This window comes from Alligator mississippiensis, chromosome 4 (assembly GCF_030867095.1).
Source record: "Alligator mississippiensis isolate rAllMis1 chromosome 4, rAllMis1, whole genome shotgun sequence".
Lineage (NCBI taxonomy): Eukaryota > Metazoa > Chordata > Crocodylia > Alligatoridae > Alligator > Alligator mississippiensis.
This window is the reverse complement of record NC_081827.1, coordinates 219515771-220022671: the sequence shown is the minus strand read 5'-3', so window position 1 is coordinate 220022671 and position 506901 is coordinate 219515771. Positions and strand designations below refer to the sequence as shown.

The 506901-nt window shown below is 43.9% G+C and overlaps 2 protein-coding genes across 5 annotated transcripts; one reads left to right on the top strand and one right to left on the bottom strand.

Moving 5' to 3' along the window:
* Positions 1 to 69241: 69241 nt before the first annotated feature.
* Positions 69242 to 436094, top strand: SLC4A10 (solute carrier family 4 member 10). 4 transcript variants are annotated; one of them, XM_019480649.2, is made up of 26 exons: positions 157255 to 157633; positions 189619 to 189700; positions 236884 to 237030; positions 265091 to 265229; positions 289287 to 289447; positions 311899 to 312087; positions 329871 to 329962; positions 350125 to 350282; positions 352801 to 352888; positions 356055 to 356201; positions 358568 to 358668; positions 360439 to 360613; positions 360811 to 360944; positions 363217 to 363462; positions 392698 to 392803; positions 395409 to 395570; positions 399228 to 399341; positions 402690 to 402851; positions 405890 to 406141; positions 410757 to 410825; positions 413807 to 413980; positions 414644 to 414766; positions 418970 to 419037; positions 419895 to 420011; positions 420701 to 420739; positions 433815 to 433889. In XM_019480649.2, exons 1-25 carry the CDS (start codon positions 157553 to 157555, stop codon positions 420711 to 420713), a joined length of 3300 nt encoding a protein of 1099 aa, XP_019336194.2. In that variant the 5' UTR covers positions 157255 to 157552; the 3' UTR covers positions 420714 to 420739; positions 433815 to 433889. The 4 variants fall into 4 exon arrangements, with proteins under 4 accessions (XP_059583320.1, XP_019336194.2, XP_019336195.1 ...); XM_059727337.1 differs by lacking the exons at positions 157255 to 157633; positions 420701 to 420739 and adding an exon at positions 69242 to 69717 and having other exon boundaries at positions 433815 to 436094; XM_019480650.2 differs by lacking the exon at positions 420701 to 420739 and having other exon boundaries at positions 157256 to 157633; positions 329874 to 329962; positions 433815 to 436094.
* A 3779-nt stretch (positions 436095 to 439873) lies between these two features.
* On the bottom strand, positions 439874 to 501214 carry DPP4 (dipeptidyl peptidase 4). The gene is made up of 26 exons (XM_059727338.1): positions 501109 to 501214; positions 499711 to 499795; positions 485370 to 485471; positions 484805 to 484899; positions 484633 to 484707; positions 482406 to 482458; positions 482217 to 482289; positions 481653 to 481773; positions 480561 to 480721; positions 477463 to 477563; positions 474235 to 474370; positions 474031 to 474075; positions 470411 to 470515; positions 470245 to 470312; positions 463239 to 463292; positions 462630 to 462754; positions 460879 to 460926; positions 459450 to 459548; positions 457722 to 457791; positions 453953 to 454147; positions 452490 to 452544; positions 451109 to 451208; positions 448896 to 448960; positions 442056 to 442128; positions 441710 to 441783; positions 439874 to 440508 (listed from the first exon to the last, which is right to left on the bottom strand). Exons 1-26 carry the CDS (start codon positions 501112 to 501114, stop codon positions 440410 to 440412), a joined length of 2283 nt encoding a protein of 760 aa, XP_059583321.1. The 5' UTR covers positions 501115 to 501214; the 3' UTR covers positions 439874 to 440409.
* Between the last annotated feature and the right edge of the window lie 5687 nt (positions 501215 to 506901).

Sequence of the window (506901 nt, the reverse complement as noted above, 5' to 3'; positions counted from 1 at the left end):
AGTATCGACCTGGAAGGGTGTGGGCAGTGGAACCCCACAGGGCTCGGTCCTAGGACCAATACTCTTCAACGTCTTCATCAGCGACTTGGACAAGGGAGTGAAGTGTACTCTGTCCAAGTTTGCAGATGAGACAAAACTGTGGGGAGAAGTGGACACACCAGAGGGCAGGGAACAACTACAAGCAGACCTGGACAGGTTGGACATATAGGCCAAAAACAACAGAATGCAATTCAACAAGGAGAAATGCAAAGTGCTGCACCTAGGGAAGAAAAATGTCCAGCATACCTACTGCCTAGGAAATGACCTGCTTGGAGGCATGGAAGCGGAAAGGAATCTTGGAGTCCTACTGGACTCCAAGATGAACATGAGTCAGCAGTGTGACAAAGTCATCAGAAAAACTAATGGCACTTTATCGTGCATCAGCAGATGCATGATGAACAGAACCAAGGAGGTGATACTTCCCCTCTATCGGGTGCTGGTCAGACTGCAGTTGGAATACTGCGTGCAATTTTGGGTGCCTCACTTCAAGAGGGATGTGGATAACCTGGAGAGGGTCCAGAGAAGGGCCACTCGTATGGTTAAGGGCTTGCAGGCCAAGCCCTATGAGGAGAGACTAGGGCACCTGGACCTCTTCAGCCTCCACAAGAGAAGGTTGAGAGGCGACCTTGTGGCTGCCTATAAGTTCATCATGGGGGCACAGAAAGGAATTGGTGAGGCTTTACTCACCAAGGTGCCCCTGGGGGTTATAAGAAATAATGGCCATAAGCTAGCAGAGAGCAGATTTAGACTGGACATTAGGAAGAACTTTTTCACAGTTAGAGTAGCCAAGGTCTGGAACGGGCTCCCAAGGGAGGTGGTGCTCTCCCCTACCTTGGGGGTCTTCAAGAGGAGGTTAGATAGGCATCTAGCAGGGGTCATCTAGACCCATCACTCTTTCCTGCCTATGCAGGGGGTCGGACTCGATGATCTATTGAGGTCCCTTCCGACCCTAGCGTCTGTGAATCTATGAATGCCAGACCGCAGCCAGCAAGGCCAGCCATACCTTGTCATGCATCCAAAGGTGCATCTCAAGCCGGTCCAGAGAGGTGATACTCCCCCTCTATGCGACATTGGTCAGGCTGCAGTTGGAGTACTGAGTCCAGTACTGGGCGCCGCACTTCAAAAGGGATGTGGCCAGCCTGGAGATGGTTCAGAGGAGGGCCACCCGCTTGGTGAGGGGGCAACAGGACAGGCCCTATGAGGAGAGACTGAGGGACCTGAACCTGTTCAGCCTCAGCAAGAGGAGGCTGAGAGGTGGACCTGATGGCTGCCTACAAGCTCATCAGGGGAGATCAACAGCAAATAGGCAGAGCCCTTTTCTCCCCAGCACCACCTGGGGTGGCAAGGAACAATGGTAATAAGCTGATGGAGAATAGGTTTAGGTTAGAGATCAGAAGGCAATATTTTACAGTTAGGGTGGCCAAAATCTGGAACCAACTTCCCAGGGAAGTGGTCCTCGCCTCTACCTTGGGCAAATTCAAGAGAAGGTTGGATGATCACCTGTCTGGGGTTTTGTGAACCCAGCATTCATTCCTGCCGGTGGCAGGGGGTCAGGCTAGATGATCTGTTCAGGTCCCTCCTGACCCTAGCTACTGTGAAACTATGAAACTATGGTAAGAACAATTTGTGTTCAGCTTTGATGGTGATACTGCTTTTTGTGACTCTCAGAGCCACACAGAGAGCATTTTTGCTTTAGCCTTGCTTCACACAACAAAACTGAAAACACCGCATCAGATTACAAGCAGGTGATCATCAGCCATGTCAATTAATGTTACTACCAAGTGAACTCAGCACACGGATGTACAATAAAGAGATTTGGCAGATTGGAGAGTGGCAATTAATTTTGGCATTTATGTTGGTGTAAAAAATTACAGGACCTACTACAATTGTGTCCATAAAGCATTCACTTAAATACCCTTAACACAACACTTATTGAACAAGCTAGATTTTTTTTCCAGCTGGGGACTTCCACCTTATCTTTTATTGAACATCCAAAAAAGATTTCTGAGAGAGGGAGATCTGAGCCAGCACACTCCTCAGTCAACATACTTTCCAGCTCCAAGTCTGATGCAATACAGGTAAAAACATACAACTTTAATTAGGATCAGAGGAACATGGGAGCAGTGGTGACACGTAGGGGGTGCACGTGTACCCCTGAGAGCACTGGTGCACCCCCTGACTGGCGGCGCTCGCTGCTTAGGTGATGGGCAGGAGGAGCAGGTGGGAGGGCTGGCTGATCACTGCAGCCACTCCCAGAAGTGGCTGCAGCCACTTCCGGAAGCAGCTGCAGTGATCGGCCATGGGATCGGCTGTGGGGGGCCCTCCCCCCCGGGCAGTGATATCGGTTGGCGGGACTGGTCGCAGGGGGGCCATGGGGCGACACCAGTCGCTCATGCATAAGGAAGTAGGGCTGGAAGGGATCTCATGAGATCCAGTTCAGCTCCCTTCTCAAGGCAGTTCATCCCATCCAAGTGTCTGTCTAACCAGCTCTTGAAAATATCCAGGGATAGAGATTTTACAAATTCTTTAGGTAGCCAGTTCCAATGCTGGACCACTCTCATAGTCAGAAACTTCTTTCTAAACTTCAACCTAAATTTTGTCTGCTGCAGATTGAGGTCAGTACTCTTAGTCCTGTTCTCTATGGCCACATTTCTATGGTCTCTATAACCACTCTTCAAGTATTTGAAAACTGTTATCAAATCCCCCCTCAGTCTTCTCTTCTCCACACTAAATAACCCTAGTTCTTTCAGCCTTTCCTCATAAATCATGTTTCCTAGGCCTCTAATTTTTGTCACTCTCCACTGGACTCTTTCCAACCCTCTGCTGGGATCTGTCCACATCCTTTTTAAAGTGTGGGGTCCAAAATTGGACACACTACTGCAGGTGAAATCTCAGCGGTGCTGAATAGAGCAATAAAATCACTTCCCTTGATTTACAAGTGCACTACTTTTAATACAACCCAGTATGCTGTTGGCTTTTTTTTTTCCAGTAAGAGCACAGTGTTGGCACATTCAGCTCATCTTCCACTTTAACCCCTCAGTCAGTAGAGAGCAAAATGGTGGATCTGGCTGGCAGCTGGACTCTATTTCCCAGCAGCCCCTGCCTTCATGGCTGGGGACGGTTTCCATGGAGATCCCAGCAGCCTCCACAGTGTGATAGTGCAGGGCTTTGGTTTCTGTGGAGACCAGCCCCTGTAGCACTGGCAGGCAGCTGCAGGGCCAACCTCTTCCCAGTGGAGAAGATGAGGGGGCTGTGCTGTGGGTGGGACTGGGGCAGGCTCAGCTGTTGCCGCCTGTGCAGGGCAGGCAGCGGTGGTGGTGCCACTGGGAAGGGGGGCTCCAGGGAATTTTTGGGTGGCTATAACCCCCCCCCCCAGCCCTCCCCCAGCGCACCGCCCCTACTGGAAGTGTGGCTGCTGCTGGGGTCTCCATGGAAACTGGCCCCAGGCATACGGGCAGGGGCTGCTAGGAAATGGAGTTCACTGCTGTTTGGATCCGTCCTATGGGCCAGACTTTGCCTGTGCCTACCCTGGGTCCTTTTCTGCAGCACTGCAGCTTAGTCAGTATTTTTGCAAACAGTTATTCTATCCAAAGTGCAGGACTTCGCACTTTTCCTTGTTGAATTTCATCAGGTTGGTTGTGGACCATTTCCCAGTCTGTCCAGGTCACTCTGGATTTAGCCCCACACTGCAGAAGTCTGCATTTCCGCCCAGCATGATGTCACCCACAAATTTGTTAAATGTATTCTCAGTCCCATTATCCAAAGCACTAATCAAGCACTAATTAAGATATTAAACAATACTGAACCCAGGATAGACCCCTGAGGAACCCCACTTGATTCTTCCTCCTAACTAGACATTGAGCCATTGAGGATTATTTGCTGATCACGTTGATCCAATCAGTTGTGTATCCACTTTATATAACTTTAATCTGGTCTGTATTTTCTTAGCTTGTTAATGAGAATGTTGAAGAGACAGCATCCAAAGCCTTGCTAAAGTTAAGGTATATCAAAACCACTGCTCTTCCCCATTCACAGAACCTGTCACCTTATGATAGAAGGAATCAGGTTGGTCAGGTAAATCCATGCTGATCACCTTGTTCTCCTCTAGGTGCTTTATATATATTATTTGAGGACCTGCTCCATGATCTTTTCAGGTATCAAGCAAAGACTGACTGGTCTGTAATTCTCCAGATCTTCCTTCTTCCCTTTTTTAAAGATAGGGACTGTATTTGCTTTTTTCTATTCACCCAGAACCATGAGTTCTCAAAGAGGATAGCCAATGGCTCTGAAATTACCTCAGCCAATTTCTTCCATGTCCTATGGTGCATCTAATCTGGTCCTACTGACTTGAAAATATCTAATTTCTGTAAATAAACCTTAACATTTCCACCACCACTCCAGGCTGCTTGTCTCCTTCCTTATCTTTGTTACCAACGATGCTCGGCATCTGGTAGCAGCCCCTATTTGTAAAGACTGAAGTAAAATACTTAAAAATTAAATACTTCAGTCTTCTCTGCATCATCTGTATTTTAGCTTGTTGTCTGCATTCTGTGAGGGACCTATGGTTTCTTTGGCCTTCCTTTTCCCCTTGACATAGTTGTAGAATCTCTTTTTATTGCTTTTTATTTGTCTTGCTTGCGACCATCCATCCTGGAGTTTCCAAATCCAGAACGGAGCATTGGCATTTCTGTCCAACTCACAGCAGAAGCAATGAAGAAACGTGTGGCCAGGAAAATGAAAACCTCCCATATCCAGTTCTCATTGCTCTCCTGCCCCTGCTGTAGCAGATTGTTCAGAGCAAAGATTGGATTTATAAGCCACCTATGTACTCACATGACGTAGCCTCCACCCCCGCTTCTTTCTCTACCCTTTCCCTTGTTTTCTCCTTTTCCTTCTATCTCCTTTTTTCCTTCCCTTTTTCTTTCCCACTTTTTTTCTCTCCTTTTCCCTTCCCTCCCTCCACTGGATGTGGTTGTCTTTGCTCGTGAAGGACAAAAGTACATTTGCCTGCCGCTTAGCGACTTGCTGGCTCCTAATTTACTCCCTGTACGCCCATGTGATACTCTTATACTTTTCCCTAGTATTATGACTACATTTCCCCTTTTTGAAGGATTTCTTTTTGAGTTTCAATTCATTGAAGAAATTGCTGTTTAGCCACACTGGTTTCCTGTTTGTGACAGGGCAGTGGTTGTACCCTGCCACAAGTTAACAAAAGACCAAGGAACCATGGGAAGGAGAGTGTCCTACTTGCATGATGGAAGAACCAATAAAGGAAGTGAGGAATAAGAGTGGCTTGGCTGATTTTTGACAGGACCGATGGGGTGGATGGGTGGACAGGAAGCTGCCCTGATCAGCATTGATGGCTAACTGGAAGTTAAAGTTCTGAGGTTGGGTGACTTGTTTTTCCCAAGAGAGGGGAAATGAGCAGGAGCAGGAGCTCATGTAGCTGCACAGAGGTGCAGCAATTGCCCTACCCAGGCAGGGGTCATTGGATTATGTGGAGGAGCTAAGAAAGGTGAGACTTACCAGAGATGCAGTCCAGTGCAGGAGCATCCCGAGGAAGACTGGTGTGAGAGAGCCTGGTGAGTGTAGCGTTCTGCATTTGGGGTTTAAAGGAGGAGAAGAAGCTGGGAAGTGACTAAGCAGGATTTGCCCTGAGAACATGGGGTTCTCCCCTCCAGAAGGAGATATCAATTTGGGGACTGAGCCAGGGGACTCTGTTAAACTAGCTTGTAGTCCAGCCAGCTCCCTATAAGTTAAGGCAGGGTGGTATGGGAACTTGGAAGTTTAACTGGATACCAATCGCATGACAGATGAGAGCATGATCGGAGAATGGATTTACCCCTATATACTAAAGGGGAGAGCAGAATTGAGAATGGACCAGAAGTGGGGACTTGCAAGGGTATATACCAAGTTTTGACAATGTTATGGCTGCAGGCATGTGATAACTGACAAGAACATGCATGATTGTGTGATGGGATTCTTTAACATCAAAGGCACGGTGGCTGAGTTCCAAAGAGAATCGGCAAGTCTGGGGTGGATTGGCTACAACAAAGATTCCTGATGAGAGATTCAGTCTTCTACAGTGAGCCTCGGACCTTACACTGTTGTACTTCCCATTCTTCTGTTGTGTTGGGATAGTCTGCCCCTGAGCCCTTAACAGGGTCTCCTTAAAGTATAGGTAGCAATCCTGCAGTGTTTTTACACGTGCTTGGGGTGGAGAGTGCTTTCATTAGAGCGACTCCAAGAGCTGTTTTAATGAAAGCACCCAGAGCATCATGTGCATCAACATCCCCATGCTGAAAAATGGTGGTGGGGGCACTTTAACTAAAACTTTAATTAAAGTCAAATGAGCTTTAGTTAAAGTGTCCTCATCACCATGTTTCAGCATGATGATGCTGATACATGTGACACTTGTGTATCACTTGATTAATTGAGTCTGCTCCAACATGCTGTAATTACTGGACTTCAGAATTACAGCACCTCAGAGCAGCCTTGATGCACGTGTATAGGCACCCCTACATTCCTTTTCCTTTCAGACTTGCTTCCAGTTCCCTGAGTTTGTTGAAGTCTGTTTTTCAGAAGTCCAGTGTCTTTATTTTGCTGCTCTCCTTCCTTCCTCCCCTTAGGATCTTGAACTCTATTACCCAAGTTACCTTCCACCTTCACATTCCCAATCAATTCCTACCTGTTTGTGCACAGCAAGTCATGAAGAGCTTCCCCCCAAGCTGGCCTGGCTACCATCTATAGAAAAGTTATTCCAACACGCTCCAAGACTTTGCTGGATTTCTTGTGCACTGCTGTGTTTCCCTCCTAGCAGAAGTCATAATGATTTAAGTTCCCCATGAGAACCAGATCCTGTGATTTGGAAACATCCAGCAGTTGTTTAAAGAAAGCTTTGTTCACCTCCTCCTGGTTTGGTGGTCTGTAGCAGATGCCTACCATACCTCCCCCGTACTGCTCTCCTCTCTGACCTTTACATGGTGGGTCTGCCTTCCACTTTGTATGGCACCTCAGAGACTGTGTATAATCTCCTTTAAGTAGAGAGCAAGACTTCTTTTTTCCCCCTCCATCTATGACAGTAGTCCAGTAGTGTGTATTATCCCATCACATCTCTGTAATCCCTATTACAATCACAATTAAATTAATGCATCAGCTTTTACCATTCCAATTTATAGGAATGTGCATCCAAGTCTGCAAAGATAGCTGTCTGTTACCCACTGAATCAATGAGAGTTATGTATCTAAACTGGAGTTAGATGTTTAACCACTTCTGTGGATTTGGACCACAACAACTTTCAGACACTCCAGGCTAGTCCATGGTCTTATGTGGTGAGTTAAATAGTTTTTTGTTTTTTTGGCTATAGTTTAACAGGTACCCTAGTGTGTATTTTAGCACTAATGGCATCATGTATATTGGATTAATGGATGCTTTACATTTGGGGTATTAACATATTCCTGACTCATCTTTGCTCCTTCCTAGATGCCTTTGTGTTGAGCACAGATTCTTCTTTATTTGAATTACAGTGACCTTTGTTTCTCAGGATGATTCATCACAATTGCCAAGGCATATTTATAGCATCAAAATTCATTCAGTGGTAGTAAAGGAAATCATGTGTGAATTTAAATCCAGTTGGCAAGGTAATAGTGTATCTGAAATGTTGGCTGCATAGTAGCTGTCATTCCATGCCAATCCATTCCATCATACAGTAAGCAGGTGGCTTACACATATTGTTTTTACTACATATCATTTTAATTTTGCAAAGTCTCACTGAAATAAATAGGAAATGTATGCTACTGATTTCAATAGGTTATTTTTTAAAGCAAGAAGAACATGTTAATACCATGCAGCAATTTACTGCATAGTAGGAATAATATAGCAGCTGGTAAAGCTGCTTATTCCCTTTGGCTGTAGTTGTCTACCAGCCTTAAATAAAACCAATTAACTTATATTCATTAGGGATTTTACATAAATTCAGGAAGGAAAGAAAATATGAATCCAAGGCACTCTGTAATCCTTAATCATCCTTTTGTGATGAGATAGTGCAGCACTACATTTGTTGTGTTAGATCATCTGCTGTTCTGAGGCCTCCTGGTGGAAGACTATACTCTTTTGTATTTCTGAGGCTTGTCACCTGTATCACAGTGTTTTGTGATATTTGTCTTAGCATGATAGTGGTGTGTTGTAAACTGCATTTCTATGATGCATATACCACAACGTCATGGTGTGACCTTGCAGTATTTCATAGGTCCCCAGAATTATTTTGGAACATTGTAATGTTCTGTAGACTGGGCTAAGTCTGTGACTGAGAATGGCTTTGTTGAACTATGATTATTCTTACCTCCGGGATATAAAATGTTGGACTACAATTCTCAATTTTTGTGATTTTGTGGTTTGCCTGATCATCAGTGGAATTTCTAATATTTAATTTTATTTTGGGTGGGTGACCTTTTCGTTTTGGAATGAGCACTATTTCCTGGTGGACTTTTCTGTCTCATGTTTGGTTTTCTCCTTCACAACTTATTTGTTAGTATGGCTGTATTCCTTATTTTGACTATTTTACCCCTTGTTTGTACTTTCCTACACCCTCTAGAGGTATACTTGTGGTTGTCAAAAATGTTGGTAATAGAACTGGGAATTCATGACAGATTTTTCCATGTGAATTGTTTGCCTTTCATTTATAAGGAGCACCGAGAGCGGAGTGCTTATCTTTCTTTGGGAGTCCCCAGAGCAAATCACTTCTGGAAAATAATTGGATGGGGAGCAGAAGGGAGAACAATAAGTGGGATTTGTCTCCTTCCCCTTAGGCTGATATTGAATCCAAGTCTCTCCAGCCAAGCTCTTGTACCTTAATGAAAAACAAAATGGAAGAAGAATTAGTAAACTCAGTATTTCAGTAACTTCCTTTATGACCTTTCTATGTTGCTTGTTCTTTTTCTTCTTTCACTTGTTCCTTTATTTCTTTTCCTCTTGCACTCCCTTTGCCCTCTTTCTATTAGGGAAGGAAGGTTAAACATTTAAATGTTTAAACAATAAGTATTGTTCTTGTTGTTGGCAATCCCTGATGGTTAAGGATGATCATTCCCACGGGTCAAGTAAAGGGTTGTAGATGAATCCATTGATGGCTAAGAAGGCTGATCCTAGAGCTGCAGACTTTGGTGAACACCACAGGTGGTGGTTAAAGGGAGGGTCAGACCACAGATTTTTCAGTCTTGTTTCCTTTCCTTCCGTTTCTATCATTTTTCTGTTTCTAGGGTGAGATGGTTTTCCTCAAAGTAAGATGTACCTTCTCTCGTAAGTCATTGTCATGATCCCTGTCCTGGGTTTGTTTTTCCCAATATGTGGTGTCAATGCCACACTTCTTAACGTTCATCTTGAGGGTGTCATTGAAGCATTTCCTCTGGCCCCCATGTGTCCTTTGTCCTTGGATAAGTTGGGAATATAGCAGTTGTTTTGGTAACTGTACTTCAGGCATGCTCACACAATGCCCTGTCCACCACAGCTGTTGTTGAATGATCAGCGCTTCCATACTGGTGGTTTTAGCGTTGGTGAGGACACTGGCATTTATGCAGTGATTTTCCCACTTTATCCCAAGAATCTTCTGGAGTTAGCACTGGTGATGGAGTTCCAGGCTTTTCAGATGGTCCTTGTTGGTCACCCAAGCTTTGTAGTCATAGAGGAGAGTTGGGATTATCACAGCCTTATATAGTAGGAGCTTTGTTTGAGTTCTGATGTTATGATTGTTGAACACACAATGATTCAGTCTTCTAAAGGCAGAGCTGGTACATTGGATCCTGTACTGGATTTCCTCATTGATGTTGGTCTTTTTTGAGAGATGGCTGCCGAGGTATGCAGTGTGCAACATACTGACTGATAAGTATATTTATACTGGTAATGCATTACCAGTTAATGTTTAGCATGGGACACAGTCTGGTGAGGAGGGAAGTGGTGAGTTGCCTCAGGAACAGGAAGGCGGCAGGGCAGGCAGGCAGGAGGGAGGAGTGAGGAAGAGGGCTGAGGGGGGACTAGTATCTGTAGCCTGTGAGGTTAAAAAGGAAAACAGCTGGCAACCTAAATGACTCCTCAGTTAAGCAGTTAGCTGCTCGTTCACAGGTGCCGGCTAGAGGGAGACAACGGACTGCTTAAAGTTTAAACCTGGCACAACCCACGTTGTCCACTCCTTCCCTCCCAGGGTGCTGATGGCTGAAATGGACTGGGAATTCCCCTTGCCTGCTGCTGCTGCCTGTGGCTTTGCATGGGCTGTGTTGTCTCATGGGGCTCCCCCCTCAGTCAAAGGCCCTGGGGAGCAGCTCCCAGGAGCAGCTGTGTCCAGGGAGGTGTGTGTGCAGCTCCTGTCTCCCCACACTGCTTTGGGCAGGTAGCCGTGGCCCCTCTGCCGCAGTGGGGTGGGGCGGGACAGACGCTGGCCCAGGGCTTCACACCTCCCAGCTGGTATGTGTTACTGCATACCTTTTAAATGATACAATTAGAGGAGGTTAGACGGATAATTTTTAAAACAAGATTTACATCCCTACTTTCCATTCCCTTTATTCTCTTATCCTTTGTCCCTCTCCATTCATCTCTCACTATTCCTTTTGCAGTGCTTTTCCATTTCTTTCTTTATATCTCTTTCTTTCCTTAGGAAGCTTTTTTAATTCCTGTAGCCTTGACACTGAATATCATTTCATATATCACCTATGCTAGTCATCAGTTTCTTCTCACAATCCCAATATGCTTGCTACTTATGCAGTTTTTTTAGTGGAGCATCTTGAAGACAAAGGGATGAGACAAATGGGTTAAAAATATTATCGCTGTGCCTAAAATCCAAATACCTCTTACAAAATATAGAGATAATTCATTTCATTTATTCATTGTACTGTTTAATGTACCTCTACAGTAGCTGACAAATTGCAGTTCTGTCTTTTGAACACTGAGTGGCACTAAAGCCCATATCACTGACAACAGACACAATTCTAAATTCAGACTTACTTTTTAGAAAATTCAAGTTATTAAATGAACCATGAAATATTTTTTTGAGAAAATATGTAAATGATTGATAAGACCTGTTCTGTATTGTAAAAAACTACAATGGACTACTTTATGCATAATAGCCATGTTTCTTATCTGATTGAATGTTTTTGGATTTCAAAACTTATGCCACTATCTGAGATACTAAGTGGATATATGAGATATACATACATAGTTCCTTGGATTTCCTGGTGGTAGTTCTTAAACTGTTGAGCCCATCTGCATCTAGTAAGCTTTTAATACAAACCACAAATAAAAAAATGTAGAAAAGGCTCATTTGTATTGAAATGAAATTAATTATTTATATATATTTCTTCATTTTCACATGACTTTTCACTTTCTAAGTCCAACAATGACATATGAAGGAAATATCAAAATAATCCCTTCCCCAAAAAATCTATTCTTGTGACAGTTCTTGATCAACTGGAAAGTTTGAGAAACTTGTTTTTCAAGGTTAAATTAGTTCAGAGAAGTTTTGGAGAAACATTCCAGTTTTGGGAAGCTTATCTGCACCAGGTCCGCCCAGGACATTCTGTTTGGTCTTCCATGCAACTGGCTTGTGTTAACTTACTTGCAGTGAGAGGTGTGTTATGTATTTTACAAGTCCTTATTGTTTTGAAGCTTAGTTTTATACGACCAAAACAAGGGATAATTTGGTCTCAGGTTCTGCTTATTTTATACACCATTTGCTGCAAGTAGTATGTTTTAGCCTATCTACTGTCAGTCCAGAGTTTCTGAAACTTGCTTATTGGACTTACAAGAATATATGTCTTGCAGTTCGCCAAGAATTCAAGTTTCTGGTAGTGCTGATTTTAGAAACTGTCATCCAAATTCAGAAGTCCTTGCTCAGTGTTTGGTCAGGCAAAACTCCCATTATAGGGCATTGCAATTTTTGTGTTTGACAGTTCTACTGGGGTTCAAATCAGAATAAAAACTGGCTCTTGTCCTTGATAATTGCAGTCAGGGGCAAACTCCATTTCCAGATGAAACTTGTAATTTTGTATGAAATAAATGTAGCTGTAGCATGTAAAAAGTATGTAACTGAAGAAAACTATTAATTCCAGGCACAAAATCATCACTTATAATGTCATTTATAGAAGAGATTTATCTTTGTTTTTGTTATTATAAGTGTATTATTATTGGTTCAGAATCTGGTGAGGAAGGGCTATTATCTGCCAAAGGAAAGTACATACATCATTCTCTTTGATCACTTATTTATTGTCTCTTCCCATGAGGCTTATGACTTCCATCTTCCCTGGTGTTACACCAAACTTATTTCAGTTCTAACCACTTTCATCCAACTTCTTAATGTCATGGGAGACATGCCTTGGCTGTCAACCCTTTCTGTGGAGATATGGGGATGGAAAATACACTTGTTTTAGCTAATATTATTTTCTTGTCTTTGTCGCTTTTGTATCAACACTTGATTTTTTACAAGCAATATGTCCTATTTATCTGAGCACAGTAATTAGTTCATTATTAATCAGAGCAGCATCCTAGCTTTTGTGGTATTTTCTCTTTATAGTTGGCAGATGATGCAGAGCAGATGATTCTGTTAGGTGTATGAACATGTTAAGCAGGATCTGGGGAGACTATTTTGACACTCATTGCTTTTTGCCACCTTTCATCTTTGTGTTTCTGCCTTAACTCATTTGTTCACACCACTTTACATTCAGGTAAGAACATCTTACAGGTAAGAGAAACTGAGTTAACTGGAAGATTTCCATCACTTAGAAGCACTGCTATTTGCAGACAATAAAGCCCTGGTTACAGTGAGGAAACTAAACATTTCATGTACTGTATATCCTATTGCTGCTTCAGTGGAATGAGTGTTAGAATCAGTGGGAAGTATGGTGCATATAGGGTTCTAGGATCCTGACCTGACTTTAACTAAAATGTTCCTTGCTAAAGAAATCATGTCAGCCCTAGGTTTTTTGCTGGTTTCCCTCAAGTGTAAACAAGGCCTGAGAGTCTCTGATACAAGTCTTAGCTGTAGCAGTGGTGACACCTTTGCCTCCCCCCAAGAATTAGTTCAATTGTGTGAAAGGATGCTTTAATTAAATAGCCAAGTATCTAAATGTCTGGCCACTAGCTGGCAGACATTACAAATACAGATAACAGCCACTGTAGATTGCTTTGTGTTTTCTAATAAAAACACTGCTTTGTAAAATGATTTGCAGGGCAGTGGAGGGAGGATCATTTATATGTTGATGTATTAAAACATACAAACATAAGAAATACATACTGGGTCAGACTGTTGACTTGACACATGCCAGATCAACACTCTGGATCCCAATATTGTGTTGTTAGACAGGAGGGTATGATACAAAATTATATACACACACACAAACTACACAAACACCACTATGAGTTCACACACACATACATACACAAACAAACACACACTTTCGTGGTTGTGTGTTAACACTAGGGGTCGTTTGGGGTAACTCGGTGCTTGGGGTTACTCGGGGTTGATGTGCTTTGGGGTCACTCAGGATTACTTGGGGTTGGGGTTACTTAAGGTCACTGTGGCCCCTGGGGTTACTTGAGATCACTGGGGCTTGGGGTTACTTAGGGTTAATGTGCCCTGGGGTTACTTGGGGTCACCTGGTGCTGGGGTGGAAGTGAGGGAAAAAGTCTGGTGGCAAGGAGGAGACAGCCAGGAAACAGAGAGGCAGAAAGTTGGGAGTTTGGGGCTGAAAGGAGGGGCAGAAAGCTGGGAGATGAGGTCTGGAAACTGAGAGGGAGAAAGCTGGAAGATGGGGGCTAGAAACTGAGAGGCAGAAAGCTGGGAGATCAGGGCTGGAAATGAGGCAGAAAGAATCGAGAGAGAAAGCTGGGAAATCAAGGAGGAGGGCCGGGAGGTCAGGAAGACAAAAACCCAACTCGGGGTTTCAAAATAACAGGTTAATTAAACAGACAACACATTACACAGCCCCACAAAGTTATTGGTTCACACACACACACACACACACAGAGGTAGCAGGAGAGAAAAAGGCTTGGTGGAGGGATTGAAGTCAAGGTGTGTAGGGACAGAGTCCAGGTCCTTTGCTTGGGGAAGGAAGGTAGGTGATAGTTACCTATCCTGGGCTGTGAGTTGATCCTTGATGATCAGTCGGGGTCTTCTCCAGCAAGGTGTCATCCAGAGGGGGTCGCCGGCAGGGCCTCTGGGTGGATAGGTGGCGTGGCGTAGTGCTGGTCCAGATGGAGAGGGTGTCCCTAAGAGGTCACACTCTACCACCCCTTTTATAGGGGTGTGCTACCTGTATCTCCTATGGGAGGGACATGTCCAGGTAAGGACAGTCCTGCTCAGATGCCTATATGCAGATCCAGGTGTCTTTATTGTCTGGTAAGACACAATGGTGGGGTTTCTGGTTTCTGTAGGGTCTTTGTCTTTCAAATGCTGGGTTTCTGTCCTGTTCCTGGGACCAGCAATTGAGTTGATCATTCAGTAGAGGCCTGCTACCATTATACCTCAAGCACCCTCATTCATTCCCATTCATTCAGGAACAAAATTACATAAGACTGATTAGACACGAGTCACAGTTACAACAGAAGTTATACCTGGACAGAGGACACAAGATGGAGGCTTGACATACAGAATGGAAACTTGACATTACTTGACATTACTTTACAGACATAGGCCTAAATCATATAAATTCAACATGAAAATCAATACAAACATAATAGGAACATAATATAATACAATATGAAACAGTAAAAATCAATACAAACGTAACAGGACACTATTTACAATATAAAAGGGACTTGTTACTATAAGAGAGTATAAGAATTTATCTTCATTTACCTAGTACTACTTGTAATCACTTATAAGGGATAGAGAGGGCAGACAGAAAGTCAGAAATGGTTGGGGAAGGGGAGGGAATATATTTTTAAATAATTTAAAAAAAGAAAAAAGAAAAACTGGGGGCTTTGCTACAAGGCCACTGTCCATCTAGTGCAGTAGCCTGTCTCTGACAGCATCAGAATTGGATGCTATATGGGGAGGGCATTGAACTGGATATCCCTAGTGTGATCTATCCCCTATTCAATACTTTCCCATGCATCCACCATTTATTGGTTTAAAGATGCCAGAGAAAACATCTCCAACCATTCTGTTCAGCCATTAATAGATCTATAATCCATGAATTTATCCCATCCCTTTTTGAACCTGGCTGTGCTATCTGCCTCCACCACCTCCTGTGGCAAGGAATTCCGTCAGTTAGCTATGTGTTACATAAAGAAGTACTTCCTTTTGTTAGTTTTAAATGTCACCTACTAATTTCAGTGGGTGCCCCCTAGTGCTAGTATTTTGTGACTTGGTAAACAACAGTTCCCTGTTCACTTGGTACATACTCTTCATGATTTTATAGACCTCTTTCATAACCTCCCCCAGTCTTCTCCTTCCCAAACTGAAGAACTTTTTAGTCTCTTCTGGTATAGCAATTTGACCAGGCTCCTGATAATTTTGGGTGCCCTGCTCTGTACCATTGCATCTATACTCTGTAGAAACTGAGCATGTTTCTTACTATAGTACAGGCTCCACAATACATGGGATGAAGAAAGAAATTCTTCATATCTCAGCTATACTGAAAAAAAATTATAATGATGGCATTTAAGCCTCCTATTTTAGTATCATTCTCTGGCTAAACTTTCTGGATCAGATACATGTGGGGAGAGGACTTTCCACATTTACATGGCGCTGATGCATGCCAATTGACTGCACTTATCTTTTGTTTCAAAACTCCCAATGCATGATTACTTTTCATTCCATCCAGGAAGAGCACACACCAACTGCTGAAACTTCCTTAGCCTGACGAAGGGTTTTTGAACCTGAAAGCTTGTTTAAATATTGTTCTCCAACTATTTAGCTGGTCTAATAAAAGATATCAGATTCACCCAAAGAACCTTGTCTGCCTATGTCCTTAGACCAACACGGCTACAGCCTACACCCCAATGCATGATACTGCATGTTTCCTGATAATGATTATTGGGCTATTAATTTAAAGCTACCATAATCTCACCATTGTATCAGGTGTTCTGATAGCCTGTCAATCTGCTAACTCACAATCTTTATCTTGATGGCTATATGACCTAGATATCTACTCATTTTTGTTCTTGTAACAAACCATCTGAAGCATATCATACTGATTTGGACAGGGCTTCAGAAAGTTAGGTAGGCCTTGTAGTGATAGAAGTTATAATTTAGAGATGCTTCCTAATAGGAGACTGGGAGAGTTGGGAATTAATTGGGAGATGGTCCCTCAGAGAACAGCAAGAGTCTGCAGAGGTTTCCTACTACTCTGCAATAAAGTCCATTGTTTAGTTCTTCTAATTCACACATGTCTGTGTTTACTGAACCCAGAGATCACTACATGGTGTGAAGTGGTGAAAGAGACTGAACTTGAACAACTTTGAGTTTCAAAATGAAAAAGTTGGAAACTGAAAGCAGGAGGAGCAACACAGCTATGTAGAAGGACAAGAGCTACTGGTAGTGATCTGCCTGCACAACAATAGTTTAAGGAGAGTTAGTCATGGAAGTTTTGCAACGTCCACCTGTCCTTCTGATGTCAGGCAATATAGCAAAGAACTGGAGGGTGTTCAAAGAAAGGTCTGAGCAGTATCTAGCAGCTACATGGTCAGAAGAGAAAAATGACAAAGTCAAATCCTCAATCTTCTTGCATGTTGTAGGGAGGAAGCCCTAACTGTTTATAATGCCGTTACCTTCACAGAAGGCCGAAATATGCAGTTAAGTGTAATACTATCCCAATAAAGAGTACTGCATGTCAAAAAAGAATGAGATTCTTGAAAGACACATTTTTTGTATACAGACAAACAACAGGATAGAGTATTCACATGCCTGTGTTTATCAAACCTAGTTATCACTACAGGCTTTTTCAAGAATAGTGTACTAAAAAATTGAAATGTTTATCAGATGAATCTGTGATTTAATCACAGTTGCTGTAAACCACAGTAAATGGCAATTGTGCTCCTCATGTCTCACAGACTTCTCTCTCTGCAGAGAATCTGATTACTGAATACTTTCTTTTCTCACAGTGAATGCTACAAATTCTTTAGGTGTTTCACTTATAACAGACTATATTCTTTATTCACCTCCTATCATGTAGCAGTATAATAAGTACTTTGTTATTTACCAGAGTTTTTGTCCCATTTGTGTGGCCAGCACAAATACTATGCTGTTGTTCAGGACTGGATCTGCTTGGAAAGTGGTATGTATTTTCTGCAGAAAAAAAATATCAGAAGAAATGAAACTGATCTTTTTTGTTGAAAATTATATTCAGCTCTGGGAATTTTTCTCTGGTGATGATATAGATCAGTAGGGGAAACTGAAACTGTGCTAATGCACCATATTTTTCTCATATACAGCAAGAACCTTGCAACTTTTCCCCCCAGGTTACCCCTTCCCTCTCTGCAGTTTGGGTACATGTAAAAAGTGGGGAAGCAGATTTGCTCACTGGGATAGAATCACCTGCTTTCATTCCTGTTCCACAGTGCAGCAACTGTTGTATTGCTACTCAGGCAGCTGAAGGAATCAGTTGAACTAATTGCTCATTGTTTTTCACTCCAGAGGTGTTAACGATTCTTTCTCCTTTTTAACAGTCTTGATATTTCATTAATCAAGCTAATTTTTCTTGGGGCATTTTTGCTGTTTGCTAGCTGCTTCTGGTCTCTTTCCTCCTATTTCACAGCCTTGGAAATACTTTAGCTATTTTCAAAATGTGACATATCCATTCATAGAGACCATTCTTCAGCAACAGCTAGGTTTTCAGCTTTAGTTAAGCAGGAGAAGGGAGGGTGAGTAAGCTGAAGATCAGATTTGTCCCTGCTCTTAACTGCAAATTTTTTATTCTTCATTCTGCCTTTCCAAAACAAGGTGTGTATTATATTCCAGTGTGTTGCATTCAACAAAATATGGTACTCCTTTCACCTCAGGTTTGGTAAATAAACTAGAAAAAAACCTGTAGAACCTGTCAGAACAGAATTCTTATGAATGGCTTTGACCACCATTTTCCTTAGAGAAATAGAATCCACCATTTTCATTTATGTTTGAAACACTGGTTGAACTTAGTTACCTGGAGAGCAAATTACTGTGTTCAGGAACACCCTAAAAATTCCCTTTTGGGTGTGGACACAGCATTGTGTTCATGATGAATTTAACCTCATCACCAATATTTATTAAGGCCTCATTAGCTGACCTGCAAAATCCTGTGGAAGTGCAATGCATTCATAGAATCATAGAAGTAGGGTCGGAAGGAACTTTGTAGATCTTCAAGTCCGACCCCCTGCCTGGGCAGGAGAGAAACTGGGCTCAAGTGACCCTAGCCATGTAGGCATCAAGCAGTTTCTTAAAGACACCCAGAGTAGGAGCCAGCACCACTTCCCTTGGAAGTTGGTTCCAGATCCTAGCCGCCCTAACTGTGAAGTAGTTCCTACGGATGTCTAATCTAAACCTACTCTCCAACAACTTGTGGCCGTTATTTCTTGTTATCCCGGGGGGTGCTGGGGGAAACAAGGTCTCCCCCAAACCCTTCTGGTCCCCCCTCGTGAGTTTATAGACGGTCACAAGGTCCCCCCTCAGCCTTCTCTTGTGAAGGCTGAACAGATTCAGGTCCCGTAGCCTGTCATTGGAGGGTCTGTCCTGCTGTCCCTGGATCATGTGGGTGGCCCTCCTCTGGACCCTCTCAATGTTGTCCACATCCCTCTTGAAGTGGGGTGCCCAGAACTGGACACAGTACTCCAGCTGTGGCCTGACCAGTGTCGCGTAGAGGGGGAGGATCACCTCCTTGGTCCTACTTGAGATGCACCTGTGGATGCACGATAGGGTCTGGTTAGCCCTGCTGACCGTGACCTCGCATTGTCGGCCCATGTTCATCTTGGAGTCAATGATAACTCCAGGATCCCTTTCTGCCTCCGTGCTCTCAAGAAGGGAGTTTCCCATCTTATAAGTGTGCTGCCAGTTACTACTGTCCAAGTGCAGCACCCTGTACTTGTCCGTATTGAAACGCATCCTGTTTTTGTCAGCCCACCCTTGCAACCTATCCAGGTCTTTCTGCAGTCTTTCCCTCCCTGCTAGCATGCCCATCTCACCCCAGATTTTGGTATCATCAGCGAATTTGAACAGGTTGCTTTTCACCCTGTTGTCCAAATCGCTGATAAAGAAATTGAACAGCGCGGGCCCAAGGACCGAGCCCTGGGGGACTCCGCTGCCCACTTCCCCCCAGGTCGAATATGACCATTTGTTTGTATGTCTTTGAGATCCCAAGGAATCAGGTAGTGGTGTTTTCCTCCCTGAAAGCCCTCACATGCAGGGGTCTGCCACTACTGTTATTCAGTTCATCTATGTAGTTTCTTAAATATATAATGGTTTTTTTTTTATAAAAAATTGTTCTTACATAGATGGTACTCAGAACTATAATCCTACACAACTTGTGGAAGCTGATTAAATACTTGGGTAGTTAGCTCATGCTGAGCTCCTTGTATTATAGTTAACTTGCAAGTGGTACTCAAGCTAGCTATCTTAGAGGTAGTTCAGGAAGAGCAGTTTGAAATGTAAACTACTACAAATACAGCATTTTATGCTTTGAAGGTATACACTCAAGTTAGCCTGTAACAGTGCTCTGTAACTTGGACTGGTTACCTACTATCTTCTGAAAGTCATTCAAGTTACTGATTCAAATACTTTGAAACCATTCATTTAATATTTAATTCAATTAATTCAAATACTTTGAGGCATTAATTTATTGGGATTATAATCTGCTGGGTGGTTGTTTTTATCAGTTCTTGAGGCAGAACTTACCAAGTTGTTGTCTCTGGAACCCACTCCTGTTCCTATTCTCCAGTTCCTTAAGTGGCCAGAGGGTGGTGGGGCAATTAGAGTACGGGTGGCTTGCTCAGGGATAGCGGGGGCCTTCTGCCACTGTGTGTACCCTGTGGAAGCCCAGGGGACGCATGCCCCCCGATCTGTGTGTCGGACAGAGGCAGCTGCTGCTGTGCTCTGCACTTTGTGTCCCTCTGCAGCTGCCCCTGCCCTCTGGAGCCATACGACGTCACATGCGTTCCACCACTGGGTAGGCAGGGGTGCTGTGCAGCCTAGTGGCAGCAGGCACATAGTGTTGCATATCTCCTGGGGCAGCTGCAGTGGGGCACAAAGAACAGTGTGTAGTGGCAGCCACCTCTACCCTGTGCACAGATGGGGCGGGGGGGGTGCACAGTGGTGGGAGCCCCCGAAACTGTACCCATGGATGAGCTGCCCGGGCTCCAATTGTCCCACCACCTGACCTAGCCAGGGCCCCATTAACCCCAGCCCCTGCACCTGCCTGTGCCCTGCTCTTTCCTTCAATGTGGGGGGTCTCGATCTGCCCCCCTCTCCAGCTCCCTCCCTTTCACAGAATTGACAAGTACTTGCTTGCCATGCTGGGTAGCCAGTGATCTATATGCCAGGCTGTGTTTCTGGCTGAGTGCGTGCCCCTGTCCACCCCTGCTGCAGCTGCCCAGAGCCCACACCCAGGCTGCTTTGTGGCCCTACCCACTGCCCCACATTTGCGGGGCGGGGTGGGCAGGGTTGAGCCCCATTATCCCCAGCTTTCCACCACCTATGATGGAATACCTTGTTTATGAATTTAATATTCAGTTTGTCTTGTTATGCTCATATTTTCACTTTTGGATGTACTGTAACTTTTTGTGTACTGAATACATGGGTGGATCCATGGTTTGGACAAGTGGGGTACAGAAGTTGTGGTGCCTCATTGCATAATGCAACAAACATTTTTCTTCATTTAAGAAGAAGATATATACTTTTCCAATATTCTGTGGGCCTAGGGCCTATTATTCAGTTTCAGATTAAGCAAAAACAAAGACAAATATAACTGGGTTGGGGGGTCCTAACTGTGAGCTCCAGGGTGGGTCAGGCAACTGGTGTCAGGCAAGTATAGCTGTTACACCCCCAGCCTGGTCATGGACAGAACTGATCCCTGCAGCCCCTCACCATCCCTATCCATTCAAATGCCCCCTATCTCTATTCTGTCCCCCATTGCCCCACATAGACCCTGCCATGCTCAGCCCTGCCCCTTTGTGCCCCAAGCCTCATCAGAGCCTAATATCTCCCTCACATCCCACTGTGTCCTACCCTGCTTCCTCACTGCACCCTGCACAGACTTATCCCCACTGTGCCTCAGCCCCCACAGGCCCTTTTCTTTACACCCCACTGAGTTCTCCCCTGTTCCTCTGAGCACCAAAAACTCACTTCAGACTCTCAAGACCCCCTCACTTGCAATCCATCTTGCTCCCAACTCCCTTCACACACTTTTACCCCCACTGCCCCCCCTCATCTCAGAACCCCATTTGCTCCTCACTCCCTCCCCATAATGCCCCGACCTCTCTTCACCTCACAGGCTCCTTTCCCCCTGAAAGTTCCTTGGTACCCATGACCAGTCAGCCCCTCACAGCTCTGGGAACCCCTTCCCCTCAAAACCCCTATCAACAGTTTCACCTGCCCCTTAGCCCCTGACCACGGGGCAGGTGGGGGGCAGGATAGTAAATACCCTTCATTTCCCTTGCCATATAATTCCCATAGCTGGCCTCCACTGTCCTCCACTCAACCTACAGAAGCAGCTAGGGTCAGGGGAAGACTTGTTTCAACTGCTTTCAGTACCCCTCTCTGGGGAGACAAATCCCTCTGGATCGACTCATGCCTGGCTTTATGCTGCCACCCATGATACCACTGGTTCAGCCTCCTACAGTCTCTATCATCTGCAGCAGAATAAACCAGGAAAGGGCCAGGGTAGTAATTTACCTCTTGGTCTCACCTTTGGAAGTCCTCCCTGCCTCTGACTGCTGCATCATCACACAGCTTGGCCTGCCTTCAGTCCTGCTTCTCATCCCCCTGTCTCTGATTTGTTGTGGGTTTGAATCCCCTAGGAACGAAGCCACCCAGTATAGCTTCCAACAGCTAGTGGTACACCTTTATTGGACATGCTGGGGTGTAAGCAGAGAAACAATATCAGGAGGCAGGATAATTTTAGAAGAAAGGAAAGCCTGATTAGTGGCAGACCAAGGGTTGCTAACACTTGCAGAGTAAAGAGATTAGCAGGATTCAAATATATAATAATGAGTCATGAAATCAATTGATTATCTCCGCTCCTCTTGAATAGATTGGTGTCTGTTCTTGTTGGGCAGTTCAGCTGCCTATACGTGTGCTCAGGGGTCGGAGTAGATGCGTTTTAATTAGAGTGGTTCAATAAGCTTTAGTTAAAGCACCCCAGTAGCCATTTTTAAACCAAGGGGGCTTATACATGCAACACTATGGTTATGCTAGAGTGTTCTAATTAGAATGCAGGACAGACTTGATCAATCAAATCTGCCCCAATGTGTTGGAGCTTGTGTATAGGCTCCAATTTTATTTTAAAATTTGAATGAAGCAGAAATCAAAGGGTTTGCAACTGCTAGAAATATGGACCAGTTGGTCTAAGTCTTCCCTGTCTATATCTTGTGATTCTGTCAAAAGTGTCACATTTCCAAAAAGGTCAGCATACTGGGTTATGTATATTAATTGGCTTATGCATCTGCTTTACTTCCTTTCTTCATTTCACACAAGTTTCAGACACTACAAATATATCAGCAGGGTAAGTAAAAATTGACTTATTTTTTAGATTAATTAAAAAAATAATTAGGCCTTTAATATTGCTGAATCAGTGCATCCCTGCATTTCTGTTTATATCTGGAAATATTTCTAATCTTTATGATATTCCATTTCATTTGGCTGAGAATATAATTGCATTTAAGTTAGATTCCTCTCCATTAATTGGCATGGAACACAAACTTTCTATTTATTTTTATTTGTTATAGACTTAATATAGAACATTAAGCTCCCTCTTAATGGCATGGTGAAAAAGATGCCCTGATGAATAAGTGGCTTCAGTATTACTCTTTAGTCCATTTGTAAATGTCAGTTGTATTGTAGTAGGAGGATTAATTGTATTGGGAAGATTTAAGTATCGTCTGCAAATGTCTTCCATGTCATGAGATGGATGCTTACTTTTACAGTCATCATCTTGAGCTTGATGCTTATTTTTCTGTAAGAACTCAACATGATTTTTATTCATCACAACTCCTTCAGTCTATTCATAGTACACAGACCCCTAGGTAAAATGTGTTAGTCATATGCTGGGTAATTGCTAGCTTTCGTCTCTAAATGAATTGTCAGGATCTCTTTGTTGTTTTACCCTGGTCTTTTGTCACTGTATCAAGGAGTTGTTAATGGTATATCTGTGAATAGAAATTTTACATCAAAAGGTATCATATTATATCTTCCTAGATATGTATATTTTGAACACAAAGAACAATTTAAGTCAGTCCACAAAGTACATTTATGATTTATTGAGACAAAGCATTATTAATTTAATTTTAATGAAGGATAATTATAAAACTGGTTTCTTTTTCAACTCTTTTAAGAGAATACAATACAATGATTAAACTATTTTAAAACTGTCAGCTAGAGGAAGCCAAATTTAATTTTATGGCCCCTTTAAAAATATGTATGACAGTAAAGTCTTAGGTCTTTGGCAAAACTTGAAGAGGCCGTGTGTATACATGCATTCTTTATTTGTTTTTGTTGTAATGCTGAAAGAATATGTCACTTTCTAGGTTATTCAAATAATGTGCAGGTATGTACAATTAAACTGGACTATAATTTCCCGTACTTGAAGACAGCTATTGTGAAATTATAATCCTCTTTACAGATTATCTACTGAGCAGTCTGCTGTTATATCACCTCCTTTGTGTGTATTATAAAGGGATGTTTTATACAACTAATTTCTCTATATCATATCCGGTAACTTTCTTATATTCATAAGGGTAAACAGTCCTATAATTTCAGATATGGTGCTTCCTATTTGGAGAAGAATTGAGGAAAACTAATATTTAGAGACTGCAAGGTCAGAAGGGAAAATGCTAGAGCATTCACTCACCTTTGTACTGGGCCTATTAATTTAATAGATTTCATAGATTTCATAGACATTTGGCCTGGAAGGAACCCTGGAGGATCATCGAGTCCAGACCCCTGCCCCAGGAGCAGAAAGTCAGCAGGGATCATAGGATCCCAGCAAGATAAACATCCAAATGTGTCTTGAAGGCATTCAAAGTGGGTGCTTGAACCACCTCCGGCGGCAGTCTATTCCAAACCTTGGGGGCTCGGACAGTAAAGAAGTTCTTGCTTATGTACAGCCTGAATCAGTCGCAGAGGAGTTTGTAACCATTCGATCTTGTCATCCCTTGGGGCTCTCTGGTGAACAGATGTTCCCCCAGATCCTGGTGAACACCCCTGATAAACTTACAGGTGGCCACCAGATTGCCCCTGAGCCTGTGCTTTTCCAGGCTGAAGAGTCTCATGGCTCTCAGCCTCTCATCATAAGGTCTGTTTTCCTGACCTCTGATCATGTGTGCGGCTCTTCTTTGCACTCTCTCAAGATTCTCCATGTCCTTTTTGAATTGTGGAGCCCAAAACTGGACTCATTACTCCAGCTGCAGCCTCACCAAGGCTGAGTACAATGGAAGAATGACGTCCTGCTATTTGCTTGAGAAGCACCTATGGATGCAAGCCTGCGTTTTGCTCGCTTTACTAGCCACAGGATCACATTGAAGGCTCATATTCATCTTGTGGTCAATCATGACCCCCAAGTCCCTTTCATCTGTAGTGCTAACCAGCGTAGCACTGCCAAGCCTATAAGCATGCTGCAGGTTTTTCTTTCCAAGGTGGAGAACCTTGCATTTTTCGGTGTTAAACACCATCAGGTTTTCATCTGCCCATTTCATGAGCCTGTCAAGATCTGCCTGGATCACCCTCCTGTCCTCAGTTGTGGAGTCAAGATATATGACATCAATCTCCTCTCCCTTGTCCACGTGATAGGTCACCTGGTCGTAAAAGGAAATAAGATTGGTCAAGCAAGACCTACCCGCAACAAACCCATGCTGGCTATCCCTCAGGATATTGCCATCAGCTAGTCTGTTAAGGATGGCCTCTTTGATAATCTTTTCTAAGACATTCTCCGAGATAGAGGTCAGGCTGATGAGCCTATAGTTTGCTGGATCCACTTTCCTCCCTTTCTTGAAGATAGGCACCACATTGGCCTTCTTCCAATCTTTGGGCACTTCACCAGAACACCAGGAGTTCTCAAAGATCTGTGCCAGGGGTTGAGCTATGATGCTAGCCAACTCTTTGAGTACCCTTGGGTGTAAACCCTCAGGGCTGGCTGACTTGAAGGTGTCCAGCCTGTCAAGGTGTTCCTTCATGACGTCAGCTTTGATGGAGGGTAAGGAATCTCCCTCACCCAGGCCTCCCTGTCCTGCAGTGGGCAGGGGTGCCACATGGGACTGGTGAAAAACTGATGCAAAGTACCCATTTAGCAAATTTGCTTTTTCCTGGGCATCGGTAGTCAGTTGTCCCATCTGGTTTATCAGGGGTCCAATGTTGCCCTTGCTTTTCCTCTGGCTCCCGACATGTCTAAAAAAGGACTTTTTATTGTCCTTAATATTTGTAGCTAGCTGGAGTTCCGTTGCAGCCTTGGCTTTCCTGGTTTGCTCTCTGCAGGTCCAGACCAGAGCAAAGTATTCCTCCTTGGTGTTGGTTCCAATTAATGCTCATTTCAGGAGAAGACTACACAGATCACCCAACCCAGTTGTTATCAGACTGCATATTTGGTGTCTCTGACAGAAATTGAGAGCTGTCTCTTTTCTTATAGAAGCAGCCATGACAATTTTTTTTTTTTTAAGAATACTGAAGAAATATTTTGAATTGTTCTGTTTCCTTTTGTTTTTATATTGTAAAATCTCTTAGATTGCATGTTACAAAACTCAAGTTCAGAAATAATGATTTCTTTGATGCAAAAAACCCCCTAACAATATTTCAATTAGATGACACAGGATGCTAGGTTACTTCCTGTCCTTCTGATTGTTGACTAACTATAACAGGACTACAGAAACTGGAATAATTGCCTCAGTATACTGGAAGAATCTCTGAAAATCTGCTATTGTATAAGCATTATCTGTCCGTATGTGAACTTTATAACATTTATTTCAAGTATTTGACCTGAGTTGGAAGCAGGGGTGGATCCAGGCATGGCGGCGGGGGAGGGAAGGGGAAGAGGGGGCTATGCACTGGTGCATTTGTACCCCTCTTTGACTCCTGCTCCACCCGAAGTTTAAACCAACTGCAGTTAGGCTGTGTTGGAGGAGTCAATTGACTTCAGGGCTTATTATAATATACCTGATCCCCTCTAAACTCTTCATTCTACAGGTGTTCTCTTCTTTTTAATGGCCTGGATGTTCCACCAATCAAGCTATACTTCGTTCTGCAACTCTGCTGTCTGTTAGCCGCTCCTGGTAAGGAAGCTCCTATTTCACAGCCCTGCATATTGTTTTTAACTCATTCCAATCAAGTTACATTTGTTTGTGCTTCAGCTGTAAACTACATAATACAGCCCTAGGCCCCTGGTATTTTAGTAAAACTTCTAATTTATATTTAACTGGAGAAAAATATGTTTTTTTATATGTGATGATACACTTCACCATCTGTATCCACCTTTTCAGAATTCTAGATCTGCTGATGGTTGGAAGTAATTTGAAATTCTATTGAACTGTTCCATTGTAGTAACGCCCTAAAACTGTGGTGCTCAGTCTTGTTGCTCCATGGGCCAGGTGAGTGGTGTGGGGAGAGAATGTACCCATGGGTTTTTAGTTCTTGTTGGGAAACTTAGTGTAACCTAAAGCTCCAAGCTGAAAATAGAGAGCTGTGCTTTGATAAAGGCCTTTTTGTGGGACAAAGATCACCCAGCCATTTTGTGCTCTCTCCAAAGGATTAAGCAATTCCTTTGTCCCCAGTTCAGCCGTCAGCTCAGAGCACACCCAAAGGCTGCTCTGCTGTTCTTTTTCCAGTCTCACTAGGTGCCTGATCCCCCAAAGCTCCTCTTTTCATCTCTAACTCTCTCCTCTCCTCCAACTCTCTCGCTCTAGGAACTGATACCTGGCTTGTTCACAGCCTCCTCTCCATTGTTATGTCCATCTCATTGTGTTTCCCCTCAGCCTCCTGGGTGTAGGCCATCTCACCTTTCATCTGTCCATAAAGTTATTCAAGGCTCTCTGTGTGCTAGAAGTTTATTTGCTCATCCCTCACATAGGCAGATCTCTTGCTTCATTGTTTCTTTAACCTGTTCTTTTCCCACTGTATGTTAGCCAGGGGGAAACCTAGCATGCAGCATTATTGCAATGTAAACACAGTTTACGCAGAAATATTACAATAACCCAAAGCCTGTCACATCAAAGTAAGAGCGCTGCATAGAAGCACCATGTGTTCACTCAGTACATGCTATTTCCCAAAAACATAGGGTCATGCAGTATCCTTACTGTAGTGTATGGATTGCAAATCTATGAAATGGAGAGAGCTTATTGATGCACGTGCAGTATGACATGAAGGTGTATATCTTACATCAGTTTTGGAGGCTAGTTTGTGTGGAGCAGGCATGCTGTGCTTCACTGCAGTGTTCCCTAGCACTGTCCTGAGGAAGGGTAGACTTTCTGCATCAGCCCAGAGTCTCAAAAAAGACTTTGTAGTGTATCACATGTTAGTGGCCACAACTTTTGCTTCTTTGGGAAACAGAATTTATTTCCAAGTTCTGTAATAAACATCCAGTATGAATTAGAAAAATCAATCAGGGTGCTGATATCTTTTATTACTACTGCTGGCACCCTCAAAGAAAAGTGTACTGTTAAGAAAAATAGCCACAAAATCAAAATACTGATCCTAAGTCCTTGTTTGCATTTCTTTCTACATAGCAAAAATCATGTAAAGCTTATGGTAGTGTTGCAGCGTACTACTGATTTGGCATTACATCCTAGAAGGTTTAGAAGAAAAACAGGAAAATCCTTTGGGTTGCAGGAAAGATATGCTATTTAATTCTTTGCCAGATCAATGATCAGTAAGAGAGAATTAGGATAGAGATATGACTTATTTCACAGAAAGAGGAGAATATGCCAGAGGCCAGTAGTGTAACTGGAGGGGAACATGCAGGACACCAGCCCTAGGTGCTGACTACTGAGGGGGGTGCTAGAAGGCCTCCCTTGCTCCCCTGGTGCAGTCTTTACTATGGCAGGGGCAGCCCTGGATTGCTCAGCCATGGGAGCTTAGCAGTGTATCTGGGTGCCGGGGGAATCTTTGCCACAGCAGGCACAGCCTTGCACCCATCAGAATATGAGCGGGGGGTGAGGGGTAACAAGTCACTATTGTGTGGAGAGTCTGGGCAGGTAAACTTTCATTCCTCCACTTCTTCTTACCCTCCCTCCCCCCCCCACAATGAGACAGCTCTAGCCTAAGAATTTAACCTGCTCTTGGTTCCTAAACAGGGAGTTATACATTTAAAAAACATGAAGTACTGCCTTGTTTTTTCTACCAGATCAGGCCATTTTAATTAAACCATCTTCATGTTTCCTTGTGTTCTTGGCCATCCTATTTCACTATGTTGTTGATAACCTCTTTCCAAACCTCTTCTACAATGTCATTTGCCACTGTTTAACAAATGACAGTGGCAAATGTCTTGGCTGCCTGTGCTGTCACACATTGCTCCTCTACCCGTTTGTCACAAGGCAGCAACCCATTGGGAAGTCTAGTGGATTAAGGAAAACAAACATCTCCCCATTCACCAGGACCTCAAAAGTGATCCTCACCATTGCCTAAAGACACACAAACACTTCTGGATTCCCACACTTAACCTTCAACAATTAGACTTCAACCCTGATGAAGCTTGGAAAACTGAATGGAGCTCACAGATAGCCCCAAATGAACATCTTGGCTGCTTACAGACATTAAACAAACAAACAGACAAAACATTCTTTACCAGAAGAAGCAGCTATTGGGTAAAAGTACCAAAAAAGCCCCATTAAAGTGCCTGATCTATACAGACATTGGGCAAGCTGGATGCAACTAAAACACTGCCTCTTCTGGGCTCAGGTTGGGAGTGTGCCCAGTTTAAAGTAAAGCACCAGGCTTTTTTTTTTTTTTTTTTAAATATCTGCAAGCAGCCCTTGTAATAGATCCAATGCAGAAAATTGCAAACTCTCCAGTGTGTGACGGTGGTCACTCAGAACAGACCATGGAGCATATAACAACTCAATGCCTGATCCACAAATATGAAGGAGGTATCATAGCAATAGACTGTGCTGCTTCTGAATCAATTGTCTGGTTCAACCACCTAAATGTAAAATTATAATTGATGTTCTGTGTCTACACCAGCCACACAAAAAAAGATTTGCCACTGGCTGACTCTATCAACCCTGGCATCTTGCAGAAATGAGTGAACTCCTTAAGCACCCAGAGTGGGGTGAGGGTATGAAATTGAAATTACATGGGAGTTTTGCCATCCATTACAGAGGGGCCAGGTTTCACTTGAGGTCTGAATGCTTTTATACATCAAACTTGGCTGCCTGCTTGGTGGAAAACACAGATAAACCCATTAGAAAACACAGGTGAATTGGTCATTGTAGAGAAAATCTTATAACTTGAATGTGAAATATCTGGTTTTAAAAATGTTTTGCACTTTTAATGCTATTGCAATAGATATGAGTGAAGGCAGTCTATGTATTTAAGACTGAATTTTTTTCTGAAACTGGTCACTCACAAAGATGAATGCTCCATTTGTTGTTTCTGCTAGTGTCATTGCCACACAGAGTGCTTTATGTTTTGAAAATGTGGGGCTGGACTTGATGATTTCCTTAGGTCTCTTCCAGCTCTAATGTCTATGAAACTATAACACTTTAGAGACTACATCTGCCTTTTTCCCTAGGGTATGGAGGATAAGACTAAATGGGAGGGAATTGTGCTATAGTGTTAACCTCTGTAAGCTCTTTGATGTGGAAGAAGGCCTAGAGATATTTGTGAGTAGCTGACAGATGGATGAATGAATGGGGCTGGTATTGTCAATGCAGTGAGGGAGTTGGGGAAATGACATGGAAGGTACAGGAGCAAATGAGAAATCAGGGGAAAGGCCATAAAGGATGGATGTCATTGGTTTCCTGGACACATCAGTCTGGCTTTCATCTTGGATATAGTATAGAGAATGCGCTTGTGGCCTTGGTTGACATTTGTTGCCTCTAGATCAACAGTGGAAATTGTGCCCTGCTGATCTTACTTAATCTTTCAGCGGCCTTTGATGCAGTTGATCATTTGGTGCTGATAAAGGATTTATGGGCACTTTTACACATGCTCCAAGGGTGGGGCGCTTTATTTAGAGTGGCTCTCAGTGTTTTGTGTATTGGCATCTGTGTTTCAAAATGGTGGCAGAGGTGCTTGAACTTAAGTTCATTTGATGAGATTTAATTTAAGTGTCCCTGCTGCTATTTTGAAATGTGGGGACATTAATAAATGACACAGAGAGTGGCTGGAGTGTGGTAATTACCATGATCCAGGAAACTAGATCCAGTAAAGTCTGCTCCAACCTGCTGTAATTACAGCATGTCAGAGCAGCCCTGCAGAATGTCTACAGACACCCTATATCACTTTGTGGGTATTTGTAGGACAGTTTTAAGATAGTTCCATCCTTTCCTAGGAGGGTGTTCCACAGGACGGTGATGGGCAAGCACTTGTCATCCCCTCAGGACCTTTCCTCTGGGGTCCCCCAGGGCTCCATGTTATTGCCCCTCCTGTTCAATGTGCATATGACTAAGTGAGATTATGTAGAGATTGGGAATGAGGTGCCATAAAGATGCTGATGACACCCAGCTCTACCTCTCCTTCTCTTCTGACTCTGATCTCAGTATCAGTCCTTTCCCAGGGCCTAACTGCAGTTCGATGAAGGTGAAATAATTGAAACTGAATCCAGACAAAACAGGTGGTGGTGGTGGGCAGACCACTTGTCTCAGGAAAACTGGAACCCCTATCATTGATGGTGTTCATCCTTCACTTGTCACTCAGATTCACAGATTTGGAGTGCTTCTGGATCTTCTGCTGCATCTGGATCTTCAGGTGGCAGCTGTGGGTAGGAGCTTTGTTCACCAACTCTATCTGGTGAGAAGGCTACAAACCCTTTCTTTCAGACAGATCTGGCCACCATGAACAATGCCTTCATAACCTCAAGACTAAACTACTGCGATGTGCTCTACCTAGGGCTGCTCTTGAAAACTGTCTGGAAGCTGTGGGGGGTACAAAACATGGCAGACTGCTTTTTGACAGAGGTGGCTTACCAGAAGCACATAATTGCAGTGCTCCAGAGTCTGCACTGGCTCCCAATAGCTTTCTGGGCATAATTCAAGGAGCTGGTTTTGGCTCTAAATGGTCTCTGGACCTGATGGGTGCGAGGCTGCCCTGATACACTGTATTTATTGCATATTGGAGCAGGCTCAATTAATTGAATCTGATGGAGTGTGATAATTATCGCACTCCAGCAGACTCCAGAATCTTGTGTACCAGCATCCCCATGTTTAAAAAAGGGTGAGGGAGTCACTTCCGTTCAACAAGTTTAAGTTAAAGTGCCCCTGTCACCACTTTTAAGCATGGGGCCACTGATTCATGAGACACTCTGGGTGCTTTAATTAAAGCAGCTCTCAGAGTCGCTGTAATTAAAGCACCCCTGACTTACTTCCAGAGCACGTGTATAAATGTCCTGTGTTCTCAACAGTTGATCCTCAGCTCTGGAACTCCATCCTTTTTAAGGCCCACCACAGCCTAACCGTCGGTATCTTTTGGAAGTGCTGCAAGAATTTCTTATTTGGGCAGATATTTACCAAACAAAATTAGGATGAGATGTTGTGGGGGGGGGGGGGGGGTGTCTCTGTTTTATATTGATATTTTAGTTCCCTTTTAAGTTGTTTTGTTCCTCATGTTGGAATAGTTAGACAAGCTTTCAAATGCAAGACTTTCTTCTTCAGGTCTGAGGAGTAAAAGCCAGCACAGCATAGTAAAAAAACACAGTTGGAAGAGCAGGGAATAAATTCCCAGGGGGAGCAGACAAATGATTAGCAGAAGAGAAGAAGCTGATGACTGGGAGATCAAGGCTTATCAAAAGAGAGGAGGGTCATTATCAGCTTTGATGTGTGGGAAGAATTTAGGAGTCTGGTAGGTTAAACCAATATTACTGCTCAGTCCTTGGTTCTCAGCGTCCAGCTAAGCTTGTTCCCAAGTTTTGTTCTCAAGTTTGCTTTTTAAGGGTATTAGGTATTCACCTGCCCCACACTCCAGTGCAGGCTGGGCAAACCCCAAGCTGAGCTCCCTCCTCTTCCTTCCCCACCTTCCATTCTGAAGATAGCACCAGAGCTGAGAGAGGGAGGCAGGGCTAGGGGAGAGTGGCTGCAGATGTGCAGCTGCTCCAAACTGGAGCTCAGTCCCCCAACCCTCTGGACCTAACAGCAAATGTCTGTTGGTATGGGGGGGAATGCTGTAACTCATGGCACTTCCTGCCAAGCACCATGAGTTACAGAGGGGAGCTGCATGTCTGTCACCATCCTTGGTGTTAAGTCTGAAAACAGTGTAATCTAACAGTTCAGCTCATATCCAGAGTTTTCGAAAAAGTCTGCATAATATGGAGAGATACAATAGCTATAACACTGATCTTTCATGTTTGTTCTAGATATGGGATCTTTTTAAACTTTTTTTTCCTTACTAAGCATACCCTGCCTCTGACCAAACCAATGTTTTTCCATTCATATCTTTTTGTTCTTTTCTACCTGGCTTGATGTTCACCAGTATTTTATACTGCTTTAAAGGCTTCCAGAAGCTTGACTGGGCTGCTCCCTGCCCCCTGCTTCCTAAATTTGGTGGAAGTTTGTCTAATGACTCTGAAAGAGTAGAGGGGGTTGATTTTTGAAGCAACTTAAGCATCATATTGACTTCTGTGCATGCTTTCAAAATATAAATGTAGTCTATGGTAGCATAGCAATTGCTGATGATAAAATAGCTGATTAAATCTGAGACTTTATAGAATCCTGCTGGAAAAACATATTGTACTCAACTTTAATCGGTATACAAAAATATGGTATAGCTTATGAAAGCTCACACTATGAATAGGTAGTTCTGGGTTTTAGAAAAGAGGGATGTGACAGATGCAGTTGAGACTGCAGCTCAGACCCTGGCAGGGGATGGGGGTGAGGTGCAGCTGGAGTTCCCAGGCCACTAGGGGGAAAAGGGGAAGCCAGGCAGGGAGGAGGTGCAGGAAAAAGGGACTCGCCTGCCACCACTTCTGTCTCTGGCTGATCTGGGGCAGGAGGCTGCTACTGTCCCCAAATGAGCCCAGTACCTCATGCAACCACTCCCATGACCCCTTGTAGAAACAGGGGAGGTGTGTCCCTGGTACTTTCCTTGCCTGTGAGTCAAGTTGGGTCAGCAGCAGAGAATGTGCTTTCTCTTCCTGCACCTGACCACCACCTGCCCCCTCCCCTCCCCCGCCCCGGGTGTCCCTCACTGGCTGTGGGGTGGACAGCTTACTGTGATATACAGTGGAAAGAGGGTACAACCATACCAGCATATTCACCTGGACTTGCACCTGCCTCTCAGAACAAATACATCTATAAGGATTATAAATTATGCCCTGCCTTCTGCCTAGCTTCAGGCTAACATGACTAACTACATCTCTCTGGTATGTTCAAAGTTCATAAAGTTTACAAGACAATAAATGTAATGTCCAAGTTAGAAGCTGCATCTTTGTTATCTTTAGGGCATAATAGAGAAGCAATAAAAAGAAACTAGTTGCAAATGTGTATTTGCTGGGTAATAGGTATTCCCCATAATATGTACTTGGTTATCATGCTTCAATTATGGTTAGTAAATATAATAAGGTACCTTCTAAATTCAGACCAGTGACTGCACACATTAAAATCTTCATATCAGAGAGATTACCCTGGATGTTTAATCTCTTTATTTAAAACTGTAATCTATTTGGAAGAGATGGAGCATTTGAACTCAAGCAACAGCTCACACTTGCATGTTAACCTGTGTCCTTCTCCACAATTAGGTAATCAAAGAGCGAGATTGCTTATGTTAGAATTTGACAAATATGAAAGCAAGCCCTTTTTTTTGGCTTTTTAGCAGCTTTTGGTCTTTTGGGCTAGTTACAGACAGTCAAAAAACCCAAGGCTGAATTGATTCATTTTAGTAGGTTAGTCTGATGCACAGATTAAATTGAAACAGAAGTGAACAGACCTTTGATTCAGGAAATGCAGCCACACGTTTGCAGTGGCTCAGGCTAGAAGTTGAGGGGGTGCTACAGCATGGTTCACTGGTTGTGTGTTCACTTCTTCCTGCTGACCCCAAGGTCTCTGGGATTTGCAGTCCAGACTTACAGCAGCAGGACTCTGAAGGATTGTTCATCACTTCCTCTTCCTGCTTCCAGGTGCCTCTGGGATTTGAAGTCCACAGCTGCAGCCAGCAGTAAGTTTGGGCAGGGGAAGGGGTGTTTAACCCCCCTCCCTGGACCCAGCCCTGAGCTGGGGATTGCCTAGGGGGAGGGGCATTCCCCCCCATAGGCTGTGTTTACCCCCCCCACCCCTTTGTCATCCAGGCCTCACTGCTCCAGCTAGGGAGCAGTGGGGTGGGGCCAGCCTGTCCTAGCTGCCTGCGGAAGGTTCAGGGTTTGAGAGTGTGGTCGGGGGTAGAAAGGTAAGAAAGATTTATTGACTTAACAAAAACACAAGTATGCGTAGTAACAAGACAAACAACGACAGACAAAAGCAATTCACGTCGGCAACTTATCGGCAGTCCCCTCTGATGCCTGATACACAGCAAGCTTCTCTTTCCACAGAGTTCAGCGAAGTCAAGTGTCCCCGATCAGCGCTGTCCAAGAGGTGCTGGGAAGGACCCTGGAATGCAGGTCTTGGGCTCCTCGAGGTCCACGGGCCCACTGATCCAGGCAACAGCTAACTAGTCCTTTTCACAGAGCTGTATCTTCCTTCTGAGTGGCTTCCAGATATTTCAGCTAACTTATAGCTTCTGAAGGGCACTGATAACGTACGACCACTCAGATTCCCATTACTTCAACTGTCCTTAGACTGACTAATAGCAGTACAAGCCTTGCATTCCTTTGATAAGGTAATTTTAACTGTGCCACAGGGCCTTAGTACTTCTAGGCTTTGCTGAATTTACTAGGCCTTACTTTATACAAGACCTCACTACATCTTAAACTTTAATTAGGCTTTTAGCAACAACATACAACTTAATATCTAAACAAATACAAGAAAATACTTGGTCTAATCTTCATAGAGCCTTCAGCAAGTGCCTTTATCACACAGGCACACTTTTCAGCTGTCATGCCAGCCCTGTTGTCTGGAGCAGGCAGCACAGTCCAGCCCAGGGCTGGAAAGCATGTTGGGGGACTGTGATTTAACTTGAACCAGGAAGGCGTCTGGGACAGAAATTTCACAAACTGGTTTGACCCAAATCAGTTAAGTCTGATACTACATGCAACCAGGTTTATCTTAAACCAGTTTCAGCCATTTTGAAGCTGACTTACGTGCACTGAACTTCTATTCTGTTATAAATTTAAACCAGTTTCTGATCACTTAAACTGGTTTATGTGTGATTTCTGTTCCTAGCCTTTATAATTTCTTCAGCTGGACTGAAAGAGGTATGAGTAATGCACTGACAGCTTTTATATTGCAGAGCACACTAATATTTTCTATGTCAAGATAGAAAAACTGACACACACCATCATTTGATGGCTTTTTTGCCGTCCCTGTTCAAACAATAGCACCTTTACTATTTGTGTTTTTGTATGTAACAAAGCTTTCAGAAAAATCTGTCCACTTGTTATTATGCATTCCTGGACGCATTCATGCACTCTTTATTTCTCACTCAAATTATTATTATTAGTATTAGTATTATTGCTGTAATACATATTATTATTTTCTTGTCTTCAGACACCTGTAGCACATACTTTCTTACGATCCTATAATCTAGGGCTGGAAGGACCTCACAAGGTCCTCTAGTATAGCGTCCTGCTCAAGACAGGATCGTGCCTGACTAAACCATCCCAGCCAAGTGTCTGTTTAACTTATTCTTGAAAACTTCCAAGGATGCAGAGTCCACATTTTATTTAGGCAGTCTGTTCCAATGCCTGACCACCCTCATAATCAGAAACTTCCTCCTAATCTCCAACCTAGAGTTCCCTTCCAGAAGCTTGAGGCCATTGTTCCTAGTCCTATCCCCTATGGCCATGGAGAAAAACCCATTTCCATCCTCTCTGCAATCACCCTTCAGGTATTTGAAGGCTGTTACCAAATCCTCCCTCAGTCTTCTCTTCCTCAGGATAAATAACACTAGTTCTATCAGCCTTTCCTCATAAGTCTTGCTTCCCAGGCCTCTCATAATTTTTGTTCCTCTGCGCTGGACTCTTTCTAAACTGTCCACATTCTCATTGAAGTGTGGGGTCCAAAACTGGACACACTACTCCAGGTGAGGCCTCACCAGTTCTGACTAGAAAAAAATCATAATTTCCCTTGATTTGCAAATGACTGCCTTGCTAATACAACCCAGTTTGCTGTTGGCTTTTTTTTGGTAGGAAGTGAACAGTTTTGGCTCATATTTAGCTTAAGGTCCACTGTAACCCCCCAATCCTTCTTTGCAGTACTGTAGCTTAGCCATTCATTCCCCAGTCTGTATTTGTGCATGCAGTTTTCAGTCCCGAGTGCAGGAATTTGCATTTGTCCTTGCTCAGTCTCATCTAAGTGATTGTAGACCATTTCCCCCATCTATTCAAGTCATTCAGGATCCTAGCCCTATAATCCAGTGTCTGCCACTCTACCCAACTTGGTGTCATCCACAGATTTGCTAAGTTTGCGCTCAGTTCCATCATGCACATAATTAATGAAGATGTTAAACAATACCAGACCCAGGACAGACCATTGGGGAGCCCCACTTGATACCTCCTCCTTACTAGATATTGAGCCATTGATGACTGCTCATTGAGCACAAAGATCCAACTAGTTATGTATCCACCTTAGAGTACTTCTGTCTAGTTTGTATTTCCTTAGCTTGTTAATGAGAATGTTGTGGGAGACTGTGTCTAAAGCCTCCCATCCCAACCACAGAGTCTGTCATCTTATCATAGAAGGAAATCAGGTTGGTCAAGTATGACTGGCTCCTGATGAATCCAGGCTGGCTGTTCTGATAACTTTGTTTTTCTCTAGGTGCTTCACAGTATATGAGGACATGTTACATGATTTTTTCCAGGTATTGACATCAGACTGACTGGTCCATAGTTTCCCAGATCCTCCTTCTTCCTTTTCTAAAGGTTGGGCACTGTATTTGTCCTTTTCCATTCATTCAGGACCTCACCCAACTTCCATGAGTTCTCAAAGAGGATAGACAATGGTTCTGAAATTACTTCAGGAAATGCCTTTAGTATTCTAGGGTACAACCCATCTGGCCCTGATGATTTGAAAGCATATAGGTTCTTCGAATCATAGAATCATAGAAAATGAGGAAAATGAGTTGGAAGGGACCTGAGGAGGTCATCTAGTCCAACTCCCTGCTTAAAGCAGGACTATCCCCAATTAGATCATTCTAGCCAGGGCTTTGTCAAGCCAGGCCTTAAAAACCTCCAAGGATATATATTCCACCACCTAGGTAACTTGTTCCAGTGCTTTACCACCTTCCTAGTGAGAGTTTTTTCCCCTAATAAACAGCCTAAACCTCCCTTGCTGCAACCATTGCTCCTTGTTCTGTCATCGGTCACCACTAGCTCCATCAAGAACAGTCTAGCTCCATCCTCTTTAGAACCACCCTTCAGGTATTTAAATGCTGCTATCACATGCCAGGATGGCATCCATGCCTGCCTTACATATCTACAGGAACAAGATTACAACCCAGAATACAGACCCAAAGATATCACTGAGCTTATACACTTCACCCTCACACACAACAATTTCACTTTTAATAATCAACACTTCCTCCAGATGATGGGAACAGCTATGGGCACTAAAATGGCCCCACAGTATGCCAACCTTTTTATGAGCCACCTGGAAGAAGACTTCCTCAAGAACTGCACCATCAAACCCTTGCTGTACTTACGATATATCGATGACATCTTCATCATTTGGAGTGAGAACCAGCTATCTCTAATTGAGTTCCACCAGAAATTCAACAGTCACCATCCCTCCATTCGACTTTCTTTAGAATACTCCAGCACCAACATTTTTAGACACAATGATCAGTATCCAGAAGGGTAAAATACAGACCACAGTATACAAGAAACCCACAGACCAACACACATATCTGCACAGAACTAGCAATCACCCGAAACACACCAAAAAAGCTGTGATATACAGCCAAGCCCTCAGATACCACCGCATCTGTACTGAAGAGAACACCCGGGATTGCCACCTTACCAATCTTAAAAAGGCTTTCACCCAGCAAGGACACTCCTCCAGAGAGGTAGATCGCACGTTTGAAAGAGCCACCTGGATACCACGTGAAGAACTGCTGCAGTACAGAAGAAAAACACCCACAAATCGCACACTGCTGGTTATGACCTATCTCCCATCCCTTGAACCTATACGGAAAATCCTCAAAAAATTGCAACCCATATTAGAAAAAGACCCTATTCTTAAAAAAATCTTCCCAGAGCCACCCATCCTAGCCTTCAGACAAGCACCGAACCTCGCCAACCTCATCACCAGAAGCAAACTTCCTCAACCCCAGAACACACCAAAAGGATCCAGACCGTGCCATGACAAGAAATGCAAAACCTGCCCCCACATCTCCACCACCTCCACTATTACTACACCCCACAACAGAGCCATCAGCATCCCAGGATCTTACAGCTGCACCTCCAGGAATGTAGTATACCTCATCCAATGCACCAAATGCCCTGATGGAAGATATGTAGGAGAGACCAGACAACAACTGTGCACTAGAATGAACGCACACCGGAAATCCATCAAAGACAGAAACACCCAATTACCGGTGGGGGCACATTTCTCACAGGAGGGCCACTCTCTCTCCAATCTCTCAGTCCTGATCCTCAAGGGAAATTTACACAACACATCCCAGAGACGAGCCTATGAGCTCCATTTCATCAACCTGCTGGATACTAGAGATCAGGGACTAAACATAGACATTGGATTTTTGATACATTACAATCTGCCTGGCAACTGACTCCCCAGCCCAGCCCAGCCCCTGGCTTCTTTACTTTTCATTCCATCCAGGAAGAGCACGCAGCAAGTGCTGCAGTGTCCTTAGCCTGACGAAGGGTTTTTGAACCCAAAAGCTTGCTTAATAACTATTCTCCAACCATTTGGGTTGGCCTAATAAAAGATATCAAATTCACCCAAGGAACCTTGTCTGGCTATCACATCTTCACCTGAGTCTTTTTTTCTGCAGACTAAATAAACCCAGTTCCCACTGCCTCTCCTCATAAGTCATGCGCCTAAGCCCCTGGAACATTTTTATAGCTCTCTGCTGAATTCTTTCCAACTTGTCCATGTCCTTTCTATAGTGGGGGCCTAAAACTGGACACAGTACTACAGATGTGGCCTCATCCATGAATGACGCCTGCTCAATGACTCCACAGCTGCATGAGACAGCATGGGTCCCCATCCCTACATTTGGCAGGCATCCCTTTGGTGCACAGGGTGGTGCCTGGGGCGGAGAGAGTTGAGCGGAGCTGATGGGACTCTGCAGCTGCATGAGACAGTCCCCATCCCTGCATGAGGTAGGCACCCCTTCGGTGCACAGGGCAGGCCATGGGGGGTTGAGAGAGGGCTAACAGACCTCAGCAGCTGCATGAGGCAGTTCACGCCTTCCTGCAGTGAGTGGTGACCAGGCAGGTCGACCACCCCAGTGAGGGAGGACGCCTCGCACCCAACCCACAGATAGAGATAAGCCTAACCCTCCAAAGCTTCTGGGTCATGAGTTACCCGGGAAGGGGTTTTCCCCCATTCAGGTGATCAAAGGGAAATCCCTGATGAGGAGGAGGAATGACTTTCCTTTGGGAGTAGAGAGAAACCTAGGACCCTCCCCCGCCCCCTTTTGTTGACTCTGGTTTCCATGGTTATGGGACCTCTTCTAGCTGTGGCTTAGGGTATTGGTGTTCCTTTAAGGTAGTGGGTTCCTTCCACTGGTACCATTTCTTCTTTGGGCACAGCTGCTGTGCCATTGTTGTGTTCTAGTTCCTCATGTTGTTGGGATTTTTATTGTAAACTTGCATCTTCAAGGTTGCATTATGAGAGGATTCTAAGCTGCTTTATTTAGCCTGATAGCAGGGTCTGCTAGCACAGCCCCGACTCTATACCTGAATTTATTGTATTGGTTATCGTTGTGTATTGGTATTCCATTCGATGTAACATCACTGTGAATGTTCTGTTATTGTTCTATCATTGTCAGATCTTCCTTTGTTGATTTGCTGTCTAACTTGTGTTTGATCATTGAGTGTCCCCACGTTTGCTGCCTGGACAGCCCTGTTGATGGCAGGGGCTGCATATTAGGGCTGTGCAAAATTTTGGCACTTGTTTCATTTCAGAGATGTTTTGGACCATTTTGGCACTCAAAGCACTGAAATCTGAATTGAAACGGAAGGCTCAGACACATCTCAGAAATGAAACAAGGCATCTGAAATATTTCAGAAATGTTTTGGAAAATTTCAGAGTTTTGGAGCTGGGCTTGCAGGGGAACAGCTGTATGCTGCTGCCCTGCCATGTGACCTGGCTCTGCAGGGAGCAGAGATCTGTGTCAGGGATCTCCTTGCTGCTGCTGCCCGCCCCCCACTGTCCTGGTGATGCAGGGATGTGCGGGGCAGGCAGCAGCAGCCCCACATCACTGGGGAAGCACAGGGCAGCCAGCAGTGGTGAGGAGACCCCCAGCACGGCTCTCTGCTCCCTGTGGAGCTGAGTAGTGCAGCAGGGACCAACAGGCAGGCTTGCTTGCCACTCTGCAATGCTTCCTTGCCCAGCGTGACAGGGATCAGAGATCCATGTGGGGGTCTCCTTGCCTGCATGGAGGGCAGCAGCCCCCTCCTGGCCCCAAGTCCTGCCTGGCTGGGTAGGGCTGTGCAAATCTTGCTGCCCGTTCAAAACAGATTCGGTCAAAATGGAACAGGACAGTGATCTGAAACACTGGAATGAATCACTGTCCTCCGAAACAGCTGAATCCTAATCGAAACACAGCTGTTTTGCACAGCCCTCCTGCATACTAACTGGAAGGCCACAGAGGATTGAGACCTGTGCATATGTTTAGGGTTGACAAGAGTTATTGTCTTTGTGAACCTATATTTGTAAATAGCATCTGTGTGTGTGTGTGTGTGTGTGTGTGTGTGTGTGTGTGTGTGTGTGTGTATGTATATGTTTAATATAATATCATATAATTAAATCTGTAAATAGTTAGAAGTATCACTGGGTATCCCATGTCTCTGCTCTATTCTGTCGGGAAGGGAGGTGAGTTGGCCTGCAGCTAGGCCGTCACACTCCCGTAGCATACAGACACCTGCTGACATCCCTTCAATTGAAGAGCGGGTACCAGCCCCAAACCACCTGGGTTACACTGGTATAAACAATTGGACCCTTTCAGTACTGTCTCAAATATTTGTGATGCTGATTTTCATCTTTTATTTCTGTTGTTTTTCCAGCACTCAGAAACATGTTAATTTGCTTGCATAGCAAGTCAAGACATGAGTTGAGATCTGAAAGTAGTAGTAGGACAGGATTTAACCCAGGGTCCATATCTTGAGGACAGTTTGAACTAAAGCTGAGAGACTTTTCAAGTGCTGTTCATAAATGGGTCAATATGGAGGGGAAGGGCAAAGGTGACAAGGAGATATAGGGTTGGATGTGGTAAAGGAGAAGGCCTGGCAGATTGCAGGAGGGTGTTCCAAGCCTAAGAAGCAGCACTAGCCTGGAGGCACTTCTGAAAGGAATAGTGGAGCTGGTGTCTCTTTCAGGGTTAGAGTGGGAGGAGAAAATTGGGAAAGAATCCAGAACAGAGATGTTGTCAGGAGCTGCAAAGAGCTTCTTTACAAGGATGAGAATTTTGACTTTGAAGCACACCACAGTGAAAAAGCAAATGATTCAGGCATGTGGGATGGGCATAGAGTGACCAGTCCAATGCTGTGAGAGAAATGATTCTAACAGAAGCATTTTGGATATACCAGAAGGTCACAGATGAACACAGGAATCTGAGAGGAACAGATTGCATTAGTTGTGCTGGGAGATAATTAGAACTTGTTCAAGTGATTCAGCTGCTTGAACTGCACTTCCTGCTTTTTAGACTGAGTTTTTCTAATTATTTTTCTCTCACACTTTGACAAAGAAACCACAGTGGTAGCTTATGCACTCTTGACAACATGTCTGGCATAGATATGTACTTGGAACACCATTCTTAGGTGAACATTTATCTGTCACTTAATTTTAAGTTATTTTAAAGCCAATATTTATGGAAGTTTTATGGGTAATACAATTTTACCGTAACTTAAAACTCCCCTGTTGTGATGCTGAGGAAAGAATTAACAGGCTGGTATAGTCCTGCTCTGAGCTCTATGTAGATGCATGCCCAAGAGGAGTGGGATAGATAAAAACTGCCAGTGCCATCAAAAATCTGATTCTATGAGCATATGTTCATGTGTGTAGTTATTGCCCATGCAAGTTGTTTTATTAAAGTTTCATGACAAGAGTAAGGGTTTACATGATCAAGTCCTCAAAAATTTCTGCTTTCTTTTTATTTTTGTTTCTGTTCATATTTGGCTGGAATGAAGGCAGGTTTCCTGTAACGATACAATGACATAATTATATATTTGTGTTTGTCGTCTTCAGTGGGTAAAATAATTGAGGACTTCACATTCAAGAATGCTGTGTTCATTGTGAAGGAATAGGGAAGTTTCATGTCTTTCCCATCCCTCAACTGGGCAATCTGACTTTCTTGTATGTTAAGATATGGCTTAGTAACATGATAAAAAGGTGCCCATACAATGATCCCTCAACCTTTCCTTACTACTAGTTTGCAAAAGGAGCCCCAGATCCTGAGCCACAGGTTGGAGCTTTTGGCATGCCCCAGGTTAGAAAATGATAAGATGGCTTTAAACCATTTTGATTCTCTTCCAGTAATAGGTCTGTTTGGGCACTGGGTTGGTGGAGCCCAAGGATTGTTTTGTTTTCACCAGCTTCCACAGGCTCTTTTAGTAGGATGAAAGGCATTTTTAAATACATTCATCTTCTGCTGTATCAAAACAAGATAATGTGGAGATGCCAGGAGTTCATTAGGGCACTACTCAGGGAGTCATAGAGTCATAGAGAAGTAGGGCTTGAAGGGAGCTCCAGAGGTCATCCAGCCCAACCCCCTGCCTGAGGTAGCATCATCCCTATCCAAACCATCCCATACAACCAAAATCTAAACTCTACATAAGACTACCCTTAACCCTGAAACAGCATAGACCTAACATCCTAAAAAGACATAAGTAAAGCAGGGGAACCACTACAGCCTATGTCTTGCTTCTATAAAATGTTGCCAATATACACTCAAGAGGTCCCAGGTAAAGGGCCACACCTCCCGCTACCTAGGAAGGCAAAAACCCCACAGTCCATACCAACCTAACCATGGGGTAAAATTCCTTCCTGACCCTAAATATGGCATTTGGTCTGACCTTGAGTGGAGGGGCAAGATCCTCTAGTCAGGAACCTTCGGCTTTGCTCCTAGCAGGAGAATTGGCATGCTTTAGTTGAAGTCCTTAAAAACACTCTGAAACATACACCATAAAAAAGAGGGTGGGGCAGAGGTGGGGGACTGGGGCAACCAGCAAAGCCCAGAAGTATGGGAAATCCTTATAGTAGAAATGAGGCATAGCTATGCCTAGATTATCCCTGATCAGTGGCTGTCAAACCTCTTCTTGAACATCTCCAGTGATGGAGAATCCACAACTTCCCTAGGCTGTCTATTCCACTGCCTCACTGTTTTAACAGTCAAGAAATTTTTCCAGATATCCAATCTAAATTTACTTTGCTCCAGCTCCAGCTTCAAGACATTGATCTACATCTTCCTCTCTGCAGCAAGAGAGAAAAGGTGGTTTCCCTCTTCTTCATGGTAGCCCTTCAAGTATTTGAAGACTGCTATCATGTCCCTCTTAAGAAGCTTTCTGCAAACTGAACATGCCTAGCTCCTTCAGCCTCTCCTCATCTGACTTGCCTTCCAAGCCCTTAATTATCTTTGTTGCCTGCCTCTGGACCCATGTCCTTTTTAAAATGTGGAGCCCAGAACTACACGTCGTACTCCAAATGAGGACTAACCAGTGCTGAGTAGAGGCAGTATCACCTCTTGTGTCTTGCACCTAATGTTACTACTGAAGCAGCCCAAAACTGCTTTTGCCTTTTGTACTGCTGCATCACACTACAGACTCATTAAGTCTGTGGTCTATCAAGATTCCCAAGTCCTTTCCTATAGAGCTGCCATCCAGCCAGGTGTCCCCCATTTTGTATTTGTGTTTTTGATTATTCCTCCTGAGGTGTAGCACCTTGCATTTATCTGCGTTGAACTTTATCTTTTTAGCACTAGCCCAACTTTCCAATCTGTTAAGATATTTCTGAATTGCACTCGCATCCCCCAATGTGTTCACAATCCTTCCCAGTTTTATATTGTCTGCAAACTTGTTCAAGAAGCTTTCTATGCCAGCATCCAAATTGTTAATAAACACACTGAACAGGAGATTTCTGCCAGCTTCGTTCTCACAACAATTCAAAGCTGTCCTAAAATGGGACACGATCTTTGTGACTAAAGTCAACAGTATTCTAATATACTAAAGGGCTTAGTCTGTCTGTCTGTCTGTCTGTCTGTCTGTAACACTTTTGGCCAACTGCGCATGCACTGCCAAGAGAGTGGGTGGCAATTGGCTGTGTCAGCCTGGGCTGTGCGGGCACAAGTTTGAGCCACTGCCGGGGAAGTTTGTGACGGTGGTGAACATGCCCCGGCTACCTGAGCAGTGGGGCTTCCCCATGCCTCCCTGCCTGCAGGTGAAGGGGGGTGGTTACGGTGGTGGTGCCCCCTGCTACCTGTCCCTGATGCCCCCAGAACAGCCAGCAGGGAGGGGGAGTCAGTGGCCAGGGAGGGAGGGAGGGAAGTGGGGAGGCAAAAGAGGGTGGGTCATGGTGGTGGCTGTTGTTGGGGCTGGGTGGCAGGGAGGGAGGAAGGGAGGGAGGGGAGTGGGAAGGAGGCCCCAACCACAGCTGGCAGGGAAGGGAAGGCTGTGGGGAGGGAGGGAGGGAGGCTGCGTGGGCCTAGGAGGGTGGTGAGGGGCGGGGGAGGTGAAGGAAGGGGTTTTGCTCGTGGCTGTTGTTGGGGCCACATGGCAGAGAGGGAAGGAAGGGAGGGAAGTAGGGAGGGGTCATGGTGGTGGCACCCCCCCACTGCCTGGCCCTGATAACAGCAGGCCAGGAGGGGAAGTGGGGAGGGGAGGCAGTGGGGAAGCCCTGCTGCGAGGTGGAGGTGGGTGGAGGGAGTCCCTGCACTGGAGGGGGAGGCAGCAGCGGCAGAGGGAGCCTTTACATGGCCGGCCCCGAAGGGTGAGCAGGTGCCGAGGGGGAGCCACGTACACGCTTCCTGAAATCTGTCATTCTTGATGGTAAATTAACTAGTATATTGATATTATTTCTATTTTTTTCAGTACTTGGGTGGCACTTAGATGCAGGGACATATAGGTACCTTGATTGATAAATATAAGTGAGGGACTATAACAAGAATAAAATTATTTATGAATCTTGGCTTAACAGGAAAGGTCTATGTAATGAATGTAATGTATACTGATACATTACAGTTACTGATCATTTGCATATATATGAAATTGGGTGTTGAATTTAATCCTATGACCTATGTTATGCAGGAGGTCAGATGATCAGAGCAGTCCCTTTCATTATAATCTTTGTCTGAAGGGGTTTACAGTCTAAGTCTTAGACAAGTGATATGTGTAACTTGCATGTTCTTGTATTAAACATTTATATTTTTATAGCTTCAAAATATAAATAGGTTATAGGCACAACTTTTAATTTAGCCATCACAAAAGCAGCTAAAAGCTCCAACTTTGATGCCTTTTCTGTTGTGAACTCTTGATGTGATGCAGGTTTAAAAAAGCTAATATGAGATGTAGAAGTAGGGGGATATCCTGTAGAGAAGGAATGTGGCACTGTCTCTGCAGATGGTATTTGTGAGGCCATCTATAGTCCACTGCTACGTCTATTCTGATGCCCTTGGATGCTGACACACTAGAAAAGGGCTCAGAAAAAGCATATAAGAATAATGTAAAGCCTTGTAGTGAGGGGTTCATTTTGGGTTACTCCAGATAAATTGATCACTGTCTGTAAGTACCTGCATAGAGGACAAAACTTCAAATATCAACAGAATTAATCTGGCAGATGCAGAATGCAGGAATAACTGGAAGCTGATACTAGACAACTTCAAAGTAAAGGTAAGGTGCATATTTTTTAGATTTAATTATTGGAATAATATATCTAGGAATAAACTGATTTTGCCATCATTTGAAGTTTTAAAATAAAAATGGATCACTTTCTAAAAGGGATAGTTTAGCTCAAGTAGAAATCAAGCCTTCTTAACAAGAAGCCTGATGTAGGAATTCTGTGGTTAAATTCTTTGGCCTCTGTTAGGGGGGAACCTAAATCATATTTTCATAAGCTCTTTTTTGGCATTCAAATCTGAGTTTTGGAGTTCCCCTGAAAAATACTTGGCTGAGGAAGGGCCGCAGTTAAGGATCTAACTGCAAGTCATAGAACTGAAAGGGATCTCAGCAGGTCATCTAGTCCAACCCCTTGCTCATGGCAGGATTAAAATGCACTGAGCAGGAGCTGGTCAAGAGCCCACTGGTGGAGATGGGCCTACCATTGGCAGTCAATGAACACTACAGTTGAACTATCCCTAGTGACCCAAAAGAAGAGCAAATGTGTTATGTGCTAGTTTTTTATATAGGAAAATACCCAAATGCATTATATATACATGCATAAAGATGTATATTAAATAGTTTTAGCATTGTTGAACATAACAACTTGACATTGAGCCCCTTTGGTGAACAGCTAAAATCTGAGAGAGAATTTAAAATCAGAACATAATATAGCATTCTGAAGTTTTTTCATAGATGAACCTGCTCTTAAGAAAGTTAAACAAATCACTGCAATCCTGAAACCCATGCTTGGGGAACTTTTAGTCTTAGTAAAAGCCCCGAACAATAGACAACTTGTTTCAATAAAGGTTTCAGGACTGAGTCCATGATGATTGCCAAATACTAAAGTTTTGGTCAGATGGAAATAGGAGTATATTTATTGAAAATACCTGAAGTGGATACCTGAAAAATGAAATAGGATTTCACACATGGAGGGAAAAAGGAGAATAAATCAAAATAAAAGAATAAGTCAGACCAACACTGATCTCCTTATAGCACTGTTTCAGCTGAATTAGAGCAGTGTCTGATTATCTCAGACATAAATATTAAGGTACTTTAGCAACAGAATGAGATACTGGGCTATGGAACTTATTAAATTTATGACATGATTAAAGTGTTATTTGTGCCATAAATTGCAACATGTCACATGTTTGGCCAATTTATGATGCTACAAATGGCAAACCAACCACAAAATTGTTTCACATAAACTGTAGAATATCATTGGCTGGATTGTATGGCACTTTTAATTGAGTGTGTAGCATGTATTCCAGGCTTAGGGTTGCCTCTGCCAATGCTGACAATCAGCTGATTGTCCGCCAGCCTGATCCCTAGGGTTGTTGCAATATTTGTGATGGGGCACAAAATTCCTCAAATTCCAATAGTGCAACTGCAAGGGCTGAAGCGGACCCAGAACTGCCCATTCCTGAATCCCAGTGTTCAGTGGAGTGTCAGGATTGGGTAGAGGGTATCTTGAATGATTTACAAGCGATTACTCAGTTAGGTCCCTAACTATGGCCCTTCCTCTGCTGAGTATTCTTGATATAGTCAGTGGAACTCCAAGAGCTGCCCTCTTCCTGATCTGTGGGATTGGGCTGGGAGTGACCCCAGATCTTGGCTGGGCCCTGGCAATCATGGGTGCATCCACACATGCAAACATGTGCGCTTGCAGCAGCTCAAATAGAAGCGGTGCAAATTTGAGCCGGGGCTTTTTGCCTCAGTGCACATGTTTGGATGTGCACTTCATTGTGGAGCAAATTGTGCCACTTGGGGCAAAATAACCCTGCCTGGCTCCTCCCAGCTCTGCAGCCAGCACCTGTGTTGTCCCCAGCAGTATAAAAAACTGCCCTGTCCTGGCCCCATCTGTACAAAAAGCTGCCCTGGCAAGTAGCTCAGGGCTACTTGCTCTCAGGAGCTTCTGGGGGAGGAGCCTCTGGGAGGAAGTTGGCCATACCCCTTCCTGTCCTAGGCTGCTGCTGTGGCTGGTTGCTGCAAGCTTGGTCTCAGGAGCTTCTGGGGAGAAGATGACCAGGCCCTTTCCTGACTCTGGCTACTATTAGCTGCTGGCTTGGTCTCAGAGCTTTTGGAGTAAGTTGGCCACAACCCTTCCTGCCTTGGGTGACTGCTGTTGCTGCTGTTTGCTGCCCCCCCGAGGGGGGTCCTCTGCTGCATGCTGCTGCCTCCCTCAGGGAGGGGCCTACTGCACCCCAGCTTCTGCACCTCTGTTCCGGCCTGCTGCCCAGCCCGCTGCCAAGCTGCAGTTGGGGGACAGCCTGGGGAGGGATCCTGTGCTGTCTGTGGGCCCCTCGCCCACCATCACTGCCGGAGCCTAAATAAACCTTGCCTGCCCCAGCTGCCTTGGCAGGCCACCCCTACCTTCACCTCCACTTTTACCAGAAGCACACCCTGAGTGGACGAACTGGATGGCTACTATCATCACTGCTACTGCTGTTGCTGCTGTTGCTTCCCCCTCTCAGGAGACAGGGAGTTTCTCTGCTGCACCACCTGACACCACACCTGCACTGGATCACTTTCTAATTGACTGACTGCTCCTACACTCCCCCACAGCTACCTCACTGCAACTGATCCTGATTTGTCTTCCTGCCTACTGCTCTGCTTCTCAGTGACCAGCTGGAGGCCTGAGGGGCTTCTGGACAGATCTTCCACAAACAAGGCCCTCCACTGCTCCAGCCATCTTTTACACCTGCCTCAGCAGCCTTCCCTGTGTGTTTTTTGCCCTTGTATGGTAAGTCTTGTGGTCCACTCCCCCTGACCTGGTGTTTGTTGTGTTGTTTGGCTGAGTAAGCCAGCTCGAGTTTCCCCAGCCCTTGTGTGTGTGTGGTTTTTTTGTTTGGGTTGTTGTTGTTGGATTTTTTTCCCCTTCACCCACCACATTCTCAAAACATAGGCCTCCCAGTTTTTTTCCTGTGGGGCTGTGGCTCAGTGAGCCTCAGCCCCCTTCCTCCCTATCTCCCTTCTGCCCCACAACCCCAGTCTGCCCCTACTAGATTCTCCAGCCCTGTTTTTCTTTATTGTCTTCCCTGCCGTCATGTGAAGCAACGGCAGGGCAGGAACCTTCGGGGGGGGGGGGGGAAGATGCCTCCACAGAGCTTCCTGCAGTCCCCACTATGGGGGTGGATCCCAGCTATGCCCCCAAGGGGATGCATGCTCCTGCAGAGTCCAACCAACCTCTTCCAGGGGTAGAGAAGCCTGTAACCTCTGCTGCAGGGGTAGGTGGTACTCTGGTAGGGAGCCAACAGGACCAGGGGGTCACCCTTGGCCAAGCCCTCCTCTGGAGGGGTTCTCAAGCACCCCCCATCATCAGGGACCAAGGGCAAGGGCAGTGGGAAGGGCTCCTCTTCAACCTCCTCCACAGCTGGGGGTGGGAAGGGCGAGGGCCCTGCCCTGAAGCCTAGACCACTTAGCCTGTCCCTGGCCCTAGCTCAGGCCCTACCAACATGGCCCCCTGGGGGTGGAACCACAGCTATGCACAGGCAGCTGCAGGGAGACCCAAAGCTGGGGGGCCTGGACCCTCCACTGCTGGCCCTTCCAGCTCAGGCAGCGAGGCACCCTTTCTGGCACTCGCCCACAGGCATGGGGTGAAGTGCCAAATGCCCAAGCAGGAGAACCCACACTTTGAGACCTGGGTGCAGGCCCTGGCTCAGGTAGTGGGGGGCCCCCAAGATTGGGGGTGGTGGCAGCCTCCTGCTCAGGTAGTGGTGGTCTCCTGCTTTCATGGCAAGGGGGTCTTTTTTTTCCTTGCCTCAGAAACTGCTGCGCAAAAGGTGGTGGAGAGGGGAGTCATGGTGGAGGGTGAGTACATCCCCTTCGAGCCTCTAGAAGAGCTGGGGACCAGGGTGGTCCTTGGCTCCATCCCTCCCTATATTCCCAATTGGGCCCTGCTCCCCCAGCTCCAAACCCTGGGGAGAATTATCTCCCCGGTGGTGGCCCTCTTGCTGGGGTGCTGAGAACCTGGCCTTTGCCATGTGCGCTCTTTCCGTCACCAGGTCACGATCCAGCTGGTGGTGGGAGCATGGCTGGAGGCTGAGGGGTGCCAGGTAATTCCTTATCAGGGGGCTCTGGTGAGGACTGCTATACACTGGGGGACCTGCAGTGCTTCCAGTGCTGTGCCCCAGGGCACTTGCATCATGAGTGCTCCATAGGCCAGGCAGGGAGGGCATCTGTGGGTTCCACTGGAAAAGGGGTGCCCCTACCACCAGTGCCCCATACCCCTCAGGTTCCCCTGGCACCTGAGCCACAACTACAAGCCCACCTGTGAGCTCAAGGGACCCTGCCCCCCAACCAAGTCTAGTGGAGTCCCAGGGAGGGCATGAGCAACTGGGAGGAGAGAGGGAGCAGGGCCCCCCTGCCCCTAGTCATACTCCCATTGTGGCTGCCCCACCCCCTGAACCTGACCTTCTCTTGCTGGAGCTTGTCCACCTGAGGACCGCCCCATGGCTGAGCAGGTGCAGGTCTTCTTGCCTTTATGGCCGGAGGGGAAGTCCCGGGCACAGCTGGAGCCCTTTGACATGAAAGACTTCTCTCCCCCTCCCAAGACCACCATATAGGGGGAAGGAGTGACCCAGCCTCCAGGGGCCTCCCCAGCTGTGCCTGACACCCCACCCCCGGGAAAATCAAATGGGTGATCCCCACGAAGGAGGTTTCAGGGCTGTTGGATAGTCCCGAACAGGAGCCCATGGGGGAAGCCCTTCATTCTGCTGACTAAGGCCTACCCCCTGAAATCATGGGCACCAAGGCTGAGGCCTGCCCAAAGGAAGGCCTGGTGGCAGAGCCTCTTCCCTCTGATCTAGGGGATACAGAGGTCCTGGGGCTCACCCCAGTGAGTTATGAGGAAGGAGGTCCCCTTTCCCAGAACCCTGAGGCAGACACCAGAGCCACCCCACTGCCTGGTGGGTCTCTTCCCTCCCCCTCTCAGGAAAACGTCATTTGCGGCCTGCCCCATAGTCCTGCACCAGACGGGGTCATGGTGGGGTCCCCTAATCAATGGGCCGATCTCATCAGGGACCCTGCACAGACCTCCCAGGGCTCCAGCTCTACCCCACCATTTTGAGAAGGAGCCCCACCCCCACCCTTACCTCCACCCCTGTCCCAGGGGGCTGCAGAGCTCTCCCAATCCCAACTAGAGTCTGGGGTCTTAGCAGACTGTGGGGTTCAGATGGTGCTGAAGGAGCCCTCTGAGCTTCAGGACCAGGAGGAGGATGCCCAAGACCCAGTAGACTCCATGACCTCTCTGTCCCAGCAGTCCCCAGGGCTGAGCTACTTGCATTTCTTGACCATGACTACACCTGCTGGTCCACCAGCAAGGTACAGCTAGCCTTGGACTGCTGGGGAGATTTTGACACTGTCTTCACCACTGCGAGGGCGCTGGTGGGGGAAGGCAAGGGGCCCAAAAGCTGCAATGCCCAGATCTATAGGCGGGCCTGCAGTTTCATAGATGCCCTCTATACATATGGGAGGGTGCTATGTAAACCAGTGGGCCCTATACTGGGCGTTGAGATGCGTGAGGCCCCTGCTGAACTATCTACTCCACCCCCCCAGGCATGAAGTCATTTAAGATTGTGACCCTCAATGTCCACGGCTACAGGAAGGGTCTCTGGAGGTTCCAGGTGCTCTCCTTCCTTCAGGGGGTGGGGGGAATACCACATGGTATTCTTGCAGGAGACCCTGATGACTCCAGCCGATGAAACAAATGGGCAGCTGGAGTGGGTCATTTTTAGTCACCCTTCAGCTACCTCATCTGGGGTGGACACCCTGTTCTCCCCAGGCCTGCAGCTGGAGGTTCTGCAGGACATTGAGGTGGTGCCAGGCCACCTGCTGCACCTCTGGGCCCAGGTGCAGGGGATGGTCCTGAACCTTCTGAACATGTACACCCCTGCGAAGGACCCAGAATTGGCAGATTTCTTTCACCAGGAGGCCACATACATTGGCACCTCAACCCTTGCGAGTGCCTGGTCCTTGGCGGGGACTTTAACATCACCCTGGATGCATGAGACCAGTCAGGCAAGGAGTGGAACCAGGCTGCCATGGGTGTCCTCGGGGAGATCCTGATGGACTACTCCCTGGTGGACATCTGGCATGCCTGTCACCCCACTGAACCCCCTGCCTTCACTTATGTGAGGGTGGAGGAGGAACAGGCATGCCACTCCCAGTTAGACCGGGTTTATATTTCTTGCCGCACTTTGCCCAGGCCCACTTCTCTGGCATCCAGCTGACCTCTTTCAGCGATCATCACCTTGTCTGGGCCCAGGCCACGCTGGGTCTTGGGCATCCGGGGTCAGCCTACTGGCATTTCAATGCCAGTCTGCTGGAGGATGTGTTTCAGGGAGGCTTTCCAGGAGTTCTGGTTGGCCTGGTAGGAGCAACGGGTAGCTTTCCCCTCAGCCTGGAGATGGTGGGATGTGGGGAAGGTGCGCATCTGGCTTCTTTGCTGTGGCTACACTCTGGGACACACCTGGTAGAGGGAGGCAGTCTGGGAGCAGCTCAAGCCAGAAGTACTAGAGCTGAAGAGGTGCCTGGCCACTGACCCAATCTACCTGTCTCTCTGCGGAGTGTCGGGAGAGGTGGGAAGAGCTTTGTGCTCTGGACAACCACCGCACCTGAGGTGCATTTGTCCGCTCGCATGTCCAGCTCCTTTGGGAGATGGACCACGGCTCCCATTTCTTCTATGCCCTGGAGAGGAGGCTGGGGGGCCAAGAAGTACATCACCTGCCTTCTGGCGGGTGACAGCACCCTCCTCAGATCCAGGCAAGATGCATCAGCACATGTGGGCCTTCTATGAAGAGCTCTTCTCCCTAGATCTGACCAATGTTGAGGCCTGTCAGACTCTGTGGGAGGGACTCCCGGAGGTCAGCATGGGTGACTGGGACCAGCTGAAAGCTCCTCTCACTCTGGCTGAGCTTTTGGCTGCCCTCTGTCTGATGCCTGGCAACAAGGCTCCGGGCATTGACGGGCTGACTTCGGAGTTCTGCCGGGCTTTCTGGGATGTTCTCGGCCTGGACCTTGCTGCAGTCTAGGCCAAATCTGAGAGAAGTGGGGAGCTCCCCCTGTCATGCCAGAGGGCCATGCTGACCCTCCTGCTGAAGAAGGGAGATCTCCGCGACCTAAGGAATTGGCGTCCTGTGTCCTTCTTCTGTACGGACTACAAGGTGGTAGTGAAGGCCATCTTGCTGCACCTGCTGTCCATGTGATAGACGTGATCCATCCCAACTAGATATACGCTTTGCCCGGACTTTCCATCTTCGACCACCTGTACCTGGTTCGGGACTCCTGGAGCTAGTGTTCTGGGAGGGCTTGTCTTTTGCCCTCCTATCCCTGGACCAGGAGAAGGCATTTGACAGAATGGATCATGGGTACCTCACAGAAACACTGCAGGCCTTTGGTTTTGGGCCCCACTTCATATAGGCTCTCCAGGTGCTGTACACCTCTGAAGAATGTTTGGTCAAGCTCAACTGGACCCTGATGGAACCCATCCCATTCAGGAGAGGGGTATGTCAAGGATGCCTGCTATCAGGCCAGCTGTACACCTTGGCCCTGGAGCCCTTCCTGGTTCACCTGTGGAAGCAGGTGGTGGGGTTGATGCTCTGGGAGCTGGCAGTGCAGCTGGTCCTGTCAGCATATGCTGATAACAATACTCTTCATGGTCCAGGACTTGGGTGACCTGGTGCTTACATCCTGCCTGTGCCCCCTGAGGTCCTGGCAGGACTACAGGGATGGGCATTGGAGTTTTTCCGGCTGGGATGGCACTGGGTTGCTGCAGAGGTCCTGAGCCTCCCCTTGTGGGAGGGCAGCCAGGGCCTGGTTTGCCTGTACAGCCAGGTCTTGGCATTCTGCCTTCAGGCCCTGCAGGAACTGCTGTATGGTGTCAGCAGCCATGCAGCATGGGGCCACCTGGGGCTTGCTTTCCTTTGCCACTTCTGGGGGCTCCAATATGATTTGCAGCTCCTCAGCCTGCGGGGCTTCTCCCTGCAGGACCTGCAAGGGCTGCCAGATTTCTACCAGGACCTCTCTGGGCCTGGAGGCTGGTCTCCATCTCCAGGTCCCCCGCAACAGTTGCCCAGGGTGCCAACCTGCTCATCAAACCACTCCTCTGGAATCCCCAGCTGGAGGTGCCGATGGCGGGGGTGCCCCGGTTGTGACAGAGGTTGATCCTGGCTGATATCCCCCATATTGGAGACCTCCTGGACTATGATAGGCAGGAGTGGGTGGACCCCTCTGCGCTGGCCTGGCACATGGGTCTACCCACGATACATGCAACCTGCCATCTGGTCCTACTTGCCCTATCTCCCAACGCCCTTGCCTTTGTTGACCAGGTCCTGCATGGTGGCAGTCCCCCCCCCCCCCAATGTCCTCCAGCCCATGGGAATTTATTGTGGGGATGGTACTTCACTCAGTTTCATGACGATCCCTGCTCCACCACCTGAGCTGGCTGGAGGACACCAGACCGGTCTGCTTTTCCACCATCCATTGCTGTCGCCTCTACATGCTTGTGTGCCACACTGTCCATCATGCTGCCCTTGCGTTCTGCCCAGACATCAAGTGGTGGGACCTGCTTGGTGAAGGCATGGCTGGGGCACCCCAGTGGCTGAGTCTGTACTCCACTCTGATCCCATCAGCCACTGGGGACCTCAGCTGGTGGCTCCTCCATGGAGCCATCGCCATGGGCATGTATGTGGCAAGCTTCATGGACACCTCAATCTCCTGCCCCTTCTGCAGGCAGAGGGAGACCCTGGTGCACATGACCCTTGAGTGCACCAGGTTGCAGCCCCTCCACCTCCAGAGCTTCCTCTTGAGGTTCTGGTTGAATTTCACCCCCCACCTTTTTGTTTTTGGTCACCCCATCCATGGCTCCACCAAGTCCTGGGACCTCCTGGCCCTCCCCAAGTGGGCCCTGTATTTGACCAGGAAGGAGGCTCTCACCGGGAAGGTACCTGGAGACTGCAGGGCCACTTTCCTTTCACTTGTCCATGCACATTCCCAGGTGAAGCACCAGTGGGCGGCATCCACCGGCTCCTTGGATGCCTTTGAGGACTGGTGGGTGCGGCCTGGGGGGCTCTGCTCGGTGTCCCCCTAGACGTACTTATTTTTGTTTTGACCCTTTGACCCACACAAAGCTCCTATCCTGTTTTTTTGCCTTCTTTTGTCCCAAGAATTCTGTTGTATCTTTCACCCATTGGCTCCACACAGTAGGACCTGTTAGTTAGCCAGGTGGGCTTTAGAGGCCATGATACTTGAAGGATATAAATAGACAGGAGCTTCTGGGGCCCGGCCACTTGGTACCTGGGGAGACCCTTTTGCTAGCTGGACTGCTGCAGCAGCTGGATTGCCAGCTGGACTGCTGCAGCAGCATTTCAAATCCATTTTTAAAAATACCCCAAAATCCATGTTTTTCTACAATTAACACAAAAGACCCCCCCCAATCGGTTGGGCAATGCTTTATTGGTCTATTTACAATGTTAAAGCAATATGGAAGCCTACCAGTGTCTCTAGCATCATGATAAAATAAATTCTAAATACCTATATGTATTGATGTGAACTTTTGGTTTTCTTCACACATGATGGGTGTGTGATGGGGGGGGATGTGGTGTTTGCAGGAAGGGGGTGGGAAGGGATGTGGGGGAAGGTATGTGGGGCAATTGTTGGGGGGGACTGGGTGTGGGGGGAACTTGTGGGGGGGCTGCTCAGGAGGGGTGGGTCCCCTGGCCCCCACAGGGTGCACCCCCCCACAGAGCTCCAGCTCCCCCCTGGAGGGCCACAGCCCCCCACCCACCCAGGGTCCCAGGCACCCTGGAGGGCCACAGCCCCCCCATCTGCCCAGGGTCTCGGGCACCCTGGAGGGCCATAGCCCCCCCCCCCACCCAGGGCCCATAACTTACTTGCAGCAGCAGCAGGAGTGGGGCACTCTGAGCCATGGCGGCAGGACCTGACACAGCATGCGGAGACTGTGTGCTGGACCCAGCGAGGTCCTGCTGGCTCTGAGGACTGTCTGCCACCTGGCTGGGCCAGGCCAGGCCAGGCCAGGCCCTTGGTGGTAGGACCCAGCTGGGCCTGGCATACAGTCCCCCTCGGAGCCCCTCTGCCACCCAGCTGGGCCGGGCCCATGTCAGCAGGACCCAGTGTGGTGCATGGGGACCATGTGCCAGGCCCAGCAAGGTCCTGCTGCCCTTGAGACCCATCTGCTGCCCAGCTGGGCTAAGCTGTTGGTGACAGGACTCGGTGCAGCATACGGGGACTGTGTGCTGGGCCCATTGGGTCTTGCCACATTTGGGGCCCCTCTGCTGCCTGGCCGGGCCCATGGTGGAAGGACCTGGTGCAGTGTGTGGGGACCATGTGCCAGGCCAAGCTGAGTCCTGCCCCCCTCAGGGCCCCTCTGCTGCCTGACCAGGCTGGGCCTTTGGTGGCAGGACCTGGTACGGTATGTAGCGACTGCATGCTGGGTCCTGGGGCCTCTCTGCTGCCTGGCTGGGCTGGGCCATGGTGGCAGGACCTGGTGCAGCATGGGGACCCAAGGCAGCAGAACCCTGCCACAGAGGGGCCCCGAGGGCAGCAGGACCTGGCTGGGCCCAGCACATGGTCCCCATGGGGTACTTCCAGACAAGCGTGCACATGCCTGTTGCCCCATCTCAAACCCCTTTGAGGTGGGGCAAGAGGCATGTGCAGGAATGAAAAAAGGTTCAGCTTGCAGTAGACTCCATTTCCCAGCAGCCCCTACCCATGTGGCTGGGGCTAGTTTCCATGGAGACCCTAGCAGCAGCCACCCCTAAGGAGGGGTTGTGCTGTGGGCAGGAGTGGGGTGTGCTCGGCTGCTGCCACCTGTGCAGGTCAGGCACCAGCAGTGGCACTGGGAGAGGTGGCTATGGGGAATTTTGGGGTGGCTATAGTCCCCCCTAGCACTGTCTTGTAGGGATGTGCAGGCAGCAGATCGTGGCTGTGCCCCAGCTCCTCGCAGCGGTGACAACATGGTCCAAAACCTGGGCAGAGCTGTGATGCACTGCCTGCACACCCTTGACCAGGGCATGCAAATTGCAGATCACAGCTCTGCCCTGACTCTGGACCACACTGTCACCACTGCAGATCCCAGCCTAGCTCCAGAGCCTGCTGCTGGGGCTGGTCTCCCTGGAAACCCCAGGCTCTCACTCAGTATCCCAGCATGGCTGCTGCTGGGGTCTCCATGGAAAATGGCCTCAGCCATGTGGGCAGGGTCTGCTGGGAAATGGACTCCAGCTGCCAGCCAGGTCCACCATTTTGTCCACCCCTGTTTCAAGGTAAAATCAAGTCATGTTTTTAAGCTTCTCTACAACTATGATGACTAGGAACCTACTTCTTGTTTTTTAAAGAAAGAGGAATATCTCAGAGAAAAACTGATTCAGGGATGGGACTTTAAAGGAAAAAAAAATACTAAGGAACATACAAATATATTGTGAGTGTAAGCAACAATGAAATTCTAATACTTCAGTAAGGCCTAGGATAGACTATTAAAATAAATATTTTATGAAATACATATATAATATTGTAACAATGTCTTTATGCATATGTATGATGAATTACATTAAAATGATATTGAGGTTTTCTACTTTCAGATTTCAGTTGATAAACCTCTAAAGCAAACCTTTGAAAAGGGTGGCAGGGTTTATTTGTTGCCAGTGATTTAAACTTAATCCCAGAAACTAGGGCTGCGCAAAGCTTCAGGTGCTGATTCGATTCGAAGGAGCTGATTTGGCGACTGAATCTCCAAATCCGAATCAAATCAGGAGACCAATAAAAAGGTCCAAATCAATTCAAAGATCTCTGAATCAATTTGGAAAAGATTAGGAGAACTTTGGAGAGTTGGGCAGTCTCTGCTCACTCCCACAGGAAGCTGGACCAGGACTCTGTCCCGGTAAGTAGGGAGCTGGGGGGGGGCTGAAGGAGGGGACCATGAGGAACCTCTGCCAGGCCCCATTCCCTGTCTGCTCCCCTAACCCCCCTGAGCACTCCCCTCTCCCAACCCCAGCTATCGGTTCTTTTAAAAAAAAAAAGCCCCCATTCACTGGCTGATGCCAGGCAGGGGAGCTTCTCAGGGCTTGTAGCAGAGCCCCCCATGCAGCGCAGGACAGTGCAGGGCAGCAGGGAACGCCCCTGCCCCTGGCCTGGCAGGAGCCAGTGAGTGTGGGATGCTTTTTTTTTCTTTAAAAAGGCTGATGGTGGGGCTGGGAGGGCATCCATTGATGATGCTGGGAGGGTGAGTGGGGGAAGGAGGCTCATGGCAGAGCCCCCCCACACAGCATGGGGCAGTGGGGGTAGCGGGGATTCCTCCCCTGCCTGGCAGCAGCTGGTGAGTGCTGGGCTCTTTTTTTTTTAAAGAGCTGGGAGGCTGGGGTTGGGTGTGGAAGCTATTGATGGGGCTGGGAGAGTGGGCAGGGGATGGGGCCTGTTTGATTCGGAGATTTGGCCAATTCAGCAGTGGCCGAAACTCCGAATAGGATTCAGCCAAATCGATTCAAGACAGTGAATCAAATCACTGAATCAAATCACTGTCCCCTGAATCAGCTGAATCTGAAGTGAATACTAGCCGCTTCACACAGGCCTACCATAAACTGACCTAATTTTTCACTGGCTTCAGGACTGGAGAAATTTAAAGATGGTGCTAGTCTATTTTTGTTATCCTTCCAAGCTTTGCCCTTCCCTTCCACCTGCACTGAGTACAGCTCAGATACACCTCTGGACCAAAGCAAATGTTTTTCAAAAGACATTTTAACTCCTCTTTTTTAAGGCCACACATTGAAAGGGCTCAGCCCCTTTTCCACAGGAGCACAGTTAACTGAAAAAATAAATGCTAGCACACAGTAATTAGCTGATTTGGGGGCAAAAAATAATAGACATTCCACGGGTGGCACTGGTATCCATAATTGCAAGTAAACACAAAACTGCCAGTAAAACTGCATGCAATTTCTAAAATTCAGGACCAATGTGAAGAGCTAAAACCTGAGAATTTTAAACCTAAGGATTTGGAGATGAAACTGAGTCTCCCGTTACACATTCATTTCAGGCAGCTCCTGGAGTCCTTAACCCCTAGATTGTCCACACATTAACACCTGTAACTAGTTTTAAGGACCTTCAGGAAGCTTAAATTTATGTCACTTCAGGGCAGGTTTGTCTCTGATCTGTGTTACCCAGCTCAAGTTCCATTAATATGTGGCCACTTTCACATATAAGCTGCCCAAATTGCAGTCCTCCAGCATCCCAGGATGCAGTGCCTCCTCCCCCACCTTCCCATTCTGTGTGTACCAACTTTCCACCCCCTGAACTCTACTGCCCACCTCCTGCCCCCTGGGTTGTGACTTTCCCACCTCTAGGCATGCAACCCCATGCAAACAGCCTATATGCCAGCTAACCAGGTTGCAGAGCAAAGGCAAGTCCAGGAGCAGGGTCTAGGGGTCGGATTGGAGGGGAAGACAAAATTAGGGGCTGGTTCAAGTCCCCATGAGCTGGGGCTTCCTTCGCAGGGCAGGGGCGGTAGCTCCTCCAAAGTACCTTCCCTCAATGCTCCAATTGCCCAGTCACCCCTGGAAGCATGACCAGCAACCCTCACACACCAATCCCAAATCCCGATTTATTAAATCATGAGACTTTCTTTAATTTACTTCCTCATTATTTCTTTTGACATTTCTTTTATTCGCTTCTTTTTATTTTGTCCTTCCGTGGCTGACTTCTTTCATTTTACCAACCTTCCCCCACCCTAATCTCTTTTCCACCTCCCATTTCATTACTTACCCCCATCCCATTGACTGTCTCCCAGTTTTATGTTACTGTTCCCACCTCCCAACCCATCTTCCATACACTCCAACCTAGAGCAGGGACAGAAGCCTGTCCTGGCTCCCCAGCCCTGTAGCAGCAAGTCACAAGTGCAGCTCCTTGTCAGGCCCCTGCTTGCTAATCCTCCAGTGGCAAGTCACAGCTGTGCAGGTGAGGAAGAATCAGAGAAGGTTTTTAACCTTAAGGTGTAACTGCTCCAAATTTGAGCTAACACTGAGCGCTCAAATATTGATTGGTGTTAAAGTGCAATTTGGAACAAGGACCTAAGCATAGCCCTAAACATACATTTGGTAAATTTACAGACAACACCAAGCTCAGTGGAGTAGCAGATGCTTTTTAGAAAACAGAATTAGGATTCAAATGAACTTGATAAATTGGAAAAAAATGGACTGAAATAAATTGAATGGATTCCAGTAATGGCAAGTGCAAAGTACTTCATTTAGAACAGGATAATCAAATGTATAAATCCCAAATGAAACAACTGGCTAAGTTGCAATATAGCACAAAGGACTTAAGATTATAGTGGACCACAAGCCAAATATGAATCAGTGGAGCAGCAAAACACTAATAGCATAAGGGAACATTTTGCATGAAGAAGTGAGTCTTCCACTTTATTCAGAAGAGGTGAAGCCTCATCTGGAAAGCAGGGTCCAATTTTGGGCACCGCAGTTTAAGAAAGGAAAAGACTAATTGAAATTGTCTAAAGGAGACTCATTTAAGAGGCCTATAAAACATGACTTAAAGAAATGTTGGAAGAAGGAGTATTATTTGTTCCAGAAATAAGATGACTAAGGGGAATTTGATATGTTTTCAAATACAAAAAGGGGATTTACAAAGAGAATGTTAATCTATTGTTCTACATCCAAAGAAGACAGGAGAAGTAATGCAATTATTATATTGCAACAAAGGTTATATAGATTGGACACTAGAAAGGACTTTTTAACTATGAGGGTGGTTAAACACTGCAACAGATTACCTAGTGAGGCTGTGAATCCCTGGAAGTTTGTATGTGCAGGTTGGATTAATAACTGTCTGCAATGGTTTAAATAGGGATGGCAGGCATTAAAATGATGTTGTGATTGTGTTCTGATGAATTTTATGCCCCATCCCAAAAACCACACAGCCTGCTATGCCAGATGTGTACAGAAAAATACACAATGTTTGGGATGGGGCATAAAACTCCTCAAATCCCAAACACATGGGGTGCATCCAGACTTTGCTTGGCCTGTGGGTCAGGACCAAAAAAATGACAAATAATGAGAACCGGATTCCTCCTTCTTCTTTTTTTAAATCTCATGATTTTTAAGCCATTTCATTTGGAGTGGGGGTGTGGTCTGATTTTTCAGTGCTTATAAATGGTGGACTGTGGCTAACACTGGCCACAAGAGAAATCTCATGGCTTGAATGGAGACAGCAGGACCATGAAGGCTGCAGGTAAGGCTCAACTTGACTCTCATACATTTTGTAACACAATAGGTATTAGCAAGGACAACTCAGAATTCAGAATTTTATGTGGAACAATAACCAATTATTTAAAAATTAATTAGCTTATTCCTTCCATGTGACTTTGTATCCCTTAAATATTTTCCTGAGGTCTCCCTTGTTAGATTCAAGGCACCCCTCAGAAAATGCTAGTCCTTTTCTTGTCACTAAGGAAAAATAGAGCAGTTTGTGTTGCAAAGAACTCAGAAAGCCCACACTAGGTCAGAATGTTTTTAACCACTATGAATTTCTATTTGAAATCTCTGTAAATATCTTGTGAATCATATCTGCAAACCTAACAGTGCTAATATTGTGCTGCAGCGCTTTGCCTGAGATTCACTGTTGTAGTCCTATCCTAGTTTAGGTTTAGATTAGGGGCGGGCAATTATTTTGGGTGGAGGGCTGCTTACCGAGTTTTGGTGAGCTGTCGAGGGTTGCATGGGTAGCCCTGCCCCTTGACAGGTGCCCTGCCCCCGGTCGCCATCTTGTGACTGAAAGTCCCACCCCCTTACCCCTGATTTTTGCTACCAGAAGTCCCTCCCTTTGCCCCTGGAAGTACTCCTTTCAGCAAGGGGTTTTGCCATCTTGGAACCAGAAAAATACCAAATTATATTCTAAAAAGCAAACATCTAAAACATTTATTAATTTGATTTCAAAAAATATTTTTGTTCTTGTTTAAATGAGTATTTTAAAATGTATAGTGTACATAGAGGTGATTTTATATAATAGCTTAAAATGAAGTCTTACTCTTGTATATTATGGGGGGGTAGGTATAGGTTTGTGGGGGTACATGGGGTATGGGGAGGGTGTGGGTATGTATCTGGGGGTGGATAGATGTGGGGGTGGTGGTGTGGGGTGAGGGAGCATGTGGGAGTGTGTGTGTGGTTATTTGGGGTGTGGGTGGGTATGGAGGTGGTGGGGGGGCTATGTGTTGGTGGAGGATGGCTGGGGTATGTGGGGGGTGTGGGTGTCTGTGTATGGCAATGCTTGTGTATGGTGGGGTGTGCATGTGGGACTTACCCTATGAACATGCGTGCGTGCACACACACACACACACACACACACACACACACACACACACACACACACACACAGTCCTTTCCCCTCCCCCTGGGGTACTGGCATGGCCCCGTGCTCCCGCAGTTGGATGATACAGCTGCGAGCCACATGGTGCTGCAGTGTGGGGGCAGGGAAATGGCTGGGGGTGGGGTGGGGCTCAGCTGCTGCATTCCTGCTGAGGCTCCCCCTGGGTCATAGATTCATAGATGTTAGGATCAGAAGGGTCCTACTGCCCTGGGCTCCTGTCATCTTTGACAGGCAGCCAGGAGCAGATAAATATTTTTCTAAAATTTTTTAGGGGCCCAGTGGGCCAGATAAAATGCCCTGGTGGACTGGATCTGGCCCATGGGCTGTATTTTGCCACTCCTGGTTTAGATGTTATTGAAAACAAATTGAAGTATTAGGTAAATGCATGTTCTTTATCATGCTTATGATAGAGGGGTTTAAAATGTATCATGAAAGTTTATGCTGAACTCTTTGCAGGAATATATTACAAATATATAATTTTAAAAATTAATTATCTTAGCTATGTTGAATTGCAGTAAAAAATTGAGTTCATTGCTTCAAAGCCACAGTGTTTACTGTCCCACTGTCTTTAACAAGCACTCCTGGAATGGAAATTCTGAATCACTGGACCCTTTGTATGTATTAACCTTCTACCATATCAAAAATGTTAAATAGAATATTAAGTTATAGTTATCTTAAGCATGTCTGGAAAAAATAAGACTATAGGACCATATCTTAGCCTTGAATATTAGCTTGCATCTCTTCTGTAAGATCTGTTGAAATAGTTGAATCCAGAACATGTTCCTTTATTTTTATTGTTGTTCTTATCATTCAAAACAATCCAAATAGATTCTACTGGAAGTGTGCTTTTTTCTTAGAACAGAGGATGTGGATCTGAAAAGTTTGGGGAGGTTGGTATTTCATACGTTTTATATATGGCTCCAGTGAATAATGTCTAAGCCCATATTCTTTAAAGTACGCAGTGGCAAAAGACCCCTGCACATATACAGAGTAGCTTGTAGAATCAGGGTTCAATGTCACTGATAGCTGTTATTTGGCTTCCAATTGATGGTGTCAGTCCAGTGGGGCTTTTTTTTTAAGTGCTGGGAGGCTGGCATCAGCAGGGGGATGGGGCCAAGCAGGGAAGCCATGGGGACTTCTCCCACAGCTCATCAGGCTGTGCCTGCCTCTGCCCTGGTGGGGGGAGCCATGGGAGAAGCCCCCATGGTTGCTGTGTCTGGCCTCAGCCTCCTGACACTTTAAAAGGAGGGCTGTGGGGCTCTGTTCCTGGGGGGTGCCTCCCAAACATTCCAAAACATCTGAAACATTTCTGAAATGTTTCAGATGGCTTAGTGTAATTTTGGAGATGTTTCAGAGCCTTCTGTTTTGTTTTGAATTTAGTGTTTTGGGCACCAAAATGGGCCGAAACACCTCCAAAATGAAACGGCTGCTGAAATTTTGCGCAGCCCTAGTACTAAATTACACCCTTATTTTTGGAAGTGATTCTTCCAGGACAATTTTGAAATGTCATGGTGGAAAAGATTAACAATGCATGCAGCATACTTCATAGTGGGTGTGTTTACATGTGCAGTCAATTCTATTTAGATTTACTGGGCACGTCTACATGAGACGCTTAATGCGCAGAAGATTAATTCTATCGTGTATTAGTGTGGCTGGTAAAAACTGTGCTAATGCACAATAGACTTAGTCTAATACGCATGAACATCACAAAAAAGCATTCATCTGCACTAATGTGCATTAGCACTGATTTCAGTGCACTACCCACTGTGTAGTAATTTACTGTGCAGTAAGCCAGCCCTGGGAAGATGTCTACATGTGTACCCTGTTGGGAGCAGATTTGCTCCTTGTAGGATTAAGCAGATCTAGTCCTGCTCCTGCCTTGCTGACCTCCTGCAGCAGCCAGGGGGAGCTGCAGACTCTGGATGCAGTTGCCTGAGTGCTAGGGATCTGTGGGGGGGAGGGGGACAGGCTCAGGCTCAGCCTGGCAGGGGTCTCCGGGGGGACAGGCTCAGCCTGGCCAGGGCTACTGTCCCGGGAGCCTGTGGTGAGTGTGCCATGGATGCTCCCTGGCCGCCCAACTCCGCAGCTGCAGACAAGGCACCATGTCCACAAAGCACTTGCAGACCACCTCCTCTACCACCCCACCACAATAGGATGCCTAGGCAGCTGCCCACAAACCCAAGGCCCACAGTGCGCCCTCAAGACCACATGCACTTTGGACAGTTTCCAGTCACCATTTTATTTCCCTCTACCATAGCACACTCCCTCCCAACCTCCCTCTGCAGCAAGAGCCCTCACTCTGAACCCCAACGCCCACCATGAATAAAACACCCTCTTTCCCGTGCAACTATTTATAAGAGTGTGATTGGTGCAGTGTTGGGGGGAATGGTGGGCTGGAGATGCCTATGGCATAGAGCCTGGGAAGAGGCACCTGGCACCCCAGCCTCTGGCAGCACCACTGAAGGTACAGACACTGCAGCAAGGCCAGTGGCCCAGCAGCTCAGCCAGGGGTGAGGGCAGGCACTGTCCAGCCATTGGGGACCATCTCTCACTGAGAGGCCACATGGCAGGCAGGTAAGTGGTGTGCAGCAGTCCAGGTGAGTGGCCTGGCTACTAGGGAACCCAGCTTGGAAGCAGGGGCAGGGGACCTGGCTGCTCCAGGCACTGCTGGACCTCCTTCCAGGCCCACTGGGGGGCTTGGTGCAGGGCCGCAGGTGGCTTCCAGGCAGCAGGTTGAGCTAGGGCTGGGGGCAGGGCTGGTGGCTCAGCAGTGGGTGGCTGCCAGGTGGGGGCTGGGCAGTGGGCAGCATGAAGGTGATCACCAGGGCCAGGATGGTATCCAGTACCCAGCGGTCCTCCTCCATGGCCTTCACTGCCTAGGCCACCACAGCAGTCTGCTTCTCCTACACCTCTAGGATCTTCTCAAGGAGGGCAATGTGCCTCTCCTTGAGGGAAGGCACAGTCCTCCTTGTCCCTTTCCCACTTGTACATGATGGCCTGAGGGACTGCTGGAGCCAGCATATGCCTGCAGAATAGGGGCATTGTATCCAGGGCCATGGAGCAGCTGGCAGAAGCCTAGGGGTCAGGCTGGGGCTCTACAACCTGCTCCAACCAGCATGTGACTACCACATCAGGACACAGTGGCCAGGGGAAGACATAGAATCATAGAAATTAAGGGCTAGAAGGGACCTCAAAAGACCATCAAGTCCAACCCATCTGTTCTGGAGGAATACTGCTGAGATCAAAGGATCCCAGCAAGATGTCTGTCCAGTCTCCTTTTGAAGATTTCCAAGGTTGGGGACTGCACCACATCCTTGGGAATTTTATTCCAGATTCTGATCACCCTTACTGCTAAAGAGCCATCCCTGCCCCATGGCTGGAGGGACTCCCACCCACGTTGCTCTGCCCCTGGCAGGAGGCTGGCTCCCTGCTGGTCTGGCTGACTGGGAGCAAATTTGCTCCTGGTCAGTGTCTACATGTGCTACTGTGCATTAGCCAATGTACAGTAAATCTGATACCTGTAAATACAAGTAGTAATTTTACTGCGCATTAGCCTATTTTACTACACAGTAGCTCCATGCACGGTTGCATAGTGACACTTTACTACATAGTACAGCATCTCATGTAGACGCACCCAGTTTGTTGCTATACCTGTGCACTGGAAGTTGTCTATCTAGCACCTTTTGCAAATGATACATTAATTTATCACTCTCTTTATTTTAAGAAATTAAAATTACTTTTAAAATGCAACATTCCTTCTTAGGCTTCAGCACAGAGTGATGTTTACAGTTTAGTTATAATCTCTGGAAATAGGGTTTTATAGTGTAAATCAGAGGCAGGCAAAATATGGTCTGTGAGCTGGATCTGGCCCACTAGGCTATTCTGTCTGTCCTGTGGGGTCCCTAAACAATTTAGAAAATTAATTATTATCTGCGTGTCACTGTCTGTCAAAGATGACAAGGTGCCAGAGGCAGCAGGACCCAAGAGGAGCTGGCGGCAGGACCCAGCAGCTGAGCAGCAAGGGCCCCCAGGCTATGCCCCACCCCCAGCATCCAGTCCCCCCCCACCCCCAACTGGAAGCCTCTGTGGCTTCTGGCCTGGTGTCTCTTTGGCTGTTCCCTGCCCTCCCACTGTCCGAGTGGAAAGTCAGATAAGATCAGATGGAGGACGGGGGGAAACTGCTGCAATGAGCCGACACAGGTGGGAACTGCATGGTGCTGGCTGGGACAGGCTGGAGCCAGAGTGGCTGCGGGCATGTGAGAAGTGGTGGCAGCAGGTGGGAACAGCGATGGGAAGTGGCAGCGGGTGGGACAAGTGGCAGGAAGTGGTGGGCAAGGGAAGCAGCAGTGGGTGGAGGGGTGGCAGGAAGTGGCCATGGGCAGGGGAAGTGGTGACAGTGGCTGGGAAGCAGTGGCAGCAGTGGCGGGTGAGTGTGTGGGAGGGAAAGCAGGGAAGTGGCAAGGGAGTGGCAGTGGTGGGTGGGAACGTGGAACCTGTGCCGGTGCTGTGGCGGGTAGCAGTGCAGAGCATGGGTGTGGGGTCTGACTGGCTGCATCCTGTGAGGCTTGCACACAGTCTGTGAGAGCCGCATGTGATGGAGCTGGCAGCCTGGCCCTGTCTCTCTCTCCTCCCACCCACCATAACCCCACACCCTCCCACATGCCCCACCCCAACCACATACCCCACACCCCTCCACACCTACCCACCATACCTCCCCCCTCCCCCGCAGACATACCCTTACTGCCCACACACAATATACAAGAGTAGAACTGTATCTTGAGCTATTATGTGATCACCTCTAGATAATGCAACCACACACAAATCAGGAAAAAAATATTTTTAAATAAAATTAAAATAAGTTATAGTAGATGTTTTATTTTTTAGTGTATGACTTGGGGTTTTTTCGGTTTCAAAATAGCAGCACCCTCCCTCCCAAAAGTAGTACTTCTGGGGTAAGGGGAGAGACTTCTGGTGGCAAATGTCAGGGGTTAGAGGTGGGACTTCCAGTCCCAAGATGGTGATGAGGGGGTGGGTGGCCCATCAAGGGGCAGGGCTACCCTTCTGGCCCTTGATATCTCACCAAAACTCATTAAGCAGCCCTCCACCTGAAATAATTGTCTGCCTCTGGTGTAAATGCTGACACAGCCTTAACTGTAATGACCTGAATAGCCTTTTCTGTTAATTATTACAGATTTGTAAGCACATTATGGAAATGTGCATCTCCCTTCCATTCCAACTCTTGGGCCAGATGCACTGCTTTATATTTATCTGTAAAGTGATGAATCCAGTTGTTACTTAACAAATTACCCCTTTATAAGATGCTGTCTTAAAAACTTCTTCCCCCACAACAGCTTCTCCTGTTGCATGTGTGTGTAGGTTTGCATATTCATTAATCAACTTGGATGCAGAGTGATCTGCTTCTGTTGATCAACTTTGAGATTGTAAAGGATATGCAAAATGGAAAGCATGGTCAAATCACTGTCTGCTTTGGTGGGGAGACAGTACAGAGAATGGTTTATTACTGACCTTGTTCCTGCCCAGGTCTGCCATAGCCAAAGTTCATTTACAGGCATGTATATGAATGTGTGTGGGTTTGTTACTTTTTGTTTTTGCTTTTTGTTTGCTTTTGGGGTTTTTTTGGAAGGCAATGGGTCAACTGATTACAATACACTTAGTTTGCTAGGCAGTGGTGCAATTGTATACTTCAGATTCCCAATAAAAGTAATTAATGTCTTGTGGATGCTTTCAGTGATAAACCCTATACTTGGCTGGAGTAGCCAGACGTAGAATTTGATAGTTCTTGGGCTGTGCATCATTGTTATCCCATAGACTTGAAGCTGTCAGAGTGCTCTTTGGGGATTTGGTCAAATATGATATTACCATCTGTAACTACAGAGACTGACCATTCTGGTGAAGTAAGGGAAGCTGTATGTATACCAAGGTTAGATGGTAAAAGTGGGGGTATACCTCCCCAGTGCCTTGTTCTTTATATTGATGGTAGAAGTTGTGGATTTGTGAACAAAGTATTGCCGAATTGACATGCCAGATCTGAGTTGTTGTAGTGCTTTTGTGCTATAGCTCATCAGGTTTTGCTATTTTTTGGCACAACAGTAAATGGCAAAACATGTTCCTCATATTAAGGCAGTAAAATCTGGGGGCTTCAGCCAAAATCTGGCAGAAAATGGCAGAATCCTGTGCCGATTCCTGCTTTTTGTAAAGTATCATGCTACGGTGTCTGGTGGTTGATTGAATTCGCCACTGGAGCAGGAACAGCTGTACTGGTTCTTGTCTCCAGCAGTGGAATGGGAAGCAGCTGGCTCAAGCAGGGCCCATGGGCCAGATCTCAGTATTTGTCCCTGTTGCTCCAGGATTCATTGGCATTTGGCTTCTCATTGCATTGCAGTAGGAGCTGCCCGCATTTGCCCTAGAATTTAGGAAACGGGGGCCAAACACTGGCTGGATCCAGGAGGATCCCGCTGCCAGATCTGGGCCCCTGCCCTGCGGTTATGCCAGGATATGCCGGGTTTTTTTTTTGGTGCGGGAGGAGCCGCGAGCCGGATGTAACATTTGGGAGGGCTGGGGCCAGAAACCAGCAGGATCTGGCAGGATCCAGCAGGTAGATCCAGCTTTTACCTTTTTCCTGCAATCTGGCCAACAGCCTCTTGAGTGAGTAGGAGCCATGTGACTGTGGTGAGTTGGGGTGTGCGGTTGCCTCCTGCTTCAGAGCTACCTGATCCGAATACTAAGCAGAGCCGCCGCCGGAGCGCGGGCTGTGACACGCCGGAGGCACTGCGGAGAAGAGGCTGCGCTCCCCAGCATGGAGATCAAAGACCAGGGGGCGCAGATGGAGCCGTTGCTGCCCACGGTAAGATGCTGCGGCGCTGCCCGCCGAGGGGGAGATGCTCGGGGTGGCCGAGGGGCTCCCCCCAATATGGATGGATGTCTCCTGGCGGGGAAATGACGGCGGCTGCGGGAGGAACCGCGGCCGGGGCAGCCGCAGCCTCTGGTCCCGCTCCGGAGGGGCCAAGGCAGCCCGGCTCCGGGCGGGGGGGGGGGCGCCGGGCCTTGTCTGCCCGCCGCCCCGCGGGGCAGCTCCGCTCCTTCCTTGCGCGCCCCTGCGGGATGGCACACGCGAGCCCGCACGCAGCCGCCGGCGGAGGAGGGGGTCTCTCTCCTCCGCAGGGACGGGCTCAGGGTGGGGGCAGAGGGCGGTGTGTGCGGGGCACACGAGACAGGCCGCGGGGCTGCCCCGTTGCCCGCAGGGGGGCAGCGTGTGGGGGACCCGCCTCTGCTGCCTGCCGCCCCCGCAGCGCCCTGACAGCCTGGCAGTCATCTGTAATCCTGGGAGGTTTTATTAGCAGGGAAATTCTGCAAGTGATGGCTTCAAAGGCAGACAGATCCCTCGCCTCGCCGGGCAGGGCTGGGTGTTTTAGGGGTTGTCTCCTCTGTGTCCATTTGTTAACAGTGTCCATTTCTGACCAAGCGGCAGGTGGCTCCATGGCAGGATGGCATCTTTCTCATTTTTACCAACGGGAGCCACGTTTTTTCCCGGTATCACGCATGGATGACAAGTCTCATAGGGTTCCTGATGGTTTGAGAAAAAAATCCTTCCTTGTCATTCCTGATGTTTCAGACTCCGGGGTAGAAAATGTCTCTCTCTCTTTCTTTCTTTCTCTCTCTCTCTGTGTTACACCGGTTGCACAAAGTCTGTCCTTTGGGCTGAGGCTGTGCTTTCTGCTTTCAGACTTCTAGTTCCTGCTCCCTGACTTAGTGCGCGGTGAGAGCCTGTGTCAGTTCTGTACCATTCCCAGTAGAGAGGTCGTCTGATACATCTGTGCAAGGCTCAGTAACAGTCTATCTAGCTTGTTGCCATTTTTGATTTGTTCTTTCCACTGACTCTTATATTGGTAGCTGAGAGGCTGGCTTAGCATGTTAAATGTGTTTGGGGTTTGGTTGGAAGGTGGTTGTTCTGTTTGTTAAGGGTTCAGTTCTTGAGTTTTGGGAAAGACTATATAGGTATGCATGGGGTTATATTTGGCTTTAATTTTTGATCTAGTGCTCTGCAGTGGAGGAAGCATTTGTTTCTTTGGTTGACATAATACTGCAGGATGAGTATTGTTTCCTGTCTGTTGTTTAGGAGGAGGAATTAGCCCAATTCTCCTTTGCATTGCAGTCATGGTTGCTGGATTTCCTTCCCTCACGTAGTATTGATTTGTAGAACTGCAGATGCCATTTTTGTGGGGAGGAAGAGTGATTCCTCTCAGTACAATCATTTATTAAAGTAGTTTTGTCTTGGTATAAAATAAGGGGTTAGATTATCTTGTCAAATAGTTTGAGCTACCATTTCATTGGGTAGAGAGCTCTATCCATCTCGTGTTGTCTTCTACTGCACATACTGTCAACCCATTTCTCTGTCTCTGGGAGGGCCTCTGCACCCAAGGAGGCTGCATTGTTTTGGTGCTGCAGCAATGATGCCAAAGGTGCTGCTTTTTCTCTGCAGCTGTTCCCCTCTGAGTAGCATGGGCCATGCAAGTGTTTTTACAATTGCTCCTCTGGCTGATTACATACAGCCAGGTATACAGTGATGTAAAATTAGTACTTAATTCTTGGGGAGGCTCTGAGAAATTCTAAGGAGCAGGAATTAGTGGTGATAACCTGCACCACTATACCTTGGTGTGAAGTGGTGGCAATGGCGTTCATTTTAGAACGAGGCTTCTGGTGCGCACTCATGTAATGGCGTGATGGGATCTGATCTCCGGAGCCTAACAACTGCACCTCCTGCCAGATGCAATGTGGGGGTTGGGGAACAGATCCCATCATGGTATTACTTCTTGCCAGGGCAGGGGGATCCTGGGCTCCTCCTGCATTGACAAGTTGAAAGCCAAGTGTCCAAATATGGGCTGAGAACTGCATTTGGGTTCCCATTGAAGACCCAGGGTTGTCTGGGGACTGGGGCTAATAATTAGTCTATTGTTGGCCCCAAACTCAGACAGTCCCAGGTCCAGTTCATCTGGGGTTGTCAGAGTAGATAATCAGCTGATTGTTGACCCTGACTTGGACAGCCCTGGATTCAAGACCCGAGGCTGTCAGGGCTGGGGCTGACAACCAGCACATTGTCAAACCCCTGCACTGGGTGGGGCCTGGTGGGGCAAAACCTGTGGCTTCCCCTGCTGGGGACTTTAAACCTTGCACTGAGCTGTCCAGCGCAGAATTTAAAGTCTCTTTGGCTTCTCTCTCCTTACATTGCAGACTGGCTGGGCTGATAATCAACTGATTTTAGTCTTGGGGCCCTTCCAGACCCCACTGTGTTCTGGGCCTCAGGACCAACTGAGTGTTGTTTCCTGGCCACATGTTAAATTTCAGTAGCCATATAAACCAGTCATAAAAATATTTTGTGTTATATGTGGAATGTTTTTTATGGCTCGTCCCCCACTTGATGATGCCTTAAATAAGGTACATGTAACATCCTTTCTATTTATGCTGTGATTAACATGTTAATCTTAAGAACATAACATAAGAACATGAGAACTGCCATTTACTAGGTCAGATCATAGGCCTATCTTGCCTGTATCCTGTGTCACCATCCTCGCATCCTACCCTGGTACCAAGTGGTAGGACACCCTAGGTGAGGACAGGAGCAAAGGCCCCCAGTAGACCAGTCCGTATTCCACCCTGATTCCACAAGCTACCAGGGAACTCAGTTGGTAGTTTCTGCATAGAGCTGTCACCACAGGCATGTGTCTGGTGTACTTCACAGACACCCTCCACACCTGCCTTTCTTGCCAACAGAGGGAAACCCTGGTGAACACCTCCCACGTTTGCAGCCCTTTTTCTGCCTCCTGAGGAACCTCCTCCTGAAATTCTGACTGCATTTCTTGCACCCTTTCTTTTATGCACTCTTTGTCTGTGGGCCCACCAAGTCCCAAGACCTCTTGATCAACTTCCTCTTGGCTCTGGCCAAGCTGTCCATCTATCAGACCAGGAAGGAGGGTCTGGTTTGGGGGAACACAGGAGAGGGTGGCACTGTTCTCCTGTCACTCCTCCGTTCATGTCTCTTGGCAGAGTTTAATTGGTTGTCATCCACAGGCTCCGTCAATTAATTCAGGGGGCAGTGGGTATTAGGCAGTGAGCCCTTCTTGGTGTCCCTCTTTGGATCCCTTGTTATTAACCTATAACCATTGCTTCCTTCCCGTTTTATTTATTTATTTTTTGTCCCAAGTAATTAGTTGCTATGTCTCTAGTGACCTCCATGATTAAGGGAGGCTTAATTTTTCTTTGTGGGCCTAAGCGCATGCTTTTATCATGACATAGCAAATAAGCGTGTGTCGCACAGTACCAGAGTGGATGCTGAAAGGGAGAGTGAACGGGGTATGACCAAGGTTTTTCCCCTATTCCACTCCCATTTGCAGCCTCCAGCATTAGAGTCTAGGAAGTTTTGATTCAGAGGCTGGAATCCCTAACTCCCATGTTCACTAGCTAGTGATGCACCTTTCCTCCAAGGATTGTCCAATCCCTTTTTGAATCTGGTTAAACTGTCAGCTTCAGTAACATTTTGTGGCAATGAGTTCCATAATTACACATAGTGTGAAAAAGAACTTTCTTTTGTTAGTGTTAAACTTGCTACCTACTAGTTTCATTTTATGATTTCCAGCTCTTGTAGTGTGAGAAATTATAACTAATAAATCTCTATTTACTTTCTCTTCACCATTTAGTAGTTTGTAAACCCTTATCAAGTTACCCCTTCAAGCATCTCTTTTCTAACCTGAATAAGCCTAGACTCTTCTCTCCTCATATGGAAGCCACTGATCAGACTTGTTGCCCTTTTCTGTGCTTTCCTTAGTCCTTCTATACCCTTTCTGAAGTGTGTGACCAAAACTGGACACTGTATTTGAGGTGCGGATACACCAAGGATTTATAAAGAGGCATCATTATACTTGTTATTTACAATTCTCTTCTTAATAATTCTTAACATGTTGTTGGCCTTGTTGATGGTAGCTGAGCACTGAGCTGATGTTTCTAGCAAACTGTTCACAATGCCTCTCAGGTTTCTTTCCTGTGTGATAACAGCTAATGTAGGTTCCATCATAATATAGGTATAGTTTGGATAGTTTTTTTGCAGCACTTTACATTCATCTATATTGAGTTTCACCTGCCATTTGGTTGCTCATTCACTCAATCATACAAGATCCTTCTGTAGTTCCTCACAGTCTGCCTTGGTCTTTAGCACTTTGAACACTTTTGTGTCATCCACAAATATGGCCATGTTACTAGTCACCCCCTTTTCCAGATCATTTATGAATATATTAAACAACACCAGTCCCAGCCCAGATTTCTCGGGGGAACCTGCTGTTTACTCCTTTCCATCCCCAAATTGACCATTTATACTCACTCTTTGTTTCTATGCTTAAAAGAATTTATAGTCCACAAGCGGACCTTCCCTTTAATCTCATGATTGCTTAGCTTCATTAAGAGCCTGTGGTGGGGGCACCGTCACAAATCAAAACTTACCTCTGCTGCCGGAGCGTTGAGAAAAGTGGTTGCTGTCAAAGATCGAGGATGCAGTGGCAGAGATGCTGCCGTCGGAGGACACGCCACACCAGCACTGGAGAGGGGAAAACGTCAGCTGCAGAATGCCACTGGGGATCAGGCGTGTGCCCCGGAACCAGTGTGGCCACATTTTGTAGCTGCGTGCTGATGCCAGTTCATCAGCTGGCCCTCAGAAAGCAGGATAAAAGCCCCACTGACCCACATTCAGGGAGGACCAGAAATGAGGCCTCCTGAGTGCCCGGAGAAGCATGAAGCTGATGAATGCACTGGCAGGGGCGAGTGGTGGCAACCCCAAGAAGCGGGATGCCTTGCTAAGGCCAGCTTGGAGGAGCCAGGATACTTGCTTCTCACCAGACTGTGGATCCTGGATGACGCTGGCAAAAACTGGGACAGCGGTGAACCCAGGGGCAGGTATATGGTTAGTGGGGCCCTGTGATCCAAGCAGGGTGCAAGGCCCCACCTCCTGCGCCATGGCACATCTTTGGGGGAATTAGTGTGGCATACTGGCCATGGGGGAGGGGCAGTGGCTGGAATTTCCGGCCAGAATGGCTGAAGATGCCCACAACCTGCTGGGTGGGAGGGAGGGCCACAAAGCAAGGGCAGGAGGCTCTCCGGCTGCGGCAGCAGTGTTGAGGGCCCCATGCCGCCACCAGGGTTTGTTTCATGGTAAATCCGCCACTGGGTGAACCTATAGAGAGGAAAAAAGAAAGGATACGAAAGCTGTGAGTAGCCCTTGGAGAGGAGAGAGAGTGCCCTGAGGGAAGATACCAGGGTGAGCACCATAATGAATCAGGGCAATGCGAGGCCTACCAAAAGGATGATACACGGTCCGAACCGGGACTAAGATTAGTTAAGGGCCAAAGACCCAGCTGTGGCAGATTGACTTTGCTTTAGCCTCAGCCAAGGACTAACAGCACTGGTTGGCACAAGGCAGGGTGTAGGGGAGGCAGAGCTCCAAGATGATGACCTAAGCGAGAGACGGAAGAGGAAACCAGGAGAACCTGCATTAGAGAACTCCCTCCCAGCAATAATCCATAACATCAAAGACATGGCAGGTGAGAACCCCTGGGGACCATTTTTGGAAATCTCACTGGAGGGCAAGCTGTTGACCTGAAAGGAGACAGCTGTGTCCGAATGGCTCATTCAAGTGAACATCCTGGGCGATTACAGAGCCTTTGATGGGGGTCATGGTCAAAGGCTTTTTGGAAATCCAGTTATACTATGTCAGCTGGATCACCCTGCTCACACCTGCTTATTGACACTCCCAAATAAATATATTTTTGTTGCCAAACTCCATTTGAATTCAGTTTGGTTTAACTGGTGTGAAGAAATTACTCCATCCGCAAGAATATAGGTAGGATTTGTCACTGGCTCTTGTACATAATGAAGATAAAATCACCAGCCTCTTGGGCAGCATTTATTAATGAAATAATGGCTTGGCATATGTCATGCTAGGAAATAAAGTGTTAGTCATAATAAGAAAATGGCAAATGTCAGTGGCTCTCCACCACTGTAAAGGCTTTGACCTAATGTATCAGCAAAATCCCACATATTGTACAGTTATCAGAAGTGGAGTCTACTTTACTTGTCACAATAGACCTAGCTGGTCATTAATATGTTATGCAAGCGCATGTTCAAACAAGACTGTAGTTTGTACAAGGTGATGAAACAATCTGTTACCTGACTTTTTGAGCAGTAACAGGAAAATAGATTTCCCTCTGCACCTTTTCATTATTAGTTGCTTTCTTTAATTCCTTATGGAAGAAGTTCTTCACTAGTTATAACACTTCTGCTTGCAATTGGACTGCCACTTCCCAAACTCTTCTACAAACTGTGTGTGCACATAAAAATATTTAGGAATCTATGAAGATAAGTTTTCTTCAAAGGCAATACTGAGAAGTGGGATTAAATTAGAGAAGAGTTCCTTTGTGAGGATTCATCTTAAAAAGTGCTGTTGCAGAAGGTACAAATTTAGCATTGCTTCTTTTAACATTCAGTGGAAAGAGTAATCTCATAAGCGTAGACAGACCTGATGCTTTCCATTTCTTCAGTTACTATTTTACTTAGCAGTCATCAGTACTTTCCAGTTTTAGTGCAAATGAACATTTAAAGTGATTTGAAACAGGTGGATAATTGAAAGATTAATGTGAAGTCATCCTGTGTGCACAAAAATAGGGCAGTTTGCAGTGTCTTCCTGAAGGTCTTGGATTGATTTCCAATTAGAATCAAATATTGTTGTTTTGGCTATTTTAATGGAACCCCTGCATGTACATTATTGTGGGAATGGTTACCAAAACCACTTTATTTAGAATCATTGCCTATATTTCAGTAGTGATAATGATGAACATTTTCATGTTTTTAAATAGGTATTGTGTGGCTCTAAACAGGATTTCTGGGTCATTTCTGGTCTACAAGAGTATCTGTAGATACAACACTGATACTTTTTTAATCACCATTATGCATGGTTGCTTTTCTTCTATCCCCTAATGGCAATGGTGACAGAAACACCACTCTAGTTTTAGATTAATTGTCTTCTTTCTTGCTTTCTTTCTCATTTTTTGTCTCTCCCTCTATTTTAGAAGGGAAATTTTCAGCTTTCACTCTTCTCTGTACCATTGCGTGTGAGTGCATGTGTATTTTGCCTCACCTTAAACTTTGTATAAACCCTATGACCTAATTAGGTGAATTGGGATAGAGTATGCCCCTAGCCCTAAAGGCTAAGCTGTTTATTTTATTTGGTCAGATTTTTTGTATATTAGAGTGTGTGTGGGTTTTAGTTTGGCTGTTTTCCCCAAGCTCTAGAGAGAAAAGCTCTATTTTCTTTTTTCTTTTTTAAAGACAGTAAATTAGTCCTTAACGTAACTTAGCGAAGTATGTTTATGTCATTAATGTAATACTTTGCTTCTCTCAGGCTGAAAGCTGGTTATTATGAAATCGTGAAAGGTCAAAGACAATTTGGTTCCATTCTGGCAGAAGATCAGTCAGGCTAATGCCCACACTGAGTTCTACTGAAGTTTATGAGCCTCTGCTGCTGTGTCTGGCTGACTTGGGGGTCTGGGAGGTGGGCTCAGAGACATTTATGCCCCATGCTACCTGGAGGGTTGCAGACAGTGCCTGTACAGTGATCTGGGCTTGGCTGGGAACAGCAGTGGCAGTGTGTGCAGGTTCCTCCTTCCAGTGCCTGCTGCCTGCCTGCCTCTCCTCTCCTGCATGTATTCCCCACTGGCTGGGAGCAGGCACTGGAAGGAGGAACCTGTGTGCTGCTGGCATTGTCCCTGGCTGAGCCCATTTCCCCACACAGCTGCTCCCAGCAGTGCAAGGCAGGAGTGGCTTTGGCGTTCCCCCATGCTTCTGACAGCTGAGGACAGTGGTAGTGGTGCACAGATTTCCCAATCCAGCGCCTGTTCCCAGCCAGCAGGGGACACCTGCAGGGGAGGAGCAGGCAGGGAGCAAGCACTTACAGGAGGAACTTGCAGACCGCTGTGGCTGTTCCCTGCTGAGCTTGGTGTCCTGAATAGCTGCAGTTTGTAGCTTCATCAGGGCAGGAGCAGCTCAGAGGCTCCCCCTACACCAGATCAGGTAGGGACAGTGGTGAAAGTGAGGGACCATCTGTCCCACTGCACCCTCTGTGGATCTGCCCCTGGCAGCTGGTGTTAGGATCTGTTTGGGCAGATTCACTTTTGAGATCGGGAGCTGTGGAATTCAAAACAGCCAAATATGAATCCATTTTAAAACTGGCAAAAGCAATGAACAGTCTTGTATGGTGATTCTAATATATGTATACACATGATTGTATATCCAGGACTCTTGCCATTGCTATACAGTACAGACTGTTACTTAACAGTGATTTTTTCCCTAGAGAAAAGGAGGAGGGAGAACTTCATTGTGATTTTTTTTTTTTTTAAAACAGTTGTAGGTAGTGAGTGTGGAAAGCTATTGTTTGTAAAGGGGCCACATTTTGTGACTCTCTTACAAACATTGAGTAGAAGTTAGGTTGTACAGTAAATGTGTTGCTTAGTTATTTCATAGATTTCATAGATATTAGGGCTGGAAGGGACCTTGGAAGATCATTGAGTCCAGCCCCCTTTCCCAGGGGCAGGAAGTCAGCAGGGGCCATAGGATCCCAGCAAGATAAACATCCACATTTTTCTTGAAGGCGTTCAAAGTAGATGCTTGAACCACATTGCTTTACTAGCTGCACCATCATGTTGGTGGCTCATGTTCACCTTGTGGTCAGTCATGACCCCCAAGTCCCTTTCATCCGTACTGCTAGCCAGCGTAGCACTGCCAAGCCTATAAGCATGCTGCGGACTTTTCTTCCCAAGGTGGAGAACTTTGCATTTTTCAGTGTTAAACACCATCAGGTTCTCATCCAACCATTTCCTGAGCCTGTCAAGGTCAGGCTGGATCGCCCTCCTGTCATCAGGTGTGGAGGCTTTACCCCAAAGTTTGGTGTCAGTGAACTTGCCCAGTCCGCTTCTGACTCCAATGTCCATGTCATTAATGAAGATGTTGAATAATATAGGCCCAAGAACAGAGCCTTGAGGGACCCCACTGGTCAAAGTGTACCACGACGATTGACTTCCGTCAATCACCACCCTCTGGGCCCGACCACGGAGCCAATTCCCCAGCCAACAGATCGTGGTGGACCTGAGGCCGCAGTTGGCCAGTTTTGCTAAGAGGTGATCATGGGATACCAGATAGAAGACTTTTAAAAAGTCTAGATATATGACATTAATCTCCTCTCCCTTGTCCAGGTGATAGGTCACCTGGTCATAAAAGGAAATAGAATTGGTCAAGCAAGACCTACCCGTAACAAAACTGTTCTGACAATCCCTCAGGATGTTGCCATCGGCCAGTCTGTTAAGAATGGTCTCTTTGATAATCTTTTCTAAGACCTTCCCTGGAATAGAGGTCAGGCTGATGGGCCTGTAGTTTGTTGGATCCACTTTCCTCCCTTTCTTGAAGATAGGCGCCACCTTGGCCTTCTTCCAATCTTCTGGCATTTTACCAGAGTGCTAGGGATTCTCGAAGATCCATGCCAGGGGCTGAGCTATGATGCTTGCCAGCTCCTTGAGTACCATTGGGTGTAAACCGTCAGGGCCAGCTGACTTGAAGGTATCTAGTTTCTCAAGGTGTTCCTTCACGAGGTCAGCGCTGATGGAGGGTAAGGAATCTCCCTCACCCAGGCCTTTCCATTCCATAATGGGCAGGGGCATCCCTTGGTACTGGTGAAAGACGGACGTGAAGTACCCATTTTACAAGTTGGCTTTTTCCTGGGCGTCGGTTGTCAGTTGTCCTATCTGGTTTAGCAGGGTCCAATGTTACCTTTGTTTTTCCTCTGCCTCCCCACATATCTAAAAAAGGGACTTTTTATTGTCCTTGGTACTTGTAGGTAGTTGGAGTTCTGTTGCAGCCTTAGCTTTCCTGATTCGCTTCCTGTAAGTCCAGACCAGTGCAGAATATTCTTCCTTGGAGGTGGATCCAGTCCTCCATCCTTTGTAGGCCTTTCTTTTGTTATGAATAAGGGTAGCAGAATTTGACCTAACATGTTTATAATACTACTAATTAATTCATCAGTCCCCTGACCAGAATTTAGGGTTATGAAAACAGTCAAAGCAAGTTTGTGAAGACAAAATTATAGTGTCAGTGAAAAAAAAATTACATTTTCAAAATAAGTGCAATGTTATAGAGGAAAAAAAAGATATTGAGTTATTGGTGGAACTAAGTTAGTCTTTTACTATTCCTATATGGTCCCATATGAAAGGACAAGTAATTCTTCTCAGAAAGTATGGGAGTTTAGTGTATCTTTTTAGGCACTGGATTAGCAATCCAAATAATACAGACACGAGTTAATAAATTCACATTTTCCAATATCAGGATTAGAATATATATATTTCTGAATTCTGTAATATACAAAAGTTATCTCTGTTTAAGAATGATTTGCAGCACAGGAGGATACATTCTAGAAAAAAAAGGAAAGAAAAAACCCAACAACAATATGAATAAGATGCAGACAGTGCAAAACTTGATCCCTTTTTAATATATTTTATCAGTTTTTAATGCTTCCCATATTTCATAATTACTGTATGTATTTCTGTTCAAACTTCCTCTTGTTATAATTTTGCCTTCTCTTTCTAATTCTCCCTTTGGAAAAATTATAGAATCTAACCTGAGTTGGACCATTTCCATATAAGCACTCTGTGATGTCACAAATAGAGAATTGTTGGGACTTCCCATGGAGAAGATACAAGCTACTGAGGGAGAAGACTTAGCCAGATAAAGTACCTTTAACGATTAACAAAGAGTGGGTACGAAAGATTGAAAAATATTATTTTCCTTATTTCACAATGGAAAGACTAATAACTCCATTTAAAAAATGACGTGATTACTATTGTATCAAACACAATTAAGTAGAAGGTTCCATGTGTTCCTGACTAATATTCTTTCATTCTATTTTTTTTTCATTGTCCTTGCCCTGAAGAATTCAGAACGTAATTTATGAAAATGCTAAACAGGCCGGTACAAAGAAGAGACTTAAAATCAACCTTTGTCTTGGAAGGCTGTTCTCCTGTATAAGCTGTAGTTTGGAGCAAGATGGAGACGAGAGGAGGCAAAGGGAGTTGATAGGAAAGAAGGCAATGAGAGAGTGGGGTTGAGAGCTGAAATGAAGGTAGAGTTTAAATGGAAAGAATTATGCAAACCAGAGTAAGGCGTTGTACTTTGAGTTTAATGTTAAGAAAGAGAGCCATTGAGGAATTATTTAAGGAAGAGCAAATGGGTTTAGACAAGTGGAATAGTAAGATAATGGGTAGCTGAATTGTGAAGAAATTTTAAAGTCTACACGGACAAGTTGAGAAATCAGAAGCTGCAATATTGACAGTGTTCCCTAGTGGATACAACCCTGCATGGGAACTTAGGAGACAGTGATTGTAGGAAAAGTCACTTTATCTTTCTGTGCCTTGGTTTTCTATTTGTACAATGGGGACAACATTTACAAAACGTTTTGAGATCCACTGATGCAAAATATCTTATGAGAGTTAGGTGGTCATAGTACTACTGTAATTTTATTAATATTCCTAATGCAAACCAGGGTACTGAAGTACCCAGCTGTGGAGTATAGACTCTAGGAACTTTGGTATCTGTCCTTTCCTGTTAAAAATCAACAAGCATCCTCCCCTTTCCAATTTTTTAAAATTGGACACTGAAAACAACAGACCTAACTGAACTCTGTCACCTGCAGCTGGTTGGGAGTTTTTTAATGAAATAATTTATTGTTAGAAAATGCTGACTCATGGACATTAAATCCTTTTATGGGAAGATATGTTTGTCTACAGCTTTCTTTGGGAGTTTCTGAGGGGCAGGATGGTGTTTCAAGAACACATTGCCCCTGAGAAGCCATTAGAATGGTAGCCAGGGCACTTGCTTGGAATGCTTGAGGTAGGCAAAATTCCCTGTTCAACCTGCTGAGCTTTTCTGCTTGGCATAAATAACTTTTATTGTGCTGGCAAGAGACCAGCTCTCTATTCTGGTTAGGGTATTTGCATGGGTCATACAAGACCAAAGTTCAAAAACCTTCATTTCAGACAGAGAGGGGACTTGAATCTTCTGCCCATCCCAAATATATACCTTAAACACAAGACCATGGGTTGTTCTGGTTGTGATTGAAGGCAATTTTGATTTCTCCCTAACAAACTTCAAATGGTTGCAGGTTAGTTGTGATGTGGAAGAGGAAGTTTTTTGAAATCTCACACTTTTGCAGGACAGGAAGGAAATGTCTAGTCCAGCTCCTTAGCTATATCCTAGATAGTAGGACTATGCGAAACTTCGGTCCCTGATTCAGTTTGGTGGAGATTCAGCCTGATTCGGTGGCTGAATCTCTGAATTGAATCAGGAGACCCTTTAATCTCTCCGAATTGAATTGGAACCCTCCAAATCGGTTCAGAGATTCGGACATGTGCACAGCTTTAAATGTGTTGTCTACATACCTTGAGGTACCAGGGGCTCACGAATGCTGTGATGCTGGGGCAGATGGAGCGTCCCACAGGAGCACGGGAGGCTCCCCAGCACACTCGGCAGTAGACCTGGAAGTGGACCAGAAGTACTTCCTGTGACCTCCAGCCTGGTGACTGGTGCCTTCTGGGTCTCGGGGGGGGGGGTGGCACACAGGGTCCCCCCATGGCCAATTGCCAAGCCGGGGATCGGGGGAGGCCCCCCAGCGTGCTCCCTGGTGGACTGGAAGTACTTTCAGTCTACTTCTGGGTTTGCCGCCAAGCATGTGGCCGCCCCCCCCCCCCCGCACTCCTGTGGGATGCTCTATCTGCCTCAGCATCGCAGCATTCATGAGCCATGCCTGGTATTTTGAGATATGTAGAAAAAACATTTAAAGCTGTGTCTATGGCTGAATCACTGATTCTCTGAATCAGCATCAAATCTTCAGATTTGGCCAAATCGAATCGGGGACAGTGATCCGAATCAACTAATTGAATTGCTGTCCCCGATTTGGGCTGAATCTGAATTGAATATGGCTCATTTAGCACACCCCTACTAGATAGCCATTTGTTGCTTTTCATATACAAAAGAGCCATTACAGCAGAAGAGCTATTGTACTAATAAAACAAAATTCCTTTCACTCAATTCCAATTGCATCTCTTTCCCAGCTCACCAACAAAATCCCGGTCCACTCAGGCCTAGTTGGACCTGACGCAGGTCTTGCTGGTCCAATGTGTTATTTGTGTGATCTCCTTACCTGCGGCTCCATTACTGTGTTGATGAACTTGGGCTGAGGCTTTATATCAACCCTTGTATCAAGATGTACTGGATAGAATTCACCCTGGGGCTGAAGGTTGGTACACACTTCATCCCTCTGCCATGGGCAAATTCCATTCCATTTGTATTTATTAGATTGTTAACCTTTTCTTTTTATTGCATTTCACAGTGCCAAATAAGTCCCAGGACACACCAACATATTTGTTGTGATAACATTAATACATGTTTATATTTTTATGTGTAACCCACATAGTATTTATAGCTCATACTATCTCCTGCTATGCTGAGACACAACAAGTAAGACAGCTACAAAGGTTGGACCAGATTAAATATCTTTTAGTTGTGCAGTTGACTAATGAAAGGTTCTTCGACACCTTGGTGAATGTGTGTGTGTGAGAGAAAGAGAGGTGGAAGAGGGGAGGGAGGGAGAACTAATTGGTGGCATATCGCACCATATGCTCAGTAGCTGCTGAGGCAGGAGCAGTTTACTCAGGTGGTAATTATTAATGTATTCAGTCAGTTACATGGATCTGAGTATCTACATTTAGTGTTGATGTGACCAAAGGTATGAAAGAGAACGTGTGTACGATGTGACAAGTTTTGTGGTAGCCAATAGGTTTAAAATAAGCAAAGCTTTGGGGAAAAAAGACATTAAATGTGACAAAGCATGGCTGCTCTGTATACCTTATGCCATAAGCTAAGAGACACTGATATGAGAAATGTTGCTAAGGCATTGCTCCAGCTACCAAAGCCAGTACTAGTGGTGCTAGATTTTCTTTTCAGCAACTGAATATAAACTCCTCCATACTTTTTAAAATTAAATTGCAATTAGATTATGACACAATATATCAGTAGGAGCAGATTAAATGACATATCATTTCTAGCATGGATGATGAGTCCCCCACTTTTGTACCATTTTCCCCTCCCAATGCAGGAATCCAAACTTATTCTTGAATGTGTAAAAGAGGTGACATTGGTAGACTTCTACTAATGCCAGTTTCACTTCAAGCCGTCTTTTTTTCTATTGACAAAGTCTTATTCTGTAGTGAAATATTGTAACAGTTTTCCAGTGATGGAAATCTTACAGAAAATTAAAATGTAGTCCTGAAAGTAATCACTTTCAGCAGCTAACTGCTTTGGCTTTTCCACTGATGCTGAGTGAGTCTAGACAGCCAGGTGTATACTTCATATAGGGGGACTGAGACAACTGTCCCAGGTGCCAACTTGGGGGTGGAGCAGAAAAAACTGGTTACTACATAATCGCAGTCATGGTAGTGGTGGCAACAGGAAGTCGCTACTCTCCTGGTTTGTGTCAGCTGCCCCAGGCACTTAGCTGCGTTGTTATAGGCCCATGCAGAATGGCAAATGATAAAAATTGTAAAAGAATGGGATCTGTGCAGGAATAAAGAACTTCAAAGTCATTTTTCCTTTCTGAGCATTAACCTGAGGCCAGGAAAACACCATTTGATTATGAGTAATCTGGTTTGAGGTAACTGACATGTGATTCTTGGTTGTGGATGACAATTATGCATTATATTTAGTATTGATGTGTTAATAAGTTTTTGCAAGACTGTGTTGTTTTCACAGTTTCAAACTCTGCTGATATATTGCAACTCTAAACTTCTGAATGTCAACAGTGAAGTAATTTGTTCTGTAGTGACAAATTTTATTCCACTTGAATGTATGAGAGAAGACTTAGATAGAAATATATCTTTAACACTAGATTCTGCAAGCACTCACATTATACTAATAGGAATAAAGTCATGTAAATGATGACAGAAATTGGACTTTCATTTTCAAATTTTTTTTCAATATTTACCATGTTTGGTTTTTTTTTAAAGTCAAATTAGAGACCCTACCAGTAATGATATTAAATTGTATTAGTATAGGTGAAGGAATACATTTAGTGTTTTTAGTTTTTATATTTTAATCTAAAATTTCAATAGCAATATTTTTTAATGAGAATAATTGCTTAAACACTTTAATAAATGTGTTTTTCTAATTTGAAAAATAATGCTATTGACATTTTAATGCAAAATGTAAAGTATAAATACTTTCTGGTTGCACGGCTCCCTAAGGGGCTGGGCTAAGTAGGGACTGGGGGGGGAGGCACATTATGCTGTTTGAAATTAGCTGGTGGGAGCTGCCAGAAAGTCTTATGGGGTGCTTGTACATGTGACACATGATGGAAATGTCCCTGTGTGGCTTAATGGCATCACAGTGTACATATGCAAGACTTGGGGGGGGGGGGGTTAAATTACTTTGTTTTGCGTTGTTGCAAACTAAACTACATTCAGATGTAGTTTAGTTTGCAGTGTTGCAACTTGCAACGATGTAGCTGTCAGCTCACCCCCTGACTGTGGCAGAGGTGGCAGGCTCCACAGAAAAAAAGGATCAGCCCCTTGCCGCTTCTGTCTTCAGCAGGTGCCTGCTGAAGGCAGAAGCAGTGAGGGGCCCAATCCTTTTTTTTTTTTTCTAGTGGAGCCTGCATGCCTCTCTCATGGCCAGGGGGTGAGCTGCCAGAAGGCTCAGCAGTCCCTGAACTGTGGGGGGCCCTGGTCCTTCCCTCTACAGTGGCAGTGTCCCACAGGGCTGCCCAGGCAGCCTGCTAGCAGGCCAGGTGCTGCCCAGCTCAGGCTGGTAGAAGAGTTGGATCGCGCCAGGTGCTGTCTCTGAGCTGGGGCAGCACCTGGCCTGCTAGCAGCCTGCCTGGGTGGCCCTGGGGGGCACGTTCTTTGTGGAGGGAAGGACTGGGGCCCCCACAGTTCAGGGGCTGCTCAGCCTGCTGGCATCTTGGCCCTAGCTGTGGGAGAGGCAGTCAGGCTCTGCCAAAAAAAGTATTGGGCCCCTCACCACTTCTGCCTTCAGCAGAAGCAGCGAGAGGCCTGATCCTTTTTTTTTTTTTTAAATGGAGCCTGTCTGCAGATGGGGGTGGGGAGGGGGGGGTGAGCTGCTGGTGGGCTAAGCGGCTCCTGAGCTGCCAGGTCCCCAGTCCTTCCCTCCACAGTGGTGGTGGTCTCCGGGACCACCTGGATGGGCTGCTAATGGGCCAGGTGCTGCCCCAGCTTGGACACAGCACCTCACTTGATCCAACTGTTCCTTGAGCCCACCCACTGGAAGCTCACTGAGTGCTGCTCCCCGGGTGGGAAGCTGGGTGGGCTTGAGGAAAACGTGGATCAGACCAGGTGCTGCCTCTGAGCTGGGGCAGCACCTGGCCCACTAGCTAGCAGCCTGCCCGGGTGGCCCCAGGGTTTGCTGCCACCACTGAGGAAAGGACCAGGCGCCCCCGCAGCTCAGGGGCTGTTCAGCCTTCCAGCAGCAAACCCCGCCACTGTGGGCAGGCTCTGGCTCTGACCAAAAAAAAAAAAGGATTGCGCCCCATGCTGTAATGTGATGGAAAATTTGAAATGGTGGGTTTCAGCTGAAAACCTGCTGTTTCAGTTTAGGGGGCATAGAATAAAACCTTTGGGATTAAACCCCCATCATGTGTACAAGTGCCTTTGGGGGCACAAGATGAAAAGGGATAACTGTGATTACTGTAAAAATGTCAATCTTTTCCAAGGAAGAACTGGCTAGAGTTGAAGATACACTGTAAATCTAATATGTAAACTATGTACCAGCCAAAGTGTTGCAAGACAGGAATACTACCACATGGCACCAGACCAAAAGCCAAAATGGATTCTGAAGAAATTTGTCATAGGCAGTAAAGAGTCCTCATGTTTGGAGCCAAATTTAAATAATGGCTACATCAGAATTTGTTTGATGGACTAGATTGAATTGACTGTACTAGCAATATTATTCAAATGCTTGTTTTTTTTTAATGTTGGGGTCCTACACATGTTACTCTAATATTTCTATTGTGATGGAAGGATTATATTATGTAGTGGTATTTAAATGGATTTATGAAACATGAACAGCGTATTATAAAAATCTACTGTAAAATTAGAAGGTAGCTGCAACCATTTTAATCTTGTGTTGCTTATAAACAAACAGCAGTTCACAGTTCTTTTGATTCTATTTACTGAGATGCTTTATTTATTTGAGATTAGGAAAAGAGGTCTGGAAAGTGTCTTCCAGGCCATGGAGTTCAATCCCTAGTGTTTTAGGCAACTCTTTACTTAAGATTCCTAAAAATTATCCATGCCAAATGATCATTCACCACAACTAAAGAGATTTAAGTACAAAAGTTAAAAAAAAAAAAAAAATTGATAATTTATCCACATGATCTCCCATAAGTCACTGTGCAAGTACTGTTGCTCCTTGTGGTAACGTTACCATCAGCTTTGTTTATTCAGGATATGGGTCAGACATTACCTTCTCGATGAGAGATACTGTGCTGCTTAGATGCTATTATATTTTTTTTGATAAAATCAATGAGCGATTCTCAGGGCAAACAGGCAAAGATTAGAGGTTTGTGATTGGGAGCTCATAAGGAAAAATGCGTATTTTCCTCAGCATGCCTTTCAACAAGTGAGAGTACTCTTCACATAGTAACAAAAAGAGAGTGGGTTCTGGTGGGTGTCCTATTTACTGAATGCATAAATCAGTTATTCTTTTAGCAGAATAATCCCCACATTTGAGAAAATGAGTTGATATATCCTTGTGCCCTACTTAATGGACACATTAGTATAATGTTTCTGTTGTGGTGGAAGGATTGTATTATACAGTGGTATTTAAATGGATTTATGTAACATGAACAATGCATCATAAAAATCTACTGTAAATATTAGAAAGATAGCTGAAGCCATTTAATCTTGCGTTGCTTATAAACAAACAGCTATTCACAGTTCCTTTAATTCTATAATGGGGATGCTTTATTTATTTGAGATTAGAAAAAGAGGTTTGGAAAGGGCCTCTCAGGCCATGGCATTCAATCCCTGGTGTTTTAGGCAACCATTTACCTAAGATTCCTAAAAATTATCTGTGTCATGTCATATCCCATACCGCACCTACTGAGATTTAGTATAATTCCAAAGGAACCTTGACTGTCAGCACAAGTGACATTGTAGATTACTTGCATTTTCAAAATTGTTTATCATAATTATTCCACTTCCTCCTAATCATCATGACAGAAGGTTTCATGGTAATTTAGATCATCATAACTCATAGACATCTTTATGAAATACAGGCATTCTTTCCATATATTATTTGAAGAGAAATTGGCAAATAGAGAAAGATAGTGGTCATCTACAGAGGGTAAAGTGTTTGTCTACAAAGGTAAAATGTTTACAAGGAGAAATATTTTATGGAGCATGGCACTGTTTCCAATCCTGCCATTAAGATCAGCTTTAAGGCATATCTTATTATGAGAAACTAGCAGCCTACCCTCCCCTCTTTTAGGGGCTAACAATATCCTCTACCCTGTTGGGGAATAAGGTTTGAATTTATTGTTCATTTTGTATATCTCACACTACCAAAGCATCTCTCCATCTTGCTCGTAAGAAATTGAGAGTGCTAGTGCTTTACAGTTCATTGCACAAAAGATCCTATCTCTACAATCTTAATAATGTTCTTTCAAAAGTGAAGGACTCAGAAATTAGGAAATGCCTGAATTAATATTGCATATGTCACATTATCTTACCCCCTTTTGTAAACATAGTTTTAATTATGTGATCACCTTACTATTAGTTTTTCTCCGAACCCCCTACCTCATTCAATATATACTATGGACAGTGTTTACTTAGCAGCTATTCAATATTTTTGTCTTCTTTGTGTCTGGCCTTGTGCTTTGTTTATGACATGCTTCCCCAATACTGCCCTGAAGAAAAACTATTTCTGCCTTTCCTGTTCTGTAGCACTCATTTTTATGGTAACAAAGAGTTTTACAACAGCCATGTAATCTCATTGTATAGGGGGAAAACTGAGATGCAAAGAATCCAATAACTTTGGATGCCTGGTTTTGATCTTCAACATGGTACTGTGCAGTAGCTCATTGCTACTGCACAGTAGCGTCGGGGGGGAAAAAAACGTGTGGTGATTGTAACTGGCATTACTGCAAAGTACCGAGCATTCATTTAATATTTGCTTATAAAAGTACTAAATGACTAAGGAGTAACAATTGTGCAGTGGGAATCTCGTGTAGGTGTGCTCAGTATGTTGAATAATTCAGCACTGTTTGAGTTTTTCAACACTTAATTTTAAGTAAATGGGAGGACACTCCTTTTTAGTTCAAACTTACTGCAAATTAAATTTTGGGCTAGAAAGTCTCATACCCAGTAAAAAATAGTGAATTACTATTAAGAATATGGTTTGGGTGATTTTCATCATCTCAGCATTCTTTGGTTGAGACCCCTTCCCAGCCAAACGAAACATCCTTTTCATTCATTCTAGTTCCCAGTTTTTCTCATCTTGACAGCCTTCAGTCTGTTTCCTGAGAAGCTCATTGCCCAAATTATTGACACTTCTGCTTGCAAGTCTTGACCCCTCTACTCTTTATTCAGGCAGCTGCTTCTTCCTCTTCTCCCCATTCCAAGCATGGGGTCACTGAGGCTAGAAACAGATGACTTTTTTTATCAGCAAATAGTAAGTTTTCCAACAAATGGAGCTGTGAGAGAGACCAAAACTATTAATGAATTTGTTTCAGTTTAGTAATAGTTTCCACAGATCGTGCATGGGGGGGGGGGGGGGGAATTAAAAAATGTGAACATTTCTATTTTGACATTTAAATGTTTAATTTAAAAATGACACTTTTTCCTTTTAATATTTTGGAAAGAGCAAATTGTTTTGAAAAAAACCAAACCTTGGTACTTATTATTTGGACCTAATCTAAAGAGAAAAGGTTAAAATGAAGCAGTTAAAACTTGAAAATATTTCATTTCAGGTAGAATGAAATATTTTGGGTTTTTTTAAAAACAATTTTTTCTTCTTACTTTTCTGAAAACTTGAAATGCTTCTGCTTCAGTTCAACCCAAAACAATTTTGGTTCAACCACCAAACCAAGAAATTCTTTGTTCACTGATCTCTAGTTGGCAGCATGGTAGAAAGAGGCTTCCTATTTTCAGTTTCCGTTTCCAGACCAAGCATAGCTCAGAGCAGTTGAGTTCTACAGCTGCAGGTAAGGTCCTGCTCAGCCCTGAGGTAAAGGCTGCTCAAGAAATTAAGCTTTAAAACTCTAGCAAGTCTCTGCTGATGACACGTAAACTGCTGTATGTATACTGCTATATATAAATTGGTGAACAAATTTGGATAAGGTATAAGGATTTAATATATTTTATACCTATGTTATTAGATATATTAAATCTTTATACCTTATCCAAATTTGGTTAGAACATCATAAGCATTCTAAAATGTTCATTACTGTCATGAAGACCAATCCCCTGCCAAATTTCATGTCTTTTCTCCAAGGGATAGAAGTGCTAGAACTTTTTCAAGAGAAGGTCAGCTGAATTTTCTACCAAGGGCAAAACGTATTTACTTTAGCCGTTCTTGAAAAAGTTGGATATCTCCAGTTGAAAATCTTCCAAAAAAAAGATTTTTCCAGAGTTTAAGTTTGCATAGATGAGGGGCCTAACCTAATTTTCAGCTGACCCCTCCTCCTTTTCCTGCTTAACTAAAGCTGAAACTCTACCTGTTGCTGAAGTATGGTATCTATGGGTGGATCTATGATTTGAAAAGTGCTAAGGAGTCTCCAAGGAAGAAGAGGGTCTGGGAGCAGCTAGCTGACAGCAAAATTTCCCTAAGAAAAATTAGCTTGATTAGTGGAACATCAAGATCACAAAAAGGAGAGAGAATGATTAACACCTCTGGAGTGAAGAACAATGAGCCATTAAGCCAATTGACTCTGTTAGCTGCCTCAATAGTGTTGCAACAGCTGCTGCACTGTGCAGCAGTAATCAAAGCAAGGTGTTTGTATCCCAGTCAGAAAATCAGCTTCCCCGTTTAATACGTGCATCCCAGTTTGGGAGGGGGAATGATTTGGGAGTAAAAGGTGCATGTGGTATGCAATAAAATATGGTAATTGATTGACACAAGGGGTTGGCTGAAAAATTCCAGGCAACCACATTCTTATGGCCTATGTGATGCAAAGCAAACTTTCCTCTGTATTATAAACACTTTTTGGGAGCAATAGTAACTTAGAAGTACCTTTGTAAAGAAAATGAGGATTGAAAAACTAAGTTGTGAAAAGAAACATTTTCAAATATTTTTTCTAGAGATATAACATAACTACAATACAGTATGTGCTCCTTATTTCTATTGTGACAAAGCATTTGGCAAATATGGGAGACTAAACATGTTTGTTTTTAGATTAGAAATGATTAAAACTAAAATTTAACTTTAAAATTTTAGTCCTGAATATATTACACAAATCCTGTCCTTGGGCTGGGAAGAGAGACCATATAGCGAAGGCTCCTTTTGCCAATTTCTGTGTGGAGGAAGAGACAAGAAAAACAAACTTCTGACTAGCCATTGAGATTAGCTGGTTATTTAGTAACCGTGAAGTTTTTGAGTTTCTTTAGTGACTTAACCCTTCCTGCTCAGCTCCCCACAGAAAGCCCTTGATGCACTGGCGACGTGTAGGGGGTGCATGCAGGTGCACGTACAGCCCCTGAGATTGGCAGTGCATCCCCTGCAAAAAGCACTGCCGATGCTGCCAGTGGCGCCTGCGGGTGGTTGCCGCTTGTCACCCCCCTCCCCACTGCCAACACTGCCAATGGAGTCTGTGGGTGATCCCTAATCACTGCTGGCCACTGCCGGCGGTGTCTATGGGTGGTCGCTGAGCAGTGGTCAGTGCTCACTCCCCACTGCAGCTGACATCATTGCAGCCACCCGCGGGAGCTTGCCGCTCACTGCCACCATGCTCCTGCCACTGACAGTGCTGCTGTCTATGGGAGCTCGCTGTGCCGCCCCAGCCTCTGGGAGCATGTAGTGTTCATGCCCTAATGTGTATCCTAAATTCAGTGTAAAGTGAATGCACGTGATTATGTAAGCACCATTTAGTCATGTACAGGTAATATAGAATGTGGCCTTTCGTGAACAAAGCCCAGGAAGGCCAGAACCTTTTGTTGGCCCCCTAGTTGTGGAAGCAAAGGGTAGGGTCCATAAGTAGAATTCCCAATACAGTGAGTAATTCCTTTGAGATCTATAGGTGTCTGTAGATATGCTGGGAGGCTGCTCTGATGCACTGTAATTACAGCGCATTGAAGCAGACTTGATTAATGAAGTCTGCTGGAGAGTTGTAATTACCACACTTCAAGACAGTGATGGGGTCACTTTAATTAAAGTTCATTGAACAAGCTTTAGTTCAAGTGCCTCCACTGCCATTCTGAAGCATGGGGATGCTGATACAAGAGATGCTGCAGTGCTTTAGAGAGTGGCATTATCAAAGACAGCCACTCTAATTAAAGTGTGCCCCCCTCTACGTCAAGTATGTGTAAAAGTGCGTTATGAGACTAGTTAAAGTGGGATAAAATTAAGACTGCACAGCTCAAAATAAGAGCCCAAATGTGGATAAAATAAGAGTAATATTTGTTTTCTTATGGCCTGTGATACTGTTCAGAGCTAGGAGCTTGGAATTAAGGCATAGACATGATTAGTACAGCCCAAAGCATGGGTGAGCAAAATGCGGCCCGCGGGCCAGATGCGGCCCACCAAGCCATTCTATCTGGGCCCAGAGGGCCCCTAAAAATTTTAGAAAATTAATATTTATCTTCTCCTGGCTGCCTGTCATGTGGCCCTCAATGGCTTGCCAAAACTCAGTAAGTGGCCCTCCACCTGAAATAATTGCCTGCCCCTGGTCCAAAGTGTTACATAGTAAAGTGTTAATGAATTTGATATCTGCTTGGTATCATTCCTGATTAACGAGACACAGCAAGTAAACAAAACTTTTTTCATTATTATCAGTTATTATTATCATTACCATCGTCGTCATCATTATTTTTAACTTGAAACTCACAAGTTTTAGTATATCCAGTGTTTTTACAGCTCCAGCTAGGTGATCGTGTCAGAATCTCATTGTCTATTTCTAGCCCTCAAAATTTCAAACAAAAACACAGTGCACACGGAGGGCTCAAAAATAGAAAAAACATTAAAAGAATTGCAATTTTAACCTTTTTTGAATGTCATGACCTCTAAACCAATCTTCCAAAATCTAACAATTTTATGGAGCCTCTCATGACTTTTTAAAGCCTGGGGTTTCCATAACTGATGCTTGAACCCATTCTATTTTAAAATGGGATCAGGTTGTAGTGACTCCAGTGGAGGAGTAACTGCTAGATTAATGCTTCATAACCAAGGTGCTGGGGCATCCTGGGGTGTCACAACATCTTTTGAAGGATGCCAGGAAGTGTAAGGAGATCAATAATGTGTGAAGAGATAAGCAGATGTTTGAAGGCTCAGGCTTCAGGTGTGAGGGCATAAGCAGATAAGGGCAGGCCAAGGCTCTCCCTGCCTGTCTGCTCCCCTATCCCCACTGTCTGGCCCCTATTCAAGGAGGTAAGCAGTGTAATAAATAAAATTGCTTTTGAAATGGGGTGCTGCTCATTCACAAGAGTTATGGAAGTGTGTCATGAGTGGGACAAGGTGTGCCTCGAGTTTAAAATGTTTGAGAATCACTGCACTAGATTGTTGCAATACTTTGGAAAGTACTCTGACATGATAGGTACAAGGTAAGTGCAAAGTAGGCATCAGTGTTGTCATTATCAAGACGTTTGCAAACTGTTTCAAATTATTTCTATTTTGGTTTCTGTTTGTTTTTGCATAAATGACTTGGATAGATGCATGATCTGATCCTGTGCACCTACGTTGCTGCAATTGTCCCCTGAGTCTCTATGGTAATGATGCATAAAATAATGCACCTTTAATGAAATGTGACATTTCCTAAGGAAGTGGATTCTGATAAAATGTGTTAGATGCTCAAATTTTAGTTCTAGATTTGAGCTCAAAATATTAGTTTCAAAAGACAGTTGACAAATGGTCCTTTTACTTGGTTTCTCATTTAAGAAACCATATATGATCATATAGGGATTATTTCAAGTAACATTTGAATACAACTACTACAAGAAATATAGTATCTCTCCTTTGCTATGATGCTTACCTGACTATAGGTAGGCTGCTAGTGAGCTGAAACTGTTACCCATTAAACTGATAGTATTATTCATTGTTTCCCTCTTTTCCGCCATCAGTCTGTCTGTATCCACTTCTTGCCTCAGAATTCTTTGATGGAAGGATCATTTAAAAAAATTCTTTTTGAACATCTCGTAGCATGATGGGATCCTATTTCAGGACAGGGGCTCCAAAGTGCTATGACAATAGAAATAATAGATAAGAAACTGCCTGTTGTAGATGTGCATGGTTTGTCAGTAAGACAGGTATTCATTTCTGTATTGCTGCATAAGCAAACATGTCCAGGAGATTATGTTCATTGTCCTTAGTCTGTTGTTTCATTGATTGGCCAATGCCAAATAAAGTTACTGTGCTACAACTGCATAATTATGATGATCTTAATGATATAATGTATTTTCTTGTAAAAAAAAAAAAAAAAAAAAGGCATAAATTAAAAATACCTATTGTGGAGTAGCATGGGAAATGTATTTCTTGTATGCTATAAGGAGAGGTTTGCATTTATTTTCAACTTTTGGGTATTACTACAATTAGAAGTGTAATTTCTTCACAAATACATTTCTCATTACTCTTTTATGTGTATGCGATTAAAAAATTCTAGTTCAAAAAGAGGATTAGGATTCATCTAGTTTAAGTAATGTAATTGAGGTGCAGTTATGCCGTAATCCAGGGGCTGTTCTACTGTAATCACTGTGCCTCAGATTTGTCCTTCTGTAGTGGCTGCTGAAATAATTCTACATCTAGACCTTTTATCATTAAAGCCTACCAAAAAGTTAGAAGAACAAAACAAAGCCAAATATTTTTAGTTTGGCTTAAGGAACAGCAGGAGAATTAATAAGTACTCTGCACAAATGAATTATAAATTTAATCTTGGTTCTTTTTACCAGTGTAGAGGTGAGATCATGATTTCTGTTAAAAGTAGCTTTATATGAACAAAAATATCATTAGTTTATAATGGTTAATGATTTGGAGTCACTTCTAACTTCAGTTTATTCTACCTCTGACTTGGATTACTTTTGCAATGGGGATTAAGTCTGTTCTTAATAGTTTTCTCCTAATGTAAATTAAAAAAACCCAAAAGTATGCTTACTGAGAGATGCAACAGCTTTTACGATCTAATATCAACATTTTACTAAATACTTAGCAACATCCAGGAAATGTTGAATTAAGTTTATTTTAATGGTTTCTGTAGTCAAATTTGTATTACACTGGTGAGGTAGATGGGGTGTACCTATGCAAGTAAGAGTTCTCATTCTCAGGGCCTGAATCTTCAGGTACTTCCTTTAAACCTGAATATAGTTTTCACATATAAATCTGATTTGAAAAAAAATCTGTACAGATATAGATATGCAGTCTATAAAGGAAGCAATGTTCAAGATTTTTCCAAAGGGTCTTGTGTTTTCCTGAGTTTTGGGGGACCTGCATCGAGATATTTCAGTGAAGCTTGATTTTTTTTCAGTGTGTTAGTACTCTGCCTTCTGAAGGTCAGGCTATTTTAAGATATCACAAGCCTTCGGGCACCCAAAATCTTTAGTGGCTTTAGAAAAAGTTGGGGGGTGTGTGTGTGTGTTTCATGCTCATGGAACTCCATGGTTTCAGCATTCTGTACTTGTGGAACTGAGGATACGATTGTGAGTATACTGTTGATATCCCAATGGCAGATTGCTGACCCTGGAAGCACTAGCAACAAACCAGAAGTGCCACTGGTGCTTTTCACGGGGGGCCACCAGCCAGTGCTCCCCACTCCCTGGCTGGTGAGAGCCAATTTGAGGGGGGGCACAGGCCTTCTCATGGCCCACCTATGCGTTGCCTATGATTTCTCATATACCCTTATCAAAGTTTTAACTGAAAACAGTATAATACAGGGCCTGGTGTGATTCATTGGCCAGCTGAAGGCCATTTACCATGGCCTCATGGAAAACAATTTTGTAAGCCACAGCTGTGGTCTAAAATCTCAAATGTTCTCCTTGGTACACAAGTGGTATAATAGTACAATAATACAGGATTGGTGCTTCTGTTATATTACAAAATTATGAGAAGCTCAGCACAAATACAATTTATGGGATTAGTTAAATGAAGAAATTTAAAAAAACTGAGGTTTTTGGATCCAAATTGTACTTTAAAAAAGTATATTAAAGCAGAAGCCCCATTCCATCTGTGTTTCAACATAAAAAATCAACCTCAATATCATCTCCTGTAATTTTATCACAAGTTTAGTAATATTTGACATTTTCCTTAAGGCTGTAACTCTGAGGCTAGGGACAGACATTCAAAAAGCCTGAGCCTGAATTGATTCAATCTTTGCAGGTTACTCTAACCTGCCTAGGTTGAACCAGTTTATAACTGCACAGATATCCCCTCTGGACTGAAAAAATGCAGGCATATGCTCAGGGTAGAAGCTGGGGGTGGTGGTGCTAGAGCAGCCCTCCCTCTCTTCTACAATGCTGAGCTAACGGGGGAGAGAGGGTATGGCCAGGCCCTGGCAGGACATTCTGATTAGGGAGGGGTCCCATCCCTGCCCGGTCAGCAAGGGAGCCAGCAGGGATTTACACAACATTTAGTTACACAGCAGGGAGCATTTGTTATCTCATCAGCAGAACAAAAGGATCCCTTATTAGTTTAAGCTCTTCTTAAACAACTTGTTCCAAAGAAGGAATGGAGGGACATTACCAGGTACCTGCTGATTAGCTCTAAAAATCTCTAAACAGCACTGTCATGTCTGCCTTTGTCCTGTCTCCCACAGCATGGACCATAGCCATCATGTGGTATGCTAGCCAATGCTGAGAAGTGTCTGTGTGAGGCAGAGGGGAGAGGGAAATCTGCGCTTCAGCAGGGAGTGGTGAGGGGGAGAGGAGGAGCAGGAGGAAGCCAGGCAGAGACCCTATACTTGCAGGATCTGCTGGAGCTCCAGCCAGGGAGCAGGGGCGAGGGGCCAGCCCAGCTCTCTGGAGCAGAGAGCACACCCTAGCCCAGAGAGCATGCCGATATGCTGGCAGACTCTGATTTAACTTAAATCAGGGAGGGGTCTGGAACATACATGGGATAAACCAGTTTGACCCAAATCAGTTAAGTCTGATACTACATTCAACCAGGTTTATCTCAAACTGGTTTATGTACACTGAACATCTGTTCTGTTACAGATTTAAACTAGTTTCTGATCACTTAAATCAGTTTGTGCAATGTTTGTCCCTAGCCCTAAAGTCTTTCAGCTTTATGAGAATCTGTGTGTGTGTGTGTGTATATGCATACTAGCCAATTTCCCATCAAGAATGATGGGCGGGGAGGAGGAGAGAGCTGGGATGGAGTGCTGCCACCTAATGCCCCATGCTGTCGTTGTTTTGCCTCTTGCAGAGAGTGGGGTGGGGGAGCTGAGGCCAGTGCTGCTGGCCTCACCTTCCCCACCCTCTGTCTGGTCTTCGGCATGGCTTTGGAATCATGGCGGCGCTCCCCCTTGCTTGGAGCACTTTGATTGGCTGTTTCTGTCAGCCTATCAGAGTGCAAATAAAGCGTTATGGACGGACAGACCGACAGACTTAGGCTTTTATAATATTAGAATGCCTTTTTAAGGAAAGCAAAAGTTAGTCCTGGCTTTGGGGAAAAAGATTGAAATATAAACATTCAAACACTTGAGGTTCAAAATCCTAAAAGAAATTTTTAAAAAGTGCATTTTTAAAAAATCTGATTTTTGGGGCTGGACTAATGATTTCTGAGCACTTTGGGCTGTCAGTGCTATGAAATGAGTACTATAGATAGGTCTTGTACAGACATTCAGTTTCTTTTAAGAGAGTTGCTACTCTTCTAGGAGAAATCACGAGTGTACAGATGTTCAGGCTTTTTCTCCCACAGTAAAAATGGCTGTTCCAGGATAAAAATAACCTGGGAACAATCAGGGTTAAAGCACTTCCAGGAGAGTTTCTAATGGGACAGCAAATGTCTGCAAATGCTGACCATGGACAGCCTGGGTTAGCCAGTCAGGGCTGCCCTATGCACTGTTGCCATCAGTTACCAGGGAGACTGAGACCTGGCAGAGGATACTGAGATGTGTGCAGCCCGTGGCTGCATAGTGTCAGCATTGCAAGCTCTTCACTCTTCAGGGCGTCAGCAATCTAATAACTGTATACATGGTTCTGGGTAAATTTTTTGACCACAGCAAAACACCTAGGAGAATCCTCCCAGATTATTTGAATGTGTGTATGCAGCCATACACCCTGAAACATGGCTGATGACAACAGGATGCACTTTTCCATTGAACCAAAGTATTACCATTGGCTAGTCATTGGGAAATTTCTGAATGTTGTTAATGTTCACAGATCTAACCATTGAATTCAAGTTTCATGTTCAGAATCACATCACGTATTTGGTTTAGCTTTTGATAAGATCGAGTTTTGCAGGAGCTGCAGAACCCCAGTTGGCTGTCATCCTGGGTTTACGCCTTGTGACAAAGAAATGGCCCTTGGTTCTTCTGAAACTCTTATTATAAGCTTTGAGGAGTGTACTGGAGTACCACTGCTTTATTAGCTGGGAATATACATATATATTGGACTTTGCATAGTTGCTTCAGTAGCTCAGCAGTGGTAATGCTATACACAATAAAGTTGTTCCAAAAGAGCTTGGAAAGGATTTCCTTAGTCCATGGTTGAATGTTGTGAAGATGAATCTTATGTGGAAGCTGTCTGGAGTGAGCCTGAGAAACTACTTTTAACTTGGTTTAGTTTTTGAGCTGCCTAAAAGACTGAAATCAAATTGAATCTGATTTCCCTGATCATCAGCAATCTTAAGCAAAGACAGGTATAAACAAGTACTAAATGACTGCACAGTAACCAGAGTTGTGTCTCTGAACAGTTTTTGCGTGATGCTGACTGCGTAGTAGTCTGAGTCTACTGTGCAGTAATGTTGCATCACGCTTGCTACCACATGACACTACAGTACTGTGCAATAGTCATGGGCTACTGAGCAGTCAGCATCTAGTGTAGATGCTGCCAGTATGTAGTATAGTTCTATGAATGAAAGAAGCATGTGAGAATAGCAGCAAGGAGAGGATGCCATATGTTAGGAGACGGACCTACTACCGAACAGTGTGATCCTCGTTCCTGCTGGGGACAGTGGATACTCAATTTTTTCTAGTCTTTCCAGGGATATTCTGTTGCAATCTTTGGCATTTGCATTGTGTGAGCCTAGGACAATTTAACTATGCCCCCATCTTTTAAAAGAATGGCTCAGTATTTCTTTTATCAATATTATTGTTTTTTATTGTGTTTTGATGCTTTTATTCTTACCATGTCTGCCTGCCATTTTATTTACCAGCACTTCTGTAGCCTCATCTGGCTCACTTTTTATGCCTCCTTTTGGACACTGTCCATGGCCATAGGGGCTGCCTGCATTCTGCACCACATACTTATAGTGAACCAATTGTATTGCAGTGTCCTGGGAGATAGTTTAATCTTTTACAATTATTTTGAATTGTCAGTCTGAGAGTCAAATGCCTGCCCCCAGTTCACAGAGACTATAAGTAGAACTTGCAAAGCAAAATCAAAAGGGATAAATGTATTTTAACAATATGAGTCACAGGATCACAAATTATAGAAAAAATAGGCTGGGAAGGGACATTAAGTGGGCATTGAGATTCCACAACCACCCAGGTAATCTAGTCTAGTTCATAACTATCCATAGTTAGAATTTCTTTTGAATTTCCTTTTGTAGCAATCTAAGGCCATTATATCTTTTTCAATCCCCAGTGAATATGGAATACAGCTTGTAACTTTCTTTTTCACAGAAACTGTTAAGATTATTTTGTCTCCCCACAGTCTTGTCTCTAGACTGAACAAACCAGTCGTTCAGTCTTTTCTTATAGGTCATCTTTTCTAGATCTATGATAATATTTGTTAATCCTTGGACTCTTCTGGTATATCTTTTTTGAAGTAATGATGCCCAAGACTGGACACAACACTCCAGTGCTCCAGCAGTTCTGATTAGTCCTGAGTAAAAGTGCAAACATTTCTTTGGGTTACATATACAAGGTACCTGTTTATCTGTCCCACTGTGAAGTTTGGTTTCTTTGTAACAGTATGACATTGTTGACTCAAGCTCAGTTTGTGATCCACTATAACCTGCACATCTCTTTCTACAGAACTGCTGTCTAGTCAGTTGTTCTCCAAATTGTATATGTATAGCTGATTATTCCTACCAAAGGACCTTGTTACACATTCCACTTTGAGCTGCTCAAATGTTGATCGGTGCTAGTGCTAGCTTGAGTTGGGAGCAGACTCACCTTAAGGCTGAAACCCTTCTTTGACCTGCACAGCTGTGAATAAGTAGAGGACTGCTGAGGCAGGACACGCTGCTATCCCTGCTCTAGGTGGGGGTGGGTAAGAGCCACTTGTGAAGGGCAGGAACACGAAGCTGGGAGGTGGATTGTTAATGGGGTGGGGGTAGATAATGAAATGGGAGGTGGAAAGGAGATGGGGTGGGGGAAAAGTGTTGAAATAAAGGAGTCAGCCACTGAAGAATAAACTAAAAAGAAAAAAAAATGTAAAAAAAACCCCAAAACCAGGAAGCAAATTCAAGAAAGTCTCATGTTTTAATAAATTGGGATTTGTATGTGGGGATTGTTGGTCATGCTTTCTGGTGTGGTTGGGACATGGGAGCAGTGAGGGAAGGCACTATTGAGGGAGCTACTGCCCTTGCTCTGGGAAGGAAGCCCCAAATCATGGGGACCTGATTTGACACCCTACCTTTCTCCTTCCCTGCCCCCCCGCCAGTACCTCCTAGCCCCCACTCCTGGATCCATCCTTGCCCTATGACCTGGCTAGCTGGCATGTGCTTTGCAGGCTGTTTGCAGGGGTTATACTCCTGTAGGCAGGGAAGTTGTACACCCTTGGGGTTGGGAGGGAGAGTTGGGTTGGTGCCAGAACCATCCCCTGGGCAGTAGAGTTCAGGGGTGGAAAGTTTGTCCACACAGAATGGGAGAGTGGGTGAGGGTACACTGCATCCTGGGTTGCTGGAGGATAGCAACTTGGGTGGTTCATCTGTGTGGGAATGGCCACACATTAATGAGACACAAGCTGGGTAACAGGGATCAGAGAGAAACCTGCCCTAAAGTGACAAAACTTTAAACTGCCTGAAGTATGCTTAAAACTAGTTATAGGTGTTAATGTGTGGACAATCCAGGGTTTAAGAGCTTCAAAAGATGCCTAAAATTAATGTGTAACATGGCCCAAAGTATAGTACTTTGAACATGTGCTTGTGGAATTGTATTCTGCTTATTTCAGACCTTTTCTCCAATGTGTCAAGATCACTTTGAATTCTAATTCAATTGTTTAACATGCTTTCAGTACCTCTCAGTGTGGCATTATCTCTAAATATTATGAATTTAATCACTGTTCCATCATTCAGGTCATTAATGAAAATATTGAGTAGTATCAAACCCAGAGCAGATCTCCACAAACCCCAATTTATGTCATTCTAGTTTGACAGTGTGTGTACTGATCACCAGTCTCTAAGTATTGTTTTCCAGCTAGTTGTACACTACAATACAGTAGGTTCATCTGGACCATATTTTTCTAGCTTACTTATGAAAATGTTGTGTGAGACCATGGTAAAAACCTTACTAAAGTGTGGCCCATCTCCCTTTTCTCTATTATGCATAAAGTCTGTTATCCTGTTGTAGAAGGGTATTACTAGTTTCACATGACTTGTGTTTGGCAAATCCATGTCAGTTGTTATGCATCATGTTTTATATCTAGGTTCTTATTAATAGATTGCTTAAATATTTGTTCCAGGGTTTTCCTACTAATTGAAGATAGATTGAGTAGTTTATAATCCTGTATCCTTCATTTGCCTTTCTTTAGTTTTGTCTGGTTCCTCACCTATCTTCCATGAGTTCTCAAAGTTCTCAAAAATAACTGCAAATGTATTTATTCTATAAGTAATGTAGGGTGAATTTTTATAAGTTGATTTGAGAAATTTTAACATATAGTTCCTTGAATACTCATCATGGACCAGGAACCCATTTTCCTAGGGCACTGAACAAATGCAGAACAAAAGTGTGTCAGGTTGGGCACCCAAAGGTTAAGGCCCCACAAAATAGTGAACTACCTATCAGGGGTAATTCTCTTATTCTCAGAAATATACCCAGAGTATAGGAAGGAACGAGTAACTTAATGGAAATCAATGGACAAATACACATGCACGCACGCACATATGTTTGTGTGTACATACATCTGTGCATCTGTGTTAGTTCTACATGCTCATGTCATGCTATCTTATTTCCTTGTGCTTATCTCTTTTTCTTCTCCTTCATTTAAGTGTCTCTCTTTCTCTCTCTGCCCACAGTGCCCCTAGCAGCAGTAGAGGATTATCACTCAGCATGATTGTGTCTATGGTTCTGCACAATATTGCTTTTCTAATCCTGACAGCCCTGGCAGCAGCAGTTTGAAATTTAACTGGAATCTTAGGATCCTGGTCAGCCAACTTTGTGCTACTTCTACCAGCTAACAGCTACATCAAGGAAGTGATGATGTTTGGGGGTATGGGTATGATGGAACTGAGTGATAATTCACAGAAGATTTTTTTTTTTTTTTTTTTTTTGCTCATGGAAATATGAGAATATTGATAACTATGAGGGAGGATATAATGTTCCCTTGATGGCAGCCTGAGAATAAAGCAATAGATGATTGTGAATTATGTACCTATCTCCAAGTTAGTTATTAGTCTCTGTGTTGTGTTCCTGTTTCAAAATGTGTCAGTGATGAGCACAGACTTGAAACTTTATGTACCGTTTGAGGACATTCAGTTCCAATGCAACATTATTAGCTTTTGTGTGGGCTCAGTGGCCAGATTGAATAAAAAAAAAGTTATTTAAAAAATAAATAAAAATGGGATTGTTTTATTTTAATATGATTTTTACTTGTATTTCATCTTTTCTTTAAATTAATTGCATTTTTATTCTTATTAAAAACATACCTATTTACTAGGGCTTTGCAAAATGGGCTGTATTGGATTTGGATTTGACCCAAATCAGGGACAGTGATTCGATTCATTGATTCAGATCACTGTCCCCGATTTGATTCGGCCAAATCCGAATCTGAAGATTTGATGCTGATTTAGAGAATATGCGATTCGGCCATAGACACAGCTTTAAATGTTTTTTCTACATACCTCACGGTACCAGGCACGGCTTGTGAATGCTGTGATGCTGAGGTGGATGGAGCATCCCACAAGAGCATGTGGGGTACTTCTGGGTCTATCGCCGAGCATGTGGGGGCCCCACAGTACCCTCCCAGTTTGGCAATCAGCCACAGGAGGAACCCTGGGTGCCCCCCCCCAGACCCAAGAGGCACCAGTCACTGAGCCAGAGGGTCACGGGGGGCCTGTGCATTCCCCGGAAGACCCGGAAGTGGACCGGAAGTGTTTCTGGTCTACTTCCCAATGTGCTCAGTAGTAGACCCGGGAGCCCCCCCCATGCTCCTGTGGGACGCTTCATCCACCCCACCATCACAGTATTCACGAGCTGCCTGGTACCTTGAGGTATATAGAGAAAACATTTAAAGCTGTGTCTATATCCGAATCGCCAAATCTTTCTGAATCTCTCCGAATCGATTTCAAAGGGTTCCAATTCGATGCAGAGATTAAAGGGTCTCCAGATTCGATTCAGATTCAGAGGTTCAGCCACTGAATTGGGCCGAATTTCCGCTGAATCGAATTGGGTACTGAAGCTTCACACAGCCCTACCGTTTGCAGTTACATTTGAAATTAGTCTCCCATGGCCTTGGTGACAACTTAAGGTTTAGTATGACCTAAATTTAATATAATATAATTCATCTTTTAACTTTTGAGGTCAACTCAAGCTTTGTAAATATGTCACAGTACCATGGTCTGCATTAAGCATCTCTGCAATGGAACAGATGCTGGCATTTATGTGTGGCCAAATGTAAGTACTTGCAGTTCCTGTTGCGCAGAAAATCTTTTGCCTTAATTACTTTTGCTTTAAGTTTAGCTATTGGGTGGAAGAGAACATTTTCTTTATTTGCACTATTTAATTCAAACTTGAGAAACTATCAGGAACTGAAAAATTAGGAAAACTTGGGTTTTGATATAAAGAAAGATGATCAAAAAGGATAAAAAAAAACTGTCAAAAAGAATGAAACCTTCAAATTCTAAAAGCGTGAAGGGGATGAAATTTTCAAAGTTGTTTATTTATTTAGGTATTTTATTCATTTGGGCCCTAAAATTCAGAAAGCTGTCAACTGGAATTTTCAAAAGTCCCAGCACAACTTTGCCACCCAAATCTAATAAATTTCAATATGTTTTAGGTACCTGATGTACTTATATTGTATTAAAAATATTTGTAGTCACTTTTACACACTATAGGTATTAAAATACCTTTGAAAATATGACCTATATAAAGCAATAAGAATAATTTAATCTCACTAACTACATTTATTTAATAAATTAGTTAGCTTCAAGTTTATTAAATATGTTTTACATTAAAATATATTTTAATGAAATTTTGGTCTCCCAAAATCATATTTGACAAATTTAAAGTCAGAGATATCATCTAGCAAATAGAAAACATTACTCACCATTTTCTAACATAATAAAATAATTTAGAATTAAGATTCTGAATAAAGGTATGTTGAGTTCTATAATACCTACATAACTGTGTATAGGTATATTGTATACTCTTGGCTAACAAAAAGTACCAAATATAATGTAAGCAAGGGTAAGTCTGTTTGCTGAATTGACATGCTTTACCAGTTATAGCAAGCATAAAACTTTATAAAAATAACTGAGAACTACAAATGAAAACCTAATATAAAATAAATATTTATTTCAAATTAAAATTAATCATTTGCTAGTTTTAAATCTCTGACTTTAATCCTCTTGATTTAACTCAATCTGCTGTGCCTTTGGCCATGTGGAGGTACTAGGAGGCAGAGCCAGACTAGTCTGTATAGATGAGAGACGCATGAAAAATCCGGACAAGAATATCATTAGTCACGTGGCTAGAGTCATTTACCCATCTGTTTTTCAACTGTCATGCCCTACTCCAGAAAAGACTGCTGCTCCAGGCTGCAGTTACACCCTGTGACTGCTCTGAGATTTTCTGCAGACTTTCATTTTATGAAAGATGAATCAATAGCCTCTCATTTAATTCTTCACAGTATATAAAGGGAATGGTGTTACGCTCCTTTGGTAATAGGAATTGCATGTGTTAACACAGAATACATACTAAAGTGTCCATTTCCTTTGCTTGAGAACATCTGAATTTCTTTACCTTCCACAGACCTGTAGGTCTCATTTGATGAACTCCTTTAAATCGCAGCATTTATAATTTGTATTTTATATTTCTTATATTTCCTACAGATTACAGTTAAATTTTAGACCAAATTTGTTGAAGAGTTTGACTTTTCTAAAATGTTTAGTTTTAGGCATTTGTAATAAAAGTCAAAGAAGATGTGAAGGTAGCATCTACCTTTTATTCAACTGTCCGGTGGTTAAGACATTCAGCTAGGATGTGGGAGACCTTGCTTCCATCCTCCCATGTCTAGGTTAGAGAATTTAAACCCATATCTCCCACCTCCCCAGGAGAGTGCCTTAATCACCATAATGTATGGCATTTGGGTGCTATTATAAATCAATGTTTATTCTGGATTAGAGTAGGATTTTCTTGCTTTTATTTTTGTTTGTGCATGTCAGAGGAAAAGTTAAGTCAATGTTGACTTTTACTATATAGGTGCATGTAGAATCTGACATGGGAGGTTGTGCAGGGAAGGTAGCACTTCAAAGGAGGCTCTGAGCAGTGATGCTGCAGAAGACAAGTCTTTGTAGGGATCTAAATCAGTCATTGCTCTGAATCGGTCACCTGTCTGTCATATCTGATCGAGTAGGTTGTTGCCTATGAAAATACATGCCTTTCTGAATCGGTTAGTCTTTAAGGCTGCCTGTAGACATGCAGGTTGCCTACTTGGATGCACTGTAATTAGAGTGTGTCAGAGTGCTGGAGTGTACTAATTAGCACACTTCAGCAGCTTTAGCATTTCATGTGTTCAGTGTCCCCAAACTTCAAAATGGTGGCAGGGGTGCTTTAAAGCTGGTTGAACAAGCCTTAGTTCGGGTGCTTCCACCACCATTTTGAAGCATGGGATGTTGAATATGAGGGATGCTGTGGGCGCTTTAATTTAGAGCAGCTCCTGAGAGTTGCTCTAATTAAAGTACCTCTCACCCCATTCCCAGAGCCAGGGCCATCCTTGCGGGGGGGGGGGGGGGTAGGGAGTGGGGGGAGGTGAATTGGGGCAACCACCTCAGGCCCTGCATTGTGCGGGGCCTCACAGAGCCAGGCAGAGAGGCCACGGCTGCCGCATTTGAAGTTTAGTCCACCCTCCTGCCTGGCAAGTTGGCCATCTCTTTGTCTGTTCTGGCTGGCAGCTCTAGCCATCACCTGTCCTGCCATGTCTGGTGTACAGGGACTTTTGCCGGTGTGCTGTGGGATGGGGAGGGGGACCCCACGAGGCTGCTTTGCCTTGGGCCCTGCACCCAGCTGGGATCATCTTTGCCCAGAGCATGTGTAAAGATGCCCTAAAGTGCCACCCAGGCCTATCTTGTGCTTGACTTCAGACTAACATCTGACTTTCTAGTCCTATTCTTCTGGTAGAAAGACTTGTTTAGATTTTGCAGTATTTCCTAAAGGTAAGTAGATCCTGAATTGGGCAGATGACCTTTGCAAGATGGTTTCATAGCTAGACTTTTTTCAACAAGAGTGATTTATCACCTGCACACACAACTTTGTACTCTGCTTTAGACTAACATAGCATAACCATTACATTGATCATAGATTGAAATTTGTTCTTTGCTTGATGAAGACCAAAGCTTTAAACTAGAATTAGAAGCTTATATGTGACCCATCAAGTGGCCTGAACATAGTTTGATGTGCTCACAGTTGTTTAAGCCCTGGCAGAGGCAAGCTTCCTTATGTTGTACCAGTTGGAACTCACACATCAGCTTCACTTCGAGGCAGCTGTAGTGAGGTGACAAATTCAGGGATCACTGTTGCCAGGTTCTGAACTGGGATAAAGGGATGCAAATTATTAGCAAGTTGGACACAAACATGTATACTTGCGTAGAGCTGTTGGTTTGTATACCAAAAAGTAGGACATGTCCAAAAATATGTGCACTTTTGAATGCACACTTCTGAAAATCTGGCCTGACATTATCTTACTGTACAATGTATAGTATTATAATAGAGTAAATCTATGTTATAGAAATGTTTTGAGGGCATGATAATCAAATATTGACCCTGATCTCAAAGTAAGACTTCTATGGCAGCTTAATTTTACTTGGTTAAGAAGACTATAGAAATTTCCCTAGTAATGTGACTAGGCTTGTAAGTAAAGCATTAATGATTACATAGAGGAGGATTACATTCACTTAGGAGCCTGAATTTTTGTCAACTGTTTTAGATTGGATAATAGATTTAATAGTCTTTCTCCCTCTGGAAAAGATTTGTTAAGACTGAATCATGTAATGTTCCTGAAAATAGGGCAACAGTTATAAGAATATAAGGACAAAAATTTTAGCAAGAGACATTTATCTGATGAATACATTTTTTGCTTCGTGCCTTCCTTTTATTTGATCTTAGTGCTATAAATAATACAGCTATAACTTTTGATATACTTAGACATTTGGCATATTCTCTAGTAGTTAGTTTTAGACATGTAGATGAAGAAATATAGAGTGACATTTTTAATGTTTCTGAAGGGACTTGGTGCTTATTCTCCATTAATTTTAGTGAAATCTGAAAATCTGCTGAAATGTGTACCCTTCCCTTATTTTTACATCTTATTTCCACTCAGATAATTTTCCTCTCGGTTTCATTCTAGTCCTTGATTTTAAAATTCGCAAGATTGCCTTTTTCATAGTAATTTTGACCAGTGACCCTACTCACCAGATTAATCTTGTAATCTAAACCTTGTCACCAGCCAGGAACATCTTTTTCTTTCCCTGTGTAGGTGGCTGCTGCTAGGGAATTAAGGAATTGAGGGGAGACTTGATGATTGTTCGATTTAGTAATTTCATGTGATTTCTTTAGATCAAAAACATTTTTACCTTTTAAAATTAACAGTTAATTTATCTGTGAACTATTATCTTAGACACTGGAAGTAGAAAAGACTGGTGAGTTTCAGCTAGTTCAGTCTAGTTCTTTGGATGTCTGAATGGATGGGACTGGAGAGCTTCCACAGTTTTGAAGGTCTTTCTAATAGGAAGATAGAACAGGTCTTTCTAATGTTAGCCCAGTGATTATTAACCAGGGTACTGTGGCATCCTGAGGTGCCTTGAGATCCTTTCAAAGGTCCCACAGGTTGCCATACCGTTTTAGCACTGTTAGGTGTGCAAATATGACTCACAAGATAAACCCAGAGATTTCAAATAGGAATCCATAGTATTAAAAACATTCGACTTGTGGTCTTTCTGAGTTCCTTGCAACAGAAGAATCGCTCTATTATTTTTTGTAGTAAAAAAAACAAAACCAAGAGAAAATGAAGACTAGGCATTTTTTTCTGAGGGGTCCCTCAAGTCTACAAAGGGTGCATTGAGCGTAAGAAGATTAAGATCCATTGAATCAGCCTAAAGTTTACCCTTTAATAGGTAATCTTGTTACTTTTAGGTACAGTTTTACTATTTTAATGTCTTGATAAAGTTAAAATTATATATAACATTTGCATAAAATCCATGTTTCTCTGGTTTAGTTCTTCAAGCCAAATTCAAAAGATCAGATTTTGGTGACTGGAGTCTTGAGTAACAGCCTGAGTTGTACAGTTTTATAGCATGCTGTTAGGATTTGCTTGTACATCTTGTCCTCTTGTTTGCCAGGATACAACTATCCTTTAAACTTGCATTGAAATGGCAGGAGAAAGGATCTTTCTCTTTTCTAAGTAGTATTTGCTCTATTCTTAATATATTATTAACTAAGCATTTCTGTAGTCATGTCTATACTGCTTCCCTGCCAAGCCCTGGCTCACCTCTGAGAACTAAGCCTTGTCTACTTGCTATACAGCTCTATGTACTCTTCAGCCTGACAATTAGTGACTCCAACAGTACTTTGAGGCTCCCAGGATTCCTCTGAAATAAGGACTCATCTATGCCAGGGTTGTCCAACTGGCATTCCCTAAGGGATTAACCCGTGGCTCCAGGTTCCTTGGTTCATTCACTCCATCACTCTCCTGCTGCTGCCACCAGATTCCCCCTCTCTCTTTCAGTTCCTGCTTCCTGCCCCCAATCCTGGGTGCAGGGCAAGGCAGAGCAGCCAACAGGACTGAGGGACTCCATATCTGGGAGACTGGGGGAGGAGAGGATGACTAAGATCCCTTTTTTGGCTTATGAAGCATGTGGCCCAGTGGGCATGCAGCCTGTGTAGCTATCATCAGCGGAAGTCCCTTGGTATGAGGATAACAGTCTTTCCATAAACAGGAAAGGCATTTGTGAGTCTGGAGATGACTGAAGAGGCCAATCTGAGATCTGCATGTTTAACTGCAAATGTGGCAAATAGATTTGGGGTAAGGAGTGGATCTTAGTGATGTTGGGTCACAGCTCTTTCCCTTTGTTATCTCTTGTCTATCAACCTCCACGGGGAGGTGAGTTTGTTCTAAATTGAGGGTTTTCAACCTTTTTTGGTTGGTGTATCCCTGGCTGGTTGAGAAGCAGGGGGAGTCCCCTGGCCAGTCAATGACCAGGGAGCGGGGATCCCCCAGCAGCCATTCGAGTGTGTGTGTGTGTGTGTGGGGGGGGGGGGGGGAGGGGCCCTGTATGTAGCAGCAAAAACAGAAGTGCCCCACACTTTTTTGTGCCACTGTTGCATACCCCCTAGGGCTTTCCCAAGTACCCCCATGGGTACAAATACTCCTGTTTGACAACCCCTGTTCTAAATAATCTATGCTTTGTCATGCATCATGGTACCACTGTGCATGATTCAGTACTCGAGTCTCCCAGGTATTGATGTTAATATCACATTTCTTCAGAGTGGCCTTCAAGGTGTCCTTGAATTTCTTTTTTTGCCCACATCTAGAGAGATGATGACCATTGGTGAGTTGGGAATATAGGACTTGTTTTGGAAGTTGTCAGGTATTCTTATGATGTGTTCTGTCCAATGGAGCTAGTGCCATATAAACATGGCTTTGATGCTGGTGGTGTTTCAGGCATTTCATGGTTTTGAGAAATTTCTGATATGTCATCCAAGTTTCACATCCATACAACAGGATAGGAATGACAACAGCCTGATAGACAAGAAGTTTGGTTTCCTGTCATGATCATCAAAGATGTGATTTCAGAGATGCCCAAATGCGGCACTGACAGATGTTATCCAGGATGAATATTGTTGTCTCTGTTTATTTTTTGGGAAAGGTAGGGGAAATGCTCAACGTTCTACAAAGACCACCTTCTAATCGTAGGAGGAGGAGCTGGTTGATTTGGGGTAGGTTAGCACAGTATTTTGGTTTCTGTGAAGTTGATAGAGAGTTCAAGCATTTTATACACTTCACAGAAGCAATTAAGGGTGACCTGAAGATCTTTGGTTGAGTGGGCACACAACACAATTGTCAACATTTTGAAGATCAGTAATGGAGGTGTTAGTTATCTTGGATTTGGAATGTAATCAGGTTGAGCTTAAAGAGATCCCTGTCCATGTGATTCTGGATGCTGACTCCAGATAGAAGTCTATCAGCAATGAGATATGGAATAGCTGTGATATAGATGGAAAAATGTGTTGGTGCAATCATTCATCTTTGCTTGACTCCAGTTCTAATAGTGAAGGGGTCCATTTCTGAGCCATTGCTTAGGATGGTTGCTGTCATGTTGTGAAGAAGTCTGATAATGGTAATAAATTTTGATGGGCATCCAAATCTCATCAGAATCTTCCATAGGGCATCTCTGTTGATTTAATCAAAGACCTTAGGTGAATGAAGGCCATGCAAAGATATCTGTGTTCCTCACAGCATTTCTGCATTTCTGCAGCTGCCTTGCAACAAAGATCATATCTATTGCATGTCTGAGTGGTCTGAAATCACACTGGGACTTGGGTAGAATCTCCTTAGCAAAGAGAACAAGTCTGTTGAGGAGAATGAGGGTGAGGATTGTCCCAGCTATGGACAGGAGGGAAATAGCACAATAATTGCTGTAATCTGATCTATTTCCTTCCTTGCATATGGTTACTATTCTGGCATCTCAAGTCTCTGGGAATCTGTTTGTGTGTCCAGATTGTGGAAACGTGGGCAGAGGGCCTGTAGCCCCTAACCACTCAGAAGTTAGACACCAAGTGTGGCAGTGGATGTCAGGGGGGTTGTTTCTTAGTAGCAGTCTGAATCTGGGCAGGGAGGAACTATAGCTGTAGCTTGTATTACTTTTTTGCCTTAGTATAGGGCTGTCCAGTTGGCAGTCTGTGGGCTGCATGTGGCCCATGAGGGGTTAAATTGCAGACCCCAGGTTCCTGCCTGACTGCTGCTCACCCCATTGCTCCAGCTGCAATATTAACCAGAGTCTCTGGGCTCCCCCTTCCTCCCCTAGCTGCCATTTCCTGCCCTCTCCCCAGGGTGCAGCATAGGGCACTGAGGGTAAGTCTAGGCTGCATGTGATTTGGGGGGGAAGGGGAACCGAGGTTGCATGGGGGATGGAGATTGCATTGGTACAGGACAGTGATGGGGGCAGGGAGGTGCCTGTGCACCTGCACATTCCAGAAAGAGAAGAATCGCACCTGTGCACTGGGGAGGACTCGCAGTGCAGGACTTGGGCGTTGTCATCATGGAGCAGTGAGGGGTAATGTCTGCATGGTGTGTGGTCCTGGTTCAGCCTGTGCAGTATGTGGCCCCCACTGGTGTGGCCTCTGGGGCATGTGACCCCCAGGGGCTAAGAAGCTGGACATTTGTATCTTAGTATGTGAGCACTCCCAATTTCTTTATATTTACTGACCACTCTTTTTGTGGTGTGGATGTTTTAATATATTGCCGTGTGCTTATTCATCATATTCTCTTAGCAAAGCACAACTGACTGGAGTGGCGTGGGTGCTAAAATAAATCATTACCTTTGAAAAGATCAGCCCTCCTTCTTTCATTTTATCTGGTTTCTAATATTGTTTTATGTTGGTGGCGGTAGATTCCTTTCGTGTTGGCTTTCCTGAAACAGAGTTGTAGAATCAGGTTAAACTTGGGTAACTGCACTCTTTTATGTAGTCCCTCAATTTCCTTTCCTTTTGCCACTTCCATATAGTTTGAGATGTTACATTTCATAGTTCTATGACTTGCTGTTTGTTCTTTAACGTATCCTTTAGATAGCATTCCTTAATTTTCTGTAAGCAGTGTTTTTGTCCAATTTGGTGTTCTTTCCATTTAAAAAACTTAGGAGAGATTTAAAAATCTTTCTGGCATCTAAAATGCCATTTAATTATCTCAGGAGATGGCTAAATTTAGTGCCTTAGAATTGTTAAAATTGTACCCTGCGAAGGTAATTTATTTCCTGGGACTTTCTGGGGATGGATCAGAGGTCTTTTAGGAATGAGTGGGGAGCTTACATATCTTTATATGGGTGTGTCTATACGAGTCACTACTGCATGGTAGCTCGTTGCTACCGCACAGTAGTGTTGGAAAAAAACTGTGCAGGGTCGGTACGCACAGTAACACTGGCTACTGTGCAGTCATTTAGTATTTGCAGTCCACCACTGTGCAGTCTGCTGCTCATGTACATGCAACCACTGACCACTCTTTTTGTGACGTGTATGTTTTAATATATCACTGAGTGACCATTCAGATTTTCTCAACAAAACACAGGGGGTTGGGGTGACACGGGTTCTAAAGTGTTTGGTTGACAGCCAAAGGTCACAAGTTTGAGGCCACAGTGGAAGCTGTGGCTTGGCCCGTCAGAGTCCAATGAATCTGTGAATTCTGCAAAGTACCTTGTCACAAGAAGGAAGAAAGCAATGCATGCATTTCCACTCTAACTTCAGTGGGAGTTGAACGTTCTTATTTAAGGGATGTGTTTAGCCCTTGCATTTTAGTTGAGACAGCAGAGGCTGTCTAGCAGATTAATATCTCCTGCATATGCTGGACAAAATTATTTGCTAATGAAAGAACCCTACATGGCGTTTCATTAAAGCAATGGGCTTGAATGGGAGTACCTGTAGACAAAATTTACCCTTATGTAGTCAGCACTTTGTCAGATATCTACAGTCAGGAAAATGGAGTCAATTATAAAAGGACTCAAAGCAGAAATTATGCATTTGCCCTAATAAATAAACAGCCAGCAGAGGGACATAAACCCAGTTGAATAGCCAAGTGTGTTTGCCCTTTATGGGCACATCCACGCATGCAGGCATGTGCACTTGCAGCAGCTCAAATAGGAGTGGCACAAATTTTTTGCCTCAGTGAATGTGCCCAGACTTGCACTTTGGTGTGGGGCAGGTTGTGCCACTTAGGGCCAAATAACCCTGCCCAGCTCCTCCCAAGTATCAATTTTTGAGCCTGTGCTGCATAACACTCTTGTGTTTCCAGTGTGCCTCTTGCTGCCTCTCAAACTGCTTTGAGATGTGGCAAGAGGCATGTGCAGACTCGTCTGGGCGTGCCCTATGGGTTAGAAAGGAAAACAGGAGACACTATGTTTTTTCTGAAAAACCCCAGCCCCAGCTGTGTGGGGTTTAGCAGAGTCCTGTATGCCCAAGAAGTTACTGCTTTTAGCTCCCTAAAGTTAACCCTTCGGTTAAGTGGATCTACTCAGCAGGTTTGTGATTCTTGTGACCGAGTGTGAAATCCCATGTCGGTAAACTCCTGCCATGCAAACATCCACTTATTATCTTTTTCTTTAATTAAGTCTGGTCTGTGTATTGGTGTTGGAAATATATTCACTGATAATCGACTTGTGTCACAACGGTCATAACCAGAAAAGGACCTTGGCACAGAGGTTGTTCAGAAACTGAGTTTAATAAGCTTACACTTAAGCAGTAGCATTATTATCCCACAGGATTACCTACTTCAGAAGTCTGTTGTGAAGCTTAATTAATGTTTGCAAAATGTTGTGAGTTCTCTTTATAGGTTTGTTTTTGTGATGACTGCTTTTTTGGTTATAATAAAGGAGTTAGGTTAACATTTTCAGAATTGATTTAGTAGACTTAGGTTCCTAAGTGACCGAGTTGATTTGGGAGATGGAACTTAGGCTTCTAAGGTCACATCTACCGGCTGAACCTACAGTGCTCCGCAGAGGCACTCTCAAGTATATTGTTTTTTCTGGGTGGGCTGGTTTCTAACCTGAAAGTGGTGTTGCCACAGCTATGTGGTGCTTTGGGCAGGCCAATTAGAACTGTTCAGTGCCACTACCAGTTAGTTCACCCTCATGCCAGTTAGCCTGTTCATACTGGTCAATGACATGGATGCACTGCTTCCAGGTTAGGGAGCAACCTGTCTGGATAGTGCACTGCTTCTCTCTCTGGAGAAGAATTCAAGCATAAATTGATTTTGCAGAGATAGCCTAAATCACTCAGGCATTTTTAAAGGTTTTACCCTTTGTCATTTAGCTCAAATAATAAAGACCTTTTAGTGCATGGGCCCTGGAGCGGAATCCATGTCCCCGAATGTTAGGTATCTTTACTTCAAGTATACAAGTAGAGTGCTTTAGAAAGGGATTAATTAAAAAATCAATATGCAGAGTGGGAAGTTGCCTAAACTCTTATGCTGAGTGACTGAAGTTGGGCAACATCTAAAGGCATAGAGTATCTTAAATCTCCACTACCCTGGGCTTGTACCACTTCCAGACAGTATTCCCTCCATGGCCATGTCCAGACAAGTGTGGCCATGCAGTATGTGGTGCTGCAGGACCCATCTGTGGTGCCACACAGTGCACATTCAAATGTTCTTCACACTACAGGGTAGCAGCATAGGGTTTTTTTTTTTTACCCTGAGATATCCTTGGGTCACAAAAATCTATGCAAAAAAAAAAAAGCGGGGAGGTGCATGCGGGGACAGTGCGTGCCGCCCAAAACTGGTGTTTGGCTAGCTGGAGCCATGCTCCAGCTGCCGGCCAGGCACTGAACAGCAGGATTGCCATAGCTGCAGCTCCCCCAGGACCCCAGGTAAGGCTGCTGGGGCCAACACAGTTGCTAGCCCTAATCCCCTTACCCCACCTGGGGTAACCCACTGTGCACCAGAGGGCATATGGCACAGGCATTCCGTGTGTACAAGGTGTGTCACTGCTTTTTGTCCCCAGGGAAACAAATGTCTATGCTTGCGTGGATGCAGTGTTAATTTAAATAATTCACAGGTACTTAATGTGGAACAATGGATTTGTGAGTCTGTAAGGTCTAGGGTTTGCTGCGATACACGGTGCTCAAAGGTGAATCAAGCTGGTTGTCTATTTTTAACCTCAGCATGTTAGAGCACTCACCCAGGATTTTGGGGGCCTGGGCTTCATTTCCATCTGTGCCTGGAGGGAATGAAACATACAGGCTGCTTACAGATTTGAAAAAAGAACGCAGAACAGCGCTTTACTTTCAGCTTGATGCGTTCCCCCACCGAGCGCAGCACAAACTCAGAAGAGGCATCATGTTAGTTTGACCCAGCTCACCCAATGCCTGTATAGATTGGGTACTTCATCAGGGCTTTTTGGTGCTTTTATCTGATCAGTTATTAGATAAAAGTGCCAGAAGCCCCACTGAAGTGCCTGGAGAGCTGGGTCAAACTAACATGATGCTTCTTCTGGTAAAGCGTTGGGGTTTTTTTTTTTTTTTTTTTTTTTTTTTTTTGACCCCTACAGCTGTCAGCAGCCACATATTCCACTTTCCTGGACAGTTCTTGGTTGCACTGCTTCTAACTCCCTACCTCCCCTGTGTCCCAGCTGTTCCATTTTTCATAAAAGAATTAAAGATTCAGTGGGCCAGTGAGAGTCAGCATGACTGTAGAACATTTTCTGGGGAGGCAAGTGATAAAGATTTTTTAAACCAGAGGAATAAAAAGGATTGACAGTACTATTTTTAAAAAAGATGGCTTCCGCTGCATTTTTTTTATGGCACCTGATGATCCAGTAGGTATATGATAAGCATTTTAAGAGCTATGCCTGATTGGTTGAACACCTCAGATAGAAAGATGAAGCTATGCCTAGTTTTTTTGGAAGCCAGTTTTGATGTAAGCATTTATTAGTTAGTGAGCTCTTTGGACTTTTCAAGACAGCTATCGTGTGCAGTATTCGAGCATGTGCAGAAGCAGGCCTTCAGGCACCGCAGTGGTAAAGTGGCAATTGAGCAGGAGGTTTGTGCAAGGAAATTCCATCAAACAGTAGTGTAACTAGGGGTGGGGTGACTGGGTCAGCAGTGCTGGGAGCAGACTTGGGGGTGTGGGGGGCACACAAAACTAATACCTGCCACTGCAGCCTTGTGACTGCTCTTGAACTCATTGAAGTTGGCCCTCTTGACGTCAAGGGCTACTGACTTGCTGCAGGCCCTTGACACCCTGCGCTGGATGGTGAATTCCAGCAGGTGATGATCACTGTCGCCCAAGTGGTCAAGAACCTAGAGTCCCCACACCAGGTCATCACTTGTGGCCAGGACCAGGTCCAGCAGGGCATTTCCCCTGGTGGGACTGTGCACCTCCTGGGTTAAGTGGAGGTCCTGTATCTCGGCAAGGAACTTTTGTGAGTGTTCCGACCTGGCTGACTGCCCCTCCCAGCAGATGTCTGGGTAATTTAGATCACCCATGACAACTACAACCCTTGCCTTAAGTGCTTCCGCAAGCTGACCCGAGAATTCGCGGTCCAGCTCTTCCCTTTGGTTGGGAGGTCTGTAGTAGACCCTCACTGTTAAGTCCCTTTCCACATGACTCCCCTGTGTTCTGACCCAGAGCACTTTAGCCTGCTCTTCCTCCGACCCCATCCTGCTAGTTGAGGATGTTTGGGCAGAAAACAACAGAATGCAGTTCAACAAGGAGAAATGCAAAGTGCTGCACCTAGGGAGGAAAAATGTCCAGCACACCTACAGCCTAGGGAATGACCTGCTGGGTGGCACAGAGGTGGAAAGGGATCTTGGAGTCCTAGTGGACTCCAAGATGAACATGAGCCGGCAGTGTGACAAAGCCATCAAAAAAGCCAATGGCACTTTATCGTGCATCAGCAGATGCATGACGAATAGGTCCAAGGAGGTGATACTTCCCCTCTATCGGGCGCTGGTCAGACCGCAGTTGGAGTACTGCGTGCAATTCTGGGCGCCACACTTCAAGAAGGATGCGGATAACCTGGAGAGGGTCCAGAGAAGGGCCACTCATATGGTCAAGGGCCTGCAGACCAAGCCCTACGAGGAGAGACTAGAGAAACTGGACCTTTTCAGCCTCTGCAAGAGAAGGTTGAGAGGCGACCTTGTGGCTGCCTATAAGTTCATCACGGGGGCACAGAAGGGAATTGGTGAGTATTTATTCACCAAGGCGCCCCCGGGGGTTACAAGAAATAATGGCCACAAGCTAGCAGAGAGCAGATTTAGATTGGACATTAGGAAGAATTTCTCCACAGTTCGAGTGGCCAAGGTCTGGAACGGGCTCCCAAGGGAGGTGGTGCTCTCCCCTACCCTGGGGGTCTTCAAGAGGAGGTTAGATGAGCATCTAGCTGGGGTCATCTAGACCCAGCACTCTTTCCTGCTTATGCAGGGGGTCGGACTCAATGATCTATTGAGGTCCCTTCCGACCCTAACGTCTATGAATCTATGATGTGTATTGCTCTTTGACGTACAGCGCCACAGCCCCGCCTTTCCTCCCTGCTCTATACCACCTGTATAGTCTGTAGCTCCTAATGTTAACCACCCAGTTGTGGGATCAATCCCACCAGGTTTATGTGAGCCCTACTATGTCTGGGTTGGAACTGGCTATCTGGAGCACAAGTTCTGCCTGCTTGTTCCCCATACCATGAGCATTGGTGTAGAGGCATTTAAGGCCTTGAATTGATGCGTGTGCTACCCCCCGATTCCCAGGACTATCCGGAGTCCTGTCACTTACCTGGGTACTCCTTCTGCACATCACCTGTCTTATTTGGGAGGTGTCCTCAAGTCCTCCTGTGGCCCCATCCCCTGGTGAAGCTAGTTTAAAGTGCACCGCATGAGATCAGCCAACTTGGAAGAGAAGACACGCTTGCCTTTGGGGAGAGGTGTAGCCCATCCTTCCCAAGCAAGCCCCCTGTGCGAAAGTATGGGTCACTATCCAGGAACCCAAGGCCTGCCTGGTGGCACCAACTCCATAACCGTCAGTTGACCTTGCCAATGCAGGCCTTGTGTCGCCAACCGCATCTACTCACCGGGAGAATAGAGGAGAATACCACCTGTGCCTCTGTCTCCTTGAGCTTGGTTCCCAGGGCCTCAAAGTCCTTCATGATGTGGTCTGGGTTGCCTCTGGCCACGTCATTTGTTCCCACATGGATAAGAACCATGGGGTACTGGTCTGAGGGTCTAATGTAGGCTGGAATCCTCTCTGTGGTATCGTGAATCCTAGCCCCTGGCATGTAGCAGACCTCTCGTGCCATGGAATCGGGTTGACTGATGGGACCCTCTGTTCCCCTTAGGATGGAATCCCCGATGATGAGGACCTGGCATTTCTTCCTCCTGGTGCACCCCTTCTGCACCATCTGTGTTGTGCGTGGAGTGGCACCATCCCTGCTGGAGGCATCCCCTTCGTCCTTCTCCACCAGGGCTGCCAGGGGCTTCTGCGGTTGTACCTGGGGAGCCTCTACCATGCTAGCCCAAGTAGCCCTGGTTCTGGTGGATACCTTCTGACACTCCTCTGTTGAACATGTCTCCCAGGGGGGTCTGTACTCTGGATGACTGGTCCTGCAGTGAAGAGAAACAGGAATCAATTTCATCCTCTGCAGCCCTGATCCCCTGCAGCTTGCTCACCTCAACCAGGAGCTCCCTCACCTGCTCCTCTAGAGCCCGAAGTCAGAAACAGGAGGGACAGGCAAGGGAACCACCAGACCCTCGCCCCTCCCACCGGCTGCTGGGACCCCACCGAGCTGCTCCCACAGATGGGGGGGGCAAGGGGCTGCTGAACCTACCGTAAGCTCCGTCTGGATGGAGGCCACTGAAGAGCCCAGGGCAGGTGGTGCCGCCAGGGCAGGGCCCCTAGCAGCTGCGCTCCACGTCCATACCATGTCCGCAGAGCTGTGAGTCAGCTTCTCTCAACTATTGGAGGCTCCCTTCTGGGCTGCTACTGCGCATCTGCCTTACGCGACCGCTGGCGCAAAGGCTGGCACGTGCTTACAGAGCGTGCCTATTTGTGCAACTGTTCGCATGAGCTGCCCACGTGCGGCTCGGGAGCGCAGCTCCCTGCCGGCTGAGTTAAGAGGGATCTGGGGGCTTCCCTTCCTGATTCACCTTAGCTGCACCAGCTCCCTCTATAATATATAATTAAATAATTATTTAATTCCTTCCTTTCAATTAAAAAATGTCATCATTATCTACTTAATTATAATCTAAAATTTCATTAACCTGATATTAGATCAAAATATAATTAGATCATGAATCTGCCACAATCATTTGTAACATATGTATTCAAACTAATTCTTAAATATTTTTAAAGAGAGTAAAATATTCAATTCATACACTTTCAGGCTTTGAAGACTGAAAATGATGGCTTTTCTGGTTTCTCGGCAACCACCTTTTTAAGCCTCTCAGTGGTTTCCCACCTGTGTCTTGACCTATAAAAAAGTGCTTCAAATTATTAATGCTTCAAGGACATAGCCACAGATAGATTCACAGATGCTAGGGTTGGAAGGGACCTCAATAGATCATCGAGTCCGACCCCCTGCATAGGCAGGAAAGAGTGATGGGTTCAGATGACCCCAGCTAGATGCTTATCTAACCTCCTCTTGAAGACCCCCAGGGTAGGGGAGAGCACCACCTCCCTTGGGAGCCCGTTCCAGACCTTGGCCACTCGAACTGTGAAGAAATTCTTCCTAATGTCCAATCTAAATCTGCTCTCTGCTAGCTTGTGGCCATTATTTCTTGTAACCCCCGGGGGCACCTTGGTGAATAAATACTCACCAATTCCCTTCTGTGCCCCTGTGATGAACTTATAGGCAGCCACAAGGTCGCCTCTCAACCTTCTCTTGCGGAGGCTGAAAAGGTCCAGTTTCTCTAGTCTCTCCTTGTAGGGCTTGGTCTGCAGGCCCTTGACCATATGAGTGGCCCTTCTCTGGACCCTCTCCAGGTTATCCGCATCCTTCTTGAAGTGTGGCGCCCAGAATTGCACGCAGTACTCCAACTGCGGTCTGACCAGCGCCCGATAGAGGGGAAGTATCACCTCCTTGGACCTATTCGTCATGCATCTGCTGATGCACGATAAAGTGCCATTGGCTTTTTTGATGGCTTTGTCACACTGCCGGCTCATGTTCATCTTGGAGTCCACTAGGACTCCAAGATCCCTTTCCACCTCTGTGCCACCCAGCAGGTCATTCCCTAGGCTGTAGGTGTGCTGGACATTTCTCCTCCCTAGGTGCAACACTTTGCATTTCTCCTTGTTGAACTGCATTCTGTTGTTTTCCACCCATATGTCCAACCTGTCCAGGTCTGCTTGTAGTTGTTCCCTGCCCTCCGGCATGTCCACTTCTCCCCACAGTTTTGTTTCATCTGCAAACTTGGACAGAGTACACTTCACTCCCTCATCCAAGTCGCTGATGAAGACATTGAAGAGTATCGGTCCAAGGACTGAGCCCTGCGGGACCCCACTGCCCACACCCTTCCAGGTCGATACTGACCCATCCACTACGACTCTCTGGGTATGACCCTCTAGCCAATTCGCCACCCACCAGACTGTGTAGTCATCCAAGTCGCAGCCTCTTAACTTGTTCACCAGTATGGGGTGGGATACCGTATCGAAGGCCTTTCTGAAGTCTAAGTAAACGACGTCAACCCCTACTTCTGTGCCTAGGTGTTTTGTAACCTGGTCATAAAAAGAGACTAGATTAGTCAGGCATGATCTACCTGCTACGAACCTGTGCTGGTTTCCCCTCAGCATAATTTTTCCTGCTGGGCTCTCGCAAATGTGAGCCTTGATAATTTTTTCAAAGACTTTGCCAAGGATGGAGGTGAGACTGACTGGCCTACAGTTGCCTGGGTCCTCCTTCCTGCCCTTCTTGAAAATGGGGACCACATTGGCCCTTTTCCAGTCCTCCGGGTCCTGGCCCGTGTGCCATGAGTGTTCAAATATTCCCGCCATTGGCTGTGCAATGACGTCAGCCAGTGCCTTCATGTACCCTCGGATGGAGCTCATCTGGGCCTGCCGACTTAAATGCATGCAGTTCCTCCAAGTGCCTCTGCACCATCTCAAGGTCTGCTCTTGGTAGTCTGGCGCCCTGCTGCTGCCTCTCTACAATCCCAGTGAGAGACTTGTCTTGCCCGTCGCTTAGGAGCACTGAGGCAAAGAACTCATTGAGGAGTTCAGCCGTGTTCCCCGTCTGTCACCAATTGCTTGTGCCCATTTAGTAGAGGTCCTATTCCACCCTGGGCCTTCCTTTTACTCCCTATATATCTAAAAAACAAATTTTTGTTATCCTTAACTTGGGATTCCATCCTCAGCTCCATGGTAGCTTTGTCCTGTCTAACTGCCTCCCTACAAGCGTGAGCAGAGGAGGTATACTCCTCTTTAGTAATCTCTCCCCGTTTCCACTTTTTATATGCCCCCCTTTTAGCCCGTAGGCTGCTCTGGGTTTCTCTGGTCAGCCAAGGAAGCCTCTTGGCCCCTTTCCCCCTTTTTCCCCACCCGAAGGATCATTTTCTTAAGGCACAGCCACCCTTCCTGGGCTCCCATCTCTTTAAAACTCTTACTCTGCAGTGCCTCCTTGACTAAACACCTGAGTTCATTGAAATCAGCTTTCCTAAAGTCTAGCACTTTCACCGTACTAGTTACCTTACCCACTTGACGTCTTGTGGTGAATTCTGTTATTTGGTGATCGCTGTCCCCCAGGTGACCACCAATCTGTAGGTCTCCTACCATGTCATCCCCCGTTGCCAATACCAGGTCCAGTAAGGCATTCCCCCTAGTGGGACCATGTACCTCCTGCGTCAGATGTAGCTCCTGTACACAGGATAGGAACCTGCGTGAACGGTGGGACTTTGCTGTCTGCGTCTCCCAGCAGATGTCTGGGTAGTTTAGGTCCCCCATGACTACTGCCTCCCTAGTTTTTATGGTCTCCGAGAGCTGCCTCAGGAGCCCCAAATCTAGTTCTTCCCCTTGGTGTGTGGGTCTGTAGCAGACCCCTACCACCAAATACCTTTCTCCTTGACCTCCATGTAACCTAACCCACAATCCTTCTACTTTCTCCTCCGATTCCGTTTTGATAAGGGTCGATGTATATTGCTCATTGACGTAGAGTGCCACCCCTCCCCCTCTCTTTCCCACTCTATCCTTTCTGTACAGCTTATAACCTTCAATGTGTACTGCCCAGTCGTGGGAAGAATCCCACCAGGTTTCTGTTAGCCCTACTAAGTCGTAGGTGTTTTCTGCAAGCAGGAGTGCTAGTTCATCCTGCTTGCTCCTCATGCTCCTAGCATTAGTGTATAGGCACTTGAGCCCTGTGACTGGTGCCTTTGTTGCCCCCTGGCTCAGATGCCCAAAGGGCCCCTTATTGCTTACCTGTGGTGTACTGGTGGACGCCCCATGGATTGCAGGTTCCCGATGTTCTCCTTCTTCAGGCTGGACTGTCCTTGTGGGTGCCACATGGTTTGGTGGTCCACGGCTTCCCCCGCCTTCATCTTCCCCTCCCCTCGATGAGCCTAGTTTAAAGCCTGCTGGAGGAGATCCCCCAACCTAGAAAAGAACACATGCTTACCTTTGGGGGACAGGTGAAGCCCATCCCAACTGAGCAAGTTTCTCGTTGTGATGTGCGGGTCATTGTCAAGGAAGCCGAAGCCTGCCTCAAGGCACCATTGCCGAAGCTGCCAGTTGGTCTCTCTAATGCAGTTCTTGTGTCGTCTTCCACGTCCACTCGCTGGTAGGACAGAAGAGAATACCACCTGTGTACCTCTCTCCCTCAGCATGCTGCCTAGAGCATGGTAGTCCATCAGCAGGTGATCGGGGCTTCTCCTGGCCACATCATTAGTACCCACATGGACTAGAACCATGGGGTAGTAATCGGTGGGCTGAATCACGGCCTGGACCATTCCCATCACGGGAATTTATTAACAGGCAGTGCATCCTACCATGTTCTCCTTCCTCCCTGATTTTGTTTTTCTGGCACGCTGGCAACTTACAAGGTAGACATCATGGTTTTTTCAGCACTTCGGCCAAAAACATTGCCTATTCCTGTGTTATACACTTCACAAATTCACATGACTGACACTGCTTCTCAGTCACTGAACAGCGGCTAGATAATTGAATTACTATTGTCCAGGAAGCTTGTCAATATCTTTGTATGTGGTAATAAAAGTTCTTCCAGGTGTGGCCTTCAAGAAGGCATTTGGGAGAGTTTAGGATGCTTCCACATTTTTTGCTGCCTAACATATGTAGCCTTGACATAGATGTTCCTTTTATAGGCTTGATTCTGATTCATCCAAATCAAATGAAAGCAGGTTACAGAGCCCAGAAAGCTTCCTCCTCTTTCACACAAGCTAGGGTGTGGTTGAACGGGTCATAGAACAAGTCATGGGAGGGACATTCTCATGTTGCGCACCTTGGGGACATGGTAGCAGCTCAGAGTCTCTTAATCCTGATTTTGAGTTTTGAGCCGTCTCTAGAATTGAACCAAAGACTCCTGTAAATTGGGTACCAATTGATCCAGGGGTGGGAGGGGGGAGATGGGGGAGAGGTCTTTATCAGCAGATGGGGGCTGCTGTTAAAACTTATAACTCGCCTATCACCTTCTGCTCACTGGGTACATCTATGCATGAAATTAATGCAATAAACTCTAGTGCTTATCGCATCAGACTCTATTGCTCCTGGGTGCCACATTTACATGTATGTCCAGGACTGCGGTGCGCTGAGCCAGGTTGGAGCAGCCCCAGCTGGCAGGGGGCCATGGGGGCCAGCCTGCCAGTCCAGGGCAGTTCAGACCTGTCTCAGCATGCTTCAGAGGAGCTGGTTGGGGCATGAGGGTGCTTCACTGTGGGGCTAGTCATCAGGCAACCCCCACACTGAAACCCCCTTGTGCCCCAGCCAGCCCCATCAGCATCTACATGTGCTTGCTGCACACTGAAGAATGCTGCTGTAGGATAATACTTGTGTTACAAGTACTAACCTATGGTGGAGTTAGTTTCCTGCAGCTTAATAGGGCTGCACATGTAGATGCTGAGCCTTTGCTGCAGAGCTAATTAGTCTATTTTGCAGTAAATGTCTCATGTAGATGTGTCCAGTATGTGCCAAATTAAGAAACTTAGAGTGTCTTTGAATTCACACTCCTGGGCCATTTTCTGTCTATTTCTTTGCATGCACTCAGGACCAGGACTAAGGCAGCTATATTCCTAATTTTTGGTAATCAACACATGCTGAGCAGACGTGTGTGGGCAGAAGGTATATTTTCATGACAGCATTCTTGGGCATGGCACAAATGTGGTGGAGACAAGCCCAAAAGCATAAACTAATGTCCCTTATCCATATTTGCCTGATGAGCCATATAGGTTTGGGTTGACTTTGACCTTCTATTTTGACTATTTGCAGCATTAGGCATATGTAGAGTATATCTTGCACCATAATTCATCCCAATGTGATTGTTATCCTGGGCCTAGCTTAATTGATTAGTGGTTTCCTGTTCTGAGTAGTGTTGCTAACCAACCTTTAAAAAACAAACATACTAATCTTCATTGCCTTTATAAAACAGATATTTGAAACATGTTCAAAGTGTGGGCTAAATTGAATGTTAGGTAAATACAAACAAATTGCTTGCAGTCTTATTGCAAACATTTATGATTAGGTATTCCTCGATAGAGTCTAAATTCTAGATTCTAAATGTGAGATTCCCTGTGATGGTACATTGTATTTGAAATGACTGTTTGGGCTTTGAAATGATACTTTCTTTGTTAGAGTACTAGTTCCTTTGGTTTGCGTTTCCTTATGTCACCTGGGACTGTTTTTTCCAACATGTAATACATGTGATTTTTTTTCTGCATTCTAAGTAATCAGCTTTTCCCTTTGCTCATTAAACATAAAAATGCAGCCAAGGTATTAGCACAATGTAAGGTATTAGTAGTGGCCAGTTCTACTAAATGCCAAGTTCCTTTTGTCTATTATCTAATTAACATACTTTAATGAGTTCACTAGATTTAATGAATATGTTATATAAAACTCAGCCCTTTCTACCTCCAAGATAACTGTGACACTGAATCTAACATCTCACTGGATTGTATGAATAATTAATAAATTCTGTATTAAATTATTTCAGTATACAGAATAGCTTGAAAAAAATGACATGTAGTGAAGATTGTACCTGAAAGTTGTTCTTTGTATGCAGTACTCTAACATAGATGAAACCTTTTCATTATCAGCATCCAAGAGTAGTCCTTCAGAATGATACTGAGTAATTAAGGTAAAATGTATTGCTGTGTATTTTTAAGAAATTGTATGTATGCTGTTTTAAAAACACAGAAGAAAGCTATTGAATATTAGAATGCTAATGCTTAGGACAATGTATTTTTAAATAAAGCTACTAGTATAATAGCACTTTTTCCAATGCATTTTATACTTATTACAAGAAGAGCAGGCATGAACAATAGAGGTGTTTAAGATGCATTGGTGTATTTTCTGTTTCTATGATCAGTGTGGCCCATGGGGTTTGGTGATATATGAGAATTTTCAGCTTTCAGAAAATCCGGTGGTAGGTGTATAGTCAGGCTTTTCACATTCTCTTTCACGCTGTATAGGGAGGGGACCTAATGCTCCAAAATATACTGGATAATTTAAAGGAGAGGTATGAAACTGTGAATAAGAGATCTGTAGTAAACCAGATCATTACTGCTTCTTTTGATAAGAGACTAGAAAGCTTAGTGTTTAGGTTTCAAGAAGCAGAAATGATAGACAATACTGTGGTTTCCATATGTGGGCACCATGCCATCTAGCTATGAACACCAATGACTGTAAAGCTTTAAAAGGTCATACTGATGACCTGGAAAATAGGCTTACACTAAGGAATCTCAAGGTGGTAGGAGTCTATAAGGGCACAAGAAAGGAAAGCTGATGTATTTTTCTTCAGATAGTTTATGACTGTGCTAGAAATGAGTGATTTGAATACTTCTTTACAGTGCATTTTAGTTATTGTATTCTTGGGAAAGGTAATCTGATGACGCTTTACATGATCCAGTTTGAGTCTAGTTTTCCAGCTTCAAGACTACTTTTCAAACCAAACCAGTTCTGTTTCTCTTTGGTGGTCAAAGGCATTTTTTGGTTTTCAACGCAAGAAAGAGGCAACAGGCCCAGATTTCATGTTTTAACCTGGAAAATTGGGAGGCTGATTTTCATTTCCATAGCTTTTTTTCCTTCCTGATCAGTGAACCAGTACTTACGGATGACAGCTGGAGCAGAGTGAGGAAGTTCTTTCCAAAGGATGAAACCTGTGTAAGATATTTCATTTTGTGATATGGTTCAAAATGTTGCTGCTTCATCATCATACTGCAAGGTGCTGTTTTATCGCCATACATAGGTTTACATTTAGATTGTCATATAATGTTACAGTTTCTATTTCATAATAACCTAAGTTCTGCTCATGTTCACTCTATTTATGTTGTCTTTATTTTTCTATTGATAACTGTTTTTAAGATAGTAGGGTTTGTCATAGCAGTTTGTATTGTAATGGGAGATTTTTCTTTTTAAATTGGCTTGTTTATATGTAATAAAATGAATACTAGTATTATGGGGAATACCTCTGTGGAATATTGGCCAGAATTTTCTTTTTACCTTTAAACAAAGCTGGTTGCCATAAGTTTGTGGAATTAGCTTATTTGCTCTGTAAGTTAGAGGAAGCTGTTAGTGGAGTTTATATCTTCTGTGGTCAATTGTTGAAGAAGGTGCTGTATATAATTGAAATTATTCACACATTTACTTCATTTCACAAAATGTCATCTGTTGATTTAATTATTTTTTCATGTTATATGAATGTTTAAAAATATTTTGTAGCAGATTTATTTTTTGTGAACTTGCAAGAAACCTTGGAACTTTTATTATGATAAAAGTTGCATTAAAAAGGACGAATTAAATTTTGGTGGAAGAACAACTGATTTAATGTATTTCTGAGAGACTTGAAATAAATTGGACTGCTAATTTAAAGCTGTAGTTCTTAGATTACAATCATCTCACATCCATTTGCATAGTATGATCAAACAGAACTAGAATGACCAAGTTTGTTTGCATGCATTGCAGGTGTTTAGAGAGTCAATTTAAAACTGAGATGCTCATGAAACTTTTTAAAAAATGGTTTTATTTGTACAAATCATATTTTTAATTATTATTTTTCATTTGACAGCTCTTAAAATTAACTAACATAAATTTGGGCATTCTTTTCTGTTTGCTCCAACATAATAGGAATTTAATTAAAGTAAGGAAGGCATTCGTTCTAATTTAAAGAACTTATAAGAACCAAGATCAATAAGGATAATAGTAAATGCTGCTACAACAAGCATATTTTCACTTCTTGCCATTAGCTTAATTCAAAACCGCCAAACCAAAATATATTTTATTGACTTTGGTCAATTGAAATTCCAACTCAGGATTTTTCTTAATATTTTTTGTACAATCAGCTCCATATATTATTCTTACCTAAAGCCTTTTTCATTAAGCCTGTCCAATGTGTAAAAAAAAAAAAATCAAGCAGTTGTCCGTGTTCAGTGACTCATTTATAATTATTCTTTAAGCTATTAGTGCAGACCTCACTGTAGGTCATTGAATTGCTAGACAGAATCATAGCGTTTCATTCAATACATAATCTTGACAACAAAGTCTTCTTTTTTGACATAAATTTGTAGCACTTTGTCAAGTCTAGATAAAAGTCCCAGACAATTGGACCTGTGCCATTTCTTATGAGAAACTGTTCCACAAGCTATACTGTTTGAAAGTTGTATTTGCTTTGGACACATGTTGATTTTTATAGTCTTAGAATGTTAATATTTCCAATAATAAAGAGCAGAAGAAAAAATATAAATTTTCACCTTGTATATAGCATGAAAATATTTTCTAGGGTTATCGGAGTTTTGTTGACTAAGGCTCTGGATAAGCATTCAATTCCAGTGCTTCAAATTTCTAGGAAATTTGCAATACTGGAAAACATGATGAGAAAGGGGGACATACAGGCATTCCAGCCCCCTAACTGGTGAGCAACAAAGTCACCTCAAAGGCAAGCTCTTCAGCCTTTTGCTCCCTCTCCCACATGAACTGTAACTGGTCTCAGGGCAGGAGCTGGGATTGTCAAACACAGTCCACAGCTCCAGAAATGGGAGAGGGTATGGAGCATGCCCCCTCACTTCTGCACATGACACAGGGCTGTGCTTGCCCGGATGCCCTTTGCAGAATTCTGGGGTTTCCTGATGCTGTTTGAAGGGCAGAAGGAAGTCTTGTTGCAAATGGCTTTCCTGGCACAAATGTACAGGCAATCCTCGACTTACAACGTTTCGACTTGCAACATTTTGACTTATAGCGTTTCACACTTACAGCGTTTATAAATGAAGCCTGTTTGAACTTTCTGACGTCAGTTTTGACTTTACAATGCTTGATCCAATGCGATGCCTTGCCAGCGAACAAGTCGCTGTGTCACCCATCAACCTGGAGAACATCTGTCTAAACTTCCTTGAACACTTTCTTTAAGAAAGCAGACAAGACTCCAGAAAAACCTGCAGCCAAGACTCCTGAGAAGACTCCAGCCAAGAGCCCTTCAAAAAGTCCAGCAAAGTCACCTCAAAGAAGTCCTTCCAAATCCAATATGATTGCTGTTTACAATATAATTACATTAATGTGGCTATATTACTCATCTATAATTGATTGAGTACAAAATTCTGGGGTATTTTTGGTGAAAATAGGGTATTGGGCCTTGGTTCAGGAACCAACCCCCATTTATAATATTGTTTCTTATGAGAAAATTGGTTCCGAGTGACAACGTTTCGACTTAAGATGTGGTTTTCAGGAACCAATTGTGCTGCAAGTCTGAGGACTGCCTGTAATGCCAGTCCATGGCCTAAGTGACATACATGATGCACCTTAGAATACTGAGAAGGGTGGATGCAATACAAGTTCTATGATGAATTAATTTCCTTTGGTAGATTATTGGATCCCTTTCAATTGCTGTGAAGTTCAGTGTTGTGGCCCTTCATTCATTTCCTTTATAGCCCAGGAATATGTGTTCAAGTGATACTGTAATGATAATGACATATAAACAATACATATAATACTGTTTAAATTCCCATGCCTTTACATTAGATATACAATTGAAACTCTTCCAGAGTTACCTACTAGTAATGGTCCATTAAGTCTTTGGACCACATTCTGGCCTGGAGTATTCAACTGGGACAAAGTGTACCATTTTACCATTTAGTCTGCTTTGTAACATGTCCCTGTAAGGGCATCAGGAATGGCAGTGCAGTCTCCCAGGTGTGTGTGCTGTTGATGCCTATGGGAATTCCCCCTGCAGTATTGACTAAGGTACGGTGTACATGTTGGGAGAGCAGTGGCAGCTGGACTCTTCCCAAGCTTGAGAGGAGTCCAGCTGCAGGGAAATGCATTGTAATGATCTCAGACTAGGGTCCCCAGACTGGTCCTCCCCCGACTGGGGTCTTCCTCAATTGCAGGAAGTCACAGGAGGACAGTAACTCTACTCCGCCCCTGATCAGGAGTTGTTAAGCTATGGGAAAATGCGCCTCCATCTTACCCAAATCAGAGTCCCCTCAGTCTGGGGAAGCCATAGGTGAAGATGCTGCTTGACTCCTGATGAAAATTGAGTGTACAGGTGTTTGTTTTAGTGAGAGAAACTCTCTTGCCGGGGAAATTTTCCAGTTGTCAAAGTGGAAGAACGTTCTTGCAGATGGGGCATGTCTTCTCTGCAAAACAGAATAAATTTCTATTGGGACAGCAGCAAATCTGCTGTAGAAACATAACACCTGTATATGGCCTGTGGGTGTATGTGTACTTGCACAGTTTCTTACAAGCAATTTACATTCATAAAATGTTATATTATCCTTTGTTATGAAGTAATCTATGCGTGTGTATTTAGGAAAATTCAGAGAGAGGCAGGTTAAGAATATCCATGGAAAAAAATCTGTTTCATGGCTTCACCTGAAAAAAAAGTTAACAGCTAAACAATGCAGCTGTTAGTATTTTTTATTCAGGAGTTGAGGCTCCTTACTGTTAGTGCCACTGCAAAATGCTTGTTTGCTGCACTCCACAATGTTAAACTTTCCCCTGTTGTTTCTGGAGAATGGGAAATAGGGCTGTGTGAAACTTCTGGTGATGATTTGATTTGGAGGAGATTTGGCCCAATTTGGTGGCTGAATCTTTGAATCCGAATCGAATCAGGGGACCAATTAAAAGGTCCAAATCAATTCAACGCTCTCTGAATCTTCAGAAAAGATTTGGAGAGCTTTGATGATTCAGGCAGTCCCTGGTGGCTGCAGCCGACTCCTAGCTGGTTAGTGCTGGGTGGGTGGGGGGGGGCTGGGGGAGGTGGCAGGGGACCATGAGGTCCCCTGCCAGCCCCCCCTGACCCCCTCCCTGCTCCCACAGCCTCCCTTCCAAAGAGCCGGGAGCTGGGGCGGGTGGGGGCAGCCATTGTTGGGCTGGGAGAGCAGGTGGGGGATGGGCCTGGCCTAGCTGATTCGGAGATTCAGCAGCAGCCAAATCTCTGAATCAGATTTGGCCAAATCGAATCAGGACAGTGATTCGAATCACCGAATCAAATTGCTATCTCCTGAATCGGCCAAATCCGAAGTGAATATTAACCACTTCACACAGGCCTAATGGGAAATACTATAGTTAGTGATAGTAGTAAATGATCCAGTTTAATTATTCTTACACAGCAAAAGCTTTGTTATCTGGCACCCCTGAGGAATGGGGGGTGCCGGATAACAAAATATGCCTGTTAACTGAGAGGCCCAAATAGGCACTTTTGCCTGTTCGGGCCACCACCTCTCCCGCCATGTCTAGGATGTCGACACCCCTCCTGCCATATTGCCGCCCCTCCCACAGGCCCCAAGGGACAGGGAGGCAGGCCCCACGCAGGCTGCTCTGCCCCAGGCTGTGGGGACTCAGCAGCGCAGGCTGCTTTGCCCTGGGCTGTGGGGGCTCAGTGAAGCCAGAAGTGCCATGGTGGGCACTTCCAATTTCACTTTTACCTTACAAGCTGGCATGCCGGTTAATAGAACATGCCGGCTTGTAAGGTGCTGGGTAAGGCAGCTTTTACTGTAATTGTCTTCTTTCGTCATAACACAAGTGTATAAAAAATCTCTTCCAAAACACAGCCATGCTAAAACCAAAAAAATAGTACTTGAAATAAGCCCTGCTTGCATACCTTCATCTCTGACATTTTCTCTACTGCAATGTCATTCTCTCCCTACCCTTCTTCTTTATTTCATGTCTCTCTCAAGAATATTTTTTACTCAAGTAGGTTAGCTGAAACGCTGTTTAAAATTAAAAGTAGGCTGCCTGACTTGAAGTTCCTAGGGGAGATATTGTATGTTCCAGCAGCTTTTATGTCCCAATTGTCTATTCTTAAAGCAATCAGTGGTTGCCTGATTTTTCTCAAGACCTCATCATTTTAATCAGTGTCCTTGAATTATTTGTTGTAACTTTTGGTGCTAATTGTATATTAACTATTTAAAAATTGAAAATGTACATTATGGTTTGAATACAAATTTTGAATACTTCTAGACTATGATAATTTTGTACATCATATCATATCGTTAGTTCTTGATAAATAATACCATCATTTAACATCCCAAAAGTGATTTTCTTTTTTTAGTTCAAAGCTCAAGTCTTCACCAAAACCAGATTTTGAATAAAATATTTTATTTTAATATCCATTCATAGGTTAACGTTTCCAATTGGAGAAGTGAGACAGTATAATTTCATCCATGTAATTAGTACAGTATAAAATTCCATTTAGGAATATTCACAACAAACTTTTCATAAATCTGCAGAAATTTAACATTCTTTCCTCAAATTTCAAATAAGGAAAAAAGGCATAATTATCTCAGGAATTAGCGGCACATATAATAAATTATTTGTTGGTATTCATATCTATCTGCCAAATGTGGTAGTGATATTCAGCTGACAGTTTCACACTTGTGCATCAACTGCATTGATAGCATGAGTGCCTTTCAGCGTCTCACTTCCTTTCTTCTTGTTAGTCTTGGCAAAAATGGTCTGGAGGGAAGGCCATACAAGGAGAGGCTGACAGACTTAGGAGTCTTCAGTCTGGAGAAGAGAAAGCTCAGGGGGGACTTGGTGGCAGCCTACAATTACATGAGGGGTACTTGGAGAGAGCACCTGTTCACTAGAGCTCCACAAGGAATAACAAGGTTTGAAGGCCATAAACTCCAGGAATGTCAATTTAGACTGGAAATAAGAAAACATTTCTTTATGGTGCATGTGTCCAGGGTCTGGAACAAACTCCTCCCAGAGGTGGTGCAAACATCTACTCTGGATTCCTTCAAAAAACAGGTGGATATATTTCTTGATGGGGTCACTTGATCCCAGCTGACTTCCCACCTATGGTGGGGGCTGGACCTGATGATCTCTCAATGTCCCTAATGTCTATGAAATCTATGAAAAATGAATTTTTTCATCCATCTTGGCACACTTGGTTTTCTCACAAATATGGTTCCTTCTTGGGGTCTCAGAATTGAAATTCTCACTGTAATTATTACTCTTTCAAGACCAGAAGGAGAAATATCCTGTCTAGGACCATTGGCAGGTCTAAATTCTGGTGTCTTGTGAGTATTAACACTAGTAATATTTAATTTTTATTGATAAGCAAACCAAGAATCAGGAGGTTTTTTTTTCCAAGAGTTTAAGGCAATAGTCCATCCTATGATATCAAGTCTTTTTGCTTTATGATATATAGAAAAACTGTTTAAGTATTTTTAGAATTTCTAAGTTTTTCTTTTCTTTTTAGATTTGTAAAATGAAATGACATCTTCAGCATAACAGTTTTCTTAGCATTGTCGGGGCAGTAAATATATAGCATCAACTAAGATGAGTCATACCTTATTAAATAATCAATCAACACATCCTGCAGCACAAAACCAGTACAGATGTCTCCTGCCTATATATATTTTATTTTTATGGGCAACCTTAAAACACAAATGAAGTGCACTTAAATTAGTATTTGGTTTCACCCGAGGGTATTTATACCTGCAGATTGGTTAAAGGTGCATCTAATTGCATGTAAACAAGAAACTGTGCATGCACTTTTTCACAATTAGTGAAGAAAGTGGTCTGAACATTTATTTTCTGTTCAACTTGAACAGTTTATTGTCCTGCATTAGAGCCTAGGTATTAATCTGGATGTATTCAGTTCACATTTCATGGATCAATCCTTTGTGACTACAGACTGTTGCCTTGTGATGAATGTGTCAGTGTGGAACCTCAGCAACGTGACTGAATAAGAGAATAAACACCACTATTGGTGCTTACAGACATTGAAGCCCCCCCACAAAAAACCTGTGCTTTACAGGAAGCTGCAGCGTGTTAGTTGGCCCCAGCTCTGCAGCATCTGTAAAGATTGGGTGCTTTAGGGGGGCTTTTTGGCGCTTTTAGCTAAAGCTAATTCAGTCATCTATTAGACAAAAGTGTTTTTGTCAAAAAAAATTTTTTTTGACAAAAAAAGCCCCACTAAAGCACCTGATATTTACAGATGTTGGGCGAGCAGGGTCCAGCTAAGTTGCTGCCTCTTCTGTGTGGGGCTTGGCATGAGAACGCACTGAGTTTAAAGCACCATTTTTTTTCAACATCTGCAAGCACTCATTTTAAGGCTAAAAACACATGTCAAGTTTATCTTGCGTCTGAATGTCCCAGGCTTTGACTTGTATCAAAACAGGCACAAGATGGTCATTCACAAAAGTACCTTGTATAGCAATTAATTTGAATAATCTCCCCCTTCCCCACCTCCCGACTTTCTGTGTGTGTGTGTGTATGTGTGTGTGTGTGTGTGTGTGTGTATGGAGGGAGATGGGGAGTGTCATCTTGGTATTTCATAAGTACTTAAAGTCAGACAGTGGGTTTGTACCTCTGTAGATCCTAGAAGGAAAGGCTTTCCTTTCTCTCCCCATTTCACCCAGAAATCTAAGTAGCATCAGTTAGAGAGATGCAAATCTACAGCTCTTTAGGTTAGAGCCCTACTTGGTGTAAACTGGAATAACTAAATATTGTTGAACTGATATATAACTCATGAAAATATGGTCCCAAATGTAAGTGATGAGATGGATTAAAGGGAGGTTTATTTCACTGATAAAATCTGTGAAACTACCAATGTTCTGCCATAGCACGCAGCAAGGCCTCTGCTTTTTCTCTAGCTCAGAACAAAAAGATACCCAGTGGGAGATTGTCAATCCTATTTGTCATGTAGAATCATCTGGCAGAATAGGTTTTGTTTTAGGTGGTCTCTCCTTTCTATCTTTGTTATGGAAAAAAACAGAAATGTATAATTTTTGTTTTATTTGTGCCACGTAAGGAAGTTGGCATTTTGCCATTCATTTCTACTAGTAGAAAGAATAATAGTAATTTTGTTTTAAATACAGTATTTTTGTAGGCTCCTTAAATGAAATCCTCTGTAATAGGGTGGGGGAAAGTTTAGAAAAGAAAGATGAGGTTCCAAGCAGAAATGTGGGCTTTCTGGAAAAATTTCCAATGCCTTAAATAGAGCGTGATCTGATTTTGCATGTTTATTTGACTTATATTTAGTAAACAAAACTAAAAAAGTACCCCCATGTTAATTTTATGTCTCAATTGCCACAAGTTTTTTAACTGAAATATTAGGTTAGGTAAAAAATTAAATACAGCACACAGTGTGGTTTATATGTTATATTCAAACAAATTCAAAGCTTTATGTGGAAAAAAATTATTTTGTATCGAAATACTTGTAAAATGTAAAGACAATACACAATAGCATATACTTCCCTTATATTGTTTGTTTAGATTTAAGAAAAAAAAATGAAGGCACTGAAAACTGTTGACACTAATTTTAGCACACCCAAAGAACTGTGCATGATATGCCATGGTTGTCCACTCATCTTCTACTGAGGTCATGGCAGCACCTCCAGTTTCAAGGTCACTATCTGCAGAATCACTTGCATTACTTATTAGTTCCATTTCAGAATCAGATTGAGGCAAATCTGATTCAGAACTACTTGAACCACATTCTCTTTTGCTAAAGGGTGGTTTTACCAATGAGTCTATGGGCAAGGGCAACTTATCATCACACTACATCTTCTTCACCAATTGTGCTTCTGACTGATTCTCCAGGAGCAGGAGATTTTGACAAATAGAAACAAGCTTAGCAGTGCATTCATTTGTTAGTTTATTCCTCTTTTTTTTGTCTTGATTGAGCTGAAAGCCTTCCAGTTCTGTTCAGAAGAAGCTGCTGTTGGTGGAATGCTTAGGATCCTTAGAGCAATCCTAGACAACAGTCAGGTGTTACAGTATCCCTTTCTCCATGTGAGAGGAGACCTAGTCTCTGCTGCCCACCAAACAATGTCTTTGCTCCAAAGTTTTTCTTTTGTGTGGTAGTCAGCAATGTCTGCCATCAGGGCTATTTCGTTGATGTTGGGGACATTCTTAGCTACTTCCATAATTGTATCAAGAGAAATAGATAATTCATCTTTTGATAAATGTTGTCCTCTGTGTTGAGAACCCAGAAGGTTTGCTGCCAGGTGAACTGGACGAGAGCAAAACTCAGATCTCTTAGTAAACATTTGTTTGACTACTACTTTTTTGGAGAGAGGTGAAGAGGGCAAAAGCTAAATTACATTTTCATTCAGTTGTTTGAATATCTCTGGAATATTTGAAAGTCTTAATGCATCTCCTTCAAGTTTCTTGATAGCCACTGAAACTGGTAGCAGCTAATTGAATGCTTCTTGAACTCGAACCCAGAACACATCGTTGTTGAGAATCTGCTTCCAAACGTTCACAGGAATAATCTGGGATACTGTGTCATCTATTGAAGCACACTGCAAACAGTTCTTTGTGTGTAGCAAACTATGTAAACACTTTGAGCCCAGCCCCATCTAGTTTTTCCTGGTAATAAAAGTGTACTTTCCTTCCCCTGCTTCTTTCTGCAATTTCTTCAGTCTCATTAGCAACATGATTAATATTGAATACCTTCATAATCGCTCTCTAAGAGAGAATGTGATAAGTGATAACATGACAGTAACTTATATGATGGGCGAATTAGTTTGTAATGTGCCTTCCAGTATTGATTTTCAGTTATAGGAAGAGGTGTACCACTGGCAAATATATCTCAAGCTAATGTCAACTGCTTTGTCTTGATCTTCTGTTGACATTTTGTCCACAAAGCTTGATAAAAAGCTTGACTGTCTTGAACAGCTACTCAAGATGGATCGCATATTTGGTGACAGTGATCTTGAAGGCGAGGATCCTGTTGCTGCTTCCCCCAGACCTGGCAGCTCAACTTTTTCGTTTTCCATTTTCTGCAAGTCTGCTATTTCACTTGAGCTACCAAGTTCCTGCAACAAAACAGGGGAAAGATATTTTTATTTTAGCTTATTCTAGTCTGGCTTCATCCACCAGAAGGAGGAGAAGCGGCAGGGAGTTTGCCCCCCCCGCCACGCCAGAAAGAACGCTCTGCTGCTCAACTTGCTGCTCAGTTGCCCTGGGACTGCAGAGCCAAAGGGAAGTATAGTCTGGCCTATGCCATTGGCCAGAGGACTAAGCTCATTCTGCTGGGTTAAAATAGTTAACTATTTATCTATTATGTAATTAAAAATATATATATATTGTTAAGCCTAAACCACTTTGGCTGTTTAGTGCAAGCAGAAAGGCAGAATACAAATATTAAAATAAATAAATAAATAAATGAATCGTTTCATTAACAACTTCTATAATTATAATCTTTTAAAACAATATAGATGCTAATCTATACTGTGTGTTATTTAACATATTAATTTGTTTACTTGCATAGGATTCCTGAAGTAGACTTTTCTCAGATGATGTTGTTCCACCACTTTGTTGGTTTAGCTTTCTGTATATGGCTTGTAGTCTGCCTGCAATATTTACATCTACCAACTTTCTTCCTTTCTTCAGTGGCTTGAACTTCACTATACTGAAGGCGCGCACTAATTTTTTTCTGATTAGGCACTATTATGGCTACTTCAAATCAAAAGCACTAAAAAACTAAAACATCTTACGCAAACACTTCCAACTCTCCAAAGTCAAGAAAAGAAATGAGACACTGCTTTGTGTTTGCTGAACTGAAAGTGGAAAAAAAAATAATCACAGTTTTGGTTTTGCTTTCACTTGCAGTCTGAGATGAAATAAGAATTTTAGCTTTGGTTTTGATTTGACCTGCACAGCCAATTAGGTGAATTCATAACTTGATTTTTGGTTTGGATTATTGTGTGTGTGTGTGTGTGTGTGTTTACCCTCATGTTTATAAATCGATAAAACATATATGTACTCTCTCTCTCAGTTCCTAGGGATAATCACCTGAAAAACATTAATTACAACTTTGAAACTGCCAAGTTTACCTAATATTGTATTGGCATCCATTCGTTGTTACTAATTAATTTTATAAAACAATGAATTCTTAGAAATGGCAAATTTCCCACGGAAAGATTAAGCACTGGAAAATTTTCCACCCCACATCTCTGGTTCTGAATAGGGGAAGAAGCCAAAGACAAATCAACAGAGAGATCCTCTGTTATTTTCTGTCCGTTTCCCTCTGTCCATTGTTTTTGACAGCAAAGGAAGGTAGACAAGGTACCAGGGACGTGGCTTAACTAGGACACACCTTTATTAAGTAATATGCCTGAAACTGTTGGACAATAATTCACCTACTGCAGGTCATCCTTTCTATTGTAAGTTATTCCACCTGCCCTCTACTCTGTTAACCTTGTCCCAGCACTGTTGGTGGGCTCCTATGGCCTTCCTATCATAAGAGGGATAAAAGGAGGTTGTTGCTCTGAGTGAAGTTACCTTTCAATCCCATTCTCTACTTTTTAATCTGTTCCCAATCGATACAGTGTCTTCAAAGGCAGTCACTAGGCATCATTATGCTGAGGACAAATTATGCTGAGGGGAAACCAGCACGGGTTCGTAGCAGGTAGATCATGCCTGACTAATCTAGTCTCTTTTTATGACCAGGTTACAAACCACCTGGACACAGGAGTAGGGGTTGATGTCGTATACTTCGACTTCAGGAAGGCCTTCGATATGGTATCCCATACCATACTGGTAAACAAGTTAAGAGGCTGCGACTTGGATGACTACACAGTCTGGTGGGTGGCGAATTGGCTAGAGGGTCGCACCCAGAGAGTCAGTATCGACCTGGAAGGGAGTGGGCAGTGGGGTCCCGCAGGGCTCGGTCCTTGGACCGATGCTCTTCGATATCTTCATCAGCGACTTGGACGAGGGAGTGAAGTGTACTCTGTCCAAGTTTGCAGATGAGACAAAACTGTGGGGAGAAGTGGACATGCCGGAGGGCAGGGAACAACTACAAGCAGACCTGGACAGGTTGGACATATGGGCAGAACGCAACAGAATGCAATTCAACAAGGAGAAATGCAAAGTGCTGCACCTAGGGAGGAAAAATGTCCAGCATACCTACTGCCTAGGAAATGACCTGCTCAGTGGAACGGAAGCGGAAAGGGATCTTGGAGTCCTAGTGGACTCCAAGATGAACATGAGTCGGCAGTGTGACGAAGCCATCAGAAAAGCCAATGGCACTTTATCGTGCATCAGCAGATGCATGACGAACAGAACCAAGGAGGTGATACTTCCCCTCTATCGGGCGCTGGTCAGACCGCAGTTGGAATACTGCGTGCAGTTTTGGGTGCCGCACTTCAAGAGAGATGTGGATAACCTGGAGAGGGTCCAGAGAAGGGCCACTCGTATGGTTAAGGGCTTGCAGGCCAAGCCCTATGAGGAGAGACTGGGGCACCTGGACCTCTTCAGCCTCCACAAGAGAAGGTTGAGAGGCGACCTTGTGGCTGCCTATAAGTTCATCACGGGGGCACAGAAGGGAATTGGTGAGTATTTATTCACCAAGGCGCCCCCGGGGGTTACAAGAAATAATGGCCACAAGCTAGCAGAGAGCAGATTTAGACTAGACATTAGGAAGAACTTCTTCACAGTTCGAGTGGCCAAGGTCTGGAACGGGCTCCCAAGGGAGGTGGTGCTCTCCCCTACCCTGGGGGTCTTCAAGAGGAGGTTAGATAAGCATCTAGCTGGGGTCATTTGAACCCATCACTCTTTCCTGCCTATGCAGGGGGTCGGACTCGATGATCTATTGAGGTCCCTTCCAACCCTAGCGTCTGTGAATCTATCTGTGGCTATGTCCTTGAAGCATTAATAATTTGAAGCACTTTTTTATAGGTCAAGACACAGGTGGGAAACCACTGAGAGGCTTAAAAAGGTGGTTGCCGAGAAACCAGAAAAGCCATCATTTTCAGTCTTCAAAGCCTGAAAGTGTATGAATTGAATATTTTACTCTCTTTAAAAAATATTTAAGAATTAGTTTGAATACATATGTTACAAATGATTGTGGCAGATTCATGATCTAATTATATTTTGATCTAATATCAGGTTAATGCAGTTTTAGATTATAATTAAGTAGATAATGATGACATTTTTTAATTGAAAGGAAGGAATTAAATAATTATTTTTGTATTGCCTATTTATAATTTTGATATACAACTATAGGTGATCATCCAGTTACCTACTCCATAGATTAAAAATCACAACATAAACATAGGACTGTGCATAAATATCTTCATCTCACCCCTTGTCTTCCTCAGGCTCAGAGAAAGGAGGGGAGAAAAACAGTAAACAGACTTATGAACCATGCTCAGTAGGTTAATAAGTCTAGATTCTGGCAGATAAAAGAGGAGCCCCTACTGAGAAAGCTAGCCATCAACTTCTCTTATTTGCACTGAGGAAGGCCTAGTTTGAATACTCCCACTGATCTCTGCCTCTGCAATGTGTCATGGGAGCAGGTGCAATTTCTCACTTAAATCCTAAACTATTTTGGGATGATTTTCAAGTTGACCTGTTTTTGAAAGTAAAGTACTAAATAAATATCTAATATCTAAGCCACTTTCAGATCTATATTCTCATTGCTTGGTTAAAAATTTAATCCACATATATTTGTTAACAAGGGCAGACCGGGAGAGGGGGGCAGTGCACTGGTGCACTTGCACCCACCTTTATTCCTGCTCCACCTAAAATTTAAAACCCAACTGCCTGGCAGTGGCAGCAGCATTTCTAATCAGGCTGTGCTGAGGGAGTCACTTGACTTCATGGATCATTATAATCTACCTGATCCTTTCTAAACTCTTCATTCCACTGGTGTTAAGGATGTTTTCTTTTTTTTAATGGTCTTGATGTTCCACCAATAAGTTATCTTTTGTTCTGTAACTCTGCTGTCTGTTAGCTCTCCTGGTAATGAAGATCCTATTGCTTAACTCATTCCAATCAAGTTATATTTGTGTTTGCTTCAGTCTTAAACTGAATAATACAGCCCTAGGCCCCTAGCATATTAGTAAAGCTAGTTGTTTTTTTTTTTTAACTGGAGAAAAATATGTGTTGTTTTATATGTGATGCTGCACCTCACTGTCTCTACCCATCTTTTCAAAATTCTAGATATGTCCATGTTTGTCAATAATATGTAAATGAAGTGCTCTATATATTTTTTGTTACTGTTAGTGGGTAACTTAAGATATACACTGAAGTTTGAGACTTGGAATTCGATGGTACTAAAGGTTGTTTGGAAATGGTAGTTTTGCAAAAGCTAGAGTTGAAAATTTGATCCAAATCTGGGTTCAGATTTTGAACACTCTTGAAATTGTTCCAGTTGGAATCCATTCTTTTATTTTCAGGCCTATCTCTGTTTTCCTTTTCATGTTTTGTAGAAAATGGACTTCAAACTTCTTTCATAACAATCATGGCTATCCATAGGCCTGGTGATTTAGACCTACTGGTATAGTATCATCTAAATTATCCAAGCACTTTCCTTCAAGAGACTGAAACCCTGCCTAATCCAGAATATGGTGGGCCTGCACTGCTGTTAATTTGGTCTAGAAGCACCATAATCCAATCTGCTCAGATGGAGTGCTTTCACCTGTCATGGCTTGATATTATCACATAACTTCTTGGGGACAAGAGGAAGTGGACTGATGGTAATCCCAGTATCTGTACGCCAATCTTTTGATGGGGCTCCAACCGCCCCTTTACCCATCCTAACCACATCAGATGTACTTCAGCAGGAATATTCAGTGTCTCTATCTCTCTTTAATTTCTGTGAGCTCTGTACAGCTCTAAGCTTGGGTGCAGGCTGACTAGGAAGGGATAACCACACCCAAGACTCAATAATGGCTGGACCTCAGGCATAACCTCGACCCAAGACAAAAAATGAAAAATAGCAAGCTAACAAAACACAGTCCATAGCCTCCTGCCATCTTGAGGATGACACTTCCATCCCTATTATAATCTTCAATTTTTCTCTCTTTTGACACCACTAAGTCAGGGCTATATCTGATGGGGCAAATCTCCTATTTTTATAGCAGTCTACATGTGCCAAACTTTTGTTCTGTTACAAATATAGACCAGTTTAGTGAGCCAAACTTCTGCTATGGGTATAGACTGGTTTCCGATTACTTACATTGGTAAAAGTGTAACATCTGTACCAGGCCTTAGAGCTAAAGGAGAGTCTGCTTTGAACTCAGTCACAGGACCAGCATTTTTGGTCTGTCTTCAAGCATTTGCTGCTAGAGAAGAAAACTTGTTATCCCATTTGACCTGAGCAGTTAGCTAAAATTAGGGTTCTGGAGGTTATTTAGACTACAAGAAGCTGATGACAGTTAGGTATTTTATTGATGCGATCCTGAAAATGTTACAAAATCCTTTTATAGGGGTGGAGGAGAGGCTTGGATAACAATCTTCAAATATCTGAAGGATAGTTATATATTAACTGGTGATAGATTATTCTCTCTTGCCACAGGGAATAGGACAAAGAATGATGGTCTTAAATTGCAGCAAGGAAAATTTAGGTTGGATATTCGGAAGAACTTTCTCATTCTGGGGGTAGCTAAGCAGTGGATTGGCTATCTATGGTGGTAGTGGACTCTCTATCTTTGTAAATTATTAATAGCAGGTTATCCAAACACTTGTGTTGGATTCCTTAGATGAGGATGGTGCTGCCTTGAGCATGGGGTTGAATTAGATAACCCCCTGAGATCACTTGCACCCATATTTTTATATGGCTTTGTAATTGGCAGAGACCTCAACAGTTTAAGGAATAAATATACCTTGATTGCTTTTGGTTATATTCAGAATGAAAGGAAAATTTAGTCCAAGCTGTGTAATACAGGGTGCAGACAGAAGTTGTTTGTCATGCAATTAGTCTCTTGAAAGTGCTCTACAGCCATGCCCTGATAGAAGTGCCCAGTTGTGGGACAAATTAACACTCATTTAATGAGGGTTCAGATAAAGGCACAGAGTGGAGTGCCTTCATCAACTTCTATTTGTCCCTGCTCGGAATCAGGGCTCCGCTGATACAGCCTAGACCCACCTCCAGTGCTGTCTTCAGGATGGGAGGGGCAAAGGGAGGGGGAGAGCTCCATCTGGGGTTTTCCCAGCTTATACTGGAGGGTGGCTGGAGGGTGGCACGTGCCCTACCCTCAAATGCATGCTGGGCAAACCCCAGATGGAGCTCCCTCTCCTCCCCCCTCCCCCCCCCCCCCAATCTTGAAGACAGCACTGGAGCTGGAAGTGGAGTAGAGGGAGTGCTAGGGGAGAGACAGGCAAATAGCAAATGTCTGTTGGGTTGTGGGGGAGAGGGACCTTTAACTCATGGTGCTTTCTGTGGTGTGCCAAGAGATACAGCAGGGAGTTTCACATCTGTCAGCACCCTTGCATAGTTTCTCTAGATTTAAAATTACAAAGGCTGGCTCTTCACTCAATACATTCCTGAATAATCTTCTGCATCCCTAGTGGGGACATAAAGGTCTAGATCAGGGGTGTGCAAAATGGTAGATCCAGCCAGTAGCTAGACTCCATTTCCCAGAAGCCCTTGCCTGTGTGGGCCAGACTTTGCCCACTCCTGGTCTAGATACTATGTCAGTTTACATATCCAAATGTTATTTACTCAGCTGTACAAATGGTGTTTTTGGCACTTATGCACAGTTTGTGATCTTATTCTTGGTGCAGTAAGGAAATGTACACATCTGATGGTTACTGAGCATGCTCAGTAGGGCTTTGCTCTGGCTGGGTAGACATGCAGTGCTGTATGCTTGCCCATATACAAGTTTCAAAGCTGAACCTCTGCACTGTATGCAACTGGGTAAGTATCATTAGGTGTGTAAAGTGAAATAGGATCTAGCCCTAAACGCCTGTGATGCTAATCTCTGGCTCAATGGAGGTAAACTAGTGACCTCAGTTTTTTGGCTTATTTGACTTACAGTACTACTATGGAGGCCCCAGCTGTAGCCCCAGTCTGCCAACTATCTACACTGGCTGCATCTACACAAGACAGTGACTGCACAGTAGCTTGTTACTTCTGTGCAGTAGCATTGTGTGGCACGAAGCGTGATGCAATATTATTGGGCAGTAGTAACAAGCTACTGCTCAGTCAGCATCGCCAAAAGCCGTTCAGTGGTGCAAGTAACTCTGGTAACTGTGCAGTCATTTTCATACATTTCATAGACATTAGGGCCGGAAGGGACGTTGAAGATCATCAAGTCCAGCCCCCTGCCCCAGGGGCAGGAAATCAGCTAAGGTCAAAGGATCCAGCAAGATGAGCATCCAACTATTTCTTGAAAGTGTCCAGAGTAGGTGCCTGCACCACTTCTGGAGGGAGTCTATTCCAGGCCTTGGGGGCTCAGACAGTAAAGAATTTTTTCCTTATGTCTAGCCTAAAACGGTCATGGAGGAGTTTATGACCATTGGTCCTTGTTATCCCTTGGGGTGCTCTGGTGAACAAATATTCCCCCAGATCCTGATGCCACACCCCTTACATACTTATAGGCAGCCACCAGGTCACCCCTGAGCTTGTACTTTTCCAGGCTGAAGAGTCCCATGGCTCTCAGCCTCTCATCATAAGGCCTTTTCTCTTGCCCTCTGATCATACCTGTGGATCTCCTCTGGACTCTCTCAATTTTCTTGACATCCTTTTTGAATTGTGGAGTCCATAATTGGATGCAGTACTCCAGCTGCTGCTTCCCCAAGGCCAAGTACAGTGAGAGGATAACATCCTGAGATTTACTTGAGAAGCACCTATGGATACAAGCCAGAGTTTTGTCTGTTTTACCAGTTGTGACATCACATTGGTGGCTCATGTTCATCTTGTGGTCAATCATGACCCCTAAGTCTCTTTCAGCCGTGGTGCTAGGGAGCGTAGCACTGCCGAGCCTATAAGCATGCTGTGGGTTCTTTTTCCCCCGAGGTGGAGTACTTTGCATTTTTCGGTGTTGAACATCATCAGGTTTATATCCGCCCACTTACTAAGCTTATCCAAGTCAGCCTGGATCACTAGCCTATCCTCAGGTGTGGAAGCTATGCCCCAAAGTTTAGTGTCATCGACAAACTTGGCCAGTGTGCTTCAGACACCAGTGTACACGTCGTTGATAAAGATGTTGAAGAGAACTGGTCCAAGGACAGAGCCTTGGGGGATACCACTGGTTTTGGAGTGCCATAATGATTCACTTCCATCAACTACTTCACTCTGGGTCTGACTTTGGAGCCAGTTTCTCAGCCGTTGGACTGTGTTGTAACCAAGGCCACATTTGGTCAATTTTTCCATGTGGAGATCATGGGACACCAGATCAAAGGCTTTTTTAAAGTTCAGATATATGATGTCAATCTCTGCTCCCTTGTCCAGGTGATATGTCACCTGGTCATAAAAGGAGATGAGATTGGTCAGGCAAGACCTACCCATGACAAACCCTTGCTGGCTGCCTCTCAGGATGTTGCCATTAGCCATCTATCAAGAAGGCTATCTTTGATAATTTTCTCCAGAATCTTGCCAGGGATTGAGGGTCAAGCTGATTGGCCTGTAATTCCCAGGATCTACTTTCTGCCCTTTCTTGAAGATGGGTACCACATGGGCCTTCTTCTAGTCTTCAGGTACTTCGCCTGAGCATGAGTTTTCAAATATTTTTGCCAATGGTTGGACTATGACACCTGCCAGCTCCTTGAGTACACTCTAGGCTGTAATCTGTCAGGACCAGCTGACTTGAAGATGTCCAGCCTCTCAAGATGTTCCTTTACAAGGTCTACACCGATGCTATGTATAAATGCTCCCTCACCCTGGTTGTCCTGTGTCTTGCTAGGGAGGGTGGTGAAAGACCGACGCGAAGTACCCGTGAAGCAGGTTGGCTTTTTCCTGAGTGTCGTTTATCAGTTGTCTCATTTGGTTCAGCAGTGGTTCAATGTTACCCTTACTTTTTTTCCAACTCCCTACATATCTGAAAAAGGACTTTTTATTATCCTTGATATGAGAAGCCAGATGGAGTTCGGTTGCAGTCTTGACCTTCCTGGTCCACTCCCTGGAGGCACGGGCCAGTACTGAGTACTCCTCCTTGGTGGTTATTCCAGCCTTCCATCCTTTATAAGTCTCTCTCTTTAGGCATAGGAGGTCCTCAAGTTCCCTGCTGAGCCAAGGGGGTTGCTGTGTCCTTTTGCTACCCTTCCTCTGAGATGGGATGGACAAGCCTTGTGCTGTCAGAATTGCTCCCTTGAGGAGCAACCACTCCTCTTGGACTCCTCTCCCTGTTGAGTCATGGTCCCTTAGGGCCTTGACAACAAGCCTTCTGAGCTTGTCAAAGTCAGCTTTCCTAAAGTCGAGGACTTCTGCATTGCTGACTGACTTGCCAGCTTCGCGATGGATAGTAAAGGTGATCAGCTCATGGTCACTATCACCCAGCTCTCCATCGATTCTTAGATCACTGACTAGATCATCCCCTTTGGCCAGTACCAGGTACAGGAACGCTTTACATCTTGTTGGCCCATACCTTCTTGAGTCAGGTAGAACTCATCCACGCACGTAAGGAAGCTTTGCGACCGATCAGATTTGGCTGAGTGCTCTTCCCACGAGATGTCTGGGTAGTTAAAGTCTCCCATGACAGCCATGAATTCCTGGTATAGCTTTTGTTTCTGGTTAGGAGGTCTGTAGTAGACTCCTACCATGATGTTCCCTGTGCCACATTCCCCACGTATTTTAACCCAGAGGGACTCCAGTCATCCTCCCTGGATGCCAATGTCAATTTGCAGGGACGTGTAGCTTTCCTTGACATAGAGAGTTACACCCCCACCCCTTTTATCTGCACGATCTCTCCTGTACAGGGTATAGCCATATATACCTGTGGCCTAGTCATAGGTGGAGTCCCACCAGGTCTCTGTTATCCCTATGAGAATGTAGTTTTTCTTGCTTAGTAGGAAGACCATTTCCTCTTGTTTGTTCCTCCAGCTCCTGGCATTGGTATACTGACACATAAGTGTCCCCATTGGAAGCCCTAGGCTTCCTTGCACTCCCAGGTGGACACTGTTCTAGGGCTGGGGTAGGTGTGGATTCCTTTGGGTGCCCTAACCTGCTGGTTATGCAGTAGTTGCCTAATGGGCTTACATTGGTGGTTATCTACCCATCCCCTGGTGGGCTTAGTTTAAAGCCCTGTTGAGCAAATCAGCCAGTCTGGCTGAGAAGAGTCTCCTCCCCAGTGGAGTGAGGTGGAAGTTGTCTCTTCCCAGAAGACCACTGCCTCTCTCACCAAAGAGCGGACTATGATAGTGGAAGCCGAAGCCTTCATGATGACACCAGTGCTGCAGTCTCTGGTTGACTACCTCGATCCTCCTCTCCCTTCTCAGCCCATAGCCCAAAACCAGGAGGATCAAGGAAGATACTACCTGTGCCCCCAACCCCTTAAGCCCTGCTTCCAGAGCTCTGTAGCACCTCATGACCTGGCTGGGATTGCTTCAAGCTGTGTCATTCATGCCCACATGGATAAGGAGCATAGGGTAGTGGTCGGTGGGCTGGATGAGTTTTGGAATCCTCTCGGCTATGTCCCAGATACGGACTCCCAGGAAGCAGCAGACATCCTGGGCTAAGGGATCAGTGTGGCTGATTGCGCCCTCAGTCTCCCTCAGGAGGAAGTCTCCCACAACGACCACTCTACGAGTGGCCTTAGGGAGAGCAGGGATGGTAGCTGAGGATGAGCCTGCATTGCCTGTAGAAGCTGGCAACTCTCCAGGCTCTACTGGGGCTGCAAGAGGTTCGTACTTGTTGCAAAGCTCCAGAGGGATGGGGACCTTGGTGCGGCGGGCCTTGTGGCTACTGACCACCTTGGTCCAACCCCCTGGCTAGACAGTATGGGAGATCCCCAAGTCCTCCCTTGTCCTGGAAGGTGACCTTGGTCTACCCTCCACCTCCAGGGGGTGAAGGGCCTGGTAGTAGGAGTCTATCTCTTGCTCACCATCCCTGATGGCATGCAGTCTTTGGACTACAGCCTGGAGCTCCTCTATCTGGCGCCCCAGAGACTCCAAAGTGGCGCAAACCTCGCAAGGGGAGGTGGCCATGTTCCCAGTCCCATGTACCTGGAAATGTGCCAGGCAGCCCAGAGCCAGAGGCTCTATCTTTGTGGAGCCCAGAACCATGGGTTCCTGGTGGGTGGAGACCTTTGAGGTGCCAGAGGGGGAGGCTGCAGACTCCAAGGGGACCCTTGGGGTGTGGCGTGTGCCCATCCACGTTGTGCCACTGCTAGTCTGGTTACTGATGGGACTATCTTCCCAGGGGCTCACTGGCAGTACACCCTCCTTCACAAACTCCCATGCTAAACTTGCATGCCGGGCCCAAAAGCACACCTGTTTGCATGCCTTGTTCACGAGGCTCCAGTCGTGTGGCTCTCTGTGGGACTGGGCCAAGTAGGATCCGGGGTGAGGCAAGACCCTTCTTGGCTTCTCTCAGCTGCCTCCCCACAGCTGAACTATGCTAGCCACCTCCCACCATGGGCCCTGCTTATCTCCAGCTGTGCTGAGGGTCGGCAGAGGTGCTCCACGGCTGCTGGGGGTTGCTGGGGGGCTTCAGGGTGTGTGGGTGCAACGGGCTTGCACTTGTGTATTTAGTACTTGTGTATGCACTTGTGTATTTAGTACTTGTGTATGCAAGTACTAAGTGACTGCACAGTAACAACTACATAGTAAGTGTCTTGTGTAGATGTGGCCACTGAGAACACTTTATCTCACCTCTCAGTAGCAGTCCTGCTTGCCCTGAAAACTTTCCTGAGTCCCAGGCTGGAAGTTGAGTTGCCTTCTACCAACCCCCTTCTGCAACGTTCTGAGTGCCTACCAGGCTTGACAGGCTCAAGTATAGGAAATTTGCTAGACCCTGACATCTAACCCTTCTGTAGCTTACTACTTGTACCTACTGCTTCTCCTAAGTAATTGGCAGACCAATTCCCAGAAGGGCTCAAACAGGATACAAAAGTAGTACAAACATCCACAAGTCAAACTAAAAGTTTGTCTCTACTAATATACTTACAGTTGACCCAGAGGGGTAGTCCTAAGTAGCTAAATCCAAATGAGATTCGCTTGCTGAAGCTGTACAACAAAACAAGTGACAAGTATGGTTAAAAAGGGTGTTGGTTATAGGTGTGTTTGTCTAAGGACAATAGGCAAAGTTCTTTGGGTAAATGTGATATCTTTTGTACCCGAAAGCTTGCAAAGAACAATTTTTCCAACTATTTAGTTGGTCTAATAAAAATATATCACATTTACCCAAAATGTGGGTAAACAGATTTCTGCAAGGGCTTGAGCAGAGTGGGAACGTATATGTTTGATTCACTTGAAATGCTCTCAAAATGTTCATCTCTACCTTTGTTGTTTTTTTCAAATACACTGTGTTTTAAAGAGGCAAAGTGTCTATATGCTTTGCTTGTCACTGTCTTTTTGTCTACCTGTGGCTGATTCTAAAGGGGAGTAACTTAATGGACTAGTCTGTCCTTGCCTATTTCGTGATTTAAATTTAACCTCTACTTCCTTCTCCCTTTTCTAGATATCTTCCCTAAACTTTGCAATTACATTTCTAGAATGGCAACTCTTTAGAGATGTTTGCTATGCATGATCATTTTGCACCTACCTATGCATCTTTAGGAAAAAACAGTTGTCCATTTGATCTTGAGAAGTATTCCAGGTCATTTTTCTACAGTTTTCTTTTAAACTGTTTCCCGGTGGTTTTTATCATTACAGGCATGTTTTCTAGACCCCATTTTCTTCATCTCTTTTGTGGCACAGTTTCTAACTATCCGTTGCAATTTCTTTCATTTCCTTTGTGTCTTTGTACATTAAGAAAGCTCATTAACATGAACTCTGGCATTGATTACATCCCCCATCCAAAATCTTTAATGTTAGTCTCACTGGTTTGTAGAACCTTCTCAACAGCTGAGAAAATAACATGTTGTCATTTGTGCTAGTATTGTTAATTCCTAAATAGTACTGCATCACTGTGTTGTTTTATCTTCAGTGGGCATGCTTACACATGTGCTTTAATGTGCAGTAGCCTATTTTACTGTGCATTAAAGCATCACATGAAGAATGTGTAGGTACCCTAATGCACAGTAAAATAGGCTACTGTGCATTAAAGGTCATTAAAAAGGATGCACTTTCACTACTGCATGTCTGGGTAGCCTAATGCGCATTTATTTAGTGCCTCATATTGTGGAGATTAAATTTAATGCGCATTAGGAAAAGTGTATTAAGGTATGTGTAGATGTGCTCAATCAGAATATTTTGATTCTGCTTCTTTTAGTTCTTTTCTTCACAAGGGATAGGGTTATTCATAGAGGCAATGTGAATGAAAATAACCTACAGGTTCAATGGATGGGCAGATCTAGAATTTTGAAAAGGTGTGTAGAGATGGTGAGGTACATCATCACATAAAACACCATATATTTTTGTCTATTTAGAAAAAAACATACTAGCTTTACTAATATACTAGGGGCCTACAGCTGTATTATTCAGTTTAAGATTTATTTAAAGTAAAAAATCCAATTTTCTCTTCTCGCTCTGTTTTGCTTGGTTGAACAAACCAAACTCTTTGCTGACCATTCTGGCTAAAAACAGACAACCAGCTTAATCTGGAATTGATTCATTTGAGATTTGATTCACATCAAAATGGGTGGGGACAGTTGCATGAGATTTAAATGACAATTAATTCAAATTAGTGATTCTGAGGCTGTGTCTAATAGGATACTTCACAGGTACTTAATGTGGGACAATGGGTTTGTTCATCTGTAAGATCTGGAGTTTGCTGTGAAAGAAAACACTCAAATCTAAATCAAACTGGTTACCTTTTTTTTAGTCTCTGTGGTTCTTCTTTGTACATGTTTCAGTTTGCATTTTGTTCCTTGAACATAGGTGACCAGAACTGTACATAGTGTTGCAATACCAGAATTTTCTTTAATAGTTTTTTAGTTTTTAATAGTTTAATAGTTTTTAATAGTTCTTTAATAGTTTAATATTTTTCTTTAATAGTTTCACTTCTATGGTAAATGCCTTGCCCAACAAATCCTAGAATTGTCCTTGCCTTTTTCATAGCTTTATTACATTGTTGGCTCCTGGTCATCCCATGATTGGTTAGCATATCCAGGTCTTTCTCTTTCTCAGACGTTTCCAACTAATGAGATGCTAGTTTACAGAATAAATTATTTTGATTAGTTCCCAACTACATGTCCATGGACTATGTTCTATTATATTCCATCCCACTTCTATCACACCAGTCCTCAAGGTCATTGACTTTTTCATAGGTGATATTAGCCCTTCTCTTTGATGATGCTTCTCAACTTCTGTGTCATCAACAAATATTGTTAACACAATCATTGATGATCCTTGAAGAACTGCATTTATAACTTCTCTGCAGCTTGACATCTATCCTTCTTTCCTCATAAGGTATAGTTGTCTTTTCTTTTCTTACACATTTACCCAAAGCCAGCATGTGCCTCCTCTCATCTCCAAAGATAATAGCATTGCTGAACTCATAGGAAAAGTTTACTTCTTCATCAAGCTGAATGATAGGACTTGCTGTTTTTTTGTTATGTGAAAATCAGCTCTTACTGGTGGCATCTGTTTTTTGCTTGAAGCAAGATGACTGGCATTGTGCCTGGGATAAGCCATGTGAAAATCTGGAATCATTGTTGGTGGAGGAAAAGTGGTATAAAGGCAAACTACAGGCTCTGGATCACATTTCCAAATGGTATAAATTAGTATGGAGATACTGAGGTGTTGCAACATAAACATACACTTTTCAAAAGATGGTACTGGATATTCTATGAACAACATTCAATATGTTGTAACACTGCAAAATGAAGCAGCTAAAATTTGATACCACGGTTACAAAATAGTAATTATATTGTCAGAGAGAAGAAAATCTGAACATCTTATGGGTAAAGAAGTCAGTAACTGGATAGTATTTAAAATGAAAACTTATACACTTCTAAAGGTATTTACAGTTTTTGCTGAGACCAACATTAACACACAATGCAGGAGAGAATCCTTCTTGTCCTCAGTTAGCTTTTGAATCCTTCAAGTCCAGTTCACGGGAAGGAGGAAGGGTTATTTACTTTTTATGGGCAGAAGAGTAGAGACACTGTGAACTGTGGTTCTTATACTTGTAGAAGTAGCTCATAACTTTTGCTTTTGCATCCTGCAAAACAATAATTATTGTATATGATATGCATATATAAATATGCAGAAATTTGATCAAGGAAAATTTAGCAACATACGTAGTTCATTCAGTCATTTTCTGTTGCTTCTCTGGAATTTTTTTCATATCTATGTAATACTAAAGTAGGTTGCAAGAGTTTATAGGATAATATCAATGGATTAAAGGTATAAAAATATTATTACATTCCTTTATATGTGTGTAGGCAGCCATTGGTGCCTACCCTGTAAATGTTTGTACGACAGTAAATCACCTTATGATCTTGTAATACTGCATTGTGTTGTAAAAAGGGTGAGCATAAATGCTACTGCATTGAGAGTGTGCTCATGTTTCATTTTAGGTCAGGAAGAATTGTTTTCCTGATCACCTCTCATTGCTGAATCATTCTGTCAGTTCTCCAGAATGGTCTCTTATCTCTTTGTGTATGTGAATGTATCACATCCATCCACCATAGGTCTAGTGGTTTAAATTGGTTGAAAGTGAAATCATAAATGATTCTGGAAGAACTTTATAAATGGCAGCTTTCAGTAATCATAGCCTTAACTGAAATTACTTTCTGATTTCCATTGTCAGTTTTAAAAAGATACTGTCAACCTGTTAGGCCTTTCAATTTATCTTAGTTAGAGACTAAAATGTATGCCACGCCCCCCAAATTTTTCACATTAGAGGAAATAATTTTCAGTCTCAAAAGGACAAATACACACATGTGAATATATTTTAAAAGTTTTAGTATAATTTTAAAAAATAGTAGGGGTGTGCGAAGTGGGCAGTATTCTATTTGGGTATGGCCCGATTCAGGGGACAGCAATTGGATTCTCTGCTTCGTATCACTGTCCAAATTTGATTTTGATGAATCTGAATCGGAAGATTCAATTCTGATTTGGAGAATCAGCGATTCAGCCATGGACACAGTTTTATATGGGTTTTTTTTTTTTTTACATATTTTGAGGAACCAGGTGCAATTCATGAATGCTGAGATGGTGGGGTGGATGGAGCGTCCCACAGGACCGTGGGGGCGGGGTTCCCTGTGTGCTTGGCAGCAGACCTGGAAGTGGACCAGAAGTACTTCTGGTCAACCCTCCCCCACCACATCCTTCCTGGCTTGGTGAGGCACCAGTCACTGAGCTGGGGAATGGGGGGGGGGGGTCCCCCACACACTCCACGGTGGACCCAGAAGTGGACTGGAAGTACTTCTGGTCCAGTTTTGGGTCCACCACTGAGTGTGCAGGTGACACCCACCCCCCCCCCCATGCATCACTCCATCGGGCCCACCACTCCCCAGGCACCACCCTGTGCACCAAAGGGATGCCTGCCAAATGTAGGGATGGGGACCCATGCTGTCTCATGCAGCTGTGGAGTCATTGAGCAGGCGTCATTCATGGATGAGGCCACATCTGTAGTACTGTGTCCAGTTTTAGGCCCCCACTATAGAAAGGACATGGATAAGTTGGAAAGAATTCAGCAGAGAGCTATAAAAATGTTCCAGGGGCTTAGGCACATGACTTATGAGGAGAGGCAGTGGGAACTGGGTTTATTTAGTCTGCAGAAAAAAAGACTCAGGTGAGGATGTGATAGCCAGACAAGGTTCCTTGGGTGAATTTGATATCTTTTATTAGGCCAACCCAAATGGTTGGAGAATAGTTATTAAGCAAGCTTTTGGGTTCAAAAACCCTACGTCAGGCTAAGGACACTGCAGCACTTGCTGCGTGCTCTTCCTGGATGGAATGAAAAGTAAAGAAGCCAGGGGCTGGGCTGGGCTGGGGAGTCAGTTGCCAGGCAGATTGTAATGTATCAAAAATCCAATGTCTATGTTTAGTCCCTGATCTCTAGTATCCAGCAGGTTGATGAAATGGAGCTCATAGGCTCGTCTCTGGGATGTGTTGTGTAAATTTCCCTTGAGGATCAGGACTGAGAGATTGGAAAGAGAGTGGCCCTCCTGTGAGAAATGTGCCCCCACCAGTAATTGGGTGTTTCTGTCTTTGATGGATTTCCGGTGTGCGTTCATTCTAGTGCACAGTTGTTGTCTGGTCTCTCCTACATATCTTCCATCAGGGCATTTGGTGCATTGGATGAGGTATACTACATTCCTGGAGGTGCAGCTGTAAGATCCTGGGATGCTGATGGCTCTGTTGTGGGGTGTAGTAACAGTGGGGGTGGTGGAGATGTGTTGGCAGGTTTTGCATTTCTTGTCATGGCACGGTCTGGATCCTTTTGGTGTGTTCTGGGGTTGAGGAAGTTTGCTTCTGGTGATGAGGTTGGCGAGGTTCGGTGCTTGTCTGAAGGCTAGGATGGGTGGCTCTGGGAAGATTTTTTTAAGAATAGGGTCTTTTTCTAATACGGGTTGCAATTTTTTGAGGATTTTCCGTATAGGTTCAAGGGATGGGTGATAGGTCATAACCAGCGGTGTGCGATTTGTGGGTGTTTTTCTTCTGTACTGCAGCAGTTCTTCACGTGGTATCCAGGTGGTTCTTTCAAACGTGCGATCTACCTCTCTGGAGGAGTGTCCTTGCTGGGTGAAAGCCTTTTTAAGATTGGTAAGGTGGCAATCCCGGGTGTTCTCTTCAGTACAGATGCGGTGGTATCTGAGGGCTTGGCTGTATATCACAGCTTTTTTGGTGTGTTTCGGGTGATTGCTGGTTCTGTGCAGATATGTGTGTTGGTCTGTGGGTTTCTTGTATACTGTGGTCTGTATTTTACCCTTCTGGATACTGATCATTGTGTCTAAAAAGGAAATGTTGGTGCTGGAGTATTCTAAAGAAAGTCGGATGGAGGGATGGTAACTGTTGATGGAACTCAATGGAGGGAAGAGAGTATTTCGAGAGATCTTTATTTTTTTCCAATTCTGCCCATCTTGTTTCCTGGTATATTTTAGAACCGTCTTAAGCCTGCTCTATTGAAAGAATTGCCAGTGGTTCTTATAGCAGCCTAGCATCTCCTAGTATGCCTTAGATTTGTCTCTTCAAAAGCAATGCCCTCTGCATCATCTTTAGGTAGCAGAGCAGCCATGTCGGTAACTCTCTGCCACTCATTGATTCCCATACGATTTTTCTTGCCAGGTTATGCTATTTTAATGATGCATTATGGCTATGCGAAGCTTTGGTTCCTGATTCAATTTGGCAGATTCGGCCTGATCCAGTGGCCGAATCTCTGAATCTGAATTGAATCAGGAGAACCTTTTCTCTCCAAATAGAATTGGAACTTTCTGAATTGATTCAGAGAGATTCGCAAAGATTTGGTGATTCAAATATAGACGCAGCTTTAAATGTTTTTTCTACATACCTCTAGGTAGCAGGCAGTTTGTGAATGCTGTGATGCTGGGGCACATGGAGTATCCCACAGAAGCATGGGTGGCTCCCTAGCATGCTTGGCAGCAGACCTGGAAGTGGACCAGAAGCACTTCCGGTCCATTTCCGGATCCACCAGAGAGCATGCAGAGGATCCCCCCAGTGTCCCCCTGGCTCAGCGACTGGTGCCTCCTGGGTCTGGGAGCAAACCCAGGGTCCCCCCAGAGCTGATTGCTGAGCCAGGGCACACAGGGGGATGCCCAGCATGCTCCCCGGAAGACCCTGAAGTGAGTTTGCCATTGAGCATGCAGCCAAACTCCTCTCCCCCCGCTCCTGTGGGATGCTGCATCCATCCCAGCATTGCAGCATTCAGAAGCCATGCCTGGTATCTCAAGGTATGTAGAAAAAACATTTAAAGCTGTGTCTATGTCTGAATTGCTGATTCTCTGAATCAGCATCAAATCTTCAGATTCTGATTTGGCTAAATTGAATCAGGGACCCTGATCTAAATCGATTAATTGAATCACTGTCCCCGGTTTGGACCAAATCTGAATTGAATAGGGGCCATTTCACACATCCCTATGATGCATCATAATTGGAGAGTAATAGGAAGTGCCCATGACAGGAAGTATCCCAGGATCTGGCCAATGGTATGTAATAAAGCAATTAAAAATCATAATAAAAGGAATTTCTTCCTGAAAAGTAAAGTAGCAGTATTCATGGAAGGTAAATTTTGTCGCTTTTAGAGTTCTAGCATGAATGGTTGTATATCAGAAAGGATAAATGAAAGTTGTCCGAAGAGGAATTACAGCAACTGTATAGTAATACTGTTAAGGTAACTGAGTAGAACCTGGGTTAATTAATTTAGAAATCATTTGCTTCTGGTTGAAGTTACAGTTTATATTCCAAGGTAGAGAGGCTTCTTGGAATACAAGGGGCCAAATTCATCCTAATAGCATGCCAACCATTTGGATCAATAGAGTTACTTTGGGATTGAAGTTGCCACCAACAGCACTATGTTTAGAAAATGTGCAAAGGAATGTATCTGTATTTTTAGGAAGATGGACTGAATGTTTAATGGGTCTTTTCAGCCCTTCATAACTTGATTATTTTATGGTTCCAGACTCTAGGAACTGGCTGTGAAATGATAATATTTATAGTTTATCAGTTGTACACATTCTTCTCCTGAGAGATGACATGTTGTCTATGTAATGCTGTTCTTAGTGCAGTGCTCTTTTTAGCATTAATCTGGGAGCAGCTGCTTTATTACCACTCCATTGTGCACTGATATAAAATATATGCATTATAATCTATAGTCAAGTTTCTATTTTGTTAATGAATTATTTAAAATTACTGAAGGGGACACTATATATCTTGATGGTTTCAAAGGTCTGTAAGAATTAAAGAAATCCAGATGCATGTTTATTTTGTTTGGTATCAAAACACATTTTTACTGTCATAATATTGGCTTGTTTTCAAAGCATGCCATTTTTCTGGGCTGCTAGCAGGGAACAATGCAAGCAATGCAGTGAGCATGCAATTGCTGGAAAACAAACACAAAAATCTTTAAGCTAGCAATGTTTTTTTTACTTGAATATGGATCAAGATTTGTAAGATCACACAAAATAGCTGATTTGGGGCTATAGAGGTGTTTAAATAGCTTGCTGCTTCTGAATTGTTTATGATTTCTTCCTGGTAATTTTCCTTTAGATCACATTGTGATGCTGCTTCTGAGTAGCAATTTTGGTTGTTGAGAAGTGGTCATGCAGGCAAAATTTGATAACCTGGATATGTCACTTCATCTCCTGTTTCTCTTTTGTTAATGCAAAATTGGTTGCATAATATAACATTTTTCTTAAGCTGGCCAGGGGTGAAAACAAAATCCATAATGGCAGTGCTAGGATTTATAGTAACGCAAGTGAGGGTTTGAAGGATGTGGCTTGCTCTGTTTGGATGATGCAGGATTGCTTTAAGCAGTAAGCTTACTGTTTTCAGATGGCTTTAGCAGCATCAGTGATATAGCTGTGTCAGCCTCCTTGAATACTGGATGTCTGTAATAGCACAGAGGAAACTAATATTTAAAATCTGATATTTTGATGGCAATGAGTTCAGCAGTTACTGATGGATTGAACAGCTGTTGATGCTTTCTTCACTAATATAGAAGATGCTCAGAGGTAGATGGTTGTGTGAGATACTTTTATAAGACAGGAAATGCAATATTTGGGGGTTTCTGGAAATAGAAAGGTCATGCAGCTTGGAACCGGTGAGCCATTCCAGTCTCTAAGTCATCAGGTATGATCTTATGGTTTGTACTTAATATTTCTGACATAGGGTTTGTTTTTCAGTTGTAGGTCATTTAAAATGTATTTGCACAGTTGTTTCTCATTGGATTGCTAGAGGATTTATAGGACTATGTACCTAATACATAAGCAGATCAATATATGTCTCAGGAATTTAGTGTTCACTTAATTGCAAGTTGAATAGTATGAGTATTTATATTTTTAAATATATTTTTGGTAAGTATATAATTGTTTCCAGTTCAGTCATGGAAAAAGAGGCTATACATCTGCTATGAAGTAAAGTAAGAAAGAATCAAAAGGATTGTATTACATTTCATGAAGTATTATTTTCAGACAGCACACTTAATACTTGTGTGTTAATTCATATGATACAGCACTCTTATGAAAGCACATTATAAATCAGTTGTTTGCCTATAGCGGCAGATTATTTAAAGTAATGTCTCACATTGTGTAATGGGACTGGGTTATTTTGCAGGAATAGTTCTTTGCTGTATTTTGCATTAGTAGATGTTTTTTGCTCTATTTCAAGCCACTTTTAAAAATAGAAGCTTATTAAGCATAACAAAAAAAGTTTGGCAGGTTACCTCTCATCTTTTAATTATTACCATTGATGACATGTTGATGCCCATGGAAAAGAAAGAGAATAAAAAGAAAAAAAAAAAGATTAAAAAAATTAAATATTAATTGTGTTTTTTCCATAATCTAATTCATGCTAATGTAATATGCTTTCCTTTTTTATTTTTAGGCATGATCAACCTTTTTGAAATGCTCTCACTATGTGAACTGTTAATGTACATACATAATATAAATGTAGAAATTATGACAAGCTATGTAAAGGAAAGGACCTGAGATACTATTTTGCATATATGAAGTCTAATGTGGCTGTGGCTATAGTAGCCTACTTTTATGTGCTGGTCACAAAATGAAATTGAAAATACCATAATCACTTTAGCTGTTCTCTTTCCAAAATGCATTCTGCATACAGTTTAAGGCAATTATAAATAAAATGATAGGAGATGCCAATTTTTCACAGTGATATTTTGCTCCATTTTAGCAGATTTCTAGCTTTTTTACAGAACATTTCCATGGCAACATATTAGCTTATATGTTTTAAAAGCTCAACTCAGGGTTGAAAGTAATGTTCAGTGTTTCTTGTCACCTGTTTTACCTTCCTCACACAACAATTTCATGCATAATTGGAGCCCAATTTGACATAGACAGTAGGTATTTCCTGACCCCAAAGCATAGTCTTAAATATTCAAGGATTAAAAATATGTTTCTATGTTTTCATCTAAAAATATAAACAGATGTAAAGCACAAGGGATTTTCATTATTCCCTTGATCTGGATTGTGTGCTTTGAGCTGTATTCCAGTATTCAGTATAGTTTAGTGGCAATTGGAAAGGTATGCTGGAGAACAGAGAAGAGTTATAAAACTCCAGCATGTGCAAGACACTGATTCAGTACAAGTGCCTGCCATTTCATTTTTAATTAAAAACATATTTTTAAACAATATTCTACTTACTGATACTGGCTATAATTTATAGTTTTCCCAGTCTACTTATCCAGCTTATGTTCTTAATAATAGGGAAAGATTGCCATACTCTTAAGCTTGATTAGTTTTGGAATGGTTTAACTATACTTTTCAGTTACATGACCTGTTTAATCTGTTAGAATTTATTTTCAGTATTTTAATGTATTAGTCACAATGAGTACATTCTGTTTCTTGGCATTATTATGAAATTCCTGAAAGTATTGGTTTCATGGTATTCTCATGCTGCAGTGTATTCATGACTTTCTCCATAAAACCAAACCATCCAACTGCTTTGTTTTTATGTATAACTTAAAACCAATATATATAGGTTTATATAATATACTAGATATAATTCTGAACCTATGTAATATATATATAATGTATTTAATACATATTAAAACCTGTGTGTGTGTATGTATATATAATTATACACATCTATCTATCTATCTATCTATCTATCTATCTATGTTTGAACATGATCCTGGAGCCTACTTTGCTTATGCAAAACTTTCTTAGACCTGAACAGGAGTTTTGCCTGTGTAAGAATTGTGCCTGCTATATAGTATGAGATCAGTACTGGATCCTCTTTAAAAAAAAAATCAATTTATTTTGCAAGGAATCTTACCATGTATTTTTACAATGCCTAATACAATGGAGACCTGACCTTGTTGGCCCTTATTTTCAGCATTACTCCCATAAATCCTAATACTCAAATATTAATAAATTTATGACAGGAATTTCAGGGAAGTAAATATTCAGTCAAATCTATGGGTAAAGTAAACTGGTATGTTGTAATTGCCTGATCTAGAATTTGTCCAGGATATTAGACTTGACACATCTCCTCTTTGAAAGTTTCCATGGATTGGGTTCCCTGGAAAGGTTGTATCTCAGTCACTAGAATCCCTGGGAGAGTTTAAAACAATGGTGTGATTGGCGGCAGAGACATTTTTGGAGATTATATTCCTCTGATCCCAATAGCCCCACTGTAGGGTTGCCCCCAGCCCAAATTTGTGGTTTGGGCAGGGGGTGGCTGTGTCTGGGATCCAGAGTTGCTCCCAGCCTTGATCTGGTTCCAGATCCAGGGCTATCAGCTGATTGTCTACTCCAGGAAAGCGCTAGGTCTTGTTGGCTGATTGTTGACCTCAGCCCTGAGAAAACCCTGGGTCTAGCAGTGTAACGCATGCAATTTAGGGAGCCATATAGATGACCCACACTGATGTTCCACACATTTTGTGGAATAACTTTGTGGCTGGTTTGCCACTTTATGATGTCATAAATTGACTTAATGTGTAGCACTGTTACTATTCATAGCCCAATTAACACCCTAATTGTACCATACCAGTGAACGCTTTGAAGTGGAAGGTTGGACAGACTTGTTGGGGATATTTTAGGCAGAGATGATCCTGCCTTGATCAGGGAGTTGTACTACTTGACCTCTTGTGTCAATCCTTCCACCCCTTTCTCCCCCATGATACTATAAGTCAGGGGTCAGCAACCCCTGGCACGTGTGCCGAGCATGGTACGCAAGGCCCAGCAAGGAGCAGCTGCTGCCAGCCACGGAGCCCAGGCTGCTCCCAGCCAGCAGTTGGGAGGCTGCAAATAGCTGCTCCGGGCTCCAGCATGTAGGCACTCCAGCACCTTCCAAGGTAGATGTTTTTTTCGGCACTCTGGCCAAGAAACGTTGCCTACCCCTGCTGTAAGTGCTGAGTTGTGCTTTGATCACTCCAAAATGGAATGAACTATTTTATGTGCTAGGAAGCTTCTTTATTTAGAAGTGTCAGAAGGTGGGCATATAGTTAGGAAGAGTATTTTTTTCTGGAACAACATAGAGATTTTCTGGGACAACGTAGCCAACATGAAATTTGGAAACTCAGTAAAGTGATTTGTAAAAATAAGCAAATGAATTTTTTCGCCTAAAAGGAGAAGTGGGCACCTTCTCTCTGATACACCAGTGTAACTTTGGAGTAGCTGAAGTCAACAGAGTTGGACTGAAGCAACTAAGAGTAAAATTGGGGATTTTTGGATTGAACAAATCCCAGAAGACAGAGGGATGTTTGATTCATGCCATGTCATTTTCTTTAGGGGAAAAGTTGAGTGGTCATAAAACAGGATGACTGCAGAACTATTCCTTCTTCTTCCAGATCTCCCTATGTTGAAATTTTGTCTTCCCTCTTCAGCCCCAACAAGGCTGGGGATTTCTTAACTCAAGTAAGCCAAGGAACTCAGTACAGGCTTAGTGCTCTTAATTGGTTCCTGAAAACCTGAGTGTTAAGCGAAACAAGAGTTAAGCAAAACTTAAAGTATTTGACAACCCAAGATAGCGACCGCAATTGTTTTTAATGACCCAAGATGGCAGCTACAAGCATTATAACGAAACTCACTGAGCTCAAAGTGAAATCGGGTATCAATTTCAAATGAGTGTTATAGCAAAATAGCGCTAAGTGAAACAGTAAGTGGCAGTTGCCTGTATCTAGACCACTTACCTTGACCTTCCTCCATATACTTCCTCCCCCTTACCTTGACCTTCCTTCCATACATTCTCAATCCACAGTTGCTGCAGCTTATTTCACAAAACTGCATTTTTTAACAGTCAGGCAGAGTCGAAGGGAAGTCCTAGCTTACTTATTTTGATAAACTGCTTCAAGGCTTACCTTGTGCCCAACTCAGCCCCTGGTCTTCCATCCAGTTGGATTTACTTTTTACATTCCCTACCCATCCATCATCAGTTCCTGCTAGGCCCGTGACCTTTATTGCTCCCTAACACCATTTTCTTTTCCTTACAAATTTGTAGACTGGGTGGATTGAATTTGCAGACTGGACTGTCTTCCACTTTCAGCTCGCTCCTTTCTTCAGAATCTCCAGTAGGTTCTAGTTCAGATTTCCCCCCACCTTGAAGTCTCCTGATCTGTATTACTAAATTTCCTTGTCTTTCTAAAGCCACTGATAGACATTCAGTTAAAGGAGCCATGGGATCTGATTCCCATGTGCATTGCAGGAGGCACAAGTGTGGGGTTGAGGGTCAGATCTCAATCATGCCCTGCTGCTGGTGCAAGCAATCCCAGGCTCTTCTTGCACTAGCAAGTATCAAGATGGGTGCCTGGTGCTCCTGAGCCATGGAAGCACATCAGAGGTGCACTCTGGTGGCTGGAGCCCCTGTCAACTTATTGGCACTAATGGGCTGGGGAGTGCATCAGAGCCTTGAAGGGCTCTGCGCTCCTCCATCTGGAGCACCAGTCAGCTCACAGGCACACTCAGTCATGGAAGTGCACCAGAGCAGAAGGGCTCTGATGTGCTCCTGCAGCTGTGAGCGCAGCTGCGAGTGCTGACTGGCACTGGCCACACATTCAATTTAAGGACATAGTGGGAACTTGATGATGTTACTGTGTTGCTTTATTTAGCCCTTGATGGAGGCATTGGTGAGGGTGATCTCTTGATTGCATTATGCAGCATATCAGTGACACTGAAGCATCAATGAGCTGAATAATTTTTGCAATGTATGTTCTCCAGCTGTCCACCTCCCATTTGTTAGAGTAGTCAATAAAGACTACTAAACATGTCCTAGGTCTCTGCTGAAGTTGATGCTGTTGTGACTGTGATGGGGACAAATCAGTCTGTTCATTTAGTACTGGCTTTTGACAGAACAGATGATGTCTTTCACTGACATCAGGTCCTCACTTGAAATGTAAGGGCCTGTGTCTTTATATTGAGAACTACCGGGCTTAAGAATTCCTGCACCATCTGTGCGTTAAAATATGGGATACCATGTGGGGGGAGAAGGAAGATGAAGGGAACAACACAGAGAGTAGCAGGGTCCAGTGAGTCATCACAAGACCCTAGCAGTGATGAGAGATTTACTCATGACTATCAGCTCAGGGACTGACAAGAATACACTGAAATCCTTCAGAGAAGACAAATGCTGGCACCAGTTAGAGAGCAACTAGTAGCTTGGAAGGAGGTCAGTGCTTCCTTGCTGAACAAAGGGAGAGCACTGGGAAACAACTTGCTGCTGAGCATCTGTTGCAGGTGTATTTAACTGATGGTATCCAGCCTTATCTGTTAAATAACTGTCTGTGGGGACTTAGAAGCCAGACTGTTGCCCTGCAGTAGGACAACGCCACTAGCTCTCATTTAAAAGACAGTATTTAGATACAGTTCCCATGAAATGGAATCAGATGCTCGAGTTAGGATTTGGTCAATGCACACTTCACAGAAATTTGAGCATACAGGAGGAGTTTTCAATTGCATATATAATGGTACAGTAAATTACTGTTAATACAGTTACATTTCTTCTATATTAGCTACATTTTTCACATTTGCTTATTTTTGTAACCACTGGATATTTCCCTAGCTTGTTTATATATTTATTAAGATTCCCTCCATGATGGTTGAAAAATAGGGGGAAAATCTTTTAACATTTCCCTTCCTCGCTTTTACTTTTTTCCAAATTTGAAATATTTCAAACAGCTCTAACTGTGAGTTTACATCTAAATGGTATCTAGTGTAAAAGACAGTCTGGGGTTCCCTGTTACTTTAAGATAACAGCAGCCCAGGCAGGGTGCAGCAGCTGCAGGTTGCTGGGGCAACAGACTAATGGAGCAACTAGTAGGCAGCTGCAAGCAGTCAGCTGGCCAGAGGTAGGCAGGGTCTTAGGAGTACATAAGCCCAAGGCTGGGGCTGGCAAGGGAGTCTCTCCCTGGCAGCTGCAGGTGAGGGAGCTCCTGCCCAGGAGAGCCACCTGGGGATGCTAGGCCGATTGCTTTGGTGCTTGTAGGAACAGTTAGGATCGGGGAACTCACAAGGAGCCCAAGATGGGAGGTATGCTGTATTAGTGAGTGAAGGTTTACACTCTTAAAGGAACTGAGGGATGTTATCCCTTTATGTTTCTGTTGTAACCCAGGAGATGAATGTTTATGTTGCGTTTACGCCAGCGGTTTGGGTTGGGCCTGTAAGGGGCTGTAGAGCAGATAGGGGCCAGGGGCCCAGCACCCACAGAGGGGCACAGTGAGATGGGGGCAAGGAGTTTGAAGCCCAGAAGGGATAGATTGAAGCTAATTCCTCGAAGCCAGGTCCAACACAGTGGGCCTAGGCTATAAGGCCTACCTGGATAAAAGGGGTGGAAACCAAGAAGGTTGAAGCCCCAACAGAGGGAACACCCTTACAGTAATAATTGTGAGGCATGGGGCGTGGTGTACGGGAGAATTTGGAGTTACACAATTAGCCTATAAGGCTTTGGGTTCCTTGCAGAGCATACTTGACCAGTGAGGCCCAGCAAGGGGCCTGAGGACCAGCGAGGCCCAGTAGAGTGCTGGGGAACCCTAGTGGTGGTGGTGGTGGTGGGGGTTCAGTCAGACTGGGGCCACACAAAGGCCCATGGGCAGCTTCCCTATTTATTATATTTCCATCAAGGCATGGCAGCTGAAATGGGAAGATGCACTAGGGGTGGAGTGGATGGAGCCACCAGGGTGCATCTTGGCCACCCCTGGGATCCCAACGTGTTACATAGCTGTCTACATTCCCTAAAGCAGGGCTGTCCGACTTACGGACAGCAGGGGGCTATGTACTGTGCAGGCCACATACTGCATGGGCCTCAGACCCCCAGGGTTCCCTCTACCATGCAAGAAGCCTGCTCCCCACCCCCCACCTTCCCCATGGCATGGGCAGTAGGAGCAGCCCAGCTCTTCCTCCCTGCTTACCATGTATGCAGCCACCAGAAGCCAGAGGAGGGGTGGGAGCCAGAAGACTGACTGCTGCCACAGTAGCAGGAACTGTGGGAAGGTGTGGCTGGGCAGAAGCCTAGGGGCTCATGCTAGGCCCTTGTGAGCTGTATGCAGCCTGTGGGCCACCAATTGGACAGCCCTGCCCTAAAGAATGACATGAAGTAGAACCTTTTGAATTAGATATGGATGAAGGTTAGAAATAATCCAGCCACAAGACTACATTTGGGATATTAAACTCTAGAACATATTTAATCTCTTCGCTATGCTTAATTTCTTCATCTAATCTGCTTGATACCAGGAGAAGTGTCAGACCTTCATTCTGCAAATTACTACATACAAGCAGACCCCTTCCCCTTTCTGAAGCTCTGCTGATGTCAGTGAAGCAATATGCAAAGTCAACAATCCCTCAACATGGTTCTGCTTACAGGATTGAGGCCCTTGAACAGCATTCCTCCTGTAAGAATGGCCTAATTGCATGAATCTATAATATGAAAATGTTGATTTCGGGGAAGTTCTTTTATGTCGTGTGCCTTTTTAATTACTTTGTATATGTCTGCATAAAATCTCCAGTAAATAGAATATAAATTAATAAACTTATTAGCATTAGGCTCCCAGGAAAGAAAGTGGTGAAGAGAACTAATGTGAGAATGTGTGGCTTTGTCTTCAAGCAGAGAAGACGCCAGTGCATATGCCAATTTGTTTAATTAGGGAATCAATGAGGAGAACAGGTTTTTAAAAATTCTGAAGTTTTACCCAGAACTCAAACCTCACTAACCTTATTCAAGCCTATTTAATGTTTTCTTTCAATGCAGTCAGCTGAATATTGTTTTACCCAATTATCTTTGCTGGGTGATGCTCTGTGAGATTTTTCTGAAGTTTCTCCAGAAATAAACAGATGATTTTTGGTATGTATGTTAGAAGCAAAGGGTGTACATTCCTATAGCTTACATGAATTTACCTTCCTTTTGGTTAATGTTCTTGTTTTTAGACATTTTTGGCTCAGTTCTTATTCCAAAATTTGTTTAGCTTTAAAATTGAGAGTTTAGCATTTACTTTACTTTATTTAGACCATGACCTTAGGATGCTATGTAGTTAGACTTGTTTGATAATAGATGCATTCACTTCAAACCCAATTACCAGATCTCAAAACAGCTATTTCCATAACTATTTTACTACAGAAATTTTCTAGTAAATACTCATGTTTATAATTTTTTGTCTTTGCATTTTGGACCTTCATTTTCAGGGATTACTACCACATGGTTAATTAGATCAATTGATAGCTGATCTGAATTTTCTTCCCAGAGGAGTGCTTTAATCCTACTATTTTTCATTAACAATAATGGAGTAATAACTTTTTTTCCAGTTTAATATATTAAATTTTGCTAGAGTCCTTGCTCTAAATGGAAAGTAAGCCCATAATATAAACTGCTATCTTTTAGGCCTTGATTCAGAAAAACAAATCTAGTGGTCCTTAGGGTGCCACCTTTAGACTTAGGACTTAGCCTTATGTCACTGCTCTGCCACAGCCTTCCTGTGTGACTTCGGGAGAGTCACTTATTTCCTTTGGGGTGCAGTTCCTCATCCTTGCCTGGGCCTAGTTATATTTCTGTACTTAGATGTTGGAAGGATTAATGCACTGTAGACCCTGAGGTCCTCAAATACTATGATTATGGGGTGCCATCCTTAGGTGCCTAAGATGTATTTCAGCAAAGCATTTTAGTATATGACAAAGTTACTTATATTAGGTTAAAGTCAATGCAAATGGTTTGCTGAATAGGGTTGGACTTAGGCACATATTTAAGTGGTTTGCTGGACTAGAGATTACATAGGGGTAGCAGTTTTCAACATTATTGGACTCGCAGTTCCTTGCTTCTTGCCTCTGTGTCTGCACCAGGTAAGTTTTCCCAGATCACAGGTCTTTTGAGGCATCTCCCTGGGGCCTTGGACTTTTCCTGCTGCCTTTCCATCCTGGGGCAGGGATCCCCACCCCTTCAGGCTTATTGCTCTGTGACAAAGTCCAAGGCTGAACCAATTAATTTTTTTCAGGTTAGTCTAAGCTGCATAGATTGAACTGATAAGCAAATGAACAAACATTCACTTTTGATTCCAGAAATGGTGCCACATGGCTGCAGTGGCTGAGGTCAGAAGCTGGGGAGTATTGGAGCATGCCTCTCTGCTCGGTTCGAGCAGACAGCTCGAGCCAAGGCTAGCCTACTGACCCTGTGAGGGGGGTGTTTGTGGGGATGGTGCTGGGATCCTGGGATACTGGGGGACTGTGAGTTAACGAATCTGGAGGGGATCTGGGACAGAAGTTGAATAAACTGATTTAACTTAAATCAATAAAGTCTGATACTATAGCCATCCAAATTTGTCTTAAACCAGTTGCAGCCATTTTGAAAGCAGTTTATGTGCACTGAATTTCTGTTGTGTTACAGATTTGAACCGGTTTCCAATCACTTCTACCAATTTATGTGTAATTTGTGTCCCTAGCCCTAGAGGCTATTTCCCAGTTTTTCATTCTTCAGGATTCTTGGATGAATCTAGTTTCTGATTATAATGCTATTTTTAATTAACTTCTTTTAGTGGCTCTAATTTCCTCCAGTATTTCTTCCACTTTATCAGAGAAGTGTTTCCTTCTGTGGCAACTGAGCCTTTAAGTCCTTTGCAAATGTTGAAGCAGAGAAATAATTTACAACTTTTATCACTGTCTACACCATTATCTGTAAATAAATTAACCTTGCAATCTCTTGCTGGGGTTTTGCTTCCCTTACTGTCCTTTCCTTATGCGTACAAAAATCTTGTCACTAATTCTGTCGTCTTCCTATCTTTGACTTCTTCTATTATATGTACTTATATGCAGGGGTCTACTTAAATTGTGGTTAGACTTACCAATATTTATGGGTTGGTTGTGGCATAAAGAGTAAATTCTTCAGTCATTTCACAGATGTGTGCTCCAGCAGCCCTGCCCCTTGGTGCTGATTGGCAGAGGCCTGGGCTGTGGGGATGAGAGGCAGTCACCATCTTGACTGCTGGTTGTCCTTCATGTAGTCCTGCCCCTCAGTGCTGATTGGTGGAGAGGCCTGGGGAGTGGGGAAGGAGGGACAAGAGGGCAGCAGCCATCTTTTCTGCTGTCCTCCATGCTGCCCCACCAGCTGGTGTCGTCCCCTCCTGGGTGGGCTGTAAGGCAGAACCACAGTGGCAGGAAGGACCACTGGCTCCCACTGGGGAGCCAACATTTTATTTTTAACTTTTCATTGTTGTTGATTTTTGCAGACAATCTTGGATTTTGTGGTTTCTGTGAAAGCCGCAAAACTGCAGTTTTAAGTAGACCTATGGTCTATTCTCTAATTGACTTGTACAAGCAACATTTTGCGGCACAGATTTAGAAGGAGAATAGACCTAGTAAAATTCATCTGACTTTTGTGAGGGGATCCAGTGCTGAATCCAATAAGGCCTTTACCTAGTCCCAGCAAGCTAAATTCAAACCCTGTTCCTGGCTTTTGGCTTCTAGGCTAGTGGTTCTCAACCTTTTCAGAGTCTGAGCACACGTCCACCAGTTTTTTGGATGTGGTAGCAACCCCAGTTGAGAACCATTGTTGGTGCTGTCGCAGCTTCCCTCAGTGCTTCACAACTGCATTTTGCTGTCTCCAGATAAAACTGCCCTGTGTTTTTTGCTGTACAACCAGCCTGGGAAAGGCTGTGGCACCTGCATCTTCTTCTACTACATTATGGTCCTGATCAGCCTAAAGCTAGCTGGAGCTGCTTCATGCTGTGTAGCTCTTCCCAGTTTGGCCCCTCCTGTGCTCCTCCTGGGAACAGAGGTGCACTGATGGAACTGTCCCATGTGCCTCTTTCCAAAAGGAGCCTGGGAGGGACAAAAAAAGGGCTACAGCCAAGCCGGCTCTGCCAGTTTTAGGCTGAGCAGAGTCCTAATGCAGCAGGAGGGTGCTCAGGGCAGTTTTACCCAGCTGCCACTGCCTCAGCAGCACCTGCATTGCAGCAACCTTGAGGAGGTCTTGCAGCAGTCAGGATGCCATAGCACCCTGGTTGAGAACCACTGTTCTAGGCCAGTGGCCAGCAACCTCTTACAAACCATGAGCCAGAACAAGCTGGCTCTGGTCTAATGCAGGCTGGATGATTTTCAGTGGTGCATCAGTGGCAGAGAGCTTTCCATCCTACACCCATGCTGTTGTCTGTTTTTTTGGTCCTCCATTCTTTGGCCTTAGTGTGGGCACAGCTTCCAGCCAGTGGCAGAGCTGTGTTGGGGCCAAAGTGTATCCACACTGCTATCACTCCTCCCCTTCTAGCTCCTCCCTCCCCCAACTAGCAGGAAGTTGCACTGGTGCCATAGCTGGAGGTGGGGAGGAGAAGGAGAGAAGCAGCTGTAGTGCAAATCGCCATTTGCAGATACCTGGCCCTGGAGCAGCTTCTTACTGCCTGGAAGCTGAACCTGCATTAGTGCTGGGGAGCAGAGAACTGGGAGAAGCAGCAGCGTGGGTGCAGGCAATGTCTCTTGCCACTGATGAGCTGCCAAAGCCACACAGCTTGCGCCAGACTGGATCTGGGAGGGATGGGAGAAATGGCGTGGGTGTAGCAGGAAACTTCCTGTCCCTGGCATAGCTCCTCACTGCCCAGTCATGGTGCATGCATGGGTGTGGGCACAGGCAAAGTCCTCTAGCTCCATGGGCTGGATCCAGTGGCTCCATGATCTAGATCCGGCATGTGGGCCATACGTTACTGATCTCTGCTCTAGGCAACGCACCCCAGAGTTGCTTACAATGGGGCACCATGGATCCAACTACATAGGACCTAGGACTAATACTATTTCAGGCAAGACTTTCTCAGCAGTCCTTATGAACGCTCTAGAATTCCATTGCAAATATGAACTTTTTGACTTACAGTTTCACTCTTCAGAGATGCAAGATATTATTACCTCATAAGACATGTGCATGGACACGTACAATGAACAGATTGTAAAACATCATTCCTCTTTACTTAAAAAAAAGATGTAGCAGTGGAGAGTAGGGATACTATGGAAAACAAACAAACAAACAAACAAAAATCTAGTTTTTGCTTATTTTCCTTCCTGACCTTGTGGAGTGGCCCAGTAGACAGAGCACGGAGCAACCTTTACTCTTGCTCTTTCTTCCTTTGGAAGTCTGTCTCAGTTCATGAAGGCAGGCTTCTCTCTGCTTCACCGGGCTTCTGGTACAGTTCCTCTCAGCTCGAGCCAGTGAAAATGGTTCTTCTAGTGTTTTCCGTAGGCCCTTGGGTTCCAGGGATGGGGCACTCACTCAGACCTCCATGCCTCTGGGGTTCTGTCCTCGAGTCATCATGCAGCAGAGGCTGGTGGGATGATAAATGGCTTCATCTTTATTAGGAACCAGGATTCAGCAACACGCACATTCCAGCTTGCAGGGAGAGCCACCCACCACCACCAAGCCGCACCCACACAGCATCAGGGGGAAAACTGGACTGTTCCACCGCAGGCCCCTCAAAGGTACATTCCATATGCCATAGTTCTAGGGAAGAGCAAGTCTTTACCCTTCTTTAATTTTCTGTCTTTTTGACAGGAGACCTCCTGATTGTTTCCTAATTGACCACAGACTCCTGGCACTTCGTTGCCAGACAGCCTTTCCTGGGTAGAAACTAGCCTTTTGCCTATCTGTTATTTGTCTTCTACTAGGAATTCCAGCCCATCGTGAAGATAGTAGACAACAGACTAGGCAAAAACACTGCACATTTGCAAAATGGAGTTTGGAGCCTTGCAAAGAATTCCTAAGTTACTCAAATTTTCATACCTTCAGTATGATCTCTCCTAATTTCCAAATTCCAGGTTCAGATTGAGATCTCTGCATCAGAACCTGCTCCTCATGTTTTGATTCTTCCTTGATCCAAAACCAGACGGGCTTTGTTCCTGGTTTTTCATTTAATAGCATGGGACTTTAGCCAGCTTCTCTGATCTCTTAAGACTACCACCATTTTGGAACCACCATCTTGCTAGAACACCTGAGGGATTTCAGTGCCACTCAATCCAGTACTCCCTAGTTAGCCATGAACTACAAATGTACCTACATTAGATCTGAATGATGCTGTGTCCCATTCTGGAAACATAAACACAACCCACTGGGAACATAAAAGCAACACTCCAAGCAAAAGCACACTCAGGAGAACATTCAAGTCCACAGTTGAATCACGCCTGTCCCTTAACTGAATCTGGTGCTCTGTAGCACTGCTAAATATCTGCCCCTCTGACTTTCTGTGCATGCAAATCAGTGATGTTAATCATACCTCTGCAGACTAAGGTGTAACAGGAAAAAGATGTACTTCTATTGGCAGCTTCTCTCTGAAATAAACTGAAATTCTGAAATTCACCATTTTGTTAGAGAAAATCTGAGACTTCTGTATAAGGCAATATAATTTAGCTTCACTTGGGAACCAAAAGCAATGTTAGCTTGCCCTGAATAACTTTAGTTCAAAATCCATCAGCTGATCTAGCTCAAAACTATATTTAGAGCCCATTCCTTTCAGCAATCTTGTTCTTTGAAATAGAGGGGGAGGGAGAGAAAGAAGTGCTTAAGTGGTTACGTAGAAGCAGCAGCATCATGAATGAGGCTTGCAAGGGCAAGAGAGGCAGAAGACTTAAAAATAACAGAGAAGACTACTTGGAAAAACTAACCTGAAGACATAGGAGAACCCTTAGAGCAGTCTCCTTCACCATAAAACAGAGTTGCAGAATAAAGCAATAAGTATAAACTGCTGTTTGTGGCCTGAAAACTACAAAGGATTTGCCCATTATTGTTATATTATCAACTGCTTCTAATATTGCATGCAATTTATACCAGCAGAAAATTGATTTTGTGGATATGGTTTATAGGTTTCATGGTAAAAATAAGCTATATCACTAAAAGGATTTTTATGCCTGTGTACCTGGCTCAATAGGGACACGTACACACATTAATTTGCCTGTGCACTTTGTAGCACTACAGAAATAAAGCATTAATTAAGCAATGAATAATGCATAATAATAAAGCATTATGAGGTATGGGTGTGTGAAACTTCAGTTGCTGATTCGATTCAGAGAGGATTTGGCCCAATTCGGAGGCCAAATCACTGAATCTGAATTGAATCGGGAGACAAAAAAACCCCTCTGAATTGATTCAGAGATTCGGTGATTTGGAAGGCAGTCTTGCAGGGGAACAGAAACTGAGAAGAGGGAAGGGGAGCAGGGGGAAAGACTGATATCTGTAGCTGGCCAGTGACTGTGATCTTTCCCCGAGTCCCCTTCCAATCACAGTGCTCTGGGGGAGGGACGTAGCAGCAGCATATAAGCCTCTGTCTGCAGCCTTTCTGTCCCCTTTGTGAGCTGTTTCTGCCTGAGCAAAAGGGGTGTGCGGCTGTCCCAGAAACAAGTGGATGCACAGAGATCTAACTGGCACTGGGCTATCCCCTGTTACAGGCTACCATCCCTGCTGTTTTCATCCCACTGTGCCTTAACACACATACACAAAATCACACATGTCATGAGTTTTGCTTTCAGAAGCTTGAGGAGCAGTTTCCCAGAAACCCCTGCACTTACCTCCTTAAAACCTGACAGACTTCATGGCCTCAGAAGGGGCTACCACCCCTTTTGTTTTCATCCAAATGTGCTGAAAAATGATAAAGTTATAGGTATTTCAGTGATTCCTCATTATAGTCTATGGCTGAATCACTGAATCTCTCTGAATCAGCGCCAAATCTCTGAGTCGAATCACTGTCCTTTGAACTGGCCAAATCTGAATTGAATACTTCCCTATTTGCACAGGCCTTTTATGAGGGTATGCACAAAGGCAGACCCCTGCCCCCCCTGCTTGGAGCCCTATATAAAATCACCATGAAGACATTCAGTGGCATGTTCTCCAGCCAAGGGTGATAGGGGGTTGCTCCTTTGCTCCTATCCCAAGGGGACCTTATTAGTAAACCTGATCACTGACAGCCTGCTCTCTCTCCCGATGGCCATGGTAAGGCTGTATTTGACAGCTGCTGCTGCTCCTGGTAGGGGGGAAGGGCTGGAGGGCAGGGGTAGGAGTTTCTTCCTGGCATGGAGAGGGCCTTTGATAGCTGCTGCTCTAGGACTCAGACTATGACTGGACCAGGATAAACATCCATCCTAAACAATACCTCTCCCCCAACCTCTGAGAATAGCAGGGGAAGAAGAGCTGTTTTCATCCCCCATGGAGGCTGTATTGGACAACTGCTACTATTCCCTCAGCTGTTTGGGCTGCCTCCATGGGGCAAGGGCAGTCCTCTTTTCCATCAGCATGGCAACAGCACCGGTCCCTTCCCCTGCAGTGGCAGAGAAACTGCTCCTCTGGGGAAAAAAACACTACTATTAGGGCCGCGCTTTGGTCCCTGATTCAATTCAGCAAAGAATCAGCCCAATTTGGTGGCCGAATCTCTGAATCAGAATCAAATCAGAGAACGCTTTAATCTCTCTGAATCAAATTGGAACCCTCGGAAAGATTCGGAGATTTGGACATAGACACGGCTTTAACTGTTTTTTTCTACATGTGTCTAGGTAGCAGGCGGCTTGTGAATGCTGCAATGCTGGGGTGCATGGAGTGTCCCACAGAGGCACAGGGGGGCTCCCCAGCATGCTCAGCAGCAGACCAGGAAGTGGGCCAGAAGCACAGGGGTGCCGCCAAGCATGTGGAGGGCCCCCCCCCCCACTTCCCATGCTCTTGTGGGATGCTTCATGCTCCCCAGCATTGCAGCAATCATGAGCCACGCCTGCTACCTCAAGATATGTAGAAAAAACTTTTAAAGCTGTGTCTATGTCCGAATCACTGATTCTCCAAATCGGCATCGAATCTTCAGATTCTGCCAAATCGAATCAGGAACAGTAATCTGAATCAACGAATCAAATCACTGTCCCTGATTCAGGCCAAATCCAAATCAAATAGGACCTGCTTTGCACACCCCTAACTAGTATCTTTGATTTCTTCATCTTCTGCTGCTCCCTCCAATTCTGAGACCTGGACACTTCTCCATTTGTGGCTAACTTTTCAGCTGCCCTCTGTTAGATGCCTTTGCCTCCAGTAGCTTAACTGGGGGGGGGGGGGAGGGGGGGAGGGATAAACAAGGCAGCAGCTCTGATCACCATCTTTGGTGCAGAAGGGATGCAAAACTAATATAGGGGATAAGTGCAGATAGTCAAAAGGCCTGAGGCTGAATCTATTCAACTCTGTAGGTTAGTCTAAATTGCGTAGATTTAACCGATAAGCAAGTGAAGAGACAGTCACTTGTAATTCTGGAAATGCATCCAGACCAGAAGCCAGAGGGCACTAAAACACACCTCCCTGCTCAGCTGGGCCAAGACTAGCCCTCCTACCCTGGAAGGTGCAAAGCATCCTAGGATGTTGGGGGACTGTGAATTAACTTGAATCTGGAGGGGATCTGGGACAGACGTTCAATAAACTGATTTAATCTAAATCAGTTAAGTCTGATAGTACATCCATGCAGGTTTATCTTAAACCTTAGGCCCTGTGAATTGTGCTTCCCCTCATATCTGGCTCCTCTCTTACTTCTCTGTTTGTCTCTCTCACAGTCCCTATGTTGAATTGGACTATTGTAGAGGTGCTGGGTACTCCCAGTCCCTTAGTAGCTGGTCACTGCTCATCTGCATTTGATCTGAGCCCTAAATCAACTTTTCCCTTCACCAAAATATTTCTCATAAACCTCTAGGCCTGTTGCTTCAGTCCTGGCTGAACCCCATCATCCACTTCCACAGTTCCTGCTGCCATGCTGCAGAGCATTTTTGGGCAGCTTCCATTCATTCATTCTAGGTCATCAACTTCAGTGCTTACAAACCCAGTTGTCTTTTCATTGCTTTTGCTTGTTACTTCAACTCTTCATCTATCCTGCCCTTTTCCCACTTATCCTGAAGGATATGAAAAACTTTTTATTGCTTTAAAATGACAAAGTGGATGGGGTAGTGCAATTGAATTCTCTGCCTCAACAGTGTAAACAGATCTTATCTGAAATGTAATGTGGCCAAAACTGAGCTCCTGATCATTTAATCTGTGCTTTCATATTCGGGGCATGTCTAAATCTTGATGCTGTTCCTTGCACAGTTCTAAGGTCTGACCTTTCCTCTCTGCCCACATTGCCAGAATTATCATGCAAGCTCTGATCACCCCATGGTTGGACTTTGCAATCACTTCTTCTGGCCACAAATACCTGCAGTATTTTCCCTGTCAAATCTACTAAAGATGCTCTTAGGGTCATCATTTTAGTTCATCATCCTGACTGTCACCCCACCTGCCCCCTCTCTTTCCCCTTCTTCCATACTATCAAATATAAACTCCTTGTCCTAAGTGTCAGTCCATTACAGATTAACCCCACCCATCTATCCCAGCTGTCCTAGCACAAATTATGATGTTTTGAGGTATGATGCTAGTTTTTCTCTTAATCTGCCATGGACTCTTGTGCTTTCTCCCATGACACTCCATAAAAATGGAGAAACTGTGGTCATTACAGCTAAATAGCTAAGAGTCCATACATATTTTTTACTGTCATGTCTTTCTTATTCCATGTCAGCCCCATCTTGGTATCAACCACATATTACTAGTATATTCTGTCTTTTAGACTTGGTCTTTAGAATAGTTGCTATCATTTATCATACATTCATGCAGCACTTAGAATAATGGGGCCTTTAGACCCTACTAAAATATACATGTTACTTAATAATACTGATACAAACAAAGCTGGTCCCAGCTCAGTACAAGTGGAGTCATAAGGCTTGATGAATACAAAACAGACTTATTAGAGGTGCCTGTTGTTGCTTTTTATTATTTACATTGTGATAGTGCTGAAGAGGAAGGTCAGGGACAGATTGTGCTAAGTATTGTACAAACCTATACTAAATGAGAGACCATGACCCAAACGGCTTACAATCTGGTGTTTGTTTGCTTTTAAATCATAAGGATTATTTTTTGTACATGTCAAGGAAAAAATACATCTCTTAACAAGGAAAAGGGCATTCACTTGTTGTCCTGGATGGGAAGAACATTCCACACCTCCTAGGAATTTTTTCTAATTTTTATATCTCTAAACTAGCCAATTGCCCATCAAGAATGATGGGGGGCAGGGGGGAAGGGGGCTGGGATGGAGTGCCGCCACCTAATGCCCCATGCTGCTGCTGTTCTGCCTCTTGCAGGGAGCAGGGTGGGGGAGCTGAGGCCAGCACTGCTGGTCTCGGCTCCCCCACCCCCTGCCCAGTCAGCATGGCTTTGGAATCATGGTGGCGCTCTCCCACGCTTGGAGCACTCTGAATGGGTGTTTCCATCAGCCAATCAGAGTGTGAATAAAGCGTTACGGATGGACAGACCGACAGACTTAGACTTTTATAATATTAGAATGTTTCAGTACTTAAGGTAATAATGTAATATGAAGAATTAATCTTTAATACAAGAAGTTGCATTCCAAATTTTAAAGCTAGGTATCTGACTGCCTCTTCTCCCCTCATAAGTCACCATGGCTTAAAGATTGCCTGAAAGAGGAAAAACAAGAGGGGGCTGGTGGCAAAGTCTAATGATAAATCTGTCTGACTGTGACATAGAGTTCTTGAGCTCATTTTATTTTGATTGTACAGATGGCAAAAAAGGACCCCTTTTTCTCCATCAAAGCAATTGCAAAGTCATGCACAGCAGAAGTGTTTGAGTGATGGATAGACTGTTTATTCCAACTGTAATTACAGAGCTGAGGAATCTTTGTTTTGGAGTTAGGTATTATGTTACTGTGCTAATGAAATTACTTGGATTTGGACTAACCTTTCCAAATGTTCTTAGGGGTCAAGTGCTAAGTCATCTCCATGACAGTTTCCACTGGCATTATTCATTGAAAGTTCTACAGGTGCTGGAAATGCTCCATCCTTCAAGGCTACATCCTTGAAGATGGATCCCTGTTTCACTTGCCAGCGAAGAAGGCCAGTAACAGAAGTCTGAGATACCTAATGGTTAAGTCTGTTTGTATCATTCTTAGGAGGAAGTACTTTTGGCTGTCTTCAAGCATGATATGCAACACAGCTGTTCAAAAAAATTATGATCTACTTAATGGTCTTACTAATTATTGAGACCTATCCAGAGCCAGATTAACGGATAGGCAAACTAGGCACATGCCTAGGGCCCTGAGCTGTGGGGAGCCCTAGTCCTTCCCACAGATAGCCCCATCTGCCTCCTTTCCATTTCATTTCCTTCTCTTCCTTTCTCTTCCCCTCCCCTCTGCCAGCCTTTCCGCCATCACGGCTGCTTCCTAGCAGTGGGTCCGAGCCCTGCTTCCTGCAGATGGCAGTGCTGGGGTAGGGAGGGGGGGTCTCTACTGACCTGGGGCCCACATGTTTGTTTGCTTGGAGCCCACTAAAGGGTTAATCCAGCCCTGGACCTATCCAACCTTTTCCTGGAGAAAAACTCTAGAGACTCTTGTTAAGACAATCCTGGCAGCATCTGTAACTGATCTCCTTGACCACAAGCAATTTGTTTTTAGCTTCGGGCATGGTACAGAAAATGCGCTCACATTGTAAGCCAATTATTTGCTGCTTGTGATTGATGAAGATAAAATGTTGTTCATGTTGATATTTAAAAAAAATCTATCTGGCTGCCTTCAGTATCAGTAATCACATACAAGTGATCTTAACGATAAAACTGTCATCTGTTTTTGAACTTATCCTAGAATGACTCACTTATGCCCTGAATGAAACTGAAAGTTGGAAGAAAGGTAGTTTGTGCAAGTTCAGTTCCAACAGGTAATATTGAGAGGCAAGGGAATAAACAGATGAAGTGGTGAAGACTGTACCAAGACCTCAACTGAAGGAATTTGCTAATTGCTTAGGAAATATGGACTGGAAGGGACTTCTTAAGTCATGCTGTAGTTGTAGGGAACCACATCTTTTTCATACACTTTCCAAACTCCATTGTTAAGCAAGTTAGGCTTTTTGCTTCATTACTTTAATTAGAAGGTTGTTCCTGAACATTGCTGCTGTTGGTTAGAAGGTTAGCTATTTGGGAGACTGGTTATCAAATTAGGTTTCCTGGCAGCTTCTGAACATTGGGCTGACATGGAATAAGGAAGATGTGATAATAAAAATATGTACAAATTCTTAACCTTTTAGCAGTAATGGGTAGCAATTGGACTAAGAATTTACATCTTTACATCTCCATCCAAGTATTGTGAAATCAGGAGTTGTTATAAATATACATTTACCTTGACATAATACTACTTTTGGGGCATGTTGAAGTTTGCCAATATAAAATATGCTGCCTACTTACTAACATCTCCACTGCTACTGTAGTCAGTAGGGCTGTGCAAAATGGCAACGTTCCATTTCGACTTGCATTTTGAGGTTTTGATGGAACAGAGTTTCATTTCAAATTTTGTTTCAATTTGAAACCGCTGTTCTGTTTGGTTTTTGTGACACTGTTTTGATGTTTCACCCATAGGCTATAATGGGGAAGCTTGAAGCAGCCTCTCTCATCCAGCAGGCAGATCAGGGGCCTGTAACCCTGGGAGGGCTGTGGGGGCTGTGCCAGTTCTCCCTGGGGTTGTGAGCCCCTGATCTGACTGCTAGATGAGGGAGGAAACCTGGGTGCTGCCACCTGGGACCAGGGAGGCGGGGAAGGGAACTGAGCCAGATCACTTGATTCCTTTCCCCAGTGTTGGGATCGATTGGGCTGGGGAAGGCAACTCATCCCAGCTGAGTTGAGTTCCCCTCCCCAGCTCTAGGATTGGGCTGGGGAAGGAAACTGAGCCCAGCTGGGCTGAGTTTCCTTCCCCAGCCTGATCGCAGCACTGGGGAGGGGAACTGAGCCCAGACTCAGTTCCCTTCTCCTGCGCTGTGATTGGCTTTCCACAGCCCAGCCACAGGAGGCAGGGAGAGCCAGGGCTGCGCTCCCTGCCTGGCTGAGCCACGTGGAACTGTGGAGCCGCTGGGAGCACAGCCCTGGTTCTCCCCTGTTTCCCGCCACCTGGCTGCTTTCGAAACATTTCAGAACTTTTGAAATGTTTCAACTAGCCTCAATTTGTTTTGCGGCTGTTTCAAAGCCCTTTGTTTTGCTTTGATTTCACTGTTTTGAGCTCAAAATGGGTCGAAACAGTGTTGAAACGAAACAGCCAGCGAAATTTTGCACAGCCCTAATAATCAACACCCCTCCCACAATGAACATATCAGAATCCATGGACCCTATACATACCACACCAAATGCCCTCATGATAACTATGTGGGTGAAACCAAGCAGCAACTATGCACCAGAATAGACTCATACAGGAAAAAATATAAAGGACAGACACACGTCAGTAGGAACACATTTTTCACAGAACAGCCACTCCCTTTCTAACCTCACTATCCTTGTACTCAAGGAAAATCTATCAAACACCTTTAAAATTCATAAGCTGGATGGACACTAGGAAACAAGGACTGAGCAGTGCTATTGATTTTATGACACACTACAACCTACCTGATTTTAAAAAAATTCTTCCTACACATTATAGGTGACAATGAACCTCCTTCCTTTTGATAAGTCTTGATCTCCCAGTAAATAGCTTTGTTTTTCTGCTACTCCGTGGAATTTCTCCCCACTTCAATTTTATAACTCTACCCACTGTTCTTAACAATTGCTGTGCTTGTTTTCATCCTCGGACCTAAAGAAGAATACCTTGCATTGAAAAACTTGTCTAATTTTATCCCAACTATGCAGTGGGTCCAATAAAAGGTATTGCTCAAAAAATCCTTGCCTGTTTCATAATTCCTGGACCATCATAGCTACAGTATCACTCTAACACTATTTACTGATTTATTTCACTCAGGTAGCACATTATGCTCATGATCCATAATTTTCATTGGCTTCTCATCACTTTATGAGTGGAGTTAGCTATGATGTATATAGTTCTAAATGGTCTGGGACTTGGCTACCTGAGTTGAATATTTTTCTTCTGTGCAACATTCCAGTACTTGTGTGCAGTAGTGGTGCTGACAGCCACCTGTGTAGGGGATTATGACCACTTTATTGATGCTAATTTTTAATCTGCTCCTTCCCAGTTCTGTTCAGAGTGTTCTTTAATTCCCAACAATGAGACAAAAGCTGGAAGAAAATGTGAGTCTTGATGGCAGAAATTTCAGAAAAGTTCCAATTTAAGAATTTTGTATGAGTCCATAACCTGGGTATAGAAGAAACAAAGAAATCTCACTTTTTCACCATGTAGGGTATAAACACATGTAAAATTTAGATCCATTTAATTTCAGTTTAAACCTGAAATAGACAGACATGCAAGCCCACTAAACTGGTTTAAAGCTATGCAATATGGATAAAATATACCTATAAATTGTGTACTCTGATGTCAAATGAATTGGTCCAGTGTGAACCAGGTATGTGATGCATGTGGATACCAAATGTTCCATGACACAGCTCTGGTTGGTTCTCCAGGCATTCAATGCTGCATCGCTTCTCACTGCCTCACTCCCCCACTGTTGCAGCTGGCCATTCTGGTATCCAGCCAGAAATCTACTGCCCTCTTCCCCTGCCTTTTGTTGTTACTTTTATTTAAGGAGCTCCCTTGCACTGATGTTCTAACAACCTACTATGTTCTCATTCCCTACTTGACCACAGCCCATCATCATGCAACCCTAGCTCCTGGGAACTCAGAAATGTGGTTGTAAGCACCTTGTCTCCAGAGCAGCCCAAATCAGGCAAGCACACTGCAGAGTTTGGTCAAGTGCAGGCTACTGAACTGTACTGAGCTCATGTTTAAGAGAGAAGGAAAAGAAGAAAAATTAAAACACCCCCAGCCACAGGCCCTCCATCCCCTGGAAACCATGTGCAAGCGCTCGAACCCCAACTTGTCCGCTGGTGTCACACCTATATCACTTCAACACTTAAATGGTGACTATTCTACTTGGAATGCTATGGCACTGAGTGTGAGGATACCTCTGACCCATGATAATTTTGAAACAGTTCCCAATCAGTGACATTTGGGAACAGGTCAACTGTTCCTTGTGTCCATACTCATAGTAGCTACTAAATCAGCCCCTGGAATATTCTGGACTTGCTAACTCAGGAAACCTCCATGTATCTCAAAAGCCTAGTATTTTGTGCTGTAAAAAGCTAGTAGGGTACAGAGAAAATCATCCACATTTAAGATGGCCTCTCAGGACCACAGGCTGGATAATATAAATCTTGTTCCTTTTTCATTTGCTGTCCATACAGCAAGTGCTACAGGTGAATTGAGCCATTTCTTGTCAATTTGCCTCAGAGCCCATTTTGTAATGAAAGAGAGTTGAGAACACACAGTCTTTACTACCTGAAAATTGAAAATACCTCATTTGAGGGTGGAAGTTTACCCAACTTAGAGCATGGAGGCATAAGGTGCTGGGGATTTCCTAGCCCCTGCCACCCCCACCCCCATTGGGATCCACACTAACCCATGCCTCCACATGAGGCCTGGGGTCATATGGTTCCCAGCATGGAGGCCTAGGGCGCCTGGGATTCTCCAGGTCCTGTGCCTCCATGCTGGGATGCATGGGCTTTCCTCACTTGCAAAGATGCACCCCTGGAGATCTTGGGGCAGTTCTCTGTAAGCAGGAAACCTTGACCTTCCATGCTTATAGAAATGTGCCCCTGGTGTCCTTGCAAATGAAGAAAGCCAAGCCAGTTGATCTGAGAGCTTGAGGGACTTGATCCCATCTGGGGTGCACTGAAACAGGCCCCTGAAGCTCTTGAAGCACCTGCCCAGGGTGGCAGGAGACTGCGGGCAGCTCTGGACTGCTCTACTACCACAGAGCAGATAGATATCTGCCACAATAGTGGCATAATTTATTATGTTATGCCACTGTTGTGGTACGACAAAGGGTAGGGGATATCTGTTTGCTCACCATAATCATTTTTATGGTGGCACTAATGTGAAATCAGATGTCATGTGTTTCAACCATAGGTCAGTCTTTAACAGGGAACTTAGGCTCCTAAGCCACTTAGGCACTTTTGAAAATGTTACCCCAACTTTTCCTTTATTTCAGGTGCAAAAATGGTCCATGAGGCTTTTAACAGTGTAAACACTAGCAAAAATGTAAACACAGTTACAATTACACATTGATACTCAAAGTGAATATTAGAACCCAGACAGAACCTTGCATCATATATTCTTTCTATTGTATCCTTCTAGTCTATCAATCCCAAACTATTTTGAAGTTTTTTGGCAGATATTAATGCAGATAGGTTTTTTCCTTTGTTTATAGGGCTCATAGCACAGTCAGATCCTGATCCTTGATTGAGATCCAGGTTCCCAATGATACTGTATTATAAGTAAATAATAAAGTAGTTATTTCAATCGCTGTTCTTCTATTTCCTGTTCTATATGCTTCAAATTATCCTATTTTCTCATATGCAGAGAGAAGAAAGTACACATTAAACTAACACATTTTCTTTGAATAATTTAAAAAGCAGATAGTTTTGCAATACTATCTAAAGTGAAGACTAATACTGTTATATTCCTGCAATTATTAACTAGCATGAAATAGAATTGATCCATAGTCTGGTTGGTTTAATGATTATACATTTATTATGCACTAAGTCATACCACATTTATCCTATGCTTTGGGATTCATCCAGCTCTGGACCCTGCCGTACAATTAAACACAGGAATAATGCTGTATATATCAGTATTTACTTGCCTGTGCTTTGTTCTGATCTAGCTTCTTTTTTTTTTTGGCTTGATTCCATTTAGTCCCATCAAATTTACAATAGTTTTTGCTTAGATTTAATGACTGCAATGATTACCCATTTTTATGTTAAGTGAATTGGATGTTTATGATATTAAATGTGCTCAATCTGAGTTCACTACGACATCAATCTTCCAGAGCTAATGTTGGTTAGTGCAGCTTTTAACATCACTGTAGCTGATAGTATTTCTTTACTGATTCCTGCTAAGTGTTATCTATGTTCTTGCTGTAGGAAGAGAAAGATGGCACATCTGTCTTTATGCATTTGACATGCAACCCTGGGAAAGATATAAATCTGGACTGAAAACTAATTACTTTCTACCTTGCTGCTCATCCTGTACTATATGGTAAGGGGCTGGCCAAAAGGAATATGTGCTACAAATAGTGATTACTGCAGAAAAGTACTGCAGACACAATACAATGAAAAGGATGATTTTAATATAAAAATTCTGAGAGTATAGACTTAATTGCTTTTCAATGTATTTTGATTGGTCTTTGTGGAAAGGTGAATAAGAAAAAGGATGGGATATTTAGTACAGTTAGTGGAACAGAAAAGCAATTATTTTGCATCTGAAAGATAGTTCAGAGCACTTTTCACATCTTCAGTGTTGAATATGATGATATACAATATAAGCAGTTAAAAAAGATGGTAATATGCAGAGGGATTTTATTCCTTGCATTCTGCAGAAAGAGAAAATAATTGTAGCATGCGAAGTGTAGATTCATACTATGTGCATTCAATCAATTTTGGGTGACTGTCAGCTCAAGGACACTTCAAAGGACAGAGCTGAACATGGCAATCAGTGGTGATTTCTTTATTATACCAGGATAACATACATCTGTATCAAACAGCTTGTTAGCTATTTAGGATAAATATTCTTTAAAGGATGTATTTTCATATATGTTCTTAGTAGCGCTTGAGTTCAAACAACGCACTTTTTCATGCCATGCTGAACTTGACAGAAGTGATTTAAAATATGGATACTAAGAAAGTTAAAAAACAGATGAATACCACACAAACAGAGAATATCTGGATAACATCATATTAGTATGTTTTTGATTGCTTTCACAATTTGAACACAGAGCAAGTCATTAAATCACAAATAAATGTGGCTTGTGAATTCAAAAGTTAGAGAAAATTCAGGAAGATATAATATAGGGTTTATGCTTTATGCATCTGAATTCACGAGTCATAAAAGAATGTATAAATTGAAAATATATCCATTATTTATGTGTTTTAAATAGACATAATTCATGCAGATATAGGAAACTAAAATTATTTTATCTTACTCTACTGGTTTGCCTTATAGAAATGTAGTACTTAACGTTTTATGCTCAGAGGCTTTCCTGTGTTCCAGATGGCATTTGGGACTTATGTAGGATGTCTGCTCATCAGTAAATGCCTTATACAGCAGAGTAATTATTTTACTTGTGAGTCAGTAGGTGCGTGGCATACATAATTTCTATAAAAGCAAGGGTCATGTTTGAATTAAGGTGTGCACATTAAAATATATTTTATAATAAAAGATATTGAAAAGGAAACTCTTTATAACATGTTCAGTATTCAGAATGTGTTAATGGATTAATAAGAAAGAATACTTCTTAGCTGGACCTCAACATATTTTTAAACTTTAAAGTTATTTCAAAACTTCTAGTTTAATCATTTCAGAAGAACCTTCCCTCCACCCCATTTTTAAATGTTTTAGTGAAAAAAATAGTGAGAAAAGTAGGCAAAGGAAAAATGAAATAGAAGGGAGGCTAAAGAGGAAGACATAGAAAGAGAATCCTTTCTAGAGTTTCAAATACAGTATGTATTTTAGCTGTATTATTATTTATTAGCTGTATTAATTATTTATTTTTTGTTTAAAATGTCAGATGTCAAAATGCAACATATCAGTGTAACAGAGTATTTAAATAGGGTGAAAGAAGCGTTTTAACTTGTTTATAAATATCTGCTTGTTAAAGCATATTATATTTACTCTAGAAGTCAGAATGATTTGGTATTATTGAATATACAAACATATACTATTTAGTTATCAATACTTTTTAAAATAGTGTATTATTTATTGCATTTTTGTAAGTTTGTAAATAACTTCAACATTATTACCTAAAGTTTAGTTACTGCAGCCTTGTCTGTTGTGTAAAAAAAAATGAGCCAGATAATAATACTAACATCCAAAAATAACCTACAGTTTGTGTGTGTGCATGTGTGCATGCATATGGTTATGTGATAGATTGCAGTTGCCATGCAGCTCTGAGCACCTTACCTGTACCATGCCCACCAGTCCCCTTTAAATGGGAAATGTTCTAGTATTGAAAGTTTATGAGCAGTTTGTAATAATTATCATTAAAAAATACTCTAATATTATAAAAGCCTTAGTCTGTCTGTCTGCCTGTAATGCTTTATTTAAACTCTGATCAGCTGACTGAAACAGCAAATCAGAGTACTCTACAAGTGTTCGACAGGAGACGGTGTGGCAGAGCACTGCCATAACATCGAAGTGGCAGTGATGACTATGCAGAGCATGGGGGAGGCAAGGTCAGTGCTGCTGGCCTCACCTCCCCCACCCTGATCCCTTCAAGCACTGCTGAGGATGAGAAGTGGGGGTGGGGCCAGATGTGGGGGGACGCAGAACTGCCGAGCCCTGACAAAAGCTGTCAGGGAGGAGGAGTGGGGAGGGGGGCAATGGTGGTGGTGCCCCACTGCCACCACCACTGCTGTGCCCCAACAACAGCCCCAAAGATAGTGGGGAAACAGGCCCAGCCCCGAAGTGGTGGGGGCAAGAGTGCGGTGAGCGGGCCCATTTACCCCCTCCCCTGACTGGATGAGAAATGGGGGGTGAGGCCGAACGCGGGACTCTGTCCCCACCCACCATGATGGCAGGGAGCGTGCCACTGGGCCCCAACAAAAGCTGGCAAGGGGCGGGGCATGGTGACAGTGCCCTGCCACTGCTGGGCTCTGCCAATAGTTGGGAGGGAGAAAGGGAGGGTGTAGGGGAGTGGGGAGGGGAGTCTGGTGAATGTAGGCTGGGCGGACCCTGTGCATGGGGGTGGGGGGAGCAGTGCCTGACCCAGAGCGCAGGGGTTGGGGAGGGAACAGGCCTGGATTGGAAGCGACAGGGGAAGCGGGGAATGGGCCCAGGCCCGGACCTGGACCCAGACCCAGACCCAAAGGGGAGGTAGGTAGGGTGGGAACAAGCTTGGACTTGTGGGGTTGGGAGCAGGGCCAGACCCAAAATGGTGGGGGAGGGGTGCAGGGGCCATACATGGGCCTCTGTCCATGGTCCCTCCCCCCCATCATTCTTGATGGGCATTTGGCTAGTTTTGTCATAATGTGAGGTAGTCTTGCTTTGAGCAAGTGTATTTTATACATAAATATATCCTATGGTTAGTGTTCTGCTGTTAAATATCAAGACATCTTTTTACATGTATAAAATGGGAACCCTCCAGAAATAAAATACTTGACAACTGTATACAGCTTTCCAACTTCATAGTTCTTTATGGGTCTTTATTAATGATACCAGAAACCACCCCAGTGAGAAAGGTGGTAGATGATGATGATGATGATGATGATTATTCTACAGATGGAAAAGCTGGAACAGAGATAATGTGGCTTTCCCAAGGCCACACAAGAAATTGGGGACAGAGCCAGGATTAAAACTCAGGACTTCCTGGCTCCCAGGACTACCTTGACTCCCATGATTTGAGCACACTGTTCACTGGCACCAGCAAGCATCTCTTTCCAATAATGGACAGTTCCAAGGACTTGCTCCTGGCCAGTGTGTCCATACATTTTTGGAAATTTGCTGCCAAATAGCAAGATATTTTGAACACCTTAGTCCTGGGAAATCTGTACTGCATATAACATTGATGATCTTTAGCCCCTTCAAAACAGGTTGAAAGGAAGCAAAGCTACAACTATGATGTGTAATAGAATTTGTGGTTATGATAAGCCTGTGGTTCCAAGGCCTGTTGCTGTTCCAGTGGGGGTACATGGCAAGAATTCAAAACAGTTGTGGTTGGAGTTTTAATTATTTTAATTTTTACTGTTTTTAAATTGATTGGGAAAGGGGCACTTTTAATACAGGAAATTATTCTTAGTGTATGGAATATCACTAGGAATCATCTAGAGTATGAATTCCACCTTCCAGTGTCATATGGCTATTTTGGCCTGTACTTTCTGTTGATTTATTATAGCATCTCATTTATTATCATAGTAAATACTTATAATCAACACAGTTTTGCTGAAACACTAATAAAAAGCAATACATTACAACTGAAATTAATTTCCAAGTCTTTAGTCACCCTGGGATGACATCATACTTTTTTCCTTGTATTGCCATGGTGAGCAGGCACCCCAATTGAGACTGGAACTTCAGCATTCAGATCTACTTACTGGACCCCCAAAGAGAGGCGGTACAGGAACAATGGACATTATTGCATTACTGAGCACAGAGTGACTCTCCTGCTGCTCTATGGGAAGTCAGAGTGCCACAGTGTAAGGCCTGTTTAATTGGGCTTCACTCAGGGTTTGACAATTGAATCAGATGTAGCACATAACTCTCAATTTTATTTTTCTACCTGATGTTAATGGAAGAAACTCTCTTCTGGGGAGGAGAGACCGAGTCTTGCTGAGACACTAGTGAGAAGGGGAAAAGAGGAGAAAAACTATCAGAAATGCAAACAAAAGAAAAAGTCAGAAAATGGTATATACATGTTTTGATAAGTGTTAATACGTTTTTATTTGTTGTTCTTAGCTGGGCTACAGATGTATGGACTTATTATAACCATTTATTTATTTATTTATTTATTTGCAGTATGGATTTTTCCATAGTGCTGTTTCCATAGGGCCACTTAATAATCACAGCTAGACGCTGCTGGGTATGACTCATGCTAGAGTAGCATTGTTTCTGACATGGCTGTAACACTTGGCCTTTGGCTTCCCGCCTAACAATTCACCCAGGGGCATGGCAGCATTCCAGTATGACACACCCAGTTGTGTTCTGCTGCTGAAAATAATGGATTCATTTTATCTGTGATGTTAACGTGATCAAATGGCTTGTATAAAAAATATTGTGTTGGTGCATTTAATAGGGGTTTTTTTGGTCATTTAAATTTATTAAAAGACAAAATGGTTTCAAGACCCATTCCTCCTTGTCAGATTTCTGTTATGTACTACTGTCTGACAGAACGTTTTAATAAAGACATTGTAACAATCTTTTTTTTTTTTTTTTAACAGCCCAGATGCTTGGTGCTGACTCAGTTCCAGGACTCTCCTATATAAAATAGCTACAGCATAATAATAGTTATTTGGGGAAGGGATGAATCTGAACCAAAAAACCTTAGATTTGAAGATGCCTGAGTTAGAGATCTAGATCTAAACTTTGTTGCTGGGCCTGTCTTCTTCAAGGGGCAGTTCTCCCATGATACATTTTTTCGTTTTATTCCTTTTTATTGTCATAAGCATTTTTAGGATCCCTGTGTTTTCTGTTAAGCAACCATTCTGCTCCAGACTTCCACTAGGGTTCAGGTTTCAAATATGGAAGTTAGGAGATCTAATACTTACATCAGTTACTAAACCCCTTTCGCTGGTGTCAGGTAATATTAATTCATTGTATACTAATGCATGATTTTGTTTAATTCATATTGTTCTTTTCATTTTACCCAGTAGTCATTCACTATCAAGTTCATCTTATGAAGTAATTATTTTTGCTATAATAATTTTCAAGTTCCTTGGGAAACCAGCACATTCAGCTTAGTACCTGGTCCATGTGTCATGGGTGACTTCCCAGAGTGCTATTATCTAGGGTCCTACCAAAATCACTTATCATGCACCATGCCCTGCTCCCTTTGCTGATTGGCTGAGTGGCCCCAGTGACCCTCCTGTTTGTTGCTGACTGGCCAGGAGGCACAAACAGTGCCATATTTAAAACTGTGGTTTTTGCCTCCCTGCCTATTGGGAGTGAGTGGCAGGACCCTCCGCCAATCGGGGGAGATGGGGTGCATGAGGGAACCTGCAAGATTAAGTTGCTGCTGCACAGCCCACTTCTGCCATGAATTCAGTAGGTCTCTATGAATATCCCCCAGGAAAAAATATATATTTAATCCTTAAAGAGTGCTCAAAATAACTAAAACTGTTAGCTTGTCTTGCTTTCCAACCTGATCACAACCATATACAATATAAAAGTAGACCGTTAAAAATATAGCACATTTATAATATCTCAGGGTATGAAATACTCACTTTCATAGTATAGTCAGAATATATTATGCCATCTTCTTACACTATTGCAGTATATAGTTTAAGTACAGTATAAATTTGGAGTATTCTGTATGGCCAAATAAATAATAGATTGCCTGCAGTCTGCTATTAGAATCTTCTGTCTGCCTACAATGGATCTATACTGAAACAAGACAAGTAAACATATTAAAGGTAATTTGATAATTGAGACCACTTTCTTTTCTGGGATTAAATTCTGTCGACTTGTTTTTACTGAGATTAGTGTTCTTCAATTTTGCTATAGTATTACCTATGATAATGATGTGGGACTTTTGCACATAGTTCAGAATATCATCTTGTTTACAGGACTTCTGTTTTTAGAGCTAAAAATGCATGTATAAATAAGTTACTTTGAACCAAGTAATATAACTTTCTCATTTTCTCATCTCTTCCACATCTCTTTCATCATTTTACTGGCTCACAATTTTCTTTATTCCCTAGATATCAGAGTTCTCTTACTAGCTCACATATAATGTCACCACAGATCTACTTTCTTTGTGTTAATGCCAGTTTAAAACATGACATAGTAACAGTTACTGTATGAATAGTAGATTTTGATAAGGAAAAAGAGATTATTTAAATCTCTATTATTTCAGAGACAAAAATAACATAAGTGGAAATAAAAATTATTTATATATTCCATCTTCAATCTTGCTAGCAGTTTACAGGCAGAAAATCCCCCATACATTTTCTCTTCTGTTTTGCAGAGAAATGATGAAGAGGCTGTTGTGGATAGAGGAGGAACACGCTCCATTCTCAAAACACATTTTGAAAAGGAAGACTTGGAAGGTAAGAGATCATTTTTCTAATTATTTCATTCTGTTCAAAGAATTGGGGCTAATTCCTTTCTTAAATGTTTGAAAATGTCAGGATGCACACAAGGGTATGCATGAAAGCCAAAATCTTAGCCTCCACTTTTAAAAGTAAAACGTGTATTTGTTGCTAGCAATCATAAGATGTGGGCAATGGGAAATCAGGTCACTAAGTTTTGCAAGGTATCGTAGACCTCAGTCCTGCAAAACATGTTTAATTTTGTTTGGGTGGGAATGTGTAAAGGCATGTTAAAAACAAATTAAACCTGAAAACACAATGTTTGCAGGATTGAAGCCTTAGAAAGTGGAATGGTTTTTATGTTTGTCTGATTTATTTCATTATGTCATTCTACACCTAGTGTTATTGAATGTTCAGATCTTTATTAGAAAAAAGCGATATGGCATTTTGAGTCATGCAGTCATGAACAGGCACTTTTATGGTGCCTACTATATATACCCTTTAGGCTAGGGATAGATATTACACATAAACCAGTTTAAGCAATCAGAAATTGGTTTAAACCTGTAACAGAACAGATGTTCAGTGCACATAAACCAGTTTTAAAATGGCTGAAAGCAGTTTGAGATAAACCTGGTTGAATGTAGTATCAGACTTAACTGATTTGGGTCAAACCGGTTTATGCAATGTCTGTCCCAAACCCTTTGCTGGTTTAAACTAAACCAGACACCCCCAGCATCCTGGCATGCTCTCTGGTCAGGGCTGTCTGCTCCACAGCAGGGCTAGCCCCTCCCCTCTGCTCCCTGGCTGGAGCTCCAGCAGAGACTTGCAGGCACAGCAGGGTTTGCCTGGCTGCTTCATGCCCCCCTCTTCCCCCACCTCACCACTCACTGCTTAAACAGAGATCCACTCCTTCTCTTTCCCACAGCACAGACTATAGCCAGCATGTGGTCTGCTAGCTAATGCTGTGTAAGGCAGAGAGGACAGTGGCCACTTAGGGCTTTTTGGAGCTAATCAACAGCTCAGATGGTAATGTCCCTGCATTCCTTCCTTTGGAAAAGGCAGACAAGGTTTTTTGGGTAAATCTGGCTATCCCATGATCACTCCTTGGCTAAACTGGCTAACAACAGCCTTGACCTCACCATGATCTGCTGGCTGGGTAATTGGCTCCATGGTAGGACCCAGAGGGTGGTGGTCAATGGGAGCCAATCATCTTGGTGCACTGTGACCAGTGGGGTCCCTCAAAGCTCTATCCTAGGGCCTATTCTATTTAACATCTTCATCAATGATGTGGACATTGCTGTCAGAGGCAGACTGGCCAAGTTTGCCAATGACACCAAACTCTGGGGTAAAGCATCCACACCTGAGGGCAGGAGGGTGATCCAGGTGGAGCTTGACAGGCTCATGAAACGGGCGGATGAGAACCCGATGGTGTTCAACACCAAAAAATGCAAGGTTCTCCACCTTGGGAGGAAAAACCTGCAGCATGCTTATAGGCTCGGTAGTGCTATGCTGGTTAGCACTACAGATGAAAGGGACTTGGGGGTCATGGTTGACCACAAGATGAACATGAGCCTTCAGTGTGATGCTGCAGCTAGTAAAGTGAGCAAAATGCTGGCTTGCATCCATAGATGCTTCTCAAGCAAATCCCAGGATGTCATTCTCCCGTTGTACTCGGCCTTGGTGAGGCCGCAGCTGAAGTACTGCGTCCTGTTCTGGGCTCCACAATTCAAAAAGGATGTGGAGAAGCTTGAGAGGTTGCAGAGGAGAGCCACGCACATGATCAGAGGTCAGGAAAACAGACCTTATGATGAGAGGCTGAGAGCTATGGGGCTCTTCAGCCTGAAAAAGTGCAGGCTCAGGGGCGATCTGGTGCCCACCTATAAGTTTATCAGGAGTGTTCATCAGGATCTGGGGGAGCGCTGGTCCACCAGAGCGCCCCAAGGGATGACAAGATCAAACGGTCACAGACTCCACTGTGATCGATTCAGGCTGGACATAAGAAAGAACTTCTTCACTGTCCGAGCCCCCAAGATTTGGAATAGACTGCCTCTGGAGGCAGTTCAAGCACCCACTTTGAACACTTTCAAGACACATTTGGATGCTTATCTTGCTGGGATCCTGTGATCCCTGCTGACTTCCTGGCCCTGGGCAAGGGGCTGGACTCGATAATCCTCCAGGGTCCCTTCCAGCCCAAATGTCTATGAAATCTATGAAATCTTTTATTATACTAACTAAATAGTTGGAATTGTTTTTCTTAGCAAGGGCTTTTGGGTTTAAAAACCCTTCGTGAGGCTGAGGAAGCATCTGCAGTCAGTGTGCACTCTTCCTGGATGGAATGAATAATAAAGAAGTCATAGGCTGGTGTGCACTTTCCTTTGGAACAAACTGTTTAAAAAGAGCTTGCAATGAGCAAGACTATATTTTCTGATGGGGTGATAAATGCTGATAACAGAGCTGATAAATGCTCCATTATCAATGAGCGGGGGATTCCTCTGTAATTAGAGCATCCTGCCAGGCCTGGCTACACCCCCCACCTCAGCTCAGCCTTCTGAGAGGCTGCTCTTGTTCCCCCTGGCTTCAAGCCTGAGCCACTGCAGGCATGTGCTTGCATTTCTGAGATGTCTGTCCGGTTACAAAACTGATTTAGCCAGGTTAGACTAACCTGATTGAATCAATTCAGGCTCAGGCTTTTTGAATGTCCCTAGCTTAAATGTCCTGGAGTAGATGAAAGCAGTTTACAGGTAAAGAATTTGCCATACTATATTGGAAAAATAGTCAATTTTGTTTGTAGTTTGTCTCTGGAAAATGAATGATGTTTCTATTTATAATGCTTAGACAGTATGCTGTTTACGTGAGGGAACTGCCTTTTTATTTTTTGGAGAATATCCAGCATGATTTTGGTTGCTATGTAAATAATACTAAGTAAAAAATATAATGTGCAAAATTCAACTGCTAGTTATTCTTATAGTGTTAAATCCAGTTCTGAAGATAAATGTAAAAATATAGATATTAGGCGTATTTCACTTGATGGAGAAAATCTGCTATTTAATGGTATCAACGAGCTTTGCTTTGCTGTGTACTCAAATTTGTCTAATACAATATAAATGCTAGGGCTATTTGAAACACCATTGTTTTGTTTTGACATCCTTTTATTTCATTTCAAAGCACTGTCCCATTTTGTTTAGTCTAAACTGTTTCTTGGCGCATTTCAACGTTTCACCTGAAAGCTATAATGGGGACTCATGCAAATGCCTAAGACTTTGTCATTTCTTGCCTGATTTGGATGCAAATTGTAGGGATGGTAGCCCCTTCTGAGGGCACAAAGCCTGCCAAGTTTCAAGGAGATAGGTGCAGAGGTTTCTGGGAAAATGCACCTCAAACTGTTCAAAATACAACTCCTGACACTTGCTGGCAGTGGCACTCATAGATTTCATAGACATTAGGGCTGGAAGGGACCTCGGAAGATCATCGAGTCCAGCCCCCCGCCCAAAGGGCAGGACGTCAGCTGGGGTCATAGGATCCCAGCAAGATAAGCATCCAGTTTCATCTTGAAGGTGTTCAATGAAGGCGCTTGAACAACCTCCGGCGGCAGGCTGTTCCAGACCTTGGGGGCTCGGACAGTAAAGAAATTCTTCCTTATGTCCAGCCTGAAACGATCTTGTAGTAGTTTGTGACCATTCGTCCTCGTCATCCCTTGGGGCGCTCTGGTGAACAAACGTTCCCCTAGATACTGGTGATCACCCCTGATAAACTTGTAGGTGGCCATCAGATCACCCCTGAGCCTGCGCTTTTCCAGGCTAAAGAGCCCCAGGGCTCTCAGCCTGTCATCGTAGGGTCTGCTTCCCTGACCCCTGATCATGCACGTGGCTCTTCTCTGGACTCTCTCAAGCTTCTCCACATCCTTTTTGAATTGTGGAGCCCAAAACTGGACGCAGTACTCCAGCTGCGGCCTCACTAAGGCCGAGTACAGGGGGAGAATGACGTCCCGGGATTTGCTTGAGAAGCATCTATGGATGCAAGCCAGCGTTTTGGTCGCTTTACTAGCCGCAGCATCGCATTGCAGGCTCATGTTCATCTTGTGGTCAATGATGACCCCCAAGTCTCTTTCTTCCATAGTGCTAACCAACATAGCACTGCCAAGCCTATAAGGATGCTGCAGGTTTTTCTTCCCAAGGTGGAGAACCTTGCATTTATCGGCGTTGAACACCATCAGATTCTCATCCGCCCACTTGCTGAGCCTGTCCAGGTCAGCCTGGATCACCCGCCTGTCTTCTGGCGTGGATGCTTTGCCCCAAAGTTTGGTGTCATCGGCGAACTTGGCCAGTCCGCTTCTGACTCCAGTGTCCACATCGTTAATGAAGATGTTGAACAGTATGGGTCCAAGGACAGAGCCCTGGGGGACCCCACTGGCCACAGGACACCACGATGAGTGACTTCCATCAATTACTACCCTCTGGGTCCGACCCCGGAGCCAATTTTCCAGCCAGTGGATCGTGGGGGACCCAAGGCGACAATTGGCCAGTTTCTCCAAGAGACGATCATGGGACACCAGATCGAAGGCTTTTTTGAAGTCAAGATATATGACATCAATCTCATCTCCCTTGTCCAGGTGATAGGTCACCTGGTCGTAGAAGGAAATGAGATTGGTCAAGCAAGACCTACCCGCAACAAACCCGTGCTGCACTCCTCTCATTTGGCGTGCAGATCTGGGGGCCCACCCCTGTGGGAGGGCTGAGAGGCTGTGCCAGCCTCCTTCTGGGGGTGTGGGGCCCTGGATATGCATGCCAGATGAGAGAAGGCTTCCACCTGGGTTTGGTGGTGGGCGCAGCCCATGCCCAGCACCAAAGAGGATTGCTGCTGTCTCCTGTCCCATGCGGTAGCAGCAGACCCGGGGGCTCACACTCCTGGGAGGAGTCCAGCACAGTTTGGCAGCCCTCCCAGGGTGCGGGCCCCTGGATCTGTGTGCTGGATGAGAGGAGGCTGCTGCCGCCGACGGGGAACGGTGCTGAAACCAAGTAAGCCTGGGTTCGAAACTCAAAATGTTTCGAAACTTTATAAATATTTTGAGTGCCCTCATTTCATTTTGAAGCTGTTTTAAAGCTTTTTGTTTCATTTTGATTTCACTGTTTTGAGCTCGAAACACATTAAAACAGCTTTGAAATGAAACATCTGGTGAAATTTTGCACTTTCCCTCTCCTTGCAGTTAATAATCCTTAGCTGTAGTAAAGATACATTCAGCCCATTTTTTGAACATTTATTAAAAAGGACATGTTAAATACTATGGGAATGGAATTGTACATTTTACCAGAAATGACTGGCTGGGGTTTTGCTTCTGTGCTTTTTGAATCGGGGACTATTATTTACTGGTTTTTTCTAATTTAATCCACATTAGTTATTTTAACAAAAACAATGTACAATTATGTGCAGTTATGCTATTTGTTAATTTCCTGTGTCCTGACAGATTCTCCATGGTGAAACCTGAAGAATAGAACTGACAGAAACATTTATTTTCTGGTTTGCAGGACATTAAAATGTTTCAAGGAACAATTTGGGAGAAAAAAAAGCATTTTGGGAAAAATGAAAGATGTTGGTTCTGAAATGGAATTTACAGCTCAGAGCACTAGTAACCACTGAATAAAATTGACACATTTCTTTTACTGTGTTATTCACTCATGATGCCCATGACTGAATAACATGATGAATATTCATTTATTTAGGCAGCAGTGAAACCTGAGAGTAACCATGTCAGATTTACTCAGCACCTTCCAGGTATTCCAAAGTCCTCAGCTCCAAGGTAGCTTTGCTAAGCAGGTCACTCGAAATCCAGGGACTTCAGGGAGACTTCCATACATATGAGCAACTGACTCCTTAGGCTGCCCAGCTGTTGGATCCATTGTTTCTTCAGGCTGTGGGAATTAATCATCACAGGAAAATAGCTAGATTGAAAGCCTAGTACTCAACTGGGCACAGTACTTACTAGGTACTTAAATTGTTAGAATTACTCAAAGTAGTAAGTTTAGGAGCATAGAGTTTTGGCTGTAGGGTTTCAAAAGAAGTACTCACAGCCATCATCTTGGATTTCCTCCAGCTGAAGACTTTAAAAATTTATTTTAAATTAAAAGTCATTGTGAGACCTTCCATTGTTCTCACAGAGATTTATAATATACACTAATACCTCTAAGGGCTGAAGGCATAGCCATTGATTTTCTCTTTTGAAGGAAAAGAGAAGTCGCCAAAGATATTGCAGGATCTTGTTGCAGTGCTGATCATATTTTGTGTGTTATATTTCATGTTCCTTTCTTTTGCCAGTTTAATTCCATAATTTTCATAGCTTTGAAACTTTCTTTTTGTGAAGTGTCAGCGGTTTGTGGAAACTGCTCAAAAGTCAGAATTACATTATTTTGGAAAGTTCTCGGTCTGAAATTTTGTGTAGGAGTAACAGATTTTGGGAAAAGGGCAAGGAATGCATATCAGTCTCACACAGGCACTGTCCTTCCCTCTTTCCTCCATCTACCCCCTCAAATTCAGATTATTGGGTGGCAGGGGACCAGGGGAGTTCATCCTTTACTTTCTCTGCAGGTAAGCTTAGGGCTACTTAAGAGTGCCATTTGCTAGAACCTAACCCTGAATGGTCTTGGAAATAAGTTTCCTTCTCGATTCCATTGGGCTAATGCATAGAGCCCTGTTGCTGTTGGTGACTCACACGAGATGTTCTCCTGAGAATTATGGCTAATGAAACACTAGAACATCATGCACTTCTTCTGTGGGCTGGGTGAGTAGCAGCACACTAAAAACAGGCAGTGCTCCCAGGAAAATGTTCTGTTAAACTAACCCAGGAGGAAACCAGACTGTAACGTGTCATTTGTGATAAATCAAAACATAACAATTATCTCTCAATTTAAAAAATAACACATAACTTAATTGAAAATATGTTTTAGTGATTTTAATAGCAAAAAGATGTGACATTTCACTGAAAATTTGAACAAAGAAATTATATTCTACTTTCAAGAATATTTTAAGGTTAAACCTGAAAAAATATAATAGACCCCCCCCCCCCCCCCAGTCAGTTCTAAACCTTACGGGTTGCCTCATGAGTCCACCATTCTTTTAAAATAATGTCAAATGTTCTAAAAAATAATGACTTTATGTAGGATCCTGGGATGCATGAGCCTTTTCAGAGAAATTGCACATCTACTTTAGAATCAACTTGGTATATCTTTAAATATATAACTGCTGCTTCCTGAAATACCAAGTGGCATAAAAAGTTTTGATTAGCATTTACATTTTAATGATCCCATTACTGTTAATAGAACGTCTACTTGTCTTAGAGATCAGTCTAGGCACTTTTCTGCCTGTAGAAAGTGAACGTGGCTCAGATATATAATCTTATTCCTGTCCAATGTAAAGGATGGTGGATTCTCAGTTGAAAACTTACATTTTACCTAGGCAGACAAGGCTGTTTGGGTAAATGTGATATCTTTTATTAGACCAACTAAATAGTTGGGAAAATTGTTCTTTGCAAGCTTTTGCGTACAAACACTCTTCTTCAGGCAGAGGGAGAGTCTACATACCTCAGCTATATAATATGAAATTACATAATTAGGTACTAATTGTACATCTTAAGTAAATTTTGTGTAATGAGATAATTAAGTACACATTTTGTAATTGGTTCTATAGCACATTTATTTGATTACATTTACCAAGTTTTAAAAATGTAAATAGACAATTACTCAACATTCTGGCAGGGTACTACTAGTGTCAAGGTTCCATTAGTATTTTAACCTGTACATCTGGAATTATTTATCTTGGATGAACAAATACATTTAAACTTACTTTAAAACTTGCAGTGCATGTTTTTAGCTCAAGAAAGATTTATTTTCTAAGATTTTAAATAACTGATCCTTTTTGAACTTTTTCCAGTAGCATTTGAAAGGTTATAGGTTTCATAGATTTCATAGACATTAGGGCTGGAAGGGACCTTGGAAGATCATTGAGTCCAACCCCCTGCCACAGGGCAGGAAGTCAGTGTGGTCAGAGGATCCCAACAAGATAAATGTCCAAATGTCTCTTAAAGGAGTCCAGAGTAGGTGCTTGCACCATCTCTGGTGGCAGTCTATTCCAAACCTTGGGGATCGGACACTAAAGAAGTTCTTCCTTATGTCCAGCCTGAAAAGGTCTTGGAGGAATTTGTGACTGTTTGATCTTGTCATCCCTTGGGGTGCTCTGGTGGGCCAGCGTTCCCCCAGATCCTGATTTTCACCCCTTATATACTTATAGGTAGCCACCTGGTTCCCCCTGAGTCTGCGCTTTTCGAGACTGAAGAGTCCCATAGCTCTCAGCCTCTCATCATAAAGTCAGTTTTCCTGCCCTCTTGTCATGCGCATGGCTCTCCTCTGGACTCTCTCAAGCGTCCTCACATACTTTTTAAATTGTGAAGCCTAGAATTGGATGCACTACTCCAGCTGCGACCTCACCAAGGCTGAGTACAGCAGGAGGACGACATCTTGGGATTAGCTAGAGAAGCATCTATGGATGCAAGCCATAGTTTTGCTCGCTTTACCAACTGCAACATCACATTGGTGGCTCAAATTCATCTTGTGGTCAGTCATGACCCCCAAGTCCCTTTCGGCCATGGTGCTAGCAAGCGTAGCACTGCTGAGTCTATAAGCATGCTGCAGGTTTTTCTTCCCAAGGTGGAGTACCTTGCGTTTTTTGGTGTTGAACACCATCAGGTTTTCACCCACCCATTTTCTGAGCCTGTCAAGGTCAGCCTGGATCACCATCCTGTCCTCAGGTGAGGACGCTTTACCCCAAAGTTTGGTGTAATTGGAGAACTTGTCCAGTCCGCTTCTGACACCAAAGTCTACATCATTAATGAAGATGTTAAAGAGTATAGGCCCAAGGATGGAACCTTGGGAGACCCCACTGGTCACAGCACACCATGATGATTGACTTCTATCAACTACCAGTCTCTGGGTCTGATCTCAGAGCCAATTCCACAGCCAGTGGACTGTGATGCAGCCAAGGCTGCAGTTGGCCAGTTTTTCTATGAGATGATCATGGGATACCAGATCGAAAGCTTTTTTAAAATCAAGATATATGATGTAAATCTCTTCTCCCTTGTCCAAGTGATATGCCATCTGGTCATAGAAGGAGATGAGATTGGTCAGGCAAGACCTACCCACAACAAACTCATGCTGGCTATCCCTCAGGATGTTGCCATCAACCAGTTTGTCAAGAATGGTCTCTCTGATAATTTTTTCCAAGATCTTCCCCAGGATAGAGGTCAGGCTGATGGGCCTGTAGTTCCCCAGATGTACTTTCCTCCCTTTCTTGAAGATACGCAGTACACTGGCTTTCTTCCAGTCTTCAGGCACTTTATCTGAGCACCATGAGTTCTCAAAGAATGTGCCATTGGCTGAACTGTGATGCCTGCCAACTCCTTAAGTAACCTGGGGTGTGAACTGTCTGGGCTGGCTGACTTGAAGGTGTCCAGCCTCTTAAGGTGTTCCTTTACACGGTCAACATTGATGAAGGGTAACAATTCTCCCTCGCCCTGGCTGTCCCATACCATATTGAACAGGGTCATCCCTTGGGGCTGGTGAAAAACCAACGCAAAATACCCATTAACCAGGTTGACTTTTTCCTGGGCGTCGGTTGTCAGTTGTCCAGTATGGTTTAGCAGGTGTCCAATGTTACCCTTGTTTTTCCTCTGGCTCCCCACATATCTAAAGAAGGGCTTTTTATTATCCTTGAAATGTGTAGCCAGTTGGAGCTCGGTTGCAGCTTGGCTTTCCTGGTTTGCTCCCTACAGGTCTGGACCAGTGCAGAATACTTCTCCTTTGAGGCGGATCCAGTCTTCCATCCTTTATAGGTCTTTCTTTTTAGATGCAGGAGGTCCACTAGTTCCCTGCAGAGCCAAGGGGGCTGCTGTACCCTTTTGCTGGCTTTCCTCTGAGATGGGACAGACATTGCTTTTGTTTCCAGGATCACTCCCTTGACGAGCAACCATTCATCCTGAACTCCCTTCTCCTTCAGGTTGTGGTCCCTTAGGGCCTGAACAACAAGCCTCCAGAGCTTGTCAAAGTCAGCTTTCCTGAAGTTGAGGACTTCTGCATTGCTGACTGATTGATCAGCTCATGATCTCTGTCTCCCAGCTTCCCTTCGATCATTAGGTTGCTGATTAAGTCATCCCCCATTGCCAGTACCAGGTTGAGCAGCACTTTGCCTATTGTCAGTCCATAGACTTCTTGAATCAGGTAGAGCTCATCCACGCATACGAGGAACCTTTGCGACTATTTGAATTTGGCTCAGTGCTCTTCCCACGAGATGTCTGGATAGTTGAAGTCTCCCATGACAACCATGCACCAGAAGCATGCAGCCTCAGCCGGTTCCCTGGCGAATTCCTGGTCGAGCTGTTGATCCTGGCTAGGAGGTCTGTAGTAGACTCCTACCATTGTGTCCCCTGTGCCATGTTCACCACAGATTTTAACCCAGAGAGTCTCTAGTCATCCACCCTGGATGCCAGTGTTGGCTTGCAGGGACGCATAGCTTTCCTTGACATAGCAAGCTACACTCCCTCCCGTTTTTTCCACACGATCTCTCCTGTATGAGGTATAGCCATCTATAACTGTGGCCCAGTCATAGGTGGAGTCACACCAGGTCTCTATTATCCCTATGAGATCGTAGTCATTCTTGTTTAGCAGGAGGACCAGTTCCTTCTGTTTATTCCCCAAGCACCTGGCATTGGTATACAGGCACATAAATGTCCCACTGGGGCCCCTTGCCTTCCCTGCACATTGTTCTGGGGCTGAGGTAGATGTGTGTTCCTTTGAGTGGCTTAGCCTGCTGGATTTGCAAAAGTTGCCCAGTGACAGTAGTCCGCCCACCCCCAGAAGACTTAGCTTAAAACTTGGTCAAGCAGATCAGCCAGTCTGACTGAGAAGAGCCTACTCCCCAGTGCAGTGAGGTGGAGGTCATGTCTTCCCAGCAGAACACTGCCTCTCACACCAAAGAGTGGACTGTGATCATGGAAGCCAAAGCCTTCACGATGACTCCAGCGCTGCAGTCTTTGGTTGACTACCTCGATCCACCTCTCCCTCCTCAGCCCATAGCCTGAAACCAGAAGGATAGAGGAAAACACCACCTGTGCCCCCAACCCCTTAAGCCCTGCTTCCAGAGCCCTGTAGTGTCTCATGACCCAGCTGGGATTGCTCTGAGCCATGTAATTAGTGCCCACGTGGATAAGGAGCATAGAGTAGTGGTCGGTGGGCCAGATGAATTTTGGGATCCTCTCAGGTATGTCCTAGATATGGGCTCCCAGGAAGCAGCAGATCTCCCAGGCTAAGGGGGCAGGGTGGCTGATTGTGCCCTCAGTCCCCCTCAGGAGGGAGTCTCCCATGATGACTACTCTACGAGCAGCCTTAGAGAGAGCAGGGATAGTAGCTGAAGATAAGCCTGCATTGCCTGCAGGAGCTGGCAACTCTGCAGGCTCTACTGGGGCTGCAAGAGGTTCGTACTTGCTGCAAAGCTCCAGAGGGACAGGGACCTTGGTGCAGTGGGCTTTGGGGCCACTGACCACCTTGATCCAACCCCCTGGCTAGACAGTATGGGAGATCCCCGAGTCCTCCCTTGTCCTGGAAGGTGACCTTGGTCTACCCTCCACCTCCAGGGGGTGAAGGGCCTGGTAGTTTCATAATTTCATAGTAGCTAGGGTCAGGAGGGACCTGATCAGATCATCTAGCCTGACCCCCTGCCACAGGCAGGAATGAATGTTGGGTTCACAAGACCCCAGACAGGTGATCATCTAACCTCTTTTTGAATTTGCCCAAGGTAGGGGCGAGGACCACTTCCCTAGGAAGTTGGTTCCAGATTCTGGCTACCCTAGCTGTAAAATATTGCCTTCTGATCTCTAAGCTAAGGTAGAAGTCTATCTCCTGCTTGCCATCCCTGATGGCGCACAGTCTCTGGACTGTGGCCTGGAGCTCCTCTATTTGGCACCCCAGAGACTCAAAAATTGAGCAAACCTCGCAGGGGGAGGTGGCCATGCTCTTGGTCCCACGTGCCTGGAAATGTGTGAGGCAACCCCCGCAGCCTAGAGCCAGATGCTCCATCTGCATGGAACCCAGAACCTTGGGTTCCGTCTGGGTGGAGACCTCTGAGGTGCCAGAGGGGAAGGCCGCAGACTCTGGGGACATTTGTTAGTGGACATTTATAATCATAGTGTCCTTTTAAAATTACTTGGACCATATTTTTACTATTAAATGTTTTTAGATGCATATAGTTGGGATTTCTACATTATGGGTGATGAGACATTACACATGTATACAGAGTGCATGTGAGAGTGCATCTGTCTTGTTAAAAGCATAAAAATACTTTAACAGGCTTACCCAGTCCATGTCTGATTTTCATAAGCCTAGAATAGTTGTTTCAATCTTTTTACACTCAATTCATCCTTCCCTAACTTTTTAGTATATAGTGGCACCCCATTTAAAGAGTAATTTTTTGCTTACAGTGGCCATTATACCCTAAAAGGATCTCTTGGGATGGCAGGGTGGTCAGGACACCCCTGAGAATATGGTAAGGGCTGGTGCCTCATGTTCAGTTCTGGTAGAAGCTGCTTGGTGCAGCAGATTGGGAAGCTTGGCGGTGGGTCATTAGAACCTTGAAGGAAGCAGCTGTCCCTGTAGAAAGTGTTAGAGGGTGAGTGACCACTGGTGAAGAAGCTGGTGCCAGGTGAGGGAAGCAGGGGAAGAACCCTGCCATATCCTTTCTGCTCTCTGCCTTGCCCCTTCCCCCATTCCTATCTGAGGGAGTTAGCATGGCTCCTGCCACTGCGGTTGCTCCTCCAAGTACTTGAATACTGCAACAATCCCCATGGTTTCTCCCACCAGCTCTCAGAGCACAGGAGGAGCCCCTGCCTAGGAGTGCATGTATCACTCAGAGCATAGAGGTGGGCTTCTCAAATCAGCTTGTTCCCTTGCTGCTCCCATGATCCTGGAGCTGGTGGGAGGGACCTTGGGGAGTGCTGCCAAGATGCTGGGGCACACAAAGGGTGTGTGGAGGAGCCAGTGCTAACCTTGTGGGACTGGACACTGCATCACCTTGTAAGGATCTCCCATCATCCTGGTTGAGAATTAATGGTCTAGAATTTTTCCCTAAGCTTCTTGCATTTTTTATCTGCTTATGCAGCATAGTAAAAAAAAAAAAAAAAGTGGGGAGGCATGTTGGGAAATCTGCCCCCTGTTCCTGTGCACATTGTGACAAGGGGCAATCTTCCAGGCCCGGTCACTGTACTGGCCCGCCCACCTGTCTAGGGCAGTCTGCCCGGTCTCTCCTGCCATGCCTTTGATGTAAAGTAAACTGGTGTTACAATTAGCGGGAGACTGCCCATTTTAATACCCCGATATCTAGGGCTGTACATGCGACTCCAAACTCCCTTTATCATGCCCCATGCCTTGCAGATGTCATCCTTGTGTTGCTATTTGCTCTGGCTCTAGGCAGAGCCAAATTTGGCCTCTTGCGAGGCCTCACGCATTCATCCTATCATTCCACCCCAACAGGCCTGATTCACACCACCCGCTGTCACCAGGACTGTAGCACTTTGCCCACTCTCACTTGGCCTCTTATATGCTGCCCCACACAGGGCCACATTCAACTTGCCCTGTACCCTTGAGCAGCTCCTGTAGGCCATCAGGCTTGCCAGCTCATACTCCTTGACTGGCCCTGGCTGAGCCTTTCAGGCCTCTCCTGCAACCCTCATCTGAGCAGTGACTAGCCAATTCACCTCATCCTTTGTGGAGTTCTGACCCGAGCCCCTTGCCGGGTAACTCCTCATTCACACCCTCTAATTAGGGCCAGTTACTTGCCCTCTGGGCCTCAGGCCCCCTTGCGGCCTTAGGCATCCAAAGACTCACCCAGGCTTAACTGCCCACTTTCAGGGGCCTGAACACATGTACCCTTCTCTGGGGCCTCAACACTCCACCGTTTTGCTGGGGTAACTACTTTGCCCCACTTACTGGAGCCCACACTCTGCCTCTATGCTGGGGCCTCGGGGTATTACACCCCCACAGACTCAGGTGCCTCTCCATAGGCCTACCTGGCCCCATTACTACCAGGGTCTTAAATCTCCATAGTCTCAGGTGCCTCTTAAGGTTGACATCCCTGGCCTCACTACCATTGGGGTCTTATACCCCCATAGGCTCAAGTGCCTCTGCTAGGCATGCCTGGCCCCACCATCCTCTGGCCTTCATGACCCACTGGATGGTGGGGGCTGGGGTTATCAGGTGCCCCTTCCCACCTTTTACCGGGGAGATAACTGGCCTGGCATTTTTGGGGGACTGTCCCACCATGGACAGATCCACCAGACCACCCTTCCCTGGCAGGTGCAGTTTTCGGTCTTACCCAGGACCAGGAGCCTCCTGCCATCCCCATAGCTCCTGCCCTTACTTCCAAGATGTGCTGAGCAGCAGCTCAGCCAGGTGTTGCTGTTTTGGCTGCTAGCAGCAGGCTGCTGCCTCATCCTAGAGAGCCAGGATCTAAAATAGCCACCTCATCAGGGCTGGCCTGTACCTGCCAGCTGCCCACTCTTGGCTCTTAAAGTGACAGAGCACCAAAGGTACTCCATCACACATATGTACAATGCCAGTTCCAGAATATTTGGGGTTGTAAACTGGAAATTCAGCAGCTTCCAATTGCTTCTCTTTTATCCAGTCTCTCCAGCCTTCAGAAGTGGATTCTGTGCAAGGCTTTGATATTCATCTCAGCACATCAGTGATTCTTCCTCCCCCCCCAATTAATTTACATACAGTTCATAAGGTCATGATCAGTCGCTAATACAGAACAGGTCACGTGGCCGACTGTCACTTTAAATGAAGGGAGAGAGAACTCATTCTTAAAAACTAAGTGGTGCATCTAGCAGTTTGATAAATTCACACATTTTGTGTGAAATTCTGCAGTCCACATGCAGGCAAAATTCCTGTTGAAGGATTTTAGTCTCATACTAGCAAATTGCCCATCAAGAATGATGAGGGGTGGGGTGGGAAGGGACAGAGTGCCTCCACCAACCACCCCACGCCACTGCCACCACTTCCCAGGAGCAGGGGGGGAAGCTTGCAAGCGGCAGCTGCCACTGCTGCCCCCCACCACCTTGTGATGCCACTGCTCCACATCTGGCACTGTGCCACCCCCTCCCCCCCCCACTGCTTCTGGCCCTGTGCTACCCCCCCCCACTCTGTATCTGGCTCTGTGCCACTCTCCCCGCTCCACGTCCACTTGGCCCACTTTGGTGGAGCCATGCTCTGCCCATCATTTTTGATAGGCATTCTTGATGCAGCACTGGCTGACATGAACGCCTTGTGCCTTCTGAGGCTGGGGGGCCATGGAGACTGCCCGCAGGCAGTGTTGGCGGTGACAACAGCAGGGGCATAGCAGTGGTGAGCAGGGACCTCCCACAGGCAGCTACAGCGGTGTCAGTGGCAGGGGTGGGGAGGTGGCAAGTGCTGACTGGTGGTCAGTGACCACCTGCAGATACCACCAGCAGTGTCAGAGGTGAGGAAGGGGGGCGGGGGGGCAAGTGGTGACCACCCGCAGGCACCACCAGCGCCATTGGTGACGCCCAGTCTCAGGGGGTGCATGTGCACCGGCAGTCTCAGGGGGTGCACGTGCACTCATGTGCATGCCCTATGCATTGCCAATGCTGGCTGGAGCCATGCCCCACCGGGAGCCGCACCTCCCAGGAGTGTTACAGACAGATGGACAGACACACAGACAGATGGACTAAGCCCTTTATATATAGATAATTTAAATCAATGGGAACTCACCTAACCAAGAAATGCAGGCTTGCTTATTGAAATATTTTCTCCATGTGAAATATTTTCTCCGTATGAAGGCCTGGATCTTTTTCTTTTAGGAAGAACTACCAATGTGCATGGGAAAGATATTAATTTTGGATGCAAGTAGTTTACTTACTGCCTGCTTTTACTGTCCATCTACTATCACTCTAGCACGGGGAGGGCAATTATTTTGGGCAGAGGGCCACTTACTGAGTTTTGGCAAGCCATTGAGGGCCGCATGACAGGCAGCCAGGGGCAGACAAATATTAATTTTCTAACTTTTTTAGGGGCCCTGCGGGCTGGATAGAATGGCCTGGAAGGCTGCATCTGGCCTGTGGGTCGCATTTTGCCCACCCCTGCTCTAGCAGGTGTTGGATAGTAACTAGTGTCTGACAAATTGTTTCTCCATCTTTCTGGTTTCTCTCAAGGGTTGAGTATATATTTTTGCCCTTACCTCCATTAAGGTAAGCTCTCTTTGGTTTCAGGAGCCTTTGCACTGCACCTTTGCACTACCCATAGACACAAAAATGATAGAAACTTACTGCAGCTGGCCAGCAGAGGATTTTCCCTCTTGGTGAAGAATGCACATTGCAGCCCTAGGGTTGGAAAAGCCCAGCCACTGGCCCCAGCCCTGGGGTTGTACTTTTCCTATCCCATCTCCAGCACTGGGCTATTTTTAGTCTGCTCCTTCTCCCCCTGCCAAACCCCACATCCCACAAGCCACTCCTGATTCCAGTTTTACCATCATTTGCCATGGGTGGGAACCACGGAAGTAAGATAGGGTTGGGGGAGGGATGGACAGGATGTGGGGGGTTGGTTCACTGAGGGGGTTGTTCATCTGGGGGTGAGGAGGAGGTCAAGGAGCTAAAAAATGCCTTTGGTCCAGGGGTGGGGGAGAGAGCCCCTATCCCAGCCCCTCATCTCCCCCCCAAGCCCTCCCTGGACCCCACAACCTGCACTGATCCTGCCAAACCTTCCTGGACCTCCCTGACCCCCCCTGTGGACCCCAACTTCCCCCCTGCAGGCCCCTCTTGCTCCACCCAATCTCTCTGCAGACCTTGACTGTGCCCCTAATCCCTGACTCCCACATTGACCCTGCCTGCCCCCCCATTACCCCGACCACCCCCAGAGCCTGCTTGCCACTCCAATACCCCCCATTTCCCTCCCATTAGTCCTTCCCGTTCTGACTTACCTTAGATTGTGTGGTCATTTAAAACTCAATCAAACCTCCCTAGATGTCTAAATGCACTCTCTGTTGGCACAAGAGTTAGGCTCTTTGCTTGACATCCAGTGTGGTGGTGGGAGCTGGCATGACAGTGCTCTGCTGTGCTGCAGCAATTATGTATGAAAGTGGAGTCAATTAAGGTTTCTGCGTTAGGGTTGGAACCTAACTGGACATGGCTCTGAGCACTGCTGGCTTAGATTGGTGGTAGGGCTGCTTGTCAGGTAGTTGGCATCTGAGCTCAGGCACAGGAAAGAATCAAGGGTGAAATCCTGGCTTGCATATTGTAGCAGGACACTAAGGTGCTTGCTACTGAGAGAGCCCGGAAGACTCCTCAGGTGCCGGTTGCCAGGGCAACGGGAGGCAGCAAATGACCCACACCTGCCAGTGGTCAGCTGGCTATCAGGGGCAAGGCCTGGCTCTTATGAGGGGGGAGCTGAGGACAGAGGCAGTTCCCTACCGGTATCCAAGGCAGAAGGAGCTCCCTGCTAGTAGTCAGAGAGAGAGAAGCTCCTGGAGCAATGATGCCAGGAGAAGCCTGACTGCAGGTACCGCTAGCAGAGTAAAGGGTAGCAGCTCCAAGATGTCCGAGCAATGTCGTTACAGCCAGGTGGCTTATGTTTAAGTTGTAGCCAAGAGGCTTGAGTTTGTTGCAGTTTGTTTAACACCGGTGGTTTGGGTGAGGCTATAAGGGGATGGAGGAGGCCTCATAGGGGACTCACAGTAGAGTGAGGACCTCAGCCCCATTGAGGGCACGGAGTTCTGTGGTACAGACCCCACCTCCAAAGCAGAGCCCGGTGAGGGGGCAGCCCTGCAGAGGGAAGAGCCCGGTGAGGGGGGCAGCACTATGGAGAAGACCCAGTGAGGGCACAGAGAGCCCTAGTGAGAAGGGCAGCAGTACAGAGAAGGCCCTCAAGGCTTAGATATGCAGGACACCCGGAGCAGGAGAACTGTGGCTAAGTGGAGGAGAGGTAGCTTCCCTATAAAACGCATATCATCAAAGTCGTGGCGGGCGAGAATAGGAGGGTACAAGTCTGAAGCTTGGCACAGTAGAGAAGGCGGCAAGGGCTAGCATGGCGACCCTGCTGTCCCTCCTGTTACACATATAATAGATGGAAGAGAGTCTCAGTGATTTCATTAAAACTAAGGTTTCACCCCAACCTCTTCCTGCATGTTTCCTGCTTGTGGCATGCTGAAAACATTTTGTGTGTAGGGGAGATAAGTCAGGACCTACACTTTCTTCTTATAGGTTAGAGATATCTTTGTTCACATGTCTAACACCAGTTTAGTAGACAAATTAATTGTATTTTAGCATATGCATCTCCATATGGCAACATTCAGCTGCATGTCATGAGTTAAGCCAAATTAAATAAAAGCATGAATGTTAATATCAGTAGGGTACGAAGTTTGATATGAACCCAAAAGTTTGCCGTTAATGTTCCAAGCATGGGAACTTGGGCATTTTTGTAGTTTTATCAACGTGTTCAAAGAATCATGTTGGCAATAAATGTTACTCAAAAATATGTGGTCAAAATATTTGACTCTTTTTAAAGTAGCTCGTATTTTCTGTTTCTTATTTTTGTTTTTGTATCGTGCTAAATTAAAAATTATTGGGGCTTTTTTTTGAGTTTTTGGTAGTATGTGAAAATACCATTTTGGTTGAACTCTAACAGCAGGCTAAGCTGCATAGATTGAACCAGTAATTAAGTGCACAGATATTTGCTTTTGATTCCAGAAATATATTCACATGCATGCAGTGGTCTATGCCAGAAGGCAGGGGGAGGGAGGGCACTAGAGCACACCTCTTTGCTTGGCTGAGGCAGATAGCTTGAGCCATGGCTAGGCTGCTCACCCTGTGAGGGAGCAGGGAGGGTGCAAAGTGTTCTGGGATGCTGGGGGACTGTGAGTTAACTTGAATCTGGAGGGGATCTGGGATAGCTGTTCAATAAACTGATTGAACATCTATGTATGATTTCCATCCAGGTTTATTTTAAACTGGTTTTGGCCATTTTGAATGTGGTTTATGTGCTCTAAAATTCTGTTGTGTTATAGATTTGAACTGGTTTCCAATCATTTACATCAGTTTATGTGTAATTTCTGTCCCTAGCCATGCTGGCAACTACCCCTGCAGTCCCTCCTGCCAGCTCTGGGACTGTAGGAGGAGTGGAGGGGACAAGCCAGGCTGCAGAGTGTGGTTCTGTTTGTGTGTCTGCCTGCTTGCCTCCTTGTAGCAGAGCAGGCTGCTGGGAGTGTGAGGGGCTGGCAAAGACAGCAACAGTAATGGCAGTCCTCAAAGAAGCAGCCACTGCTGCCACTGGAGTAGCTTGGGCACGTGTAGTGTGTCAGACTGGGGAGGAGAGCATTTATCTCCTCACAAAGGGGGATCTTGTGTCACACTTCTATCACTCTTGTGGTACACTAGTGTACCCTGTAGAAATCACTGGACTAGTGGACAGAACTAATAGTAAAATAATGTACACCTATACCTTATACTGTTCCTTGGTAACAAGCAAACTACAGAAGGATGAGTAATATGAAGTATGGGAGGAAAAGCAGGAGAGACTAAAGAAGAACCTAAGCAGGAGCTATTTAAAAAAAAAAAAAAAAGAAAAAGGACATTTTTGCATTTTTGTGAGAGAAGGAAATTTGGTCTATATTTCTGTCCTGTCAATTCTAATTAGCAGTGGACTGGTCAATAAATGGGAATTAGGAAGGTAGGCTACTAAATCAATAGGACTAATGTACCTTGAATCCAAAGCATAATGAAACAAATCCTACCTGCACTTTTACCATGTTAAGTGTGATGATTTCTTCAATGGAATTTTGTGGTTTAGTCAGGACAGAATTTGGCCTGAAACCAAAGATATTTTCATTTTTTATTCTGTCCCTCTATTTAATCTAGGGCAAATCATTCATTCATTCATTCATTCCTGAAAGCAACACAACCTTCAGAAAAACTCTGGAGCAACAAAATCCTATTATTCAGGAGAAATATTATCCATAATACTATGATTTTACAATCTATCAGTGACAAAGGAGGAGAAGAATTTGGCACTAGTGAGTGTGGTATTATTTATTTTTCCCTCTTACATCTCTTGTCAGGTAATTTATGCTTGTGGTGAAAAAAATACATATTAGTCAACCCAAGAGAGTGGAATGTCAGCCTCGGAGCAGTTATCTGTTAGTAATTAAAATCTATTCCAAAACATTTCATGTGGGAAAATGTTAAATTAGCAAAAGAACAGTTTTGTCATGCAATGCCTGATCCTGTGAGGTGCGGAGTTCTATCAATTTGCACTTAATTATGATGCCTGTGTCATTGATTTATTTGATGTCTATAAAATTAGCTAAATTAAAGAAAGTTAAAGACCAAATCTGCTGATTGTAAATCCAGCTCTATTGACTCTTTAGAACACTGATTCTCAAAAGGTGTGCCACGAGATCCCACTACGTGAAGAGGTAAATGTTGTCCTCCCACATCTGCCTGCCTTTCCTCCTACCCCACCACTACTTCCCCCTGCCTGCTATCACTTCTCCATACCATGGCACAGGGCAAACAAATGCTGCTAAAGCCTCCTACCACCAAATGCTGCTGAAGCCCCACATCAGTGGTCCAGCTCCAGTGCCTCCACAGGCAGCCATAGGTTGTCAGCTGCTGATATAGAGGATATGTGCATTGCATCCTTTTTTCTTTAGGAGAGGGATGCTGTCAAGCACACCTTGCCTACCAGCTCCCTCCTGCATGTACCAAATCCATAAATGTGGCAGTGAAGCCCCTCCTTCATGAAATCCTTCTCTGGCATATGTGAGGGCAGCTGCAGGTAGTGTCCTTGGACCAGCATCATCATTGCATGCAAGTGAAAGGGCTATGCAATACCAAATCCACAACCTTTTCTAGGTTCAATTCACAGATATATATATATAAAACCTAGCAGCACCCAATTGGGATACCTGGCATCAAATTTTTCTCAGTGAAGAATTTAAAAACAAAATTGTATATGGTAACAGCAAACTACAAATAAAAAGCTTACAAAGAAAAATGTTAGAAATAATAATAATTTAAACCTATACCTTATACTGTTCCTTGGTAACAAGCAGCTTCACCGTCCCTGATATGCCTCATATTCTGAGTCCAGTTCAAAGCAGATTAAATCTGCCTTCCCTGGAGCCTCTGGGAAGGATCCAATGCACTTGTCACTTCTTCCCAGCTGTTGCTCAGAGCAGGACACACCTCTCTTTACCAGTAGGAGCCAGAGCTCACAGAGCCCTGATCAGTTTTACCAGGACATTATAGCCCCTAGACTCTGTCCATGTTCATGGAGTGCTCTTTCAGAACACTCCTCTCTGAGCCCAACACAACACACACCTCAGTCTGGTTGCAAAATAAGAGGGTTTTTTTTTCCCTTTTCCTTTGACCTCAGTGGTACTCTGACCATGGCCACCAGTTACCACTGTATGCCCACTGAGCATGCCCAAGAGGCTCTTGCTGACCTTCCCAAGATGTATGAACTCTGAAAAGTTCCTTTCTATGGTACAAGGTGGGTTACATAAGCAGAAGCACATGGGGAATAGTTAGGGACATACTGAAATTGCAATGAGACTAAACAGTTTTCATGGGTTATCCATTTCTCTTTATGCCATGACTATTTCCTGGATGTGCTCTGCTGGCCCCACCCCTCAGCACTGATTGGCAGAGAGGCCCTGGCGGGTGAGGAAGGATGAGGGAGTGGCTACCGTCTTGTTTGCTTGTTGTCCTTTGTGTGGCCCTGCCCCTTGGCACCAATTGGCAGAGTCCCAAGTCGGGGGAGGAGGGATGAGGGGGCAGCTACCCATATTTTGTGGTTCTTAGGGGGACATGAGAAAGACTGCCTTTGACCACCCAGGTGCAGAAACTGTTTGTTATTCTTCAGGAGATGCTTGAAAATATCCCTAGGAGCTCCAGAGAAATGATGCAGACATACCAGTTTCAGTGGACAGAAAGATATCAGAAGTGTGACTTTAGCAGGTCCAGAGATTCCCAGTGTACATAGATGACAGAAGAAAGCTATCAGACATTTGACTGTTAGATTGGTAACCACTTTCATTCTAGATAGATTGTGGAGCCAGCTGCATTATGATCACAAAAACAAAGTACATGAGTATTATGCAGTTAGGATTCATGTTCAAAAACTCAGCACATTTTAAGAATCCAAGCAATATAAAACTTGTGTAGTATTTTATTTTGTACTGTGGGGTGGTTGTCATTTTGCAGATACAGTTGGTCACAAGTTTAGTAGAACAGATGTTTTCTCAGAGTACCAACAAAAGAAAGAGGATCAAAATGTTCAATAAGTGTTTAGGTAGACTCTTAGGTGGGTAGGGGAAGATGTTTGCTCATTTGTCTATACTTTGTAAATGCTTTGGGCCAACCCTGGTTATTGTAACATTAGCTACATATAAACTTTTGTAAGCAAAAGTTCACATCATGCTACAGTATCTGATGTAGTGAGCTGTTGCTCATGAATGTCTATGGATCTCTGGTTCAGTTAGTCTATACGCTGTACCTCTCTACTCAGCTTTTCTAAAGGGGGGAGGAGGAGTGCAGTGATGCAGTTACACTCCTCCTCTCTTTGATTACCACTTTACCCAAACTTTAAAACCAACTACCTATTGGGGGCAGTGGAATTTCTATTCAGACAGCATTGAGGAGTCAGTTGACTGCATGGGCCATGTAGCAAGTTGTCACTCTGCTTTTATTTTCCTTGGGACAAATTCCCTACAGGAAACCAGATCAATAATAAAAAAAACAAACATACAAACAACAAAGAGTTAACTCAAAACTTGCATTCCTTCAGACCTGGAAAGGGCAAACCCAGCTTTGCGCTGCTGCCTTCTCAGCACTGCAGCCTTCCTTCTCTCCTCATCTCTCTCTGGGACCTTTAACTTCCTCTGGTGCCAAGCAACCATCCTTGTCAGTCGTCCCCATGCCCCTGAGTACGTCTGCATTTCTGCACACCCCCTGGATCTGCCCATGCACGTATGTCTCTTTCTAGGATGCTCAGGGGGCTAGCTTCAAAAGGAGGGCAGAAAAAGAGCTTGCATAATGGCTACCCTGTGGTGTGATGGTTTGAGAACTATGCTGAAAAGTCGGAGTGATAGTTTTAACCCCCTTTGGGTATGGGAGGCCTAGAGCCTGGGTCCTCCTCACTTTCTCAGCAAGTGCCCTAGCCACTCAGAAATTAGGATGGTCCTCTGCTTAACACATGCCAGCCATGGGTTTCTGGCCAGCTACATTTTTGTGATTTGACACAAGTAATCATCTGGAATGGGTGTGCACTAGGCCTGTGTGAATAGGGAAGTATTCGACTCAGATTTGGCCAGTTCAGCGGACAGTGATTTGATTAGGTGATTTGAATCACTGTCCTTATTCAATTCAGCCAAATCAGAATCGGAGATTCGGCTCTGATTTGGGGCTGATTCAGAGATTCAGATCAGCCAGGGAGAGGCAGGCACAGCCGGGTGGCTTCAGGTTGTCCCGTGGCTCTGCCAGCTGTACCTGCCTCTCCCCAGGCAGGGGGAGCTACAGGAGAAGCCCTCATGGCTACCCTACCCAGCCCCATCCCCTGCCTGGCCTAGTCTCCTGGCACTTAAAAAAAACCCCAAAAAACAAAAACCAACAGAAACCCCAAAAGCCCCACACTCACTGGCTGCATCAGCGGGGATCAGGGCCTCTGAAGGCTCATGGCAGAGCCCCCCTGCACAGTGTGGGGCAGTGGGGATCGCTTCCCCACCTGGCACCCACATGGCAGCTGCCCCATGTCATGGGTGCAGCATGGCTCGGCGGGGTGCTGTGTGCTGTCTCAGAGCTGGGGCCACTGGGACTGAGCCATGCCAGGCTCCGGCTGACAGGTGGAGCTGCCCCAACTCCCAGACAGTGCACGATGCCCTGCTGAGCTGCGCTATACCCATGCAATGTGACAGCTGCTGTGTGGATGCCAGGTGGGGGGGAGCAATCCCCTCTGCCTGCGCTGTAGAGGGGGAGCTCTGCCACAAGCCATCAAAGGCCCTGATTGCCACTGCCAGAGCTGGTAAGTGTGAGGCATTTTTTAAAAAGTGCTGGGATGCTGGGGCCAGGTGGGGAGGGCATCGGGGGCAGGGTTGGGTAGGGGGGGAGATCAGGGAGTGGAGGCTGTGTGCACCTCTACTGTGTGGGGGCTATTTCAAAGGGCCCCAGAGCTCCCACAGCCCCTGCTACAGCTGGTGAGTGTGGGACTTTAAAAATTTTTTTGATTCCCCAACTGCTGGGGCTGGGCAGGAGGTAGGGGGCGATCAGGGAGTGGGGGCTGCATGGGTTGGCTCTGCCACGAGCCATCAGAGACCCTGATCACTGCTGCTAGAGCTGGTGAGTGTGGGGCTTTTTTTTTTTTTTGAGTGCCGGGAGGTGGGGGTCAGGTAGGACAGCCATGGGAGCTTCTCCCACAGCTTCTCCAGCTGTGCCTGCCTTTGCCCTGGTGGGGGAGCCACAGGAGAAGCCCCCACGGCTGCCCTGCCAGGCCCCATCCCCCATCTGGCCCAGCCAGTGTGGGGTGGATGTGATGCAGGTGCAGCTCACTCCAGTCAGCAGCAGGGCATAGTCTCCACTCCCAGTGCTACTGCACCCGCATCAGCATTGGGAGCAGGGACTCTGTGCTGGCATTGCTTGCCAGCTGCCATGGCAGGGTGTGGGATAAAGGTGCAGTAGTGCTTGGAGTGGGGACTATGCCCTGCTGCCTCTTGCCCAGGAGGTGCAGGGGGGAGGGAGCACTACTGTGCCTGCATCAGTGCTGGGAGTCGGGGCTCTGCCCTGCTGCCTGTCAGCATGGGCAGGCGCAGGATGCGGGCCTGGAAGCATTGGGAGTGGGTTCTGTGCTTTGCTGCCGCTTGCCCCCTTCTGGTTGGAGCAAGTCATGCCTGCATCCCACCCCTCCATGTCCCGGCTGGGCAAGCAGCACCAGGACAGAGCCCCCACTCCAAACGGTGTTGCGCCTGCATCCCACAACCCCTCTGCCCTGCTCCCCAAGTAACGTGCCCCCCTGCCCCAGCTGGGCAACTTGTCCCAGCCCCAATCCCTCCCTCCCCCCATTCCCCTTCCCTCTCCCAATCCCAACAGGCTTACCAGCTGGAGGCAGCTGACAGCTGCCCGTTCAGTCTATGGCTTGATCTCTGAAGCAACCAAAGCTTTTCTGAAGCTTTTCCAAATCAATTTGGATACTTTGAATTAATTTGAAACTTTTAATTGGTCTCCCGATTCAATTCAGATTCAGAGATTCAGTCCCCAAATTAGACAGAATCTCCTTCCAACTGAATCAGCTACTGAAGCTTTGCACAGCCCTAGTGTGTACACGTAACTATATATATGCCCAGCCAGTAGAGGTGCACTGATATATATTGTCTTGGCACCAATAAAAGGAAAACTGACATTATTGCCAACTAGCTTTTTTTGGCTGATGTGGCAATAATGCCACCAATAAATGCCGTGTGCATGCACACAGCTGCAACATGCATGTGGCCAGGAGTCCAACCCGGCAGCTTGGAGAGCAGCATCCGGCCAGTAAGTCCGGGGGGGTGAAGGAGCTGGGGGTGGGAAGGGGCACAGTGGAGCAGATCGAGGCCACTGCAGTGAGCAGGGCTGGGGCAGGGGTAGGCACTGCCCAGCTGTGGCAGTGCAGGGCATAGGATGGAGCTGTTGGCTCATCCAGGGGGGCAGGGGGTGGCTCTTGCCACTGTGCACACCCCCAGGGCAGGCATGGGGGGGCATGTGACCCCCAGATCTGTGTGGGATGATGGCAGGCTGCTTCTGCATGCTCATGCTCTGGGGCTGCACTGAGTTCTTCCCAGTGGCTGCGCTTGCTGTGGGATGGGCAACAGCAGTGGTGCTGGGAGGGGGGCTATGGTGGTGGCTCTAGTCCCCACATTATCCCTTTCCCAGTGCCACTGCTGCCCAACCTGCCCTGCCCTGAGTGCAGCTGCCAGGAAGAGCCTGGTGCAGACCCTGAGAACAAGCCTGATGTAGTAGCCTGCCCTTGCCGCATGCACAGATCTGGGGGGCACATGCCCCTCATGCCTCCCCCGGGGGTGTTCACAGGGAGCTGCCTGGTGCCCTGCCCTTCCCTGGGTGAGCAGTGCCTGCTCCTGCCCCAGCCCCACTCCCTCCCTCACCATGGAGGCCTCAATTTCCACCCCCCATTCCCCTTCCCTCCCCCAGCCCCTTCCCCTCAACAGACTTACCAGCCAAATGCTGCTCTCCATGGTATATCAGCAATTGGATCAGTACTGGCCAAAAAATCTATTGGTGCACCTCTACCACCCAGTTAGTGGCCTAGTACACATGCTCAGTCTGTGCATGCATTTACACACAGACACAACAGAGTAAGTAGAATTGGTATCTGAGTATAAGTGGCAAAAATGCCACTTATGCAGCTAGAAAGCTACTATTTAGATGTGCAAAGTCAAATGGAATTCCACCCTGAAGGTCCAATATCATACAGAAAGTGGCACAGGGAAGTGAAACCAATTCTTCAAGACTTATTCAAAACTCAGAATTTCTGTGGGCAATTCTGACACTTTGAATCTTGTTTTCATTTCAATTCAGAATATAAAACTTACAAAATTGCTTGTACAATGGAAATTCTGAATGAAATTTTTTAGAAAAAAGTTTTGAAATTTAAATTTTAGAATTCCAAATATTTTTAAATAGTAGTTTGTAGATTTTTATTTTTCTATTTTTTTTCATTTCCATATTTCTTTACATATCAGTAATCCATAATACTGGTCAGTACTATTCCTGCTGTTCATATCAAGATGTATAGGGCTGTCCAACTGGCAGCCTTGGACCACATCTGGCCCCCAAGTGGTTAATCTGAAATCAGTCTTGTTATCTGGATGGTGTTCCCATTGTCACTCTCTTGCTGCTGCTGGAGTCTCTGATCTCCCTCTCCCTTTTCCATCTTATGCTACTTGCCCCCACACCTGGGGATGGAGCAGGGCAGGATGGCCTGTGAGAATAAGGGAGCCTTTGGCCAAAGAGCTTGGGAAGATATGGGGAATGCACATGCTGTGGAAGTGTGGGTGCAGCGAAGTTGGGTGGGGCTGATGGCATGGGGCCTGTGGGGCACGTGGCCTGTGCAGCATATGTATGGGGGGCTGTGACACCAGGCCACTCAAATTGGACAGCTCTCATGTAAGACTATATTTATTTTTATTTCAGTTGAAATACTTTATTAATTGCATTTTATTTTTTAAAATATTCAGGGCTACTATTGCTTAGTACTTGCTGAAATACCTGATTTTCTTTTCTAGATCAAAGTACCTCCTGTTAGTGTTGCAATGAAACAGCTTGACTCTTTGTCTCATTGCAGCAGAAACAAGGAGATACTTTGATTTAAAAAATATGTTTCAGTCAATGCTATGTGGCATCTGCCTTTTATGATGAAAATAAAACAGGGTAATTCTTTTTAGAGTAAAACAAATAGAATAGTATAGCTACTGAGTATAATAACATATCAATAATAGTAGTGGATGTTATCAGTTATGGATAACCTTATTATACAATACTACTACATGAAATAGTGTAACAATAATAACCTAAAGATTAAAATAAATACACATCATTCTGAACAAATTTTCAGTTTGAAAAGATTTTTTTTTCATTACTAATTTTTCCTATGGAAACTTCCATACAACTTTATGCCTTTTTTCCTAATATTTTGATTTCTACACAACCATCAGAAACATATATTGATGCACTTTTTTCTGAGCAGCTCTTCTTTCAAGTCCTTGGCTAGCAACTTAATCATTAGATCATTATTCTGTTCCAAATCCCAGAATGGAGATTATGGTGTAAATCCAAGAGCCAGGCTAGTCATAAACTTTAATGCTTTTCTCCTAAGTTTTAAGACTAAAACATTTGTGCTGTTAAAGTATGGAACGTTGCTATTCTTAATGCTTTCAGTGCACACATTTAGGATTCAGTCTCAGCCTACTGAACCAGTAGCAATACTCACATTGACTGCAGCAGAGCATGATTTCAACCCTATGGTGGTGGTATGAAAAATACAGTGCTTTTCACTGTTAAGAGATTTCATATAATTCTGGTCAGTAACAGCTTTATGTTTTTCACCTTTTTCAGATTCTATGAAGGGTCAGTACCATTTCGTATCTGTGTAGAAAAGACAAGTACCTCAGTAAGCACTAACTGACACTTATTTTTCCATTCTTTGCAGGGGATTGAATTCATTATGGCAGGTAGTCTTTATGTGCCTATATATTGGCAAATCTTTTGCTGACTTCATGAAAGAATGTAGCATTAGGTTGGTAGAAAATAAACTTTCTTCCCACTAAATACCACTTATACAGTGGTGTACTGGGAAGTTTCTTTATAAATTAAACTATGGTTGGTGGTTTTCATAATTTAAAAACCACATTTTTAATAATGTAATGAGATGCTGTTAACACTGGATCAAATAAGATAGAACAGAAATAAGCTTACGGACTGGATAAGCTCTTTCTAATGCTCTGTCAATTGTGATTTTGTGCCAACACTACTGTTCAGTCCTAGCCACACATAAACAGACATTACTGATCATGGCAGATTGTATGACAGCTTTGTGATCTGAAACAGTCCCCTGTGGATTAGATTGAATTTGTATTACTTTGGATCCAAGACAAGTTTGACACTGACTGCCTTCTTCTGAAGATCAAAATCAAGTTAAAAACTATGTTTTACTTCTAATTTGTAATTTCAATTTTTAAGAATTTTGTTAGTCACAGGTATAAGACCTCATTAATCTCTAAGGGAAGACAGTGTGGCCTATTGATCAAAATCAAAATGATATAATAAAGTTTAAGAATATGAGATAAACATTGGGTACTCTTTTTATATGACTAGTAAAGCATATTGCTAGGATGAACCAACTGGCTACAAAATTCAGATCTAAACTTCTAGGCGAAGGCCAGAAAGAATACATAAACTGGTATAGGTGATTGGAAACCAGTTCAAATCTGTAACACAGCAGAAATTCAGTGCACATAGTCTGCTTTCAAAATGGCTGAAACCAGTTTAAGTTAAACCTGGATGGATGTAGTATCAGACTTAACTGATTTAGTTTAAATCAGTTTATTGAACTTGTGTTCCAGATCCCTTCCAGATTCAAGTTAACTCAGTCATCTAGCATCCCAGGATGTTTTGCACCTCCCCTGGAAACCCTTCCTCACAGGGTGGGTGGGCTAGCCTTTCCCAAGATGTCTGCTCTAGCTGAGCAGAGGGGTGAGCTCTAGCACCCCCCAGCTTCTGACCTAGGCCACTGCACTTATGTGGCTGCATTTCTGGAATCAAAAGTGAATGTCTGTTCACTTGCCTATCTATTCAATCTGTGTAGTTTAGACTAATCTGTTAAGATTGAATCGATTCAGCCTTGAGCTTTTTGAGTGTTTGTACTTAGCCCTAGTCTTTCTAGATGATCCTTATCTACAGAACAAAAATAATCTCTCTAAACAAACTTTTGAGTAGAGAGGTTAATTTTGTTCTGTAGATAAGGATCATCTAGAAGATCTGGATCTGGTTCTGGATACAAATTTCTCTAAACATCTCATATTGCAGAAGGATCCACAGTTTTTGTCTCGGGTCCAACTGTGTTTATTCTTTTTGGACTTGTTTATGTGACTTAGGTAGTTGGGCAAATAGAGTAGGAAAAGAATAGTTGCAAAACATGCGTTAAGCAGGAGAGCCCTTCCATTCCTGTTTTCCTGTGATCCTATGCAATCATATAAACAGTATTCATTGTTTTTGTTTTTATGAAACTTTGTTTCATTTTAAAAATTGTGAAAAGCTCTACTCCCATGTACTTTAAGTCATTGATCATAAAAAATGAATAGGCAGTTATAAATACAATAATTCTAAATACCTCATCTTATAGATTTCTCATGAACTAAGTTTGAATACATCTGTGTATTCATAACCAAAGGTCTAAGTCTGCTTATGGAAAATGTGTGAATGGTTAAAGAACTTCATTTTTGAATAAATTGTTTGCTGAAAATAATTTTCCCACTTCTAATTTTAAACCTGATATGTATGTGATAATAGGTCATACTGGCAGATTTAATGACTTTTCATAGCATTTTCACAAAGTTAGTTATATTTTCATATTCTGTTATTGGAATATCTTCAGGTTTTAACAAATGCTTTGCAACTACTGTCAAGTCAAACTAGAGAGTAATTCAGCACAGCACAAGGAGGCTAAATACATTTCTTGGCATACAGTTATAATAATAATATATTGAATTAGCATTATTACTGATTTAGGAATATAGGTCATAGTTTTCAGTCTTATACATGCTCTTTGGCAATCCCTTGCAGTTGGCGATGATTGTCTTCCATGATTGTCTTATCTGTCAGTACCAAGATGGCTGACAAGGCTGATCCAGGATCAACAGACTCTGTTGCGGATAAGTCTGCTGCTGCTTGGTCTGTGACTTCTTATTCATCAGAATTACCTCTGCATATTTTTCAGCTAACCTTCCCTGATGGTTATTTCTCTATCTGCCACCTGTGGATACACTGGGTAACAGTACGGCTCTGCTGCTAATACTACACCACAGACTGACATATGCAGCTTCAATTTATATTGGTGGGAACATCATGGGAATAGTGTTTGTGTATGTAAGGGGATTATTATTATTATTATTATTATTTTACATTTTCTTTTATCACATTTGTTTATTGGCTGGCAAGCCATGAGGCTTGATATTGTAGCATGACTGTGAGCACAATAGCATGTTTAGAGGAATGAAGGGAAATAGGGAGGAAACATACGTAGAACTGGAAAGAAGATTTCTTATCGAGCAAAAATTTGAGAACATGGGCAGATTTGGCGGGATGGGTAATGATCTTGCGAAGTGCTTCAGTACATGTTTAACTTTAATGGCTTTGGTAGGTCTATTCATGTTTAAAGTTCAGAAAGTGATAAAAAATAATTTCCTGCGTCAAAGATCTGGTTTTTAATTTTTCTAACCATGTTTGCTCTCCCTTTCTTTAACTGGTCTTTAGTGTTTTTCTGTGATGAGAATTTTCTAAGTGTGTTTTTTTTTGTTTTTGTTTTTTGTTTTTGTTTTTGTTTTGTTTTTTTTGTCAGTTCTCCACAAATTACTGCAGGACAATATTATTTGGAACTTATTGTAGCTCTGGCTTGTTCTGGGAACAGTTTCACAAATTGTTGCTTTAGGAAGTGCTGCCTTTGTCCTTATTCCTTTCCCTTTAGCTTCACTTCCCTGCTGCACTTCAATAGTGAATAATGAATCATGCACTCTAAACTCCTACACATTTCACCAGAATCACTCTTTCTTCATTAAGGAGAATGAAAATATTTTTCTTTTAACTCTTCATTGCTGGTTAATTTTCACAGCATTTTGCATCTGCATCTTACTATTTAATATTACTATTAGAAGTGCACCAAAATTGTTTGTTCCACTTCTAATTTGCTAATGTCTATCAGTTTTGATGGAGGAGTTCAAGGTGATATGTCCTATCTAGAAACATGGTTTCAAAACAGGACACTTGAAAGACCACTTTTCTAATCATTCAGTGCTCCTTCATCTGAGCTCAGCGAGGTCATTTGAGCTGGAGCTCTGTGCTGTGAGCAGAAATGACCTACTGCAGAACATCCTCTCTTAAAACATCTTGATTCTAGAATGTGTTTCTATAGTATACCACCAGAGCTGGCATTTGTCAAGCTTCTAATTCATTTGTTTTCTACCTGCCCTCTCAGTTGTATGACAGCATGACCAACATCAGTGACCATCACAGCTGAAAGCATGCCTCTTTGCCTTAAGAACCAGGCTCTGTAGGTTGGGGCTGTCACATATTCTTATTCTCGCTAACTCAGGCCACAAACAAACATTCAGTTTCTCCTGGGCACAGATGTTTACAGCTGGGCAAATTACTGCTCTCCCAGGAGAAACCATAAGTATACATATATTGAGGGTTTTTCTTTCAGAGTGAAAATGACTGCTTCAGGAGAAAAAGAACAACCAGGATTAAATCACTCCCAGGAGAGTTTGTCCTGAGAGAGAGAACATGTGAACACATTCTCTTCTTGGAGAAGCCGCAGCACAGTTCTCCAATATCCCAGGGTGCTTTGCCCTTCTCCGTGAGGAGACAGTGTGTAGTTCTTTAGAATTGTGCTGCTCCAGCCAAGCAGGGAGCAGAACATGCCCACTTCACAATTCCACACTGTGCCACAGGGAGACAGAGGCTAATTCTGAGCCATCTGAGTCGGCCAGCAGGGCTGCCTTGTGCACTGCTGCTATCCTGTCACTAGGAAGACTGAGGAAATCTGCAGAGCACACTGAGATGTATGCACAGGGACCCCCTGGTTGCGCAGCATCAGCAGTGCAACCTCTCTGCTGTTCAAAGACTCACCATTTAAATGTCTGTTTAGGCACTGCCAGGTAAGTTTTTCTACCAGAAGAACAAACTTGGGAGAATTCTCTCAGATTATTTGAATGTATGTATGCAGCCAAAGGCAGACAGGGGAACATAATACGCACATATTTCTATACTTCTTCTGGACATGTTAAGTTTACCATGAGCATTATAGATCATATTAGTTCAGATCCTGGCCACATTCCTACTTTCCGTGATAGCCACCATGTTGGCTGGTGTGATGTGGCACTTTAGAGGAGAGAACATGACTTTTTTGCCCCAGTCCAAGTCCTATGATATAGGGAGAGGAGGATGGGAAATGAGTATATCCTGTGTACACATTCTTCCTACCAAACATTTTCTATACCAGGATGGGGTGGGGGTGGGTATGCCAAACACTAGAGACCTTGGTGGGGGACAGTGAAGAAGAGGTTGCAGGGGAAAAATTTTATGTGCTCCAGCTCTCTGCACAGTGAAAGCAACTGCTACTGCTGCCACTGCTACTGTAGAAGCATTGGCTTAGGCTGTAGCAGTGAGGCGTGAGCTCCCTGGTGCCTTGTTGCCCCCACCAGATATTCTAGTTGGTTCAGGGCTATGCCTGCTGTGGCAAAGACTCCCTCATGGGTGCCCTTCTGCGTACCCCACTCCTCCACCCAACTCCCAGATAAACTGCTAGGTGTGGGGCTATGTCTTCCCAGCTCTTAGGGCTGGGCAGTGTGGGACTGCCCATTGTAGCAAAGATTCCTGGGGGGAGGGGGAGCATCTGGTATCCCCTCAATTTTGGTGCCCTCAGCTGGTATCTTGTTCCCCCCACGAGCCCCTGTTACCCTGTTAGTATGCACTTTACTTAAAAGAGGATTGTTGGAGGGCAAAAATATCTTTGTCTTCAGAGCACTTAAAAAAATAATTTAAGGAAAGGCTTTAGCCACTGTTTCCCTCATAGTGTTTTGGGGAGATCTTTAAAAATGACCAAGTCTGGCATTGAAGCCTCTATGATTCTAATGGGATTTGTGTTAATATCCTTCTCAATTTCTTTATTGTTCCTTTCTATCTGCTACAAAAATGAAGCAAGCAGCTTAGGTCCAGTTCCATGTTTTGGAGTCCTAGAATGCCAGCTGGGAAAGGCATTTCTGAAAAAATTACATTTATCTTTTTGAAAGCTCTGGAGAAATTGTGGTTTGCAGTTCTGAAGTTGCCTGTTGGGTTATCATTTGATTAGCTTGCTACCAAGTTGCTTATATTAAAAGGCATTCAACTTTCCACTCAGATCTTAAGAAATGTATTCACTGAACATATTGATACATAATAAAGTAATATTAACATATCAATGTTAATAATATTAACTTATTAGTACATATTTTCAGGTCAATATATAAAAATGTCCCTACAAAAGACACCTTTTTACCCAGGATTAGTTGTGTAAGTTTATGTACTTAATGAAACCAATAAACATGGAGGCAGGCTTTTATTCCAGTGTGTTCTGAATATGTTCTTTTCATCTCATTGTAATTTAACTTTAGATTTTACCAAATCACAATATCTTTTTGTACTGGTGAGTCCACTACTGGAACATAATGTGTGCTGTATTCTTGTGTCCACACTTAAAGAAAGCTGATTAGAAATCAGAGAAGTACAAGAGAATGATTAAAGGATTGAAAACATGCCTTAGAATGAAAGACTCTGTGAGTATTAATTATTTAGATTATTAAGAAGGCAGTTAAGGGGTGATTTGATCACAGCCTGTTCTATGCATATCTGCATGGGAAATAGAAAATTGATAATAGAGTTCTCGTCAGTCTACAGATCAAGGTATAACCATTTTCATTAGAAAATTAGACTAGAATCACACTAGAAATAAGGCATACATTTCGTAAGAGTGAGGGCAGTTAACTCTTCTACTAAGGTGTATGGTGGACTCTTCATTACTAGAGATTTCAAAATCAAGACTTAAATACTTTAGATATGCCATAGTTCAATCATAGCCTTTGGATTTGAAGGTGGAATTAATCTGGCGAAATCCAATGGCCTATATTATGCCAGAGGTCAGACTCAATGATCACATTGATCACAATGATCTCTTCTAGCCTTAAAAGCTATGAATCTATGGAAAAAGTATTGTGCTTTTGAAGTCCATTCCAAATCTTCTGATACCTAGCCCCCAATTCACTTCTTAATCTTTACTAAATATTTAAAGTAGAGCCTGATAATACATTTTTTTTTCCTTTCTCTGAATGTTAATAAATTCAAATTATGATATGGAAGATTAAAAGAGGTTCCTATTAATCATATTTGATTTAATCCTGTAAAATTAAAAATGAGTCTTTTATAATAAAGAAAATGATTTATTTAATCCCTAAGATTATTTTTCTGCAAAACTAGCTTAATACTTTGAAGGTAAACCACAAGTGACCAAAGCCTCTTATGTTTTCAGTGCATAGGTTTATGTTAACAGTATACTTCTGTCTCTTGTTTCTCAGCCCCCTACAACATGATTAAGAATGTTCATTGTGTGTAGATGATGTTGCAGGGCAGATCAATTTAGTTTATTGTAGTTTTTGATTAAATTCCTATATTGTAAATATTCTTTGTATATTAATCTAGTTTCTTGGAGTCTGTTTAATTTAAGGCTTATTGTAGTATTTCAAACATTTATGCTTATGCTTGAATTTAGCATGGTTCTCCCATATTGAAGTCTATGGAGCTACTCATATTCTTAAGGTTTAACACGAGTCTTTGGAAGATAAGGACTATAGTCTTTACTGAGACAGAACTCCTGTTGATTTCAATGTTAATTTTATCTGAATGAGGCCTACAGGATCAAGAAAATGTGCTTCTGAGATGTCCCTAAATTCATTCTGATTTCAGGTATTAACTTAATAGTCACTGAAAGAAATAGAAAAATATCTCCAAAAACTAACAAAAAAAAGGGGGGGGGGCAGGGGAGGAGGGAGATGATTGGTAAAACCATGATATGTGCTCTTTAGTCTTTAAAACTATGATGCCAGTTATTTACTTTGGGTCAGATCCATGGCTATGGGCAAAACATGCACTATACACAATGTGTGCATATGCATGTATGCATAGTGCTTGCACATACAAAAATGTCTTAAAATTTACCTCTAACTCCCCTCCCTAATCCTAAAATGGCATATTGTTATTTAGGGCAGATGGTAAGAAAATGGGTATGGTGACCCAAAAAAGACCTTTTTTTAAAGAAAAAGGAGAAGACAGGACAATCAGTTTCTCAGAGAGAAAATAGAACTATCATTTAGATGCCTGAAATGTTTATATAGTAATGTGAGAAGCATAGGGAACAAACAGGAAGAATTAGAGGGTGCCTATAGATATGCCAGGAGGCTGCTCTGACATGCTGTAATTACTGTGTCGGAGCAGACTCAATTGAGTCTCAGAAATATGATGTAATTGGGATTACAGAGAAATGGTGGGGGAGTTTGTGTGATTGGAGTATGGTCATGGATGGATACAGTTTGTTCAGGAAAGACAGGTGGGGAAAAAAAGGAGGAGGTGTCGCCACATATATAAAGGAGATTGTACGTGTTTCTCTGAGTTGTAAAACTAAGTGGAAGGTAGGCCTCTTGAAGCCTCTGGAGAAAGGTCAGAGGGGAGAGCAGCAGGGGGATGTCATGCTGGGCATCTGTTACAGGCCACCAAACCAGGAGGAGGTGGATGAAGCCTTCTTTAAGCAACTGATAGAAGCTTCCAGATTTCAGGACCTGATTCTCATGGGGAGTTTAATTACTGGAACATCTGCTGGGAGGGAAACATAGCAGTGCACAAGCAGTCCAGCAAAGTCTTGGAGTATGTTAGGGATAACCTTTTTATACAGATGGCAGACAGGCCAACTAGCAGGCAGGATCTTCTCAACTTGCTGTTCCCAAACAGTGAATAAAAGGGCTGTGCAAAATATCACCAACAGTTTCATTTTGATGCTGTTTTGACTCATTTTGAGCTTGAAACAACAGCAAAATCAAAATGAAACGGAGAGCTTCAAAACAGCCTTGAAACAATATGAGGCAAGTCGAAACATTTCAACATTTTCAAAACGTTTCGAGTTTCGAAGCTCAAATTGGGCTTGCCTGCAGGGAAACAGAAACTAAAGTAAGGAGAGGGAGGGGGAAGAGGAGGGAAGGGGGGTGGGAAGGAGTGCTCTCATTATTAACACGTGTAACTGGCCAGTGACTGTGATCCTTCCCTGAGGTCCCTTCCAATCTCAGTACTCTGGGGGGAGGGATGGAAAAACTGCATAAAAGGCAGCATTGTTTGAACTGCCCTGCTTTCTGCCTTTGGGTCAGTTACTGAGCTGAGTGTTCCAGCAGCTCAGCATCAGACTACGGCTAACCTAGCAGCACTGATCTGCTAAAAGATTCCCTACTTACTACCAAGAGGGATTTCAGATTCAGAATACCTTTTTCTTTGAGGCTCTTTTATTTTATTATTATATTCATTGATTTATTCTTTTGAAGTCTATAATTATATTGGATAGGATTACTATAGAATTTAATTTATATAGGAAGGGAAATACATTTATATTTTATTTCTATACATTTCAAGCTTTGCAGCATACATCATATATTATAGAATTTATATATGGACAAAGCCATATTTCTGTTTGCTCTTATACATTTCTTATTTGCACCGCACAACTAGTATCAACACTCTTGCACCCACGCTTTTGAATTTATATAGGGACAAAGCCATATAATTGCTGTTATACATTTCTTATTTGCACCACACATCTACATTTTTAAATTTATATAGGAACGTGAATACATTTATATATTTATAGAAAAGGAAGACATAAAACACACCATGAAGCGTGGTGGAAAGGCAGGTGGCCACACTAGCCAGCCTTCAGGGAGGGGCAGAAGAGGGGGTAGAGAGAGAGCTGTAAGTTTTCCTCCCCCCCGCCCCCCCCCCCCACCAAACTGAGATGCAGCCTCTTTCCTCCAGCTAAAAGGGATGAGGGTGCTACAAGCAGCAAGGAGAAGGGAGCAGTGCCAGTGCTACTGCCTGTGCCCGAGACTGCATCCCCTCCAGGAGCACCAGCCATAACCTACACCATGGCCACTATGATGGCAACAACAAGCAGCAGCACCAGCGTGGCAGCCTACTCCACCCCTATTTCACTTACCATGCTAAGCCTTTCAGTGCCAGAGGTAGAGCTGGTGCTGGATCTGGATCTCAGTGCCCTAGCAAGGGAAATTCTGGGGAAGGAGGGGGAATCATCTGAGTTTGTGCTTGACACCCTGCAAATTTCCCCTAGAGCCAGGTCTCCTTCCCCAGAAGGCAATTCAGAGGAAGTTGATGTACAGGTGGAAGCAAGCAGCTCAGCTGAGTCTGCTCCTCCTTTTGCTGTGCCTCTGCCTGCTGAGGAGGAGGAAAGTGCAGCAGCATCCACACATGCACCTGCACCCCAGAAGCAAGTGGGTTGCATGGTCTGGGATCATTTTGAGCTGGCAGATTTCATAGATTTCATAGACATTTGGGCTGGAAGGGACCCCGGAGGATCATTGAGTCCAGCCCCCTGCCCCAGGGCCAGGAAGTCAGCAGGGATCATAGGATCCCAGCAAGATAAGCATCCAAATGTGTCTTGAAGGCGTTCAAAGTGGGTGCTTGAACCCCCTCTGGCAGCAGTCTATTCCAAACCTTGGGGGCTCAGACAGTGAAGAAGTTCTTTCTTATGTCCAGCCTGAATTGGTCACATGGATTCATACATGTTGGGGCCGGAAGAGACCTCAATAGATCATCGAGTCCGACCCCCTGCATAGGCAGCAAAGAGTGCTGGGTCTAGATGACCCCAGCTTAGATGGTTATCTAACCTCCTCTTGAAGACCCCCAGGGTAGGGGAGAGCACCACCTCCCTTGGGAGCCCGTTCCAGACCTTGGCCACTTGAACTGTGAGGAAGTTCTTCCTAATGTCCAGTCTAAATCTGCTCTCTGCTAGCTTGTGGCCATTATTTCTTGTAACCCCTGGGGGCGCCTTGGTGAATAAATCCTCACCAATTCCCTTCTGTGCCCCCGTGATGAACTTATAGGCAGCCACAAGGTCGCCTCTCAACCTTCTCTTGCAGAGGCTGAAAAGGTCCAGTTTCTCTAGTCTTTCCTTGTAGGGCTTGGTCTGCAGGCCCTTAACCATACGAGTGGCCCTTCTCTGGACCCTCTACAGGTTATCCGCATCCCTCTTGAATTGCGGCGCCCAGAATTGCACACAGTACTCCAACTGTGGTCTGACCAGCGCCCGATAGAGGGGAAGTATCACCTCCTTGGATCTATTCATCATGCATCTGCTGATGCACGATAAAGTGCCGTTGGCTTTTCTGATGGCTTCGTCACACTGCCGACTCATGTTCATCTTGGAGTCCGCTAGGACTCCAAGATCCCTTTCCACTTCCGTGCCACCCAGCAGGTCATTCCCTAGGCTGTAGGTGTGCTGGACATTTTTCCTCCCTAGGTGCAGCACTTTGCATTTCTCCTTGTTGAACTGCATTCTGTTGTTTTCTGCCTGCTTGTCTAACCTGTCCAGGTCTGCTTGTAGTTGTTCCCTGCCCTCCGGCATGTCCACTTCTCCCCATAGCTTTGTGTCATCTGCAAACTTGGATGAGGGAGTGAAATGTACTCTGTCCAAGTCGCTGATGAAGACATTAAAGAGTATCGGTCCAAGGACCGAGCCCTGCGGGACCTCACTGCCCGCACCCTTCCAGGTCGAAGCTGACCCATCCACCATGACTCTCTGGGTGCGACCCTCTAGCCAATTCGCCACCCACCAGACTGTGTAGTCATCCAAGTCACAGCCTCTTAACTTGTTCACCAGTATGGGGTGGGATACCGTATCGAAGGCCTTCCTGAAGTCTAAGTATATGACATCCACCCCTCCTCCTGTGTCCAGGCGTTTTGTAACCTGGTCATAAAATGAGACTAGATTGGTCAGGCATGATCTGCCTGACAAACCTGTGCTGGTTTCCCCTCAGCATAATTTGTCCTGCCGGGCTCTCGCATGTGTGAGCCTTGATAATTTTTTCAAAGATTTTGCCAAGGATGGAGGTGAGACTGACTGGTCTATAGTTGCCCAGATCCTCCTTCCTCCCCTTCTTGAAAATGGGGACCACACTGGCCCTTTTCCAGTCCTCTGGGACTTGGCCCATGCGCCGCAAGCGTTCAAATATTCCCGCCAGTGGCTCTGCAATAATGTCGGCCAGTGCCTTCAGCACCCAGTCACAGTGGAGTTTGTGACCGTTTGATCTTGTCATCCCTTGGGATGCTCTGGTGAACAGACGTTCCCCCAGATCCTGATGAGCACCCCTGATAAACTTATAGGTGGGCACCAGATCACCTCTGAGCCTGCGGTTTTTCAGGCTGAAGAGCCCCATGGCTCTCAACCTCTCATCATAAGGTCTGTTTTCCTGACCTCTGAACCCTCTCAAGCTTCTCCACATCCTTTTTGAATTGTGGAGCCCAAAACTGGATGCAGTACTCCAGCTGCAGCCTCACCAAGGCCGAGTACAACGAGAGAATGATGTTCTGGGAGTTGCCTGAGAAGCATCTATGGATGCAAGCCAGCATTTTGCTCGCTTTACTAGCTGCAGCATCACACTGAAGGCTCATGTTCATCTTGTGGTCAACCATGACCTTCCCCAAGTCCCTTTCATCACCACCAGCATAGCACTACCAAGCCTATAAGCATGCTGCATGTTTTTCCTCCCAAGGTGGAGAACCTTGCATTTTTCAGTGTTGAACACCATAAAGTTCTCGTCCGCCCATTTCACGAGCCTGTCAAGATCTGCCTGGATCACCCTCCTGTCCTCAGGTGTGGATGCTTTATCCCAGAGTTTGGTGTCATCAGCAAACTTGGCCAGTCCACTTCTGACAGCAATGTCCAAATCATTGATGAAGATGTTAAATAGTATAGGCCCTAGGACAGAGCCTTGAGGGACCCCACTCGTCACAGCACACCAAGATAATTGGCTCCCGTCGACCACCACCCTCTGGGTCCTACTACAGAGCCAATTCCCCAGCCAGCGGATCGTGGGGAAGCCAAGGCTGCAGTTAGCCAGTTTAGCAGATGATCCCACATATGTTATCTGCCTACACTGCCCAGCCAAAACCAGTTGGGGCAAGGAAACAAAACATATGAGCACCACAGGGATGCTGATGCATCTCTGCAGGCACTACCCCCTTGCCCTTGCTCCTCCTTAGCTTGGCACTAGCAGGAGTGTCCCCAAAGGGAAGTCCCCCTCTCACTCCAAAGCCCCAGTCCACTCAAAGGAGAGACAGGCCACCCTGGAACAGTGAGGGACAGGTGGACAGAAAGTGGGGTGCATTAAAAAGGTGAGCAAGATCACCCAGAGCTTTGGGGAGATGCTTGCTGTTGATGGCTTGCCATTTTCCCTAGTTGAGCAGCTAGGGTTCAGGTGGCTCCTGGCGCTTGTGGCCCCATCATACCAAGTGCCCGCATACACCACCTTCAGTAGGTGGTGCCCTCCCTGTATGAGGCACTCAGGGAGTACTTGAGGGAGGAGCTGCACAGCAGGTCTGCAGGTGGCCTTACACTTCACCTCGGACATCTGGAGCAGCTGGGATGGTCATCATGCCTACCTCTCCCTCCCAGGGCACTGGTGTGACCAGTCAGGTGGTGGGCTCTCCTTCAAGCCAGTGTGATGGATGAGTCCCACGTGGCAACAGAAATAATGGGGGCCATGAACTGCTTGGTTCAGGAGTGGCTCATTCGGCAGGGCAAGCTCACCCATGGGTTCATGGTCACCGACAATGGGGCCAATATGGTGAAGGCAGTCCATGATGCCAACTTTGTTGGCATCTGCTATGTGGCACACAAGTTGCACCTCGTTGTCAGGCATGCCTTGGAGGGGGACAGGGCTGCCAGTGATGGCACCAGCACTACCAGCAGGCTCATTTCCAAATGCAGGAAAGTGGCAGGCTACTTCCACTGGAGCATCAAGGGGGGCAAGATGCTGCAGGATAAACAAACAGCTGAACATCCTGCAGCACAAAATCGTGCAGGATGTGGAGACTCATTGGAACTTCACATACCTGATGCTAGAGAGGCTGTGGAGCATGGGATGGCCTTGCTCAGGCAGATCAGGATCAGCAGCTCCCTGAACAGAGCTGAGTGGGATACCATCTCCCAGATCTTGGTGGTCCTCTAGCCCTTCCTTGAGGCCACTGAGAGCCTCAGCGCTGCTGCTGCCCTCCTCAACCAGGTGATCCCCATAGTGAGGGAACTTCAGAGCCAAATGGAGAGCTTCCAGGAGATCAGTGTTCCTGGCTGGGGCAAGCCACTGTCACCAGACATGCAGGCAATGGTGAGGCGGCTGAAGGAAGGCATCAGGAAATGGCTTGATCCCTTGCAGTCCAGTACGGTCCACGTACTGGCCGCCATGTGTGACTTGAGGGTGAAGGGCACCGTATGCAGCAGTAGAACTCTAAATTAGTGGATGGAGGCACTAGTAAAGAAAGTCATGGAGGCAGAATGGCGGAGGCGGGGGGACATGGAACAGGGGGATCCACTGTCCCATGCTAGTACTCCATCCACCAGCCAGTCTCCTCCTCCACCACAGGCACTGTCAACGTGGGCCAAGGGCATGGCTTCTATCGTGGCGTCCAGAGCCACCAGACTCTACCATCAGGCAGGTAGCGCTCACGCCTTGGTGGCTGCCTATGTTGCCGAGGATGTGGAGGTGCTGCTGTGTGACTCTTTGGCCTACTGGGCAAGCCACAGCCAGATGTGGCCAGATCTGGCCACGGTTGCCTGGGAACACCTGTCCTGTCCACCAACCAGTGTTCCGAGTGAGAGGGTGGTCAGCATCACTGGGGATGTAGTGACACCCCACCACACTTGCTTGGATCCTGATTTGGTGGAGCAGCTGGTGTTCCTGAAGGTGAACCTCCCACTGCTGGTGTTCTCCAAGCTCCAGGTGCAAATGGAGTGAATGCTACCCTCCTCACTCTGTCTGTACCTATTTCCTTTTTTCATTTTTTAAAAACCAGTTAATGCCCTGCTCTCAGCTGGAGGGGGCACTCACTTCATCACCAGCCAGCAAGGGAAGAGCATGTCCCTGCTGAGCTCACTCCCATGCTAAAGAACTTGGAGGTATGGGCTAGGGCTATGGGGATGGAGGAGGCCCCAGGTCCTGGGCATGACCATTAAAACTGCATGCTGCTGGGGTAGGGAGGCCTGGTGGGACTGCTGGCAGTGCAGCAGCCCTGTAAATGGCAGGACCAATGATCCCCTAGTGAAAGGTGGGTAGGAGGCACCATAACCTTCAGCTAACACACTCATGCACACAGTCCTGGCTGGAGAAAGCCCAGACTTGTCCACGTCTTTACCAGGCCTGAGGCTTGCTGGTTGCAGTGGAATTGTGAGGCTCCATGTGAGCTCAGCTTCGCTGCCTGGGATGGCAGCTTTTAGGTTGAAAAACCCTTTTTCAGGCTGAGGAAGCACCTGCAGTTGGTGTGTCTCCTGGTCCTGGATGGAAGGAAGGAATAGTAAAGAAGCAAGAGGCTGGCCTGGCATGCAATGCAGGCAAGAAAGCCAGTCAGTGGAAATGGAGGTGTCAGGGGGTGAAGGACAGGCTGGGATTGGGGGGGGGGGGGCAGGGGAGGGAGGCAGATGTTGCAGCACAGGTAAAAGTGCAGAGGTACATGAGAAGTCAGATGTCTGGCAGGTTGTAGTGTGTCAGAATTCCACTGTCTATATTGAGTCCATGGGATTCTATACCTAGGAGGCTGAAGAAGTGAAGTTCATAGGCCTGGCTGTGAAAAGTGGTTTGTAAGTTGTTCCCTCTCAAGATCAGGCCTGAGAGACTGGAGGCAGAGGGTTTTTTTGGTAAGGAATGTTCCCCCACAGGTAGTTGGGTATTGTTGTCTTTGATAGATTCTGGTGTGCAGTTTGTGGGGGTACTGCGGATAGTTGGCAGGTTTTGTGTTTTGAGCTGTAGGAAGTTGGCTTCAGTTCTGGTGATGAGGCTAGGTGCTTGTTTGAATTTACAAACCACTTTTCAGAGCCGGGCCTATGAACTTCACTTCATCAGCCTCCTAGGTACAGAAACATTTCTGCAACTTGGTCTAAGCCCCTTGAAAATGGCCAAGCTTGATAACAACCCTTAACTAACAGAGTTTTTGTAATATTTGGTCATGCTTTGGACAGTGCATGCTTAACTTGCACCATTGCTACATGGATCAAGCTCAGGTCAAGTCAAGACATTGTCTGCTACCCATGGCTCATGCTGCTCAGGCCTATAATGCACATAAAGCCTACAGATTGAAGACTACATTATAATAGTTTCTCAATTACATCAGAAGCTTTTTTATCTGACACCCATGGAGAATGGGGGGTGTTGGATAACTAAATATGCTGGTTACCTGAGAGGCCCGAACAGGCATCTTTGCCTGTTCGCATCACCGCCCTTCCTGCCACATCAGTGTGCCGGGGGACAGAGAGGAGGGCCCTGCACAGGTTGCTTCTGCCCTGGGGTTGTGGGGGCTTGGTGAAACCGGAAGTGCCACGGTGGGCACTTCTGGTTTCACTTTTACCTTAAAAGCTAGCATGCTGGTTAATAGAGTGGTTTGTAAGGTGCCAGATAATGTGGTTTTTACTGTAATTTGTTAAACAAAGGGGAGAGCTTAGACCTAGGATAGTTACTTGTCTGATCCCTGTCATCAAGAGCTGTTTCATTTAATGCTCCATTGACTTCTCCCATTTATTCCTTTTCTTCTACTTGTCTTTTGCTATCCGTTCACCATCGATTTAGAATCCTAAATCCTTTTTTCCTCCTAAATTATCAGTTTCTTAGCTGTAGTTGTAATTATGCAGGAAACCAGAGCTCTATATCTCTTTGTTTAGATGTTTCACTTTTTCTCTCCATTTCTCTTGTATCAGGTTGATATATATAATTTGTTTCTGTAGACTTCTCCTGTAGATTTCCCAACTCTCTTCTTATGTACTCATAATCTTTTTACAACCATCTCCTATAGGCTTCTTTCTACACTTATATTCCTGGCATAACCCTATTGGGCTCAGTGAACTTTCAGCAAGGATAACTAAGTCTGTTTGTGTTATTTCCTTGTATTTCCAGTTTCCTAAATAATCTTTGTAGGCAAACTGATTTTTTCTGTCTGAAGACATACATGTGAGAGCAAGCTCCCTTTGAGTTTTGTGTTGATTTGCCAATATATTTAGTAGAGAGGAGGCTGGACTAAAAAATCCCAGGTCCAGAACTTTTTCAATTAACTGAAGTCTGAACCTGCATACAGTATTAATCTGAACTTCCTGCCACACGTCTCTAATATTTAACTGGCACCACACTAGGAAATCCTACTCGGACTTTCATAGAGCATTGATTACATTAAATAAAAAGGTAATTTTTGGTGCCTTTAGAAGTGATTACAGTTTTAGGTAGGGCAACCTCTTTTTTTTTTACATTGAGTTCTGAATTGTCTCTAGCAAGGAAATAAGAAATATGTGTTCACATCAGCAGTAAATTCTTTTTATAGTAACTTTTTAATATTTTCTTGCACCACTGATTGCAGTGCATTTAAAAAAAGCATCCATTCTCTGTAAATTATATCTTGTGAGTAAAGGATACAAAACAAAACAAAATCTCAAAGAAATACTCAGATTGAGGTCATAGCTTTGATTCAAAATCTCCACAAATATAAAAAAAGGACATTTTTACTGAAATCGGTGGTAGTGCTTTCTAATTCTCCACTAAATTTATTTATATAAGAAACAAAACTGAGGATGTAAGCCAGTGCTTTAATACTATACCAGGAGCTTTTTCTACTACTTGTTTATTTCTGCTTCTGCAGAAGATTCCTGTCAGTCTTGCATTTCTTTGATGTATTGTGACAAATGATGCTTTGCTGTGTTTTCTGCCCCTGCTGGAGTCTCCATGGGATTAGAGATCAGATCACATGCTTTCACAGCTTAATGTACCTGACCTTTTCATATGATTGACACATGTAAATGATTATAGCAAAGCAACAGTTATCCGCTAGCCATGCCATGTTTATTTTCAAGGGAAAAGATATCATATTTAAGGTGAACACTTGGAGAGAGATGAAAATATATCACTGTGAAGTGAATGTAGGAGACCAGCATGTGATAAATCATGACTGTTTCCTTTCCCATCTTTGCCCCATTTTGTGGCACACTGTCGTATTATTCCTGCTTTCAAATGCTTTATTGTGCTAATTTTCTGTTTTACCACATAAGCGAACCCGAATCTCTGGGGCTTGATCAGCAATCTAAAATTCCACAGGTTCAAGAGTCAAGGGTGATCCAGTGGCAAGGTGGACATTTACATTTTTTAATGAAAACAGTTTAAGCTACTATAGCAGGGAACATCTCCAGGGGTGGCCATGTAGCCCCTGAAGACCCCCCCCCAAAATCCTTTTTACCCTGTTTACTTCCTGGGGACAGTCACCCCCTTTGCTCTCCTGCCATGCCTTGATGTATTTTATGTCTACAAACAGGAGGCTGCTCCAGGGTAGAGTTGCCATATTTCCAGTTCCAAAAAAGAGGACACTTGTCAGGCGGACACCTCGATCCCAACCCATAGCTCCCTGGCCCTACCAGTGCCCCTAACTCCTAATCCACAGCACCCCCATCCCTGCTGCTGCCCCTTACTCCTGGCCCACAGTCCCTGCCCCCCAAGCTATGCTGGTGCTCCTCACTCCCAACCCGCAGGCAGCCCCCCACCCCTGCTGTTGCCCCTCACTGCTGACCCACAGACCCCTGCCCTGCCAGTGCCACTCACTCCCAACCCACAGTCCCCATCCCACCCTGGGCCAGGCTGGTGCTGCTCACTCCTAACCCACAGCTGGAGCCACCTTGCTGTCTCCATGGCCTACTGCTGGCTCAACTCAGAGCCAGGGATTATACCTGTCCAAACCCAGCCCTTCCCTGATCGTGTGGTCTCTGATTGCTTACTGCCACACCTGCAGCCTGTCTCAGCTGCAGCCTGTCTGCATAATGACCCTTGCTCAGCAGCCTCAAAAATCTTGCTGTCCACTTGCTTCATGGTCTAGGCTTATCTCCTGGCCAAGTCCAGTCCTTCTTCGCCTCCAAGATCTTACTGCCTGTTTTGCCAGTTTATCTCCTGGCTAAGCCCAGCCCTTTCCCTATCAGGTGAGGCTCTCCTTAGCCCCCTTCATGACTTGCAGGTTGCTGGTCCTCTTAAAGGGGCAGGCTCACTAAGAGCCCTGCCACAGGTACCCACTATGTATTTGTGTATAAGGCACATTAATATTTATGTTTGGACTGTGTAGGAATTTTGCTGGCCAGGTTTCAGAACTTACCCTGACCTTTTTGTACAGTATTTCCACAGTCTTCAGTGAGTTCTGCACATGGATGGTGTCAGGATTTGGCTCATATATGCCTTCAGTATGCATAACGTTCCTGCACAAATAAACCGAATAATAATTTCCCTGAATGGACAATGCAAGGAGAACCCAGCTTCACTTTGTATTGCCACTTTGAAATACACAGTTGGGACACCTTGTCAAATATCTGTCTGTGTCTCTATATAATTCGAATGACCTGTCTCTACACCATCAGTGGTCCAGTTTTGGGTTCTCTCAGAATTGGGAATAGTGTGTCAGTGACACTTTAGTATTGCAAGGGAACATCATATATTACAAGGTCACTTTTAAAAATGTAACTCTTTCTTTGCAGGTCACCGAACATTGTTCATTGGAGTTCATGTACCACTAGGTGGAAGAAAAAGTCACCGACGTCATCGGCACCGTGGTCACAAACACAGAAAGAGAGACAGAGAACGAGATTCAGGATTGGAGGATGGGAGAGAGTCTCCTCCTTTTGGTAAGGTTTCTTTTTCTTTTTGCATGGAACTTTTAATGATAAATTTCAGTTTGACATGGTGCACCTTATCCTCCTGACATATTTCAGAAAGCATTGACAGCGGTACATTTGAGGTCACAGTGTAAAGCTTTTCAAATATTAATTAAAATTTTAAACATTAAATATTTTGTCCTGTTGTGATCAGTGGAGGGTTCAAACATAAGGGAATGAATGTGTGGGAATACTTATCACTGGGACTTTAGCATACTATCATAAGGGGTTTATGTGGTGATAATGGTGATAAGTTATGTATAGCAGCACTAGGCATTCAATTAAAAGCTTTTTCTGCTTTTATACAATGTAAAGAAAAGAAGTAATGTCTAAATTTTTTTTCTTACTACTGTAATTCTAATATTGAAACAGAGAGCCAGGTCCTGAATAAGTGTAGTCACACTGATGGCAAAGGAGCCACACCGATTGATAACAATCGATTTGATACAGAATCTGAACCTTGCTTCTATCCTCACATTAGATCATAGGGTGGAATTGTGAGACCAGTCACTTAACTTAGGCCTTGAAGGCAAGGAGGCAGACCTTTTCAGCTGAAATTTCTCCCATCTTCTTCCAGAAGCACCACAAGTGAGCTTACCAAATCTTAAATAAACTAGTCAAACTTTAGCGAAAACCAGTGAAAACAGTAGGCAGTTTCAAGCTATGAATTACCTTCGTCCAAAGTGATCTTGTTTCTCTTCTCATGCTGGTCTTATGCTAGTGTAACTCCATTAACTTCTGTTAAGTTTCTTCTGATTTACCTAGGTATGCAAGTGCGAAAGAGAATATGCATTTCCACTGTTTTTTACCTGGTTATCTGCTTTAGCAGATCTTTAAGATCTGTTGGGGAAAAAGATTCAGGATCATTCCTATAGTCTTTTGTATGTAGTGAATGATTGTTTTACTTCAAATGTAGTGTTTACTTGAACCACTATTAAGTGTGGTTTTTAAGTGTGTTTCTAGATGGTTTACTTATAAGATTATCATTTGTAGTACAAAAATCAAAGAAATACATATACATTTAAGGTATTTGGGGCATGATAATAAATACAGCAAATATAACAGAAGCATGTGTAGAAAACTATGATAGTCTTGTACAAAAGAATATTTTAGTTCATTGGGGAAATGTAAGTGCCAGTGTAATTGTAGGTTAGAGAGTACTCATTATAAGACCATTTATTTTGGTTTGCATTTTAAATTTCATGTGGAAAGCTTTGAAGTATATTATAAACTGTGAGGCTTAAGTGTATTTAAAGAACTTCAAATATTTCAATATTTCACAGTCAAATGCGTTAGAGATGAAAAACCAAGAAGGGATTTTTTTTTTTTTAATTTCGTAAGAATTTAAAGGAAAAATATACTTCCTTGAAGAATTAATATTGAGGAAGAAAACTGGCTAATTTGGGTCTCTAGATTTAACACTTAATTTACCACAGGGATGTATAAATTACTTGAAAGGCTTGTATGTTTCAAAACTATGGAAAACACAGCTAGCTAACATAAAAAAGTATTAGCTTTTTACCACAGTTCATATTTTGAAGTGTAGTAGGAGAAATAAGTTTTACAGATAATATATTGGAAAAATATAGTGTTCAAACTTGTTTGAAATGCTTAAGAAAGAGCATTAGCTTGAATATCCAGAACTCGAAATAGATAAGAACTAAACTAAGAATTAACACACGAGGCCATGTTTTCAGAAATGGTCAGGAATGAGCGCAGCTCCCACTTCAGTCTTGTAATTTTGCTCAGGTGACTAAATGGGCGATATCTCTTTTTAAAACCTTGCCTTGAATCTTTAACTTCCTGAAACTGAGGTTTGTGTCTCTTTCCAGTATCACAAGTAATAATGAGTTTACTAATTTTATCCTGCACCCTTTAAACCCGTGCATATATTAAAACACTACTATTTGGTACAGTTCAGTACAAATAACAGTAAGTGACTGTTCTCAAAGGGTGCATCTACACGTTCATTAATGTACTGTAATTATGGTGCATTAAGATGGTACCTGTTATTACAGGTAGTAACTTTATGCACCGTAATCAGTGCTACTGTGCATTAGTGCAGATAAATGCATTTTTGTGACATTAATGTGCATTAGACTAAGTCTACTGCACATTAGCACAGTTTTTGCCAGCCACGCTAATGTGCAGTAGACTTAATCTAACACTCATTAAGTATCTCATGTAGATGCACCCAAGAACTTCAGGAGGTTTTTTTCCTAACTTGGAAAGAAAATTTATCTGAAAATATAGTTTTTGATTCATGTGTGTGTAGGTGTGTGTGAGCCAATCATAATTCCCAACTGAGGTGGTAGACAGTGTGTGTTATACAAAATAAGAGACAACCAAGAATTATACCTGCAGAAAGTTTTAAATCCCAGGGAATCCAACTATTTGGTGTAAATCAGGGGTACTCAACTTCCAGCCTGTGGGCTAGATGCAGCTTGCAGCACCATGTTATCTGGCCTGTGGGGCTTTCCATGGGCCCAAAAACTTAGCAGGAGGGAGCAGTGCCACTGTGGGGTCAAATGTTGAGCACCACTGGTATAAATCATTCTCTTCCTGTGACCTCCCTTTCACTTCTGATGTTAATGATTGTCAGCAAGTAGAACTGAGGAGACACCAAATATGTGGGGAGCATGAATAATTTTGGTACTAAAATGAAGGACCTCTTAAAAGAAAGAATTTACATGCATGTTTATATTTGTGTGTAAATATGGTCCAAAAGAAAAGAGAGGGAGGGACACCATAGTGAAGTGAATTCCTTAAAATGTCAGTGCAAAGTATTGCACATCACGTGTATGTGTAGTTAAAGCTAGAGGATACCTTTCATTCAGCCCTATACCATAACTCATTTTTAAGATAGTATGTTTAATTTTTATACTTTAAAAATAATTTTTATACCTTAAAATAACTGGTCATTTATACCATAAAATAACTGAGTAAAATTCATTTCTGTGCACACTAGCAGTAGAAGGCATCCACACCACTAGAATTTTGTTTAAGCATTACACAGTATGAGCTGCTTTGCACAGGCCTATTCACTTCTGAGTTGGATTCAGCTGATTTGGGGGACAGTGATTTGATTAGGTGATTCAAATCACTTGTCCCAAATCAATTCAGCCAAATATGATTCGGAGCTTTGCCTACTGCTGAATCAGCTGAATCTCTGAATCAAACAGGCCCCATCCCCCACCCATTCTCCCAGCCCCATCAATGGCTGCCCCACTCAGGCCCATAATCCAGCATGTAAAAAAAAAATAAATAAAAAAAATAAAAAGCCTCACACTCATTGGCTCCTGCCAGGTTGGGGAGGTGATCCCCGCTGCCCCCCACTACCCCATGCTGTGTTGGGGGGTTCTGCCATGAGCCCCCAGAGGCCCTGACAGCCACTGCAGCAGGTGGTGAATGCAGGGCTTTTTTTTTTTTTTTGCTTTTTAAGCTGTGGGATGCTGGGGCTGGGTGGGGCAGCCATTGACAGGGCTGGGAGAGCAGTCGGGGGGTGCTCAGGGAGCAGGCAGAGGATGGGGCCTAGTGGGGGGTCTCCCCATTGTCTCCTTCCCCTCACCCCCTACTTACCGGCAGAGAATCCAGCTCCAGCTCCCTGCGGCAGCAAGCAGGGACTGCCCAAATCTCTGAATCTCCTCCAAATCATTTTGGAGGCTTCAGATCAATTCAGAACTTTTTATTGGTCTCCCGATTTTAATTCAGATTTGGAGATTCTGCCTCTGAATTGGGCCAAATCTCCAAATTGAATCAGCAACCAAAGCTTCACACAGCCCTATTACATAGGTATTGTACTGCCACTCTGCACAGGGATGGATTTCACCTAGGACTGATAAGGCATGAATCTAGGGTGCAGAGAGTCAAAAACACTTGTGATGTGCCTTTTATGGATGGCACAGCACCACTGCTTTTCAGTATTAGGAGATGAAGCAATGAGTATAGTTTATTGAATTTTGAGAAATCTTGCTGCAAATTGAGTTTCCAAAAAGCTAGAGGGTAGGATTCCTGATGTGCTTTTAAACTGGATTTTTTGGACGTCTGGAACAAGTGAGATGGAGGAATGAAATGGCCAAGTTTCTGCTCTGGTGCTTCCTTAGGTAGCTGACAGAAATAGACATATCCTTTCCGCCTCCTAGAATGAGGAAATCCAGTTTAAGCAAGCTACAGATGGCCACCCTGTTCCTGACATGGGTCAAGCATCAAGCATCAGAGGGATTAAATTTTGTAAACTAAATTGTAAGTGCTGGGACATAGATTACTGAATAAAAAAGGGAATTGCTTCCACGGTGATATTCTGGACAGCTGCTGCTTGGGAGCCTCCAGGAAGAATTCTGGATGAGTTGGCTGTTCTTTCTCTATTGAAGGTAGTAGCTGAGAAGTTCCAATTTTTCCCCCAGCATTTTTTTAGAGTTTTATCACCTATTCCTGTAATAGCTGTTTTAGTTTTCTACCTTTTACAAGTTCATGTTTCTTCCTAATAAAAATCCAACTTTTCATATGTCTTCCTGTTGAGGAAGAGTAGGGTTTGTTAGTTAGTACTGTGTAATTATGGCAGCAGTAATGAGGCCAGAGTTAAAAAAGTTAAAAACAATTGTTGATAGGACAACTATATCAGGGAACATTAGTGTCTCATTTCCAGTTCGCAGTAAAGAACAATACAAGACGATACATTTTTAGATAGCTTCTTTCTTACTGAAGTGCCATAGTGCCTCATAAACAATTAAAGCTTGCATATGAAGGGCACTCACTATGTACTGTCACTTCCAGAATATCTATCACATCCACAGCGAGAGTAAAAAGAGGAAAATGAAACATATTTCAAATTCATAAGGTTGAAGCTTTGCCTTAATATCCTTGAAATTTTTGTTTCACTGGATTCCTGAGTTTTATTAACTTTTGAACAAAAAGCAATTTACCAAAGAGAGAAATGTGCTGTCCAGTACTCTCTGTCACACATGCAAAGATTTCTTTGTGATAAAGGGAGAATGCATGAGAGAAATTCATTTATCACGCACTTGTGACACTTATTGCATATCTGAGCTCTCATAATTTGCGTAATAATCTCTTCACATAAGATTCAGTCTGCTGAGCCATTTTTAGTGTCTACTGTAAAAAAAAAAAAAAAAAAAAAAATCTGTCCCAAAAACATTTTCTCGTTCTATCAGAAGTGAAATCTTTGCCACAAATTGCCTCTTCCCTAAGGCAGTAGCAAAGCAAGATACAGTCCTGGGCCAAAGGCAGCCCAGAAGTCTCCCAGACCCAAAACATTCTTTGTGTAAGGCTGAGGAAATACTTGCAAGAACACTGCCAGCTGGCAGGAGCCTAGAATGAGCAGGATCTTATTTGGAAAGGGAAGCTTAAAGTTATTTAGTGCTTAAGAAGGATTAAATGATGTTGAGGTAAAGCAAAGCAAAGATCCCTTTGGGCATAATATTGACACATAATCACATCCCTGTGCTGAGGATGGTGGAGTCAAGCTATCTCAGTGTCCCCAAGGGAACCAAGCAGTGTGCTTTTCCTTTGTGGGTAGGATGCTGTCCTTGCTGGGATGGAGGGAAACCTATCATCCCCTCACAGAACCTAAGTACACTAATCAATGCAGTACTTTTGGGCCCCATAACCATATGTTATAAAAGTGTCTAGTCCCTGAAAGTTGGAGTGCAAGGGCAATAAAAGACCCTTTGCTTTGACCTGCTGCTGTATGCCTGTTCAGTTAGTGGGCACGTTCTGGCCCAGAAGAGCAAATCTGTGATTAGGCAAGCAGAGTCAAATTATCTCCTAAATCATGAATCACTGTGGACTAAAGAAGCATACAGACATGGTCAGCCCTACTTCATATTTCTTTAAAACCACTGTTTCCTAACAGTAGGATGTGTATTTTTTGCAACGGAAGAAATTAAGAATTTCAACAACTAAAAAGTGCAAGAAGAAAGATGGAGAAAATAGGTGTTATGAGACCAAATGAGGGATAACAGTGCTTTGAAGTATGTCAGTAAAATAAATGAGAACTTTTGTGATGAGAGCAAATTAGCAGATGTTTAGAAGCAGTACAGTATGAAAGAAGAAATGATAGAAGTTTGAGATGCAAAAGGTGAACAATAGAGAAACTGGAACAAATGAAGGCTGAGCCGCTCAGACAAGAAGACTCATGACTGCTCAACAATTAAGCAAACAGAAAGCCAGGCATTAAACTAATAAACATAACTTATATTCAGCAAATTTGCTGTTACTTTTTCTGTGAAGATTCTTGGCCTGAAGATAAATGTATTAACAAATTTTTTGCATTAAGATCTATATATAGTTCTCTGTTTAGCCAAACGGCCAGTATTTCACACTTCCCTGTGAGCAGAAAGACAACAAATTTCATGTAATCTCCTACCCAGGAGCCTCTCGCATTATTACATTTTTCTGGCTCTTTGTGGTAATGGAGCACTCAGCCTTTCTATTTTGGAATTCTTTGGCTATGGACACCTCTGCCTAAGCAGATATAGAAAATGTGACCCATTTATAACTAACTAACAAATCAGAAACTGGCCTATTACTTTTTTTAAAAGCTCACCTAGTAAACAAAATAGCATCCCAAAAAATCATCATCCCTCTTCAATTGGCCCTCAGGTCTTATTCAGCATCTTAAAGTGCTCAGAGAGACCAGCTGGACAAACTACAGAGAACAAGTGTAGTGTTTTAAAACACCACACAGCTGCAGTCCTCAGAGCCCTGGATAGAGTAATCCCACCAGGTGAAACTCTGCAGATAATTAATAAAGTCTGAAAGTGAAAGGTGCCCTGGCCCCGCTGCTGCGGCAGTGAGTGGGGAGCACCAGGAGGACCCTGGCTCAGGTCCATGCCAGTGGGACAGGGAGGGGCGAATTAAACCTTCTCCCTGACCAGTTCACTCCAGGCTACTGCCAGGGCTGGTCATGCCCCCCAGCACAGCTTCCCTGCAGCCAAGGGCTGCTCTAGTGCCTCCCAGTGCCTGGACTGAGCCACTGCAAGCACGTGCCTGCATTTCATGAATGTCTTTTCACTTGCAAATTGGTTCAATCTAGATAGGTTAGACTAACCTGCAAAGATTGAATCAATTCAGACTCCAGCTTTTTGAATGTCTGTCTCTAGCCCTACTGACTCCCTGATCAAGCACAATTCAGAAGCCAGAACATTTTTTATCACCTTTCTACCAAACATTGGTCATCATGGCCCCTGAGGCAGAGGAGGCAGGGAGTGGGGTATACCCCCTTCTACCACCATTGTCCTGAGGGGACCACAGCCAGGGCTTGCCTACCCCAACTGCCACCACCGCTTACTCCCTGTGTGGGGTGAGCGGTGGGATAAGCACCCTTCCTGCCTCCTCTGCCAGACACTGAAGGTAGTGGGGAATAATCCCCCTCCCTGCCCCCTCATTTAAGAGGCCCTGTTGGCTGGCCTCTGTCCGGGCCCCTGACTCTACTGCTGGAATGGCGAGGGGCAGGGCCCTGATGGGGCAGCAGCCCCAGTCATGATGTCTGGGGAGTGCAGGCCTCTTCCCAGCTGGGGGGGAGGGGAATGAGGAAGGGCAGGGTAGGGTCGGGTGGGGCTAGTGTCAGGGTGGGGTGAGGCTAGAGGCCAGCCAGAATGGCCCCCTCCCCTTAGGTGGGAGGGGCAGGAAGGGGGGCTATTCCCCCTCCCTCTGGCGTCTGGCAGAGGGGGCTTATTTCATTGCTCGCTCCCTAAAGGGACTGAGTGGCAATGGCAGTGGTAGGGACATGCAGACCCTGCTGTGGTCTCCCAGGGGCAAAGGGGGGGAATAACCCTCCTCCCTCCTCCCCCTGCCTAAGGGGGCCATGCCAGCCATCCTCTGGCCCCCATCCCTGCCCCTGGAGCAGCAAGGGGGAAGTGACCCTGACAGGGGCTGCAGCCCATGTCATGATGTCTTGGTGCATGAGCCTCTTCCCAGGAAGGGGACCACGCTGTGGGGTGGAGGAGCTGCTGCAGACTGCACGGGTTGAGTCGCAGTGGTGCTCAGGGAACCTGGGGAACTATGGCTCCCTCCAAGCCCTGGTACTGCTGCTTGCCCCATGCAGTCCATGAAAGCTCTGACGCCCCACTCGCACCCCCCTGTAGGGAAGAGGCTCCCCTAACACCAGGATGGGCTGCTGCCCCATCAGGGCCCTGCCCCCTTGCCTCCCCAGTGGCAGGGTCAGAGGCCCAGCCAGAGGCCAACTGGCAGGGCTCTTTAGATGAGGGGACAGGGAGGGGAGTGTTATTCTCCCCTCCCTCCAGGGCCTGGCAGAGGGGGCAAGAGGGGGCTTTATCCCGCTGCTTGCCCCACACAGGGAGTGATCAGTGGTCTCGGCGATGGGAGTAGGCAGACCCCGGCTGCAGTCTCCCAGGCTTAGTAGAGGTAGAGGGGGGAATAACTCCACTCCTTCCCCTGTCTGCCTCAGGGGCCATGCCGGCTGGTGTTTGGCTGCACCTTGGCCCATGCCCACTGCTGTGGCACCAGGAACACCCTGGCTCGGGTCCATGCTGGTGGAATGGGGAAGGGGAAATTAAACCCCCTCCCAGGCCAGTTCCCTGCAGGCTACTGCTGGGGTTGTCCATACCTCTAGTACTGAAACAGCCAGCGGAGAAATGCAGGTCTGCACCAGTGGGACAAGGGAGGGAGGGGGCGGATAAATTTATTTCCTGATCCCTTCCAGGGGCCAGTATCTGGCCAGAGCCTTGTCCCTGCTCTAGCTAAGGAGCAGAGGGGTGGGGCCAGCCCACCTCTCCTGGAGCAGAGAGCCCAGCCCAGCCCAGAGAGCATGCTGGGGGACTCTGGTTTAACTTAAACCAGAAAGGAGTCTGGAAATAGAAAACAAAGTAAATGGCCTGCTGCATTCCTTTGCACCTCTGTGTTGCCTACAGTTCATACAATATGCTCTAATGCTGTTTAAGACTTTCATTTCCATCTCCAAGATATAATAAAGGTACTCAACTATATCAATCTTGTATTCTATTGTAATAGTATTACAGTAGCCTTGTCCTCTGCTACTTTTTTTTTTACTATCACAAATTACATGGACTTGAAAAGTTATACTGCCTTTCTACTTGGTGGGGGGTGGATCGAGAATCCCTTTGAAAAGGATGCAGGAGAGCATTCTCATTTTTTAGATTTTGCTATGTATATGGACTGAATAAGTATTCTTCGGTACAACCGTCACTCTATTGTAGCTGTACCCATTCAACTGTAATGCCCACTGTGTCTCAGATGCTGCCTGTGGCTATCCTGAGTGCAATATTAGGGCTAGGGACAGAAAGTACACATGAACTGGTATAAGTGATTGGAAACTGATTTAAATCTGTAACACAGATCCTGTCCTCCAGATTCAAGTTAACTCACAGCTCACAAGCTTTGCACCTTGCACGGTTGGAGGGCTAGTCTTGGCTCAAGTTATTTGCGCCAACCGAGCAGGGAGGTACACTCTGCTGCTCCCCAGCTTCTGGCCTGAGCCACTGCAGGCACATGGCTGCATTCCCAGAAGCAAAAATGAACGTCTGTTCACTTGCTTATTGGTTCAATCTACACAGTTTAGACTGTCCTGCAAAGATTGTCTCAAATGAGACTTTGACTTTTTGACCGCCTGTACTTAGGTTAGTTGTCTATTATGTTGCATCTAGTTACCTTGCTTGGGACCCTGGATTAGTTAGAGCTAGGAAGGAATTTTGTTTCTTATTGTGAATGCTTCTGCTTTCTGGCAGGCCTGTGGTGGGGAGGGGAGGGACAGTGTTTTGCCTTGTTTTGAGGCATTGTCACAGCCCCAGCTCAGGCTGGGACATTTTAACTGAGGTGTGTTAATGCTCCCTTCAGTACTAGAAACCCAAGCATTCCATGCTTGAGAGGCTTGCTCTTCCACTCAGGGTCAAACTGATCACCAATCTGAGGTCAGGAGGGATTTTTTTTCTGTATGTCAGTTTGGCATAGACTGCTTTTTGGGGGTTTTTTGGTCTTTCTCTGTAGTGCGAAGTGTGATCCTTTTCCTATCTTCTTTGTACATGTTAACTAAATACTTCTCTATTGTTGTAGTGATATGTCATGGCTGATACCCTTCTCTCCTTGCCTTTTACTGTGGCATGTTATAAGGTTTTCTCAGTGTTTTGGATATTATTTCTTATAGTTGTATATGAGAGTTTGATGTGGTGATTTTGGGGATTGTTTTGGTTAATGATGGCCTGTAAATAGAGGGACTGTAGGGCTCCAGCCAGGCCTGGAACAGCTGGGGTGTTTTGATAATGCCACTTTACATTTTCCATTGCCTAACAGGGCATTGAAAGCAGAGCCTGAGATGATGTTGTATGACCTGCCCAGTACTAGTCTGGTATGTGCTCTTTAACTGAGACTTTTCAATTAATTACTTATCTGACGGAGAGCCTGATGCTTACTCTGAGGATTGCAAAATTTGTCTGCGTGAGTAACATAAGTTCAACTATTGTTTCAAATAAGAGTGTCCACAGGGAAAATTAGACAAGGATAATTGAAGTAATATAATTAAACCAATAGTATAGGAACATAAGTCTAGAAGGGACCACCTGGATCAAGTGAAGTCCTGCAGAGTAATGCCCAAGTAGATAAAACAGGTTGTAAGCACTGGAGTGTGTCTCCTGTCCTGATTTAATTCTTGTTGCACTAGTTTTTCTTGTTCTTTGTCTTGCCCTGTAGTGCCTCAGAAGGCAGTATTAAATGCAAGGGTTAGAAATCACAGGGAACTAAAGTTAAAGATGGCAATGAAGAACTCCACCACATCCTTTTCCATCTTCTACTTTTACTTCATAGGCTTGGATTATCCTCTTTTCTTTCCAATTCCATCCAGATCTTACCTTTCCAATAGGATTTAAAATGGCTTGTTCTTTCTGAAAAAATCTTGACACGTATTCTGTCTCCTGTGTAAGAGGTCTCCATCTCCATACTATTTCCATAGGTAATGTGTTCTGGTGAATGTTTTGATGCTGAGATTATAAGCTTCTTTTGTCTGCTGTTTCCATTTTTTCAGTAGATTATTTATGGTATGTAGGTACAGATTCAGAGTTTTTAGGTAAATGAAATAATTTTCCATATAATATATAGAAAGAGCAAAACTTTGAAGCATCATTTTATGGCATAGGTTCCTTTAGTATATGCAGTCTATTTCCCCCCCCCTCCGCCCCCCCCCCCCAACATTCTCATAGTTTTCTAATTGCCCATTACCTTCTGGGTGGCATGTGGTTCTCTGAAATGTTCCAGTTTCGTGGGAGTGCTGTAACCTTTAGAACAAATTACTTTCAAACTCCACATCTTGGCCATGATTAATCTTTTTTTGGAAACAAAATTTTAAAGCAAACTAATTGAGTGTCTTGTCTGTCACAGTCTTGCCTGACATGTTGATAGTAGGGTAAGCTTGGGTGATTCTAGCAAAGTTATCCACTAAGACTAAAATGCCTTCATGTACATTTTGTTTCTTTACTTTTTTCTGGAAGCAAGACATCTATGGCTTCAAGCTAAAAAGTCTCCATTTTAAGTAAGTTTTTTGTTCTAGTAGATTGGTGCGGTTCCTTTATATTGATATATGCATGGATTTTAATGACCTACTGTTCTAGGTGCCTCTTTACCTGTGGTCCATAAAATGGGTCTTTCATGATTAAACTATGCTTGTAAAAGTATCAGTGTGTGATTTGTTTGTTTGTTTGTTTGTTTAAGAAGCATGTGGACTGCGAGGGCTTTAAGAACAGGAGCTTTTCTGAAAAGGTCAAGGTAACAGCCATGGTCACCTGAGAAAAGTGTTAAATCTTGCAGAGACGATAGTGCTCTGTTAGGACTTGTGTAAACTGGGTTTGTGACCCCCCCTTTCCCCTCGTGTTTAATAGAACTCTCCAAATTTTAGGGCAGTCCCTGCCAGAGTGGATTTGAGTTAAATCATAATTTAAATCACAATTTAAACCACTGCTCAGGAAACCTTGCTTTAATCATTATTTTCTACCAAAAGCTCATTCTTGTTGTTTGATATAACCTTAATACATATTCACAACTCAGAGAGAGATGTATTTTTCATTTTTAGAAGGTACCCACTATATATCATAAAGCAGTGATTTATTTTGATATTTTTTTCAGATTAATTTTGCAGCTACATCAGAAGACTGAATTATGATTTGGTTTTTTTATCCAAAGCTAATTGAAGCAGATACTTGTGAAGTCATTGGGAGGTGAACTATCCCCATTCACTAGATTAATCATGGATATTTGGGGGATATTGTTGCCACACTGTATTAGGAGGACAGCAATAACTATCACCAAAAACAACAGATATTTAACTTGTTTTATTTAACTAAAACAACAAGTTTATGTATTTTGGATATTTTTCTTCAACAACAAACATGTATAATTATTTTAGCAAAACAAGCATATGTATTTTGGAATTTTTAACTATTTTAGTTATAAATGTGAAATGTGTTTTAAACAAAGATTATTTCAGACAGGTCAACATGAAAAACTTAAAATACGGGGTTATGCAGCAACCTTAGTCTTCATCTTCCCCTTCCTGTTTATTCATAGATCTGAAAAGAAAGACAAGCTTTTCTTTTTTGGCTTTTTCAGTTCCCAAGCAATTTCTCAATTTAGAATGAATTAGTCCAAACGAAGAAAATATTCTTTCTATACCTGCAGAAGAAGTTACTGCTGTCAAAAGTTAGATTATCATTTCAGTAGTCTCTGATGTATCCAGGTGCTTAAGTGACTTCCACTAGTCCACTGGTGTGACTTTCTTTAAAACCTCATCAGCAAACATATATTTCTTAAATGGTTCACCCTTACCTTGAAATGTATTAGAGTTGGTATTATGAAGGGATGATTGCTGGATGCCCATGTGATAACTAGCTCCTCTTCCTCAGCAGTTAAGGATTTATCCTGGTACAAAGTATTCAGAATATTGGCAAGAAAATGAGTTGGAGGTGTAGTGCTTGATGCATTAGTTTTTTTTAATGCCTGTAGTTTAATGCCTATCACTGCGTATTTCTCTTTTCAAGGTCTCACTCAGTTCCTTTTAAATTTCAACACCATCAGCAACGAAACAGCAATTTCCATGCACTTTGTTTGAGGCTATGAAAATAGACTTCAGGATAGTCAGCATACGTTCTACATTTTTCTTTAGCCCAATGCTGAGAACTTTGGCTATGACAGTTCCATCTATTTTGTCACTATTTTGTTCACAAATTGTCATCAGATTGGCCAGTTCTCAATATATTGCTCAAAACAGTCCACTACTGAGTTCCAATCGCAAGTTTTGTGGGAGAGTTAGTTTTGGTTCCTCCTGCTTTCTTCAGAGCAGCTGCTGCAAAATGGTTGTTACGGAAGTATTTTGCAATTTCAACAACTCCCTGCTCAGGGAGAAGAAGGGCTGATTTTCAGTGTTTTGATCTTTTTGGCCATGTATGGATGTTGAAAAATCCAGGGAAGGAATCAATCTAATTTGCATGGTTTTGATGTAAGTGGCCTAGTTTAGACTAGGCTACTTACACAAATAGCATACATGTTTGCCCTTTCCGGGGCCAGTGCTGGTCACGGCCCACAGGCACAGGATGTTCCTGCATACATCCCAGCATGGGTGACTGGTGCCTTCAGAGTCTGGTGGGGCACCAGCAGCTGATTGCCGACTGCGGGGGGGGCCAGGGGGGAGAGGTCCCCCAGTGGCCAATCACAGCACCGGTGGCAAAACTGGAAGTGCCACCGGCACTTGTCTCAGTGCTGCCAGTGCTTCTCAGTGCCGGCCGGGGCACTGACTGGTGCTTCACTCAGGGCCTCCACTCCCTGGCCAGTGAGGGCCAATCTCAGGGGGAGCACATGCCCCCCATGTTCCCCCTATGTGTCACCTATGCTTCCCAGCATGCCTTGCAGGCTCCCCAAGCTGCCAGAGACTGCCAAGCACAGCCAAGTGACTGGGCCAGCCCTGGTTAGCTGGCAGGAATGGGCAGGCATACTCCCAACCCCCTGCCATGTCATCCTGGACCCTCCCCCACACCCTACCCTGAGGTTTCAAGAAGAGCCCTAGAGTGCTTTACCTCATGAATTGCATGTGCCCTCTGTGTCTTGGCCTGTCTGCACCCCCTCCATGGTGCCCTACCACCCACATCCAAGCATGCAGACCCAGGAACTGTGGAATGTCATGCTTGTTGTCCTGGGTGACTCTTGTTGGAGGCTGTGGGACATCACATGCAGACGTATGGACATGATCCGGTACCTGGTTGCCTTCAGACATGACTTCATGTCCCCAGCAGCTGGACATCCCACGCTGGGCCACCTACCACACCCTGTACAGATGAAGCATCCCAGACCGGGCCATCGACTTCCATGTGGCTGAGGATAAGTTCACTCAGAATGGCATGGATGTTGGGGTGCTCTGGCACCATGTCTAGACCATTGAGCATCAGTTCTGGACCCACGCCACCAGCAGAGACTGATGGGAATGGATCATCTTGGACATGTGGGATGGTAAACAATGAGTCCAGACCTTCCACATGTGCTGGAACACCTTCATGGACATTGTCACCCAGGTAGCCCCCACATTGTGCACCAGGATGAGGGGAAGGCAAAATATGTCCTGTGGGACGGATCCGGCTCACTAGGAACTTTCATCCAGCCCTTCTGCCCATGAGAGTGGGAGCGAGGCACACGCATATCCACATGCCCCCCAACGTACCCTAGTGTGCCTTGCTCCCACCCTCATGGACAGAAAGACTCAGGTGGGCCAGTAGGCAGTTTCCAAGTAGGGCTGCTGCAGCCACCAGGAGACCTGCTTGGCTTCCCCCGGCATCCTGCTTGATCCCGGCAGCAGGTAGGGAAGTGCTGGGGGTGGGGGTGAAGCTGCAGCTGGACAGGAGCATGGAGTATGGGGCTGGTGGCAGTGCAGAGCCTGTGCCCAAGGGGGGTGGTGGCAGTGTGGAGCTTGGTTGGGCAGGGTGTAGGTATGAGGGAGGGTGGGAGAGTGTAGGGACCTCCTCTCACTCCCTTCATGGTGCACAGCCCTGGCAGGTGGTGGCAGCAGCAGGAGCAGCAGCAGCAACGGGAGGGGGTGGGGGTGCTCAGGGTGCTTGTGCCCGGTGCAGGCACTAGTGCCCAGTAGTGTGTGACTCCGGCCAGCACTGCACATCATAGCGAGGAGTGCAGCCTCTGCCAGGCCATCTGTTGCTGAAGTTCCACACCACACGTGCACAGCCCTTGCACGCAGGTGCCATGGGAGGAAAGCCCCATGCACTGGAGCTGACTGCCTTCACTGTCCCTGGACCTGTGTGGCAGGGGGCAGGGAAGGCGGCCAGCTCCAGCTTTTCTCTCCTGTGCTGTGCAAGTATGGGGGCTGGACATGCATGGTGGGGAGTGCCAGTGATAGAGATGGCCCGGGAGGGGCTGTACACCTCGCCGTGATGTGCAGCGCTGGCTGGAGTTGTGCACCAGCAGGCACCAGAGCCTGTGCTGGGCATGAGTGCTCCAAGCGTTCCCCACTGCTGCTACACCCTGGGGGCAGTGTGTATGTGGGGGAGTCCCCACACCCCTGCATCCTCCCTCTCACCCCCACCCTGTCCCCACAACCCCCCACATATACACACCTCCAACACACACTGTTGTCCCCCCGCAGAGCCTCACACCTTCAAACCCCTCCCACACACACGCACGCACTCCCACACAACCCAAACACCCTCCCATCCAATATACAAGACTAAGAATTTATTTTGAGTTATTATGCAGTCACCTCTATGTACAGTATGCAAACACAAATGATGACAAAAATATGTTTTGTAATAAAATTAAAATACATTATAGTAGGTGTTTGACTTTTAGTGTATGATTTGTTTTTTTTCTGGTTCTGAGATGGCAATCCCCACTCCTGAAAGGAGTATTTCTGGGGGAGGGGGATAGGGGCAAGGGGAGGGACTTCCAGTGGCAAAAGTCAGGGGTTTGGGGTGGGACTTCAAGTCCCAAGATGGCAACCAGGGGGTGGGGCAAGTGTCAAGGAGTGGGCTTACCTATGCATCCCTTGAAAACTCATGGAACCTCATTAAGTGGCCCTCCATCCAAAATAATTGGCCGTGCCTGAGTTATCTCATGCTCTAAGGTCTTTTCCCAGACCCCAAGAAGATGATTGCAGCTCCGTGCTACTTCCTCAGCCCTGCAGTCATCCTTTTCCCTTTCTGGAGTGAGTTCACTAACTTGGTATTGCCACTTCCTGTCTTGAAGCCCCTGGGTCTTTCCCCAGCCCCAGGGAGCGTATGCTGGCTCAGTGTTAGAGCCACTAGCCTGGTACCTGTCTGTCTCTCCCAGTCTTCCCCCTCTGGGGCTCTTCACTTCTTTTGTGTCAGCCAATTATCTTTATCGGCTGTGCCCACTCCTCTAGACTGGACTTGCAATTAATGCTTACAACCTGCAGCTGGGCTGTAGCCTCTGGCTCACATAGCCTGGGCTATGCAACCTGCTACAGTAGCCTACTGCCTCCTGTAAGTAGCTACAGTGCCCTACAAAAGGAAGAGGAGTTTCTGAAGAATCTTTCAAGAAAAGCTGTCAGAAAGTAAAGCTAACAGAAAAGTGATTTTGCAAAACAAAAATTTCTCTGTGAAGAGGGGAAGGACAATATAAGGTGGAAGTGAGTGGGCACAGCTGAGTATTTTTAATGTCTAATATGCAAAACCTCTGAGGAGTGTTAGAAGAGAAGATTTAGTTGTTTTCAAATACTATGGCTAAAAGGACCTTTGTGTTAGGGGAAGGGGGACTCCAAATGCCGAAGAATGAGTATTTGAGAGGAGTCTGAATGTCTCTGGGCATTTCTGGGACAAATTGCAGTGAAATTGCAGTAAAAATCCATTTTGCTTTAATTCAATAAAAGAAACCACTTAGACAATGACAAACTAGAATAAGTAGAAAATCAGGGATTGTCTCCATTAGTGGACCTTAAAGATAAGGCTGTAACCTTAGGGTTACAACAAACAAAATAGCAAAATGAAACAACTACAGAAGAAACAAATGAGGGAGACTTTGTTAAAACATGAACATTGCTTGACTTACAGTTTTAGATGAGTAAGAAGATTAAATATCCCCACACATGCTAGGTGGAAGAATACTGCAGACTCTTTCAGGTACATACAACAGTTAAGTGCGACTGTACCCTGCCTACCAAAGCATTTCCCCCTTTGACTCCCTGCAAAGTTTTAGTCCTTAAAGGGGCAAGGCACAAGGAAACATGCTGCTGGTATTCCATCCAACCTATAACAATAAAATGTGTTTACAAACAGCATGTACTTTCACACAGCATGTGCCATGCATGCCCAGGACTCATCAATAGGAGGAATCTCTGCAAGCTCAAAATGTGACACTGTAGAGCATCTGCATTTTCCATTCAGAAAGTGAGGGTCAACAAAGATAGTTCACAAGCTGAGGGTAGTATGTGTCTCACAGAGTTACTGGATAAAAACTCCAGCCAGAGGACTAAGAGTAGAAAAAACTGCATATTGATATGCCTTTTGGTGTTGACGTTCCTTTGAAGTTTTTCCCTCTACTTCCTTTCAACTCAGTTCACAAAATTAAGCTATCCCTGGAGAGACAGGGTTAGGTTTTTTTCTTCCCTACTCTGAGCTGGGCACCACAGGAGCTCTTTTGTAGCTCAGGGTGGCTACTCCCTGCTGTTTGTTTTGACTGACCAGGTACTGCTATGAATCCTTAGTATCCTCTTTTATAGGTATCCTGTTGGGTCATATTGGAGTTTGCCATTCAACACAGTAATTAGACACTCTGAGACCACCACCTGTTTTCTTCATGGGACTGTGAAAGGGCATATCTCACAGAGCTTAGCCCTCAACCACAATTCTTATATTAGTATCTTGTGTAATGGCACTGTGGAAGTTAGGCACTGAAGTATGATTTGTTCTTAATGATGACTACAAAAATCAAACTTGTTTCCCTTCCACTGTTAGGATGTCAGTTGAATTGTTTTACCAAATATCTCCTGACGACTTGGACTCACCGAGTAGAACGACAAGGGGAATACAGGCTCTTTCTGATGGATTTGTGGAGTAGAAAGCTGTTTCTTCAGGGGTAACAGGTTCCCTTATTTTAAATCCTCTGTCAGCTCAAGTGAGGCTCTGTGGAAGTAGGAAGAACAGTGGGCATGATATTCCTTGATTTAGCAAGGCTTTTGATATGGTCTCCCACGATATTCTTGCAAGCAAGCTAAGGAAGTACAGGTTGGATGAATAGTCTGTAAGGTGAATAGAAAACTGGCTGGACTGTTGGGCTCAACTGGTCAATGGCTCAATATTTATTTGGCAGTTAGTATCAAGTGGAGTGCCCCAGGGGTCAGTCCTGGGGCTGATTTTGTTCAATTGCTTCATCAATGACCTAAAAGATGTGATGGAGTGCACCCTTAGCAAGTTTGCAGATGACATCAAGCTGCGGGGAGTAGTAGATATGCTGGAGGGTAGGGTTAGGATTCAGAGAGACCTCAACAAATTGGAGAATTAGACCATATTAAATTTCTTGAAGTTCAATAAGGACAAGTGCAAAGTCTTGCACTTAGGCCAGAACAATCCCATGCACTGCTGCAAGTTGGGGACCAACTGGCTAAGCAGCAGCTCTGCAGAATAGGACCTGGGGGTTACAGTGAACAATAAGAGGAGTATGAGCCAACAGTGTGCCCTTGTTGCCAAGAAGGTTAATGACATACTGGGCTGCATTAGTAGGAGCATTGCCAGCAGATCAAAATAAGTGGTTCTTCCCTTCTATTAAGCACTGGTGAGGTGATGTTTGGAGTACTGTGTCCAGTTTTGCCCCCCTCCCCCCACTACAGAAAGCATGTGCACAATTTGGAGAGAGTCCAGCAGAGCGCAACGAAAATGGTGAGGGGGCTGGGGGACACAACTTTTGAGAGATGGAGGGAACTGGGCTTAGTTTGGGGAAGAGAAGACTCAGGGGGGAGTTAATAGCCTTTAACTATATGAAGGATGGCTCCAAAGAGGATGGAGATAGATCAGGGGTAGGCATCCCCTAGCACATGTTCTAAAGAGTGGCATGTGAAGGCATTTTTCTTGACACTTGCACCTCAGGGAAGGGGCTGGGGCTGCGCTGTCACAACAAGGATCAGCCCCTCACAGCTCCCCTGCTGTCTGCCCCTGGCACACCAACATTTTACAAAAATGTTGTTTACACCTGAGCTAGACTGCTCTCAGTGGTGGCAGATAACAGAACCAATGAGCAATGGTCTCAAGTTGCAGTGAGGGAAGTTTCTGTTAGATATTAGGAAAAACTTTCTCACTGGGAGGGTGGTGAAGCACTGGAACAAGTTACCTAGAGAGGTGGTAGACTCTTCGTCCTTGGTGGTGTTTAAGACCTGTCCAACTTTGGCTGGGGTCCTGCTTGAGCAGTGGGTTAGATTGGAGCTCCATTCCAACCCTAATTTTGCTTGCTTTCTCTGTACCTGTCATTCCCAGTCCCTGGCCTGGGTTTTTGGTTGTGGCTGTGTTGGTTAAAGAACATGGGCAGGGAAGGTTCTTTGGGTAGATGCGATATCTTTTATTAGACCAACTGAGTAGGTGGAAAAATGTTTTTTGCAAGCGTTCAGGTGCAATCACCCTTCTTCAGGCATAGGAAGTCTCTGCTGTTCTGAGACTCCAAGGAATGAAAGAAGGTAAAAGTGTGACAGGATGTCAGTGAGACTGTAAATAAGTGGAAATTAGGAAAACAAAAGGTAGAGTAGGTGGCGGGGGGCAGGAAATAAGGGGGGAAAAAAGCTGGAGGTGAGTAAGGGAGGACTCTACAGTAGATTTTCAAGGTAGAAGAGAGACTGTATGTGGAAAAAGTAAGTAGCTGGAAATTAGGAAGACAAAGGGCAGAAAGGTGGGGAGAAGGGGTTGGGGGAAAGTGTAAGAGGTCTGGCAGGTACCTGGTGAATCAGATGTCAGGCAGTTTGAATCAAATCTGGCCCCCTGAGCCATGAATCAATGGGGAGCCTCGCAGGCCATGGTCCTGCACACTAGATTGAGTGTAGGGGCAATTTGGGGCTCACTCTGGCCTGCAAACTGGCCTCTCATCCTTCATCTGGCCTACAGGGCCAAAACCTTTGAGCACTACTATCTTAGACCAACAACAACCATCTATTTTTTTTTCTCATACAGTCCCTCTAAAACTAAGGTCCCCAAATCCTGCAGCCTCTCTCTCTTTCTTTGAAGTGGAACAGATAAGATATTTGCATATATTCATTATAATACCACCTTAGATGTATTTTTCCTGGTCTCCCAGTTACTTAAAAATACCAGAACCGACATTCCCAGCAAAAGAAATCCTTCAGGGTTCATAGAGCTCCAGTTTTGTCTTTTGAGCTCTTAGCCCTAGGAAAAACTGTTTTGATTCAGGGTTTCTCCTGAATTTGTCCCTCTGCTAACCCCCACCAGATGTTATGTACACTCTTTTGTTCTTCAAAGCACTTATCTTCTATTTTTTTTTTTATCAGTCCACTTGCCCTGTTTTTGTTCTTTGGGAGTCAGTGGCTGTGAGACTGCAGTTGGCCACCCTCATTTCCTTCAGCAGAATTTATGAATCCCTTCTGGAAAGTCAGGTCAGGCCTGTCTGTGGTACAGAGTTGACTTCATTGCCAACTTCACAGTCCTGGGCTTGATTTAAATCAGATGACATCAGAGTCTGGCACATTCTTAGGGCTTCATCTTTTCTCCCTGAGTTAGGGAGCAGTTACTCTCTTGTATGCTCTTAAAGAAAATCTTTTGTGAACAGCTGGTGCAAGGCAATCATTCCTTGGAAGACAGGAGCAGCAACGTCTCTGATTTTCAGCCTCTTCTCTTTCATATCAGCAGCCAGAAAATGAGGAGCACAGAATTAGTGACCACCCTAGTACAATTCAGCTTAAGTGGTTTTGATGAGCATCACATAGGAACTCTGTAGTAGAGGCAGAGAGAGAATCCAGTTTTATGTGGTAGTACGCAGTTTTGTAACCCACACAAACATCTTTTTCCTGTAATCACAAGGGCTAGGGACAGACTTTCAAAAAGCCTGACCCTGAATCGACAGTCTTTGCAGGTTAGTCTAACCTGGCTAGGCTGAACCAGTTTGTAACCATACAGACATCACCTCTGGATTGAGGCATATGCCTGCAGTGGCTCAGGCTAGAAGCCGGGGGGTGCTAGAGCAGCCCTCCTTTCCCTCCCACAGTGCTGGGGGAGGGGGGGGGGAGTGGCCAGGCTTTGGTAGAACTCTCTGATTAAGGAGGGGTCCCTCTCCCATTGATAATAGAGCATTTATCACCCCATCAGAAAACGAAGCCTCTCTCATTAGTTCAAAATCATCTTAAACAACTTTTTCCAAGGAAGGAATGGAAGGACATTACCAGCTACCTTTTGATTACCAAAAAAAGCCCTAAGAGGACACTGTCCTATCTGCTTTTGTCCTGCCTACCTTACACAGTCACCTCTCAGCATTAGGTAGCATACCACATGCTGGCTATGTCCATGCTGTGGGAGGGAAGGAGAGAAAGAGAAGGAGTGGGGAATCCCTGCTTGATCAGTGAGCGGTGCGGGGTGGGGCAGGGGAAGCCAAGCAAACCCTGCTGTGCCTGCTATTTCTGCCAGAGCTCCAGCGAGGGAGCAGAGGGGAGGGGCCAGCCCAGCTCTCTGGATCAGAGAGCCCCACCCAGAGCTGCAAAGCATCTGGGATGCCGGGGGACTGTGGTTTAAGTTAAACAAGGAAGGGGTCTGGCACAGATATTGCATAAATCTGATGCTACATTCAACCAGGTTTATCTCAAACCAGTTTCAGCCATTTTCAAACTGGTTTATGTGCACTGAATGTCTGTTTTGTTACAGGTTTAAACCTATTTCTGATCACTTAAACCAGTTTGTGTAATTTCTGTCCCTAGCCAAGAACACCTTCCAACTTCTGCAGCAAATGAGGCTGGAGCCCTGCAGACATTAACTACACACCTTGATTCCTTTCCTGAAGATGGTTCATTTTGTTTGCTGAGTGATACATATGTCTTAAAAAAACCAAAACAATACAACAAAGGAATTATCATTATAAGACTGTATCACAAAACTAGTGCAAATTATAGTTGTACAGGCAGTCTTGATTCTGGCATGTATTAACTTTTCATTTGGCAAACTTAAATCTCTGCGTATCTTCTTTTTTTTTAAACTTTTTAAAATTCACCAGAAATTTCATTATGTAGTACTAATACTGGTCCCTATACAGGTCCTCAGCAAGTTTGAAATCTGAGACAGACAACATTTACCTTCTCTGACACTTGAGCTAATGGACTGGTTGATTGCTTAAACAGTCATCCTCTTTGTGGATTTGACAGCAAAGCACTCTTATTATATCTTGTACATACCCACTAATATCCAAGCTTGTCTCCATTTTCCCCAAATGGAAGGAAATGAATTTTCTGCTTCACAGGAATCACATTTTACACTGAGGATTATGCTACCTCAATTTGACCACTAGCAACTGAGATGTCCTGTTCATTATTTTCACATAATGTATTCCTCACTTTTTTATCTTAAAGATTTCATCAGTATGTCAGTATTTGTAAATTTTTTGCTTCTTCTAAGAGAAGCCAAATATGTTTGGTCTTACTCATTTGAATAATCCTTTAAAGTCAATTGAATTAGCAGGAAGAAAAAGTATGATTTCTTGTTTTGCCTCTTTTATGGTGTTCTCTTGGAATGGTCTTTAATTAATACTTTTTCTATTTTTTTATTCTTTATCTATCCTGAAAATATCAGGGATAGACGAATGATGTATGATCATCACATTGATATAAATTAAATCACAAAATATTCCTAACTTCTAATTTAGGTTGGTGTCTGAAAGTCGCTGTACTCTTCATGCTTGAGATGTTGGCGGAAACCATCACTAACCATTAAGTATGAAGAATTATAACATAAGTTTTTTTTTCGTGATATATTTATGAGGAAGAAGAGAGTACAGTTGCTTCTCCCTCATCTCTATTGGTTTTTCACTGCTGTCAGTAAGTTGACTCTGAAGACACAGTAGGAGCACATCAAATACAGCAATAAGGTGCCACTTTTACAGCTACTTTTTTTACATTAACCTACACTTTAAGGTATTTTTATGATCTACTGATTTTCTTCTTACATTAAATATATGATTTCTCTGACTATTATAAAAAAGTGGAGTAGAGTGAGTGGAGTTCTCTTGTGTAACAGTGTTCAGTATCACTTGACAGTAACTGTTGCTGTAAGACAGTTTCTACTAGTAATTTTACCAAGAGCATTGGATGTTTTTGGCACTAAATGTTCTGGGATTCGCATAGAGTACATTTCTCTTTTAAAAAATCCCAGCCTGCATTCCATGCTTTTCCCTATAGTCACATAAATACATACACATTACCTTTGTAAGCTCATATGTCACATAGTTTATTTCTGCCATGAGATAGTCATAGCTAGTGCCTACTTATTCTTGTTTACAACATGCTGTCTGGTTTCAAATTAAATAGTCCCACTAGATGATTAATCTCCCTATTATATTTGCTTGTAGCATACTCTTGTAGAATATATTAGCTTTTGACCTGTGTTCCCTGGCTTTAGACCAGCTCTGCTGGTACACAGAACAGAAGCATTCTCTGGCTTTCCAAGCTGTGGCTTGTGGCTTCCCAGCTACTACCACTAAAAAGAATGTTAAATGCATAATTTTACAACTAATCAACATTGACCTATTAAATAAACCCCAAATCAAACACTGTTCCTCTGTCACCAAAAATGGAAGTGCTATTGGAGTTTTATTGATTTATTTTAGAATGTATACATATACATAGTTAAGTGCCAAGTAGACATAGCTTCCTGGGTTCTGGCAAGTCATCCCTCAGATCTGGAGCGGCCCAAATTTTTAGTACCCTTGTTAAACTTTCCAGATTCTGTGAAGATGTATTTTATATTTTTGGTGATAATGTAAATGGTCATGAATAAATAGAGGTATTGCATGTGGCATATGCTGAATAATACAGCTGACAATTTCAGCTAACCAGAAATCAGAGTTGTAAATAAATCAGAAATACATTTGGCAGCAACTGTTGGATTCTGTCATGTGCTAAACATAAGAACAGTGGAGGATTTTAATCACGCTACATCTATATGGGTTTTACAAAAATGAGCTATTTTTAATACTTCACTGTATTTACCATTCAATATAGTGCAATATTCAACACAAACATGTAGTGTAATGCATTGGCAATTTACAGAAGGAAAATCTTACTGCCTTCATATTCCTGATTGTATTGATGAAGGCAGTTTGCACAGAGTGTGGCCATTTTCCACTCACAAATGAAGAGTTAGCCCAGCGGTAAATATCAGACACCTGATGAACTGGATGCTTGATCATCTTTTCCCCACATAGCATATGGATCCGGCTACCAAAGCCTGTAGCTTGGAAGCAGGCCAGGCTCGTTTGCATGCTTCTTCATGCAGGCTCTGGGACCCATTACGTTTCACCCTTCCACTCCCTGGCAGTCCATGTTGGTCCCCTTAAAAACTAGAGCTGTTTGTTTTTTTTCTTGGAAATGTCTGAGAGGTGATCCAATAATATATATACAGCTGTCTCCCCCATCTATGTACAGTCACTGTGAGCCTGCCCATTTTTCCCCAATACTGTATTAAACCTGAGAAGAGTCCTTACACAGTTTCCTGGAAAATGCTGTCATTTCTGACAACTCTTGCATGACTTACCAGTATATTCAGTGAGGCTGCAGGGATTGCCTCCTTTGTTTTTCATCATGATTCTTAAGGCAGAAGAGGGAGAAAAGGAGGCACGACTATTCTGCCCTTGCCATTCTCCCTGAGGGAGCCAAGCCAGGCATATCTAGAAAGGGTGTGCAAAACAGGTCATATTTGATTTGGATTCAGCCCAAATTGGGGACAGAGATTCAATTAGTTGATTTGGATCACTGTTCCAATTCGATTTGGCCAAATCTGAATCTGAAGATTCGATGCTGATTCAGAGAATCAGCGGTTCGGCCATAGACACAACTTTAAATGTTTTTTCTACATACATCAAGGTACCAGGTGCAGCTTGTGAACGCTGCGATGGTGGGGTGGATGGATTCAGCCCAATTTGGTGGCCTAATCTCCAAATCCAAATCGAATTGGAGAGACCCTTTAATCTCTCCAAATCGAAACAGAAGCCTCCGAATTGATTTGGAGAGATTCGATGATTCGGAGATAGACACAGCTTTGTCCCCTGCATGCTCAGTGGCTCCCTCCCCCCCCCCGCCAACTCTCCCAGCTCAGCGATCGGCTGCGGGGAGACCACAGGTGCCCCCTCTCCCCCCCCAGCACACGCTCCATGGTGGAACTGGAAGTGGACTAGAATTGCTTCTGGTCTGCTTCTGGGTCTGCTGCTGAACATGCTGGGGACCCCCGTGCACTCCCATGGGACACACCATCCACCCCAGCATCTCAGCATTCACGAGCCACCTGGTACCTTGAGGTATATAGAAAAAACATTTAAAGCTGTGTCTGTGTCCAAATCATTGAATCTCTCCAAATCAATTTGGAGGGTTCCATTTCTATTCGGAGAGATTAAAGGATCTTAGAGATTTGGCCGCCAAATTGGGCTGAATCTGCCAAATCAAATCAGCAACCAAAGCTTTGCAAAGCCCTAATATCTAGACAAAGGAAGAGGATGCTACTCTTGAAAGAGAGATGTGAGGAACAGAAGTAATGCAAATATTCAGACTGTGAGGAGGAGGAAAATGGGAACAGGCATTGGCAAAAATAGTGAAAGGGTTTGAAGGAAAGGGATGGCCTGAGAAACTAAATAGGACTGCAAGGGCTGAAACAGGAAGGAAAAAGATGGAAGGAAATGAGAAGCAGGGACAGAATGATAAAAGTTCCTTCAGACATTCTGCAACCCACTAAGACAGAGGTGGGTAACTATACGTAACTGGTTTATGTGTAGCTTCTGTCCCTAGCCCAAAACTCACTGGATTTCACCCTACTCCTTCCATCTGCTTCCTGGTCACACTTTGGGGAATTCATGCTGGTAAGAAGTGGCATACCTTTTGGTACTCAATATTTGGCAGCTGCAACTGGAGTGGTAAAGAAATAGATGTTTCTTTTGCTGAATTGAGCCACACCACTAAACCTGTTTCTGTATTTTTGATCATCACTTTATTCCCTGTGCTGTTTAATACAGGTTGAGTGCCATGTAATTGGAAGCTTCCAATTTTCATAGGATATAAAAGTAGGCTAAGTGATGATGCTCCTTATTTAAGGCTGGGGAGCCAGTGTTGCTTAATCCTGGAATAAAGTGGTAAAATAGCATTTAATTCGCACAGTGTCCCAGGTACCATTGAGTTACTTTGTGCTATTCCGTTTTTCAGTTGACTGACAGCATGGTCCCTAAAGGCAACAATAAAGGATTCTTAGTTGTTCTTACAGGGAAAAAACAGTAACCACACTGTTAGATGCTCTATGCTACGCCTAACGACTGGGGAGACAGCGGGTCAGTGCATGCATTGCTTCTTCCAACAGCTTTGTTCAAAATGGAGGCAGCTTTGGGCAAGCTCCAACAAACTGGGGAGCAGCCACTAACATTAGTTCTTTCCATATTTATACACCTTGGTTTATGTTTATTAGCATTTACCCCACTTCTGTCCTTCCTTTGTTCCACCCTTATTCCTTCCCATCTTAAGCTCCTCCTCTGTTTATTTCATTAGTGTGGAATTACCTATGCATTTCACTTATTTACATGTCTTTTTGCTATGAGCATATGCCTAAGACCCTGACCCCTGCTTCTCTCAGTCACTTGCGGTCTCTTGCTGATTTCTTCACCATCTCCAAGACCTTACTTCTGCTTTATCTCCTAACGATAGTGGGTGGTCTGCATCCTGTTTTTCTTACACAATGACCTATATATCTTATAACAATACTATATTGTTAGGAAAATGCTTGCCTAAGTGTCTTGCAATGTTACTTTTAACATACCATTCTACCTTGTGGTTAGCAGCTTGCTAGGCCACAGGTTATATCCTTTTATTCAGCTGCAAATCCAATGCTCCCCAAGATCCAAATACTGTCACCCTAACACACACATTTCTGAAGATATGAAATTCCATCTTAGATTTTATGGTTTAAAATTTGGATTTTAGTAAACAAGAAGGTTGAAAGATTGTTGCAACATTTGACCCAATAAAACTAAAGTATACACAAATGTGCTCTGGTTGCTGGCAGGGGTGGGGGGGATGTCCTTTGATGTTTCAAATAAACAGCCTTATGGGAAGAGCTATGTTTCTGATACTGGGGAGCAGCTTGGGGGCAGGGATAGTAGGGAGAAGATTATGGGGGAAAGAGGGAAATAAAAAATGTAGTAGGTGTGTAAAGAGAGAGAAGGGAAAGAGACTCAAAAGAAATAGTAAAGAATGGCACCAATTGTACTTACTATAGCCAGGCTGTCTCTTTCTAATTAGTTATACAGTTTCAACAGGATAATTTATGTAAGTAATTTATGTAATCCTTAACTTTCCTATGGATTTAAAATCCAGGAAAGTATTTTTATTTTGGGACCTTTTGATACAAACTTGCTGAAAACAGTTAGTGCAAACTCAGTATACCAGCTTTGTGAGCTGAGTTGTCTGACTCTTATTAAAATCAGACAATTTGTGCTACCATTTTATCATATCGAATGAGACATCCTTATAATTATGTTTATAAATATCTGTATGCTGCACCCTATAAAAATATTCTATTTTGTGAAATGCATTTATTTAATAAAAGTATGAGTAATTGTGGAATAAAAATAATTTAATCTTAAGGTGCTATGTGCATTGTTATAAGAGCATGAGCTGAAGTGTGACTGAGCTGACAAGGCACTGAGCTGTTTCATGTATTACAACACCTGTTGTAAAATTAAATTATATAGATAAAGTAGAGCCAAATAATTTCATGAAATTTGTCATTTGCTTACTCAGGGCATAAAAAAACACTGTTCCAGTTTGTGCTTGTTATGGTTTTTGATGATATATGTATTTCATTCTCAGACACCCCATCACAGAGAGTACAGTTTATTCTTGGAACAGAGGATGATGATGAAGAACACATTCCTCATGACCTCTTTACTGAGCTTGATGAAATTTGCTGGCGTGAAGGAGAGGATGCTGAGTGGAGAGAGACAGCAAGGTAAGCATTCTCAAAAGGTATTTTCATGAGAAACTGTTGGTCATGAAGGAATGAAAAAACATTTCTAAGTTGCAGCAAGCTCAGGAGCAAAACCATCATTTCAGTCCCCATACAGTGATATCACTACAATATCTGTCATCCCTCAAAGCCAGATGTTTTCATTTGGATTTAACATATTTAGGTCAGAATGAATATCAAAGGAAAGAAGTGACGTAAACATAAAGTGACTATTGCATATAGTAGTTAGATAGACTTTTGTGTTTATGTATTAGCTTATCATTTTCACATACATTTTTAAACTTGTCTATGGCAAACATATCCTTCAGAAATCAATTAATTGGCTCCTTTATAAAGGAGAAGAAAGATTAACGTTGCCATGGCCAAATTATACTTAAATACATTCAGATATTCACATTTTTCTAACCTTTAATGAGCAGATGAAAATAACTTCATTTCCCTAGAATTAAAATGTGGAGAAAATGCCTGCCCAGATTGGCATTCTGTTGAGTAGATGTTATCATGAATGTTAATTGATAAATTATCTTTTCCTTCTTTAGACATCTTGGGGAATGTCTGTCTATCTGCACAGTGTAGTAGCAGTGACTTCAGTAGGGTACTGTAAACAGCATGCCCTAGGTAGTATGATGCCCTGCCTTAACTTCATTAGCTGGGTCAACTTAATTTTAATTAGCCCTCTAGCCCAGAGGTGCCAAATATGTGGCCCATGGGCCAGATCCAGTCAATGGAGCTGTATGATCTGGACCATGGGTCTCAGACTGAGACTTTGTATCACATGTGGTGTGCAGAGCTGGTGTGGTGTGTAGGCTGGAACTGGTCTAGGGGGGCAGGCAGGATCAGCTGGGAGGAAGGGGGTGTGTGTTCGCACCATGGCACCTCCCCTAGATCCACTCCTGCATGGGCCTGATCCAATGTGTTGTCACACTCTATGGGTGTGATTCATCATGCCAGCCTGGCCCTGAGTGCTGGATCCAGCCATGGAACACTCCCATGTGCCGGCCTAATTTTGCACACAAGATCTGGCTGAAGAGCTACCTGCTTCCTGGGCTGATCTGGTGCATTTCATTTGGCCTGTAGGGATCCCAGTGGGTCTGGGAATTTGGCAGTGGGGGAGTGATAGTACTTACAGCAATTAATGTTGCCACTGCTCCCCCACTGCCAAATTTCCAGACTTGTGAGGAGCCCCATGAGTGGAGCACCAGTGGGGTAGAGTGTTCTCAAAAGTCATGGGGCCACATTTTCTGTTTAATACAGTCTTAGCAGATGGAAGTTGGTATCTCAGGCTGAATTGACCGGCTATAAATTCTACCAATGTGGGAGAATAATAATGAGATGCCGTACTCATTGCTCAATACCAGCCAGGGGTCCTTCTCATCCCAGCCCAGTGCAGTGTTATGCAAGAGTCTGGAGCTCTGAACTAGCTAGATCTGGTACTGGAAGCAGTATAACCATGTTAATGTGCTGCTGTGTCCAGTTCAGGATAAACCTGCATTATCTCATGTAGACATATTCAGAGGTCCTGGTGCTGTTTCATCCCATGTAGGATCAGCATAGTCTGTACAGGCATAGTCTGTATGAATCTTTTTATTCATGAACTCAAATAGATTGAACAAAAAGAAAAAAAAGATGCACTGTGGGTGCCTCTACCTGAGACATGTTACTGAGCAGTAGAGCAAATTACTGTGCAGTAATTGTCAGTGTCTATACTCACAGATGCTTACTGTAAAGTAAATTGCACTACTTATGACCTAATTTGCTACCTGTAAATACAAGCAGCAAATTAACTCCCAAGTAGTTACTGCACAGTAGTATGCATGTAGATGCTGACCGGGAGCAGATTACTCCCAGTCAGCCCCACCACCAGGGGGCTACCGTCAGCCTAGCCCCAGGGTCACAGGACTGGGAGCTTCTCCAGGCTCTTTGCCTGCCCCAGCCTCTGGCCTTTAAAAGCCTACAGAGATGCTGAGGCACTGGACCCCCGGGCCACCTGCAGCCAGCCTCTGGCCACTGTGTTTAATAGCAGAGGCCCCAGTTCAGCCATGGCAGCCTGTCCAGAACCTGGTGCTGCTCCCTGGCACTGCCTCACCATGTGGCTGCCAGGGCCGTGCCATCATGTTGCACTGGGCACTACAGTCATCTGCTAAGCCCAGCAGCACCGTAGGCCACCTGCAGCCAGCCTCTGGCCACCAGGTCCTGCTCCAGCTGGCCCCAGGCCAGCTACAGCAGTCTGGCTGGGCCCTGCCGCTAGTCCCAGGCACAGCAGTGCCATGCACCTGTCTGTCCCATGTCATGCCCTTGTGCCAGGCACTGCATGCACCTGCCCAGGCCTGCCAGAACCAGGACTGCCGTGCACAGGCCCAGTGAGTTGCTGAGAGAGCCATGCTAGCATCCTTCCCAATAGCACACGCTGCCTCCTGGGGCCACAGTGGGTCCCAGGAGGAGACCACAGATCTCATGGCACTGTGGGGCAAGGCTGAGGTCCTCAAGCAGTTTGTGTGGATTGTGCGCTCCAACACACACATCTATGAAGAGCCACCTGGCTGCATATTGGGAACACAGGTATGACCAGTCAGTGCACCAGTGCTACATAAATGTCAAGGCCTTGAGAGCACAGTGGGTCAACATCACTGACCACAGCCACTGGTCATGGACTGCCAGCATGTCCATGCCCCTTATACAGCAGCTGGTCCAGATCCTTGCACCCTGGGATCCTGGCTGCAGCTGTGCCATGTACCGTAGTGTGGGTGGCCTGCCCGAGCCTCCACTGTGGTCTGGCACATGTGGTGACATGTCACCAGAGGAAGGCCCCTTGGGTCACCAAGAGCCCATCTTGCCACATTCCCCACCCCTTGCCTGGTTCAGCAGTTCCAGAAGCCCAGGCCAGCACCTGCCCCACCAGTTCTGGGTGTGCAGCCCTGCCCAGGACGCGGCCAGCCATGGAACTTCTGGGCCTCAGCAGCCCCAGCTTCTCCCCAGAGGGAGCCTCTGCTCAGGCAGCTAGATGCCATGCCCCTCTGCCCCAGGACACCTCCAGGAGCAGCACACCCTCACTGCCAGTGGGGATTGACTCAGGCTGCTGGACATGCCTGCCACACTCACATAGTAAAGCTGCCCAACCATTGAAGCTCAGGGCTCTGTGCCCTGTGCCAGGTTCACAGGTGCACCCAGGGCACCATGGTGATCATTAGCAGCAGGGCATAGTGGGTTGGACACCCCTCAGTCCATGCAAACAACTCCGAATGGTGCACCCAGGACATTCTCAGCAGAGGCATGCTAGAGGTGCAGCACTGGTGCAGGGGGTGATGGCCTGGGGGGGTGCCTCTCTGGAGAGGCCCCCTGGTGGGAGGGGAGGGTACAACCAGCTCCCAGTCATCTGGGAGCCCCATGCCCAGGTGCCATGAGCTTTGTGGCAGCACAGGAGACAGGCTAGCCTGCAGTAGGAGAAAGTGGGGAATGGCTTTAGAACTGTGGCAGCAGGTGCTGCCAGGCCCATCCCACCTTGGGAAGGAGACAGGGGAGGCAAGCTGCCTGTGGCCAGCATCCAATAGCCCACCTGCCTCTGCAGAGCAAGTAGGAACAGAGGGGCTCAGCCGGTCCAGGGCCTCCCAGAAATTTGGCTGCCTGGTCCAGGGTCTTCCCAACCAACTTACCATGGTCTCTGGGCACCTGTGCATGCATGACTTCTGATCTGAGGCTGGGTAGCGCACAGCCTCCTAGTATTGAGCATCCTATCTCAGAAATATTGGAAACTCTCACAAACAAGCTTTTTTTCCTGGTTCTGTAGGACTTGCAGCTGCACACAGTGGGGAGGCACCAGTTGGCACTTGGCATGTGCCTTCAGGGTCACTGCGAGCCTTGGTCAAGGCCCTGCATATGGGTTGTTTCCAGCAGCACAGAACCCAGGACTAGACCTGGTTGCTGCACCATCTGGTCACAATAGCCAAGGAGCGCCTGATGGACACATGGGCCTGGAAGGAGGAGGAAGTTGCCTGTGAGCAGGAAAGAGATGCCTGCAAGGTAGTGAGGGACTGGCATGAGGAGGTGAAGGACCAGTGTGAGGCAGAGAGGGACCAGTAGAGGGATTGGTGGACCAGGATTTCTGGGACAGGCTCTTGGGCCTGGAGGAGAGGCACCTGGAGGCCCAGGAGTGACAGGCTGCCCTAGTGGCCAGGGCAGTGGAGGCAATGGAGGAGGACTGCCAGGTGCTGGACACCATCCTGGCCTTGGCAGTTGCTTTTGTGCCACCTGCTGCCCTGCCTTTAGCTGCAGCCCCACTTATCCCTGGCAGCCACCTGCCACCCAGTAGCAGTCCCTCCCATGGCACCTCCACCAGCCAGATGCCCCTGCCCTTGGTCCCCCCAGCCCCCCTACCTGGGCCCAGCCCTACTGCTCACCCACATTCCATATGTCCCTGGTGCAAGAGCTGCCTGCAGTGGATCAAGGACTGCATACACGCCCTGCTCACCCAGTCTGCTGGCTAAAGGAGGGGGAGATGGATGCATTGTCAAAACAAAGGCTGTCGTCAATCCCAGGTGAACCCCCCACCTGCTGGCCTCACCACAGTGTGTGCACCCATTGGGGTGTGACCAGAGGTGGGGGTGCTGGGCACCTGTCTCTGGGCTCTGTCCCCTAGGCATCCCTACCCCAGGAAAACACACATAGCACTCACTGTAAATAGTCTGCAGGGGGAAGAAGGTGCTTTATTGATGGTCAATGGGGTGGGTGGTGGAGGGGCTCTGTGGGGAGCTGGGAAGGGGAACAGGGTCTGTTGTGGGGGAGGGTGGGCTGAAGGGATATGCTGTTGAGGGGGAGGAGGTCTGTGTTTGTGGGCAGGAATAAAGTGCTTTCCTGAGAACTGTCTTTAGTGAGCATGGTGCTGGGGATGGGTGGTGGGGCTGGAATCTGAGGCTGGCTTTCTCAGTGGCCTCTGTGAAGCTACCAGTCCTGGCTGGCTGGGTGGGCCCACAGATAGCAGGGCTGGAGGCCCAGGACCATGTGAATGGCAGCAGTGGTGGTATCCAGGTACATGTCATTAGTGTCCCTGCTGGGGTCTGGGTGGCAGCAGCATGGTGGCAGGGGGCCTGGGACAGTGTGGTGATCCTGGCCAGGTGGCCATGCCACACAGGGGGGACTGCCAGGGCTGAGACTGACCTGCACCAAGTGGTGGTTGCTGTAGCACCAGAGTATGGCAGCCAGGGAGGCCAGCAGGAGCCCAGGATACTGGATATTGTTGCCGGTGGGGGTGTGAAATAGTTATAGCATGGTGGGCAGAGCCTCCAGTGACAGAGCCTCAGTGTGCTGCCACTGTGCTCTGTAGCCTGCTCTGGAGTAGGAAGGCAGGTGGCTAGGATCCAAGGAATGGGGCTAGCTTTTAAAGATGGCTGCTGGTAGGGGGCTGATACAAGGCCAGAGGGGCAAGAGTAGATTTCTCTCTGTTGTAGTACTTTCCAGAAGAGAAGCAGAAGCCTCGTGTGTGGATATAAAGGATTTTATTTTGGGAAGCATCATAAAATTGTGTTCCTGATAATGCTTTTCATTAACATAAAAAGTTATGAACATTCAGTGGAGACAGAATTCCAAATTAATAGCTGAAATTAGACATTCCCATTTAGCTTAATTTATTATATTTAAATGATCTTTCCTATTCTGTTGGCTAAGTAGAGGATAGAAAAGAATACTGGGAGTAAGCAGAGACCCACAGGAAATGGAAAAGGGGATTGGCCAGCAAAGAAAGGTATAGTTTGGAACTTAAAAATGTAAGGATAAAGTGAGAATTATCAAAAGTAAATCTGAGTTAGGCCTTGCAAGAAGGATTAAATAGTAAAAGGTTCTTTAGCTATCCCACCAGTGTAGCCTGTCACTCCTGGGCTTCCAGGTGCCTCCAGGCCCAGGAGCCTGTCCCAGAACTCCTGGTCCACCAGTCCCTCCACTGGCCCCTCACCTCCTCATGCCAGTCCCTCACTACCTTGCAGCTATATATATATATATAAAATAAAGAGGAGAAAGAAAGAGGTGGGTCCCACCCCTATGAAGTAAAGGTCTCATCAGGGTATTCTAGGTGTGGCTCCAAAATTAAATGAGTACTGTGTCACTACTGAAACCTGAACCAATGCTGACTATGGGGGCAGTGGCAGGAAGGCTGATGGGAATGAGGTACTGAAATGGAAATGAGCATAGAAGAGTTAAAAAGAAAGCCTAATGTTCTCAAATAGGAGGCACTGAATCACAATCAGCATCCCCTACTGCGGAAAGAACTGTCAACTGAAATAGCCAGGATTTTTAATGAAACTGTCAAAACTAGATGGGGTTCCATGTGACTGAAGTATGTAGTACCTATGCTTAACATGAAAAGAGTGAACCAAGCAACAGTAGGCCCATTCATCTGACTGTTATAGAGTGAAAGCACAAATTTGAAAGGAAAGAATAATTAGAGATATGGAGGTAAATGGGATAAAAGTCGATGGGTTTAACAAAAAAACATTTTTGATCAGATAACTGATTTTTAGGATAAAGGAAATGCAGTAGATCTAATGTACTTTGATTGCAAAAAATCATTTATAGGGCATGACATAGAAAATTATTACATCAGAGATGAGAGGTTTTCTGAAGTAGAGAAGGAACTGGATAGTTAGGAGACTGCTATAGGTGGCAAAGAGAATTGTAGGGCTGGATGGAATTTTCATAGATTGTAAGGCCGGAAGGGATGCTGGAAGATCATCAGGTCCAGCTCCCTGCACCAAGCAGAAGAGATAACTGTGGGTCAGGTGACCCCAACAAGGTGACAGTCTAGTCTCCTCTTGAAGATTTCCAGGGTAAGTGATTGCACCACCTCTAAGGGGAGCTTATTCCACAGTCTGGAAACCCTGACTATAGAAAAGTTTTTCCTAATGTTGAGCCTAAATCAGTCTTCCAGGAGTTTGTGGCCATTACTCCTAGTTTTCCCCTCAGGTGACCTGGTCAACAGTTGCTCATGGAGCCCTTGATGTACTCCCCTAGTGTAGTGGTAAGTTGCTACCAGGTCCCCTCACAGCCTTCTTTTCTTCAGGCTGAAGAGTCCCAGATCTCTCAGCTTTTCCTCAAATGGTTTGCTGTGTAAGACTCTGATCATACAGGTGGCTCTTCTTTGGACTCTCTTAAGCTTGTCCATGTCCTTGTTAAAGTGTGGTGCCCAGAACTGGACACAGTACTCCAGCTATGGTCTCACCAGTGCTGAGTAGAGCAGAAGAATCACTTCCTTGGTTTTGGTGGAGATGCATTGATTGGTGCATGCTAGAGTATTATTTGCCCTACTGGCTACAGCATTGTACTGCTGACTCATATTCATACTGTAGATATGAATGAGTATTATTACTCCAGGTCCTTTTCATTCCTGATACTAGTCAGTTTGGTGCTACCAAGCCTGTAGGTGTGTTGGGGTTGCTTGTCCTGAGGTGGAGCACTTTACATTTCTTGACATTGAACTTCATCAGATTCTGATCTGCTCAACTTGCTAGCCTGTCTAGGTCTGTCTGTATCTGTAGCCTATCTTCAAGTGTTAATAAATTACTTGGATGTGGGGGTGAAGAGCTCACTGGCCAAGTTGCAAGAGGAGTTCTGCAAGGATCAGTCTTCCATATTTCTATTAATGACTGTCAAAAAAAAAAAAAAAAAAAAAAAAAAAAGAGTGAGCAAATGATGACAAAGTTGGGGAGGTACTGTTACTTTACAGAAGGATCAAAATAGCATACAGAAAGAACTGGGTAACTTTGAGGTCTAGCATAATAGAAAACGGATGAAATTTAAGTCATAGGGGGCATATCTATATGAGATGCTTTACTCAATTAGAGATAATTACTGCACAGTAAGCGTCACTGTCTACACCTGCAGATGCTTACTATGCAGTAATTTGCTCTAATCATGAGTAAATTTGCTACCTGTAAATACAAGTATCAAAGTTACTCTCAATTACTTAGTGCACAGTATGGCACATGTAGACAGCCAACCAGGAGCAAATGTGCTCCTGGGCAGTAGGGGACATATTGTTCCCTGCCCCCAGGGGCTGCCTGCTGCCAGGGTGGGCTTTGCCACCAGTGCCCAGGTGGGGACAATGTCCCCTGCCCTGGCAGCAGGGAGCTCCCAGCCCCTGCTTCCCAATAACTGCCAGGGAAGAGGGACATTGTTCCCACCTGGGCTCCAAAGGCGGAGCCCACCCCAGCAGCAGGGAGCTCTTGGGGGCAGGTAGCAATGTTCCAGCCCCTGCTTGGAGACAGATGTCTCCTTGTCCCATGCTCCTTGCCAGATCCTGGGATAGCAACCAGGGGGGAGCCTAGAGCTCCCCTTGGATGCTGCAGGGGCCTGGTGCAGGGCTGTAGGGAGCAGGAGCAGTTTGCTGTTAGGAGCAGCAAATCTGCTCCTGCATTCCTGCATGTGTAGACATGTGCCTGGGATAATTTACTTTAGAATAAACTGATTCTGCATTATTTGCATGTATAGACTTGCCCAGTTAGGGAGTAATCAGTTTCAAGCAACAGAGGATGAGAAAGATTAGGGTGTACTCCTTGATTAAAGGAAGAAACTGATCTACCACTACGATATCACTGTGAGAAACCAAATATTATTCAAAGACATATCAGATGAGATAATTGCAATAGATAAGAAAGTGTTAATGATATTGTTCAAGGGGCACTGGGAACAAATTGTCAGGAATACTATGCTGCAGTTCTGTAACCCATGTTATAGAAATATGAATTGATGGAAACAGGTGCAGAGAAGGTCTACTAGGATAATTGGGGAAATGGAGGACCTATCTTATGAGAAGGGACTGAAAGAGTTTTGCTTCTTTCTCTTAGCAAAAAGAAGGCTAGGTGGGGTTACAGTGGTTAAAAATGCATCAAGGGACTAAAAATCTGGGTAGGAGGAGGGCTACATAAACTAAAGAGCAACATATGAACAAAAACAAATGCTTGTAAATTTTCCATGAATAAATGTAGGCTGGATACTGGAGGATTTTCTAATGATCCGCAGAGAGTTATTATGGAACAGCCTTCAATAGGAATAACAGGGGCAAGGGAACTAATTGATTTCAGCATGGAGCTGGATAAATTTAGGATTGGGATTATGTGATGTGGTTGTCTGCAGCAATGGAGATTACATAACTCAGGAGGCCCTTTCAACCCAAAGCCTGTTTTTATTCTCAGTACATGGTTGTTACATTTAAGCCTAAATAAATGGGGTAGATTTTATATGATACTGCAAGCATCACCAGTGTTGCTAGCTCTCATGATTTTTGGCATTGTTCTTAAAGTCTATGTTTCAGGAATGTGAAAAAAAAACAAACTTACCTCTTTCTTTTATATATATTTATAAAGAAAAAAAGAGCTAAGATTTTCACATTCCCAAAGCACAGACTTTAAGAACAACACCAAAAATCATGAGATTTGGCAATACTGTGTTACTAGTCTCAGAATAACAGATTTTTACACTAAATCCTAAATCCAGCACACCATTCCAATGACTCATCTCTGTTCTGGAGATAGCCAATAGGAATTAGGATGGAAAGCAGATGTCACCTTTTATTCACAGAACCTCCCTGAGCCTGCTGTTGCAAGTGATGGTAGCTCCTGCTTTGCATCTCCAGTGAGACTGGCAAGCCTATCAACACCTCTTTCCTTATCAGTTCCAGTGAATACAGCTCCATAGCATGCAAGAGGCATGGGGCTTACATAAAGTGAGGGATCCAAGGGTACCACCAGGCCTCACCCTTTGAAAGACAACAATTCTTCATTCTTCTATGATTGGGGTTCTGTGGCTGTAGCACATGAATTAGTTTCCCTTTGCTATGTTATAGAATCATAGGAAATTAGGAGTGGAAGGGACCTCAGAAGGCCATCTAGTCCAACCCCCTGCTCAAAGCAGGACCATCCCTCACTAGATCATCCCAGCCATAGCTTTGTCTAGCCAGGGCTTAAAATATTGGAACAGGTTACCCAGAGCAGTAGTGGACTCTCCATCATTGAAAGTTTTTAATACCTTCCTAGTGAGAAAATTCTTCTTAATACCTAACCCAAACTTCCCTTACTACAACTTGAGGCCATCGCTCCTTGTTCTGTCATCTGCCCCTGAGAACAGTTTAGCTCCATCCTTTTTGGAATCCCCCTACAGGTAGTTGAAGGCTACTATTAAATCCACCCCCCTCAATCTTCTCTATGCTAAATTCCAGTTCCATCAGTCTCTCTTCAGAAGTCATATCCCCCAGGCCCTGAACCATTTTTGTTGCTCTCTGTAGGACTCTCTACAACTTGTCCACATTATTTCTAGTCGGGGGTCCAAAACTGAACACAGTACTCCAGATGTGGCCTCACCAGTGCTGAATAGAGGGGAAGAATCACTTCCTTTCGCTTGCTGGCAACACTCCTACCAAGGCAGTCTAGTATGCCATTAGTTTTCTTGGCAACAAGGGTACACTGTTGACTCATATTCACCCTTCTTGTTACCCTTCACATACCTTGCTAGCTGCAACTGCAATTGTGTTTTGGCCTTCCTGACTTCATCCCTACGTGCCCTAGCAATACTCTTATACTCCTCCTTAGTTGCTTGTCCACATTTCCATTTCTTTTTTGTGATTTCATTTACTGAAAAGTTGTCTGTTAAGCCAAGTTGGTCTTCTGCCATACTTATTAGTTTTGCTGCACATCAGGATAGTTTGTTTCTTCACTCACAGTAAGGTTTCTTTAAAGTACAGCCAGCTCTCCTGGTTTTGCCAGTATAACTATGTTGAACAAGGATGAAAGGAAAAAAAAATTACACCCCTGACTGTACAGATTTATGCCACAGAGGAAAGGCATACAAATGTCTAGTGTTGGCAATAGGTTTGTGCTCTGATATTGATGTTATTGGCCACTAGGTTATTATTCTATATTTATATAGGGTTCTATATTTCTTATTTGCTTAAAGCCTACAATGTACTAGGTACTTTACAGATCACATAAGAGAGTTACTGTATAATCAATAGCTAGAAAAAGAACACCAGAGACTCAGTCATACTCCCTTCAAACTCTATGGCAGTTTTGTCATTGCCTTTAATGACAGCAGATAAGGGACAAAATAGGAACATATACATTTTAACAAGAGGTGACACAAGAGGAGGTCTCGTGTATGTCTGAATCCTTCCACAGGTCTGTTCAATAGAATGTGTGTGCACAGTCATGCATTTGAAGCCTTAATAAAATGTTTTGTGCAAACTGTGTAAGGCTCTTGAAGACATTTGTTGCTCAATTAGTCAACAGGGTAACAGCTACTGAAGAGGAGTGTGGATAAGAGTTGGCTGAAACTCAATATCTCCAGAAAGAACAGTACAAATTTATCCAAACAGAAAGGACTAAGGCCTGGTCTAGATTTAACATTTTTATCGGTACAGCTATGTCAGTGAGGGGTGTGATTTTTTTTTTCCTTTTACCCTTGCTCAACACAGTTATACTGGTAAAACCTCAATTTGTAGATGCAGGTAACTGAGCCTGAAGTCCTTTAGTGCTGTAGCTTATTCCACGTAGGGAACTAGTTTAAGATATACTGTACAGGCAAAATAAATCTGCAGCTGCTGTAAACTGTGTCTTCGGTAGGAGGGTTTGTCAGCATCATTCTGTTGGTATCCAGCAAACACTTTTAAGTGTGAGCAAGACTGAGTAAGATAACCTGGGTAATGTAAAGAGCAAGAAGTTCATTGCATTGCTCCAAATTATCATACGGTATGGACAAATGTAGCTTTTGACTGCTTTGAAAGGGGAGCAGGCATTATCGCTTGCATCAGGGTTATGTACTATGTGTACATCAGCTGTTATAACTGTTATGCCTGCATGATATAAATGAGCTAAATCACCCTAACTTTGCTCCTTAATTAAACAGGATTAAAATTGCAGGAATTCTTCAACACTTGCATCACTACAGTATCAGGTAGCTAATACAGTTGCATCATAACAGTTTATATCAGTGTTCTTTGATTTTGATACAACTATTAAGTCTGTCTATATACCCATAGATTCAAATCCTAACATGCTTGTCAGTACAACATTAAACATTTTCTGCCTATAGTTTTAAGTTAAGAGATAGCTAACAGGTGCATTACTTATGATGTGAGTGCATGCACGTAAGATACTGCTAGAACAAAACACAAACCATCTTCCCCAAAAGGAGCTAAACTTTCTTCTAAGAAAATTAGGTCACACACCTCAAGTCTCTGTTATTTCTGCTTAGTTTCTTCATTACTTTTTTACTTCATTTTCAAAGCAGCATTGCCCAAAAGTTCTTGTGGGAATCGGCACAGATTACAGGATTTTAATGATGTCGTTGGGACTCAGGAATGTTGCATCTGAGTGAATCAGATTTTATTGGACCTCACAAACTTAATAATTTGCACCTCCAAACTTATGACAAATTATACTTCAAAATATAAAAATCTGTTCTATGTTATCCCATGCATGTGAGACATTTTGATGCAATTAAAAAGTAGTGAACGGGTTAGAAATTCTGTTGCACACTTGATCAACACTAATTTGATAACAGAACAAAACCTTTGGAGAAAGTCTCCTTAGCATGTCCTTAACAAGCATGCTAGACAATGAGTGAAATTACAGTACTAAGGTTTGTGTGTGTGTACAAGACTTTGCCAGCAAACAAAGCCATATGAATGATGATGAATAATTAAATTAACTTATGTCAAACATAACTAAAATACTAATAAGTATAACCCAATCATGCTCCCATGGTATATAATATGGCATAAGATCTTAATGAAAGATAAATCTTACAGGTTTACTTCCCGAGAAATATTATTCATCTTGCCTATATAAGATGACAGAAGTTTTTGGGGAGAGAGATTTTTAATTCAGGCCATTATTTATTTTAAAAAGGGGTTTGGAGAAGACAGGCAGGACAATCAAAACATTTTAGAACCAGGAATGGGTTTTGAAGTTCTAAACTTTTTCTATCCCTGACATTTAAAGATACTGTAACAGGGGGCTCTCAGGGCTGGTCTGCCAGTGGCCCATCTACCTGTTCTGGGCCAGCTGCCCACCTCCTTGTCTGCTGTGCCTTAATGATACATAATTATGGCATCAATTAGGTGGGAAGCTGCCCGTTCTTGCCCCCATGCCAGGGGGTGCTATCTGTGGCTCCGTTCCTCTCCTACACCACAGCCCAAGCCTCGCAGGTGGCATCCAGATGACACAATGCTCCCGGCCTACAGCCAGACCAAGCTTAGCCCTCTTTGTCAGGCTTCAGGCACACACACATTCATACCGCCCTCCTTTCACTAGGGCTTCTCACACTCCACCCCCTCTCACAGGGTCTCTTTCACACATCAACAACTTGTACTGCCTTGCTCCCTTTGGAGCAGGCCCCTTTGGCCATAGGCTTTACCTAGCGCATACCTTGGGTGGCAGACGTATTGTCTTTTGGGCCTCTCCCATGACCCCGGTGGGGGCTCAGGTGGCCATAGCCATGCCTGGCCCCTCTGCTGGCTGTCTGGCTCAGCCCTTAAAGTGGCAGGTACCACCAGTGCCCTGCCACAGATGCATTTGACCAACACGATTACCTGATTCCTGACCAACCTGATTGCCTTCTGTGATGAGATGACTGGCTCTGTTGATGTGGGGAGACAAGTGGATGTAGTATACCTTGATTTTTAGCAAGGCTTTTGACAGCATTTCCCACAACATTCTCACAGGCAAGCTCAAAAAGTACAGGCTGGATGAATGGATTGTAAGGTGGATAGAAAACTGGCTGGAGCATCGGGCTCAGTGTGTAATAATGGTTTGATATCTAGTTGGCAACTGGTATCAAGTGGAGTGCCCCAGGGGTTCATAAAATACATCCTCAGCAAGTTTGCAGCTGACACCAAGCTGGGGGGAGTAGTAGATATGCTGGAGGGTAGGGCTAGGATTCGGAGTGATCTAGACAAATTGGAGGATTGGGCCAAACAAAATTTCATGAGGTTCAACAAGGACATATGCACAGTCCTGCACTTAGGAGAGAACAATCCCATGCATTGCTGCAAGTTGGGGACTAACTGGCTAAGCAGCAGCTCTGCAGAAAAGGACTTGGGGGTTACAGTGCACAATAAGATGGATATGAGTCAGCAGTGTGCCCTTGTTGCCAAGAAGGCTAACAGCATACTTGGCTGCATTATTGGTGCATTGCCAGTAGATCAAGGGAAGTGATTCTTCCCCTCTATTCAGCACCGGTGAGGCCACATCAGGAGTACTGTGTTCAGTTTTGCCCCCCCCCCCCGAAAGGATGTGGACAAGTTGGATAGAGTCCAGCAGAGAGCAACGAAAATGGTTTAGGGGCCAGGGCACGTGACTTATAAGGAGAGGCTGAGGGAGCTGGGTTTATTTAGTCTGCAAAAGAGAAGACTGAGGGGCAATTTGATAGCAGCCTTTAACTAACTGAAGGGTTGTTTGAAAGAGGATGGGCTTTGTTCTCAGTGGTGAGAGTTGACAGAACAAAGAGCAATGGTTCTGGGTTGCATCAAGGGAGGTTTAAGTTGGATATTAGGAAAAACTCTCTCACTAGGAGGGTGGTGAAGCACTGGAACAGGTTACCTAGAGAGGTGTTAGAATCTCTCTCCTTGGAGGTTTTTAAGGCCCAGCTAGACAAAGCTTTGGCTGGAGTGATTTAGTTGGGGGTGGTGCTGCTTTGAGCAGGGGGTTGGACTAAACAACCTGCTGAGCTCCCTTCCAACCCTAATTTTCTATGATTCTATGATTGTGATTTTAATATTAATCTAGCTCTGCTATTTATTCACCTGGCATTTTTTTTTTTAATTGAACACATTTGCATAAAGATTAGTACTATCTCCTTTAGAATTTCTGCTGCTACTGCTCAGTATTGATTTCAGTGACTTAATCCTTTGACAGCACAGTTGTTTACTGTGAAAAATATTAACACGAGATAAATAGATGATTATGACTCCACATGGTTAACAGCATCACATAGGTAGTTTATTCAAGCCACCATGTAGGGAAAAAACGGTTCGGAAACATTAGTTAAACAAGACAAAAACACCAATGAGAAGATGCGAGGATAGTTTGTCAGGAGCTTTAAGTGACAGTACAAGATGAAGCTTGAATAAACAGATGTCACGTGTTATTCATACAAGCAGTGTTAGTACTAAAAGTATTGTGGAAACATCAAATCATATTATCATAATTAATTTAAATTAACATTATATGGACATGTATGAAAGTGGCTGAAAAACTTTAAACAAAGAATAATTACCAAGTCTATGAGGAGAGATCAAGGAAAATCAGGATTAAAAAATGTTAGTAAAGCTAGTAAAATAACATTCAGATGATACTACACTGTGGGGATTTCGGGATATCCAGGAGTGAAGATGTATTAATCATCAAAAAAGATCCAAGGAGATTAGAAACAATGATAGAAAACAATAAACTGGAATCCAGTTTATTAAAATGCAAGTTGATACTTTGGAAGGTGAGGCAAATGAAACTGCCAATATTCCACTAGAGGAGGAATCCTATGAGTCAATAATGCTAAAAATGATTTGGAAATGATAGAGAACAACAGATTGGACATGAATATGTAATATAATATAGCAGCAAATATGGTCATTGCAGTTTTGGCCTGCAGGTACTTAGACTACATTATGAAAAAGGGGATAGCCTCTTACTATTCTGTTCCAGTGCAACTGCCCCTGTGATTCAAGCTAATTCCTGGACACTTTATTATCAAAATACACAAATTCATAAAGGCAGTTCTGAAGCTTGAGAGATACCCTAACCAGAACTATTTTATATACCCTTATATAACAGAAAGGACTAGAAATATAAGGATTAGCTATGAAAAGGTGAAAGTTCACATCTTCACGTGAGATGCTGTGGAAGCAAAAGGCACTTTTACATGAGCTCTTGGCTTTCTCCGAGAACTGCTCTAATTAGTGTCACTGCGTATCATGTATCATGTTCCTGTGCTTAAAAATGGTATAGGGGACACTTTAACTAAAGCCCATGGGGATGCTGATACACGAGATGCAGGAGGCTGCTGGAGTGCTGCAATTGCAACACTCCATCAGACTCAGTTAATTGAATCTGCTTGGACACACTGGAATTCCAGCACATCAGAGCAGTCTCTATGCTTGTTTATAGGTTCCCAAAGACATTAAGCAGAATGTGATCAGGCACACAGCGAAGCATGCCAAATCTGACTTCAAATATGTTAGGAAGAGTTTGTCCATTCCCAGGTAATGTGAAATATTATGGTTTTTGCATCAGATTTTACCACATCATGGCTAGGTATAGGCATTCCAAAAGCTCAAGGCAGAATCAATCTAAGTTACTTGGTTTTCTGGAAGTGGCATGGCTTAGATCGGTAGTGAACAGAACACACATTTGCCCGTGTGTGTGTGGGGGGGGGGGGGGAGGTGCAATCTTAGAATGGGTTCTGCCATTTTAAAACCAGTCTATATGTGCTGAACTTTTGTTCTGTTTGGAGTATAGACTGGTTTCTGATCACTTATACTAGTAAAAGTGTAATGTTTGTACCTGGCTGTGAGTGGGCAGTCCCAAGGCCAATCTCTACATCAGCTCACCCACCCATCCTAAGCAGGGTGCCCAACTCCCTTGTTTCCCTCATCTTGTTGTAATGAAAATAAATAGATGGCTCTAGGTGAGAAGCTGCCCTTTGTCTGCCCTGATACCAAGGGCATTACACACAATTCCAGCCTCCCCTTTATCATGTCCCAAGCCTCACAGGTTTATTACTATCTTCCCTTTCTGCACCCTTCTGGCGCTAGGGCCCTCTGTGCCTGTCACTGGGCTCTACCCTTTCTCCAGGCACTAACGAGGCCTCCAAATCTCCCCTTAAAGCCTCATCCTGGCCCTCCGGTGCAAACTGTAACACAAAGATAAGCCCCTGGGCTATAACTTAAACATTAGCAAGGCCAACAGTGCTATGCCCCTTTAAGGGGATAAACTTCCACCCTTAGCTCAACTTGCCCCTAGCCCAGGTACCTGGGAGACTCCCTGGAGGCTTGCAGCCCTTGGGTAGTAAAGCAGGCAGCACCAGGTCTCAGATAGATTCCTCATGGAGGAGCTCCTTCCCTGGCAGTTGCCAGAGAGAGTGTCCCTGAAGCTCCAGCCCTGGGCTTATATTTCCCCAAACCTTACCTCCTTCTGGTCATGTGATGCCTGCAGGTGCTGCCCAATTACTGCCTTAGGCTGTTACCCCAGCAACCCGCAGCTGTGGAGCTCTGATTAGCCTGCAGAGCTCCCTGTTCAGGCTGCTTCAGCATTAAAGGAGCAGAGTGCCAATTTAAGCCTTGCATAGGACCAGTCATGGTTTTTTCTCTAAAATCATCAGGCGTTACTTACGCTACTTTCTCCAGTGACTGTTTCACATCCTACTAATCCCTGTCCCCCACAGGCCCTCTCTTTGTCTTCTGTCTTGGCTGTGGTTGGTTGAGACTCCTCCAAGGGATTGGTCTCCTGATCCATCCCACTTCCTTGGCCTGATTCTTGGGGTTTCCTGTACCATATGGGACCCCTTACTGGCTCTTTTTTCTTCAGCTGAGACCTCTGGTCTGATAGCTGGAACGTTCTCTTCTACCCCAGGACACCGGCCCTCTTTTTCTGGTGCTATAGCTTTCTTTTTTCCCTGGGCCTGGTTGTACTAGGTAGCTCTACACTCTCACTCTCTTATTTCAAGGGGAATTCCTGGAGTTTCTCATCTCTATATGCTTTTGTTTACATCCCGTCATTTCCCCCCTAATTCCCGTTGAGCTCTCAGGGCTTCTTGGGCATAGTCCTTGTCCATAAATTTAATTTTACCATGACCCATAGGCCTTCTTCCAACTCCCGTATATGTTTCCAACTAAGCCACTCCCTCACCTTCTTTTTGAACAGTCTTCTAACTGTCCACCACTTATTGGAATTAGGGAGCTTACTTATGTGGATCTAAGGCCCCTTCCTGGGTCTTTGCCCCCTCTCCCACCCCTTGACTTTTGGCAGCGGGGGGTCTTGTTCTTCTCCCTCCAAGGTCCTCATTCTCCCTCTGTGTGTCTTCTGCTTGCCTCTTGGAGTCTCTCCCCCGATCCTGTCTTGGCAGTGCCCCCTCGACGTGTGGCAGACTTACTGCCACTTTGTTCTCTCCTTCTAAAGATCTCCAACTTCTTGCCTCACCTTGGAGAGTCCTGCTGGGGCTGAATCCTCCTTTCCCCTGGCGTACTCTCCTGGTGTTGCTTCCCTGAAGTTTCACCTAGGGTTTGTTCTGCAGTATCCATTCTTGGACTCTCACCCTGTGCTTGGTTTCCTATTATGGGTTTGAGTATTGTCTGTTTATTAGATGATGTATCTGGACTTGACCCATCCCCCTTTTCCAGCCTCTTGGTGATAGGCTTCTCCCATCATGGGTGCCACTGGTTCGATACAGGTTACTCCTTCTGCAGTTTCTAGTTGCTACATGTGGCCTTTTACAGCCGATATCTCAACTTCATATTGGCTGCTGACTTTTCCCAGCCTTTTCTTGAGTCCCTTAGTTTACCTAGTTTCCAGTTCTTCCCATTTCTTGTCTAGGTATTTTAGTATAGCTGGCAAGACTTTTTCCCATAGGGGTATGAGGTCTAGACTGGATGACCCTTCTACTTCTAGGTCTATCTCCAACTGGTTGCTCCAGAGTCATCTCTTGGGGTTTCTGGACTCCTGGCTATGGATTGAGCTCCCTTTCCCCTAGAGTTCCTGTGCTTCCAGCTTTATGGCCTCTAGTTGTTTCTGGGCCTTGATCATAGAGGTTCATAAAACCTCTTGGAGATGGTCCTGGTGTTTAGCTCCAGCTGCTGCCTTGTGTTTTGCTAGCTAGATTTTCATTTGAGTTACCTTCTCCTTCCACTTTCCTGGACCTCCCTTTTCTGGGTCTCTATTGCTTCTTCCTGGGACTGCACCCTGCTTTGAGCTTCCTGAAGTTCTTTTTGGGCTAGTGCTAGCCCAATTCCCCATTACTGCTCCCCTCTTTGAGACTTTGCTTTAAGTTTTGCATCTTCTCTTCCATTTTTGTGAGCTGGGCTTGGTATTGTTCACATTGAGTCTATAATGCCTCACTCAGATGGAAGTCTCTGACTTTTGTGGTGGTTTGATCTGGACATTCCTTGACTTGTTGATTTTTCCTCTCAAGGAACATGATCTGTTCTCCTGCGTCCTGTAAGCATGATTGTAATTGGTTTATCTCAGACCCTAGTGTTGCTTCTCCTGCTTTGCCTGCCTCTGAGCATATCTCTAGGGATTGCATCTTTTCCCCATACTGCCTATTCTCAGTCTCTGCCTCTTCCAGCTTAGCCCTCAACATGTCACAGTCCTCTGTCCTGGACTTTACCTCCATCTCCAGGGAAGGCAGCTGAGCCAGGAGCTTCTTCATCTCTAGCTGTTGTTCACTAGTCTTCACCATTACTACTGCTGTCACCCGGTCTGTTTTTTTGTATGCAGATCTGCTTCAGTTGTCATTTGTTATAGGGCCTGTGCCTCTTGGGTAAACTTCTGGTGCCATTCCTTGACCTCATCATACAATTCCTCCACCAGGTCATCCCGACCTTTCAGTTGCATCTCCAAGGTCTTTATGGTGCAACCTAAATCTTTTACCCACTGCTCGAGGATGGACATCTCCTGTGTCTGTGCTGTATGTGTCCCTACCAATCTTGGAGCTAGTGCCCTTATTTCTTTCTGTAATGTGTGTAACTTTTTCTCAGGTTCCAGGATCTTGTCAGGCTCTGCTGTAATTAGCTTCTCAAGTGCTTTGGTTCTTTCAGCCTCTGCTGCACTCAAATGTCTAACCTCTTTCTATCCTCCTTCCTTTTTACTGGTTTGCAAGCATTGTTCTGAGGCGGCCACTTTTGCCTCTGCTTGCTCCCATCTGGACTTTTCTATCTCCAGCTCCCACTACAGATGAGATGCTCTCTCTGATAACTCATCTGAGTACATCTGCCAGTTTAATACCTCATGCTTAAGTCCATCTAACTTGCTGGCCTCAGCCATGATTTTTTCAGCCTTTGACTCTGTCCTTTGGCCCCTCAGCCCAAAGATTCATTGTCCCTTCATAGCAACATGTATCCTCCTGATGCCTGCCCAATTTCCCAGCCAGTGCACCACTGTGACAGTGGGCAGTCCTGTGGCCAATCTCTACATCAGCTTGCACACCTGTCCTGGGCAGTCCACCAGCCTACCTCACCTGCCATGCCTTGTTGTAATGAAAATAAATAGATGGTTCTAAGCGAAAGGCTGCCCTTTGTCTGCCCTGATGCCAAGGGTGTTACACATGACTCCAACCTCCCCTTTATCATGTCCCAAGCCTCACAGATGTTATACTAGTATCTGCCCCTTCTGCGCCCCTCAGGCGCTGGGGCCCTCTGTGCCTCTGTAGCTGTGCCCCTCTGGTGCCTCTCTCTCTGTGTGCCTGTCTCTGGGCTCTCCCCAACTCATGTGCCCCTTTCTCCAGGCACTATTGAGGCCTCCAAACCTCTGCTTATAGCCTCATCCCTGTCCTCCTGTGCAAACTGTAACACAAGCATAATCCCCTGGGCTATAATTTAAACACTAGCAAGGACAACAACACTATGCCCCTTTAAGGGAAGAAACTTCCACCCTTAGCACAACATGCCCCTGGCCTGGTACCTGGGAGACTCCCTGAAGGCTTGCAGCCCTTGGGTAGTAAAGTAGGCAGCACCAGATCTCAGATTCCTCATGGAGGAGCTCTTTCCCTGGCAGTTGCCAGAGAGAGAGTATCCCTGGAAGCTCCAGCCCTGGGCTTATATTTCCCAAAACCTTACCTCCTTTCAGTCATGTGATGCCTGCAGGTGCTGTCCAATTACCCACTTAGGCTGTTACCTCAGCAACCCACAGCTGTGGAGCTCTGCTCAGCCTGCAGAGTTCCCTGTCCAGGATCCTTCAGCCTTAAAGAAGCAGTAACCTCTTAGTGCCCTACTACACTGGCCCATATGATCTTCTCTAATGGTGTTTGATTCTGAAATTTTTGTGAAAATACTACTCTTGTGAATACCTTTACTTCGGACACATTTAGAATACTGTTTGCATGTTAAAAAGGAAATCTTCATATAATATTCTGTTGTAAATCAGTTATCAGTTCTTATACCTTTTACATAATCCTAAAATGTATCACTAACGTTGAAGTCATAGAATTAATCTGTATTATAAAGAAATGAAACAAAACTGAATATTGATGTTCTAATATATTAAGTATTAGTGCTATAGACCTAACTTAGCTATATCAAGTCAATCTTTGTGGTGTATGTGAAACACTCATTGTTCCAAACTACTCTGGTCTTCATCAGAAAACTCAGAGAGCTGGAAGGCCTAGGTCATAGTCAGGAGATAGATAGCAGAGAATGTGATTTAGTGAAATGGTTCCCAACCTTTCTTTATACTGCGGACTGGTGAACATATTTCAATTTAAATTTGCGTATTTAAATTAGATGTTTATGTGGGGTGGGAGTTGTGAGGATCAGATCAAGCTGTGGGTACTGGGGGACTCTGCAGCGGAGGGGGCTGCACAGGCAGTGGCCCGGAGGACTCAGCTGGGGCTGCCCGAGAAGAAGGCTGCCTTCCCTAGGAGCAAGCAGCGGAGCTGCCTCCCTGACCCCCACCCCAGGCATTTCCCTGCCTGCATCCCCCTGCTTCCAGCTGCTGTTGGGTCTGGCGGGGTCCTGAGCAGCCCAGTGCTGGCCCTGGTATCTGCTGCACGGGCAATACCTCTACGGGTGCCACAATGGCAGTGGGACAGGGTGCATGGAGCCAGTTGCCTCCCTTCCAGGGCTGTCCCACTGCTCAGCTTTAACCCTGCATGTGACTGCCAGTGGCCCGGTAGCCAACCCTTTGCGGTCAAGTACTGGGCTGCAGCCTGCTGGTTGGGAACCTCTGTTTTAGTGTGCTTTAGTTGTATTGCATTAGCTCTGATACCATGTCCTATAATTCTTTTGAATTCTCACTGCATTTTGAAATGCTATCTCAGAACCCTGAAAGTTTGGAGTTTTAAAGATATTTCTTATGGACCCTTAAACAAAAGTAGAGCTTTTGGCTTCTCTCCTCCATTTTTGTTAGGGATTTAATCAAGAATGATGTTTCCCGCAAAATTTAACTATATATAGAGGTACCCTCATCCCAAACAACATTATAGTACTACCTTCTTCAAGTGAAGCTGTAGCTGCTTGGAGTAGTTAACTGACTTCATGTCAATCAAGTTTATTTCTAAAGTTTAAGTGAATGATAACTGAAACAAAAATCAGGCATCTTCATTTATTAAAAAAAATATTTTCTGGGGGAAGAATTAAACTGTATAGAGAAAGCCAACTTGAAGCTTACATGCTCTTCAAGTGATTAGAGATTCAGATGGAGGATAAATAGTACATAAATCTTGAATTTGTCCCACTGTACAAAGTACATTTCATCCATAGTAGATATCTTGAAAACCAAATGATTGCATTTAATTTTTCATGTTTCATTCAGTTAAGTTTCAGAAATATCTCCAAAAGGTTTTTTTCACTTCATGAAGCTGCAGGAGAATGGCAAAAAGCAAAGAGGGTGGTAATAAATGGCTGTCTGTCAAGTCAGTATCAAATGGCTGTGTCTATCAAGCCAGTATCAAATGGACTGCCCCAGGGGTTAGTCCTGGGGCCAGTTTTGTTCAATATCTTCATCAACAACCTGGAAGATGGAATGGAGTGCAAGTCTGCAGATGACACCAAGCTGGGGGGAGTAGTAGATGCACTAGAAGGAAGGGCCCAGCCGTCAGCCCCCTGCCTGTACTGATGCATCAGATTGTTCTGTCCTAATTGTAGGACTTTGCATTTGTCCTTATTGAACCTCATGAGATTTCTTTTGGCCCAATCCTCCAAATTGTCAAGGTCTCTCTGAATCCTAGCCCTACCCTCCAGCATATCTACTATTCCCCCCAGCTGGTGTCATTGGCAAACTTGCTGAGGGTGCACTAGACAAAACCTTGGCTGGGATGACACAGTTGAGGATGGTCCTGCTTTGAGCAGGGGGGTTGACTAGATGACCACCTTAAGTTCCTTCCAACCCTAATTTTCTATGATTCTAAATACACCAACTGCATATATATTGCTTTCTTTTCCTTTAAAAAGTTTTCTTAGCCTATTGATGGAACAAGGAATGCAGACACCAAAGTATTTTTATTTCCTGAAACAAAGGCCATAATGTCTTCTTTTTGCCAGAATAAATTACTCTAAAATGTTATGGTGTGTTTGGTTCTGATTAAAGAATTTATAAAGTGAAGAGTTTTTTATTTTATAAGGTATTTGCCAGTGTTATTTGATTGTTCATATTTTCAATGTTATTTTAGATTTTTGTGAACTTTTAGAAGAGGAATAGAAGCTTAAATATTGCATACTTTTTCACTTTCCTTATGGATTTTAATTTAATTTATGTGAAAAAAACACTATGATGATTTTGGACAGTTATTTCTACAAAGCATGGATTCTGTAGAGCAGTACGTATTACTTTAAAATGAGGCAAAAGAGCAATTTTACTACTTGTTTCTTATTATAAAAAGCCTTTGAAGCAATGCTATTGAGGATTTTGGGTCCACCTTTTATCCGCCTTAAAACTTAACATTTGAAGAAGTTTCTCTCAGCTTTCTAGAATTTATTACAGTGATTTCCACTGACCCTTCAGCAGTTCTTAACAATCTCACCATTATTTCCATATTCCTGACACAGAAATATGTTTTGTTATGAGATGGTATTATTCAAAGTTGCTGCAAAACAAAAGCATATCAAGTTTTTTTGTTTAATCCTCTCTCTTCAAATCCATGGATGAAATCAGTATCTGACAAATGATAAAAGGCAATATTTCTAGGGGGAGGGGGTCACGGGGGGGGGGGGGATAGTGTTCTCAAGTTCCCTGCAAATAAAGGTAAAATAACCCCCCCCCCCCCCAGTGCTATTTGATGGTGGCCATTCAAACACAAGGAAATAACTAATTTTCACTTCCTATGTTAAAAATTTACTAATCTGTTTGATTTAAATAGATGGTTGAAATTTGAAGAAGATGTGGAGGATGGTGGAGAGAGATGGAGTAAACCATATGTTGCTACTCTGTCACTTCATAGCTTGTTTGAATTAAGAAGTTGTATCTTGAATGGTACAGTTCTCCTGGATATGAGAGCTAATTCCTTAGAAGAAATTGCAGGTACTTTTATGTTTTATACTGAAAAGCTATCATGAAAATGTTGGAAACAATTGCATATAATTTAGAGAACTTCTGCATAAAAATCAGCTGTATGTTTAAACTTTTTCTATAAATATTATAGTCTACACATTCTATAAAACAGTCTAACATTTGGGAGCATGATTGTAGTAAATATTTGATTGCAAACTTTGCATATAAATTATATTTGTACAGGTGGGTGAAGGTAGAATGCTCAGGAAAATATTTATCAATATTTTGGTTTGACCTTGAAGTTTGCCATGAAGAAGCCAGAGCCAAATGAGCTGTCTTCCCCATCTTTGGTTTTATTGTGGCTGTTGCACTTCATGTCTTCTATTCTGTACTAGAACCCTTCAAGGATTATGGCTGTAATTATAGGCAACAGAAATAGGAAGTAGGGTGAACAAGGGCTGGATGTTAAGAACAGAAATTATGGGATTGCTGCTGGAAGATTTCCTATGCTCATGGCTTGGAGTGTCCAGGTGAGTGTCCAGGGCAGGATTTTTCAGGCTTGGAGATAGGCTTGCTTTCAGGCCCCAATCTCAGATCAGGTTTGGGCTGGTGTGTAGCCATGGATAAAGCTCAGTAGTTCTTAATGTAAATATGAGGCATGTATGGGCTTGAAGATGGATTTATGTATGGCACTAAGAAATACTGAAGGGCTAAATGCAGACAGTCAAAAAGCCAGAGGCTAAACCAATCCAGTCTTTACAGGTTAGTCTAAGCTGCATAGGTTGAACCAATAACCAAGTGAAGAGGCATTCACTTTTGGTTCCAAAAATTCAGCCACATGCCTACAGTGGCCCAGTCTAGAAGCCAGGGGTTGCTAGAGCATGCCTCCCTGCTTGGCAGGAGCAGATAGTTTGGGCCTAGGCTAGCCTGCCAAACCAGCATGGGGGGATTTTCAGGGGAGGTGTAAAGCATCCTGGGATGCTGGGGGTCTATGAGTTACCTTGCATCTGGAGGGGGTCTGCACCAGAAGTTCAATAAATTGATTTAACCTAAATCAGTTAAGTCTAATACTACATCCATCCAGGTTTATCTTAGACCAGTTTGGGTTATTTTGAAAGCAGTTTATGTGCACTGAACTTCTGTTGTGTTACAGATCTGAACTGGTTTCCAATCAGTTATACCAGTTTATGTGTAATTTCTGTTCCTAACCAAGGTATACTATGTGTCCTAGGGCATGGGGACTGTAGTGATCACTGTGTGTAATAAATACAGGCATACAATGATAAGAACAACAGACTTTATTGTGTGGAGCAGTAGACAAACCTCTCTGCAACCTCTGTCTGTCTCTAACTATCTACTTCCTAACTGGGGGACCATTTCAGTTCCCGACTTCCTCAATCTCTTATTAGGTAGCATCTCAAATTATAATATTGCTACAGATACAGCTAGGCTCCATCCACACAAAGTAAGGGAACATAAAACCAATAATGTAACTGAGGGGAGGTGATTGGGGCAGCAACCCCAGGAGTTGCCTTTGAGGCGGAGGGCTGGGGAGGGTGGCACAAAAATAGCTACTGCTGTGGAGCTGCCCTTCTATGCCTCTTCATGAAAAAGCAAGTTGGAATCCAGGCTTGACCAGTGCTCTGTTGGAGAAATGGGGGAAACTTGAGACACTGACCTAGGCAAACTACTATGACTTTGACACAGTGAGGTCATCTGATGGATCCCAGGAGATTCATCAGAATGCAACTGCTCTCTGATGAGCCATAGATGTGTAGCAAAAACCATTTCTGCACCTCATCTTGTGAATGATTTATGAGACTTGGAATGTACATCAAAGCCATTTTAGCTGTTGGATCACAAGCCAATAACCTAAACATTTCTGAACAAGTGTTCACAACTTTCCAGTGCAGTAAAATAACACAACAACTGAATGAGATCTTTCCAAAATTAAAAACGTACATCTTATTGGTTGAAAATAAGGAGACGTTTCAACCCATTGTGCTTATTTTCTAGGAAGCTGTAGATGCCTTAGAATAGGAGTTTAGAATGAAAATTGGTCTCTTAATTATAATGAAAGTGTTGTTCCCAGTATGCTAAAATAGTGTTGGAAACATGCTGGTATAACTGGTGGTTGCTCAACAAAATAGTTTTTATGTGCAGCCTCATGTTTCAGATTATAGCTTTTGGACCCAGTTATCACTATGATGACACTCCATGGACAAATATACTGACAGCTCTCATAACAGTTTTAAACTTTCACTTATACTTCCTTTGCATATGTCTGGGAAAATTCAGACCTCTGTAGCTTATGGATACACACATGAATATACTGTAATGGGGTTGAGAGTAAGACTGTGTTGAAGAAATACAAGAGCCATTCACTGAAGGAGGAATAGGAAAAAAACTGATTTCTTTTACTTCAGAAGAACCCATTTCATTGAATGTAAGGGCAATACTAGATAGAATTCAGTGGGGTAAATTAATGTGGACAAGGAGTTGGGAACTTAAAATATGTAAAGTACGGCCATATACAGGCATTACATTTCTACTAGGAGAAACACTGTTCTCCTGGTAGAACTGACAAGGGTACAAGTGTTCATTCAATTTCTCCTGAGGGAAACATTCTCCTTTTAGGAGAAGATCTTTCAAGTGTCCACCTGGAAGTTCTTCCTTGTTTCTTTCACAAGAATGAAGGCTTGCATGCTTTCCTTCTTGTCTGAATGGTCCAGGATGGGAGGGGAGCAGCAGCTGCTCCCTGCCTCTTTTCCAAACCAGAGACTTTGCCTCACTGCTCCCCTCCCTTTCTAGATTGGTCTGGGAGGAGAGGGGAGCATCAGTCATTGCTTCTTACCTCTTTCTCAAACCTGGCAGTCCCTGGTTTGGGAAAGACATGGGAGGCTTGCCCCACTGCTTCCTCTGCTCCATTCTGCGGGGATGCAGGCACTGGCTCTAAAAGTGCTGTGTAGAGGAAAGCTGCCCCCCATGTGGCCCATTCAAATCTGGTACCTGCTGGCTTCCCCTTACTGTTCCTCTTCCTCAGCTGGATGGTGGGATTGGGGACTGCAAAGCCTGTAGAACTGGAAATTGGCTCAGGGAGGGTGTCCTCAAATGCTGTTCCTAGCCCCAGCCAGCTTCCCCTTGCTTCTCCTGGAGCCCAGGGAACCATGGCCACTGAAGCCATCCCCTTCTTGGTTCCTGGTCCCCTGGGCTGGGATATCAAGCTCATGAGCCTAGGAACCAAAGCCAGGGAATCCACCTCTGTCTTGGTTCCCAGCCTTGCAGGCTTTAAATGTCAACCCTCCCACCCCAGTTAACTGAACTCTGGGCTTTAATACCACGTGTATTGCCCAAGTGAGGGCCCTACCTGGGGATCAGGGAAGCTGTCTCTGGCCCCATTTTCCTGCACATCCAGCTTTATATGCAGGTCATCTGGGCTACAAATGAGGAAATTTAAAAGCTGGGGGCTACCTATTGACAGCCTTCTCAGGCAGGGGTGAAGGCAGGTGGTTAAGTAATGGGTTCCCCTAAGGAAGGGAGTGACCCAGATGGCAGCACTCTAGTGCTCCCTGGTTGGAGAGCTCACCTGTGTAACTCTCCAGTCAGGGGATGGAACACATATACACTTCAGCTCTTATACTATTTTCTACCAGTAAGATTTTCAGATATTTTTTCTAAAATTCTTACCGGTAGAAATGAACAGCTGCCCATGGTTGAAGTGAGATGTCTGTTTATGAAAGAGTGAGAGTTGACAGTAAAAGTAAATGTGAATCACCCAGGCAGTTAAGAGTACCTGTGAAGCATGTTGAGTTTCTAAGTTTGATTTCCAGTTCAGGCATCTATTCCTTGGGGTGTCAGAGGCTGGAAGGTTATGGAAAAATTATGTCCATCTTTAGGAACACTCTCCTATCACTTGTCCAGATTCTATCTGGCTGATGCTTGGAGCAGCAGAAGTAAAATGCAGAGTGGTCTACAAAATGTAGTCATTAAAATGATAAAGGTTAGATATATATCATCCTGCTACTAGGAAATGAAAGGTTTACTACAGCATCTAACGCTCACCAAGTGGAATGAAGACAATTAAATACAAAGGCTTTGATGGTAACAGAGATGGAGCAGAGTGAAGGAACAGATATTCCCAGCTCCTCAGTAGTGCTTAAGTTTGAGACAGTGAATTCTCTATGAGAGGAATATTTGTAATAAAAGAATACATGAATTTGCTCTATTTGGGTTAAAGTTTTGTTGTATTCATGATGACCCAAAAAATATGACGCAAGGAATTCTTGAGGTATCTTTCATTAGACCAACTCTATGGTTGGAAGAGATGTTAGACAAGCTTTTGGGCACAAAGTGACCTTCCTTCAAAACTGAACACAATATAGTTTTTGTTTTATATGAGGAGGAAAGACAATTGTGGAAATACCTGGCATGACACGTTAGGAGAGATATTTAAAAAGTTAGATTTACATATAACTGGTCATGTATCTGGCTGGTTTCACAAATTTCGGGAGGTTAGATTGAGTTAAAAATGGCCACCTGATCTCAGGTAAATCAGGATGGGAAGGGCTAGTGGTGAGGATTTGGGGGATCAGGGAGGCAAGCAGACTCCAGGGGGAGGGAGGAGTCAGGAGGGGGTAGGCGAGGTATACAGAGAGGACTGGGGAGCAAGTGGGATCTGTGGGGAGGGAGTGGGGGGAGGCAGTTTCTATGGGGGGATCAGGGGGCAGGCAGGGTCTGTAGTGGGGGGGATCAAGAATTGCGGGACAGGCACTATATGCAGAAGGAATCAGGGGGGCAAGTGGTGTCTATGGGAGAGATTGGAAGGGCCTAGCAGGGTCCAAGAGGAGGATCGGGGGGAAAGCAGAACCCATGGGGGGAGGAGTTGTCTAGGGTCCAGGAGAATTTGGCAGGATGAGGGGGTTTTGTGGATTCTGTTGGGGGCATGGGGGGTGGAATCTCTCTCTTCACTGCCTGACACAAGGGGCTATTTTTAGCCCTCCAACCCCCCAATATGAACAACCCCTGCCAGTGAACCCATTCCCTCATCCCACTAGGACTTACTTTCACAGCTTCTAGCATCGGCAAACATTGGTAAAACTGGTCCTGGGCTTGAGGGATGGGGGGTTTGGTGGGCTCATGGTGCGGTTGGGGGCTGGTTGGTTGTGGGGGTTGTCCATCTGGGGGTGGGGCAGAGGACAGGAGGGCTAAAAAAAGCTGGGTGCCAAGGGGGTGGGTAGGAAAGTGTAGCCCTGGGACTGAGGCCAGTAACTAGACTTTCGCAGCCCTGGGTTTGCACTGGGAACTGTACAGGACAGTTAGATCAGTCTAAAAATGGCCAGCCTGGTCTAAGTTAAGTGCATGTCAGAGGTAGGGTTAACTTGGATTGGCTTAGCCATTTTTAGGCTGATCTAACATTCCTGGAACTTCTGTTCAGTTAACAGATTGACTTAACTGGGCAAACTAAGTTAGATTGGGTGGCCATTTTTAATGCAATCTAACCACACCCTAACCTCCTTGAATACCTATGTGCACCCCCCTCAGAGATCAGGTGAAGAGAGAGGACATGGACACCCAAGAGGGTAGAAGCTGGAGGCTTGTGACTTCTGGCAGCAAGCACAGAACTTCACTTCCACCTGCAGTCATTCATCTGGAGAACAGATATGCAGCCCTAAAAGCAGAGAGGGAGGAGCACGTTCCATTGGTGGAGGAAGACAGGCCAGGCCTCACCAAGTTGGGAAGGATCGAGACGACTGCCACCAAGGAGCAGCGATGGGTGGTGCTTGGAGACTCCCTTCTGTAGGGGACAGAGGGAGCCATCAGCTGACCTGACCTGTTGTCTTGGGAGGTTTGCTGCTTGCCCTGATCCTGGATCCAAGATGTCACAGAGGGACTACTGAGGCTCATCCAGCCCTCTGACTACTACCCCATGCTGCTTATCCATGTGGGCACCAATGATACTGCCAGGGGAGACCCTGAGCATATCACATGTGACTACAGGGCTCTGGGTGCAAGGGTGAGGGGGTCTGGGCTCAAGTTGTGTTCTTGTCAATCCTTCTGATCAAGGGAAAGGGCCTGGGTAGGAGCAGATGCATCCTGCAGATCAACACCTGGCTGCACAGGTGGTAATGCCAGCAGGGATTTGGCTTCTTCGACCATGAGATGTTCTTTCAAGAAGGATTGCTGGGAAGAGATGGGGATCCATCTGACAAAGAGAGGGAAGAGCATCTTCACAGACAGGCTTGCTAACTTTAGTGAGGAGGGCTTTAAACTAGGTTCACCAGGGGATGGAGACCAAAGCCTTGAGGTAAGTGAGGAAATGGGAGACCTGGAAGAAGAGCAAGCAGGAGTGGGGAAACAGGGGCGGTGCTCTCATACTTCCTGACAAATCGGGGCAGTCAGCTAGTTACCTCAGGTGCCTGTATGCAAATGCATGGAGCTTGGGAAATGAGCAGGAAGAATTGGAATTCCTTCTACAGTCACGGAACTATGATGTGATTGGAATAGCAGAGACTTGGTGGGATAGCTCACATAACTGGAGCAGGGTAATAGATGGGCACAAACTGTTCAGGAAGGACAGCGCTTGGAGGAGAAAACAGGTGATTAGGAACAGTCAGCATGGATTTGCCAAGGGCAGCTCATGCCTTACAAACCTGATTGCCTTCTATGATGAGGTGACTGGCTCTATGGATGCAGGGAGACCCCGTGGATGTGGTGTACCTTGATTTTAGCCAGGCTTTTGATATGGTCTCCCACAGCATTCTTGCAGGCAAGCTAAGGAAATATGGGCTGGATGAATAGACTGTAAGGTGGATAGAAAACTGGCTGGAGCATTGGGCTTAGAGAGTAGAAATCAATGGCTCGATGTTTATTTGGCAGCTGGTATTAAGTAGAGTGCCCCAGGGTTGGTCCTGGGGCAGGTTTTGTTCAATGTCTTCATCAGTGACCTGGAAGATGGTATAGAGTGCCAGAAAGTGCACCCTCAGAAAGTTTGTAGATGACACCAATCTGGGGAGAGTAGTAGATAAGCTGGAGTGTAGGGCTTGCATTCAGAGTGGCCTAGACAAATTGAAGGATTGGGACAAAAGAAATCTCATGAGGTTCAACAAGGACAAGTGCACCTTGCACTTAGGACAGAGCAGTCCCATGTACCAGTACAGGCTGGAAGCTGACTGGCTGGGCAACAGCTCTGCAGAAAAGGACCTGGGGGTTACAGTGGGCAGTATGCTGGATATGAGCCAGCAGTGTGACCTTGTTGCCAAAAAGGCTAACAGCATACTGGGCTGCATTGGTAGATGTGTTGCCAGTAGGTCAAGGGAAGTGGTTCTTCCCCTCTATTCAGCACTGGTGAGGCCACATGTAGTACTGTGTTCAGTTTTGGCCCCCACACTACAGAAAGGATGTGGATAAATTGGAGAGAGTCCAGTGGAGGGTGACAAAAATGGTGAGGGGGCTGGGGGATATGACTTAAGAGGAAAGACTGAGGGAACTGGCCTTATTTTGTCTAAAAAAGAGGAGACTGAGAGGGGGCTTAATAGCAGCCTTCAACTACCTGAAGAGGGTTTTGAAAGTGGATGGAGCAGATGACAGAACAAGGAACAACAGTCTCAAGTTGCAGCAAGGGAAGTGTTAGTTAGATATTAGGAAGAATTTTCTCACTAGGAGGGTAGTAAAACTCTGAAACAGGTTACCCGAGAGGTGGTGGAAGCTCCATCCTTGGAAGTTTTCAAAACCCAGCTTGACAAAGCTTTGGCTGGGATGATCTAGTTGAGGAAGGTTCTGCCTTGATCAGGGGGTTAGACTAGATGACCTCCTGAGGTCCCTTCCAACCCCAACTTTCTATGATTCTGTGATTCATCCTTCTGAAGTGAATGAGTCAACAAGGAAAATCAAGGAGCAGGTCTTAGACAGACATGAAAATCATTTGGGATGAAGTTGATTGTACCCTACAGCATGCCCACCTTGCAATTTTATCAAAGTTTTGCATGACACTAAAAATTGGTCTTCAGGAACTTGTGTGGGTTTCCCTTCTGTACTGTGAAACCTATTTTCCCATGAGTCATGAACTAAATAAGAGTGTTAAGATTTGCCTCAGTAATAATAAAAGTTGAATACAAAGAATAGAGACAATTTTCCAGGATAAAGAAAACAACCCTGCTTATTTTTTTAAGAAGTATTTAGAAATCAAGTCCCTGCCACTGTTATTTGTTTGATAGTACAGTTTACTGGGGTTTTCCAACCTGAATCACTTTTTATCATGCCCCTCTTCAAGAATATTACTGCACTGTGAAACCAGAAGTCACTCAACCCACCTCCATGATTGTGTGAGTGTTCAGCTCCAAGATGAATTTTTCCATTGATTTTGTAAAAAAGTAATGCTTCTCATAACAGAAATCCCTTCAGTAGTTAACTTTTTGCCAGTTTTTTGAGAATTATTAGACACTGAGATCACTATGAATTTGTCATTTTAATTTTTGGAAAAATAGTGTCTGTCAGTACTTTTCTTTCTCACATACTTGAAACTTTGGAGTTCACAACATCAGTTTGTTCTAGGATTATTTTCATAGTACACAAGGATAAGCTGCTAGTTAACAAGATCTTTGTTAGTGACTCCAACACCGTTTTTAGGTCAGTTCCATCTCCAAAATTCTTTTTTCACTCATTGCTTAGAAATAGTTGTTTTTTGTCAGGACTTTCCTGGAGTCAGCACATACCACATAAAAGTGTAACTAGGAGTAGCAGCTGCTACATTTTTCCTTTGTTTGTTTGCCCCATCTGAATAGTAGACTTTTCTATCCAGTATAGTAGTATGATGAATTATAAGGCTTGATCAGTTCTTGCTTTTGCTTTTTAAAGCCTGCGTCTTGTTTCCATGCATTTTATCTGGTATCTTTATGATGACAGTCATTTAACCATAATTTATTCTTGTATGAGCCTTACTTCATTTGTGTTCTACCTCATTTTGAGTGTGGTATCCTGTATCAACCGTTCCCAAATAGATTTCTTTATTAAAAATTCTGGTATATTGGTTAGTCCCTTTCATTATGGATGCCCTGGAAATAATAGTAATATTGCAGAAATACTAAAAAAATCCCACATTGGGTTCTATTTTATTAGGCCCTGTAAAAGCACATAGGAAAATATTACCTTTGCTATCAAGAGTTTTCAGAAAGATGCAATGAGTAGGACAAAAAGCAGATGAGACTACAGCATATTAAGTAGGGATGTGGCTCTTCCTATTTTTGTAGCCTACTGGGTTGCATTTACAAACTGTTGTGCTGGCAGTTACATCCTGAAGTCCACTTACTGCACCTTCTCCCTTCCCTGTGTAGACAGAATCTTAAGTCTCTTTCTGCTAGGTCCGGAGCAGCTGCATCATCATAGTTTGCAGATAATGGCAGCCTCTGGTGATGGTTTCTTTTCCAGAATGTTTTGTAAGGAAGTAATAACATCTGTCTTATACTGGCCCAGCCCTACAATCTCTATGCAGTTCTTTCATCACTGCGTGGCTCTAATTTGGTATCAGAGTCTTTGGTTTCTATTTAAAGGAAAAGAAGAACTCCTGTCTTCCCCTTCTTCCCCTCTCCCCCCACCCAAAAAAGAAGAAACTTGCCAATGAGGAATATTCAGCTCCAATAGCTCACATCCCTCTGCAGTTTGTTGGTTCCAGATACAAATAAAGCCATTTTATTTTCCTGAATTGATAATTCCTTCACTTGAAGAGTCAAATGAAATTTGAGTTTGTTAGCAAATTGTCTAGTCTCTTCTACTGAATATTTGCCTGTTACTGATTTCCTCCCCCCACCCACTAATGGAATACCATATGTTGCAAACATCAGAATGATGGATCTTGTGGTTGAATCTGATAATCCTGATATTTTAACATAATAAAAAAACAGTTCCTGGATACCATATTTTTAAATATACATAAATCTTCCTAAACTTGCCTTGCTGTCAGATGTTTTCTTGTCTGTTGGCACCTACAGTGTCAACACACTTGTTTCATTCCTGCAGTGTTATACTCCACCCATGCCTATGCTTATCTTTTCATTTATTATCATTTAATATTTTAATTTATACTATGCCTCTATAGCTTAAGGTGCTGCAGAAATTATTTTTTAAAGTTAGATGGTATTATGCAAGTGTGCTTTTTAGTAACACTCATCTTTGTGATTTATAGATTGCAGAGTTGCTTGCTGTTTTTTTCTGTTTATTCTTTTTTATAATTTTGCATAGCATTTTCATAGTCTCACTTTTGATGAATTTTCAGTATTATTATATGAAATATATGCCACTCGGTTTGGAACAGATAAATGTAAAATGTTCAATTTATTTGCTTTGATGCTGTACTAGGCAGAAATGCATGTGACAGTGGATCCACCATCACTAACTTGCTGTCTAGGCTGTATTCCAAAACCAGATTACATTTTTATAGATGCTATGACAATCTTTGTATCCTTGAAAGAGCTTCACAACCCATGTTGCTAGATTATGATCACGGGGTTTTATTTTTATCAGCCAAGATTTTTAATCTATTTAAACACTTTCCTTATTCCCAGAAGCCTAAACATCTAGAGACTAATCCTAGATTATCTTTCTCTATTTAAAACCACATTTTTTAAATCTTGATGGACTTTAGATAAAATCTACATGTAAACAATATATGTATTATTGGTGGGTTAAAGTGGTTTTCAGAACACTGTGAGTTTGCAGTGCTGGAAGTTACTAATAACTGCATTAAGATATTGTAACACTAGTGTTGTAGAAAGAGTTATCAAATCATTCTGTTTTTCAGTATGTCTTTCTTTTTATTTTTTTGGCTTTGTTATTTTTTCCAACTATTTTCTTATTTAAAAAATCTGTAAGACTAAAAGCTTCTTGCCGGAGAGACCAATTTGTTCGTATAGGGATATGCACAGAAATAGTATCTTGCTTTAGAAAATTCCTGAGATGATTTTTCACATCAGGCATCATAAATCTTTTAGGTTGCTATGTTCTTAGCTTTTCTCAAAGTGCTTTTAATTTTTCTTGACAGATTTTATTAATTTCAGTCAGGATTTTTTACTTCTTTGTTTAAAGGCAATTTTTTCAGCTCAATTTTTAACTTACATTTACATACTTTTAAAAAGAAGAAATAGTCTTTTGTTATGTTTCTCTGAGATAGTGTAACAAGTGGACGTCCCAAGGCCAGCCTAAATGTAGGCCCACCTACTTGTCTTGGAGCAAACTTCCCACCTACCTCTCCTGCCACAGCTTGATGATAATGATTGAAAGATGTCAATAATGTGGGAGGCTACCCATGTATGAGCCCTAATGGCAAGCGCCTATGTACATGGCTATGAGCACCCCTGTACCATGTCTCATGCCTCGCAGGTGGCATCCATGTTCTTTCAGCATTGCATTCTGGGACCTGAGCTCCAGAGTCTCACATGGGACTCTCATTCCCCACTGGAGCTCGTGGTCCCAGTGCCTTCTCACTGGGCTCTCTGTTGTTCCTCACTCTGGGCTCGAAGCCCTTACCCCTCAGAGCTCCAAGCCCCATTTCCATTCAGGACTCCTAGCCCTGTTCCCCTTCCCTACACTGGACCTTATCCCCTGCCCTACACTGGGCTCACAGTCCCTTATCCCCTTGTCCCAGGAGCTTCACTTGTAGCTCCCTGAAGGCTCAGGGCCCCACCCCCTGGATTCTCACTCTTGGCTCCCATAGTGCAGCTTCAGATGTCGCTGTGAGTCTGGGTGCCATCTCTGGCCATGCCTTCACCTGGCCTGGACCCTGCCTCAGAACTCACAGGGAGTCCGGGCTCTTGCTTTGTTATTCAGGGTGTGCTCCCCTAGCTTTTCCCCTCTACAGGGTCACCTGCAAGGCAGCAGGGCCTGAGGCTTTCTGGTGCCCCATACTCACCATTCACTGGGCAGGCCCCAGGTGTGGCATTTCCTGGAAGCTGCCCTGCCACAAGCAGCCCCACCACAGCATCCAGCCCCAGCAGGATGTAGCTTTAGGTCATGCCCCAGTACCAGGATTCTCCTGCCATCTCCATAGCTCTTGCCCTTACCTCCCAGATGTCATGAGCAGCAGCTCCAGCTGGCTGGTGTTTTCCCAGCTGCTAGCAGCAAACTGCTGCCCTTGCTGTTCAGGGCCCTGCTCTTATAAGGAATAGCTGGGCCATGTTCCCAGTCAGGCTATTGTGCCTAACTGAGGATTGCAGCTAGCTGCAGACTGCCTTGCTGCTGCCCAGGCCACTCTGAGTAACAGAGTACACTATGTGCTCTGTTACAGGTAGTTCCCATATTAATATACTATCACGGCATACAGCTGAACAAGGAATTCCTTTGAAAATTTGCTGTAGCAGTAGTCTGTTGATCACTTCTGGTACAGATAATATTAAAAAAGGAAGTCTCAAGAATCATATATCATCCAAACAGTATATTTTGAAACTTGTCTCTTCAAGAGGTATTTGCCAGAATCTAATGGCAACATCCAAATTAGAGAACCACTTCACTCTGTCATTCTTTCCATTATCTGCATTCAAATTGGCAGATGAAAATGTTCTCTTTCGGTATTTTCATTTAATTCCTTTGGATCCATGCAAATTCTCAAACTGCCATCTGGTTTGTTGACTGTAACAACTGAATGAGCACAACAGGTTCTTGCACTCAACATATGATGCCATTCTCTATCATTTGGTTCAAAGACCCTTCAGTCTAGCCTTTAGTAATGTTACTTTCTTTATGGCAGAAATCACTGGCATCACATTTTCTTTTAGTTTTTCTGACTTTATTGCAGGCAGACATTGAATCCTTACTAGTACATAGGTTATTGAGCATAGCCTCAGTGTTATCTAACTGTTTTACTGTTATCTAACAGTTTTTCAGTAACCTGTTTTAAACATTTTTTTCTTTTATTATACTTTTCAAACCCCAAATTGTTTTTCTGTCCTTTCCTTACAGAAGTCAGGCCATTCACAATACCACTATATTCTTTAGGAATTTAATTTGTCACATTGAAATTTTCATTTTCTGTAAGGGCTTTAATCCTGTCATTGAAGCTAACTACAGACATTGAAGCTAACTAAGCCCAAGGTGGAAACAATATCACTTTTGCACTTTAAGTGCTCTACATTAGATTGGGAGAGAATAGAACAGATGTTGGCCCTTTTGGGGGAGGAGCACACAGGGTGTCTGCACTGGCTGAGGCCATCAGATTGGAGGTGCTGCCAGAACATACCAAGTGGAGTTGAGCTGGTGGGCCACCTAATTGACTGCTGGGCATGGGGAAGCAGTTCCCCTTACCCCCAACTCTGTCAGCCACAGGAAACTGTCAGCTACAGCCAGATGTATTGGGGGAGGGGAAATCCAAGCATCTACATCCCTGCATCCATGTGTCTGTATGACAGAGCAGCAAGGGGAGAGAGGGACCACCCCCTCGTGACTGGCACAGGGAAGCAGTTCTTCCCCACCACTCCGCTGCATAGGGGCATACATGCTAGGATCCCACACCTCCCTGCCTGGCCGTGGCTGCATCCATGTCCCTGTGTCTGTGTCCCCGCACAACAAAGCAGCAAGGGGAGCAGTCCCCTCTGTCCCCACTGCTCACTCTGCAATGCAGGGACATAGAGGGACACAGATGCCAGGATTCCCTCCCTCACCCTGCCTGGCTGTTGCTGCATCCATGCCTCTCAGGACAGAGCAGTGAAGGGAGCAGTCCCCCCCCCCTCCCCTCGCTGCTCTGCCATGCAGGGACACAGATACCAGAATTTCATACATGCAGGGCTACAGGCTCTCCCTTTCCCCCACCTCCCTGCTTTTGGCTGACAGTTTGGAGCAGCAGAGCACACCTGAGTTCCAAAGCACTGCCATACAATGGGTGGGGGGCAAAAAGGTGCCTGGGATGTTGGCAGACGGTGTCCTAAGTTAAGTCAGGAAGGTATCTGGTACAGAAGTTAGATAGACTGGTCTAATCTAAAATGGTTAGTTCTGGTACTACATCCATCCAGGCCTATCTTAAACTGGGTTCCACCATTTTTAAACCAGTTTGTGTGCTGAGCTTCTGTTCTGTTACAAGTTTAGACTGGTTTCCAATAAATTATACCAATTTATGTATAATGTCTGTACCTGGCCTGAGGTCACTGGGTTTTACAGGCCCTCAGCAACTCATAACATTAGGATCTAATCATACAGTTTTATTACTTTTGGTAATAGCATGTTAGTTTTCAATCTGTGCAAGTCTTGTTTGCAGTTACATTTGCTTGAGCCCTACCTTCATTTTTTTGCATAATGACATCCTTTATTTCAGATTCCCTTTGTTGCAAGCTCTAATTTTAGAGTTATCAAAACATGCTAGATTCCTCTTTGAATTACAGATTTCTTACTGAATAAAACAATTCTTTTTAATCTGTGGTGCCCATGTTTTGCTTGGTACCTATTTCTATCCTCTGACAACACATGCTTACAAAGAGATTTTTAGATAGAATTATACACTTTACCACAAATACAATATTGCCTGTAAGCAAGCTGCTTCTCATAATTCAGTATCCCTTCATCTTTCCATCTCTCTTCTTCTTTAGCTTTTTCTGTCTTGATATAGCCTTGTTTTTGTTGTTGCTAACTGCACTTAAAACTGCTGTTCTGTAGTCACCGCCAGATGCAAGCCTTCACTGGTTGGCAAAGTTGTACTGCTTTATCTGGATGTTAATTTTGCAGCTCTTAGCAACCTTTCGTACCTTTGGCACTATTGCTTTTTGCCAAAATCAGGAATTTGGGAGTCTCTCAAATATCCAAAATGACCTCAATGATATTGAAACTTCAGATTAGTATTGTTTAGTAGTCACACTTCCTTCCTTGTGTATAGGATCAGAACAAGCAGTATTCACAGCTTTCATTCTTTTTGGGGATACACTACTTTGTTTTAGTATGGCATTAATTAAATATTCTATTCATACATCATGGGATCCTGACAGCCATGACTTGCCTGAATTGCAGCTCAGCTTTGCTCGTTGAGCTGGAAGCCTGGAGTTTAAAAGTTGTCTCTACTGATTGCTTCTTATATATCTGTACCTCCTAGCCCTTGTTAGTGAGGAAGCCATGGTCTCCTACTTTAGATGCAGACGTTCCACAATTTCTGTTTTACAAATAACTCAACTGAGAGGCAGAACAGAATTTTCCTAGAAAGAGCTGGAAATAGGACCCAGCTCTTTAATCCACTCAGCCACTATGTGTTTAGGTAACTTGCTCGTAACAAGTTTCTTTCCTGATCCAGGAACAGGATTCAGGAATCCTGATTGCTAACTTCCCGCTGCTGCCCAGTGAGTAGTTGTTCAGCTTGCTAAGAAATGTGCATATCAGATCCTCCTCTGATCAACATGGAGGATAACAGTTCAAATTGTAGAGGTTCATGTTGAAGAACATAACATCCTGAATTCAAATTGTGATGATGATCCATGCATGGTTACTTTCTGGTTGCACAAGCAAATTTGGGTTTTTCCAGTTTTCTTTCAGAAATTATTCACATGTTGAGCAAACATCACTAAAAAGGTTTTATAGTTAGCCATTATAACCTATTAATAGTGGCAACAAAACCCAAATATTCCCTTTTTTGTCTTTTATTATGTATTTTTGACTGTCTGTGTTTTATATAAGACAGCTCAGAAGTTTAACAGGTATGAACACTAGTAGCTTTATTAGCCATGTCCAGCCCTTGTATGTTTTGGATTAATTTCTTGCCTTTTGTAAACTAGCATGGCTCCTTTGAAGTCAAGGGAATTGCATAATTTTTTACATATGAGGATTTGACCCTTTGAGCTCAAGAACTATTATGGCCTGTTCATCAGGAGAGAAAAAAGAACTAGGGAAAGCTCTCTGCATCATTTTTCTTTTCTTGCTAGAATACGGGATGGGCCCAGTTTATCCCTAAGCATCTATTGGATTTTAGCTGAACACTGGAGTGGTTAGTAACTAGCCCATTGGTCAACTGAGTGCATCTTTAGTAAAACTTCTCAATTTATTCCAAGTTTATATTAGACAATCAAATACAAAATTTGACTCCCTGATTTTTTTGGTGATCAACTTTGAGAACAAAAGTAAGGGTTTCATTATGGCTGTTTCAAACTGCCCTTTGGTTTCTGTGAGAGATCTTCACTTTCTAGTGTTCTAGAAGACGCTGAAGTTGTTAATCCAAGATGTTGAAGGATTGCTGACTGCCTGACCAAGATAGGAGAAAGACCATTGTTGAATCAGAAAGCTCCTGCATCCTATGTCCTGGTTAAGAGAGTCTCTTGTTTTGGTGACAACCAGCTCAAGATTTAAGTAAGAAGGACCTGAGATGGCAAGACTATATGTAGAACAGGTTTCTAAAAGATTTTATGGATTGTTGAAGAACTTCTTTTCTATTATGTGATGTGGAGGTTAGGGAAAGAGTCACGAGGTTCTTTCTACATTAGATATTCAGGGGTATCTTCTGTCTTTGCACTTCCGCTGCTGCAACTCAGAGACAGGAGCAACGAAGAATTGTAACCCCTACAAAATCATGAATTAGGCCTGAAAAGTAATCAGATTACCTTGAAAATGTGATTTAAAAACAGTCTTTCTGTTTGCCTTTTGAGACTTGATGGTACATTTGCTTCATGTTTCCAAGTTTGTTTCTGCAATCAGGATGGGCAGTATTAGAACAGAGGTTCCCATGATTCTAGCAACTGGGGCTTTACAGAAAAAAAATAAAACTATAGAGAAGTAATGGTAAAATGATGATCTCCTTCTCTTCTGCCAGAGCATATTACTGTAGTCACTTCATCTGCATGCTAATTAACTAACTACCTGCCACGCGCTGCAAACATAGGACAGATACCAGTGTCAGTGGTCAGTGTACCGACCGTGTCTTGAAATCATTTTGCCTACTTTTTTGCAGTCTTGCCTCTAACAGAAGCAGATTGCAGGTCTGTGGGAACAAAGGAGCCAGAGTTGTGGGAACAGGATTTTACACCTCTTCCCTATATTTTGATCTGAAATGGAAATGTCCTTATATATTCAGACCTTTCTTAGTGCTTAAATGCACCATAATACATGCTGCATTCTGAATTTGTAATACAGGAAGTATTGTAGATATGGTGGTGACGTGTTGGATTCTACTAACAACCAGGCAGGCTGATGACCAGTTGCCATCTTAAATCTGCAAGGTGTTGAGGGCTCCCTCTCCTGTTTCTCTAGTTTGATTTCTACCTTTCTTAGAGCAATATGGAAGAAGGCAGAATCTACGGCTGGATCTTATGTAATCCATCTCTTGACTAAGGGAGGATAAAAGTGAGAAAAAATAACTTTCAATGTTATTTGTGTACAGAGGCCTTGCCATCACCAAAGAAAATCTTTCATGCTGCAGTGGAGCTGGGCACTAGCTGTAATGATCACCAGGTTCAGTAAACAGTGACAGGATTACTTACTTGAATTAGAAGTAGGCAACCACTACAGATGCTTATCTCTATAACTAGTAGCTGCTCCATCACTGCAAGACCAGCTCCCAATTCCCAACTCCTTTGGTCACTTGTTAGGGAGATCTCTATGTTATAACTTCTGTCACAGTACCAACTGTGCCCACCTCCTCTCAAAGGCACGCTGTCACGCTGCCTTTGCTTGAGCTGTTGCCCTTGTTTGCCAGGGACCTTTGTGCCGACCTCAGAGGGTACCTCAGTTGCCTTCGGGGTGACCCCAAACTCACTTGCCATGACTTTGAGTGTTCCTTCAGTGGAGGGGGTCCCCCCTGAGGATGTCTCCAGGGCTGTCACGTGTCTTGGCAGGTATTCTTGGGGCTCCAACCTCCCCTACACCCTGGCCATGCTCCAGCCTTCGAGACGGGCCTTCAGATCTTCTTGCGGCTGTCCTCTGCTGGTATCTTCCCCCCGGACCCTGTGGCTCTTCCTACCGCCGAGCCACTGAGCCTTGGTTGGATCCGGTGGGTCTGGTGACCTTCGACTCCTGGACTTCTCTTCCTTAATACCTTAACTCACTTTTAACTGGGGCCGTTGGCCTTCACTTGCCCCTCACATTGTTCACCCTAGTCACCGGGTGGTGTCCTGACTACCTTGGTCTGGTACTAAGGGCTTCGCTGACCCACCCTCACTAGGGAACGGAAAATAAACAGACCCTGAAAGGGAACACAATCGATACTCTCACTGTGACCCTTCACCCCCAAGGTGATCGGGTATAAACAAAATCAAGACACCTATTTTGTAATTGCCAGAGGCCCATGACAAAAGAAAAGAGAACCCCCCACCAAGAAAATGTGAGCGCCCACGGGAGGGAGTCCCACCCACTCCTGGCCTCTATTGCTCCTTACTCCCCCAAAGCTAACAAGCCCTCCAGTTCATGGTTCAAGCCTTCATCCCAGCTGGGGCCTTTCTCCCTTCCGCCCCCAGGATCCTTCTCAACCCTGGAGCCGCGGCACCTGTTGCCTTCAATGAGGGCTCCTCCGCCGGCTATCCCCGCGGGTCCTGCCACCTTTCTTTACGATCCTGTCAGTCCCTTGTCAGTCCTCTCCACTGTGAGGACTCCACAGCTCCTGCCACCTTAGCCCCAGCCAAGCTCCTTACAGGGTCTCCTGACCCCTGACCAGCTCCTGATCCCAGCCGGGCCTCTCTCGCAGCGCTGATTGCTGCTGCTGCCACTTCTGCTGCCATTCCTGCCGCCGGTGGCTGCAGCAGCTGGATGCCCTCCACGCCGCAGTTTCCCGCGACTCCTCTGCCTCCTCCTGTGCCTTCTGGCCCGCTCTTTATTTCCGCTGGGTGGTGTCTCCTTGTAGCAGGACACTAAGGTGCCTGCTACTACGAGAGCCAGGAAGGCTCATCAGGTGCGGGTTGCCAGAGCAACAGGAGGCAGCAAATGACCCACACCTGCCAGTGATCAGCTGGCTATAAGGGACAAGGCCTGGCTCTTAGGAAGGGGAGAGAGAGCTGAGGGGAGAGGCGGTTCCCTGCCAGCAGCCAGAGGGGCAGGAGCAGGAGCTCCTGGAGTTAGGATGAGAGGAGAAGCCTAACGGCAAGTACAGCTTGGCCAGAGTGGAGCAATGTTGTTATAGCCAGGGGGCGTATGTTTGAGTTATAGCCAGGAGGCTCGAGTTTGTGGTGTTATGTATTACACTGAGTTTGTGTTGATGTTACACCGGTGGTTTGGGTGAGGCTATAAGGGGATGGAGGAGGCCTCATAGGGGACTCACGGTAGAGTGAGGACCCCAGCCCCAGTGAGGGCATGGAGTTTGGTGGTACAGACCCCAGCTCCAAGGAAGAGCCCGGTGAGAAGGGCAGCCCTGCAGCGGGAAGAGCCTGGTGAGAAGGGCAGCCCTGCAGCAGGAAGAGCCCGGTGAGAAGGGTGGCGTATAGAGAAGGCCCGCAAGGCCTAGACACGCCGGACACCCGGAGCAGGAGAACTGTGGCCAAGTGGAGGAGAGGTAGCCTCCCTACAAAAACAGATATCATCAAAGTCGTGGTGGGCGAGAATAGGAGGGTGCAAGTCCGAAGCTTGGCACAGTAGAGGAGGTGGCAAGGGCTAGCACGGCGACCCTGCCGTCCCTCCTGTTACACTCCTCATGATGTCACCTGGCCCCAGCTGGATGTAGGCTTGGCTGATGAATCGCGTGGGTGGTTTCCCGCCGCGTGTTTCTGTGCTCTTCCCGACCCCTACAACAGGTAAGTTGTAGTTTTCTTTTCTTTTTTCCTGGGGTTTGCCTCTGAGTGAGGCTTCCCCCTTTTCTGGGCCTGTGCCCCTGGGACACCAGCTTAAGTCATTTCTGGAGCAGTGACATGTACAACCATGCACTAAGCTTGGTTAAATGAAAGGGGGTCCTCATCCTTTGAGCAGAGGCTCTCCCTGAACTGGCAACAGAATGAGTAGTAGAGGTATTTTTTCATGAGGATTTTGATATTGACTTTACCCCATATCCTCCCATATTTTTTCTACTACAGAAATGCCAAACAATCCCCCCCCCCCCCCCCCTTACTTTCTATAACATCTTATCTGGCCTTCTCAGATCTTTCTTAGCTTTCTTTTAGTTCAACAAAAATTCATCTTTATAATGCAGATCTCTCTTTCTCCCCTTTTTAGAGCCATTTTTCTTTCAGTGTTTATCTATTTTTTTACTAAATTGTTGTAAAAATCACCACGTATTGTCTCACTTCTCTGTCCTTGTACACTGTTCTGTGTAAGGCAGTACTTTACTCAATGTGTGCAAAGTTCTTAATGCACTTTCAGATGCTATGGAAATAATAGTACTATAATCATAACCCCAGTAAAATTTTCTTTCATTTTCTTTCTGCAACTGTGAGCATCAGAGAGAAAAATGGTGTGTGGATGACATGTTTGCACTGGTATGAAAAAGGAGAGGATGGACAACATAAACCTTTATACTAGGGTAATTCTGCCTAATCTGGTGTACAGTTACCTTAAAAAGAATCAGAGGTAAAACTCCACAGGCATAGTTACACTGATGTAGGTAGTGTGTGTCTGCAGCTTTTCTTGAGAGAGTCATTTTTGCTTACTGAAAATAGCATTTAACTCCCACTTTATTACCTTCATAAAATGTTTTCAAGGCTCCATGAGCTGTACAGGGCCTGACACTGCCACCTGTCCCAGGCAGGAAGGAGCCTGAGAAGACAGCAACCCCAGGCTTTCTGCTACCAAGGAGCCAGACAAGTAAACTGGCAGGATACATGTCTGATTTCTGTTGTAATTTCAGTGAAATTGATGTATCACTATGGAATATTTAAATTTAAATGAATTGGCCTATTCCCACAAAAAATATTATAAGAGTTTTTCAGTTAGTGCTGCTGTTGATTACCAGGATAGCAACTAGGTAGAAGACTGATGGTAGAATCCAGTGTGTGTTCTTCGCAGATCATGCACTGGACAGTGTTTTACTGGGCCTGAAGGAAAACAGCCATTGACTTCAGTGGATGACATGTCTTAATGAGGAGTGCAGCATCGGGCTGATTGTTGTTAAAGGCAAAGCTGGTAGCACTGTGTATATTCAAGCCATTCAACACTCCATTATAACCCCATCTTTTCAGCTACTTACAATTACAAACAAATATGAATGCTTTTGGTAGAATTTTCCATGCAGGGTTTCGGTTTAGATACATTTAGAAAATTTTTGGAAAATTTTCAACCAAAACATTTCAGCTTTTTCTGAGAATGAGGCTAGAGAAAAATAGATTATTTACCCTTGTTAAACAATTCTGGCAAGTTTTTTCTTTTAGAAAGTCTTGATTTTTGTTACAGTCATGGTCTGTGTGTCAGATGCCATAGATGCAAGTATGGTCAAACTTGAGCCTTTCAAAAAATTGCAGTTTGCACATGTTCAGTGGAGATGTCCCTTGTAATGTGCCCAATTTTGTGTCCACCTGCCTCTGATACTGTGCCTAGAATGACCTATTTACAACCAGATCCACTGGAGGTGACTTTGGGTACACATCAAGATTGAGGCTTCAATTTACACCTCTGGACCCATTGTGATCTCTTACTTGGTGCATGCTACTGTTTCCTGTCTCCTGTGACAATGAATACTTGATTTCCTGATGGTCTTTTCTGTTATACTCATCACTGCAGTTTCTGAATGCTTTCATAATGTTAATGTGAGGTGAGTGGGTGATGTTATCACTCCTGTTACCATTAGTTGTAGTACAGAGAACTTAAGGTCAAAATTATTCACTGATCTTGGATGAACAATTTAAGACATGTACAACCTAATTTTTCAGAATACTTAGAATAATCTAGCACTCTGTGTTTAAAGATAGCTCACACTGATGTCATCTATAGCTGTGAGTGCTACTCAGTTCTGCAACTGAGATTTCAGGGCCTCAAATCTGGCACATAGAAAATGAGTAACATTCAATTAGAGACCACCTGTAAAAAAACGTTTTGTTTAATTGACTTGGCCAATATCACATGGGGTTGCTGTGGCAGAAGCAGACTTACAGTCTAATTTTCTCAGTCATCTGCCTTAGCCATGAGAGCATCCTTTCTCTTCCTGTAATTCCCTACCTCATTACCGCACACCTACCAATTCTGCAACAAATGTAAAAAGAGTCCTGCTGGTAACAGTCTTCTTCACTACATGACTTTGTTTTATCCCCGTAACAAGACCGTCCTGTGCACTGAATGAGGCAGAAGCCCTGAGGAAAAAATAGCACGTGAGTATATAATTAAAGAGGGTTCATACTGTGCATAAGTCGGGTACCAGAAAATGACTGTGAACAAGGATGGTAATTTAAGGTTCCACAGGCCACCTTAAATCTGGCATTGCCTAACTTTTGAGTGCTTGGCTTTGTAACTTTAATACTATCCACAGAAAAATGTTATAAAATATTATCGTTTCCTATCTCTCTTTCTTGAAATCAGTGAATAAGTAAGGAATGCAGGCCTCTGACCTGTTGTAGTTTGATCTGGCATCATAATTGCTGTTAATAATCTCCCCTCTCTTTTTATTGAATTATATACATGTTTTTCAGATATGATTCTTGACCAACAAGTGGGCTCAGGGCAGCTCAGTGAGGATGTTCGTCACAGAGTACATGAAGCTTTACTTAAGCAACACCATCACCAGAATCAGAAAAAGCTAAGCAACAGGATTCCAATTGTCAGATCCTTTGCTGATATTGGCAAGAAACAGTCTGAGCCTCATTCCATGGATAAAAATGGTAATGCATTGCATCACTTTATAGTTCAGAAGCTTTTTTTATAGAATTTCACGTTATAAGCATAGTATGTGGCGCTGTATTTCAAAGTGTGGTTCTGATGTGAAAAGCAACTGTAAAAACAGTACCTTTTGCTCAGAGTTGCTCCTCTGAGATATTTGAGTACAACTAGTTAATCAAGTGCTATATGTACATTTTTACTGCTTTGCATTCCTGCTAGCTATGTAGTCAGTCAATACAGCTGTAGGATTGTGAGAGTTCACGCATGCTTGTTCACACATCATACTTGTTAAGTAAATTACAAATGTACGTACCATGGCTGTTCTCAGCTGTGTTTGAACCACAAAGTGAGGGCAATGGGGTTGTGCATTTGTAATGGAGTGAAAAGTTTGGCCGGAGGAATCTTTAATTCTGCTGATGCGTTGACCAAACAGCATTCACCTTGTCTTTCGGATTATAGACTGTTTGCAGGGTTGGCAGGAAGTGAAAACATTTTTTTAATTTATAAAATGAAAGTTATTGAGATACAATAGCACAGAACCCACCTTGATATTTTTAATAGTTACTTTTCAGAGAATTGCATTTCAAGAAAAAAAAACAAACCACAGCACCAGTTAAAGTAGTAAGATTATTATTTTTTCCTATCCAGCTTTTACAAAGGCATTTTATTGCTGTATGTTTAAATATGTGTGATGTTAGTTAACTCAAAATTAAAGTTCTCTCGTAGCCCTTCGTTCTTAATTTACATGAATACAGGTTTTGCTTCTACAAAAAAAACCCAAAACAAAACCGTGTGCTTAAATATTCACAAAATTGGGCTGTAATTATTTATTTACATTTGTAACCTACTGTTAAAGATAATGGCAATTCTGCTGTATTTGTCCAAGTTGCTCCAAGACTGTATTATTAACCAATGTATTTTGATTACCATATTTACTCGACTATAAGGTGAGGTGCCCCCTGCTCCCAGTCAGCATGGGGCAAAAAGCCCCTCATCTTATATTTGCATACAGGAAAAGCTCTTCATTAAACACATTGTCCATCATTAAACTGCTGCCAGAAGCAGTATCTGCTGAGTTATGAAAACCAGTCATTAATTTGATTGAAGCCCACACTGACCATGCCTGTAAAACACATGGCCTATGTTAGACAAGCATACTGATTTAGCCAGTGCTAAAGGATTTTAGCCAGTGCTTTATCATCATCTTTGTGGTTTTTGACCTATGCAGACTTCATGAGTCGTCTGATTTGGAGTGCTATAGAATCTACGTGTATCAAGGCAAAACTGCTGCCTAGCCTTCTATATTGACTTTTTAAACCAGTGACTCTTATCAAGGCATATATATATTACCCACAGTAATTTGCCTATATGTATATTTGGCCCTGAAAAAAAACAGGTGGGTGTTCCTTCCTCAGGGAGGTGGCACCAGGCCTGGAGGTACTGCAATACCAAGCTGGCCCTGGAAGGGCCAGAGCCAGCCCTAACACCCTCCCTTTTTTCCCAATAATAGATTAACTTTTATTAGTAGTTGTTTAGGATTGTGAATCCAAAAAAGCTGACAAAGCCAGTAGGGAAATACATAGCACCCGGGCGAGGGACTAACAATAGAAGGATGGGGGTGAGGAGGGGAACGCAACTAGGTTACAGGAGATACAATGTTAGCCAACTAAGCCTGGGGGTGGGGGAGCCCGGGGTGGGGGCCCGAGTGAGGCATTTGATCCCCCAGCCCAAATGAGGCATTTGATCTTAGCCAAAAAGGCTGAGATGCTGATGGGAACCCTCCACAAGGACAGGTTAGTGCAGCCATCACACTCAGTTCCCATCAGTGCTGACACTTTTTCAATTCATGATGTATTCAACTCATTGAATACTTTTCAACTTCTTTTTTATTCCCACAGTTGAGCAGCATCTTTCTTTCTCATTTCCAATGATTCCTGTATCATCACCAACCTTAAATGTCTGTCAAACATCACCAAACTTCCGTGTAGGTGAGAGGCTTTGTCGACTCCTCTCTAGGCCTGTCTCATATGATTAGTGTGGGCATGCCCTCCATGAGGTGGAGTTGGATCAGGAGGCCACATATCTTAGCTGCATGTATGTTTTTGGAAGATTCCAAAACTCGTGATGAGAACACCCAGTTCCAGTCATGAGTGTGTGTGTGTTATAGATCCTGTGTGTGTGTGTGTGTGTGTGTGTGTGTGTGTGTGTTGGGGGGGCAGGGGGAGTATCTGGAATATATTTGTGTATGGAACAGGGTGTGCTGTGGGGCCACCAGAGCTTGAAATGTTGCTGACTGCTGGGGCCCAGCCCAATGAACTATATGAAAAGTCATAAGCCTTTGGCTTTGGAATAATGTAATGTATAGTTTGTGCTATATATAAGTAAGTATAAAAGTGCCGCTCAAAAGTGTGTTTATGGAATACTGGTGCTGCAACTTGCAGCAGTTTGCAAAAAAAAAAAAGAAGGTAAAATGCATCAATTCTGAATGAACTAAATCTCTAGGTACCCACAGTAATTTGCCTATATGCCATTTCTGCAGGTATGTTTATTTTGAAGTCAGTGGGTGCATCTACACATGAGACCCTATTAGGTTACAGTAAACTAATAAATACAGCTATAGGTTAGTACTTGTCAACAAAAGTACTGTCCTATATGGTATAATTTGATGTACCACACAATGTGTGTGTAGATGCTAAAAGGGCTGGCTGCATGCAGGCTCATTGACAGGCAGCCCCCACACTGAAGCACTCTTGTGCTCCAGCCAGCCCCTCTGTAGGATATTGAACTGGGTTGGAGTAGTCTGGGGCTGGCAGGCTGACCTCCCCAGCCCCCTGCCAGCTGGGGCTCCTCTGACCTGGCTCAACATGTTGTGGTTCTAGGCACACATGTAAACCCTGTGCCCTGGAGTAATAAACCCCTGTGTAAACTGAGCCAGAGTTGATTCAGACAAATTACTTTCATGTGTAGATGTGCCCAGTATTTTCAAATCTGCCCCTCATTTCCACATGCAGGGTCTGACGTGGAGGTGGGGTGAGAAGCTGCAGGGGGAAGAAGTTGGGAGGGCACAGGGCAAGTGACCACCTGACCCCCTCCCAGATATATTTTCCCTGCTGTAGCAGTGGGAGGGGAACAAATCCAAGGCAGACCTCCAATAATTAGATTATATACCTGGAAAATTATAACAAATGTATACATTTCTGTTTTTTAATCTAATTATTGGGGGGGGGGGTCATCTTATATCCAGAGACATCTTATATTTGAGTAAATACAGTAATTCTAAGGATTTTAGCCAGTGCTTTATCATCATCTTCGTGGTTTTTGACCTATGCAGACTTCATGAGTCGTCTGATTTAGAGTGCTATAGAATCTACGTGCATCAAGGCAGGACAGCTGCCTAGCCTTCTATATTGACTTTTTAAACCAGTGACTTTTATCAAGGTTGCCACATGATACTAGCACTGTTAAGTGTTCAAACACCTATGCACGAATCATAAGATAAACCCAGAAAATTGAAATAAGAATCTATAGTGTCAAAAACATTCTGTCCTGTTATGGTCTCTGAGTTTTTAGCAGCAGCAGAATTGCTTTATTTTTCCAGTCAAAAAAATGAGTAAAAGCTAAAAGCTGGCATTTACCAAGGGGTACCTTTAGTCTAAACTGTTTTTTAACTCTTCCAAGCTTAACCTTTTCTATAGGGAAGAATCTCAGACCTGAAGATAGAAAACTTGCATGTGACTGAATCAGGAATTTTTTTTTACAGAGTGGGAAATAATCCCCAACTTAATTTAAGTCCCCACTTTGTATGAATACACAAGAAAAAAGCTAGATGGCTATAGTCAGATACCCTTTTTTCTTTCCTAAGATAATTTTATGTGCAAGCTAATGTAACTATTGCGTGGTTTTAAATAAATATACTGAAAAATGTGAATATTAAACAAGTTATTGCTACAATGCTCTGGCCCACCAATTTCGGGACATGGGAGAGAAAAACCCTTCCCAAAGTCACTGCAGATTGTAGTTCATAAGCTCTACTTCAGTCAGTGACTTGGGGATTCTCAGGATTTCCCTAGCAATTAAAAATGGGAAATAACACTGTTAAGTTTCTAAGATATATTTGTTGGAAAAGCTGTGAGTGTTAAAGAAATGTCACCCCAAATTTAAGAATCTTTCCTACCTGTGAATGAAGTTCCTATAATAAATCCTCAGAGCATTTTGGCTAGGGATAGACATTACACACAAACTGGTTCAAGCGATCAGAAACCGGTTTAAACCTGTAACAGAACAGATGTTCAGTGCACATAAACCAGTTTGAAAATGGCTGAAATTGGCTTGAGATAAACCTGATCAAATGTAGTATCAAACTTACCTGATTTGGCTCAAACCAGTTTATTCAATGTCTGTCCCAGACCCCTTGGTGGTTTAAGATAAACCAGGCTCCCCCAGCATCCCGGCATGCTCTCTGGGCTGGGCAGGGCTCTCTCCACAGCAGAGCCGGCTCCACCCCTCTGCTCTGTCGCTGGAGCTCTGGCAGAGACTGCAGACACAGCAGGGAGGAGGGGGAGGAGGGAGGAAGTCCCGAAACCAGGAGATTGAAAACTTCCATATCATCAACAGATGCATGCACTGCATAACCTCCCCCCTTCCCCCTGCCCCTTGCCTCAGGGTGCTAGCAGGAGGCTGGGACTGGCAACACTTCCACCCCTTGAGCAGCCAGTGGGGAAAAGCCTGGGACTGTGCAGGCAGACCTCCCTAATCAACGTGTCCTGCCAGGGCCTGGCCATGCCCCCACTCAGCTCAGCAGTGTACAAGGGAAGGGAGGGTTGCTCTAGCACTCCCTGGCTACTTCAGGCATGTGTCTAAATTTTCTCAGTCCAGAGAGAATATCTGTCTGCTTACAAACTGGTTCAGCCTGGTCAGGTTAGACTAACCTGCAAAGACAGAATCAATTCAGGCTCAGGATTTTTGAATGTCTGTCCCTAGCCTTTAACTTTGGCTAAACTTCCCATAAATATTTTGACAGCCTTATTTAGTCATAAGTTCAAGAAAACATTCACAGGCACACAATATAAGGTTTAGAAATCCTTAATCTTGTATAAGAAGTATAGATCATCATCTTCCTTGTGTTATTTATTTTTAATTTAATATATTTTCAAACTAATAACAATATCCTTAGGAATAGTTATGCAAAAGTAAATTATTGTATCTAAACTATAGGGAACATGCTAAATGTGTTCATCAGAAGTCCAAAAGCAACCAGAGATATGTCTTATTTGGCATGAAATGTTTTTCTTCATCTTGACAGTTTCCCTGAAACTCAGATCTTTTGCAATTTAAAAACTGAATTTATATTAATACCACTGGTGCCTACCTTTATCTCTTGGAATGATATGGCTATTTAGCTTTAGCATACCTCAGAAAATCTAGCATGCATCTTATGTTTGCTAAGCAGCCTAACACCATTCTTATTATTTTTCCTGAAGGCTATGAAGAACCAATGCAGCTGTGCCATGGCCAGTACCACAGCCCATGGGCTGTAATGGCAGCTGCTTCTCCTATGCTCCTGTGCTTCAGTGGTCCGAGAAGGGGGGGGGGGGGGGGGAGGTTGCATGGTTTTTGGCATATTAGTTTCTATATTCCTCTCTTATGGAATATTTTCAAACATTCTCCATATTCCCCTGGGTAGATCTGCTAGAAAGCACTGCTGATAAGGTAGGCAGAATCCCATTTATGGCTTCTCACCACCCTGAACAATTCCATTGCCTTAGAACCTTGCTTGTAGCCAGGAATTCATGGTTTCTTCTTTCCACCTATTGTCTCACAGTCCAGCTGGTACAGTTTAAAGTTATTTATGCTTCAGCTGATTGACTCTAGCTAGACATTTCTCTTCAGCCCTTTGTTTTAAAACCAAGAGCAATGATGCAAGCTGCTTTTAACATTGTAGTGATGTATCATAAACAATTTTTTTCTGATCTGTGAAACCTAAGTACAGCAAACTAAGGTTACGTAAAACTGAACTGCAACTGACATAAGTACTTTATAGTAATTTCAGGTATATTCTGTGAAAAATATCTTTTCTCCTTGACGATGACACCTTTGCAAAATGTGTTTGTGGTTTCACTTCAGACTTATCCCACAGTTATGCACTGTCATGTTGTTATGTGTATGTTTTATATATGAATGTAATAATGCTCATACAATTGCAAGGTATGAAAGTGTGTGTCTGTCTCTTGCTCTCAAAATTGTGTTAAGATAGAAATTCACTTCATTTCATTGTTAATTCTGGATATCGGATCAACAGCTTAATATACAGAAGACTTGCCAATTCTGGGGCAGGGCAAATAGATCACCACAGAGCCCTGTGGTCTTGCTTACCTCCTTTTCAAATCAAGTAGAAATGGGGGAAGCCTTCATTACTATCCATCAAAAATGGACCCGGAGGTAGAAACAGAACAATGCCAGATGCTTTGGGCTGAACCATATCTTTGGTTCCTATTTGAATGAGGTATTAAAAATCAGGCTCAGAGTTGCCCTAGAGTCACCAACTGATGTAAGACAGTCTTAAATGTGATTTAATTGTGGCAGAGCACCTGGGGCCACTGTAAATGGTATTGCTTACACTACTACTAGACACTGGATGACCTGAGAGTTGGGAAAGGGAAAAATGGCTTAGAGCCATCATTTTCCCCAACCCAGTTACTTGATGTAGCTGAGGATACCATTCCCTTCTCTTTCCAGTGCTCGCACATGCTGGTTTGTCAGTATGCCCAAATTCAAACATCCACTCATGACCCACAGTGATGGCATTACTGGAACATATTTGTGCATATGTTTCTCCTCTGTTTTTTCTTTGGTGTGTGAATCCATTAGACCTTCTAATTAATTTTCTTTGTATTATTAGTATTATCTTTTGTTTACAATGGCTTTTCTTCACATCCTCTTCAAGGGTAAGATGTCAGGGTGATGTGGATTTACCATGCATTTATAATGCTGCCATGCTGTGTTTAACTTTCACTTTTCATTAAGCATCAAAACTGTGAGAATTAAAAGCCTGATTTTGATGTTCCAATAAAAAGTGACAGTCAAATTTGGCATAACAACAGCAAAATATATTTTTTTTAAAGGCCTACTTTGATATTGAATGCCCAGAAGGAGGATGGGAATGAATTTCAGATTAAATTGTGGTGAAAGCCAGGGGAACATTAAAAATATAAACCTTTGCCATTACTATGTTATCATTTGGAGACTGGGTTTGGAAGGAAACACAACACATATGTACACTGAGAATAATAGAGATGATGCATTCCTAAAAGCCAGTTTCAACCAGAAGCAGAGAATATACAACATGTTTGTTATTAAAGGAAGTCTAAAAATTATATTGTGGATTTCTGCATTTTTGCAGATTTCTGTAATACATGAATCACTGATACCCTTTAGAAGCATACGTGTCATGGGGTATAGTTATGAGAAAATTTAGATTAAAGCAAAATTCCATCAAAATGCAGAAACAAGTTTTCAGTATATTAAAAGTACTTCAAAAATATTTTTTTCTGGACCTCTTTTCTGACTAGTTGGACACTTGTAACCTCTAGACATCGGTACTTGGATGTAATGAAATCTAACAGGGACTGTGCTGCTGTAGTTTACACGAACAATAGGCTAGAGGAATGAAGCTTAACAGGGGAAGTGATTAGCAGTAAGCTGTAACATTGTAAGCTACAGTAACCCTCTAACACACACATTCTGTAGTATCTTCTATTCCCTAGGTGGATCATTTATGCTCCCTTGGGCCACATCCAGACAAGCAGGGGCATGTGCTTACAGAAGCACAAATAGTAGCGGCAAAAATTTATGCTGCTACTTAGTGCCCAGTGGAGACACATGGGGGGTCCATGGTGGTGCATGTGCACCCTCTGAGAGCACCAGTGTACCCCCTGACTGGCTGCACTTGCTGCTTAGGCAGTGGGTGGAGGGGCAGGCGGGAGCACTGGTGCCACCCCTGCAAGCACCGGCTGGGGAGTGGAGTGCAGTGGCGCTCCCAGAAGCAGCTGCAGCCACTTCCAGAAGTGGCCACAGCAATGGGCCGCCTTGCAATCGGCTGTGGTGGGACTCCCTCCCTCCCCAGTTGGCAGGATCGGCTGCAGTTGCTGACTGGTTGCTGGGGGGGGCATGTCCCCCCCCAACTAAGGTGGCACCAGTCGCCCATGTTTGTGCCACAACACACACTATTGCACATGTGCTTTGTGGAGGGACAAATTGTTCCCCTTCAGAACAATGTGCCCAGCTTCTTCTGGTTGCTGGCTGGGATCCATGTGCTGCAGGGAGATTGGCTGGGGCACAGGATGCCTCAGTACGGGGCTAACCAGCAGGCAGTACAGGTACTGAGGCACCCTGTGTTCCAGCCAGCCAGGGAGTGGCATGTGGAGATAGGGGAACAGGCAGCCCTGGGCTGGCTGCTCCCCCATTGTGAGGTACACTGTGCCCCAGCCAGACACTAACTCCACAGATTAAATGAACGAATGCTGTATTCTTGTCTTGTGTTCATTCCTTTCAAGCTAGCAATTTTACTCAAATCTTATTAATTACACAGAGCTTATTCCTGATATGATTGAAATAAGGCTCAAGTAATTCTTAAACACTTTCATTTAATGTTAAGTTTTTTCTTTTTCCATAATGTTCCTTGTACCCATGACTAAACGTATAATCTACATATATGCAATTGCCATTCATCTTTATATTTCTTTACTTTGCTCTGTCTTTGTTGTGTCTGTCTCTAACAGGCTCATCTCATCTCTGTACCTTCCTCATCTCCTATCCTCTGGGTTCTGTAAGCTCCTTGAAGGTCTCAGAGGTAGTATAAAAACCTATCCTGCTTGGAGTTCAGGTCAATTCAAATGTACATCTATGTTTTCATCTCATTTTCCTTCTAGCATGCAACTTTTCGCTCTAGAGACCAGTTAAATTTATAAAGCCTTTAGCATGAACAGTGATAATTTCATAAGAGAAACTTACCTGATAATGGTAATTTAAAAAAAAAATAGAATATTAGACATTAGAAATTGTTTCCTTATAAAGAAACAATAATTATTTCTTAATAAATATATTTTCTTAAATAGATTCAGAAAGTGACAAAGCACAGTACTTTTGTTAGAGTTGCATGAGTTCATGTGGAATTGTATTTGAGGTCCAGGCCTAAGGTTACAAAAATCCATAATCTGGCTTTCTCTACTTCCTCTTAAAAAGCTGGGGGTGGGGGGGAAGTTTTTAAAGACAATATCAAATTCTCCTCTCAGTTATTCAGATTTAGGAACCATGGCAGTTGATCCCTCATGATTAAGACTTTGGGCTTCAAGACAGCTAGATGCAAAGACTATTGGGGCCCTATAGTACTAAACCTAGAAGCTGAATTTTAAATTATATTTGAACTTTACAATACTCTAAATGATGATTTACAGCAGTTTCACATATGCTTACTAATCTCCTAAAATGTGAGTTTATGTTAAGCTGGAAAGTTGGTGACTAATAAGCTAGAGTTAAAAGCCTCATAAAACATGAAAACATTTAAAGGGAAGGAATGCTATAGCCTGGTTATATATTTTTGTAAATTTATATGGTCTATTAAGCCCTTTATTTATTTTGCTTAAATTACTGTTAGTTAATTTCTCATTGCTGTTTGTTTACTGTGAATAGTTTTTTAATGCATTTTTAGGTTTTTTTTCCTGGTTGGAATGTCCAGAGATTTCATGAATTTTGGTTAAAAAAAAATACAATGTGAGATTGCCAGCTGAAGGTATCCTGGTTACAGATTCTTTCACTGAAATGTCAAAATGCCCTATATTCTGTGTTTTAAATGGTCTTGCTGAAATCCTTAAAAATCCTGGAAAAAATAATTTACAATAGAAGAATGTAACCATGGAATGAATGTTTTATATACACTTACTGTATAATATATCCAGGCTTTGATACTGCCATTAGATTTGTAAGGCTTCTAACTATGATTTTTCATTGTTGAAAGGTGAAATTCTACTTCCCCTACACTAAGCACAAAAAAGTGTTTGCCTGAGAGTTTCCTGAGATGCTTAGAGAGGGGAACACTGGAGTAATTCTCTTGGTCTTATAGACAGAGCCTTGAAGAGTGCCATAAACCCTGACCATAGCTATGGTTAATAGAATTGTAGCATGCCCCTGAGCCTGCTGCCCACATTCCCACCATTCTCATTGGGCTGATCACAACATTGCTGACCAGGAGGGATCCAGGACAGGTGCAGCAGTATAATAATGCCCCCTTCACCACTGATGCCACTGTCTCTGGCTGAGCTCAGGACTCTGCAGCTGGAGCCCCCAGGATGGCAGGGAATGCTGGGGGGTAGGGACTGGGCAGGGAGCAGTCACAGGATGGGGAACCCACCCACTGCACCACTGTCCCTGTTTGACCTGGGTGCAGAAGGGAGCCCCAGAGCTGCTACTGCCCCCCTCCAGCTGCAAGCTGCGAATTCACAGGGTGCCAGGCAGGCGGAGGACAGTGGTGCCAGGAGGTGGATTTTCCCTTCCTGCATTTGCTCCCAGCTGTTCCACCACCATGATCCCTGCTGCCCAGGAACAGGTGCAAGAAAAGGACCCCACCCCCCAATATTGCTCCTGCCCCAGTTGACACAGGCATGGGGACAGCCCAGAGCTGCTCCTGCTCTGCTTCAGCTGCAGACTGTAGAAAGCAGCTGTGTAGGGTACTAGGCTTGGCCTGGAACAGGAGTGGTGCAGGAGAGCACCCACATTCTCCTTCCAGTACCTGTTCCCTTCCATGTTCTCCTTCCAGTACCTGGTTTCTCCTTCCAGTACCTGTTCCCACTAGCATGGGACTCTCTGAGGGGGTGGTGAGTTGGAAGCAGATGCAGGAAGGAGGAACCTGCCCATCGCTGCTGCTGTCCCTGGCTGAGGCCTCCACCCTGAGCAGCTGCTTTCTCGAGTCACCCCTCTGGCCATCAGGTCCCATAGGGTGAGAAGAGCAGCTCTGGGGCTCCCCCCGACACCGAGGTCAGTTGGAGACAGGAGCAGTTCTGCTCTTCTTTCCCCTGCTGTCCTCTCTGCCAGTGTCCCCCCACTAGCCTGGGAACTTTAACTGTGCTTCATCTCCATTCCAAGCCACATACCTAGCTTGGACTACAACCATTGACAGGCATTAAATTTTTAGTGAGAAATATGCTCTCTTAGTGCTGCAGAAAGTGAGCATATAGACTTTCAAGCAGTTTGGCACTGAAGAAACAATGCAGTTCCACAGTGAAATGTTAGCTCTTTCTATGTAGCACCTGTATAATTATATGTAGTGCCACAGGATGTAACTTGGTCCTCCAATATCCCAGGGTGCTTTTCCTCTTGGTCTTGACTCTGTGCTGAAGTGCATACAGCATGCATTAGACCTGCTGTATCTGGAGCAGCAGGATGCACAAATGACAGGGATCCACTGTGGGAATTGAACAAGTGTGCTGTGGCTATGCAATCATAGCACAAAATCAGGGAGTCCTTGATGGGTGTGATTCCCCAAGCAGCCAGCCAGTCAATGCTGTCATCTGCGCTTGCTTGCTCTTGGGAAACTCCGTACACAGGGACCCATGCAAAGCATGCTGGTATCACTTCACAGTGGTCCTGTGGCTGTGGAACATGGGAAATACATGCTCTGTACAGCACTCTGGATGACAATGTGCTTGAATGGATGAATGCACATTTCAACACTATGTTCTTGTGGTGCTGCCAATTTCCAAGAAATTTTCAGTGCTTCATCTGAACATTTGTCCATATCCTTAAACTTTGATTAAAGAGAGCTCCAGGCCAAAAGGTAGCCGTGTACTGGCTTCCTGTCTCATAGGAAACATTGCTGCATGAATAAACATAATTTTATTCAACACTTCTGTACATCCTTTACATAAATCATTTAGTCAATCATTTAGATCTTCTCTAGATTATGTAATAACATACCAGATTATAATCAAGCTCTTTTTCCTTTCCAAATTAATCTTCTGAGGTGTAGAAAGTTTTCTGAAAGATACAGAGATATTTAAAAATCCTTTTTCACATTACCTTTTCTACTGCAATGAAAACTTGTATGTTTCCAGTTTATTTTCACATGCATGAAAATTCTGTTGGCATGTGAAAAATACAAAAGCCATTCATATAAATTACGGGTACATGCTCATGGTGACCTATGCTTTCTGGCACCTGCATTTCTATTCCCTAAGGCATTACTGGACACAATAGTTAAAGCTAGTATTTTGATAAGTAAACACTGATGTTATGCTTGCTGCTTAGAAACTCTGAGACCTCATGGTGTGAAGCTTATGGGTCTGCTTTCTAGCAGTTATAACCATTCTCAACAGGTGGTCTGTGCTCTGCCTGTGTGTTGTAGGGAAAGACTTTTTTTTTCCTCCTACAGGGAACTTGTGCTTGTGTTTTGTGCAGGGACCTGAACTTTTCATAAGAAAGAACTGGATTTCAACTTTAAGTTTTTTGGGGAAAAAAACATACAACTGTAATTCCTAAATTAGGAAAAAAGAAGATTATCATCTCTTGCTTTTGTATGTGCAATATTGCTCCAGTACAGCAAGTGTGTATATTGATATGTGTAAGTGCACATATTTTTCCATTTGCCTAAAAAACCCCAAGGAATATTGAGAATATTGTGGAATGAATTTAATGCATTCTTCTCTTAATCTGAGGAAATTTTAGATTTTAAGGATTACATATCTAAATTTCATCCTTTTTAAATCCCTTGTGACCTGAATGAAGTTGTAAGTGTTTCATGGTATAATGGAGGGTAAAATCTTGCCCACCTGTTTTGCAACACCTCTGTCTCCTGTATTATATGTCCTTGCTAAGTGTTAAATTCATCTTTGGGGGTAATGTAAGACTAGTGAATTTTGCACTACATGCTACTTCTGGCAGCCCTTTAAGGTGATAGTCATTCCTGTGCACACATGCCCAATTCTACTTAAGTACCATATTGTTTCTTAACAAAAAGTTTAATATGAATTAAGTAGCACAAAGGCTTTATGTAGCACTAATGAAATTCCTGAATGGTGCAGAATTGTATTTACATATTGTAATTTGAAAGATTGCTAATATTATCTTCTGAGAAGGTTCTAGTCCAAACCGATTCCAGTACATTCTGGTATTGGTAAGTTTTATATCAAAAGAAAAAATTTGTACCTGAACATTTTGTACAGTATTATACAATATTGTACAATATTATACTTGTACAATACATAAAGCATTAACCAGGTGATGGAAAACATCAAGAGTACATTTGAGCAAATATTTTTTTAAAGTTTATTTTGAGCCTGGCAAATTGAATGGCTGCTATAATAAATAGCTTGCACATTAATAATCACACATTTGCAACTAGTAGTGGGAGAAAAATTAGCAGTTTTACATGTTTTCTGAACTAGTTTAGAAATTAGAACTTTCTTAAATCATTGTTTTCATGGGTATATTTTCAAGTTACTGTTACACGAAGACTTTGATGACTAATTAAGCAAAGTCTGCAACTGAAGGGATGGGCACAAATGCGTCCCTCAGAGCATTCACTGATATACTTCCCAGTGCCACTCTGGGGTGATTAGTGAGGATAAATTAATAGCCGAGACCTGGATAGTAACTGGAACTAATCTAATGATCTATTAATAACAACTACACAACTATGAAGCCACAAATCTATACTAACAAACTACTAACAACTAAGGCACTATACGATATATATACAGATATATAACTGGAGGGTTCAGATTATACACACAGGTTAACACTACCACGTCTAGAGGATTTAAGGACTACAATAATGACAAACAGAATAAACAGGAATACGAGGACAAGTACAACAGATATGAAAATGGCAAGACTCACAGAAATACAGCTATGAATGGGTTCACCCATAATTCCCATACCCTGAGATTGCATATACGTACCCTAAGGCCTGGCAGCTGCTCAAATTAGGCGGGTGATGCCTACGAGCCAAATGGCTTCAGTGCCCTATTAGGAGAACAGAGAAGATCTTCAGATGGTCCCACTGCTGGTTGCCTTGCAGCACACCTCCACCGCTGCAACCACGCTACCGAAGGCCCACAGCCTGACTGGCCAGGTCAGATATGGCTCTTCACAGCGCCAAGCTCTCTCTTTCTCACTATTAACTCACAACCTCACTTATAATACACAGTCCACACTCCAAACTCACACTCGATACTCCAAAACCCACAACCTACATACAAGCCATCACACATCTGCTATTTATAGCCTCCTCAGAAAGTTCCAGAACATGACCTCATAATTACACACATGCAAGGTCACAGTCTCACATCTTCCAGCCTGTCACCCATGTATACTCACACCACAGGTCAACAGTTCAGGGGCTCCAGTGACCTACATGCAACAAGCGGATCATACAGCGGTCAGCATATTCTCACATTACATCACGCTCGTTCTGAAACATATGAATACATTAACATAAGCAAACAGCATAACTGAACATTATCAACTCAGAACACGAGGCGGGTGCTACTGAAGTGTCACTCCAATTACAATAGCATTTGCTTTCTGAAATTGATCTAGCCAGGTGCCTATACATGTGCGCTGATTAGAATGTGTCGGAGCAGGCTCAATTAATTGAGTCTGTTGGAGCCTTCTATTTAAAACTCTCCAGCATGTTGTAGCATCTCATGTATTCAGTATCCCATGTTTCAAAATGGCTGAAGGGGTGCTTTAACTCAAGCTCATTCACTTACAGTGCCCCATGGACACTTTGAAATGTGGGATGCTGAATACATGAGACACTGCAGAATTTTAATTAGAGCAGCTCTTGAGAGCCACTCTAATTACAGCGTCCCCACCACTCTCACCCCAGAGCACATGTAAAGGCACCCTCTTCTCATATGGAAATAAAATAAAATATCTCAGAATTGTATCATTGGTTAGATAAATCTGTAAGAACGGCATACCTCTTCAGTGTATGTCCCTAGGTAACTGGGGACCTAAAGATGCAGAAAAATTGACTGCTCTACAGATGGACACCTAAACTGCTTAGGACTCTTGAAAAACCTGTTGGATGTTCATTTTCATGCTTAAGCGCACCTAACTACTTTTGAATATAAGGCCCTGAAGTATTCTCATCTGCCTTCCTACAAGTTGCTTTGTATTTCCTTATGGCAGCTTAGGTGCCCATCTCTTGAGCAGTCAATTTTTCTTCATCTTTAGGTCCCCAGATACCTAGAAAATCTGGTCCTTAGTTCCCTAGTATTCTATTTCTTCTATTCCATGCTTTTACCTCAATATTTCTCATCTGTGCATGACATCTTATTTGTAGTTGGGATGCCAGGCCAACTTTCACTTTTCTCAGTGCACTCTTCCTTTTAGAAGCCTAGGCTTTTTTGTTTTTGCTTCATAGGTTCCCACCTTCTCCCTTTCTTTGAACTGGTTCCTAGAATCATAGGGAATTTAGGGTTGGAAGGGACCTTAGGAGGTCATCTAGTCCAACCCCCTGCCCAAAGAAGGACCATCACCAACTAGATCATTCCAGCAAGGATTTTGTGAAGTCAGGCCTTAAAAATCTCCAAGGATGGAGATTCCACCACCTCTCTAGGTAACCTGTTCCAGTGCTTCATTACCCTCCCAGTGAGAGTTTTTCTTAATATCCAACCTAAACTTTCTTTGCTGCAACTTAGGACCATTGCTCCTTGTCCTGTCATCTGCCACCACCAAGAACAGTCTAGCTCAGGGGTCAGCAACATTTTTGGGCAGTGTCAAAAACACCTGCAACTTTGACTTGTAAGATATTGGTGTGCTAGGGGCAGACAGTAGGGGAACAGCAGGGGAGCCACAAGGGGCCTGATTGTTGTGGTGACAGTGTAGCTCCAGCCCCTTCCCTGAGGTACAAATACCAAGCAAAATGCCTTCACATGCCATGCTTTGGCACACATGCTGGGGGTTGTCTACCCCTGGTCTAGCTCCATCCTCTTTGTAATAACCCTTTGGGTAGTTAAAGGCTGCTATCAAATCCCCCCATAGTCTTATAATCTTCAGACTAAATAAATCCAGTTTCTTTAGCCTCTCCTCATAAGTCAGATATCCCAGCCCCCTAACCATTTTCGTTGCCCTCCATTGGACTTTCTCCAACTAGTCCACATCTTTTTTGTAAAGGGGGGCCCAAAACTGGACAAAGTATAGGCTTCTTCCTATACTAAACTGTCTGATATTTTTTCACTAAAGGTATTTAGATGTCTGTCCCTCCCCTCTAAGCCCTTGAACTTTTCAGGTTGAATTAAAACACTTTAAGTTTCCAATCAAACCAAAGGAATAAAGCGAGCTATTTTCATTCTTGTCTCTTCTCCTCTCCTCATCATCTTGAGTTCTTTTTGTCCCCATTAAGTTAAAATATGTTTAAGATGTATTTAAATGTATTAGATACTCCTTTCCATGCCAGTTTCTATTATCAAATACTATGGTTTTTGCACTGTCAGTGGGAAAGCCCCATCATTCACAAGACAGTTGACTTAGTTCTGGCCTTTGTCCTGTTTCTGGCTATTTTGGAAAGGTAATAACAACCCTGTTTAAATTAATGCTACTGGATGTTGCCTCTCACACATAATCAGGCTTCTATTGCAAGAATCTCAAAATGTTTCTTCCAGTATCATTATAATTTGGGGTTTTTTTTAAAGCCATGTAAGCCAAACTTTAAGTAATATGCCAGGGTAAAAAGACTGGAAATACAGGACTCAGTTGCAGTTAATAAAAAATGTGATACTCTCACAAGGATAATTTCAGTAATTTATTTTTCCTGGTGATACACAGCTGTGCTACCTTTGGTTGTCATGCTAGCCAAAGCCCACTTGACACACATGAGTAAATTAAGAGATCTATTTAATTTAGTGGAACTACTCATGTGGGTAAGCATTTGCAGGATGGGGGCCTGAAATTGGCAGTTCTTCAGATTGCCTTGAAAATCTTTGTAGAAGTAGGATTGCATTCAAAAGTTTGTCTAACTCTGTCCCAACCATGCAGTTGGTTCAGTAAAAGATATCACCCACAAAAATCCTTGCCTCTCTTTCATGAAATATTTTTATTTTTAACGAAGTAACATTACTTGACAGAACATAGAACTCATGCACTTAAATTGGCACTAAAATTAGCCTCACAGGCATCACTGACAGACGTAGACCCCTTCCCCAACCCCACAAACGTTGCTTTACTTTCAGCTCAGTGCGCCCCGTGCCAAATGCAGCACGTGCCCAGAAGAAAATGCATCGGTTTGACCTGGCTCATCCAGTGTCTATATAGATCGTGTGCTTCAAGGGAACTTTTTGGCACTTTTATCTAATAGCCGATTGAATCCGCTATTAGATGAAAGAACCAACCCCCCCCTCCCCCCCCCCCCCAAAAAACAAAACAAAACGCGATCTATGCAGACACTGGGGAGCTGGGTCAAACTAATATGGCTCCTTTTCTGGTAAAGCGTTTCCCCCTGCTGCCGCGCCCCCCCCCCCCCCAAATCTGTCAGAGGCCAAAATGTTTAAGAGTAGATTTTAAAGCTTCTTAAATATATTCTCCCATTCCCAGCTGCACTTGATGTGTGGTCTCTTTTCTGGGAATTTATCTGTTATTACAAACAAGTCTTTATTTTTACTTCCTAATTTTACTTTACATTATATGCTCACGTGTTTCACTCACAGTATGGTACTCTAATTTTTAATTTCTTTCATCGAACACCTTTTAAATAATGTGTGGTATTCTGTAATAACATTATCTTTTTTAGCAGGTCAGATTGTTTCCCCACAATCCGCTCCAGCCTGCATTGAAAATAAAAATGATGTGAGCAGAGAGAACAGCAGTGTTGATTTTAGCAAGGTAAGTTATTGACTGTGTGAAGAGAACTTTCTGCTTGACAAGCAGGAAATTTAATGTAAAACACAGTTTGTATGAATCAGAGAAAGCTGTGAAGTGAAAATTTCACTCCAGTATTCAAAATTGTCAGTTAGGCCACAAAACACATGCTTCTACATACATTTTGAATGAGACACTGTTAAAATCACATTCCAGGACCTTAGATATGCATCTTATTGCATAACCCTGTAATGTGTTGTGGAGAAAAATTTTAAGAAATGAGTGAATTCTCTTGTTTAAGTAAGAAAATAATTTAGTTTGTTTTGCATCCAGACTTTTGAATCTATTGTGGAATCTTATTGCTAGCCAATGTGACTTAGTCAATAACAGAGTTATGTGCTTGCTCCATCTGGTGCCAGAAAGAATCCTAGCAGCATAATTTGTGTTAGCTGAAGTGTATCCACTGTGCTTATAATATGAGGATGGGAATGGTTATGTATATGTGAAACATGGAAAAGAACACTACATGAGGAAGAAAGAGGAAAGGGCTCTGGATATACTCTTAGCTATATTTGTCTAGTAGTTTCAAGCAGACTTATTCACAGCAGAAATATGCAATTCAAATTCTAGGCTACTACTGATAATTTGAACCATAAATATGATAGATTCCTAGGTTTTGATATGTTTATAAATTTTGGTAAACAAAAGTTGTACTCTTTTTCTGGTGTAATATCTAGTCACAATTTTGTTAAATTACTAACTAATATATTTTTATTCAGGTGAGTTTGTGCATACTAAAATGCCCCATTTATTATAAAGACTAACACTAAAAACAGGTTTATCTAATTAAAAGTTTTAAAGTACAGTGGTGAAACACACAAATACTTGGAGAGCATCTTACCACTTCATGTAATGAGTTTGTCCCAGAGTAACCCAGTTACATTGAAATTTGAAGGCCAGAAACAGATGGGGTCACAGTTGTGGGACTTGACTTCATAAATTTCAAAGTCAGACTCTGTTTTTTAAACATAAATTTTATGCTGAAGAAAAATTGATGGTGCAACATTTGTTCCTTTACTCACCAGTTCTTATACTGACGCAACCCTACACATCAACAGAGTCATTCCTGATTTATGCTGCTATAAGACTATACAACAATGGCCTGCACTTGTTGGGAACAGATTAGAAAGGCTAGGATGGCAACTGAACTTAAATTAGCAACGTGGATCAAGGACAACAAGAAGTTCTTGTTTGGGTATGTAGGGAACAGGAGGAAAAAAAATGGGCGTGTGAGGCCACTGCTCAACAACTCAGGACAGCTAGTTACCAGCACTCAGGAGAAAAGTGAACTCCTGAATGACTACTTTGCCTCAGTTTTTCACAGGCCCAAGGGGACAAACATGCCTGATAGGATATGGAAGCAGCAGGGTAGAAATGACTGCCTTCCTACTATTGCTGCAGAACTGGTATGTGACCAATTAAAAAAATGAGACATATATAAATCAGCAGACCCAGATGAATTTCATCTGAGGGTGCTGAAGATGCTGGCTGAAGTCATAGCAGAACCCCTGGCAAAAGTTTTCCGAAACTCATGGTGCTCTGGAGAGGTCCTTCAGGGCTGGAAGAGGGCCAATGTTGTGCCCATCTTCAAGAAGGGGAGTAGGGAGGGCCCAGGTAACCATAGGCCAATTACCCTAACTTCTATCCCAGGGAAAATCCTGGAAAAATTCATCAAGGAGTCTATATGCGATAGGCTTGCAGAAGGTAAGATTCTGAATGACAGCCAGCATGGCTTCATCATGGGCAGGTCTTGTCTTACCAACCTCATCTCCTTTTATGATCGGGTAACTCCTCAGAGAGGAGGTTGACATTGTATATCTTGACTTCTAAAAAGCTTTTGATCTGGTATTTCATGATGTTCTTCTGAGAAAATTGGAAGATCGTGGGCTTAACTGCAAGACAGTCAGATGGGTAGGAAGTTGGCTATGGGGTAGGACCCAGAGGGTGCATCCACACATGCAAGCATGTGTGTTTGCAGCAGCTCAAATAGAAGCGGTGCAAATGTGAGCTGGGGCTTTTTGCCTCAGCGCACATGCTTGGACATGCACTTTGTTGTAGAGCAAATTGTGCCGCTTGGGGCAAAATAACCCTGCCTGGCTCCTCCCGCATCTTCAGCCAGGGGGAGCTAGAGCCTGGGGCCAGTACCTGTGATGTCCCCAGCAGTATAAAAAGCTGCCCTGTCCTGGCCCCAGCAGTATAAAAAGCCACCCTGGCAAGTAGCTCAGGGCTACTAGCTCTCAGGAGCTTCTGAGGCCCAGGCAATTGGTACCTGTGGACACTATCCCTTGTGCCAGCTGGACTGCTGAAGCGGCCCTGAGAGTTCCCTGCACTCTCTACCCACTGCAGCAGTCTAGCAGTGGGGGCTGCTGCCTGGCTGTGACCTGCCAGACTTGGATGGGGACTGCACAGCCAGTAGAGGCATCTGCCCATCTGAGCCAGCTGCTAGTGGACTGTGGTTGCATGGTTGGCCTTTGTGCAGCACTACTGCCATGTGTGCCCCCTGACCAGCCATCTGGGCAGCTATCATCCAGAAGATGTTCCAGGTGTGGTGGCCTGCTTTGAACTGTCAAAGCATGTCCTCCTGGCCCCATTTATCCAGAAGGTCAGCCACAGCCAGATGGGTCCAAGGTGCCAGCTGTAAGCAAGCAGGGTCCTGCCATTGGCCTCCCTAGCAGGAATTCTAGTGTTCCCTATTGGAAAACTGAAAAATCCCTGATAAAAAAAAATCCCAAAATCACTCTCTAAAATACCCCCAAATCCATGGTCCTCCACAAGTAAAACAAAAGACCATTATAAAGAGAGAGAGTGAGACAGAGACAGTGATCAGTTGGGCAATGTTTTATTGATATATCTACAGTGTTAAAGCAGGTCCCTTATCATAATAATGAAGTGAACTCTAAATACAGGTTTCATGAATTCATGAATACATATTTTGCTGCCCCCCACAGGGTGATGGCCCCCACACAAGGGCTATGGCCCCCCAACATGGGGTAAAGCCCCCACACAAGGGGTTCAGCCCCCCAACAGAGGGTTCAGCCCCCCAACAGGGGGTTCATCTCCCACACAGAGGTTTTGGCCCCCCAAAAAGGGTTCAGACCCCCAACGGGGGGATTGGCACTCTCACAAGGGGTATAGCCCCCCAACAGGGGGTTCCCCCCCACACAAGGGGTATGGCTCCCCAATGGGGGACAAATGGCCCCCGCAGGGGCTACCACCCCCCCTGCAAGGCCCACATCCCCCACCAGCTGCTGCAGCCCCCCCAATGGCCACGCCACCCAGCCCCCCCCTATTCCCCCAGACCCCTCCAATGGCTTTCTCACCCAGCCCCACCCCCCAGCTTGCACCCTCAGACCCCCAAGGCTACCCCCACAACCCCAGGCACCATCACTTAACCCCCCCGCCCCAGAAAAAGAACAAAAAAAATGGAAAAGAAAGCCTCTGCTTACCTTAGAAGCAGGGGTGGGGGGGCTCCAGGGCTTCCTGGCAGAACTCTCTGGGCACTACAGGACAGTGCAGGGACAGGAGGGCTCAGGGTGGGGTAGCTGGGGCTGTCAGCCTGCCCCACACTGTGCGGGCAGGGCCCCAGGCAGCCACACGGCAGCTGCAGCTTCAACTGCCAGTAAGTGCTGGGGTTTGTTTTGTTTTTTTTTAAGTATGGGGTGGGGGGGCAGGGATGGTGGGGCTTGGGGGGATGGGGTGGACAGGGCAGGGGGAGGGTGGTTCAGGGGGGTTGGCAGGGGGAGGGGCCATCCCCGGCAGGGCTTGGGTGCTCGGGGGCTTGGCAGGGGGAGGGGTCATCCCTGGCAGCACTTGTGGGGCTCAAAGGGGCTGGCAGGGGGAGGGGGCTTGGGGGGGCTAGTGGGGGGAGGGGCCAGCCCCACCAGGGGTCGGGGCCTCAGGGGGGGAGGGGCGAGCCCTGGCAGGGCTGGGGGGGCTGGTAGGGGTTGGGGGGGCTGGGGATATGGGCAGGGCCATCAGGGGTTCCCCCTACAGTCCCTTCCCCCATCCTCCAGCCCTCCCTGACCCCTTACTCATTGGCACCGGAGCCCTGGTGCTGAAACACGCAGCTCGCCAGGGCAAGGGGCATCCATAGAGATGCTCCGACAGCCAGAGCATCTCTTTTGAGAACCCAACCTCTGGTTGCCTCAAGGCATGGTCGGGGACTGTGCCCTGCCCTGCTTTTTTATACTTCACTTTTTTTAGACCCCTGGATATTTAGGGGTCTAATTTTCTGCCTGCACTGCAAACTTGCAGTGCGGGGAACATTTTTTCATTCCCATGCGTGCCTGTTGCCTCATCTCAAAGGGGTTTAAGGCGGGGCAACAGGCACATGTGGGCTCATCTGGACATGCCCAGAGAGTTCTGCTGAATGGATATGTGTTGTCTTGGCAAGAAGTGGCCAGTGGGGTCTCTTAGGGGTAAGTGCTTGGTCCAGTGCTTTTTAACATCTTCATCAACGATCTGGATGCAGGGGTAAAGAGCTCACTGGCCAGGTTTGCAGATGACACCAAGTTATGGGGAAACATGATCACAATTGAAGTTAGGCTGCAGATACAGGCAGACCTAGACAGGCTGGCAAGTTGGGTGGATTGGCACCAGATGAGGTTTAACATAGAGAAATGTAAAGTGCTCCACATGGGACGAACAATCCCCTGCACACCTACAGGCTTGGCAACACCAATCTTGGCAGCACTACGAATGAAAGAGACCTGGGGGTAATAATTGACCACCGTATGAACATGAGCCAGCAGTGCGAAACTGGAGCCAGCAGGGCAAATAATACTCTGGTGTGCGTTAATCAGTGCATCTGCAGCAAAACCAAGGAAGTGATTCTTCCTTTCTACTTGGCATTGGTGAGACCACAGCTGGAGTACTGCATCCGGTTCTGGGCACCACACTTCAACAAGGATGTGGAAAAGCTCAAGAAAGTCCAGAGAAGGGCCACCCGTATGATCAGAAACTTCCACAGCAAGCCATACAAGGTAAGACTGAGGGACCTTGGACTCTTCAGCCTGAAGAAAAGAAGGCTGAGAGGGGACTTGCTTGCAGCTCACCGCTACATCAGGGACATACATCAAGGGCTTGGTGAACAACTGTTTACCAGGGCACCCTTGGGGAAAATCAGGAGCAATGGTCACAAACTCCTGGAAGACCCTTTCAGGCTCAACATTAGAAAAAACATCTTCACAGCCAGGGTGTCCAGAATAAGCTCCCTCCAGAGGTGGTGCTATTGCCTACCCTGGAGATTTTCAAGAGGAGACTGGACAGTTACCTTCATGGGGTCGCCTAACCCCAGTTATCTTTCCTGCTTGGTGCAGGGGGCTGGACCCGATGATCTTCTGAGGTCCTTCCAGCCTACATTTGATGAATCTAAGAGAACAAAAAGATGCCATTTTCTTAGCTAGCCGTAGGTATCCTTAACCTTGTTAAAAGCCAGCAAGGCTTTATGAAGGTTCATGAAGGTGGTTATGAATGGGTGAAACAACATCATTAAATTGCCAGACAGTACCTTGATTAGTCGCAGTTCATTTCCAAAGGCAGTTTCGTTGTGAGTCCAGCACTATTCCATAGTTCCATAGTTTCATAGTAGCTAGGGTCAGGAGGGACCTGAACAGATCATCTAGCCTGACCCCCTGCCACAGGCAGGAATGAATGCTGGGTTCACAAGACCTCAGACAGGTGATCATCCAACCTTCTCTTGAATTTGCCCAAGGTAGGGGCGAGGACCACTTCCCTGGGAAGTTGGTTCCAGATTTTGGCCACCCTAACTGTAAAATATTGCCTCCTGATCTCTAACCTAAACCTGTTCTCCATCAGCTTATTACTATTGTTCCTTATCACCCCAGGTGGTGCTGGGGAGAAAAGGGCACTGCCTATTTGCTGTTAATGTCCCCTGATGAGCTTGTAGGCAGCCACCAGGTCCCCTCTCAGCCTCCTCTTGCAGGGGCTGAACAGGTTCAGGTCCTTCAGTCTCTCCTCGTAGGGCCTGTCCTGCTCCCCTCTCACCAAATGGGTGGCCCTCCTCTGAACCCTCTCCAGGCTGGCCACATTCCTTTTGAAGTGCGGCGCCCAGTACTGGACGCAGTACTCCAACTGCGGCCTGACCAACGTCGCATAGAGGGGGAGTATCGCCTCTCTGGACCGGCTTGAGATGCACCTTTGGATGCATGACAAGGTATGGCTGGCCTTGCTGGCTGTGGTCTGGCATAAGTGGCTCATGTTCATCTTGGAGTCAATAATGACTCCAAGATCCCTTTCCACTTCTGTGCTTTCATGAAAGGAACTCCCCAGCCTGTATATATGCTGTGGATTCTTTCTCCCAAGGTGCAGCACCCTGCATTTGTCTGCATTGACCCCCATCCTATTCTCATCTGCTCACTTTTGTAGTCATCTTCTCTCCCATCCTTTTCAGTGTGTATTGCGCTCTTATAACACCTAAAGGGAAGTTACAAACTGTGGTGCATTTACTATGCTGTTGACTTCCAACTTCATGTCTAATCTGATCCAGCCATTGCTGTTAAATGCTTTATTTTTTTTGGCTCTGGGAAGGATATGGGTAAAGATAGCTGATTAAAATACCTTGGGCTGAGACTGGTAGGTTGGAGGACACAGCCAGAAGGTATGGAGGTGTGCCTGCTGTTCATTGTTAGAGTTTTCAATCTAGAGGGGCTTTTTTGTTTGTTTTTTTATTTCTTGCTGTTAAATAATCAGAAGCAATTTCCAGGTGCATTTTCATTTGAAGACTAGAATGTGTCTGTGTATTTCAGATGTAAGTCACATTACATGTGTCATTTCTCAACATCAGGGCCTGGTTGCACATTAATTTTAGGTGACTCATGAAACACTTAACCCTTTGATTGTCCACACAACACCTGAAACTGGTTTTAAAACCACTTTAGACTGCTTAAAGTTATGCCACTCTAGGGCAGGTTTACCTTTGATCCATATTACCCAGTTTGTGTTCCATTAATGTGTGGCCATTCCCCACAGATGAGCTGTCCAATTTGCAGTTCTCCAGCATCCAGGATGCAGCATCCCCTCCCACACCCACCTGTTCTGTGTGGACAAACTTTCTACCCTCTAATTCATAGATTCATAGATTGTAGAGTCGGAAGGGACCACAACGGATCATCGTGTCCGACCCCCTGCCCCTGGCATGAAAGAGGACTGAGGTCAGATGACCCTAACCAGGTGACTATCTAGCCTCCTCTTGAAGACCTCCAAGCTAGGTGATAGCACCACCTCTCTTGGAAGCCCATTCTAGATCCTGGCCACCCTTACTGTGAAAAATTTCTTCCTGATATCTAACCTAAATCCACTCTCAACTAGTTTACACCCGTTATTCCTAGTCACTCCCTTGGGTGCCTTAGTAAACAGCACTTCCCCTATTCCCCGTTAACCTCCTTTAATACATTTATAGGTGGCCACAAGATCTCCCCTCAGCCATTTCTGGTGAAGGCTGAAGAGATTCAGCTCTCTCAACCTCCCCATGTAGGGTCCATCACGAAAGCCACTATTTGTGCAAGTGGCCCTCCTCTAGACCCTCTCCAGATTCTCCACATCCCTCTTGAAGTGTGGCGCCCAAAACTGGACGCAGTACTCCAACTGCGGCCTGACCAGTGCTGCATAGAGGGGGAGCATCACCTCCTTTGATCTATTAGTCACGCACCTGCTAATGCATGACAAAGAGATGTGATTGGCCTTGTTGATGGCCTCATTACACTGCCGCCTCATATTCATCTTGGAGTCAGTTATGACTCCAAGATCCCTCTCTGCCTCTGCTGCCACCTTTCTGGGTGCGGTCCCTAAGCCACCTGACCATGTAGGTGTTCATTCCGCAGTCTGCTAGCTTCCCAATGAGGATAGGGTACAAAACTGTTTTGAAGGCCTTCCTAAAGTCCACAAGATGACATCAGTCTCGGCTCCCGCGTCCAGGCTGTGTGTGACCTGGTCATAGAAGGCTACGTGGTTTGTCAGGCAGGATCTACCTGTGACAAACCCATGCTGGTTTCCTTTCAGCATCGTTTTCCCTGTTGGGCCTGCACAAATGTGTTCTTTGATTATTTTCTCTAGCATTTTCCTAGGAATAGAGGTAAGACTGACTGGTCTAAAGTTACCCGGCTCATCCCTTCTCCCTTTCTTGAAAATGGGCACCACATTGGCCCTTCTCCAGTCCTCAGGGACCTGACCTGTGCACCATGAGTGCTCGAACAGCTGTGCCAGCGGCTCAGCTATTACACTGGTCAATTCTTTCAGCAGCTGTGGATGGAGGTCATCTGGGCCTGCTGACTTGTACCCATCCAGCTCCTCCAGGAGCTCCTTAACTATTTCAGAACTAACCATAGGCGGACTGGTGCCATGTGGACATCCATCAGTGATTGAGGTGGGGGAATTGGCTTGGTCAGTACATAGAAATACTGAAGCAAAGAACTCATTAAAGAGCTCTGCTTTTTCCCCCCCGTCAACCACCAACTGTCCTGATTTGTCCTGCAGGGGCCCTATGTTGCTCTGAGCTTTCCTTTTGCCCACTATATACCTGAAGAAGGACTTTTCATTGTCCTTGATTGTTGAAGCCAGCCTGAGCTCAAGCCCTGCTTTGGCCTGTCTAACTGATTCCCTGCAGTAGCGCGCCAGGGAGATATATTTCTCCTTGGTGGCTGCTCCCTGCTTCCATTGCCTGTACATCTCTTTCCTTGCCCCCAGACTCTCCTGGAGTTCCCTGTTCAGCTAAGGGAGCTTTTTTGCCCGCTTACCTCCCTTCCTATGTAATGGGATAGACTCCTTTTGAGCCCTGAGGATCACTCCCTTGAGATGCCTCCAACCCTTCTGGACCCCCTTTTACTCTATGTTCTTGAGTTGCATCCCCTCACTAACTAGCCTTCTAAGCTTGCTAAAGTTGGCCCTTCAGAAGTCCAACACCTTAGCTCCACTAGTTACTTTACCCACCCTTCACTGGATAGTGAACTCGACCAAGTGATGGTCACCATCTCCCAGGCTACCATGAACTCGCATGTTCCCCACAAGATCATCCCCTGTTGCTAAGACCAGGTCAAGCAAGGCGCTATCCCTGGTGGGACTAGACACCACCTGGGTTAGGTGGAGGTCCTGCACACAATGTAAGAACCTCCGTGAGTGGCTTGTTTTGTCTGTCTGCTCCTCCCAGCAGGTATCTGGGTAGTTTAGATCTCCCATGGCCACTGCCTCCCTTGCCTGTGTGGCATCTGCTAGCTGCCCGGAGAATACATCATCTAGCTCTTGATCCTGATTAGGAGACCTGTAGTAGACCCCCACAACCAAGTACTTTTCCCCTGGCCCCCCCTTGATCCGGACCCACAATGCCTTGGTGTTGCCAAGGGGCAGTTCTGGCACCAAAGCAACTCCCCCTTCTGCCCCTGGAGGTGTGCTTTTCCCACCCCCAGGGGTGTAACCCCATATGCAAAGAGCCTGCAGAGTACATGCCAGCTAGCCAGGTCATGGCAAGGACAGGTCTAGGAGTGAGATCTAAGGAGGCTTGGGGCAGAATGAGGTATGATCAGTTCCCCATGACCTAGGGGGTCCCTTCCCCAAGGCAGGGGCAGTAGCTCCCCACTGAAGTGCCTTTCCTCACCACTCCCACCTCCCAACCACCCCTGGAAGCAAGACCAGCAGCCCCACACCACAATTTATTAAAACATGAGACCTTGTTTAATTTACTTCTTATTTCTTTAAAAAAAAATATTTACTTCTTTTTATTTTGTCCTTCAGTGGCTTACTTCTTTTTTTTCACCACACTTCCCCCACCCCCATTTCCTTTCCACCTCCCATTTCATTACCCACTCCCACCCCATTAACTCTCTGCCTCCCAGCTTCATGGTCTTGTCCCCCATGACCCATCTCTCACACCTCCCCACCTACGGCAGGGATAGAAACCTGCCATGGCTCACCAGCGATGTCCTGGGAACTCACAGCTATAGCTCCTAATCAGGCCTCTGCTCATCAGCCCTCTAGAGGCAAGTCACAGCTGAGCAGTAAGGCTCTGTGAAGCTTCAGTCATTGATTGGATGCGGTGGAGATTTGGCCTGATTCAGCAGCCAGATCTCCAAATCTGAATTGCATCAGGAAACCCTTTAATCTCTATGAATTGAATTGGAGAGATTCAGAGAGATTTGATGATTTGGACATAGACACAGCTTTAAATGTTTTTTCTACATACCTCAAGGTACCAGGCAGCTTGTGAATGATGAGATGAAGCATCCCATGGGAGCACAGGAGGGTCATAGTTTCATAGTTGTTACAGTCGGAAGGGACCTGGGCAGATCATCAAGTCCAACCCCCTGACATGGCAGGAAAGAGTACTGGGGTCAAACGACCCCAGCGAGGTGTTTATCCAGCCTCCTTTTAAAGACCCCTTACATAGACCCTCATCAAGACGGAATCAAAGGATGAGGAAGTAGAAGGATTGTGGGTTAGGATACATGGGGGGCAAGGAGAAAGGGATTTGGTGGTAGGGGTCTGCTACAGACCCCCACACCAAGGGAAAGAAATAGATTTGGGGTTCCTGAGGCAGCTCTCGGAGACCATAAAAGCTAAAGAGGTGGTAGTCATGGGGGACCTAAACTACCCAGACATCTGCTGGGAGACACAGACGGCAAAGTCCCACCGTTCACGCAGGTTTCTAATCTGTGTACAGGACCTCCACCTGACACAGGAGGTACACGGTCCCCACAGGGGGAATGCCATACTGGATCTGGTATTGGCAATGGGGGATGACATGGTAGGGGACCTCCAGATTGGTAGCCATCTGGGGGACAGTGATCACCTAATAATAGAATTCACCATAAGACGTCGAGTGGGTAAGGTAACTAGTAGGGTGAAAGTGCTAGACTTTAGGAAAGCTGATCTCAATGAACTCAGGCGATTAGTCAAGGACGCACTGCAGAGTAGGAGTTTTGAAGTGATGGGAGCCCAAGAAGGGTGGCTGTGCCTTAAGGAAACGATCCTTCGGGCACAAAGCGAGACGATCCCGATGTGAGGAAAAAGAGGGAAAGGGGCCAGGAGGCTTCCTTGGCTGACCAGAGAAATCCAGGGCAGCCTAAGGGCCAAAAGGGGAGCACATAAAAAGTGGAAACAGGGAGAGATCACCAAAGATGAATATACCTCCTCTGCTCGCACTTGTTGGGAGGCAGTTAGACGGGCCAAAGCTACCATGGAGCTGAGGATGGCATCCCAAGTAAAGGACAACAAGAAATTGTTTTTTAGATATATAGGGAGTAAAAGGAAGGCCCAGGGAGGAATAGGACCCCTGCTAAATGGGCAGAAACAATTGGTGACGGACAGGGGGGACAAGGCTGAACTCCTCAATGAGTTCTTTGCCTCAGTGTTCCTAAGTGAGGGGCACGACAAGTCTCTCACTGGGATTGTAGAGAGGCAGCAGCAAGGTGCCAGACTTCCATGTGTAGACCCTGAGATGGTGCAGAGTCACTTGGAAGAACTGGATGCCTTTAAGTTGGCAGGTCCGGATGAGCTCCATCCGAGGGTGCTGAAGGCACTGGCCGACATCATTGCAGAGCCGCTGGCAGGAATATTTGAATGCTTGTGGCGCATGGGCGAAGTCCCGGAGGACTGAAAAAGGGCCAATGTGGTCCCCATCTTCAAGAAGGGGAGGAAGGAGAACCCGGGCAACTATAGGCCAGTCAGTCTCACCTCCATCCTTGGCAAAATCTTTGAAAAAATTATCAAGGCTTACATTTGCGACAGCCTGGCAGGACAAATTATGCTGAGGGGAAACCAGCACGAGTTCGTAGCAGGCAGATCGTGCCTGACTAATGTAGTGTCTTTTTATGACCAGGTTACAAAACACCTGGATGCAGGAGTAGGGGTTGACGTCGTTTACTTAGACTTCAGGAAGGCCTTCGATATGGTATCCCACCCCATACTGGTGAACAAGTTTAGAGGCTGTGACTTGGATGACTACACAGTCCAGTGGGTGGCGAATTGGCGGGAGAGTTGAACCCATAGAGTCATGGTGGATGGGTCAGTTTTGACCTGGAAGGGTGTGGGCAGTGGGGTCCCGCAGGGCTCGGTCCTTGGACCGCTACTCTTTAATGTCTTCATCAGCGACTTGGACGAGGGAGTGAAATGTACTCTGTCCAAGTTTGCGGATGACACAAAGCTATGGGGAGAAGTGGACACGTTGGAGGGCAGGGAACAGCTGCAAGCAGACCTGGATAGGTGGGACAAGTGGGCAGAAAACAACAGAATGCAGTTCAACAAGGAGAAATGCAAAGTGCTGCACCTAGGGAGGAAAAATGTTCAGCACACCTACAGCCTAGGAAATGACCTGCTGGGTGGCACAGAGGTGGAAAGAGATCTTGGAGTCCTAGTGGACTCCAAGATGAACATGAGTCGGCAGTGTGATGAAGCCATCAGAATAGCCAATGGCACTTTATCGTGCGTCAGCAGATGCATGACGAATAGATCCAAGGAGGTGATACTTCCCCTCTATCGGGCACTGGTCAGACCGCAGTTGGAGTACTGCGTGCAATTCTGGGCGCCACACTTCAAGAAGGATGCGGATAACCTGGAGAGGGTCCAGAGAAGGGCCACTCATATGGTCAAGGGCCTGCAGACCAAGCCCTACGAGGAGAGACTAGAGAAACTGGACCTTTTCAGCCTCCACAAGAGAAGGTTGAGAGACGACCTTGTGGCTGCCTATAAGTTCATCACGGGGGCACAGAAGGGAATTGGTGAGTTTTTATTCACCAAGGCGCCCCTGGGGGTTACAAGAAATAATGGCCACAAGCTAGCAAAGAGCAGATTTAGACTGGACATTAGGAAGAACTTCTTCACAGTTCGAGTGGCCAAGGTCTGGATTGGGCTCCCAAGGGAGGTGGTGCTCTCCCCTACCCTGGGGGGTCTTCAAGAGGAGGTTAGATAGGCGTCTAGCTGGGGTCATCTAAACCCAGCACTCTTTCCTGCCTATGCAGGGGGTCGGACTCGATGGTCTATTGAGGTCCCTTCCGACCCTAACATCTATGAATCTATGACCCCCAGGGTAGGAGCCATCACCATTTCTCTTGGAAGTTGGTTCCAGATCCTAGTCACCCTGACTGTTAAGTAGCACCTCCTGATATCTAGCCTGAATCTACCCTCTGCCAGCTTGTGACTGTTATTTCTTGTAACTCCTGGTAGTGCTCGGGGGAACAGGGACTCTCCCAATGCCTGCTGGTCTCCCCTGACTAGTTTGTAAATGGCCACTAGATCCCCCCCCTCAGCCTTTTCTTGTGGAGGGTGGACAGGTTCATGTCCCTTATCCTCTCCTCATAGGGCCTGCCCTGCTGACTCCTAATCATGCAGGTGGCCCTCCTCTGGACCCTCTCCATGTTGTCCACATTGCTCCTCAAGTGCGGCGCCCAGAACTGGATGCAGTACTCCAACTGCGGCTTGACCAGTGTTGCATAGAAGAGGAGGATCACCTCCTTGGACCTGCTTGAGGTGCATCTGTGGATGCATGACAAAGTATGGTTGGCCTACCTGACCACGTCCCCACACTGTCGGCCCATGCTCATTTTGGCATCGGTAATGACTCCAAGTTCCTTTTCTGCCTCTGCACTGACAAGAAGAGAGTTCCCCAGCCTGTAGGTCTGCTGCTGGTTCCTCCTCCCCAGGAGCATCACCTTGCACTAGTCAGTGTTGAAACCCATCCTGTTCTTATCCGCCCACCACTGTAACCTGTCCAGGTCCAATTGCAGCCTATTCCTCCCTTCTAGCATGCCCATTTCTCCCCACATCTTAGTGTCTTCTGATAATTTGAACAGGGTGCTTTTTACACCCCTGTCCAAGTCACTGATGAAGATGTTAAACAGTGCGGGCCTGAGGACCGAGTCCTGTGGAACCCCACTGCCCACATCCCTCCAGGTTGAAAATGACCTATCCACCACCACTGTCTGGGTGCGGCCTTCCAGCCAACTAGTGACCCATTTGACTGTAGATGTCAACGCCACAGTCCCCTAGTTTTTTAATGAGAATGGGGTGAGAGACAGTGTTGAAGGCCTTCCTAAAGTCCAGAAAGACGACACCCACTGTTACACCTGTGTCTAAGGATTTTGTGACCTTGTCATAGAAGGCCACCTGGTTGGTCTGACAGGACCTGCCTCTAATGAACCTGTGTTGGTTACCCCTAAGCATAATCTCCCCTGCTGGCCCCTCACAGACATGCGCCAGGATAACTCTTTCAAAAAGTTCACCCAGGACCGTGGTAAGACTGACTGGCCTATAGTTTCCTGGGTCCTCCTTCCTCCCTTTTTTGAAAATGAGAACCACACTGGCCCTTTTCCAGTCCTCTGGCACCACTCCAGAGCACCATGAGTGCTCGTAAAGCTGTGCCAGGGGTCCTGCAATGACCTCTGCTAATTCCCTCAGCACTGTGGAGTGGAGATTGTCAGGGCCTGCTGATTTAAATAAGTCCAGTCCCTCCAGAAGTTCCCTGACTACGTCCTCACTGACCCTAGGCCTGGGTGCGCCTCCCCTGGGACCTACGGGGGTCCCAGTTGGGGGGGAGTGACCTGGTCCCTGCTCAGAAAAATGGAGGCAAAGAAATTGTTAAACAAGTTAACTTTGCTGTCTGGTGCGATGACCAGATTTCCTAGTGGAGGCCCCACGTTACCCGGTACCTTCTTTTTACCCCCTATGTATTTTAAAAAGGATTTAAAAAAGGATTTACACCTTCCATTGGGTGTATGCCTCCTTTTTAGCTAGAAGAGATTCCCATATGCTTTTGGGAAGCTGGGAGGTGGGTGCGGTGAGGAAAGGCACTTTGGTGGGGAGCTACTGCCACTGCCCTGGCGGGGAACACCCGGCGTCCCCCTGCAGCCAATCAACAAGCTGGTGGGGCACCATGAGGGTGGGGGGGAGGAGGAGGGTGTCCCCTGTGTACTCAGTGGCAGACCTGGAAGTGGACCAGAATTCGTTCCGGTCCACTTCTGGGTCCACTGCTGAGCACACGGGGGGGCCCCCGCACTTCTGTGGGATGCTCCATCTGCCCCCCATCTCAGAATTCACAAGCTGTGTCTGGTACCTCAAGGTATGTAAAAAAAACCATTTAAAGCCATGTCTATGACTGAATCGCTGATTCTCCAAATCAGTATCAAACATTCAGATTCGGATTTGGTCGAATTGAATTGGGACAGTGATCTGAATCAATGAATCGAATTACTGTCCCCTGCTTTGGGCTGAATCCGAATCAAATACGGCCTGTTTCACACAACCCTACTGTGCAGCTTTTTAGCTTTAAGTTGTGACTGCTCCAAGCTTGAGCGAGCACTAACACCGATCGACATTTGAGCAGCTCAAAGTGCCATGTGTAATAAGGCTCTCAGTCTGTACATTATGGTGTATCATAGGCCAAATATTTGATCACAGTGCAAGACCACCCAGAATCTAGAGTGTGATAAAGTAGTATTGCTTTGTTTTTTATTTCATTTCTGGTTAGTTGTTTTTTCAGTTGAGGTATGAATCAACTTCTGTTTGAATTTCTTTTTACCTGATTCGTTAAATTAGGTAAAAGCCTCTTGACTGATTCTTATTGTTTTTTCCTAAAAAAGAAAAAAATACAAATCTATAACAATAATAGGCTTATTCTGTCTGTCTGGAGCACTTTTATTGGTTGTCTTGGCAGCCAATCACAATGCTTATTGAAACAACCAATTGACTGCTCTGGACAGACAGAATAAATGAGTTATTATTATAAATCCTTAGGCATTTCAAACAGATATGCAGGCAAGTCAGGGCTAGAATGAACCACTAGTGGCCCCCGCTGTGGGGTGGGCAGGTTCCACTGAAAGAGAAAAAAAGTGAGGGGCCGGATACTTTTTTCTTTTCTTTTTATCCCTCTCAGAGCCTACCCACCTCTCCTCCAGCTGGGGGGTGAGCTGCAGGTGGCCCTGAGCTGCAGGGGGCTCCGGTGTTTCCCTTCACAGTAGCGACACCCCCGGGACCTCCTGGCTGGGGTGCCATCAGGTGGGTGCTGCCCAGGGGGCACTGCCATAGGGAGAAGCACTAGGGTTCCCTGCAGCTCAGGGGCTGCATGACCAGTCAGCAACTAGTGAGAGAGAGACGCAGGCAGGCTCCAGAAGAAAAAAAAAATTCAGGCCCTGTGCCACTTTATTTTTTCTCGGCAGAGCCTGCCCACACAAGCTGCCACTGAGTCGCACAGCCCCTGAACTGTGGTGGGGGGCCCCAGAGCTTCCCTCTACAATGGCAGTTCCCCTTAGGGCTGCCCAGGCAGGGTGCTAGCTGTGCGAGGGTGGCCCCAGCTTGCAGGCAGCACCCGCCAGATCCAATGGTGCACAGGGCATTGGAAGCCCAGGCATGCTCAAGGAAGCTCAGTCTTGGCAGGCTTCCAGTGCCCTGTGCACTGTCCCTGCCACCTTCCTGCTGCCTGGGACCATCTGGGGACCAGCTGGCTTCCCTGGGAAGGTTGCAGGAAAGTGGCTGGGTGTGCTGGCAGCCAGAGAAGATGGCGGGGACAGTGCACAGGTCACTGGAAGCCCGCCAAGCCCAAGCTTCCTCAAGCACGCATGAGCTTCCAGGGCCCCGTGCACCATCGCCTTCTCCAGATAGGGCCCTTATACATGTGAGGAATACTGCTGTAACTCGTTATGTAGCAAACTAAAATACATGGAATGTGTTTTAGTTTGCTACCTAATAAATTCATTTAAATCAAAATTCACTGCCGAACATGGACATTGTTACACAACTAAATCATTAAAAAGAGCAATTAAACCAGTAAAACGTGCCATTTCCTCATGTGTACAAGGGGCCTTAGTCACATGCACAAGGGCCCACTTATTCTATGACTGTAAACAAGTCACAAGGTCAGAGTTTTGACAAAATATGTATTTATATTCCTAAGCCTGTTTTATACACGGACAGCTTTATGTAGCTTTTTCAAGGGGGAGAAGTTTTGATTCCGTTAAAGTATTCAGTCAAAGGATAACTAAAAATCCTACATTTAAAGAAATACTTTTGCAATAAAAATGTAATCACAAATGTTTTGCAGGTTTCAGCTAGTAAATACATAAAAATCTGGAGAAGCTTGTGTTGGTTACATTCTACAAATTGGCTATTATAGATACTTTAGCTGTTAACATGAGAGATGGAGAGTGGTTTCAAGGCATCTAGTCAGTTATTGTGGAAAAAAGAATGAAAAGGTTAGCCTACGGCACAGTAAAGCATCTCACGTACACATACTCACTGTGTGTTTGTATGCCACCTGGAACCGTAATTTGGGATACCGCAGTACTTTTGAAATATAAATGGGGTGTTCTAATAAGGCATTAGGAAACATCCCTCTATAGTAACAAACCACAATAAAAAGAAAAACAAAAAACAATAAAATCTGCTTGGGATGATTGGGTCTCAAGCATAGGAACATAGTTTAAATTTTAAAGGGCAAAAGTATAGCCTTCTCCTTTGCCTCATTTATTTCATATGTTTAATCTACTTAGATTCACATATCCTTCATCGCATGTCCCCAACAGCTAAGGGTGGTACTACCAGGGGATCTGTGGTGGGTGTACTTGTGACTGCAGAAGCCAATGCAGCCTTTTCCACAAGTCTCACATTTCATCACATCCTGTAAAACTGTCTCTTAGTGCTGATGTGTCTTGCCCCTTATATCCTTTTTTGGCTTATTGTCACATCATAAATGTTGGAAATTAATTAAGCTTTTCTGTACCTTGGTGCCTCATTGCTGCCTATCAGTAACAAGAGATTCCTATCGATCAACTGGTATGCTTTTGTTTTGTACCAGATACCACTTAAAAGTATTCTTAAAATGCTTCCTAGGGCAACTGTGTTTCCTCTTCCTAAGCTGTAGTTTACTATGTGGCTACTGCTTGGGCATTTGAATATTATCATTCTGGACTACATATTCAGTCCAGCTGAGCCTTTCGTTAATGCTGCCATATTCATGCAATTGATGTGTTACAAAACCTCAAAACCCATCCCTTTATCAGTATGTACCTGTTAAGCAGAAGCAAGATACACAGGAATTTTTTGTTTAGTCTCTCTGAGGCTGCTGAGTGTGCTTTCTGTATATCAGCCAGACCTCATATCCACACAGAAGTGTCATTGCTATCACTGCTTTGTTGACCTTCAGTTTAGTAGGTAGTTTGATATCCTACTGATTTCAAACCCTCTTTGCCAGGGAAATTCAGAAAAAGTGCCTGGAACAAGATCTCTACTTGACCTTCATAGACACCTCCAGGTTTGCAGCTTCATAAAGTAGCTCAGCTCTCTTGAAAGTTCCTAGCAGTGCATAACTAACTAGATACAGGAAAATATATTCTTTTATACTTTGCTCCACTAGAAATGTCTGTGGAGTATTCCTTGGTCCTTCAGACTGGTGTTTGACAGTTGGCTCTGAGGTGTCAGTCATATTTTCAAAAGGAACATTTTTAGAGTAGGGTAACATTAACATGTCCTTGAGATTTTGGGAGATGGTAAGATTTTAGAAAATATTTCATAACACAAGCAATTCTGTTAGTCTAAATTCTGATCAAGTGCCAGAGCCATTTGTAAGAAAATAATTTTCTAAATATTACCAAAAACTATGTGTACTAGTACTGACAGATGGCTTAAGATAGACATTAAAATGGTCCACTTTAACAGTTTATGTTGGATTTGGTCACTGTTGTTGTGTTTAGATTAGTAAAAGGAAAGCAAATGAAAAAATGAGCGCATTGTCAAGTCAGAGATACAAGATATATACTGTACTGATGTATTTCAAACTTTATTACATAATACCATGTAGAATGATACGGTGGAAATTATACATTAAATAAATTATTCTGAACATCAGGGAAATGACTAGACAGTAGTGTAAAATCAGTGCAATCAAGATATGTTAAAATCCATGTAAGCTGTTTTAAAATAATATTTTAAACACCCAGCACATTCCAAACCTAAATTAAAACAAGTTGAATACTTGGATGTATGTAAGGGTCTGACCCTCGCCTAAAGATAGTTCCAATGGAACTCTAAGGAATCTTTATAAAAGTATTCCTTGCTTTTGATACCTACCATACAGTGATGAAGTAGCTTCCTCCATCTCCTCAATATTGAGCATTGCTGCTCTCTAACTTCAGACTTATAGTTACTCTGACTGTTAAAGTCTCCCCTCTGGACAGTTATATTTAGAGCTTATTTTCTCATGCTTGGTAGATAGGAAAGCATCTTCCACCAAGCCTGACCAATAACATGATCTTGGCTGGTAGGAACAAAGTGTTGAAAGATGAGGCAATCTCCCATCTTGCTGGGGCTTTAGTCCAGCAATCTTACCCAGTGAATTGGTTTCCCTTGCTTACACGAAGTGAAAGCCTTGGTTCCTGTATCTGTTATTAAATAACATTATAAATCATTTATAATAGAATAAAATATGGCATATTTAACATTTGTTTGGCTCCTGTAAATTAATTACTTAGGCCCCTGCCAGACATGCAGGTAAAGGCCTAATGGGATCTGATGCATGATCCACACAATTGTACTTCCTGCCATTCCACACGTATGGCAGAAGGTATGATTGTGGGATCATGCATCATATACCATCATGCTTTTTTCCTGGTGCAGGGGGAGTCTGGATACACAACCTACACTCCCCCCTGCATCATGTATCAAGCTCCTGTGGCTGGGAGCCCCCTCAGTTGATGAGGCCCCCAGCCAGAAGGGTACACTTGGCCATATGTTCAATTAATGGAGTGACATGAACTAGCCACAAAGTCATTCCACATTGTATCACACCATTAATTGTTTGAACATGTGGCTGGGTTAACTAGTTAATAACATCTTAAGTATAACATGGGGCAGGGCCTTGGGTTACATTAAAATTTGCCTATGCAGCAGGATTATATATTTTCCCATTGCATAGCTGGACAAATGCTGACAATTTATGATAATTCAAACCACTGAGAAGGAATTTAATTTCTCTCTAAAATTTTTTGAGAAAGAGATCATCACAAGCAGACTAATTAAAAAAACCCTTATACCATCGTTGGTGACCAAATGAAGGTTCTCTGTTTCCACAAAATAGAAAACAAGAGGTTGTTGTATATGTTAGCATTTTGGATGATTCACTGTGCTCTTTCCAGGTTGACCTACACTTCATGAAAAAGATACCTCCTGGGGCTGAAGCTTCAAACATTTTAGTTGGGGAACTAGAGTTCCTGGATCGTGCTATAGTTGCTTTTGTTAGATTGTCCCCTGCAGTATTGCTTTCTGGGCTAGCTGAAGTTCCAATTCCAACAAGGTAAGTGTTGATCGGTTCTACCTTATTTTCCTAAGGTGTATTACTTGGCGCTATAAAGCAGGATGATCCTTCAGCTTTGTTGTTTATCAAGTGTTGAACTGAATTACTACCTTATAACAGGTGCATCTTTCCTTCCTTTTTAAAAGTATGTGTACTTGGGTGTGTTTCGGACCTTGAGGCCTGTCGGTCAGTGTTGTGTTTCTTCCTAGAAGTAGAAGAAGAAATTGTTGTGCCAATCCTTGTATGTTCCCTGAACATTGCTTAAGAGCCTCAGCACTTCTGGTAAACAACTGAAAAAGAGAGATTGGAAATTCTGTCCAGCATTTATATATTGCACAGCCCCCCTGTTATCCTGTTTCCTCCTTTTCTTTCCTGTGTCACAGCTTATTTCTATCTTCTGTTCCCTCTTTCAGAGGAAGCTAGGAAAGAGAGGAAGAAAAACTTCTAGGTTTTTTATTCATAAGAATAATAATTATTTTATTAAAACTAAAATGGGTGGAGATGCCCAGGAAAACTAATCAATGACAATGTTATCAGAATAGAATGAATCACATGATAGTAAACAATTTAATTATTAATGAGAATTCAGAAGCCATTGAATATTGTGCAAATATTTGGGATGATTGAATATTTCCTTGCTAAGGCCAAATTGTGGCCCATGTACAGAGGCATCATGGGGACCAAAATGGTAATGAGGCACAGTCACTCCATTTATTTTCTTAGACAGTTGAAAGGAGTTGTGGCCTTATCCCACCAATAGATCCACCAAGGCACTGGAGAATGTCTCCTATGTAGAGACAAAAGAGGAGCCATTTACTTTCCTAAGCAGAGGAGGAACCAAGAAGAAAACTGATTCTCACTTATGTTACCTTTCTGGACAACGCAGTGATGATCAAATATTTACTATGACTTTATGCAAAGGCGATAACGTTGATCCCTGCCCCAGGCATTCATGACACAGTTGGTCTGTTCATTAGTCACTTTTTGTCATTTGCCAGTTTTAAAAATTTGAGGAAGAATAAACAAAACCATGTGACTTAGGTGAGCATTCAAACCCCCGATTAGTAAATAGGTAGGTTGAACAGTTTGAATGCTCCATTAATGGTGAAACATTTTATATAAATGTTTGGTGAATATTAGTAGAACCAGGTGAGATTTTTTGCTGAAACATAGTTCATTGGAAAATGCCAATTCATCTCAACAAAAACTTTCTGTTAAAATTCATCAATTTTAAGGAAACTTCTGTTAGGAGATATATTTTCTTCAGGATGCAAGTTTGGTCAGAGAGAAAAGAAACACCTCCAGAAAAGCTAGTTGCCCAGTAATTTCAGTATCACCTGGGATATAGGAGACCAGAGTTCTAGCTCTGCTGTGCCAGACTAAAGCTCTAAGCAGACATTATTCTTGGAGTAGGATCATCTGTTCCAGGATGTGCCCCAGCATAGTTGATTGGCTTCATTGGGTGACACAGACGTCTCCTCTTGTCCCAAGTCCGGGCACGGCAGAGCAATACACGTGCTTAGAGAATCTCCTGCTGGGGGGCTATCGTGGCACAGTTCTGCAAGTGAGGAAACTTGGGGAGATGCTTCTGGGGTTTCAGAAGCCCAATCTTGCAAGGGCATTCCTGGGGTATGTAGGATGAGGCTCCTGAAGCCCTGGGAGCTTTGGGCTGCACTTGCAGACGGACATCCACCATGTAAAAGGAAACACAATGTTTACCACCTATTTGTGGTAATTTGTGGTAATTTGTGGACACCTAATTGTGTCCACAATTTTGAGCATTTGTGGCATGACAAGGGTTAAGGACATCTGTTTGCTTGGAATTTTTGATGCCATGATTTTTTTTATGGCAGCATAAAGACAACATCTGTTTGCAGCATAAGATTTGAATGTAGTTTTCCCATATCCCAGATGAGTCATGATAAACCTTTTAAGAATGCCTATTTTTATTCAAAAAATGTTTCAAATGACAGATTCTGACTATAAGAATCCTAATTCCAAGTATATTCATGGTAGACTATTCCACAGTCCAAACTTTGATGATAAGCATTTGGGGTATGAAATAGAGGGGATTTATCATGCAGTTAAAATAATAACAAAAGGCAAAAGGTGTTATTTTTCTACCCTGAATAGTGTTGTGCACATGCATGTTTGGGATAACTTCCATAATATTGCAAGAGTGATACATATGAATAAATTGAATAGCTAGCTCTGTCAAAGGTATTTTTGCATGAAACTTTAGGATTATCTACATGGGTTTAGTCCATAAGGAAATTTGAGTACAAACAACCCAGTCCAGCAACAAAGCTCATTATATACATATGTTTCTGGGCTAAATTTCAATTTTTTGTGTCAGCATATTTAAATTATTGTGTAAGGATCCTCTGAGGCTGCTTATTTTTTATTATTTTGTTGACACTATTTCTTGTGGTTAAAGTTTTAATGAATGGTTTTGTTTTTACATTAAGCTATTTCAGCTTTTCATTCTTAAAATATTTTGTTTTTGCCTTTTTTGTAGGTTTTTGTTTATTCTTTTGGGACCACTGGGAAAAGGCCAGCAGTATCATGAGATTGGGAGATCAATTGCAACACTAATGACAGATGAGGTATTCATTATATACAACTCTAGATTGTTTTTTTTTCCTCCTGATATTTCAAACTGAAGATAGTGTAGGACCAAAAGGTTCACCTGATTTTTGTTCTGTCTTTCCTTTGGCAGTATTAAAGTGTAACCAAAGATAGGATTTGACTCCACAAATGGAAAATAGTTAATCATTCTTATGATGTGGAAACAGCAATAGGATCCAGTTCACAATTGCATAGCTGAATTGGCTGCAGGAAAAAATAGGAATGACTGAAACAAGAAGATATGACTTGAGATATATTTCACACATAGGGTATATACAGACATTTGGGGTGGTTTGGGAGAGGTAGATAACATTACAAATGGCCACCTGATCTAACTTATTTCACCCAGGTGTGAACCTTACACTTTGGGTATAAACAGGAGTGCAGCTCCCAGCTGTAACTCAGAATGATTTTTGCAAAGCGTTCTGAGTTACAACATTACCCTGGACCAAACAGAAGTTCACTGTAGGTTCCAGGAGAGAGGGAAATCTAGCTGCACTGGGAGCCTGCAGCCAGGTTCCCATAGCAATGGCCAAGCTCTCTGCCAGTGCTCACTGTTGTCAGAATGGGAGCAGTGAAAGGCAGTGGAGGGAGCTCATTTTTGGGGCTCCCCAGCTGGTGCTGAAGGGTGGGGCGCATGAGTTGAGTCCCCCCCATCTTGTGGGGGAAGGGCTGCAATACACCCATCCCACCCTCCAGGGGGCTGAAAACCCCCCAAACTGAACTCACTCTGCTCCCTTTCCCCCTTCCCATTCTGAAAACAGTAAGAGGCTGGGAGCTTGGCAGACACAAGTTACAAAAGAGCTACATTTTGTAATATCTTTATTTGATACCTCATGCAATGAGGGGTTCAGATTTTCACCCAATTGGCCATTTTTGACGCTGTTTGCAGCTGTGCACTTGTGTTTGGTCACAGCTATAAACTGCTTTTTGTGGCCAGATCAGGCAAAAATTATCACTTTTATCTGCACCCTTAGATACCTAGTGAGGTAGATCTAACTGCGAACTGTACAGAAGAAGTTCAGGACAGTTAGACTGGTCTAAAAATGAATGATCCAATCTGTGTTAAGTGTACCTCTGAGATTGGTCGCACCAGACCCAATCTAAATTAGACTATCTAATTGAACTTCTGTACAGTTCCCACTGTAGCCCTAGGGATGGGAAAGCCCAGACACTGGCCCCAGCCCTGGGTCTGTGCTTCCCCTACACCTATCCCTGGCACTGAGCTGTTTTTAGTCCCCCCTGACCGCTTTCTCCGATTGACAACCCCCCCACAGACCAGCCAACCCCCACCCCAAGCCCACCAAACTCATCATCCCCAATCCAACAGGCTACTCCTGGGGCCAGTTTTACTAGTGTTCACTGGTACCAGGGGCTGAGGAAGTAAATTGGGGTGGGGGGGTTGGTTTGCCAGAGGAGGGTTGTTCATCTGGGGTTGGGGTGAGGTTGGGGACTAAAAATAGCCCCTGGTCCCCAGGGGTGGAGGAGAGAGCCCCCTTGTTCCCCGCAAGCCTCCTTGTGGACCCTGATGGCCCCCCTGATTGCAACAAACCCTCCTGGACCCCACCAGAAGCCCCACAGACCCCACTTGCAGGTCCCTGATCCCTCCCTGTGGAACCTGCTAGCCCCCACATCCCCCTCAGAGCCTACCTGCCCCCATTATCTCCCCAAGCCCCCCCACTAGCTCCCCCTATCCTGACTTACCTTAGATCTGGTGGCCATTTTTAACTCAATCCAACCTCCCCCTAGCCTCCCCAAATGTCTATACATATCCATAGGCTAGGAACAGACATTCAAAAAGCCTGAGCCTGAATTGATTCAATCTTTGCAGGTTAGTCTAACCTGAGTAGGTTGAACTGGTTTGAAACTGGACAGGCATTCTCTCTGGACTGAGGAAATTCAGGCACATTCCTGCAGTGGCTCAGGCTAGAAGATGGGGGACACTAGAGCAGCCCTCCCTTCCCTCCTGCAGGGAGCTGAGCTGGGGGGGATGTCTGCCTGCATGGTCCCAGGCTTTTCCCTATTGGCTGCTCAAGGGGCAGGAGTGGTGCGAGCCCCCAGTCCTGGGCTGGCACTCTGAGGCAAGGGGTTGTGTGCAGTGCATGCATCTCTTAATGATACAGAGCTTTTCAATCTCCCTCCCTGCTTTGTCATACTATCTGCAGCAAACTGACTGGTGAGCAAGCCAGCCAGGGCAGGGGGCGGGCTGCTAAGTCTTTGTCACCCAGTTAGCAAAACAATAGCTTCTCTCTACGTTACTTCAAACTTCTTAAACAGCTTACCAGCTGACCTGTTGGTTAGCTCCAAAAGCCTTAAGTGGTCACTGTTCTCTCTGCCTAGTCCAGTGAAATTGGAGAGAGAGACACACACAGACATCTCTTGGAATTAGCTAGCATATCACATGCTGGTTACAGTTCATGCTGTGGCAGAGAGGAGGAAGGGATCTCTGCTTAAGCAGCAAGTGGTGGGGGAGAGAGGGTGGTACAGGTAAGTCAGCAGACCCTGCTGTGTCTGCAAGTCTGTGCTGAGCTCCAGCCAGGGAGCAGAGGGGAGGGGCTAGCTCTGCTGTGGAGCAGAGAGCCCTTACCAGCCCAGAGAGTATGCTGGGATTCTGAGGGACTCTGATTTAACTTAAATCAGCAAGTGGTCTGGGACAGACATTGCATAAACTGGTTTGAGCCGAATCAGTTAAGTCTAATGCTACATTCAACCAGGTTTATCTCAAACTGTTTTCAGGCACTTTCAAACTGGTTTATATGCACTGAACATCTGTTGTGTTACAGGTTTAAACCAGTGTCTTAAACCGGTTTATGTGTAATGCCTGTCCCTAGTCATAAAGAATAACTTTTAAGATAAGATGCCATTTTATATAGTTACATTTTAGTGGAATCAGTCACATTTTGAACTGTCAATCTTAGGAACATTCAGCCTTCTGAATGAGGCTGGTTATAGTGTCTGTCTCATTAGAAGTGACAGCCAGTTCAATATTGTGATTATTTTTTTTTTACAAAGAAGTGGAAAAATTGATAAATTGCATTCCTTACAAGAGAAAGAAGTAGAAATATGAAAGAATTTACACTTACAATTTTATTTATATGTTAACGAGTGTTTCATATATTTCTGGCTTTTGTTTTCCTTCAACAGGTATTTCATGACGTAGCTTATAAAGCTAAAGATCGTAATGACTTGGTTTCTGGAATTGATGAGTTTCTTGATCAGGTTACAGTTCTCCCTCCTGGAGAATGGGACCCAACAATTCGAATAGAGCCACCCAAAAATGTTCCTTCTCAGGTGTGTAAATTACACTTCAAATTCAACAAGCACTTAAGTGCTTAGCAAGCAGGTGAAGTGTGAATTATCTATATATTTTTTTGCTTTTTAGATTAATCCTTAATCCATTAAGGAACTATTAAGAGCTGAGGAGAACATTTCTCTGTGGTGGCAAGACTGTTGTTTATAGGTTTATGAAATCATACAAAATAAAATGCACTCAGTTTGGTTATGTGATGCTTAGATACTCCAGCAAATCGGTGATTTAGAATATCTGAGGGTCTGCAGTCCAACCAACCACACTGTCATTTAACTATTTTATGGGTGGGATATAAAATTACCTTTGTTCATTTCTCAGTTGCTCTAGAGATTTAATAAATGTTTAAATGTTTGTGTTCACGTGTACGTCTCTGAAATTATGTCATTATAATCTATATACACTTTCTGTAGAGCAGAGTATAAAGTATAATCTTCATACTCTTTATTCTGTTTATTACGATTACATGCTTCTTGAAAATACAAAATTACAAGAGACCTAAAGTCAATATTAGGATATCAGTTACCAAAACAAAACACCATGCTGCAACCCTGTGAAGAGGATGAGAGGATAAACACAACTGATACTTAGTACTTGATTGAAAACTATTCACATACAAAGGTTGTGAGTGTGGTATAAAAACAGATACAGGACATATTAGACTATTAAGGATAGCTCATGGCTTTGGATAAACAATTACTTTTATACTTTAGAAGGCATTGAGCTGTCTAGTTTTCAAAGAGAGGAACAGTTAAAAGCACTTTTACCCTTATTCTGGTCTTATCTCAAATAAGAAAAAAAGTAAGATAAGACTAAATCAAAATAGGAAACTCAGTAGAACTGCCTTTCATAGAAATGGTAAATAAATCAAAAGATTGAGAAACCTATTGTTACTTTGTACAAGCATAGATATTTTTTCTTGACTTCCCAGAGAAACTATTTTTTTCATCAGGAGGAAGTATAAGCAAACCCAGAAAAAGCATGGAGTAAATATACACTTTCTTATTTATTAAATTGCTTTCCTATACAATTAAGATCATTGTTATTGCATATTGATCAACACTGATTATTTGCTTAGTTTTTAGATACCATCTTTTTTTTCTATTGTTTGAGTAGAATTATACTCCCTTTTAAATTTTGTTTGGTGTCTCAAGCAACTTGGCTAAGGAATTATTTACACAAGATGTATGTATTACTCATTATTTGTTCTTCAACAAATGATTTTGCTTTTGCTTAGTTGCTACTTTTTAGTAAAAGTACAATGAGCAGGTAAGACGGAGATCTGAGCATAACATAATGATATTTTCATTTCCCTAAAATATTTTCCTGGAACAGAATTTTGTTAGTCCAGGTTTAAAATTCTTTGTAGCTGGTGAGCTACTTGTGGTATTTTCATATGTATGGCAAAGTTTGGAGAACTTTAATGAGACTTATCTACAGCAACTGAAGGTTTTGACCTAAATTTGGACTTAATCCTGCACCCTTTATACTGAGCATTAAGGACCCTAGGATATGTTGCATACGGAGCTAAGAAATTCTGAAATTGAAGAAATTTCAGAGGGAGATGTACAGTAGCTTACCTAAGAAGGGTGACTGGGGCACCAGCCCTGGGTACTGGTGCAAAAATAGTAGCTACTCCTGTTGCTTTTCCAGCTGTTGTCCCACCCCAGCTGCCTAGCTGTGGCTGCTGCCCTGCGCACTGTTGCTGTCCAGGGCTGGACTGTGGCTGTCCAGTTACGTGGGTAGTTCTAGTTACTAGTTTTTTTACAGTGCGAAGTCCTTAAACAATTACTCCTTAGTAAGCTACTCCCTTTTATATCTGCATAGAAATTTCTTGCAGGCTAGCTTTAAACTAGAATTACTGGAACCGGCTTTAAACTAGCATTACAGCAGTGATAGCCTGCAACTAGTGCAGGGTACAAAAAATGTCTGATGAGCTTTGTGAATGTTCAGTTGGCTAGCCAGTGTAGAGATTTGTGCTGCTACGGTTACATTAGTTTAAGGTTGATTTTGGCATGTGTACTTGAACTGTAGTCATACCACTGCAGTATAGATAAAACTTTATAGAACTCCTGAGAAACTGTCTTAGGATACTCTTCCCACTTCTACTGCGTGGAAGCTGCTTCTGCAGGTCTCACCCACCTCTTTTTGTATGAAGGCAGCACAGCCTCATTCAAATTATAATACTACACACACAATAGAAACCTAGATACAATTTTAAAAGTATTTCTATTTCATTTAATGGATGGAAACTAAAAAGGGGAAATAACTATATCTCTTGCCTTCTTTTCTTGCTAAAATCATATTTGGATGATTAAACTGAGTAGAAAAAAACTTTCCTTTCTTATAGGAGAAACGTAAGATCCCAGGAGTGCCAAATGGGACAGCAGCTCATGGGGATCCAGAACCACTTGGAGGGCATAGTGGACCAGAATTGCAACGGACTGGAAAGTTAGTGGGAAATTATGTTTATGAGATACTGTTTTTTTGAGCAGTATGCGTCCAAAGAAAGTGTAATGGCCTGAATTTCTCTCAGCTACCCTGATCCAGCATGTCACTGTATTCACTTCAATGGAGTTATTCCTCATTACATGCTTATCAGGTTGTATCTATACAGTAGTATGCAGTATTATGTAGAAATACCTGGTTTATGTTGAGTACCAGACACAGGATAGTTGTGGTATCCTGACAGTCCACCCAGGCTAATATACCATGCTTCTTAGCAAGTAAATTAGTCCAGGCAGAGTGCTGCACTAATTCAGTTACACTGCTTTTCAGAGCTACCTTGGTTATCTTTACACAACACTGCATAGTGAATGAGATGAAAAGAAATAAGGTATTAAACTAGCAATTTTCACTTTTTAATTTCTATAGAGTAGGCTTTCTATTCCTTTAGTGAATGTGAGCTCTTTTTTTAATACTATGAGATGATCATATGACTGGTAATCATGATTAAATCTGCTTGTTTCATCTACACATGCGCTGTAATGCTCATTGACCTATTTTAATGCGCATTAAAGCATCACAAAAAATGGATTTTCACTAATGCATCTTTTTCCAGAGCCTCACAATGGAGGCACTAAATTTAACATGCAGTAGCAAAAGTGCATTAATGAGCATATAGACACACCCTCTGGAGTGAAGGAAAAGCCAGAAGTAGCTGCTCTCATACACTTTTAAAAAATATACTCTTTTGTCGCTGAGCTTTTTCAGTGGTTGAATACCTTGCTCAGGTGGTGACTGGGGTGAGTGGCTGGAAGCTCAGAGGTTGAGAGTTCAAGGCTACAGCAGAAATGCTCACCATGTGGCCATGTCAGATTCCAATGAATTTGCAAGTTCTGCTAAATACCTTGCTACAAGGACATGAGAAAGGAAGGGAAGTGGTTGAATTGTGCAGCTCTGGCTGTAAATACAATAAGCCAAAATCTCCCCTCAGATAAGCAACTTTGAGGGTATATGTTTGAGGGTAGGTTTGTCCTAGAGAATATGCGCATGCTCTTTTTTTGTACATATTATAAGCACAGGGTTTTCAATTGGCTGTGAGACTGGTAACCACACTATGTATTTAATTTTCTTTTCACTCTCCTTCAATTTTAAGTCTTGTTTAAGTACATAGAGCTGGAAGTGTATGTGGAACAGCTGAAGAGGTGATAGCAACAGTTTTTTAAACCATCTTTTCGGAGACACCATTTATCTTAGGAATGGCGAAGAGCCAGTCATCCTCCTCTCAGTAAAATTTAGAGCAGTGTCTATGTGGCTCTGAATTATACCTGCCTGACTAAAGTCCCAAGGGCCATTCTGACAACTAAGGATTGTCAGGAGGCAGAAGCTCTTTAGCCCTGGAACACCTGGTATGCAAGGATCCTGGCGAAAAAAGAGTATTGCAGAATCAGTCTGTCAATGGCACCCAAGGGGCATTTCTGGGTCAGTGGTTGAAACCAGGTTTGGCAGCTGTGTACAGGCAGACGCGATCAATGCAGAGAGATTGAAGAGGAGAGTCCAGACCATGGCTTTTATTTACTGTGTATGCTTGGTCCTTTACAAATGGCAAAGGAAGACAAAAAAAACTTCGTTACAGAGAACTGCATCTAATGAAAGATTTGAATGAAAAATTTTTTGGTTATTTGATAAAGGGAGAGAGAGAGTTGCTGCCTATTGTAAGCAGCACCATAGGAGGAAAGTAAACCAAAAAATCTATTTTTTCCCCTTTCTTTTTCTTAGAGTTTTTGGAGGACTGATTATGGACATCAAAAGAAAAGCTCCCTTCTTCTGGAGTGACTTCAGGGATGCTTTCAGCCTACAATGTCTTGCATCATTTTTGTTTCTCTACTGTGCTTGTATGTCTCCTGTCATCACCTTTGGTGGTCTGCTGGGAGAAGCAACTGAAGGTCGTATAGTATGTGTTTTACTTTAATCTGAAATTTTAAAAAAGCATTGACTTTATTAGGTATGTGGTTAGTATATTCTTAATGTGGCATAAATCACCTTTAAAATATTACAGTCTGCATGTTTGAAGGCTACAGACTAAGTTGTTGAATACAGGGCTTGGAATCTAAGGAAATATATGTAAGCTCCTGTTTGTTTCATGTGCAGAGTGCAATAGAATCTTTGTTTGGAGCATCCATGACTGGAATAGCCTACTCACTCTTTGGTGGACAGCCTCTTACAATACTAGGCAGCACAGGACCAGTTTTGGTGTTTGAAAAGATATTATTCAAATTTTGCAAGTAAGTGAAATCATTTTCATATTTAAAAGTTTCAGGGAACATTCTCAGTGCAATGTGGTGCATGTGGCTAAATAATAATTGCTAATCATCTGGTGTCATGAGGATGATCTAACTATGAGTAATGTAAGTGAGGTTGTCTTTTTCACGTGTGACATCATGAGCTCCTTTTTAGTTGATGGCAATCTAATATAAAATTCAAAATATAGCAGTTAAGGGCATGATCCTCATCCAGAGGTATCAGCACCTCCTGGAGTAAGATCAGAAGTCTTGATTGTGGGAAATAGAGCTTAGACTTTTAGGATATGTCTATGCAGGGCAGCAGTATGCTCCACTGGTGTGCTACTGGCCATTTTCTGCACGCACATCCCTCTGCCCCTGCTTGACACTCCAAGTGTGCAAATACATTCTGGGATGTCTTTTCTTGCTCTTGAGACATCATCTTCCAGCATGGGAGTGGCATGCTCAGCATAAACCTGGCTGGCACATGCTGCTGCCACTGTACAGTCACACAGAACAGTTTCTCAGTGATGAGAAGCAAGGAGCCTGTTAATTACATCAAAGTGGGATTTTTTTTTTTTTTTTTTACCTGTTATAAACCTCTTCTGTGAGGATCATATCCTGTCCTAAAACAATTACATTTAAATTTCATGACTGAAAATCAAGCTGTAGAACAAGACACGCTCCATAAATTTAGCATTTTTTCATTCCTAACAATGGAGTGCGAATGACTAGGTATTGAAAATTGATGGCATCTCTTAATCCTAGGATGTAACAACTCCCATCTCTTTAAAAGTAACTAAATAAAGCATAAAAAACGAAAAGAAAAAAGCTATGCCAAAATAACATATGGCCAGCTTCTCACTTCTAAGCTAATGTACTATAAGTAATATCCCTCTGCCATGATGTGGGTGAAAATTGTGTCTACATTCTGTGCCCCTAATGGTGAATTCCTGCTTTCCACAGCCTGATGTGGGAAGGTGGCCACCCTCACATTTCTCCCAGTGAGCCCAATCCCGTGTGTCAGCCTGAGTTACAGTTGCGATTTTTAAGGCAGGAAGTCTTGATAGCAGAGGAAATCTCAATCCTCCCATATGAGCAATGCAGAGTAGGAGGCCCTTTTTAGGTTCCCAGGTGCTCTCTCTGATCTCCATGTAGCAGAGCCCTTATAATGCTTTGTGCAGGCTAGGTGGAACAGAGGCGTACATAGCTCTAGCATGTTTTATGCAAGATTATGTACAGCAAACATAGGATTTTGTTCTGGGACATGAATAGTGTGTGGAAGAAAGGAGTCTGTGTGGGGAAAAAAGCAAGATTATCAGACTATTACATCTGGTTTCTTGCTGAGTACAGCCATTTGCTGACTTTAAGCTTTCAACTTTGAAGAGAAGTAGCAGAATCTACCAATTTCACTACCCATTTAGTATTAGAGTGTATCCAAAAATTGCTCACTGCAATTTTATACTCTGGTCTTCCTTTGTTCTTAAATTGAGAGTAAAGATCAGGTGGGAATCTGACTTGAAGATCTCTGACTTCAATTCATAAAAATAAGAAATTTAAATTAAACCTGCCTTCACATTTCTTTTTATTGAGATGTTTGAGGTAGGAAGTTTTTAATACTTTCTATTTGTTTTTCAACTAGGCTACAGACAGCAAAAAATTATTTAAAAAGGCAAAAACTGAATTAGCTGGGAGAAGTAATAGCATTTTGATGTAGCTTTTTAGTAAAAAAATAATACAGCTATGCGAAGTATATTTATATACATTTATAGGTCCATGGCTTAAAAATCATCCCAAAATAATATTTTACCTGCCTAATTATTTCTAGTGTTTTTACATTGCATGTCATGTAAACCTCTGATAAATTCCCCACCTTGATGAGTTGACACTCTAGATGTTTCCTGCCAGGACAGTATCCTGCCTTGGATCAGTGGTAGTTGCACGTGAAAACATGGCAGAGTTTACTGTACCATACAAATCACAAAGTTTTGGGTTCTCCTCACATCTCTAGTTACAGATATAGTACTAGAATGCACTTTTGTGATATGTTGGGCACTGAGTTATCTGCATTATTTGTTTTACAAGCATCTCTTACATATAGATAACTTCCTTGGGTTCACTATTTCTAGAGATGATGTTTGTAGTTGGCTGCTCAAGAAAGGGTATAAAAGCTGGATATACCTATGCAGAAGTGATTTTTGGATGATTTATTTTCTCTGTCTGTGAAATAATGGTTTGATAAGCTATGGTTAATGCTTGTTTTCCATTTCTTTAGAGAGTATGGGTTGTCATACCTTTCTTTGAGAGCCAGCATTGGACTATGGACTGCAATTTTATGCATCATCCTTGTTGCAACTGATGCAAGCTCCCTAGTTTGTTACATTACCCGGTTTACTGAAGAAGCTTTTGCTTCTCTTATCTGCATCATTTTCATTTATGAGGCCTTAGAGAAGCTATTTCATCTCAGTGAAACATATCCAATCGACATGCATAATGATTTGGATCTGCTGACTCAATACTCGTAAGTAAGATTTCTTTTGGTACCTGAAGGAGATTTCCTTTTCATAGGTAATGCTTTCACTCTATGAGATAAATGTAGTGCACAGGAGGGAAAGCATTTTCATGCTTAAAACACATTACTTGATATATATAACAACTTACAAACACTGAGAGAATGTTTATCAAAATTACATTTGCTTCACATGCTATTGTTGTCACTTTTTACTTGTTCCATGTGAGTGTAATGAAAGCTCTGCACAATGAGGAAAAATATGCCTTTTAGCTCCTGATTTTTCTGTGGTGATCCAAGTAGAGGTCCAGTTGACTCCAGTGGGATATTTGCTCCCATCAAAATTGCAAGATAAACACCTTATTTTACATAAGTTTTGTTTCATAATGACTGTTTTTTTAATTTTGCTTCAAATGCAGATTTTCATGGGCAACTGGTGCCTCCTGAGTCTGGAGGGGCACCAGTTCACCATTGGGGAGGTGTCCCCCAGGTGCTGATCCCTGACTGGGGGGTGGGGTCCTGCAGCAGCTGATCATTGGGGCGGGGGTGGGGAGGGTCCCCTAACAGATGATCACCAAGCCAGCGGCAAAACTGGAAGTGCACTTTTGGCAGCACTTCTGGTTTCGTGGCTGGTGCTTCTAGGGTGTGCACGGCCAATCTCAGGAGGTACACATGCATCCATGTACACACCCTACACATCTCCAATGCAGATTTTTATTCTTTCAGTTGTATTAGCCTTGTATTAGCCAAATGCAGCTTCCCTAACTTTGAGTTTGACCTCCCTCTCTCTCTCTCTCTCTCTCTCTCTCTCTCTCTCTCTCTCTCTCTCTCTCTCTATCTATCTATCCCAAGAGATACTGTGTTAGGAAGAAAAATGAGCAGGTTCAACTGGATTCTCACAGTGGAAAATATTCAGTGAAAATATTTATATTTCCACCATAGAAAAAATACTTATTATATTTTGTCATTTAAAGGATATTTTTAAAAATAAAGTTACTGACTTGCCTTGGGCAGGAGTTTGCCCTTCCCACCCGCAGGCTTACTGAAGAGGTGGTTAGTGGAAGTAAGCTTTCATACTAGAACCTTCAACAAGACATCTGGTTGAGTCAGTCAGGATCCCAGTATTGGTAAGCCCACACATTTGAAAATCATGACTCAGACTCCTCCATAAATGATGAGAAATGTGGCTTCTTTCTGTTTGCTTTCCGAGTTTTGAGCCTTTAATGGTTCAAGATTTCAGTTTTTTCTCCAAACCAATGAGGGAGTTGAACACAGAGATTTTTGTGTAATATGTGACTCCAGCCATGGTGAAAACACCAAATGTTGCAGAACTCACAATTAAAATAATCATAGAATCGTAGAAGTAGGGTCGAAAGGGACCTTGTAGATCTTCAGGTCCAACCCCCTGCCTGGGCAGAAGGAAAACTGGGCTCAAATGACCCCAGCCAGGTAGGCATCGAGCCGCCTCTTAAAGACCCCCAGGGTAGGAGTCAGCACCACTTCCCTTGGAAGTCAGTTCCAGCTCCTAGCCACCCTAACTGTGAAGTAGTTCTTACGGATGTCTGATCTAAACCTACTGTCCAACAACTTGTGGCCGTTATTCCTTGTTATCCTGGGGGGCGCTAGGGGAAACAAGGTCTCCCCCAAACCCTTCTGGTCCCCCCTAGTGAGTTTATAGACTGCCACAAGGTCCCCCCTCAGCCTTCTCTTGTGAAGGCTGAACAGATTCAGGTCCCGTAGTCTCTCATTGTAGGGTCTGCCCGGCTGTCCCCGGATCATGCGGGTGGCCCTCCTCTGGACCCTCTCAATGTTGTCCACATCCCTCTTGAAGTGGGGTGCCCAGAACTGGACTCAGTACTCCAGCTGTGGCCTGAACAGTGTCGCGTAGAGGGGGAGGATCACCTCCTTGGCCCTACTTGAGATGCACCTGCGGATGCACAATAGGGTCCAGTTAGCCCTGCCGACCATGACCTCGCATTGTCGGCCTATGTTCATCTTAGGATCAATGATGACTCCAAGATCCCTTTCTGCCCCCGTGCTCTCAAGAAGGGAGTTTCCCATCTTATAAGTGTGCTGCTGGTTACTACTGCCCAAGTGCAGCACCCTGCACTTGTCCGTATTGAAACGCATCCTGTTTTTGTTAGCCCACCCTTGCAACCTATCCAGGTCTTTCTGCAGTCTTTCCCTCCCTACTAGCATGCCCACCTCACCCCAAATTTTGGTGATAATAACAACTAGCGACAAGGGAATGGTGATAATAACAACTAACAACAAGCCCTCCATGGCTCCTGCTAACCATTGGATATAGAATCTGCTTTGGGCCAAGCCAGCTCCAGAGGCTGGCAAAGAGGTTAAGGGAGATTATAACCCCTCTTTTACCATGCCTGTAGGCCAGGGGTGGGCAAGATGCAGCCTGTCAGCCAGATCTGGACCACCAAGGGATTCTATCCAGCCTGCAGTGGGTCCCTCAGCCCTGCCTGACCCAGGCACAGGGGGCAGCCTGGGCTGTGGTGTGTGGGGATGGTCTTGCCACCCCCAAGCATGAGGCAAGCCAGGGGCAGTGCACCAGCCAGACTTAGCTTCTCAGCAGCCCCTACAGTGGTGACTCCTCCTGGGTGCTGCTGTCCATGTTGCAGCCATCACCAGATTCAGCACAATGCATGGTATGGGGCCACAGGCAGTTGGGAAGTGGCATCCAGGAGCAGCATGGGCAAACAGAGCCAGGATCATGGGGCAGTGAAAATTCACGGCCAGGGCCCAGGGCAGAGCCGCAATTCATTCCCTGCACATCCCTCATCCCATTCGCCTATCCACGCGTGCCCCGCCTGTAGGGGTCCTAGTTCATTTCCATGAAGACACTGCCTGCCTGCCTGCCTGCTCGCTGTGTCTGGCACTCCTGGTGGGGGGTGGGGGGCAGAGGGGCCCAGGGCTGGATAGGATCAATTGCCTGCCTCTGCCACACCAGGCTGGGTCAGTACCAACTACCCCCTACCATGCTGGACCAGGTCAGTACCTTAACCTGGCCCACAACAGCTCACCAAAATCCCTTAAGTAGTCCTCCAGCCCAGATAATTGCCTGATCCTGCTCTAGCCATAGTGAACCAGTGCACTAAAACACATGTAACCATAAGCTGGTCACACCTTGCACTGGATCACGAGGGAGCTTTTTTTTTGTTTATATTCATCCTGACATACTAGTTTGGAGAGTTACCAGCTGCTGGCCTCGAACAACTGTATCAGGTACTATCTAGAGTTCTTGCAGCCTCAAAAATATATACAACAATCAATTCATTCATTAAAAGTAAATTTGTTTAATTAAATATAACATATTAAACACATTTAAATTAAACAAATTTAGCTAAAAGTTAATTTAATGAAACGTACAACTAGTTGTTATACAATGTATCAGAATAAAATGTTAATGACTAACATGAAAGGAATTGTTTTTCTTGCATGTGTCAAAGTGAGAATGATGACATTCATCAGAGCTGATTAGAAAATAGAATATCTATCCCCCAGGAAATTCCAGGTGTTCAAGATTTTGTTTCATATAGGAGCAAAACATCAAATTTCCAGGGTGAGAACATGTTCAGTCTCTGTCTTTGCCATGGCTAATCCTGCATGGAAATTCATGGGCTAATGACGGGAGAAGGGGGCAGGGGTGTGGGGCAAACAAGCTGATGATGCTAGAGGGCAGGAAGAGGGAAGCCTGAGGTTGGCAGGTAGGAATCTACCAGAACCTGCCCAAATGTGCCTAAATCAAGATGAACCTGTGATACAGCCTGACCTCAGACCTCAGATGTGGTCAGGTACACCTTTGAGACACACACTCCTGGGGTGTTCTCCCACCTTCAAGGGCACCCTTTAGCCCCACACTCCTTTCTGCCATATGCTATTTGACCACTGAGAGCAAACTGAGGTGCTTCAAAAGTCACGTCTCTGACCAACATCACTTCAGCTTGACCCATGTCACCGAAGTCTTGTCAGCACTTAGCAGCAGGGATTTTGCCAGCTATGGGACTTGCACTCTTGTCCAGTCATATGCTCAGAAATTATAGGCTCCCCCTTCCTTGAAAGAGACCTGCCTTTATTGTCAAATGCTCTGAAATTACACTTATACTGACATTAGTTAATTTTAAAAGATAACGTAAAGATTAGTTACAAAACTTGATGCCCATATTGCTGGGATCATTTGATCCCAGCAGTCTTTTCTGCCCATGTGCAGGGGGCTGGACCCAATGTTCTGTAAGGTCCCTTACAGCCCCTAACAACTATGAAACTATGAAAACCAAGATAAAAAATAAGACATCAATACCCATATGTTGAGACACTGCCAAGGATCTAAAAATAAACAAATGAAAGAAAATAGACTTGGGACAGGGCCGGGGATGGGGTTGTGGGGCGATGATAGTGCAGGGCCAGAGACCTGTGATCCCAGCCCTGGCCCTGCCCACCCATCCCACTCTCAGATGCTGCTTCCCTGGATCCCAGCCCTGCCCCATCCTGGCTGAGCATAGAAGATAGCCATGATCCATTACCTGCATGCCCCTGTGGGCAGAGGCATGCAGGAAGGGGATCACAGCTCTGCCTCAGGCACCACCTCACAATCTTGGCACCACCTCACAAACTTGGGGTTTGCATGGAGACTGGTTGGGACCTACCCAGGCAGAGTGCATGGCCAGGTGAATGGGATGGGGTCATGGGTGGGAGGGGAGCTGTGTCCAAAGCCAGGTTGGGGAAGAGCCATGATCCGCTCCCCACATGTTCCTGCTGCAGAACCTACACCCATCATAGGGGCACATAGGGAACGGACCATGGCTCTGTCAGCCCTGGTCTCGTGCTGGCATCACCCTGAAATCACAACCTCTCCCACCCATACCATTTCCGAACACCACTCCCTGCCCACCAGTAGACCCATCCCATCTGTCCGGCCACATGGGTCCCACCCCCTGCAGTAGGTGAGAGCTGGATGAGCTGGGGTGCTCAGGTTGCAGGTCCAGCAGCAGTGGCAGCCCAGAGAAACTGCTGCTACCAGGGCTGTTGGGAAGTGTCTGGCTGCTGTGCCACCCCAGCCCTGCTGTGCATCCAGGGGCAGCAGGACCAGCTGCATGTGCCATAGCTTCGGCTGCCCCTTGTGCCTGGGCTGGGTGTAACCAAAGGACCCACCATGGGCTGGACAAAATCCCTCAGTGGGCCAGATCTGGCCCATGGGCTGTATTTTGCCCACCTCTGGTATATTTTTTTACTAGACTAGAAGTCTTTCCCGCTCCCATTATGACCAGGAAAATATTTGCATCCTTTCAGACATAAAGATTATTAATCCAATATCCTAAAGTGAGTCTCGCAGTGAATTTTCCTGCTGTGAGAAATGTCCATCCCTGAATGGCCTGTTCCCAGGTGTGATTCTTGCTTTGGACCTTTTAAAATGTAGATTCATCATTGTGTGGAGGGGCCTGGCTCATGTGCCTCAGACCACAAGGGCCTATTTGAGTAATGGCAGATGCTAATTCTCAGCAATTACTTCTTCCAAGTCTGCACAGGTGAGGAACACTTAAGCTAATCACTACCTTACTAAATGGTCCTGATTAAAATATAAAAAGTATCAAAATTACATTTATTACATTTATACAATTCAGGCATAAGAACTGTTAGGCTAAATACAACTTGAACTACCTATATGTAGAAATTACACATGCCAAATCAGTAAAACTAACTCTATAAAACATGCGTGACGTTCCAGAAACACCTCAAAATATTGTGGAGATTATGATGGTTCCCACAGTAAATGTAGGTTTCAGTGAACTGCCTTTTTTTCCAATCGAAAATATTCAGTCAAAAATTCTGATCAGTTCTAGCATTAGTAATGACAGTGATTCTCAACCAGATTGTTTAGAGAATGCCAGGAGGTGTAAAGAGATAAGCAAGTGTAAGGAGATAAGCACATGCTCAGGTTCTTCTATGCTTGGCTGCTTCCCTGTCTCCACTGCCCAACACCTTTGCAAGCACTGTAATAAATGAATTAGTTCTTGAAAAAGGGTGTTGCTCAATTCCAAGTTGAGGGGTGCCTTGAGTCTAAAAGGTTGAGATCCACTGAATAATGAGAATATTCATAATTATTATCAAATATGAAGAGCAGCATTTTGGTTATTTTTTCTTATGTAGAAATAGTATTGGATACACAGATATTTTTCTATATAGACGTTTTTCAGTTAAAAATGTTGTGGCAGTTTAAACTCTGTGGATTGTCTAGAAAATTGCAAGCAGTAAAGCTGTGAAGTTGTTTGTCATTTTATAAGTAACTAAATCTCTTGCCAGAGCAGCTCCATACACCTACATGCGGGCATAATAACAGTACGTGCTGCAAAGACCAGAGCTGACTAATGCAGTCATTTAGAGTAAGGGAATGGGAGTCAGGACTCCTGAATTGCATTTCTAACTCTTGTTTCCTTAAATCACTTCACCTCTGTGTGCCTCAGTTTACCTATCTATAGAATCTGTGAAATAGATAGTTTCAGGCTTAACTGGCATTAACAAATAACTTTTTGTAAAGGGCTCTGGGTACAAGATGATATAAAAGTCAATTATGTTGCTCTGAACAGGGCCCCCTGCCTTACTTCCTTCTCTATCAGTTTAAACAGACACTGTAGTCACACTGTATTCCTGTTGTGATTATAAAATGTTAAAGAAATTGAAGCATGTTACACCAAAAAGGCTGTATTTTAGTAGTGAATGAGATTCCTATGTGTAGTGTACAAGTGATTTAATATTGAAGGTAATATGACTTATCTTTGTTCAGATTTAGTTTAATATTTTTATTTAACTATAGATTACTAAATGGCTCCTGTAATATAGTATTAGTGCTATATAATTACCTTTGCAAACACTTCTCTTGCAGTTTATTAAAATAATATTTATATAGCATTCAGCTTACATTAATATTTCTCATCCAAATTTTGCCTCCTGTTGTTGTGGTATAATTCTCATTCAGTTCAATGGCATTTAATTCATTTGAGAGAGAGAAGATTTTGATCTCCAAAATATAGCCTTAAGGAGCTGAATCTGAGAGATGAAAACATTTGGAAAGTTGATATTCAACACATCTTAGAATTGGGCCCTGTTGACTGATTTTTACCTTATGATTGTTAATGCCATGTTTTTATAGGGTTCTTTTTGTTTAAGCAGGTTCAATTTATAGTTGAGCTGTGAAAGATGGATGTGGAGGAAAACTTTCAGAGAACAGACAACTATGCTAAAAGGATCATTATTTAGAAATAAAAAAAATCCTGGATTCACGTATGCTATATATGGAAAAAACATTCTGATAAAAAAGGACAGGATCTAGTTCCATCCTGAAGCTGATGATGCCCATTGTCCTCAGAAACTGAGGCATGGCTAATAAAACATTCTCAAGCTCAAGAGCCCCTCCAGAAACATGTTTTTTAAATATTTTTATTGAACTCATATGAGCTCTGCACATATGGAGAGTGGGAATCCAGAAACAGCAAAGCTAGGGCAAGGCCACCACCTCCTGTTCCCTAGGAGAATAACAGTGACTCAGTCAAACTTTCAGTTTGCCTTCTGGATTGAAAAATAACAACAGAGAAGCACTAAGACATTTTTATATGCTGTTACCATTGGAAATAGAAGACATTTTTATATGCTGTTACCATTGTATGTGTATACTCTGAGCTGAGTGTATATACACAAACACATTCATACTTCATAGCCAGAACACATTAAATAGAATATGTTAAAGCAGTGGTGCACAACCTATGACCTTTATCCAGCCCAAAAGGTTCCCAGCAGGTTTAGAAATTTGGCAGTGAGGGAATGGTGGCAACATTAATTCCTGCAGTTCTGAGAGCCGTCACATTTTATTGCTCCCACTCTTCTTCTGCCAATTTTCTGGACCCATGGGGAGCACCAGAGGCCAAATGATATGGCCCCAAATGCAGATTGACTCCATATGCTGAATCAGGTTGCAGACTGACCCAGCATGCTGAATTGGGCCACGGAGCAGCCCTGCACCACTCAGTCCATGGAGCCAGATAAGTTGGGCACCACTGTGTTAAACTATAGGCAAGTAAGGCGTACATATGCTCTCTTGCCAGGCTGTACATTTTAAGTCAGTAGGTACAGGATTTTTGGCTTTCCTTCATAGTCATATTCATGCAGGGTAGACTATCTCTCTGTATGCCCTTAAAGTGAAATCACAGCCTTATCAAATGTCTTTTAGCTACTGACTTGCATGGGCCAGAATTTCACTTTAAAGATGGGGATTAGCATAAGCCAGTTTTTTTCCTTCACAAGCATCAGTATCTACATTGGAGGAAGGATCATGAGCTCTAGTGCTTTCACAGTGTTTCAGTTTGAAATATTACATGAATACTACATTTCATTTCATTTGGGCGCCATATTTTAAGCAGATCTAAGACATTAAAGTATCTCATTAAAATGTAAATACAAATATCAAAGTAGTCAGTTTTATTTGGACCTCCCTGAATTTTATAAGAGCTCCTGAAAATGCAATTAACAGCCTTCTTAGGTATAGTAAAGCTGCAGTACAATGTTTATCATATTTCAAAGGGCATTTTTTATCAGCATGGGGCCCACTGCAAAAGCAGCATTTTAAAAATAAAATTAATTACTGTTAAATTGTGCTTATATACAGTTTTTAAACTACCAGATCCATTTGTGAGGGGAACTGTCTACTTCCTGTAAACTCTTGATGATGGGTATCTTCCATTTACTTCTGTGTTTTTGCTGCCCTTCATTGCATAAAGGCAAGGTATGCACAATAGGAAAAATAGGCACCAATCAAGTTGTCATTGTCCCCTCAGATTATTGCTTTAGGATTGTCCAGTCCTATGATACTGGACTATCAACCAGTGTCACAATTTCTAAGTGCAGGTCTGCAAAAAGCATTAACCTTTCAGGTGTTCGTGAAATATTTAAAGATTACTTAGGATCATAGGAAAGTAGGGCTGGAAGGAAACTCATGAGGTCACCTAATCTATCCCTCTGCTCAAGACAGGGTCATCTCTGACTAAACTACCCCAGTCATATGTCCTTCTAACCTGCTACTTGTCTGTGTCAGATTCACATTTTTGTAACTATCTGTATCAAAATTCTGATACATTTTCCTACACATTATTTGTTATAATATCACTGTTTTGGGCTTCTTTTCTAAGTTATAGAATCATAGAAAATTAGGGTTGGAAGGGACCTTAGGAGGTCATCTAGTCCAACCCTTGTTCAAAGCAGGACTATCCCCATCTATATTTTCCCAGCCAAGGCTTTGTCTTGCCAGATCTTAAAAACAATTAGTTAATAGCTAATTCATTTCAGGTAGCACAAAGAAATACATATTTTCATTTTAATATTACATACTATTTTGTGTCAACCTAATTGGCATTTACACTCACACGTTCTCACTGTAGCCATATCCTGTAGTTATCAGTGGTGCATGTTTGCTAGCTAAAATAAGACCAATGCAAAGGAGTAACAACTAGCAAGATCATAGAGTGCTGTGGACAGGGTGGGGGTGGGGAGGGGGGCTAAGGGCATACCAACCATTGTAGGCTGGGGGAAGGTGGGAGGCACAGGTCCAGGGAAGGGAAGTCTCACCTGCCCAAGCTATTGCTGCTGCTGCTGCTGTTGCTGTAGGAATGTCAGCTCCAACAGCAGTAGGGCTCCTTGGGAGCTGATCCTGGTGCCTCATTTGCTCCCCCCACCCTGCCCCCAGATAAATATATATTGGGTTAGGGCTGCACCTGCTCTGGCAAAGGCTCCTGGGGGTAGAGGGAGCATTATTTCATTTGTCCCACTTATCCAACACCCCACACACATGGTGCTGGGTGTAATGCAGTGCAGTTCTGTCCACTCCTATGGCCATGCAGGGCCAACTTGGCCCTACCCCTGCTCTGGTAGACACTCCCAGCCGGGGGGATTCTGGCACCTCCTCACAGTCAGTACCTGGGGCTGGTACTCCCACTTGCCCCATCCTAGTTACACTACTATTAGTGGGACTATTGAATGCTAATCTTTGCTGAGCACTGGGATAATTCATAATATTAACTTCTGTAATCTTCATCTTTCATCTACAAACGTATTTATTATAAAAACACATTTTCCCTCCACTGCTTACCCTCCAAACTTAAATAACAGGAAATTTACAGCTTGCTTAGGTTGAATAATACTTTTATGGGACTTAACAGCACCATTGCCTTTTTTAATTTAGTATCCTTGAAGACATCAGCATCCTTATTGATTGTCTTGCATATAATTCCTACTGCTTCAGGCTGTGCTATGTTGTCTGAGCACACCTTCCCATTCCCATTCTCTTGAACAAATAATTTCAAACTCTTCTTTTCATAGATTCATAGATTGTTAGGGGCTGGAAGGGACCTCGCAGATCATCGGGTCCAGCCCCCATGGAGTTTTCTACTCCATCATTCTATCACTTTTTCAAATATGATTTTGTTTGTCCTAATTCTTCATTCATTGTTCACTTAAAACAGCTACCTTCCTCACTTATCAGATACAGACATGAGACAGACGTTTCTACTGCTTCCTAATCTATATTTTACTTGTACCTGCAGTTGAATCCTCCTCTAGCTTTTGATGCAGTTTTGTGTCTCTGATCTCAAAATAGTTTACTTAACTTCACGGCTTTGTCAAGTCCATAGTCTGTTTTCTGCACATATATGATAGGGGAAAAGCCAAAGGAAAATCTGATTGAATTGTTTTTATAGTCTAAGGGCTAGCTGCACCTCTGTGTCCTTGCTGTTCTTTTTGACTGGACCACCACAGGTTTTGGGTCTTTTCTGTTTCAGGGAAGAATCTTGTGATTTGTCTGTTCTTAGGCACTGACCTGATTACACTGTTTTGTGAATACCACGTTTAACCTTACAGGACTAGTTGGGTTTCAGGTATCTGATTTTCCTCTTTTCAGTAGCCTGTGACCAATGTTTTGGATGAACAACCTGTTTTTTTTTGTTTTTTTTTTTTAAAAGCATATTAATTTAACAGCTGTAACAACACTTTAGAGAAGAAGAAAAGATGTTAATGTATGTGGGACATCCCACACACATTTAGTTTAATTTAATATTACACTTCATTCCAGGCTAAAATAGGCTTTCTGCTTCAGCTACAGGAACAGAACTAACTCGACTCACACTCTTATAGGCTGCCAAGATCCTTTACTGTCTGTGGATCTCCCAGTTTTCATCTCCTAATTGATTCTTTTTTACCTCTTTTGTCAGGGAAGCTTGGCTTAAGAAAGACTTCTCCATGGGATCTGGTCCAAATTCCACATTGTTCAATAATTCTTTATTCCAGGTTTATTTTGGTCTACATCAGAAAGTTTTACCAATTAACCAAGTATAAGAGTGAGTTTTTTGTTTCAGTTTAAATCGTAAGTGAAATAAGCTTTCTTTAAAAAAAATAAATAGCTACTTCTATACTGAAATAAGTATATCGATTGGAGAAGCTGTACTCCTGTGACGGTAGTGATTGAAACTGACACCTAAGGTGATGCTAGTGTAACTCTGTCATGTACAAAAGCCTCACACTGAATTATGCTTTGGTTGACTACAGTATCAATCATGGCCAGTCCAGAAGGGCGCTTTCTTTGGCAGGTCTCATATGAGCCATTAGATTAATTCAGGCTAACTTGATTGGCCCATTCTCCATATAGGTGAGGCTGTTGAAATGGTTTGATTCCCTCTCTAATCTAATACCCCTTTTTAGAAACAAATCACATTTGGAGATATAGATAAAGTATGCAAATAGTAAAGATACCAGTGATCATCTTGTGTCACATATATCATTCCTATAACTGAAGTCCTGAGACCCAGAAAAGTATCTGTATGACATGAAACTCTCCTGACTGGTAGCTTTCCAGATAAATCAGTCTCTGAATACTCTGAGTTCATTATTACAGTCTTTAAGCAATATGAAAAAAAAATGGTTTGCAAGTAAGGAAAGTTTTAATCAACTGATAAAACAGTACACATCAAGTATATGTCATTTTACTTCAAGTGGTGATTCAACGTTCTTCAAACTGCTCAGAGAAACTCAGTGAGATCTACTTGTGCATTTATAGCCAGTATGGTGTAGCAATATACAAGTTATTTAAGTGCAAAAGAAAGGTGGAGTTAAACTCTTCAATATTGGTGCAACTTTTTATCTGCTTGCATAACTTCAGGATGGATTAACTGCTTGGACTAAGACTATATATCCATAAGAAATTTTACTTGAGAAGGACCTTTGGAAAAAATGGGTTAAAAAAAAGACTGGTGGACTGACTGAAATGTCTCTGGCACCATGGTTGTGTAGATGCTATTTCACCCATTCTAATAGAGAAACCAGTAAGTCAACAGCATGGACATCTCAGGATTTGTGGCAGATAAAAGATTATGTTTAGTTTGGGGCAGCACTGTCTGAAATCCCTTCTTCATGAAAAAGGTTTCCAGCAAAATATGCCCTAGCTGTCTAGATAATCAAACAGACAAACTCTCTCTTTCAGGAAAATCTTCATCTTGTTTCTCTCAAGGATGCCAACTTTCTTTTAATAACCCAGCTTTCTCATGTGGCACAGGTGACCCCAGGATAACTGTTTCCCTTTTTTCCCAAGGTTCTTTGACTTTTACAGATTTCTGCCACAGACAAGTTTGCATCCTTGCCTCTGGTGATGGTCTTCTCTACCTGTTTATTAATCATGCAACTGTTTCAAAACGGCATTACCGCTATGGCTGTCTCAGTTTAGCAACCTAAAAAACAGCCTCTGGTCTTTATGGATCCAGGCCTAGGTTAGAGTGTTTCTTTATTGCCAACACCTGTGAATTTATCACAAGCCTGACCATATTTGGTGTTTTCCTAAAGCCTTACACCTCCTGTCTCAAGGAAATAAGTTTTCATTTAAGCAAGGTTTCTAAACCTCTTGGTTGCAGAGCAAATCTTAAAAATATTAAATAAGTTGAGCCTAAAGACTCAGAAACCAAAAGATAATTTACAAATTCCAAATGTATTACTAAAACTATCACCTCTTGAGTTTGGAATACTTGAGCTTGGCAAAACTGTTTTTATGTAGAGAAGGGAGTTGTTTTTTTCCCCAGCTGCCAACCTGTTCCCTTCATTCTTGGCTGAAATTGGTTACTGGCTTCTGCTGGACCAGGGCCTGTTCTTAAAAGGACCAGCACAGCCTGTTACAGAAGCTAATTATTATGTGCGGTTATGTTAGACTATAGAACTAATTAAAACAGCTGTTTGTTTTTTCCTCTTTGGGGGTTTTACAGACAAGTTTTTAATTGTTAGCAAAGCCTTGGCAGTTCTTTAATTAGCAGTGGATGAACTTCAAAAGGTTGAGAGATTCATTTCTGTTTGGATGTTTATCCAAAGCCTATGTACAATTTTTATCATGATTCTGCAGAGCTGAGCTAAAAAACACAGGTTTTCTTGGAAAATATCTATGGTTTTCTGTTTGCATCCACCTGGGGAGAAGGGCAGTAAACAGGCAAGTGAGGCCACATGCTGGATTTGAAGTTTACAGCTTACTATGGAGTCCTGGCTCAGCTCTCTTCTCAGCCCTCCCTTCAAGCTGCTGCAGGGCTCCCCAGGTTATTAGTGCATTATATACATCCTCCTATTGTATGAGCCTGGTCCGGGAAGGTTCATTGATTTTGAAAGGCTGCCAGAATCTTCCCTAGGAATACAAGTGACAGAAAGGAAATGATAATTTCAGCACATTATCTCAGCCAAATCTGTACATTACAAAGAAAATACACTTCTGTAGTTTAGGTGGGATTCCCCTGCCAAATCTTAGTCTCCATTGTTTGTAGCAGAACTCTATCTCAAGGAAAAGTATACCTTTTAATGGAAAGTGCCAGGCAACCTGGGGGTGGGGAGGAAGAGAAGCTACCACCATCTATAACAAACTACAGAAGACAGGGAAGAGATATCTGATAAGCTGTTTCTAAGGAACAGACACAAACATTTGGATATAGTGATATTGTAAGTGAACTTAAATGCTTTCCTAAAAAATGCAGTTCTGACAATTCATCTACAAGTGGTAAATTAAAACCACTTAGCAAAATCACAACGATTTCAATAGAAGAGAAACTACTTACCTGTAATGGGAATTTTTGAACACATTGTCCAATGTACATTCCTTTCAGAATGTTTCTGCATCTAAACCATCTGATGTTGGAGACCTTTTTTTCCTCTAGTGGTAGCCCTCCCCTGCAGTAGTACAACGAGCAGTGGGTGATCAGGGTACTAGCCTTGGCACTCATTGGGAACACATGGATGACAGCCACTGCTGCTGCTAGCCCAGCTGTCACATCCAACTGGGCCCCTATCACTGCTCTTACCCAGGTGCAGACTCTGGCTGTTGCGCCACTGCCACCTTGACCTTCTTTGTGCTCTGTGTGCAAGTATATAAAGGGCAGCATGGGCTTCAGGCTCATCGGTTTCCCTTCAGCAGAATCTCAAAGCCTGGAGCTGTGTGGAAGAGGGGATGAAGGACAAGATGTGGGATATATTTATGAACAACACATCCCAAAGAACCCTGTTTATGGGTAAGAAAATTCTTTCCCCTTCAGGTATTTGTCCATATACACACTCCATTGTGGATGACTCCAGAGAAGTATCCATGTTATCTGGAGGCAAGTCCATGCAGACAGGGGTTGGAGAACTCCTTGCAAAACTGTCTGATCTGGAAGGCTCTATGATGATGTAGTGCTCGGTAAAGGAATGTATGAAGGGGCTGACTTGTAGATGCCCAGAATAGAGATGTTCTGAAGGGAAACCACTGATACTACTTTGGCCCTGGTGAAATGAGTTCTAACCAAGACCTTTGGCTTGGATCCTTGTTACACATTCATTTTAGGTGGCTCTTGGAGCTTTTAACCCCTGGATTGTCCACACATTAGCACCAGAAACTAGTTTAAAATGCACTTTAGGCAGCTTAACGTTATGCCACTCTAGGGCAGGCTCATCTCTGATCTGTATTACCCAGTTCGTGTTCCATTAGTGTGTGTCCACTCCACATAGATGAGTCACCCAAGTTGCAGTTCTCCAGTATCCCATGATGCAGTGTCCCCTTCCCTATCCTCCTCTTTTGTGTGGACAAACTTTCCATCCCCTGAACTCTACCAGCCAGGGGGTGGTTCTCGCACGAAGCCAACTCTCTCTCCTCCCCCCGGGGCTGTGACCTTTCCACCTCCAGGCGTGTAACCCCATGCAAACAGCTGGCATAGCACATGCCAGCTAGCCAGGTCACAGGGCAAGGATGGGTTCAGGAATGGGGTCTGGGAAGTGTTGGGGGGAACAAAGTAGGGGGCTGAACTGGGTCACCAAAAGCTTGGGCTTCTTTCCTGGGGCCAGGGCAGTAACTCCCCCAAAATAACCTTTCCTAACTGCTCCCACCTCCCAGCCACCCCAGGAAGAAAGACCAGCACCCTTAATCCCAAATCCCAATTTATTAAAGCATGAGACTTTTTCTTTAATTTACTTCCTCTTTTTTTCTTTTTGAATTCTTTTCTTTTTAAACTTTTTAAATTTTATCCTTCAGTTGCTGACTTCCTTCATTTTTCCACCCTTCCCCCACCCCTTTTTCCTTTCCACTTCCCATTTCATTAATCACCTACACCCCATTAACTCTCCACGTCCCAACTTCATGGTCCTGCCCCCCACAACCTATCTCTTACACCCCCCCACCTACAGCGGGGATAAAATCTACAGGGCTCATCAAAAGGGCTCATCAGCCCTGTAGTGGTGGTTCACAGCTGTAGCTCCTAATTAGGTCCATGCTCCAGTCCTCTAGTTGTAAGTCACAGTGGGGGGGGGGGGGCAGGTGGAGTGGTTTTTAAGGTGTGACTGCTCCAAACTTACGCTACCACCAATACCAATCAACATTTGAGTAGCTTAAAGTGGAACTTGTAAAAAGACTGGCTGGGGTTAGTAGGATCAGCCCTACTGAGTTCTTCTTCACTTTGCACAGCATTTCTGGAATTAGAGGTGTAATCAGATAGGCAAAGTAAGTGAGGGATGCGTTGGACAGGGTCCAGGAAATAAATCTCTATTATTTCTTGTTGATGTTCCAAAGCAAACAGTTATTCTCTGTTTGCTTAGAAAGTGACCTATCAGATAGATTCCTTAATTTCCCATTCATAATGCAGAGAGACATCTTTTGCAGCCAACTACTCAGCTATTTTGCAGGCTAGGAGATGAATCACTGAAAGGTATATCCAATGATGGATGCACCAGTTCAAGAGACTGCTTCTTTGGGGGGTTTGGTAGGTAAATCTTGTATTTTGTTTTAATGCTGCAGAACAGAAACAGCCAACTGATTGCCAGAGGTTATAATGAAAGGAAGAAAATGATGGAACCTCTGGGAATGGAGTACAGTTCTCACCCATCCTATCACAAATGTCACCTCTTCTGTGAGGGGTGGTGAGTTGAAGGCTCTGAAGAAGAGGAGTGCTGCTTCTTGGGAAAGTGCTGGTGTTTTCTTGGGGTCTCTGGAGGTAATTGAGAAGAACATAAGTCAAATGTCCATGGCAGTCCATGACTGGAAATTATTTGTACTTCTCCTGGGGACAAGTGCATAGAACTCTAGAGAGTATTGGCCCTGAAATAAGGACTCCTACACACCTCGAGGGTGTGTAAAATCATTTTAGAATTGAAAAGCTCCTTCAAAGGCTGGTTCCATCAGTTTACCCTGGTGCTAAATCTGGAGACTCCTTTCTAGCCCAGGAAATGAACATGAGATAAGTGAATATGAGACTTCCTCAAACAATAATGCCCATGCATGGTAGACACAGCCTCATCACAGAAGAGACACAGCATGGATCCAAGTGACCTGCAGGAGACCATATGGATGATCAGAGGAGCCTAACTGAAGTGAGGTTTAAAATGGGGAAAGCAAATAACACAGACCTCAGGAGATTCAATATCCCTATAAAAAGTTATTGAGACAAGAAAACAATTGAAACCAAAAGAAAGAGGGTGAGACTACCTGTCAAAAAGAAATGAAGTGGAAGAAACAGAAAAAAAAGTAGTTGCCAGGTTCTGAAAGCAGGTTTGGCTGTAAGTTAAACAAACTTTGAGCCAGACAGCAGAAACTCTTTCTCAAGCCAAGGAAGTTAAGAGGAATTGCAGAGTAGCAAATGCACAGCTCTCCTTATGCCCTCAGCTCAGAGCTTGAGAAGTAAGTCATATTTATGCTATACAGGTCCTGCTAGAACAAAAGTCTCTGATGTAGAGGGCTTGAAATGCATAAACACCTAGAGTGGAATGTACATATGGATAGACAGTGAAAAGAGAATTTTCTTTCACAGTCTGATCATAAGTCTTTATCTGCTTCTCTCTCAGACAGTTTTCCTGTGCATTGTGTTGGAGTTTAGACCTCATTAACATAGCATTTTCACAGGTTGATTACGGCACCTATACATACCCACAGTGACTTCAGTGGGGACTGTGTGTATATACAAAATTGAGGCTTTAGACTTTTGGGGCAAGGACCAAGGCAGACACTCAGAAGCAATGAACAATAATAGTTGCAACAACAAACTGAAAAAGAAAAAAGGAAAAATGTAAATTCTATTTTTAAAAAATATATCCTTCAACCTGCAAGTGCTTTAGATATTAATTTTTTTAGAAGTATTAAAGATATGTAAATGGCAGCTTGGTTACTCATGTAAGCATGTAATCTGTTCATTATGTAGAGTACATACTTTTGAGCCTGTTGCTTATTACTGTGACCTTTTCATACTTGTCTTGTCCTTGGTGTTTGTAGGTTGGCATGGCAACTCCTTTTCATTTCTCCCCATCCTGCCTCCTCCTCCTTTCTCCTGTTCTCATCATCTTCCGAACATTTTTCTTCAAAGTGCATTCTACCTGGAGCACTTGAACATAAGCAAACAAAGGTTTTAACGTGGACACTGAATATTGGGATATGTTTCTTTATTAAAGATGTTGTCTTTTCCTGCTGTTTCCCCTGTCCCATGAATTTAATGTACAGGAACTCAAGAGAAAAGTAGAATAAGCATTTCAGAAAAAAAGAACTGTTTTAAAAACAAACAAGGGCTTTTAAGTTCAACAGCACTTTAAGATACTTATCTTTAAATCTGGAACATAAATGACTTCTCTGATTGGTATTTCTGGGGACTTTGGATGTCAGGAGCCTTGACTTTTTTATCCATTATTTTTCCAAAATGAGGAATATGTGTTGCATTTATACCCAAGTGATTCTTTACCAGAAGTTACTCAATTATTAACAGACTACATTGAATAATTTTTAAGTGATTTCTTGGCATAGTAATATGCATATTACAATCTGTCTTAGTACTGACATGTACTTAAGAATTAAGAGGAGAAAATCCCACTCTTTGATGTACTTATGGAGCCAAGTTCATGTCAGTCTGATATGTCCTATGTGGAGTATAGATATCTGTGCTTATGCAATATATCACAAACATTGGTTTTGTGGAATCTGCAATGCATGCATGGTAGCTTTAGTTATTTCCCTGTGTCTTTCTAAATGAATCTGCAGACAGTGTCCTAAAGGCATTCAGTGCCATATGGCAATTGAAATCAATATAATTTCAGGGGGTGTACCTTATTAGCACCATGGATATAAATTTTGAGTTCAAGTGTATTTAATTATTTACTTTTAATTCAAATATTCATGAATATTTTCTTTCCCAGTCCCTTGCATTACCTTCCTACTATCCCTAATCCTGCTGTTATTTCAGCCTTCTTCCCCAAATTATACCATCCTCAGCATCCACTTTCAATTGCCAGTTCCTTCTCTCTCTCCTACACAAAGACCAGCTTCAGCACAGTTACTGCTTCCCTTTCTCTCTCCAGCTGTGCATCCCATCTGCCCAAACTCTACCCTACCCAGCTCCTAAGTAGGAGGGTATTCATTTGCCTGCTGCTGCTGCTTTCCCTTCTTTCCCTATCTAGAAGTTCCCCATTATGCTTTCCAATTGCTGACACCCTTCTTTACTAATCAGCCACTATACTTTGGAAACTTTAGAGAACTGCTCCCCGCTGACCCAGGCTCACATCTCAGATTCCAGGTGTTATGCCATCTACATCACAGCATTTTTGACAATTGTGAGGACTTTGTAAATGTTTTGGCTTGTTTTGCTATGTGTATTGATTTCTCACTAAGGCTCAGATACAGTACCTTCTAACAGAAATCAACAGTGAATATGCTATATATAGGACAGGGCCTGCAGGTTGCATGCAACCCCCATGGGCTTAGCATGTGGCCCCTGGGCTCCCAGTCTGAGGCTGCTCACTCTTTGCTCTCCTTTTGCTGCTCGTGTCCAGAGTCACCACATTCCCTGCTCCCCCTCTATCTTCTGCCTGTCACTACTCCTGGGGATAGGGGAGAATGAGACTGAGGGACCCCATATCTGGGAAGGCTTAGGGGGACCCAGGGACCATGCACAGCATAGAGCCACTGGTGCGATGCATTGAGAGTTGCCTGCTGTGTGGTGGGAGCGGGCTGTGTGGCAGAAGGGGCACACGGTGTGTTGCAATGCCTCCACACAGCATGGTGTTGGGGCCTTCATGGCACATCCATGTAGAGAGGTTTGGGCATGTGGCTTAGGGACTCATGAAGCACTTAAGCAGCATGTGTGATGTTGCAGGGTTGGGTTGCACAGTGCAGGGTCTGGCCCACATGGCACATGTCTCTGGGCTGTGTGGAGCCCATGCGTGTGTGGCTGGGGGACCTGTAGCCTGTGGCCGCTCAGAATTTGGACAGCCCTAATATGGGCCATTTAGTGCAGTAGTTCTAAGCCCCAAATAGATTTAAACTATTTTTACAGATACATGTGCCACATCTTGTCAAAAAAACAAGCTCGCAGTTCAACACCTTTTCTTGATAAAAGCTTTTAGATAAATTGTAATGAGAAATATTTTCCACAAAAAGAGTCATTTTTCTGAACGTTAATTCATTATTGGTATTTGTTTTGGTAACTTACTCTAGTACTGAGGGCAGTGCATAGACTGCATTCTGGAAAATCTAGCTACCCAGTTACAAGGTATCTCATTTATAAAAAGATCTATATTTGTATTTGTTTTCCATATTAGTTCCTTCTCCTCTGAGCCTGAGAGATTATGGATGGAAGAGACCATGACTATGGTTATTCATACTGGCAGGAAGGGAGTGTGAAAGATGTATGTCACAGGCACATTCATTTTGTTCCTTTAATTTTATGTACGCTTCTCCGTTTTTTGGAGAAATAATTTTAACACAGTCCTAGCAAGACACCAATCATTTTTGCGTTGTTTCGTATGAACTAATTCAGTCTTCCTTTAATTTTTGCTAATTTTCATTAAAAAAATTGACATAGAGTGAGCTGGACTTTTGCTACCTTAGTTAAAAGGCCTTTCTGTTTCATAGGACCCACTAACCTTTGTCCTCTGGCAAAGTAAGGAACTTCTGAAATAGAATGGAAGAACACTTTGCACAGACTAAAAGGGCAAAGATATAAAAGGCATTCCTTTTTCACTGGTCTGATGCAAAGCGTAATGTGTTCCTGCCACCAGAGGTGTTTCAGGTTTACCATGGTTTTTTGTTGTTGGGTTTTTTTTGGTGTGTAATGGCAGCTAAGTTTTCACAGCCATGACTCATAACATATCCTCTCAGTGCTTGTATTTTTTCCCTTAAAAAGGAATATTGTCCTAGTATTGCTGAAAAAGTTAAACATAGCAAATTATTCTTTCTCTCTTAGCATGTCAGGGGTAACTGCTGAAGTGCTGACCTATCACTCTTTCCATAGTAGCCAGCTGAAGAATATTGTTTGGCTAGTGTGACAGGCAAGGATTTTGGTGGGTGATGGCTTTTACTGGATTTAACTGTATAGTTGGCATGGATATAGAAAAACTTTTGAGTACCAAATACCCTTTGGTTTGTCTGATACGGTATTTACAGCTATAATGCATTCCTTTAAAAATGCATCTGAAAAAGTGCATTGCCTTTGGTATGAACGAGGCCAGAACTCTGCAATAGGCTAGGGGGTGTGTCTGTATGAGACTCTGTGCAGTAAAGCGTCCCCATCTATATATGCACACTACTTATTGTGGAGTAAATTAATCTACTGTACAGTTGGCTACTACCTGTAATTATGGGTACTAAACTATCTGTGCAGTAGATACTGTGCAATAGCATATGTGTAGATAGTGACTGGGTGCAAATTTACTTTCAGTCAGCACCAACACCAGGGGTCCACAGGGGATGGGAAACTCCCCCACTCCTAGTGCTGCTCAGCTCCCACCTCGCCCAAGAGCCAGGAGCCAAGCAGTGCTGGGACTGGGGAGCAATCTTGCTTCCCTGCCCAGCCAAGAACTGGCCAGGAGCTGTCCCACTTCTGTGGCAGCTGCCTTCCAGCCCCTGGCTACTCAGGGAAATCCCTGCCCAGTTGGGAGCTGGCTGGGAGCTGCATCAGAGGCTGGGCAAGCCCTCAACGGCTCAGGGATTTCCCTGTATTGCTGGGATCTGGCTGGGAGCTGTTCCCCTTGCCCCAAAAGGGGGACAGCTCCTAGCCAGTCCTCTGCTGTATAGGAAAGCCCCACTGAGCACAGGGCTTGTCCCCACATGCACAGGGCCAGGAGAGTTCTGCAGCAGCCGTCTCCTGGCCCTGTGCACATCAGGACCCTTCCTGATGTGCACGGGGCCAGGAGACAGCTGCCGCTGCAGCTGGCAGACCTCTACTGGCCCCACGCACATTGGGACCAGTTCCTATGCTTGCTGCCAGCCCCTGAGCTAGCACCCTAGGGAAGCCTGGACCTCTCCCTGGCTGCTGTACAGGGCCAGAGCAAGTTAGGAGTAACTCTGTACTGGGCTGCTCCCAGTGGGTGCATGCACATGAGCGTGCACACGAGCGTGCATGCACCCAGTGGTTGTGTCTACATATGAATTAACATGTTTTAGTTAATGCGCATTAAATCTAGTACCTCCATTGTGAGGTACTAGGAGAATGTGCATTAGCATATTTTAATGTACATTCACTAGATAGCATGGTTTTAGTGACACTTGAACACACATAAAAATAGGCTAATGTGCATTAAAGCCACGTATAGACATGCCCACTTATATGCTGACCAACTGAATCTTGAAGCCTGCAATAGCAACAATGAGCTATTACTTCATCTTTGCAAGCAGTATTTTATCAAGACTACTTTTGTTCTGAGCAAGAACAATCCTCATAGGGAAGCTAGCAGACTGCGGAGTGGACACCTACATGGTCAGGTGGGTGGCCAACTGGCTTAGGGACAGCACCCAGAGACTGGTGGTAGATGGTTCCTTCTCGGCCTGGAGGGAGGTGGGCAGTGGGGTCCCGCAGAGTTCGGTCCTCGGACCAATATTATTTAATATCTTCATCAGCAATTTGGACGAGGGTGTGGAGAGCACCCTCTCCAAGTTCACAGATGATACCAAGTTATGGGGCAAAGTTAGTACACTGGAGGGCAGGGAGCAGATTCAGGCTGACCTGGACAGGTTGGATCAATGGGCAGAGAGAAATAGGATGCAATTTAATAAAGATAAATGTAAGGTACTCCACCTGGGAAGGAGGAACCCCCAGCACACCTATAGGTTGGGGAGTGTCCTTCTCAGCAGCTTGGAGGCAGAGAGGGATCTTGGAGTCATAATTGACTCGAAGATGAACATGAGCCGGCAGTGTAACGAGGCCACCAACAAGGCCAATTGCACCTTGTCATGCATTAGCAGGTGCATGACTAATAGAACAAAGGAGGTGATGCTCCTCCTCTGTGGCACTGGTCAGGCTGCAGTTGGAGTACTGTGTCCAGTTTTGGGCGCCACACTTCAAGAGGGACGCGGGGAATCTCGAGACGGTCCAGAGGAGGGCCACTCGCATGATTAGTGGCCTTTGTGATAGACCCTACGGGGGGAGGCTGAGAGAGCCGAATCTCTTCAGCCTTCACAAGAGATGGCTGAGGGGAGATCATGTGGCTGCCTATAAATTTATTAGGGGAGGTCAATGGGGAATAGGGGAAGCGCTGTTTACTAAGGCGCCCCAGGAAGTGACTAGGAATAAGGGGTGTAAACTAGTTGAGAGTGGATTTAGGTTAGATATTAGGAAGAAATTTTTCACAGTAAGATTGGCCAGGATCTGGAATGGGCTTCCAAGAGAGATGGTGCTTTCATCTAGCTTGGAGGTCTTCAAGAAGAGGCTAGATAGTCACCTGGCTGGGGTCATCTGACCTCGGTCCTCTTTCCTGCCAGGGGCAGGGGGTCGGACACGATGTTCAATTGTGGTCCCTTCTGACTCTACAATCTATGAATCTATAAAATCAGGATTAAAATATGCTCCTAGTTTAACAATAATGTAATGTAGTCCTGAGCGCCTACTTCCATATCACAGAAAATATGACAAAGAATTTTCATTTCACTTAAAACTGCTATATTCCCCTTTACCTATTTTAACCTTGGGATTTAAAATAAAAGCCTCCTTGCCTCCTTCTCCACTGCATTCTTAGTATGGTGTTTATAATCTATTGTACATAAGCACATGTATTGTGTTTGAGAAGGATCCCTTACACAGTGTGTGTTAGGCCTGATATGAAGTGTTGTAATTTCTGCAATGCACAAGTTTTGATCACTGAATGCCACCTTTGGGGCAGTTTGAGCAGGTAGGTCAATGACCGAATGTGCAGAGAGCATATTCTCACTCAGATAAAGGTTTCAGAAGGACAAAACTTCAGTAAACTTAGGAGGTAGTGGGAAGATGTTTGCACTGTTGCTGCCTGTGTTGTAATTGCACTGTGGGCCGATGGATGTCTGGGAACTCCAGGCCTCTCAGCCTACTGAATTCTACCCAAAATCAATTAACAAACAAAACCATTTGGTTAGCATTCAGAGATCATGCAATAAAACTGTCACCAGGTCTTGGTATTTAAAATGTCAAATGTTCATTTCAGTAATTTTTCCTACAAGATATAAACCCTGGCAAAGAACATGCTAGCAGGATCATGCCCTTCAAATCCAGAAATCTGCCCAAAGATGATTAAACAACAAGTGACATGACATTACATGATGACCCTCCTCTCTGTCTCTCACAGCATGTCTACATTAGGGATCTCTGCACTGAAGTAACTACACTCATGTAACTATGTGGTGGAAGCCCCAGGGTAGATGTGCTGCATTGGTCTCAGACTAGAGTAAGTCACACCAATATAAAAGTCCTGCTAAATCCATAATGTTGACATTCTCAGAGCTATTTTTGCCTTCTCCTTCTCCTGCACCCTCAGCCACTAAATCTTACTGTGTTTTCTCCACATGCTTCAGAGAGCGCTAGTCCTTGCTGTCTATTCTAACGACTAAAGCGCTTGTCATTCTCTGCTTCAACTACTATAATTTCCTTCTATCTAGCTTCTCTTAACTCACATCGCTCCCCTCTAATCCATGTGGAGGTCTACAATCTAAATTATCTTCCACGATAGGAATTATCTGTAAATTGTGCTACTGGTGTCTCCTCACCCATTTGATCAAGTTTAAACTTATTATCCTAATGTTTAGGACTCTGCACAGCTCAGAAATCCTGGATCACCTTTCTCAGATTTTTCCTCCTTTTCACCTCACACAGAGTGATAACAGTATCAATGTCTCCTGTACTCTTTCTACTTTGTTGTTTTCTATACATGAGGGATGAACTTCCAGATCTTGAAAACCCACCTCATCCTCCACCTAACTCATTTAGATGACCCATTTCTTCTGATAGATGACAATGAGATCAGTAAAAACTAAAATATTTTATTTTAAATGACTCAAAGTTACTTTTTTCCCTCAAATTTTTTGGTGTTTGTTTCCAGATTGGATGGGGCTGGTCTTTCTATTTGCGACTTGTATAGAATATGTGTGTGAGATCACTATGTGAAGAGGCAGAATTGAATTCTATTCCTTTGTCATCTAGGACTGCTTCAGCATCAAATCAAAATTTTCAGAAGAATTCCCCAAAGCCATAATTAGTGAATCCCCTGCAGTATCACGTACACAATGAGAGTCACAACAAACTGATTTTTTTCACACCATGAACATGTACTTTGACTTAAATTTTATGGATTTAGCAGAAGACAAGAATTTGATCCACTCAGTAAGGGCTTAATTCTGCTCCCTGTGAAATCAGTGACAGAACTCCATTGACTTCAGTGCTTCAGGATTACAACTTTGATCTACATGGACTGTGTTTATACAAGTAACTTACAGGTGAATGATCTGCCACCAACAAATGCATACTTTTAGTAAACACTAGACAAAAGCCTTATGTCTCCCTGAAGTAGGCTTTGGTAAGGATTGCTCTGTTTATCCACTTTTATAGAGTGGCAGGCCCAGCAACAGCAGTCACCTAATATATTCAGGTATTTGTCAGATCTTATTGGAAAAGTTATGAAATTCCAAAAGCTATTCAGCAAACTAATTGAGGAATTCAAATTATTAATTATTTTTCTCCATTTATCAGTAGTAGTAGTAGTAGTAATTTATTTACAGCTTCTGCAATAAAAAAGTAAATTTAAGAAAATAACAGTATTTCTAGAATTTATCATTTTTGCTAAAAAAGTAAAGTAATATTATCTACTTTACTAGTTAACACAAAATTAAAACAGAACATAGTATATGATCTTATAGAAGAAAAGATAAAATGAAGTACTGGACATCAAAACAAAACATGAAAATTCTATTTGATCCATTTATCCCATTTCTGACTGAAAAAATAGGAACTTTTTGGTTACTATATTTAACTTTTAGTTTATTATTTGTAGTTAGGTGCATTTAAATGGTGCGGCATAGGTGATGTGCAGCCTTCCCTTTTAGAGAGCAAGTGACAGTGTTTGAATGCCGCATCTCATCCTAGCCTAATGGAATCAAAATCCAATGGGCTAACTAGAATATCTGTATTATTGTATGAACATCAGCTGTTCTGTTGAAATAAAGTAGCTGTGTGTGGAGGAGAGGGGGATGGGTGGTTAGGTGAAAGTTGGCACGTCTACACGTGCATTAATGCACCATAGTTATTGCGCATTAAGTTTAGTACCTGTAATAACAGGTGACTACTTCGCCTTGGTCTTTCATCGGGCCAAGGGGACAACCATGCCAGATATAGTAGAGGATGAGCACAGTAAGAATAATCACCTTCCTACTATTGCCGTGGAATTGGTATATGACCAATTAAAAAAATTAGATGTATACAAGTCAGTGGGACTGGAAGATCTTCATTTAAGAGTCATGAAGGAGCTAGCCAAAGTCATTGTGGAATCCCTGGTGAAACTCTTCCACAACTCATGGCACTCTGGAGAAGTCCCTGAGGACTGGAAGAGGGCCAAGGTTGTGCCCATCCACAAGAAGGGCAGGAAGGAGGACCTGGGTAACTATAGGCCAATCAGCCTAATTTCCATCCTAGGGAAAATCCTAGAGCAGTTCGTCAAGAAGTCTATCTGCAGTAAGCTTGTAGAAGGTAAGATTCTGAATGACAGGAAGCATGGCTTCATTGCGGCCAAGTCTTGCCTTACCAGCCTCATCTCCTTTTATGACTTTGTAACTCATCACATGGACATGAGAGAGCAGGTTGACATTGTATACCTTGTTTTCCAAAAGGCCTTTGATCTAGTATCCCACAATGTCCTTGCAAGAAAATTGGAGGACTGTGGACTTAACTCTGAGACAGTCAGGTGGGCGAGAAACTGGCTGCAAGATAGAACCCAGAGAGTCATAGTGAATGGATCTGTGTCATCCTGGTGAGAAGCGGGCAGCGGTGTCCTACAGCAGTCGATGCTTGGTCCAGTACTTTTCAACATCTATATTAACAATTTGGATGTGGGTGGTGAAGAGCTCACTGGCCAAGTTTGCGGATGACACCAAGTTATGGGGGAGTGTGGTCTCGCTTGAAGATAGTCTACAGATACAGATGGACCTAGACAGGCTAGCAAGTAGGGCGGATCGGAACCTGATGAAGTTCAACATTGAGAAATGTAAAGCACTCCACTCAGGATGAGCAGCCCCAAACACACCAAAGGATTTGTGGCACCAAACTGACTAGCACCACGAATGAAAGGGATCTGGGGGTAATAATAGACCACAATATGAATATGAGCTGGCAGTGCGATGCCGTAGCCAGCAGGGCAAATAATACTATGGCAAGCATCAATCGATGCATCTCCAGCAAAACAAAAGAGGTGATTCTTCCGCTCTACTCAGTACTGGTGAGACCACAGCTGGAGTACTGCGTCCAATTCTGGGCACCACACTTTAACAAGGACGTGGACAAGCTTGAGAGAGTCCGAAGAAGAGCCACCCACATGATCAGAATTTTAAAAGGCAAGCCATATGAGGAAAGGCTGAGGGATCTGGGACTCTTCAGCCTGAGGAAAAGAAGGCTGCGAGGGGACCTGGTAGTAGCTTACCACTACACTAGGGTAATACATCAAGGGGTTGGTGAGGAAATGTTCACCAGGGCACCTGAGGGGAAAACCAGGAGTAATGACCACAAACTCCTGAAAGATCAATTCAGGCTCAATATTAGGAAAAACTTCTTCACATCAGGGTGTCCAGACTTTGGAATGAGCTCCCTCCAGAGGTGGTGCAATCACCTACCCTGAAAATCTTCAAGAGGAGACTAGACAGTCACCTTGCTGGGGTCAGCTGACCCCCAGTTATCTCCAGTTATCTTTCCTGCTTGGTGCGGGGGGCTGGACCCTATGATCTATGAAACACTAAGGGGAGTGAGGGGTTAGTGCATAGCTGTTACTCCTAGCTTATAAGGCTGTGTGAAGCTTCAGGTGGTGATTTGATTTGGAGGAGATTCGCCCCACCCGCCCAAGCTCCCAGTGTTTTAAAAAAAAGGCCCAACTCGCTGGCTGCTGCCTGATGGGGGGGGGAGATCCCTGCTGCCCCCCACTGCCCCACGCAGCATGGGGGGCTCTGCCATGAGGTCCCCGACTCCCTCTAGCCCCCCCATAGCGGTCCCGCCTGCCCCAGCTCCAGCCTTTTAAACCTCCCCCCCAACCCCCCCCCCAGGCTCACCAGCTCCTGCAGTGGCCTTGGGGTTTGGGGGGGCTCATGCAGAGCCCCCCACGTGGTAGGGGGCAGCTGGGGGCAGTGAGGATTGCCCCCCTGCTGGCAGCAACTGATAAGTTTGGGGAGGTTTTTTTCCTTAAAAGGCCAGAGCTGGGGTGGGCGGGAGGGTGGGGGGCTCATGACAAAGCCCCCCACACAGCGTGGGGTAGTGGAGGGCAGCGGGGATCGCCCCCCCTGCTTGGCAGCACCTGGTGAGTTGGGTTTTTTTTCCCCTAAAGTGCTGGGAGCTGGGGCAGGTGGGGTAGCCATGTGGGGGCTGGGAGAGTGGGCAGGGGATGGGCTGGTGCGATTCAGAGATTCATCAGAAGCCAAATCTCTGAATCAGATTCCGCTGAATCGATTTGGAACAGTGATTCGAATCACTGAATCGAATTACTGCCCCACTTCTCGGTGAAATCTGAATCCGAAGCGAATACTAGCTATTTCGCACAGGCCTACTAGTTTATGATATTAGTAAGCACTACAGTAGATTTGAAGGTATGGTTAAATAAAGAATACCACAAGGCAATATTTTTGCATCTCAGAACCTGAACAGACCATGCCTAGTTCTTAAGGCTTTGCTGAGGCTTCTTCCAGAGCTTCAGAGCCTTAAAAGACTTCATTTTGATTTTGAATGGCCTATTTGTAATGTTAACCTCCTACAGCCTCTGCCACATTTCCCCTGGTGTATCAAATATACCAGTTAAATAAAAATTAATTTTAAAGGTGGCTGTGGGAAAGGGAAACATGTCTGATTCAAGCCTTAAAATCTGCCCTGGAACCTTGGCAGATGTCTTATGCAGAGATATTGTAAAAGAAAAAAGAATGTTAGAAAATATCAAGATCTTCCCTGGAATGAAACCAGTATTTCCATATATTAGATAGCTTTGCAGTGACACAGTAGCCCATTTTCCTTTATTTTTGTTCTACTCTAGTGATAGATATATTTCACAAGGAAGTGTATATGCATATATATGCTCCAACACTGCCACTAACTATTGATTTGTACTTAACTCTATAGAACTGTAGAATCAAACTGAATTAAAATCATATTAAAAAGCAGATCACAAATGTAATGCTTTAAATATAACAAAGATTTTGGATTATTGACTGGCAAATATTTGATAGGAAAAAATATTGTTTTACCTTTTCAGATGCAGTTGTATGGAGCCAGAAAATCCTAGCAATAAAACCTTGCAATACTGGAAGGACTACAATATCTCTGCATCTGATGTACCATGGGGGAACGTAACTTTGTCAGTAAGTGAGATGTTGGAACCTAATAACTAGCAGGTTAAATATCAGTGTTATATTTTCTACTATATTTATATTGCAAAATATTTTATTCCCTTTCTGATCTTAGAGTTTAAGGAGAGATACACTACTTTGCTGAATAAAGATTAACATGATTTTGTTGCATTAAATTAACTTTTGCTCTTTTTTATATGATATAGTCATTGTTAGTCCATAGTACATATTAGTCCAAGAATGTGCATTGTTGTCAAGTACTTCAAAACTTCTTTGCATACTAACAGAGAAGTCTGGCTTGGATTAAGTCTGAACACATCAAATGACAACAGTTTTGACCTAAATTCTACCAGATGGCAAAATGAAAGCTGCCTTGAGTGGAAAGAACCTATAAGCCTGTATTTCCCTTAAAATTCTCCTCCAGCTGTTCAGGCTATAGTAAAGAGGGAAAGGAGAAAGTATGTTAGCATCATATATCTGATACTGGAAGTCTGCTTTACCCCATTCCTTTCTTGTTAACTTTGTATTGTGTGACTGTCAGAGCTCTGTAAAAGACTCCTGCAAGTAATTATGTTACCATTCTGCAGGGCAGAACAAGAAACACACCATTCATTTTTTCACGTACACAAAATATTTGTTTCTGGATTAATATGATTTTCTGGGTAAGGTTGGTGCTTCTCTTTTTCCTTCCTAACAGAGGCTTTTGTATCTTGATAATAAACAACATATTTGAACACAGACCATTCTTCCTTGCAATATTTCTTTCTTAATCACTATGCTAATACGTATTCAGTCTAAAAAAGAGAGAAAACTATTTATCAGCTCAAGAGACATACAAGACCCAGGCTTGGTGTCTTCAGTAGGGAGGGCCTAAGTCACCCTAATGGGCACTATACTTATTCTTTTAGCTTTGTTAGGTATTTCTGCCAGGAAATTAGGCTTAGATTTGCCTCAGTTTATCCAACTGAACTCTATTAATGCTAATCCAATAAATTTGCTTTCATGGATATTATTTCCTTTCGAAGGCATAGCTTTTCAAACTGTAGGATGCCTCTCCGATCTTAGGGAGTTGCACCCAGATCTGAAGAATTCCTGATCCCCTCATCCTTCCAAACCTTCCTTAATAGCTAGATGAGATATTTTAGCTAGATGATGCCTATTTTAAGGTGGGATTAAACTGTGGGAAATGTGAACTTTTTAAGGAGAATCCAGCCTTCTAGGTTTTAACAAAGCTCTAGTAGTGCCTGTGCAGGGGCAGACCTGCCTTTTCAGTTTTTCAAATCTCAGCCTATGAAAGTCTGTTTCAGAATATGTTTACGCTAGATTTAAGATAATAATAAGTGTATTTTAAGAATTAATGTAAAAGCCCTATTCTGTTGCATGAAATCCCTGAAAACATCTTCCCAAAGTCCTGCTATCAAAATAATAGGTTAAATTAAGAGCAATAGGACTGGATGGGTTTTGTAATAACACCTTGGCCTGTCAAAGAACTGTCACATTTTCCAATATTTATTCATTTACAGTTTAAAGTTTCTTGATGACATTTTTGGTACCCACTCTGGACACTTTTCACACATTGCTGTGATGCATAAATATTACCCTGTTTGTCATGGTGTTAATTCTTGTGTTCCCTATCATTTTTTACTGAGCACTAAGATTGTATCTTCTTTTGCTCACATATTCAAATATTCTTTATATTTCTGTGAGCAGGGAGGCTGAGAAAAATCCATCTTTATGGCTTCCCATTAATCAGTTGCTTAGACTGCTGCTTAGGGAGTCCTGTGAAGTTTCCATATGGGATTTTGGTTCCAATTTATCTATTACCTAAAAATGAAAATGAATAAAATTGGACAGTCTTTGTCACACTGGACTTGAAATGAAGCAGAGATACCCTAAATAAGTGGTTACTTTTTTTTGATTTTGTCAGAACATCTTTAGAAACAAGCTAATCCAAACAAGAATTGGGTGGTGTGTGCTGCCCCCTTCTGGTAAATAATTGTGTTCCTTTCCAGGATAAAATTAAAGTCCAAACTTCTTTGAACAACTCAAATTATCAAATTAAAACAAACTTGAAAAAGGGACTGGAACAGCTTTTTTTAAATGATATTTTGAATTTGTTTCCTTTCTTAATAGGAAATAGGAAGTGTAAACCATATGGAAATTGAAAAAGCTTTAATTATCTTTTTAAAAAATAAAACAGACTAGTTTGCAAGAATGGGTGAAGACTTCTGATTTTTTTAACCCAAATTGGTTTCACTATCTCTAATTGATATGAAGTGAACACTGTCATTAAGCCTTACTAGGAAAAAAAATTGCAAAAGCTTGCTAGGTTTTTAGGGGCATTATAACAAGGTATGTATGTACAACTCTCTTTGTTCTGAGACAGAATTTTTATTTTGAAGCTTTGCATTTTTCTTCATATCATTATAGCTAGAAAGTACAATATGTCCTAGAAAACTATGATATAAAGATTTGTTTTAAAAGGAAAAGGGTTAAATATGTTTAACTTTTCATTGATAATTTATTGTATAATAGAATTTGTATTTAAACTGAGGGAGCGATTAATTGAATAAAACATTTATAGTAGCAAGACAATTGGGTTTGCTTTCCCCATTAGGAATGTAACAAGTTTCATGGGGAGTTTGTTGGACGGGCCTGTGGACATCATGGACCTTATGTTCCGGATGTTCTCTTCTGGTCAGTCATCCTATTCTTTTCTACAGTAATGCTATCATCCACACTGAAGCAGTTCAAGACTAGCAGATATTTTCCAACAAAGGTAATAGAGTATATATTTTAATATAAAATTTTGTGTTAATTTGGTGGAGAACGTGTCTATTGTGTTGCAAATACAGCTTTTTATTATTTTATATATATTATTGCTCATGATTTTTAGTGGAATTAGGATTTTGTAGAGAAATTGCTTAAGTATGTGTCTTTTTGTGGGGGGTTGTTTGTTTTTTGTTTGTTTTTGTTTTCTGTTTCTGCCTTATTGTTTAAAATATACATTACTTTATGGCTAAATCCAACATACAGAAACAGCTTAGATCAGTATTTAACACTGCAGTTTATCACAGGATGAAGGATGGTTCTGTAAAGAAACAACTCTTTGTGGATAAACTGCAAAAAAAGTGCAGGCTCCTTTTTATCTTGACTTGAGAAGAGAAAGACCTTGGAAAGGAAAAATGGAGCTAGTTTTATATACCCTATTGCAGCAGCGGCACTGCTAGTATATATAAGAGGACCTATGGACTATTATTGTGTCAAGCTACATGGGTGAACAAAAATAACTCCTTGTGTTCTTTGGACATGTATACACCATGAAAGGACCTCACTAAAAAGTATTGCGGTGAAGAACAGCATGCCTGCTCTAGAGGCACTACCTTAAGATCTGATCGTACCAAACCCCACAACCCAGGAACTAGCACAGAGAACAACCAAGGGAAGTTTCCACTTTTATATAGGAGATGCTGGGGATTAGAGTTACAAGCCACCAGGCTAAGGAGATTGGGAAAAAGCACAGGTAAATAAACATTAGCGTACATACACTTATATACCTGTATATATAGCAGGTAATAAACTATGTCACTGTGGCGAAACCACCCAAGAACAGATAATAGGTAACAGATAGGGAACTCTTATACCGTGGTATATACATTTAATAATCCTTAACACCCCCTTTTCCAACTCCCCCCAGCTCTGGAGGGACTCTAAACCAGTATCTGGTCCCAAAATGCCATTTGTCATCAGAAGGGACCTCAGCAGATCATCTAGTCCGACCCCCTGCCCTGGGCAGGAAAAAGCACTGCTGTCAAATGACCCCAGCCAGGCAGTTGTCCAGTGTCCTCTTAAAGACCCCCAAGGTAGGGGAGAGCACCACCTCCCTTGGAAGACCATTCTAGATTCTGGCAACCCGTACCATAAAGAAGTTCTTCCTGATGTCTAACTTGAATCTGCTCTCTGTCAGTTTGTGGCTATTATTTCTAGTTACTCAAAGGGGTGCCCTGGTAAACAGAGCATCTCCTATCCCTTGCTGTCCCCCCAATGATTTGTAGATGGCCACAAGATCATCTCAGCCTTTTCTTGCAGAGGCTGAAGAGATTCAGGTCCCTCAATGTCTCCCCATAGGGCCTTACCTGAACCCTCTCAAGGTTATCCACATCCCTCTTGAAGTACAGCGCCCAAAACTGGATGCAGTACTCCAGCTGCGGCCTCACCAGTGCCACATAGAGGGGACACATCATCTCCCTGGACCTGTTTGTGATGCACCTGCTAATGCATGATAAAGTGCAGTTAGCTTTACTGATGACTTCATAACATTGACAACTCATGTTCATTTTGGAGTCAGCTATGACTCTGAGATCCCTTTCTGCTACAGTGCTGCTGAGAGGGCCTTCTCCACTGCCTGTAAGTGTGCTGGTGATTCCTTCTCCCTAGGTGCAGCACTTTGCATTTGTCCTTGTTAAATTGCATCCTATTCTGTTCTGCCCACTTCTCCAACCTGTCCAGATCCGCCTAGATTTGTTCCCTGCCCACTAGTGTGTTTACTTTACCCCATAATTTGGTGTCATCCGTGAATTTGGACAGAGTGCTCTTCACGTCTTCATCCAAATCACTGATGAAGACATTGAACAGCACTGGTCCAAGGACCAAACCTTGGGGAACTCCACTGCCCACATCTTTCCAGGTCAATGCCAACCCATCTGTCACCACTCTCTGGGTGTATCTCATTAGCCAATTAGCCACCCACCTGACCATGTAATCATCTACATCACAGTCGCTCAGTTTACTTATGAGAATAAGATAAAATACCATATCAAAAGCTTTCTTAAAATCCCGATAGATTACATCTACCTCATCCACTGCATCTAAGCCTTTAGTGACCTGGTCATAAAAGGAAACAAGGTTAGTAAGGCAAGATCTACCAGCTATGAACCTGTGCTGATTGCCCTTCAGTATTATTGTTCCTGCTAGACTCCCACAAACGTGATCCTTAATAATTTTTTCAAAGGTTTTCCCAAGGATAGAGATGAGGCTAACTGGCCTATAGTTACCCGGATCCTCCTTCCTCCCCTTCTTGAAAATAGGGACCACATTCACCCTTTCCCAATCCTCTGGGACCTGACCTGAGCACCATGAGTTCTCAAACAGCCATGCCAGTGGTTCTGCTATGACACTGGCCAATTCCTTCAGCACCCTTGGATGAAAATCATCCAGGCCTGCTAACTTAAACATGTGCAGCACCTCCAAGTGTCCCTTTGCTAAGTTGACGCTAACACTTGGTGGGCTGGTTTCCCTCCTGTGCTCATCTATAGTCCAACTGGGAGATTTGTCCTGATCCATGTTCAAGAATATGGAAGCAAAAAACTCATTGAAGAGCTCAGCTTTGTCCCTTGTTTCTGTCACCACTTGCCCTAGTCTTCCCTGTAGGGCTCCTATGTTACCCTGTGCTTTCTTTTTGCTCCCTATATACATGTAGAAGGACTTTTTGTTGTCTTTAATTTTCACTGCCAGTCCAAGTTCCATTGAAGCTTTGGCCTTTCTACCTGACTCCCTGCAAGTGCAAGCTAAGTAGGTACATTTCTCCTTGGTAGCTAACCCCTGCTTCCACAGTCTATATGCCTCTTTTTTGCCCCTAGGCTTTCCTAGATTTCCCTGTTCAGCAAAATGGGTTACTTGGCTCCTTTGTCCCCTTTCATGCTCAATGGGATTGTCTCCTGTGCCTGAAGGATCATTCCCTTTAGGAACGACCACCCTTCCTGGACTCCCATCTCACCAATGCCCCTGATCATCAGTGCCTCACTAACTAATTTCCTGAGCATATTGACCATGTCTGAGCCCAGCTGCTACAGCTCACAGTCCTAGTTGCTGCTCACTAGTTGGATGCCATGTACCTCTGTCTGCCATGCTGTTCCATGTTGCAATGCTGCTCCTTCCTCTTCCTGATGTCTCCTGTAGCCTTCTGGGAGTTGTAGTGCATGATACAGTTCATTTTCCTAGTCCCCTGGAGGCTTCTGGGAACCATAGTTCACTTTACAACATTACCGTACATTACAAGGTGTTCTGTAACCATCTTAGAGCAGCACTAGCAGGCACCAGTGAGCTCACTTTTTGGGGTGTGAGTATTGGTGCACACCCAGCATTGTTCTAAGCCAGCTATATTACATCCATTATGGGGTGCATGATGTGTAGAGTAGGTGTGTTGTGCTTCACTATGACTATCCTGAGTATGAAATTAATGGTATTGAATTGGTGTAGCTATACCCTTGTGGCCCTTCTCTGTTCTGACTACTGCATAGGAGAAAATACAATCTTGTCTTGAAACAGGGTATTCTCATACCCTGTCAAAGACATTAAGTTGACACTGTTATGTTTTCTTTCTTAAATTACATATGGCTGTTTTTCCGGAAAATGACATTTGGCTCAATATTCGCAGGTGCGATCTATAGTCAGTGACTTTGCCGTCTTTCTTACTATTCTGTCTATGGTCTTACTTGACTATGCCCTTGGAATTCCATCTCCAAAGCTTCAAGTTCCAAATGCCTTCAAGGTAATCTGTTAATATATTGCACTGTCTTACTGCATTGCTGAGAGAGTCTGCCACATAATAGATTGAGATTGGAGAACATTTTAAAACCACTGATTAAACAGCTGTTCTCTGAATTATTTGTGTGCGCACCAAACCCCTTGATCTGTGACTAGTGACTCATAGTTCGACTATAACAAAAGTATTGTTGTCATAATCTGTGCATATTGAAACCTTTATTATCCACATTTTTTATCTGAGATTTCCTATTATTTGTATAACCTAGTTTCAGGAAAGTGCATTTTGGATACTAGTTCCTTTTCAAGCTGGGGATGATTAAGTTAAATGTCTACAGTTAGATTGATCTGACTAAGGAGTTTTAGCTGATCCAAACCCTCTATCCCATAGGTGGGCAAAATGCGGCCCCAGGAGCCGGATGCAGCCTGCCAGGCCATTCTATTTGGCTCACGGAGCCCCTAAAAAATTTAGAAAATTAATATTTATCTGCCCTGGGCTGCCTGTCATGTGGCCCTTGATGGCTTGCCAAAACTCAGCAAGCAGCCCTCTGCCCAAAATAATTGCCTGCCCCTGCTTTATCCCCTGTCTCCTGTTTTTATCCTTTCCAGGCTAGCCCATTCTTCTGTATTGGTGGACCCAACAAGTAGGCTCTACAGTTTGCAGTCAGATGTTCCTTATATTATCCCAGTGAAAGATAATGGTTTTGAGTACCTCTTCCTACTCCCCCCACACCTGAAGACTTTGTATTATTTTCATTCTACTATATACAATAAAGTCTATAGCCAGAAGGTAGAGCAGTGTGACACCTTAGAGCAGGGGTTGGCAACCCCTGGCACGCAAGGGCATTTTGCTTGGCACACCATGGCCAGCCCTGGCTCTGGGTAGCTGCTGCCAGGGACGGAGCCCAGGCTGCTCCCAGCAGGGCTTGCAGCATCCCAGCTGCCTGCTGGGAGCAGTCCGGGATCCCAGCTGGCAGCAGCTCTCCAGAGCCGGGGCCGGCTGCACCCAGGAGGCTCCAAACTGCTGTGCCAGGCTCCAGGCTCCGGCATCAGCTCCACACTGGAGTGTACAGGTGCACCTCAGAGCGGGCGGTGGGGGAGGGGCCTGAGGCAGCATAGCCCAGTCTCTCCCCCGCTCCCGGCACGGATGTGATGGCAGACTTCCAGAGCCCGATGCAGCTGTTTGTAGCTAGCCTGGGCTCTGGGCAGCTGCAGCAAGCAGCTGGCAGGCTGCAAACAGCTGTGCCAGGCTCCACAGCTCTGGCATCAGCTCTGTGCTAGCAGTAACTGCATGTGCACCTTGGGGTGGACAGTAGGGCAGCGCAGCCTGCCTCAAGGTGCCCGTGAAGTTGCTGCCAGCACAGAGCTGATGCTGGAGCTGTGGAGCCCAACACAGCTGTTTGGAGCCTCCCGGCTGCAGCCACCCTCAGCTCTGGGGAGCTGCTGCCAGCCGGGATCCCGGGCTGCTCCCAGCAGGCAGCTGGGATGCTGCAAGCACCGTTGGGAGCAGCCTGGGCTCCAGCAGCTACCCAGAGCTGGGGTAGCTGCTGGCAACCTCAGACCCCAGGCTGGGGGGCACAGGGTGGCAGGGCTGGGGGTTAGGGGCTTTGGGTGGGGGGCAAGGGGCACAAGCAGGGTATCCTGCCATGAATGCCTTGCCCTCATTTTGTTTTTCTGCTGTGCTGGTACTCTGGCACCTTCCAAGGTAGACATTGTGGTGTTTTTCGGCACCCCAGCCAAAAAACATTGCCTACCCCTGCCTTGGAGACTAATTGGTTCAGAGAGGAATGAGCTTTTGTAGGCAACAACATATCTCATGAGATGTTAAGTGTTGTACTATCTTATATAACTGTTAGAAAAGGAATGAAATGCCATATTTATACTTTAGGGATAGGGACAAACATTCAAAAAGTCTGAGCCTGAACTAATTAAATTTTTGCAGGTTAGTCTAACCATGATTAGGCAGAACAAGTTTGTAACTGTACAGATATTCCCTCTGGACTGAAAAAATGCAGTCACATGCCTGCAGTGGCTCAGGCTAGAAGCCAGGGGGCTCTAGAGCAGCTCTCCCTTGCCTTCCACAATGCTGAGCTGAGGTGGGGTATGGCGAGGCCCAGCAGGACACTGATTAGAGAGGGACTTCCCCCACCCTCGCTGCTTATGACCAGCCCAGCGTGGAGTTGATAACAGGATTTATCAGTCCATCAGCAAAACAAAAGCCTCTCTCATTAGTTCAAGCTCTTCTTAAACAGCTTTTTCCAAGGAAAGAAGGGGGAAGGGTGTGAGGGGGGGACATTACCAGATGACCTGTTGATTAGCTCCCAAAAGCCCTAAGCAGACACTATCCTGTCTGCCTTTGTACCGTCTGCCTTACACAGGCACCTCTCAGCATTAGCTAGCATACCACATGCTGGCTGCAGTTCGTGCTGTGGGAGAGGGGAGCAGGGGAATCCCTGCTCGAGAAGAAGGTGGTGAGGAAAGCAGCATGGGGAAGCCAGGCAGATCCTGCTGTGTCTGCCATCTCTGCCATAGCTCCGGCCAGGGAACAGAGGGCAGGGGCTAGCCCTGTTGGCTGGAGCAGAGAGCTCTGCCCAGGGCTGCAAAGCATCTATGATGCTGGGGGACTCTGGTTTAAGTTAAACCAGGAAGGGGTCTGGGACAGACATTGCATAAACTGGTTGGACCCAAATCAGTTAAGTCTGATACTACGTTCAACCAGGTTGATCTCAAACCGGTTATAGCCATTTTCAAACTGGTTTATGTGCACTGAATGTCTGTTCTGTTATAGGTTTAAACCAGTTTCTGATCACTTAACCAGTTTGTGTGTAATGTCTGTCCCTAGCTCAGAGGGATAGGTTGTAGCTGTGTTGGTCTAAGGACATAGGCAGACAAGGTTGTTTGGGTAAATCCAATATCTTTTATTAGACCAACTCAAATAGTTGGAAAAATTCTTCTTAGCAAGCTTTCAGGCACAAACACCCATCATCAGGCTGAGGAAGCATCTGCAAATGGTTTGTGCTCTTCCTGGATGGAGTGGTAAAGCAGCCAGAGGCCAGTATATGCAAGAAAGCCAGTCAGTTAAAATGTAAATTGAGGTGGTCAGGAGGTGAGAGACAGGTTGGGGGTGGGGGCGGTATTTTTACTTAGTTTTTCTTCTTGATCCTGTTTTACAGTATAATGTTTAGGATTTTCTCTGGTGGTATACAGGGAGAATGTTTATTAAAATGCATAGAATGCTGTTAAATTAAATAAATCCTATCCTAAATAGTATTTCTATATACATGTGTAGCTGCAAACTCAGATCACTTCATTGTCCCTAGAAAAACTGTTCATTTATTACTTTATTATCTTCTAGCCTACCAGAGATGATCGGGGCTGGTTTGTCACCCCTTTGGGACCTAATCCTTGGTGGACTGTGTTAGCTGCCATAATTCCAGCTTTGCTTTGTACTATCCTTATCTTTATGGACCAGCAGATTACAGCAGTTATTATCAACAGAAAAGAACACAAACTAAAGGTATTCAGTTTCATGTACATATGTTCATTTTCCCTTCCTGCTTTACGTTACTTAATGCACGTCCATTTATTCAAAAACAGTTAATTTACTGTGCATTATTTAGCAGCTTCCTAAATCAATTAAAAAACTAAGAGTGTGTATTAATTTTGTGCATGTGATTTCTGTGGTCTTTGTCAGAGACTCTTTGTTTACACAAGTTTTTTTTAAATGTGCCTAGAGGCACAGGCCCCTGTTCAGAAGATTACTTCTTACCTAAACAGGCTTAAGACCCTTTGATTTTAAAGAACACCTATTGTAAGTTAAGCAGTTGCCAGAATCTTTACTGAATCAAAATCAAATGTATAACATATCTTGAGAACCAGACAGCATCTTTCTACTGTGTTTAATTTTGAAAATTTATTCAGGGACACCGCATCTTTTTTTTTTCTATTCTTTATCTTTTGAATTTACATATAAGTTCTTCTTCAGTTCCTTTCCTTTCTTCTTAGAGGAGGATGAAGTGTAAAAATTGAACTTGGAGACACATAGGGATCTTAAAATGACATAGGACAACTTCCTGCTCTGTTCTCTAACACTCTAGACGCCTGCAGATGGAGAGAGAAAAGGGGACATCACCTCTCTGAAAAACTGTTGGGCAAAATCTAACAGCAGGTTTCTCTACATGTATATGCAGCAAGCTTAGGCTTCTTTTGACATACTTTTACTAAACAACAATCCAATCCCAAATCGCTTTAGCAAATGTATTTGCAACCTTCACTTTGCACTGCCTCTTCTTGGATGATTGTGACATTCGATATGTTCTTTTTTTGCCCTTTTTGTCAGCCTGGCTCTTCATGTCAATCCATAGTATTGCATGTGGTTAACTTGACAGATGCAGGAAATTGCTGCCAAGCTTTGGAATGTGTTTTTTCAGTGCTGGCATCTGGGTGTCAGATGGTCCTCCTGGCTGCCCCCTTGTCTTGCTGTATATTAGTTTTGCTGGGGTCTGGTGTATCATCATCACCTGTTGCTCTACTTCCCTTTTCTCCCATATGTCAGTTTCCTCAGAGTCATGTAAAATGTGAGGAAAAGATCTCTGATTCTGTATGCATTAGTAGATACGTTCCTCCTAAATGTGTCAGAAGGTAAAAAAGGTGTTTCTGTTAGGATTTAGAATTAAGCTCTTTCTGTGAATGCATGTATGTCTATAGCTAAATCCTTTATTTGACATATCTCTGAATTCAGCAAGGCATGTTTTGGATGTCAGACTGATAAGCAACTTCAGGGAGGCAACAAGGTTGATGAAACTGGGCATTTTGTGTTCTGGGTCATGATTCCATAAACTCAGATGCTTCTCATGTTAGAAATTAAACTTGTCTTCAGAAGGAAGGAGACAAATAATTTCTAACTTGTTTTTTTCCCATTTTGTTATACTTTCCATAGCAGTTCTGAATAGTGTACATTTGAGTTTTTGGCAGCCTCTGTAGCAAAGCCTTCCAAGTTTGATTTAGTTACTTTTTATGTCAAAAGCCATTTGCATGGGTTTACGGGCAAGATTCTGGTTCTGCATATTCATATTGTTTGCATGTGCTTTAGTGTAAGAGCAGGAAATTGGACTTGGGGCCCTGCTACACATTCAAATTAAAGCTGGATAGAAACCAGCTATAGAGTTGTTACACATTTTCAGGCACTAACTTTATAGCTGGTTGGCTCTTTTTGTAGCTGGACAGTCATTTTTATAGTGTAATAATTACTTTGCATGTGTGGCTGGTCTAAATTTATTGCATGATTAATCAGTTAATTGTGTAATATATGTAACCAGTAGCAGGAGCCTTGTTGCCATATTGGAAAATATTGTGGGATTTACCTTCAGGTGACTTTTCCAACTAAAATAATTTGAATTCTAAATACAGAGGGAGAATCGGAGTCTAATGATGCTCTGGGTATTCAGAATAAGAAAAAAATCCTTCGTAGCTTTGACATCAAATTAAGTTACATGGACAAGCTTTGCTGATTCTCAGATCAGGTGAACTCAAAGAATGAATGCTTATGGTCAGAGCCAAAAGTTTTACTCCCCTCTGCTCTGTAACAACAATATAATTTTACTCTGTCATTCTACAGATTAAGTTATTGTCTAACACAATCAGATTCCAAAAACTGAGTTTAATACTGTCTTTTCCCTTCCTATGGGATGGCATTTCTTAAGAATGTAATGGGAAAATGAAAAGTGCCATGCCTGGTTATTTTTCCTTTAAAAAAAGCCCCTTTTAACTTAGAGAAGACTGATCTTACCATGGTTAAAAGTAGAAACAAAAGGGAAAAAATCTTAAATAAATCTAATTTCAATATGATTATGATGCTGCTAACAGCTTATGAACTTTATATATGATAAAACATGTGGCAATAATATAAAGATACTGCCAAAAGATGTGTGTATCTAAATAGTCATTTATGAACTAAATTGGTTTCATAGTCTCTGACTTAACAACATTCAGTAGTGTTTTGTGGATGGAAGAATCAAAAGGTGTATCTTGACCTTTTGTGTAAGGATGATGGTTTGTTCTCTATTAAGATTTTTTGTAACTTGAATCCGGTGCACGCAAAAAGCATGTTGTAGTGACACCGTTGGTGTAAAAGGCATCCACTCTTATCCATGGAAGAGGTCCAGGTAAAGTGGCAGCCATGCATATTTCTCACGATGCCCCACCAGTGTATCTTATACTTTGTATGAAAGGACCATACTGAGAGGTGCATGAACTTAGCATCTTCCATTTAAAAAAAGCCATTTTGGAAATAGATTCTTAATATGGGCTCTTTCTCACAAGGAACTAGACAAAGATCCACAACTTATTTCATATAAACCAATAAAAATCCATCGTATGTTGCCATTCTTCCCTCACTGTTAATTCGATCTGGGTAGCATGTGGAGGACAGCTATTTCTTGCTAAATGTATGAATTTTTAAAAATTGTTTCTAATTGTTAGGACTGCCTGCTGCTAGAGATGACCTGAATGCAAATGCCATTTTATATCTTATCTTTTTATTGTTTCTGTTAACAGAAAGGGTGTGGATATCATCTCGACTTGTTGATGGTGGCAGTCATGCTCGGAGTATGCTCCATTATGGGACTGCCATGGTTTGTTGCTGCCACTGTGCTCTCTATTTCCCATGTGAACAGCTTAAAATTAGAATCGGAATGCTCTGCTCCAGGAGAGCAGCCCAAGTTTCTTGGAATACGGGAGCAGAGAGTTACAGGGCTCATGATATTTGTCCTTATGGGCTCATCAGTCTTTTTGACAAGTGTTCTTAAGGTAACTCTGGTGAATAAGATAAGAGTTAAGAGTACTATACTGCAAAGAAAATATAATTATGCTTTTATCTAATGAGTCTCTTAACATACAGCCTGCTAGTTGGCATATTATAGTGTAGGGCTGCCCAACTTCTGAGCAGCTGGTCGCCGCATGCCATGCAAGGTATGGGTCCCTCAGACTATAGGCCTCATTGCCACAGTCTCTGTTCCTACTACATAGTCTGTGTGGACTCCCTGGGACCCCATGGGCCATGCTGCCCCCACCAATGGCAGGGGCAAGAAGTGGAAGCTGTGGGATGGAGATGAAGCCTTTTGGCACTGGTTTGATGACCTTGTTCCAGGCAGACCAAAACTCTCAGACTGACTATGATTACTCCATTTGATAATAGGCAAATTTTATTGGTTCACAGTGATAGCAGATAAGAATAGTGCAAACAATCTATATCTACCAGTCCCAGGGTTGTCATCAGAGGGAAGGTACGTCTGGCCAGTATGCGAGCTTCACTTTGAGGTTCCCTCTTGAATGGCAGATATCAGCAGCCTGGAGGTTGGAGGCTGAGGTCCACCCTCCCACAATAGGGTGGGTGAGACAGGCTGGTGGTATGCCCTTTGTCCATGGTGCCTTGGGTTCCCCTCTCAGGGACCCTTTGCTGCTCTGAAATCCCTCCTTTTGTATCTTATCTTCTTTCTGATGACTCTTCATCTTTGGATATCACTGATTGGTCTCTCTGTGGTCATCATACATATGGTCCATGTTCTGTCCTTTCAGCATATCCCTTTGTTTCACAGACCCATCACATGCATACATTCTAATTTGGTTCTTTCCTGGTCTTCTCCTAATTTGATCTGTTCCCCAAAACTGGAAATGTCAAGGGTTCTGCAGTAGTTGGGCACTGTGACTCAGTGACACCTTATCACATGTTATGGAACACTGTGGTACATGTCTTGAATTTCCCAGCCTGTGTGTCTGCTTGCTGCTTGCTCGTGTCAGACACAGTGGGCCTTGAAGGCACAAACAGACTTTTAGAAATCAATTAACCCTTACCATTGCCTGGGACTATTGTTCTAATGCATATCTACTTTACATACAAGCCAGTTCCCAAAAGCAAACCTCTAAATACCTTTATCTAGCCATCAAAAATCCCAACAGCAGCAGGAGATGCAGTGTGGGTAGAGGTGGTCCGGCTGGAGCCTGCGGGCCACAAATTAACTCTGTGTGGGCCATGAGTTGAACAGCCCTATTGTTGTGTAGTAATTAACTTTATTCTGATGGTGTTAATGATAAAATATCAACATTTAATATTTTCAAGCCAAATTGGTTGAAGGTGAAATTGCAGCCCAATTTAAGTTAATGAGAAGCATGCCATTGACTTTATGGGACCAAGCATTTGTACACCCTTTGTCTACAATTGGACTCATGGTAAATTTTCATCCAAAAGCAAAGCCTTATTAAGTTCCACCAGCAACAAATATTCTTGTATTTGAGTAATTCAGGGAGATTGTGAACAGTTTCCAATGGCATTCTATAGTCAATATATTTGAAATACCAAGGAAAACTTTCATTTATCGTCTAAGGCTAGGGACAGAAATTGCACATAAACCAGTATAAGTGATTAGAAACCAGTCGAAACCAGTAACAGAATAGAGGTTCAGTGCATATAGACCAATTTTAAAATGGTGGAACCTGGTTTAAGACCTGGATGCATGTAGCATCAGATTTAATCAGTTTAGGTTAGATCAGTCTACCAAACTTCTGTTCGAGATACCCTCCTGACTCAAGTTAGGTCACAGTCCTCTGGCATCCCGGGATGCTTTGTGGCCCCTTCTAATCCTTCCTTGAAGAGTGGGCAGGCTAGCCTCTGCCACTGTTACTCTGCTCTGGTGGAGCCAGCCTGGCCCTGCTTCCAGGCTGTCACAGAGCTGAGGCAACAAAGCTTCTGTTCCCCAGCCCTGCATCCTGACTACATCTGTCAGCCCAGTCAGGCAGCACATAGGAGGCAGGGGAACAGAACCCCATGCCCTGGCTCTGGGCTCCCCATGAGCTGGGATCTGCCCAGCTGGGGGGCCCCTGCAGCATTGGGGGTGGGGTTCTCCTCCCCCAGTAGGCCTGGCTGCATAGCTCTGCCCCCTGGAATTCTCTGCTTCTGACCTGCAGAGGGCAGGGGGAAGTGAACCCCCCTGTGCTGGTCTCAGCCCAACTAAGTTGGAGTCTGCCCAGCGTGGGGGAGCCCTGCACTGCAGGGGGGGTTCCCCCACCCCTGTTTCAGCCCTCCCTCCCCAGCTGAGGTCTGCCCATCCTGGGGACAGGGGTCCTGTATGAAGGGTTTCCCTATCCCTGCCTGGCTGGGCTGGCTACACAGCCCTGCCTCTGACCTGCATGGTGATGGGGGGGGAACAACCATCACCCCCCCCAACCCATCTCAGCCCCCTGAGCTGGGATCTGCCCAGCTGGGGGGAGCCCTGTGCCATGGGGGGTGGGGGGTGTTCCCCTTCCCCACCCATCCAGGAGAGCTGCACAGCCCTGCCCCCTGTAAGTCTCTGCCTCTGCAGTTTTGTGCAGACAGCAGGGGACTGGGGACATGTGCCAAGCAGAAAATGAGATATGGCCCACAATCAGCTATGCCTGGGTGCCTTCAGTAATATCCACCACACTGGGAGTCATGCAAGAGCACTCCCTGCCTTCTGGCCTTGGCCAGTGCAGGCATCTGCCTGTCTTCCCCAGCTGAAGAGTGAACATGAGTTTGGTTCATTAATGGTCCAATCTATACAGCTTAGAGCCGTGAAGACTGGATCAATTCCTCGTGGGGTTTTTTGTCTCTCTGTACTTAGCCTAAAAGTTCAATGTCAAACCAAATAGCTAAGGGTCTGTTTTCACCATCTGCCTACATACTCCTTAACAGCACTGTGAATTATAGACAAAATTCTGGTCTCAGTGAAGTCATTATGAAGAAAAGAAATTTCTTAATGCTCATATTTTGGAATAATATTGCAGTAAATATATTGGTAAGACATCTTCACAAAAAAATGTGTTGTATGCATTGCATTTAAAACAGATGCTTAAATATGGAAAGATTTCCCTGCCTACACACTTTGTACCAGAGAGAGTCTGCACACTTTAAACATAGATATTCAGATTCACATAATTGTTGTAAAATAACTATATGCTCTATTTAAAGGCATATAACACACAAAAAAATCCCTTACCGATAGATTTTATTTTATTCTTTTCAGTATTTACTGTCTTAAGTACTTTTTTTCCTGAGGGTGTTCAAGTAACATTATATATAGGATTGTAAGCAGGGCTGTCCAACTGGTGGCCTCTGGGCTGTATGTGGTCCCTGCAGAGTAAACATGTATCCCTGCACTCCCAGTCCTGGCACTGCTCCCCTTTGCTCTCCAGCTGCTGCTGGAGCACCCAGATTCCCCTTCCTCTTCCAGCTTCCTCTACCTGGTCATGCTTCTGGGTGTAGGGGAGAGTGGAGTGACCCACGGGATGGGGGGGTACCCTGTCACCAGGGAGGCTCAGGAGAACCCAGGAACCACGTGAAGTGTAGAGACATCAGTATGGTGCATTGGAAGTTGCCTGCGATGTGCTGGGTGGGAGCCATGTAGCGGCAGTTGGGTATGTGGTGTGTTGCAGTATGTCCGTCTAGTGGGGGGGAAGGGGCTGCGCAATGTGTCCATGTGTGGGGGGAGGAGGAAATGTGTACTGGGGGCTATTCTGGCATTTCAGCAGCCTGTGAAGTGTTCAGTCATGCTGTTCAGGGTCTGTCCCAGTATGCACCCCTAGGCTGTGTGTAGCCGATGTGGTGTATGGCTGGGGTGGTGGGGGTTGTGGACCCTGGTCACTCAGAAGTTGGACAACTTATTGTATGAGTAACCTATTTAAATATATGATAAGGATGAACTGCTCTCTAACTTATTGTCTACCACCTGGTATATTGTAGTGCAGGTCTGGCCAGTTTCTGAGTAGGTGGGGACTACATGCCACTTGGGCTGTGGGTCCACAGGCCCCCTCCCCCCAGCAGCCACCTTCTCTTTACTGCATGGGATGTGTGGACTCCCAGTCTCCCAAGAGCCATGCCACACCACCATCGGGGTGGGGGCAGGAAGCAGAAGCCAGAGGAGAAGGGAAGCCTAAAGGCCCCAGCAGCAACAGCAGATGTGGTAGGGCAGAGCAGCAGACGGGCAGGAGCCCATAGGCCACATGTTAGCATTAGGTCTTGTAAACAGTGAATAGATTACATAGTGGCAACTGGAAAACTAAAGCTCCAGGCAACAGTGCCTATGAGGGACAGATGTAGCAGCAGCTGCAGTAGCCTTGGAGTCCCCAGTGCAAATGACTCCACGTACCCATTTACAGCCTGAGGTACAAGACATAAGGCTTGTTCCCAGCCCCCTTCTGAGTTTGTTCCAAGGTTCCTTGATTTCTCTGCTGTTGCATTCCAGCAAATGCAAAGTAATTCTACTAATTTTTACCCAGTTCCTTTAGATGTATACTAGTTGGATTAATTCTGGAACTAGATTTTGAATTAAAACTATTTAAAATAGAGTATACATGAACTGATATTCAACATATTCTTTTTTTCTTCTCTCTCCTGCTTTTTCATCTGCAGTTTATTCCTATGCCAGTGCTCTATGGAGTCTTTCTTTACATGGGTGCTTCATCTCTGAAGGGAATTCAGGTAAAATGGGGTATAAGAAAAATGTGCACATTTCTCTGTTAATCATTAAGTTTAGTTCTAGAAAAGATGGCTATTTTTATCTTCGACTCTGTTGATCTCTTTCTGTGTATAAACTTAAAGGGATGCTATCAACCTTAATGATCAGGCTCCTTCTTTGGTTCACTCTCTCTGAGCATTCCCTTGCCTGCTGACTCCTTAATTTCACCTTTGTCACTGTTGTTACTAGTAAACATTCTCATGTGTCTTGTTTACACTAGTTCCTATGTTTAGCTGCCCTAAAGCTGGTGTAGCCAGTCCCTTGAGGATTCCTCTCTCTGAATTAGTCCTTAGACAGGGGTAGAGTAACCATGTTCAGCTCCTAATACCCCCTTCATAGAAGGTATGTCTAAGGAAAAGGCAGTGCTCCTGTTCTTCCCCAAAGCTGGAATGTCCCTGGAGGCTGTTGGCAGTTGGCTTGTTCTTGGCAATAATGTGCACATAGGGCCCTAGCCAGGATTTGGAAGAGTACAAACAGCACCTCATCATCCCATCTCCTGAGCTGTGCCAAGCACTCTGCAGCTGAGGCTTAGGTCTGGCCCTGGGACTTCTTGCACCATATCTCATGTACCAGTGCAGAAATAAATGGAATGGATAAAAACAATCCTATGCCCAGTTTACACAAGCACTCCTGAAGCTGCTAGTGCTAAAAGAGCTACATCAATCCTGGGTAGTAATGCAAAAAATACTGGAGTGGATTCATACTTGTAGACTCCAGGAAAGCAGCATATACTATGAATTCAAGAGTGAAATGAAGTCTCCACAAAATGCTGGCAAGTGCACAGAGTAGAGAAGATGCTTTGCTCCTTTCCCTTTCTTTTTTTAATCTGATCAGCATTTTTACAAGTTGACAATACCCCATTTATTTTTACTTTGTTTATCATAGCCAAGGCTGGTAGCACCGCCTATTAAGGTTGCCTGACACTTCCCAGTAGAAGACCCCTGTTTTCAGCTGCTTATAATTATGCCAAACTTTAACAGTTTGGGCTGAAATTTGACAAGTTAGGTGTTTGCCTCAGGCAGAACTACTTAGAACATTTCAATCGAAATGGTTCAATTGTGTCTGAGCATGAAGCAAGTGGAAAATATGTTAGGGTACAATGTTAAGAAACCTTTGCTTTCACAAGTTATAACACCCCCTTTTTGGAGAGAGTTAAAATTTGCAGAGAATTACAATTTGACAGGTTCAGGTTCTGTCAGAGATGGGCCTTTTGCTGTTTCTGGGAAGATTTGTCCAATTTGTCCCAGCTAAGGGTTTTTAAAGATTGCCATTTGCACATTCTCGACAGAGGCTTCTTAGAATTCCCAGGGATTCTACGCATGCTGAGTTTGGCTCATGTGCCCACAGATCTTGGGTATACCTGGACTGTACATGTATTATCACCACAGAACAAGTAGTGCTTGGCTACATGGTAAACTTACAAGGCCTGGCAGCAGCACCTGCAGGCATGTTACATTACTCCAAGTGGGCTGCCTCCTAAACCAAAAACAGTGTAGCTCTCTTTCTGTAATGCCAGGAGCAGGCTAATTAGCATGGGGGAAGGGGCTAATTGGCACTGCCACTCAGCAGTGCTAATTAACCTGTCCGAAGTCTTATTCAGATTTAGTTTCCAGTTTAGAAAGCTTGAAAGTGTTGCTGGCAGGCACAATAAGTTTATCAAGTAAGCATGGCTCAGGTTGCTGTACTCCCCAGTCTACAGCATAGAGGCTTAAAAGCCTTTCCCTGTAATTAGTGTTCCAGACCTGTAACCAAGGAATTTATGTCTTCTGTGACCCTCTGGTGGCTCTTGGGGAGCGTACCATAAAAAGTTGCCTGACTTAAATAAAGAGAGGAGGGAAGGGAATAGATTGGCCCAAGTAGTCTGGTGAGGCTGACACTAGAAGGGAGAAAGAGAGCATAAGGAGACAATAAAATATTGAACACCTGCTCATTGTTTTATCCTGGCACAGTGCAGCAGGGGTTCTTTGGGGAAAAATCATCTGTGATAGTGTAAGCAAAGGCTATCACAATGCAACTGTGCAAAGCGCCCAACTTGAGCCTTTGCAGTCCACTTTTATTCAGGCATTTCCTATCTGTTAAATTGGGAAACCAGATTTAATAATGTTGTTTTAATGTAGTATTTTGCATATAATATAGCATACAGTCTTTGAGCAGGAGGGCTGTTTATAGACATGGTCTGGGAGGTGTGTGTGTGGGGGGGGGGCTTTAACAAGTGCAGCTCTGAGATCTGTGCTAAGTAAAGTGCTTGGAGTGTTGTGTATCAGTATCCCCATGCTGAAAAATGGCGGTGGGGCGCTTTGAACTCAAGCTCGTTTTAAAGCACCCCACTGCCATTTTTCAGCACAGGGACACTGATACGTGTGACGCAGGAGTCTTCTGGAGCGTGGCAATTACCACACTCCAGCAGATTCAATTAATCAATTAATTGAGTCTGCTCCAATGCACTGTAATTACAGCACGTTGGAGCAGCCTCCCTGCACGTGTATAGGAGCCCAGGCATTTCTGATACATGTTTGCATGGCAGACAATACAGTGGGATCTGATTCTTACTGGGCTCTTTAAGCACTGCTATTTAAAAGTGATGAATAATGGGGAAAAATATGGTTTAATGAGGCATACTTGAAAGTGTAACCCACACTTCCAGACCTAGTGCAGTTCTCTTGCCTCTGGTGGGCCAACTACATGGATTGCTACAGCGCTTAAAGCAACAGAGCTTATTCCTCTAATTCAACCAGTAATAGCTCAAAGTTTTAGATGCCAGAAGTCTTTAGTACAGTCCCCACTACTGGATTATCTGTCCACGGTATTGTGTTCACACCAGTTGGCCTTTGTCTTTGCTTTAAATAGTGTGCATTAACTATGTGGGCCAGTCCTTGCACATCAACACAGGCAGCCCTGCACCTCATTTTGATAAAAAATGCAGCTTAATTTATTTCTCTCCTAGCTCTTTGATAGAATAAAGTTATTCTGGATGCCAGCAAAGCATCAGCCAGATTTTATTTATCTGAGGCATGTTCCTCTTCGAAAAGTCCATCTCTTCACTGTAATTCAGCTGAGCTGTCTTGTACTCCTGTGGATTATAAAGGTTTCAAGAGCTGCTATAGTCTTCCCCATGATGGTATGTTGTTTTTTTTTTTTGATTTCACACTACATTACATGTACATTTTACATGAACCCTGCAGTTTTGGTTAAATATTGTTCACTTTATTATTGTTCACCCATGAGCAGCCAGCTTCTTCTTTTGTGCAAGGGGCCAGAAGGATTCACTTCTTTATTTTTATTTTTTGATATTGTGTGGAAATATTCTGCTTAATAGCTTTACATAAAAATGTTAATTCCCAAAGGGTATTTATAGTGCATGGGGAAAATTTGTGACAGTTCTGTGCATGCTTGAAATTAATAAATCAAGTGATTCTGTGGCTGGAATCAATTATCCTTACTTATAGCACTGACTTATACAGAAATTAGTATCTTGTATCTTTCACAATTTAGAAGGAAGTTAGGGAAGACAAAGTGTCCCAGAATATACTTTACTCTTTAAAAAAAAAAAATCTAGACACTGAAATAAGTAACAGCAAGTTCCAAAGTGAAAGGCGAAACAAGGAAAAAAAATGTAGTTTTCTTTGTCAACAAGGGAAGCAGGCCCAACTATTCAACTTGCATGGTTTGTGCTATGGATCTTTTCCACAAAGTTAATCACTTTTGGAAGTACTCTCCAAGCCTATTTTCCATTTTCACTTGTCTGCAATATCTTGACCATTTAAACAAATGTCTCAACCAGGTTTTAGCATTGGTGTTCGTCAGAAAACTCATGGATTTCTTTTTTACCAAACGGGAGCTCAGCTGGTTGGATGATTTGATGCCTGAGAGCAAGAAAAAGAAACTGGAGGATGCTGAAAAAGAGGTGGGTTCATTTTTGATTTCCTAATACTGTTCTAATCAATTTCTTATTAAATTATTTACAGCACAACTTGGTGTATATGCCGGAGTGCATCAGTTCTTCGATATATTTATTATATCACGTTTTAAAATTACAAATGTGAATTTCAATCCTGTAAATATGATATTGGCATAGTGTCGTACTGAGGAGAGGGAGACTGTAGGTGAAAGGGCTTTGAGAGATGCATCTGGCTCCAAAATAAGAATCAAAGAAAAGGGCATGGTCTAATGTAGACCTGAGTCTAATGCAACAGGCCAGACTTGGCCCACTGAAATGTATGGCTTGCGAGGTTCCCTAAGGCTCTGGAAATTTGGTAATAATAATTGCTGGTCCCTTGCTGCCAAATTTCTGGACCCATGGGAAGCTCTGCAGGCTGGATAACATGGCCCTGTGCACCATATCTTGCCAGTGTGACTGATCCAGACAAGGAGCTGAAGACTGTTATCAATCCCTCCTCAGTTTCTCTTCTAGAGTAAACTGTTCTAGTTCTTCCACTTTCTACTTCATTTTGAAACTGACATACAAACCATAGATACATGTTCCCATGTCTGTTGCTGTCATGATTCAGACTAATGGAAAGTATTCAAGGTAGCTTTTTCATGTACTTCTGGTAGTTGGAAGGAACTCTTTCCTTGTTATCCTTCTGTTTTGCTTTTGCATTGCTTTCTTTCAAATTCTTGATAGCATGACTTCAAAAACAAAACTGGGAAAATCTATTTCTTTTGCTGCTACTTTATTTCAGTCACTGTCTATTTTGAGAGGTTATTTTTACATATTTTGGCATATATAAATATTTGGAGCTATTATTAAAACTGTTTAACTGTCAGAAACTTATGAAGCTGTGAAGCCTGGAAATGACAAAATTAACTAGTAATAAAACTTCTGACATGTAGCCTAAAGAATTAATTGGAGAGTTGCTATCACAGAGGATTTATAAATAGAAATATTCTACCCACAAGAATATTCAGAAATAAAGTTGACAAAATCAAAAAACTTATTCGACTGAATCATGATTTCATCACTTTAGTTGTTTTTACGTTTCTAGAGCATTTTTTCCTCTGACTTAGTGTATATTATTCACCTCTTCCCTACACAGATCTCCCCTGGAAACCATTTCAGAGTTAATCGGGTATATTGTTCTGAGGTGTGAATGAGCAAAACACACTTTTTATGCTACAAAGAAAATTTAAAGATGGGGACTTTTTTTTTTAAATGTAATGGGAAAATTGCTAAGGAAGAGATTTCAGTTAAATTTCCTCTTTTTGAAAAATGATACTGGCCTTTAGTAACTAGTTTGACATTCTAAATATGCACCAGGACAGTCAGCTGTTAGACGGTGCGAGGCTTTGGTCGCTGATTCAATTTGGCAGAGGTTCGGCCCAATTTGTTGGCCAAATCTCCAAATCCGAATTGAATCAGGAGAGCCTTTAATCTCTCTGAATTTAATTGGAACGCTCTGAATCAATTTGGAGAGATTCGGAAAGATTCGACAATTCGGACATAAACACAGCTTTAAATGTCTTTTCTACATACCTCAAGGTACCAGGTGACTCATGAATGCTGAGATGGTGGAGCATCCCACAGGAGCGCGGGGGGTGGTCCCCAGTGCACTCAGCAGCAGACCTGGATGTGAACCAGAAGCACTTCTGGTCCACTTCTGGGTCCGCCAGGGAGTACGTGGGGATCCCCCCCACAGCTTGGTGACTGGTGCCTTCTGGGTCTGGGGAGGCACCCAGGGTCCCCCCACAGCTGATCGCTGGGTGCAGGGGCGGGGGCCCTGGTGCACTAGGTGGCGGACCTGGAAGTGGACCAGAAGTACTTCCAGTCCACTTCTGGGTTCACAGCCGAGCATGCAAGGGGGCCCCCCCACACTCCTGTAGGACACACCATCTGCCTCAGCATTGCAGCATTCATAAGCCGTGCCTGGTACCTTGAGGTATGTAGAAAAAACATTTAAAGCTGTGTCTATGGCCAAATTGCTGATTCTTTGAATCAGGATCAAATCTTCAGATTCAAATTTGGCCAAATCGAATCAGGGACAGTGATCTGAATCAACTGAATACACCCCATTTTGCACACCCCTATAAGCTATGCCCCTGGTGTGATGTCAGAGTGCCTGCCAGCCATTGACTGGCCTCTCTATTTAGGAGCATTAGTATTGATCAATCTCAATCCTTCCAAATTGGTAGGAGACCATCTAATAGATTTTATAGATTCTCTGGGTCATTTAATTTTCTTATAAATTTGTCATCAGCTCATCTTAAGTGCAAAGGAGCTTGGATTTGTCAGGTACCTTAGAGATTCTGCAGTTTCTACATGTCAGGGGCTGCATGGGGCTGCAGATTTTATAGCAGCTTTCAAATACCTGAAGGTGGGTTTGAAAGAGGATGGAGCTTCACTGTTCTCAGTGGTGGCAGATGTCAGAACAAGGAGCAATGTTCTCAAGTTGCAGCAAGGGAAGTCTAGGTTAAATATTAGGAAGAAGTTACTAACTAGGAGGTTAGTAAAACAGTGAAACAGGTTACCCAGAAGGTCCATCCTTGGAGGTTTTCAAAACATGGTTGAACAAAGCTTTGGCTGGGATGATCTAGTTGGAGATGGTCCTGCTTTGAGCAGGGGGTTTGACTAGATGACCTCCTAAGGTCCCTTCCAACCCTAATTTTCTATGATTCTATGATTTTAACTAGGTCTTAGAATAAAGTTGTTCCTTTAGAATATTGAGTTAAAGCTGGCAAAATTAAGCCTAGGACTTGTTGGGGTGCATGGAACGGGAGCTCTGAAGGGGAGCAAGGCTAGAAGCTATCAAAAGTGGCTCTTCATAGATTTCATAGACATTAGGGCTGGAAGGGACCTCAGAAGATCATCAAGTCCAGCTCCCTGCCCAAAGGGCAGGAAGTCAGCTGGGGTCATAGGATCCCAGCAAGATAAGCATCCAGTTTGCTCTTGAAGGTGTTCAATGTAGGCACTTGAACAACCTCCGATGGCAGGCTGTTCCAGACCTTGGGGGCTCGGACAGTAAAGAAATTCTTCCTTATGTCCAGCCTGAAACGGTCTTGTCGTAGTTTATGACTGTTCGACCTAGTCGTCATCCCTTGGGGCGCTCTGGTGAACAAACGTTCCCCCAGATACTGGTGGTCACCCCTGATAAACTTATAGGTGGTCATCAGATCACCCCTGAGCGTGCGCTTTTCCAGGCTAAAGAGCCCTGTGGCACTCAGCCTGTCATCGTAGGGTCTGCTTCTCTGACCTCTGATCATGCGCGTGGCTCTTCTTTGGACTCTCTCAAGCTTCTCCACATCCTTTTTGAATTGTGGAGCCCAAAACTGGACGCAGTACTCCAGCTGCGGCCTCACCAAGGCCGAGTACAAGGGAAGAATGACGTCCTGGGATTTGCTTGAAAAGCATCTATGGATGCAAGCCAGTGTTTTGGTCGCTTTACTAGCCACAGCATCGCACTGCAGGCTCATGTTCATCTTGTGGTCAATGATGACCCCCACGTCTCTTTTTTCCATAGTGCTAGCCAGCATAGCACTGCCGAGCCTATAAGGATGCTGCGAGTTTTTCTCTTACTTCCCTCCTCTTGCTGTTGTCAGAGGGAAGGGTGAGGTTTGGGGGGGAGGGGACAGAATAGCACTTTTTCTCCCTGAAGTTAAATGTTTCATAAACTTCTGCAAACAAGTGACCTAAAGGTCTTAATGTATGACTCTTGCCATTTTGCACCCCCCTTTACTATTCATGGGTGCCTTTGCATGTCCCAGGTGAAAATTTTCTCATTCAGTAAATGTGTGCTTGCAAACCTAAGTTAGTCATTGGTTGATTTTATAATGCACTGCATAGTGCAACCAAACAGCCACTCTTACTTAGTATTTATAACTAAAATATATAGATATATATGTACTTGTACATATTTATTGTATATACGTGTGTGTGTGTGTGTGTGTGTGTGTGTGGCATAAAGTGGAGAATTATTCTTTAAATACATTTTCTTTATTGTAGATGTTTCATTTTGAAAGGTTTACAGCAAAAGGAATTACAATAATATACTCATTTAAAGAACTTCAAGAAATATTAAATAATTAAAGATAAGAAAATAGTAATTTGTAAGATATGCATATTTGAGCATTCAAAATATTGTTTAGTTTCTCACATCTAAATTCATCTTCCTAGGAAGAGCAAAGTATGTTAGCAATGGAAGATGAGGGAACAGTTCAGTTACCATTAGAAGGACATTACAGGTAAAATATATATTTGTTTTTTATTACTTTGCAAACATCAGCAGAGCACCAAGCAATGAAATAAAACTTTATCTGGGCACCATACATCGTTCCTCAGTCTTTTGTGACATACACTCCCTATCCTTTTACAGTGGTTTTAAAAATACTACAGCACGCACTTAAAGGTGGTAGAGTATGGTCTAGACTATGGGTTTCCAATGTGTGGCTGCCAAATGTGGCTCCTGAGCCCCTTTGCTTCAGCCTCTCACCCATGCTTGCCTCTTTGACATGGCTCTTCAGGGGCAAAACTTTGGGAATCCCTAGTCTAAAGTAATGGCATCTAAACATTGGTCCACAGCCCCCTGGTGCTTCATGAAGCCATAATTGGTGGTCCATGGATCATATTCCCCATCCCTTTTCAAATCAATTTTGAAGATAGAGATGCATGTTGTTCCAAAACAAATTTTGAGTTGACAATAGGCCCACATAGAAAATTGATCAGGGCGTTAGGAGCCAGGAAGTCCTTGGCTTTAGTTCTAGCTGTGTCATTGGCAAGCTGGGTAACTTCTTTGTTCCTCATTTTCCCCATCTCTATAGTGGTTATGACATCTGTTTACCTTACTAAGATGATCTAGAGTGTTTTTCATGTTTTTAGAGTGTATAAGGAGTAAAGCATAAAATAAGTGCTATGGAATGTTTAAGTATTATAGAATGTTTGCTAATACTGATCTCCTCATGATCCTCAGTTTTAACATCAGTTATTATATTGTATAAATGTATTGTCATCACTAATGGCCAAGCACTCTTGCATGGTGTCTTAAATTATGAGTTTGATCACACGGTGTTATATTGAGTATTCATGGTGTTTTCCTGTCTAGAGATGATCCATCTGTAATAAACATTTCTGATGAAATGGCAAAAACTGCTGTGTGGAAGACCCTGCTGATATCTTCAGAGAATGCAAAGGATAAGGAGTCAAGCTTTCCCTCTAAAAGGTTTTAAATTTTAGTCATCAATATATTAAGCCTTGTGTACTGGTGCAAAGTAAAAATTTGATCTTTAACTGAAAAGTTAGGGAATAGAAAACATCTTTAGCTAAAGGTAAGATTTGAAGAATTATTTATTTGAAAATGTCTAATTAAATATTCTGAGCTGCAGTAATACACTATCCCAAATAGTTGCTTGTTAGGGGATGCTACAATGGAAAAATACATGCTTCAGCATTCCTGATACCTGTGTAGCAAACCATAGTCACATAACAATTGGAAACAGTGCAGCATCTGTTCTAGTTCTGTTTTGAAATAAAAATATGATCATTAATATGATGGAAATCTTCACAGTCAAATGCAATTAGAACTAACATGAGTTATATGTTTACATTTAGAGCAGAATATAACCCCTAAAATCACAGCAAAAATATAATTTATTCAATATATTTCCATTTATTTAAAACTCACATTTAGAACAGGTAAACATTTTCCCCATTTAGCATGAAGTTTAAAGTATCCAAGTTTATTGAAAAACGAAGAAAGGTTTATTTTTGTCAATGCCATAAAATACTAATATGAATAATTATGAAATATGTGCAGCATTACTATAACAAATATCTACCTCTGTTTCCATAAGTTTTTTAAATTAATGTTATTTTCTACTCAATTGTCTCATATTACATTTCTATCATAAGCTCCCCTTCCTAATCACCCTAGAAGCTGATTCCCCAAAGGTAAGGCCCTATCCCTCAACCTACTTCTTGATTGCATATTCCTATATTAAGTGGTGTCTTCTGGGAACCCAGCTGACTCTACCATATGTAATTTTTGGGGAGACAAAATGAATGGAAAATTAAGCAATCAGTGTTACAGTGTTTCTGCTAAAATCATATTATTTTGTGACAGTTGATATTACAAGCTGTGTCTTGGAATATTTTTTTAAATGTCTCCATATTCAAAGTTTTTAAAGAATACACTAAATTTACCCTTGGTGTACATGTTTTTCTTTCCTGTATTAGTGTTTTATATTTTAATTTTAAAAAAAGTATCTGAAATTTCTAAATCCTGAATTCAACATCAAACAACTTGAAATATCCACATTTTTATTCCTACGGCAAAAGATGAGGTAAGGGAATAAAACAGAGTTAGCTGTGGTCCTAATTTTTGTCACCCCAAAATAGCATGCTGCTTCTTCAGTGTCATTCCTGTCCATAAACAGCATAAACAAGACGAACGGTATGAATGGTTAATGACCAAATAGTTTTCATCTCCAGCTCCTTTGTGTGTTTCATTTTAATACTAAGTTATTATCAAATATACTCATAGGTGGAGACTGTGTTCTGTCTCCCACTTTCCGTGTAGGCTCAGAAGGCCCTAATCACTATTAAACTTCTGGGGCCTCTCTGAACATGAGCAAAAGGCATAGTTTGGCTGTTCAGGGGAAAACTCCCTACCTGTTTGCAGTTGTGCCCGCCAGATTGTGAAGGGTTGGAGAAGAAGCAGGGGTGGTCCCCTGACCAGAATTCCAATTTCAGGTATGGACAGACTGAAATTTCAGTGACTACAGTCTTGAGAGTAGATTCTTTTACCCTCCGTTTCTAGAGCAAGCCTCATTCACTTGAATTGCATGTAGGGATCCGGAGTTTGGCTCATAATAAAAAAAAAAATCTGTTTATCTACACTTTTAAAAATAAGGAAATGTGTGTATGTATGCGTGTGCATGTGCGTGCATGCATGTCTCTCAATACATATATATATAACAATAAAAAAGAATAGTCATTTCAAAATTATATGAGCCACATTCTCTGCTGGTATATAATGGTGTATTTGGTAACATGGAGCAGGTAACTCAGGAGATAATTTAACCGTGGAATTCTGGTAAATGAGAAATTTAGTGTGTCCTGATATTTGTTAGTGCTCTTTTTACTTAACCTAAAATTTAGAGTTTGTTTGTGATGTTCTTACTCATGAGATTTAATTTATATAAGAACTAATGGGTTCTGTTAGTTCAGTTGGTTAGAGTGTGGTCCTAATAACAGCAATGTTGCCTCCCTGGTTGGACTAGATGACCTCTTGAGATCCCTTCCAGTCTTACTTCTCTGTGGCTAAGTACAGACAGTCAAAAAGCCTGAGGCTGAATTGACTCAGTCTTTCCAGGTTAGTTTAAACTGCAGACATTAAACTGAGAAACAAGTGGACAGACTTTCACTTTTGATTCAGGAAAAGCATCCATATGCCTCAGACCAGAAGCCAAGGGCCACTTGAGCATGGCTCTTGGCACATAGACAGCATGGGTAGTGTGTTCACTTCCCCTTCCTGCTGCCCCTGAGGTCTCTGGGATTTGTAGTCCAGAATCATATCAGTAGGACTCTGCAGGGTTGCTCATCACTTCCTCTTCCTACTTCCAGGTACCTCTGGGATTTGTAGTCTACAGTTGCAGCCAGCAGTAAATTTCTAGCAGGGCAGGGCAGCTCTGTACTCAGGAAGGGAAGTTTAAACCCCTTCCCTAGCCCCAGACTCCAGCTAGGGTTTGCCAAGGGGGTGGGGGGCAGTCCCTGCCTCCCCCTGCCCCTACTCACCAGTGCTGGAAAGCAGGCTGGGATGCTGGGGGACTGTGATTTAACTTGAACCAGAAAGGGGTCTGGGACAGAAGTTTCATAAACCAGTTTGATGCAAATCGGTTAAGTTGATACTACATTACGCCAGGTTTATCCTAAACCAGTGTCAGACAGCTTGCTCTGTAGCAACTGGGTAGGCAGATGCACAGGCAGAGCTGCACTGTGCAGACCAGCTCATTCCCTCCAGTACTTTCATGCCCTCAGGGCTAGGAGGAGGCACTACGGGGATAGTTTCCAATATGTGAGACCTTGCAGAAACAACCGCAGTAGCAGGAGCTGCCCTTGCTTCCTGCAGTTCAGGTCAGGGGCTGGGAGGGGGCAAACAGTGGAAAAAGCAGGGCACAGCAGGGCCTTCCTTCCCCATCTTTAAGTGGCAGTAGCTAGATCAGAAATTCTCAGCTTTTTTAGCCTCAAGCCCTGCCCCCCAAATCTTTTCTTAATTTAGATCTATCTCAGTGATTGTCAACTGGGATACTATGAAATTCAGAAAAGTGTGCTGCCTATTATAATTCAGAAAAAGTCTGGCCCAAAATCAAAATTTTGGGAGATCCCACCCTAGGGTCATGTCCAGTTTCTATACATCTGTTTCTGCCATGAATTTATCAAGATTCATCTTGAAACTGCTTAGATTCCTTGTCTTTCTACCTTATTTGGAAGGCTGTTCCAAACTTTACACCTATAAGGTCAGAAACCTAATGTCCTGTTTAAACTTATTCATGGCCAGCTGGTATCTACTTGATTTCTTTATCTTTCTAGGTACTTAACTCCTGAATCATCCTCTCTAAAGCCTTCATTTTTTATGGCTAAATGAATCTCTTCTCTCCAGTCATAGAGTTTCCATTCCTTCCTCATCCTAGTTACCCTTCTGTCTATCTGTTTTCACTTTTAATCCATTTTTTCAGAACTAGATGACCAGAACTATACATAATATTCTAAATGAAGTAATAGGTGTCTCATATGATGATACTAACACTTCCTTCTGCTAAAAATACCCACCTAATTGATCCTAGGATTTCATCACACCAAAGAACTTAGTAAAGGAGACCTTTTCTTGTAGGCAATTTATTGAGGAGCTAAAATCCACTCAATGTTAGCTGTCAGATGAGATGCATCATTGGCACTATTTTTATTGACTTGTCTACACAGGGAGATTAGCATACAGTAGATGCATCTACACCAGATGTGTTACAGCGCAGTTGCTTAATTTACTGCACAATAATAGTTTCATAGTGGGTAGGGTTGGAAGGGACCTGAGCAGATCATCAAGTCCGACCCCCTGCCATGGCAGGAAAAAGTACTGGGGTCAAACAACCCCAGCAAGGTGTTCATCTAACCTCCTCTTAAAGACCCCCAGGGTAGGAGCCAGCACCACTTCGCTTGGAAGTTGGTTCCAGGTCCTAGCTGCCCTGACAGTGAAGTAGTGCCTCCTGATATCTAGCCTGAATCTACACTCTACCAGCTTGTGACCGTTATTTCTAGTCACTCCTGGTAGTGCTCGGGGGAACAGGGACTCCTCAACGCCTGCTGGTCCCCTCTGACTAGTTTGTAACAGGCCACTAGATCCCCCCTCAGCCTTCTCTTGTGGAGACTGAACAGGTTCAGGTCCCTTAGCCTCTCCTTGTAGGGTCTGCCCTGCTGCTCCCTGATCATGTGGGTGGCCCTCTGAGCCCTCTCAATGCTGTCCGCATCCCTCCTGAAGTGCGGCACCCAGAACTGGACACAGTACTCCAACTGTGGCCTAACCAGTGCCACATAGAGCGGGAGGATCACCTCCTTGGACCTGCTTGAGATGCATCTGTGGATGCATGACAAGGTACGGTTGGCTTTCCTGACTGCGTCCCCACACTGTTGGCCCATGTTCATTTTGGCATCAATAATGACTCCAAGATCCTTTTCTGCCTCTGCACTGACGAGAAGGGAGTTCCCCAGCCTGTGGGTATGCTGCTGGTTCTTCCTTCCCAGGTGCAGCACCTTGCACTTGTCAGTGTTGAAACCCATCCTGTTCTCATCAGCCCACCCTTGTAACCTGTCTAGGTCCAATTGCAGCCTATTCCTCCCTTCTAGCATGCCCACAGCCCCCCACATCTTAGTGTCATCAGCAAATTTGAGTAGGGTGCTTTTTACCCCCTCGTCCAAGTCACTGATGAACAGCGCAGGTCTGAGGAGCGAGCCCTGGGGGACCCCACTGCCCACATCCCTCCAGGTCGAAAATGACCCATCCACCACAACTCTCTGGGTGCGACCCTCCAGCCAGTTAGCAACCCATTTGACTGTGTAGGTGTCGACACCACAGTCCCCTAGTTTTTTAATGAGAATGGGGTGAGAGAGCATCTACATGTGTGCATGAGCATCTACACATGTGCATGCTTACTTCACAGTAAATTCCCTTAATTGTGCTTAAATTTGCTACCCGCAAATACCCAAATGCAGGTAGCAAATTTAAGTGTGATTAGTTACTGCGCAGTAACTCATGTGTAGACATGACCAGGCAGCAAGTTTGGTGCTGGGTCTGCCCAGCCACTATTGCCAGGCACAGGGCTCCTGGCTGGGAGCCTGTCCTGCTCCAGGGCTGGGTTGCATCACTGGCAGCCCATCTGCAGGCTTTAAAAGCCAGCAGCCATAATCTGCTTTGCCTCCTGTCACCCCAGCAGTGCTGCTGAGCCAGTGGCTGCAGCCTCTGGTCAGGCCTGTCAGCCCCCAGGGCCACCTGTAGCCAGCTCAGTGCAGCAGGGCCAGCACCACCTCCATGCTGCACACCCCCAGAAGCCTGCCCTGTGACTACAAGTGCTGTGGGGCATAACCTCAGCCATGTCTCCCAGTCCTGTGCCATGCCCCTGTGCTGAGTACTGCTGGCAGCTGCCCAGAGCCAGCAACAGCGTGACAGCCTCCCAGGGGTTGAGAGAGCTGGTGTGGGACCCACCATGTCCTCCTGATTCTCCAAGTCCAGGTCCATCCCCGCCTGCATGTGCACACCCATGCCATCCACCCAGGGCCCCAGTTGGAGCCAGGAGGAGGTTGATGACCTCATGGTGTTCTGGGGCAACATGGAGGTGCAGAGGCAATTTAAGTGGGGTAGGTGCTTTAATGCCCACATTTATGAGGCCCTGTCAGGAGGGATGCGGGAGCGATGGTACTCCCAGTTGGCATGGAAATGCCGCATCAAGGTCAAGGCCTTGCAGGCAGTGGGTGGCCATGACCAACCACAGTTGTCGGTCCAGTTGTGCATGCAAGACCATGCCCTTTATGTGACAACTAACCTGTATTTTGGCACCCTAGGACATAGGGTGCAGCCATGCGATTTACACCAGCATGGGCCCCTGAGCCCCCACCCCGTCCTGACCACTCTGGTGACACATCACCAGAGGAGGGACCCTCAGGTGTTGAGCATCCTGACCAGCTCCCCTGCTGCTTAATCCACTGGCAACTTGGGGAGCCCTGGCCAGTGGCTGCCTTGACCACTGCATTGCTCCAGACCTTGCCACAAGAAATGTCTGGCCATGACACTGCTGGCTGTCAGCAGTACCAGCTCTTTCCTGGGGGAGGCCCCAGGCCAGGCACCAGTGTGCCGCACACTGCAGGCTGAGGATAGTGGGCATAGCTGGATGCCATCACTAATGTGGAGAACTTCATCGAGTCACCAGCTTCACCGCCCCGACACATGGTAGGCCATGCACTGGCAGGAGGGCCCTCCCCCATCCCTGCCCCTGGCCCTAGCCCCTGCTCCTGCCCTTGCCCCTTCTCCCTACCTGGCCCACTGGCACTTCCCTGGCCCTGGGTTCCACATTACAGCACATAGAGAGGAGGGACACAGTGCAAAACTTTATTATGCAGCCTGTGCCCCCACAGCTGGGCAGCCAGGGGCCTCTCACACCAGTGCCAGTGACAATGTCTTCCTCAGCAGCGGAGGTGGGGCAGGAATGTGTAGCACTACCACAGGTAACTCTCCAGGTGGTGAAGGAGGTAGCGGAGCAGTCCAGGCTTCCCCCCACACTGTTGTAGCTCGTGGTCCTGGTGCACAGGTTCTCCTGAGGTACCATGAGGATCAGCAGCAGGAGAGCATAGTGGGTTGGGCACCCCTCAGCCTGCACAAACAGCTCATTGCACACCAGCCAGGGCATGCACAGCAGGGGCACACTCAGGGCAGTACAGGGGGTGGAGGGAGGGAGGGCAGCCCCAAGGCACCTCCTACAGGGAGGGTGGTGGCACAGCCAGCTCTTCATCCTAGTTGTCTGGGAGCCTCATGCAACCCAATCCCAGGCACTGTGGGCTGGGTGGCCTGCAGGGTGGGGTGGGGAATGGGGTCTGGAGCCACAGCAGCAGGTGCTGCCAGCAGCCTAGCCTGTCCTGCCTTGGGAAGGGGGTGTGGAAGGCAGGCTGCCTGTGCCCAGAACCCAGTGGGCCACCAGCCCCAGGGTAGCAAGCAGGGATAAGGAGCTTGGCAGGTGGCCACCTGGGCCTAGGCCTGACCGTCTGACTTACCATGGTCCCTGGTCACCCATGCATGGCTGGCTCCTGATCTGAGGCACAGCCCCTGGTGCAGAGCATCTTATCTCTAAAATGTTAGAAACTCTCATAAAAGGCTTTTGTCCTCTGGCTCTGCAGGCCTAGCATCTGGACATGGGCCCCAGTGGGGATGCCAGGTTGGGTATATCGCCAGGGCGCGTCAGGGCCCTCTGGATGTGCAGGAGGTGCTAGAGGCGCACCCAAGACTGAACCCTCCTCTTCCACCAGCTGGTGGAGGTGGTTGTGGAAAGGAAGGCAGATGCACAGGCCTGGCAGGCAGAGGACTTGGCCTACCAGGAGAGGTGGTGCCAGGAGGACATTGCCCATGAGACCACCCAGGAGGCATGGGACTGGGTGGAGAGCAAGTACTGGGCCAAGCTCTTGGCCCTGGAGCAGGAGCACCTGCAGATCCTGAAGGCCCAAAATAACATCCTGCACCAGGCTGTGGAGGCCAAGGACGATGATCGCCAGACCCCAGACACCGTCCTGGGTCTGGCGGTCTTGTGCATGCCTGACACTGCCCAACCCTCAGCTCCCCACCAGCCCCCCACAGGCCCCCTGGTGGCCACCCGCCACCCTCCAGCAGGTCCCCACCATGGTTGCTGTGACTGCCATGGCCCCTGGACCCAAAAGGGCACAGCCTGAGGCCAGGTTGCTGGATGCCTGACCCCAGGCTCTGCCCCCTAGGTGCTCCCATCCCACGGTTCCCCATTCTGGGACACAAAAACCTAGATTCTTGTAAATAGTTTTGAAACTAAGAGGGTTTTTTATTGTAAGTGGGTGGGGAGGATGGTGAAGGGGCTCTGTGTATTGGTGAGGGAGTAGGGCTGTGTGTGTTAGAGAGGGAGAGGGGAGGGAGCTCTTTGTTGAGTGGGAAGTGGGGAAGGATGGGAGGGTGTACTGTGATAGGAATAAAGATTTCTTGTTTGGATCAAGAGGCCTGGCATGTGTGTAGTGCTGGGGGTGGGCAGGGAGTAGGGGGTCTGTAGGTGGTGGAGCAGGAGGGCTAAAAGGGGTGCACCAGAAGGTGGTCCACCAAAGCCTCCCACATCTGAGGCCCTGCCCTTCAGTGGCAGGTGTGTGGCTCACCTGGGGCCTCACCAGGGGGAATCTGCCACTGCCACTGCAGCTCATGCTCCCACTGCCAGGCTGCCTCTGCACACCATGCCTCTTCTGCCCAGGCCTCACGAACACCTCTCCCCAAGCCTTGCAGATATTGTGTAGTACACAGGCACCGATGACCTGGGGTAGGTTGTTCTTGGCCATTTCAAGGCAGGCAGTGATGGAGTGCCAGTAGCCAATTAAGGTGGCCAAAGGCACAGTGGACCAGGGCATGGGTTTGGCTCAGGCACCAATTAAAGTGGGCCTGCTGGGGATCCAGGTTGCCACTGTAGGACCTCATCAGCTAGGGAAGGAGCGGGTAGGCAGAGTCTCCAGTGAGCAGGGTTGGGACGATGGCGCCCAGCTGCAGGTCTGCCACTCTGGTGTGAAGTGTCTGCTCTCCATCAGCGTGGCCATCTGGAGTTTTGGAGCATGTGGGTGTCATATGTACTGCCTGCTCAGCTGGCACTGACGTGTGAACATCCTTTAGTGGTCTACAATGGCTTGCAGGACCACAGAGTAGAATCCCCTGCAGCTATAATAGGGGTGGTCTCCATGGGGCAGGTAGGTCACTGGGACGTGGGTACCATCTAGGGCCCCAATACACTGGGGTAACCCTGCCACTACTTCTTGGGGCTCATAGACATGGAAGACAGTGTCTGCCAGTACATCTTGGATGGCACCGCACACCTCCAGGACAGCCTTCTCAGTGATGGCCTTGCCTGTGCGAAACAACTGCCCCACCTACTGCTGGCTGGCAGTTGTGGCCAGCTTGAGCAGTGCCAGGGCCAGGTGGATGTCAGTGGAGAGTGCCAGGCACATTCTAGTATCCTGGCACTCCAGGCAGGGCCAGAGTTAGTGAAGCAGGTCTGTGAAGGTGGCCTGGGTCATCCAAAAACCATTGATCCACTGTTCATGATCCCAGTTCTGCTGCCCCAGGTGCTGCCACCAGTGCTGGTTGGCATGGCGGGCCCAGAAGCAGTGGGGCTGGAGGCCCAGGAGGGTGATGGTAGCTCTGGCAGTGGCCTCCTGGAGCCGCTCATCAGCATTGTGGCTGGCAGCAGCTGCACAGCAGTGGGGGCTCTGGGGGGGCATGCGGCAGGTGGGAAGGTATTGCTGCATGTGGGGGAGCTGGCTGGGGTGAAATGGCCAAGGGCCAGGCAACGGTTGGCACGGTGGGCCAGCAGGGCAACTCAAGTGGCTAGCAGGATCAGAGGACCCTGTTCCTCACTACCAGAGCCAGGGGTTGGAACAACTGTAGTGCAGGCAAGCAGAGGGGGCGCAAATACAGCTGCCATGTGCTGCTTCTGTGAATGCACTGTTCCTCTGTGCACACAAACTGGCTGCCCAGAGAGCACAGGGCGGGGCTGGGTTTTAAAGATGGCTGCCAGGTGCCGGCAGCTGGGGCTGGAGTCCAACGCTCCCTCCGGTGGCCACAGGGGCACATGGCAAGGCTGAAGGGACCTGGCAGCAAATTTTCTGCCAGGTCCCTGCACATGTAGATTAGACATCCGTAAGGACTACTTCACAGCCAGGGCGGCTAGGATCTAGAACCAACTTCCAAGGGAAGTGGTGCTGGCTCCTACCCTGGGGGTCTTTAAGAAGCGGCTTGATGCCTACCTGGCTGGGGTCACTTGAGCCCAGTTTCCTTCCTGCCCAGGCAGGGGGTCGGACTTGAAGATCTACAAGGTCCCTTCCAACCCTACTTCTATGATTCTATATAGACACCTAGCCAAAATTGTTTACGGCGCAGTAAATCTAGTCATGGCTAAATGTATGTGTAGACGCGCCAAGTCAGCTAAAGTGTGAATTGACAACATACTGGCTATTCTGCAGTAACTCCCCAGGTGACCAGTATAATTGTGCCTGAAGCTTGAGAGAGTGTGTTCTGCCCCACCCCTTTTTGTGGTGGTGGTGGTGGGAGGCCTTGGGGTAGGCATTACCAAGGGCATCCTCTGTTGCTCCTGTTGAAGGGGTAAAGATAGGTAGGGCCACAAGGAGGGTAAGCCAGAGGGAGTGTGGTTAAGTGAGAGGGACACAGTCTTGGAAAGGAGGGATCCTTATTTCTGCCCTTTACTATTGACTGAGGACATAAAACATAAATCCCGAGCAAGTGCTCTAGCCACTTATGGAGGAGGATCATTTTGCTGCCATGTAGATGTCTAGCTGCCAGGACAAAAAACCAAAAATAACTCCCCTCCCCCCCAATAAGATGCATATGCCTTAGGCAGTCAATAGGAAGTTGGAATCTGAGCACGCAGAAACTTGACATGAGATAAAATTTCCCGTTGGAGCAATTGGGAAGCCACAAACCTCAGGCATGATGATCTAGTTCTGGAGGCATCTAAGGGTGAATTTACATATTACACATATATCAGTGGTTTTCGACCTCTGGTCTGCAAACCCCGGGGGGGGGGGGCGGGGGCTGTCTACAGGCTATGTCTAAGGGGTCCATGAAAGATGACTATGATCAATAAAAAGTATGTGAATGCCCACACTTAAAATTCAAAGGGGTCTGCACCTCCATTCAAAATTTTTTAGGGGGTCTGCAAATGAAAAAAGGTTGAAAACCAGATTTATTTTTACAAAATGATTCATAGATGTTAGGGTCGGAAGGGACCTCAATAGATCATCGAGTCCGACCCCCTGCATAAGCAGGAAAGAGTGCTGGGTCTAGATGATCCCAGCTAGATACTCATCTAACCTCCTCTTGAAGACCCCCAGGGTAGGGGAGAGCACCACCTCCCTTGGGAGCCCGTTCCAGACCTTGGCCACTTGAACTGTGAAGAAGTTCTTCCTAATGTCCAATCTAAATCTGCTCTCTCCTAGCTTGTGGCCATTGTTTCTTGTGACCCCCGGGGGCGCCTTGGTGAATAAATACTCACCAATTCCCTTCTGTGCCCCCGTGATTAACTTATAGGCAGCCACAAGGTCGCCTCTCAACCTTCTCTTGCGGAGGCTGAAAAGGTCCAGTTTCTCTAGTCTCTCCTCATAGGGCTTGGTCTGCAGGCCCTTGACCATACGAGTGGCCCTTCTCTGGACCCTCTCCAGGTTATCCGCATCCTTCTTGAAGTGTGGCGCCCTTCACACTTCACATGATTGAAGAGAGTCCCTGATAGTGTGCAGCACACAGGCTGCAATTATGACCTGGGGGATGTTGTTCTTGGCCATTTCTATTTATTTTTACAAAATGAATGAAAGGAGTGCCACAATCATTAATGTAACTGATTTGACCATGCATTGTAAATTTTGTCTTTCATCCCAGACTAGCACAGGTAACATAAGTAGTGTAATATCTGCTTCATTTCACGGTTGTCTAAACATCTGCACAGTCAAATATCTGTGAAAAAAATCTGCTGTGGCCATTGCAAAAATCTTCACTTTACTTGCTGGGTATTAGCCATTTAACTAAGGGCACTTAAAATGCGAGTGCCTGCACATTAAGGCTCGCTGACTTGTGCTAAGTAAGTGACCTCTGAGCATCTGAAAGTTATGTCACTTCAGGCAAGGGTTAATGCTGGTCTGTGCTACTTAGCTTGTTTTAGGGTAACTTCAGCCTGCTCCAGAGCTAAAACGAGCAATTTGCAGTCCTCCAGCAACCCAGGATGCACCACTCTCAGCTCCCCTCTGCCCCCAAACTAGAGCAGGGGTTGAGCCCAGGTACCCTACCTCCTGGCCATGCCCCTGCTCGCCAGCCCCTGCTCTCCAGACAGAGCTATGCAGGCAAGCACCAATATTAACTCTTAACACGCGACTGCTCACAGCACATTCCAACATTTAATACCGTTTAACATTCCACAATTTTGTATGGGCAAAGTGTAACATATAACTCCACCTTAAGTGCTGTCCACTGAAATGCATGGGCAAAATAGTCATCTGCAGGGGTGCAAGCCTGTATGCTTGTGATCCACTGAAAGTACTGGAGAAATATTTACTTATACAGATAATGTAGGATGCCTCCCTGATTCTGCTAGTGTATACTAGGACCTTGCCAGCAGCCATGCTTTAAATGCCTAGTGGGTGAAACAGGAGTTAGCCCTAAGCATTCACACAGAAGTTAGTGAAAAGCAGGTAGTTGGTATACATGTATACCCTCACTTATCATGCGCTTATTTCCCCATGTAGACATTACTGTGAGGTAATTAGGCAGGCAGGTAATGCCCTATTCTAGACAGGGTGACCAATTCCTAGCTGAAATCAGTACCCTCTCGATGTTTCCAGAAGCACTCCTTGTAGCTGCCATAGCTATAGGGATAGATACTGTCAGGAATTCATTAACTTTATCCTTAAAGAGCTGTTTGTATAAGGAAATCTATGCAATTGTGGGCAAATGGTTATGCCTTCAAATTTTAGAGAAACAATTTTGGAGGTTCCTTTGAAAAATTAGTCTCACCTTTTTGTATTTTTAAACTTAGCCTGTTTCATTCTATTAGGGGATTGTTCCCATACATTACATATACTTTGCAGGTTGGTATTTCAGAAATATATACCATGAATTTGGTTGCCAGGCCAGGTTGAAGGTGTATTTGAATCACCTGCACTTCGGAAACAGCTTCAAGTTTTTGCTAACGCAACTAAGGTCCACAGCAATTCTCTTTGTATATAATGTGACTTTTTTTGGTGCAAGTGTTCATAAAAACAGGACTCTTGGCAGAGAGAAGAATATAAGCTTCCAAATATTGTATACTGCTTTCTCAAGGCAAATCATCTCTATTTTCTAGTAAAATAATGCCAGAATTTGAGTCCAAGCTGTGAAAGGTTGTTCTTGTTACTGTTTTACCAAAATCCAACTTGTGCATGGCTGGAATATACTGTTTAAAATCTTTTCAAGTATAGGCTTAATCAGAGACTTGAAATAAAAAAAAAAAACAGTCTTGAAACTGGGTGTTTTCTTGAAGAAAGGAAGACTGAGGGGTATGCATGGATAGGGACCTATCAAATTTGAGGGAGCTGCCCCCAATTTTGCAGGCAGAATGTGGAGTTTGGCAGCTATTTCACAAGTAGAAAATGGTGGCCTGCCCCCAACACCTTTGATTGACTGAGGCGGCCCACACAGGCATTGGCTGCTTTTGCAGGCAATGCTGGATTTCATTAATTTCATGAACTTGCAATTTCAGTAGGTCCCTATGCATGGAATAATTATAAATTGGCTTCCACAGCACACCTTCTCATCAGGTAGGATTTCTCATAAATGTAGATTGATGAAGGAGACTGCCCTTTGTAGCAAAGAATTACTGTGACTTCTTGTTTGTGCCATTTTACAAAATGCTGGTATTGTCTCAAAACTGCACCATTATCATTGTTTTAAATAAACATTAACAGTTCTATTTGCCAACAAACTTGGATCAATCTTTGCTTGCATGCTTGCTGATGTGTATGTCTGTGCATTTTCAGTTTATTCTCTTATTTACTAAAATGCTGGTGATGTCTTCTGTGCCATTCAACACAGCAATTTTCACTCTTGCTTCCCACTTTGTGCCATACAGCATGAAAAATAAATACAAACAGAATCAGTGCTGTTTTTTTTAGCTAAAACACTAGCAAGCATAATAGCACTTTTAATAGGTACTCTGTATTTTCCTTTTAGTGCTGAAATCAGAAGAGAGAAGAAAGCTGACTCAGGGAAAGGTGTTGACCGGGAGACTTGTCTATGACTTGTTCTTCAATTTATTTTTACAAAATGAATGAAAGGAGTGCCACAATCATTAATATAACTGATTTGACCATGCATTGTAAATTTTGTCTTTCATCCCAGACTAGCACAGGTAATGTAAGTAGTGCAATATTTGTTTCATTTCACGGTTGTCTAAATGTCTACACAGTCAAATATCTGTGTAAAAAAAAATCTACTGTAGCCATTGCAAAAATCTTCACTTTACTTGCTGGGTATTGGCCATTTAATCAGTATGGATTTCATGCCATCAATTTAGTAAGCAAAGTTTCTTGCAAATTTTATTTAATTGCTAGTAGGCTTGTACTGTATTTTACTACTTTACCTGTGTGCAAATCCTGAATATCATAATTTCATTCAAGACTAACTTGAAACAGAGACTCAATTCTTTTTTTATTTTTACAACTTAGCTCTAATGATTTAAGGAGACCCAAATTAACAAGTAAGAACCAATTGTAAAGATATTTTTAAAATAATGACTGGCCTGACCCTGCAACCATGAATTAGGATATTCCTCACCCATGGGAGTTGTCCCAGTGAAATCAAGGATTACTCATGTGAATGAGGATTGCAGGATCACATCCTATATTTGTGCAGTTTTCCTTGATTTAATACTGAATATTTAATATTCAATTTTTTACATAAGTGGAACCACAAAGTCATATCCTATACATATGTTCTTGCACCTTGTTTGAAAAATCACATCCGTTGATGTGAAATATTCATACAGTATTTGCTAAAAATGCAAGCTGTGATTACAATATCCAATAATGTACTGTATTAAATGTTGCTGTGGTAGGTCAAACCTGCAGTATAATGTTAATGAACCCATTATTTTATATTAGTGGGAGTTTTGTAGATATAAAGCTTTACCAGAAATATGCAGTTTTTGACCCTCCCAATGGTGATCAGTTATTTCTAGTTTACAACCTAATATACCACCCACAAAATTACACATTAAATTGCATATTTATTCTTCTACTAGCAATCATGTATTTCTCTACTCTAGAGATGAATAATGTATTAGAGACTTAGAGGTGTCCTCCTGTTATTTTTGTTACAGGCAGTTTTCACTCTTCCATTAAATGCATGTTGATTAAAAATAAAGCTCAACATTGCAAATTAAGACATGGCTTAAAGCCATTACAAATAAGTCTTTCCAGTACATACCAAACAGATTTTGTTATGGACCCGATTCTTACTCAAGCCAAATTTCTGTGTAAACAAGGACTGCAAGATCAGGCTTTCAAAGCATTATTCAGAAGTCACTATTTTTACTTTTTTATTTTTTTAAAACAAATTTTAAAATGATTAAGGAATTATAAGTCCTAGGAATGAGGCAACAGTCTTGCAGTCTCTACAGCAATCAATTTACAGGGCTTTAAGATTTCTTAGTTTTTCCATTATACTAATAATCTCTTCATGGAGCTGACAGGAATGATTTTTTTCATAGCCAATGTGGTCAACACATTAAAACATTCCTAACTCTGTTTTTACTAATTCAGCCACTGTAGAAAAGACTGTAACTGCATTCTGTTGCAAATAAATAGGCTCACTGTTTTAAGCTCTACTGAGTATTATTAAAGCCCTTTAAAGGTCATTTTTATGGAAATTATATTTAATGGATGCAAAGAAGGATTTACATTTACTAAAACTATTGTTTGTATTTATAAATTTATGAATAAATACAGATGCATTAAGGTATAAATGCTTTGGTTTTGTGTACTTGATACATTGTAACATTCCAATTGTTTTAAAATTAGAATAGAAGTATAATACCAGTTTGTCCCTGGAAGCAGTCTGCTGGTGTTTTAATATGTTGCTGACTTTCTGTTACAGATGATCAAAATGTATTTGAAGTTTCACATGACCAATTCTTAGGATATTAAGAAATCAGTGTATTCAATGGCATTCTGTACTTCTGTTCAGTATTTGAATATTTTTTTACAGTCATTCTGTTCTTGTGTGGATTTTAAAGCTACTTCAATGTTAATCTCAACATTTTGAAATCACACACAATATAATGCAAATGTAGTGTTATATATTTACTTCTAATTTCGTATTCCTGGTCAAAATTACCAAATTTCATGGATGTAATTTATTATAAAAGTTTAAGTAATGTGAACATGTGAATAGACTATTGTGTTTTTCACAAATAAGAGATGTTATGTGGAAATAAATATTTATCCTAACTAATCTTCATTTTTCATTTTTACAAGACATGGATCAAGTGTCTGTTCTGTAGGATGTGAATGCACATGCTACAGTGTCGGCTTTGAGTTATATGTTTGAAAGAGTACATCAGGTAGATAGTTGGAAATGTTTCACTTGTTCTCAAAGTCTGAAGATCTGAGGTTAGTGAACATTTGTAATGAATAATCTGACAAGTTTATGTCCCGATTCTGCCAGCTGTTCTGTGCAGGAGGACCTCTATGTCCAGGTAGAATTCCATGACAATATCAACACTCTGGGTGTGCTGGCTAGGTCACAAGTCATTTGCTGTGCTTTGTGTTCCTCGTTGGGATTAGTTTGCGTTTAAGTGTTAAACTTGTCTTTTATCCTGGTGGGGGAGGTGTCAGGGCTTCATAATTGTTTTGTCCCAGAAGCAAACCGGGAATCAGGTTGTTCTTCACAATCAGTCTTGTTCCCACTCCCCTGACTTGCTCTTCAGTGAGATAATCTATGCCACAGATAGGCCTGATATATATTAATTCCCATGTCCTCTGCTGGATACATACAGTAGGGTATTTAACAAACTCAGTCTGCTCCTAGTCTCTTCTATGTGCCTCACTGATGTACAGGAAGGAGCACTGTAGTCCTGTGGAGCAACTGCTCTTTCCATCCTCCCCTTCCATGCTGTTTAGTGAATACTACAGACTTGAAAACCAACTTAGCACTGCATTCTGTTCAGATTCTGTTGTATGTACTCTCACGCACACAGCTTATTTGTATTATGGTCACTGGCCAAGCTTTACTGTAGGCTGCTTCTGTGGTGCTCCAGTCTCTGCTGGCAAAGACCCAGTGTACAGTGACTGACTGCAGATAAAATTAGACACATAATTAGGTCTGCAGCTCTTAGTAAGTACTTTCCTTTATTCAGTAGGTTGAATTCTTCCTTTTTATAACATTGCCAAGACTGGCTCGGGCAGTGATGCTAATGCTAAACCTATTGGTGATAGCAGGCCTGGAGTCTGGAGGCTCTGACCTTGCTCCATAGGGGCAGGTGGAATGCCTTATCCAGAGTGATGCTTGGCATTTCATGGTGGCAGAGTTCTGTGCTGGAAACAGCATGAGTTCCATGTAGCATCCAAATCGTTTCTGGTGCCTCAACTTTAGCTAAGCCACACCTCAGGTTTCACTCTGCTCTAAGATGAAACCCACTCCCCATGCTGCATCTCCATGCTCGCCTGTCTTACCATTCTGGCTTGTTGTGGTCTTTCTGAGTTCTTTGCAACAGACTGGCACTAAGTATATAGTACAGGAGGAGAATGCAGAGCAATATATGCCTACAGGATATAAAAATATAAGAACTTTTTTATACCATTAATACTGCAGCTTTACACTTCAAATACGTTTTCAGCTAACTCCTATTAGTAACTTGTCAGATAAAGCAAGTATAATTTAAGATAATTAACATAATGCTTTGTTCTGCTTCACAGATAAAAGAAAACAAAATAGAACGGCATATCTAGAGCTCATAGAACTTTTCCATCAAATACTAAAATAGTTAAGGCCAAATGTGGAGGATACTGCATGTTGTTCCTATGAAAGGAACGTAAACCACAATATAAGTTGCTAAAGTTTCCTTTTTAAAAAGACAAACTTCTTTTGATATCATTGATCAAGAAATACCAAGAGATTCCTAATGGAGCTCTAATATTTATTATGTGTGAGAAATTTGTTCTATACACGATAGAGTTCCACAACTGACTTATTACTTGTCACTTAAAAAAATACTTACTGCACTGATCCATCCATCAAGGATGAAAAATCCTGGATTCTGCTATCACTTCTATAGGTTGACTGTCTTAATATCCTCTGGCATCTCAAAACCAGTAAGGGTGGATGCCAGGGAAGGTATAGATCACCTAGATATACCTGGTTTAATGCTTGCCCTCTAAAGCAGGTTTGCCACAAGTGGCATGGGCAGTCTTTGCATGTGGCATGCAGCAGATGGAGGAGGGACAGGCAGCACAGTGGCAGGTATGGAGGAAGCAGAAAGCAAAGTAACAAATTGGGCAGGGAGTACAGGACCAGGAGCAGAAAGCAGAGCAGCAAATCTGGGAGAGTAAGGGGACTGGAGTGGCAATTGGGAAGGATGTGGGGCTAATTTGTGGCACATCTGCCAAAAATGTTGGCCACTGCTCTAAAACATCCATTCCTGCCATTGTCAAAGACAGGATACTGGACTAGATGGACCAGTATGGCAGTTCTTATGTTCTTACTTATTTTATTCTCATTTGTGTTAAATCAAGGTTTTGAGGGTAGCAGAGGGGGTGGTAAAAAAAAGTCTATTTTCTAATGCTGTATTATTGGTAACTTGGTTGGTATTATGCACCTCTTAGGAAAAAAATAAAATAGATACTTTGTGTTTCTATAGCACATTTTACCAAAGTTCTCAATGGTATGTTAGGAAAATTTGATCTTGAACAAAAACTTGAACCTAAAGCCAGCGCTATAATGCATGCAACCTTCTCCCTGTTTCACAGAAGACTGAAAATTGTATATGCAACTCAGCCTTGTCTCAAAATACCCAAAGTGTTTGTAAAAGTTTTATCCTTATTTTGTACCAGAATTTGATCTTTTGTCTTCATTCATGGACATGTACAAGAAGAAAGTTAAAGCAGGCAAACATTTATCATCTGACTACACTGCTACTTCTGCATTCACACTGTCACAAAAAACTATCTATGGACACAGTAGGTCCATAATGAGAGTGTGTTAGTTGTCAATGTGCTAAATGTAGTACAGAACCAATGTACAACATGATATGATACTACTAAAGGCTAATGCTGTTATAAAAGGAGGTAATATTTCACTAGAATATTATAACACTAAACATGATTTTTTTTTTGTTATTTTAGATAGATAGGAAGATGACTATGCATATCATATAGGACAGTCTTTGGTACCCCAAATGTTGCTGTGCTGCCTTTAAAAGAAATGCTTCCTTTTGTACTTATGTTGACAAAAAAAGCACTCTGGGAAATTAAGGAAACAAACAGTTTCGAGCTAAAGTGGTTTTTAGCAATGTAGAGATTCCCAAGTGAACCTCTACTAATAAATCTGAGATAAATTTACAGCTAGGTTACAGAAAATTAATAAATGGCATATTCATATTTTCTCACAATGATTGCTAGATGGTCAGCCTGCATTCTCGAATTTCTTTTTAAGTACTGGCAGTATATCACGTGCTCTGTGACACCGGAGGAGATATAGCTGTCCTAAAGGGAGGAAACCAAGGCCAAAAACAATCTAATAATTTATAATTGGTAAAGGACACAAGGGTTTTACTGCCCAGTAGTTGTACAGTAACTACCTACGTATGTGTCATTTACTGCAGAATAAGAGCAGCTAGCTTAGCCCTTAATTAATGAAAGGACCACAGATCCTTGCTCAGATTTTACTAAAGCAGATTCTATTAAAGTCAACAAGGCTCTGTTTTATTAAGTAACTAGTAAATTCAATAGTATCGCTTGCCTTTAGGTGTTAGCAAAATTCAGCCCCCGTGTTCTGGCAGGTATTACTCAACACCTTTGCTAAAAGTTAATTTCCATAATTTTGGTTAAAGTCTCACAAGATATTTGAGCATAGTCACACACATACATGTATCTGTATTACAGTATTCATGTCATATCAACTCATAGAATGGACTGGTCTGGAAAAAAAACCTAACAGGATTCTCTGCAATGAATGGAATACCAACATTACTACATCCCTCTGAATGGTTTTAGCAAAGATGGTCAAACATAAGATAATTTCTGCAAAAAGGTTTTATTGAAAATTTAATCCAGGTTCTTTGTAAAAGCAATCAGATTTCAGAAAACATATTCCTTAGTCTTCTGAGCTTCCCAGACCCTATTCAGTTAGTTACTCTATTTAAAAACATATCCATGGTCAAAATCAGTATCACCAATCAGTGAAAGGGACCATACATCTTTCCATCTCAGACTGAAAGCGGTAAGTATGACAAGGTATCAATTCAAGTACCACACTTAAAAAAAAATTGGCAAAGGACATGTAAACATTTTGGTGCAGATAAAAACCTGATTTAAACACATTTCAATAAAAAAAAAATGCAATGGTTGCTTGGCAACAGAGGTTGTCATAAAAATTAACATTTCATTGTGTGTAGACAGGCTACAAGGATTTAACAAACCTTTAATTTCTTCATTCAGATGTTCATAAAGTTATAGTGGCTCAGTGCAAGTTTCTGGAAGGAGAATCAGCTGGACAAATTGCTATTAACAACTTGATCAATCCTGATATAATGTGAAATGTCACGTTGGTGCTAAGACAATGAGAAACACTGCTTTATGAAATAGCTCATATGGGTGTAGATATGTTTGTGTGCCTGACCATCAATGCCATGGTCTTTGTCCGTATACCACTGTGGAAAAGAAAATACAAATAATATTTTAGCTTGCTCCATAGCAAAGAAGTGTAATTGATAGATTCTATAGAAATACTTAATATAAATATCAATTCAAAATATGCAACCAGTAAACATTATTATGGTTTAAGGCTGACCAGGGGTGGTTCAGAATGAGGCTGGGGACATGATGGGGGCAGTCTGGGTTACTAAGGGACTTAAGGATTGATTGTAAGGAAGAAGGAATGAAGATAGTTCACTGCCTGTTCCCTTGCTCTGGGTGGGTTGTCGGTCAGCCATAAAGCCTATCAGCTTTAACTCTGAGTTAAAGGGGACACTTCCCAAGTTTTAGTATCAATTTTGATAGCATTGCTTTTTGTAAAACCTCTCTGTGGAGCCTAGATGACTCCAACAGCCTCACAAAAACCCTTCTTCCTTTCCTGGAAGACTTCAGAACTGGATTTTCCCCTCAAATTCTGTTCAACCTGTCAAGCCTCCACTGTGTGTCTGTGAACGAGAAGTGAACGAGAAGATACTTCTGTAACTGACAACAGCAGCGTGGGCTTCAATTCTCCTTCCACCTGTCTCCTTAAACATCATTTACCAACTGCTAGGACAGAATAAGAGAGAGAGAACCTGAGGCTGCCATATGCAGTATCAGCAGAAGGAAGTAGTTGGTGAATGTGAAGAGCTGTCACCTAATCTTGGTGTTGCTCAGCTAGGTTATCCCAAACGAAAAAAAAAAGACTCAAATGTCCACAAAATCAAATTTTCACTACAGGCTTAAGAATGAGATGTTATCAGAGTCTAAGTGAAAATTGGAGTTTCACATGCACACACTGGGTTCTCATTTAGATGGAGAAAGAAAAGGAAGGAAAAGTCAGTGAACATTTAAAAAAGTTGCATTTGAAAATATTTTTTATGCACAAATTATCGAGTCTGTTACTAAAAAAAAAGTATACGGTGACCTCAGCTGTCTGCTGCAGAAACAGTGTGCCATTTCTGGGGGCCAGCTTCAGTCGCCAGAGGCAAAACATGGCATTTTAGTCTTTGTTTAAGTACAAATCAACACAAGCTTAATGGGTAAGTTGCTACTGATGTCTCACTATAACACACACACATTTTCTGTGATGATAGAAGTAAGAACAACAGCTCTCCCAGGCAGATATGAAGGGAGACTGTAACCCTGACAACATTTGTTATAAGCACTGAGCCATACCATTGCCTGGAAATCCACCTCAGCATCAACAAGAGCTTTGGAGATCTGTGCTGCTTGCTGAAAATGAACGTTATCTGGAAATGAGAAAAAAAAAGGGAAAGGAAAGGTAAAAGCAGAAACTGCTTTTGCATCACTCTGGGGAAAAACATAGCAATGAGAAGAACACAAACAGGATTGTTTAAGATCCAAGACTCCCCTGCTTACTAGAAGACAAATTAGTTGCAGAAAGCCACATTATTTTATTGACGCAAATGTAACAGCCTTGCCCCTTCATGCTTTTGTTTTGTCAGTAGTAGAATTGCAAACCTGTCTGTAATACTAAAATGTCTAATTAACTGCAACTCACCATCTGCTGTTCCATGAATAAGGAGATACTCAACTTGCTTAAAATTTTCAGCTCTGGCCATTACTGTTGAATTCTGAAATTTAAAAACGTGCTATTATTTAATAAATGGTTTGCTACCAACTCACTTTCATTCCAGTTAACAAAAATCAGGGGTCCTTTGGATACAAATAAAGTAACATTCATATACAAGGACACTGTACATTAGTTCAAGCTGCTCTGTTCTTGTCTGGGTTTTGTATGTTGGGTATGGCTGCAAAGTAACCTGAGTATTCCCATGCAGCAGAGTTAAGTGAGGGAGATACCCATCTACTGCACTGCTGCCATGTGGATTGCTTGCAGAGTTAGGCTTGCCATGGGTATTCATTGCTATCCAGCAAACATTAAAACATGTATTACCATGGCAACTCTGTATCCTATAGTAGTATATACTACTGTATCTCAAAGATACTGCATGCAACACTTTGTTCAGCTGAACACTACAATTTATTATGGTTACATCCATGTGAAGCATCCTTATCATTTCCAAGCAAAAATGACAGAATAAGACATTTAAAAACTGGGACATTACAAAGTACAAGAAACCAGAATAAAAACAACAAAGACCTCCCCCCACATCCAAAAACAAAAGCCAAGAAAATAATACTGAACCAAAATAAACTGAAGGTAATCTGTACTTTGGCAATTTGAATAATATCAACATGTGAAAAGCAGGACTAAAATTAATCACGACAAATTTAAAACATGGTGACAGTGTGCTAACTACGAATAGAATAACTGCTGAGACTTGCAACTGCAACTAAGTGCTGCAAAGAGGCAATTCAGACTGGAGAGAAGAAAATTTCTTTGAACAAGCAAAGAAAATATGATAATGCTCCAGGATGCACAGAGACTACCAAGGAGTAGACCTGGTAAGAAATCCAACATATGAGATAAAGCATAGGTTAAACACTAATATCCCTCCATTAGCAGTACTCACAGCTTCTTTATCAGTCTCTCATCCCTTTGTAAACTTTTTTTGATTTGCCTCCAGATATGCAGTGATGTAATTATATGACAAGATTACCATTAAACTACCATATACAAAGATGTAAACAAAAAAGAATCCAGAGTTAATTCTTCCTTAGTAGGGTGTCAAATTTGATTTCTTGTATAACATTAGGTTTATATCCCTTACATCTGAATCTTCGTTGTTTACATCAGTGGTTTTCCATCTTCTTTCATTTGTGGACCCCTAAAAAATTTCGAGTGGAGATGAAGATTCCTTTGGATTTTAAGTGTGGGTATTCACATACTTCTGATTGATCAGTCATCTTTCACAGACCCCTTAGACATAGTCTGTGGACCCCACAAGGGGGTCCACAGATCACAGGTTGAAAACCACTATTTTACATTCTTTAGTACTTAAGTCAAATGTGGCACACTATTAAGTGAGAGAAGATATATTATACTTCTCATTTACATGTTTGACTTATTTATTGGATTTATATGCCACCCTCCCCAAGAGGCTCAGGATGACTTGCAATACATCTCAATAAATTATAAAGATAGATAACATTATTAAAATAATATAATATGCAATAGAAAAAACTCAGACAATACCCCAAATTTAACCCCACCTGCTACAGGCCTGCCCAAACAAAGGTCGTACACCACTTCAAGAAGACACCTGCACTAGGAATCTGATGGACTACAAAAGGGAGGCAGGCAGTTCCAGGGCTGAGAAATAACTGTAGGGAATGACCTCCCAGGTGTTCCTTTCAAATGAACTTGGTGCAGAGATGAAATTTGCAGGAGGTTGCTGTTGACTATGGTGACCATACGTCCCAATTTGCCCAGGACAGTCCCAGACTCTGTAGGCTAATCCTGGCCAGTTAGTCAAAAGTCCCGGGCCAGAGTCCGGCAGAGCAGCATGCTGAGCCAACTGGTTGGGGGGGTCAGGCACCACTGCCACTGTGCGGAAGCAAGGCAGGAAGACGTATTGTCACCTATCTAGGATGCTGTATCCAAAGTCCCTACACTCCCTGCTTCCACACAACAGGTGTAAATACTGTAAAAACTACAGACACACAAACCTGGACAAAATGCTTCCCCCTCTTTTGAATTTCTCACCATTCTAACTACATGATAATGCAGAGTTGATTACAGAGCAACTAATGCATTTTGTTCCAAAAGGTGGAGTTTGAGTCCCAGTATGGATTCATATTGAAAAATACTCCCAATCCACCTCAACTGCAGTTAGCTGGACCACGTCACTCCCATGTTTGCCACTGGCTATAGGAACAGGTATACCTTAACCATGATAACACATGGGACTCTTAGGCTTGGGCGAACCTTGATACCAATACAAACTACTCTGCCACAGGAAGAATATCCCAGTTGAATTAAATGGTAATTTATTTCTGTGGCACAGTAGTTTATTCCCAGGACAGTTGCTTATCTGCACACAGTTGTCCCAAAACAATTACCTCCAGGGTTTTGCTTTGAAGTTTCCTGTTCTTGGGCAACTCTATGCATGTAGCTATGTTTAAAGTTCCCCTTACACTATCAGAGTGGTGTAAATCAGCATTATTCTAAATAAGAATCGGGCCTGCTGTAAATTGCAAACAAACTAAAAATCCAAGCTAAGTGAAACTTGATAGCTGTTTACAACTTTATCAAAATAAGAGCAACCACAAAAAAGGATAAGTAACATCAAATTAATTGTCTAGCAACTAGTAACCCACTGAAAAGCAGAAAACAGTAGTGACAGAAACAAGAGTTGGTATCATGAAGATGCAATGGAAACAAGCTAGCAAATATCAAAGTTGTAAAGGCCATAGTAAGGCAAAGTGATCCTCCCTAGAGAAATATCAATGCAGCAACATTCTGGGAGAAAGAAATGAGAAGTAATGATCCACAGACAAAACCAATTAGAAGGCATTCACTGGGTGGAACAGTTTCCACACACACTGAGAACTACTTATAGCCGATTGTTTAATCATACTAGGAGTGTCTTTCCGGCAAACCAACCTTCATATTATCAGTGGCTGGAGAGAAAGAGAACATTGTGGGGGTGGGGATGTATTACTTGTTCAGTAGTTTTCAGTAGTTCACTAGTGTCAACTCCACTCTGTAACCTTCAGGTCTTAGACTAATTTAGTCAAGTATAAGCAAGGGCTTCTGCATGAAATTCATCTGAGAAACTAGGCCTCTGGGACCAACTAAAGCACTGCTTTTTTTTTTTTTTTTTTAATTTTGCTTCCTCCACCTTAATGTTCACATTAGACAAATTTGCTTGTATATATTTCCTAAACATTAAGAACCAAATTTATTCCCTATAGATTACCACTTGAACATGGATACCTGTGATTGTTCTAAACTATATTCTATCTTTGCTCTCACGCAAGCAATCCCTCTCATCTCAGTGACAGGTGTACAAAGTACAGGCCTTGGCCTCTGGTTTCCAAAAAGGATATTTCAATGTAACAAGTTGAGTGGGCAGTTGCACCCAAAAGCAACAACTGATGTACTGGATCAGGCTGTTGGACACATCTGGCTGTAAATAAATCCAGTATATGAGCATGATTGCGTGTTCTTATTAGTCATTGTACAAGTCACCTCTCCCAACGCCCCTGTTGGTGCAAGTGTTCAGCTCTGGGCTACACTGAGCGTAACTGGCTTCGCTAAAGATCACACAGCAGTCAACATTTTATCAGCACTCAACAAACAAGTTAAGGTTTGGCTGAAACTGAAGGTCTCTCTTCCTTTAGCATATTCTCGGATAATAGAACAAATGTCAAATCAGTACAAGATGGCATATTTACAAAATTGTACCCTGTTTTGCATAACCTAATGATGCAGCAGTTCTTAAGGACTGAACATTTCAAATCTGCTAGCAAAAGATTGCCAAATCTATGACTGTTTCAAACACTTGCCAAAAGCATATCAAATTCAGAGTGAACTGCAAAAGAGTGTTCTCTTTCACAAGTTGAACAGTCCCTTTTGTGTGCTCTGGGCGGCTGCTGTCTCTGACTTTTAAGGGTCTGGTCTCTTTGTCATCTCTTCTTCTGATACAAGTCCCAGAAACCTCCAAGGACAGACAGGCCTCCCATTCTCTCAGCCTAAGATCTGTACTTTCTTTGGTTGGCCCTTACTCTCTGATGTATTGTAACCTCATGTGTAGTTGTTTGCCACCTTTACAAAACTTCTAATTATATAAAATCTCTCTGGCTATCTCTACAGGACCAAAAATGGGCCAGGTTTTATCTTCATTTATGTGAAGACAACACATGTTCACATTTCATTAACATTCAGTTGAAGTTTTTTTCCAAGCTCCTATTTTCAAACTTCAAGGTCGCCTTAAAAAATAAAAAATAAAAATAATAATAATAATAATACCCAATCACACCTAATTAGCTGCCTAGGACTGTATGACCAAATCATTCCCCAGATCCTCTTCACAACATCAATGGAAACTGACATCTCAAAAACATTCAGATCCATCAGCATTTCTGAGACCAAGGTGGTAACAATGAGTATAGAGTATTACAAGAGGAGTTCAGACCCTCCTACTCTGGCTAGTACTTTGCAGCACTGTGTAGAAGACTAGGGCTCAGTTTGAATCGAGTCACTCTCACTGAATTAAGAACAGTGTTGTGCTGTTAAGCTCAGAAGGCAGTCTTCACCAGCTCTCCATGGACAAAAAGGTCTTTGTTTGGCAAAACCTTGAAGGAAGAAGTTAAGAGGGGAAAAATTCTAAGTGGGTTCAGCAAGGTTGTGAGAAACTCGGTTCTTGGAAGAAAACTAGTCCCCCATGAATACCCCTTAGGAAAACATTATCAGGTGAAGAGAAGGGGTTCTAAGAGTGTGCAGGAAAGGAGGACTGTAGTCAGACTTTTCTACCAGTAAAGAAAACTAGTGTGAGAATCTGATCTGTATGATTACCCACCCCCCTCTTTCATCGAGCCACCATCCTTCCCAATTAGTCCTCTGACTAACACATTTTAAACCTTTAGCTCTTTGGTACTGGCAGTTTCAACGCGGTCATTGCCAGCAATGGATGTTGCGCCAAGAAAATCCGACTCCTGGCGTGAAAGGATAAAACAGTCCTCTGGTGCCATCTGTGCCGTGAAGCTGGAGAGTGACTTTGTGCACCCAGTGTGTTAACGTTCCATTCTGTAGCAAGAGACTGGCTTCTATTTACATTGCTACCTAGCAAATTTGCTACTTCTCCCACTTCCTTAAAGGAGCATTCTTGAAAAAAGCAGAAAGAAAGGAGATGGACCTAACAGCTGGAAAAAGGCAGATTTGTCAGTCAAAGAGTCTATGATGGGTCTTGAAATGTCTGCTGTAATAAGTGAGCCATGAAAAGTAAGGCATGGTTGGCACAGTCCAGCAGCCACCACTGCTTTCCTCATATCTCCAAGTTATTAAAACCTTTACAACATAACAGCTGCCACAGCCTACGTGACTGTGATAGGTCCACAAAGGAGATTTCAGTCCATCTACATATTTAATATGACATTTGTCATGTCTTCTAGTAAGCACCACTTACCATTTGTACCATGCAGTCAAGTGTCATTTTAAAACTGTCCCAATTTACTAAAAGTCAAACCCAAAATAACATCAGAGAAAAAAACTTTTCTCAATCTTCCTTTCCTCTCCCACCAATAGTGGACTCCTTTTCATCTTCTCCTGAATGATTCTTGTGACCTGCACATGAGCTAAACATGTACGGGGTGGGTATTTACATCTTTCCTAACCTGATGTTTGTCTCTAGTACTTGTAGGCGCCCCAACATTGCTGCCCTGTGTCCCATGAACTGGAAACTACAGCTTAGGAACAGCCCAGCATGCCTCCATTCCTGCAAGCTATGCTGGTTCTACATCTGCCATTGAGTCTGTCTGTATTAATAAGAGTTCCAGGAGCCTGTATAGTGTCTTACAGCCATTTTATTTGCCCACCAACTCTAAACATGATTATTGACTGGTCCCTTCCTCAGCAAAAACTAGAGAAATCTTGGGGTTGCTCTGCCTTATACCACCAAGTTGTTATTCAGGCAGCTAGAGAGAGCTTGCAAGCACAGACAGATTGGTTACATTCCTACCTCTCCAGAAATCCACACAATCATGGATTTGGTGCAGTCATCTACAATAATTATGTTGGTTCTAGCTCTGTTTTCCCACAATCCTGAAGAATCCATAGTTATTCTACACCACAACTACAGTAACTTTAAGGTGACAAGAGTAGTGGCCAAGGTCCCTGACATTTTCCAGTTCAGAATTTGATCCTATCTGAATAGTGACTAGAGCAGCGTTGTCAAGTCTTGTAAATTTATTGTAGCTTTCACCATATCTAATAGGTTTTCTCCCTCTTTCCCCCTCTTCTTATTAACTTCAAGAAGCTTGTAATTGACAAAATTCATGAAGTCTCTACATTTATCATCAAATCTGGACAGGAAACAAAGCAGTGACTTTCTTTTGGCATAGTTTTAAAGATACAATGTGGTTTGCCCAGCAATGTATTTTCAAACAAATTAACTTTTTAGCAATTTAAATAATTACCCCCAATTTATAGCTTGTGAACTCTGTTCACAAAATGTCCAAACTGAATCTGACATAAAAAACCCCCACAAAACAAAAACCAACCACCACCTGAGGTAACAATTAAAAATAATTCATTCTAAACCTAAAGACATAATGCCAGGACTTTTAAAAACACAGCTGAATACAGCTTGAACTGGATTCAACACACACAAATTATTCTGAAAAAAAAGGAATGTATTAGTAATTCCTTACGATGCAGTTGGGAGGGGGAAAATAAGCTTTAATAATATAAAAAAGAAATAAAATACTTTCTTACCTCATAGTATTTTAGATTATCATTTTCTACAGGAAGACCCATATAGCGCTCTGTATATATTGAATCTGTAATGTTAAAATGTGAATATATTACAATGCTTTCACTTTGTAAGGTTTTTCTCTACCTGCAATTCCACATGTTGTGTTATTTGGAGACATAAGGAACGCATTACCATATTGGAAAAAGTCACCATTTTCCCTGATGAGCCTTGTAGGTAATAGTAATTGTTCAGAATATTTAATGTTGTGGTTGCCATGGACACCTGACTGTTGAATATTAATAAACCACCTTGTGTCAATGTTACATTATTGCTATTCTTCCAGTAATCTTTAGGAAAATGTGGACAATCTTGCATTAGCTAACTGGTTTCTGAAAACAACTTAGATAATTTCTGAGGTATTTCAAATGTAATGATATTAAGGAAGAAAACTGCAAAAGTTGAATTATTTCTTTAGAGCTCAATTAAGCTTTATTTGCTTTTGATACAATATCTCTGTTTTTTCATAGATTTTCCAGCATGCCACTATCATTTCCTTTGCCAGCTTTACTGCTGTATTCCATGTTAAATTACACAAACTGACACACAATCACCATATTTCAGTGTCCATTTAGCTACTGATTATTGTAAATGTTGTCATATGTTTGATTTTATTTTTGCTGCTGCTGATTTTAAATCCCACTGTGTCCTTTTAAATGATCTACTAACTTGCAGTGTGGAATGCTACTGTTTCTTTGTCACTGAAAATAAAACCTTTGCATAGGATTCCCTGCTATATTGGAATATCTGGCATAAGATGTCATGAAAATTTGGTACAGACAAAGAGCTACTGGCAACTAAAAATTGCACAATAGTAACAAAAAGTAATTTGAGGGGGGAAGATGTTATTATGCAACAAATGAGCAGCACAATATTATACTATCCATTCTGATGGCTTTAATTACATGGCAACTATTCATTACTAAAGTTTAGTATTATTTTTCATAAGATAGGTATGTTTTATAGTCATTGGGATTGAACATCTTTCCTGAAGTGACCAAAAACAATTATTTTTCTAAATCATTCAATGGAAAGAGACATGTAACATGCATTCAGTGGTATGTCGCACTGTATTTCTCAGGTTTTTAGTAGTTTTGTTTGTGATTTTCCTTCTGTGTTACTTGATAGTTGTGCTGTCACTTTAGAAATTAAATGTCAAAGGTTCTGAATTATAAAGCTTTTATACAATAGTACCAAATACCTGATGCAGGGTTGGGCATTCTGATAAAAAATAGCAGTAATTTTAGTAACAACAATGCTGGTCTAGTCTTGTTTAATATTCTGTAAAATAACCCACCCCATTTTAGTGTAAAGAAAAAAAGAAAAATATTTTAAATGTCTCCCTTGTAAATTATCTAGAAAACCCTTTATTCAGGCTGAGTCTAAATCAAAAGTAAGTCCCTCATCACAGCTTTAGGCTACCATCTTATCATGGCTTTTTCTGCAAAGTAAGCTCCCACAATTTATTTTTTTGTTTATATTGTTTTAAAGTAATAAGGAAGACCTTTTAATAGTCTTTTCACATTTTCAAGTGCCAGTATGGCATGGGAACACAGGTTTTGTTTGGACTTTTTAGCAAATTATATGTTTGTACTATTTTTTTTTTTTTTACCCATGCAGGTATTTCTTCAGAAAATTACCTATATTTGCAAAAACTGAATTTTAAAACCCCCAAAGAAAAACAAAACATAGCAAAACAACAACAACAAAGTCTGTGTTTTCAGGGGGTGACTTTATACAAAATTTGATTAAATCTTCCTTTGTAAGCAACATTATATTTTAAGGAAACAAAAACTAATAGTAATGGACAATGTGACACTCAGTAATGGTCTGAATACTTTATAAAACAGTTTATTGGGAATGTAAATGCAGACCTTAACATAATAGTGATACTGTAAATATTACCATGATTCTGTGTTTGTTAAAGGTTAAACAAATTATCTTAAATTTAGTATCTGACTTTTCAAATGAGAACCAGAATTGGGGGAGTCTGTGTAATGCTGAAGCATAATATTCCACATTGGTTCGCAAAAACAAACCAACTGGCATTTAAGTGGCATCATCCATTTACGATCATCCAGAATTTGATCAAGGTTTTACTCTATGAATCAACACTTTTCAGTGCGTGTACTACAAGACATATGGGAAGATTTGTAACTGTGAAGTTATCACATACCATAAAATTGCCAGCGTGACACAGGGGCTACAGCAATTCCACACTTGAACACTCCGCTACCAGATCCTAGCACCATGGAGGTCACGTATCCCCCATAAGACTAGGGGAAAAAAATTAAGTTATTTTAAAGAAAAGGAAAAGGAAATGACCCATCTACTAAACTATTTATCATCTCTTCAGAGGTTCTACACTTTTCTTATATTAAATATGTCCTTTATAATTGTGGGTCTTGTTTCACTGGTGGATGAGGTGAAGTAGGTAATAAATATGGGGTTAACTGTTGTGATCTATTGCAAAGCACTGTATGAGGAACTGGCTCTGGAATGGGGAGCTGCAAACATGCAACTAAACTGCAGTGGAGCCAGTACCAGGGACTTCAAAAAACAGTGTCCCCTCTCTTCACAGTTGGATGGAAAAGGATGAAGTCAAGGCTTAACCCTACAATGTGCTTTACCAGATAGCTATATAGTGTGTCAGGAATAAGTCAGACACATTGCATATCTGACCTCTCCCCACTCCCTCTCTTCACCCCCTAAAGCAGCAAGAGCAACAAGATTATGACTCAAAGTTTAAAAACAGATGCTGCATTTTTCCCAGGATAAGCCATTTTATTCCAAGACAAAGTACAAGTTGTTCAGACATCCATGTCCATTGTCCCAGAATAAATCCTAAAAAAGGTTCATCACAAAGTACATCTGAACAGTTACCTTGGGATTGCACCACTAAATCACTAACAGAAAAGCAACAGGGCATTCAGCCTCTCATTATTACAAGGGTAATGTGTGTACATGCCAATCCTGGGATAGTTCTATTCTGGGACAAACACAGGTACAACTAGTCCAGGGACAAATGTAACATCTGTTCCTAGCCCAAGAGTGACAATCTCCTTTTCAGTCTGTTTCATGGCAATGTAAAATGACACTGCTCCTTACTGTTTTCACATGATAAACTCACAATGTAGCCTGATGCACAGATGCTTAAATATAGCACATGACAGAAGAGCATGCAGGTAGTTAGGTATCTTAATGGTATATTCCTTTTGGACTCAGAAAGCATAATATATTTTAATACACTTATCAAAAGAGTCCTGCTAACCTCCAAGATACAAGTCAATGCATATGACTATACACGGTAGGAAAACATAATAGCTGTTTCATCTTTGTAAACACAGTGTATAGGAATTCTTTAAAAATATTTTCTAGGTTCCTTAGTTCTCATTATTACCATTCCCACAGCCACAAGAACCCTAGATGTGCATATAATTAGTAACTGTTTATTTGAACCCCACCAAGCCTGTGTGGTTTGGTGTAAGTATACCGTGTAAGCAAAAGAAGACATAATAGTCTTTACAACTATGTAAAGAAGCAACGTGAATACTCACCCAACCCCAAATAGCTATTCTGTTTTTATCAACAAAGCCCATTTCAGAAAATGTTCTAAAAACAAATACAAATCAAACTCAATAGATCGCAGATGTTTACAATGTATATTACAGTGATCATATGCAATTACCCATTTTATGTGTAGGTTTTGGGCTGTAAGGTTAGGGCTGGACCTCTCAATTATAATGATTGTTTGAGACAAAATGCATGCTTCACCGTTTCTCTGATTTTCAAAAAACCTGCTGAGTGTTTTGTGTCATTAAAAGAAAACAAAACCTGTCAGCTTCATAAAAAGTTCTGTCACCAGATGCACTGGCTTTTACATAAATTGTTTTGAATTCATGTAGGTGATTGTTAGAATGACAACAGCAATCGTGTAGCACAAAATGGAAAGCTGCAGCCCAAAGTGTAAAACTTGAAACTCTGGCCAGTGAGAGGATGAAGAGGGGTTTTTTTTAAGGTGTTTTTTGTTTTGTTTTGTTTTGTTTTGGGGGGGGTGGGGGGGGAGAGCTGGGTTGTTTTAAGTCTCCATTCACTCAGATTCCTCTTCAGGAGTGAAATTCACCTCTCCGTTATTCTGGTGCAATCTTACTGACTTCATTTACTTCAATGGGATTCCAGGAGGCCCCTGACAGATGGTATCTGGCTCCCCCTGCACCGGCAATATGGTATGATGGAAACTGGTATAATTACAATACACCTCACCACCACAATCACCAATACACCACAGTCACACCTCCTGCCATGCGTGTGTAACATAGCAGGAAGCATGATTGTTGGAATCCCACATCAGTTCATATCATGTCTTTACTTTAACGTCTGTCAGGGGCCTGAATGTTGAATATGACCACCAGTGCAAATGCCAAGTAGCTCAGTATGTACAAACATAAATCAGTCTTACTAAACTGAAACAATGATTTGTTTTTCTGCTTTTTGTACTCTATATCAATAAGTCATTGGTTTTCAGTCCTGTTAAGAATCAGTAAATACGTAGGGGTTTATAGAAAAAAGATCCATGTTGAACATTTGGCCATAAGAGGACTAGCCCAGAGTTACAAAGAAAGCTTAGAAAAGCTTGAAATAGAAGTTGGTTCTCCTAACTCTGAGCCCTATGCTACAGACAACATCATCCTTTCTTTTCTGTAAAAGCACCAGGATAATAAAGTTTTTGCCAATGAAGCACATTCTCTTCTTACTGTTTGTCATGATGTTACTTACTCTATGTTTTTAAACATGTAGAATTACAACTGCTCAGCATATGGAAATTAACTAGTATTTAGCTACAACTTTTGGTACAAATTCCAGTACGACCATTTGATAAATCCTCTTTTCTCTATTCCCAGATTTATGAGTTGTTTACTGAGCAGAAACAATAGTGTTCTAGTTTATTGCTCTTAAAATGTCAACAGCTGGACATCCAGCTGGTTATATAGTGATCAGTGACAGTCTACTGTATGCTCACCTGGCTGCTGCAATTTGATCCTCTATTTCATATGTTCCCAGTCTTCGATATATTGCATGCATGATTTTATCTCCTTGGTAGCCACTTCCTCTGCCATCAAAGCTAGCCACGATGATCTGCTCTGTGCTTGCCAGGTATGTAGCCCAGTTGATTCGGAAGGCATAATCTACTTTCTGACTGCAGGGCCCGGCATACCTATGTAAAGAATCCCAAAGGATTCAAACACTTGCCATTCCCTAATTCTTTCATCAATCCTATACAATGCTCTTAGTGCTGACAATCACTGGAAATAACAAACAGGCAAACTTTATGACTAAACTGAGCATCAGGAATGTATGAAAAGTTTCCACTGCTTACACTAAATTCTGCTTTTCCTGGGTAATATGACTTGCAATCTTCATGGAAATATTCATGAGTAAGGACTCCAAGACTGGCCCTAATGTAGGAAGTCTATTGCTTTGTCCTGTGGATTACAGTCTTAAAATCAAATAGAGTGGGATACCAAGAATCCTAATCAAAATCCCTCTCTGTTTTGGCATGTTTTATCACTGCAATTTAAAAAGATGCTATTGTTTAACTGAACTAATCTATTTCTGTTGCTCCACCTAATTAGTATTCATTAAGTGTCTACTTGGAAAAAAAAAACTTTGAATCAAAAGTGAATAGCTCTTACTTGTGAAAATTTAAAAAATCCTTCTTTTCTCCACACTTTTGGTGACTCATTAGTGAAATTAAACATACACCTATTAAGTAATCAAACTATTTTTCATCCAGGCTGGGAAGGAAGAAAGAGGGAATTACTGTTAGTGAATATTCTATTTTTAAATACTTAAGAGGCATGTGAGCATTCTGGAGATAAAGCCACATCAATTTGATTAAGTAAGTAATATTTGTGTAATCTGGCTATTCTGCTTCTAAACAATTTGCCATGTGCCATCTTATCTGCTCATAAAGCAAGATGACCCTTAAGACAGACCTGGAAGATTGGACCTTAAAGCTATCCAATTTTATTTCCCATATTTGGGGGAAAGAGAAGCAACTTTTTAAAAATGGAAGACGCACATATCAAAGTCTAAACAATAACAGGATTCTTACAATTATGACTCTTGTGTAAGTACATCACTTTCAATACTGAGCCATGTAAACATCAGAAATTCATGGAACCCAATGTGAACTGTGTATATGGAAACATTCCAACTTGTAGGATCCCTACGTGTAGCATTATTTCCATGTGCTGAAGACCCTGTTATTGCTGAGGGAATAGTGACAACGCTCACCTGTCATCTGGACAATGATGTTCGTATGATCTTTCTGGAGGGTATGCACCTCCATTCCAGAGTGCGATGATTAGTACCATATTGTACGAAGCAAAGGAGCTACTCACCAAGCCACAGATTACTTGATGAGAGCATGTGGGGGTGGGGGGTTGTTGTGTTTTGAATACTAACAAGTAAAGAGCATTTACTACTCATGAAAAGTTTAAGTGGCAAATAATAAGTCCAGTGATCCAAATTTCATTAAATAAGAAAAAAGAGGAATCAACTTTCATATTTTATGTTCAGCGCAACTACTAATGTGTTTTACTTGTCTTTGAGAGCCATTTCCCAGCAAACAGAGAAATTCATTAGGTATTTCTATAAATAACAAATTGCAGTAACTCAGTTAAAAGAAACAGAAATTATGGCAAACATACTATTATACTGCTATAAGCAGAAGACTGAGAAAGAAAAGGAACAAAGAGTATATGTTCATGGTCCAGTGAATGTGTCTTTTTATACTATTCATTTCATTAGCCTGATTATGTTTTGAATATGGAGGTTATTGTATACCATTACAATACTTTAATCTGTCTCTCTCTGGTCACTGGTCTCAAGGCCTATAACTGCCTTAAATAAAGATTTCTAAACCTAACGTTTCTCTAATATGTACAAATAGTTCGAGAACATTTTTCTTTTCTGGAGTTTGGAACTAGGAAATATCAGGCAGTTTTCTATTTAGTTTTCTTCAGTAAGCATTATAGATCCAATCAAAACATACTGAAGTCAGTGGAAAGATGTCTATTGACTTCAGCGGGCTTTGGATCTGGCCTAAGAGGGATCCCAAGATGATGAATAAATTATGTTCCCTCAATGCCTACTGATTTGCATGAACTGAGAGTGCTTGAGGCCTCAAAGGAAGACTTCAAAATCATGCAGGATCAGGTCTTAAGAGAATTATATTTCCATATTGTAAGATACCCCTGAAATGATTTCTCTTTTCTTCAGCTGTATAATGTTGGCATACGAAAGCTCCTCTAAAACAAACCTCCCTCAGTTGTTACTATCTAGACTTCTCATTACATTGTCCATTCTGAAGACGGTAATTACATTGCAACTACTCATTAAATAATATTCAGACCTTCTAGGCAGCCTTTATAAGCCACAGCTGGAATAATCCAGCTTCAATCTGGTGCAGGCCTGGTAGCTTTATCAGCACATCAGCAGTGGGGCAGGTGGAGGGGACAGGTAGGAGATGCTTTGTCCATGGCTGTGCCGAGGAACTGCTTCTCACCACTTCTGCCAGACCCCTGCTCCCTAACTGCAGCACGGGCACAGCTTCCAGCTGGTGGGGAACTGAGCCAGGGTCGGGCATCTGGAACCTCTGTCTACACTGCTGCCACTTTTCCCCCTACCCTGCTTCTTGGTTGTGGGTGCTGCTGGAAGCTACTCAGGCCCAGCTCAGTTCCTTACCTAGTAGAAGTTGTGCCCATGCTGCAGGCAGGGACCGGGGGGTGGGGAAAGCAGTGGTAATGGGGGCACAGCTTCCAGCTGCCAGCCCCCAGTGCAGCTCTTTGCTGCCCAGCACTAGCACAGGCATGAGCAGAGGCAAAGCCTTTTGGTTCTGTGAGACAGATCCAGTGGCTCTGTGGGCCAGATCTGGCCTGCGGGCTGTATGATGATGCTGATCCCTGCTATAAGCAACAAAATAGTCTTGTTAATCTGTACCACACGTTCTAATGGAAGTGCTTAGGCCAGGGGTGGGCAAAATGGTGGATCCAGCCAGCAGCCAGACTCCATTTCCCAGAAGCCCCTGCCCACGTTGCTGTGGCCAGTTTCCATGGAGACCCCAGGAACGGGCGGCACCATGACGGTGCAGGGCCAGGGTTTCCATGGGAACCAGCCCCAGCAGTGCTGGCAGGGGGCATGGCTGGGTAGGGTGTTGCTCTGGAGCTGGGGCTGGGATTATGCAGTGGTGACTGTGTGGCCCAGAGCTGGTACACAGCAGCGATCCACTGCCTGCATGCCCATGCCCGAGGTGTGTGGGCAGTGGATCGCAGCTCTACCCTGGCTTTGGACCACGCTGTCACCACCGCAAGATCCCAGCCTTGGAGCAGCTCACTGCCCATCTGTGCGTCCTGCCAGTGCTGGCAGGGCCAGTCCCCATGGAAAGCCTGGCGTCACAGTGCTGCCACTCCTGGGGTCTCCACAGAAACCGGCCACAGCAACACAGGCAGGAGCTGCTGGGAAGTGGAGTCCACCATGGGCCTGATCCAGCCTGTGGGCCAGACCTTGCCTGTCCCTGGCCTAGGCAGTCCACCACAGGAAAAAACCCTTGACAGTCTGTGGAAAGCTGGGATTTGCACTGATTCTGCTCTCTCTCAAAACTGCTTTTAAAAATAAATTAGAAAAATATTTATGCCAATTTTGTGTCTTCTAAAGCTGTTAGAAGCCTTTGAAGGAGATGAAAGCAATTAACATAGCATTGCCACCTGTATTGGAAGATGACTTACACATCAAGGAGCAGAGGGTACTTCTTTGATGAATCAAAATGGGGAGGTAAGATCATCTGATACCAGAATACTGAAACATAAAAAAGAAAGAAAGAAAGAAAAAAAATCATGTGACTTGGCTCTTTCCCCAGGAACTGACTGACGCATGACCTATGTGAACGTATGTTCTTATGTTCGGCAAAGTACATCTGCATCATTCCTTAATTTTTTTTTAATTTGTATAAAGCTTAATCATATTAAGAATGGCCTGTAACATATTAATTGAGATTTGCTAACTGAATTAAAAAAACCTCAACTCAAAATTTTTCAAGCCTTGCAAGGTAGTCTGTGGCCTTTTAAAATCTCATAGGTACCAAAAAAAAAAAGATTTCTCAACATGTTTTCACACACTAAAATATTGATTAAGATTCTAAATTAAATGGAAATCCTGGCAAAGTGATGTACTGGCCAGATGATTATGAACTTGAAGAATATCTTTTCTAGGCTCAGCGACTGAGAAAATGCTGAGTAAATGCTGAATGAACTTCCCCAGTAAGTTTGGAACAATGAACTCTGTTCACAGACCTGTGACTACTGTCTCAGAAGTTATATGTTATCAACAGACTAAGTGGGGTGGGCAGGGGAGGGAGGATGGAAGGATTTTACAGGAATAGATGTTGTAGGAAGTTGAGTATGAATGATTGTAGGAATGTGCTTCATACTAGGCTAGAGTACAAGCGTTATAGAGCTTTGTACACTTCAAACTACGCAGGACGTTAAAATATAAGTGTGCTGAAGTGACAGATTAAGACACTGGATAATATGCAACTGAAAAGGTATTTTGTATCTCTGTGCTCTGGAGATGCACATCTGTGTCTTCACTGATACGTATAGGGATACGTGGTCATAGGAATACATTTGGATCTGATGTAAGTTTAAATAAATTGATTTTTTTCTGTCTAGTACTACATTAAAATAAGATTCCCCTTACCAACAGCTTCTACCCTGAAGAGATGAAGTAGTAAGAAGAAGGAGGAATAAAAAGATGAATACACAACTGATAGCATGGAGAACATCTTTAAACCTCCGTCTTCCCTGGAAGATCTCATCATTAGCTCTAATAAAAAATATTACTGAAAATAAAAGACAGAAACAAAAAGATAAAGAAAGTTATAATATAAAAGAGATAAGAGTGGGAGGAGGGAGGTATCAAAACAGTTAACAGCAGCAGAGAATTGGATACTATTTATAAAGTTTGATTACTTAAAGAATATTCATTTGCTGAACAGAGTAAATTTTTGTCATAAAAGAGAAAAAGGCTGACAGCAGAAGCTGGAGTCAGGAATGGTCTCGATGGGTACTGTGCCGGCTTCTCAGTATGGCAGTGCTCTTCAATCTGATTTAGTTGTCTGCCTCCCAATAGTATTGTCATTTTATTCCATTATATTGCATAGCTTCAGACCTTCAGGAATGCAAGGAATTATTTTACATATTTAAGCAAGTTTCCATCTCAGTTTATTTTTCCCAGTATTTTTAGCATGGAATACATCTTTTCTAAGAACAGCAAATTAAAGACAGCTAGCTAAAGATAGCTTTTATACACTGATTTTTTCAAGTAAATCTCAAAGTACTTTCCCAAGAAGCTTAGTATCATTATCACAATTTTACATATGGAGAAACTCAGGCATAAATTGGTAAAGACACATGGTGAAGATACAGTGGTAAAGATACAGTGGTAAAGAAACTTACCATTCCCATTCAAATTAATGGATTCAACTTTCTTTGAAGGCATCTGAATGTCCTTCAATGAATTATTCAAATCTGTGTTGTTTTCCAAGTTTCTGATGGCTGAATAACAGGGTGGACAAAACAGACTTTTTTTTTTAAATAGTAAAAATTCTTTTTAAATAAAAAAATTTAAATAAATGTACTTTTAAAAATAAAACCATGTCAAATTAAATATGAAATGACAGCAACCTGAATAAAGGCTTAAACATTCTGTAATTGGTTGAAGTAATTAAAATAAACATAGCAATATGTTGCTCTGATATTTTTTTTAAACCATCTAAGCAGGTCTTCCCTGGGAACGAGGTAGCTAACCTGGTTTAGCAATTTTTCTAGGTACCCATCTGGACTTATCAATCTCTCTGAAAATCTGGCCCAAGGTAACCAGAAATAGTCAATTTACTAAATGTTATATATTTACTATAATAAAACTTGTGGCAACCGTTGATCCTCCTGGATCATGGTGTACCGATGAGGGCCACCCAGACCTTCAATACATATGCCTGGGCAGGAATTTTTGGGTGAGCGGAGGCTGCCCAGACCTTCCATCCTCCCTTTAGGCCACTGAGACAGAATCCAAAGACCAGCCTGAGACCAGGTGTTTGGTGCCTCCATGGCTGTCACTATATAAGTGTCCAGGAATCAAACCCAGGTCTCCTGTGTGGTAGACAAGGATTCTACCACTGAACCACAGGAGACTCCTTATAATAAATGATTTACTTTTAAATGCAAAACAAATGTTGAAAAACATTTTTCACATATTTTTATGAGGTTTCACTTGACTAATAACTATTTTGAAATGCTGTTTTTCTCTATTTTAAATTGAATTTCTATATTCATACCAATACAGCTTGACACAAAAAAGAAAAAGTTACCTAGCAAATAAGAAATACATTATTCACCATTTTCCAGGACAATCAAATCGTATACAAATAAGATTTCTAATGGATGTCAAGTTGCAGAATGCGTAGCCTGGTTAGCAAAATTTGCAGCAAAATTAACATAAAGGTTATTTTTATTTGCAAATCAGTATGTTTAAAGGGTTACAGCAACTAGTGAGAATGAAGCTCTTTAGGTTTTTTTTAAATACAAATGAAAGTCAAATTTAAATAATCAATTTTAATGTATGACTAAAATCCATGATTTTCAAATCTTTGTTCACAATTAATCCACAGAGATTAACACATGAATAAATGACAGTTATAAGGACTTCATTCCAGTGAATATTTCTCATTTTACTAAAAAATATAATTCAGTATGTTTGGTGTTTTTGTTTTTTGTTTTTATATGATACACTGTAAAATATTCTAAAAGCTGTAAGACTAAGGAATACTACCCCTGATCCATGGAACATGTACACATAATGCAACTGAAAACAGAAAAACTCCAATACCTTGATCATCACTACTTCTGTGAAGAGCACACTTGGGCAGGCCTGGACCTGTTGACAGCACAAGAACATGCATGTTTTGTTTATAGGCCTTTTAAAATATGCTTCCATAACAATAAGCAATAAGTAGGTATGAGCAACTTGAAAGATTCATAGCTCAAGCTCAGCCCAGGAATGTGTCTGAACCTTTGGATCCAAAGTTTTTCAGGTCCATGGGGGGGGGGGGGGGGGGGGGGGGGGGGGGTGGAATCAGGACTCTTCCCAAAGTCCCCCTACCCCTTACAATCCACCAAGAATCTGAGCATCCAGTCTTCCATATTTGAGGGTGGGATGCAGAGAGGCCCAGACTCCCCAGGGCATTGATTTAAGATTTCATCACCATAAAAAAAAGAAACACTATCAGTTCATAGAGGGAAAAGCAAGAGTCTTTTAGACTTTCCTTCAACTGATTAACTCCCCCCCTGCACTATCATATCTATGTCCCAGTGACTCAGGAGGTAAATCCATAGGTCAAAGCACATATAAATATTTCTTAAACTCCTTGTGGCAAGATCATCATCTCTTTCCTGATTTTGTTCCTATTCTCTGATTACTTCCTTCTCCAAACAAGCATATCAAACTAAAGTAACTCCAATGTCCTTCTACAATATAGACATTTCCATAGGCTTCCCTTTATGGCTAGGGACAGGAATTACACATAAACTGGTTTGTGATTGGAAATCAGTTAAAATCTGTAATATAACAGAAGTTCAGTGCACATAAACTGCTTTCAGAATAGCTAAAACCAGTTTATGATAAGATGGATGTAGTATTAGACTTGATTGATTTAAATTAAATCAGTTTTCTGAACGTCTGTCTCAGATCCCCTCCAGATTTAAGTTAATTAATAGTCCCCCAGCATCCCAGAATGCTTTGCATCTGCCATGCACATATTCCCTCCTCCCTCCCCACTCTTGCAGGGTGGGTGAGCTAGCTTTGGCCCAAGCTGTCTGCTCCAGCTAAGCAGGAGATGTGCTCTAGCGCCCCCCAGCTTCTAGCCTGGGCCACTGCAGGCATGTGACTACATTTCTGGAATCAAAAGTGATTGTCTGTTCACTTGCTTATCTGTTCAATCTATGCAGCTCAGACTAACCTGTGAAGATTGAATCAATTCTCTGTCTGTATTTAGTCTAAGAACAATGTCCAAACTCCCCATGGAAATTCTACCAGAGGTCCTCCTTGAATCAAAGAACTTACACTTCATGCTCTCCTTTTCAGAAGGATTAGTGTCACCTCCCTGATGGTTGGTAGCACAATGTTCAGGATCAACTTGATCAGTGAGGAGTGAACTGGCAGCAAAGCATTATTCCGGAGCCTTCAGCTCTGGTGCATTACATTCACCCTCATCTGAAACAGCCAGGATCTATTGCTGTTCTGAACATTTTGCCAGAAATATTTATTTTCAAAGGCTGCTTTAGAGGATGGGACATCCTGAGGCTTAGGACTGCACAGGAAAGGAGAGTTTTGTGTTTTGCTATGGGATGAGTTTTGCTGACTATAGGCATAAGCTACCATTTAATATTATTTTATACTTGTATTTTCATCAGGGTCATTTGGAGAAGTGGAAAAGGAATCCCTTTTTATTACTATTGAGTAACTCCAAAGAAATCAAGACATATTCTAGCTTGTACCCAAGGCTTTCACTGGCTGATTTGTTTTTCTTCTGCATTAAGTAATAAGTCACAGTTATGTTGATTAGTTTGGGCCATACTCACCATAACAGTTTAGCAGATAATATTGTGCATTTTGGCTGAAGGATGTGCTGTAATACTGACATCTTTCTTGGTCTAGATCACAGCTAATGCACTTAGCATTAATCTGACCTTTGCCAAATTCCACTCTGCAAAGTGACAGAAAGTTGCATTTCAAAGACAAGACACATTTCTGAAAACGTTTGTTCAGTCACTATCATTAACCTATGATTAAGTAAAGCCAAATTAAATTTGTCTGTTATACAGAGGAGACACTATCTCAGGACAAAACATGCATTCCTAAAAAAACCAGCAAACCCTAGTAACAATGCATGTTACATTATGTGTTTTTTCTGTCAAATGTGCCATTGCATATAGTATAATAAAAGCACAATCCTGTTCCCATTAGAGTCCACAGCAAAAGTCCTACTGATCTCAATGGAAACAAAATCAGACCCTAGACTTTAAAGTTAACACAACAAAGGAATTTAAGTCATTCAAAAATCTTAAACACTGATATTCAAATGAGCATTTTCCATCATTTGGAACTGTTTTGCTGAAACCCAGAGTTTATTTTTTCTTATTTTTCTAAAAGATTTTTCAACAAACAGGGCAAATGAGAAAACATCTTACTTATAAAGGTTTCTTCCTCCTGGTTTTCCACCATTCTCATTACTGATATAGTATCTATAAAAACAAATATTTTGGTTGTAATAAGTTATTTTTGCTGTATTTATAAAAGTCAAAAAGAATCCTTTAAATATTGCTTAATTAATTACTATCAAAAGCCAGCATCCAATTTTATTTAGAGAAGTTTGTGTGATTCTGCCTAAGGAGGGTAAGTATATGAAGTATCTGTGCTGTTCACATTTTTATTTGTCTAAACAAAGTATCACAAGAGATTTAAAGAAAATCAGAGAGATGTAGGAACTTAATATACATATCATGTCCAATGCAATGACATGATATAGGTGGCATTTCTGCTTGGTTTAGTATTTGCAGAAATTAATGTAAACTCCATGGAAGCCATAGAGACTACACTCAAGTGCTTTGCACACGAGTTCCATTTTTTTTTGTGGCCACTACAAACAAATGAGAAGATGAAATCTGTGAGGGAAAACAGAGTGCCAGGACTGCTAGGGCAGGAAAGCAGCAAATTTGTCCTTTCCAGATTTTACTGTCTTGGCTTACATTTGTGAGTCATTCTACTCTGTCAGCATCAGTCTGACAAAGAAAATGTGCCATGCCAAGGGCATGCTTATATGTTACATTATATTATGTATTAGTGCCGGGCACATACTTCTATGCAGTGCCTCTAATTTGTGTCTTTTGCTTTTAAGACAAAGAGCTAGGGACAGAAATTAGACATATACCAGTTTAAGTGACCAGAAACTGGTTTAAATCTGTAACAGAACAGAAGCTCAGTGCACCTAAACCAGTTTCAAAATGGCTGAAGCTAGTTTAAGATAAACCTGTCTGAATGTAGTATCAGACTTAACTAATTGCATTAAACTGCTTTATGAAACTTCTGTCCCAGACCCCTTCCTGGTTCAAGTTAAATCAGAGTCCCCCAGCATCCCAGCATGATTTCCAGCCCTGGGATGGGCTGGGCTGTCTGCTCCAGACAGCAGGGCTGGCCCTGCCCCTCTGCTCCCTAGTTGGAGCAGTGAGGACTGTTTGACAAGGGGTTGAGGGAGAGGGGGGAACCTGGCTGGGGATGCAGCCCAGTCTGTAGGGAGTAGGGACTGCCCCCCAGGCAAACCCCAGCTAGGGTGGGGGGTTAAACACCCCTTCCCCCACTCAAACTTACTGCTGCCTGCAACTGTTGACTACAAATCCCAGAGTCACCTAGAAGCAGGAAGAAGAAGTGATGAGCAACCCTGCAGAGTCCTACTGCTGTAATTCTGGACTACAAATCCCAGAGAACTCAGGGGCAGCAGGAAGACAAAGTAAACACAGCCAGAGATCCATGCTGTAGTGCCCCCGGGCTTCTGGCCTGAGCCACTGCAGGCATGTGGCTACATTTCGTATCTCAAATGCGAATGTTAGGGCTGTGCAAAGATTCAGTCGCCAATTTGATTTGGAGGAGATTCGGCCTGTTTAAAAGGTCCGAATCAAATCTGAAGGCTCCAAATGGATTTGGAAAAAATTAGGAGAGATTCGGATCGGCTGGGGAGAAGCAAGCACAGGCAGGCGGCTGCAGGTTCTCCTGCGGCTCCTCTGGCTGTGCCTGCTTTTCCCCAGGCGGGGGGAGCCATGGGAGAACCCCCCATGGCTGCCTTGCCCAGCTCCATCCCCCACCTGGCCCCAGCCTCCCAGCACTTATATAAAGAAATAAAAAGCCTCACACTCATCAGATGCAGCAGCAGGGATCAAGGCCTCTGAAAGCTCATGGCAACCCCCGCCCTGTGCAGCACAGTGCAGCAGGGATTACCCCCCCCCACCTGATACCCACATGGCAGCTGCCCCATGGCACAGGTGCAACACAGCTCAGCAGGGCACCACGTGCTGCCTGGAAGCTGAGGCGGCTCCAGCAGTCAGCCGGAGCCTGGCACCGCTTAGCCCCAGTGGCCCCAGCTCCCAGACAGCACACAGCGCCCTGCTGAGCTGCACTGCACCCACGCCATGGGGCAGCTACTGCACGGGTGCCGGGTGGCGGTGGGCAATCCCCACTTCCCCGCATTGCAGGGGGGGGGTTCTCCCATGAGTGCCCAGATGCCTCAATCCCCACCACTGCAGCCAGTGAACGTGGGGATTTAAAAAAAGGGGAAAAAAAAGCCACTGAGGGCTTGTGGCAGAGCCCCCCCCCCACGCAGTGCAGGGCAGCAGGGATTGCCCCCGACCCCACCTGGCACCCGCGAGGCAGGTGCCCCATTGTGTGGGTGCAGCACAGTTTGGCAGGGCACTGCATGCTGTCTGGAAGCTAGGGCCTCTGGGGCTGAGTGGTGCTGACTGTTGGAGCTGCCCCAGCTCCTGGACAGGATGTAGCACTCTGCTGAGCCGTGCTGCACCCGCATGATGCAACAGCTGCCGTATAGGTGCCAAGCAGGGGGTGGGGTGGGGGGGTTAATCCCTGCTGCCCCCCACTGCCCCGTGCTGCATGGGGGGGCTCTGCCATGAGCCCTCAGAGGCCCCAATGGCCACTGCTGCAGCCAGTGAGTGCAGGGCTGGGGCTTTTTTTTTTTAAAGTGCTGGGAGGCTATGGCCAGGCGGGGGATGGGGCCGGATAGGGTAGCCATGGGAGCTTCTCCCACAGCTCCCCCCACCCAGGGAGAGGCAGGCACAGCTGGAGGAGCTGCGGGAGAATCTGCAGCCACCTAGCTGTGCCTGCTTCTCCCTGGCCGATCCAAATCTCCGAATCAGCAATGAATCAGTGCCAAGTCTCCAATTCTGATTCGACTGAATCGAATGAGGACAATGATTCGCATCACCAAATTGAATCACTGTCCTCCGAATCGGCCATATCCAAATCTGAATCTGAATTAAATACTTCCCTATTCACATAGGCTTAGTAAAAGTCTTTTTGCTTCCGTTTCTAATTTAATCTGTGTAGCTAGACTAACCTGCAAAGACTGACTTGATTCAGCTTCGGGCTTTTTGACTGCCTGTACCTAGCCCAGGAAGCTCTCTATATCATAACTTTATCTTCACAAAAAACAAACAAACAAGCTCGATACCCATGTAAGGACGCAACTAGGATTTGTATGTCTATAAAACAAAGCAAAGGTGAGATTGTAGCACATGGCTGCAATGTTTGTGCTAGCTAGCACAAATAACAATGGCAGTGAAGATGAGGTGGCACAGACCTTAATACAGGCTAGCAACCAGAATGGTCCCTTGAAAATATGCACTGTGGTTGTGCATATAAAAATACCCATCCTACCATGTCTTCAGCACTATTGTTATCCATACTAGCTAAATTAAACTAGCATATGCTACAATCACCCTATTTTTTCTGTGGAGACATACACCAATGTAGTAAATATAGAACTAGTACTGTAATTTTAAATGTCTAAGGGTATGGATAAGGATCTCATGGGATTTACAAAGACACCTAGGTGTCTTAGGTGCTTACTTCCTGTTGAAATCAAAAAGGAGTTAGGTGAGTACCCTGGGTAAGCACATTCAAAAATTCCCATTAGAAACTTCTCTGTATCTTTAAGCAATTATACCTCTTTGCAAATTGGGTCCTTAGTCTCAAGCTTAGCTTCTAAAATAGTTTTTATATGGTTTACCCTTGAAGCAATTTTAGCCTCCTTCTGATAAAACAGAGATACATCACCCCAGGCAACCTGCAACTTAGCCACTTGGCACTCTAACTTGTATTTTATACCTAGTTTCTGTATGTGCAAGAAAACTTGTCAATGCATAAAATGAACATCTTCCACATCATTTTACTTATTTGTAAGATTGTCCCAAGTGCTTGTGCTTTAATTAAAAAATCTAATTTATCTACAAATAAGAAACTATATTTTTGTGTATAAGCTATTTTTGCACAATTGCTTTATCAAAATACACATGAAAGGTGGCTTCAATGGGAAATGTGCATTACCTAAACACGGGCAGACAAGGTTCTTTCGGTAAAAGTGATATCTTTTATTAGACCAACTAAATGGTTGGCCACTGAGGAACAGAGGCCATGGGAGATGACAATAGGTGTGATAGGTAGGTGGGATGGGGGAAAGGGAAGAATGCTGATCTGGTAGCTAGTAAAATGTAGAGCGGTTACCTCGGGTTACTGGATGGCAGACAGGTTATAATGTGCCATAAATCCAATGTCTATATTTAGTCCTAAAGATTTACCTAAGCATGAACTTTCCTATTTTTAACATCACCACCAAGGACAATAATTTATCTAATAGTCAATGACTAAAGGTCAAATCCTTTTCCATTTATTAAATGTACTAGTAATACTTAGGCATCTAAGTGTGATCCTACTCCACCCTGCTTGAATGCCTGGAAAGTCATTAACTCATTCAATATTGTTTATCTTGGAATTAAAACAAAGTCACAAAAAGTGTCTGGAAACAGGAAAAGGAGGGACCCATCCACCTTTTGCATAACTTTTGGTCAAGGAATTGATGATCATACTTAGACATTTCAGTACCTATGAGCTGAAGTAGGCTCTGCCCTAGTATGCTATCATTTAGAATAAAAGGCCTGCACAGTCATCAGCACACCCACTATGTTTGGCTCAACCATCTCCCACCTCTGCACTGTCATCCTCATCTACCCAGAACTCATGATGATGAGGGAATTATAATGTAAATCTTTACTATGCTAAACCCACATGTACACATCCAGAGCCGGCCTTAAGGAAAATGGAGCCCTGGGCAAACTTGTATTTTGACACCACTCCCTGGCACCCCCCTCCACAGTGCCCTTTCCTCCCTCCCCCAAGTTAGCAGCACTGCTGCAGGCAGAGGCAGGCAGGCAGGGGCACAGGGTGCAGTCTGGCAGGGAGGTGGAGCAGCATGGTGTGCTAGGCAGGTGAGCATACAGGCACCACTGCTGCTGCCTGCACTGCCTGGCCCAGTTCCTCTTGAGCAGTGGCTAGAGGCAGGGGCCCAACTGGGCTGGGCACTACTCCTCCTGCCTGGGGCAGGTATTGGCCAAGGTATAGAATGGGGGAGAATGCTACTGTGAGCACGGGCTGCTCATACTTGTGTGTGCGTGAGTGTGTGTGATGCTCCCCAAGTGGACCACAGTGCCCACCCCTAAGACCGGCTCTTCAGGGAAGGACTTGACAGAGGTTAGGCAGGCAGTGCACTGAGGCTGATAGCTCTCACATTGTCCAATGTCTTTCTCTGTCTCTATTGCAGCTTGGGTTCAGTTCTCTCCCTTGCCCCTGTTTACCTCCACAGACTAAATGGAATTATACCTGATTTATGCCGATGTGAGGAGAAGCGAAGCATGCTCATAATGGTAGATACTGCACATACTATTTCTGTGAGTATTCCCAAATTCTCAATAGTCACGAACAGAAAAAGAATAATTTCACCTTGAGCTTATGTTCAAAAGGGCTGGTTTTCACAAAGGCAGATCATACAGTAAGCAGGAAAGAATGCATCCTTTTTAATTATTAATTAAGGTGACTTTTGTCCCTTGCACAGTAACATGTTTCTTTTATACAACATGATACCCAAAATGCCTCTGAAAAGCCTACCTGATTCAAATACTACGAACATACCGAAATAAAATGTGAATTTGTTTACAAAAACATAGCAATCAAAGTAAATCCAAAAGAGCTTTTCTTAAAAAAGAAAGAAAGAAAGAAAGAAAATCCAGATGCAACCCTTAATTACTGTCAAGACAGTAAACAGAGTAACCTCTGCAGTACACTGCAGTTCCTGGCCTGTAGGTGGAGAAAGGTCACAGCATTTCAGAGAAACATTGAGATATTTAATAATATTTTTAAGGAAAATATATTTCTTTAAGAGGAAATGAAAAGGCTATTTTTCTAGTGGTAAGAATTTCAGGGAAATGAATGCTTATCCGTGGCTAGAGACAGGAACAAAACGAAACTACAAAGTTCAGAACTGCATGTAGTACAAGGGCTGCTGACAGAAATAAAATGAAAGGTGCAATGGGATCTCATGCATGATCCTAATAATCGTGCTTCCTGCAATGCCATGTGCATGGTAGGAGATATGACTGTGCGACTGAGTATCAGATCCCATTACATTGTGTTGCTGGTGCAGAAGGAGCCTGGGATCATGATCCTGCTCCCCCCTGCATCAGCAAGCTGGGTTCCCTGTGCTCCCCGTGCTGTAAGCCCTGGTCAGCTGATTGGGGGTCCCCTGGCTAGAAGTGCTGGTCAGCTAATTGTGGCTCTCAGCCATGGGAGTGCACTTGCCCTTCTGTGGCTGGGAGCCCTGATCAGGTGATTGAAGCTTCCAGCCGGAAGACTGTAAAAGGTTTAATGCACTCCCCTGGCTGAGCGCTCCAATCAGCTGATAGGTGGTCCCAGCTGAGGGAGCACAGGGAAAGAAGGGCTTCATGTACTCCTTCAGCTAGAAGCCCTGATCCAGCTGGTGTACCCAGCCTCTGGAGCACACAAGAGTCTTGAAGGACTCTGGTGTGCTCTGGAGGGTGGAAGTGCAGACCACACATTCGATTAAAGGCATGATGAGAACTAGGCACAAAGATATTACACATATTTTATTTAATAACATTTTAGCTCATTCCTAGTTTTATCACACAATTAACTGAATGCATGTATGGCTGGGTCACTACTTAAGGTGCGCTTAACTGGTTAATCATGTCTTAAGTGTAATGTCTGCCGGGGGCCAGTTATTCCCCCAAACTTTAGACGTATTTGGATCCAAAGTCTTGTGTGTGTGGTTGTACAAATGAGTGACTGAATCCTTTGTGTTCCACTAAAATCTTAATGAATACCCCCACCTCTTCCTAAAACTGAACACAAATGGATTTCTCTCACTGCCCATTTGCTAAGAGCTAGATTTCAAAAGTATTTTTAAGGTGTCTAAAAAGATGCAGATAAGCATCTGATGAGATTTACAAAGTGCTCAAACCACTTAGGTGCCCAAGTCCCATTGGTTTCAATCTGCTTAGGGTAGATTATACTTGATATGTTTGAGAGGACTTAAAACTAATTTGCTGCTCTCAAGATACTTACAGGAAGTCTTTGGTTACAGCTTCTATGCTGATCACTTCCCATTTTCCTTTTGTGATAGGTGTTGCAAGCTAAAATAAAGGGAGAACAAAGTGGAAATGTAAATTCCATGCTGACCAGGAAAAATATCAGTCAGCAGTGACTTCTATGAGTTATTATTATTACTCACCCCTGAGTCATTTATATAATGGATGTGTTTGTAGCCGTCTGAATTGCTGAATACCTTGTAGTAGCTACCATTGTCAAGCGCAAAGTAAGGGGTAGACGGCTGAAACTGAAACACATGGCACAACTATTAGGGCAAATAACAGAAACCCAAGGGCAAATACTAACTCTACTTTAACTAACTTTGTAAATCTCATCATGAAGGCCTTTAACATTTGTTCTGTGCAACTCAGCAAATACGCTGCACAATACTTTGTCAATTCAGGGTGTCAAATCAGGGTGTTAAGCATGAGAAACTCGTGGCTGTCATTTGAAAAGTAAATATTCCCAAGTTATTGTTTTGCTGCTCTAGCAACAACATTTCCCTGTGACCTGCAATGCATGAACTTTCTCCTCCTTTCAGATAAAAGGCCTCCATGCATTACTAATTCTCCTGTCGCTTTAGACAAAATATCGCCTGTCCCTCCCTCCATCCACTTTTTAGTGGAGCTTACCATCCAATTGGACAATAGGATTATAGAAAAATAAAGATGAAAGGGACCTCACAAAGTCACGTAGTCCAGCTCCCTGTTCAATAAGCCAACACAGCTAAGTGCCTGTCCAAACAACTCTTGAAAATGTTCAGGAATGGAGATTGCACAACTTCTCTAGGTAGCCTGTTCCAATGCTTGACCACACTCATAGTCAGAAAGTTCCACCTAATTTCCAATTTAAATTTCTCCCACTGCACCTTGAGGCCCTTACTCCTATCCCATCCCCTTCAGTTACAGAGAAAAAGTCCATCTCCATCCTCTATAATCACTCTTCAGGTATTTGAAGACTGTTATCAAATCCCCTGCCAGTCTTCTCTTCTCCAGACTAACTCTCAGAGTTCTTGGTTGTAGCTGTGTTGGTCTAAGGCAGGGGCAGGCAATTATTTTGGGCGAAGGGCCTCTTACTGAGTTTTGGCAAGCCATTGAGGGCCACATGACAGGCAGCGCAGGGCAGATAAATATTCATTTTCTAAATTGTTTAGGGGCCCCGCGGACCAGATAGAATGGTCTGGCAGGCTGCATTTTGCCCACCCCTGGTCTAAGAACATAGGCCAACAAGGTTCTTTGGGTAGATGAGATAACTTTTATTAGATCAAGTAAATAGTTGGAAAAATTCTTCTTTGCAAGCTTTCCGGCACAAACACCCTTCTTCAGGGATTCAGCCAACTCTCTCCAATGCCTGAAAAAGGGTGTTGGTGCCCGAAAGCTTGAAAAGAACAATTTTTTCCCAACTATTTAGTTGGTCTAATAAAAGATATCACATTTACCCAAAGAACTTTGTCTGCCAGACTAACTCTGACTCTTTCAGCCTTTCCTCATAAATCATTCATTCCAGGCTTCTAATAATTTTTGTTGATCTCTGCTGGACTCTTTCCAATCTGTCCATATACTTCTTGAAGTGCGGGGCCCAAATCTGGGTACAGTACTTTAGGTGAGGCCTCACCGGTGCTGAAGAGAGCAATAGAATCACTTCCCTTGATTTGCATGTGATACTCCTGTTAACACAATCCAGTATGCTGTTGGACTTTTGGCACGAGGACACACTGCTGGTTCATATTTAGTTTATGGTTTACTGTAATCCTTCTCTTCAGTACTGGTCATTCCCTCACCTGTGTTTGGGTATATAAATATTCTGTCCTGGGTGAAAGACTTTGTACTTATTTGGTTTCATTTGTTTGGTTATGGACCATTTTTCTAGTCTACCCAGGTTATTCTGGATTTTAGCCCTACCCACCAGAGTAGGATAGAATAGAATACTGTGCATCATTCTAACACAGCTCTGTAAACTGGAGCTTAAACATGCTTGAATTTTTTTAATGAATTTTATAACAATTCACTATTATTTTGGTGTTTTATAAATTTTTCAGCTAAACTGAAGATATTTGCTGCAGAGCTTGCATTAGGACTTTTCAGTCCCTGGCCTCACTTCTCCAGTCCATACTACCTCCTCAAGAGATATTTTTTGCTTAGTATCGTGAAAAAATATTTCCTTAGTTTCTCAAAACCCTATTGCAACTTTACTTTACCTAGCTCTGATTTTTTGCCCAACTAGTAAGGACTTAGATTTTGACTAGTTGTCACCTGGAAACTCAAGAGTTTAATGAAGTCCTAAATGACCTTGGATTCATCTAGTTCTTCTCTGCTAGTCAAAAAAGTAACTCTAAGCATTTTAATTAGTGTCCTTTTATTTTTCACTGGCCAAGGACAATGAGAGAAAATATCTTACTGTAGAATCAAAAATACCTCCCTCTCCTCTCTCTTTCACACACATACAAATGCATGCATGCCCAGTCTCAGTGTTAATAATTGTCATTTTGACTTTGACCTTTTTAAACAGTTAAGATGTGACATAAAAAACCCCCTCAAACCTGCCAGTTTAATGGCACAAAGTCTCCCATTTTGCCCTCTTGCTTTCCACAACTGTTTACAAAGTTTGCAACTTGATCATCACATTGTCTATTTGTGGAGCCTTTGCTATGTCAAAGCAAAATGTGTCAGAATGAGGGCCTTCCTTTCCACATCAAATCTGACAGCCAGTGGGATGATCTCTCATCTTTGTACTGCGGGTGATTTCATCCCTGCTGTTTCCTCCCTCATTGCATTTTTTAAAACTTTCCTTTTTGACTTCAAAACTAAAGTAGTAACTAAAGCAGATAATGTAAGAAGAATGCAGGTATGTAGAGCATACTCCATGTTCTCACCACAAACTCTGAAACATGCTTCTGTCTCCTGATCTGGCCTTTTGGGTCCATCCTTCACTTCCCCAGATCATCTATGTAGCTCTTTCAGACTGTCCCCACAAACACAAATGTGTGTTTTCCTGGGGACAATGTGTACAGTTGCTATTTGTCCCTGGGGAACGCCCATGCTATGTTCAACTATGCTGGCCCCAGCAGCCTTACCTGGAGTTCTGGGGGCCTCTGGGAGCTGCAGCTGTGGTGATCCTGCAGCAAGGAGCTTGGCTGGCAGCTGGAGCATGGCTCCAGCTGGCCAGGCTCTGGTTTGCAGCAACTGGTGCTCTGGTTTGGGGCAGTCCAGTTTTTTTTAGGCGCAGGTTTTTTTGCCCCCGGGATCTCCTGGGGGCAATCCCCCTCCCCCCATGCTGCAAATTAGAAGTGCAGGGAACCCCTGCGTGTGCAGTGTGTGTGGCACCACAGATGTGTCTGCAGCACTGCATGCTGCACATCCATGCTTGTTTGGATATGCCCTAGGTGTCTACTGTCTACCACATGGCATTCAGTCCCTCTGAATCCAGAGGGATGCAGACAGTGTTCTGCTTGGCAGAGCTGTGTGAAAAATTTCATCTGGTTTGTTCAAATGTATGCAAAATACTCAGCAAGAAACTGTTTCTAAGAGACAGGGAGGTGAGGAGAAACCCACCAAGTTTAGAGTCTCAAACCTTAAACTGGAGTTTTGGACAGCTCCGTTGGAGAGCAATTCCATTTTCCATGTGTGCAGTTGATGGTCCAACGTTATGGAATAAGAATTGTTAAAAGGGCAGTACAAAAGTAGGAGTTCAGAAGAGAATGTTATCTTTACATTTCATTATCAATATGTTACTTAAATGCTATAATATAGAACCTGAACTCACTCTGCCAATCCAGCCAGTGTTGCTTTCTTGTTCATGCTGTTTTTCCTAAGAAAGAAAGAAAAAGAACCCCTAAACATTATGTTGATCTTCTCTCACAACTAAAAGTACAAACTTGTGGATATATTTTAATTCCTTCCAAATCATTTCTTATCTATCCTTTTCATAAATACAAATTGCCTGATACTTTTGTCCCATTTTTCATACCTCTGGGCACAGCCACGTTCCATTGTTTTTTTCAAAGTCACAGACTGTGAGTACAGAATAATTCTGAATCCTTGTGAGCCACTGCAGACAGATCCTTTCATCAGTTACCCATGTCACAACACTCAAATAGTGCTCCCTAGAAATAATGAAAGTTATTATACACTTTAAAGTCTTCTGTATTACTTTACTATAGCATAGTGCCTGAGGGTTCAGTGAATTCTACCAATTCAGGTCTTATATTTTAGTTTAATTTGACTTTTCAATACTGGTCTGCCTTACAATTGTTATATTGCATTGCAGTGCTTTCTGTTTATGCTTTGACTTATGTTTGCTCATACAGTAAGAACTAGACAGAGTCTGTACGCACCAGTGTCTTACAAATACTGTAGTTGAATATAAACAATGAAAATCCGAACTGTCAATAGTATGTGATAAGACCTACATTGTGCTTCAAAATGGTAAGTGTCTCAGATTTTTCAATTTTACCCCACAATTTCCATAAAGTTCTATGTGAACAGAGTGTACAGCAAAGTGGCAAACTGAAATATTGTGAGCTGGTCCTAAACTTTTGCCAAGTAAATTCTCTTAACTCAGACTGATGAATCATTGAGACCTTTAATTAGTATGAAAGGCCTGATTGTATAGTTACTTGTATACTAATTACGTAATCTCCAGAACATCATCCACCTAAGACTAAGAATCACAGATAAAAGCTTTCTTCTTTAAGTGAACTTTTGATTAACAGGGGCACCTCAGTACATCATAAGAAAGCACATGCAGAACTCAATGGCCGCATCCACACGAGCATGGACATTTGGCTCCCTGGGGACAAGTAGCAGCAGCACACCTTGTGCCACTGCTACTTGTCCCTGGGGAATGCCTATGCCATGAGTTCTCTGGTGCACGGCAGGTTACCTTGGGTGGGATAGGAGAGGCTGGGGCCAGCAACTGTGCTGGCCCCAGCAGCCTTACCCGAGGTCCTGAAGGCCAGGGAAGCTGCAGCTGCAGCACTCCTGCAGCTGGGAGCCTGGTTGGCAGCCAAAGTGTGGCTCTAGCCAGCCAGGCTCTGGTTTTGGGCAGTGCACACTGCCGCCATATGCGCCGCCCTACTTTTTTTCCACATAGGTTTTTATAACCCCAGGATCTCCCAGGGTCAATAAAACCCCTTGTGCTGCAAGGTAGCAGCACAGGGAATGCTTGAATGTGTGGTGTGTGGGGCCATAGACAGGTCTGCAGCACCACACAGCCATGCTCATCTGGATACAGCCAATGCTCTTACTTACTATAGTCTGTTATTGCTGGAAATAAAATTAGAAGGTACTCTTTTGTTCTGAAGGAGCACGTACTGAAGACTTTGTGAACTGAACTAAAGCAAATGTTTCTACAGAGCTTTGCTCTTATCTATACATTTTAGCTTAATTATTTTTTTGTTTGTCAAAGTTCATATTCGCTATGTCTTCTTCCCTTGACATTCAGTTAATAAAAAGCATGTGGAAGTTTCAGCAATTAAAGCACTTAACAGTTGGTGAAACCATAAATCCTTTCCCTCACCAAAAAATTGCTTCAGTGAGAACAATACATGCAGCCACAACTGCTACAACAGACTGTCCAACAAGTCACATTCCTGCTTCCCTGGCTACTTTTTTATCTATTTATGATTAAAGTGCAGGGCTTTTTTAGTATATAATCTTCATTTCTATATTACTGTGAGCATGGCACTTGATTGTAAAAGGGATTGCTAGCAGGACACCTGTACTCCATTTTCATTTTAATGTCCCATTTTCATAGTTTTGTAGAAATATGGCTCAAACCACAGGGAAAAAAATGAAATTTCAGGGAGGAGCATGCCTTTTAGTAATTTCAGTCAGAGAGCATGAGATGTCCCCTCCAGTTTTTGGATTTTTTTCACATGCAGTCTACATTGCATTATGATGAATTTAGTTTAATTCCTGCAATTACTGTATTGTAACTCTCTTTCCCTCTCTGCAAAGAATTCACTTCCCAAATTAATACAAGCTGATCTTCCTGGGGTCAAATCCATCCCTGTGTATTACAGCCCACTAAACAGTCCTATAGTAGCACTCAGCATAACATGGGACTAAATTTGGGTTTGAAAGATGGAGGGACCCCGTGCTGGGTCTCTGAAAAGGCATAAATTTCACTCACAATGGTAAGTAAGATCGCCCTTCTTGAATACGTTCTACCAGTTATGGGAATGTTCTAAATGCTAAGGACCAAACAGTTTACTTGGGCACTCAGAGCCTCTCTGAACAGTATTTCCTGGGTGAAATATAAACCACTATGTTTAGAAAAACCTCATGCAGAAGTGAGAAAAGAATACTGCCATCCCAGAAATCTGGCCTGCACTCCCCCTCCTCTCTCTTTCATCACAAATGTAGTAACATTATCTGCTCTTTGGGGCTAACTTGCCTTTCATAAATGGTGGGGGGGGGAGTGAAGGAGCATGACACAATTGCAGTCACTTTCCTCTCAGTATTTTCTGCACAGTCCTTAGCATAAAGATTCAAATTGCTTTACAGTATCAGGGTAAACATCCAGACTACAGACCAGATCTGGCCCACTAAACCATTTCTTTTAGCCTACCAGTAGTCTGGTGGGCTATTGGAAGTTGGGCAGTATGGTCTGCCACAGAATTCAGGGTCTGTAGACCCTAATGGACATGGCCATCAATGGCAGGACCCTTGATCTGTGCTGCCACTCAAATATTACTGGGCCCACAGTTCTGACGTGGCAGGAGTCCTTCACACACCAGATCTGGCTTAGGGCCCACTATGAGTTCAACACCCATGCACTATATCAACCATATGCTACTGTTTAATTGTTAAACTTTTTTATTCCGTAATTCTTGTAAGACAGGTTAGTGTGCATGGGTTCATGTATACACACGTACCAGGGGTGGGGTGCAAGGTTTTTAATAGTCACTGTATCAAGTGTTTCTTACACCTTAGCTGTATATGCTCACAAGCAGAATGAATTTAAACATCAGTGCTTTTGAACACTCTGAGTCCAGTTCATTGCTGTGTTAGTATCAGTTATATGGAGCTGCACTGGTATCAAAACAGGAGCAAACTTGAAGTGAATTCAGCTTTTGTGCTATCAAGCTGAGGATGCAGCTGAAAGGTAATGTGTGAATTATCCTTCCAAGCGAAAAACACAGTACTGGTAAAGAATCACAATTAAAACACACATACCATAAGAACTACTCACCCTGATATCTTATGTGGTACAGTAATCTCAGTGGAATTCAAAGGAGTAAGAGATTGGGTGTTCACTATAAATAATTTCACAGTAGGATTTCTAGCTCCTGCCTAAAAATGAAAATACCTCATATTATTTTTGAAAACAGCAAATACTGCCTAGTGATGATAAAGGATCTGTAAAACAGAGAAATCACAGTAAAGTACCACATAAACAGTGTGAAGTAAAACATCTGAATAAAACTTTGAGATGAGCACATACTTTTATCCTTTTAATAGGACATTACCATCAACTCTAGTTAAATACTGCTTCTTTCATCAAAATAAGCATTCATAATTGTATTCAGGATATTGTGGCCTCTGTAGCATTTGCTAATACATTATAAGGCTTACCAGAAAAGCTATGGCTTATTAATTGCTAGCAATGGTCAAGTCCTATCCCACTATCAGATACAACCACCCTTCAGGATTCAGAAATTGCTCACATTCCACAAGCAGAGAGAGGTAGTTAGCCATGTTAGTCTGAAGTCATAAAGGAGGCAGGGTGGAGAGATGTACCTTATAGACTAACTCAGAGCTGTTCAACTGGCAAGAGGTTAATCTGTGGCTCCCCAGGCTTCCACTCAGCCACCACTCCCCCTATCATTCTAGCTGCAGTAGCAGCCAGGATCCCTGGGCTTTCCCTTCAACTTCTGCTTTGTTCACCTGCCTAGGGGTGGGATACATCTCTCCATCCCACCCATGGGCAGTGCAGCATGCAGGAACTCATAGCTCACGAACTGAGGTTGGGGAGAGCTATATGGCTGGTGCAGTGCTAGAAAGTGCCCACCCACCCACTCACACAGCAGAGCAGGATCAATTTGTGCTGCTTTATTGCAGATGTCTGTTAGGTTTATGGCAGAAGAGTATGGTCAGCCCAAAAATGCCTGCATACTCCAGCTGCCCCAGGCAGGTACTCCCAGGTCTTCAGGGTCCTGATCCTGCCTGCATTTGCAAATTCCAATTCCACAGCATGCAGGATCAGGCTCCTGAAGCCCTGGGAGCACTTGCCTATGTTCCCCCACCTGATTGCCCAGGTGTCTGTTGACATTCCCATGCAGTCTTAGGGCTGATTGGCAGCCCCAGATCTGGGACTGTACTGGAGTGTCCAACTTGCTCCAGTGTGGTCTCGGGGGTGCATCTCTGTAAATGGGGAAATGGAGAGACACGCTCCAGAGATTCTTAGAGCACATCTGGGAACATTACCTGTTGTTCTGTAAAATCAGTGAATAGGATGATGGGCAATGCATTTCACCCAATGAAGTGCATCAGCTAGGCTGGGACACATCCCAGCCCAGCTGATCTGCTTCATTTGGCAGTCTGCTTCCAGCCAGAAAGACTTCTTATACTCCTAGCACACAGACATGGTGCAGCACTGGTATGAGTAAGCTGTGGAGTCTGTAGACTCCACCCATGATATCAAAGACAGAAAAGACTAGGAAACCCACTGACAATACTCCCCACACCTTCCTTTAAGAGGCAGACATCATAGAAGTCTATTAGAATTCATGAGCTGAAGTTGCAGTTTTGTAGAAGGTTCACAGCTTGGAGATGAGTCTGTCTATGAATGTGATGTAACACCCTAGACCTGAAAATGCATTTGCAAAAGGATATGCACTGGGAAGCAACTTTGGCCCTACAAGAACTAGACGTGCATATATATCGGTTGCATATCAGATCAACACCAATAAAAGGAAAATTAATATTATCGGCTATTGGCTTTTTTTCGCCATTGTAACTGATAATGTCACTGATAAATACAATATGCCTTCTGGCTGGAGCCTCAGGACACCGGGTATGTGCATGTAGCCACACACAAGAATGCAGCCAGGTAGCATAGAGAGTAGCGCCCTGCAGGTAAGTCTGTGGAGGGGAAGGGGTGTGTGGGATAGAAGGGTCATGGCAGGCTACAGATTGAGGCCCCTGCGGTGAGGGAGGGAGTGGGGTAGGGGCTGGGGGCACTGCCCAGCCAGGACTGTGAATGGGACCCAGGGCTGGGGCAGGGAACAGGACAGAGTGGCGGGACGCTCATCCAGGGGGCGTGGACAGGGTTGGCGGGGCACTCTCCACTGCTGTGCCTACCCCCTGGGGGAGGCATAGTGGGGGCATGCGTCTCCCCAGATATGTGCAAAGGGCAGATGCAGGCTGCTCGCTGTGGGCTCAGGGCTCTCTGCTATGCTGCCTTTCCCTCAGTAGTCTCATGCTGACCATGCATCCCCTGTCCACCCAGCAGCAGTAGGGGCTGTGAGTTGTGCTTCCCGCTGCTGGGTGGGCAGGCGGCACACAGCTGACATGGGGCTCCTGAGGGAAATGCAGCAAAGCAGACAGCTCCAAGCCCACAGCTGGCATCCCACATCCGCCCTCAGCCAACTTGGCTCCACTCAAGCATCCCCGCACTTAAAAATGGTGGTGGCAGTGCTTCAACTAAAGCTAATTTGACAAGCTTTAGCGCAAGCACCACTGCCACCATTTTTGAGTGCCAGGATGCTGAGTCCCTGGATGAGCTGCCCGTGACTCTGTCCCACTACCCGCCCCAGCCCTGAGTCCCATTCACTGCCATATGTGGACATCACCCCCAGTCCCTGCCCCACTCCCTCCCTCACCGTGGGGGCCTCAATCTACACCCCCCAGGCCCCTTCCCTTCTCCACGGCCCTTCCCCTCCACAGACTTACCTGCAGGGAGCTGCTCTCCACACTGCCCAGCTGTATTCCTGCAAAACAATTATTGGATCAGTATTGACCAATATGATTGGTTAATAATTGGCTCTTGGTATTGGCCAAGAAAATCTTTATCAGTGAACCCCTAACAAGAGCTTTTCTCACAATCACCATGTCTACTTATCAAACTTTCTAGAGAAACAACAAAACCTTAAAAAAAAAATCACACTTTCTTTCCAGGAGAAAATAAAATACTTTAACATTGCCAGATGCTATTGACTTCAGTAAGAGTAATCACAGCAAGCTGTTGAGGAGAGACAGACAATATTTTCGTTAGCAGAAAGTGATTAAAACTGAGACTATTCTCTTACTGAAACTGCTGAACAACCATATTTAATAAATAACACAGACCTTGGGATATGGGATTCTAATCGTCTTTGGATACTGCAGCGTGTCTTCTGAATAAAAGGAATACTCAATAACAGGAACTTCTGTATCATTAAACTCTGCATATGCTATAAAATTGCCATTTGGAGACCACCACAGAGCAGAGTGGGTGCCAAACATTTCCTCTGAAAGAGATGCAAATGCATTCTTTTGAAGCAATAGTTGCTGAGTTGGCTTCTGTATCTGAAATATCATTCTCATTAATTTTTACAGAGCTGTGCTGAAGTTCAACTGCTGAACTGTAGACTACTTACCTGGGCTCTAAAATGACATTAAATAAATTAATGCCTACAAATGATATACTTTTATGAAAACAATCCCTGATTCTGGCTTCATCAAAGACCTGTTCTGGACTCTTTATTTGTTTATTTATTCTTTATATGTTTAGGATGCTGCCATTTATCAAAGCATTAAATAATGCCTACATTTTAATGTATGGTAAGCTTCTAGTTAGAATGGCACTTTGGTTTAGTACAGGGGTTGTCAACCAGGGGTACTTGAGAAGGTCCTAGGGGGTACATGCAGACGGGCAGGGACGGAGCACCATCCCGTGCTGCCATGAAGGCACCGCCTGCCCTGCCGGAAGTGTGTGGGTAGGGAAAGGTTGCACACAGCGGCTGCCGCTGCTCCACACTCAACTGTGTGCCCCCGGTGTCTGGCCACGCGCCGCCACCCCCGGGTCCACATCCAGCCGCCAGGGGTTACATTGCTTCACCTCTGGCCGCTAGGGGTACACTGATCCAAAAAGGTTAAAAACCACTGGTTTAGTACACAGCATAGTGCCCTAGAAGTCAGGAGACAAGAGCCCATGCCTCGGTCCACCACTGACCTGTTGTGTGATATTAAGCAAAACATTTCAGCTTGCAGTGTTCCTGCTTCTCCATCTCTAAAATGGGAATAGTTATACCTACTCTCCTTATTTCTATGGAATAAAAATGTTATATATAATAAGAACTAAACTTCTCTTTCTTTTCTCCACATTTCTAACATTTTTTTAAAATTATAACAAGGAGTTTGCATGTTACCATATAAAATAAAATAGTTGTATGTAGTTACCTTCATAAACCCAATCAGGAATTCCGTTAAAAATTGTATTTTCTTCTCCATTTGTGGTGATTTGTATACTCTTTGCTCTTGGGAATTCTTTCACATAAATGTTATTATTCCACACATATGCCTACAAAAAAAATCTCATAGTTATTAAATAAATTATGGTTGGAATCCAGTGATAGAACAAGCTATATTTATTTCCAGCATCCTATTTCTTTGTCATTCAGATTGCAGGAACTGTCTTGATAGTTGCATTCTATTAAGTATACCGAGGCCACTTAACAAGTGAAAATATTCATTAAAATTCATTAGTACCAGAAAATATCATAGTAAATTACCTGGCCTGTGGTCATGAACAAAAATGTAGAAAGGACAACAACAAAATCACAAGGAGATGACAATACTTCCAACATTAACAGCATAAAACTATCTGACTTCTTCTGACAGAACTGTGTGCATCTATGCCTGGGTATGTTTGCGCACACACGTACTAAATATAGGCCACTGACTAACATCTGTATTGCTGTACAGGAATTGCACTGCTTATATACTGCACTTCTATTTACTAACCAATTTGTGACCAACAGGTGACCAGGATATATACTGGGTATCATTAGGAAGTGGATTCTCAGTCACTAAGGTACTAGAAAACAAAAAATAAAACAAAACAAAAATAGTTAAGACAGACAATCATTATAGTGTCATTTTATTGCAAAGCATTTACATTATATTAGATCAATTTTACATAAAGTTACTAACCTTGTAGTCATGTCATAAATGTGATATGTAGCTGTATATGAATGTCTCCAGAGCTGCAAGAAAGCCATTATTATTTTAAGAAAATATCCTCATCAAGAAACATTTTAAGGAGGTCTGCAAGTGTGTTATAAGTTAATGATAAGTGTTTGAAACCTTTACTATTTCTATTTCTGATGGGTGAATGGACCCATCAGCCATCCATGATCACTAGTGGGTCAGAATGTCCCCATCCATGGTAAAAACCTAGGGAAATTAATCAGTGAAAGATTCATTCTGAGTTTTCCTTTAAACTATCCTCTTTAATAGGAACTATTCACACACCAGATTTTTAAGGCCATGTGCTCCTCCAGCCTGGATGTTCCCAGGGATCCATGGTAAGACTGGAGCAAGACTTCCATACAGAGATGGCAGCTTCCCAGCCCCTTTTTACTCTGTCTCACTGGTACCCCTACTGTTTTAAAGCACTGTATCATGCTACTTTGTTCAACATCCTGATGTTTCTTGTTTTCTTGGCCCTTATATAGTTGCCTACCCAAGAATAGATAACACTGTTCTAAGATATACTATTTTCTATCCAGATTTTGTCACAGAAATCTATGGCCTCTACAGAAATCTCTCTCCCAGGTCTGCCTCTGGAAAGCTGTAGATTTTGAGAGTTTCAGTGGAAGCACTGTGTGGGGCCTGAGAATGGGATGGTATATCAGATGTACATGCAAGAGAGCTTACAGGATTATACTTTGTCCTCTACTAGGATATCAAACTAGCAGCCCATAAACTTGATTCATTATGACAGTCTGTGTGTTCTAACTCATCTCTGCTGTTAAATAATGTGTATACTTTTAAACTTTCTTTTTCCAGTTCAAAAAAATTAATTATCTAATTACAAAAACATATTTAAATATATTTTCTCTATGATAATTAATAATTATTCTATGAAAGTAGACAATTAGAAAATTTCCTCTTTGGTTTCTCTCTCACTTGAAAGGCATCGTTTTCTTGCTTTACCCTTTCTCATGTCCAAGGGCTTAATAACCAGTAGCTAAATGCCAGTATCCTCCTGATTTATGGATCTGTGCTAGTTTAATCTCTTGTTCTATGAGTTAATACAACGTATACTTTTCAATTTTGCAACTGTAAAGTCAAGCCATGCTTCCTACTCAGAAGGTAAGAAATGGCAAAATTAGGTTGATTGCCCAACTTTTATTAATCTAGTGCTTATGCCTGTTGATATAATCTATAATCTTGTAGTATTTTTGTCACAGGACTCCTACCTCATTCACTGCATAGGATGTATTATAATCTGAAGTTCATGATAAGATATTAAATTCTTTGCTTAGTCCATATTATTCAATGTGGCTATGCCTTATAGACTGCATACTCTTCCAACCCTGCTCTGAATGTGTAATTAATGACCTCCTCAAAGGCTCTCAAATGATGGGCTTCAGAGTGCACCATCAGTTCTTCAAAGGACAGCTGTGACACGAAGGGCTATAACTATCCCTAATTTATGGGTGAGGAACTCAGGCAGAAAAAGATGAAGGACAAACACATCCCCTAATTTTGGGTGCCAAATTTGAGATTTCTTGCACACTGTTTTTTAATGTGTTTAACATTATCTAGCTCTTCATGTGTTCCAAAGGGTCTCCCCCACTAGAAGCCTCTCCCTAATGTCAGGTTTACGGCGCTCAGGGAAATAAAAAAACCAGACGGGTGTTCAGCCAGGGCTCCCAGATAAAAGTCCACTTTTTAAAGGTCCAGGGCACTGTAAGCCTAGCACCAGTGTTGGGGTCAGGGCACCCCAGACATTTAAAAAGCAGGCATGTACCTGGGAGCCCCAGTTGTATGCTTACTTTTTTATGTTCTCAGGCACCTGTGGAAGAGGCACCTGGAGAGCAGGGATCTCCTGGCTTCCCCAGCTGAAGGTGCCCCCCCAACAGATGGCAATCACACAATTGGCGTTTGAGGAATTTTATGCCCAGTTCCTTGAATGACGCAACTTGCCATACACACACAGCATGGCTGGTCATACAATTTGGAGAATGGGGCATAACATTCCTCAGACTCCAATTATGTGTCTGTCTTAATGTCTGCCAGCAGCCTTACACAGGATCACTGCATTGCACTGCATTTCCTCCCAGTCCCTACCACTCCAACTCTTTTTGCCCAATCAGTCTCCAGCTCCCCTTTTCCCAGCACTTAGTCTCAAGAAGGGAGAACATACTAGTACCTTCTTATAGCCAGATTGTAGAAAAGCAAATTTTGTATCTGGCGAGAACATAGCTGTCGTAGCTCCAGCGTCTTTCTATCAAAGAAGGAAAGAGACTGGTTACATATATAAAGGAAACACATAAAAGGAAAGAATCAATGCAAAGTCTAAAGTGTACAATATATGAACATACTATTGTGGTATTTTTCAGAGTTTTTAAGACTGTTCCATTATCAGCACTGATGATCTGCAGGCTGCCATCCACTGTTTTGTGGACATATTCATTTCCTAAGGGAACAAGAGAGAAACTATAAATCAACACAGAGAAACCATAAAACAAAATGCTTCCCCAACTCCCTTGGGGAACTCAGTGCACCTAAAAAGAAAAGAAGCTCTACCTTATCTTCCAATTCCACCACTGGCCTATGAATGGGAAGGTGCACAAGGAAGAACTATGAAGCACCCTACAAAAGGCTGGAGCAGTAGGCATACCCTCGAGTCCCCATAGCAAGCAATGTGCCTTCCCATCGCCAGCAACCCAGGAATTTGCTGGAAGGTACAGCTGAACACTGAATCATCAGTCATCCTCATTCTGCTGTCATTACTGGCATCATTCTACAACCACACAAAAATAATTTAAAACTTTTTTCTTCACATACCAACTACTTCCATTCAGCTAAATGCAGCCTGATGTTCACATGGATGTCAAATAACAGAGACAGGCAGAAAGAGCACTTTATCAGTATTAGATGGATTACCTGAAATCCACTGCAAATTGTATCTTTTGTAGTTATAGCCATCACTCAGATAATCCTCTAAGGTAAATGTTCGTCGTGTGTCAGAGCTGTGAGAGCTACCTCCTAGAATAGAGACAAAGATTTGGATGCAGCTATGAACTACCCACCAAAGATTCATTACTAAATAAATCACAATTTAACTAACAAGTTTTTGGCTACCCAGATGTAAAGCATTAACAAAAACAAAACACCTGAGTTTTACTGCAAGTCAAGTTAGCCACAAGTGGGAGGAATCCCTGCTGACCCCATCTAGCAACCTCATGGTAAAAACCACAGGTAAGTCCCAGGGGAATTCTAGAGAGGGTGCATCTACACGTGTACTTTACTGCAGAATGGATTCATTAGTAGGGCTGTGCAAAGCTTCAGGTGCTGATTCAACTTGGAGATTTGGCCTGATTCGGCAGCCAAATCTCTGAATCCGAATCAAATTGGGAGACTCATTAAAAGGTCTGAATCAAATCCAAAGCCTCCAAATCGATTCAGTGCTGATTCAGAGAGAATCAGAGATTTGGATCAGCCAGGGAGAGGCGCACACAGCCAGGTGGCTACACGTTCTCCCACGGCTCCTCCGGCTGTGCCTGCTTCTCCCTGAGCAGGGGGAACTGCGGCAGAAGCCCCCATGGCTGCCCTGCCTGGCCCCATCCCCCACCCAGCCCCAGCCTCCCAGCGCTTAAAAAAGAAAAAGAAAAAAAAAAGTCCTGAACTCACTGGCTGCAGCAGTGGGGATCAGGGCCTCTGAGGGCTCATGGCAAAGCCCCCATGCACAGCGTGGGGCAGTGGGGAGCAGCAGGGAATTGCACCTGCCATCTGGCACCCACGTGGCAGCTGCTCCATGGTGTGGGGGCAGCATGCCTCAGCAGGGCGCTGAGCACTGTCTGGGTGCTGCGGCCACTGGGGCTTAGTGATACCGGGCTCCAGCTGACTGCTGGAGTTGTTCCTTGCAAGTGCACGGTGACAGCTGCTGCGTGGCTGCCAAGTGGGCGGGGGGGGAGGTGCGATCCCTGCTGCCCCCCACTGCCCCGCGCTTTGTTGGGGGGCTCTCCACGAGCCCCCAGAGGCCCCAGTTGGTGCTGCTGCCATCGGTGAGTGCGGGGCTTTTTTTTTTCTTCAAGTGCCAGGAGGCTGGGGACGAATCAGCGCCTAAACAGCGTTGAATCTCTGATTCTGATTCAGCCAAATTGAATGGGGACAGTGATCCGAATCAGCCAAATCTGAATCTGAATCCAATACTTCCCTATTCGCACAGGCCTACTAATTAGCCCTACAGATAAGCATCACAGTCTACACATTCACTGATATAAGGGAACAGTAAAATAATTAACTTCACTGTAAGAAAGTACTGTCAGGGACAGTACTGTCTTGCAGAGGAGTAATTAACTGCACTGAAATACGTGTGTTGAGACTGACTGGGAGTGTAAATTGTGCCCAGTCAGCCCAGCCAGCCAGAGGCCTGCTCTGCCCTGGCTCAAATTGCTGCTGATCTGGGTGCACATGTTGACATTGCCCCCGGGAACAGTTAACTCTAGCTTGAACTGTTCCAGAGTTTATTGCTTCACATTAATTGTACATGTAGATGCACCCATAGATGACTATTCTGCACTAGCTGAAAACAAAACCAAGAACACCTTTTTGGAAATGAAGACAGGTTCTTAATTTCTCTGTTCCACCCATCTCATGAAGTATGTAGACACTTGTTAAAAAAGAGAAAGAGGCAAAACTTACATTCCCTCCATTCTAAACCAATGGGGATTCAATCCACTTTCAGTACTCAGACCATTACTGCTTGATTTAAATATCATCTGACCCCAGCACTCTTTCATGCCCAGGGCAAGGGGTTGGATGTGATGATCTAATAGGTCCCTTCCAACCCTAAAATCTATTAAATCTATTGTACTCTTCAGGATGAAGCCCCTAAATATAGAAGCTCGAGATTCAAAGTGATGGGTAAGTCAGAAAGCCTAGATTAATATGATGCTACTTCAATAAGCAGGAAGGGGGGGGGCGTAAAAATGAAGAAGGACCAAAACATGTAGCTAAGCACTGTGTTTGCATACTGAAAGTCTCAATTAAATTCCTATCTCCCTGGGGCCTTGTTAAATCTTACACTGTGAGCCACACAAATGTTGATCATTGTTGGAATTTAGAGTAGCTCAAGTTCGAAGCAGTCACACATTCAGGCTAGCAGAGGTCTGAAGGACTGAAAGGTAAGAATCCCCCCACGTCTCATTTCGGGCTTTTCCCCTGCCCCCCAGGGTTCCCCCAGTCTCCCTCCCAACCCCCAGGGCTCCCTGCCCCCCCCCCACCCCCCAAATCCCTCTTCCCACTTCTGGCTGCTATACTGTCTGTCCTAGGGGAGCAGAGCAGGGCACTGCCTGCCTGGCCCCCCCCTGCCAGGGCCATCCTTTGGGGGAGGTGAATTGGAGCGGCCATCCCAGGCCCTGTGCTTTGTGGGGCCCTGCAGAGCTGGGCAGGAGCCAGGCAGAGTGGCCCCACCCCTTGCAGTGTTAAAAGGGCCTTGCACAGTTTGATTTGCCCCAAGCCCCACACACCCCTACGGTCGTCTCTGCCCACTGCCACTACTGCTGGGCTGCTGCTCTTATCCAGGCTAAGCCCAGCCTAGGGAGCAGCAGCACTACACCTTGGTGTAACATGAATCAGAGATGAACCTACCCCGGGGTGGCATAACTTTGAGCCACCTAATGAGCGAACTAGCTTAAAACTAGTTTCAGGTGTTAATGTGTGGATGATTATGGTGTTAAGAGCTCCAAGAGCCACCCAAAATTACCACGTAACAAGGCCCTTAGACACACCAAGTCTATAGTTTTCCCCTTTTAACTTGAAAGGCAAGAAAGTTGGCACACGGGGCACTGCCATAGTAAAGGGACGCAAGTGGGGCGATCGCCCCAGGCGCCGAATTGAAGGGGTGCCAACATGCACTTCCCAGCCAGAGCAGGGCGTGGGACAGAGCTGCAAGTGGCTCATTTGGGGAAGCGTGGGAATGGGGGGAGGATGGCTTCTGCTACAGCACGCACTCCCAGGCAAGCAGGGGGGGGTGCCCTCTGGATCTGTGTGTGGGGCAAGGGCGGGCTGCCACTGCCAGCTTTGCCCCAGGTGCCAAACTTCCTTGCCACAGTATTGCACAGGGGGATTAAGACTTTTCCCCACCCAATGCTGAGGACTAGACCCAGTTCTCTCTATTATTTGTAGCATCCTTTCATTTTGTGCTTCTGCCACACGATTCAAGGATTTTCAGGATTTTCAAAGCTTCTTTGTTTTCTTGAAATGAAATATTTTCAAATATCACTCTGAATAAAAGGAATATGGAACATAAATATTAGCTTATTCACTCATCCATAAGGTTTCTAGCCTTTTCAGTCTCCAGTGTCAAAGGAAGAAATGAACTAGGCTGGAATTTAAACCCAGTAACGTTGCTTGGTAGAATATAGTTCAGCCTCAAAGTTATGAAGATGGGACCTGAATTACTTTAGCTGCTGTGAATGCAAAACTGCCACTTGAGCATAAAAGCATACTTTGGTGCTAGGTTGTATAAACAACTATAAAGTGCTATTGCACACAATATTAAATCTCATGTTTATATAACAGTTGCCATTAAAGTTCATATTATTGAAGACTCTATCATTCACCATCTATTTAATTATTAACAAACTTCAGTCTCATAAATGGTGCAAATGAAACACATTAAATGACAGGATCAATAAAACTTGTAATGCAGATGGTGTATTTTTTTCTTTAATCACTTTTGTCAAACTTTTAAGATAAGTTTCTGGTGGAAGGTCTGGTTAAATATATACTATCTATAATAAAAGCTAGGCTTATCTAAGGTATCTTCTGTCCAAATGATTGCTAGATTTATTGCCACAACAAGATATAATATTAAAGCTGAACAAAAGGGTTTGAAACTAGGTTCATCCAAAAAGAAAAGTGATTTTTTTTTTCCCCGAAAAGCCTGAAAAACCCCCCTTGCGAGAAAAAGTATTTCATAAAAGACACAAGTACCCTCCAATAAGGACTAAAACTTCACCATCAAGTCAGCACTTTCAGGGTGATTAGTAACAAAGTACATTTTTGCAGATTAGTTGCAATCATCATGATTATAGAGCTTGAGTATCATATAGGTGTTCATTTTATCTATGTAATCAATAGAGCAGAAGGAATGGAGAGAAGGCCAAGGTCAGATTATATGAATACAAGGTCCAAGAGACAGAGCAGAGCAAGGACAATGACGGTTTGAAAACTAGGAAGGTAATTTGCAAGTCATGTCTGAAGTGTACTGGAATCCAGGAAAAGGAAGGGTGCTGAATGGTAGCATTCCTGAAGTCAGCACATAGTACAGGGACATGGAAAACTTGTATTTCTCCCTATCTTTTTTTTCTCTTCAAGGAAAAAAGATACCAAAGAAATCCATTTTGGGCTGGCAATAAGAAGTGATTAAGGTACAGATATGAATTTCAACAGAGTAAACACTGAAGTGACTATAAATATCAGCAGTGTTTCAAAGACAACGATAAACAAAACTGCAGATGGTTCATGACCCATCATCCAACCTTTGGGTTAAAGCAGAGATCTCTATTTTCCAAGTGGCTGGGGATTGCAGGCCACGTAGGCCACATACTGTGCCACATGAGCCTCCTGACACCCACTGCCACACTGTGTAGGTTCCCAATGTGCTCCTCTTTCTCCTGCCACTGCACAGCATGAGCCCTGATGCACCACATGAGCCCCTGACATGCCCTATGGTCCCAGTGCATTAACATGCAGCACTACACAAGCCCCCTACACATGTGGATGTGTGACTTGCAGTGCAGTCCCACTGCACAGTCCTTCCCCCCGCCACACAGTGAACACCTCCCACTGCACCACACCAGCATGGATGGGCTCCATCAGCCCTGTGAGCCACGCTGCTCAGTCCTAGCCCCCATGGGTGAGGCAAGGCAGAAGAAGCTGGAGGAGGGAGAGGGAGCCTGGGGACTCTGGCAGCAGTAGCCAGGAGCAAAGGAGGGAATGGCACCCAGACTAGGAATCTGGGGGCTGCAGTTTAACCCCTCGGGGGCCACATGAGGTCCATGGGCCACCACTTGGACAGCCCCAGGTTAAGAAATACAACTGAGTTAAAGATAATTACATCCACCGCAGACCCATTATAAAGAGGACATTTTCACTGTCAACTGCAGAAGTTATGTCATGACCAGGTGCTTTTGCCCACACAAGAAATCCGCAGTGAGATTTTAAAGACAGACAGAAAGAGAAACAAGGATAGAGTTAGGAGGTAGCTGGTAATGGATGGGTGAGACTGATATACAAGACAAGCTCCAACCTGAGAAATGAGGTAGGAGTCATATTAGGAGAGTGTAGTGCTAAATAAGCCAGCCTTCTGCTCAAGAGATTTGAGAAAGATAAGTCACAGATCTCACAAGCCGCAGTTGTCTGCAACGGTCAGAAGAAAGATGGAAGGATCCATGATCATAGAAGCAAAAAATAGCAGCCTTGAAATATGAGATCATATAACCCAGTGATAACCTTTTCAGATTTATGGCACCGCTCAGAAAAAGCCAGCTCTTAGCTTTCCCTTGTTTCTTGACCACAGAAAAAAATAGAGAAATTCTTCCATTGTAAAGAGCTTGAAAGGCCACAGCAGGTCAGAATGTTCCCGACACTATGGAATTTGAAATTTCCTACTTGAAATTTCTGGGTTTATCTTTTGAATCGTGCATTGCTGTTTGCACACCTAATAGTGGTAATATTATGCAACACTCCTTCAAAGGATCTCGCAATACCCTGACTGAGAATAACTGATATAAAATAGGGGTGCACCGAGAGAGAATTTTTGGGCTGATATCAATGGCTGAATTTAACGAGCCACGTCACCCGATACCGATCTGATTCCGATATGCAGTCATACAGTGTGGAAAGTGGCACCCGGCTGGTAAGTCTGTTGTGGGGGAAGGGGTGAGGAGGGAAAGAAGAGGCATGGGGGAGCAGATCAAGGCCCCCACTGGGAGGGAGGGAGTGGGGCTGGAGCAGGTGTTGCACAGCCAGGGCAGGGCACAGGATGGAGCTGCAAGTGCTTTGTTCAGGAGGTGTGGGGGGTCAGCTGCATGTACCCTGAGAGGGCACAAAGAGCACATGCCCCTGGATCTGTGTGCAGGGCGAGGGCAGGTTGCCATTGCAGGATGAGGCCAGGGCAGTGCCAGGCTCTTCCGAGCAGTGGGATTGGGGTGGGCTGCACTTGGGGCAGACAACGGCAGCGGCAATGCTGGGAGACTGCAGCAACCCCAAAATTCACTCAGAAGGTCATCTAATCCAACCCCCTGCTCAAAGCAAGACAATCCCCAACTAGATTGTCCCAGCCAAAGCTTTGCTAGCCAGGTTTTGAAAACCCCCAAGGATAGAGCTTCCACTACCTCTCTGGGTAATCTGTTCCACTGTTTTACTACCCTCCTAGTGAGAAAATTCTTCCTAATATCCAACCTTGGGCAACTTAAGACCATTGCTCCTTGTTCTGTCATGTTACCACTGGTTTCCTGGCAGCAAAAAACAAGAACCATTACTGTGTGGTACCTTTCACAGAGGAAAGATGATGCAAGCAAGAATGGGAAAAAGTGTGTAATGAAAAGAAATTCAGAAAAAGAAAGACTGGGGAAAATCAAACTAGAGAGAGGTGAATTATGTGAAGGGATGCAGAAAAGAAAGAAGAAAAACCATACCTTTCCTCCAGGGAAACATCCTTAATCAAAACTTGTTATGAGCACACTGGTCTTTCAAACTGCTTCTCAAAACTTGGCAGTTCCAATGAATCCATTCAGAAGTGATTATACCATTCTTTACTTCTGGGACACCTTTCAGAGACCTCATATTGCTAAGCAAACAATTAAGCCTCACAGAAACTCCACAAAATTGGTATTGTTGTTGCACACATAGTTGTTATTAGACTTAGATTGTAAAACAGACATGAAGAAGTAATGTTTTCCAAAAATGTCCACTAACTTCAGATCTGAGAAATTTAGTGATGCTGTTTAAGACAGTATGAAAAATAAACACTCAAAGTGCCCAAAGTTAGTGGGCATTTTCACAAATTGAAGCTTAATAATTTGCTCCCTGCTACATAACAGCAAGGTTAATGAATTCTAGTCTCCAGTCCTGTGCTCTAACTGCTAGACCATAGTTCTTCCTCAGTACCAAGATCTGGCACATTTGACTACACCCAAGGGGCGCATCTACACATGCAGGCACATGTGCTTGCAGCAGCTCAAACAGGAGCAGCACAAATCTGATCTGGGGAATTTCGCCTCAGAGCACATGCCCAGACATGCACTTTGGTGTGGGGCAAGATGTGCCACTTGAGGCAAAATAGCCCTGCCCAGCTCCTCCTGGATCTGTGGCCAGGGGGTACAAAAACCTGGCCAGTGCTGGCTCCAGCAGGATAAAATGCTGCCCTGGCAAGCAGCTCAGGGCTATTTACTCTCAGGAGCTTCTGGGGGACACTGGCACACATGACTCTCAAGTGTGCCAGGCTGCAGCCCCTCCACCTCCACCTCCAGAGCCTCCTCTTGAGGTTCTGGTTGAATTTCACCCCCCACTTTTCTGTTTTTGATCACTCCAACCGCAGCCTCACCAAGTCTCAGGGCCTCCTGGTCAACCTCCTCCTGGCCCTGACCAAGTGGGCCCTGTACTTGACCAAGGAGGCGGCTCTGGCCAGGAAGGTGCTTGGAGATTGTGGTGCCACTTTCTTCTCACTCATCCATGCACAGCACCAGTGGGTGGTGTCCACCAGCTCCTTGGATGCCTTTGAGGACAGGTGGGTGCAGCCCAGGGGTTCTGCTCAGTATCCTCCTAGGTCACACTTATTTCCCCGTTTTGACCCTTTGACCCACAAGACACTCCTATTCTTTTTTTTTTCCTCATTAGTTGTCCCAAGAATTTAGTTGTTCCATTCATCCATTAGCTCCTATAAAAAGGGGCTACTAGTTAGCCATGTGGGCCTTGTCCACGGTAACTGGATGGACAAATAGACAGGAGCTTCTGAGGCCACCCCAGCGGCTGAGCCTGTAATCCACCCTCATCCCATCAGCTGCTGGGAACCTCAGCTGGCAGATCCTCCATGCAGCCATCGCCACGGGCATGTATATGGCAAGTTTCACACACACCCTGGTCTCCTGACCCTTCTGTGGTCAGGGGAAGACCCTGGCACACGTGACACTCGAGTATGCCAGGCTGCATCCCCTCCACCTCCACCTCCAGAACCTCTTCCTTAGGTTCTGGATGAACTTTACCCCTCACCTTTTTACTTTTGGACACCCAATCTGCAGCCCCACCAAGACATGGACCTCCTGTTAACCTCCTCTTGGCCCTGGCCCAGTGGGCCCTGTATGTGACCAGGAAGGAGGCTCTAGCTGGGAAGGTGCCTGGAGACCACAGGGCCACTTTCCTCTCACTGGTCTGCTCATGTTTCCGGTCGGAGCACCACTGGGCAGCATCCACCAGCTCCTCAGATATCTTTGAGGACCAGTAGGCATGGCCCAGAGAGCTCTGCTCAGTGTCCCCCCCAGGAGCACTCATTTTAATGTTTTGACCCTTTGACCCTCATTTCACTCCTGCCTGTTTTTTGCCATTGTTGTCCCAAGAGTTTTGTTGTGTCATTCATCCATTAGCCCCATACAGTAGGGGCTACTAATTATCCGGGTACACCTTAGGGCCCATGGTACTTGGATCAGACAAATAGACAGGAGCTTCTGGGGCCTGGCCAATTGGTATATGGGGACACTACCCCTTGGCCGGCTGGACTGCTGAAGCAACCCTACCTTAGCCCTGCACCCTCTACCCACTGCAGCAGTCTGGCAGTGTGGGGCTGTTGCCTGGCTATGGCCCGCTGCCACCTGCAACAGCATATGGCCCCAAGGCTGCGTGCCTGCCAGACCTGGATGGGGACTGCACGGCTGCAGCAGAGGCACCTGCACCTCTGGGGCAGCTGTGGGCTGTGGCTGCACGGCTGGCCTTTATACAGCACTACTGCCATGTGTGCTGCCTCCTTGCCATCTGGACAGCTATCGCCTGGAAGATGTTCTCAGTGTGGTGGCCTGCTTTGAACTATCAAAGCATGTCCTCCTGGTCCCTAATGGCCAGGAGGTCAGCCACCTCCAGCTGGGTCCCGGGGGCCAATCCTGAGCAGGCTCTTCTCCCTGGGTTCTGTCACTTGCCTCTCTTCCAGGAATTCTGGTGTTCCCTATTTGAAAACTGCAAAATCTCTAAAAAAAAGCCCAAATTCACTCTTTAAAATACCCCAAAATCCATGTTCTTCCACAATTAAAATAAAAGACCACTATAGATAGATAGTGATAGCAACAGCGACAGCAAGGGGGGGGGGAAGTTGGAGAATGTTTTATTGATATATTTACAATTTTAAAGCAATCTGTAAGTCTACCAGTGACTCTATCATCATAATAAAATAACTTCTAAATATCTATATGTTTTGATGTTTGCTTTTGGTTTCCCTAGTTATCATAGAACAATTAGAACTCCCCCTGACCCCTTCACTAACCAGGATGTGGGGACAGCTGCCCCTGCAGCCACAGCTCCTGCCAGCAAGTCTCAATCTGGCAGCTGGGCATGATGGATGTGTGACGGGGAGGGGATGTGGGGTTTGCAGGAGAGGGGTGGGAAGTGGTGTGGGGGGATGTGGGTGGGTATGTGTGGGGAGACATGCGAGGCGTGAGTGGATTGTAGAGGGACTGTGGGAGTGGGGGGACTGTGTGGGGGGGCTGCTCAGGAGGGGTAGGTCCCTTGCCCCCAGCACAGGGCGCAGCCTCCCCACGCAGCACATGGACTGCCACCCCCCCCCTCCCCGCAGAGCCCACAGCCTCTCCCCGCCCCCCGAAGTCACAGCTTATCCCCACAGGGCCCACATGCACCCCCCCCCATACACACAGGGATCCAGCCCCCCCTCCCCCCCAGCAGGGCCCACAGACCGCTCCCACAGCAGCAGCAGCAGCCATGGCGTGCTCAGGACCTGCTGTGGCCAGAGCTCCCAGCAGCACGGTGCAGCCCCAATTGCCTTAGAGCCAACACTGCTTGTGCCACCTGTCACAGGGCCAGCCTGGTGCAGCACGGGGTCGTGCAGCTTCAGGCAGCACTGGGGCCACTCGGGCTGTTACCTGGGGTCCAGCCCCACTCGCAGGGACCGCGTGTCAGCAGGGCCGGGTCCTGCCTCCATGGGCCATGTATGCTGTCGGACCCAGCTGGGCTGGTTCTGTGCTAGGCAGCGGGGGCAACACAGAGACGCTCTGGCCAGATGCCAGAGCATCTCTGGAGGTCCAGCCCCAGCTTGCCTCAGGACACAGTGGGGAGCTGTGCCCTGCGCCACTTTTTCCCAGGGTGTTTTTATTTGATACGTGAAAACTGAGGTATCAAATTTTGAGCCTGCGCTGCAAGTATGCAGAACAGGGAACATTTTTTCATTCTCAGCGTGACTCTTGTGGCATCTCAAACTGGTTTGAGATGCCACTAGAGGCACATATGCACTCATCTAGATGCACTCAAGAAGTCCATTTACCAGATCCAAATTGTATTGATGTGTATGAAACAAAAGGAATGTTAAGAAATGTATGCAAGGGAGAAGGGGGAAAAATAATGAGCTAAAGAAAAGCAAGAAAAACTAAAAGCTACGTAAACCTATTATCTATTGTCATCCCCTGACTTTAATCTAACCACACTGATTAAAAAGTGGAAAAGGTGATCTTTACTTGATTCAAGCCTTTATCAGAATTAAGTTTGGTTCACTTAATCAGTCATGAGATTTAACCTTTTTTCATGTCTTTCTTAGCCACCCCCCTTTCATCCAAGGACTCCATTTTCAGGGGTGGCTTGGGGGAGCTATAGCTACCCCAAAATTTGCCTTAACCACCCCCGTAGTCACCCCTCCCACCACCACCCCTGTCCAAGCCCCTCAACTCCTGTCCAGGCAGCTGCTGCCTGCCCTGCACAGCTGAGCCTGTCCCGCTCCCACCCGCAGCCCACAGAGGTATGGTGTCTTAAGTGGGCATTGTTAAAAAAAACAAATAAGTATGTTTGACCACAAGATGTATAGCACAGCAATTTTCTGTCTAGCCCACCTCAGTCCCCCGCACTGGGAAGAGCCTTGCGCCGTCCCTCTCCATTTTGCGCCGTCCCTCTAGCTTTATTCACATTGCACAGTAATTACTTGGGCAGAAACTCTTGAACTCAAAGGGAGTATTCAGCTGAGTAAGCTGTACTGAGCTCAGAAAAGGGTGGGTGATGCAGTCAAACAATCAGTAACTAAGTGCTTGGGGTTAGACAGAACATTTGCACCACCTATATTATCTCAATTCATTGCTGATAACTACTAATATCAGCAATCATTTTTGTTCAAAGTTCACAAACACTGTACAGATATTGAAGTCTTACCAGACATGATTTTCACTTTAATTGAATGTAAAAGTAGAAGGAAGCCCTTTCCCCTTTCCTGTTCAGAGAGCAATCAGAACCACATAACTGAGCTTTGAACAAGTATTTTAGGGAAGTGCTATTTCCTTTTCTTTCACTCTCCCAGGAACTTGCTAACAGGCCTTGTCTGCTTCAACACTAGGGGTTGATAAGCAAGTAGTACAGGAAGTGCTGTATGTTACTATTGTGCATCTGGGGGCAAAACAGTAAATAAATAAATAAAAATAAAACAGGCAAAGCTAATATTGCAGTGCTAACCTCCAGCTATCAAAATGAGCATTCCTTCACAGTAATAAATGGCCATACTGCAATTGTTGCACATATATCAATTTAAACATTACTGAATTGCTGAGTTAAAAGATGGCAACAATATAATGGCACAAAGTAATTCTATGCACCAAGTTATTTCCTGGAAAAGAATGCTTTGTCTTGTTGAAATAACCATGGAAATTTTAGGTGTACTGAAATGAATTAACCAGTTATGTTGACCAGGACAATAATCAATAGGGCAATAGTTGACCAAGAAATCTACTTTTTCTAAAATCACAAGGACTGCATGCATGCTGTTTTCTGAATTTGTCTTAAATCCAAATTATTTCAAATTAAAACAGAAACTGACTGTAGAACACCACTTTGTACACATCTGATTACCATATGTACTCTACAAGTAAAACTTTTTTTTTCTAGTCTCTTCTTTTAGAGGCATTAAAAATAAATGCACAAGCACGACACCATTTTTTTTAAATTGAGACAGATATAGTGTTATGTTGCCAGCAAGATTAGGGATTAATAAAAATCACTATATTCCAGGGTCCTTATCAGCTTTAAAAACAGAATGCTCTAACCAACTCTTACACATCCATGGGAAACCTGGACTCCCAAAGAGAATGCTGGCTAGCTGTGTTAGTGATGACTGAATACATGTGTGCCTGAAGAACCACCCCCAGACAAGCTTGTCACATATGTCACTTCATGCTACATTCTTCCAGGGTGCTTCCTACAGCAAAGTCTCATGTTAACCCATGTGCCAAAATCCTCCCATGTACACATTCCTGACAACTCACCGAAACCTTCTCTGTGCTGCTCTTCCCTGCCCCCACAACTACTTGAAAACTTTAGGCTCCTATACACGTGCAGGGAGGATGCTTCATCAGGCTGTAATTACAGCGCATCAGAGCAGACTCAATTAACTGAGTCTGCTACAGTGCACTCCAGCATACCCCAGCATCACATGTATCAGATTCCTCATGCTGAAAGGCAGCAGTGGTCCACTTTAAACTAAAGCTTATTTGATGAGCTTTAGTTCAAAGTGCCCTGCCACCATTTTTCAGCACGGGGACGCTGATACATGTGATACTCTGGGTGCTTTAATTAGCGTGATACTTGGAACTGTACTAATTAAAGCAAATTTCATTGTTAACATCTGCTTATCATGAGGCAGGCAGGAAACCCCACCCCGAAAATCCACCAACCCACCCACCCTTGTGTCCCCTTCCAAAACAACTGAACTAGTCATAGGATAGGACTATATATAAGATCCAGACAGTATAAACCATAATTTCTATTAATATCTAACTATTAGTGATGATTAGCACGCATTGCAAAACTATCTTTACTACCATATCTTTAGTCTAAAGGATCTTTAGTGGTTCTCAACCATTTAAGACTCAAGGCAGCCCTCAGAAAATGCTTTCAATCTTAGCTTTCACTCATTTTTTGTCTTGTTGCAAAGAACTCAGAAGGACCACAGCAGGGTCTGAATGCTTTTCTGAATGACTTTGTGACTCACATTTGCACTTAACAGTGCTTGCATTGCTTGGTGCCCTGCATCACCCTTGAAAGGATCCCAAGGCAATCCAGCATGCCATGGCACCTTGGCTGAGAAGCACTGCTCTAAAATGTGGAAAACCCCAAACCTCAGTACACACAGCAGAGATTACTTCGAGAGTATTCTGTAACTATTAGCTATCAGGATCTGGAATACTTGCTCAAGATGCTTACAAAAGAAAATGAGGCTTCTAAATATCTGTTCTAAATATCAGTGGGAACTCTGCATTTCTCTCAGGTTTATTCCAATCCCACACTGTTGTAATGCAGCAGAATGTAGCTTAAAATTCTACACTGCAACACTGCACAACTGCTAATCATGAGGAAGTAAAACAAAAAATAGGATTTGAAACTGTGCTATATTGCTAGTTTCTCACCTGCTAAATGTGGATTTAATGTTGTTTCAGATTACCATCCAAGACTACAACCTCCCACTGGAAAACCCCTTAATCACCCAAACTGACCAGAGTCCAAAAGTCAGTCCCCACTAGCATTCTGCCGTCAAACTGCCTGATTTCTGCAAAAGTGCTGCCTATTTCATACCATACACTTACGTAAAACTGTTTTGTTCTCAACATTCTTTAATGTGGATATTTCTTCTCCTCTCCTACAACATGCCATATAAAACTGACAGACTAGATTTTTCCTGTTGTGTCTACAATTTTCAGCCCCGATAAGAAAACAAAGTTGCCAGAGTGACATATTTTGACTGCGCTTTGGGAAAAATTGTTTATACTTTTGGGATCCTTTGGGAACGGAGGTGGGGCTTATTTTTAATTTAAGAAAAATAAAATCTAGTGACATCTTCAAAAGTGAGCTGCCTTCCAGAGGTTCAGAAGTCTTGGAGTACTACACCTAACCACCTTACTTGCTGGAGTCTAAAGATTTGGCAAGACCTTTGCTGACACTGAGTGAAAGCTCTGGACAAGTATTTCCCCGAAGCTCTGACATTTTGTCTGCTCCATTATCTACAAAGGATCAAGCGCTGCCAACTCACTGTTTGTCAGTAAAGCTACCGGAACGGCTATGGCAGTAACGATCACGGCAACAGCAAGAAACCCCAGGAGCCACTTCACTATGGTCTGCAAAGCACAAAGAGAACTTGAAGTTAGAAGTGCCAAGCGTGTGTTACTGTGGCAAGTGTGTGTTCATGTGTGTGCGTGTGTCAGTGCTAGGGTGTGTGTACATGTGGGTGTGTCATTACTGGGGGGGTGACTCAGTGCTGGGGCTGTGCGTGTCAGTGCGTGGGGGGTGCATGTGTCAGTGCTGGGGGGATGTGCACATGCCTGTGTGTGCACCAGTGTAGAGGGGTGTGCGCATGTCAGTTTTGGGAGATGTATGTGTGTATGTGTGTGTCAGTGCCGGGGGGTGTGCACGTGCATGTGTCAGTTCTGGGGGATGTGCCTGTGTATGTGTGTGCATACGCATGCGTGTGTCAGTGCTGGGGGGTGGGCACATGTGTGTCAGTGCTGGGGGGTGGGCAAGCATGTGTCAGTTCTGGGGGATGTGTGTGTGTGTGTGTGTGCTGGGGGGTGGGCATGCATGTGTCAGTGCTGGAAGGTGTGCACGTGTGTGTGTTGGCACTGGGGAGCCATGTGCGCATGGATATATGTGTGCCAGTGCTGGGGGTGTGTGCGTGTGTGAGTTCTGGGGTGCATGGGTGCATATGTGCGCGTGCGTGCTGGGGGTAGGCATGTGTGCGTGTGTCAGTGCTGGGTGGTATGCACGTGTATGTGTCAGTGCTGGGGGGGCATGTGTGCATGCATGTACATGTGCCAGTGCTGAGGGAGTGTGAGTGCCAGTGCTGGGGGTATGTGCACATGTGTGTCAATTCTGGGGGAAATGTGTGTGTGCGTGCGTGTGTGTGCGCACACATGCTGGGGGTGGGCATGCGAGCGTGTGTCAGCTCTGGGCAGTACGCACGTGAGTGTGTGTCGGCGCTGGGGGGCCATGCGCGCATGCATGTATGTGTGCCAGTGCTTGGAGTGTGTGCATGTGTGTGTGTCAGTTCTGGGGGATGTGTGTGTTCATGTGCGTGCGTGTGTGCGTGCACGCTGGGGGGTAAGCATGTGTGTGTACGTGTGTCAGTGCTGGGCAGTATGCACATGTGTGTGTCAGTGCTGGGGGGGGCATGTGCGCATGCGTGTGTGTGTGCCAGTGCTGAGGGGTGTGCAAGTGCGTGTGTCAGACCCGGAGGTGCTCGTGCCAGGCTGGGCTGAGGCTGGGACTGGGCACTGCCCTCCAGCCAGCGCCCGGCGCGGGGGTGAAGCCGCGCGGAGCCCCCGTCTCCCTCCCTCCCTCCCCGCAGGCGGCGCGGGGACCCCGGCCCCGGGGTGTAGGCGCCTCCCGGCTCCCAGCTCCCGCCGCCCCTTCCTCCCCGGCGCCCGGGGCTGACCTTCATGGCCGGGCGCTGCCGCGGGCTCCTCCTGGCGCGGGGGCAGCAGCGAAAGAGGCGAGCGGGGCTGCCCGGCCGCCGCACGCGGGCTCAGGGCGGGGCGGGGCGGGGCGGGGCCGCGCCGGGCACCTATGTGTGTGGAGCGCGCGGCGGGCGGGCGGGCCGGCCGGGGGGGCTGGTCCTGCGCCGGCCCCGCGCGCTTCGGGGGGACGAGCCTCCTCGGTGCGCCCGTCGGCCGCCGACAGCCCCTACGCCTCGGGGTCCTGCTCGCGAAGCCTGTGGGCTAGTCCCCGCCGGGCAGCCTTGTCCCCGGGGCTGCAGCTGTGCCTGCGCGGGTCGCAGCCGGCTGACGCTCCCAGCTTGCCGGAGGCAGCACGGCCAGCCCCGCGCTGCGCTGGCAGCCGTGCCCCTGTCGCCCCTTCAGCAGCGGATGCCGTTCAGGGGTGTGCGGAGCCAGGCCGAGCCCCAGCGCCTGGGTGTGCCCGCGGGGTCGGCCCTGGGGCAGGGGCAGCTGCTGGCGGCTGCTAGACGTGGGGTGGCAGAAGCGGGGCAGCATCAGTCCTGCAAAGATGTGGGCAGGCGGTTAACTTGAAGCAAAGTAAATACAGTAGAACCGGATTTTTTTTGTGGGGGCGGAGGATGGTTCACCGCTCCTTCAGTTTCTACCACTTGGCTAAATTAAGGATAAGCAGCTCAGCTGATTGCTGCAACTTTTACTTCAAAGGGTGCTTTCTCTACTCAGCTGGAGCATCACAGCAATCCCAGGCAGCTGTTTGCTGTGGCTGTATCATGCTTTAGCAAGTTTACAAACCCTGTCTTTGTACAGCTAACCCTGCAATGAATTTATAGTTCTGCTATACTTCAAGTGACTTTCCTGGCAGTGCTCCCTTGAATAAAGCTAAACAGGATGTTGGATTAAGTAGAACAGAAAGGGGAAATAGTCAAGTTCTTCTGCAGAACCAGGGGAAAAAAATCAAAACCATATTGATGGAAAAAAATAAGGATTCTGTAATGCATTGGCCTCAAACACTGGAAAAAAAGTTCCCAGTCTTTATTGCACAAGTGTGATCTAGATATCATTTCTAAGAAAAAGTCATGACAAAAAAATATAGCAGTGATTCATTGGAGAAAATATAGGACTTGCACACACTGCACTTTTGTAATAATGCAATCAGCCTTTACACTGGTGTAAACAAGGAGTGGACACATGACCTACAGCTTTCTACCCATGTAACGTGCATGAATTTGGTATAGAATTGTTCCAGAAATGTCAGGACTAAAACCAGTTCAATGTGCACACATCAACCCAAGACATTTAGTGTGGAGCAGACTAATAAGTTCTACAGTAAATGTCTCGCATTTGCACATGTGACCATTGGCAACATGCAGGGATTGCACACGAGTGGAAATGCCAGCTGCAAAACTGGAAGTGCTGGCGGAAGTGCAATTCCAGTTTTGCCACTGGTGGTTTAGGGCTTGGCAATCGGCCGCTAGGGGACCCGGTCAATGATCTGGTGTCCCCCTCCAGACTCGCGACCCTATTAGAGCACAGGAAACGAATAAATTCTGCAACAGGGTAGTACTTGTAAATACAAGTACTATCCTACTGTGGAGTTTTTTACTCCACAACAGCGCACATGTAGATGCTGATGTGGCTGGCTGGGGCATGAGGGTGCTTCAGTGCTGGGGCTGCCTGCCAGCTACTCATGCACTGCAGCACCCTCGTACCCCAGCCAGCCCCTCCGCAGCACATTGAACTAGGTTGGAGCAGCTCTGAACTGGCAGGCTGAACCCAGGGGCCCCTGCCAGCCGGGGCTGCTCCAGCCCGGCTCAACATGCTGCGGTCCCAGGCACATGTTCCAATGTGGCACCAGGGGAAGGAGCAGTGGGGAGGGCAATAAACTCCAATTTCACCTTAATAGCATGTGTAGGCTCACCCTGTAAGTGGCTATCCTAGGTAATATCATGTCTGCCTATAGTAAATGGTTGCCTGGCTTTTCTGCCAACCAATGGTGAGATACTGTAATAGTACCTACTGTGAGAAGCTATCCTGGAATTCCTAGTTGTCCATTTCTTCAGGACACTGATATAACTGATACCGATGGAAAATGCAAATTATATTAAATGTGTCACATGTCCAGGGCTCCCGGAAAATAATCTGCCAATCAAAAAAAATAGCTTCATGAAATCTAAAAAGGATTAACCACTATTTAGAAATCTATGGGGTTTGATAACACAGACAGGTTTTAACTCAAGTTTGAATCCAGAGTACATCCACGTCTAGACTTTGACAAGACAGAATTTGAAAACTTGATCTCTGGTTAAGGTCAGGCCTTTCTCTTCCTTGTTCAAAGCATTTAGTAAATCCCAGCTAATCACCACCACATCTCAAGCACAGCAGTAAACATGTGTATTCCTATTTTACAAATAAGGAATTGGACCAAAGGTATGTGACCTGGTAAAACGCTGGGTGGAAATCATTGTTTGATGTCATGGCCATTATCTGTGGCCAACAGCAAAATGACAACTATCTGAGAAAGAAGTTGCTACTGCTTTGTTCTTGACATGAAACATTTTACAAATATTTAAGGCTTTATCTACCCATGGAAGTTAGAATGCACTAACCTACAGCACGGCTTTATAGTTCACCAGCTATTGTATAATATCTGTTACCGAGGAAACTATTAATATGCACCATTGGTGACTCTTTGGCTGCATACAGATGTTCATTTCTACCAGGAGCTGGAATATACATGCATCCCAGCCCCATGGCTGGGGAGTTACACAGGTGACATCCCCAGCCTGCAGGCCCTAGAGGGCTGCTCCCTGGGCCACCTCTGTCTTGGAGAATCCTATTACTTGACAGCCTGCCCTCTCCCCTGCTTGGGACCTGGGCAGACTGTCAGTAGGCTTTTCAGTTGCCTGGTGTACAATGCTGGGTGCTTTAAAGCTGGAGGTACAGAGAAGGAAGGGCAGGGACAGCTTCCCCAACCCTGGCTTCTGGCTCTTCAGCTTTTAAATCATTGCATGTGCCACCCAGCTGGGTGTCACATTTAAAACCGGGGGGGGGGGGGGGGGGGGGCGGGGATAAAATGGGGTGTTGATAGCTTCTCTGACCCAGGTTCCCAGTACTCCCTGGGCTTTGCAGTCCCAATCCCTGCTGCCCAGGTAGGTGACAAGGGCAGCATTTGAAACCCAGGGACTAAGAACCAAGGTTGGGGACAGCCTTCCTGTGTCTGGAAAGGAGAAGCTAAAGGGAATCGACAAAGCCCCCAGCCTCTTCTAGCTTGGGACTGCCCAATTTAGGGAAAAGGCAGGGAGCAGGAAAGCAGCATAGCAAAACCCACACACCCACTCCTCAAACCGGGGACACGCAGTATATCAAGAGCCAGCAAGGAGCAGATAGTGGCTGCTCCTTCATTTCCTTCCCACTTTACAGGAGGGATGGAAACAGCTGCGCTCCTTGTGCCTTCCCCAGACCAGGGTGACCCTGATCTCTGAAAGGCATGAGAGCCTTTCCCAGAAGGATTTAAGCTGCAGGGAAGTAAGTGTACAAGCATTCATTTTTCTGGGATACGAATCTCCCTGGAACCACTTCTACTTGGTGGGAGTTGGGTTATTTTTCTCCCAGAACCTCTATTTTTGGTGCAGGACAAACATTATGAACACTTGCACACTTGTGGTTTCTACCGTAATGCATGCAGTGCAGCAGCCAGCGTGCTGTGAATTTGTGCTTATTGTATTCCAGCTTCTAATTATAGACAATCCCAAATTCTCCAGAGCCCTACAGAAAACTGTTTTACTGCCTTTGAAGATGGATAAACTGGAATTAGTGAAGGCAAAGTATAGTTGATAAGTTGATTCCCAAGTCACTAGATAACATTGCCTCTCCAGAAACAAAACAAAAAACAGAACAGGTGGTGTAAATTATCAGCAACTTCTCCTATTCTCAGCTCTCTGCATGAGAAAGGCATTTCTCCCATTGTTCCATTCTTCCCTCTGGTTCTGACTCATCTTGCCTACTATGGTTAAAGAAGCCACTGAGGAGTCCTGTCCTCTTTCCTGTGACTAAGAGCCATAGAGTACAACAGAAAATTTAAACTATAAATAAGTCTTGTGACAGTACACAGAAATATCAGCTGCTTTTCATAACCAATACCTGCTGTATTTACTTGAACAGAAGACAATCCCATAATAATTTCAATTCTATATATGGAAAATGTATGACTATGTTATAATTTTTTAGGTATGCATTCTAATTTTTGGAGGTTTGCCTTGAGTTTGTGCCCCTCCCCCACATTACATCTGGCGGCTCCATCAGCCCTTTGCTCTTTGCTTTCTCCAAACGTTTTCCCCTGGTACTTCCTTCACCCTCCCCCTACAGTCAGACCCTGCTCTCCCTGAGCATATGGAAGTAAGAAGCAAATTTGAAAACAATAACCTTGAAATTAAACATGGCTGTAGTAATTTGCATATTGTACCTATAGGTTTAAGTTCACCCAGTACTGATGCATGTTACCTTTTTTTTTTTTTTAACTGCTGCAAGGTAAGGTGAGGGGGTTTCTCCCCCGTGGCAATTGGGGGGGAAAAACTTCATCTTATATTTGAGTAAATATGATATTTTAGTAATGTTGAGACATTTTCCAGTACCAGTCATTTATCAGTTTGGATACTAGAAGGCTCAGATGCACAAAGCTGTTTAGGTGCCTCATTCCTATTTATGTTCCTAACTCTCATGTAGAAACTTAAATAGGAGTGAAGTGTTGAAATATGTTTGATGATCTAAGTTAAACTGTTTAGTTCGATATATCATGTGCTCCCTCATGTAAACTTTACCGTGTCATCCTTAGTTAGGCTTATGGGACTACATATTGATCTCTGGTACTACTTGGAGTCCGAGTGGACAGGACATAGCATCCACCTATTGCTAATGATGGGAGGAAAAAATAAATATAAACCACACCCACCCATTCTGCATATCACAAGCTCTGTATAGCCGATCAGTGTACATACCTAGAATTCACTGGTAATTTGAGATCTTTTGAATTTGTCTCCTGATAATATGAAGATTGCAAAGTTGAATTAGCCAGGTCTCTTTCTTGTATTAAATTTCCTTCACATCATTGGTTTTGTTTTGCTTACCATACATCAGAGATGTAATAAATTAATAATATGATGCTAACTTTTAACAGAAGTTCTTTTGATAGTAATTTACTACCTCTCTGTATGACAATGGCCTTTAACATACCTAAATTTTGGACTGAGTGAATATAACTAATTATTCTTTAGCTTAAGTATTGCAACACATACTGCATCCTGTTAAAAGATGCAAAAATGATACAAACTGAAGCATGGTAAGTTTGAAAGTGGAAGATAACCATGAACAGTTTAATGGGCAAAACTGATGAAGAAGAATTTAAACAAGGCATCAGGGAATGTTTCTAACTGTAGAAGCTGTTAAGCATTGGAAGAGATCGCCTAATTAATTTAAGGTAGATTAGACAAATATCTGTCAGGAATGTTTTGAGATCCTGTTTTGGAACAGGGGTATGGACTAGATCATAGTTTCTCAACCTGTGCGGGTACCCCAACACTCTCTCTCGTGCCCTTTTTCTGTCTCTCTCTATCGCCCCTTCCTCCTCTCAAAACTATGTCAAAAAATTTGATGCGCTGTGGACTGCACGGCACTTTAAATTCCCCAGTAATAATTTGGTGTGCTGTACTTTGCGTGGCACTGGGTTCAGCCCTCCTAGCTTTGGCCAACATCATCTCTGGCCCAGGTACATATTTGAG

Bases quoted from the DNA above. Each gene is read 5' to 3' on its own strand.
- SLC4A10 (XM_059727335.1), top strand. From the start codon at position 157,553: ATGCAATATTTGGGGGTTTCTGGAAATAGAAAGGTCATGCAGCTTGGA. The intron at 157,634-189,618 runs GTATGATCTTAT...TCTGTTTTGCAG, and splicing joins TCCAGTCTCTAAGTCATCAG to AGAAATGATGAAGAGGCTGT. The intron at 265,230-289,286 runs GTAAGCATTCTC...TGATTTAAATAG, and splicing joins GAGTGGAGAGAGACAGCAAG to ATGGTTGAAATTTGAAGAAG.
- DPP4 (XM_059727338.1), bottom strand. The intron at 482,290-482,405 runs GTTAGTAACTTT...TTTGTTTTCTAG, and splicing joins ATTTATGACATGACTACAAG to TACCTTAGTGACTGAGAATC. The intron at 459,549-460,878 runs GTATTGGAGTTT...CCTGTTATTCAG, and splicing joins CAGAAGTAGTGATGATCAAG to CCATCAGAAACTTGGAAAAC.